Consider the following 479682-nt stretch of genomic DNA (forward strand, 5'->3'; position numbering starts at 1 on the left):
TCCAGCCTTCTGCTCTCATAGGGGCCAACAAGATGCATGTGGGAAACCTGCAAGCGGGACCTGATCCCAAGATCCCCCCCCCCTTCCTGTGGCTTCCAGCAATTGGTATACAGAAGCATTATTGCCTCTGACTGCGGAGGTAGAGCAGGGCCATTATGCCTTGGAGCCGTCACTGTCTCCTGTGGAGGGGAGTTCCACAATTTAGCTCTGCACGGCGTGAAGAGGTCCTCTATCTTCTTCCAGCGTTCAGTTTCTTCTGTCTGAGGGAGAGAGACGCCATCACACCCACACAGACCCTCCCTTGATCCACACGCCACTCACAGGATTGTCTTGATGAGCTTTTATATAGAGATATTTATATAGATATTTATATATAGATTTCGTTTCTTTCAAGTGAAATTTCTGTGGATCCCACGTTTCACCTGCTGGTCTCATCAAAAAATCCCATGATTCTTCAGATGCCGACATGCTGGCCGGCTCAGTTCAGTTCCTCAGTGTGGAGTCGAAATGATTTGCGCTCCATTATTCCATTTTGTTCCCTCACCCATGGGCAGGAGGAGGAGGAAGAGGGGACCTCACCCTGGTTCCCCTCCCAGCCCTCGGTGAACAACCCTGTAAACAACACACCATCTGAGGCCAACAAGGCCATTTTGGACTACAACTCCCATCAGTACGTGCTGGCTGAGGCTAATGGGATTTGTAGTCCAAAAAAACCAGAGGGCTACCATGTTGGTGGCAGCTGGCCTAGGTCATTCTGGTGACTGGGATTGCTTTGTACATCACATGTGGGGGGAGGGAGTTGAACTGCTCCACCCCCCAAAAAAAAGGTTTCTCCCACCCCCATTGCTCTGCAATTTGGCTTGAGAAGAAGTCTCTGTTTTGGCAATTGTAATGAGTGATTAAGGAAGTGAGTGATGGAAGAGGAAGGGAGGGTCCTAACCCTGCTCCCCTCCTCCCCAACCATAAGGCAATGCTGGACCTGAAATGTTCATTCTAAGAGGTGTGGAGGGTGGGGTGGAGCTCTGAGGAAGGAAATCTCTCCTACAGAACATTTTTTCCCCGAGGTTGGGGAGAAGCATGTAGTGAAGTCAGCAGTGGGCAGCAGCAGTAGCAGAGGGAGGTGGTAAGGAAACGATGGCATCCCTAGCACAACTCCCTGCCCCCCCCCCCGCTAAATTGGTCCATGGGGTCTGGGCAGAGGGCGCATGTGCATCTATGGAGATGGGGTCTCCTTCCCCACTCAGGTCTGTTTTCTCCAAGGCTCCACTTTTGGTGGAGGGGGCTGAAATTGCCATCACTTTCTTGAAAGGAGGCAGCAGCTGAAATCCCCCTTCCTCAAAAAAAGGGGGGCTTTTCCTTGTCTGCCTCCTAAGTTGGAACCAGCGGGCGCTTGCTGTGTCTCCCTGACCCACGTGATCGCTCCCTCCCTCCCTGCTGCCATGCTTTTATTTCTGTGCGCTTGCCCCCCATCTGAAGCATTCAGAATACAGGCCTGGCAAGGGATAGTGGGGAGAAGGTGAAGAGTTTCTACAGAAGGAGGGGCTTCGTTGCAAGGGCTTGGGTTACAACGGAGGGAGGGGAAACAGCAGTTTTCAGTGGGTGATCGTGTGCGTGCGAGTGGGACAAGTTGTTCTGCTTCTGGAGCAGGGGAGGGCTGGCTATTCGATCTCCAAGATCAGGTCGTCCCCTTCCAAGCTCATCTCTGGCTTGACGTAGATCTTCTTGATGGTCCCCGTCAAGGGCGAGTTGACCACCGTCTCCATCTTCATGGCGCTCAGGACGCAGAGGGGCTTCCCCTTCTCGATGGGGTCCCCTTCCCGCACTTTGATGTCAATCACCTTCCCGGGCATGGGGGCCCCAATCTGGCCTTTGACGTCCTTCAGGGCTTTGGGGTGGAAATGCATTTCCTGGAGTAGAAGGGAGAGAGGAGAGGAATGATATGCCAGGATTGCTTTTCTCAGTCTGGACTACAACGCCCATCAGCCCCAGATGCTGGGGCACCAAGTAGAGGCTGGCTGATGGGAGCTGTAGTCCCAGGGTATAAATCGGAGTTGGAAGGGAGCCTGGGTCATCTAGTCCAACCCCCTGCAATGCAGGCATCTCAACTAGATCATACTTCTTTTTGTGTTCAATTCTCAAACCTTTATTGGCATATAGACAAGATTCTAGTAAGGTTCAGTACAATAAAACCACTCAGCAAAATCTGCAACTAACAATTTAGATAGTGTTGAATAATATTCACGAATCCTCAGTGCATATATGACAGATGGCCACCCAACCTCTGCTTAAAAACTTCCAAGGAAGGGAGAGTCCACCACTTCTCGTGGGAGTCTGTTCCACTGCTGAGCAGCTCAGCTCTTACTAAGGCCAAAGATTTAGACTGAAGGCATAGCCTAGACTTCTCTTTTGATTTCTTTGTGTGTAGAATTTGGTATTTCAACTGTTGTTTTTTTGACACAGGAGCCATTGGACTATGCCACCCCCCTTATATGAAACAGTACACTCCCTATACAGCTGACATCCTATCAGTCCTCTGGACATGTAGACTGGCTCATAGATTGCTTAAAAATGTAACTGGAGATAGAGATGCATGGAGGAGGAGGAGTGGGAGTCTATTGTCGGCTTTCAGCGGTTAGCCAAGAGAACCTCCATGTGTATCTCTCCTGTCATGCTTGAAGCTGTTTCCTTAAGGGATCTTAGGGATCTCCTGGATGGATCTGGCTGAGCCCTCTGTTGGGAACAGGATGCAGGGTAAGGTGCTGGATCAGATGAGAAGGGACCAGGCCCCAAAGGGATGCGATACCAGCATTGTATTGTCATTTGTTAAATCACCGCTGGTGAGTAAGAATTGTATTTTCAACCCCCTACTTACCCACCTCTCAGGCTGATTGTTACTGGCATTTCAGTGCTGATGAATCTTGTTATTTTTAATATTTGCATTGCTGGTTGCAAGATTTTTTTTTTCCCAGGAGGGCATGGATGAATTTTAATGATTAGAGAAGCATCCAAATCGAGCAAAACAAACGCACCCGAAAGGGTACTCGATTCATCTTCCCGAACTGCAAGTCTAATCTTGCAAGCTGTGATCTGGATCTTGGTGCCAGCTTGTCCACCCACTTATCTATCCCTGGTCCTTATTTGCTCATGGCTAGCCTGCTTATTTATTACCTGTTGGAAGTCTGGGTGCCACTCAGAAAAGGGGTTAGCATGGCGTTTAAACAGATAGAGACCTCTAGATTATCCCCATACCTTTGAACTCTGTGCTGACCTCATTCTACCCTTTGAAGTTAGACTGATACTTTTTAGGTTGCATCCTATTAACAACTTCCTCCTGCCAGTCTCATTTGACCTTGAGATGCGAGGCCATTTTGGATTTATCTTCTGAGAACGAGGGGGCAAGCATGGCTTCTTTGGTTCTCCAACTAGACAGTTAGCTAGGACTATAGAACTCTTTCCTATCAAGAAGGAGAGTGTACCACCTCTTGTGGGAGTCTGTTCCACTGCCAAACTCTTTCCTATTAATTTGATGCCTTCATACCCCACGTTTTCCCCAAGGAGCTCAAGGTAGTGTGCCTGGTTCTCCCTCAATTTTTTAATCCCCACACCAACCCTGTGAGGTGGATTGTGATGAGAGGCATCAGTGGCTGGACTTCAAGGTCATCCAGTGAGTCTTGTGGCCGAGTGGGGGCATTTGAACCCCAGTCACTCCCATGTTCTAGTCTGAAACTCTAACTACTAGACTACCACTGGCTCTCAATAACCATAAGCTTTCTTGTTTTATTTTATAGCTTTCAACTAAATGTGTGCTCCAATCAAGGGTTCAAGGGCCTTCTCGGTAGTGGCACCCGCCCGTGGAACACCCTCCCGTCAGTTGTCAAGGAAATAAACAACTACCTGACTTTTAGAAGACATCTGAAGGCAGCCCTGTGTAGGGAAGTTTATAACATTTGATGTTTGATTATGGTTTTATAATTTGTTGGAAGCCACCCAGAATGGCTGGGGCAACCCAGTCAGATGGACGGGGTAATAACAACAACAACAACAACAACAACAATAATAATAATATACATTTAACTAAAGTTAGCTTCTGCTGCAGCACGCAAAATCCACAGGGTAATCTTACCTTCATGGCTTTTGTGTCCTTGACCAGGATGGAGCGCAGTTGCCCATTCATTTCAAAGAAGACCTCCCTCTGGCCGGCCCGGTTTAAGTCTCCCAGCGCCAAGGCTTTGATGTGGAGGGTCTTGCCACGTTCCAGCTCCACCTACGTGTCGGGAAGACAGTGAGCTCTGAGTTCTCTTGCCCTGGAGGGCTTGCTAGGCTAAAGCTCAGGGGAAGAGCATCTCCTTTGCATGCAGAAAGGTCCCAAGTTCAATCCCTGGCATCTCCAGGTAAGGCTGGGGGACACCTTCGGGAACCTACCGAGAGCTGCTGCCAGTCAGTGTAGACAGCACTGAGCCAGATAGATTTAGTAGGCAGCTGTTTCCTGCGCCTTTCTGTGAAGAGGATACTGAGCTAAATGAACCTACGGTCTGACTGATGAGACAGATTCATAGAATCATGTAGCCCAACTCCCTGCAATGCAGGAATATGAAGCTGTTCTATACGGGGATCAAACCGGCAACCTTGGCGTTATCAGCACCGCACTCTAACCACCTGAACTATCCAGGCTGATTCCTATTTAAGACCAGCCCTTTATGCAGAAACATGCAGACTAGAACAGTGTTTTGTTTTTGAGGACACGACTTTAGCTCGGTGACCAAACATCTGCTCTGCAATAACATTTCCAGGCTGGGTTAGGAAAGACGTCCAGTCTGACTACGTGGTACTGCTGCCCCAAAGGTACCTTAGTGTGGGGAGGGGCAAATAACTGTCCCTCATTGAGACATTGCCAGCTTCTGAAAATGGTCCCCCCCCACCCCCAGATCGCTGGGGAAGAGCACCTACACCCAGGTTGGAGGCGCCCCACTCCCTCTGCCTCTTGGCAAAGGGGCTTGTGTGAATCTCTGCCCCACCACCCTTCGGGTCACCTCAAACTCTTCCGCAATCTTCGGCCCTTCCAGGAAGAGGCGGGTGTTGAGGCATTCGACAGGGCCAAAGTTGGCTGTGAAATCCTTGAACTCGTTGAAGACCTTGGGGTACATAGCAGCTGAGAGAACGTCCTCTGGGGTGATCTCTTCTTCGTGCTGTTCACACAGCTCCTTCTCCAACTTCACAAAGTCCATGGGGGGAAGTGAGGCTCCCGGGCGGCCCTCGACGCGGGGCAGGTCTTTTAATACCTGGAGGAGTGCAAAGGAGACAACAGCTTGTGTCCCTGATGGGATGACTCTTGACCAGGGGCTGGGAAACAACTGAGGACCAGAAATCACCTTGCCCCAGAGATCCCTACCTGGAAACTCAGACAGGGCACTGCTGAGAGAACTGCATGTTCCAGAGGTGCGCTTTGCTTATGTAAGAAATGGGCCTTTTAGTGTTGTGCCTCCAGCCCTCTGGAAGCTGTTACCAGCCGAAATGAAGAAAGATCTTCTAATGTCTTCTTGCTTAAGAAGGATTTTCCTGAGGTGTGACCCAGTTAATCCCACTCAAGAGTAGACCTTCTGAATTCGGTGGACTTGATGTAACTTAACTCTGCTGATTTCAAAGCGTCTCCTCAGAGTATGATTGACCTGGCTATCTCCCTAAATACATAAAAATGCACCACCACCACAGTGTAGGATTTGCAATGCTGCGTCATAAACCTGGATTTGCATGAAATCAGGATGGAGAAAAGGGAGAGGGGGAATTGGTGGTCTAAAGCAACAACAGAAGTTTGAGTAAAGCAGCATTGCAGGGAACCGAGAAGAAAATGTCGGTTGAAGAAGCTGTGAGAATGGTAGGGGTATGAGGGGCTTTGTGTGAGGGTTTGTGTGAGGGTTAAAGGGAATGGTGGGAGTTATGAACTGATTTATTTTGGTCATTGACCAGAGGGGTGGTGGGAGAAAGAAGAGGCTGTGTTGGCGAACAACATGAGTAGGGGTGGCAGCCCCATGTCTGATATGATTATCATCCATGGAACCCCAATGTCAAGGAATGGTCTGAAGATGAGGACTGGGGAATGCATTCTGTGGCAGGCCAGCTTCTCTCCGATGGAGAGCTGGAGAGGGAAGAGTCGCCTCCCTTGTTCACAGCATGTTCAGAAGCAGAGAGAGAGGCAGGAGCTGAACAGCTGAGGAGGGAGTTACCCAGTTACGAGATAATGACAACAGAACCAGAAGAGAGGGGGCAGCTAGTGGAGACGTCTCTTGAGAGTGTGGGGGACCTCTCCTCGGACTCGGAGATCCGAACGTATCGGAGAAGAAAGGAGTCAGAGGGAGGGAGGAACTTCCTGTTGGTGCCCAAAATACTGCAGTAGCCGGAAGAATGATTAGACTAGGCAACTGCTTCCTTACGGAGAGCTGTGTATTTGTGCTCGCAACATGACGCTGTAATAAAAGGACTATGACTCTATCAACTGCTCGTTGATTCTTATCTGGGAAGTTGCAGAAGGGAGGGGAGAACTCTCTACGCCTGACACCAAAGGTGCTTACCTTGGAGCGGAAGGGCTCTGGGAACCCACCATAGGGGATACCAATGTAGCCCTGCAGAAACTCCACCACCGAGAGCGGGAAGGAGAGCTCATCTGCCTGAGCCTCCACTTCCTCCCGCGTCAGGTTGTTCTGGACCATGAACTGTGCCAGGTCGCCCACAATCTTGGAGGAGGGCGTCACCTGCAGGGAGCAGGAAGGGGTGGGGGGAAGAAGAGGGAAAAGGTGAGAAGACGGCTCCCTCTTGGGAGAGGGCCGATGAGCCACTGGTTCTCCCTATGGTCAAGAGGCATAGAAATTTTACAAAGCAAATAAATAAATAAATCCATCCATCTACCGTGGATGTTGCCAAATTCTAGTGTCACAGGAAAAGGAAAAAGCCTTTCTCTCCATCCACTTTCTCCACGCCATGAAGAATTTTGCAAACTTTTTTCTCCACTCGCCTTTCCTCCAAATTAAAAAGTCCCAAATGCTGCAGTCTGCAATTGGAGGAGTCACTCCAACCCCAAAGCACAAAGCCCCCATGGCATCTTTATCATAGAACTGCAGAGTTGGAAGGGACCACGAGGGTCATCCAGTCCAACCCCCCGCAATGCAGGAATCTTTGGCCCAAGGTGGGGCTTGAATTCACGACCCTGAGATTCTTTGGTGCCATGGCTGCCCCAAAGGCCCGCCCTTCCTCCTCTCCTTGCTGTGGATGGGAGGGAAGCTGCTGGGAGTTGGGCCCTGGACGAGGCGCCACTTACCTTGATGAGGTCCCCGAGGAGCTTGTTGGCCTCGACGTAGGCCTTCTTCACCTGCTTGAACTTGTTCCCCAGCCCCATGCTGTGGGCCTGGAAGTGGAGGTTGGTGTACTGGCCTCCGGGGATCTCGTTCTCGTACACATCCGCGTTGCCGGACTTCATGGTGGCCGTGCAGTCAAAGGAGGCGTAGAGGCCCCGCGCCACCTCCCAGTATTCACTGTAGTCAAACACTTTCTCTATCTGGATGCCTGAGTGGGGGGAAGAGAGCTCTATGTAGTGGGGTAGGAATGGGAAGCCTCGTTGCTTTAGCCCAGGTGGGGAACAGTAGCTACTGGGATTAGCAGATGCTGAAAGCCTTCTCCTCCATGCATTTGTCCAATCCTCTTTTACAAGCCATGGAGGCCAGCCCTTCCATTAGACAGGATGAGGTGAATACCTCAGGGGGCAGATGCTAGGTGTTGGGAATCAATGGCAAGGTGCTGGGGGGCAGAACTGTGCCTGCACTGCACCTCCTAAGTTGCTCTCAGGGGCAGTGGAGGGTGTGGCCCCATCACCAGTCTTGAAGAAAGATACAACTGCCAACTGGTTGGCTCTTATGTGTAAGGGAGGGAGGGCGCCATTTTGTTCTTTGCCTCAGGCAATCAAATGTTTTGGGCTAGCTCTTTTTGAAGCCTTTGCCACATCTCGCAGTAGCAATTTGTTAAATATGTCTTATTACCCACCCTTCACCAAAAGGTCCCACAGCTGGTTACAAAACAATCAGGAGTTTTAGGAAGAAGTGTCCAAATTCTTAATAATTAAAATAACATCAAAACCATCTCACTAACACCAGAAGCAGCATAGAGTTACTCAACAGGAAGGTAAACCATCAGAATTTTCAAAAGCTGTAGTAAAAAGACATGCCTTTAGCTAGCTTCCAAAGTATGGGTCACATTCACACCACACATTGAAAAGGCTATGCAAATTAAATAAAGCAGATTACATACATATCTTTTGGGATTGTTCTCAAATAGAAATATTCTGGAAAACCATTCAGGCTAATATCTCTGATAGGTTAGGATATTATATACCCTTTGGAAGCAATAATATTTCTGCTTGGTCATCTAAAATAGGTTATTATAGAAAATGATCAAGAAACAGTGTTCAACCTTATAACTGCTGCTAAAATTATAATAGCTAAAAATAGGGGGAAGCATATTTCCTAATACATCTGAATGGATTGAGAAAATTTGGCTTATAGCAACTATGATTAAGCTAATTTATTGTAAAAGAATACACCTAAACTAACCTAACAAGTTTGTGGGGAAAAAATGTATTTTTCTGGAACGTTTCAGAACAAGTTCAGTGATAATGCCCAACCTTATGCTGCTTTCAATGTGCTGTAACAGTATTTACAGCCATGATGGCTTGCAGTGGTATCATAGCGCTTTAAATGTATGGTGCCTCTGCGGCCAGGGACAGCACTGGCGCCAGGGGCAAACTTCAAGGTCTTCTGCTTCCCTTCCTTCAAGAGGAAGTCCCGCCTCTCTAATCTCTGGAAGCCCCTCCCTCATCCCTGTGCCCGTTTCCCGCACCTGTGTCGTGCTCAGTCCCGCGGGTGCAGGCCACCATGGCGCCCATGCTCGGCTGGGAGGTCATCCCAGACATGGCGTCCACGGCAACGTCCACAATGTCGGCCCCTGCAGCGGCGCAAGCCAGCATGGAGGCCACCCCGGCGCCCGAAGTGTCGTGTGTGTGGATGTGCAGCGGGATGTTGGGGAAGTGTTCACGCAGCGCCGACACCAGCATGGAGGAGGCCTGTGGCTTCAGGACGCCGGCCATGTCCTGAGAAAGAGAGAGAGGCATTCAGGGAGGCCGAGGTGGGAACTGCAGAGGGATTTGGTGTGAGGGCAAGGTGGGGGAGGGTAAGGCCAGGGCGGGGCTTCATTAAGGGAGGAGTCAGTGAGAGGGGAGGAGCCACATGGAAAAAGGTGGATGCAGTGGGAACCAAAACAGGGAAGGGAATGAGCCCCTCCGCTGTGTGGAGTTCAGACCAGTGGCGGGCCTCCTTTTACCTTGATGGCCAAGATGTGGGTGCCAGCTTTGACCAGCTCCTCGGCCAGGTTGACGTAGTAGTCCAGGTTGTACTTGGTCCGGTTAGGGTCAGCCACATCCCCTGTGTAGGAGATGGCGGCCTCCACCACTCCTCCTGCCTGCCCAGCCGCCTCCATCCCCAGCAGCATGTTGGGCAGGTAATTGAGGGAGTCAAAGACCCGGAAAATGTCCATCCCGTTCTCCTTGGCCACTTGGCAGAACCTGAGGAAGGGAACATGCAGGATCGCTGAGGGGAGAGGGCTTGGGGCACAAGGGGGGCACGAGGGAATTCCAACCCCCATCCCACAGACCCCACATCCTATTTTATAGAATGCGATGTTTTGCATTTGCCTTATAGATTCGCAGAATTGCAGAGGGTCATCTAGTCTAACCCCCTGCAATGCAGGAATCTTTTGCCCAAGGTGGGGCTCGAACTCATGACCCTGGGATTAAGAGCTTCATGCCCCACCAACTGAGCTATCCAGGCAGAATCGGTATTTAAGCTACTTAGTTTAACGCACATTGTAAACTGAGTAGAGATTTGCTGAAATGTAAGTGGCATACAAATACAAATTGGGCCATAGCTCAAATGGTAGAGCATTTGCCTCACATGCAGAAGGTCCCGGGTTCAACCCCAGATGTCACCTTCAAGTAGGGCTGGGAGAGACTCCGTGCCCGTGATCCCAAAGAGATGCTGCCAGTTGGTGTAAGAAATACTGAACTAGATGAACCAATGGTCTGAGTCAGTCCTATTTTCTCCCCAAACTGCTCACGTAATTTTAGAAAATGTGTTTATCCTGCATAATTGGGAAGCCGGACTGCAGATCCTCACCCAAGGAACTTACTTGAAGACAGAGTTGTCTGGATAGTTGGTGTAGCCCACAGCGTTGGCCCCTCTCAGCAGCATCTGGAAGGGGATGTTGGGGATGAGCTCGCGCAACTCTTGGAGGCGGCGCCAGGGGCATTCGTAGAGGAAGCGCATGGCCACGTCAAAGGTGGCACCTGAGGATGGTAGACAGGAGGAGGAGGCAGAGGGAGGAGAGCATCAGTGCAATGTTGCAAGAACATAAGAAGGGCTAGCTGGATCAGGCCAATGGCCCATGCAGTCCAACATCCTATTCTCACAGTGGCCAACCAGTTGCCTCTTGTGGGAAGCCAGAAAACAGAACCTTGGCACACGAGCAAGTCTCCCTTCCTGGGGTTTCCAGTAAATTGTATTTGGAAGCATTGATGCCTCTGGCTGTGGAGGTGGAACACAACCATTGTGGCTGGTAGCCATGTCTGGAGGAGCTTTTAATTGGGGGCTCAAGATTTGAACCCTCTTCCTCCCCAGGCTCATTTGGAAAGCCTCAAGGGCTCAGCTTCTACAAAATGGTAATAATTAGGAAGAGAACGGACACGAGAATGTACTGAACTCAAAAATTAAGGCATACCAGAGGACACACAAATCAAGATTTATTTTCAGCTGTGCGGTAAAAATTCATGTAGTAATGATGAAGTGTTCAAAGGCCTCCTGTGAAATATGCCACAATTTGGATTTCTTAGCTTTATGTGAGAATATCATGCGACCTTGAGGACGATGTCCTGATATTTATAAGTAAAATAAATTGTTTTCAAAATGTTACTACCCCCAACACTTGTCATAATAACATTTTTTCCCAGGGAATGCAAATGAAACAAGCCAAATTTGAGTGTGTTCATGTTTCACTTTAGTTCTCATTCAGTTCTCTTCTTTCGCTTTGTGTTTTTTTGTTTGTTCTTGTGTGTTATTGCAGTGCAAGTTCATGTTTAAATCAATAAAAATAATTTTTTTTAAACAGAAGAGATGGAAGAGCATGTGCCGAGTGTGGCTCCCTTAATACTAAATAACCGAAGACAATCTGGAATTGCCTGCTGCTGAGGGTAGCATTCGCCCGAAGAATATAGGAAAAGCCTGGCTGCTGGATCAGGCCAAAGGACCATCTCGTCTGGCATCCTGATCCCACAGCGGCCAACCAGATGCCCCAATGGGAAGCCCTCAAGCAGGACCCGAGTGCGAGAGCATAGCTCTCCCTATCTGCGCTTCCCAGCAACTAGCATTCAGAGCCATCCTGTGTCTGACTCTGGGGGGAAGCACAGCTGTTGTGGCTCAGCAGCCATTGGCAGCCCCCTCTAGCTGGCCCAGGAGACCTCTCACCTCCCCAGTTCTCCATGCTAAAGAGGTTGTTGAAGTTGTGCGCCACGAAGGGTGAGATCTTCTTCAAGTCATGGGTGCGGACTCGGGTGGCCAGAAGCGACTGGTGAGCATCCCTGAAGGTGGTGTCCATCAGGAGCAAGCCCCGGTGTTGGCGAATGGCCTTGGCAAATCCGGAAGGGCCCTCGCGGAGAAGGACGTCTCGGAAACCGGTGGGCGGCTGACCTGTTATGGAAAGACAGGGAGTGGAGGGGTGAACACAGGGGAAAAACGGAATCAGAGGACTTTGTGGGAATAGCTCGACTGGCCACTGTTGGGAAGAGATTTTCCCAACCCAGTGCCCTCCACTTAGTTTGGATTCCAATTCCCATCAGTCCCAGCAGCATGGCCATCTTGAACTGGTATTGGGGGGGGAAGCCTTTTAATTGTGTAGACACACTCTCTCTCTCTCTCTCTCTCTCTCTCTCTCTCTCTCTCTCTCTCTCTGTGTGTGTGTGTGTGTGTGTGTGTGTGTGAGAGAGAGAGAGAGAGAGAGAGAGAGAGAGATTTTCCTGGAGATTGAAAACCTCCCCAGTTCCAGGAAACTCCCTCACTAATTGGGAGGGGAGGGCAGAAGAAGCTAAAACACTCCTGCCCCACTTACGGTACTTACTTTTCCCTCACAGAAACTCAAGGCAGCAAATGTGGTTGCAGTGTGGCTGTGAAGGCCTCTAATGCTTTCCACGAAAGAACGTAAGATGAGACTGCTGGATTAGACCAATGGCATATCTAGTCCTAGATTCTGTTCTCACAGGGGCCAACCAGGTGTCTAAACTGGAAGCCGACAAGCAGGACCCGAGTGCGAGAGCAACTCCCCCCCGCCCCCGCGGCTTCCAGCAACTGGTATTCAGAAGCATTTCTTCCTCCAACTGTCATCGTGGGCATTATTGACCCACCTTACCCTCCTCTGTGAATTTGTCCCATCCTCTTTTAAAGCCTTCCAGGCTGGCGGCCCCCACTGTCTCCTGTGGGAAGGAGTACCACAGTTTGACACACTAACCACTACACCACACTGCCTCTTGCTGGTGTTAGATCTACCTATGCTGGCTGGGACTGATGGGACATTTGATCCGAAACATCTGAAGGGCACCAGGTTGGGGAAGGCTTCTCTATGCAATGCCCCATTAGCTAACAGGCCTGTGGGCTGTGTGTGCGTCCTGCTTACAGAAGCGGCGAGGGCTACCTCTTCCGGGGTCTGCAGCATCTCCTCTAAGACACACACATACACACGCCACGGATTTAACTATTGGCTCGGGGGAAATTTAATAAGATTTAAACAGCCTTATTTCATTCTCTTAATGCTTGGCTTAGGTTGGGGATTAGCCGCTGACAAAGAAAATAAACTGCTGTAATAATGATACAAGGCTGGAATCCAATATAATTAAACTGAACCTCACGTATCAATCATAAAAAAGCAGGGAGGCTTGTAAATCAGGCGGCTATTATATCTGCCTGCCCCCCCCCCCCCGCTCCCTCCCCGCCACCCTGCACACTTATGAAGATTTCCACGCCGGCTCATTAGACCCATCAAATATTTAGCAGGCGTTAACGAGAAACAAGCAGATTCTCTCTTCCTCTCCCACCCGCAGATTTTCGCAGGGGGTTGTTTGCGTTGCATTTCAGCAAAAGGGGAACCCAGCCTGCATTGCGTGGGTTAAGTCAGGTGGAGGAGAAAAAGCCGCCTCTCCTCTAGCCCTGGGCATAGATCTAAGAACATCAGAAAAGCCCTGCTGGATGAGGCCCATGACCCATCTAGTCCAGCATCCTGTTCTCACAGTGGCTGACCCGCGAACAGGACAAGAGCTTTCTCCTGTGGTTTCCGGCAAATGGTATTTGGACGCATTGCGGCCTCCAGCTGTGGAGGCAGAGCATAGCACTGTGTCTGTGCCTTTGACGGCCCACTCCTCCTCTGGGAATTTGTGCAATCCTCTTTTTAAAGCCATCCAGGTTGGTGGCCATTGCTGCCTCCTGTGGCAGGGAGTTCCATAGTGTAACTCTGTACAGAATGAAGAAGCCCTTTCCTTTATCTGTCCTGATTCTCCTAACATGGATGCCCACAAGTTCCACTGCTATGAGAAAAAAACATTTTCCTGTCCACTTTCTCCAGGCTGTGTATAACTTTGTACACCTTGATCATGTCAGCAATTCCTTGCCTCCTTCCTAGAATAAGAAGTAATGCTGCAGCCTTCCATAATAGAGAATCCTTGTGGTCCCTTCCAACTCTAGGATTCTGTGATAGGGGAGTTGTTCCACTCCCTTGATCATTCTGCTTGCTATTTTCTGATCCTTTCCCAACTCTACAATAACTTTTTTGAGGTGAGGTGACCAGAATTGGACAGAGTACCATATTCTAAACACAGGTGGGCCACAGATTTGTAAAATGGTGTTGTGATATGGAGGTGAAGTTCAGGTCCCTTCCAACTCTACAATGCTATGATTCTATGATTGACACTTTAATTTCCGATTTTCGTTTTGATTTTGTTATTTTCGTCTCCTAGTGATCCCCAGCATGGAATAAATTAGAGGAATGAGCAGGCAAAGACACACAACACCCGGGAAATAGCCCAAACCACCCCCACTCCCCATCTTTGCCCTGCAAGTTCCCTGCATTGATGGCGATAGCTCCCTCTGCTGACCATGAATGAAATAACCACTCGGTCGATGCCAGCGCTTGAGAGCTGCTCAGTTAAATGTAATGAACTGAGTGAAGCCACAATCCACAGGAGGGAAACCTCTTTCAGCCTTGATCTTTTGCACAGCCTTCTGATGGCCACATGCAGGTGGTGGGCAGAGCCAGAGGCAAAAGCAGCTGGGGCCGCAGAGGTGATTCTATAAAGTAGGCCAGGTGAAAGCCTCATTCCAAAGAAATTGAACTGTGGGCCAGTGCTGGCAACCCTGGAGTCTCTTACCACTTGGAGACAAGATAACGCACCCCTTAAAACACAAGTGGAATAGTTACGGGTGTGATTACAGTCATACCTTAGCTCCCAAATGCCTTGTGAGTCGAACGTTTTGACTCCCAAACGTCGCAAACCTGGAAGTGATTGTTTCGGTTTGCAAACATTCTTTGGAACCCGAACGTCCAACGCGGCTTCCAATTGGCTGCAGGAACTTCCTACAGCCGATCAGAAGCAGCACCTTGGTTTCCAAATGTTTTGGAAGTCGAATGGACTTCCGGAACGGATTCCGTTTGACTTCTGAGGTACAACTGTATTTGGGAATACACCTTTGGCATTGCAAAGTGGGTGAAGGAGAAATTCCCCAGTTTCCTTATTTCACGCTGCTCTGCTCTGGTAAGGTTGTCTCACCTCTGCCATGAACTCGCCGGGGGTGTTTCCAGTCTAGGGGCTTAATGCTGCAATCCAGTAGTATTGCAGTGGGCTGGACTAGATAATCCTCAGGGTCCCTTCCAACTTTGCAGTTCTATGATTCTAGGATTGTAAATGGGTCATAGGCAATAGTGTATGTGTGTGGGTTTTTTAAAATAAAAATAAATATCAGATATTCCTTGGAATGTAAAAAGAGTCTGGCCTTTGGATGTCAACAATGGCCAAGGTGCAAAAAGGGTCCTTCATCTTATTATCACCCATGCCACAATAAACACCCAAACAGAAGCACCCTAGATGTCATTAGGCTCTCCCTGGCTTAGAACCCTTATCTACAATACACTGACCTAGTAGCTTTCAGGACGACTGTGTTAAGGTATGCAAAATGCCCTGAATACTCTGAAATTGCTATATAATGTGAAGTATTAGCATTTTCTATCTGCGGATAATAAACAGGATCCAACCACTCAAGCAGAGGGTGCCAGGCGCTCCTTACTCCATGGTTAAACAGAATTATGCACATCGATGCAAATTAGCTTCATCTGCATAATTCATTTAGAATGCAGGCTTTTCTCTGGGCGTGGAATGGAACAGCACATCACCAGGTACTATTCCAGTTCACAGAAGCTGCTTGGTAATTTTAGACCCTCAGCTCCATAATCTTACGTATCCCCCCCAAAAACACTTAAAAAAAAAAAAAAAAGACAGCCACATCTATTACTTCAGCTGTGGAGCACACAGTTAATATTTGCCTTCTCTCTTCCACCACCACCATGCTTTACAAGTGCTGTTACATCTCAAATAATTGGGCAAAACAAACAAACACACATAGACACCCAAAGTTTGTCAACTCTGAGCATGTGCAGTTTTGCATTCCAAAACTCACTCAAATCATAGCACCGTGGCGATTACAGGAGTGGATCGGGATTTGCTTCTGCTGTCCCAACACTTAAAACACCTTTGTCTGGGAATGATAAGCACCATTTTGTTGTAAAGTAGAAAAAGGACACTGAGCGATATCCAATGTCAGTCATACTCTGCGGGGACCTGTTGAAATCAATGGACTTGATTTCAGTGTGTCTGCTCTGAGTATGACTTAGTTGAGGGGTGGTGAACTGGATCTGGGCAGTGGGCCCGACTGTTATCTCCCTCACCGCAGGCCAGGTTTGACAGGTGGGCAGGGCTGTCCACTTGCCATTCATGTGATCCAGGTGGGGAGAAGGACAGCCTGCAAAGCACCAATGGCCTGCTGCTTGCTGGATCTTGAGAAGGGCTTCCCCCAAGACCCAACGACCAGCTGATTGTCACCACTTGTGGACCGCTGCGCATGCGGCTTTGTTTGTCTCAAACACTAACTGGACCATGTGGAGCTTGAGGGGTGGAAGGGCATGGAGTTCCAACGAGGGGTGGGATCCAGCGGTCGGTGGCTTGGTCGCTCACTGGCACAGTCCCTCCTTGGACCCCTCAGCCCATCATCCCAACCTGATTTGGCCAGAAGGCATTCCAAAGAGAGCTCTTGCTGCTGTGTTCTGGTGTTCCTTCCCTGCATGGGGCTTTAAAGGAGAGGTAAGAGGAGTCCTCCTTTCGTTCCTCTTTTAATGTTCCCAATGCTGGATTCATAGCAAGGGAAAGCGTGCACATAAAATGCAAGTATTAGTGAAAGTATCATAAAAATGCATTATATTAGGGGAAATTGCTTGCAAAGATGTGGGTGTTAGGGGGAATGCACAAAAAAATGCTGACACATTTTCATGTGGTGATGATGATAATTTTTAGTTGAAAGAACAGGCGAGTAAGAGGCAACATGATTGAAGCTTATAAAATGATGCCTGGCATGGAGAAAGTGGATAGAGAAAACTTTTTCTAGGACTCATGGACAGGCTCTTACGTTAATGATAACGATAATGAGAATGAGAATGAGAATAATTTGTAGCCTACCTTTTTCTCCTAGGAGCTCAAGGTGGTGATTTTCCCTGTCCTCATTTAATCCTCACAACAACCCTGTCAGGCAGGCAGGTGACTGGCCCAAGCTTATCCAGTGAGCTTCACAGCCAAGGGGGAATTTGAACCCGGGTCTCTTTCAGGTCCTTGTCTGACAATCTAACCCAGGGGTCCCCAAACTAAGGCCCGAGGGACTTGTTTATCCAGCCCGTGGCGACCCCCGCTGCCATTGCCCGCTTTTACTGGCGCTGCGCTGCGAAGCTGCCCACTTCTGGGTCGGAAGAGCACCAGAAGGAGGCCTGTGCACATTCACACAAGCTATTTCCGGTGCTCCTCCGACCAGGAAGTGCACTGGAAATAGCGTGTGCGCATGCGAATGGGCACGTGCTCCCCACCCCCCGGCCTACCGTGCGATCGATGCTGGAGACACTGGCCCAAGGCGCGGTAAGTTTGCTGACCCCCAATCTAACCACTACGCTACACAGATGCTGCAAACTGATGCAAAGATGTGGAAAACTGAACAGGAAAATTGGAAAGTGGGAGGAACCAAAATTGACAGATTTGTCCCTCTGTGGTGAGGGGCAAGTTCAAACCATCAGAAAAGCGCTGGCTGATGGATTATGAAACCTCCATGAAGGAACTGTGACCACTTATTCCGGCTTCAGCATGTTCCCAATCCTGGTATTTAAAGCCGTGTACACAATGCTAAGCTAGATGGACCAATGGTCTGATTCAGTATAAGGCATTTCTTATTTTCTTATGCCAGGTTGGCGCAAGGGCTCCTAGGATTGCACTTGCAAAGGCCCGCGGGATTGCTAGGCACTGTTTACGATGCCATTTTTGCTGTTTTCGTGCTTTTTTAGGGCCATTTTTTGCTCCGTTTTGTACCACTTCCGAGTTCATGGTGATGCACACGGTTGTGCTTGTGTGTGCCTTGAACGCACATAAATGGGGAGTTGCCTGTACTGCAGGCCACCAAGACTCCAAATCGCAAGGCCTTGGAAAGGGAAAGCCTGTGTGCAGCCTTCTCTGAAATGCATCCAGCTCATGGGCCCTGGTGCAACTCCAAGAGACAGAAGAGCCTTAAATTATGCATCATGTCATGTGGCACATGCCGCCTCTGCTTCTCCCCCTGCCTCCGTTCATGACACATTTTCCAGATGGCCCCCAACAGCCACCCAACGCCTTACCCTTTGGATCCGTTCTGGTGCCTTGGCAAAAGTTGCACTAAAGCCCTTGGCTATGCGGTGGAAAGGGCTGCGATCCAGAGGCATCTGGCCCAGATTTGTCAGGAGGATGGTGCATCCCCCACTTCCACCCACCTCAAAAAAGTCCAGTCATGGGTGCCAACTCCCTCCCAGGAATCCTACCATCAGGGATGCCATCAGTCAGAGCAGCAATTTGTCTCCCACCTCAGCCAAAGAGAGCGGAGTGAAGTGAACAAAATGGACAGAGAATTCCGCCCCCCCCCTTACTTGCAGCAACCCCAGTTCTTGCTGTGAGATGCAGGCTGGGACATTTGGTCCTGGGAACCCAGCACTTTTCGCTCCAGGAAGGAACGAATTCCACTGTGGAGGATTCCCTGGATCAAGCAAAGGTCCACCTAGCCCAGCATCCTGTTCTCACAATGGCCAACCAGAAGCCTGTGGGAAACTGGCAAGAAGGACTCGAACACCTCCCTCTTCTGCAGTTTCCAGCAACTGGTATTCAGAGTCATTTACACCCTCTGACTATGGAGGCAGAGCATAGCCATCATGCCTTTTTATTCTGGGTTAGAACCACTCCACCCCATCACGGCCAAATTGGGCCATTTCCTGATCCAGATCACCCTCAATACACTCCAAATGGCTAACAGCCTCAAAGAATGAAAGAGAGACAATGCAAGTATTTTTGTCTCCCCATCTCTCCAGGATCACTAAGAGCAGCCCTGGGGAGGTAATGTCAGAGGGATGAAACAGGCTTTCCCAAAGCACCCTGGCCCAAAGCCAGTATCCTGCCCCACGGCAGTGGCTTTTAAACTTCTTCTTTTTTTAAAAAAAATCATGAGATATTTGAAGACAGAAAATGTTAGAAAAGCTTCAAAAAAGGGCAACCAAAATGATCAGGGGGATAGAGCAACTTGTCTATGAGGAAAGGTTGTAGTGTTTGGGACTTTGTAGCTTAAAGGCAAGTAAGAGATAATGAGATAGGAGTTTTACTAATTAGGCATGGCATGAAGAAAGGGGATAGAGAAATTTCTTTCTCTCTCAAACTCATGGACATCCAGTGCTGGAAGATTCGGGGCGGATTTTTAAAAAAATGACTTCTTCAAGCAGCACATTGTTAACTATGGAACTCTCTCCCACAGGAGGCGGTGATGGCCACGAAGTTGGATGGCTTTAAAAGAGGGTTGGACTAATTCATGGAGGAGGGGGCTATCAATGGCTACCATCTGCTGGAAGCCACCAGAGGTGAGAGCGCTGAGGCCCTGCTTGCAGGCTTCCCATAATGCGCCCATGTGAGAACAGGATGCTGCACTGGATGAGGCATTGGCCTGATCCAACAGGCTCTTCTCATGTTCTTATGTCCTCTGACTTCTGTTGACCTTCTGTCTAGTTCATCTCCAATTCATCTCTGGCTTTACTAACTAAATGAACTACCATGTTTCTCTTTTCTTCCACCTCTGTACCTCATAAGGGATCTGAATAATGGCTGGCTGGCTGGCCTCTTCCCAAGGGAGGGAGGTCTTGGGCCCCTTCCTTCTCAGTGTACCTTTTTGGAACCAGGCCTGGCCTAACTCAATTATGGACTGGAAGTGACAATGCACGGACAGGAGTTCCCCCATTGGATGTTTATATGGGTTAACTTTAAAGCAGCCACCAGGGGCTTCCCATTCTGTCTGGCTTGGTTTTCCTTTAGAGGAAATCTATCCATTGCTGGAAACCACAGGAGGGGAGAGGGCTCTTATGCTCGAGATCTGCTTTTGGGATCCCCATAGTCATCTGGTTGGTCACTGTGAGAACAGGATGCCCTGATCCCACAGTCTCTTTTTATGCTCTCAGACAAAGCGGCTGCATTTGGACACATCCGAAGGTTTGTAGAGCTCTGTATGAGGATTAAATTGCAAGCTTTCCAATCTAGGCTAGCTGCCTCTCGTTCCTCCTACACAGTGCTCACCTAGATTGGTACCAACCAAACGTCAAATTTCAATTTGTCTCTGCCTGCAGGGTTCTCTGAGATGCCCTCTTTTAAATAGGAAGAGCGTATAGCTGGAAAATTGTGGGGGTGGGAGTGGGGTGGGACAGAGGAGAAAGAGGGTCCCAGGACTATGATACAGAAATTACTGTGCAATTTGATTTTCCACATGGGAAGAATGAAGCCGGTGAAGATTGTTGCCTATGGGGCTATTTCACCTGTATGGAAAGCAAGACTGGGTCTGGCATCTGAAATACACACAGGGAAAAACTACGGTAACATGATTCTCAGATGCTGCATGCTCCCCAATAGGGGAAGAGGTCAGAGGGTGAAAAAAAATTCCTTGTACGTCTGGAAATTGATGAGAAGAAAGTGTTCCAAAGGTCTAGCCTCTTATTTTAGGGGTGGCACACTGCCTGCCTGCCTCTTCCCGTCAGATCCCCAAACTCACCCAGAGGAACAGAAGGGATAACTGGGTCAATGGGCGAAGGCCTGGCGTTCACTGGGATGGGTGTGATGGGTCCGTTCACCATGACATGGCCTGGGAAGAAAAAGCTGTGTTAGACTTTGAGATAAAGACAGGGACTGGCAGAAACTGCTCACAGCAACATCCTGCAGAAGCTCTGCTGGCTCTGCTTCAGTGAAGCTTTTTCTTCTATATGCTCGGTCTTTAAGCCACAGGACAAGGTAAAGGCTGGTTCAGCTCCAGAAACTATCCTGAAACCCTTGGAATGTGTGAAGCAAGGGAGGAAAGTGGGCCTCTAAGCACCCCCAGAGAGCCCTCCCCTCATCACAGCCTACTCTCACATGCCACAGAAGTGCTTCCAGGTCAGAGGTTATGGTTTCCTGTTAGTGTGAGTGTCCATCTACCTTTCCAAGAATGAACCATGAGGTGATTCAGACTATTCCAACCTGATTTCGCTCTCCTCCTGGCTAAAATTGGAATTGAGCTCCCACATGATGAGGTCCTCCACTTGCCTCCTTCTCCCACCCCCACATACCCAGATAGTGGAGCAGTTTCTGGGCTCGATTCTGGCCAGGTCGCAAATTGAAAAGGTCGGGGTTCTCATCGATGAACTGGGTGTCCACGGTGCCACGGAGAAACTGGTCGTTGCCAAGCACATTCTGTAGGAAAGGGATGTTGGTCTGAAAGGAAAAGGGAGATGAGAGGGAGGTCTAAGAGGCACGCATCAGGGTTTTTTTTTTGGGGGGGTGGGCAGGTTAGACACTACTATCAGTCAGCATTAAGCTTTCCAGATCTGTGCAACAACTGCCATTCCTCCACCTGCTGTCACCTGGCAGCAGCCATCGTGTCAGGCGACAGCCGAGGGAGGAAGAGAAAGGAAGCAGGGCCAGTCCATCAGCTCAGCTGGAAAAAAAACAAAACACTTCCATCAGGCTCCTCCCCCTTCAGCTGTCACCTGACAACTGCTGGTCATTCCCTTGGGCTGTAGCAGAGGGGGGGGGAAGCAGGGTCAAACCATTGGATCAGCTGAGAGACCAGCTTTGGCCTCCTCCTCCCATTATTATTTAAAATATTTCTTAGCTGACCTTCCAGTGTGCAAAGGTGTGAATAAAGTGATTTACACAATACAAAATTACAATATGAAACCAACAAATAAGTGTAACTAACTAACTAAATAGCCTTGCAAATTTATTACGTGGGTCTCCCAAGAATGTAACCGTTCTAGGAACTTCTTGTAGCAGCCCAATTACCACCCAGAAAAGCTCTGCTGGATGGCAATTCGGCAATGCCATGGCAGCAGAGAAGTAGGAGGCATCTTTGCCAACCTCTGTCTGGTCAGATTCACTGCAAGTCAGACTCATGGCACATTTCATTCGTGTAACAGCAGGTCAGAAACAACAGCAGCAACGCCAGTGATGTCAGAAATGTAACGCCAGATGGAACAATAAAACAATGCAGGCAAAAGTTATTGGCAGATAAAAGAATCTTTGGCAGATTTTTTTTAAAAAAGGAAGTTGAATACCCTGGCACTTCAAGTTTAGCAGCGAAGGTGTCTCTGCAGAAGGCACAACAACACTGTGCCTCTCTTCTGCCTCCCCTTTGAAGGCACCTGATGCAGCCTGCAATGCCCCAGAAAGCTCACCAGTCCTTCAGGGATCGGGGTCCCATGCAGACAATGGCCTGAAAGCCATCAGTTTAAAATCAGCTTGCAAACCAATGGTGTGTCAGTACAGCTGTTTCAACTGGTAAGGAGTGTGCTCTGGGGCTTGTGCAACCTTGCAGTGGTCTTTTGCCCACAGTTGAAGTTTCTCAGAAGCCTTCCAGGGCAGCCCCATGTGGTTAAAAAAAAAAAAAAAAAAGGCGACTATGGAGTTGTGGCGCTTATCTCGCTTTTCAGGCCGAGGGAGCAGGCGTTTGTCCACAGTCAGCTTTCCAGGTCATGGGACCAACATGACTGAACCGTTTCTGGCGCAACGGGACACCGTGATGAGTGCCAGAGCGCACGGAAATGCCGTTTAGCTTCCCACTGCAGTGGTACCTATTTATCTACTTGCACTGGCGTGCTTTCAAACTGCTAGGTTGGCAGGAGCTGGGACAGAGCAGCGGGAGCTTATCCTGTTGCACGGATTCGAACCGCCGACCTTCTGATTGGCAATCCCAAGAGGATCAGTGGTTTAGACCACAGCGCCACCCGCTCCCATGCAGCCCCACCTACAACACATGACACTTGTCAAACTTGGATGTGATTATAGCATTAAAAAAACGGTGGATGGGCTATCTCAGTCTAGTGGGAGCTGCAACAAAAGGACGAAAGGCATAAGAGCATGAGAAAATCCTCAGGCCAATGGCCCATCAAGTCCTGCATCCTGTTCTCACAGTGACCAACCAGATGCCCGAGGGCCTGAGAACAAGAGCCCTCCCTCCTCCTGTGGCTTCCAGCAACTGGTATTCAGAAGCATTTACAGTCTCTGAGCATGGATGCAGAACACAGCCATTGTTTCTAGTAGCCACTGACAGCTTTCTTCTCTATTAATTTGTCCAATCCCCTTTTAGAGCCATATAGATTGGTGGCCATTATTGCTTCCTGTGGGAAGGAGTTCCATAGTTCAGCTATGCCCTTCATGAAGAAATCCTTTCTTTGATCTGTCCTGAATCTTCCAACAGCTTCTAAGAGTTCTGGTGTTAAGAAAGAGGGAGAAAACCTTTGTGCCCAGATGCCACTTGGGCACCTAAAGTAAGCGCTGCATCTACTGGCACCCCAAACCATGAACCTGATCCTTAAGAATGTTCCTATTACCCTGGAACATTAAAAAAACATTCCTTTTAACCTGGGACAAACAACAACAACAACAAAAAACTGATAGTGAAAGCCCAGGAAATCCTAATATGACTCAATGTCAACGCAGGCAAAGGGTGACAGGGCGACCTCAGGCAAAAGTCAAGGGTACTTTTATGCCTGGCTGAGATCACTGGTATGTTTTTTAAAAGTTGAAAAGCAGATTAGAAAATTTATAAATAAAATAAAACAGTAAAACAAGTCAACACTGCAGAAGAGACACAAAGGTTATGTAGGGACATCCTATTTTCTGCTGGGGTGTGGCATGGACTGCCTCCTGCTCCCCCCTCCCTCAAATTTTGATGTACAGAAACAGTTAAATCTTATTTTAACATAGGCGATGGGACTGTTTGTCCCTCCAATTCTCAGGAGGGCAGCAGGCTGGCTTAGGAGGGGCAGACAGCTCTGTCCTCCAAAAGAACAGCTGTAGAGGAGTTGAGGCTGCTCCCCCCCCCCCCCCCCCCCAGATCTGTCTTGCTATATGCGGCAGCCCTTGGAGACAGGCCCTAAACAGCAATTGGTTCTACTGGTATCAAACGTGAGCTGGGGTTGTGGTGCAAAACATCTGGAGGGCACCAAGTTGGCAATAGGTGCTTCAGAAGGAGTGCTACCCACCCCAAAATCAGACTGTCTACAACCTCCTTCTCAGACGCTAACTCACACAAACTGTGCCGAAAGGAGCTATGGAGATGCGCATTATTCCTTGTCACTAGCTTAGAAGAGACAGAACTTAACCATTCCTAGCTTATAAATCTCTTAGAAGCTGGAGTTGGCACTTCATAACTGTCCATACACTGAATAGGCAAGGGGAAATCTTATAAAATGATGCCATTTACAGTACAGACAAGAAAAGTGTGTCTGGAAAAGATCAAGCAAAGCCTCTAACAATTGTGCCTTGGCGGAGGGTAGCAGATGGAATGGAGTGGAAAATTTTATGCTAAAATTCTTCAAGCTAAGAATTCATTCTTACCTGTTTCAAGTGTGTGTGTGTGGACCCCCCCCCCCCAATTTCTTGAATATCTCACACCCAGGAGCTATAACTCCCTACAACCAACCTCCTGACCCACAGATTCTTAAATGCAATCAGGGCCCTATTGCCCTCTTCTGCTGCTCTAATTGCACAGAAGGTAGCTCTATGAATGACTATCAGCCACTGGAGTTAAATGGAGCCTCCCTATATCAGCACAATATACTAGATTTGGGAGACAAACTACAGGCAGGGGAGACGTGTCTTCTGGCCTGTGTCCCAAGGAGGCAGATGACAGCATACATATAAATAAATGAAGTCATACTGCATTTACTGTAATAAAGCATACGGCATTCATTATAATATTTTATTGTTGCGTTTTAGATGGTTTTAAAAATGGCTTCCATTGCATTTCACTTTGGACATGATGAATTGATGGGAAAAGCCTATAAAAGGTTTAGCTTTGCATAATCCCTTGAGAGCGTTACTTATTCGTTTTTGGGTTAATCAGAATTAAATTCCTACAAATGTGGCCAGAAAGACATCAGTGTTGTGAGGAGACGTGTTCCGGTGGTGGGGTGTCATTCCAAATGCGAGGGGGCATCGCAGAGAAAAGTTATCTCTGAAACAGCTCTGAGAACTGCGAGCCTTACAATTCAAATTATAAATGGAATAAGCAAAATAACTTAAAAGCTTTATGCTTTGCAGATGAGGAGGAATAAAATATTGGAATGGCAACTAGTGCAGCTATATTTCTGCTCCTTGGTTAATTGGCACAGAGTGTGTGAGTGGGAATTGGATACTTCTGACTACATAACAATTGATTTTAATTCAAAGGGCAATCCATAGATTTAAGCACACACGCACGCACACCAGAGGAATCTTGCATGCTTGAGTTCAGATGCGGGTACGTTGGATCTGATGCGTATCTGATTGCATCTGATGGATGCCTGCAGTTCCTAAAAGCAGGGATATCCTAGAAACTTGGCGGAATTCCCACTGACATCTGAGATCATTGGAAGAAAAAGCAGGAAAGTCTGCAGAAATGAAATGATGGGATACACACACACACAAATATTCTTTTTGCAGTATGGACAGCCTTTTCCAGAAGGGGGCAGCACTTATTCCTTATTATCTGATCAGAAACTGTCCGCATTGCTAGAGATTCCTGGAGAGCTTCAGTTCTCAAGCATCTCTGCTCAATTCTTTGCATCCTAGTCTCTCTCTGGGGATTAACAAAGGACTCTGTTCTCTCCCTCATCAGCAGACTTTTCTCCAAGGTGGTCAATCAACAAAATGATTTTTAGCTGATGGATCTGGGTTTTGGCCAGTTACTCAGTTAATAATCCATTTTATTTAAATTTCCCTCCCCTCCTCTCCCACAATCCAAGCACAGATGCCTTTTGAGGTCTTGAAAAGAAGTGTGAGGGTGTTTATAATTCAAAAAGGGAGGGAGAAGCTGCCACTTGCAATTAGACAGCCTTCTTTCTTCAAAACCTGAACGCTATTGATTCGCACGAAACGTTTTTTCAGCAATACAAACAACGGAACAGAAGAAAAAGAAGACCAGATCGATAGATTCATAAAAGAGGAAGCAGATCTGCACAAACAAATGAGGATTTATGAGCTGTAACATGGTTGAAAGAAAATTTTGGGGGAAATAAAAATAAAAATCAGCCTGTCAAAATTATTTGATGCTCATCGGACGGAGTTGCAACTGCACAACTGTCAACAAGGTCATCGGAGACCAGGGTTCAAATCCACCACTCAGCCATGAAGCTCACTGGGCGACCCTGAGCTCAGTTGCTGCCTCTCAGCCTAACCTACCTAACTGGATTGTTGTGGGGAATAAATGACAAAGGGGAGAACCATGTACACTATGGAGTTCCTTGGAGGAAAAGATATAAATGCAGTAAAATAAATACTGGAGGCGACGACAAGCGGGTAATGGTGATTAAAGCCCAATGTCAATGTTTTTCTTCCTGGACACAGCAATGCAGGATAAAGAGAGGCTGAAATACAGACAAATGCCCTTAACTCACAGCTCAGTTAAAATGAGGGTTGTGCTGGCTGGGGCTGCTGGGAATTGAGGACCAAGGCACCCAATTGGGGAAGGCTGAAGCAAAGATCGAAAAACCCTGGAATTTTTGGATTTATCTACCTTAACCACTAGTCAACACTCCCTCAGATTCCGCCCTCCTTTCCCCTAAGAATCCAGGAGTTGTCAGGGCTCAACCTGAGGTCTCTCCTCAGAGGGAGGAGCAGGACCCTCCGGCAGATCCCCACAGGGTCAGCGATCCCCGAGGGGCCAACCGATGACCCAGATATCTCTGCTTGAGGACCAGCTCCAGTATCACGGGCTCCTGGCCGGCTCTCAGGTCCCCTCTCCACAAAAAAACTCCTACCCCAGAGCAGAGGGAATGGTGAGTCAGGCAGAAAGGTGAAGGTTGACTACTCAAGAGGAGGGGAAAGTACACGGAAGCATCATAAGAACATATGAAGAGCCTGCTAGATTAGGCCAATGGCCCATCTCGTTCAGCTTCTCAGAGTGGCCAAAGAGATGCCCCAATGGGGAAACCCAACAACATGATTTGAGCACTCTCCCCTCCTCTAGCAACTGGTATTCAGAAGCATTCCTGCCTCCAACTGATGAAGCAGAGCACAGCCATTATGGCTAGTAGCCATTGATAGTCTTCTCCTTCAGGAATTTGTCCATTCCTTTTAAAGCCATCCAAGTTGGTGGCTTGCAGGAGTGAGTTCTATAATAGCTTAACTATATGCAGCACATAGTTAAACTATGGTACTCCCTCCCACAGGAGGGAGCGATGGCCACTAACTTGGATGGTTTTGAAAGAGGATTGGGCAAACCCACGGAGGAGCTGAAGACTATCAATGGTTACTAGCCTCCTCTGGGAAGCCCTCAAGGAGGACCTGAGCACAACAGCACTCTCCTCAGTTGTGGATCCCAGTAAGTGTTGAGTGGAGGCAGAAAATAGCCATTGTGGCTGGTAGCCACTGGCAACCTCATCCTCTGGCCTTCAGCCAGGGGGACTGGCAGGAGGGATGGAACAATCTCTTGCCAACCAGCTTATTCATCTGCATGGAGTTTCCAGTCACATTGTGGCGACCAGGAAAGCTGTTGTATACAGAAGAGCTGGAAAGACTTTCCTAATATCAGCAGTGATACAAAGCAGATGCACAATTCCTTGGGGTGCAAATATGGCCTTATGTTATCCAAAAGGGATTGTCGGTGAGAAGGATCTGGAGGCACCCACAGATTTAATAGCACCAAAATGTTATTTCTACTTACTGGCTGAAAACACACAAAAAGGAGTTACCAGTATTGTCAGAGGGGTTCAAAAGGACCTCACCAATGGCATGTATGGCTAAGAGCACAATCCTGCACATGCTTGCTTGGAAGTAAGTTCCATTAAGTTCAGTGGAAATAACTCCAAGTAAAATGTGTCTGAGATAGCCTCAGTGGCTATCCAAGTGGGCATGAGCTCCAAGTTCTGTCCATTCTTTATTGAGAGTAACTCCTCCACAGAAGGATTTACTTCTGAGTCACCACGCACAGGATGAAATTTTCAAGGGGTGGGGGACTTACTTTAGAAAGAAACTTTGCAAGATTGCAATTTAGTTTTGTTTTTAGCCATGTTTTGGAGTAGCAAGGTAATGTTTGCCTCTCTCTGTTTAGGAAGAAAGGAAGAAAGAAAACAACAGGTGCAAAGATTAAAATGTGTGGGCCTCCCCTTTCCGCAGTCAAAAGCCCCCTTCCTTGGCCTTGATCGAAAAATGAGGGCCCCTTTCCACCCTGCTCCACGTGGACCCCTTTGCTATCCCCCACCAGTGCCCCCCCGGGCAATCTCGCTTCCTAGCAACGGGTCTCCCAGGACAACCGGGATGAGGACCAACTTGGTACCAGCTGCTCTTTGATCCCTCCCCCACTTCTCCTGCTTCTGGTAGGTTGCAGCCTGGGGGGGGGGGAGGAGGGAAGTTGCCTGGTAATCTGAAATCCAGACTTAAAAATGTGTGTGTGTGGGGGGGTGAGCACTCTTTTTAAAGCACAAAGGGTAGAATCAGATGTGAAAACAATACGGATTTCCTTTCCTGACACAGTGGGGCTGCCTGCCTCCCTGCCCTGGTTACTGAGAGGCAAAGGTTTTCCCAAAATCTGGCTCTTGGGTAAGGTGCTCCATCACTCTTTCTGCCTCTGCATCCCGAGAAGGAAGCGGGGAGACTCCATCCCAGCTGCTTCAAAGACCAGGCACAGGCAACTCCCTCCCCCCAACCAGAGCTTGGGTAGGAGGAGCTTCAGGCACTGGAAGGGGAGGGGCCAAGCCCAGCGGAGCCGTCCGCTCCGGAGAGCTAAGCCTGCTTCAGTCCGGAGGGGTGGGGTGGCGTCTGGGGGAAAAGATTTGATGGAGAGGCCAAACTGAAAGAACCCTGCTTGCAAACTGCTGGCTGGTCCCCTCCCAGCCCCTTGCCGGACCGCCAGGAAGGCAGGCAGAGAGACAAAGAGCCTCTTGGAGGAGGACCCAGGAGGACCGGAGGAAAAGAAGGGCGGTGGATCTGCAGAAGAAACAGGATCTGGGGACGCCCTGAAGGGGTGTGCAAAAGGTCGTTGTTCCTGGAAGGGCCCTGAGAGTCTCTGAAGGCGCCAGGAATTAGATCCCACGTTCTGCAAAGGCAGAAAACGGCGGGCTTCAAGAAGGAGGGAAGGATAAACGGAAATCTAGGATCTAATGCCTTGGAGACATCCCAACCCCAAAGGTTCTCGGGGTCTGAAAGCCAAGTCAAAAGATCTAGCACCGAATGGTCTGCCCACCAGGAATCCAGTAGGGTGGAGGATTAGAACCCGGAACTCCAGAGGGCACAGAACTGGGATATAATCTGGAACTGTCAAAGACTGGACAGCTAGAAGGGCAAGAAGCTAAAGGGTGGGTGGTGGAATCCCAGCCTCTTGGCTGGACCAACGAGCTCAATTCTGGAATTTCCAGGGTAAGGTGTTTTTTAAAAAAAAACAACAAACAACCCCCCTCTGGATTCTTCAAGAACTGTGGATCTAGAACTAAGATCCAGAAAAGCAAGAGAGATATCAAGATCAGAAATGGACCATGTAGAACCTGGAATGGGCCTGTCCTGGGAGATCTAGAACCTTGGAATGAAGAAATCGAAGGGATCTAGACTTATCTGGAAACTGAGAGCTGAGTGGCATGGAACCCAGGAGTCCTGAGGGGTGAAGGGGACCTGGAAGGAAAGTGGGGTGCATTCAGGGTCCAGGAACAGTGACCGGGACACAGGAGCTGGAGGGCAAAGCAGACTGAGCCCAGGAATTTGATTTGGGCATCTGCCACCTTGGGAGGACCTGGAGCCTCCGAGCCCAGGAAGGGTCAGAGGCAAGGTGGCCCAGCCTGAGTCCTGGTGAGCGAAAAGGGTCAAAGAGCAGAGACCCTGGGAGCAGAGAGCACCCCGAGTCACAGAGAGCTCCACTAACAGCAGCATCTTGAGGAGGGTGGCACGGATGCCCTCTCCCATGTCTGCCTGAGCGCTGCAGCATTTCCTGAGTCTGATTCCTTTGGCTGGGGGGGGGGCGACGGTGGGGGGGAAGGATGTTCTGCTGCCTGCGTCTCCGATGCCACCTCCAGCCACGCTGAACTTTTGCTTGCCACGCAGCAGCAGCAGCACCAGCCGCCGTGCAGGCAAGGGGGCTCCGCTGCGGTTGGGCCCCCCTCCATGGCACCCGGAGGAGCAGAGGGTTCAGGGGGCACCTGGGGGCCGCGATCCGGCCAGGAGAGCCTGAGCGAGAGGCAGGGGGCTCAGAGAGGCGGGGAGATGGAGCAGGATGGCCGCGGCTGCTCTCTGGGCCCCTGAGACACTGAGCAGAAGGTAAAAAGGCATCTGGGGCGAATGGATGGGGGGGGGGCAGAAATGTGATGTGTGTCTGTGTGTTGGGGTGTGTGTGTCTAGCTGAGCTTTGTGGGAAGTTGGGTTAGGCAGTGATGGCTCCTGGAGGGGGGGTTGTGGAGTGACTAATGTCCTGCAGAGGGGGACTGCAGAGTGTTTATTTAATTTTGGGGAGGGGGAGAAAACCACAAATGGGGTGCGCTGGTCTCCGGGGGGTGGCGAGGAGAGCCCCCTTTTAGCTGTCTCTGCCTGTTACAAACCCTGGAAAGGCTTCCAGAATAGAAAAAGGAATCTGATCTCCCAAACCTCTTTTTCTCCCACTGAATCTCCTTTCACCCCTCACCCTTTTCCTAACCCATAAAGTTGCATTGTGATGGAAATGGTGGGGGTCCCTCTCCCCACTCCTCTTTTATTCTTCTCTGACCTTTGTATTTCCATCTTGATTAAAATCTGAGCGGGGTGCCCTTCCAGTCATGGAAAGCAGATGCTCAGTGGCAGGAAGGAGGTGGTGAAAGGGATCAGCCAGCTTCAAATTATTCCACCTCAATTGCATCCTGCCCTGGCCACTTGCCCCCCTCTTCCTGTGGCACTAGTAACAACCCCCCCCCCTTCTCTGGCCATCTGCAACCTTTCACCTGCACCAGCGCAGAGGCAGCGGCTGCTCCCGACTCTGCCACTAGGAGGCCTCATTGTGCCCGGCAGGGCCAGGCTCTCCAGCCTGGAGCAGAGAAGGGAGTGCCCTGGGGGAAGGGGGGGGGGGCGGAGAGGAGAGAGAGAAAGGGGGGGGAGAGAGGGAGAGATGGAGGTAGATTTGTCATCTGCTGAATAAACAGACAGGCAGAACCAAGTGCAGCTCCAAACGCAGACTAAGGTCTATATTTATGTCTGGGATTTGGATTTCAAGGTGGGGTGGGGGCACCCCAGTGCTGGCAACAAAGAGCTCAGGTGTTCTGATTGCCAAACTGAGCATGGGAACATAGGGAGCTGCCTTCTGCTGAGGGTCAGGTCAGCATTGTCTACACTGGCTGGCAGCAGCTCTTAAGGTTTCAGAGAGGGAGTTTCTCTCCCTGGAGACACCAGCAGGTATTGAACCCAGGTATGGTCCTTTCCCTAAACTTGCATCACTTGTCAGCTGCCAATGATCCCCAAACACCACCCCCACCATCCTGACTCCCTCCAACCACTAGACCTCGTTGCCTTCCCTGAGCTGAGGAAGCAGGGGTGCAGGTTGCTCAGCCTCCATTGCTTCAGCTGACCATCTCCTAAAAGTCTCTTGCCAAACAGCCCAGTCCCCAGAGGCAACCATCCTGGCTCTCTCTAACCTTTTGCTTTCGTTTCTTAACCCGGAGCTAGGAGCAGAACCCAGGAGTCCTGGGAGCCAGTGACAGCGACCACACCAGCTCCTTGCTCTGAGCTGGAGGCTAGAAAGTCCTTGGCGGCTGACTTCTCCCCCCAACCAACCACCCCTCCCCGCCCAGAGACATGAACACCTTCCAGCAGTCTCCATTTCCACAATGCCCTTTAATTCTCACTAGCCTGGGGAAATCAGAGGGATTTTCTTCTTCTTCTAACGGAGTTATAAATTAGGTGGCACTCCAGTCTTCCTTTTTCACCTTGACCCTGCCCTTCCCTCCTTTCCCAGCAGCGCAGGATTTAGGGCAGCTTGGGCAGCTCTCTGAACAAGGCGCCAAGCCAAGGGGGCACATAATAATAACAATAACAATAACAACAACAATGCCTATGTTTATATGGGTTCATACTAAGAAGATCCATTAAAAAAGCATCTGTACCAAAATGAGTTATTATGAAACTAAGAAATATTGGTGAGGGGTGCCAAATTTTGTCTTCGCTCAGGGCACCATATTACCCAAGTCCGCCCCTGTTCCCTTACAGAACTGGAGGCAGAACACAGGGGCATTTGGAGGGGGCTCTTGCTGAGCCTGGTGTTGAACTGCCTGCTCTGGTTTGGTTCCCAGGCTTCAGGCAGGGACAGGACTCCTTCCCATCATAGGTTAGCTGAATAAAAGTCCCCCCTCCCACCTCTGCATGAGAGCAAGGGGAACATAGGAAGCTGCCTTATACTGAATCAGACCACTGGTCCATCTAAACTAGTATTGCCTGCAATGACTGGCAGCAGGGGCTCTCCAGGGAGTCTCTGCCAGCTCTACCTGGAGATGCCACTGGGGATTGAACTTGGGACCTACTGCATCAAGGCGGATGCTCTACCACTGAGCTACAGCCCTTTCCCAAAAGAAAAATTCTAGTCCTCATGGTTCTGAATAAAGGACCAATTTAAATAGGAACAGAGGAAGATGCTTTATACTGAATCAGGCCATTGATTCATCTAGCTCAGTACTGTCTGCACTGACTGGCAGCAGCTCTTTGGGGTTTTAGGCAGGGATCTCTGCCAGCCCCACCTGGGGATTGAACCACAGGAGGTTTTCTGCATATAAGGACCTCTGATCCGGCCCAATCACCTTCTCAATCTGGCCTGCAGATGGTCCAGGAATCAGCATGTTTTTACACGAGTAGAATGTATCCTTTTATTTAAAATGCATCTCTGGGTTCTTTATGGGGCATAGGAATTTGTTCACCCCCCAAAAAAAATATATAGTCCGGCCCCCCACAGGTCTGAGGGACAGTGGACTGCCCCCCTGCTGGAAACGTTTGCTGACCCCTGTTCTAGTATAGCATCCTGACCACAAACAGCCCATCATATGGTTTAGGAAACAAGCACACATATGGCGTCAACAGCCCCTCCCCTGCTGTTCGCTCTTTCCCAAGGCAACTCTTCCTCTGAGGTAGACAGTCTCTGGACATGGAGGTTCTATCTAACTTCTGCAACAAAATAGCTGTTGATAGCCCTCTTCAGCTCCTTGGGATTTAATCTCTTCCCCTTTAAAAGACACTGCATCTTGGAGCAGTGAGTTCCACAGGTAGTAATTTGTTGGGATGGTTGAGGCACGCATACCGCTAGATGGAACATATCAATGAGCTGCTGCATGCATGAGACACTTCGTCATCTAAGCTGCCCTTCTCTTATGCAAAAATGCACACAAGTATAGACATTTATAGGTCCACAGCAAACCCCTCTGGCATCTCTTTGGCTCCAACTATCCTTAGGACTGAGGAAACACACAAAAGGGGTGGGAGGAGATGCCAAATCTGCACATCTGCTGGGCATCTCACAGAGCATTGCTGCAGGGCCAGATACCGACTCTTGAGCATCGTAGCAGGCAGAGACGAGAGGCTGTTGCTGCGTGGGGCGCCTAGCAGGCAGGAATAAAAATAGGCGCAGCATCTCTTATAAGTCTGGATTCTCGAAGCGTAGGAAGTGCGAAAACTTTTGAATGATGAAGGGCTGTCTTCCAGCAATGTGAAGAAGAGCTCTGTGTCGCCTGGGAGGTGTGTGCCATACTGGCACAAGTGTCCTACACTGGCCAAGATGGGTTCGGGAACAGAGATGACCTGCCCAGACTGGTGTTCCTCATAAGAACCTGTTGAATCAGGCCAATGGCCCATCTAGTCCAGCCTTCTCTTCTCACAGTGGCCAGCCAGATAGATGTGTGTGGGGAAACCGCAAGCGCAGTACAGGACCTACGAGGCCTGGCTCATGAATGACCTGGCACCTAGTCCTGTTTCTCCACACCTGATCACACTCGGCTGCCATCTTGCTTCCCAAGGAGGGTGATGACCTGAAGCAGAGAACAGAGCATCACTCTGTCTATGCTCAGAGGTTCCCTCTATTGCTCTGCAATATGTTTCAGGGCTGAGCCTTGACCCTGATGAACACTCTGGCTTTCCCTCTTCTGCCCGCCTTGCAGATGTTAGCAAAGAGATGGGGGGGGGGAGAGTCCCACCAGGGTTGAGGGTTCAAGTCTGAGAGAGCACACACTTTTGCTCAGTCTCTTTTAGCCCTGCCATCTTTTGAGCACTGAGACAATACAGAATCTTTAATCCCTCCACCTGGCCGGCAATTTGCAAAAGGTCTCTGGAGCTGTCACCTCTGGCGTGCCTGACCCATCGGCCACCTGCATTCTGGGAAAGCAGCTAGTGCAGCTGACTTTCAAGCTTTCCTAGTACGTTTCTGAGCACAATTCAAAGTGTTGGTGCTGACCTTTAAAGCCCTAAACGGCCTCGGTCCAGTATACCTGAAGGAGCGTCTCCTCCCCCATCATTCTATCCGGACACTGAGGTCCAGCACCGAGGGCCTTCTGGTGGTTCCCTCACTGCGAGAAGCCAAGTTACAGGGAACCAGGCAGAGGGCCTTCTTGGTAGTGGCGCCCTCCCTGTGGAACGCCCTCCCACCAGATGTCAAAGAGAACAACAACTACCAGACTTTTAGAAGACATCTGAAGGCAGCCCTGTTTAGGGAAGCTTTTAATGTTTGATGTATCACAGTATTTTAATACTCCTTTGGAAGCCGCCCAGAGTGGCTGGGGAAACCCAGCCAGATGGGGGGGGGGTATAAATAATAAATTATTATTATTATATTATTATTTTTACACCACACCAAGGCAGCATATAATCCACAGCTACAGCTGCTGAAGTTTATCTTGAACTGCAGATATATATTTTTTTTTGTGGGGGAAGGGAGGGAAACATTCATTCCCTCTAATATACCTTTGTTGTTTGGATTAAGCGCCTTCCTGGCTTTCAGCTGGTGGAAGATGAGCTACATGAGAGTCAATGAGCAGAGCGCACAGTGGTGTAGTGGTCAGAGTGTCAGACTAGGACCAGGAGACCAGGGTTCAAATCCCCTTCTCGGCCACAAAGCTCACTGGGAGACCTTGGGCCAGTGCCTGCCTCTCAGGCTAACCTACCACACAGGGTCATTGTGAGGACAAAATGAGGAGCCACCACCTCCAGCTCCCTGGAGTAAAAGGTGGGGTTTAACTTCAATCAATCAATCAATCAATCAATCAATCAATCAATCGGATAAAACTAAAATGATGTGCATGTATTGACATGTAACAGAGAAAGTAACTCCCCCAGCTTTTAAGATTTAACATCTAGAACAGCTTTCCCTAACCTGGGGGGTTTCCGGATGTTTGGCCTAAGAACATTAAAGCATAAAATCCAGCCTTGCTGGGATCAGGCCAATGGCCCATCTTGGCCAGCATCTTGTTCTGACAGTGCAAGTGGGATCTGAGCGTAAGAGAACTATCCCCTTCTGTCGACTCCAGCAACTGGTATCGAGAAGCGCTGCTGCCTCTGACCATGGAAGCAGAGCCATCATGGCTAGCAGCCATTGATAGATAGCCTTCTCCTCTATGAAACCACACAGGCTACCCCTGCTTTAGATCGTAAAATGTATTACTTTATAGAATCATACGAGTTGGAAGGGACACCATGGGTCATCTAGCTCAACCCCCTGCAATGCAGGAATCCTGCCCACAGCCATCCTTGGGTGGGCTCAAACCACCAACCTTCTGGTTAACTGCCAGATGCATTCACTATTAACTTCAAAATGTGTCAAGCCTCCCCTTTCCACCAGGCCTGTGTTTGCTGACTGCTTGTGCCCCTTCTGTTGAGTGGAGCTCTGCAACAGTGACCCTGGATCCTGCCCTGATGGCATCCCACATTCTGTCTGCTGTTCCCATATCCACTCTTTCCCTAGTACGACCAAGAAACAGGGCGTAGGATGCAGCTGTGCAAATGAGGTGGCTTTTTATTATTATTAAATTTATGAAATGCCTTTTCCCAGCAGATCCCAGAGCAGGTTATAATAATTGAAAATCCAGATGTGCGAAGAGTTAAAATGTACTACACTCACAGGAATTGGCAAAAGTCAACAGCTGCGTAGTGAAGGGGCCCAGGAGCATCTCTGTGGAGAGGCAGTTCTACTACTTAGGGGCTGCCACAGAGAAGGCCCTTTCCTGGAATGCCAGCACCCCAAATCCCTGAGAGCGGTGGAACAACCAGGACTGGCCCCCTCTGCTAATCTCAGCACCAAGGGTGTCTATAGGGAAGGAGGCCATCTTTTGGGAATTTGGGACTTGAGTTGTTCAGGGCTTTCAACACTAATGCGAGCAGCTTGAATTAGGCCTGAAACTGTTTTTAAACAGGGGTAATATAACTTGAGAGCTAAAGTGAGTAATCTGGCCGCTGCATATCCATCAATCTGTGACAGACATTTTTGTGCAATATAATTTGTTCTTTGATAAAGATCCTCTAGTGCTCTCTCTCCCCCCCCCCCAACCCTGCTTTCCATCTATCTCTCCTTTTCTTCTTACTCAGGCTTTCCTTCTTATTTGATTATCTCTTCACTGGGCATATGGAAATATGGATGGTGGTTGGATGTGCAAAAGATTCACATCTCTCTATATCTAAATATATATTAATGACTGGGAAGATTTGAAATAACAAGGGCTGTGTCAAATGAATGTTGGGGGTATTAAATGGGAATGAAAATAATGTTTTTAAAATGTTTAAAATTAGGAATATACTGAATTGTAGGAAGCTGCTTTATACTGATTATACTGATTTATACTGATATAACCCCTGATTATTTTGATTATTTAATTTCTATATTGCTTAATATACAGGGGATTTGCTGCTTGCTCAAGGGTTATGTTCCAGGCTGCAGCATATGTCACTGGGATGTACAAGAGTGGGGATTCCCCCACCCTGCCCTCACTTCATTCTGCCCCCCGTTGCCCCATTTTATTGCCAAAAATGGTGCACATGTGTGTGGTCATGTGTGACCCAAAGACATGCAAATGGGGAGTTTCATGTGTTCAGTATCACCTGTATTAAAAATATATCTAACTGGTGTACAAAAAACTAAAGTAACAACAGCAACTTAAAAAAAATGTTGCAAAAACAAGCACATATAAAAATGCTACATTAAAACAAAGTTACTAATATATAAAAATCTATTATCAGTTCCTTTTCCTTCTAACATACCCTTCCTCTCAGCCTCTGGGTCCTCGCCCAGGATCCAAACAAACTCTCAGCTCACCCATGAAAGTCACACAATGAGAAGAGTTCCAGGAAACAGGAGATATCACCCTAATTTCTAAGTCTGCACTTGATTTTTATGGGCAGGCCAAAAGTGGATGGTACTTCCTCAGCTGTGTCCCATTCAGCTGCACTCTCCACACACCCAGTTCTAGGTACAGTGGTACCTTGGGCTAAGTACTTAATTCGTTCTGGAGGTCCGTACTTAACCTGAAACTGTTCTTAACCTGAAACACCACTTTAGCTAATGGGGCCTCCTGCTGCTGCCGCGCCACCGGAGCACGATTTCTGTTCTCATCCTGAAGCAATGTTCTTAACCTGAAGCACTATTTCTGGGTTAGCAGAGTCTGTAACCTGAAGCGTATGTAACCTGAGGTACCACTGTACAGCAGGTTTGTTGAATTTCCCAGCAGATCCAAAAGATGGGGAAAAGGCTCCCTGCACTCTCAGCTCTTTCGTCACCCTCTGCCCTCTCCTCCTCCACCTGCTGGACCAGCTAGCATGGTACTGCCTCTACTGGCTAGCAGTGGCTCTCCAGGGTTTCAGACACAGGTCTATCCCAACCCAAACTGGAGATGCCAGGCACTGAACAAGGATATTCTGTGTTGATAGCAGATGCTCTACCCACCACATCATCTCTGTCATCTTAAAAAGCTTCTGGTCCACATGGTTATAAATAAAGGCTGGTTTAAATGGAAGGCTGTCTTCTACCGAGTCAGACTGCTGGTCCATCTAGTGCAATATCACCTACACTAACTGGCAGTAGCTCTGAGATTTCAGCCAGGGTATCCTCCCAATCCTACACTGAGATGCTGGGGACTGAACCTGCTCTGCAAATGAGCTACGGCCCTGCCCCAAATTAATCTGATGCACTGGCAAGTACGCTCTGCAATTAATAACAAATGTAAACAATCATGTACAAACATGTATAAAAAAGAGAAGAGATAGAATTAGATTAATAGACTAGAATGAAGGAATGAAGAAAGGGAGCAATTTGCCACCTGACACGAAGTCCTCTGTGAGTCCCCAAATTCCCACCTCATGCCATCATCAAGCCAACCTTCTTTCTTTATTCTTATGTTTAAAATGTGTATTTTTTTATTAAATCCTTCCAACATATAACATAAAGATGAATAACGAAATATCCTGCAGTAACCCAGAAGCTAATGTTTAGGCAATACATGAGAAATAGCCAAATAAAGTTCTGATCCCAAACTACTATTTGTATGGCAGGTAATAAACAGTTCAAGTTAACCAAAAGAGTTTATGAGGCGAGTCCTCTATTTTCAGTTTTAGCCATGTACATAATAAAGCTGTGCCATTCAACAGTGATGAGTCTTTGTGCTTCAGGCCTTGCGCTTGTTTTATCCTGGGATTCTTCCACAAGTGCTGTTTTGTACCGGTTTGTCAGAGAAGCCCCTTCTAAGTTCTTCCAGTATCTCATTCTGATGAGTCTGAAAGGACTTATTAAAGGTATAGACTGCAAGTTAACCCTGCTTTCTGCGAAAAGACTGAGGAGACCCAGCTTCGGATATATAGGGCTTATCCGCACTTCCTCTTGTCCTGCTGCTTTTCTCTGGGGAAAGCCGCTCTTTAGCGCTCATTCGGAGCAAATGGCAATTCGGGATTTCTCCGGATTGATGTTTGCTCCAATTTAGCACTAAAGAGTGGGCTTTCCCCGGGAAAAAAGCACGGCAAGGGGGAAACCACCCAGACCTATGCCCAGAAAGTGAAGTTCAAGTGGAAAACTGCTTGGATACAGGCTTTCTAGGCATGGGACGAGTGGAAGTGTGGATGAGCCCTTCGAGATGTTTGGTCTGGTAACTGCTTTTATTTCATTCCCTCCTTCTCCAGGGCTTGCCAAGCCGTCTACCATGGAAAGCCTGCTGCTGCTGCTGGTCCAGCTGCTGATGGTGGGACGTGCGTTGGCCCAGGTCGAGGGCTGTCCCTTCCACTGTGTGTGTCAGAATCTCTCCGAGTCGCTCAGCACCCTCTGCGCCAACAAGGGCCTGCTCTTCATCCCGCCCAACATTGACCGCCGGACGGTGGAGCTGCGGCTGGCCGACAACTTCATCCAGGTGGTGGAGCCGCCCGACTTCCTGAACATGACGGGCCTGGTGGACCTGACCCTGTCGCGCAACACCATCGACACCATCCGCCCCTTTGCCTTTGGCGACTTGGAGAGCCTCCGCTCGCTCCACCTGGATGGCAACCGGCTGACCCAGATCCAGGAGGAGGCCCTGCGTGGGATGCTCAACCTCCAGCACCTCATCCTGAACAACAACCAACTGGTGGACATCTCGGTGGCCGCCTTCGACGACTTCCTGATGACCCTGGAGGACCTGGATTTGTCCTACAACAACCTGCACCGGGTCCCCTGGGAAGGGATCCAGGGGATGCTCTGCCTCCACACCCTCAACCTGGACCACAACCTGATCGACTTCATCATGGAAGGGGCCTTTGCCGAGCTCTACAAGCTCTCCCGATTGGATATGACCTCCAACCGCCTTTACACGCTGCCCCCCGATCCACTCTTTGCCCGCTCTCAGGTCGGGGTCATCAGCCCAACCCCGTACACCTCCACCATTGTGCTTAGCTTTGGCGGGAACCCCTTGCACTGCAACTGCGAGTTGCTGTGGCTGCGCCGCCTGGTGCGGGAGGACGACATGGAGACCTGCGCCTCCCCTGCACAGGTGGCGGGCCGCTACTTTTGGTCGGTCCCCGAGGAGGAGTTCACCTGCGAGCCACCCCTCATCACCCGCCACACCCACAAGCTTTGGATCTTGGAGGGCCAACGGGCCACCCTGAGGTGCCGGGCCATTGGGGACCCCGAGCCAGTCATCCACTGGGTCTCCCCTGATGACAAAATCATGTCCAACTCCTCCCGGACCATGTCCTTCCGCAATGGCACGTTGGACATCTTGGTGACCACCATCCGGGACGACGGGGCCTACACCTGCATTGCCATCAACGCTGCAGGGGAGTCCACGGCCACCGTGGACCTCAAAATCATCCCCTTGCCTCACCGGGGGAACGGCAGCATCACCGTGCTACAGCAGGACCCGGGCTCCTCTGACATTGCCACTTCGGCCAAGACATCGGCCAACGCCAGCGAGGGGGGCTTCGAGAAAAGGGTGGAGGTGTCCGACGTGACGGCCAGCTCAGCGCTGGTGCGGTGGGTGGCTGACAAGTCGGCCTACGCCGCCTGGATGTACCAGATCCAGTACAACTGCACCGTGGATGACACTCTCATTTACAGGTAAGGTGTTTGCGACCGTGCCACCTGGGACCATGATCCCAAGGAACTCTAGTTATGCCTCTCAGCTGCTTTCTCCTTCACTGGCTGCCAGGTGGGCCCAGGGACCAAGATTTTACTGTTTCCGTCTGCGAGCAAGAGGTTTCTGGCACTTCAAATTATAATTTTGTTCTCCCAAGACCCTCATGAAGCCAGCCTCCTGGATTATTGTGAACTCCAGCTGCTCACTGCTGGGCTCAGATCCTCCTTGTGTGAGCTTCCCAAGAGAGGCATCAGGATGGTCACTGTGGGAACAGGATGCTGGCCTCTGGTCTGATCCAGCAGCCAGGCTCTCTTCTGTGGTGCTTCCTCTTTTGCTCCTTTCCCAGGTGGAGAGCAGCAGAGACTGGCTCAGAGTAGCAGGGACAGAACTTCACCCAAGCCTCTGGATGCTGCTCATTCCAGGGAGCAGCTCTCATCCTGTCACCTGAGCCACTCTGGAGTGATTTTCCATAGCCGGAGCCGACATCCCTAGCCCTCTTTAAGATTAGTAGCTAACCAAGGTTGTTGCCCACAGCACAGGAAGCTGCCTCATACAGAGCCAGACTGTTGCTCCATGGAGCTCAGGATTGTCTACACAATCAGTAGGCAGGGCGTTCCAAAGTGTGGATTCTGCCACACTAAAAGATTGAGCTCTTACAAATCTGGAACAGTATTATGTGGCACCTTATAACACTGCCAGTTCTGCTGACTGAAGTAGTCGAGTGGGTGCATACCAGGTAAGGCAAATTGGTCCCAAGTTCTTAAGGGTTTTATTTACTAATAGCAACACCTTGGCACACACATTTCAACAGGCCAGGGTCACGGAAGGCTGCAAGAGGCCATTTCACATTTCCAGAGGCTGATAACAGGTTTCTAGGGCGTGAACCTGCTGGAATTAAGTCCTGCTTTAAAAACGGGAAGCAAAACTGTGCAAAGAGAGGGTTGCTGATCTGCTCCGTGATCTTCATTTTCAACCAGTTCCAGCAACACCACCATACCTCCTCCCACTGGCCTTCCTCCGACAATCCCTCTTTTTAAAGTCACTTCATGTGGTCAGGGAAGTCAGGAGAGTGTTAGGGCAGGAAGCAATGCTAACGGGACCCTAGGGAGATGTTGTGAGCCTGGGCAGTTACAGGCAGCATGAAATATACATGGGTTGTGAACAGCTCAATGCCCAAGACGCATGACAAAGAGCATCTGCTGTACATGCTCCAGGTTCAATCCTCAAGGGCATCTCCTGGCAGGGCTGGAAAAGACCCCGTGTCTGGAAATCCTGGACAGCCACTGCCAGTCAGTGCATAGAATACTGAAGATATGTGGACCAGTGGCCTGACTCTGTATGTAAGGCAGCTTCCTATGCCACCTGGCTCTTTTGTACAGGAGGTGGGAAACAGAGATCCCCCCCTGGATTGGAGGCTGCACCCCATTTTCATCCAAAAGCATGAGGCCATTTGAAGTCCACTGTCTTTTGTTCCTGGAAGCTCACAGTCCAACTTTTATGCATGTTTACTCAGAAATAGGCCCCACTTTATTCATAGGGGCTACTTCCAAGCAGGGCTGCACACTTAACTTTTAAATAAATGGTGTTCATTGCTTGGGTACACATACAGCCCAACACAAACTTGTCTGCTTAGCTGGCCTAAGCCTGCAGCACAGAAGGCTGTTTGGACAAAAGTTCTGCATTGTGTTCCAAGGTCTTATTTAGTTGCAAAACAATGCATTTAATTATTGCAGAAACCAATTAGTACACACACTTGTCGGGAAATATATGAATTCCATACTGGGAGACTTGATTGAAATGAACTGATTTAAACCAGCAATTTTCTAGGTTTTTTATTTATTTAAAAGCATTTATAAACCACTTAATTATTTTTTTAAAAAACCCTCTAAGTGGTGTACAAGAACAAACAGCATTGTTAAAACAAAAATGCAACCTAAAACCAATAAAACAGCAGCATGAAAGCAAAGAACAAGAAATAGAACAGGAATGCAGGGGATTCAAATACATAAATCAGGGTCTAATCTGCTGCGTCAGGGAAAGCCTGGACAAAAAGGGTTGTTTACAAGACCTCTGAAGCAGCTGGTGGCTGTTGCTTCACATGTGGCAGAGGGAAGGCCATTCATAGTATAGGGGCAATGATAGCAAATGCCTCTTTTTGGGTCACCACCCTATGATATTCTGTAGGGTGCAGTGTCAGAAGGAGAATTTCCCTAGATTTCTAAGAGACCCTAAAGGGTCTTCCAGGTAACCTGAAATCATAAGTTATTATTGAAACTAGTTTGCTCTGCAAGAAGATGGCAAGGGAGAGAACTGTGCTTCCTGACATGTTTGTTTTCTACATGCAAGGAGGTCACCCCCACAACTTCAGAAGACCATTCAAACCTGCAACATCCCCTCTAACTGCAGCCTGGAATGTGCATTTTATTGGGATGTTTGTTCCAGGGCTTGCATCCTCCCTGGTTCCTCACAATGGTTGATTTGGTGATCTAATCTGGATTTGAATTTGTACTTTAGCAAGTGTGTGTGTGTGTCTGTGAAGCGTGACCAGTGACAAAGGCCACAGCCTCAAGACTCTTGTCACTGAAACAAATCAATTACAACACTGACAAGATTAGGAGTCTGTATGCAGGCAAACACTGAGAGATGGGGAAAGCGAACAGAGCCTGGCTGCTGCATCAGACAGAGGTGGCTCAATACAACCCAGTATTGTACTCCGCTTTCCACAGAGGTCAGCCACAGGCCTTAGGAAAAGAATCCTACAAGCAAGGAAAGACAGCAGCAGTCCCATCGCCCTGTTTTCAACGGCTGCCCCGTATTGACTGCATTACAGTAGTCTGATCTTGAGGTTGCTAAGGCATGGATGGCATTGGCCAGTCTATGCGACTTCCTGGGGCGCAGCACCCCCAAGAATCACCTCCCAGAATGCTCTCTGCCCTCACAATGTAAGGGAGTGCCACTGCTGCAATGTAAGAGCCAGTGTGGCATAGTGGTTAGAGTACCAGGTTAGGTCCTTGAGCTCAATCGCCATCTCTCAGCCTAACCTACCTCACAGGATTAAACCACATAGGCCACCTTGAGAAAATAACTGCCTCCTGATGCATCCCAGGGTCTCTGCTTGTAAGCAGGGTAGGGGAGGTTGGTGATGGATCCGGGGGGCTGGAGGTGGGAAGTGGGAGGGTGAATTGAGTTTAGAGGTGGAGGGCAAAATGGTTTTGAGAAATGCTGGTTTTGAAGTCTGAGGCAGGGTAGCCTTAATTGCCACAGGTTTTTTACCCATAGGGGGTTGGACTAGATGAACCCTGGGGATCCTATCCTAGCCTACAATTCTATGGTTCTACGACATGCACAAATATGCACTCCTGAGAAGCAAAATGACCACACACAGATTTGCAACAGGCACCAACATTCAGTGCTTTCTCCTCAGGTTGTGCTCCCTGTGGAGCAACAGCTTGGCTCCCCCCCCCCCCAAGTCCCCTGAGCACCCTCTCCTGCACGTCCTCCCCCCACTGCCCCCCGGATCTGGTTTTGGCAGCAGCTGGGACCTGGGTACACCCCTGTGGCACTTTGAGCCCTGACAGCTGGATCCTCCCCCCCAGGGCTCAAGCCTAGATCTGCCACAGCACACTGATGTGCATTTGTGTGCAAGGAGGAGACAGACGAGGACATTTCTCCCAGGTTCCATTCAACTTAAAAATGAACATGACATAAGAGCGTAAGAAGAAGAGAGTGGCTGCTGGATCATGCCAGTGGCCCATCTAGTCCAGCATCTCACTGTGGCCAGCCAGATGCCCGTGGGAAGGACATGAGCTCAAGAGCCCTCTCCCTCCCTGCAGTTTCCAGCAACTGGTCCTCAGAAGCATTAATGCTTCTGATTGCGGAGGTAGAGCAGAGCCATCATGGCTGGTAGCCATCAATAGCCCTGCAGTCACTCGCCTTGCCTCTGAAGTGGAAAGGGCACCCAGACTTTCCATTCAGGGTGGAATTCAAGCCAGAGAAACCTGGGGAAGTAGGACAACTTTGCCCAACCTGGTGCCCTCTGGATGTTTAGGACAACTCACACCAGCGCCAGTGTGATAAAAAGGTAAAGGTACCCCTGCCTGTACGGGCCAGTCTTGACAGACTCTGGGGTTGTGCGCCCATCTCACTCAAGAGGACGGATGTGCAAAAGATCTGGAGGTTGCCGGTTTGGGAAGGCTGCCTTTTGACTTGCCTGTTGAGGCCAGGCCAGAGGATCAACTGAGCCTTCAATGCTGCTTACGTTCATCTGGCTCTAAGGACAGGCAGTGAGGTGGTTGCCTTGGGCAGCAGTTCCTGTGGGGCCATCTTCTTGCTGTCCCCAAGTTCCAACCATTTCCATCTGCGGGAGGAGAGAGATGTGCGTCTGACACACCCTCTACTGGCCACCCTTAGCTAGCCTGTTGCTACCAGGACAGGGGAGGAGGCTATCGGGTCACTAGTGTTGAAATTATATCCTGCTGGCTCCTGTAAGTGGAATGGGGAAAGGAGAAGCCTTCTTGTCCCTCAGCCTCAGGCAACAAAATGTCTTGTGAGAGGGGGCCCTGGCTACAGCAGACTGGAGTTCCTGTTCCACTGAAAGCCAGGCTGCATCCCAGGTCTGGGAAGACCTAGGAACCTCCTACAGCCTGCCAATCCCCTGCTCCTGTGCCCTTGCAGGCAGATGAATGCAAACATTAAGGTTTTCCTTGCTTTTGTACTTACGATGAATTGCATCTATCGTCTTAATGCCCATATTCCCAGTGTGGAGAGATGTTCTTTGGAGCTCTCCCAATCCTTCTGTGTCTTAACTCCTCTGAGCACTTTGGTGTCATCAGCAAACTTGGCTCACTTCTTACTGCTAATGCTTTCAGGTACAAGTGAAAAAGCCGAAGTCCCAATATTGAGACCCTTGGTGGGGGAGGACCCTGTTTTTCTACATTCCTCGGGTGCGAGCTGTCCATTTATTCCCAATCTCTTTTTCCTCTTCCTTTAGTTAGTTGCAGACCTGCAAGAGCTAAATTTAGCCAGGTGGCTTTGGTGAGGCAGTTTGGCATATTCCATACAGACTGGAGGGAAGAATATTGAGTTTCACTTGCAAAAAAGCTGCAGAAGGGAATGACGAGGTGGCAATAATGGCCTGGTAGCTCAAGAGATTGGGTAGCTTTAACAGAGTGTTGGGCTAATTCATGGAGAAGGCTATTGAGGGCTCCTAGCCACAATGGCTATGCTCTGCCTCCACGATTGGAGCCAGCAATGCTTCTGAATACCAGCTGCTGGAAACCACAGGATGGGAGATTTGCTTCTGTGCTCAGGTTCTGCTTGCGGGCTTCTCATTGGGGCATCTGGTTGGCCAATGGGAGAACAGGATGCTGTACCTTTCTGATCCAGCAAAGGTACTTCTCATGCCCTTCTGAGATGCCTACTGACACCTTCTCTCCCCCTCTCCGCAGGATCATCCCTGCCACCAGCCGGCATTTCCACCTCAAGCACCTGGTGCCCAGCGTGGATTACGACCTGTGCGTCTTGGCCATCTTTGATGATGCGGCCACCTCCCTGGCAGCCACACACCTTTTGGGATGTGCCCAGTTTGCCACGCGGGAGGCCTACCCAGACTGCCACTCGCTGCACGCTCACTTCCTGGGCGGGACCCTGACGGTGATCGTAGGGGGCATCATCGTGGTCACCTTGCTGGTCTTCACTGTGGTCATGATGGTGAAGTACAAGGTGTGTGGCAGTGCCCATGGCAGCCTGCCCAAGGTCACCAACGTCTACTCGCAGACCAACGGTGGACACCCCAACGGCCTGCTCCCCCTGCGAACACCCCCCAAGGAGCGGGGCCCCAAGCACCGGCGGGTGCGGGCCAAGGCTGCTCAGCCTGAGCGCAGGACGGGAGACAGGGTGGGGGGAGCAGCGTGGGGGCCCCCCAGCACCCCCGCCAAGACCAAGCGGAGCAACTCCCTGGACATGGGAGACGTCTCCTCCAGCTCCTGCTACAGCTACGCCAAGCGCCTCAGCTTCATGTGGACCAAGCGCAGCCAGTCGGTGCACGGGATGCTGGCTCAGTGCGCGGCCTCCGAGGGCGACGCCAAGCGCCTTGGACCCTTCCTCAATGCGGACGAGCTGGAAGAAAGCGTGGTATAGCGCGCACGCCCCCTGGGCTGGAGGAGAGATCCTGCGTGCGCCACAACCCACCCTTGTGCGTCTGGCAGTGGGTATCGGGCGGCAGTCGACACCTGGATCACAGCTGCTGATGGCGGCTTAAAGGAGAGCCCCTCATGCCGCGACTAAGGTGGGGGTGTTTCTGGCTGTGGCCTGGCTTGCGGACCCAAACAATAGAGGCTAAAGGTTTGAGCCCGGCTCAGGAGTTCCAGCAACAACAACAGCCTGACTCCCTGCTGGACTTTCTCCTGGGCAGTGGGGTGGGGGAGGGCGAGGTTGATTGAAGGAGAGCTGCTGCTCCGAATGGAGGGATCCAACCTCAAAGGGAGGGAATGTCATTTTGTCCAGATTGGCAGGAGATTGATTAATCGGAGCTGAAAATGGTGGCGTGTCCATTTCGTGAGGTCGGGGGCACGTAAATCAATTGGATGGGGGTGGTGTCCTTTTTTAAAAGTAATAAGTTGCCAAAAGAAAGAAGAAGAAGAAGCGAGAAGAAAAAGGAAGGCGGAAAGAGGAAAGAATTCTGTTAAAACAACCCCCAAATTAGTCAGTGTGTGGAAGGCAGGAGATTAAATAGGAAAGTGAATATTATGGACAGGTTTGTGTACAATCTGTTCTAAAAAAACCCCCAGGGTGGGTGCAGGTTAAGAAGGGGAAATCAAAATGCCACACCAAGTTAAACCAAAACTCTGTACTAAGGAAAGCTGGAATTCTGAAATGTGTATAAATGGGAACCATTTGCATAGATCTGCTTATTATTATTATTATTACTACTGCTATTTTGCCGAGTTTCTGATGGTTGCATGATTCTGTGGGGGAAGGATGGTTCCAGATTTCCTCAAGGGGCTTTGAAACACACTTTAAAAAAGAAAGCAAGTGTGGCAAACAATAATTTGTGTGCAAAAAAAGTATTGAATTAGAATCGATGTTTGAAATTGCGAGCTCTGTAAAGTACTGACGGGAGAGTCCTAAAAGTTACATAACCCTACACAATTCACATTTTCCTTAAGATGCAGAGTTATTGATTTAAGTGCACCTGTTTATGGAGTGTTAGGGAGTTCTAACATTTCAGGCAATGAGGAAAGGAATGGGGCCCTTGGGCTTCTCCTTGTACCCCATATCCTTCGCACTGCTCCTGAAGCAATGGAGGGCCAAACCACTGGGTCTGTCTAGCATAGTGCTGTCGACACTATCTGGCAGCAGCTCTCCAGGGTGTGAGGCAGGAGGAGGGTGGGCATTCTCAGCCCTACCCAGAGATGCTCAGATGGTTGCAGAATGTGGGAGAAAGCCAGCTGCAAGAACTGCCTGCTGCAAGGGCCCTACCCACCCTGGCAGATGGACAGCCTAAGCTTTGTAAGGAGGCCCAGCCTAACATAGCATCGTAGAGTTGGAGGGGACCCTGAGGGTCATCTAGTCCAACCCCCTGCAATGCAGGATTCTCAACAACCAGCAATCTTTTTTGGGGGGAGGGGATCCTCATAAAAATTGGTTCTGACAAAAATACTCCTCCCCCACATGGACCCCAGCATCCCACAGAATAGGTGTCACACAGACCCACCCGCCAAAATTCGGGTGGTGGAGGGGTGACACCCTGAGTGTGTGTGGATGGGGTGGGGGGGGGTGGGAATCCTGAGCAGGCAGCCTGGCCCAGGCCATTTTGTGGCTCTGATGCACAAGGTGCTGTATAGAGTAACTTAGGCAAAAGCCCAAATTCCCACCCCTGGGAGCTTTGCTGTCCACGCCTGTACTTGCTTGTTTGTTTGACCATGTCAGGTTGCCAAAAGACAACCCCAACAACAACTCTGAAAGAGAGACTGGAATTCTGCAGCAGCTGCATGACTCCTGGCGGCTGAGACCTCGGCTACCCTTTTCCCTGCTCCAGCGGTTTCCTAGCACTGCTGAAAGACCGCAGCAGCAGCAGCAGCTTCTGGCTCCCTTGACATGCCGACTCACTGGCTCTGTTTCCCTGCAGGGCCAGTTCAGTCTTTGAACGAGAAGGGAAAACTCAAGAGCTGGGGGTGGTTGCGCTCAGTGTGGCTGTGATATGGCCCTGCAAGGGGGTTTCAGAGCAAAACTGGCTTAGGCACACAGGGCTGGCACTGCTGGTTTCTCATTTGGGGTGGTGGGAAGAGGAAGGGGAGGAAAGAAGTAATTTCCCGATAGCATCATCTGGAAAAACAGCCAGAAAGGAGATTGGTTTTGAGATAGCTTTTTAGGTTCAGTAATCACTGGACTGGGGAAAGTGGTGGTGAGGAGGGTGTGTGTGAAATGTGTCAACAGGCTGCACCCCATGGCTGCAAGCTAGTTCACTGGAGGGAAGGCCTATCCCACCTCTGACAGCACAGGTGGAGATGGGCTGCAGAAAAGGTAGGAACCAGCCCTATTGATATGTTCATACGTAAGTACATATGATGAGCCTGTTGGGTAAGGGCAATGACCCATCCAGTCCAGCATCAGTTGCCAACCAGATGCCGATGGGAAACGGGCAAGCAGGACTGGAGCACAAGAGCACTCTCCCCTCCTGTGGTTTGCAGCCACTGGTAACCAGAAGCATTGCTGCCTGCATCTGTGGAGGAAGAACAGCCATCAATAGCCCTCTCCTCCATGAATCTGAAGGCGGATCCCACCGCTGACAACCCTGGCTAAAGACAAGGCAGGAGGAAAGGCAGCAACTGGCCCCATTTATATGTAAACACTTCAAGCTTACTGTTCAATGATCCACAGAATTTACTTTGTCACAATGCAATGTGAATTCTATTCTTTAATGTTGTCATGATGTAGTATTCATACTGTGCCACCAGGGTATATTGTGCTGAAATGTTTCAAAAGAAAAAGGAAGAAAGGAGGATGGGGCTGGTCTTTGCTCCCATTTGAAGGGCAACCTGAAGGATGGCAAGGAAGGGTCATGAACGCTTTTGCTTTACACTAGTCTCCATCAACTTAACGCCCTCTAGATGTTCTGGACTACAACTCCCATCAGGCCCAGGCAGTGCAGTGGTTCTGGAGTGCAGCTCCAACAAGTAAGGCTGTGCTGGCAGGTGCTGATGGATGTTGTAGTCTAGAACATCTGGTTGGTCAAAGGCTAGTTAAGCTTCATTAGAGCGGGAGGCAAAGGGTGAAGGGGCTAGGCCTCAACAATGTAAGGGGGAGGGAGGGGAAGAGGTTATTTCTAAGTCCTTCTTGCTTCCCTACAGGTACAACTGCCCCTGCCCATCTCAGCTGGAGATACAGAGTCGGAGCAGGCTGCACCTTTGGAATTTCTGCCTGAAGGTATGGATGCTAAAGACACAGGAGAAAGTCTTTTTGACTGCTGTTGGCCAAGAGTCCAGCGCAAGCATTCCTGGCCTGCTTATTCCCAATGCAAAGCACCAGCTCCCGGCTGCACAAAGCTGGCTTCCCCCAGCTCTCCATCAAATGCACGGTCTGGGGATCCCCGCAGGCGCCTGGGGAAAGAGAGAGTGGGGCTGCCCCAGAAGACTGCTGCAGGCAGAGCAGCCTAAGAAGTCCTTAATGTGTGTGGCAGAAGATTGATTCTGATCCCACATGACAAGGCACAACCCTCCTTTCTCCGTTCAGCTAGTTACTAGCCTTCCAGGCTCTCTCACAGAGCTGAACATGCAAATTCAGAGAGGTGCTGAGCACCAAGGAAAACAGAGCTGGGTGTGTGTGTGTGTGGATACCCTACTCCTGGGCCCAAAGGCAGGATCGTGCATCTCTCCCACAGCCATTGGCCCAAATGGAGTGCATGAGCGTATCTGGGGAACGCCATGTCTCTTAGGTATGAAAATGCCAAAGCTTTTAAAATAGAACCAACCAGATTGTGGTGTAGTGGTTAAGAGTGTTGGAAGAGGACCGGGGTGACCAGGGTTCAAATCCCCCCACTCGGCTATGAAGCTTACCTCTCTCAGCCTAACCTACCCCACAGGGTTGTTGTAGGGATTAAATGAGATGGAGAGCCCTGTACACCTCCACAGAATCAGCAGCTTGGAAGGAAAAAGGTGGGATGATGATGATAATGATGATAAAGGTGGGATGATGATGATGATAGATTAATGTTGGGCAGACCTACGCGCGGAAGTGGCACAAACTAGGCAAATATGTCCCACCTCAGCCCGCGCTGTCAGGATCCTTCTGCCACATGGTGCTCTGAACTGTAAATTCTCGTACATGTACAAACAGCACCCCCCATTTAGGCTGCTGCCTTGGTTGGGAAGAGGGGCGTGGGGTGTGCAATGGCAAAAGGCTGGATCCTATTGGCCGGCCTGCAATTCCCAGGATCCACCCCCTCCCCCGCACTTGCATCCCTCTGGCTTGGTCCTCCACAGCTTGGCAATCTATTTTAAGCATCATGTGCGGGTAAAAGGCAAGGCTGCCCTTGAATAATTAATACAAGCAATAGATCTTGTCCTCGTGCCCAATAAAATCCCAATTAGCCTCACCCCGCCTCTAAAACACAACGAGCTCTTGGCCTACCAGGCAGGCAGGCGATACAATCATAACGGGAGGTGATTAGGACCAGTTTCCCTCCTGCTCCCTTCGCCCTGAGGAGCAAGGAATGGGCAGAAAGGCCCAGCCCTAATTTGTAAAATACACAGAAGCACAGAAGCATATCATCACATTTATATTCCACTCAAGGTGACACAGTTCTCCCCATTTTATCCTCACAACACCCCTGTGAGGCAGGTTAGGCTGAGAAACAGTGAGTGGCCTGAGGTCACCCAGTGAGCTTCATGGCTGAGTGGAGATTCGAACCCTGGTCTCCCAGGTCCTAGTCCAACTCTCAAACAACTACACCACCTCGCCAACCATGGGCTTGTGGGAAACCTGAAAGCAGGACACAAGCACCAGAGCTCTCTCTCCTTCTGCAATTTTTAGCAACTGGCATTCTGAAGCATTTCTCCCTCCAGCTGTGGAGATGGTTGGCAAGGCTATTAAGGTCAGGCAAAGGTGCTGGAGCCAAGAAGGAAGGAAGAGAGCAAATGGTACAAAGACAGCATTGCAAAACTTTGGGGTCTACCACAGTGACGTTTGTCAGGGAGCCTGGGGTCGACTGCAGCTTTCTGTTGATCAAGGCTGTCAGTCTGAGGGCCGAGGCCCCATTTGCACATGCAAATTTATATGCATATATTAAGAGCCTCCCAAGCCAAGCCAAAATGAAATAAAACCGTTTTTTTTTTTAAAAATCAGGGCAGGGTTATGTGGCTCCCATTGCAACAGACCAGGGGTTCAACCCCTCTCCAGCACACTCAACAACTCCACTGTTGAGTGAGGTTTGGCACCACATGGGTGTGAAAAGTAGCCCCAACCAGGCAGGTTGTCAGGGCTGGTTCAGCTGCAGGTCTGCACGGAGACTCAGAGATGAGCAGTGAAGTTCATTCTTTATCCAAGGAAGAAGAATACACACAGAGAAGCCAATGGCAAGACTGGCCCCAGTAAAGCAGCTGCCAGAATTGACGATCTGGGCCTCTCAACTCCCCCTACATCTCTTCCTCATCCGGCTGTTTTCCCTGCAGTTCTAAATTCCGTTGGGGAAGGGTCCCCTGTGCTCTCTGAGCTTGTTGCTCTGCTACATGCAAAACTCTCTGAGCCCTTGGAGACAAGGAGGGAGGGGAGCTGAATACAGCAGGACTGGCAGGCTCCTGTAAATCTGTTGCAGTCTCAGCCCCCACCCCACCCTCAGCTGCCTGTCCTACTGCAGCGCTTTCTGCCTCTTCTTCTTCTCTCTCACTCAAGCCTGTTGCTGGAACCATTCTGCCTCCCCTCCATCCTCTGACCTATATTCTGTGTCCTACCACCACTCCCCTGGCTCTGAGCCTTCCTCTTCTGAGGCTTCCCTAGGGAGTTCTCCGGCCGGAGCCTCCCACCACTCCTCCTCATCCAGCCTAGACCGGGGTAGCAAACACGGCACCCTTTAGATATTGCTGGACTCCCATTCATCATGATCATCACCATTCTTGGCTAGGGCTAGTGGGAGCTGGGAGCCCAATAGTGACATGGTGGTTAGCATGTCAGATGAAGATCTGGGAGACCTGACCAAGTTTTCACTCAGCCACAAAACTCACTTGGTGCTTCAGGTCACTCACGGCCTCTCAGCCTAACCTACATGGTTGTTGTGGGGCTTAAATGGGGAGCCGGGGAGAACCTTGTATGCCACCTTGAATTCCTTGGGGCAGAGGAAGGTGGGATATAAATGCAATAAATAATAAAAAACAAACAACTCCTGGAGGTCACCATGTTGGCAACCCCTGCCTTACAGAGGAGGGAAGAATTCAGTTCCATATCCCCAGTTAGAGGAAGCTGCCTTCCCTCTAGCCCAGTGTTGTCTGCACAGACTGGCAGCAGATCTCTAGGGTTTCAGGCAGGAAACATACATGGGGTTGAACTCCGTGACCTTCTGCATGCAAAGCAGATGCTCGACTGCTGAGCAGAAGCTTGTCCCCAAGGGCTTCTGCTGCCCCTACAGACGAACACTGACCACACATGGAGACCTGCAGTGCTCTTCCCTGCCAGGCAGGGGTCAGGTTGTGGCAACGACAAAACAGCTCTTCTCAGCGCCCCACCCAGCTTCCTTCTCCCACCCCCTGGATGCAGCTGCCTAAAATTGGGCCAAGTGCTTGAAGCAGATGCTTCCCAATGAAAACATGCAGCCCTCCCACTAACTTTAAGGGGAAGGTATCTCTCTCCGCCCTCCCAGCTGTGCACTCTCTGACGGAGATGTGTCCTGACAGCTCTCAGACATGTGGTCTGGGAGGTGGTGGTGTCCTTTCAGTTCTGCCCCATGGTGACCGCAGGACCTTTGCTTCCACTGCAGCCCCACCACCGTGAAGTGGGGAGGAGGAGGAAAGCTGGGGCTAGGGGGAGGAGACAGCCCTCTCCTCCCTCCTCCTCTGCAATTTGATGCAATGCTCTGATGCATCTGGAGTCGAACAAGCCCTTTCCTCTTTCCCTTCCCCCCATCCCACCCCCCCGCTTTGACCCTAACTCTTCCCGACAGTCAACTGCTACCACGGATGCCGTCAGCCACGCCGACCCGATGGTTACCGATCGCTGTCGTATCCACTTTGCCTCAACAGGCTGCGGGGAGGCAGCCCGGCTGGCGGAGAGGAACCGGAGGGGAGGCAGATGTGCTTGGCCAGACTTTGACATGTAGTCACCTCTCCCCGCTCACCCCGGTACAAATGTGGAAAGTGGCGGATTGTCGGTGGGGGAAGAAGCATATCCCGACACGACGGGAAACATACCTGATGACTATGTGATCTGTTGGCTGCTACGTGCTACAGAGGCAGTGGTTTGGAAGGCGATTAATAAATTAACTGTAATCCTAATGATGGCTACTAGCCCTGGGTGGCTCTGCTCTGCTTCCATGGCCAGAGGCAGCAATGCTTCTGAATGCCGGTTGCTGGAAGCCAAAGAAGGAGAGAGATGCTCTTGTGCTCAGATCCTGCTTGCAGGTTTCCCAACAGGCATCTAGTTGGCCCCTGTGAGGGAAGGTTGCTAGATGGGCCTTTGGCTTGATCCAGCAGGTTCTTCCTATGGTCCTATGGAAACTTCAGATCCAGAGGCAAAACCTATGCAGATTCCTAGGTTCTTAGGGGTATTTGGCCACTGTGAGAACAGGATGTTGGACTGATATTCTTATGTAGCATTAGACAGGATATCAGCACAAAACGCCTGTTGTCCGAAGAGAGGAAGAAAATGTAGAGGGGTAGTCGGTGGGTTAAGGACCTCCACACTTTCAAAGGAACTTTTATGAGCATCAAATGAAAATAACTGGGATGGGACACATCAGATTAATAGGGGTTAAACTATTAAGGGGGTTGGACTAGATGACCCATGGGGTTCCTTCCAACTCTACGATTCTATGAACTGGGCCTTGGATTGGTTGTCTGTTCTTATTTTTAAAAGAAAACACCTTTTGTAAACTGCCTTGAAATCATTGCAAAAATAATGTTTCGATTAAAAATAAATAAATTCATAGGAAGTTGCGGGGGGATATGGGCACAATGCATGTACCAGAGAGATCGGCAGCCTGCTGTGCTCTGGGTCATTATTATGGGTCCATCAGCTTCCAGCTAAGACAGCTCCTGAGACCCCTGAGGAGCTCATGGTAATCTCTGTGGCTTTGGCGCTCAACGAGAAAGGCCTTTTATCTGCAGAAAGAGATATATATATTTTAAAGGCACTGTTCCTCGGGTCTGCTCCCCTCCCCACACCTTCAAAGGGGGTTGTGTTTGTTGGAGACCTGAACTTTCATCAAATCGCAAGGGGAGGGAAGATTTGCCTCCATCGACAGCTGTGAGATAAAAGACACCCTTTCTGGGATGGGGCAGGAAGGAAGCACACACAGCCCCCACCCCCCACGGCAAGATGAATGAAGTTCACACAAGAGGATGATGTCCATTTTGCCCGTTGCAAAACTGACCTCCCTCTGGGATTTCCGCGCACCCCACCCTTGCACTAAATCAGTGGCTCCCAGACTTTCGGGGACTACTGCTCCCTTGGTTGCATAAACTCATCCCCAGTGCCCCCCTCCCACTGACTTTGTAAAAAGAATTGTTCAGAACAGCGGTCTGCACAACCCAAGATGATAACACAATGAAATTCAAAACAGTAACAATTAATTGCACACCTTTTCAAAATCTGGTTAAAACTGTTTTGTTGAATTAATTCAACTTTTCAAAGCCTGATAGTCGTTTATACCTTCAAAGTACTGTCCACTTTGGGAACCATTGCACTAAAGGCTTTTTCATTCCAGTTCAGGTTACATCCCCATTCTTCAGTGCAAGAGGGTCCATCCCAGTGACCTGTTCACTTGGCTAAAAATGCCAACAGCTAATTGGTAGAACCGGAGACAGGTGCAAATGTGGCCTGAGAAAGAAGGGAGATGTGCTGAGGCTCTCTTGCCCGTGACACTGTTTCAGAGTGGCAAGTCTATTTCCCCCTTTCCAGGGCTGTATTATACTTGATTAGGTAATACAGTAAAGCTCTGTGCTTTCATTTTTAGTCTAGTTATTTGTCTACATATTCCCTTGCAAAAGAAGACCCCAGGTTATGCTCTGGTTGTTAATCCCGGTATCCTTGCATTCCCTTTTGCAAAGGAAGCACTCCATGCTGTGTGTCTCAGGTTTGATCAACTCTCTCTCCTCCCCCCCCCCCCCCTCTCTCTCTCTCTCACACACACACACACACACACACACACAGGCTGTTATTCAAAGTTCACTCTGTCCAGTTTCATCTCCAAACTGGGTTGTAACAGTGGAAGGGAAAATGCAGGGTTGGAGGAGGTGGCAGTGAAGGGGGACACACGAAACCTCCAAGAGGAGATCAAAGCAAGACAGAGCCAGGCATTTCCCAAGCTGCAAGATCTCTTATGAAGTCACACTTCATAGCCACAGGGAGCAATTAAACACAGTGGCATTGACAGCAGTGTCTGCCATGGAGCTCGGATTAACTTGGGAAGAAGATATCAAATCTTAGGGTTGAAGGTTTGGAGAACGGGCTGTGACGGGAAAAACAGATCGTACAAATGCTGTCATACAAATTCATGGTTCAACTGCAATTAGGATACTGCAGACAGTTCTGGTTGCCTCCCTGCAAAGAGGATACTGTAGAGTTGGAAAAGGTTCAGAAAAGGGAAATCAAAACGACTCCTCCTATCAGGAAAGGTTGCAGCATTTGGGACTTTTAAGTACGGAAAAAAGGTGAGTAAGAGGAGACATGGTAGAAGTTTATAAAACTATCCATTGCATGGAAAAAGCGGATAGAGAAAAGCTATTCTCCCTCTCTCACAACACAACAAAGCTGAATGTTGGAAGATATCCAGGACATATCAAAGAAAGCACTTATTCCTGCAGCGCAGAGTTAACCTACGGAACTCACTCCCACAAGAGGCAGCTTAGACAAATTCATGGAGAAAACTATCAGTGGCTGTGCTTTGCCTCCACAGTTGGAGGAGGCAGTAATGCTTCTGAATACCAGTTGCTGGAAACCATAGGAGGGGAGAGGGCTCTTGGGCTCTGGTCCTGGTTGAAGATCTCCCCTAATGGGATCTGGTTGGCTGCTGTAACTAGATGGCCATTAGCCTAACCCAGCAGGCACTTCTTATTTTCTTAAGAAACAAAAGGATCTGAGTACACTCTCTCTCTCTCTCTCTCTCTCTCTCTCTCTCTCTCTCTCTCTGTGTGTGTGTGTGTGTGTGTAGGAATTGCCCTGGGATTCAGTCATGGAGGGGGCCACCTCAACATGGATACATAGGCACTGTTGCATTGTTGTCAACCTCTTCTCTCCATGCATCAAAAAATCATACCAAACTGAGCTCCATAAATGTAATGGGAAAATACACAAGACAAACTCCACTGTGGGGTGATAAAGTGCTTTTGGCATGAGCTAATTAACTGAAAGACAGCTACTCCCGCATGTACCCCTCACCCACAAAAATAGACATTGCCCCCGCTTTGTTGTGAGGAGTCAATTGACCAAAACAGAGAGATTGTCTGAAGTGGGGAAGTAAGTGAAGGAGATTGCTCTAAATCAACTCTTGCAGCATTTGGCATGCTGCTTCTGACTGTCTCTGATCTTCTTCCTTGGGCTCTTCTTGGCCCCAGCAGAAGCCTAAGCCCATGAGATGCAATATAAATAAAGGATGTTCAGAGCATGGCTGGAGGAAATCTGGAGCTTGTGAGACCAGCTAGGAAGGGGGAAAGCTGTCAATTTCAATTTCTTGCAGTCTGCCAGTTTTCCAGTTTGAAGTTCACCACATCAGTTTGCATTTAAAAAAAGCAACACCACTAAAAACACACAAACTATCGACCAGAGGCCTCCTGAAAATTCATCAGCATTATAGTGTGAATTTCTCCAAATGTCCACATTTTTGGATGTAATTTTGCCCAATATACACATTCTTGGAAAGAAAATGTCCCTAATGTAACGCGTTATTGTACATTATTTTCACCAATATACCGTATTTTTCGCACCATAGGACGCACTTTTTCCCTCCTAAAAAGCAAGGGAAAATGTGTGTGCGTCCTATGGAGCGAATGCAGGCTTTCGCTGAAGCCTGGAGAGTGAGAGGGGTCGGTGCGCACGGACCCCTCTAGCTCTCCAGGCTTCAGGAAGCTATCCGCTAGCCGTGGGAGACCCAGTTAGCGGAGACCTTGCCGGCACCCAGAAGCTTGGGGCGCGCTGAGCTCTGCACGCCCCAAGCTTCGGGATTAGCGCTCCGCTAGCCGTGTCTAGGCTGCGGATAGCAGCCTGCTTCCCCGAGCGTCGGGCACCCTGAAAGCAGAGCGCCCGGCACTTCGGGAACACACCCGCAGCGTGGAGAGCCTTGCAGGAGTTCCCCGCAAGGCTCCCCACGCTGCGGATAGCAGCCTGCTTCCCGGAGCGTCGGGCGCCCTGAAAGCAGAGCGCCCGCGCTTCGGGAACACACCCGCAGCGTGGAGAGCCTTGCAGGAGTTCCCCGCAAGGCTCCCCACGCTGCGGATAGCAGCCTGCTTCCCGGAGCGTCGGGCGCCCTGAAAGCAGAGCGCCCGCGCTTCGGGAACACACCCGCAGCGTGGAGAGCCTTGCAGGAGTTCCCCGCAAGGCTCCCCACGCTGCGGATAGCAGCCTGCTTCCCGGAGCGTCGGGCGCCCTGAAAGCAGAGCGCCCGCGCTTCGGGAACACACCCGCAGCATGGAGAGCCTTGCAGGAGTTCCCCGCAAGGCTCCCCACGCTGCGGATAGCAGCCTGCTTCCCGGAGCGTCGGGCGCCCTGAAAGCAGAGCGCCCGCGCTTCGGGAACACACCCGCAGCATGGAGAGCCTTGCAGGAGTTCCCCGCAAGGCTCCCCACGCTGCGGATAGCAGCCTGCTTCCCGGAGCGTCGGGCGCCCTGAAAGCAGAGTGCCCGCGCTTCGGGAACACACCCGCAGCGTGGAGAGCCTTGCAGGAGTTCCCCGCAAGGCTCCCCACGCTGCGGATAGCAGCCTGCTTCCCGGAGCGTCGGGCGCCCTGAAAGCAGAGCGCCCGCGCTTCGGGAACACACGCGCAGCGTGGAGAGCCTTGCAGGAGTTCCCCGCAAGGCTCCCCACGCTGCGGATAGCAGCCTGCTTCCCGGAGCGTCGGGCGCCCTGAAAGCAGAGCGCCCGCGCTTCGGGAACACACCCGCAGCGTGGAGAGCCTTGCAGGAGTTCCCCGCAAGGCTCCCCACGCTGCGGATAGCAGCCTGCTTCCCGGAGCGTCGGGCGCCCTGAAAGCAGAGCGCCCGCGCTTCGGGAACACACGCGCAGCGTGGAGAGCCTTGCAGGAGTTCCCCGCAAGGCTCCCCACGCTGCGGATAGCAGCCTGCTTCCCGGAGCGTCGGGCGCCCTGAAAGCAGAGCGCCCGCGCTTCGGGAACACACCCGCAGCGTGGAGAGCCTTGCAGGAGTTCCCCGCAAGGCTCCCCAGGCTGCGGATAGCAGCCTGCCGCCCGGCGCAAGGGGCGCCCTGAAGCAGAGCGCCCCTCGCACCAGGCATACATCCGCAGCGTGGAGAGCCCTGCAGCAGTTCCCCGCAAGGCTCCCCAAGCTGCGGACAGCAGCCTGCTTCCCGGAGCGTCGGGCGCCCTGAAATCAGAGCGCCCGGCGCTTCGGGAACACATCCGCTGCGTGGAGAGCCTTGCAGGAGTTCCCCGCAAGGCTCCCCACGCTGCGGATAGCAGCCTGCTTCCCGGAGCGTCGGGCGCCCTGAAAGCAGAGCGCCCGCGCTTCGGGAACACACCCACAGCGTGGAGCGCCTTGCAGGAGTTCCCCGCAAGGCTCCCCACGCTGCGGATAGCAGCCTGCCGCCCGGCGCAAGGGGCGCCCTGAAGCAGAGCGCCCCTCGCACCAGGCATACATCCGCAGCGTGGAGAGCCCTGCAGCAGTTCCCCGCAAGGCTCCCCAAGCTGCGGACAGCAGCCTGCTTCCCGGAGCGTCGGGCGCCCTGAAATCAGAGCGCCCGGCGCTTCGGGAACACATCCGCTGCGTGGAGAGCCTTGCAGGAGTTCCCCGCAAGGCTCCCCACGCTGCGGATAGCAGCCTGCCGCCAGGCGCGAGGGGCGCCCTGAAGTAGAGCGCCCCTCGCGCCAGGCATACATCCGCAGCGTGGGGAGCCCTGCAGCAGTTCCCCGCAAGGCTCCCCAAGCTGCGGATAACAGCCTGCCGCCCGGCGGGTGGGGCGCCCTGAAGCAGAGCGCCCCACGCGCTAGGCAGACATCAGCCAGCCCCACAAGCTCGGGGGACAGCAGGGAGGCGCAGCGCCACTATCCCGCTGTTCCTCGACCTGGTTCGGTTTCCCTGACCTGCTTTTGGGGGGGAAATAAAGGGAAAATTTTTTTCCTTTATTTCTCCCCCAAAAAACTAGGTGCGTCCTATGGTCCGGTGCGTCCAATCGTGCGAAAAATACGGTATGCACTTTTATGCACACTTTGCTCTGGTATGTGCATTTTTATGCAAAATGCTTGGCTGGAGAAGAACACTGCAAAATCCAGAGAAGTATGCGTTTTGAAGGATGGCTGTGTTTTGTTTCACAAAGTATTTTGGAAGGTGAATTAGGTTAAGTTCTTCTTTCAATGCGAACTGAATTCCTTCCCCTTCCCTAGAGACTATTCTTGGCGGCAATGCCCCCCAATCAGAAAATGCTGGGCACAGATAATCTAAAGCAAGAGTGGGCGGACTTCACGCTCAACAGATCTAATTTTGTATTTTACGAGAACCCCAAGATCTGCCAATCAGATGTTGTCTGATTTTTGCCAGGTGCAAAAAAACCCCATGCAGTTAGAATTAAAAGACTGAGCACATTTGGAGCATTAGGGATTTGCTGTGAGAACTACTACTGAACAGAGCTCAGCCCACAGTTCTTTCACACAAAAGCCCACTCTTGTGAAATCCCATTTCGACAGCCTATTTTAGGTGCAGGAAGCAATTTTGTGGTTGTTCTTTCTGAGAGTCCAAATCTCTGCCAGTCGATTGCAAACCACATGGAAATCTACCAGGAGATTTCAGCCGACCGTCTATGGTCTGAACATATCAAATAGATCTTGGGCTAGATATTCCCATTTTGAGCCTGCTGGGGCTTTACCAGGATGTTCAGATATGGAAGCCAAAACAAGAATGAGAAGGGATTCAATATTATTGTTAAAGGTAAAGGTACCCCTGCCCGTACGGAACAGTCTTGACAGACTCTAGGGTTGTGCGCCCATCTCACTTAAGAGGCCGGGGGCCAGCGCTGTCCACAGACACTTCCGGGTCACGTGGCCAGCGTGACAAAGCCACATCTGGCGAGCCAGCGCAGCACACGGAAACGCCGTTTACCTTCCCGCCAGTAAGCGGTCCCTATTTATCTACTTGCACCCAGAGGTGCTTTCGAACTGCTAGGTTGGCAGGCGCTGGGACCAAGCAACGGGAGCGCACCCCACCGCAGGGATTCGAACCGCCGACCTTTCGATCGGCAAGCCCTAGGCGCTGAGGCTTTTACCCACAGCGCCACCTGCGTCCCCAATATTATTGTTAGCAGCAGCTATATTGCAAGGAGTGGCTAGACGTAAAGCCAAGCACCTTTCTCCAGTTTGGGGTAGGTTTGATAAAACATGGGGACTTCAATGAATGGACAAGACTGCAACCCAAATTAAAGGCTTATATAACTTTGTGGATGAATTTCTAGAAAAGTGTTTTCATTTATTATGTACATAGACTAAGCAAAAACAAGACCAATGGCTATCACTGGCTACTAGCCCCAATGGCTATGCTGTGTCCAAATACCAGTTGCTGGAAAATACAGGGGCGGAGGAAGGGCTCTTGCGTTTGGCTCCTGCTTGCGGGTTTCCCATTGGGATCACCTGGTTGGTTGGCCCCTGTGAGAACAGGGTGCTGGACTAGGTGAGCCATTGGCCTGATCCAGCAGGCTCTTCTGACATTCTTAACATATGAGTTCAGCATTTGCTTTGTAATTTGGAGGAGGGGGTCTGGTGGGGGGAGGATAAGAGAAGAGAAAAACAGGAACAATGAAATAAATAATGCTGTGGTTGTATTCCCCGCCCCCGCCCCCCGGTACTGGATTTCCTGATATTGCTTATGATTTGGAATATACAAGAACTGCCTCAGACAGATGGACAACCTAAGGTTTGCAAGGAGCTCCAGGCTCTCAGCCTTTTTTTCAGGGGTGTGTGTGTGTGTGTGGAGGATCCTTGTAAAAAGGGGTCCTTACCAAAAGACTATTGTCCCAGCATCCCACAGCAGAGGTAGACCCACACACCTAGTAACTTAGGCAAGAATCAAAATTCCTGCCAACTGAAAGGGAGGCAGCCCCGGGAAATCTTTTACTGCTCAATTCTGCTAGATACAGAAGCTGGTCAAAAGTTTAAAGAGAGAACCAACCTCAGGTGGAGAGAGTGGACTCTCCCCCCTCACCTCACACAATTATCACACAAGGGCATTAACTTCCTGCTGAAGATGGATGTCAGCCAAGGCAGCTGCTCTACTCTTCATTTGGGATTTCAAAAGTGGGGGAAATTTGGCCAGATGAAACATTAATATGCATCTCCCCCTCTGTTTGTCTGGCCTAATTAATGACTGAATAAGGAGCTTTTAAATCACATTTTTGGCAAGGAGGTGCGACTGATCTGGACTGCAACTGGAAGGGTGGACAATGTGCTCTGGTGATGGACCAGAAAAGTGGCAGGGGAGAGTCCAAGTCGCTGTTCAGCCACAGATCCAGAGCATAGCAACCCACACCATCCCCTTCCTGAAATGATTTGAGACTCCCCTCCATCTTACTTACAGGAAATCCTTGTTTGTTTATTTTATTGCATTTATATCTCAAGGTTTTTCTCTCTCCAAGGAGCTCAAGGAGCTACATGGTTCTCCCTGCTCCTCAATTAATCTCCACAACAAGCATCTTCTTAGGCAGGCTAGGCTGAGAGGGATGGTGACTGGCTCAAGGTCACCCTGTGAGCTTCAGGATAGCCAAGTGGGGATTCGAACCCTGGATTCTCCCTGGTCCTAGTCTGACACTCTAACCTCTACACCACACTGACTCTCCTCCCATGCTGAATATCTGTTAAAGGCCTAGGAAGAGGAGCAGGTAAAAGTGGTGACAACCCTAACGATTTGTATTGTTTTGTGTGCTGTGATTGACTGAATTCTAGGTACCCCTGAACTACGCAAGCTGATTGACTGTTTAAGAATCGGTGCCTTGGCTTGTTTTTTGGGGGGAGGGGGGAATGGGGATGGCTGCTTAGGGCCATAGGTTGTCTGTCTTTTTATTCATAAAACCATTTATATAAACTATTAGGGAGGTGTGCAGAAATATAAAAACATTAGGAAACATTAAAAGCAGCAGAAGCTCACCACTGTCTCTGCTGACAGGCAACAGCCGTCCAAGGTTTCAGGAGTGGACTCCCCCTGCCTGGAAACACCAAGGATCGAACCTGGGACCTTCGGCATGTAAAGCAGTGCTCTATCACTTCAGGACTTACTTAAATAGGAATACAGCCGTACCTTGGCTCCCAAACGCCTTGTGAGTCGAACGTTTTGGCCCCCAAACGCCGCAAGCCCAGAAGTGAGTGTTTTGGTTTGTGAACGTTCTTTGGAAGCCGAACATCCGATGCAGCTTCCAATTGAGTGCACGAAGCTCCTGCAGCCAATCAGAAGCCCCGCCTTGGTTGTCAAACGTTTTCGGAAGTCGAACGGACTTCTGGAACGGATTCCGTTCGACAACCAAGGTACAACTGTATAGGAAACTGCTGACTAGCTGTGGCTTTCATCTCTGCCTGGAGAAGTTGGAGATCGAACCTGGGACCTTCCACATTTATTTCCCTGAAAACAAAGGAGGATTCTAGTCCTCATGGTTCTGGATAGAGGCCTGAAATTGGGAGCTGTCTCACATCGAGTCAGACCTTTGGTGCATCCAGCATGGTAATGTCTACACTGGCTGGCAGCAGCTCTTCAGGGTTTCAGACAGGTGTGGTCCCTCTCAGCCTTACCTGAGATGCCACAGGGGGACTTCTGCCTGCCCAGCAGATGATCTAACTCTGAGCTGAGGCCCTTTGACAAAACCAGCACAAAAGCATCACTGAAATGACTGGCTGCGGGTGGAAGATGCTTTGTTAGCGCTAAGCAGCCTTTAAGCGCCTTCTTCCTCTCCCTCCCACCCCGCCATCATCCATCAATTCCTCCCATCCCTTCTCAAGGCAAGCACTGCGCAGAGACAAGGGGCAAAGATGATTGGAAATTAAGCTCAGAGAGTGAGGACAAGAATGGCTTGGAATTATTGTATTACATAAAGAGGAGGCTGTGTGGAGTGGCTCCTTCAGAGGCAGGACAGGTAATTACGGAGGACAGGCTATAGAGAGAGAAAGGGAAAGAGAGAAAGACTGCAGCTAATAAAATATATGAACTATTACAGTGGCGCCATTTCTTTTGGGGGCGGAGGGGAAGGCGACAGAGCTCTTTCCCTCACCTAGATCAACCTTTGCCATTCCCAGATTATCTTTATTTCTTACAAAAAGATGTTTTAATCAGCCCCAGGTTTAAAGGTCTTATTATAACGCATTTGGAGACAAACCCTTATGAGGAACGGCTTAGGGAGTTGGGGATGTTTAGCCTGAAGAAGAGGAAAGTGAGAGCTGATATGATAGCCATTCTCAAACACCCGAAGGGCGTCACATGGAGCAAGCTCGCTTCCTGTTGCTCTGGAGAGTAGGACCCAAATGGATTCAAGTGATGGGAAATAATGTTCTGACTAAATGTTAGGAGGAACGTCTGGCAGTAAGAGCTGTTGGAAAGTGGCGGACTCTCCTCCACTGGAGATTTTTAAGCAGAGGTTGGATGGCTATCTATCAGAAATTCTTTAGGCATGATTCCTGCATTTCAGGGAGTTGGATGAGATTATCCAACTCTACAGTTTTATGATTCTATTATACCGTGTGCATTAGGCTTCTCTATGGACTTTCCTCTGCACACAATAGAATTCTTCTGCATAATTTGTTTCAGAACAACGGATCAAGGCTATTGATTGCCAATATTCTTTATCAAAAGGCTGTAGAACTTGCTCTCTGATATATTTTGGTTTAACTTTTTAGTTTCCTAGATATTCTAGATAATATCCTCAAGTTCTGCTATCTCTTTTCTAGGGCCAGATTTAACAGTCTCCCTTCCACAATACTGGAAGGACATTATCAAGGTGCCACATATGAGGATCATCTGTGTCCCTGCAGAGATGAAGGAGTCAAAACTTTGGACATCCTTTTTTAATGTAATCTTTGTAGAGAGGAACATAATAGGCTACTTTGACCTCTTGTGAGGAAGCACCCTGGAAGGACACTGGAATGCTACCTGGGATATTTCTTGGCTGATACAAACACATTAATAATGGTGGCCAACTTTTAAAAAATCTTTTTGTAAACAGCTTAGAGGTTGGGTTTTTTTTTACAATCAAGTGGTGTATAAATTTTATGAAGCGAACGAATGAACACCCGCTGAAAACTTTTCTATTCTGTTAGGCTTATACAAACAATCAAGAATGCATCTTTCCACATTGGCTGGCTGGTTTCTGATTTTAACTTTTTTTCTATGGTTTTTACTGTATGTTTTTATGTACACTTGACATAAACTGCTTTGATCTTTGTATGTGAATAGAGGCCTATAAATATTTTCATAAATAAATATATACACCAGCGATGTCAGATTTTCCCATATGTCACCAGAACAGTGACAGGAACATCACTTATGTGCAAAATAGTTAGCACTGTGCAGGGCAGGCAGGCAGGCAGAGGAAGCACAGGGCCCCAAAACAGGAGGGAAAAGTGAGGCTTAGAATATAGTCATAAGTACGCAAGCCCTTTATTACTAGATCAACGCTTCAGTTTGTCTTCTCAGTAGCCAGCCAGGTGCCTCTGGAAGGCTTACTAGCCAGGTGTGGGGAAAAAGCCAGTGCCTGTCTCTCTCCAGGGCTCCAGTGTTCAGAGGTAGGCTGCTTCTGAACATGAAGGTTCTATTTATCGACAGAGCTTCCTCTCTGCAGAATCACCCAACCCTTTTCTTTTAAGGCCACCTGAGTTAGCAGCTTTCCCTGCTCACCGTCCTTCATCTTCAGTAAAACACCAGAGGTGAGTTACTGGAGATGTTTGTTGTTGCCCAGGGCAACAGAAATGCCTGAGTGGCTTGGCCAAACCAAGTCAAATGATCTGATGGAGCAAACTCACATGAAGCCCCCACATCCTCTGCAACACGCTCACAACTTATATTGCAGAGTTGGGAATGTTCCCTGTAGAGAAACATTTGAGAATGCCGGAAAGTTGCTATGTGTTGCTCTCTTGCTCCCACCCCTACTCCTGTGCTTTTATGAGCAGCCGGACACTCAGAAAATGTGGCACAGAGATAAGAAGTAGGAGAAAGCTTCAACTGCAAAATTTATTTGGGCTCCGTCTGTTGTTAAAGGCGCAGGAGCAAGGCCAGGGGCAAAAGGTGGCAACCCGTTGTTTATTCCCTGATCTCTGTCAGGTGCATCCTGTGGTTGCGCCATTTGCATGCCCCCCTTTATGCTAACGAGGCGCCATCGATCATCATTGAGGCGCAGTTGGCTAGGACCGTCTGGCCAATTAGCACTAAATTATGGCTTCCTGCTGTGCCAATATGTTTTCATATCTGGGCAATCCCATTCCATGTTCCCAATCATCCGTCATCATTGTCCCATTGTGACAGCGGTGTGCTGCTCTCCCGTCTTCTGGGGAGACTACAGTCTCTCCTCCCACGCACCTCAAGACGGGCAGGAGACACGCACAGCAACACTGAATTAAGGCAGGGAGAGCAGATCTCTCTTGAGCGTCAATGTCTGCTCCCCCGCCCCGGCCCAAAGCACACCCAAATGTCTCCTGAACTCCTCTTACTTCCAAGTCCTGGGCTCATTCACTTAGGAAGGCTTGAAACAGAAATACAGTCATACCTCGGGTTACAGACGCTTCAGGTTGTGTTTTTTCAGCTTATGGACCGGGTTACTTCCGGGTTTCGGCGGTCGCGCATGCGTAGAAGCGGTAAATCGTGCTTTGCGTAGAAGCGCCAAATCACAACTTGCGTGTGCACAGACACGCCGCTGCGAGTTGTGAATGCTGCGGGTTGCGAACGTGCATCCCGCATGGATCACGTTCGCAACCCGAGCATCCACTGTATATCAGAGACTAATTTAGCCTAGTTTGAAAAGGCCTTACGATACAGATCCAGAAGCAGAGGACCCTGAGAGTGGCGAAGGTATTTTTGCCATCTTTATGGTAGCATTCCCCAAACTTGGGGAATTTGCTTTGGACCACAACTCTCATCAGCCCCAGCCAGCATGGCTATGCTGGGTGGTGCTGATGGGAGTTGGAGTCCCAAACATCTGAAGGGCACCAGGTTGGGAAAGGTCCCCTTACACTGTTCCTGTAAGGTAGCCCAATCTTCTAGTCAGCCTCATATAGCTGCTGGACTGAGGCAATTTCCCCTCCTGTGGTTTCCAGCAACTGACATTCAGAAGCATTACTGGCTTCAGCCATGGATGTGGAACATACGTATCATGGATAGTAGCTGTCGATAGCCTTCTCCTCCATGAATTTGCCCAACACTCTTTTAAAGCCATCCAAGCCAGTGCTAGAAACTGAGATATGAAAGCTAGGCGCTAAATGACACATTAAAGCTAGGTTATGGGTGCAACAATGGAATGTCTAGGCATGCTTTTTTATAACAATAATACAAAGCTGAAAATGAATGAACTGCAGCTAAAATATTATGTATTTTTCACATGGTCTAGTCCTTCCCCTGCCCATCCCCCTAATATTCTTGAAAGGGTCTCTTCTCCAGTCTTCAGAGAGTAGCTGAAAGTAGGGAGGCAGAAAAAGGTCCTCCTTTCCTTCCATTCTGCAGTTTTAATCTGAAATCTTAGGTGCAGTCCTGGATCCAGGGCTCAGAAACTGCTAACGCTAATGAAATTCCGTCGCAAAATGTGCCTAGAACAATGGGAGTTTCAAACACTGATCCATTTTGCCCCTTTCTGAACTTTTTCCAACTTTGCACCATCCTTTTTGAGGTGAGGTGACCAGATCTGTACACAGAATTCAAAATATTTGCCCCCCCCCCAAGTCTATTCTTCCTCAATTGTAGAAGGAGGGAGGTGGGTGCCTATTAATGGTTTTATTTCTGTACATATCCTTTAAATATTGCACCCGTCAGCTTCACAAGTCACCTTGAGCTGCGAAGGAGGCAGGCTATAAAACACTAAGGAACACTGACTTATTAATTTACTTTGTTTTCAGCAAATACAAAAAGGAATGCAAGAAAGGAGTTCTGATCTAGCCAAGTACGTCCACAGCACTGCTTCTGATAATAAATAAAACCCCATCCGTTTCATTTGCCGGATTAGTGATGTTCAGTCTAATCATTAGGCTTTGCTTTCTTCGCTTAGACGTTTGCATGAAGCAAATGAGCGTTATGGAGCCTGTGGACTGCGGCGGAAATACTGATTGCCAGTAAACGATGTGGACATAAAAACTCAAAGGACGGATGATGTGCAGACAGCTGAAGCAGCCTTGGGCCACGTCATAAGGACGTGTCAAAGGTCTCACCTTGTCCAGCATCCACAGCGGGGACCACCAGGCTTCGAGGCAACAGCAGCTGTTGCTTTCTGGCATGTGTCCCCCCCCAAAATGGAGGTTCCATTGAGCCATCGTGGCTGTAAGGTAGATTTCCATCCACCCTCCCATTATTAATTTGTCTCATTGGTTTTTTAAAGCCTTCTAAGCCAGCGCCTGTAATCCTGTGGCAGTGAATCTGTCATTATGTGAGGAAGGACTTCCTTTCATCTGCCCTGAATCACCTGCCAATCAATTTCGCTGGCTGAGCCAGAGTTTTGAGAGAGGCGGAAAAACTCTTCTCTGACCGCTTTCTCTCATGCATGCATAATTTAATAAACCTCTGCCATGCCACCCCCTTTCGTTGCCTTTTTCACTAAAGTAAAAAAGCCACAGACAATCAGGCCTCTGATCCATCTAGTCTGAGGCTCCTGCGCTCTGACAGGCAGCGGCCTCAGAAGGCCTCTTCCCAGCCACCTAAGGAGCACTTCTCAAACGGGAGATGTGTGTGTGGGGGGGTTGCATAAAGTATTTTGCTTGGTTTCTGTTTGTTATGTTGTTTTTGCTTTTAAATGAGATTTTGCACACTGCACGCGTATATATTTTTATTGGTTTCTAGTACAGAAATGAAATGAAATAAATACTGGAGATGTCATCGGCTGACTCTGGGACCTCTAGGAGGGGAAGAGGGGTCTGCCTAACAACTCTCAACACACTTTAACAAACTACATTTCTCAAGTGTGTGTGTGTGTGTGTGTGTTTTTGGGGGGAACCATGACTGTTTAAAGTGGGACCTTAGTGCTTTAAATGTGTGGTGTCAATGTGGCCCTTCCACCCTTTTAAGTATGATAAGGTATAATTTGGCTATTAACCATTACTTGTTCAGTACACGAATGCTAGAAATAATACAGTTGTGCCTTGGAAGCCGAATGGAATCTGTTCCAGAGGTCTGTTTGACTTCCAAAGCATTTTGAAACCAAGGCACAACTTCTGATTGGCTGCAGGGCAGGAGGTTCCTGCAGCCAATTGGAAACCGTGGAAACCACTCCAGACGTTCAGGTTCCTAAGAACATTTGCAAACCGGAACACTGACTTCCAGGTTTGCGGCGTTCGGGAGCCAAAACGTTCGACTCCCAAGGCGTTCGTCAACCAAGGGACGACTGTACTAGGAATAATAGCAAGCTCCCTTATGCATCAGGCCTTTGGTCCATCTAGCTCAGTATTGCCTGTCTAAACTGATTGGCAGCAATGGCTCGCCAGGGTTTCAGCCGAGTGTCCGTGTGACTCTCTCAGACACACCTTGATATGCCACTGAAGACTGAACTTGGCACTGTCTGTGTGCAAAACTGCAGCTTTGTCGTTGGGCTACGGTCCTGCCTCAAATGTCAAGGAACCCCAGAGAAATTCACCCCAGTCCTTTCCCAAACACACACAGCCCCATCAGGTCACTGTAGCATTCTCTGATGCAAAATGCCTCCACCTGTGGGGGTGGGGTGGGGCAACCCTCAAGTGAAAAAATACGGATCAATTTTTGAAGGTGGTATAAATCCTGGGACAGGTCAGGGAGTGTCTGCGGGATTCATGGAGGGCAGGGGGAAGCCTGGAAGAGGGGGTTGCTTCTCCTCTTCTCCTTAGACTAGACAATCTCTCTTTAAAGGCTCTCTGCTTTTAAAGAAGAAAGACGGCAAAGGGGGGTGGGAGCCCAGACATCCATGCGATAAACGTCCCCCTAATCGCGTCAGAAGCTAAAAAGCTCCAGCAACAGCCTTCAGGCAGTTGCTCTGATTGGGGGAGCCAGATCTGCCAGCCATTGGCAAAGACACCTGATGGGTTTTTTTGTGGGGGGGCGGAAGAGTGGAGAGAGCAGAGTCTGCCTTGGCTGGGAAAATAAGACAAAAGCCCAGACAGATTGTGTCTGAGCTAGTTCAAAAGGAGTCTAACCCAAAGGGCTGGAAGAAATGTCTTGCCCCTAACTTCCTTACATTTGCTGATTTTATTTGTAACAGGTAAGAAGAGCAAAGATAAGAAGGAGGGGGGCCAAAATAATTCTTTCCTCTCTTCCATCCTTCCTATCGCACACCTTTCCCCATCCTCCTTCATGAGCAGCACCAGAAAGGAGCAGGAGGCAGAGGGCAGACCCCCCAAACAAGGAGCTCACTCCCACTTGCCCCCCCCCCATTGCTGGACTCTGTCCTTAACACCTATTTTCATTTATATACCACCTTTTCATCCAAGGAGCTCAAGGTGGTGCACATGGTTCTCCCCCTCCTCATTTTATTCTCACAACAACCCTGTGACATAGGTTAGACTGAGAAGCAGTGAGTAGCCATCAAGGTCACCCAGTGAGCTTCATGGCCGAGTGGGGATTTGAACCTTAGTTTCTCCCCGGTCCTAGCCTGACAGTCTAACTGCTACACCAAATTGGCTCTCTTTTCTTTCAGGGACCTTTGCATGTGGGACACAACTGGCCCACCCAGAAATATACTTTCCCCCAGTTTACTCCTGCTTTTGAAACTGTTTTCTGGTAATGCCACTGCCCTCCCTCCCTAATGACAAGAAATTGGCCCCATAATTGCCTTGAAACCAGGCCGCTGCAATGTACTTGTATTGGGGGGCGCAGGAGCATTGTGTGTGTTGGGGAGGGTAAGAATTGTCTCATATGACTCTTGCGAAGCTGTGGCCAGTGAAGGAGGCAGCGATCCAGCACCCGCGGCAAATAATGTGTGATGCTGTTCTAGGTGGAGGGCTCTTGGTCATTTGCAGAACACCTGCGTTGCACGCAGATAGCCCCAGGTTCAACCCCCAATGGCACCTCCAGATAGGGCTTGTGGTGTCCCCTGCCTGAAACCCTGGAGAGCTGCTGTTGCCAGTCAGTACAGACAATACTGAGCTAGATGGACCAATGTTCTGACTGTATAAAGCAGCTTCCGAAGCTCCTGTGTTGTGCTCCCACCTCTCTGACTGCACTGTAATGAATCACAGCTGTGTGTGAGGGCGCGCGTGCACACACACACACACACACACACACACACACACACACGGATATTGTAGTTACTGATGGCAAAGGAAAGGCAGTTTCATTTCTGCACCACAGATTCCATCTCTGAGATCCGGCGCTGGAAAAGGCGTCCCGATGGGGGAGAAACACTGTTCGGCTTACATTCTTAATGCTACTCTACCTCATTCACACTTCCCAAGGGAGTATGTGAACTGAAACACATCCGTCCTCCCAAAGTTGGAAATTCTTCTGAATTATGCGATGTGGTTCACGTGCCAGAAATACGCATACAAAAATGCATGCATATATTGGAAGGCAGCATGCACAAAAATTGCATCTATTACAACATACAAAAAATGCTTTAAATCAGGGGAGTTGGTTTACAAAGGTATGTATATTGGGCAGAACCGCATACAAAAATGTATGCACACTAAGATACTGAAAGATCTTCATGACAACTTTAAAATGAATAAATAAATTGCAAACTGATGAGGACATATTGCGAAATGGATTTAAGACTGGAAAGATGAAGACAAGGAGAGAAGGGGAAAACAAAAAACAAAACTTAGGGACCAATTTCTAGACCGTTGTTCCTATACTGACCAGTTGGCACAGTTCAAAGGCAGGAGGTGCCCAATGGAACTGGGCCTTGGGCAAAGCTGAGGAAATGAGCTCTATTTCCTATTTCCTCTTCCACTGAGGCAGTCTGAAGTAATGGCTGCCCACAGATGACACCTGATAGAGCTGTTTCTCTGAGCAGTCCTTTCCCCCCTCAACAATGGGGAAATGTCTTGATGTGATTCCGTATCCCTAACAGGAAAGGGGTGTGTGACTGCATTTGGAATAATGTGCACAGTTCTGGTCACTTGACCTCAAAAAGGATATTGTAGGGCTAGAGAAAGTGGAGACAAGGGCAAAGTTTTTCTCTCTCTCATATGACACTAGAACTCATGAACATCCAACAAAGCTGAGTGGGCAGACAAAACAAAGGCCTTCTTCACTCAGCACACAGTTAACCTATGGAACTCCTTCCCACAGGAGGCAGTGATGATGGCCACTGTAAGAACAAGATGCTGGACTAGATGGGCCCCTTCTGGTCTGATCCAGCAGGCTCTTCTTGCATTCTTATGGAGATGGGCCTCCAATTTCTCTTGGCTGGAACTGCATGCAACACACTTTGGGAGGTGAATAAGCACACATCCATGCCACGGCATGCTACCAGTGTCTCCTTTGTGACACTTCCAGCTCTGTCCTCCTCTCTATCCGCAAACCCACCCACCCCCCCAAAAAATCTGCTGCTTTAACACTTTTTATAGCAACTGGGTAAGGCAGCAGTGAGAGCGTGTAAATTTCAAAAGACAGTTTCCCTTTCTGCCTGGAAGGCACCGGAGCACAGCCAGGATTAGCGTCTGCGGATGCCGGCTTGGGTGCCTGCCAGAACCAGGGAAATCTTTGGCACTACAGTGGCTCAGATGAGGGAGAGGGAAGCTCTTTACGTGTGAAAGGGAAGAGGATCAAGTCTCTCCCCAATGGCCAGCCAGTGGCTGCATGATAGTTGTGGGAGGAAACAGGGCTGGTGGGAGGACAACACGCCTAAGCAGAAGATTGCTCTGTGCAAGCAACTAACAAACTCAGCACCAGAGGAGCAGGAAGTCCTTCTTCATGCAGCGCAAAGAGAAACAATGGAACTCACTCCTGCAGGAGGCAGTCTGGATGGCTTTAAGAGAGGATTGGACCAATGCATGGAGGAGGCTATCATGATGGTACACCATGGGTAGGCAAACTAAGGTCCGGGGGCCGGATCTGGCGCAATCACCTTCTAAATCCGGCCAGCGGACGGTCCGGGAATCAGCGTGTTTTACATGAGTAGAATGTGTCCTTTTATTTAAAATTGTTCTCTGGGTTATTTGTGGGGCATAGGAATTCGCTCACTCCCCCCCCCAATATAGTCTGGCCCCCCACAAGGTCTGAGGGACAGTGGACCGGCCCCCTGCTGAAAAAGTTTGCTGACCCCTGGCCTACACAGTTGGAGGCAGCAATACTTCTGAATACCACTTTCTGGAAGCCACAGGAAAGGGGAGGGGTCTTGTGGTTGGGTCCTACTTTTGGGTTTCCTACAGTCATCTGGCTGGCTACTGTGAGAACAGCATGCAGGACTAGAAGGACCAATGGCTTGATAGCCAGCAGGCTCTTCTTAAGTTCTGATTGATGATGATGGTAAATAGCTGTGTGCAAAAGCCCCAGGCTCCTAATTTGGAGAGCCTCTCCCTTCAGCTTAGCTTCCCAACTGAGATCAAGGCTTGCAGGGGGGCTATCAATAGCTGCCCCTCACAAGAGACTTTATCTATCTATCTATCTATCTATCTATCTATCTATCTATCTATCTATCTATCTATCACAAAGATTCATTATCTTCCCATCTGTTTGGAGAGCTCCGTCATTGTTGCCCCAGCCATGTGTTATTGATGGTGCTCTGCAACTGCTTGCAGGTGGTGCCAGAATTGGATCTGTAGGCGGATGGAAGGAACTAAAGCCCTAATGTATCATCTCTTGATAAAAATTGATCTCCTCCCCTTCTCCCGGTTGCTCTTTAATATTAGCCTGGAGTTCATTTTTTGCCCAGTTACAGAGCAAAGCCATTGACTGGTCAATGCATCATGAATCATTAGCCTGGCAAAGTGCGTGTGAGGCACGGGTGCTCCAGGGTGCTCTTGCAGGCTCACTCTCACCAATTCCAGACAACCCAAAAGAGAATTAGGGTGTGCTCTCAAAGCCCTTACCTACAAAGTCCCTACAGCTTTAACCATAATGCAAAGGCAAGGCAAGGAAGCTAAGTTAAATGAAATTGAACAAGCACAGAGCAACGTGTCTGGTCTCCTTGGGTGATCAAGGAGTGCTTCCAGCCGACCAGTCAGACAAACTCTATCAAAGTGTCTTCCCTATGAAGAAAGGCTGCAATATTTGAAGACGAAGTGAGTGGATATCCAATGAAGCTGAATGTTGGAAGATACATAACAGTGCACAGTTAATGTATGGAACCAGGCCGCACAGGAGGCAGTGATGGCTTCCAGCTTAGATGGCTTTAAAAGAGGATTAAATAAATTCATGGAGAAGGCTATCAAGGGCTACTAGCCAAAATGGCTCTGCTCTGCTTCCATGGTCAGAGGCAGCAATATTTCTGAATACCAGTTGCTGGAGGCGACGGGAGGGGAGAGGGCTCATGTCCTGCTTTTGGGCTTCCTATTGGGGCATCTGGTTGGGCACTGTGAGAACAGGATGCTGGACTAGGTGGGCTACTGGCCTGATGTAGCAGGCTTACATTATGATCTTATCTTAAAGCTGCCTCTTCGCTTTCCCCCTTTAAGGTAGGCTAGGATGATTTCTTTTAATATAAGCACACATATATCCTAAAGCATATAAAGAGCAAAGGGATTTGAGATGCATCCACCCCCTTATATTTTGATTAGGACTGTCACCCAATTAAATAAATCTTGGTCACTTAATCCTACAAGTTTAATTGATATGCTCTTAAATTTGCAGCTGAAGAAAATAGTTCCAGGGGAAAACCGCTTTATTTTTGTTTGCTTTACTGTATGTGGGTGTTGCAGTTGGCACCATCTTTGAAGACACACACATGCACAGAGAAAAGGAAATCCTCTTCTAAGATGTTGTTTGCCATCTGCTTTTTTAAACATGTTATTTTATTTTTACCAAAAAAAATAAATCAAAAAATCAATTGGCTGCCTGATGAATTGGGAGGCAGTTTCTTCCCCGATCAAAATATTTTCCAATAGAACCGTCTGACTGATGTTCACCCAAAAATTGCAGCATTAATTTGCAAAGCTTAAAAGTGGAAAAGTAGAGATGAAATGGCAAATTCTAACAAAGGCATTTCCTCCTCTGTTTTCCACCTACAACTTGCATTTGTTTCAATGGGGGCTTGCCAGGGTAATTTGCCCAGGGAACTGGGCCCTAAGAGAGGATGAAATCTAAGGTCTTGCAACATCCATTTGTCTGACCTCGGATGTGAAGCAAACAGCAGCTCAAAGGCCACAAAGTTAAGGCTTCTGAGAGTCAGTATGGTGTGAAGGGGTAGTGGTTAGAGTGTTGAACTAGGACCTGGGAAACCTGGGTTCAAATCCTCACTTGGCCATGAAGCTCACTGAGCCTCTCAGACTAACCTACCTCATAGGGTTGTTGTGAGGACTAAATATGGAGCGGGAGAACCATGTCTGCCACCATGAGCTCCTTGGGAGGAAAAAAGGTAGGCTACAAATGCAATAAATAAGTAAATATATAAAGGTATGCATTGTTTGTTTGATTTTACCTTTGCAAGTTCTAGGAAATTCAGTGCAATGTACATTTTAAGAAAAGTACATTTTAAGAAAAGTACATTTTGAGAAATGTACATTGTTAGATTGCTTTGTAGCACACCAAAAAAGACCAGAATAAAAGCAAAGCTGGAGCTGGATTTAGAGTTCCTACTTCACCCACAAGAACCCTTTGCTCTGACTGTAAGGAAAGCAGACCGGCTCAAAGGCTCCGCTGCCAAGCAACAGATCCATCCTGGGTCATCTTGAGCACGATTTCCCACAAGATGCAGTTTACTAACATCATGAGTTGCCAGTGTGGTGCCCATAGAGGATGTCTCTGGCCCCCGTAGGTCTCCCTGCTGCTGCTAAAATCAGGTTTGAAATAAGAATTCTGTTGCAGACAACAGAATTAGGTTGCAGTGTATACGTGTGTGTGTTTGTGTGTGTATGTGCTCATGGATCCAAAAGGGCTGGTGGCCACAGTATTAATGCACGATCGACAAAGGTTCTCTGGGTGGTTTGCATGATAAAGGGAAAAAAGATAAAAATGTGAAATCTAAAAGAATAAGTACAGAGATAGAAAAAAGCAACCTGCAGAGAACAACATCAGAACAAAGGATCTAAAAGGACTAAAAGCTCACAGGGTGGGTGTCAGGCAAGCCTCTCTGGGGAATTCCACAACCTGGGCACCAACAGTGAGAAGGCCCCCTTCTTCGAAAAGGCCATGGGTTAGGAACACAGGGGAGTGAAGGGAATAAGCCAACAAACAGTCTGGAAGTGTTCAACACCAAGTCCAAGACCAACTCCATTAGCTCAAGTGGCAGGTGAGGAGAGGTAGTAAAGCATCCTCTAATCTAGCTTTCCCCAACCTGGTGCCCTCCAGATGTTCTGAACCACACTGTTGGCTGTGGCTGATGGGAGTTGTGGTCCAAAACAGTGGTGTTGGCTGGGGTCAGTGGGAATCAATGGGATTCCAAAGTGGCCATGCTGGCTGGCTGGATTTCTCACAGGCATCTGGTTGGCCACTATGAGAACAGGATGCTGAACTAGATGCCTGCCAGCCCCTTTGGCCTGATCCTGCAGGCTGTCCTGTTCTTAGACTACACCATGTTGTTTGGGGCTGAAGGGAGTTCGCAGTCCCATACATTTGGAGGGCAAGATATTGGGGACAGCTGCTCTAATCTGTCCTGAGTCCCCAACACAAGATACAGGTACCCAAGATTGGTGCTCAAATGGGGAGGAAGCCTAGAGAGGGAGGTGGAATCTTTACAGACTCCCCCCCCCCCAAACACAAGTATTTTATTTCTGTATGCCAGATTTGTGGGCTGACATACTTCCTGCAGGCGGAAGACAGGCCGCCTTCCACTTTAAAATGCCTCATCGGCACTGATTCTAACCGCAACAATGTGGGCTGGCCGGCCATTTATGATGTGGGCCACCCAGGTCCGACGTTTGTTCCAGGTGCCGCAAATCAGCACCAGCCGGCAGGATCGGCAAACAGCCTTTGCTATTTATTCAACACGCCATCCGTGCCAAGAGTGTTTATTTAACTGGGAGGCATTGATGAAGGGCATGGAGAGGTGGCAGGGACGGCAATTCCCTTTTCCGAAGCAATCATTTTCACGGAAGGGGAAAGTGAGGCCGTTGAGATGCACACGCTGAATATTCAGCAGCCCGCCCACAAGGCGGCTGAATTCGGGAAGCCGATGTGACCCGACGCTCGGGGAGGAATTAGCAAGCTGTGTCAGATCGGCACGGTTCAACACAACAGAAATGCCACGAAGCATCAAGAAGCATCGCTTGGGGGCCGCCAGCTGGACACGTCACCCCTCCTGCCTCCACCTCCCGCAGCAGGTGAATTGTAAGGGGGTGGCCGTGACACAGCGTCTCCTACAATCAGCCTCAGAATGAGTTCTGGAGAGCCCAGCAAAACTGGACAAAGCCGTAAGCAGTGTGAGCAATGCAACTCCTTGCACACAGAAAACAAGCACGTCAAGAAGATGGCTAGGCTGGGGTTTCTCTCTCTCTCTGACATGCTAGGATTCTCATGTGCAGGGATTTTTTTAACTGTATGGCACAGCATTCTGTCAGCTCCCTTGCCTATGGCATTGTCTAAATCAGGGGTCGACAACCTGTGGCCCATGGGCCACAAGTGGCCCACAGTGGTTGTTTAAACGGCCCCCGAGCTGCCCCCGAACCGAGCCACACGCTCGGTGAGTCCCTGCACGCTGCGCTAAAGCGGTGCAGTGTGGAGGCTCACTTCTGCAGCACCAGAAATCGCATCTGCGTAGACGCGATCCGGCCCACTGAGCGATCTCCGCGGGAGTGAACCGGCCCTGGCGAGGTAAACCTTGCCGACCCCTGGTCTAAATCACTATAGCAGACACCTATCTAAAGCGTCAAGGTTCAACAATCAAGATTTGGTTGTGCTTAGAATAAATCCGTGAGTGGGAAAATGTTTCCTTATACCAAGATGAGGATTATATTGAAATACAGAGAAACTGTTCTAGCTATAGGAAATGAACGCTGTGAGGTTGACGGAAGTAAAAAAACAAAAGAATAATTAAAAGTTTCACCCCAGAAAGGGCAGTACCTCGGCAGAGAAATGACATTCTGGGATGTCTATTATAGTTATTTTGTACTATATTTATGTTCTTACTTTTTGTGTTTGCTCTGTTTTTGCTTTGTTTTCATTTCTTTCCCCCTTTTTTCTCTACTTTTCTTCTTCTTTTTTGTCTTTAGCTGATATGTTTGTATGCTTTGTTTTGTTTGTATTTGCATAATTCAATAAAAACAATTTAAAAATAAAATAAATCACTATAGCAGAAACACCTCTTATGAAGACGAGCCCTACTGAATTAGCCCAAGGGTCCATCAATCCCAGCAGTTAGTTGCCCACAGTGGCCAACCCAAACACAGGGCGGGAAGGCAACAAGTCCCTGCTGCTGCCGGGCAAGATGTGTCCCCCTGTTATTTAGAGATACACTGCCTCTGAATAGGGAGGCTCCATTTAGGTGCCATGACCAATAGATGCTGACAGGCGCCCCACCAGCCACCAATGTATCTGATCCAACTGCCATGTGGAAATTTAGTATTAGCAGGAAGGAAATAAAAACACCTAAACAATGGAAGCAATGACACAACCTTCACCAGATGTTTTGGACTACAAGTTCCATCAGCCACAACCATCATACGACCATGCTGGTTGGGGCTGATGGGACCTGCAGTCCAAACATAGGCTGGATGGCCACCCAGCAGGGTTTATTTAGCTGCGATTCCTGCCTTGCAGGGGGTTGGACTAGATGACCCTTGGGGTCCCTTCCAACTCTACAATTCTATGATTCTATGCCAAGCGTGGATGGCAGCTCCCTCCTCCCTCCGATGAGCTGAACCTCAAATGCCTTTTCCTGCCTTGAGGTACCTTGGCTGATGCAAGGAGAGCTCTGGCTCAGCAGCGCTAACTACCTCCTCCCCTTAATGCCGCCTGGCAGCAGCTGAGGAGCCTGGCTCTGTTGTGCCAGGGAGCCTCCATCGTCTCTTTTCCCTACAAGCAGCCAAGTAGCTGCAAGGGCCTCAGCAAATTGAGAAGTGACATCCCTATGTGCACCAGGGTGGTGAGACAGAGGCCCTTGTCGATGTGTGAGATGAGAACCCATGAGCAAAGCGAAGGACCCACAGACTGGTCATTTTCCCAGAGTGAAAATGGACTGGTGATTAAACCAGTCTGGGAATTATGGCTCTGGGACGGGAACAGGGGAGTCTCCCAACAGCTCTGAGCACCCTTAGCAAACTGCAGCTCCCAGAATTCTTTGGGGGAAGCCATGACTGTTTCAAGTGGTATCACAACACTTTAAATGTATGGTGCAAATGTGGCATAGGTTTCCTGACTCTAGTTGACGAGCGCCTGCCTGTGTCAGTTTCTCAGACCCTGTTGATGACTGTCACAAAGCCAAGGTAGGCTCCAGGCCTCAGGCCTCCACCACCACTGCCTCCCTGGATTCTGTTCATGATGCTAACAGGAGAGAGGGTGGAGCAAGCAAGAAAGCAAGCTTAGCCAGTGGTGGTGTAGTGGTTAGAGCATTGGACTATGACCTGGGAGACCAGGGTTTGAATCCTGACTCAGCCATGAAGCTCACTGGCTGTGACCTTGGGCCAGTCACTCCCTCTCAGTGTAAGCAACATACCTCCTAGGGTTGTTATGAGGATAAAATGAAGAGACGCACATGAGCTCCTTGGAGGAAAGGTGGGATATAAATGTAAGTAAATAAAGACACTGACCCCCGAAGCAGGAGACCACATGCAGCTGGACATTTGCTGGGAGGGCCACACTGGAAGAAGGCCCATTTCCTTGACAATACTGCTCTTCCCCACATTGCACAAAGCACTGTGAGGGTTCTCCATTTCCCACACCCTGCCTCTTAAGGGATACGAGTGACCTGCCTGAAGCCCTCTCAAATTCTGCAGCCAGCGCAGTCGACAAGTAAGATAATACATGATAGCTCACCCATCAAACAGGTGTGTTTGTGGCCTGCCCAGGGTTGAAAATCCAGGCGTGCCACAGCACATGCATGCAACAAAGTAGGATGTGGACCCTATGGCTTCCCCCTCCACTGTAAAGCGCATGAAAAGCCTCACGGCAGGCTTCCTGGGACAGAAGGCCCAGACAAGCAGATGTCCTCATGCCGTGGCGCCCTGCCAGTCAGCAACAACACCTCCCAGCGCAGACAAGCATATGGCAGGCGGCTGGTCCTCCCCTGGCACTGAGGCACCGTATGGCATCACTGCAAGGGAACCAGCCCTGCCGATGTCATCCGATACTAGCCCAGAGGAGGGGATCGTCTGGTTGCTTTGTCCCCCTGTGGAGTGAAGGAGGTCAGGGGAAGGGGAGGTCTTAACAAGGGCAGCGATACTGCGGGTTGGCAGACTCTGAACAAGCTGAAGGCGCCTTTGCCAACCTGGCGTCCTCTGGATGTCCAGCCTCAGCCAGCATGGCTGCAGGAGTCGTCGTCCAAATCATCAGGAGGGCAGCAGGTGGATGCAGCATCCTCTGTAACAACCAAGGCTTAGCAAAACAAGCCTTCGATCTGAGATGCCGAAATTCAAAATCCTGCCTCAACTGCGCTACTCTTTTTTGTCTCTCTCCCTGCGCCTTGAGTCGTCAATTTATTTCTTCATTTAGGCCACTTCTGTGCCACTTAATATATGAAAAATATCTCGAAGCGGTGTACGTGAAACTAAAGCAACAACAGACAAGTTAACAACTACTTTTACAAATATACAGAGTTACATATAAAAATGTTACATAAATACATAAGGAACACGGGAAGCTGCCAGATCTGCAGGATGGGGACTGGATGCTCTTTGAAAACATGGGTGCCTACAGAGCAGCTGCTGCTTCTACTTTCAATGGACTCCAGAGGCCAACAATACACAATGTAATGTCAAGGCCAGCATGGCAATTGATGCCACGAATAAAGGAGCAAGGTTTTCAAGCTGAAGTGGAAGAGCAAGGATGTCACTTTGCCACTCTCACACGCCTGGGAAAGTGGGATTGAACACTATCTGGCAGCTTCTACTTCAGCGAGCACTATATCTGTTTTGGCTAACATGCAATTTTAGGAATAGAGTCTTAGGGCTCTGGGGACCATTAACTTAATCCTTGCTAGAATTTTAAAATGTTTTGAACAGCCAAGGTGGTGTAAACGTAACGGAATAGACAACTAGCAGCTGGAGGGGGAGGAGAGGGCAGAGAGCTGTGAGTGAGGGGGCCCCTTTTCCCAACCTCTGGACCCCCAGGGAAACTCAAGAAACCTGCTGTACCTGGAACTGGGTGTGAAGTGTGCAGCTGAATGGGGCACAGCTGTGGGCAGCCTGAGGAAGTACCACCCACCTTGGACTTGCCATAAAAACCATGTCCAGAATGAGAGATTAGGGTGATGTCGGCTGTTTCCAGGAACTCTTATCATCATGAAATGTTGTGGGTGAGAACTCAGAAGCTGAGAGGTGTGTCAGAAGGAAAACTAATTGATATTGATTTATATATTAATAACTTTGTATTAATGTAACATATGTTTTTATAATATTTTGTTTAAGTTGCCTGTTGTTGCTTCAGTTTTTTGCACACCATTTAGAGATATTTTAAATATATTAAGTGTTATAGAAATAAAAATAATCCATCCATCAAGTCAGTCTATTGGGTCGCCCAGCTCAGTAATGTCCACACTGACTTGCAGCAGCTCTCTAGGATTTCAGGCAGGGAATCTCTCCCAAGGAACTGATGATTTGGTTAAAGATCAGAAAATGTGTGTTTATAACAGCATTAAAAATAATTATAAAAGAAGAATGTAAGAACAAGCCGAAGAGTCCAATGCAATGCACACTTACCATTGCTTTTAGACTAGTGAAGTTGTAGCAACTTACCACACAGAATCTTGGGAGTTATAGTATGCAGAGGACATTTAGTGTCTTTCATAAAACTAGCCCCCAGGATTTTCCTAGGGAAACTAAATGGCATAGGAATCCTATGGATGCATGTCTATTCAGAAGTAAGCCACAGAGACTTCAGTGAGACTTATTCTCAGCTATCAGTGCATGGTAATGCAGCCTTAAACTGATCTATATCTGTAATGTGCAGACACTCAAACTGGATGGAAGAGGAAGTATTTATACAGTGGCTGCCAAAATTAATCTTTACACACATCCCCTGCCCCAAATGGATAAATAAAAGCACATGTTATAAGAAGAAACACCAACAGGTCAGCTGCCCCTAGCACAAGTCTCAGCCTTGGCAAACAACAAAATCTGAAAGCGCATGAGCCTGGAGGCCCTTTCCTACCTTGACCCCGCGGATCCGGAACTCAGCCAGGGCGCGGCTCATCTTGGAAGCTGCCGTGGTGTGGTCTTTGCCGTGAGCAATGACTTTCACCAGGAGGGAGTCGTAGTGTGGCGAGATGATGGCCCCCTGAAAGGCGGAGGCACTGTCCAGTCGGATCCCCATGCCCTCGCCACTCCGGAAAACCTAGAAGAGGAGAGGTCCACAAGGTCAAGAACCTCCCTGGGAAGTAACACATAGCGTTTGACTGGTGATCGATTGAATGCATACTAGTTTACTGCAGGCTTCCACATCTGCGGTTATTCTTAGATTTAGTCATGATTTTGATGTTGAATTTCCTGGCTCAAAGATATGAATTATAGCAGTTAGAAATGCTCCTCTGAAATATGAGGTGAGCATTACAGGCCCCCAAAGTTCTTCCCTTTAAAGTTTCAAAAGAAATATCTTAAGATTACAACTCAGACAATCCCAATAACCCCAGAATTTTAGCTTTACTTTATTTATATACTTCAAATATGGACCAATTGAGAAGTAAGGCATTAATAACACATTTATTAACAGCAGCTAGAACAGTAATCGCTAGAACTTGGAAAACCTTGTAATTAATGAATACTGATCACTGGTAAAACATAGACTGGCAAACAGCCCATAATGGAAAAGCCGTTGCAAAAACTGGAAGGTAGCAATGAGTGAGGGGGCGGGGAAGATACTTTTTATACTGCATGGTGTGATTTTGTAAATATACAAATGGAATAACACACAGACGAGAAATACCTACAACATACAGTCTTGGGAAAAAGAAAGTGCACCCCCTTCGGATTATGTGGTTTTACATATCAGGACATAATACCAATCATTTGTTCCTTAGCAGGTCTTGAAATTAGGTAAATGCAACCTCAGATGAAGAACAACACATGACATCTGTCTCGTGATTTAATTAACAGAAACAAAGCCAAGATGGAGAAATCATGTGTGGAAAAACTAAGTACACCCTTACTGCTTCCATAGGAATTAAGAGGTTAAGTAGCAGACAGGGGATGCTAATCAAATGTCCTTGCTTAACTGATCATCAGCAAGTGTGCCCACCTCTATAAAAGCAGAAGTTTTAGCAGTTTGCTGGTCTGGAGCATTCAGGTGTGTTTTAACACAATGCCAAGGAGGCATACATTCCCCTTCAGCCTCACACAGTGTTAGGGTTAGTAAGCTGCCTTTCACAGAGTGTAACCACTGGTCCATCCAGCTCAGCGTTTCCTACACTGACTGGCAGCAACTCTCTAAGACTCCAGAGAGGGAATCTTTTTCTTCCCTACCTGAAGATGCTGCCAAGAATTGAGCCTGGGACTTTCTGTGTGCAAAGCAGGTGCTCTAACCATTGAGCTACATCTCTTCCTTTTAAGCAACTGCACACCTTTAAACACACTCGCTCTCCAACCCACCCAGGCTTTCTCCAGGCAAATCTACTGAGGAAAGTGGGGTGATCATATTCTCCCCACTCAATAAGCGACCAATCTCATAAACAGGGAGAGGACAATCTGCACCCCCAGCCAAAGGGTCCACTTTAACCCCTTGCCCCCTGCTTTTTGGCTACCAACTCCAAAACTGGGGATGGAGAGATTGCTTGAGGAGCTGGATCAGATCCCCAGCTTGGCAATAGCTTCATCTAGTCGACTGCGAATCAGTTTTATTTTTTATTCTACTAATACCCACCCACTTCCCTTCCCTAAGGAACTGGCCCCTGGGGGAGGCAGCGATGGCCACTGACATGGGTGTCTGTAGAAGAGGACTAGACAAATTCATGGAAGAGAGAACTATCAATGTCTACTAGTCATGTTGGCTACGCTCTGCCTCGACAGCTGGAAGCAGCAATGCTCCTGAATATCAGATGCCAGGATCCACAGGAGGGAACAGGCCTCTTGAGCTCAGATCCTGCTTGCGGGGTTTCCCATAGGTATCTGGCCAGCTACTCTGAGAACTGAAGGCTGGACTAGATGCCCTTTGGGCCTCACCCTGCAGGCTCTCCTTATGTTCTTCTGCAAAGCGGGTGCTCTGCCCCTGAGCTACAGCCCTTATTATTAATGTAAAAAGTACCACTCTGGAATCAAAAGTACAAAGAAAAAAGAAAACTGAAGAATGTAAGAATAGCCTTGCTGGATGAGGCCTAGCCCAGCATCCTGCTCTCACAATGACCAACCAGATGCCCCAATGGGATACCCAACAAGCAGGATTCAAGCACAAGAGCGACTCCTGTGGCTTCCAGCAAGTAGATTTCAGAAGCATTGCTGCTTCCAGCTGTTGAGGCAGAGCAGAGCCATTATGACTAGTAGCCATTATGAGTCCTCTCTCCACGAATTTGTCTAATCCTCTTTTAAAGCCATATTCTTCTCCTTAATTTAATTTGTTAGTCGCTTTAACTTGCACAAGATAACGCGCCCGCCGGGGGCCGGATTTAGGTTTGATGAGGCCCTAGGCTATTGAGGGTGATGGGGCCCTTTATACGTCCAGCTGTCCTTTGTCAACAACAAATTGTCGCTGTTTTTTGTGTTGAATATATGCTATATGGTAATTTATGGACCTAGTAAGTATCTAAAGCCATTTTCACTTAACAAAATATGTATTTTATCAAAGTAATTGTTGGACCGAAATACAATTTTAGGGAGCAGGCAGGGCCCATTACTTACATCATAGGAGCCTACACAACACAAAACACTGTTCCTGTATGTAGGTTTTATTTCATTTGTTTTTTATCTTATAGTTTTGAAATGTACATCCAGTTTTTTCCATTTAATTTTTTTTGGGGCCCCCAAGAGAGTGGGGCCCTAAACTATAGCTTGTTTAGCTTATACATCCCCCTCTCTGCCCCCCTCTCACAATATATATATATTAAAACCAGGGGGCAGGAATACATTAAAAATATCCCACTCCCTTCTGAAAGGCCACAGATAGTTAGAGGCCAAAGATCTGGTTACAGAGGAGTTTTTGCCTGGTGCCTAAAGATATATAATGATGGTGTCAGGCGAGCCTCCCTGGGGACAGCATTTCAAAAGTATTAATCTTACATTAATACTACTTATTGCTTTTGTTTTTGCTTCTTCTAATACCCTCCCATTCCCAGAAGAATAAGCTGCCAGTTTCCTTCTGGAAAAGGTCCTGGCATGGAAAGATGGCAGCAGTAGCAGGAGCAGAAGAGGGGAGAGAGAGGCAGAGAAGACAAGTCCAGAGTTTTATAGCTGTTCACACACACACACACACACACACACACACACAGAGAGAGAGAGAGAGAGAGAGAGAGAGAGAGAGAGAGAGAGAGAGAGACGTGCTTCAGGAGGATGCAATCTCCATTGTTCGCAGCACTCCTCCCGCACTTTGGTCAGCAAGAAGCTTAAGCTGATGTGACAAGGCCCTTCGGAGGCATGCAGTGCAACATACAACGTGCCAGCTTGTGTAACATCACTGGACTTTCAAATTCAGGCCCTGGGAGCTGCTTCTTACGGAGACAGCTACTCGGGCACAAGACTGGACACTGGCTTACTCTGCATGCCTGCAATCATACAGAACAGAACCTGTCTTTACTCAAAATACATGAATACAGTTCTGAAAGTCCACACTTTATTTATTTAAAAAAAAAGAAATCAAGTAAGCTTCTAGTCCTCAGGGTGGTAGGCAACATGATTTACGAGAAGCTGAACCTAAACCAGGTGTTCCAGGAAATGCTCAGGCCTGAACTCTGGCGAATTCCTAGAGAAAGCAAGTTCTGGGAAGCCAGTGACAAGTCCATCTCTGAACATTGTCTCCCCCTGGATGGCTTTGGTGCCCCGTATTCGCCTAATGGAGCAATGTTTCCATTTTGCTATCATTTGAACAGAATGAAAAGGTTCCAACAAAAACTATTTTATACGTTTCACTGTTCGTCATGGCAAAACATTAAGTAAATAAATTATGCAATTAATTACATTATTCCACAGCATTCACTTCAATGCAAAGGAACCATGATGCAAATTAAAACAAACAAACAATCAATTATGCATCATCATATACTCTTTGCAGCGTGAATAATATAGTTATTATCATTTCTATTTGCTGGATTAATGTCCGTTCTGGAGACAGGACTAATAAGTGAACATTGGCAATTTTAATCACTCTCTTTTTCATTGGAATTCTCTGACATTCTTACTTGGTTCTCAGTAGGACTATGTTGCCCACAAATCCCTCAAGGCAGAAAGTGAGTCACGTGTGTGTGTTGTAAGACAAAGCAAAATGGACCCTAAGCTTATAGACTGGTTGATAGTTTTTGTAGCCCATCAAGGAGCTACAGGTACATGTAGGCATTTTCCAATTTTAGTGTTGCGACAATCCTGTGAGGTGTGTTAGGCTGAGAGACAGTGGCTAGCTGGTCACTCAGCTGCCTATATTGCCAAGCAGAGATTGGAACCCAGGACTCCCCTATCCATCAAGGACATCAGTAGGGTTTTTAAAGCTATCTGCCTTCAAGGAATACTTTCTAGATATGTTTGGCAGTGGTTAGGGTCTATGTCAATTGTTTCCATCTCTGAGTACAGTACTGCTACAACCCAGCAACCACCAAAGGTGGTGGGACTCCAACTCCCATCAACCCTAGCTGAGTTGGAGTAAAAAATGGCTGTGCTGGCTGGGGCTGATGGGAGTTGGAGTCCAAAACAACCATGCTGGCTGGGGGTTGATAGGAGTCCAAACATCTGGAGGACACCGGCTAACGAAAGGTTGAATTAGAATACAGTTTGAAAATCTCTGTTCTACTCTGCACTGGGTCACTCGTACAGCGCCTGACACACCATTAACACCAATCAAAAGATGCAACAGCGAAAAGGGTGAATGCTATATTCTGTGATACTTAATTGGCCTTATGAAGAAAAAAGCAATCAAGACAATCTCTGAACTCTGCTACTTCATTCTCACCAGGTCCTTGACAGGTTCAGGAAGCTGAGCTCTGAGCCCCACGCTGCTCTGATTGAGATTCAACCCAAGAGGCGTGTCATGAAAAATGTGAGAGTTATGTCTCTCCAGAGGCTGTGCAGGGACCAAAACATCTTTCTGGATCTCTCTGTCTCTCCCCCCTTTTCTTATTTAAACAGAAGGGGGAATTTGTTATCAGAGGAAATCAGGAGACTGGTAAATGGCCTCGCTGGCAGCCAGAATAAATCACACCCCGGCAACCTCGATCCTTCCCCTCCGACTAATGAAGCCAATAAATCAGTCGTGCAAACTGGAGCAGGACCCGAGTTTTGCTTACAAATTCTCTCTAATGGGGCTCCGTGGCAGATTAGGATTAAGAGGGTCTTCTGTCTCGTGAAGACAGAGAGCTTCTCATCGTGGAAGGGTTTGCCCAAGGCCACTTTGCCCCATCTAGAATAATAGAATCATCGATTGTAGAGTTGGAAGGGAACCCAAGGGTCATCTAGTCCAACCCCCTGCCTAAGTGCAGAACCTTACATGTGTCCCTATTGAAATTCATTTTTTTTAGTTTGGGCCCAGGTCTCCAATCTCTTAAGGGCATTCTGAATCTTGATTCCATCTTCTGCAGCATTAGCTACTCCTCCCAGTTTGATGTCATCTGTGAATTTCATAAATATCACCTTAATTCCTTCATCCAATTCATTTATAAAGATGTTGAACACCAGTGGGCCCAGGACAGAACCCTGCAGCACCACACTAAACCACTTTTTTCCAGGATAATGAAGAACCATTAATGAGCACTCTTTGGGTTCATTCAGTCAAGCAGCTACAAATCCACTTAACCATTACCTCATCCAGCCCACATTTTATCATCTCTCCGCAAGAACATCATGGAGGACTTTGTCAAAAGCCTTACTGAAATCAAGATACACTACGTCCACAGCATTCCCCCAATCTACCAAACTCGTAACTCCATCAAAGAAATGAGATTTCTCTGGCGTGATTTGTTTTTGAGAAACCCATACTGGGTCTTAGTAATCACAACATCCTTTTCTAAGTGTTCACAGACTGATTGTTTAATTAAATGTTTTAGGACCTTTCCTGGTATCAATGGCAAGCTGACTGGTCAGTAGTTACCTGAGTCTTCTTTTCACCCCTTTTTGAAGATGGGGACAACAGTTGTCTGCTTCCAGTCCGCAGAAAGCTCACTTGTTCTCCAAGAATTATCAAATAGTACAGACAGAGACTCTGAGATTACATCCACATGCTTCTTTAATATCCTTGGGTGCAGCCCATCAGGCCGAATTCATTTAAAGTAGCTAGGTGGTCCACGACAACCTCTTTTTCTGTTTTGGGCTGCAGCTCCCTCCTTGCATCGTTTATACTATTATCACCAAGTTAGGCACCGCTTTCCTTTCGGGTGAAGACAGGGGCAAAGCAGGTGTTGAAAAGTTCCGCCTTCTCTCTGTTATCCAATAGCATTTCTTCATTTTCTCCACCTGCACCTTGGAGCGCCTTCTGCCTAAAAAAATGAGTGGGGCAATGTCGCAAAGTCTAAGCATATGCACATTTTATTACACGTGGGATTTCATTTGCATTTTGAAATGGAGATGGGCCAAACAGAGATGGCAGAACACATCAATCCCGGGTGTCAGAGAATCCTCCTTAAGAAGCAGCTGTGCATTGAAGCTTTTGGTTTGGGGGCGGAGGAGCTTCCAAACTGCTTTCCATGGGGGCAGATGTCACCTCTTCCGATAATTAAAAGCGCAAATATCTCCTGCCCACTGATTTTATTTGGTTTCCTGTGATCCGCAGGCAGTGGCACGGCTGGGTCAATGAATGGTGCTTGGCTGCCACTCAAGACCCAGCACTGGGTTTTTTCTTCTTCCTCATCTTCGGGGTAGAAATAAAGAGCCAAGTCAATTTTCCTTAGCACTCTCTGGTTGACATAAAAAAAACTTGGGCTATCAAATTAGAAAAGACTGGAGGCATTGTTGTCCATGTGTGCATTTTGGGGGAATGGCAAGCTGGCCAGAGGAGGCCGTGGTGTGGGAGAGACAGCTGGCCAGACATGGGAAAGGCTCGCTGAAGGGCTGTTGTGACCGTAGAAAGGTCCTGGTGCCAGACCCTTTGGCACGTTCTCATCACAGTGCAGGAGCTACCTGAATACTTGATAGGCATATGCAGAGTCAAGAGAGTCTGGCCTGCAGCCAGAACAATTACATTCACATAGTACATGGGCAAAGCAGGGGCAATATATGGTTCTTTACCCAGATGGACAGAAGAATGAAGTTGGGAGGGTGAGAGAAGGAAAGCGGAGGTTATTAACTGACTTAAAGTATTAGAGCTTGTTCAGCATGTTTTGTGAGACTGATAGCATCTCCAGTTGGAGGCTCTCAAGTGAATGACAAGCTAGATGGACTTAAGGACATCAGAAGAGCCTCCTGGATCAGGCCAATGGCCCATCTAGTCCAGCATCCCATTCCCACAGTGGCCAACCAGGTGCCTGTGGGAAACCCACAAGCAGGATCTAAGTGCAACAGCCCTCTTCCTGCCTGCAGTTTCCAACAACAGGTTTTCTGAGGCATTACCGCCTCGGACCAAGGAGGCAGATCACAGCCAACGTGACTAGTAGCCATTGATATTCTCCTCCATGAATTTGTCCAATCCTTTTTCCAAGCCATCCAAATTGGTGGCCATCATTGCCTCCTGTGGGAGAGAGTTCCATAGTTTAACTATGTGCAACCTGAAGAAGTCCTTCCTTTTACCTGTTCTGAACCTTCCAACATTCAGCTGCAATAGATGTTATGTCCACAAGTTCCAGTGTCATGGGAGAGGGAGGAAAAACTGTTCTCTATCCACTTTCTCCATTTTTTGCACAATTTTAGAAACTCTTTTCATGTTTCCTCTTACTTGCTTTTTCTCTATAAACTAACGAGTCCCAAATGCTGCCACCTTTATTCATAGAGGAGTCTCTCCGCCCCCTTGTTCATTTTGGTTGTCCTTTTCTGAATCTTTTCCAACTCTACAATACCCTTTTTGAGGTGAGGCGACTGGAATGAATGGTGTGACACAGGATAAGGCTGTTTTTGAGGTTTATTTTTGCCCATGTTATTCTGGGGAGAACATAAAGCTCTTTTATATACTGCTGTGCTTGGAGGTTCTCCTTCAGCTGCCATTGCCAAAAAGGTGTTGATAGATGCCTTCTCTTCCATGAATATGCCTCTCAACCCCTAGCAAAATCTTTTTTTTCCCTGGTGGGCAGAAAGCAAATTCCATAATAATGTGTTAAGTATACTGAATCTGCTCCCATATTAGTCTTACTAATGACACCCAACACCTGCTTCCATCTGCCCCCGCCCCCCTGTACCCTGAGTTTTACGAAGGAGGGAGGAAAACATCACCCTCTGGGCAATTTCTCAATTTCTGAAATTCCACAACAGTCCCCGGTGGAACTAAACTGTGTGATCACATACTGGGTGTTTTCCAGATGTGGTCTCCAGTTCCCATCAACCTTTGTCAGTAATGGCTCTGCTGGCTGAGGCTTAAGGGAGCTGTAGTCCCAAAACAGTCAGAGGGCTGCAGGTTGGAGAACACTGGGCTAAAGTATCTCTCTGGCTCATCCCAGCTCTAGTGTGAACATGTCATGTTGCTACAGCAGCATTCCCCAACCTGGTGCCCTTCAGATGCTGTGAACTACAACTCCCATCAGCCACATGATGCTGGGACTAATGGCAGTTACACTCCAAAGCATGTGGAAAGAACCAGTTTGGTGAGGGCTGCTTTGGGCCTCTTCCTGTTTATCCCAACTAAGCTCCATTTTCCCCAGCCCCCTTCCAAGGGTTCTCTGCTGTTGTGTCTCTTTGAACCCTGCCTCGTCTTTGCATCCCACTTTCTTCCCAGTGCCAGAATTGTTTCACATGCAACGGAAGAAATCTTCTAAGGCAGTGCCCTCTCCTTACATGTCTCTGAGATTTGTCTCCTTCTGCTGGCTGAATCTTCCTCTTTCTCCGCCTGACATAATCTCAGCTAAGAAAAGCCACTCAGGCAGAAGGCTACACGGTGCACTCTGGAACAGGAGAAGCAGGCAAAAGCGCAAGGAACCCTCCTTGTCTGTTTAAATTAATCATCACCCCGGAGATGCAAGGACTCTCCAGCACTCAAGCGCATCTGCACCGAGGCAGCCAGAGAAGCTTTTAGGGACTGCCTCCATTAGAAGGTGGCTCCTTTCCCAGGTCTTAAAGGGTCACTCAGGCTCAAGGGAGGAAGGCCCTGTTGCCTGGAGGAAAGGGCTGAGTGCCAGAACCCCAGGGCACACCCTACAGACAAAAGAAGACCCCTGGTGGTCTAAGGTCCACCTTCTTTCCAACCATGGCCAAGCAAATGGATGCACAGAAGACAACAAGCAGGATCCCAAGGTCATATGCTCACTCCCCAGCAACTGGCGCTCAAAGAATAGACTGTTTCTGAATGGGGAGGCTCCTCTGAACAATAGAGGGGGGAAATGACGGGAAAATGATGGAACCTAAGTGAGGAGAAGCATGTACCTTTGTGTTGCAGATGAAGGGCATAGAAGACCTGAACCTATCTGAAAAGAGGTACAGAATGGTTTCAACTTTCTTACAATTTTAATCTTAGTGGAATAAAGGAAGAGATTTCTCTCTAATTTACATCAAGGTCTGCCGACATGGTGCCTGCCAGAACTCCTTGGACTCCAGTTCCCCTCATCCCTGACCATCAGCCTTGCTGGCCAAGGCAGATGGGAGTTGGAGTCCAACAAAAATCTGGAGCATGTCACTTGGGGAGTGTTTTTCATATTAGTCCCCCCCCCTTTAGCACGTTTGGGGGTGCATATCACATTGCTGGGTTCTTGGTGCCATTTAAAAGCACCTTGTAAAAACAGCAACATAACATCAGTCGAATAATTTGCTAAAATGATTCAGGACAGATAAAATAAAGTCCTTTTTCATGAAGCACATAATTAAACGACAGAACTCTCACCCACAGAAGGCAGTGATGGCCACTGACTTGGAAGGCTAGATTAAAAACTACTGGAACAAAAGACATTTGGTGGAAAGTAAAGACGCTATGCTCATGGCTGAGGATAATTGTTTGAACCCTTCCAATGGGTACGGGGGGGGGGGAGGGAGGGAAAGGAAAAAATTGTATGGGAAATTTAAAAATTGGAAGGAGATAATATATGTATGTAAAAATCCCGAACTTGATTTTTTTTTTTTTAAAGGATTGGGCAAATTGATGGAGAAGGCAACTGAAGTCTACTAGCTATGATGGCTACGCTCTGCTTCCACAGTCAGAGACAGTAATGTTATGCTTCTGAATACCAACTGCTGGAAGCCACAGGAGGGGAAAGGGCTCTTGTGCTTGGGACCTGTTTGTGGGTTTCCCACAGCCTTCTGTTTGGCCACTGTGAGAAGAGGATGTTGGACTAGGTGGGCCTTTGGCCTGATCCAGCAGGGCTCTTCTAAAGTTATTAAAGAACCCTGGATCTTTATGTTTCGTAAAGAAACACATCAAAGCCTGCTTCTGCCCCAGGTTAAGCTGGACACCTGGATCCAGGCCTGCCACTGAACTCTGCCCAGACTAGGTGAGGAGGGGAACTCCTTTGACTGTCTACCGGGAGGGTGAGTCGCCTGGGAGCAGTTACACGGCAGCCAATAACTCCAGAGCGGTGAACAAACGATGCTTGCCTGCCAGGCGGGGATAAATGTCAGAGCCCATCATATATCTCTGTGCTATACACCAAGGACGTGCGGAGAGCCCCGGCCGACTTGATGGCTCGCTGGCTCAATGAGAGAGGCAGCTTCCAGCAACCTGTTCCTTAAGGCCGGGCAGCCGAGTTCCTGGCAGGTCTAGAGATTGCTGAAAAGAATGCAAGCAGGTCCCGGCAGGATGAAGGCCAAAGGCTTGGCTGTCCCAGATTTTGTTTCCCAACTAGGAGTCATCAGGTGCCTCTCCACTGTTGCCCACACCAGCCCTGCCTCTCAGGAGAGGAGGAAGAATTTGAACTCAGATCCCAGTTTCTGCTAAAACCTTTAATGCTCAAATCAGTATGGTACACAGGCAGATTAGGGTCCAAAGTCACATCAGGGTCTATGCTTGGCTAAGCTTCTTGTTGTGGTACAACAATATGCAGACTCTGATTACTGCAGAGAAAAATAACTCACAAATTACGTGTGTCTAAGGGTAAAAGAAACCTGGAACATTTCTAATGCCGTTTGGTGGGATTTCATTTCATATGTGTCAAATACAGATATACAAAACACTCTTCCCCCACCAGATCACAAAATCTGGCCTTACTGGTGTGTTTTTCTACATTTTATTTTTCTACAAGCTCTGTACTGCTCCTATGCTCTCTAAGTTTGATAATGCTTTTGTGTTTTTGATTTTATGCTAATGCAATTAAAAAACAAAAGACGCAACAGGTGCTCTGCATGGCTAAGCATGCTAGGATGTTGATCCATCAAGCGACATGCCCCCTTGAGTCACAAGCGGGACCATCCTTTGTATTGGGCAAGCAAACAATAACTCCTTCTGGTGGGCTGAGCCTGTGCTGTCTGTTTGCACCTGTGCTGGCTTCTCTGTGACCCAGGTGATGGAGGAGGCACCAGCAACAGCTCTGCCCCAGGCTGCACAGTAAGGTTCTCCCGAGAGGATGGGCTGCAAACAGCCTCGGAAGCTGAAGCTGTGACAGAAGGCGAGGCTGGGGAGTGAAGGAGATGCTGGGGCAATGTGTCAGGAGATGGGATGGGAGGCTGAAGCAGAACCCCACTCTGACCCTCCCCGGGATCTGACTCCTCACCCGCAACTTCCTTCCCTGGAGTCTCCCTGATCTCTTGAGGTCCTGACTAGGCCTGTCCCTCTGGGTCATCAACAGCCAACTCCTCCAATGCCCCACTCCTGTTATACAAAAATCTCCAAAAGGGTCCGAACTTCAATGTCTAAAACTCCTGGTAGAGCAAAAGGATCTAGAGATCACACTAAGGGTGGCCAAATTCTGTGTGACTGCCATAAAACTTAGGGAACAAGCTGTACTACCAAAATGATTAAGGTTTTAAATGATAATTTTAGGTTATATTTTAGTGATCAAGATTTAATGTATTTTTTTAACTGCCGCTATATCTGAATTGTCTCTGTTATACCCAATTGCAATTCAGTGTATTCCTGTTGTGTTTTATGATCTTCCTGATATTGTAAGTGAGCAGGAACTGGTCTGTGACCGTAGTAATAAAATTCTATTCTATTCTATTCCTCCAATGCCTTGCATCCTGGACTGACCAACCCTGCACGAGGTCTTGGGACTCATAACACCACCCTCCCATTGGCGATCAGCGGCAAACTGCCCCCGGACATGCAGGGTCCATTTAGCCATCATAACTGATAGAGATTGATAGGTGTCTCTGTGTTCCTTCCTGCTGCTCCATGAATCACATCTGACACATACACAGGTGCAGGAATCCCTTGTGTGGCAGGGCTGACAAAACTTGCTGCTGGCTCCTAACGCAGATGGATCTTTAAAAGGCTAAGAGCAACCTTTTAAAGTGTTCAATATGTGCAGATTACCTGTGATGTGTTATGGAGCAGAGAACTGGTCCATGACACAGAGAAACACAAACAGCTTAAGAACAGCACAGTATGCCACAGAACGCGCAATGCTAGGAAGATCACTGAAACATAGCGAAGCTAATAATTGGATACGACAAAGAATGAAAATTGCAGATGCGGCGGGAAAGGCTGCGAAGTTAAAATGGACACGTGCAAGACATGTGGCAAGAGGCAACCGAGGGCGATGGAGTAAAGCAGCGTTAGTACAGAGACCCTACGATTTCAAAAGACCAAGGGGATGGCCACCTATGCAATGGGTGGATGATCTAAAACCAACAGCAGGGCTTATGTAGATGAAAGAAGCAAACAACAAAGAACGAGGGAGAGGACGTGAAGAGGCATATATCCAAAGATGGATGTGAGATGCTGTGAAAGAAGGAGAAGGAGAAGGAGAAGGAGAAGGAGAAGGAGAAGGAGAAGGAGAAGGAGAAGGAGGAGGAGAAGAAGAAGAAGAAGAAGAAGAAGAAGAAGAAGAAGAAGAAGAAGAAGAAGAAGAAGAGGGAGGCAGCAGCAGAGGAGCAAACTTCCCATCCTGGTGCCTTCCTAATGTTTGGACCACAACCTCACCATCAGCCTCAGTCGCCATGGCCAGCCATGCTAGCTGGGGGTTAGTGAGAATTGTAGCACACAACACCTGGAGGGCAGAAAGTTGAGGAGATCCACACTGGTTCAGATCCTGAGCTTCTCCACAGTCACAAATGCATGCAGTGGGCCGTAAGGAAGTTTCTTTCACCTCCCCTCTAAAGCAGCAGTCTGTAACTGCTGGAGTCTAGCCAGCGCAAATACTCATCTTAAAATGCAATTTGTCTAAAAAGGTCAAACGAGACTTGAAAGCATGCACACCTTTTAAGCTCAGCGTAACGGAGTCTTCAGGGGCCATTTCTCTTTCTCACTCCCTGGATAGGTCTCGGGTCCTGATTCTGAATTCTGATGCCGCAACATCAATGGCATGATTTCTAAAAGGGACCACAGAAAAGCCAGAGTGGATCACTCCTTCCTGTAAAGGAGTGTCCTTTGGCTGCCTCAAGCCCCTGTTAGGAAGTTGATGTACAGCAGCCTTCACCATCCTGGTTCCCCCCAGATGTTTTGGACTGCATCTTCCACCAGCCCAAGCTGACCAGCAGTCGAATCCCTAGGCAGAGGTTTCCAGTATATAAACAGCACTTCGTGCATGCTGACCCTGAAACCCTTTGTTAACCTGTGAAATTTCTTATGTTACTGTGATTAACAAAACAGAGTAATTTTTCATTAATGTGGCAAAACATTTCGGCAATGTGTAGAGGAGGGCAACCAAGATGATCAAGGGCCTGGAAACCAAGCCTTATGAAGAACGCTTGAAGGAGATGGTTACAGTATATTTAGCTTGGAAAAGAGGAGACTGAAAGGAGATATAACATTTATCTTCAAATATCTGAAAGGCTGTCATATGGAAGATGGAGCAAGCTTGTTTTCTGCTGCTGCAAAGGGGAGGACACGAAACAATGGCTTCAAGTTACAAGAAAGGAGATTCCAGCTAGACATCAGGTAGAACTTTCTGACAGTGAGAGCTATTTGACAGTGGAATGGTCTCCCTTGGGAGGTGGTGGACTCTCCTTCCTTGGAGGTTCTTAAGCAGATGTTGGGTGGCCATCTCTCATAGATGTTTCAGTTGAGATTCTTGCAATGCAGGGGCTTGGACTGGATGACCCTTGAAGGGTTCCAACTCTATGATTCTGTGATATAACCTAAAAGCACTGAGTGCAACAAACTGGGATGTAATATCCAGCATGCTGGTTAAACTTTTGTTGTTGTTTAGTCGTTTAGTCGTGTCCGACTCTTCGTGACCCCATGGACCAGAGCACGCCAGGCACCTCTGTCCTCCACTACCTCCCGCAGTTTGGTCAAACTCATGCTGGTAACCTCGAAAACACTATCCAACCATCTCGTCCTCTGTCGCCCCCTTCTCCTTGTGCCCTCCATCTTTCCCAGCATCAGTGTCTTCTCCAGGGAGTCTTCTCTTCTCATGAGGTGGCCAAAGTACTGGAGCCTCAGCTTCACGATCTGTCCTTCCAGTGAGCTGGTTAAACTACAACTGACCTAACTCACATGTTTTAGAAACCAGAAATCAGCAATTTTGACCAGAAAATGTGGAGCAACGGGTGGCTCAACATTTCAGCTCTGAGAACTGCAGCCTGTTGGACTTATCAATAATTGCTAGAGAGATGCCAACAGATCCAACAACGTTAGCAAAGACATTTTCCATTCTCAAAAACTCGGATGCATGATTTGTTTTTAAGCTGGCATTTTTTTACTGTGTGCCACTTGCCCCCAGTTTAAGGAATAGGATGAGCTCAAAGTGCAAATAAAAAGGGCTTTTTGGATTTCTTGTGGCTCTCTTAGTTCCATAGCCGGCTCGATGCTTTGTGCCTCCTTCCCTGTGAATTATAAATACCTAATCGCTCGCAACAGCGTGTGCCATTCTGCTCTGGTTCGCTGGCGGATACTTTCTGAAGTTCTGCCAAGGGCATATGCAGCTAAGTGGTTCCTTTGCTGACAATTTTAAATAAATAAATGACATTAGCAGGCTTGCATCACCAACACAATGGTAAAAGGTTTTGCAGCTAGGAAGGGAGCTTGCATTGCCCTCCCCCCAGCTTCTCAGGGATGTCACAGCCTACATGGGAGCCCAGTTAAGTGCTCAGAAAGACCCCTGGCAAGAACAGGATGAGGCAAGACAAAGATTTGTCCATCTGCATTAGCTGCGAAGTAGGCATGTTCATAAGAAGGTAGTCAGTACAGGGCGCTCCTTCGCAACCCTGCAAGGTAGGCCACCCACTTTCCTATTCTATTGAGCCCAGAGGCTATGGTTTGGGTATGGTTTATTTATGTACTGCTTTTTAACCCAAGGCTCCCAAAGCAGTGAACGACAACATACATCAATACAAGTAACACTAAAAATACAATGTGTCAATCAAAACAAAACAAAACAGCATCAGAATTCAGCCACAAATACAGATCATGTAATAGGATCTGATTTATCACTAGGTGCAGTGAACTGCAGCTTGCAGAAATCTTCCATTCTACTTTGGTTCTTTGCAGGACTGAAGATGTCATCAGTACCACCTTGTTGGTGCTTCTTCTTAAACACCATGCCAGTCAAAAATCCCTCAACATGCTGGCCAATGGGGCACATCTGCACCGGTCTTGACACCAGTTTAATGAGCATAGCTTTCTCTGCTCAAATAATTCTGAGAATTTACTTTGGCGTGGATGCTCAGAGGCAACATCATCATAGGAGGGAAATGTTTAATATGCATCTCACATCTTCTCAGGGGAAAGAGGAGACCGAGAGGAGATATGATAGCCATCTTCAAACATCTAAAGGGCTGCCGCATGGGTAGGCAAACTAAGGCCCGGAAGCCAGATGCAGCCCAATTGCCTTCTTAATCCGGCCCGTGGACAGTCTGGGAATCAGCGTGTTTTTACATGAGTGGAATATGTGCTTTTATTTAAAATGTATCTCTGGGTTATTTGTGAAGCATAGAAATTCGTTCATTGTTTTTTTTCAAAATATAGTCCAGCCCCCCACAAGGTCTGAGGAGGAGTGGACTAGCCCCCTGCTGAAAAAGTTTGCTGACCCCTGAGATAGAGCAAACTTGTTCTCATGCTCTGGAGGCTAGGACCCCAACCAATGGATTCAAGTTACAAGAACTTTGTGACAGTATGAGCTGTTCAACAGTGGAACGGTTTCCCTTGGGAGGTGGCAGACTCTCCTTCCTTGGAGGTTTTGAAGCAGACAATGGGTGGCCATCTGTCATGTACTGTATAATCTAGTTGAGATTCCTGCATTGCAGGGGATTGGACTAGATAACCCTTGGCGTCCCTTCCAGCTCTACAGTTCTATGATTACATGACCTCAGAGCACCATGTATGGCTCCCATGACCACCACCAACAACCCTGTGGAGCGGATTAGGCTGAAAGATGGTGACTGACCCAACATCACCATGCGAGGATCATGGCTAGATCCTACGTTACTCCATCACAGCCTTTGCCAACCTGGTGCCCTCCAAATGCTTTGGACTACAAACACCATCAGCCCTGCTCAGCACTGGCTCGGACTGATGGCAGCTGTTGTCCAAAAGATCTGAAGGGGATCAGGTTGGGGGAGGTAGCTTTAACCACTACCCCACACTGTCTATCTACACAGCCACTACAGTTCTCAGGAGAAAGAATGACTGTTAAAATACTTAATAGTGCAGGACCGTGGCTTGCTCTGGGACCTTGCCATGGCAACATCAGGATTCGCACACTAGTCTCTACGGTCCTTTATCCACAGCTGCAGGCACCTGGGAGATCAGTCACAGTACCCATTTCAGACTAGGAGAGATGAGTCCCAGAGGCACAAAACGAAAATTGTTTTGCTTCCCTCTCTTCAATTCTGCCCACTCCCGTCCCTCTTCCATGCTAGAAAAAAACCCCTCAAAATTGTGGAAGCAAATCACACACAGACACAACTAATTTTCATGATCCAGAGCAAAAAAATTATAATCTATTTTTAAAAAACATAGTCCCAGACATCTCATTCCACACGCTTAGCGTCAGAGGAGGTCTCCTTGCCGTTTATTCCATCTGGCGACTAATCTGAGCCTTGCTTCCCCAGGGAGCACCAGCCCCAGATCCTGCTTCAAATAGCAGCACTCGACCTCAGAATGTGTGAGTCTCAAACTCTAAAAGAAGGAATGATACTCTGCTTTCACTATCAGATACAGTATTCTTCTGAATATTGGATGGTGCGGAGAGTTGCTGCTTTTGAGCTCAGATTCTGCTTGTGGGCTTCCCTTAGGACACTTGGCTGCCCACTGTGAGAAGAGCACAGGACTGGATGAGCCCTTGGCCTGATGCAGCAGCCAGGCTCTTCTTATGATGCCTGAATATCTGAGAAAACTACCAGGACAGGTAGAATTTGAAAAGAGCTTTGCAAACTAGTAAGTGACTCTATAAAGAGTGAAGGAATCAAGTCCAACAGAGACCCTCTGAGCATGTTCAAAATCCCTCACAAATGGCAATAGTCAAACCACCCCAGATCGATTTGGAATCCAGTATGAAAAACCAAGAGACTTTGTAAAATGCCAGAAAATAACACCCAGTTAAATTTGGGGATTTGGGTCCCTTTATGCTCTCTGTGACATGACTGGGAGTACAACGAAGTTGGAATGCCTCCCCCAAACCCCTGTGATCTCCTGAATCTTGTCCAGTTGCCCTCTTTTCATGTACCATTTTGCTGGAGTCTCCCTCTCTTCTTGTGCCATGAACACGGCTACAGCAGTGTAACGGGTGCCAAAGGAACTTCAAAATGCAGTTTCCTAGTGCACCCGAGTCTCTAATGCATTAATCGGGTGCCTTAATAATAACATCTCCCATGGCTTACTGCAAGCCAGAGCACAGGAAGAAGAAACGGTGCTTGCTTTGCGTCATGCGTACGATATGTTTGTGTTGCAAGACATGGGAGCATGACACCACCATCTGAACCCCCCAAGCTGGTCTCAACATTTCTGGAATTGCAGCTTCTAGGCCTGGGGGTGCAACCACCAGCCAGCCGCAAGGCTGTTAACTTCAGAGATTGAAGAGAATTGGTCACCTGTTAGTTTAAGAGAATTGAGCACTGCGGCTTTCCAGATGCTTTGCCCAACCCTGGAGTGAAGATGACCTTGGTGAGGCTGGATGGTCTCCCTCCCTCCCTGCTCACCAACCCATTCATCAACGCTCTGGCGTTGTCCTTCCTCGCCCTCTGCCTGGCTCACTGGCTCAGTGTCCTTCTCAACCAAGGCGAACGGCCGCAAGTCTCCAAAAGCAGGCTCCGTTTGTGCTTGGCTGGGGTGCAAGTAGGTAAAGAAAACCGCCAGCCTTCTCCCCATGAGCTTGTGGAAACTCCACCTTGATCACCACAGGGAGGATACTTTCTCTGTTGCAGGAGGCGGCTGAACAGGCACACAAGTGCCAGGGGGAAAGGTGAGCAAAGCTCAGCATGGAAGCCATGTCGTCAGCATGACCGTGAGACTGATCTGAACAGACAGAGCAATGCTTCTGGCAGTGACAATGATGACAACATGATAAAGAGAAAAGGTTGCCCCCTTTTTCTAGCTTGAAGAGCACAGTTTGGCTAACCCACCCCAAAGGGGAACAAAAATGAGAAATCAGAGGAGCTAAAAAGAAGTTCCAATGATCAATAAGGGCATCCTTTGCCAATTTGGTGCCCTCTAGATGTTTTAGACCAGAACTCCCATCAGCCCCTGCCAGCATGGCCATTTTGGACTGCGAGTGTCACCAACCCTAGCCAATATGGCTGTTTTGGGCTCCAAATCCCATCAGCCCCAGGCAATGCAGCCATTTGGGGCCACAACTCCTATCAGCCCCAACTATAAGGTCCAAGATGGCTGTGCCGGCTGGGAAATTGATGGGAGTTGGAGTCAAAAACCTCTGACGGGCACCAGGTTGGCAAAAGTCTAGCTTAGAATGCAGAGGTTCCTGTTTCCTTCAAGAGCCAAAGGTCACCTAGGCCAGGAACATGGGGAAAGTTGGATCTCTTTTTGAGCCAAGGAATCTTCTTTGCAGCTCCTGCTATGTCCCCCCCCCCTTCACAGCCCCAAATGGAGAGGGGAGATGACAGAGGCTCATTATTTATGAGCCATCAGCCAAGAAAAGGGAAGCAGCTAATTAAGTTAGATGTGTGGAAGAAATCATTGGCAAGAGGGGAGAAGCAGAGCCTGCTGGGTAATTACAGCACTAACTCCAAGACATGTTATTTATAACGCCCCCCCCCCCCCCGGGCCAGTTGAAAAGGGACATTTGCTCAGTCTGATCTCCAGAGGATCCTGATTCCTTTCCAAATCATGTGGCAGGGCTAACCACTCTCGAAGGCAAAATAATCTTGCCTTCCTTAAATAGCTGGGCCTGGTCTAAAAGGTGCTGGCCACTGAGGAAAGCAGGTTGCCAGGTGAACCCGCGATGGACTGACATTTGCACAAACCTCTTCCATTTCCAGTCATCTCCCGGCTGCTTCTCTATCCCTGCTCAATCCGCATTTTATTCTTTCTCTCTCTTGAGGGTTTGGTACATTTAAAGACGTAAGCAGTTTTATCCCTTCCATTGCGCAGACAATTTCATGCGCTGCGCTTTACCCCAAAGAGACAATGCCCAGAGCTGTTTGCTTAAGGAGAACAGATGCAGATCAAGGGTTTTATTTAAAAAAACACTTCCTTGGCTGGTAGCAAGTGTTTTCAAAAATCCCTTCCCCCGGGATCCAACAGCGCCGTAAAGGATCTTTAAGAGGAAGCTCGATATAAGCCAATGGTGAGGAGCCTGCAGCCCTCCAGATAACTACAACTCCCATCAGCCCCAGCCAGCATGGCTGGTGATGAGGGATGTTGGGGAGTGTAGTTCAGTTACATTTGGAGGGCCACAGGCTCCCATTGAGTTGGAAGGGACCATTGAGGGTCATCTAGTCCAACCCTCTGCAATGCTGGAATCATAGCTAAAGGTGACCATCCAACTTCTGTTGAGAAACCTCCAACAAAGCAGAGTCCACCACTTTCCAAGGTTGTCCGTTCCACAGCCAAACAGCTCTTACCACCAGAAAGTTCTTCCTAATACAGTGGTACCTCGCAAGACGAATGCCTCGCAAGACAAAAAACTCGCAAGACGAAAGGGTTTTTTGTTTTTTGAGCTGCTTCGCAAGACGATTTTCCCTATGGGCTTGCTTCGCAAGACGGAAACGTCTTGCAAGTTTGTTTCCTTTTTCTTAACACTGTTAATACAGTTGCGACTTGACTTCGAGGAGCAACTCATAGAACGCGGTGTGGTAGCCTTTTTTGAGGTTTTTAAAGACTTTTGTGATTTTTGAAGCTTTTCCAAAGCTTTCCCGACACCGTGCTTTGCAAGACGAAAAAAATCGCAAGACGACAAAACTCGCGGAACGAATTAATTTCGTCTTGCGAGGCACCACTGTATTTAGTTGGAGTAATCCATTTTATTTCATACATTCACAGTACCCTTTTGCAGTGGCCAAAGATTCATTGAATTTTCTCTTCTATGGTTAGCACACACAAGGATGCCATCAACCCTTAATACCTTTCAAATAAGGGGATGGGGGGGGGTCCCCTGCTTCCCACATATTAACACAAACTGTGATTAGCAAGTTCAACAAGTAAGCTGAAGTCTGATAGAGTTCACCAACCCCCAAGAACTTAATTAGTCAGCAAGTAGGTTATTATAATTAAGATAACAATATCACCTAGAGTTCCCTCTCTGAACACCCACAGCTACAGCGTGCCAGTCGGAATCACCATTCTGGGGGCACAGGAAAAGCTCCGCAGCACTGGCGTGAAGGGAGAGGGCGGGGATGAAGAACACGAATATTTCTTTTAAAATAAGCATGTCTCAGGGGAGCTTGCATGGCAAGCCGTGAGCCCAGAATTAATTAAAGGCAGATGAGTCTCGTAATGAGGCTCCCTACCCCCGCTCCCCTGGCTGAAAACTCCCCAGTTGCTAAAAGACACAAACAGGCTAGAAATAATGGAAGGCGTTGCAGAGCGGAGTGGGAAGGAGGAAGGAAATCAAGCAGCCCAGAACTACCGAGGGCTCCCAGAAACGCCGCAAGCAGTTCAAAGTGCTCCTGAGGATCCTGGAAGTGCCACAAGGCTTTGGACATGGAAACGAGAAGAGCTGCAGCACTTTAAAAAATGCAGCAAGCCCAGAGAGCGAGAGGCTGGAGTGGGTGTGGCCTTGACAGAGGGGTGTGGCTAGTGGAGAATGCCAAGGGCCAAATCGAGAAGCTTTGTGGGATTTGACATCAGGTTGCCTCAGTGGGAGAGACGGGAAGCAGGGCTCACTCCATCAGCCCTGCTGTGACAAGGCTGTATCAGTGGGAGCTGAAAGCTTACTCTATCAGGCACCTCCTGCCCCTGAACTGGGTCAGCTGGTCATTATAAAATCAGCTTTTTAACTGGGTCAGCTGGTCATTATAACATCAGCTTTTTAAGAATCGGTGCCTGTTTGATCCCCCTTCTTTTCCTCCCTGTCCCTTTTCCCTTGTATGTCATGGCATTTTGACTGGAAGCCTGTGGGCAGGAACTGTCTGGTTTTAATTGACTGTATGGAAACCACACTGGGAGCCTTTCTGGCTAAAGAGTGGGGTACCAAATTCTCTAAATACATAAACAAACAAGCAAGCAAAACAAAGCAAAAACAAACAAACAAGGGTTCTGCTTGCCTTCCACTATACTAGTTTAGAGTTTCATCTGATTTTTTCACTTGCAAAAGTAGATTTTGTGCTGGCTTTTCAGAAAGAAGAACACAGGCAGGAAGATTCAGGCCGAATTATACTTAACACAACGCTGCACTGGGCACACAAAGAGGCACATATCAAACAGGCAAAAAACAAAACAATCCAGCATTTGCAGGCTAAATTTGGCTCCAGCTGTGTCTCCTCAGTGCTCCTTTCTTGTGCACACATAAACAGGTCAACAGGTTCTGTTTGCCTCTCTGTGGTAGAGTTAGAAAATGTTAAAAAAAGAAAAGGGACTCTCCTATGAGGAAAGCTTGCAGCATTTGGGACTTTTTAGTTTAGGGAAAAGCTGAGTAAGAAGTGACATGAAAGAAATTCATGAAATTATGCCTGGCATGGAGAGAAAAACCTCTCCCTCTCTCAGAACACTAGAACTCGAGGACATCCAATCAAGCTGAGTGTTGGAAGATGACTTGAAGAGAGGGCAGGAGAAATTCACAGAGGCGGCAGCTATCAATGGCCACTAGCCATGATGTCTATACTTTGCCTCCATGGTTGCAGCCAAGAATGCTTCTGAATATCAGTTGCTGTGGAAGCCACAGAAGGGAGGATGCTCTTTGGCCTGGGTCCTGTTTGTGGCTTCCCCACAGGATGCTGAACTAACCATTGATAGCTTTCTCCATGAATTTGTGCAGTCCTCTTAGAGACATTCAAGCTGGTGGCCATCACTGCCTCCTGTCGGAGGGAGTTCCACAGTTTAACTACATGTTGCTTGAAGAAGGAGGGTTTGCTCTTTTTTTTGGTCTGTCCTCGATCTTCCAACACTCAACTTCATTGGATGTCCAATGCATACAGACCCTGCCTTTCCCTTGGCTCCCTCCTCCCACCTGCTATGAACAAGTTAAGGCCAGGATCTGGCTGGAGAGTTTGCAGATCGGCCCTAATTAACCTCCATTGTGCTGAGGCAGCGCATCCCGCCAGGGGATATTGCTCCGGCTTGGAATTTACTGACAGAAATTCCCTCCAGCTGGTAAATAATGCAATTAGCAGAAATGCTGGCTGATCGACGTCGCTGGGTCAGCCAAGAGCTGGAGGCTTTTTTCCGCTTCCTGCTTTGCTATTCTCATCCAAAGTGAGCTCCCTCTCTCTCTCTCTCTCTCTCTCTCTCTCTCTCTCCATAAAGCTTCCCACCCACCCTACCCCTATAATTGTGTATGTGTGTGAAACAGGAACAATGTCCAAAGGCCCAGCTGTACGCTACAATCCTCTGTGAGGTTTGGATTGAAGTCCACCAAAAAGGATCAGATGGAAAAGTCAGGTGCCTGAAATTCTCAGGATTTTTCAAAAGAACCTAAGAACCGCCCCTCCACATTTTCTTCCTCTCTTTTGAAAATATGCATTTTGTACTGATATCCTGTCAAATACTACATAGGAACAGAAGTCAAGCCTGCTGGATCAGGCCAATGACCCATCTAGTCTAGCATCCTGTTCTCAGTTGCCTGTGGAAAACCCACAAGCAGGATCAAAGCACAAGAGCCCTCTCCCCTCCTGTGGCTTCCAGCACCTGGTATTCAGAAGCATTTACTGCCTCTGAAAGGGGAGGCAGAGCATAGCTATTGGGGCCAGTAGCCATTGATAGCCTTCTCCTCCATGAATTTGTCCAATCCCCTTTTAAAGCTATTCGAACTGGTGGCTGTGACGGCCTCCTGTGGGAGCGAGTTCCACAGCTTAACAAAAGTAATACTTTCTTTTATCTGTGCTGAAGTTCCCAACATTCAGCTTCCACAAATTCTACTGTTCTGAGAGAGGGAGAAAAACTTTTCTCTATTCACTTTCCTTGCTACTGAATTAAGTATTGCAACGATTACTGAGGAACAATGGATCCTCCATGTTCAGAAGCAGTCTATCTCTGAAGACCACATGATGTTGCCTTCAGGCTCAGCTTGTTGCTTTACTGTTTTAACTAATTACTGAGGGTTCCGTTCCAATGTTGCTGTTGGAAGCAGCAGCTCAGAGGCAGAGCATCTGCCGTGTATGCAGAAGGTCGCAGGTTCAATCCCCAACAGCATCTCCAGGTAAGTCTGGGAGAGAATCTGGCTGGAAACCCTGGAGAGCTGCTGTCAATCACTTGCAGAAAAGACTGCCCCAAAAAGGACCAATGTTCTTTTGGGGCAGTTTCATATGCTCCTATAACCTGACTGTGCTAAGACTACAACTGCATTACACTGAATGCAGAATTATGTCTTATGACTGGAAGTCATTCAGGGGTTCTCTTGGGGTGGAGGGGTTGGCCAGTGGGATATGAATGTAAAACTGCAAGGAAGGCCAGGAGGTGTGTTTGCATTTGTGTGTGTAAGGAGAACAGGGTACCGGGGGATCTAATGGGACTGGGACTGGCATGGTGGTACTTATTGTTAATCCTCAATGCACTTCTGCATGCAGTGCATAGGAAAACCATGGAACTCCCTCCCACTCAAGGCAATGATGGCCACCAATTTGGATGGCTTTAAAAGAGGATTAGACAAATCCATGGAGAGGATGACTGATGCCTACAAGCCATGATGGCTGCCCTCCGCCTCTGCAGTTGGAGACAGCAATGCTTCCAAATACCAGTTGCTAGAAACCACACGAGGGGAGAGGGCTCTTGTGCTCAGGTCCTGTTTATGGGTTTCCTACAGGGTTTGGCTGCTGTTGTGCTAGGTGGGCCTTTGGCCTGATAAAGCAGGCTGTTCTTATGACATCTCTGATGTGTCTTACATCTAAGGTGCATCCAGGCATTCTCTGCTCCTCCATATCCTAACTCGCTTCACCACTTTAAGCACAAAGACACATTTTTAAAGCTAGACATTGAGAGAGGGAGAGGGAGAGAATTTTGCTTCTTGCAACAGTTTGCCTTCATGAGATTTTCTCGGTGTGGGAGCAACAGACTCTGCAGCCAAGAACATTCAACTTGCTTTAAGCAATGGGGACTGTGCCCTTCCCTGACCCATTCCCCCTAGTGCTGGGCTAGACAGGAAGCACATAAGGACATCCCAGCTTCAAGACAGATGTGCCTTTTGTTCTGCGTGATGCACTGGGCACCCCTGAAATGTCACCAAGCGCCAGTCTCACCTGTCTGCCCCACCTGCCCTCCCAAGCCCCAATCTGTATTTCTGCACCTTCTCTTACATGATGTACAATGAAAATGTCAGCGAGGGGGGTGGGGTGGGGAGATGCTAAGAGTGACGTACAAAGGAATAATCTACCGTGCTCAGGAATCCAAAAGGGCATTGCAAAATCTCCAAAGATTTTCTCACTTCCTTGTCTATATATGGTGGTACTTATTGCTAACACTTCCAGATTGCTTAATGTGCCCTGAATAACCACGCAGGTATGGGGAAGACATCAGGAAGCCCTGTAGGTAGGAGGAAGACATCAGGAATTTGCCTGCAGGTTTATAATCTAGAATAAAAATTCAAAGCGCAGGGAGAAGTGGGCTGAAAGCAGAGGCTCAATAGTCCTGTTCGCTTCCTGAGCTCTCCATGGTGCTGAAACCCCTGCCCTGTCTTGCTCCATTGGTTCAGCTGTGGAACTAGCTGTGGCACTCTTCCTATGCTCTTAAGACCCCATCCCCAGGTCTAAAGCTCCAGCTCAGGACAGTGGCACCCCACAATTCCTTTGTGCAGCAATCCCACGGACATAAAAAAATGTCTGGTTCTGCCTTCTTCCTGGCAAAGCTTAAGACTCAACAGGCCAGATAAAAATTCCATACCTCTCCGACCCTTCCGAGATGCCTCTCCTCCTGGAGCTCTGTAGGGTGTGCTGACTCAATTAAATTAAGGTTGCTTCTGGTATTACTATTATTACCAACAAGTGTAGCTAATCTACTTCTTTTCAAGCTCCTAATTAGCTATTTGATTAATTATGCATCCTCAATTTAATGGGCTAACGGTTTTTGAAGAGCATTTGCCTCTCCCCCCTCCATTTCACATTTATATTTTTAAAAATGAAAAACAAGCCCTGCTCCAGCTATCAGTGAGCACCAGTCAGCTTTGGGACTTGAAAAGAGAGCAGTGAGCAGGATGGAGAGAAGAGAGCGCTTAAAAATGTAAATGATTTTAGAGAGGAGGTAGGGCGATTTCCCAGAGGGAGCACTTATAAGTAGACTTTTGGAAAATTGGCGCTCTCCAGATGTTTTGGACTACAACTTCCATCAGCCACAGCCAGAATGGGGCCGATGAGAGCTGCAGTCCAAAATAGTCCCAGGAGCTGATGGGAGCTGTAGTTCAGAAACATCCGGAGGACACCAGATTATTGTGCATTCAAGTTTCTGAGGTGTTGTGGAAAGGAGGTTGCTTAAAAAGACCTCCTCTGGAGCAAGTCTTTATCACCTGGAATAAATCCTGCATTTGATGGATCCAGGTCTCTTTAGTTTGGCGATGACATGGGTGGACCAGGGCAGCTTTCACCTTGCCAGTACATCTAAGTGGGGGAAGCTGGAGACTGCGCACACTGCAGGCAGACAACGGAGAAAACAACAAAGGGAACCCACAAAGGGTACCCTTAGTGTTGTCAGCTGGATGCCAGTAGGATGCATGAAAGAATTGCTGTTCCCTTGATTTTTTTAATGGGGTGGGGTGGGGACGATGGCAGCTCATCTCCCCCTGCCTTTGACCTTTAATGTTTTACTTCATTTTTTATCGGGATCGATGCCTTGAACCTTTAACATCTAACCATGAATTATTTGAAACTGGCATCCTTCAAGATGAAAAAGCGGACTCATCTGGGATTATTGGGAGACTTCCATTAACTTTTTGAATGCTTGTTTTCTTGATTGCAACAGTGATATTCCATTTGGATCTAGTCAGCCACTGTTATTTAATTTGGACAGAAATCTTCACAGACTTCTACCCATTTTCTACTGATTATGGAATTTGGAATGAACTTCTAATGAACTCAGACTGATCAGAAAATGAAAAAAAATCTAGTTTAAATTGAAAGCATGATTGGAAAAAAAAAAGACATTATTTGGGCAAATATAATTATCCAATATGTATGCATTCATTAGATTTTGTAAACCAGAAGATTAATTGGGTCAGCATAAATTAGCTAAAAGATCTGGATAACTATAAGTCATGCTGGTCTTATTAAAGGGAAAATAACAGAATGAGTCCTAGCTGGTTAGGATTTTTTCTGATGCTTGATATAAGGTATTTAGGACTGAATGATTCAAATTTGTTCTTAATATTACTTACCTGCCCTGCAAAAAATTTTAACAAATGGTAGGTGACTTGATTTTGAGTTACTAGCTTAGCTTCATTAATTAGCTCAAGTAGAACATACTTGGATACAACCCTAAACTTTAGTTCTGTTTTTTTAAAAATGATATTTATTACTTTTCAAACAATTTCAACACAACATTACATGAAAAAAGAAAGAAGAAAAAGGAAAAAAAAGAACAATACTGGGCATCAGCAGGAGACGTCTGTTTGTGGGCTTCCCAGAAGAGGCAACTGGTTGGCTTCTGTGAGAAAGAGGATGCTGGACTAGGTGGGCCTTTGGTCTTACCCAGTATGGTTCTGCTTATGTTCTTATGGCTACAGGGATCTATATCCAGATTCCACAAGGCTCCTCTTATGTTCTTATACCCCCTTAAAAACTCAAGCAAGTGAGTCAATTCGTACATAATGGGACAGGCAAATCCAGGGCACCACAGGCAGAGACACACAATAGCATGCCTCCATAACGTGAGCCATTGTGCTGTAGTGGTTAGAAAGCAAAACTACCAGGACCTTGAGAGACCAGGGTTCAAATCCCCACTAGCCTATGAAACTTACAGGGTCACTTTGGGCCAGTCACTGCCTCCCAGGCTAACCTACCTCACAAGGTTGTTGTGGGGAGGGGGAGAACCATGTACACTTGAGCTCCTTGGAGAAAATGGTGGAATATAAACATAAGAAATAAATAGTATTTTCAAAACACCAAAGGCTGCTTGAAAGAGGATGGTTCTTTCAGTGTAGGCAACTCATCCTACTTCTAACCTCTGGTAAACATGCCTGGCAGGCTCCAGCAAACATTATGCATCAAACTATACAAACACACAAACATCAGGATCAGCTCTTTTAACAATGTGGGAGGGACAAGAATGAAAAAGTGACATCTAACTGATGGAGGCTTGCAGGGTAATAACTACAAACTGCTGAACTTTTGACACTGAACTCTTGGTACAGTGAGCTGCGGTAAAAACTGACGTACCAACTTAAATCAAAGGTAAAATGTTTGATTCTTCTATAGCGTGCTATGATTTTATCTCATTTACAAATCAAGGGCATATGCAGTGACATTTATCAGAGACTTTCCTCGGATTATGGAAAAGAGATTAACAGCCAAGTGTAACATTATGAAGGAGGATTTCTCCAAATTGCTGATGGAACTCACATGCTGACAACTTTCCCCTTGTTACATGTAAAGAAGAAAAATATATAAAACATGTCACCTCCTTTTAGTAATTACATGATAGAAATCATTTTACTGGGTTTCTTCTTGTTCGTTTTTGCATTCTGAAAACAAAATAAAAAATATTCTAAAAAGAAAAGAAAGAGCACACTCATCAGGCAAACAGGTTTAGCAAGTTCTGGTGCTGTTTCCAAAACCTGCAAATATTATTTGGGCCCCACCAGGCTGGTGGCTTATTTTTATAAGTATATTTTGTAACTTGCAGTTGATGCAACAATAGTGATTTAGTGGTGGATTCATATGGGACCATCCACACATCACTGCCATTATTAGTTGTTCTGAGATGCTTCCCCAATGCTACAGCATGATTGTCGTCTGGAGAGGCACTCTGGCATTATAGTGCAACGAAAAAGGGACAGCGCTGCCATTCCAGGAACACCTATGGTTTAAAAAGCCACAGGTTTCAAGCAGGACGTCACAGGGTATGCACTGATGGGAAACAAAGCAGTATGTCTCTCCTCTAAAACGTTTGAGGACGCAAACAGGATTCGCAAAGTGGGATTGCGTATAACCGCCCTGATACCATCATGAGCACAAAACAGAAGAGCATCAGAAGAACCTGTTCATCAGGCCAATGGCCCACCTAATTCAACATCCTATTCTCATACTGGTCACTCAGATGTCCCAAGCGGGAGCCCATAAGCAGGACCCAAGCACAAGAGCCCTCTCCTCTCCTGTGGTTTTCAGCAACTGGTATTGAAAAGCATACTGCCTCTGAACGGGGAGGCCACTGAGGTGAAGATCCGTGGATAGCCTCATCCTCCATGAATTTGCCCAATCCTGTTTTAAAGCCATCCAAGTTGGTGGCCACCATCACTGCCTTGAGTGGGAGGGAGTTGCATAGTGTTTAACTATCTGCCGCGTGACGAAGTCCTTTCTTTTATCTATCCTGAATCTTCATTGGATGCCCACAAATTCTAGAGTTACAGGAGACGAAGAAAAACTTGTCTCTATTCACTTTATCTATGCCAGGCATGATTTTATAAGCTTCTCTCATGTCACCTTTTACTTGCCTTTTCTCTAAACCGAAAAGTCCCCAACGTTGCAGACCTTGGAAAAGAAAGATGGGCCACTGGCTCGATCCGGCAAGCTCTTCTTATATCTTTGTGGAAAGCAAGACTCCGCTCATTCAGTTCTCATTAAAATCCGCCCCATGTTAAACCGGGAAGCATCAAGTCAAGCCGCTGAGTGACTGCCTGCAACCTCTGTTATTGATACCTTGTTCCACAACTTCAACAAACTTGCAATTTTCGCATTTCTCTGTGTCTCTTGTCCCCAGCACAGCACCCCCTGCCAGCAGAATGAAATTTCATTGCTTTGCTGACTGGCAGTAATTGGTGCTGGCTCTGGCACTGGCTGGGAGAAAGATCGGGGACTGCACTGGCCTGAAGAGACAAGGGCCGCTTCTCTTCCTCCCACAGAAAGGGTGAGCGCAGACCAAGGAGCAGGCAGCAAACATGTGGGAAAGCAGTGGCTGAATTGATCATTATCACAGATTTTATGGAATTAAATCAAAGAAATCAATACAATAAAAATGATAGAAGGAGAAAACAGCAGTACTGTCTATCTGAGAGAGAGACACTGTTAGGCTGGTAAAGTACCATCTGGAAAGATAAATTTCACTTTGCACTGTGGAGAGGGAGTCCTGTGTGTCTGTCTGCATGTGTTGTCTATAAGATAGCATCCCACCCAACAGCACTGAAGCTTTTCAGGGTCCTCCAAACCTTTGGCAACACAGAATTTGACTGATTGCAGCGGCAGAGCGCATGCTATCACCATCTGGGAGCCCATTGCAGCTGCCCTTGTCGCTGTTTCAAGGGCACACTCATGCCACCCTGGCAGTCCTGCATGGCTTTGCGGGGCTGTGGCCAGACTCTCAGATCACAGCCTCGCAAAGCGGCACAGGAAGTGCACTCACATACCAGAGAGCCCAGTGGAGGAGAGGGGCAGCAATGCTGCCACTGCCTCTTCTCCTTTAAGCCGCTTCTGCCGCTGCGTCAGGCCTGACCTGGGAGTGGAGCTGTGGCTGGCTGGTGGCACTGAGCTGCCGTGTGAAGAAGCCGCCTCTACAGCCCCCTCACGTGCTGGAGCCAGGCCCCAAAGGCCTCAGAGCCTGTCATGGGGCACCTTGTGCCCCCTCAGAAAATTGCACCTGGGGCCACAGCCCCCCCCCCAGCCCCTCCATACTACGCCACTGGCTGACTGAACGTTCTATGGCCTTTTAATTATTTTTTAATTAAATGTATGTGTGAATGCAGCCTAGTTGTAGTTTGTTAAGGGTGCTGAGAGGTGTCAGGAGACTGCAGCTCTGCAGAGGGGAAATTAGCAGTAAAATGTTTATTTATTTTAAAACTTCTGCTCCCCCCCCCACCTTGCCACAGTCACAATTCAGCTCAGCCACCCACACCAGCACCCTTGCACCAAGGCAGACACAAGGCAGGTGCGCCAGCCGAGTGTTAACTGCGTGTGATCTCCTTGAAGCACGAGCTGTGAGAATTTGGTGCTCCGTAACGATTAAGGAACAAGCCACAGCATCCCACTAGGCAGCAGTGACTCAGAGGTGAGGCATGGTTAACTCTGCTTATGCTCAGAACCACTGCCATCTCCTCCCGGAAGCTTCTTGTAAACCAGCAAGATCGAGGCCTCCTCTACAGATCATTGAAAATCAAAATCAAGGTGTGTCTTTTGGCTCAAACAATGGCCTGACGTGGGGTCCTTCCCCTCCCGTCCCCCAGCTGCTGCTGCTGCTGCCGCACTGAGTTATCGCTAAAACACCGTGAGAACCTTGGCTGAACAATGCACCAATCTTTTAAAAAGAAAAAGGCAGCTCTGGAAACGGCTCCTGGAACCATCTCCCAGGGACAGGATGTGCAAGAGAGGGGAGCTTGCAGGGCACAGATAACAAGGAGGCACGCCAGCCAACCCATGGCTACCTCCTAATCTGATGATGATTAACAAAGCCTCAGGTCTCCAAGGCACCGTCTTGCAACTCCGGGCAAGCATCCTGCTCCTACAGCTGCTGTGGGATAATGAATTATGGCGGGGGGGGCGGGCGCTGTATAATCAAAAGCCAGCAGCTTCAAAAGGAACAGGGTCCCAGAGATTCGTGTTGCACAAGACGTCGGAAAGGGCCTCCAAGGAGAGGAGTCGACTGAGTCCTGGACTCTCTACTCCAGCGGGCAGAACAAATCAAGGGTTGCTTCTCCGCAATGACGCACTGGCACTTTGAAAAGCCAGTCACATGGGGGGGGGGGGAGCTTCGTGCCTGCCAAAATGGGAGATGGTCCAAGCACGGCCCTGCACTTCCAAGCATTCCACTGCTCAGATGGACTGCTCTTACTGCTGGCAGCTCTGCAGGAAATCATTTCAGAAGCGGTGGTGCAAAAACAAGAGTGTCGATGGCCTATCACATCTCAGGGTCCTTCTTCTCTCTCTCCCCCCCCCCCCCCATCAATAGTAATCAGTGGCTGAAACACACTGCAGACAAATGCTCCAGCTCTGCAATTCTGCCTGGGCAGTTGCCCATGCTAAGCCTCTCTGCAAGCTGCCATCTGGCCTTTCATCTGTCACTATGGAAACAGTGATTATCCTAAACCAGAAAGACAATTTAAATGTTAATTTACATGGTTGTGTGTGTATGGAGAGAGGTTGCCCCCCAAGGCAAGTGCCTTTGGCACCTTTAATTCTCCGGTAAGATAGCAGACCCGCAAATGTGTCTTTCCCCTGATCACAGTGGCGGAGCTACAGCAGGTGCAGGGAACCTTTCGTTCTGAACTACAATTCCCATGGGCCACAGCAAGTGTGAACAATGACTATGGATGATGGGAGTTGTATTCCAGCAACATCTGGGGGGACATTCGGGTTCCTTGGTTTTGAGCATGTGTGAGGAACATTTGGACCTCCAGATGCTGCTGGACTACAACTCCCATCAGCCTTGGCAAGTGTGGCCAATAGCCAGTGATGGTGGGAGTAGTAGTTCAGAGACATGCAGAGGGCCAAAGGTCCCCCACAGCTGGTCTATGGGGAAGGAGAGGGGCCATTGTCACAGGATGTGTGACCTGGGAGCAAAGGATATGGAGAAAGGACCGCACCAAGCAGCAGAAGATTATTTCCTTGCAAAGAGCAGCTCAGCACCCCTGGCAGAATTGAGCCCCCTTGTGCCATGTGGCTCGTGCAGGAGCCAGATCCCCTCCCAGAACTGTTCTCTTAAGGCTCGTGAACAGTGCCGAAGAAACAGTGGTGGGTGAGGGAAGGACGTGGAGGCTCCTGTCCGCCACTGGTAGGTGGTCATATCTCCATGGCAACCCCATTTTTGCAGAGATAGAGAAAGGAATGAGATGGGGGGGAGGGATAAGGAGGGAGAGAAGCGACAGGTTGCCCCTCATCCTCAAGTCCTGCCCTGAAAAGGAAGGGCAGCTCAAGAGTGAGCCGTCAATACGGCTTTGAAAAATATACCGAAGGACAGACGAGCCACATCAGCAGCAGCCTCAGGAACCGCGCTGCCTCTTCCCAGCTGCTTACAATCCCAGGCCCCTTTAAAAGGGTGGGGGCGAGGGGGGGACGCGCGCACACACAGAGGAGCCTTTGAACCCCAGTCTTTGTTCCTTTCTGTTTTGCAAGCAAACAATCTGCACAAAACCTATTTCCCCCTTTTGCCAACAATCTCTGTGAGACCCCCACCACCACCTACAAATCTCTTGGGGGGGGGGGGGAGTAACGTGTTAAGCAAGGCTGTCAGATCCTCCATCAACAATCTCACCGGCAGTTCATGCCCCCCCAGAAGCACCTTTCCTGCCCCCTTCCCCATCAATGCAGGGCTTCTGCAACACCTCCCTAATTAGCTGTGTTTTCCCCACCTGCAGGAAGAAAAGGGAACAAATCCACCTTGTCAAAGCACTTAAAGGTGTGCTGTCAGAGATGGGAGGCTTCCGGGAGGAGGGGGGGGGGGTGGAGAGAGAGAGCCATGAACAAACAAGTGCATGTGTGTGTTTTTTTCTTGGAGGGGCAGGGAACGGATTTGTTTTATTCTTCCCCACCTCCTCTGGATGTAACTGAGCAGGGCTTTGATTTGTTGTTGCTGTTTCAAGAGCTATTAGCATGAAGCTAAGATAGCAGGCAAAAAAGAACCTCGCTTGATAATGCACTGAAATTCAAGAAGAGGATTTTGGAAGGGGCGGGGGAAGTTAAGGTCAGAAGAAGAGTCCCCGGTGGATCCATTGATTTACTGCATTTGTATCTCAACTTTCTTTCTCCAGTGTGCCCAAGGTAGCACACCTCCTCTTTAATACCCACAACAACCATGTGAGGTAGGTTAGGCTGAGAGTGACTAGCCCATGGTCACCCAGAGAGCCTCATGATAGCTGAGTGAAGAGTTGAAACCTGGTCTACACCACCCTGGCTCTCAGTCTTGGATCAGGCCAAGACTGGATCCATCAACAGGCCCATCAACATTTCCCCCTACTGGCCCAGCCAAGATGCTTCCCAGAAGCTCAGAAGGGTCATGGATAGCATTTCCCAAATGCTACCCCCAGGGCCCCCCACAGCAATGGGCAGACTGTTCATGGACATGGAGACTCCACATACCATGTTTCTCATCCGCAAATGCAACTAAAGCCCATTCAAAGCTCACCTAAGCAAGCAGCTCATCTTGCAGATGACAAGCAAGCAAACAACTGTACAAAAGAAGCCCTTGTTAGCGGAGCTAAGGTGAGGACTTTCAAGGCTCTGCCTTTCATTTTCCCTTCCCCTCACCCCCAGAGATGCTCTTCCTGTCAACTTTTGGGTGGGTGGGGGAGATGGAAAAAGAAAAGCATAAATAAAACACGTTTGCACAAATCCGTTTTGCAAAATGAGTGGAGCGGGGCAGCAAAACAAAAAGACACCCCTCCCAATCCAGCAATTTGTCAGAAGAGACCTCATCCTTGCCAGACCCCAGCTCTTTCTCCTGTCTTCAATCATCTTCAGCTCTGAGGCTCAGTTTCTGTCGTCAAATCAGTCCCAAACACATCTTCCTATTCACTTCCTTTTTATTTTATTTTAAGCCTGCTGTTCCAATGCATCCTTTTGTTTCTTAGTGTAATTTTTCTTTTCTTGTATGATTTCTTTATTTTAAGGTTTCAGATTTCTCTTGACACAGGAGGAGAGTGGATGCAGCTTAGAGGTTGTGCCGGGGCTTTGGACGCCCTGGGTTACCTTGCTGCATCATTTTGAGGTTTTCCTTTTAAAGCCTGAAATGGAGCTATTTGCAGCCTGCCCCTCCTTCCCTCAACAAAATGGCAGCAACCAAAGCCCACATTCTTCCTCCCTGCCATCCCCGAGAAGTCTCCCTCCTTGAGAGAGGACCCAAAAGGGAGCTGTTTAATTTAGAGAGAAAGATACTGCCTGCCTACTTGTGCTAAATTATTTTCACACTCTGCAGTGGAAGCTGATGCCTGCCTGTGAACTGGAGGCGGAGAAAGCGGTGGCGGGGAAGGAGGGAGGAAATAACTGGGAAATTAAGTGCTTAACTGATTTCTGCACTCTTCCTTTTTTCCCACCACTCCCCAGGGCATTGAAATGCTATGGTTCTGAACTGGCAGAGCTGCCAGGCTGGGCAGAATGATGCCTGTGTGGAACAGATACTATTGCAAGCCAGAACACAGCGGCCGATAGGGACACCCAAACCACAACTATGGTGTCAACTCTCCAACCACCTCCATTGGCCTCATAAGAACATCAGAAGAGCCCTGCTGGATCAGATCAATGGCCCATCAAGTACAGCATCCTGTTCTCATAGTGGCCAACCAGGTGCCTGTGAGAAAACAGCAGCAAGCAGGACCCAGGTACAAAAGCCCTCTCCCCTCCTGTGGTTTCCAGCAACTGGCATGCAGAAGCATTAGTGCCTCTAACTATGGCAGTAGAGCAAAGCTTCTATCACGGCTAGTAGCTATCCATAGACCTCTCCTCCACAAATTTGTCCAATCATCTTCTAGATCCATCCAAGTTGGTGGTCATCACTTCCTCTTGCAGCAGAGAGTTGCACAGTTTAACCATGTGAACACATTCTTTCTTTCCTCTGTCCTGACTCTTCCAACATTCATCTTCATCGCATATGAGACAGGCAGAAAAACTTTTCTCCATCCATCTTCTCCATGCCATGTGTAATTTTATAAACTTCTCTCCTGTCAGCTCTTACTCATCTTTAAACTAAAAAGTCCCAAAAGCTACAACCTTCATAGGGAAGTCACTCCACCTCCTTGATTATTTTGGTTGCCCTTATCGGAACCTTTTCCAACTCTGCAATAACATTTTTTTAGTAGAAAAACAAGACTGTGAAGATTTGCAGTGTATTGGGAGTCTTGTGTGGGAGTGAAGAGTTAATAGTGCAAAGCATCCAAGCCAGCCTGCTGTCTGGGGCTGATGGGAGTTGCAGTCAAAAATATATGGTGGGCACCAAGTTGGGAAAGGCTGAATTACAGATCAGTCTGACTATATTTATTGTTACAGATCAGTCAGACTATATTTATTGTTACTTTTTTTGTAAGACAAGTGTGCCTAGCCTGTGGCCCTCCAACCCACCTGGACTACAAGTCCCATCTGTCCTGATGACTGGGGCTGATGGCAGCTGGAGTTCAAACGGGTCAGAAGGGTCATTGGTGTAAAACTACATTCACGTCAGCTCAGAACACAAGAGCCCACTTTGGGCATCAGAGGGGACAGGAGGATGTAGTATTGGGCTGCTGCAACTGGCAGGCAGAATGAGCCCTACGAATTGGCTAGGCCTGGTATAAATATTCAAGAGCAGGGGTGGGGAAACTTTTTGGCTCCATGGGCCTCCTAGAAGGCCAAATTTGACAAGTGGGGAGGGCCACCTCTTGTCAATCAACTGACATCACAAATGACACCAGGGGATTTGGTGCTTTGAAGTCCCATTGTTGGGATTTCAAAGCATGCTGCTTCGAACAGCTCATTTGCTAAGGGGTTTAATCCCCGAGCGTCAGTTGATGAGCAAGTTTTAAATTCTGTTGTCATGGCTGCTTGCTGCTGGGAACAGGGTGTGCAGTTAACACGGGATCAAACTCAGCTGATGGGCGGGCAGGTTTCTTCTGGGGTGAAATTGCCTTGCCAGCCACGACTGGCCCACTGCCTGGAGAGTCCCACCCTACCTGCCCCTCCGCTCAAGAGCCTGGTAGGTGAAGAGATGAGCACCACCAGTTTTTGGTTTCCACAACTCACAGCTAGTGGTGGTGTAGTGGTTAGTGTCAGATTAGGACCAGGGAGACCAGGGTTCTGATCCTCACTCGGTCATGAAGCCCACTGGGTGGCCTTGCAGGCCAGTCACTGCCTCTCAGCCTAACCCATCTCACAGGGTTGCTGTGGGGATTAAGCAAGGTAGGGGAGAACCATGCATGCCACCTTGAGCTCCTTGGAGAGAAAAGGTGGGATATAAATGTAATAAACATAAACAAGGATACCCTTTTATACATAACCAGGAAACACCCACCCCATTGCCCGGTTGCACAGTCGTGGCCGTGAACACAGGTTAGCATGCTCATTTCATCAACTGGAAAGCTGTGATTCCTGCCCAGCAGTGGGCTGGACTAGATGACCCTCAGGGTCCCTTCCAACTCTACAATTCTATGAAAGAGGTGCGGGTGAAAAATCCATGCACTTAGCACAGTCAGGAAGAGTGAACTTGCTGTGCCATGCAGGTGGCTAAAAAAACGTTAACGAGGAACTAACCTGCATTAAGCCATCATGATTATGCACCCCCAGTCTGAAAAATTAACAGAGGATGGTGATTATTCATTGCTGTAGACGCAGCACACTTGCTTTCTTGTCAAACATCGTCAGTGGCTGCTCTCTCTGAACAAAGCCACTGCTAACTTATGAGCTGCTATCTGTCTGCCCACAGGCAAGCTCAGGTCCCTGGTATTAGGATCCCAGCAGCTGACTTTGAAGGACAGATCAGCCTCTTTGCCCACTCCCTCCCCTCTCTCCAGAAACCCCTGAGCTGCAAAGCCCCCTCCTCGGCAAAACATGACCTTTTATGTAGCTAGGAAGGGTGAAGTCACACAGCCAGAGGCAAAGGGAGGTGGGTAACATTTCAGACTCATTTATTCTCACCACCCAAAGGTGCCAAATGCACAGCACACTGGCTAGCGGTTCAAACTGGAGAAAAACGCAGCAAGGAAATGGGGAGAGTTGGTGGAAGGAGACGGATGTCAAGAACTTAAGAAGAGCTTGGTGGCTCAGGCTTATGGCCCACGCAGCCCATCATCCTGCTCTCACGGTGGCCAACCAGATGCCTCAATGGGAAACCTGCAAGCAGGATCTGAGCACAAAAGCACTTTCCCCTCCTGTGTCCAGCAACCAGCATTCAGAAACATTACGTGAAGACAGAGCAGAACCTCACAGCCAGTGAGAGCCTTAAGATCCTGTGTTGATTTTGTCTGACCCTTAAAGCCACCCAAGTTAGTGTCCATCACTACACCTTGTGGTAGCAAATCCAGACAAAGAGCGAGGGCCATTGCTTTCCTGTTTTCTCAGGGGTCTCTGGTTGGCCACAGATTCAAATGACAAGAAAGGAGATTCTGGCAAAACATTAGGAAGAATTTCCTGATGTTAAGAGCTGTTCTAAAGTGGAATGAACTCCCTTGGAAGGTGGTGGGCTCGGTTTCCTTGGAGGTTTTCACATAGAGGTTGGGTGGCCAACTGTTAGAGATTCTTTTGCTGTGATTCCTGCATTGCAGGAAGTTGGACTAGGTTGGACTCAGGGTACCTTTGAATTCTACAATTCTATTATCATAGGCCATCAGCTATAAAGACGACTTAAAATGAGTACACACACATTTCCTGCAGACAAATACTTGCTTTTCTAAAGAAAGTAAACAACAACAAAACAACAGTAAAGTCGGCAAGTATCTTCCCCCACGGTTCCTTTCTCGGACCCTTGATCCTCCCATAGTTCTTGGGGGCTTGAAAGATGAGAAGTGAAATCGACTAGAACAAAATGGAATTGACTACAGGCCCCCTCAAGACAATTGGATTTCAAAAAGACAAGAGCAGAGAAACAGCCTTAAATTCCCATCCTTAATTGCAAAACTGCTATCAATTAGAAGGAGAGATCAGAGGGGGAGATTTATGCTTAGCTGAGCAAAGAAATTGACAGGGAGGAGAAAAGTTTTTTAAGAGAGAGAGAGAGAAGAGGAAGGAAGGGAGAACTGTGAATGTTCGTATTAATTAAGGCAAGGCCTAGGGTGAACAGTTCAGTGGCTGATCTAAGGCACAGTGAGCTAAGATGAAGCCATCCCCCCCACCAACAGCTCATTTAAAAAAAGTTCTGCCACCTCTTTTGAGGACAATAAAGGTTGTTTCAGACCAGTGTAAGCACAAGGCCTAGAAACAGAGAGACACAAAACATACACTCTTCAAATTCCTAATCAGCCACTAGTGAATGAGCTTCAGGAAAGAGTTATCATCCAGCCTTTTTGTGAATCAAACCCACCTCCTGTCCCTTCCAAGGTGACTTGCACAGAGCTGTCTGTGGAATGTTTACATGGTGTGCAAATGGAAATGAATTGGTGACATTTTCAAGCATCCTTCTAGCTCGGCCATCACCAGCCTGCTACCTGCCAGATCTTTGGGACTACATCTCCCATTATCCCCAGTGTCACATGTTGAGTGGGACTGATGCAAGTGGTGGTCCACAACAGGGTGTCTGGTGCGGGCAGACCGCAGGCTTGTGGGATCCAATTTGAAACATTTTTGTTTTTTACTGGAACCCCAAGATTCACCACCTGGAGCCACATGGTTTGGTGAAGAGAAAGTGAGGATCCTCGTTGAATTAAGGAACCCTCTGAATGTAGGCTTAGCAAAGGGGTTTGTTTTCAGGACTAGAACTGAGCTTGAAGTTTTGTCACACAAAAACCTACTCCTGGTTTCCGATAAGAAGAGCCTGGCTGGATCAGTCCAGCATCCTGTTCTCACAGTGGCCAACCACAGTGCCTGAGCACAAGAGCGCCCCCCCCATGTGATTTCCAGCAACTGGTATTCAGAAGCAGTCCTGCCTGCAGAGCATCATGGCTAGTAGCCATCAACAGCTCTCTCAGCCATGAATTCGTTTAACTCTCTTTTAAAGTCACCAGGTTAGCAGCCATCACTGCTTCCTATGGAAGTGAGTCCCCTAGTCTAACTATGCTCTGTGTGAGGAAGTACAACAGCTTTTGTTAGCGACCTAGAAGAAAATAAAAAGCACATTATGAAGCTTTCCAACACACCTTTTACTCTAATCCTAGACGAGATGTCCAATATATCCCTAACAAGTGCACAAGCTATCCCACCTTTTTCTCCAAGGAGCTGAAAGTGATGTAAATGGTTCTCCCCTGCTTAATTAACCCCACAACAACCCTGTGAGGTAGGTTAGGCTGAGAGGCAGTGACTGGCCCTGTGAATTTGAACCCTGGTCTCTCCCAGGTCCTGGTCCGACACTCTTATAACACTACACCACACTGGCTCTGGACTATGAAAATTAAATGAACTTGGGAACAGTTTGCATATTTTATACAAGGTTTAAGGATTCAGCTTTTCTCCTCCTCTCTTCCAACATGCCTCTCTGACCCTTACATCTTTGACACATTGTGAAATCCATCCCTTATCGCCCCCATTTGAAGGGGAAGGGGGAACTCTTCAGAACCATTTTTGTCACTGTTGACAGACCTGTCACAGCCGCCTTTCCTCAGCTTGTCTGAGAAGAACATGGAAGAGGCAAAGGGGGAGCCTTTCTTTACATAATTTGGTCAAGTGTTGCTGTTTCAGGATGCGCAGGTGCCACAGCTTAACCAAGACAGGTGGGAGAGGCAGCTGCAGCACCTCATCATGCAAAATAACAAACAAACAAACAAACAAACAAACAAACAAACAAACAAACAAACAGCAGCCCAAAGCCAATCACCTTACATTTACCAGCTCTTTTTCAAAATATTTATTTATTTACCTATTATTTCTTTACTAGATTTCTATCTAAAGAGATACTAGGGTGGCATCAGCTTTCAGAGGAGTTGCCGCCCACCCAGAGCCCATGGGATCGCCAGTCCTTTGGGCCACATTCAGACCAAAAGTTTAGAGCCTGTGATACCACTTTAAACAGCTTTTCCCAAGGGATCCTGGGAGCTGTAGGTTGTTAGAGGTGCTGAGAGTTGTTAGGAGACTCGCTCACAGTGCTGCTATTCCCAGAGTCCCCCGTGAAGAGGGCTTGTTAAACCGCTCCGGGAATTGTAACTCCGTGAGGGGAAGGTGGAGAAACAACTCTAAGCACCTGTAACAAACTACAGCTCCCTGTCCACATTTTCCTCTGCCTCTGCCCACCAGTGGCATGTGGCCTCTGGAAGGTTGCCCACAAAGGCATGCAGCCCTCACCCCTGGTGCAAGTACAGAGCTAGATGAACCTAACTTAGAACAAGGCCAAAGGCGCCAACTTGCCTCCCACACTGGAGGGCAGGGCCATCACATGACAAATTATGTGATGTCATGTGATTCATCTGCCCCAGTGGGATGTGTGGTGGGGAGAAGAAGGCTTCATTCTCCTCACAGCATGCGCCAGGGGGCAGGATATGTGGAGGGCAATATTCGCCCTCGCTCATCAGGTGGGGGCTGGGGTGTCCAGAAGGCACCTGATGGTGACAGGGTATGTCAGCCCCCTCAATATGGGGGCGGGGGGCGGGTCCCCAATTCAGAATATTGAGCCCCTAGCACCCCCTATACCTGGTGCCGACAGATAAGACAGTTCTTACGTTCCTGTGTAACCCACCAACTGTCCCCTCACCTCCCACCCAATCTGGCCTGCTCCCTCTTGGCTTCTTTATAAGCCACAGGGCTTGGCAGGGAGGACAGAGCCTTATCTCATTTGTGCAAAAAGCCCAGGAGGACTGGGTGGGTTTTCGTCTGGTCCAGCACAGCCCCACCAGGACCAGCGAGCCCATGCAGACAGCATATTTTTGGCTTTCTAATAACCACCCAACCCACCCTTTCCTGCAAAGCGGAAAGCTTTTCTCCAAACAGATGCCAAGTCGGGGACGGCTTCCTTTGCCCTCTTTGCATTTTGAGCGTCGGAAACAGATCAGGGAGGGAATAATCAGGGCTGCTGCTCCAGCGCCTTCCCAAGCAGAGAGAGGTAATTGAAAAACGCCTGCCTTTTGTCTGGAAAGCTCCTCACGGCGGCACCAGGCACATGGCGAGACATACGCTCGGTGGCTGCGGAGCCTCGGAGAAGGAAGCCAGCGGCGTTGGGAGCCACTGTTTGGAAGCCAAGTTACGGAGACTCTTAGAAATCAAATGCTGGAGAGATCATAATGAACAGCAGGCAGGGAGGTCATGATAGTAGCTGAAAATCTGGTGTAGTTGCAATGTCTGGGAGACATTATTATTATTAATTAAATTTGTTAGTCACTTTATCTTGCCCAAGGCAAATTAAAGGCAAAATAAACAAACAAAAACCCCACATAGATACATTAAAACCAAGTGGGAGCCAGGGTATATTTAAAACATCCCACCCATTTCTAGAAGGCCACAGATAGTTAAAGGCCTGGTTTATAGAGGAAGGATTTTGCAAGGCACCTAAAGATATATAATGATGGTGTCAGGGGCAGAGCCCAGTGGCCAGAGCATCTGCTAAGTGGGCAGAAGGTTTCAGGTTCAATCCCTGGTGGCATTTCCATGAAGGGCTTGGAGACAACCTCTGTCTGAAGCCCGGAGAGCCTCTGGCAGTCCGTGTTGACAATACTGAGCTAGATGGACATAAGAATCTAAGAAGAGCCCTTCAGGATCAGGCCCATGGCCCATCTAGTCCAGCATCCTGTTCTCACAATGACTGACCAGATGCCTTTGGGAAACCAGCAAGCAGGATTTGAGGACAGAGCAGGGACTTGTGTGTGTTTGCACAGAAGAGTCCCGTCAGCCTCCACCTCCACTCTGAAGTGGTGCAGACAGATACAAACCTGCCATCTCATTAAGAACGAGGTTCTATCACAAGATAGGCCATTCCTGTGTTCTGTAGCACAGCCATGCTTCCCTCTTCATCCACTTGTTGCAGGTTTTAGCAACAGATCACCAATCTGTCTCAGATTTCAGATTCCACACTAGTGTTTTCTCTTCTACCCTTCAGGACATTCAGAAGTCAAACTGGTTCTCTTGGCAAACCCCACTTTGCCAACTCATTCATTCTTTGACTCCCCACCACCCATAACTCTGAATCTTCTTACTGTGAAGGAGTTGTGCTCTATCACATCCCCAACATTTTGCATCAGCTGATTTATTGGTTCCCCACTAATTTATATTGTGTTAAATATTAGCGAAATGTAACTTGGTACATTTTTCCTTCATTTGGCATGCCTATGGATTCCAAGGGTATCTTATGTCAGGCCCATTTCCATGCATCTTGAAGAACGCTAAACTTTAGTTCTTTCCCCAATTTGGTCCAATGCGGATGAGTTGCCATGTTGCTCGTGAGCTGTGGCTAGTCACTGAGCTAAATAGACTGGCGGTCTGACTCGGTATAAGGCAGCTTTCTTTATTCCTATGTCCAGCTCTTGGGTGCCTAGTGCAAAGCAAATATTGACTAGTTTAGGTACAGATGGTGCTCACTAAGAGCATAAGAACTTAAGAATAGCGTGCTGGATCAGGCCAATGGCCCATCCAATCTGGCATCCTGTTCCCACAGTGGCCAACCAGTTGCTCATTGTGGGAAACTCACAAGCAGGACCCAAGCTCCCCTCCTGCAGCTTCCAGTAACTGGTATTCCAAAGAATTTCTGCCTCTGACTGTGGAGGCAGAGCAGAGTCATTTTGGCTAGTTGCCATTGATCGTCGTATTCTCAGTGTATTTATCTAATCCTCTTTCAAAGCTATCCAAGTTGGTGGGAGGGAGTTCCAAAGCTTAACGATGCACTGCATGTAATATGACTTTCTTTTATCTGTCCAGGATCTTCCAACATGCAGCTCCATAAGATGCTAGTCCCAGAGTTACGAGAGAGGGAGACAAACTTTTCTCTGTCAATTTTCTCCACGCCATGCAGAATTCCTGTCACATGAACACTCGCCTTCTCTCTAAACTAAAAAGTCGCCAGTGCTGCAACCATTCCTCCTGGGGGAGTCGCTTCATCCCCTTGGTCGTTTTGGCTGCCTCTTTTCCTGAATCTCTTCCAACTCTACAACATCCTTCTTGAGGTGAGGCGACCAGAACTGTACACACTATTCCAAATGCAGTCACAGCTCAGAGGGGAAAGTGCTTTTCTTGCCGGGGCTAATTGCTAGCTAAATGGAGGATACCTGTGCTAGCAATTGGCAAATCGATTAGGTGCAAAATAAGGCATCAGAAAACATCCAGAGCTCTTGCTCCTTCCAGACAATGAGGGCCACTTTGTTTCCTATTAATGAGGACGGCTAGTGCATGCCAAAGTTTGCTTCGTCCACCTGCTGCATGAGCCTGTGCTCTGCCAACAGAGTCGAGGAGTTAAGGGGGATGCCCTGAGAGTAGTCGCCTGGGTAACACCCTTGCCATGGAGCTTTGCTAGTTAAATTTGATTGGCAAGAACAGTTCGCACCATTAAGGAAAGGAGACATGAAATTCTGAGGACCAGCAGCCATGCCAGGCAATTGAAATTAAAAGACTGACAGCCAAGTAGAACGGGGATTGGGGGGGAAACCCACTCCTATGAACCGCAGGAGTCCCCGAGGCTTTGAAACCAAGAAAGTTAAACAGTTGGGATGGAAATGGAGGCAGATGATCTGCAAATGTGCGCGCACACACATGCACACTTCACATTAGAACATCCCACTGAGGATCAATTAACTCCTCAAACCACCGCAAATAAGGCTGACATCCTGCAGACAGCAGATGAGATAATAAATAAATTATATCCACTGTTATGCACGGTGTCTGGGCTGCATTCCTCCAAACAGCAAGGAAAGTCTGAGTGTTTGTGGGGGTTGGGAAGGGAGAAATCACGAAAAAGAATGAAAAAAAGAGATCCGTAAAAAAGAAAAAAAATCTCTGCACATAGAGAACTATGTTGAGAGATGCCATAGGTCAGGGGTAGAGCTACTTTACATAGGAATGCAAGAAGAGGCTGCTGGATCAGGCCAATGGCCCATTTACTCCACAATCCTGCTCTTAAAGTGGCCACCCAGATGTCTCAATAGGAAACTCACAAGCAGGATTCAAGCGTGCAGCTTCAAGCTGTGAAGGGAGAACAGAGCCATCATGGATGGTAGCTATTGACAGCCCTCTCCTCCAGGAATTTGTCCAATCTTCTTTTAAAGCCATCCAAGTTGGTGGCCATCTTTGTCTCTTGTGGGGGTTCTATAGTTTGGCTATGCTCTGCGTGAACAAGTCCTTTCTTTTATCTGTCCTGCATGTCTGCAAGTTCTAGCGTTATGATAAAAGAGGCAGGAAAAACTTTTCTCTATCCATGCCTGGCATAATTTTGTAAACTTTTATCATGTCACATCTTACTCGTCTTTTCTCTGAACTAAAAAATCCCAAAGGCCGTAACCTTTCTTCATAGTGAGTCATTCCTCGAGTTGACGAGGCTCATTGCACAGTAACAAGAAACAAGAGCCTTTATTATCATTTGCCTGGTCCTGTGGAACTCTCCGCCAATAGAGATTCAGCAGGTACGTTCAGTTTCAACTTTTAAACTCCTGCTGAAAACTCTTTCATTCCACCAGGCTTATGTAGGCGATTAAGAATACATCCTTCCGAAATGGTTAACTGATGCCTGTTTTTAACCTTTCAATAGTTTTTATTGTAGTACAAAACATCTGGGGGCCACCACATTGGTGAAGCCTGTTTTATATATGGCAGCCACTGGAACCAATGCTCTGCTCCTTCCCCTCCACCCTTTAAAGACCAAATCATTATGATTCTGCTCCATAGGCAGCTTTCTCAGAATCGCTGCTTCATTCCAAGGTGCCTTGCCTTCTTTCTCTACCATTTCTCCATTTTAAAATGTTTGAATGTCTTCACTCTGTGCATCTGAAGTGTCATAGGAGTGTTGTATAAAGTGCATTTATGATATATTAAAAGTGCTCTCAGCCAATGCTGGAAAGTTCGGGGGGGGGGGTGTCATTTATTTCCAATATCAAGGACACAGGATATTAATTCTGAAAGCAAAGCAAAACACACCTTGGTACAGTCTGGGATCTTTTTTCTTTTTCTTTTTGGGAAGCAATGAATTTAATGAAGTTTGGATCTAATTCCACTCTTCTGTGGCTGCCTTTGCTAATAAGTTGGGCAAGATTTCAACAGAAAGAACAGCTGGGACAATTTCTGTCATTTGGCATCCCCAAGGCCTTGGGGTTTTGACTGCTAAATTTGGACACTCAGTTCTCATTTCTGTAATAGCTTTTTGCAATGTTCCCAGAGAGAGGTATATCAAAGATCGTTAATGCAAATATGTGCTTCCACTTTCTTAGAATGCTTCCAGACGACCTCCCTTGTTACAACGAGAAATGGCAAGCAGTTTTGCTCACAAGACTATCTCCAGGTGTGGAACCTGGAAATGGGTGCGGCTAGAGAAAACGTATGAACAGCTCAGCTGGATCAGAATAAAGTTTAGTCCAGCATCCTGCTTCTCACAGCAGCCAATGAGATTTACCCAGGCCTTGAATGCCAATAAAGCCATCATAACTAGCAGCTACTATCATCCACACCTTAAAGGTAGAGGAAGAGGGGATCCCTAGCATGGAATTTGCCTTTTTCACAGCTACCAAAAACCATTTTCCTTGGTTTGACAATATCCTTTATTAACTGGACACAGTGTTCCAGGTGAGGTGGAATAGGGTGATACTATTACTTCCTGCAATCTGGACACTAAATTTGTGTTGACTCAACCCTAGAATAAAACTAGCCTTTCTGCATGACACTGCTAACTCTGGCTTAGACAGTGGTCTATTAAAACCACTATAGCTATTTCACATGTACCAGCTGTTAAGCCAGGAGTCTCTCATATGTGCATCTGATTCTCGTTACCCACTGGGACATTTGCCAGTCTCCAATCTCACAACACTTCACCCCTTCTCCAATGATTGAATCCGCTTCATCAGATGCATGAAGTGCAATCCTGACTTGATTGTATAATGGCATAATCTTTAATACAGTTTAACGTCTGTTAGTCTTTAAGGTGCTGTAGGCTCTTTGTTGTTTTTACCGCCAACAAACTAAAATGGCTACTTCTCTGGAAATTTTTTCCCATGATAGCATCTAGTGCAGGGCTGGGCAGGCTTATCAGGTATACTTTGCTTTTAACTGGAACCCCAATATATACCAACCAGAGCCAGGAGTGAAAAAAGTGCGGATAGAATTAAAGAAGAGCCCATTCCAAGACCGGGAAATTATTTTTCAGCAGCAAAACTGAAACTGAGTTCACCATCCTCTCACACAAACGTCCTCTCTGGATTAGCTATCAAGTTTAGGTTGGATGAAAAGTCATTTTGGTGTCACGTTTTTAAATAACCAGGAAGCAGGAAAACAAAAACCCTTCTGGAGATCTATCAATAGATACCACTTATCTCTTTACCCACTTATGGTCAAGTAAAAGGTAAAGGGACCCCTGACCATTAGGTCCAGTTGTGGACGACTCTCACTTTACTGGCCGAGGGAGCCGGCATACAGCTTCCGGGTCATGTGGCCAGCATGATTAAGCCGCTTCTGGCGAACCAGAGCAACGCACGGAAACGCAGTTTACCTTCCCGCCAGAGCGGTACCTATTTATCTACTTGCACTTTGACGTGCTTTCGAACTGCTAGGTTGGCAGATGTAGGGACTGAGCAACAGGAGCTCACCCCGTGGCGGGGATTCGAACCGCCGACCTTCTGATCGGCAAGCCCTAGGCTCTGTGGTTTAGACCACAGCGCCACTCGCACCCCACTATGGTCAAGTAGACAAACACAAAACAAAACAAAACAAAACAAAACAAAACAAACAAACAAAAACAGATGGAGCCAGTGATTCATTGTGTCATGAGTTCAACGCACACATGCAAATGGTAACCAATGAAATGTAGTGGGAGGTGGGGAAATCTGCAATGTTTTGACATCATCATTTACTTGGTCTTACAGGGAGACCATAAGAGAAAAAGTGGGGTGCCCACATTCAGTGATAGGCCCAGTCTCTGGAAAATCCTGTTTCAGTCCAACTCCACATATGCAGGAAAGAGAGGAGCTTGACTGCTATAATCTATTGAGGTACTGAATGTTATTTCCCTCCAATACTGCTGTTCATGACACACACAGATACACAGCAATCATGGAATGATGCATTTCAATGGCAGACAAACAAGTGAAAGCAAGAAAGTGGAAAGGAAAATGGCAGGACAGCCTGCTGATCTGGGTGAAGTCTCTGGGGAGCTGGAGTTTGTCCACAGTCAGCGTTTCGGGTCATGTGGCCAGCATGACTAAACTGCTTCTGGCACAATGGAACATCGTGATGGAAACCAGAGCACACAGGAAATGCCATTTACCTTCCTGTTGCAGCAGTACCTATTTATCTACTTGTGCTGGTATGCTTTCAAACTGCAAGGTTGGCAGAAGCTGGGAAAGAGCAACAGGAGCTCACCCCATCGCACAAATTCGAACCACCGACCTTCTGATCAGCAAGCCCAAGAGGCTCAGTGGTTTAGATCACAGCACCACCCACGTCTCTTGTTAGGTATAACACACATACACACAATATGAACATATAATATCTAGACTAGGATTCACGGACCTCGCACCCTGCAGGTGTTTCAGACTAAAACTGCCATCAGCCCAACAAGCATGGCTACGGCAAAGGTTGGTGAAGGCTGTTCTACAGCTACAGATCAGTGCTGACAATGACCATGGAAAAATGTGTCCACCAGATTGCTGCTGGTAGCAGGCAAGACATTTCACGTAGATTCCTACTGATTTGGAATAGATCATGCAGCCCCTCGTAGGCCGAGTAATTCGTCTTCCATCCACGCTTACTGAGGTGGAGATTGCCATCTCAACAGAACACAGTTCTGTTCTGTTTCTTCTTTACTGTCAATGTGGATCTTAGGGATGTTTGTCTTGATTTTCTAAGCCTCCTTGTTTTGATGATTTACACTCAAGCAGATTCCTGCTTGCATTTCCATATAAGATTTCCAGCGTAAACAGGACGTCGCAGAGATACTTCTTCAAACAGACTTACTGATATCCCAGCTTCCCCAGACAGCATACAAGCCTACACAAACCAGGAACCCACCCAGTTACAACCCAGTGGGTGGTAGGAGAGAACCATCCCATAGATCATAGGAAATGGTTGGGCCAGGGCCCCAAAATATTGGAAGCAGAAGGATTGGGGGGGGGGGTTATGGAAGCCAGCAGCAGGAGCTCATCCTACCTCAATTCGGCCAGTGTCAGGCTGGAACCCACGGGAAGGGTCCTCGGTCGTCACTCGGCACTGGATGGCGCACCCATTTATCCGCACGTTGTCCTGTTTGAGGCCCAGGTCAGGAAGGCTCTTCCCCTCAGAGATGTGGATTTGGGCATGGACGAGGTCCACACTGAAAAGGAAGGGAAGGAGAGAGTCACAGAATGTGTGTGAAGCTTGGCGTAATTCCTCAGGCATTTTGTGTCTTGTGCAGATATTTATTTACTTATTGCGTTTATATTTATTTATTTACTTATTGCATTTATACCCCACCTTATTGTCATACGTGTGGAGGGAAAACTTAAACACGTTGCAGAGTTCAGAAGAGTTCCACAGGCAATATTTCATCCAGCAGAGCTTTTACTTGTGCTGAAGGCAAGTAAGTCTGCTGCAACTGGATTTCTTATGGACTGTGCCAATTCTGATTGTAATGCATTTGGTAACCATTATGCTCATTTGCCTTCAGCACAAGTAAAAGCTCTGCTGGATGAAGTACAATTGCCTCTGGTCTATTTTTGGGAACTCTGTAACGTGTTTAAGTTTCCCCTCCACATCTATGTCACTTATATCCTCCAAAGAGCTCGAGGCGGTGTACATAGTACCCTCCATTTTATCCTTGCAACAACCCCTATGAAGTCGGCTAGGCTGAGAGGAAGTGCCTGGTCAGAGGTCCCTCGGCGAGCCCCATGGCCAAGTGAGACTAGAATCCGGGTCTCCCAGGTCTAACCACTACACCACACTCTCTTTCAGGACAGTCCTTTTTGCCTTTGCCTCGTGGCTCTGCCTTTGCCAGAGCTCCTTTCATCACCTTTTGTGAAGAGATATCTGTGGGGCTGAGAGGCTGTTTTTGTGGTGCACAATCAAGGAGGAAGGAGAAGCCATTCCACCCTCGACCCTCCAGATCTGCCCTGTCTCTGGTCAGCTTGGCACTAGTCTTTTTCTCTGCAGGGAAAATATCCTGTTTTGGCTTCTTGATCAGTCTCGTTGTGGTTGTTTTGTTAGCTTTTGGCCTCTTTTACCTCTCCTCTTTTCCTTATTTGCTTGTCTCGTCATCCCCTCCCCCTTTCCCCTGCGTTTGTGATTCTGTACATTGAACAAGAATTGGCTTCATTGGTTAATCACAATGATGCTATTGAGGAATTTAAGTCCAAAACACCCGCTGAGCGCCGACTAATTCTCCAGCACACTCGAAGATGAAGAAACCTTAATCTGTTTTGGTCAATTTGAGTTAACCCATTATCCGTTGAAAGATAAAAGATCGTGAAAATTGACTGTAGCTTTGTATATGTCTGGTTATATCACCTGAGCAAACATTTGCTATTCTGTGTCTCATTTCTTAAGTTTACATTTTCAAAGTTTAGTTCTTAATAAAAAATATATAAATTTAGTTAAGTTTTAGTTTCTTTAGTCTGGGGATTTTTAAAAAAAAGTCCTTTATGACTGAGTTCACCTTTAAAACAAAACAAAACAAAACTCCCTTGGTGCCCACCCTAACCAAATGTGCTGTGCTGACTGGATGTTAGTTCTGCCCCTTGTTGGGGGTCTCCAACAAGGCCTCCAATTCTCTGTGAAGGAGATGGCTATTGATGACTAATATGACGTGCAGCGTAAATTAACAATGCAGAGTTTTAAAGAATAAGAGCTTTACTGAGTTAAAATAAACTTCTTCATAAACAACATGGTTCCAGACAGTTTGACTGAGATTACATACTGACTCTGCTCACAACTGAGACAGACTGAGTCTGACTGAAATCTTATGTAGAACACACAGAGAAAATGGCTGCTAAGTCACATGTCAGAGTGACTCAACAGTTAGCAGTTAGGCCTGAAAAACTTTAGTAGGCCCAAATGATTGTGCAGTCCCAGCACTTCCCAGCCTGCTTTGCTGCTTCTGCCCTCATGTGTCTTTGTCACATGACATAATAGCCCTGAGGGCTATGCTCCACATCCATGGTCCAAGCCAGTAATGCTTCTGAATGCCAGTTGCTGGAAACAACAGGAGGGGAGAGGGCTCTTGTACGCAGGTCGTGGGCCATTGGCCTGATCCAGCAGACTCTTGCCATATTCTTATGTTCTTAAGGGCATGCAGGGACAGAGAAAGATTCAAGTTTTGTGTGCACTGCAAAATTGAATGTTTTTCCCACCCTCACCCCCAGTCTCCTTTCCTGACGGGGGCAGGCATCCAGAAATATCATCCAGATGTCCCAACTCCCTGGGCCCTCTTCTGAACCCGTAACCATCCTCCTTGCGTCCTGAAAGAGTGCATTCCCCCGTTCACCAAGTGGCCTCAATCTGTCTTTGGCCTGTCGCCGGCAGCCAAGAGGGAGGGCAGCCAGCCAGTGTGCATTCATGGGCAACCTCCAAGTGGTGCCCTGGAGTTTGCAAAGAGGAGTTGGGATACAGGGTTCTGGGATTTTATGTGCATACCTTTATATGCACACCGAAGGAGGGAAGGAATTGTGGGCCTGATTTTAAGGACAGGCCCACAGTTCCTTCCCTCCTTCGGTCCCACCACCAAAGCATTTATCTGATGATCTTTTTAAAAAATCTGCTTGCCATTTCATTGCTGCTATTAAAGCAGTGGCTGCGTCGTCAGAAAATGGGCCAAACAGCTGGGATTGCTAGCGGTCGACCCTTCTGAGCCAGTGGGGGGCAAAGGAGCTCCTAAGCAAATTCCTGCAGCTCCACTTTGTAGCAACCGAAGCTTCAGGGCAGCCTTTTAGGGCAGCCCCATATACAGTGCATCACAGCAGTCCAGCATGGCTGTTAACAGACGCATGTTTCCCTGAGATCTAGCTTAGGGCTGCAGTTGAAGAATTAGCCCAATCTGGTAATTTTTTTACTGCAATCCACTCCTTGTGGGGCTGCCCTTGAAGACAACTTGGAAACTTCAACTGATCAAAAATGTAACAGCTAAATTGCTAGCTGGGGTTCCGTTTAGATCTCATATAACCCTTGTTTTAAAAGAGCTGCACTGGTTGCCAGTTTGTTTCCAGGCCCAATTCAAGGTGCTCATGTTGGTGTTTAAAGACCCCAAATACCTGAAAGACTGCCTCCAGGCTCTTCTTAAGTTCTTATGGCCAACCTTACAACCAGCTCTGCTGCCTTCCCTGGGGGTTCCAGCACTGGATCAGAACCCAACACGGAGGCCCTAAGCTGTGGAATGTGCTCCCCTCCAAGGTTGCATCAATGCTGCAAAAATTTCTTAGGCTGGTCAAGATGCACATTTTTGCTCAGGCTTATGAAAGGGTGAGGTAAGGTGATGGTTTTAATCGATTCACTCTCTTGGCTGTATCATATTGCTTTGCTGCTGCTTATGTTTAATTTCAATTCCATTGTAGGTTTACTTGTATTTTTATATTGCGTAACTCCCCCTGGGTGAAGGGCAGGTAATAAATCTCACTATTAAACAAAATAAAAATCGAACACAAATATCCACAGTGCACCTTTCTCACAAAGGCTCCAAACTCTCCTGTCTTAACCAGGGTTTACTGTTGTTGTTGTTGTTGTTGTTGCTGCTGCTGCTATTAATTGCTGCTGCTTCTCTTCAAAATTTGTAGCCCACCTTTCTACTCAAGGTAGCTTCCAGTCCAAAACAGAAATCAGTGAACAATGAAAGAAAGCAGCAACAATTCTGATTGAAAGAGACTGTTAGAATATATGCAGCAGTAAAGGTGAAGTTGTTCCGGATATTGGGGATCACAGCTGAAAAGTCCTTGCCTCAATAACCTACATTTATGACAGTGGAGGTGGGTGGGGAGCCCAGAGCTGAGCCCCAGAAGTGGAGCCAAGTTGCTGGGCTTGTTTGTATGGAAGAAAGAGCTTCCTGAGATGGTCTGTTCCCAGGCTGGGGGGTAGGGGGCAGAGAAGTTTTTACCATTTGTCTGAGGGTGTACTTAAGATCAGGTTTCTGCACAGCAAAGATACTCAAGTAATGTAAGACCACTGCTGGTTCAATCCAACTATAAGTCCATCCCTCAAGCAACATCAGAAAGACTTCCCAATTAAACCTGGCTTTAATTATGCATCTTCTCAGTCACTGAGGATCGATAATTGTTGCTGGCCTCCTGACAACAATGTCCATTAAGAAGCCATAATGGCTGCACATCACATTCCACACAGAAACAAATGATGATGTTGTGAGATGCTCCCCCACCACCACCCCAGGGTGTGCAGAATACCAGCTCCAGAGTCGCAGCAGGATGAGGCTCAGCAAGGCTCCAGCTTTGAAGAATCCAAGAAATCAACCTTGGCGAACCCCATGAGCTCCGGATTTGTGGACTGCTACTCCCTCAGCTGCAGCCAGCACAGCCATTTGGACTCCATAACTAACAGAAGCAAACATATGCAAATCGGCTCTATTGGCTTAATTTACACAATGCAGCCTATGGCTAATTTGATACAGGAGCCCCCTTTTTTAGCAAAAAAATTACACATGAAGCTCCCCATAAGAGCTCATGACACAGATTCATTGGGCTCTACTGAGGAAGCTCTCATTTCAGCTGCAGCTACTAAACATGGCCTTGGTGAGGCAGCCAAGTTCTGAATGCCAGATGGGGGAGCAGAAGAGGGATGGGCTGCCGTCTTCATTACATACTGCTTCTGGGTCTCCTAGAGGTTTCTGGGTGCTCACTGTGGTGGAAAATGAGATACTGGGCTGGATGCACCCACATTGCTCTGACCCAGCAGGGCTGCTCTTAAACGAAAAGGGACGCAAATTCCCAGCCATTACTCCAAGCATGCCTTTGAGTGCTCCCAGACAGCCTCTTTATTGAGCATTCACAGCGAGGAATCCAGACAACATTTGCATTCTGATTCCGTTTGCAGGGAGGTTATACAATGTGACACTGAACAGTTATTATCCCACAATTTCTGATACATTTCCCCCATCACTTCCCTTACCACAAAAGGGCTGGGTAGTGGCAACAGCAGAACTTCCCTGTTCAGGATCAAGATCCCTCTCGATAGCCTGACACGGACATAACACTAAAGCGTGGTTTATGAAAGCAATGGTTTGTTTGATGCTCCAAATTGTGCCCAATAGCTTAAATATGGGGTTTGCTTGCTGCAATCTGAAGCCACAATCTGAAGCCAAGGTTTCGTTATTGGCTTACAGGCCTTGGTTTGTTTTAATTATGGCTTGATGATATGAGCAGCCTTCCTTAACCATGCTTTGTTTGGCCAGCCCACGCTAGCTGCTTGCTAAGCTACAAAGGCATGAGGCAAGAACACAGGAGGAACAAACCAAGCTTTGGAGAAACAAGGCATATCCCTGCCATTGCTGGTACACCAGCGGCATCGCTTTATTTTTCTGATATGCAGATGAGCAGAGTCACCTTACCCACCTGTGCCATAGGTGCTCTGAGCATTGTACAAAGTGAAAAATATTTACACAGAAGTTGACGCACAACAAACGTTTGAGTCCCTTTGTCAACTATAATGGAAAATTACAGAAGCTGCAAGGATTTCATAAAACAGGCTTGCCCTTTTAAAATCTGTTTGTCTAACTGGCAGTTATTGTGCTTTTACTGGCAGCCCGAGGTTATGCATGTTAGGACATTTTTTGCAGAACTTTGCTCTTGTGGCTAGAACAGAACATGGAGCAAAGAGATGCCAGCTTCAACCCCCATCCTTTGCTACAGACACACTTTAACCGGTGACCAGAGCAAAGGTCACGATCCTTGGTCCCGAAGCCAAACTTTGTCAATTCTCTAACGCCATCAGCATCTGCAGGGCACCACGTTGGCTACCTCCACATGCAAAAGCATCATGTGTCTGGCAGGCACCATGATCTTTTGGCGCCTATTGAGAGAAAAGAGTGCGGCTATAAAAAGGAGCTGTTTGTGAAATGCAGGAGGCACAGGCAAACTGCTACCAAGACAGGCGTGATGTAGCAGAAGCTTTTCAGTCTCTCTCACACCCTCTCGCATCACGCTGCCACTTGCTTCTGCCCTTGGTTCAAGGCTCTTCGGCAGAGCTAGATGGAGGAGACTGAAAGGGAGAGAGCAGGTCCTGCAGTGTGGGTGGGCACATTTGCTCGCTGGGGTGCCTCCCTCAAGGATGGGCTCCTCTCATCAAAGCAGCCAATCGGAACATCTATTGTGAGCGCTGACATGTCCCTGACCTTTTCAGATTAATCTCAAGCAGAGAGAGAGTGTGTGTGTTAATTATATGAAACAGGCAGGCAGTGTGGCTGTTCACGGCTTGAGGAAGTTTTAAATATTCTTATTTACTGCCACCATCAAGTGCCTCGGGGATGCACTGGATTCTGGCTGCGGAGACCAAGGCTCCAAGCCCTGCTATGAGCTCCCTCTCTCCCTCTCTCATTGCCCTGATAACAACTACATATGCTGCCCATCTGACTGGGTTGCCCCAGCCCCTCTGGGCGGCTCCCAACAAAAGATTAAAAACACAATGAAACAACAACCATTAAAATTCACACACTGCGCCATGACAAGGTTCAGTAAACCATGACTGAGGGCTTATCCACACTTCCTCTGGTTTCCTCTGGGGAAAACCGCTCTTCAGTGCTCAATCGGAGCAAATGGCAATTTGGGTTTTCTCTCGATTGATGTTTGTTCCGATTTAGCACTAAAGAGCAGGTTTTCCCTAGGAAAGGAGCAGGGCAAGGGGGAAACCGCTCAGCCCCATGCCTAGAAAGTGTGGGTCAAGTGGAAAACTGCTCAGCCCCATGCTGTCAAGGCACAGGACAAGTGGAAGTATGGACAAGCCCTTAGTGTGGACAAGCCCCTCCTCAAGCATTTTCACCTGGCTGGTGGCCTGAAAGCTATCAGGTTTGAAAGCTAGTTGGAAGAAGATGCCGACCCAGCGTGCAATACCTATAAACACAGTGAATGAAGGGATCATTAGGAAGCAGATCAGAATTAAAAACTGCCAAGATAATAATGCCATTACAGTGGTACCTCGGGTTACAGACACTTCAGGTTACAGACGCTTCAGGTTACAGACTCCAGTAACCCAGAAATATTACCTCGGGTTAAGAACTTTGCTTCAGGATGAGAACAGAAATCGTGCTTTGGCGGCGCGGCGGCAGTGGGAGGCCCCATTAGCTAAAGTGGCTCCTCAGGTTAAGAACAGTTTCAGGTTAAGAACGGACCTCCTGAACGAATTAAGTTCTTAACCCAAGGTACCACTGTACACAACTCTATAGTGTGAATGCACTTTGAATCCTGGGCACAGTTCTGGTCACCACACCTCAAAATGGATATTGTGGAGATTCTGAAAAAGGCTGACCAAAATGGTCCGAGGAGATGGAGCAGGAAAGGTTGCAACACGTGGGGCCATTTTAGTCTAGAATAAAGATGTGAAATATAGGGTATGAGTGTGAGAAAGATAACTGTATAAAATTATGCATGGTATGCAGAGAGAGAAGGATAGATTTTCCTGCCTCTGACGTAATACTAGTCCCATCTGAACTTTGGAAGGTTCAGGACTGACAAAACAAAGGGCTTCTTCATCTAGCACAAATTGTGCGACTTGCGCCTACATGAGGCAGTGATGGCCATGAACTTGGACAGCTTCAAAAACAGGGGGTAACACAAATACATGGAGGATAAGGCTATATCAGGTCAGAAGCAGGATGCCTCAGAAATCTGTTTGCTGGGAAAGTGCTGGTGGGCTTCTGTCCTACACAGAGGCATCAGACTAGCCACTGTGAGAACAGGATGATGGCTGATGGGAGTTGTAGTCCAAAACACCTCTGAAAGGCACCAAGTTGGCAAAGGCTGTTTCAGTCCCCCCCCCCCAACACACACTTTACAAATCATCAAATAGCAGGAAAACAAGAACCACCCCATCTCTCCCCTGAAGATGAGATTACATAACATCTTGTTGATTTGAAAGGGATCCCCAATTGCCATCCAATCCAACCCTCTGCAATGCAGGAATCACAGCTCCAGCATCCCTGACAGACAGCTATGCAACTTCTCTTTAAAAAACTTCCAGTGAAGGAGAGCCCAACAGCTTCTGAGGGAGTCCGTTCCACCATGCAACAGTGCTTACTGTCGGAAAGGTCTTCCTAGCACCACAGCAGTAGCCAAAAGTCAGGAACGGAAATACTCCTGCATCCCTTCCCACATTCCATCACTACCGTTGTGGACAATCTGAGAAAGAAACTATTTGCAGCCACACTGTGACTCTTTGCACCCCAGACAAAAAACCCAAACCCCTGCAGTGGAGCTGTGAAGCAGCAGCAGCCCAGGGGTGCAATGTGCCATGCCTGCCATGGAAGCCAGGAGCTCTCAGCTAGGGGATACAGAGGATTATACAGGGATAAAAAAATAACTTAATACCACTCCATAAATCCCTGGTGTGCCCACGCACCCAAAGCTGTTTGCAGTTTTTATTAGCTCCCAAAACTAAGGAGTACAGAGAAGGGCAACTAAACCATTCTTCCTAATGCACTGAAACCTGAGAAGTTCAAGATGACTCAACTTGGGAAAGGAGGGAGAGGAGCAGGGAGGATGAGGCAGGATGAGAAGCCGTAGGAGAGGCACCAGAGAGAAATCCCAGCCTAGCAGATAGAGATGTGGGTTCGAACCTTGCTCAGCCCTGAAGATCATGAGCCGATTTTGACCCAGCCACACTTTCTCAGCCTAATCTATTCAACAGGGTTATTGCAAGGCTGAAATGGGTGGAAGGAACCAAGTACACACACATACACACTCAGGGTGAGTGTCAAAGGTCACCACGGAGCCCCCTGGGTCTGCAGTAACAAGGAGATAGAAAAATGGGAAAGGGAGGTAAACTCCACCTCCTCCATGACGTGTGTGATTTTATAGACATATCTTGCCCAAGGTGTATACAGAAACGTTTATCTCCCTCTCTCATAACGCTAGAACTCTTGCACATCCAACAACGTGGAATATTGGAAGGTTCAGGACAGATACAAGGAACGATTATTCATGCGGCACATAGTTCAACTACGGAACTTGCTCCAGCAGGAGGCAGCGAGGGCCACCAACTGGGATGGTTTTAAAAGAGGGCTGGACAAATTGATGGCAGAGAAGGCTATCAACAGCTATTAGTTACAATGGCCAGTAATGCTTCTGAGTGCCAGTTGCTGGAAACCACAGGAGGGGAAAGTTGCAGTTGTGCTCAAATTCTGCTCTCTTTATGTTCTTAAGGAGGGGGCCTGGGGACGGGGCACAGCCTGGGAAGACTCCCAAGGGCCAGACAGAGAGGCGTGAGTGCCACAGTTGGCTCCAAGGTCTGAGATTCCCCATCCTTGACTTAAAGGGTGAAGTTGTTTTTCTGCCATCTAATGAAAAGCTTGGCTTGCTTGTCAGAGTTTGGCATTGGGGGACAACTTCTGAAAGATTGTGATGCCAGCATTCGGGAGTCTAACAACATCTTGAATCAGCCAGTCTAGAGTCAGAAATCCCCACTTTCGTGAGCTAAGGAGGCCACCAGAGATGCTTGCCACATGGAGAGCACCTCTCACAGGGATACATCATGTGCAATCAAAGAGATTGGAGGCGACACTGGTCAAACAAAGAACAGCAGCAGCACCCCCAAGACCATACTCTGAAGCATGAAAATTGCAAAAGGTGAGAGAATAGCTATGCATATGTGCAAGAACAGCTGCCAAGGAGAACAGATTTCCTGCTGCACTTGCTCTGGGTGTACCCAAAATCCTTGCCTTCCATCAAGAGTCAGTGCAGGAGCATCAAACTGAGCAATGAATATTCTCAGTGCAAGGGCCTCCACCGCTCCTAAAATTTCCTGGAGTATGGGAGGCTCTGCTGTCCTGGAGGAATGGGCTGGGTACTGAATAGGTCCTCACCTTATTTTGTAGCTTTTGGCTTCTGTTAGCCTGTGGAAGCTGGGATACTGCAGGGGGGACATCCTCTGAGCCAGAGAATGGTGGCCTAAGAATATAAGAACACAAGAAGAGCTTGCTGGATCAGACCAGTGGCCCATCTAGTCCAGCATCCTGTTCTCACAGTGGCCAACCAGGTGCCTGGTCCTCAAACTGAATAAGTTACCAGAGACTCCCTACTAGAGGAGAGGCTGGACCTGGTGTTAGAAACTGGGACAGAAAAGCTAGGAGCCAAATGGCTTCTAGGACCTGGGTTGTAGGCGCCAAAACAGAATGTCTAGTCACTACTGGGGTGGGGTGGGGTGTTAGCAACACTTTTTATTTATTATTTTGATAAGCATGAACTAATACGAAATTCATATAAGTGACAAATTGTTAATATCACATTTTTAGAAGAAATTGTTATTACATGTTTAATTTGGTGTTCACAATAAAAATATTGGTACCGTACTTCAGTTATCAAAACACTCTGCTCTTTATTGTTAAACTCCTTAATTTACTGTCTATCCTTAACATATACTTTGAGGCTTCAAAGCACATACATTTCAGTAATCCTTGAATGTCAGCCAGGTGCAAAAAATGGCACCCAGACTTTTTTGAGGTGCTCGCAAATGGAGAATTTTTAGGTGAAAAATGTCCCTGGCACCCTGCTAATTTCAAACCCTGGCTGGACCACATCCTCAGCTACACACTGCAAGGTCCCTGGTTTGCGTGACAGTCCCCAGTGTGAGTCCTTGTGCGTAACACCCAGGTATTGCAGTGGCCCTGCCCACTGCGGTTGGCCACTGACTCCCTGTAACAGGACAGGGCTGCAGGAAGCATATTCAAGTTTCAACGCACACTTAACAGCACAAAGGAACACAGGAAACTGCCTGACCAGTGGTGCATCTACTTCAGTATCGCCTACACTGATTGGCAGCAGCTTCTCAATGGCTTCAGACAGGGGTCTTTGCCAGTCCTACTTGGCTGAGATTGGACTTGGAAGGTTTTGTGTGCAAGGCAGATGCCTTAGCACTGAGCTATCGCCCTTACTCTGCATATGTGCTATTCAAACTGTATATGAACTATATAAACTAATCCAGATACTAAAATATGCTTTGTGCAGTTCTCCCTAGTCTAAGGAATAAGGAAGGAAGAATGCCTGAAAGCTTAGAGACAGGTGTCTATTTTAAAAAAAAACAAACAGATTGTTCCATTAGCAGGAAGAAGGGTCAAATATGTATCCGAAAGGACATTGCATTAATCTCAATGTGCTCAATATTCAACACACAGCCTCCAGTTTTGTGGGAATATGAATCTGGATTGGCGTCTGACTCATACTTTGAGTTCTGAATAACTGATTCTGGCCTGATATGGCCTATGACAGCTGAGCCCTCTCCAAAAATTATAGCATTACTGTACTCCCCCTGAACTAACACACGTTGAACGGGTAATAAAGTACAACCTTTCCACAGAGTTTTAAGGGCGGCTGACCTCCGACCTCCATTAAAACAAAGAGCTCCTTCCAATATGGTCCACCTCAGAGGATGCTTCCAGGATAATATCAACTGCCCGGGTCTGATAAACCAGACTGCATTGTCTGGTGAGATCTGCTTGTTTCTTTTTCTCCAAATAGCTCAAGGTCATTCCACCTCCTCATTGAACAACCATGTGAGGTAGGTTAGGCTGAGAGGCAGCGACTGGCCCAGGGTCACCCACTGAACTTCATGCCCGAGTCAAGATTTGAACCCTGGTCTCCCAGGGCCTAGTTTGATGCTCTAGTTACTATACCACATTGAATATTGGGCTGTTTGGTGATGGTGGGTGTTGCTGCTTTGGGGGAGAGGGTGCTGCTTGCTTTTTTTTGTCTGTATTTTGTTTTGTGGGAAGGAAGTGTGAGTGTTTCCTTCCTAATTGGGGTGGGGTGGGGTTCTGAGCATCACCAGCTTTCTTCTGTGAAATGGGTTATTTTGCAGTGCCCATGGTGGTTGCTTAGATTTCAAAATGAGCCCCCCACATATACACACATTTGGGGACTCCCCAATTTTCTTTAAAACAAGTGCTAATTGGCCATCCCAGTCTTTTAAAAAAATGGTCACTACTGGAAAGTCACATTTCTTTTTTTTTTTTTTTACAAAAACCTGCCTCTCCATCCAGTTGTGCTCAAAGGCAGCTAATCACAATGCAACGGCGTAGAATAAGACACGACAAATCGGCTATAAATTCCAAAGTAAGAAGCAAACTAATCACAGAGGAACAGGAAAGCATAAAGGCCAGTTGTGTCATGAACAGGGATCAATACGGTGAAGGGCGGAAATAGCCCAATCTCCAGCTGTTCTGTTGGCATTTAGGGCTGCTGTGGGTTGTGCTGACATCAAACTCCTGATCAAAACCTCCCCCCCCCCCAAACCTGTGTGTCTCCCTCTTTTCGTTTCATTTCCTTTGGAGCCTATAGCTGAACCCCAACCTGAACAATCACTTCCTGGGAGCTCTCATGTCAAATCCAAGCAGGTCTGAAAAGCCTCCTGCTAAGAAGGCAAACAAGACATTTCCCAACCTCGTAGAACAGAACTGCAGTCTCTGCCTGACCGGGCCAGTTAATAATTATTATCATTATTTTTGCTACTATCTTTTTATGTATAAAAATATTTTATGCCACTGTGTCACAAAAAATATATCATAGCTGTTAAAAGCCATAAAACCATAATACCATATTAAAAAGGTTAAAACAAGCATTAATTACCACCGTGGAAGTATTCTGAACTGCCTTGCACAGGCCTGGCGAAATAGAAAAGTTTTTAGCCGGCATTTAAAAGTTGACACAGAAGGTGCCTGCAGAATCTCTAGTGGCAGGGAGTTCCACTGGACTGGGCCAGTGATACTAAAGACTCAGCTTCTCGTTGTCAAATGAGCCTCGCCAACTCATTTTAATACACCACCTGTCCTCCAAGGATCTCAGTGTGCCATATGTGATTCCCTGCTCCCCAGTTTATACTCACAAGAACCCCGAGAGAGAGGTTAGACTGAGAGACGGGGACTGGCCAAGCCCATCTATGAGGGGGGATTGGTGTCAGGCCCCTGCTTCAGGATCCGTGCCAGTCTAAGGAGGGCTCTGATTCTGATTATGTGCCAGCCACCCCACTCAAAAGGGGAAGTCCTCAGCACCTTCTTCTACGTTGTCCAAGCCTGAAGGCATGGCTACTGGAAGGTCAAGTCCTGCTGGCATTTTAAGGCTTCAGAAGACTATGCCTTTGCTGAGACAACAACTTCCCAAAGTCATATGGCCTGGTCTGCCCTGCAAGAGAACGTAAGAGCCCTGCTTGATCAGGCCTATGGCTCATCAAGTCCAGCATCATGTTCTCATGGCAGCTAACCAGATGCCTCCTTGGGAAACCTGCAAGCCTTGACCACTCTCACCTCCAGCAACTGGTAATCAGAAGCATTTCTGCCTGACCATGGAGGCAGAACACAGCCCTGGTGGCTAGGACCCATTGATAGCCCTCTCCTCCATGAATCTGTCTAATCCTCTTTCAGAGCCATCCAAGTTGGTGGCCATTCCTGCCTCCTGTGGCAGGGAGTTCCATAGTCTATTTGCTGCATAAAGAAGTTCTCTCCTTTCTCTGTCACGAATCTTCTGACGTTCAACTTCATTGGATGTCCGCAAGTTCCGGTGTTATGAGAGAAGGGGAACACTCCTCTCTATCCACTCACTCTATGCCATGCATAATTGTATAAAACTTCTATCATCATGCCTCTTACTTGCCTTTTCTCTAAACTAAATAAAGTCCCAAATGCTGTGACCTTTCCTCATAGGGGAGCCACTCCATCCCTCAATTGTTTTGGTTGCCCTTTCCCAACTCCACAATATCCTTTTTGGACCAGAACTGTACAGATTCAAAATGTGGCTGTAGTATAGATTTGTATGCTGGCATTCCCTGACATGCTTGCCCTTCCCCAAGCCTTAACAGAAGATAATCTGAATCTGGGTCTCTCCCAGTCTTATTGCAACCACTGTATCCCACTATCTTGCGCTTCCCATCACCTTGGCAGGAAGTGCAGAAGATTGAGCAAACCTTCATTGTTTAGGAGAGAGAGTAGCTAGAAGCTCCCTCCTTTCCATTATTCCCATCCTATCTTTCCTTCCTTTTCTCCCTTCCAGCCGCTGTCGGAGAATTAGAAAGAGCAGATGGAGTCATTCCAAGTGCACAGCTGGAGGAAGAAGGGAAATGGAGGGGTAATGAAAATCCGACAAGACGTGTTCATACTTGCAAGAAGGCGGAAGCGCAGGAGGGCATCTAGGGGTGAGCTGAGGAGCAAGGTCTCTCTTCTCGCCAGCAGAAGGCAGGAGGGGGCAGAGGGTTCACACGAACATCTCGCCTCCACACCTGGACCCCAGCAATACCAGGGCAATGAAGCCTGAGCCTGCCCGGTGAGGGGCAGCAAAGGATGCTTGCACTGGCACAAAGACGAGCAACCTCAGAAAAGTGGCATTCACACCCATGCGCACCAAAGGGGTGGGGGAGGAATCAGTTTGGTCTGCTTTTCAGAGGACCAACTCCATCTGTCGCTCCTGAGCTTGCTCCAGGATCCAAAGGCAGCTCCCAGTCACATGACGCACTTCCTCTGGCTTTTACAATGCGAAAAAGCGAGCGCCAAAAATATGCATTTTGTAAGGTAAAGGTAAAGGGCCCCCTGACCATTAGGTCCAGTTGTGGCCGACTCTGGGGTTGCGGCGCTCATCTTGCTTTATTGGCCGAGGGAGCCGGCGTACAGCTTCCGGGTCATGTGGCCAGCATGACTAAGCCGCTTCTGGCAAACCAGAGCAGCGCACGGAAACACCGTTTACCTTCCCCCCGGAGTGGTACCTATTTATCTACTTGCACTTTGACGTGCTTTTGAACTGCTAGGTTGGCAGGAGCAGGGACCGAGCAACGGGAGCTCACCCCGTCGCAGGGATTCAAACCGCCAACCTTCTGATCGGCAAGTCCTAGGCTCTGTGGTTTAACCCACAGCGCCACCCGTGTCCCCTTGCATTTTGTACAAGATGCATAAAATGGTGCATTTTTTGGACAAGAAGAACGAAAAAGCTTGCTGTTTCACATTTAGAAAGGGTTATGTAATGTTTTTTAAAAAAAGAATATGTACAGTTTAAATGTAGATTTTCTGTGTGCTCTTTCAGAAAAGCTGCACAGAACAGAGCAGAACGGATTTATGGCTGAAGACTAGCAAGACTGTGAAATGGGATGGAATTCATTACTCAGCCCATTCCTACCTTCAGCGCTGCATTTCTGCTGCGATTCTGCAGAAGTGCAGGGGACAACAAAACGTGACTGTAGGCAAGCTTTCGCTGCTGTTGTTTTAAATAGCAAGTTTCCAGCCCTTCATTGCTGGCAAAAACATGCTTTAAGCCTGCTGACATCTCAGCAGCCAGAGGGGAGTCAGAGTGCAAAGGTGCATCAGTGCCTTGTGTGGCTCCTTGGCCCTCCCTATGCCTATTTCCCAGAATTATGCAACAATAAAGGTAAAAGGTAAAGGTACCCCTGCCCGTAAGGGCCAGTCTTGCCAGACTCTAGGGTTGTGCGCTCATCTCACTCTATAGGCCGGGAGCCAGCGCTGTCTGCAGACACTTCCGGGTCACGTGGCCAGCATGACAAGCTGCATCTGGCGAGCCAGCGCAGCACACGGAACGCCGTTTACCTTCCCGCTGGTAAGCGGTCCCTATTTATCTACTTGCACCCGAAGGTGCTTTCGAACTGCTAGGTTGGCAGGCGCTGGGACCGAATGACGGGAGCGCACCCCGCCGCGGGGATTCGAACCGCCGACCTTTCGATAGGCAAGTCCTAGGCGCTGAGGCTTTAACCCACAGCGCCACCCGCGTCTATTGATGCAACAATAGAAGTGTGTAAAATGAGAGCACATCGTGCAAATCTATTCATTTTGCATAATTTAAACCTGTTGTGGGATTCCATATTCTTTGGTGGAGAATCCATTTTTAAATTATTATTATTACATATATATCCCAACTTTCCTCCAAGTTGCTGTAGGTGGCAAACATTTCCACCGACTGGCCCAAGGTCACCCAGTGAGTTGAGTGGGGATTCAAACCCTGGTCTCCCAGGTCCTAGCACTCTAACTGCTACACCACACTGACTTGCCTGGATAAATCTTTTAAGCCGTTGTTCTTATCACATCCGTCCCTTTGGTGTAGTCTGCCTATGGTACTTAGATGTTACTTGGTTGCTTCCCTGGTGCCTTTCTCTATATTTTGCCCCTCCCCCCCAGCTCTCAAGCTGGGGGGGGGGCTTTTTAAAAAAAGCATTTCCATGATTTTAGAAAACTTGAACCTTGAAAGCTAACATAGTGCTTGTGCTATACACAATCCATGCAAATGTGTTCCATTTCCATAATTCATTCTGCACAGACTTTCCAAGAAGGGCCTTAATGCAGATTTTGGATCTATTCATTTGTTTATGACATTTTCACCCATCTTTTCCTCCAGTAGAGCAGAGCAAACCATGTGTTCATTCTCTGCCCCTGCCACTATGCTCCTGCAGTCTGTCCCCTCCCAGCTGTGTTCCTTACAACAACCCTCTAGGGTAGGATGGCTGAGGTAGAAAGAGAAGGAATGACTAGCCCAATTCACCCAGTGAGCATCAGGTTGATCTCTGCTTTAACCAGTACATGACACTGCAAGGACAGCCCTGCGGATGTTTTTTGACTACAGCTCCCATTATCATCTTGGGCCATGGCATGGAGAGAGCTGACAGAGAAAAGTTGTTGTCCCTCACATGTTAACACTAGAACTTGTGGACATCCAACAAAGCTGAATGTTGGAAGATTCAGGACAGATAAAAGAAAGTGCTTAACGCAGTGTGGTTACACTATGGAACTCCCGCCTGCAGGAGACAGTGATGGCCACCAACCTAGATTGTTTGAAAAGAAGATTAATTTGTGAAGAAGGCTAGCAAGGGCTGCTAGCTCTGCCTCCACATTCGGAGGCAGCAGTGCTTCTGAATACCAGTTGCAAGAAGTCACAGGAGAGGAGAGGGCTCTTGCGCTCAAATCCTGTTTTCAGGCTCCCCCCTGGGACATCTTGTTGGCTGCTGCAAGAATAGGATGCTGCACTAGGAGGTTGACTGGCCTGATCCAGCAGGTTCTTATGTCCTTCTGCAGGGACACAGGTTCCCCCTCCCAGCAGTGCTGGCTTTCAGGGCACAGGAGCAGACCCAGGAGACACCACCCAGACAGCCCCACCTGAAAGAGAAATCGCACATGCTCCTCAGTGTGTAGAACAGTTCCACAAGCAGCTGTGCCACGCAAGGTGCCCGCCGGAGGACAATGTGCCAGGTGGGCCACATTTCTCTCTTCCATGCAAGAGCCCAGCCTCTCATCGCCACAAAGCCCTGTCTCTCCATCTGGGTCCTGCATTCCTCATCTCATTCCGTGATCCCTCCCAACAGTCTCTTTCTCTCGGCTCGCAAATCGTATTCGAGGAGTGAAATATTAAAGTGGCCCTCGCAATGAGCTGGCAGAGCTATTTATATGCAGCGCCGCTCCTGCGCAGGGACAGCCGGCTCCGAACTTCAAAGGCCATTAGCAACACGCCTGCCGAACTCCTGTTAACCGCTCATAAACCTCACGCGGAGGACGGCAGCCGCCTCAGCCAGCGAGGCAGCGCACTCTCTTGCGCCGGGGGCCGTGACCCTCCCTCTTGACTCTTACTGTGCGGGAAATTAAGAGACACGATTTCTCATTACATTACTCATTACTCCCAAAATTGCTAACGTGGAGTCTCAACCCTCAAAAGGCCATTTGCACGCCATTTCCCGGGGCAGGAGAGAGAACAGCCTGGGAATGGGAGTGGCAGGAAGGAAACGGAGCAGCTCCTTTAAAAAAGTCTGCTGTGACAAGGGGCGCCAGGACCCCACATGCCGTATACTCCATTCAAGATAGCTCCAATGCCTTAATTAATCACTCCATGTGCCCCGTGAAGTCTGGATGTGCCAGCTGGCTGCCCATATTATAAGAAGATCAGACAAGCCCCCTGGATCTGGCCAATGGCCCATCTCGTCCAGCATCCTGTTTTTAGAGTACAAGAGCCCTCTCCCCTTCTGTGGCTTCTAAAGATAAAGGTAAAGGACCCCTGACTGTTAAGTCCAGTCACAGATGACTCTGGGATTGTGGTGCTCATTTCGCTTTACAGGCCAAGGGAGCCGGCGTTTGTCTGCAGACAGTTTTTCTGGGTCATGTGGCCAGCATGACTAAGCCGCTTCTGGTGAAACCAGAGCAGTGCACGGAAACGCCGTTTACCTTCCCGCCGTTTACCTTCCCGCCGGAGCAGTACCTATTTATCTACTTGCACTTTTTGGCGTGCTTTCAAACTGCTAGGTTGGCAGGAGCTGGGACCGAGCAATGGGAGCTCACCCCATCGCGGGGATTCGAACCACCAACCTTCTGATTGGCAAGCCCAAGAGGCTCAGTGGTTTAGACCACAGTGCCACCCGCGTCCTTGTGCGCCACCTGCGTCCTTGTATGGCTTCTAGCAACTGGTATTCAGAAGCATTAATGCCTCTGAACATGGAGAAGGAGTATAGCTATAGTAGCTAGTAGCCACTGGGAGCCTTCTCCTCCATGAATATACCTGATCCTCTTTTCCAAGTTATCTAGGTTGGTGGCCATCACTGCCTCCTGCAGGAGTGAGTTCCAAAGGCTAATGGCCTTTGAAGTTCAGAGCTGGCTGTCCCCATGCAGGAACAGCGCTGCATATAAATAGCTCTGTCAGCTCATTGCGAGGGCCACTTAACTATGTGCTGTGTGAAGTCGTTTCTTTTATCTGCCCTGAATCTTCCAACATGCAGCCTCAGTGGATGTCCACGAGTTCTAGTGTGATGAGAGGGAGAGAAAGACCTTTATCTATTTTCTCCATGCCATGCATAATTTTATAAACCTCTATCATATCGCCTGTTATTTGCCTTTCTCTAAACTTAAAAGTCCCCGTGGCTGCATCCTCTATTGTAAGAACACCAGGAGAGCCTTGGCCAGGTCAAAGGCCCATCTAATCCAGCACCCTGTTCTCCCCATGGCCAACCAGAAGCCCCAATGGGAAGCCCCAAAGCAGGTCCTGAGAGCAACAGCAGCCCTCTCCCAGCTTCTGGCTCCCAGCAGTTGGCAAATTTTGTGAAATAAATGAAGAATCGCAAGCACGTGCTCTGTCAGGACGGGTGTCTCTGTTCCTATCTGCAAATGAGGCACCTGGTTCAAGGCAACAAGACTGCACCCTCCTGTTCAGGCTCCTGTTCAGTCACTGCCGCATCCAGTTCTACCCCGACACACACACACACACACACACACACACACACACACACACACACACACCTTGGCTACTCCAAGCTATCCACAGAGGCTCCTTGCTCCACAGTAAGGTCCCTGCTCCCCCTTCCAAAGCAACTGAAGTCAGTGCAGAAAGGGGAGCTCCCCCCATCCCCCAGTCCCAGTTCTCACCAATTCAGCCCCCTCCTTTGTGCCTTCCTCCTCTTCCTCCTCCTGCATCAGAGCCTGCCAAGCCAAGCGCAAACTCAACAGCTCTGCACAGCTGACAAAGCCAACCGTGACATTTAATGCATATTTTGCATTTAGCATGCACAATTGTTATTCTTGTTGTTTTAAAAATTAAGTAGCGCCTGCTGGGTGAGCAAATTTAACTATTGGGATTGCAGTAGGTGGAAAGAAAGCAGTTAAGACTGCCCTGCTGTAGTCCTAATGAAAATCCTTCCTCTTAAGAGGAGAAGGTGGGAATACACACAACTCTCTTCAGTGCAAACAGTAGCTTCAGGGGAGCTATTTTGGTCAGGACTACAGCATGGGAGGAAGGGGTTAATAGTCCCCTCAAAATGCTTGCTGCAATCCTTGTAGTTTTAAAGTTCTACCACCATCCAACAACTGATAGGCCCATTTTTATTTTTTATTCCACTTGATTTTTCATGGTTTTTAAATTTCCTCTGCTCTTCTTAGCTTGAGCATTCTGTTTTCACACTGTCATTGCGTTTTAATTTTGCTACTGAGCAAAATTAAAATGTTTCATTTTACCTTTGTTGTTACATCTTGTGTGTCCTGTTTTAATTCTGTAGTTGCATTTTCATTTTGTCATTGTGCACACATATGTTTATTTTCCTCTGTGAACCTTTGTTCACAGATGGGGAAGAAATTCCCCAACAATACCACCACCTGGGCCGAAGGAGGTAAAACAAGGAGGAAACTGACAGAACACAAACAAAATCTCACAGCAAATAATTAAGAATTAATCAACATATATTTTGCCGCTAATCATGCCAGTGTGAATGGGGGCTTTTTGTTTGTATTTTGTTTCCACTTCCCACAGCACCACCATCTAATTTAAAACAAGACAGCCCATGTTTCTTAGGTGCCCCCAAAACAAAGCGCCACCAGCACCACCACAACCCATTGATTTATGACTTGCCCTTCACCATAAGGTCCCAGGGCAGGCCACAGCAATTTAAAAATACAATATTAAAAACAGTTTGAAACAAATTAGAATAGGGTGGGTCCTCTCCCTCCCTCTCCCATTTCTCTCGTGTCAAAGTCCTGGATAAAGAGGTGGGTCTTCAGCCTATGACGGAAACTATATAACAAAGGTGTTGGGCATATCATTAGAACAAGCCACTATCCAATACAGTTCTGTGGATGCTGGATGCTCACAGGAGAAGCTGGCTGTGCTGAGTCACAAGCAAAGAGGATACAGGACCTTGGACAGCTCCAAGGGATCCTGCTATGGCATCAACATAAGAACACTCATAAGTTTTGAGTATATGAGTAAACACTGATCTAAGGAAAGCATGTTGGTATGTTTAGATTAAGTTTGTAAAGTTGACCTAGGAAAAACTAATACATTCAGAACATTAAAGACGAGATGTATAAGATGCAATGTAAATAAGAATTTAAAGTTTAAGGGATGATGAGCATTGGAGGAGGGAAGCCACACGGGCTACTAATATTATTATTCTTTCTTGTATGTATTTTTGTTGGGGGGGGGACAATTATTGTTTGTTTGTCTGCCTATGGAAAAAAATGAACACTCATAAACCGCCTACTCTCAGCAGCCAGTAACATCATAACTAGACACTGGAGGGACCTGTCAGGGGTGAACATGGACCATTGGTAGCAAACCATATGGGAAACAGCCCTACTAGAACAGCTAACCAACAATCTGAAACTAGCATGGGGACAAACAACTTGATCCCAGTGTGGCGCCCCTTCATTACATACACAGCCCAATGAGACAAAAACAACAACAACAAAAAAAATACAGCATACAAATTGATATGGCTAACTTGACCTAACAACCCCCCCCCCACACACAAACAAAATTCACTGCAGCCAACTGAAGTCAGTCAATCAGGCACTGGGCCCCCCCAACCTCTCTCACCACCAGTGAAAACTAATACAGTGGTACCTCAGGTTAAGAACTTAATTCGTTCTGGAGGTCTGCTCTTAACCTGAAACTGTTCTTAACCTGAAGCACCACTTTAGCTAATGGGGCCCCCTGCTGCTGCCATGCCGCCGGAGCACAATTTCTGTTCTCATCCTGAAGCAAAGTTCTTAACCCAAGGTAATATTTCTGGGTTAGCGGAGTTTGTAACCTGAAGCGTATGTAACCCAAGGTACCAATGTAAATGAATAGAAAGAGAACCTAGTCACGTGGTGCTGACACAAAACCCTTGCACATACACTATGTAAAAGAATGAAAATTTACTACCCCACTTCTCACTCCCTCACTTCTTCCCCAACCTTATATTGTCTATAATATTAGTGTCTCACATCGGATACAACAGATCTATAGAAAAGATTCTATGAATAGTAAACAGAGACACTGTGTGTACTTTTGTAATTCAAGAAAATCTTTAATAAAAACAATTTTTTAAAAAAGACTAGCACTGCTGGATCCATTTCACCTTGATCTTAGAAACACCCCTCCCATGTTGTTGCTTACAGTCCCTCTCCTGCAGCTGATTCTTGCAGGGTACCCAAGGGCAGGGTTGGGGTAGCTGGAAACACCCTTCCCGCAATCTTGGGAGTCCAGGGTGTGCATCAACCACTGGATTAACATCTTAGTTTGCTAGCCATGCACCTGCCGGCCAAGTGACCCATGCCTTGCTTATGCAGCATACTGATTTGAGCATTAATGGTTTTACTAGAAACCAAAATCCGAGTCAAAGTACTTTGTCCGGTGTGGGCCTGTATTCCTTTGCCCACGGAGGTCCCAGAATAAAGTCCTTGCCCGCCAATGAGGAAGTAGCCTGGACATCATCCTGGCCCTCAGACGCACACACTACAAGGTCCCTGGGTCGTGATATCTCAGTCCCTCCCTGATCCATGCCAGGGTATACAGAGGAGAGAGCTGCAGACGCTCGTTCCCAATGAATCCCCTCAGCAAATGAGGGCAGGCGGCATATAAGGAACCCAGCATATGTTTTGAACATCACAGTCGGTCCACAAAGGGAAAGCAATTTATCATTTCATAATTAAATCTTCTTGCCCACCCCCACCTGAGACTCTCACGCCAAGCTCTGCACAGGACCAGAATGCGAAACAGCACCTGCTCCACAGAACAAGCAAGAAAAGGCCTAAGTGACCATTGTCAGAGATTCTGCCCCTTCTGCTTGTAAGCACACCCAATTCACACCTAGCCCCACAACAGAGGCAACTGGATGTCCCTGCTCATTGGGAAAACCTCACAGGTGGGATTTGAAGGCTGGCTGCTTCCCAGAAGGGCCTTGTGCAGCTGTGCACACCTAGAGCTATAGAATGTGCAATCAAGCACAGGATTTAGCTCCTTGAGAAATTCAAGCTTTCGTTTTTAAGCTTCTAGTCCTCATTGCCAAAAAGATACCCTTGAAAGTGGGTGGGTTACGCCTGGTGATATTTTTGGGGCTGGATGGGAATACGGTTTCCCAGTGACTGGGGGTGATGCTCTCCTACTTTTCTCAGCTCTGTCCTATTTGACTTCCAAAACCAGGAATAATGCAAAGTGTTCAATTTGCACCATTTATACTGGCCACAGAACCTGCCTTTTCTCAGTACGGAATCTGGATTGCTGAGATGCAGAATCAGAGATCATAGAGTTGGAAGGAGACCCTGAGGATCATCTGGTCCAACCTGAATACGAAGCTGTCCCATACGGGGATTGAACCTGCAACTTTGGCATTATCAGCACCACACTCTAACCAACTGAGTAGGATAAGAACTCCAGCAAAGAGAAGATGCTGCCCTATTCCTATTCTTGCCATAATAATAATAATGTAAAAATGCAATTATTTATTTTATAAAATGCATTTGCCTCAACACCAAGGTACTTGGATATACAGAACAATAGGTATACATAACATATCTAACTGGCATGCACGGTCAAAGGACTGCTCCTGGCCCCGCCCAAGGTTCCCTGCTGCCAGCAACAACTAGCATAGATGAATCAAGTCCTATATCTATTAGGCACGATAGTCCCAAGAGCCGACTTCAAAGACACCAAGTGAAACTAGAGTGCACTGATTCAGGGGGGTTGGGGGGGAGATGCATTAAACCAGCTGTGATGTTGTATTGTGTTTTTAGTATTTTTGTTGGGAGCCTCCCAGAGTGGCTGGGGCAACCCAGTCAGATGGGTGGCAAATATAATATGATTCCACTCAGTTGTAATATTGGCAAATGCTCTGCAAGGGTCCCACTTCTTGGGAGTGACTCCTTGAAAATCCAAAAAGCCTTAATGCTGGAGAGCGTCTGTTGGCTTTCGTTTTGGCAAGTACCCCAGATTGCATCCTATACTGGGGCCCATGTGGTATCCAAGTCACACCCCTAAAATTCAGTGAGAGGTTGTCTAAATTCTGTGTCAAGGAAAGTGTAATTCTGCAATCTCAATGGATTTTAGAAACATGCTTGATTTCTCAATTTGCCTAGCTTTTCAATCTTTCTCTACCTCGCTGCTGTGTACGATTTATCTGACTTTTAGTTGTCATGGGGAGCGGCAAGGAACCCCTTCCCACCCGCAAGGAAACCTGTGTCCAAGACATTTTGCTGCCTGAGGCGAACCAGAAAATGGCTCCTCCCACCACCATGTATCCCTCCTACAAAACAAACTATCAGGATTTTATGTCCCATGAACCCTCACTGACGCTGCCTGAGCCATAGGCCTGGGTGGGGCGTGAGGGCAATGGTGGGGCCTGCACTCAGCCACCAAGCCATGCGCAAATCCAGAAGCCTCTGCTGTGCTTCCACGTTGCCCATCCGGCTTCCTCTGGCCCTGGCAGCAGCCAGCCAGAGCAAGGCACTATTTTGTGCCACCCAGAAACACTGCACAAGAATGCCATTTGCACAAGAGCATGGGAGGGAGAAGGAAGAACAGCCAAGTGTCCTACTGCACATGCTCGGTTTATTTGAAGTTCAGGAGAACACACCAGCAGCTCCACACACCCCTGCACTGGGAACAAGAGGTTGTAGGAAGCAGAGCTAGATCTACCACAAGGCAAAAGGAGCCAGGGAAATCAGGCATGGGGTTGTTTAGCGACTGCTTTTGGAGTGCCAGATTGCCTCTCCAGCAAGTTAAGCAAACTAGGACCCTGAGCCAAATCTGCCACCCCTCCCATTCTGCCGCTGAAGCACCTACCTCACCTTTTGTCTCATTGTAGAGCCATCCCTGTATGGGGGCCTCTTTAGATATCTGGCTCATTTGGATGAGCCAAATTGCCTGAGCCCTTGACCTCCAATCTTCTTCATCTGTGCATCCTGCCACCAGCAGGATGCTCTCCCTGTCTCTGGAAACAGAGAATCCTTGGACCGTTTCGCAGCTCTCACAATCAAAGCTATCCAAATCCACCTGAATCAACCCAGGCGCTTCATCCCACTAATAACCAGAGCCATATTTCACATTTGTTGTACGTGTCCGGCGTTGTCAAGAATCCGCTGCACCATTAACTCCGCTGGAAACAAACCGCTACTCAGGCCCCCTGGATTTCCCAATACGTGCCTAATTGATAATGACAGCAATAACGACCTAACATTTATTACCAAGCACGGCATGACAAGACTGTAAAAACATGCTAATATTTGCAGGGCCATCCAGGTTGGGCTGTAACTGTTTTGGCAGCTGACACTGGGGAAAAACTGCAGCGGCAACGAACACCCTCTCCCTCTGGCCCTCTCCCCCAGGCAAAGCCGCAAACTTGCAGCAATTTCTAAAGAGGGGGAAACCAATATGGAGGGATGGAGGATAATGCATAGTCAGCCCATACTACTTTGTGAAGGAGACTCAAGGCCACCATTCCCCAGCCTGGCGCCCTCCAGATATTTTGCAGTCCCATTCCCATCAGCCCCAGCATAAAATAACTGTGCTGGCTGGGGCTGGTGGGATTTGTAGTCTCAAATGGCTATGCTGGCCAATGAGATTTGGTGGTTCTCCAGATAACACAGACCCATCTTTTTCTCCCCCCTACTTTCAGCCCCGCACCTCATCTCCTAATTCCAGTTCTTCCTGATTCTTCCAGTGTGTTCCTTATTGGCACAGCCTCATCCTGGCCTTCTGGGTCTCTTGGTCACCCCAGAGTGTGACAGAATGTTGGGCGCCTGTTTTGATCAGCACATCAGGGGGCGTCACTTACTCTGTGATTTCTTCAGTCACTGTGTGCTCCACTTGAAGCCGGGAGTTGACCTCAATGAAGTAATGCTTGCCTTGCTTGTCCACCAGAAACTCCACCGTGCCAGCATTCTCATATCCCACCTGCAAGAGGAAAGCAGCAGGTTGACTCCAGGATGAACGTATTTTATTTGGTTCATGAAATGTATACACCACTTGATTGTAAAAGCAAAAACAAAACAAAAAAAACCACTCATGGCAGTTTGCAAAAAGAGGAAAAACAAGAAACAGATTAAAACACGCATCAACATTCTACATTACCTGGATAGGTTTGTCTAAACAAAAATGTTTTTTGCAGGTGCCAAAAAATAATACAGTGAAGGTGTTTGCCTGATATCAAGAGGCAAGGGGTGCTAAAGGGGAGGGGCTGCCACACTCAAAGATCAGTTTCCTACAAATGTGGAATGGCTAGGCATACAGAAGTCCAGAGGCCTCACACAAGCCAGCAAAGGCTCTGAAATTCAGTGATCACTTAAAACAGAATAGACCAGTATTTGCTAACCTGGTGCCCCTCAGATGGTTTGGACTTTTATTCCCATGAGCCAAAGTCAAAACAGTTATTTCCAAAGCTGGAGAAGCAGGTGGGACATAACAGCGCTACAGTGACATCCTCACAGCACTAACCACGACACAGGTAACAATAGGGACTTCAATTCTGGGTAGAACCTAAGTCTTGTATGCAGAAGGTCGCAGGTTCAATCACTGTTTCTCCAGGATCTGGGCTGGACAAAATTTCCTGCCTAATTCACTGCAGACTGCGGATAACTCTACAGACTCACATCTGGCATTGTTCTAAGGAACCAAACGATCAGTGCAGTTTTGAAATCAGCTTTGAAAGATCTTGTCTGCCATCTTAATCCAACATGGTGCCCAAGTGTATCCAAGCACAGATGAAAGGCTGCTCCTTGATGTCAGGAACTGTCATGACACATTTGGTTGCAAGTTCTTAAGAGGTGTCAAAATGCAATGTGAACTAACAACTTTCAGAAATGATTTAAATACTGGGCTAAGTGGGTCAACGATCTGATTCAGTAAAAGGCAGCTTCATGCACTGGTTCATCAAAGCCACCAGTGGTGTGGTGTAGTGGTTAGAGCATCGGATTAGGACCTGGCTGGCCTGGGTTCAAATTCCCACTCAATCATCATGAAGCTCACTGGGTGACCTTGGAGCAGTCACTGCCTCTCAGCCTAACCTACCTCGCAGGGTTGTTGTGGATGAGAACCCTGTATCCTACTTTGAGCTCCTTGGGGAAAAGGTAGGATATAAACACAATAAGTAATAATAATAATACCCTCCTGATTACTAGGATATGTTCTGTGTCCTAAATATCTTCTTGTATTACAATACAATTATAAATGCATAAATTTTGAGTGCACAGTGCACTAGAAGATGAATGTGGTTTATATGGGGGGTAGCTTTCAAGACACTTGGAGACCTTTTTGGCACTTTCAAAAGCAGAACCCTATCATCTGAGTTAATATGGTTTCTGCTGAAGGATTGAAAGAAGAGCAGTGTTAAGTGTTGTATTAGTCACATGGGTCACAATGAAGCATGCAAACAGAGTGGTCTTTTATTAATCAGCATTTCCTCCCCTTTTCTCTCCCCTACCCCATGCCACAATTTGTATGTTCTTGGCACAGAATCGGAAGGAAGATGAGACAGCTGAAGTCAAGTGGCTGCCTCGCTTTCGTTCCAGCTACAGATCACAGCCGAAGTCTGGCTTACAGAAACAGACGTAAGTATCATAAAATGCACAGCCACACGTCGTCAAAACAATTCACGGCACGAACTGCTGAGAAATACTTTTGGCAAGCAAACGCCACTGCAAAGGCAAACAGTGCGACTTTTCCCCAGTTATATTTCTCTCTCTCTCTCTCTCTCTCTCTCTCTCTCTCTCTTTCTGCTGGCAAAAACACATTTTCTTTTTTCTGCTGAGCGATCAGAAAACAATGTCGGAGAGAAGACATTCCAAACATTTCCTCCCCAGTTTCTGATGAGAACTACTCATCAGATAGCTATGCAAATCTTCAACCACCTAACTTGGCACATGTGCGAATGTTCAAAAGATTTATTCATCTGACAGTCATCCAAAGCACAAGGCAAAACCCTGGAAACAGCTTTCCCCAAGCTGGTGCCCTTCACCTGTTCACTGATTTATTAGAATACGTGTATATTGCAATTTCATTAAAAGAAAAATAAAAGCTGTTTACAACAATTATACTAAGACAATAAAAATTACATTGTTGTTTTAAACAGATCACCAGCTAACTACTATAGAAAGCGCTTACCTTGTCTGCATATGCCTGGTGGCATAATAAAGTTTTCAGCAAACGTTTGAAGGTTAATATGGAAGGTGTCTGCTGATCCTCTGTTGGAAGAGCATTCCACAGGGCTGGGCCAATGTTTGGGACTCCAATTCCCACCAACCTCAGCCAGCGCAGCCCTGTTGGCCGGGGGAAGTGCCTGTCATAGCCTAAATGGCCATGCTTACTGGTGCTGATGGGAGTTATAGTCCCAAACATCTGTGGGTCACCAAGTTGGGGAAAGGGGTGCCCTAGGAGGTTTCAGGGCTCTTTGGATTACAGTGGCTTTTCAAACTGGCTTATGGTGATCCCTGTGGTTTTTCGGAAGACATTCCAGGGTTCCCTGATGAGCAGATCCAACATGAAAGACCAACTGCCCATAAGGACAGCTGGCTTGTCTTGTGGTTCATCCTGGTAGCGCTAAGAGTGCCAGGTGTGCCCTAGGCCAGCCATCCTCAATCTCTTCATGCTCAGGACCAACCTGACTATGCTGGCTGGGGCTGATAGGAGGGAGTCCAAAGGATCTGGGGGTGCTACATTGCTGAAATTCACTCCCTTCTCTGCAGGTAACCTTGGGAAATGAAGCTCTTTGCAATCTTACACAGTGTGGCTCTTCGTCAAAGAGGACTGTGAAATCCCACCGGCCAGGCCAACAGCCTGCCTGAAGCATAGGAAGGTACAGTGGTAACTTGGTTCTCAAACACCTTGGTACTCAAACAACTTGGAACCCAAACACTACAAACCTGGAAGTTAGTGTTCCGGTTTGCGAACTTTTTTCAGAAGCCGAATGTGCTCCATTTTGAGTGTTACACTTCCGTTTTGAGTGTTACGCTGAGGTCTGTCTGTTTTTGCTATTTATTTTGCGTTTTTGTGGCTTTTTTTGTTTTGTTTTTGGGACTGTGTGGAACCCAGTTCAGCTACTGATTGATTGATTGACTGTGTGACTGCAGTACATTGTTTATTGCTTTCATTTTATGGATCAATAGTCTTGTTAGAGAGTAAAATTCATGTTAAATTGCTGTTTTAGGGGTTGTTTTTAAAAGTCTGGAATGGATTAATCCATTTTGGATTACTTTCTATGGGAAAGCACACCTTGGGTTTTGGAACGCTTTGGTTTTGGAATGGACTTCTGGAACGGATTAAGTTTGAGAACCAAAGTACCACTGTAATAGCCCTGCTGGATCAGGCCAAAGGTCCATCTCACCCAGCATCCTATTCGCACAGATGTCAACCAGATCACAGAACTGTAGAACTGGAAGGGTATCCTGGGGATCATATAGTCCAACCCCCTGCAATGAGATACCTCTTCTGGGAAGCCCATATGCAGAAGGGCTAAGCAGATGTCCTGAGCACAAAAGCAGCGCTCTCCCCACTTGGGATTCCCAGCAACTTGGGATTCAGAGGCACTACATAGCCAATGCAACTAGGAGACACTGGTGTCCTCCATGCATTTGTCTAATCTACTATAGATTGTGGAAAGCGGTCTGTCTGCCCATCCATTCTCTATTGGTTTGAATGCACAAGGTTCCCAAGGCAGAGGAGATGGTCTTTGTCTACGTTTGGGTGTCAGGTGCCATTTTGAATCAAGATGGTGGACTGAACATGGATTGGGTGTGACTTTGCCTAATTTGGCAAATTTGCCTAATTTGGTGAAGGGCTCAAACTGCATTGATGTGGATAGCTCTGAAGATAATGCCACCTAGTCCTCTTCTAAAGCCATCCCAGTTGATTGCCACCCCTACTGGTTGTGGTTGCAAATTCTGTACTTTAACTAAGCACTGTGAGAAGGAGTCTGTCCTGAATCTTCCTCATTCAGCTTTGTTGAACATCTTCACTGGGTTTTGGTATTACGAGGGAAGAATAGCTCCCTACCCACTTTCTCCACAGCACACATACAGCACATATCCCCTCTTACTGGCCTTTCCTCCCCCAAACTAAGAAGTCACAAATGTTGTAACCTTTCCTCATAGGGGGCTTGCCCTAGCCCCTTCCTCATTTCTGAACCTTTTTGAACTCTACAGTGACTTTCCTGAGTGATCAGAACTGTACACAGTACTCCATGTGTGGCTGCACAATAGATTTGTATTTTTAAAAAATAAATGTTTATTAGTTTTCCAATATTTGCACCACAGATTTGTAAAACTGCATGATGATATTGGCAGGTTTGGTCTGCCGATCCATTTCCGAATGACTCCCAGCAAGGAATTTGTTGGGTTTTCCCGCACGCAGCTGCTGCAAGCCAGGGTCCTCTGGCAGAGGAGAAGTCATGAGTCCTGAAGAGGCCCCTTCTGCCCCTTCTTGTCTCATTCAGGTGCACTGCGCCTCCTTCACTTCCAGCTCCCATGCCAGCCTCACCGTTGATCCTGGCAGCCCTCTGGCATCAATGGAATATGCCCTGAGCCCATCTTCTCAGGAGCAGTCTGCTGCTCAGTCTGGTTCATAGCCACCACTGTTGCCTCCTCCATCATCCCAGTTCTGGAGACACCAGCACAGGAGCTGAAAGACAGCTCAGGCCCAGTCCTCCAGAAGCAGTTCCCATTTGTCTGCCCAGCCTAAAGGACACCCTGCTTGCCATGTTGAAATTGTGCACACCCCATTCCCACATAAGGGAACCCACAGGGACATGTCACTTCTTGGATCAATAGCTTAGACCAGGGGTCAGCAAACTTTTTCAGCAGGGGGCCGGTCCACTGTCCCTCAGACCTTGTGGGGGGCTGGACTATATTTTTTTTTGGGGGGGGGAATGAACAAATTCCTATGCCCCACAAATAACCCAGAGATGCATTTTAAATAAAAGGACACATTCTACTCATGTAAAAACATGCTGATTCCTGGACTGTCCGCGGGCCGTACTTAGAAGGCAATTGGGCAGGATCTGGCCACAGGGCCTTAGTTTGCCTACCCATGGCTCAGACAGCCACACCACCTGCATTGCTTCTGAATCCCTTTCTGTACCGTACTGATGTCAGCATTAAAGAGTTTGGCAGAAACCAAGTCCTCCAAGCTTGAGTTCTTCACTGAGAGCTGTGGCAGGAGCAGGAGAGGGTCCACTTCTACCTGAAGCAAGCAGCCCAGATGCTGCCGGGGCAGGGAGTCCCGCTTTCGTCAACTTTCGCTCCCCTCACGTTGGAGGCCACAGAAACTCAGGGAACCAAGGCCAAGTGCTAGCGATTTATTTCTCCTGTCTGAGTAGTCAAGTAATTAAAGATTCAAGGTTTTCTTCCCAGGGATAGATTGCTCTCCTCTGGAGCGAGAGCGCAGCTGAACGCACGGACGGCAGTGGCGGGGTAGCGGAAGCTGAAGCAGTTTTCGCAAACGGAGGGCGGGGGAGACGGGAAGGATAATTCCCGAGTACTAGCCCCACGTTCATCCTTTATGCCTGGCAAGATGCAGCAAGCTGAGGATGGCGCCCCTCTCCCTCGCCTCGGTCCCTTCAGTAAATACAGAGGCGCCAGGCTACGCACCATTAAACCCACAGACCAGAGCGATCTGCTGTCAGATCAAATATTTAGCAGAGAGGCTCAGGGAACGCACGCAGAATCCACACACAAGGATGAGCAAGAGGCGAAGGGCATCGAAAAGGCAGGGAATCAGCCTGGCCCGAACAGAGAGGAGAGCTGAAAAAGCCCAAATTAGGAATCTGCGCAGACCCTTTCCCATATAGTTTTGCTGGCACATCAGTCCCACCATCCTTGCAGCAGCCCCACAAGGGCAGGCCACTATGATTTAATTTATTTAGTGGACTTTACTACTTTATAGGAGAGCAGTGTTGCAAGGCAGCAAACATAGCATACAATAACAGTACTAAACACTTTTGAGGCATGCCAGCACCTGAAACTTAGAAAATGCAATAAAACAGTCAGCCTAGCACAACAATAGAAGTCAGTGTAAGCAGAACAAAGCAGGAGTGCCCCAGCAGAAGTCTACTCCATATGTGTGGCAGAGAACAGGCCTATCTTCAGCGTCCACTTGGAAACTTGTTGGGGCAGACTTGTTGGAACAAACTTGTTGGGACTTTTGGGTCATCTAGCTAGGAAGAAGAGGAGGAGGAGGAGGAGGAAGAGGAGTTTGGACTTGATATCCCACCTTTCACTCCCCTTAAGGAGTCTCAAAGGAGTCTAACAATCTCCTTTCCCTTCCTCCCCCACAACAAACACTCTGTGAGGTGAGTGAGGCTGAGAGACTTCAGAGAAGTGTGACTGACCCAAGGTCACCCAGCAGCTGCATGTGGAGGAGCGGGGAAGCGAACCAGGTTCACCAGATTATGAGTCCACCGCTGATGTGTGTCCTGTGCTGATTGACTGGGAACGTGGCAGTTAGAACAGGTGTGTTTGAGGGAAAGTGGCAGTTAGATATTGGAGAGTGAAGGAGAAGAGTAGCTGGTGTGAGTGCTGAGAAGTAGGGGATAGGACAGGATTAGGGTTTGCATTAGGACTAGACTCATAAGCACATGCTATGAAATACAAAGTACCCAAACCCTGTTATTGAAAGCAAACACATACTGTATTCAGCCATTAATATAATGATACAGATTTGTTTGTTCGAAGCACGTCTCATCTTTGGCCAAGCTATCAAGGCTGTGACAAAGTCGGTCAGATAAAGCAGCGTCTATAGGGTGGCAGCAGAATATCAGCAGTTAGACAGCTGGCGGCAGCAATGTTTCTGAATGCCAGTTGCTAGAAACCACAGCAGGGGAGACAACTCTTGTGCTTCAATCCTGCTTGCAAGTTTCCCAGAAGAGGAATCTGGTTGGCCACTGTGAGAAGAGGATCTCTGACTAGATGGGCCATGGACCTGATCCAAGAGGTGCTGGAACTCACCCTTGTTCTCTTACATTCAGGCCAGCAAAGATCTTTTGCCAGCTGAGAAACCCCAGGCCATCTTGACTGGAGACATAAGTGCAGGGATGACCTTGAAGAGACAGCTTTGGAGATGACAGGGGAGCAGAGAAGGTGCGAGAGGATTTGGATGAAAAGCGCTTAAAGCCCAGGACACACACGAATTTCGCTGCAGTTCTGACCCTGAGCTTACTAATTAAGATAGATAGAAAGGTCCTGAGCCTGCGAGTTTAGAGGAGTCTGGGGGGAGACCAGCAAGCAGGAGGGGGAGGAGGCGAAGGATGGGGGTGGCTAGAAGGTTTCTGTAATCCTCTTCCAAGAGAGTTCGATTTCTGGATCAGAATTAAAAGCAGAAGAGAGGGAGAATATGGATTAACTGTGTATTTAAATCTCAGTCAGGGAGCCAGGCCGCCTAGCCAGACAACCATAAAGAGAATAATGAAGCGTGGAAGTCATTACTGATGTTTTAGCTAAGGAGCAACTGGCGGGTCCTGAATTTTAACAGCTGCAGGCAGCACCTGTGAGGGGAGGGAGCAGGATGGTGTGGGGGCAGTGAAAGCTAGGCCTCCCAAAGAACCCGCAGGCACAAGAAGGAATTAGCCCTGGGCGCAAATAGAGGAGAGGCCATTTGCACAGTGGAAATTGGTACAGCACAAATACCGCCATCCTTCTTTTAATTTTTTTAAAGCAGGTTTCCAGACTTCATGGCTACATAGATAGGGCTAGAAATTTCTGGGCAACAGGTGGTGAAAGCTGAGAGGCTGGGCAGAGGAAAGAACATGTTTCTCTGGAGAGAAAACAGGCACTCCAGCACCTGCCTCCAGAACCCTCTGCCTCCTTGAGTGAGAAGGTTCAAGGTTCTTGTATTGATTTACAAAGCCCTGAACAATTTGGGTCCAAGATACCTCAGGGACTGCCTGAACCACTATATTCACTGACATCCTCTCCAGGAGCATATTGGGTCGTTCCCCGAGTTGGTGAGGCTCGCTTGACAAACAATGAGAAATTGAGCCTTTAGTGTCATCGGCCCATTCCTGTGGAACACTTTGCCACTAGAGATTTGGGCAGGTGCCTTCTGTCCCAACTTTAAAATGCCTGCTGAAAACGTTTCTATTCCACAAGGTCTTTGCAGGCAATTAAGAGTACATCCCTCACAATCATAGAACTGTAAAGTTGGAAGGGACCACAAAGGTAATCTCCTGCAATGCAGGAATCTTTTACCCAACATGGGGCTCAGACTCATGACCATGAGATTAAGAGTCTCGTGCTCTACCGACTGAGCTATACTCTACTGATGTTTGTTTTTAATCTCTTTTTGCTTTTAACTCTTTTTTAAAAAAAACTTTTTATGATGTTATTGTCTGTCTTTATGTTTTACACTGTTGTAAACTGCTATGATATTTTTTTGATACAGTTGGTATATAAATATTTTTATGAATAAATAAATAATAAAATAAATAAGATCCCTGTGCATAACACAAAACAGAGGCTGAGACACACAGTCCTGCCAGATGTGCATAATGCATCCAATCTGCTGGCATGATCCCTCCTTAGGGAAGGTGACTGGCAGCTTGCCACTCAAGGGCTGTCTGGGGTTAGGTTGGCAGAGCTGAAACTGGTTTTTTCCTTCCCACCCACCCCTTTAAAACTGCATCTAAAGCTGCCAAAGGTGCCTGCCTTAGCCCAATGGGTAGAGATGATGAGCGGTGACTCAACCGAAAGCAAATACAAACGTATTTACTAGTGTATTTTGTACTGTTGGATAGATCCCCTGACTGGTGTTAAGCCAGTTCTGGTTGCGGTCACACTCCCCTGAAAGGAGCGGGTTCACAGTTTGGGGATACTCCTGGATTCCTTACAGTGGCAAGGAATGTCTGCTGCCAGCTTTTTTTGGTAGCCCTGCTGAACATAAGCAGAGCCTGCTGGATCAGGCCAATGACCCAGCTAGTTTAGCACCCTGTCCTCACAGTGGCCAGCCAGATGCCTGTAGGAAACCTTCAAGCAGGACCCAAGCACCATAGTACTCTCCTTCCCCTTTGTTTTCCAGCAAGTAGTATTCAGAAGTATTACTGCTTTCAACTCTGGAGGCAGAGCACAGCCATCATGGCTAGTAGCCACTGATAGCCTTCTCTTCCATGAATTTGTCCAATCCTCTTTTAAAGCATCTAGGTTGGTGGCCATCATTGCTTCTCTATCTGAATGTGGATAATCTCTCTTTGCATAGACCTTGTCTATGCACTCTGCTAAGCTTGAGGTTAGATTACTGCTATGCATTAGACGTGGGGCTGCCTATGAAGAAGGTTCAGAAACTGAAGCTGGTGCAGAGTTCAGTGACCAGATCACAGACTAGGACCTCACATGTTTCTGATCACTGGAAAACATTCTCCAAAATTCCATACAACAATGAGGACCAGCAGCTTGGGTTTTGCACAAAGGACAGGTTTTTGTTCAGTCAGCAGTAAGGATAGGAGGAAAATGTACAAGACCTCTGGAGGTACCAGTTGCCGTGTGAAAACCAAATGAGGAGTACTGCGTGTATGATGCCAACTTCAGAAGCAGCCTACTGATGACAATCCTTCCAAGATATCCTTCTACAACCTCCCTTGAGCAAACCTGCAACAGCAGAGTTATTCTTCCTCTCTGCCAAAACCAGGTGTTTGCCAAGAGGAAGAAATTGCTTGGGGGGGTCACAACCTACCGCCCCCAGAGGGCACCAAACCACGTCTATTCCCACTCTGCTGAGTCGCAAAACTCAATTTCCACCCCAGGGATTTAAATGCATGGCGCAGCAACAGTGTAAAAATAGCACCTTAATCTGTTCCTTGGGTGAGTTCGGTCACATCTGACTATAGATGTTCCTTCTGCCTCTTCTTGGAGCTGCTGATGCAGCTCCATGGGAGGGAGTTCGTGTATCAAGCAACCAGTCACCTGAGAATCCGACATGGTCCAGTGGTCCAGAAATTCAGACAAGAAGGACACCTTTGATACTTTTTCAAGGCTGCCAAGAAGTCAAACTTGGGGGCTCTTTTCTTTTCCCAGAGTTGTTGTTGTTGAAATCCCACTGAGAGGACAAAGGTACCAACTGCAAGAAAAGGCACCAGCCTCCTAGCTGGACAGATGTAGTTAGGGGGCAGGGCTATTGTCTTGAATACCAAGCCTGGACTATAAAGCCCAGACTCAATCCAAGACCCAGGGTTTATCCACATTTCCCAGGAAAACCCAATCTTTAGTGCTGAATCAGAGCAAACATCAGTTGGGTTTTCTCCAGGTTGATGTTTGCTCTGATTTAGCACTGAAGAGTGGGTCTTCCAGGGGAAATCAGCAGGGAAGTGGCAAACCCACCTGACCAAGAAGGGAACAAGCAGTAAACCATTCAAACTCATGCTTTCTAGGCCCAGGACAAGGCCCCAGATGAGACGGCATGCTCTTCTGCCACAACTGCAGGGCTGCTGTCCATGGTCCCAAAGCAGCACCTTGGTCGCTGTCCAAGGTCCTGAACTGATCTTATCCTCCCATCTGCTCCAGCGATCTCCATCATCCTTGGGACATCACTTTCCCTTGGTGGTAGACATCACCATGGATCAGGTCACCATCAAGGTTACAGCATTAGTACATCACTGTACCTTCCAGGAACTCCAACCTAGCGCCACCCCTCTCCTCACCATTGCTGTCTGTTGTTGCCAACTCAGCACAATCTGTTCTGATGGGTAGCCATCAGAGCTGTGACCCTTTTGCTTAGGAGACTGAACCTGGGAGTTTCTGAAAGCATGAGCTATTGAGGCAGCCAAATATCATTCATCTGGTCTAATCCAATATCATTACTTTCTGTTCTGATAAGCAGCAGGCCTCCACTATCCCAGGCAAATGTATTTCACAACCCTGCCACCCATGATGATGATAATAATAATAATAATAATAATAATAATAATAATAATAATAATAATATTTCAGAAAACAGGATGTGAGCCAGGCAATAAACAGGAAGGGCAAGAAGGGGAAGGAATGTACAATGGGCACTTATGACAACCTTAGGAAGACCAGATCAGAAGCTAACAAATATGATCAGAAACTATCTTGCTTCCGTCATACCAGAGACTGTTGAAGTCAGGACATCTGACCAAAACAATTTGCAAACAACTGAAATGTGTTTCAGAGACAAGCCCTGAGTGGCCAGTGAAATAAACAGAAACCAACATTCGACAAAACTGTCTCTTTGCAGGCCACTGTTGGAAGAATGGATTTGTTGTGTTAATTTATCCATTAAGAGCAATTTCCAAGGTCTCTGGAACTCCTCGGTATCAGCTGTGGATTCCAGCTGCCAACAGGCTCCCTAAAAGATGATATTACTATCATCAACATCACCTGCTTGATTGTAAAAAAAGCAACAACACCAAAGTGCTTTACAAAAAGAAGAAAACAAAATTACCTGTAAAATCAGTTTTAAAACCACGAATTAAAACAATTTCAAAAATAATGAACATTAATGATAATCTAAAAACAGATTAAAACACACATCAATATTCTACATGCCCCGGGAGATCTGTCTAAACACAAATGTTTAGGCACTGAAAAAAGAGCTCTATGAAGCAGCCTGCCTGATGTCCAGAGGCAGGGAGTTCCAGAATGTAGGTGCTGCCCCACTAAAAGAATAATGTCTTACAAATGTGGAACAAGTACAGTATTACAAGGCACCTATAACAGTGCCAGTTCTGCAGATCAAAGTGGTTGAGTGGGCTTATATGGGGTAAGGCGATCGTGCAAGTAAACTGGTCCCAAGTTAAGGGCTTTAGAGAATAATAGCAGCACCTTGAACTTGTCCCAATAGCAAATCAGCAACCAGTGCAGATCTCTGAGCAGAGATGTTATTCGCTGACTGGGTCTCACCTGTCAGCAATCATGCTGCAGCAACCCGCACTAACTGCAGCTTCCGGATCAGGGACAAGGGAAGCCCCACACAGAGCACACAGCAGTAATCCAATCCTGAAGTAACCAATGCATGAACTACTGTGGCCAAGCTTTCCCGGTCCAGCAACAATTGCAGATGTTGCAGATGCTGTAGTTGGTAAAAGGCCCTTCTAGGCACTGAGGTTCCCTCAGGTCTCCATAATATAAAGTGAGAAGAGTAGCATCTTCAGAAACTAACACAGAGCCATTCACCATCAGGCCTCATGTAGGGTGCAGAGGGTTGGCATCTCCATCACAACACCTCCTCTGGTGCCTGGTGAGTCACTGCCAGTACAGACCCCACAGACATATATACTTGAAATTAAGACCCTTTTTTGCCCCAATGTGCATGACTTTATGCTTGCTTACACTGAACTGCATTTTACCTCCCATTTATTTACTTTGGGGAGATCCTTTAAGAGCTCTTCGCAATCCCTCTTTTGTTTTAACCACCATGAACAATTCAGTATCATCAGCAAACTTGGCTGCCTCACTGCGCACCTCGAGCTCAAGATGATTTGCAAACCAGGTTTTTGTGTGTGTGGTTTTTTTTAAACACTCAAAATAGCCCTCCAAAACTCCTCTTGCCCCTGGCTGGCAGCTTTAGGTACGTCTGACATTTTCTCGCCCACTTCTGAGACGCTGTGCTCCAGCGTACCTTAAGTGTGGCTTCCTGTTCTGTCTTTAGACGGGGACTTCTACAGAAGCAGGCAGCAGCGGCATTCAGCGGGCTGAGTGCTTGCCTCTGTGCGTCTTCATCACTGCTCTGGCGGCTTTGACGCCATTATCGCAGCCTTTCCAGTCTGCTTGGCTGTCCTCGTTTTCCTTTGACTGAAAAGCTCCAAAATAAGCCTTGAGACTCTGCCCTTCTAGCTGTCCCATTTTCTAAGACATTATTTTCTAAGACATTCAGACAGACAGGAAGAGACCGTGGTGGTTAAAAAACATGAAGCATCCCAGTGGAGCTCAAAGCTGTCTGCTCGACTTCCTATCAACATAGGTGGCCAGCCGCACCTCCCAAGATCATTTAAGGGCAAGGAGCTGTTGTTGTTGTTGTTGTCTTAAGGGCTGCATCCCCTCAGGGGAAAATGTGGTAGAGGTGGATGAAGTCAATGCAATGGTGGGCAGAGTAAGGAGTCAAAGGTTTGTGGGAAACACCCCCTTCTCCCTCTCTCCACCTTCATGTTCTACCACACCCAGCAGGTACGAACAACAAAAGAGCCTTCTGGATCTGGCCAATGGCTCATCTAGTCCAGCATCCTGTTCTCACAATGGCCAACCAGATGTCTCTGCTGGGAATCCTGCAAACAGGATTTGAGCTGCTCTGGTTTTCAGCAACTGGTCTTCAGAAGCGTGTGACCACAAGGCAGAGCACAGCCATCGAGGCCAATAGCCTCCTCCTCCATGAATTTATCTATTTCTCTTTCAAAGCCACGCAAGGTCATCACTGCGTCCAGTGGGAGTGAGTTTCACAGTCTAACTATGCACACTGAATGAAGAAGGACTTTCTTTAATCTCCCCTGAATGTTGCTTTGTGGGGTGAAGATCACCCTTGACAAGGGTCCAAATTTCTTGCTTTCTTGAAGGGGACGCCCCCCCCCCCCCCGCTCCATTCTTTTCAATTCTCTCTGTCTCCGACCTCCCCTCACCTGCACAAAATTAGCCTCAGGGCCAGATGGAGCCCTCAGGCTTCAGCTTCCCCACCTGAGTTCTAAAAGAAGATACTGAAGGCAGAATCTGAAGTTTTCTGCACTCCAATGAGCCCTGGTGAATTGGACCGAAGCCCAGCAGTCTTCAACAGCAGCCAGCCAGGTGCTGCAGGGAAGCCCATAAGCATGGCAGGGAGGCTTGTCGGGTCTTTGGGCTGCTGCCAGCTTGTACTCAAGAGCTATTTGGATGGGGATTCCATTTGGCTCCAACTCTCAGGCATAGTCCTCGGACTCTCGGCTCAAGAATTCCCGGAGGCTTCATTCCAAAAATCAGCATGGACATAACTCAAGATACAGGCCACACAGTCAACAGTGCAGAAGCAAGGCTTTTAAGCATCCCGGCTCTCACTGGAGGATGAAGAACTGCCAAAATGCTCAAAATGGTATGAGGAAGGACCTCAGCTCAGGGGCAGAGCATCCGCTGTGTATGGAGAAGGTCCCCGGTTCAAGCCATGGTAGGGCGAGGAGAATCCAAAATCCTGAGACATTGCCAGTCCATGTAGACAATGCTGAGCTAGATGGACCAATGGTCTGACTCAGGATAAGGTAGATTTCTAGGTTCCAGCATGGTATGAAGCAAAATAGGGTCCAATGGCACAACAGGGTTTCTTCATGGTGAAGCAAGCTGAGAAGTTGATCCAGCAAGAGACACATTCCCTCGTCCCCCACGGTAAAGGAGCAGGGCAGGCACAACTTCAGTGTGACAATTGGGATGTTTCTTCAGGCAGGGCAAGTCAACGGGAACTTTCTCTGATGGGCTATGCTGGTGTCTCCAAGTCCGAGGTGACAGAGGAGGCAGCAGCAGCAGCAGCTCTGAACCACACTGAGTTCCCCAGACTTATAAGCCAAGTTCCCCAGGCTTATAACTTGTTTCGAACCTTCTTCATGAATGGAGTTGTCTCTAACAATAGAATATTTACATACATTAATTTCTATCTTGTCTCATTATGAGTTACATGTTTTAAAGCCTGGGGAACTTGTAGCGGAGCAAGGGGGAAGTTGTGAAGTAACGCACCCTGCATCTGCAAACAAACAAGGAATCAAACAAGCAAAGCCTTTACCATGTTTTCTGAGTGCAGTTTTGAATTGTGTGCTACAGTGGTGCCCCGCAAGACGAACGCCTCGCAAGACGGAAAACCCGCTAGACGAAAGGGTTTTCCATTTTGGAGGCGCTTCGCAAAACGAATTTCCCTATGGGGTTGCTTTGCAAGACGGAAAAATCTTGCGCGTCCCCACGGGGTTTTTTTGCCCCCCCTTTTCCTAAGCCGCTAAGCCGCCTATCAACTGTTCCGCTGATAACCCGCTTAACAGCTGATCGCGAAAAGCCGCTAAATCGCTAATAGCGCTAATCCACTTAGCCGGCAATGGGGTTGCTTCGCAAGATGAAAAAACCGCTAGACGAAGAGAATCGCGGAACGGATTCTTTTCGTCTTGCGAGGCACCACTGTATAGTGAATACTGCATTTACCCCCTTTCTCAAGAATTGCGTTTGGGGCATCTAGAAGCAGCAACTGGGCAGGGATGCCTCCTGGTGGGCTACTTGGACCACCCTCCCCGCCAACAGTCTCCTCAATCTCCTTTGACACCTCCTCTCCCTCTGGTGGATCCTGCCAGGACCCCTCTTTCTCATTTGTCACCACAGGAGCCATGACAACGTTGGCCTCACCAGGCTCTTTCATTTTCACCAGAAATGCTGAGAACAGAACCTCAGACCTTCTGCATACAAGGCTTGTTCCCTGCCCAGTTGCTTCGCCATCTAAGTCAGACGCTCTCCAGATGTTCTGGACTACAACTCCCATCAGGCCCAGCCAGCATGGCTGTTTTGGCTGAAATCGATGGAAGCTGGAGACCTTCTGCCTTCAAGACAAATAAGTGCTTCCCCTCCCCCTCCCCCCACAAAAAAGTGGCAAACCAAATGTCAGTCCTGGATATGTGGGCTTAGCCATGCGGAGCCATGGGATAGTTTGTTGGCAGCCCTGAGAGTGAAAGAGAGAGATTTTGCCAGCTTGCGAGTACCCAAGGGATTGAGAAGGGCCTGGAGAGTGACAGAAAACTGGGAAGCTGAAGACAGGCAGGGTAAAGCAGGCCCGAAAACAAGCTGCAGATTACAGGGGGAAAGGGGGGGGGGATCAAAGGCAAAAGCCCAATTAGGAAAGAAAAGGGCTTTGCCACTGCAAAGGAGCTTCCAGGTCATGAGCCTTCCGGATGTGACTTGGCAAGCCAGCAGGTGGGGAGGATGCCTGACAACCCAACTCAAGCTGTTTTTCAAAAGCAAGCCTAAAATGTTAACAATGTGGAGAACTCAGATGATGGCTCTCGCTTTAATGCCAAATCTACTGGATCCTCACCCCGCACACACACACACACACACACACACACACACTCTAAAGGACAGGAGAGCCCAAGTGGCATTTGCCTGTATTCATTCCTCGCCAGACAAGCTTCTGCATTTCCTGCCCACTCCACACAACCCCTTTGCCTCCACCATCAGAGACATTCAGATTGCAGCCTCCTTGGCCCGTTCTCTTAGGAAACACTGTATTTATAAGAGATCAATCTCTTAGTGTGGCAGCACCTACAGTCTGGAACTCCCTGCCTATTGACATCAGGCAGGAGGCTTTACCGTACTATTTTCAGTGCCTGCTAAATACATTTCTGTTTAGACAAGTCCACCTAGATATGTAAGTATGTACAGATATGTAGAATGCTGGCATGTGTTTTAATCTGCTTTTACTTTATTGCTGGTTTTATCTTTTGAAAGTTTTAAAAGAGTTGGTTTTTTACTCCTTTTACTGGTAATGTTATTCTCTTTGTAAACCACTTTCGAGGGTTGGTGTGGGGTGTTTTTTTTAACACAATCAAACAGCATACAAATTGTATGAAACAAATTAAAAATAAATAAAAATGTTGCGTGGAGTGCAGTCGTTCAGAGTGCCAGGGTTGGACCTGGCTTGCCTTGGGTTCAAAATCCCACTCTAACCTGAAGCTTGCTGGGTCAGAAAAACCCAATATCTGATCCTAATCGTCTCTAGTTAAGAGGGGTCAGGATCTTTCCCAGCTTTGCTCTCAGAGAAACTTTTAACTAGAGACTGCTTTAAATAAGTTCAAGTCTCCAAGGTCAGAGGAATTACATCCCAGAGTGCTGGAAGAACCAGCAGGTGTTATTTCAGAGCTGCTGCCTGAAATCTTTAAGAATCCTTGGGAAACAGATGAGATGCTGCACAACTGGAGATGGGCAAATGTTGTCTTCAAAAGGGGGAGAGGGGAAGCAATCCCCAGATGAAGGGCAGTATATGAAGTACCGTAAGTAAATAAGGGTAAATGACAAATTCTGAATACCAGAGGGGAGAGTGCCCTCGTGCTCAAATCCTGCTTTCTCGTTTCCCACAGGCATCTGGGTTGGGAATTGAGAGAACAGGAATGCTAGACTAGATGGGCCATTGGCCTGATCAAACAGATTCTACTCATGTTCTTGCAGAGTTTTGTTTTTAAAGATGCTGCTTATTGCTTTCTTTTCTATTGTGTGATGCATAGAGATGATTTTTAAATGTTATATGGTTTAGAAATGCTTTTAAACAAACATGTAAGTGAGGCTGGCCAGGGAACAGACTGCCTGGGAACAGACACACACAAACCACGGATGCTGCCTTGAGCTCTGCTGCAGAATCGGGAGGATTTAAATGCAGCAAATTAAAGAAATAATGCTGTCTTGTCTTTCCCATCCAGCTGTTCTACTTATGCTTCAAGTCTCTCTCTCTCTCCCCCCCCCCCATCCCCACAATCCCCCAAAGAACTATTAGGAGGGAGGGAGAGAGGGAAGGAGGGAGGGGGAGATTACGAAGTGCTATCACCCACAGCGCCAACAGCCTCTAAGTCACTGGGGCAAGCAGCTCCAAGTCGGCTGATCCTGGCAATCATATATAACACCCTGAAGTTTTTATTAATACAGCCAAGGTTGAGAGGGTTTGTTGCTCTAGGTTTCAGGGGTGCTGTTTGCCCCTCAAGCCAAGGCTGCAGCTCCGTCCAACCCGCCCCCCTATGCTGCCATTTAAACAAAAATAGGAGGAAGGAGGTGTCTTTGTGGGGGGAGTGGATGGATCTTCCTGCTGGAGCTGTTTAGCAATGCATTTAAGGGTATAGGAGCATTGTGAGGGGGGCGGAGAGGCAAGGGAGGAGCTTTGTCTGTCTGAGGAGCAACCACACTGCCCTCTAGTGACCAGCATGCCACAGAGGCACAGTTTTGGGGCCAGGTCAGAGGGATGGGTATCCACAGGTAAATAAACGAGATGTCCAACTGGAAGCAGGTTTGGGGATCAGTCCAACTCCTCCTCGCCCCTTTGTGGAATTCTGATCTTGGCTCCCCTCATTCTTTTCTGGGCAGGGGGGGTTGTTCTACCTTTTAATCTATTCCCACTTTGTAAAGCGACAAGATATGATGGTTCCCTTATTCAACAAGGAGCAAAAGTGGGTGGGGCAATGGATGTGACTCTCGCCATTGTGCAGTGGGCCAACTTCTGGCCATGCCAACGTCAGGTTTCTGCACACATGCATTGATGCCAAGTCCCAGGCACTGCCCCAGTTCAAAGGTACATTTCAGCCAGGCAAAAGCACCTGACAAAGGCACAGAAAGACTCAGTGGTGGGCATGGCTTGGGTTGGCTGCAGCAACTCTGCCTTAAAGGATGGGGTGGCAGGGCAAGCATCCAGATCAAGGGGTGTAATAGTACCACTCTGCTCTGCCTTGGTCAGACCCCACGTGCAGCCTTGTGTCCACTTCTAGGTACCACAGTTTAAGAAGGATATTGACAAGCTGGAAGGTGTGTAGAGGAGGGTGACTGAGATGATCAAGGGTCTGGAAACCAAGCCTTAAGGTTGAGGGAGTTGGGTATGTTTAGAATGGAGAAGAGTGTGAGATGATGGGAAATGGAGCTAGCTTCTTTTCTGCTGCTCCAGAGGGTAGGACCCAAGTCAACGAATTCAAATAACAGGAAAAGGAGATTCAGACTAAACATTAGGAAGAACTTTCTGGTGCTAAGAGCTGTGGAACGGACTCTCTCGGAAGGTGGTGGACTCTCCTTCATCAGAGATTTTTAAATAAAGGTTGGAGGGTTATCTGTCAGGGATTCTTTAGTTGTGGTTCCTGCATTGCCGGGGGTTGGACTAGATGACCCTCAGGATCCCTTCCAACTCTACAATTCTTTGATGCGATAGACCCAAGCTACTCCCAGAAATGCCAGTTTGCTTTCCCCAGTCCCGAGGCTCAGGACAGCAACCGTGTGCCCCGCTCTTCAAAAGGGGAGCTCAGCTGGAGTGCCAAGTATTGGGACAACGTCTTAGCTTACACCTAGCCAGGAACCTTTTAGAGCTTCAATATAACTGCTGACTTGTGCACCTTGTAAGCCGATCAACATTTGGGCATTGCGGTGAATTCTGTAATAAAGCCTTCGGCCATAATACAGCCGAGAGAGTCCTGGAGCCGCATCTTCAAGCAAGAGCCAGGACAGGAGCAAACCTTGGCAAGGCCCAGCAAAAGTGGTTCCTGAATGCAGCACCTGCCATTTTTTTAATGGGGGTGGTGGTTCTAGTTCCTTCTTTACACTGAAACCAAAATATCGTTTGGCTGGGAAAGATTTTCCTTAAGAAGCCCTGCTGGACGAAGCCCAAGCCCCAGTGTTCTGTCTCTGATAGTGGCCAGCCAGATGATCCCAAGAGAACTGCAAGTGCAACATGAAGGCAACACACACAGACACACAGACACCTCCTGCAAGCCGCAGTTGAGCTATTGCCTTGGGACACGGAGCTGCCACTGAGATCCCTTGGCTAAACACCCTCTATATATGCCTCACCTTCCTGACAACATCTTGCATCAACCGTTTGGTCTTGCTAATGGTGAAGTGACCTTGAAACACTCCGCTGAGAATCAGTGGACAGGAATGTTCTTCTCCCCCTCCCCCATCCCAATTCCCTTTGTGCTTGGTCTTTAGGGAGAAGAGAGAAAGAGTAAGATTCCACTCCCTGCTCTCAGCATGCTAGAATTCAGATCACTGATGGGTCCTTCTTCGCACAATGCAAAAGGATGGAATTTCCTTCCTTCCTTTGGGAGCTAAAAGCCTTTCAAAATGATGAGACAAATGCACGATGGAGTAGGAAATCTTCAGCGGCTATTAGCCAACATAGCAAAATGGAATCTGTATGTACAGAGAGTGTCTCCCTTAGAATACCAAATACTGGGGGTGAAAGGCTGGGGAGGACCCCTTGCCTTTCTGCTCTGACGGGAAGGTTCCTAGAACATCTGGCCGGCTGCTGAGACAGGGTGCTGAAAGACTTCTGGAAGAGCCTGCCAATCATGCAGAGAATCAGAGCCCACCGCCTCATTTTGACACTCGCCATTAATTTGGGGGTTGGAATAAATGATCATCAAGTCCCATTTCCCAAACGTTCTTCAGCTGAGTTGACTCGAGCCCTGAACTCTGGCTGCAACAATGGTGTTTCTGCCAACCTGCTTCTCTGCAGAGCTGTCCCCTCCCCCCATCCCAAAAATATGCTGTTACCATGCAAAAAAATTGGGGAGGGGAGCAGAAGCAAATAGAAAGCAGCCTTATACTGAATAACACCATTGGCCCATCTTCCTCAGTACTGTCTACTGTTTAGGCAAGAGTCACTCGCAGCCCTACTTGGGAGATGCCACTGGGGAATGAATCTGGGGCCTTCTGCATTGCCAAGCAGATGCTCTGCCACTGAGCTCCAGCTCATCTCCTTAAAAAAGTCCTGCTTCCTGTACAATTCGTTACACCGGTGTGCTCATTCCCTTAATTGCTCTGTGCCTTCCTGTCGCTTGTCACTGTGCGAGGAGCAGAGCTCTGGGTGGGGAGAGAATTCCTCCATCTTCCCGGGTCTCTGGCAAAGATGGCACACACTGTTTGCACACGGTAGGTCAGAAGAGGTAAATAAAACAAAGCATAACTGGGTCCGTGCCTATACACAGGCAGGCAGGCATGAGAAGACACACTTGCAAAGGATACTGGGAAATAATAATAATAATAATAATAATTGCACCTCTGTGCCAGTCAGAAACATGTCAAGGCCAAACACACAAACAAACCTTGCCTTTCTTCAGCCTTTCCTCCCAATATATTCACAGCTTCACAACAGTGAAGACCCACACACATCCATCTCCCTGCTGTAAAGTGAGGTCGGCATGGCCAAGGTCCTTTTAAGCATCGCTTGTTCCAGCAGAGAACATCACTCTCCCTCCCTGAAAGCTGCCACAGATACCTGGCCGGTCCACTTCTAACTTTCCCTTGATATGAACGCAAGAGGCTGCCTTGATATGAACGCAAGAGGCTGCCAATAGACCATTGGTCTATTTAGTTCAGTACTGCCGACATGGGGTGGCAGTGGCTCTCCGGGTTTTGGATGGTAGCATTCCTTCTTTTCATTGAAGCCAAAATATCATTTGGCTGGGAAAGATTTTCCTTAAGGACACCAGAGCAGTCCTGCTGGGAGAGAACAGTCCGAGGGCTGAGCATACACAGCACTGACACGGAATAGAAACAGGGAGATGTGCTCACATCCCTGGCGTGGAGGGCAAGTTGTAAGGAAACCTGTGGCACAGATTGGGGAGAGGAGTCTACGGATGCACTTATATCCCCTTTAAGAGCCGCTGAATAGAGAGACTCCCAGGCAGCTTATTGGAGCTCCAAAGAGAGGTAGGTGTGTGTGTGTTACTTTGTTCTGGCATGAGCCACTGAACTCAATTCCCTGTGCTGCCGGTGTCCTAGTCAGGAGAGAGCAGAGGCCAAGTCTTTGCTGGGAAATGGCACCTCCAGGGATGGGGCCATCACTTTGATGGAAAGCTCGGGAGCTCTTCTGCTCCACCTGGGAGGGGGCTTGTAAAAAGCTTCTATCGCAGGCACCAGTGATGTTCAGACAGCCAATTAGCTCCATATTCAGGGACTGATCCAAGCGGAAAAATCTGGGAGGATGGAACCAATCTCACAGAATTGGATAGTTGGAGATGAACCCAGGGGTCATCTAGTCCAACTCACTAAAATGAAGGAAAATGAAGGAATCGCACCTGAAGAAGCTGTGACAAAAGGCCTTGCCACCCCTGCTTAAAAGCCCCCAGTGAAGGAGTCCACCACCTTTTGAGGGAGTCTGTTCTCTTCAGTTGTCTCTTTCCACCATCCCCTCTTTCTCCTCTGTGAATTACCATGGAGTTGGAGGACCAGACAGGCAATTGTGAACTAGGAAAAGAGGCAGACCTTCTCTTTTATGGATTATAGGGTGCAGCTGAAAGCCAACAGATCTGCCATCACCGATTGGGAGAGAAGGACAGAGGCTAAAATTCCTGAATTCTCTTCCTAGTCTTCTTATCAATAGGTTCAACGGTTGCAAAAGAGACCACACATGCCCCTTGTAGAAACAGGGTTCCTGCGGCTCTAGAGATGCAGGAAAGCATCTGTGCACCTAGATCCTGGGAGCCTTTGGGCGCTCAGGCCCAAATCCCAGCACAGCACAGCAGGGGCTGGCAGCATGACCAATACGTCACATTTCCTCTTCTCCCCACTGTTTGGTAAAATGCATCTTTCAAAACCTATCCGTGCATCAACACTGGAATGACACTTCCAAGTTCATGGCTGCAACGCTTTCACAGCAAGGCAAGGCAATGGCATGGCTTTACCTCCCACAACCCAGGGAGGCCAGAGAGCCCTCCTCCTCTCTCCTCCCCCCTCTTCCCCTCCCCACATCCCTCTGGGGGCAGCTGCCAGATTCTCAGCTGCAGGCTTAGCAATTAATCCAGATGGTGCTGGATGGCAGCAGAGTCCCCATCGTCCCTCCGCAGATGAGCTGGCCAGCAGCGCAAATGCATGGCCCAGGGGTGGCACCTGGCCAAGAAGCCACTTTAGTTTGTCTCGCAAAAGCCCAGGCTGCCAGTCGAGAGTGAGTGATAGCAGGATCCCTCTCCCCCAGGACGCTGGTGCTTGTACACAGTGGCAGGCACCCAAACGCATGAAAGTGTATGGATCTACCTCCGAGGCCCTGCTCTGACTGGTGGCAGCTCTCTGGGGTCTCAGACAAAGGTCTTCCTCAACCCTGAGACCCTTTTTGACAAGCGATGCCAGAGATGGCTTCTGGAGACCTTTCTGTATGCCAAGCATGTCCCTTCCAGTAAGCACTTTCCCTATTTTTTAGAACAGGATCAAAATTGGGGCTCTTCTCTCCCCGCCATATACTGTCTGGATCAGACTTTTGACAACTGGGTGCCCTCCAGATGTTTTGGACTACGACTTCCACTTGCCTCGGGCAGCACAGCCATTTTGGACGGCAACTCCTATCTGCCTCGGGCAGCCAGGCCATCTCAGACTACAACTCCCAGGAGTCCCAGGCAGTACATCCATAGGATGCTGAGGGTGATGAGAACGTAGCCATCCTAGCTGCAGCTGATGGGAGTTGTAGCCCGAGATGGTCAAAATGGAGGGCACTCTTGCCTGGATGCAGAGTTCCCAACAGAAAGCCAGTGGTGGTGTAGTGGTTAGAGAGTCGGACTAGGACCTGGGAGATGAGGATTCAAATCTCCACCCAGCCATTTAGCTTGCTGGGTTATACTGGTCTAGTCTCTCATCCTTGCCTACCTCACAGGGTTGTTGTGTGGATTAAATGGGCGGGGGAGAACTATGTATGCCACCTTCGGCTCCTTGGAGAAAAAGTTGGAATATAAATGCAATAAACAAAGGAACATGGCTGTCCTCTGGAGCTCTCACCTGCTTTGCCAGCTTGACGGCATCGTTGGTGAGTTTGGAGCGCAGCTGGGAGTCGAGGTGGGCGGCAGGTGCAATCTCCACAACCTTCTGGTGCCGCCTCTGGATGGAGCAGTCTCTCTCGTACAGGTGCACCACGTTCCCGTATTTGTCACCTGCCCAAGGGAGGAGCAGAAGGGAGGTTTTACTGGAAATCATGGTGGGTGGGTGGGGGGGTGTTAATCTTGTGCTCAGGTCCTGTTTGCTGGTTTCCCACTGGGGCATCTGGTTGGCCACTGTGAGAACAGGCTGCTCGACTAGGTGGGCCATTGGCCTGACCCAGCAGGGCTCTTCTGATATTCTTATGAATATAGCTTGCAAGCAAATTAATTGGTTGGATTAATCAAGTAAAACAACAAAAAAGCAAGCCTGTAGACAGACTAACAAGGCACCGCTGAGTAATCAAGAAGCGCACTGTTTAATATTACCAATATTTATTTCACATTAATACAAGTATTAACCTTCCCTTCCTTTCTTCTCTCTCTCTCTCTCAAAGGAAGGAGTGCCCCTTCCAAGTTTGGCACCAGCTGGCACCATCTAATAACAAAACATTCAGCTCCCTTTGGACCTATTGTTTCATTAACGCCAATCAATTAATCACTTGATTAAAGTTCATGCAATTATGTGACTTCTTTAAATTGGATGGAAGGCCTGTTTTTCACATATCTTCCTCTCTGGCCTAGTTCACACATCACTTTGACCATAGTTGAGCTATATGTAAGCAGATTTATGGTTTAAATGCGAAGGCACAGTGTTCTGGTGCTTTGGAGCTAAAATTATGGCCCTGGGTTCTGATATAACGCTTAGCCAGACCATGGCTTAACTACCAGCAGCAGGAGGAGCAGGAGAGGAGTGAAGGAAGAGTTTGGATTTGATATCCCGCCTTTCACTCCCCTTCAGGAGTCTCAAAGCGGCTAACAATCTCCTTTCCCTTCCTCCCCCACAACAAACACTCTGTGAGGTGAGTGGGGCTGAGAGACTTCAAAGAAGTGTGACTGGCCCAAGGTCACCCAGCAGCTGCATGTGGAGGAGCGGAGACGCGAACCCGGTTCCCCAGATTACGTGACTACCGCTCTTAACCACTACACCACACTGGCTCTCAAGGGCCCACAATTTTAGCCCCATAGCACCAGAACTCTCTGTGTGTTCACCTTTAAACCAGAGTTTAGTTAACTGTGGTTTAAAGTGATGTGTGAACTAGGCTCCCCCCCCCCACACACTTATTTATTGCCTTCAAGATGCTTTTGTCCTCCTTGAACCCTGAGAATGGGAACAGTTGGGAATAAATTCAGCAAGCTGAGCAGGAGTGTACTGACTTGCCCCAAACCCTGCGGACAAATTGTCTCCCTCCCTGCCTGTGGCACCAACATCCTTCATTGCCACCTCATTGCCAGCAGTTCACATAAGAAACACAAACATACCCAAAATCTGGACTTCGATGTGTCTTGGCTTCTCCACAAACTTCTCCACAAACAGAGCCCCATTCCCAAATGCGGACAGAGCCTCCGAAAAGGCCCGGGTGTAGTTTTCCTCCAGCTCCTGCAGGGAGAAGGTGGTAATGGTGTTATCTGCAGTTAAAGTGAGTGGAAGGTGGGATGCTTTTGCTCCAACTTGCTGCCCAAGGCCCCAGAACGAAAGACGGAAGGAGGGAGGATGGAGGATGGAAGGAAAGCTGAGGACTGTCAATGATGCCTCTTCTCAGACTTCCCCTGCCTTCTCAGCATCTCCCCTCTGATGAGAGATTCTGTAAGACCCGTCCATTTCTTGCACACACCCTACCCCAGCCTCACCTCCACACACACACTTTTTATTCTTGCAAGCAAGCAATATGCTCAGGGTCCTTTGCAGGCTGGTGTTTTGGTTTTTTGTGGGACCATCCTGCAATATGCCATGGACGCATTAATATTGCACTTGTGGTGGATTTGCGCTGGGCCATCCAATGTCTCCCCAACACTATTGTCTTGGCTCCTGCTGCATGAAGGACTTGAATTTGGATCTTGTTTTCTACTATAGGAGAAAGCAAAGCAAGGAGCACCAGCCAGCGCAGGGCACGACTAGGTGAGCTAAAATGTTGATCCAACAGTTGACACGCCCCCCTGGGCTCCTGCTCTAAAGGAGAGGAATAGGCACAGCAGGGGGTTGGACTAGACGACGATTTGGAACCCTTCCAACTCTACAATTCTATGATTCCGAAGCAAGATGCAACTTGGGTTTGTGCCTGCAAATGGGAACTTCACCCTGGGGACTGTTTGTGCTGGCGTCTCTGTGTCCCAGGCAAGAGAGGAGGTGACAGCGATGGATCAGAGCCAGACTGGGTGTTGGGCGCTTCCCGGAAGGGCAGAGTCTCATCAGCAGTGACTGGCTTCGGAGACGGTGCCCGGGAGGGCGAGACAGGCAATGGCCGGCAAGGTAACAACCCACTGGGTCCCTCCCCAGAATCAGATTCCTTGCCTGTGGATTGCCTCCTCTGACACCTCAGATGACCCTGGGATCCTGAGGCGGCTCTCCCATACCTGCTGAGTCCCTCCTCAGTCTCATCACTGGGCACCTCCTCAAATTCTCCCCACCCCTCATGTCCCAATCGGACCATCCCCTCCAGGATGTTGTCTCAGTAGTCACTGCCCTCCGGAGGGGCACTTTTGCACTATGGCACAGCCAACTCAGGATGCTATGTAAACCAGAATGCTTGTGGTATAGAAAGTTGCAGGATTTCAAGAGAAAGCTCCTGAAGACACACCAAACAGGAAACAAAGCAATATGTCTGACCTGAAACTTTAACGGAGCCGGACACCTACCAACCCAGCCTCACTCACCCACCCACCCCCCAGTGGGAAGGGTGCAAGACCCCTGCCCCCGCAAGCCAAGGAGAAGCAAAGGAGCAGCCCTTACCTCATAGCTGCGCACAACTCTCATGCCCCGCCCTCCTCCGCCGTAGGCAGCTTTGAAAATGATGGGGAACCCGTAAGTCTTGGAGAACTCCTGAGCCTCGCTGAGCGAGGAAATGGGGGCGTCTGTCCCGGGAACCACAGGCACCCCTGGAGAGCAGAAGGGAAGAAGAGGAGACTGAAAGGCAATAGAAGATGGTGCAAGCTCGTCTTCTGCTGCTCCAGAGAATGAGGCCTGAACCTATGGATTCCAGTTGAAAGGAGGGAGATTCTGGTGAAAGGTCAGAACTTTCTGGTGGTAAGAGCTGTTTGGCAGTGGAGCAGACGACCTCGAAAGGTTGTGGACTCTCCTTCACTGGAAGCTTTTAAGCAGAGGCTAGATGGCATTCTGTTAGGGATTCTTTAGATAAGATTCCTACATTGAAGGGGGTTGGACTTGATGACCCATGGTGCTCCCTTCCAACTCTACAATTCTATTTTTCTCTCCCTACTGTACCCACTACCCCTGTCGTCGTCGTCCCCCTCTGCCTCCCCCCCCCCGCAGGTCACATCTTTTGGGCAATTCCAGGTTTAAAGCAGGGCCTAAAAGCCAGGGATGTGCAAGTGCAATGGTTGTGCACCAGGACCAGCAGCCTGGGAAGCATGGGGAATATTCGATCTCTAAAAAGAGGCAGGGACCATATTGCTTGCCTTGTGAAGTTTTGACGAAAGGCGGGATAAAAATAGAATTAAAAGCTTCTGCGCTTCGTGGTGGCATCTCTGTAACTCTCCCCAAATTTGCAATGGCTCTCCATACCCGCTCGCTTTTTCAGAAGCCTCCAGTTTCACGAAAGACCTGCTGCGTTAGGAGGCAGGGAAGAGGGGCAGAGGACACAAAGAACTGGAGCGGAGGGAACAGACCTAGCTCACAGACTGCTAGTGTTAGATGACTCTCGTCCGCTTTGATCCTGCCTTCTTATTGGCTAAGGAACTCTGTGCAAGTTGGGAGTCAGGCACGCCCTCGCTTGTCAGTCAACGTAACCCTTACCTGCGGAGATGGCGATGGCACGGGCCTCTACCTTGTCGCCCATCTTCTGCACCACTTCAGGAGAGGGCCCAATGAAACGCACGCCAGCCTCAATGCAGGCCTGGGCGAAGTCAGATCGCTCAGAGAGGAAGCCGTAGCCAGGGTGGACAGCATCCACTTCGTTCTCCTGCAGAAACACAGAGTTTGAAATTAAGCAGGGCTGTTGTGGGGATTATATAAGGAGGAGGGAAACTATATATGTCGCCTTGAGCTCCTTAGAGAAGGAAGGTGGGATATAAATGCAGCAAATAAAATCATCCTAGCTAGTAGCCATTGACAGCCCTCTCCTCCATGTATTTGTCTAATCCTCTTTCAGAGCCATCCATGGTGGTGGCCATCACTGCCTCCTGGGGGAGGGAAATCCATAGTTTATATATGCACTGCATGCAAAAGGACTTTCATTTACCTCTCTGGAGTCTTCTGACATTCAACTTCGACTTGCCCTTCTCTGATTCAGGGATGGGGAATCTGTGACTGTGACTCCCATCATCCCTGACCATTAACTGTGCTGGTTGGGGCTGATTGAAGTTGGAGTCCATCAGCATCTGGAATGCACTAGCCTAGGGCTCTCTCTTGCCCTCTCAATTCCTCCCTCTGCAAATTAGGAAGAATGCTATGGACCTATCTTGCTGGTGGCTTCATAGACAGACAAAAACTGATGCTGCGGTGGTGGCTGTTTCACATTGTGATTTTTATGGAACACTGCTGAAAACTTCTAATGTCAAGTTGCCTTGTGACAGCTGATCGTAGAAAGAAAGTGCATTAAGATGAGTGTTTGAATGCTTTATATATAGCTGCCATTATTATTACAAATTATTTGATCTCTTGATTGTGCTTCATTTTCACAACTTAGCTCAGCAAATTTGACTCTGACGACCATTAATTCGGGGGCACTGCAATGCTGGTTTTCAATTACGTTTCAATTTCATAATGCTTGCCAGCACAAAACCTCTCTGTGTGTGTCTCTCTCTCTCTCAGTGCTCGCATTAAGGACACACAAAGAGCCTGCTGGTTCAGGCAAAGCATCCATTTCAGCATCTTGTCCTCATAGGCGGGTCAACCACATGCCCACTGGGGAGTCAGCAAGCAGGACCTGAGCACAAGGGGACTCTCCCCTCTTGTAGCTTCTAGCAACTGGTATTCAGAAGCATTAATGCTTCCAGCTGTGAAGGGCAAAGCATAACCATTATGGCTTGTAGTCACCCACAGACCTCTTCTCTATGAATTTGTCTAATCCTCTTTTAAAGCCAGGCAGTTTGGTGGCCATCACTGCCTCTTGTGGGAGGGAGTTCCCTCATTGTAGTTCTTTCTTTTATCTCTCCTGAATCTTCTGACATTCAGCTTCATTGGATGTCCACAAGTTTTAGCATTATGAGATAAGAAGAAAAACTTTTCTCTATCAATTTTCTCCTTGCCATGCATAATTGTATAAGCTTCTATCAGGTCACCTCTTTCTCGCTTTTTCTCTAAACTAAAAAGTCCCAAGCACTGTAACTTTTCCTCAGTGTAACTCTATCCCCTCGATAATAATAATTTATTTTTTATACCCTGCCCATCTGACTGGGTTTCCCCAGCCACTCTGAGTGGCTCCCAAACAGAATATTAAAAACACAATAAAACATCAAACATTAAAAACTTCCCTAAACAGGGTTGCCTTCTGATGTCTTCTAAAAGTCAGAGAGTTGTTTATTTCCTTGCTATCTGATGGGAGGGCATTCCACAGGGTGGGCACCACTACTGAGAAGTCCCTCTGCCTGGTTCCCTGTAACCTCACTTCTCTCAGTGAGGGAACCTCCAGAAGGCCCTCAGAGCTGGACCTCAGCGTCCAGCCTGAATGATGGGGGTGGAGGCGCTCCTTCAGGTATACTGGGCTGAGGCTTTGTCGAGCCTTGATAATTCTGGCTGCCCTTTTCTGAATTGTTTCCAACTCAACAATATTCCTTTTGAGGTAAAGTGACACAGTATTCCAAATGGCTAGTAGCAATTCATAGCCTTCTTCTCCATGAATCTGTCCAATCCTATTTTTAAGTTATCCAAGTTGGTAACCATCACTGCCTACTGCAGACGTGAGTTCCACAGTTTAACTATGCTCTGCGTGAAGGACTTTCTCTAATAATAATAATAATAATAATAATAATAATAATAATAATTTTATTTATATCCCGCCCTTCCTGGCCAAATCTGGGCTCAGAGCAACTAACAACAAGTAAAACAGTGTACATAAAATCACACAGTCAATTAATTAAAATACATTCGAAAATCAATTCAGAATCAAATTAATGGCAACCATTGGGCTAGAGTTCTATGAGGATTACAGAAAGAGAGAGAGGGTCAGACTGTGCCTTGGCCAAAGGCCTGGCGGAACAGCTCCATCTTGCAGGCCATAAGGAAAGATGTCAAGTCCTGCAGGGCCCTAGTATCTTGTGACAGAGCGTTCCACCAGATGACTGAAAAAGCCCTGGCTCTGATCGAGGCCAGCCTAACCTCCCTGTGGCCCAAGATCTCCAAGATGTTTTTATTTGAAGACCGTAAGGTCCTCCGTGGGACATACCAGGAGAGGCAGTCCTGTAGGTTCGAGGGTCCTAGGCTGTATAGGGCTTTAAAGGTTAAAACCAGCATCTTAAACCTGATCCTGTACTCCACCGGGAGCCAGTGCAGCTGGCATAGCACCGGGTGAATGTGATCCTGTGGCGAGGACCTTGTAGAGTGTCTCGCCGCAGCATTCTGCACCCGCTAGAGTTTCTGGGTCAGTCCAAGGGCAGCCCCACATAGAATGAGTTACAATAATCAAGCCTGGAGGTGACCGTCGCGTGGATCACAGTGGCTAGGTCAGGGCAAGAAAGGTAAGGAGCCAACTGCTTATCTGTCCTGAACCTTTCAGCACTCAGCTTCTCCCACATGGGCACAATGGAAGACTTAACCTACACCGAGGCAGAGGGGCCCACCACTCACAACCACCCCAAACTCTCCCGCTGCCTATCAAACAAAGTGCCTACAGGTCCTGCAACTGTTTCAGCGTCAACGAGGCTGTGCTGCAGCTGCACTGCTAATGGCAAACCCTGTGGATTCCAGGCTTCCTTCAACATTCGCTCCTTGTTAGCGGAGCATTTCCTTTGCCAGCTTTAACTGTGCACATGAAAAGCGAGAGGACAAAGGCAGGTTGTCGCTTTGGCAGCTAAAACCAGAACTTCTCTTCCAACTGGGGAAACCTCAAAGTGAGTTAATAAAGCACTTGTGAATGCGAGCCAAGGAAGGTGGCTCTTCCTAAGAATTTACGCAACCTCTCCTCCCCTTTCCTTGGCACTGTCAATCATGGGGACTGGGGAGGGGGAACTTCTGGGTCATGTTTTCTTGTTAGCTAGAGCAGAGTATCGGTCCATGTGCCAAAGAGATGAAGGGCTGGGGAAGAGGCAGCAGCTGAGAACTGGGGGGGGGGGGGGGGGATGGGGATAAATGCTTGTTTAAGCAGCTGAGAACACATAGAGACCACCAGCTTCCTTTATAGGTTCAGCCCTCCTGGCCTCCCCATAGCTCATTCCACTCACGGCAGTGAGAGCCAGTGTCCTTCTTACCTTGGCAACTTGAATGATGTCCGGAATGTGCAGGTAGGCCTGGACAGGGGGAAGCCCCCGGCCAATGAGGTAAGCTTCATCTGCTTTCTGTCGGTGCATCTGCCCTGTGTCCTGCTCCGAATACACGGCCACCGTCCGGATGCCTAGCTCAGTGCATGCTCGGAACACCCGGATCGCAATCTCCCCTGGAAAACACAAATGTTGAGTGCCCACGAAAATGGGGAGAGGAGGGCTGCAATGTGGAAGCAGCTACACCATTTGATCAACTCAGCACATACCTCAATTGATCGATCAATCAGGTGATTTTATTATTAAGTTAATTTTAGCAGCCAGGAGAACTGCAGGTATCAAGCATCAGCCTATATTATTATTATTATTATTATTATTATTATTATTATTATTATTATTAATTTATGCAGCAGCAAAAAAGGCTAATGCTATTCTATCAACAGAAGTCTAGTGTCCAGGATCTAGAGAATTAATAGTGTTGCTCTGCTCTGCCTTGGTCAGACCCCACCGTTTAAGCAGGAGATTGACAAGCTGGAACATGTGCAGAGGAGGGTGAGAAAGATGATCAAGGGTCTGGAAATCAAGCCTTATGAGAAACAGTTAAGGGTGTTGGTTATCCTTAGCCTGGAGTACAGGTGATAGGATAGTCGCCTCCAAACACCAAAAGGGCTGCCACGTAGAAGATGGAGCAAGCTTTTTTTCTGTAGCCCCAGAGGGAAGAGAGATTCAGACTAGACCTTTGAAAGAAATTTCTGATGGTAAGAGCTGTTTTGACAGTGGAATGGACTCCCTCAGAAAATGGTGGACTTTCATTCATTGGAGGGTTTTATAAAGGGGTTAGATGCGGGAAAATGGGATGGTTATAGAAGATATGTTCAAAAATACAATTCGAGTGACAAAGGAAGTAAAAGGGGGTGGATAACAATTAAGGATTTATTATGTTTTCTGAATGTATTGGAAAATTTATATAGAAAGGTTTATTCTTTTGTGTACATTCAATTGTAAGATAAAACATATGCGAAGGGACTTGACAGGAAGTCAAAATTGAAGAAAAGATTCTGTAAGATAAAAGGGGGGAAATATTTATTTTCATTATTATCATTATTATTTTTGTGTGTGTGTGTTTTGTATGGAATGTTTGGGAGGAAATAAGACGGTAAATAACAAATAACATACAAAATATTGATGTATGTAATTTTTATTTCTCAATTATATTTTGTGGTAGTATGGTTGTAATGTTTTTTGTAACATAAAATCATTTAATAAAAATTATTTTAAAAATATATATATAAAGGGGTTAAATGACCATCTGTCAGGGATTCTCTAGTTTCAAGTACCAGGGGGGTTGGACTAGATGACCCCTTGTGTCCCTTCTAACGCTACAATTCTATTATTGCTGTTATTGCTATTATTTAAAGCATTTACATCCCACCTTTCTATGAAGTAGGGATTCGAGGCAGCTTACAACATTTAAAACATCATAAAACACAAAATAATAAAAACAAACTTAAAAACAATAATTAAGATAAGCCAAAACACCTTTAGAGCCAGTAATTAAAATATAGTTTGCCCTGATGACAACCTAGTAATTAGCATTGCCTGCACCTTAATTTTCAAATGTCCTGAAGGAGATGTACCCTTTTTCTCTCACACACAATGAAATGCCTCTTCCAGGATTCTTTTATATATTATTTATTATCTCTATAATTCATATACTGCCCTGACGTCAGGGTTTAATCAGTGTTCAATGCTGGCATCGGTTTGCAGGGTTTGGTGTATAACCCCGGGAACATGTAAGAACCAGTATTCCTGTCCCCTAGGGATGTGGCTGGGGATTTTGAGGGAGGGAGGGAGGGCCAGCCTCAGACATATCAAGCCAACCAGAAGCATATCTGCAAGAGGAACCATTGTGCTGCTGCCTCTGTAACTGGAGGATGCTGTACTGACCTAATAGAACCACAGCCTCTTCAGGGTCAATGAGTGCTGAAGCTGGTTGCCCCCCACTTTAAACGGAAGAGGCTCCTCCCACAGAAGGAGCAGCTAGCAACCGAGCTAGTGCTGCAGCTCAGTCTGAAGATGACTGCTACTGAAACAGCACTGGAGCTCCACTCTTATGGAGTCTCTAGCCTTGGCTGTGCACAGAGGTGGCCATGGTGCCACTGGGTCTGGCCTCTGTGTTGCTGGTGTCTCTGATCTGGAATGACAAAGGGGCCAAGGAACTAGACAGAGACTTCTAGGCGAATGTTATGGCTCCTTTTGGGGAGAGGTGTCTTCTGGACATCAAAAGGGGGAGGGTGGCACAGATCCTGATGGGGAGTGAGAATGGCTTAGCACAGGAATCATGGTCCCCAACAGCTCCCGCCCACCAAAGCCCCAACTCACCTCTGTTGGCCACCATCACCTTCTTAATGGGCTTGTATTCCACGCGCTGGGTGCTGTGGAAAGCAGCAGGGCATAGCGAGAGCCGCTTGAGGGCCAAGAAGGCCACCCCTCCCTTGGCAAAACGCAGCTGCAACATCTGCGGACAAAAAGGGATGGATCAGCAGGCTTAGCTTTAAGGCATTCTCACAACCACTGATGTGCACAGGACAGGACACTGACCCTTCAAGTAGGACCACGAAGCACAAATTTGACACAGACCCACACAGAGCTTGTGGCATCAATGGCAGCAGCCCCCAGACTCAAAGAGGGATCTGGCTGAGCAGCCCCCCCCCCCCCCCGCAACTAGCAGTAGTCAAAACTGCCTTATTCCTTCCAGGAAAGTTAAACAATGCAATAGTTCTCCAGGTGGCAGTTAAAGGCAGAAAGAAGCTGGGTAATGCACTCCAGTACACTTGAGCGCTGTTCACTGCACTCTAAATCACTTCCAAACATGCAGAAATCTCAGGTTGATGGGATAAAGAGTTAAAATGGCACTCGGAGGGGCCTTCACGGCAACGTGGACTCAAGATGGGCTTTAAGTGGCGCAAGCATCCAGTGATCTTTTCCTTAACCTCAACGAGGGAAATGGATAGTTGACACTTTTTTACCGTCTTGAACATACAAAGCCACTTCTCCCATAGATAGCTTTCTCATAGTTATTTGGATGCCTTTAAAAGGTGGCTAGACATATTCATGGAGGGCAAAGCTACTTGTGTTATGATGTCAATGTACCTCTGAAGGGCTGTCACATGGGAGATGGATGTGTTTTCTGTGGCTCCAGAGGGAAGAACCCGAACCAATGGATTCAAATGACAAGAGAGGAGATGCCGACTGAACATTAGAAAGAACTTTCTGAGAGTAAGAGCTTTTGGACAGTGGAATAGACCCCCTCAGAAGGTGGCAGGTTCTCCTTCATTGGAGGTTTTTAGGCAGCAGTTCCATGGTCACCTCTCATAGATTCTTTAGCAAAGCACTAAGAAAGATACTAATGCAATAAAATTTATAACTCAGTTTATAGAGCATGAGACTCTTAATCTCAGGGTTGCGGGTTCGAGCCGTATGTTGGGCAAAAGATTTCTACATTGCAGGGGGTTGGACTAGATGACCCTTGTGATCCCTTCCAAATCTACAATTCCAATTCAAAATAGTAAAAATTGTGCATTGTTTCAAAATCCCAATTAAAACTATTCAGTTTAATTAATTCAATAAAACTGAACTCGAGCCAGTGACACCAGATACTGCATGAAAAATACTTTAAAGCATTCTTACTAATGAAAACGTAAGGGTGAAGAAAATTTATAGGATTAAGTATTTCTATATAAGTGCTCAACAAACATGCACAAACATCCATCTATCACAAATGTAATGCAGCTAATTGATCAGAAAATCAATAGCTATTACCAATAACTGTGACAGCTCAGAATTGTAAATACAAACAAACATGACCAAAGGGAATAGCTTTGAAAGCAATGGGAGAAGCAGAATTTCAAATACAAAGGAAGGAAGGTGTTTCGCTCTAGCTCTCGCCTGCTCAATCATAAATAAGCAATTAACATGCTCAGAGGGCCCCCCCCCACCTCCAGTGCCCCCCTGCCACCCTCTTGCCTCTTATCCTACAGCCCACTTTGGGTACCACTGTTTCAGCCCCAGGCCTGATGGGAGTGGTGGTCCAAAGTATTCAGAGCACAAGACCTTGGGGAAGGCTTCCTTCGATACCTGGAGTCAGCTCTCGCTGCAACACCCCCCCCCCAAAAAAAAACCCCAAGCTCAGCAGGCGGGCTCCCTTGTGACTCAGTTTTAGGATGATGATCCTCCTCCCTCCCTTTTCTCTTTTTTCTAAGAAGGCTAATAACTTTTTTAACGGCTCCCTCACTCCCCAAGACAGCCTGGGGGACTTTTTGTCTGTTGCCACGCAGTGTGCTATAGCAGCTAAACGGGGATATAGTAAAGACATCAGCAGTTTAACAGTAGATTTATTTTTATACCTCCGAAAATCAATAGCAGCTCCAGCACTCAAGACCCAAAATTAGCATGCAGGTGATGGCGGCCGTCCCTCCTGTCCCCAAAGTCCTTGGAAGGAAAACAGCCACTCAGGCTAGGTGGAGAAAAAGAGCTGGGGGGGGGGGCATGGTTTTTTGCCTATAGGAGAGCAATGGTTTTATTGAGTCTATATTTATTTGACTTACAGTCGATCCACTTTAACCCAAAGGGTCATGGCATGTCATAGCAATCCATAACTCCGGTGCATGTTGTTCATTTCCTCAAGATACAGATCCTCCTGAAACTTGCCAGAGGTAATCCTAAAACAATGGGAAAGTAGGCAAGGGCTGGGAAAATGACCAGTGTCTGAAACTCCCATTGTTCTAGGTGCATTTTGCGACAGGGAATTTCATTAGTGTGAGCAGTTTCTGAGCTCTGGGCGCAGTATTGTGCCTGAGATTTCAGATTAAAACTGCAGAGTGGAAAGAAAGGAGGAGCTTTTTCTGTCTCCCCATTTCCAGCTACTCTCTGAAGACTGGAGAAGAGACTCTCTTAAGAATATGGATGGGCAGGGGAAGGACTAGAGCATGTGAAAAATGAACATAATATTTTAGCTGCAGTTCATTCATTTTCAGCTATGTATTCTTGTTATTCAAAAAAGCGCGCCTAGACATTCCGTTGTTGCACCCATAACCTAGGCTTAAGCTCCTAGCTTTCATATCTCAGTTTCTAACACTGAAAATGACGTGTAAGGTTGGGGATGGGTGTGGGGCAGGGTCACATCTAGGAACAGAAGAAGAACCTGGCTGCTGGATCAGGCCACACACTCATCTAGTCCAGCATCCTGTTCTCTCAGTGGTCAAACATGTATCTATAAGAAGCCTGAAAGCAGGACCAGAGGGCAAAAACACTCTCCCGTATTTAGAAACATTTGCTGCCTCTTGACAGTGGAGATAGGGCACACCCACCAAGACTAGTAGCCATCAATAGGCTTCTCCTATGCCATGGACTGGTTGGGCACAGAGGAATGGTGGAAGGAACCCACTGGGAAACCACCAAAGGAAGAAGGCTCAGAGCACGGGGAATGGTGGTGGGACAACAATGAGTCGGAAGAGGCAGAAGAGGGAAAAGACTGGGAAGAGGAGGTGTCAAAAGCTGAAAAACTAACAGGGCTTAGTGAGCTGGGAGAGTCAATAGCAGAGAGAATCAGAGGCAGAAGCTGAAGAAGGAGAAGGGGAAGAGGGAGGCAGAGATGAGTCAGGCTCGTGAAGAGTCACAGGTGTCTCCCCCTTCTCCTGTGTCCCAGAACCAGAAGAGGCATTAAAATGGTGGAGGAGAGGTTGGCTGCACGCAGACGCAGTCTCTGATGGCTGGGGGAAAGCCCTGGGGAGGAGGGGACTAGTTTTTATGGAGTAAGACCACAGAGAATGAGCTGCTCTGCTCATTAGGCCTGACACTCAACCAAGAGTTAACTCCAACTTTCAGCTGCGAATGACTGACTGGCACGCTGCTGTGACAACCTTGATGAATTTGTCTAATCAATTTTTAAAGCCATCCTAGTTGGTGGACATTCTGTGTTCTGTGAGAGCGAGCGCCACAGTTTAATTCTGCACTGCCCTACCTGGAGATGCCCGGGATCAAACTTGTGACATTCTGCATGCAAAGCACGTGCTCTACCACTGAGCCATGGCACTTTAAGGGGTTTCAGCACATCTCATATGACCGAAGGGAGCGTTGAGGTTGGAAAAGAGCCAGTTGTGGGGGAGCAACCAAATCTCCCCCAAATCTGCCCAGAGCGACAGCCCCCTCAGCCCCCCCCCACTATGCCAGTGATTCAAATCCCCACTTAGCCATGACGTTCACTGTGACCTTGGGCCAGTCACAACCTCTCAGTCTCACCTACCTCACAGGGTTGTTGTAAGGATAGCAAAGAGGAGAACCATGTGAAAACCAGGCAATAACCTGGAGATCCTCTAGGTGGGATATAAATGTAATCAACCAACCAACCAACCAACCAACCAAACAACCAACCAACTAGTTCAATACTGTCAACAGTGACTGCCAACAGCTCTCCAGGGTTTCAGGCAGGGGGTTTCTCTCCTGCCCAGCCTGGAGACACCTGGGATTGAATCTGTGACCTTTAGCATGCAAGCAGATGCTCTGCCACTGAGCTAGTGGTCTGATCCAGCAGCCAGGCTTTTCCAACGCCAGGCAAACCTCAGATGCCAGAGGGGTGGCTGGATAAGATCCCACTTAGTCAGAAGGCTGGACTTGAGCTCCACTCCCCATGACTAGCAGGAGCAGAGTTGTGCAGAGAGGCTCAATTTGCATAATTTATGCATACTAAAACATTAAGGTTCCGCCGGCACATAATTTTTACAGCCCCCGCAGACACATAGCCCCCAACTACACACGGAGTGGGCGGAACAGGACGAACTCAGGGAGGGAAGGCAGCCAGCGTGCAAATCTAACTGAGCTCCACGGGCACGCTTGTTTGCGGTGATTCATTGGAACCGCAGTTTTCGGGATTTCCAAACTACCTGGAAGCCAAGGCGTTTAAACAAAAGCAAATTCAAGCCTCTCTGCCCCCTCCTTCCCAACACCACACCGCAAGCCGTGTGTCTAATGTGCCATTTGGAGACCGAGGGACCCGTCTCCTCGCAGTCAAAGCGATGGCGGCACGTCCTGCTCGGCTCTTAACACATCCGTCTGCCATCCCCTAAACCCTCTCCTCTTATGCACGCGCAATTGAGCAGAACACAGCTTCCATTTAGAAACCCTCTTTCCTGGCTGTTGTCCTGCCCCTTGGTGACAGTGGTGGCTGTGGAGGGGACTTGTCTGTACATGCCAATGAGCTGATTAGAAGCACAACAGGGGAGTAGAGGGCGAGGGAAGCAGGCCCCTGGGCCAGCCCTGCCGCATATAACCCCACTGCTGGCTGGATGACTGTTTGCAGTACAGTCCACCACCCTCCAAATTAACCATCCAGGTCTGTTCTGATCTCTGCCAGTCACTCTCTGGCAAATTAGAACTAGGGCGCTTGCAGGTCCCAGCTGCCATGATGAGGAAAGCCACACCACCGCAAGGCTGTATAAAGGCTACCTGCCTGAGCGTGTCGCTTTAAGGGTCTGCGGCAGAGCTGAGCAGGTGCTCCAGCTTACATAGGTTGGGCTGCAGTTCCCGGACAGACGCTTCCAAATGACCAGCATTAGCAAACTGGCCGTTCTGCTAAATCTGCTCCAAGCAAGGCTCTCCTGCTCACAAGGAGGGATGGGGCGGGCGAGGGGAAGCAAAAAATGTAGCATACGCTCTGGTCTGCAGGATGGGGAGAAAGAGAAAGGTACAGCTAGTTAGCAGCCCAGGGTAATGCTATTCTGCAGGCAAATAAAGAAAGGATTGGAGGCAGGATTATTTCACAAAGAAAAAGAATCCAGACCTTTGTTTGTGCAGGAAACCAACTTAACTGCAGCAGAAAGTGGCTGCCGAGTGATGCCAACGATTTTACAACTTATAAAGTCACTCTCTATGCTCTTGGCAGCTAGGAAGATGAGGACAAAGAATTTAGATAAGTTAGCCGTTAATTGTAAAGAGGACTTGGAGATCTAATTCACACAATCCATATGAGACTCCCCTCTGTTTTATCTGTCCTTGTAAGAAAGGTTTCTGTTAGATTCGGTTGTGGTTTTGTTGTATATTTAGTTATGGATGATGTCACGGCCATTGGCTAGCACAATGGAAGTTTGATTTGAAAAATAATTCTACACTATGAATTTTAAAAATGCGTATGTTAGGGCTGAGGCACCTTCTCCCAAATGCCTCCCTCAGGCAATATTCTGGGTGCCATGTCAAAGGACGGAAAAGCAGTCACTTAAGAGCAGAGAGAGAAAGCAGCACTGCTTCACTTGCCCTCAGTGACATCAGCATGCAGTCATCAGACAGGCTGTGCTTTACTGTGACATCATCCCACGGGCATCCTGGTTGGCAGCGAACTTCATAGAATCATAGAATTGTAGAGTTGGAAGGGTCATCTAGTCCAGTGTTTCCCAACCTTGGGCCTCCAGCTGTTTTTGGACTACAACTCCCATCATCCCTAGCTAGCAAGACCAGTGGTCAGGGATGATGGGAATTGTAGTTCAAAAACAGCTGGAGGCCCAAGGTTGGGAAACACTGATCTAGTCCAACTCCTTGCCATGCAGTAATCTTTTGCCCAAGACCCTGAGAGTGAGTGTCTCATGGTCTACCAACTGAGCTATCCCAGCAATAAAGTTGGCTATGATAGCAAAAGCCCTGGTGGTTGTGCTCTACCTCCACAGTCGGAGGTGGTATGTTGTTGAGAATCAGTTACAAGAAACCGCAGGAGAGGGAGACTTGCTGTGGCACGAAGGCCTGGCACATGGACATCTTGTTGGCCACTGTGAGAACAGGATGCTGATCTAGAAGGACCACTGACCTAAGCAGGCTCCTCTTAGGAGAACAGATCTCCTGGGTGAGCACCACTGAAACGGGAGCTTGCCAAAGGCAGGCCCTCATTTATTTTGGGATGACTATCCTAATGGATCATGGCTGGGGAGAAGTTTCTCTTGAGCTGCGCCCACTCAGTGGCCAAGAGGTCTTGGGGCCAGGCATGCTGCCATCAATGCTCCCAGTTTCCTTGAGCCATATTCTGAATAGCAACACTATCTGATCCAACCTTCAGAAGATAGATGATTGTTTTGTTTTGGCTGGACACTGAGAGAAAAGGATGCTGGGGTAGATGGGCCCCTGGCCTGATCCAGCAGCCAGACTCCTCTTACATTCTTATGTTGTAATAGGGTGTTCCCCAACTTGGTGCCCTCCCAATGTTGCTGCATCACAACTCCCACTGTCCCTATCCACAGATCTTACTGGCTAGGACTGGTAATCAGAGTCCAGCAACATCTGGAGAGTCCCAGGATGGGGGACACTGATGTACATCATTGTCATCGCAACAACATCCTGTTCACCGCATGGTTTAGTAATAGCTGTAACTATTCCCAGGGTGTAAAACAACCCTGCTTTTAAAAAAGAATTGGTGATAGTAAAACAGCAGGAGACAGGGGTCCCCAAAAATAATAATCACCATCTGCAGCGTTTATGCGTGTGTTTGTGGGACAAAATACTACAGATCCCCCCCCAAGCCACTGCTTTTGCTTCCCAAATCATTGTCTATTTGATGCATAAGCAACCATCAATTCTGAAAATGCCCCCTTTCCCCTCCCTCTATTTTTCTTGCATGTATATAATTATTATTAGGTTATAAGCCTCCATACTGTCCACCTGTAATTTATTTATTTTTTAGTTATAGTGGAACACTGGGCCTAAAAATGAAATGGAGAGGAAGTGCTTCTTCATGCAGTGCACAGTTAAACTATGGGACTCAATTCCAACAGGAGGCAGTGATGGCCACCAAGTTGGACTGTTTTAAAAGAGGATGGGGCAAATTCATGAAGAGGGTTGTCGATGGCTAGTAGCCATTTTGGCTATGCTGTTGCACTTCAGTTGGAGGCAGCAGTGATGCTGGATACCAGCTCCTGGAAACTACAGGAGGGGAGAGGGCTCTTGTGCTCCAATCCTGCTTGTGAGTTTCCCACAGGCATCTGGTTGGCCCCTGTGAGAATAAGACACTGGACTATATGAGTCCCCTTTGACCTGATTCATCAGGCTCATCTTATGTTCTTGGGGCGGGGATCAATAATGTCAGCTGATCCAGCTTAAGGTGGTCATGCACAGGAGGAGGAAGAAGAAAGGAGGGCTCTTCTCCCTTCCACAAAGGGAAAATTTTAACAGGCTTTGTTCCTGAAGGTCTCTGAAAGAGCAAATAAATCTTGCACAAGCCAAGTACACAACCTTCCAAATTCTGCAACAGATTTCAAAACTTACCCTTTCCTCCATTTGGCCCCAAACCAGAAAAACGGCATCACTTAAACCCTTCTGAACCTTTCTCATTTACAACAAAGGACTAAGTGATAAGCTACAGAAAGAGGGCTCTCCCCACCTCCTGGAGAAGCACAACCCTGTTTGGTTTGTCCCATATAACTGGGTTCAAGGAAGGAGGACAAAAGGGTTGCTTAATGCCAAAGACGCCTTGGAGCAAACTCGGGAGTTGGGTCAGCTTCTCCACAGGGCCAGCCCTGCCCTGAGACAGGGTGAAGCTGTGGCCTCAGGTGGCAGATACTGAGAGTCGGGGTGTGGATAGAGCTGTGTATGCCTGTTCCGAACCTCCCTAAGCTAGGCCACATGTACACCATACATTTAAAGCACCATGACAGCACTTTGAGCAGTCACGGCTACCCCCAAGAATTCTGGGAACTGTTTGTTAAGGGTGCTGAGCGTTGTACAAAGACCTCTATTTACACACACACACACACACACACACACACACACACACACACGGCTACAATTATAAAATCATAGAATTGTAGAGTTGGAAGGTGCTCCAAGGATAACCTAGTCCAACACCCTGCAATGCAGAAAACTCTACTAAAACATCCATGATGTTGCATGACCAACTCTGTGTCCACAGACTTTTAGCATGTCACTGCAAACAGCTATTAAAATGCAAGAATTCTTCATGTGTCATCACCCTTTTGTATTACTCCTTTCACCTATGGCATTATCAGCAGCAGCAGCTTCCCATGAGCACAATTATGTGGCAAGAATGTCAGGGATGGCTGTGAAAAGGAGGCCTTAATCTGTAGCGTCTCCTTGAACTTATTCTGTGAGAAGCATGAAGAAGCTGTTCAAAGACTGCCTGTTTTCAACAGCACAAAAAAGCCGCTCTGTAGAGGTCCTGTGTTTATCAGGCAACATTCATTCCGCCAGATCACCTCCGTTTTCCCAAAGTGATTTTCATTCCTCTTCACAGGGGACTCCAGGAACTGTGGCAGCAGGAGGGGAATAGGGGTCTCCTAGCAACTCTCAGCACCCTTAACAGGATTCAGCTCCAGAATCCTTTGGGGGAAGCCGGGACTCTTCAAAGTGGTATGACAGCTCTTCAAATATGTGGTGTGAATGTGGTCACTGTCTCCTGCCCTCTGGTGTATTGGAGGAAGCTGAAGTAACATCCACCTGCCAGCCTGGTCATCTTCCATCCCTGTAATGGGGAAAGTCGCCATCTTATCCTTGGCCTCAGGCGGCATAATTTCTTGGGCCATCCCTGCACAGATGACTTGTCTCACAGAACAAAGAGCTGACAAAGAGAAGTGACGTTTTCTTCAATGAGCTACCAAGATGTTATCTTCTGGAAGCAAGCTTTGCCATCACAAATAGCCCTTATCCTTCCTGCCCGCCCACCTACCACACAACCAAAATATGTTTAACAACGTCAGTAAAAATACAAAAGAAGAAGAAGAAACTCCACAGAGGATTCAACGTGCTAGAAATAGATGTTCTGAGACATGTTTTGCCTTGCAATTATTATTCTAGCATAATCATTATCATCCAGCTGGGAATCAGGCAAGTGGGATGACACCTCAATACAAAGGCAATTGGAAATGGCTACATGCCAACATGGCCAAGGTTTGAGGAACTAACATAAGGCCCAGCAGGACCCAAGCACAAGAGCTCTCTCCCCAACTGAGGGTTTCAGATTCAAAAGGATTACTGCCTCTAACCATGGAAACAGAGCAGAGCCACTGTGCCTCGTAGCCATTGATGGCCTTCTCTAACATGAATTTGTCTAATCCTATTTTAAAACCACCCAAGTTGGTGGCCATCACTGCCTCCTGTGGGAGCGAGTGAAGGACTTTCTTTTACCTGCCCTGAATCTTCCAACATGCAGTTTCATTGCACATCCCTAAGTTTCAGCGTGATGTCAGAGGGAGAACTTCTCTCTATCCGCTTCCTCTGTGCCAGGCATTATTTTGCAAACTTCCACCACATCACCTCTTACTCTCCTTTTCTCTAAACTGAGAAGTCCCAAATGCTACAACTTTTCCGCATAGGAGAGTCGATCCACCTGCTTGATAATTTCGGTTGCCTTTTTCTGAACCTTTTCTGAATACATGGACTACAAATCTAAATAACAAATGCAGTTTTGTCTCCTGCAGTCTGAAGCAGGGTAGCCCTCTCTACTGCCTTGTCCTGCAAAACATGCAGGCACAGGGACAGTCAACAAGTGAATAGCACACACGTTTCAGGTTTATGTACTGTACAAAGTGGCACACTTTGATCTTACAGCCTCAGCTTGTGGGCAGCCAATAACATGAGGATCACAATATTGGCTTAAGAGCCAACAGCATCACTTAGGAGATGACAAACTACGTCAGCTGCCAAAACAGGAGTTTGGGAGATATATCAAGGTACTGTGCTTTGCCCCACATGACCTTATGCAATACACCGTTGCCAGCCTGGTGCTCTCCAGTTGTTTTGAACTACAATTCCCATCAGCCCTGGGCCAGCATGGCCATTTTGGACTCCAGCTCCCATCAGCCCCAGGCAACAGGGCTGCCCATATTGGCATAACAGGAGAGGAGTATGGACGCACAGGAAAAATTTAACAAGAAAAATGATACATTACAGCTACAAGCAAAATAATTTATGCATGAAAGATGAGGGGCATTTTTTTAGAGCAAACAGAGAAGATTCAAAACACAACTCTTCCAAGGTTCTTTGTTGTTTTGTTTTTTGAAAAAAGCTAGGTGGAAACGGAGCTGGCGTAATACTGTCAAAAGTCCCTCCAGCTGGAATCTCATTAGGTGATCCTCGGCAAGGCCCCCTTCTTTCTCAGCCTCAACTCCTCCATCTGCAGTATGGGAATAAAGTTGCTGACCTCCTCTGCAGGGTCATCATAACAATTGCTAAGAAAAAGCAGCTGAAGAGTGTAAGAAGATCATTGCTGTATCAGGCCAAAGACCGATCCTAGCCCAGCATCCTCTTCCTAAAGTGGCCAAGCAGATGCCTCAACTGGGAAGCCTGCAAGCAGGACTGGAGTCCAAGAGTATTCTCCCCACCTGTGATTCCCAGCAACTGATATTCAGAGGCACGCTGACTCCCAACAGTAGAGGCAGAACGTACCCACTGTGGCTTGCAGCCCTGGATAGCCTTCCGTTCCATGCATTTGTCCAATCTTATTTAAAGCCTCCCACAGTCAAAGGCAGCAATGCATCTGAATAGCATCTGATGGAAACCACAGAAGGGGAGATTTGCTCTTGCTCTCAGGTCCTGCTTGTGAGTTTCCCATTGGGGCATCTGGTTGTCCCCTGCGAGAAGAGGATGCTGGATTAGATTAAACAGCCATTGGCCTGATCCAGCAGGCTCTTCTTACCTTCTTATGTTCCAGGCAGGATGCAAAAACAGCAGTGGCAAAAACAGCACATCCCTTATACAAGATAAGTGGGATCCCTTCCTCCTTTGATGCAGAGGGTATTTTTTAGAGACGCATGCCCTCCTACCCACACAGATCCTCCCAGATGCTTCTAACACCTTTCTGATTGAGTCAGAAACAAAAAGAGAGAGAGCACGACTTAAAACTTCAAACAAAACAATTATCCAGGTTATGTGTAAAGTCACTCAGCAGCTGCAGCAGCAGCAACCCCCACCCCCGCAAATCTCTCTTCAAGAAGACAATATTGCTCCAAGCTTTCTCCTGTCCCACTTCGGCACGTTCTAAGCTGAAAAAACTGAAGCGCTGGTCCTTTTATGGATCAGAAGAGGGACTTGGGAGGATAACACCACTGATAGCAATGGCTCATTTTTCTCATGACAGTGTACCCAGCCTTTCTTGACGCAGCCCCCATCTGCACCATATATTTAAAGCAGTATCGTGCCACTTTCAACAGTCACAGCTTCTCCCAAAGAATTCTGGGTACTGTAGTTTGTTAAGTGTGCTGAGAGTTGTTAGGAGGCCCCAATTCCCACCACAGAGCTACAGTTTAACTACCTATCCCTCTTCACAGGGAACTCTGGGAACTGTAGCTCTCAGAGGTGAATAGGGATCTTCTAGCAACTCTCAGCAAACTACAAACCTACAATGCCATGGCTGTTTAAAGTTGTATGATACTGCTTTAAATGTATAGTGCAGATGAGGCCTCCATCTCCCATCAGCCCCCAGCCAGAATGGCCAATGGTCAGAGATAATGGAATTTGGAGTTCAACAACATCTGGAGGGCATCACAATATGCAATCCCCAAGCACTATAATATTGAGCAAGGAAGATAGCTGTCTGACCCATTATGTTGGCTAAACAGAACCTACGTGGCCAGGGGCACTATGCCTCAGGGGCCTGGGGAGAAACAAGAAGGAATGGCCATTGCATCCTTGCTGTGGCTCATGAGCTTCTCAAAAATATCTACTTGCCCTTGTTGGAAATCCTGGACTCATACAAAGGTCAGAGCGAATGCATGGGAAATTGCTCTAAAACTGTCTAAATCAGGAATAATTAGCGGGAGCTGCGACAAAAGGTTGCTGCGTGGGGTGCCCCTGTGCAGGATTCCTGCCAGCCAATCGCACTCTCGTCCAAGCATTCCATTCCACACACACTTACCCAACAGCCAATCAGCATTCTGTGGGTCACTGAGCATGCTCAGTTATCACCGGATTGCTGTTGGCTTCCCTCCCTGCTTAGGGATTTTCCCCCTACCCCACCCACATACCTCTTGTACTTCTGAAAATCCTGGGGTTCTCCCAAGCTTCCCAATACTTACTTGTGTGTGTGTGTTTTTTTGTTTTGGCCATATAAGCACCCACACTCACAGAATCATAGAATTTGTAGAATTAGAAGAGACCTAAAGAGTCATCTAGCCCAACCCCTTGAAATACAGAAATCACAGTTGCAGCTGTGGACTTCAGAAACACAGGAAAGGGTGACAGGTAAATGCAAATTCTGCAGTAAATCTCAGAATACTCAGTGTTAGGGATGCAGAACTAGTGGGGGGGGCTGTTACCCCCATATGCTGTTTATGGGGTTTCCCAGAGGCATCTGACTAGTTAGAATTCTGGACCTGTCCAGCATGGCAGTTCTTAAGAACATGAGAGGCTTGGACTGAGATTTGGGTGGCCCTGGGTAACTGCTTCTCTCATCTGATTATAATTGCAAAGCACCTCAAGGGCCTCTGGCAAAATTATTTCTTCTAAAAGTAAGTAAATCACAGCCAACTTTCATGAAAAAGGTATGACCTCTTGCGGGGGGGGGCACTTCCACTAAGCTGGTGGCCAAATTGCATCTCTTCAGGGGGGTTTTTTGGTCCAACTCCCATTCAGCATAAGTTGGCTGAACACAGGGAACCCTTCACAGAGCAGCTTTGCATCTTATCAAACCAACGCAAAGCTTCATAAAAGATTATGAGTGACGCAGAGACCAAAGAAAGAGTAATGATTCGTTTATTCTCTCGAAGATTCAGGGTAACCCAGCCAAAGGGAACCATGATTGGCAGGGTATTCAGGACAGATAAAAGCTTAAGTATTTATTCACGTAATGCATAATCAGCTTATGGAATTCATTGCCACTAGATGCTGGAATATTCACTAACCTAGATGTTGTTAAGGAACTGTTAGGCAACAAAGCAGGTGAGGGTGAGGAAAGTGAAAAGGGGTACAGATTTTGCTTTTTCTGCTATCAAGGACCACAGCTCAGTGGCATGCAGAAGATTCCAGGTTCAATCCCCAATGGCATCTACAGCTAGGGCTGGGAGAGACTCCTGCCTGAAACCCTGGAGAGCCATTGCTAGTCAGTGTAGACAATACTGAGTAAGACAGGCCAATGGCCTCACTCAGTATAAGGCAGCTTCCTAAAACTTGCAGTCATCCTATGATGTTGGCTTGCAGTAGCTTTGAAGAAGATGGAAGTGAGCACACCAGTGTGAATTTAACCCCAGAGGCATAGGGTGCTCCTTTCCACCGAGTCAGACAACCACTCCATCTAGCTCAGGTTTGCCTACACTGACTGGCAGTCGCTCTCTAGGGTTTCAGGCAGTCCCAATGACAGGGAGGTTAAACCTGGGGTCTACTGAACACAAGGCAAGTGTTCTACCACCAAGCTGGGGTCCTCAGAGGTCCAGCAGCAGCTATCGGTCACATAAAACCTCCATGTTCAAAGGCAATGTACCTCAGAATACAAACTGCTGAGGACAAACAGTGCAGGAGGCCTGTTGCCTATGTGCCCTGCCTCTCTGTTTTCCCAATGTGCCGCCTTGGACCCCAAAGACTCACTGTGGTTTGGCCTACTCACGTTCTCAAGACCCCTTCCTTCAAAGAGAGAAACTGCAAATCCTGCGCACCCTACGATGCCTTGAAGATCAAGAAGCAGCCCACGTGGGTCTCTCAACGGAAAATCCGAAAGATACTTCAGCCCTCTGTGTGTGTGTCTCTCTCCAGACTGCAGGCAGAATCCCAGACACGGAAGGACCTGATGAGAGTCCCGAACTTTGGCAGCAGTTGGCCAATAGATAAACAAAGGCTGATACTGCAGGAGGCGAGCTGGGATCAGCTACCTAGGGAGGAACGCAATCGGTGGTGGTCAAGAGGGTCTTAACCCCTTTGAAAAGGGTTATCAGCTCAGATCATTTATCTCTCTTTCCACCAAGCACTTAAGTTTGCAAAGTTCAAGATAACCTTCAGAAGATTCATTTTTTGTTCAGAGGAGAAAGCACTGCGAAGTGCAGGATAACTTTAATCTGCTTATCGACACAAAAGGAAACACACAGGCAGGCTGTGCTGCTCTCCAAGTGGCATCAGCCTGCTCCCCAATCTTCCAATCCTAGGCTCCAAAACTTCCAGCATTTCCAGGTTGGGCACAACCCTTCAGTATGCCAGCTGGACAAAAGTAGTTTTGGGGGCCAGCCCGCTTTTCCCACTGGGGTGCAATTCAGAGGAGTTACATGTTCCAAGGAGAAACCAAAATTGCTCATTGTTCCCTCGGCTTTGCTCAATAGGTCAACAATATTTCTCTGAAATCCTATGGAGGTTATGGTACATTACACCTTTTGCCCACCCCCTGGTCTGATCCACCACCACCATCTAACCTACCAAAGCATCAGACTGACTGTAAAATTTTTTTATAAAATCATAGAATTGTAGAGTTGGAAGGGACCTCCAAGGATCATCTACTCCAACCCCCTGCAAGGCAGGAATCTAATCTAAAACATCCATGACGGATGGCCACCCAACCTCTGCTTAAAAACCTCCAAGGAAGGAGGGATCACAACCTTCTGAGGGAGACCATTCCAGTTTTTTATAACTTTATTTAGTAGGAATATAGGAAGCTGGTCCATCTAGCTCAGTGTTGTCCACACTGACTTGCAGCAGCTTTCCAAGATTTCAGGGAGGGAACTCTCCCAGCCCTACCAGGAGATGCCATTGGGGATTGAGCCTGGGACACTCTACCACTAAGCTACAGCCCTTCCCTAAAAGAAAAAGAAAAATCCTAGCCCTTGTGGTTCTGAATAAAGGACTTATTTAAATAGGAATATAAGAAGCCACCTTATACTGAATCAGACCATTGGTCCATACAGATCAGTATTGTCTACAATGACTGGCAGCAGGTTCTCCAGGGATTCAGGCAGGAGCCTCTCTCTCACAGCCCTATCCAGGGATTGAACCCGGCATGCAAAGCTATGGCCCTTTACTGACATTCACAAATGCAAACAAAACAACTGCCAAGCAAAAACAACAACCCAGACACAGATTGTGCTAGCTGAGGCGGATGGGAGCTGTAGCCCAAAAACATCTGGAGGGCATCAGGCTGGTCTTGACAGCATCCAACTCAGGCTGATAACACATACTGGACTGGATATGAAACATTATTAGAAATCGACAGTAGCATTTCATTCCTTATACCTACCACCCTGCCAGAACAAATCATGTGCAATCCAGGGCTGTAACACCAGACACCTCAGTGTTAGTAAAGAAGGTCAAGGGACACGTCCCAGCTTCACACCTTCCATGGTCCACTAAACCCTCCAACACTCTGCCATTATGTGTTGCATTTTTCCGCCAACCCGGTGATGCAAGAATATCAATTTTGCATGGAAAGTTCTTGGTACACCTCCCACCTTCTGGGTATCTCAATTTTAGCTGTGACCAAGAAGAAGACTATCAAGCCCTTGGTACCAGCACTGCCAATGGAGCAGATTCAACCTCAGATCCTGAGCAAAGTGACCCAAAGTCTCCTCCTGACCCAATCCCCATCGAGCTCTACTAAGTCATACAGCCTCAACAGACATGAACAGGGGTGGGCGAAGCACCACTGGAGATGCTGTAGAAAAATGGTTCGAGAACAGGGCCCAAGGAATGCTCATGTGGCCCTGCATCTGCAAACTACCAAATCCCCCAATCCATCACCTACTGAAACCAAGGGGAAAGTGGAACTACCAAACCTCCGAGCAAAATAGGGTCTGTTTCAACCCTAGCAATTTCTTGAAATAGAAAAAGGAAAATTAACTTCACATTCAGCTTCTATCATGAATTTCATTTTTTTGTACTATCCAGGGACACACGTGCACACCAAAAGAAACAAAGTGAAGAGGAATTTTACCTTAGGGGTCTAATTCTGCTCCATATCAGCTTTATGTTGTCACCAGAATTGGAAGACTTTGGAACAGGACTGGACAAATTCACAGAGGAGAAGGCTATCAATAGCTGTTAGCTATAATGGCTCTTGTTCTACCTCTGCTGTTGGGAGGCAGTTTGAATACCAGTTGCTGGAAATTGCAGGAGGGGCCAGTGCTGTTGCCACTCAGGTCCTGCTTATAGGCTTCTCACTGAACCATCTGGTTGGCCACTGTGAGAAAAAGATGCTGAATTAGATGGGCCATTGGCCTGCTCTAGTAGACAGACTCTTCTTGTAAGTTCTTATGAGTTGACACTCTCATAATGCAAACATGGAACACTGATTTCTTATTTGTGTTGTCTTTTTTTGGGGGGGGGGGTAGGCTATTTGGTGTTCACTAGACCCCTTCTAATATTTACTATGAACACAGTATTTCACCAAAGCATTTTTTGTTCTTGATTCTTGTTCTCTCCTGTTATGAATCCTGTATTTCACCTCTGCTTCTCTTCTGTTTACTCTTCCTGACAGCACAAAACGAGGGATTTAAGTTAACATTGAGAGGCTCAAAGTACTCCAACAGCCTTTCTGTCGTTCTATGTTTTTGGAACAGCCTACCAATAACATCCATCTTTTTTTACATTAAACTGGAGCCATTTTGAAATCAGTCATTAACTTTATTTCCGGCTAGGGCTTCAAAGGGGTCTGCTGAGCCCCAAAAAGCAGATTAATGCTGTCAACAACAGCAAATGATGTTCAGAAGCCAGCTAGGGCAAAATGCCACAGCCAGGATGTTGGCCCAGATCTGCATTGCTGAGCCTATTATTGCAGTGTTATTTGAGCTCCCAGGTCTCAGGTTTGCACCCTGAAATCTCAGGGTCTGGGTTGCTCCTGACCTGGTAATCCTGTTCCTTCCATATTCGTTTCACCAGTTGGTTGGCAAACATCCATGCCCTTTCGAAGGGCCAATGTTCAAGACGTTCTCATTTCACCAGGAATTTGGACTGTTTTAACTTCGTACTGGCTACTACAAAGTGTTGCTGTGGGCTAGGGTCAGGGAGGCTTCTAGTTTGAGCCACATTTGGGGCAGGCTTTCTTATTCCACTCTCCTCAGATCCATACACAGATATGAATGCCGACCTCAGGATTAAGACACATATTCAACAGAGTAGGTAAGGGCCTAGGTCCACAAGGAACTTACAAAGGGACCCAGGGGGCTGCCGCCTCATTCCTTTATACATATTTAAACTGTGTGGCAGCCTGGCCACAGAGCTGCCCTACGCAGCTTAAAACATTTTAAAAGTTAAAGGGATAGAGAGACAGGTCCCAGATCACTTTGTAAGTACTTCTTCTTGGAGTGGGCAGAACGGGGGGCAGGAGGTAGGGAGTATGGAATGAAGCCAGCTCAAGATACATTTGCGGACTGAGTTTTGCAGTATTCTCATTGTTTGATTTTACTGCAGGTTGCTGTCTTTAAATGCTTTAAATGGTTTCGTAAGCAAACAGCCAAAGCACAAATGGAAATGTTTGCATTGATGGTCATATTAAAGAATAATAATTTAGTCTTGAGAAGGTTGATTCCGAGGTTTGGGACTTGGGAAGACAGATTTTGATATGATTTTAATTAGGAACTAATGAAAACTTGTCAGTTGACCCAGGACTGTTATGTACAATGGAGGCTTGGAGTGAATTCTTTCACCCTCCATCTCCTCTGGAGGTTTAAATGCAAAGAATAAAAGCCTATTACCTTCATATCCTGTTAGTGAATTTCCCATAGGAACCTGGATGGCTGCACGGAGAACTGCATGCTGGACTAGATGGCCTAATCCAGCAAGACTCTTCTTCTGTCCTTCTTTCTGCACATTTCAAGAGAGATCATAGCTCAGGGGTAGAGCACTCCTGCTACAAGAACACTCGGAAAGCAGAAGAATGAACAGTGCTGGCCCAGGAAAGAACGTAAGAAGAGCCAGCAGGATCAGGCCAATGGCCCTCCTAATCCTGCATCCTGTTCTCACAGTGGCCAACCAGATGCCTGAATGGGAAATCTGCAAGTGAGACCCAAGCACAAGAGGCCTCTCACCTCCTGTGGCTTCCAGCAACTGGTATTCAGAAGCATTACTGCCTCTGACCGTGGAGGAGTCAAGCCATCCTGGCTAGTAGCCATTGATAGGTTCCTCCTCTGTAAATTTGTCTAGCAGTCTAAAGTGGTGATACAAGGCCATTTCCAAGGCTCTCATCTTGGGGCCTTTGACAATGGGAGAGAACCATACACCTGATAGCAGCCAGCCAGGAAGGGGCAGAGGAAGCACTCTCTGTGGCACCCACCCGACCACGGAAGCGGCAGAGCCTCGCTCACATGCTGGCAACATCTCCATGAGCAATGGGAGTTTCAGCTTCCCTCCAGGTGCCACAGAAATACAAATAAATAGCTCTAATAACCCCGTTGGCTCCCCTCCATCTCCCATCGCTCCAGCGTAGCTGTCAGCATCTGAGAGGAGAACGAAAAAAATAAACCAGAAAATGCTTTCTCCCTCTTCTCTCCCACCCCCACCACTTCCCACCCCTGCAAAATTAAACAGCGAGATGAGAAAAACATAACAAAACAACAAAACGCTTGTCAAGGCTGGGGAGGGCGATAAGCGGTGGGAGGGAGGGGATAGAGAATAAATATTCAAATCTCCATGGCAAGCAATTTATTAAAACTGCCAAGCCGGAAATAAAAAATCACGGCTTTCTGTGCTAAAAGGTGTCATTCCTTCAAACGGCCGTGGCAGCGTGCTCTAATGAGTGAATTATGGATCAAATCCCAAGGAGCCACATTAGCGTATGGCTGCGCAGAGGACATATTGGAGACGTAATGTGCAGGCTGGGAAAGGGTTGCGCGTGTGTGTGCAAACACATTAAATTCCCTCCCACTGCACAGCGAGATCTATCGAGAGTACAAGTTCCTTCCTGTGCACCAAACTTCCCAGAAAGAGCAACTGCAATAACTGATTAGATTGACTAACAAGGGGGGGGGGGAGCTCAGTTGCCTCATTAGGCTGGTTTAAGCCCCCACTAGTGCTGGTTCAACCAGTATATGCAGCTCGGCAGGAGAGGAAAGGGCAGACACAGAAGGCCTCTTCATGAGTTACGGCCCAGATGACAGCAATGAGATGGGCCAGGCTGGATCAGTGCTGTACCACCTGGCCCTGGCCCCACTATCATGACCCACTGAGCCATGCAAGCATTAGGGGCTGGAGGTTTAAGTGGATAGCCTGTTGTAAGCACACAGACTTCTAAAGTGGATTGCTTTATAAGAAGATCGGAAGAATTCATGGTGGGTAAAGCAATCAATGGCTACCAGCCACACTGGAGCCATGCTCTGTCTCCACAGTCAGAGGCAGTAATGCTTCTGAACCCCAGTTGCTGGAAGCCACGGGGGGGGGGGGCGATGCTCTTGTGAGCAAGTCCTGCTTGCGTGTTCCCCACAGGCATCTGGTTTGGCCCCTGTAAGAACAGGATGCTGGACTAGATGGGCCATGGTTCTGACCCAGCAAGCTCTTCTTCATGTTCTTAAATAATCCCCACTCCTGTCTTTCAGCCCCAACACTTTGGCAGTATTGAGGCTGGGCAGGTGGGGATGCAATGGAGGGTTGCGGGCAGCAAACCCAGGCCTTACAAGACTGTAATCACGTAAAGAATGGAAAACAATATACGGTAGTCCCTTAGCAAAATGCTAGAAAGCATAACAACAGATGGGCAGGGTGTGTCTAGATAAAGGCTTCAGGCCGATAGAATGTGTCTGCTCTGCAGGTCAAGGGCCCACATGACCTCCCAAAGCAACCGTCCAGGGGCCACATGCCACTGGTGGGGGCCAGAAGCAAAAGCAGACAGGGCAATGGATATGGCTCTTGATATTGCCCATTATGCTACAGTCAAGGAAAAGCCAGAGGTTTCTCCATCCAGGAGAGCAAGAGGCATTACCATAGTTCATCAAGGACACATTCCAGCCAAGCAAAAACACTCAAGGAAGGGGTGGCGCATAGTCAGTGAGGGGTGTGGCCTGGATAGGAGGTGAGATCTGAGGAGAGTCCCAAGGTGTCTTGAATCCCGGGGAGACTTCCTGGGGACGGTGGTGTGATGCAGAGGAGGAGTCACCAATGGGTCATCAATGGCAGCTCCTTTAACTCACCTCACCCCTTGTTCTGGTCTGAGCAGCCCCTCCATGATGCCTCCTTGCGGCTCGGGACACGACACCACTGAGAGCGTTTGCTTATACAGAAGCTGTGAAAGCTCAGGGCTGTGTGTGTGTGTGTGTGTGTGTGTGTGTGGTGTTGGAGGAGTGGACCATACAAATTAGGAGGCATTTTGTCCAAGTACAATTCAGCACGCTCAACCATCCCCCTTGATGCGGGGCCTTTGCTGCGCCACCCTGCCCTGGCAGTCGATCAAACCTTCTGCAGCTGAGGCTCTCGACTCAGGGTCGCGAACTCTGTGCTGGGAATTTTTTTTACCCAATTCAGTCCATCGACATGCCCTGCCAGCAGCATCTGCATTCTGAAACCTGCACAAAAATTGTGCACATGTAGCAGAACCGTGTAATTGACAGTTGGTGCAGCCAAGTAGCTGAGAGCAGTGGTGTCATCAGGGCAGAATTGGGGGGAGCAGAAGGGGCCCCCAAACGCAGACATGTTTTGAAAGAAGAGGTGGGGAACCTCAGGCCCAAGTACCAAATGCAGCCCTCTAGTCCTTTCTATCCGGCTCTTGGACTCCCTCCAGACAACATCCCTCCCACCCTCTGCACTCTGCATCCTCCTCAAGTGCTGGTACCCGACTGGGACATGTCCTAGAACTATGACGAAGTCTCTTGCTTGCCTCAATGGCGAGATGTACTGGCCTTTGCATGGCTGGAAAGGGCCCTGCCGCACAAAGGTAATCCATGGCTCTGTACATTTTTGCTCCTGGCCCCACCTACTACTGCCATGTGGCCCCTGAAAGGTTGTTTTCAGGGGAATGTGGCCCTCAAACTACCAAAAAAGTTCCCCAGCCTCATCTAAAAAGCTGTAAATGCTGTAAGACCATTAAAGCCAAAGATTAAAATGATCACTGCCTAAGAGAGTGAGCTCTGAAATCAGAAACACCCCAGTTCAAGTCCAGCCTCTGCCAAGAACTCACTAGCCTCTCTTTCTTGGCTTGTCTGCCCTGTGTGGAAAATAATATTGGTACTACCTATAGGATAATATGTCAGAAGGCAACTAGACTGCTTGTGGGGGCAAACTACCCCCAACATAGAACATTGCTCGCGGGGTGTGCACTGGCTACCAATTTGCTACCAGGTCAAGTTCAAGGTGTTGGTACTAACATAAAAGGTTCTATATAGCTCAGGACCAGGTTACTTGAGATACTACAGTATCTCAGATCAGGGCTTTTAGTAAGGCTGCTCCCGCCCTGTGGAAAAGCATTCCTGTCCGGATATATCAGGTCCTCACTGTCTGCATTTTCCAGAAAAAAACTGAAGATGTTTCTGTTCCAATGGGCTTTCCCAGCTGGATAAATGGGTCTCTGCCACAAGTGTCCACTTTTAAACTGTTTTTAATTACAGTACTTTATATTTTGAGATAATGGTTTAGAAAGCAATTAATAAATCAACTCTAGTAATATTTTTTTAAAAAATTGAACACATAGACAGACAATATAAATAGTACTTTTGCTATTGTAATTTCTCATATTTCACTCAGTTTTTATTTGCTGCCTTTTGTATATTGTTTTTCATGTCATTATTGATTTAAATAATGTTTGAAAAGTGTTAATTCTTTTTTATTATGTAAGCTTCAAAGAGTACTTCACATATAAATCCGCAAATAAATAAATCATGTTTGGCATAATTGGTTCCGATATGTTTTTTATGTAATACATGATATTTTATTGTATGCCTTTTTATTCCACCTTGCCACACAGGAAGCTCAAGGCAGTTGGAATTATTTATTATTGTTTGTCTCCCCATCGTCCCCCCACCTCCCTGGCTAGGCAGTGAGAGGAACTGTGGGGAGAAACTTATTCAGCCACTCCTCTCTGGCATCGATTGCCCACATGAACCTTCGAGCCAACTTTCACAATAATGAGAGCTAGAAACTTCCTTTTTTATTTATGACTATCATTTTTTAATACAAGTTGATGTTGCCTTTCGCGGCCAACATCAAACACTTTGCACGTAGCCTTGGGCCATTATAAACCCAACCATACACTTTTCCTGGCTCTCAAAAGCCCCCATTATCACCTCTGCTCCATCTGATGTTCGAGAGCAAGGTGAGCAAAATGAAAGAATTCTTTAGAATAAGAGAGAGGAAGAGGAAGGGATTAGCCTCGCCCAACAGGTACGCAGATATCAAGCAGTTTCATGGGGGGGGGGTCGGGGTGAAAATGTGCCTTGCCTGGGACAGCAGCATCCACATTTAAACTGCTGCAAATTGCCGTCTAGACTGTCCCTAGGCCATTCCCTCTTGGCGGTGGCGCTTTAATTACTGCGCCACTTATGATTAGATGGGGAAGTAATTAAGCCAGGCTGGGGAGGGCACGCACTCCTTGCATGCTCTGCTCCCTTTGGGGAGATCCAATCAGAGGGATGCCAGCCCTTCCCTTCTGCCTCCCTTTGATCATCTAATCGAGGACAGAAGAATCCAGCTCACGTTCATGACTAACTAGAGACCTGCAGGAAACGGGGCCGAGAGAGCAAATTAAAATCTGCAGCTGAGAACTGCTTAGTACTCTAATCTCATATACCAAACACCCAGAAACTACCAGGACTGGGGGAACCACAGAGCACCCACAGCCCTGGATACATGTCACCGCGCACCTCAGTTAATTTACTTATTAGGCACATGCATTTCAAGGTTAGGCAGTGAATAAAAGCTTAGGTGCCCAAGTGCCATTCCTCTGGTATGCAGGGGTTTGAGGAGGAGATTTAAAACAGGATGTAAGACTGCTTTTGTCAACATAAGAAGTGCCTTGCTGGATCAGGCCAAAGGCCCATCTCGTTCAGCATCCTGTTCTCACAGTGGCCAGCCAGGTGCCCCAAAGGGAAACCAGCATGCAGGATCCAAGAGCATTCTCTTCACCCCATGGCTTCTAGCCACAGCTGTTCAGAAGCATTATTGCCTCCACGTTGGGGGGGGGGGCAGTTCGGGCATGTGTGCTGGGAGCATATAATTTAAAACAAGATACCACTTTGATATTCTCTGGAGAGTGAAAGGCAGTATAGAATTAGTTTCATTAGCGAAGAAATAAACCAGACATCGTTTTTGTGCGCTTCTGATTACATCTGCTAACTGGCAAGACGCCTGCCACGGCGGATGGGCAGGGCAGGTGCAGCAAGCAGGCTGGCAACTCACAAGGCCAAGGCAGATGGTTTACAACAAAGATAAAACAATAAGATTATCACCCAAAAAATTAACAGTAATTTTAAATGGCTGAACAGTTAAAATAACAATAGACTAAAACCAGATTAAAAACTTGCATCAAATTTCTAAGCTTCTACTTCTAAACAGAAGCAGTTTAGTCCTGCTGGCCACATGACCTGGAAAGCTGTCTGTGGACAAACACCGGCTTCCTTGGCCTGAAGTGAGATGAACGCCGCACCCCATAGTTGCCTTTGACTGGACTTAAGTGTCCAGGGGTTCTTTACCTTTTATACCCTTACCTTTTAGTTCTAAAAAAGAATATTTTTGGCAGGCGCCAAAAAGAGTACAATGGTACCTTTAAGTACTTAATTCGTTCTGGAGGTCCGTTCTTAACCTGAAACTGTTCTTAACCTGAAGCACCACTTTAGCTAATGGGGCCTCCTGCTGCCACCGCGATGCCAGAGCATGATTTCTGTTCTCATCCTGAAGCAGTTCTTAACCCGAGGTACTATTTCTGGGTTAGCGGAGTCTGTAACCTGATGCGTATGTAACCCGAGGTACCACTGTACAGCGAAGGGGCCTGCCCAATGCCAATGGGCAAGGAGTTCCAAACTGCAAGCACTGCCACACTGAAGAATCAAGTTTTTACAAATGTGGGATGGGAATTATGTTCACAGTGGCAGTTCTGCCACCTCTGCAGCCACAAGAGAGAAAGGGCAGGGCAGCTGAGGATTTCCCCAACCTGGTGCCTTCCAGCTGTTTCAGACAGCAAACTCTCCGCAGCCAGGGGAGGTCCGGGGGGGGCGGTCCTCTCCGGGTACCATTCCAAAGGGGGGGTGACAAAATGCTGACCCCTGATTGGCACCCCCCAGGATGCATGCCACGTCCCCTGGGACAAGCGCCACTCTGGGTACCGGAGCAGGTTGCTTTGCCTCTGTCGGCAGCCCCAGCCAACACGACTGTGAAGGGCCCTTGGTTCAGGGACAGGTCGGTCGGTAGAACATAAGCTTCTGAATCTCAGGGTTGCGGGTTTGAGCCCCACACTGGGCAAAAAAGATGCCTGCACTGCAGGGGGTTAGACTAGATGGCCCTCGTGGTCCCTTCCAACTGTATAATTCTACAATCAGGTGGGATGCGGCCCACTCCTAGAGGAACAAGGCGCTTTCCTCTCCATCTGGTCTGACTACAGAGCTAGTAGGAGGTTGGGGTGGGGAGGCCGGAACGCCCAGCTCTTCAGAGCCAAAACTATTAACTAAGCCAGCCGGCCAGCCACGTATAATGCCCATACTGCTGTGCTCAAAGCCACCCCACCTGGCCACGCTTTGACTCTCCGAGCGCACACAGATGCTACAATTACCACCGCAATTTGCAATCCATGCGAAGACGGGTTGTTCTCCCCGCACCCCACTCTTTTTATGATGCTGCCAATAATGGCATAGCGGGCAGCAGCCAAGGCAATAAAAAGCTTCCCTTCATTCTTTATTTTTAAATAATTTGCTCACTCCATAATTCATATATAAATCCATCCTCTCCGTGGTCTGGGATTGAACAGCTGCAGAATAAAAACAAGCCCCAGAGAAGACCTGCCTATCCGGGCCAGCACCTCCCTAAGCGCTTTTGTCTCTCTGGATTAATGCAAGGCAAGGCAGAGACAGGTGAACCTCAGGCCTCGCAGCCGAGGACAGAACTCAGGGAGGAAAACTGGGCGCTGGCATTGGAAGAAGGCCCAGTGGTCTGCGATAATGGCCAAAATGAGAAAAGGCAGCAGACAATCTAAGCCAGGCTTCTCCAGCCTGGTGCCCTCCACCTGTTTTAAATCAAGATTCTAGTCCTTAGGACTATGAGGATATGCCTAGATTCATATAGGCTCTGTTGCATGCTCAAATCGGAAGGCTGAGTCAGGAAGAAAAGGAGTTTCGTCAGATCCGTGCAACAAGAGAGGTGCCTATTCCAAGAGGGTTGGTTATGAAGCCCCCTGGAGAAGGGGGAGAAATGTGCTGGGGCCTGGAGGCCTCCAAAGAAAGGCATCCCTGCGTAAGGAAGACTCCCTCCTCTCCTGCAAGCACTCCTAGCCAATTCCCTGCTTGGCCCTCTGCCTCTTCATTAGTTGCCAGATTGTTGGCCCTCCGGGTAGGAAAGAAACGCCGTTTTCTCTGTAATGCCGTTGCCGGAGAAATCTAATTAAACCGTGAAGATTCAGCAACTGCTCCTCTGGGCTGCAGCAGCAGCAGCAGGCAGGGATGGGCTTGTGGCAGGGCCAGAAAACGTCCAACAGGCCCCCAATGATGACGACACCCCATCAAAGAGAGTAGGACACATCCTCTTCGACTGAGCTGCTTAGGGGCCAGGAGAGAACTGATCACCCCCCTGAGCAGCCAGGCTTTGTAATAGAGTTGGCAACAATTAGCAGCAACGGAGGATAAGGCACTTGAGCAATGTGAGATGCGGTTAAGGCTCCGTTCCCTCTGCCTCTCCATGTTGCTGTTTTGCAGAGTTATTCCCACCGCCCTGTAAGATGTTGCAGGACTTCAAGCACACTGGATGGGGCTGATGGGAGTTGGGGTCCTGCGGCATCTGGGGGGCATCATGTCGGTGAAGGCTGCTGTTCTGCATCTTGCACGCAAACCACTCTCAGCCTTCAGTGTACAGAGCCAGTGTACAGCAGACGTTTCAAGCACTGGACTGGACTTGGGAGGACCAGGGTTCAAACCTCCACTCAGCCATGAAGCGCACTGGGTGGCTTTGGACCAGTCACTGCTTTGGACCTTCATGCCTACCTCTTCCTCTCTTATACAAGCTTATCTTTTGCCACCTCTCCCTAACACCCTCCTCCAGCCTCCAGCTTCAGGCAGACCCCCCAAGGACTGTCTTGGGCCCTCTCCTGATCCTGTCTCAAGGAAGAACTGCTGCCTGTCTGTCACAAATCTCCAGTCCATCATCAACCAGCTGGCTTTCTCCACAGCATTGCCCCCTCTTCTCCTCTGCTGCGGCTTCATCCTTCCTTTTAAGATTCTACATCGTCTTTTGCCAACTAGGTCCCCTTCAAATGTTTTGGACCACAGTTCCCATCAGCTCCAGCCAGCGTGGCCATTTTGGACTCCCATCAGCCCCAGTCCAAATGAGTCATTATGGTGGAACAGATGGCCACCGGATCCTGAGCTGGGCATACTGCCGCCACTTGATTGATTTGCCTGTCCTCCACCCCTAGCCCTGCTCACCCAGCCTTCTGCCCCAGATGGGAGGAGCAGCAGGACTGTGAATGCGATAGTGGTTGAACCACAGCCCAGCTCTAGAGACTGGATTACAGCCTGAGATCCTTTGGATTGACTAACCAGGCACCCGAAAAAGAAGAAGAAGAAGAAGAAGAAGAAGAAGAAGAAGAGAGAAAGAAGAGGAGCACAACAGGCTTCCCCCCCTAAAAAAATGTTGATAATTTAATTATTGGTATGTCTAAAAACTGTAGATAGCAACTGTCATTTGGGAAGAGGCATCCCTTTCTTCTTCACCTACACAGGAAGAGGGAATGCTTCTATAATGAAGTCTGACACATCATATCCAGGCTCCATGTAAAACAGAAGAAAGCACTCTTTTCATCTTTAAAAAATATTGTCTTCTTCATAGACAAATATTTGCAGATCTAGTCAATTAACCACTCCAAACTTGTACAATCAATCACCTAAGATTCCTCTAGGCTGCTGGCAGAAAGAAACTGGATTTTAGATTAACGCCTTTACTTTCTCCCGAGTAAAACTGTGCTGAATGCCAGCACTGCCAGCTGAACGTCCCGGCTTAAAATACACCCCCCCCCCAAAGAGGAACCAAGTGCACAAACCACAACACACCCTGAGCTGCTGACAAATCAAAAAAAGGCTGCTTATCTGTTGGAAGATTCAGGCAGATGAAAGGAAGTACTTTCACATGCAGCAGATAGTTAAACTATGGAACTCACTTCCACAGGAGGCTGTGATGGCCACCAATTTGGATGGCTTTAAAATAGGAATGGATAAATTTGTGGCAGTTAAGGCTACCAATAGCTACTAGCCACAATGGCTATGGAGGCAGCAATGCTTCTGAACACCAGTTACTGGAAGTCACAGGTGGGGAGAGAGCTCTTGTGCTTTAGTCCTCCTTGCTGGTTTCCCACAGGCCTCTGGTTGGCCACTGTGAGAGCAGGATGCTGGACTAAATGGGCCATTGGCCTGACCCGGCCAGCTCATCTTATGTTCTTATCTGTGCCATGTGAGAACGACACAACCAGATCAGCGCCACGATCCAACTCTGTTTGCAGAAGCCCTCAACGCCCGAGTGCCGCAGCACATGCAAGACGCATCATCACTCACTCCTAGGCCACAGACATGTTTTATTATAAGCAATTGCCGCTGCCTTGCCGCGATGGTGGGAATTGATGGAGAATGAAACACGCAACGAGCTCATCAGAAACTCTCCAGGGGCTGAATGGGAGGGAGAAGGCAGACGGAGAGAGGGGTTTGCAACGAGTCCCTGGAACTGGCTGACAACAACAGTTCTTGCAGGCAAACACAGAGATCCAGAGAGGTCGGTGCGTAAGGAGCATTGATTAAGCAGGGAGGCAACGATTGCTAGTCACAGATATTAAGACGTCTCCATCAAGGCAGCCACACTCCTATGGAAATGAAGATAGGATATCTCCGCTGTGTTGGAGGCAGGAGAAAAATGGGAGGTGAATCACACGCAAGGCATTAAGGTTGTCCGGGGTGTGGGGGTGGAGATTAGAGCTGTCTTGCTTGGCTTTGGTCCCTACTCTAACCATGTTCTGATGTCCCAGATTTGATTACACCATGCAAATTAAGATTAAGATGTCTTCCACCATGAGTCCCGAGGAGACACTGGCCAAGTCAGGATGAGTGGTGGGTGGAGTTGGGAAGGGCCCAGCGGGATGGAACAGGCAGCGTGGCAACAGAGGAGTCACCCCAAGAGAAGTTATGGTCAAGGAGTCGGGTCCTGAGGAGGGACCCAGTGGCATATTGCCCCAGCACTCTGCCCCGTCCCCTCTGATGTCACCCAGGTGCTCTGTACCCACTTCAGCCCCGGCTCCTGTGCCAGCCTCACCTCTGGCACTACTCGGGCCTGCCCCCATCCCATCCTCTCAGGAGAAGTCCACCGCCCAGTCTCATTCAGAGCTGGCGCTGATCCCCCCTCCATCATCGAGGACTTGGAGACACCAGCACAGGCATAAACAGACAGCTCAGCTGTAGACCACCAGAAAGAGCTCCCGTTTGTTTGACCATTCCAAAGGAACATCCTGCTTGCTGCCCTAAAGTTGTGTCCACCCACTTCCCATATAATGTAGTGTAGTTCGCTGCTTCAATGTTTTAGCTTGCTTAGCACTGCACGGGACCTGTTGTCCCTTTGAACCCTCTTTTGCTTATGTACCATACCAATTTGAGCATTAAAAGATTTCAGCAGAAAACACAGCACAAGCTCGAGTTCTTCACCCTCCAGTGACAGCCAAGGCACATGAGTCTTAGGGATCCCCTCCCTGGCACCACTGATCCCAGAAGTCCCGGCAGCAAAACTGGACAAAGGCCAGGGATTATGGAAGTTGTAGTCTGAGGAGGAAGGCATGATGTTATATTTGCTCTGCAGTTTGTTTGCTTCTTAAATATCAGCCTACCCCAACCTTCCTCCTCCAGATGTTTTGGACTACATCTCCCATCAGCCCCAGTGTCTCCATCAGCCCAAGCATCATGCAGTCTTGCTGACTGGGCAGATGGGAGCTGCAGTCCAAAACATCAGTCCCACCCACTTCCAGCATGTGGCCCGTGGAAGGCTGCCTATGGTTATAACGGCCTTTGCGCTAAATGGTCACACACACCAACCGCTTAAGAGGAACCATCCTGTTCGATCTTTGGCTTTATAGGTACCTTAACTTTACAGAAGTTTCACGGTCCGGATCTTCATTTAAATCTAAAGATCAGTCAATGCCAGACAGAGGAAAGGTTAAATCAATTACAAATAATCGATCTGCTGGCAGCTTTAATCTTCGCATCCTTGGCATTAGAGCCAAAACAAGTTAAGGGCTGCGTTGATCCTCCCAAGACAAAAAGAAAAAGCCTCAAGCTGTGCCTAAACTCTCGCTTTCAATTTGTCAAGAGCTCTCTGCACAGCCGCAGAGATTCGCGCCGCGAGAATGCTGTACCTTCTAGTACCTCTTACTTTCTATCACCTGGACAGATAAGAGGGGCTGCCGCTGGGAAGGCAGGCTCAGCAGAGATATCAGGGATGCATTGCAGAAAGAAAGAGATAAAACAGGGAGATTAAGAGGACAGGAAAGATGGAGTCTAAGGTGGCAGGCTGGAGAAGAGATGCTCAAAAGGCAGAGGAGTCTGCATTGGAAAGAGTCAAGGTGGAAGGCTGAAGCTATGCAGGAGGGAATGAGGAGGTGGGAGTGATAACCCTGGATGTGAGAAGATACTTTGAGGTTCCCACTCCACCCTGCCTTGTAGGGATATGTCAATTCTGCAGGCCCTGGAAGTGGTTGTGGGTGCTCAAAAGCCGATGCCTACAAACCATGCATTTTTAAATGGGACTCAAGTTTCTAAACCTCATGGCCACAGAGCGAAGCCTGGGAGGATGTGGGCAGTCAATGCCTGCTGAGAAGCCAGAGACGGGAGGTCCGAATAAGGTTTACACTGGCTGAGAATGGGGCTGAGGTGCCCTTGCCCCTCTTATGATCAAATAAAGAAGAATGTGTAAGGAGAAAAAAAGGAAATATGCAAATTAGCACTATGCAGATCATTTATTCTCGTAGCTGAGTCACGCTTCTCTCTGCTTGGATTAAGGACCTGAGCGAAAGACTGAAAATGTGTTGAAGCACTAAGTAGATGCAGCTCCTTGTATAAAAGGAACAGAGGATGTTGCCTTCTGGTGTTGTCTGCACTGACAGGCAGGAATGGCTCTCCAGGGTTGCAGGCAGAGAGCCTCTTCCAGCCCTACGTGGAGATGCCCCCTGGGAACTGAACATGGGACTTTCTGCATGCAAAGCAGATTGTCTCCCACAGAGCAATGGCCCTGCTCCAAAATGAAGATTTCAGTGTCTCTTGCCTCTCCTAGACCACCATGGGGCTAACAGTTCCCTGTCTCAACACCTGCGCCAACAATAGCTAGCCATGACGGTCAGAGGCAGTAGTGCTTCTGAACAGCAGTTAGTTGGGTCCTGCTTGCAAGTTTCCCATGGTTGGCCACTGTGAGCACAGGATGATGGACTAGATAGGCCTCCTTTGTCCTGATCCAGAAGGTGGTTCTTGTGTTTTCTTCTGCACTTTGTGCAGTGCAGAGTTAAACTATGGAACTCACTCCCACAGGAGGCAGTGATGGCCACCAACTTGGATGGCTTGAAAAAGAGGATTGGACCAATTCATGGAGGAGAGGGCTATCGATGGCTACTAGCCCCAATAGGTCTGCCTCCATGGTCAAGAAGCAGCAATGCTTTTGAATACCAGTTGTTGGGAATCACAAGGGGGCAGAGATGCTGTTATGCTCAGGACCTCCTGGAGGGCCTCCCATTGGGGCACTGGGTTGGTCACTGTCAGGGCAGGATGCTAGACTAGATGAGCCATTGACCTGATCCTGCAGACTCTTCTTATGCTCAACACTAGGTGTTGCTCATGGTCAAGCTCTGCCACTGAACCACAGGCTTGCTGACCACTGGCCCACTGGAGCCTAGTTCCATCTTCCTCTGCCCACTCCTCAAGACTTCACAGCAACCCTGTCACCCAAGAGCTGCCTGGCTGTAGATGGTGGGGACTGAGACTGGGGCAGATGCAGTGTCCTCTTTGCTCTGCTGCTCCCTACCGGTCCTGAAAAAGGGAACTTGCAAAGTATGAAGATTTAAAATAAAAATGCAGCATCTGGGCTTTTTTTTACCTTTCCCTCTGGAGCTGCGCTTCTGATGAGGCTTCGGTTAATTATCCACTGAGCTGTTTGCGCAGTGGGGGCCCAGTTACAAATTAAGCAGAGCGCCTCTTGCCGCTGTGAGGGGTCAAGGCTGGAAACAGTGGCACTTCAGAAACCAAATATTTACAAGCCAGATCTGTGCCCCTGAAAAGCAGCCACCCTGACCCAGAGCCCCCGGGTCCGCTTCCCACAATCCACAAGTCATAATTATTAATAACAGAGGCCGGTAGGCGAGTGGATCAGAGAAGGAAGGCGGGTTTCAAGGCAGGGTAGGAGGCCTCTATTCTGAGGAAAAGAAGCCGTCCTCAGTTTTTAAGAATTGCCTTGCTGCATTGGGTCCAAAGCCCAGAAGTCCAGCTTCCTCTTGCCTGCGATGTTATGATTAGGGTGTCAGGCTAGGAGACCTGGGTTCAAATCCCCACTCAGCCATGAAGCTCATCTTGGGACCATCACCAGCTGTCAGTCAAACATACCTTGGAGGGCAGTTGAGAAGACAAAATGGTGAGGTGCAGAAGGGCAGCGCATGCCACCTTGAGCTCCCAGGAGGAAAGAGAGGCTAGAAAGGAAATAAGCACATGAGGAGTGTTCTCCTGGATCAGGCCAAACGTCTTCCCAATCCAGTTTCCAGCTTTCCACAATGACCAGCAAGCAAGCATGACATGAAGGCAAATTACTACAACAGCTGGCATTCAGAGATAGAGCACCCCTGGACATGGAGTCTCCATTTAGCCATCAATTCTAATAACAGCCTCTAATAAATCTCTTGCTGCTACTACTCTCCCCTTTGAAAGCCATCTAAGCCACTGGCGATCAGCATAGTTTGCGGAAAGATTTTCTCAACTTATAAGAATGTACAAAGAGTGTACAGGATCAGGCCAAATGGAGCCCCCCATCAAGTCCGGCATCCTGTTCTCACAGTAGCCAACCAGATGCCTCCTCTGGGAAACCTGTAAGTAGGACCCAAGTCAAGAACCGTCTCCCTTCCAGGAACTGGCACCCAGAAGCTGCCTCCGACTGCGGAAGCAGAGCAGAGCCATCGTGGCTAGTAACTCAATCACCCTTTGTGGGGAAACCTTCCTTTCATCAGTCCAGAGCTTACTGCAGACACGTAGCACTTGGTGACCTCGAATTCCAGGATTTACAGGAGAGGGATTGGGGAAAGGGGAGAGAAAATATCCCTTCCACTTCCTCCACAGAATAACACCCACACAAGTATTTTGCAGGCTGGCTCAATCTGCAAGGAGACTGAAGCCCTCCCACGGCTAGTGCGCTCTCTCTCTAGTGCGCTCTCTCTCTCTCTGCCCGCCGGCCCTCCCTGCTTGCCGCTCTTCCAGCCTTTGGGAGACTTCTGCAGTTTCTCGTTCCAGAAAGCCGCTCTCCCGTGCACCAGTGTTATTAAGCTTGTGCTATTAAAAAACCAGAGAGCAGCACAAGGAGCCAAGAGCTCCTCTCCAGCCAAAGACTTTTCAATACTGTACATGTGTTTCATCCTCCAATTTTGCCCACGGGAAAAATATTTTTGGGGTTGCACCTTACCTCGGATTATTATTTTTTTAACAGGCCAACCCAGGAGCTGTGCTCACCCTCTGTGTGTGTTCGTGCGCACGCGCGCAAAGAGACCCAGCAGGCGACTCAGGATATGAATCCCTGGGGACCTGTGCCCCCCCACCACTGAACTCTGGACAACCGCCCTTCCCACCTTCCAATAAACCGCTCACAAGGGAGACAGAGGGGTGCAACTGGTTCGCTCACATTTCCAAGGCACATTCCGTTGGGAGATTAACCAGGCTAACCACAAGGGGCCCAGCAGGAGGAAGCAGGGGCTAAAGAGAGAGGCAAGGATCTCTCTGGTTAAGAAGAAACAGATCTGTCTTGGGTGTAACCAGACTGGCCTTCATTCAGGGCCAGGCGCTTTGAGTTCTCCAGGTCAAAGGGTGAAACTGGAAACCATCCACTGCCCAGCTGTCCCTGCCTTCTGTCCCATCCTCATAGGGATTCTGGAACGGAACAGACTGTTATATCTTCGTTGCAGACACCCAGAATCCAGGCCGCCAGCGTGGTCTATCCCTGATGTCCTGCAGATGTTGTCCAACTACATCTCCAGTCAGCCCCAGCCGTGCTGTAAGGGAAGCCTGAGCACTCGGAGGGGCTGCCTCACATCACACAAAGCACCGGGCAAGATGACTCCCTCATGCTTTCCTTCGGATCCACGGTTCTATAAAGGCTAAGCAGCCTTCCCCAACCTGGTGCCCTCCAGATTACAAGTTCCAGGCTGGGAGCTGATGGGAGTTGGGCCCAAACTTCTAGAGGGCACCGGCTGGAGAAGGCTGGGCAAGGCAGGTGCTTCCTGGGTGCTCACAAACAAGGCATGGAGGAAACAGCTCCTGCTATTCAGAAGTAGATGCTCTAATGGCTAATTACTGGCCAGAAAAGCCCAGTGAGGACTTGGAGACTACCCAGTGGAGAGGGACTTTCTTACCCCACCCACCTCTTATTGAGAAGTAAGAGGACTCAGTAAATATATCTACTGCGGCTTTCTAACATCTCATTTGATTTCCACTTACATTTCAAGGCTCCTCATCTGTGACCTACCACTCAGCTCCACTAGACCTCTCTGTCTGCCACCCTCTCTCTCTATCATCTTCCCCTGACAAAAGTGAGAGAAAAGAGACAACATTCATATCGCAGTGTGTTCAAACCATCATATTGGATTCCAGTCCAGCTCCATTGGCTTTCCTGAAAGAAAGGGTTCAGAATGGCTCTCTGCTGCCCTCTAGAGACCTGAAAGTTTTCTGTTGCTTCAGAGCTAAATTCAGATTTATTTATTTTTCCTGATGCTTTCTATATTAATTGCAGTCATGGCTTCCCATGAAACACACAACAATGGGAGACCACCTAACTCCCCAAGAGAGGGTGTGCTTTCAAAATGTGCAGCAATAAGAACCACACACTCTTAGAGGAGCCCAGTTCCACATGCCCCTTACTAGTTTTGTTTATAGGAGAATGGTTGATCTGGACATGGTTCCTTGTTGGAGTCCAAACCTAGATCTTGGGATGGGGGAGGTATTTGGTCCCATTCACATTCAATATGAACCTGCCTGATTTGCACTTCTACAACGGAAAAAAAGCTGTGCGTAAGAATTATAGGAAGGGTGCATAAAGCTGCATATAACTATGAAAATATACAAAGATGTGCTTTAGGGAAAACTGAAGATAAATAATTTATTTTAGGAGATGTGTCACGAAATGCTTGTGGGATTTCATATTTCTGGTGCGCAAATGTGGCAAGCTCCTGTTAAAATTGGAAGAATGAGAAACCGAGAAAAACCGAAACTGGCAGATTTGTCTACCCTCACCTGGAGCAGTGACTCATGCAGAGATGCAACAGGGAGCTGACCTTCTCCCTCTCCCACCAATGAATTCCAGCATCGGCCTCAGAAAACAGACCCTTTGTGGGCACTCTGAAACTGGCAACCAAGTGTTCAAGGTGTTCCACAAACATGATCTGAGCAATTCTTACACCATCCTGGCCAGGTGAGCTGCTTTTATCAGTATTTTATGAAGAAGGGCTGGCCGGGAGTAGAGGAGGAAAGAGAAGAGGGTTGTTTGTTTGTTTTTTTAAAAAAAAGGTTTTGTCCCAAGGGTGTTTTTTTTCTTTAAAAAAATTGTTTAATATAAAATCAAAATTACAAACAAGACAAAAAAAGATCAAAGCTACTAAGCATAACACAGGAGCAGTACTAAGGTTGTACTTTTCAAATAAACCCAGCCAGATGGGCTGGGTATAAATAATAAATTATTATTATAAATAAAGAGCAAATAATATAGAAAGAGAAATGCAGCAATATGCATCATGAGAGCCACATTTTTGGGGCAAGAGAGTTTTGCATATCTGAATTTAACATGTAAGAAATGAATCTCACTAGACATCATTAGAAATGTTCTGGTCTTCCTCACCCTTAGAAATGCATAATTTGTGAGTTACTTTCTCTGCAAAAGAGTCCACATATTCTTTTACCCCAGCAAGAGGACTAATCCCAACAGCTGATAACAAATCCCTGTCCATCAGTTGTCTGTTGGGGAAGGAACAAACACATGGGACAAATTAAACAGGGTGGATCTGGCCCTGGCCCACACTCAAGGGTACCATGTATTTATTGATTGATTGATTGATTGCATTTATGCCCCCACTTTTTTCTTTGCCCCTTTCTTCATTTAATCCCCACCACTACCCTGTGAAGTAGGTTAGGCTGAGAGGCAATGAGTGGCCCAAAGTCATCCAAGCAAGATTCATGATGGCCCAGTGGGGAATTGAACCCTGATCTCCCAGGTCCTTGGGTGGACACTCTAACCATTACACCACCACTGGCTCACTTTTCTAAGGAAATGGGCAGGATGGAGACATACTGGATCACATGCATACGGAAGTCCACATGCATGCTTGCATCTCCAAATGGTATACTCCAACTCCTTGAAGTGTAACCAGCAGGCACAACCCAATCAGCTCCCCCACTCCACACGCTGACATTTTTCACAATGAACCCCTGAACTAAAATCAACTAAAATCTAGAAGAGTTTTAAGGATGTGACTTAAAGAAAAAGAGAGCACAATAGATGTGTGATTCATTCATTCATTCATTCTGCTGTCTGACGGCCCTTCAAGCTTCTCTCTGCCCCCCCCCCTGTGACAGGGGTGGTGAACGCCTGACCTTTTTGCGATTCGGTTTTAAAATGCCAACAAGACAAAACCTGATCAGAGAGCTGTTGGCTGCCAAGATTCCTGGGCTGTTAAAAAGCAGCTAAAGCAGGATCGGCCCAGGGGAGGCTGAAACGAGATACATCCAAATCTGGGGCACAACGTTTCACTCCATTAAGGCAGCCTTTGCCAACCTGCGGCCCTCCAGATGTTTTGCACTGCCAGTCCCACCAGCTCCCAGCCAGCCACCATGCCAAGGGCTGGTGGGAGGTGGGTACCCGTTTCCCAAGCAATACTGGCCTACCTCACAGGTAAAAGGACTGTTGGGATAATGTGAATTGCTTTCAATGCTCATGGGCAGAGAACCCCTTTTCAGCCCAAAGAACGCATTCCCTCTTGTAGGAAATCTCCTAGGGGGTTGCATGTTAGCTGTGGGCAGGGCTAGGTGCAAAAGTGGGTGTGGCCAAATGGGAAAAGGGAGGAGCAACAGGTGCGACTTTTTCTCTTGTACAGTAGGCAATGTTCCAGCCACACAAAAGCCAGAGGCTTCTGCACAAAACAGATACGCTTCTCCATCCTGGCACACAGCTTCAAGTTCACTTTTTGGCAAATCAAACACACTTGAGGAGATGGGCAGAGAAGAGCTTGAAAGGAGTGCCACCCAGGAAGAGTCCTGAGAGCCAGAGAGAGGGGTGTTTGCCCCCTGCCCCCCCAATCCCAAGTTCCCCACACCCCAGACATAACTGGGCAGCTGTGAGTAACTAGCAGCTTTTAAAGGGTTACATATTTGAGTGATGCTGCCGTCTTATTTTTAGGAATTTTACTGCTTAGACTGTCTTACTGATTTGTTACTTTAAGTACTGCTATTAATCGACTGATTGCCAGCCATCCTGAAATATTTTAAATAGAAAAGGCAGGCTATGATCATTTCAAATCAATTATTAGAGTGGCTAAAGACTCACATTTATTTATTTATTTATTTAAGGTCATTAATCCGCACAAAGCTGCTTTGCTCTCGTGAATTCTTACACTGCAGGGGGTCATTTTGGGGCTGGCGTGGGAATTTTTTTTTGGGGGGGGGTGATGGTTGTGCTTTCAGTAAGTCCAGCTGATCTCTCTCCGCAGGGGAGGAGCAGGGGAGGCAAAAGAACAACTAGAGGAATTTCATTGTGCCTCACAAGTGGTTCAATAAATGTTTCATTAATGTTATTATTCCAGACAATTTGTAAGCTGGTTGATTGTGAAATACCACAAATAAGTTTTCAAAAGAATAAAACAATAAAATCAGTTTAAAAGGATTTAAAATCAGAAATATATAAAAAGAGGATAGATACGCAAGTCAAGAGTCTACATATCTGAGCAGGCTTGTCTAAACAAAAATGCTTTTATCAAGAGCTGAAAAGAGTACAGCGAAAAGTGTACTGATGTCAAAAGGCAGGGAGTTCCAAAGTGTAGATGCTGCCACATTGAAAGACAGATTTCTTACAAAATCTGTACCTGTAACAGTGCCAGTTCTACATACCTAAGCTGCCAAGTGGGCATATATGGGGTAAGGTGATTTTGCAGGTAAACTGGTCCCAAGTTCTTCAGGGCTTTATATACTAAAGGTAACACCTTAAACTTGGCCCAATAGCAAATGGGCAACCACAGCGGATCTCTGAGCGGAGTGTTAAAAGCTGACAGGGTCTCGCTCCCGTCAGTAATCACACTGCAGCATTCTGCACTAAATACAGTTTCCAGATCAAGCACAAGCGAAGCCCCACACAGAGCGCATTGCAGTAATCCAATCTTGAAGTAACCAACGCATGAACTACTGTGACCAAGCTTTCCCGATCCAGCAATGGTTGCAGCTGCTGCACCAGTCGCAGCTGGTAAAAGGTGCTTCTAGCCACTGAGTTGGACCCAGAAGCCCCTCCAGACTGAAAACCTGCAAACACCCCAGGGGGAGTTTTGTTTTGCTGGTCCTGTTTAATGTCACTGGGAATGTGGTGGAGAATAATGTTAAGGTCTGTTATGAGAATTATAAGGTCTAAGATATAAAATAAATGATCATAAATGTACCAGGCAAACACATACATAAATATATAAACTACGTCTGAAACAGTACAGGAAAACAGTCCTGAAACCATTTTGACTCTCCCAAATTGACCTCAAATGTTTCTCTGCAAGGAGGAAGGAAATGGGAAAACCTTCCCAGTGTCTCTTTGCTCACAAATCCTGTCTCAAGGGCCTATCTGTGTATGACTAGGGTGAGCCTGTGGCCTGGATTCAGGAACTGAATATTTACCATCACAAAAGAACATCCAGGATGCCCAGGTAAAAGCAATCAGTGACCATTATTAGGTATCCTGGCAGACAGGTTTTCTGATGTAAACCACGCCTTCAGTGATGTATGTATGATGTATTGGGGGGTGGCCTTGAGCTACAGGGTGGCAATATCAAAAATCTATATAAGAGCTTGCACACCAATGTTCTGGGTTCCTCCTCTGTCCTGCGTGGGGGGGGGTGAGCACCCTGTTGCAACAGTTTAATAAAGATCAGGCTTACTAGCTGCTTTGCTTCTCAATATTCTCTGGTTGGCCTCTGTTATTTTCTTTTACCGATAACCTACATAAGGACTCTATTCGGGCTGTTGGGTACCCCATAAAGGGAAGGGTGCAGTTCTTCTTATAACAGGTCTTTGGTTCTTATCTTTTTGAAAATAAATATTTTTTAAAAAAAAAAATCCATAATGCAGTAAAATTATAACTGCAAAAAATACAAATCGAAGAAGTAGAATTTTGAATCCTCTCTTAAAAGTAATTCTTAGCCCTTACCACCCACAGAGGACAGTAGCTCCTCCCAGCTCTCACCTAGGAGACGGACATTTCCCTGTCTCTCACCCAGGGCCCTTCATTAGCCATCTACCACTCCCACAAGTATACAATCTCTGGACCTGGATAAAGGTCGCAGACATAGGACTCCAAAGAAATAAGAAAAGAAGAGAAACAAAGAAGAGAATCAGAAAAAGCGACAGAAAGGGACAATAAAAAGAAAGAGAGACGGACAGGAAAAAGAAACACTGGAGATCAAGATACAAAAAGAAAATTTCTGATTTTCCTTCTACCGGTAACATAAAAAAAGGAAAAAGGATCATTCAAAACATTCAGTCCATGCTTTTATCTTTTTGATGGGTGCAAAAAATTGTGTGGGCAAGAAAATGGAAGGACCGGAATCTGCCATCTGTTTCGGAATGGCTCATGAAAAGTGTTGGCAGCGATGAATGCATGTGGAGAGATGGAATTGCTTTGTGGATTATCGACATGAGAAATATAGAAATGGAAGATTAGAAAGGTCCTTTTTCAATCTAGATCACAGCTTCCCAAACTTTTTTTGGGCTCCTGCCCTCTTGTTTCCATAAACTCATCCCCAGTGCCCCTGAACCCTACCCTACAAAACTCATTATTCAGAAGAGCGGTTCGCATAACCCACTAAGGAAGACAATAACACAATAAAATTCAAAGCAGTGGCAATTAACTGCACATTTATTCAAATTCCAATTAAAACTATTTAGTTCAATCTGACAAAATTCATAACCTGGATACAGTGACACCAGACAGCACATGAAAAATACTTTTACACATTCTTACTAATAAAAACTTAAGGGTGAAGGAAATTTGTAACTACTTACCAAACATGCCCCAAAACCTTCACCTACCACAGATGTACGGTACTTAATTTGTAAGTAAATCAATAGCCATTACCAATAAATGGCAATCCCATGACTTGTGACACCTCAGAATGATAAATACAAACGAATGTGACCGAAGCAAATAGCTTTGAAAGTGAGGAAGGTGTTTCGCTCCAGGCTGCAGCCTGGTCAATCGTAAATAAGCAATCAATACACTCGACGTGGCTCACCTCCAGCACTCCTCTACCACCCCCTTGCTTGCAGCACCCCCTAAGTAATCCCACTGCCCCCCAGGGGAGCAGTATCACCCACTCTGGGAACCACAGATCTAGATTATGCATTTGACTATGCCTTCCTTTGCTTATCAATGCATTATACATTTTCTATTAAAAAAAACCCTATATAAATAATATTTTGTGTGGCCAAGGGCAAGCCACGACTCAAAACCCAATTCATGACACGCAATATGGTTATTAAAACAACAACAAACAAATGAATACTGTCAAGGATATGAGAGAAGGGCATTTGGAGCAGCCAAGTGAGAGCCACAGGTCCTTCCCCTGCGCCCATTCCAAAGCCCTGAACAATGGAGGACCCTGAGGCAAGGGAAGGCCGATGCAAGATGAGTCTGGCTCAGGGAAACTGCTTAAACAAACAGGACATTGCCAGGGGAGGTGAAAGCTGAAAAGAAAACAGCTGCAGAAATTAAAAGCGGAGGCAGGGAGATGACTGGAAAGCAAAATAAACAAAACGTCAAAAAAAGGTAGAAGATTCACAAGACTCTGGAGCAGGATGGAACAAATTGATGCAGGTCTATTGATGGCTACTAGCCATGATGGCTGTGCTCTGCCTCCACACTCAAAGGCAGCAATGCTGGAAATCTCAGGAGGGGAGAGGGCTCTTGTGTTTGAGTCCTGCTTGTGGGTTTCCCAGAAGAGGCATTAGATTGGCCACAGTGGACCACTGGCCTGATCCAGCAGGCTCTTCTTACGTTCTTAGGTTTTGCCCCCAAAATTCCCCAGGTGTCAGGTGTGCGTGCAGCCAGGCCCTGTGACCAATAGGACTTTGCAGGACTGGGGCCTTCCTAAGTTTGTTCTGAAGAGGCAAGGCGAGGCCGATTGGTAACTCACAGCACCTGGTGGCAAGAGCTGGGAAGGGATTTCCCTTCGGCTCTTTGCCACAGCAACACACTTCCAGCCTTGGGCATCTTGCTTCCTGATGCTTGAACCTTGACTTCTTGACTCCTTGCTTCCTGACCTGCGGACCCTTGGCTTCTTGACTCCCGGCTCTCTGACCCTCGGACTCTTGGCTTCCTGACTCCTGGCTTCTGGACCCCCGTTCCTGCTCCCACCCCGCCATCTTGCCCCCGGTCCTGATGTCTCCTGCCGGGACTTTGATCGCCCGTGAACCGGACCATGACACCAGGGCCCAGTTAATAGGAGCATAAGAAACTGCTTCACACCAAGTCAGGCCACCGTGGTCCATTTACCTCAGTATTGTCTAGTCTACACTGACTGGCGGCAACTCTCCCGGGTTTCAGGCAGGGGACATGCCCAGCTGGACATGGAGATGCCTTCAAGGGTTGAACCTGGGGCCTTCTGCATGCAAAGCAGATGCTCTACCACTGAGCAGAGGCCCCTTCCTTAAAATGGAGGAACCCCAAAATAAGCCAGATGTGTGCTGCATGCACACTTCCTCCTTACCCCTTGTACACCCACAGCTGAAGGCTGCTATCACAACAACTTCAAAGTAAGGAAGGTGGGGAGAAGGGAATTCTTTATACAGCAGATTAAATTCTGAGCCAAAGAAGACTTTGCGGGGTTTAAGTCTCGTAAGTGGCAATTGATACTTTTGGTGTTGTTAATAAATTTGGAACTAGCTCAATATCTATGCTTTTTATAGATTATTCAATAATATTCTAATTGGTTCATTTGGGATATCATACCCATTTCTCTTGCTTCCAAAAGCCTTGGATCGCATCACATCTCCTAAATATAAGTAAATAGTCCTCATACAGCTTCCCACAACTCCAACAATTATCCTGAGACAGATTATAAATCCATTTTAAATTGTATGGTGTTTCAAATACCACTGAGGCAGAGTTGTGTAAAATGAAGTTCCTACAAGAAAGCTTCTCCATTAATTGCCAGAATGGTTCTGTAATATTTGGGACGTAACTACAATTCCTTATACAGTCAAATTGCATCTTGCACAGTGTTTACATTCTGGGGGCATATATGCAAAACCACATATAGGCACGCCGCCCCCTTGGAGCAGCCCCTGCATAAGCAATCTTATCTTCTGGAGCTGGCACACCATACTGATCTTAGTGTAAGCAAGGCAAAGAACTTTTAAGTTCTCCACCTTGCTAACTGGGGCTCTCATGAGACCTCACACGGCCTCTTTCTATGCCAGGAAAATCCTGCACAAAAAAGAGATTTTAAGCTCTCTGCCTGCCGTGTGTTTAATTTGTGCGATCTCAACTGGCCAGCCGTCAACCGTGTAAATTTGAAATCATGCAAGTTAAATAAGCAAAAGTTGTGAGTTGTCTCTTTGCCGGCTAGAGTAAATTATATATATTAGAGATAGTAGGCAATTATTCCTGGAATACATTTGGGACAGGGGTACTTGAAAGGATCACCTGCTCTCAAGAGAGTCAGCCTGCCTGATAAGAACATCCAGCGAGGTACAGATCCAGGTCACAGCAGGAGCAAAAAAAAAAAAAATGTGCCTGTGTTTGGTTGGAGTTCCAGACCCTGGAACACCTTCCATTTGGGATGTGCATCTAGCCTAGGGGTGGAGAGCCTGTGGGGCCCTCCAGATGTTCTTGGACTCCCAACGCCCATCTGCCCCAAACAGCATGGCCAATAGTGAGGGATGGGAGTTGCAGCCCAGCAACTCTGGAGAGTCCTCTACAAGCTCCCCACCTCCTGCTCCCTTCCCTCTTATCCTTTCCAAAAGGTGTTGAACACCATTTTGTTCCAAAGAGCTTCTACCAACCCAGTCTGCGTCTGCAGCAGAAGTGTTTTAAAGGTATATTTAGATGTTTTATTACTTGTTGCTTGCTGCCCTGGGCTCCTTTGGGAGGATGGGCAAGAAAAATTTAATAAAGAACAAAAAATAAAATAGCCTCTGTTGATTTGTTCCTCCTGATTTGAAGGTTTTGGGTTTTTTTGCCTCGCTCTGTGTGTGTGATTTACATTTCAGGTTGTTCTTTTGCTGCTCAACTTATTTATGTTTATTGTTGGTGTTACTGTAGGTTGAATCCAACTAACTTCTACTCAGAATAGAGCCACTTAAATTAATGGCTCTAAGCTAGTAATATACAATAATTTGAGTGAATCCACTCTGAGTAGAAGTAACACTGGTGACAACCAAATATTTTATTCTGGTGTCATGACACATTGAGTAAAGAAAGTGGCTTACATGTGGCAACATACATTACAGATGTGTTTTTGTGCACATCCTTCGTTTTGCATGGAAGCTGTTGTCCCCAGCAGGAATTACAAGAACCTTTGGCCGATGCAATAAGAACAGGGATCAGCAACCTAAGGCCCATGGGCCTGAAGCAGCCTGCGGAGGTCATTTGACCAGCCCACGAGCTGCCCCCGAACCGAGCCACCCGCTCACGTGCTGTGCTAAATCGGTGCAGTGCGGCGCGGGGAGCCGCTTCTGCTGCGCCAGAAATCATGTCTGCACAGGCGCCAAAAATTGCAGGCTCACAGGCACACGCGCGATCCAGCCCATGGAGGGATCTCTGCGGGACCGATCTGGCCCAGGCAAGATAAACCTTGCCAACCCCTGAATAAGAAGATAAAAAGAGCCTGCTGGATCAGGCCCATGGCCCATCCAGTCCAGCACCCTGTTCTCACAGTGGCCAACCAGATGACTTTGAAAACCAGCAAGCAAAAGAGCTTGCTGTGGTTTCAGCAAATGGTATTCAGAAGCATTTCGTCCTCGAACTACGGAGACAGAGCATAACCATTGTGGGTGGTAGCCATTGATAGCCCTCTCCTCCATGAATTTATCCAATCCAGTTTTAAAGCCTCTCGAGTTGGTGACCAACACCGCCTCCTGTGGAAGTGAGTTCCATAGGTCAACTGTCAAACAGGTTGTCACATTTTATATAGAGGCATCTCATTTTGGGGAGTAACATAAGCAAGTAAACAAAGGATGCTTATGGTCAAATTTTTGGCAGGCGGGGGAAGAGAGGGTGGCATGATATTGTGCCAACCCAACAGAAAGGAGAGAGAAATGAATGCCCACTTGCACTCTTTACTCTGATTGGTACAGAGAGCTAAGCATAAATTAATTAAGCAAGCAAGTCACAGCTCCATCCAACCCAAGCCACCTCCCTCCAATCTCTGCCTAAAGCATTTCCAATAAATCTTGCTCCACAAAACCATGAGGACTAGTCGTTTGCCCCCACCACCAGGACCTCCTAAAGTTAAAGTCAAGAAGCAGCCAAACAAATGAGGCACATACCAGGCTCTGATCTTGTACAGAGACCCTGCAGAAATAACGTACAGCAGCCCAGTTCTAGGTATGAACCCTGGGTTATGTATTAAGCTTTTTCACTGCAGACAGAGAGAGAGAGAGAGTCAATGTCAGAAGCTGATTACTAGTCTGTCTAGAAAGGGTAGCCAGCCTCCCTCTCCCACCCCAAAATCTGGGATTCGTGCCACTTAATAGGCAAGAAGAATCCTAAAACTTTGGTCCTGGGGGAGGCAGACACCAACTATCTGATCCTATTTCCAGCGTCCTCAGCAGATCGAGAGCTTCCTGCAGCATGGCGATTATTAAAGAGTTCCCTTCAGCGCAAGACGTAATTGCCACCTGTCCCCCAGAGCAGCCGCCAACTCTCTCAGAAATGCTTGAAGCCACGCTAGTTAATAAATCCCCAATTTAAAAGGCTTCCCCGTTAACATTCCCAAATGGAGTTGAAGGCTTTCCGTCCCCTCGCAGACAGACACAGCCCACAAGACCTCTCACTTGCAATGCTGGTACTGTTCTGAAAGGTGCTGGTATGGCAGGGAGGTTGTGGGAGGACTTCTGAGAAGCAGGGATGAAATCTCTCTCTCACTCGTAACACTAGAGCTCAAGGGGAACCAACGAAGCTGAATGTTCATGACTTCTTCATGCAGCGCATATAGTTAAGCTATGGAACTCACTGCCACAGGAGGCAGGGATGGTCAAAACAACTTGGATGGCTCTAAAAGAAGATTGGACGAATTCATGGAGGAAAAGGCTATCAATGGCTACCAGCCATGATGGCGGTGTTCTGCCTCCATGGTCAAAGGCAGTAATGCTTCTGAATACCAGATGCTGGAAATCACAGGAGGGGAGAGGGCTCTTGCACTCAGGCCCCACTTGTTGGCTTTTTGAAAGAGGCATGTGGCTGGCCACTGTGAGAAAATGCTGGACAAGTTGGCATAATCCAGCAGGTTCTTCTTATGTAAAAAGGAAGGTAAAAGGTAAAGGTAAAGGATCCTTGACAGTTAAGTCCAGTCGCGAACAACTCTGGGGTTGCGGCACTCATCTTGCTTTACTGGCCGAGGGAGCCGATGTTTGTCCGCAGACAGTTTTTCCGGGTCATGTGGCCAGCATAACTAAGCCGCTTCTGGTGAAACCAGAGCAGCACACAGAAATGCGGTTTACCTTCCCGCCAGAGCAATACCTATTTATCTACTTGCACTTTGACGTGCTTTTGAACTGCTAGGTTGGCAGGAGCAGGGACCGAGCAACGGGAGCTCACCCCGTTGCAGGGATTTGAACTGCCAACCTTCCGATTGGCAAGCCCTAGGCTCAATGCTATAGACCACAGCGCCACCTGAGTCCCCAAAAAAGGAAGTGTGGGTGTTAAAATTGCCCATCTCCTGTTTGCAGCACCTGGAATGAGCAGGCCCACAGTTCACCTGGTCACAATCCTTCCCACTTTAATGAGGTGTATTGTATTTCTGCTTACATTTCTGTTTCTTAATTGGTGGCTGCACACATAAATTAGCATGTGTAAATGTAATGCAGATCTGTGCCATCCTCTGTCTTTCATTCTTTCTGTTGCGGGGGTGGGGGTGGGGGAAGCCACCTTAGTCAGTTTTGTCCCTGTACTAGTTGGCCAACAACTGTGGCCCAAGGCCACATTCACACCATACCTATAAAGCACTATACCACCACTTTATAAACAGTCACAGCTTCCCCACAAAAATTCTGGGAGCTGTAGTTTGCTCAGGGTGCTGAGAGTTGCTAGGAGACTCATATTCCTCCTCCCGGAGCTACAATTCCCAAAGTGGTTTAGCAATCTATCCCTCTTCCCAGGGAACTATGGGAACTGTAGCTCTGCGAAGGGAATGATGGTGGCATGATATTGTTTTCAGTGTGTGGTGTGAACATGGCCTAGTGTTCTTGAGAACGCCATTAAGATGAAGCAGAATTTCATGGGAAACTGGGCTCAGAGAATAGCAATACTTTGATGGGAAATGAAACACACATGCATAAAAGCAGGCATAGGCAAATTGGGCCTTCCAGATGTTTTGGGACTACAACTCCCATCACCCCTAGCTAACAGGACCAGTGGTCATGGATTATGGGAATTGTAGTCTCAAAACAACTGGACGACCGAGTTTGCCTACGCCTGCATAAAAGCCATGAATATTTAGAATGTTGGACTAGGACCTGGGAGAATCACCGCCCAGCCATGAAGCTCACTGAGTGACCTTGGGCCAGTCACTGCCTCTCAGCCTAACCTACTTCAAAGGGTTGTTGCTGTGGGGATTAAATGAGCAGGAAGAGAACCATGTAAGCCATTTTGAGCTTCAAGGAGGAAAAGGTAGGATATAAATGCAATGAATGAACGAATGAATCTGCTGCCTTATAAGAATTTGGGTTCTGGATATTTTGCCTCAGATCAATCTAAGACAAAAGGAATACATACTTATATTAGAAAGGGAAGTTTGGCACTGAAACAATAGGCAAAAGACCAGCAGGGGAGAGAAATCATGCTGGTGAGATCAACAGGAAGACGAGGTTAGCTGCTGCAAATATTTATGCTCCTAACATCACTCAAATACTGTTTCATTTCTATAAAATATATCTATTACACACATATGAACCAGATCTTAAAGCTTAAAGAAAAGTGCTAAGGGAGAAACTATTCCAGCTGGGAGAGTTATAATGGTGTTATAAATGTGTTTGACACATTATCTATATTTTTAGAACCCACCCCAGTTGTGATTATGATTTGTTTTAAACTGTTTTTTAATGCTTTATTTTATATTGCTGTAAACCACCCTGGGACATTTTGGTGAAGGGTGGGCAATAAATCTAATAATAATACAATGGGGAACCTGATAGATCAAACAGGAAGCAAACCCCAACCAAGTCAGTGACTTTTACCATGAAGAGGGAAAACAAGCAACACAGCTTCTATTCCTGGTTAATGTCTGGGGGTATCTGCACCCTGCAGAAAAAGAATGTACCTTTTCTCAATGTTCATCAATCTCATCCAATAATTAATTGTTTTCTGGCTTAGTAAATAGAACAAGAGACTAAAGAACATTCAACCTATTTGATGCAGAGCATAATCCAATTTTTAACAGTTTCGATACAGTGCTTAAGTATTTTATTGTTAAAGAATAATATGCCTATGTACAATTCTTCAAGAGCGTTGGGATAAATATGTGCAGGTATTGGGGGTCTTACAGTCCGCAACTTATTCAAAGGGCCTGCAATATTCTATACAGTGGTACCTCGGGTTAAGTACTTAATTTGTTCCCAAGTTACGTACTTAACCTGAAACTGTTCTTAACCTGAAGCACCACTTTAGCTAATGGGGCCTCCTGCTGTTGCTGCGCCGCCAGAGCATGATTTCTGTTCTCATCCTGAAGCAAAGTTCTTAACCTAAAGCACTATTTCTGGGTTAGCGGGGTCTGTAACCTGAAGCATATGTAACCTGAAGCGTATGTAACCCGAGGTACCACTGTATTTCCCCACCAGGTACCCTCCAGTTTGCACTAAAACTCCCTTCCGTCTCAGTCAGTGTGGTCTTATGATGATGGGGATTATGGGACCACAGCTGTGATGGTTGGGGCTGATGGGAGTTAAGGGTCCAAAACATCTTGAAGGCCTCAGGTGGGCGAAGGCTATTCTCGAAGTGTGAATTACTTGATTGCTTGGAGACTCAGGCTAGTATTGTTCCTAAACCATGGTAAGCACAAACTAGAGCGATGTCTGATATCAACCCCTTTGTGGTTTTCACGAACATGCAGATTAACCGTGGTTTTCAGCTGCACTCACAGTTGCTGAGAGGCAACTAGGGCAGGCAAATGGCCCACACGTCTCCTGCCACACTCACATTTTGTTCCTAGGTCTTGCAAGATGAGAGACTTTTGTTCTGCAGGCTACCGAACAGCTTTTCCGGGGGTGGGTGGAGATTTTCCAAGCATTACAAGAGCTCCCCTGCTGGCTTATCAAAAGAGGCCTCTTATCTTATTCAAACCTGGACATGGGCAGCCTCCATCTGATATCAGCTTTGTAGTCCACAGGGGAACGATGATGGCAGAGCCGGAGGAGCAAGACACGCAGCGGGGCGCGAGGGAGGGGCGGAGAGAATACAATGCTCAGGTGCCTGAAAGACTAATTGCCTTTGGAAGCAGCTGAAAACAGCCTTTCTTAGCAAAAGCACATCGTGGCTGAAACAGCACCCAGCAGAGAGGAAGGGGCAGAAAGAAGCACTTTTGGGTCGGCTCAGATCGGTGTCTGACCTGGCCAACAAATGCACTACCAAGAAGAGGTAGGAGTATCATATCACAGAATTGTGGAGTTGAAAGGGACCACAAGGGTCATCTAGTCCAACCCCCTGCAATGCAGGAATCTTTTCCCTAACATGGGGTTCGAACCCACAACCCTGAGATTAAGCGCCTCGTGATATACCATTTTTGGATTACAGAACGGGGTGGATTACAGAACATTTTTTAATGCTTCCCTAGGTAAATAAAATTTTTAAAAATCGCTGTATGAAGCAAGAGACCACAACAGGAAGCAGGCTGGCTTAGAAGCCTGGGAGGATGTGTGGAGTCAAATGCGGCTGAGATCTCAAAGCCAACAGAGGGGAGGTCCAAATAAGATTTACACTAGCTGGAGGTATGGACGCGGGTGGCGCTGTGGGTAAAAGCCTCAGTGCCTAGGGCTTGCCGATCGAAAGGTCGGCGGTTCGAATCCCCGCGGCGGGGTGCGCTCCCGCTGCTCGGTCCCAGCGCCTGCCAACCTAGCAGTTCGAAAGCACCTACAGGTGCAAGTAGATAAATAGGGACCGCTTACCAGCGGGAAGGTAAACGGCGTTCCGTGTGCTGCGCTGGCTCGCCAGATGCAGCTTTGTCACGCTGGCCACGTGACCCGGAAGTGTCTCCGGACAGCACTGGCCCCCGGCCTCTTGAGTGAGATGGGCGCACAACCCCAGAGTCTGTCAAGACTGGCCCGTATGGGCAGGGGTACCTTTACCTTTACCTTTACTAGCTGGAGGTAGGGCTGAGGTGCCCTTGTCCCTCTTGTGATCAGACAAAGTGGAGCAGTTGTTAAGTCGCCTTGGGTTGCCCTGGGCAAGATCAAGCGATTTAACTGATTAAATAAATAAATAAAACGTGTTACGTAAAATAGAAGATATGCAAACTAGCGGATCATTTATTCCAGTAGCTGAGTCACGCTACTCTCAGCTTGGATTAAAACCCTGAAAGATTAAAAACGTCTTGAAGCACTAAGTAGATGCGGCTCAGTTTATAATTATTTAACAGAGGAAGCCACTTTCTGGTGCTGCCTCCCCTGTGTGGCAGCAATGGCTCTCCAGGAGCCTTTTTCAGTCTTACCTGGAGATGTCACTGGGGACTGAGCCTGGGACCCTCCAAGGGGGCAAGGCCAATTGCAGCAGATGAAAGCGCACGCTTGCTTGCCTGGGATGGGCCTGACACAATGTCGGTATGTTCCCCGCTCTTCAAAAGGGGAACTCAGGGAGCATGCTGAAGTCTATCGATGTACCTTAGAGCTCTATATTAATCCGCTAAACGCACACCTGTAACCTGGTCTATGTTTAGCCTACGTACTGAATTTTGATAATAACTGAGCTGAGGTTCTAAGTACTATCTCCAAAAGCAGCAGCTAGGCCACACACATTCCTCACTCCCAACTTTTAACGGGGGGGGGGGGCTACTTCTTCACCTCCACCCACTCCAAAGATAGAGAATAACTGAATATTGGCATTTACATAAGAACATCAGAACAGCCTGCTGAGTCAGGCCAATGGCCCATCCAGCCCAGCATCCTCTTCTCATAGTGGCCATCCAGACGCCCGTGGAAACCCGAAAGCAGGACCCAAGCACAAGAGCCCTCTCCCCTCCTGTGCTTTCCAGCAACTGGCATACAGAAGCTTTTCTGCCTCAAGACTGTAGAGGCAGAGCATAGTTGTTTGGGCTATCGATAGCCCCATCCTCCATGAATTCAATGAATACTCTTCTAAAGCTGGAGGCCATCGTTGCCTCCTGCGGAAGCGAGTTCCACAGTTTAATGGTGTCCGTTCTTACCCAGTTCATGACCATTTGGAGTAAGCCTGAGGCTAGTCGGCCCACATGTCCCAGGCCCTAAGGAAGTTAGATTAGCTTCACCCAGAGCCAGGGCCTTTTCAACTCTGGCTCTGGCCTGGTGGAACGCTCTGCCTCATGAGACCAGGGCCCTGCAGGGTCTGATTTCTTTCCGCAGGGCCTGTAAGACAGAGTTGTTCCGCCTGGCCTTTGGCTTGGAGCCAATTTGATTTCCCTCCCCCTCTTTCTTTTTTCTTTTCCTTTCGCCTCCTGCGATGAGGCTACATTTTAATATTTTAATGTTTCAATATTTAAATGTTGTATTTTAATTTTGTTTTTAAGTTGTGTTCATTCAACTTGTTTTTATTAGTGCTTGTTAGCTGCCCTGAGCCCAGCCTTGGCTGGGGAGGGCGGGGTATAAATAAAAATTATTATTATTATTATTATTATTATTATTATTAATAATAATAATAATAATAATAATATTAGTTCATCAGAGAGATTTAGCTGAACAGGAAACATACCTTCAAGGCCACTGTCCTCCTCTAGAGCATTTGGTCCAATCCTGGCCACCCTTCACTCGCCCAGCTTGATGTCCTGGGTTCAAAAGAGCAGAACTGTGGCCTGTGGGAATGAGGAGGAATGAAATAAGTTACGGGTCAGCCAAAGCACATCCTCACGCCATGCTTCTGAATCATTTACCACAAGATCCGCCTACTTTACTTTATTGTCACTTGTACAACTTGTATACAGTGAGATTACACGTATAGTGAGATACATGTGCCACCCCAGGTGTTTTGAGGTACATCAGCCTCAGCCAGTGTGGGATGGCACCCAAACTGTGGCAACACACAAACAGTAACGGATAAATATACCTCCAGGCCTCCCCTCAGGCCTGCTCCATGCCTCCACCTTGAGTGCTTTTGCCTGGCTAGAAGTGGGATTGGATTTCTTGCTTGCCTTGCTTGGAGGATGGAGAGAGATCAGGGGAGGGGAGGAGTGTGTGGAAAACTCTGACTTTCACATGACCAAAATGCAGCCTGCCACAAAGGCCTTATCTGCACTATGCGTTTAAAGCAGCGTCACTCCACTTTAAACCATCATGGCTTCCACTCCGCAAAGCATCCTGGGAACTATTTGTTACAGGTGCTGAGCGTTCTGAGGGAAAGCCTATTTATTCCAGAGCCTACAATTTCCAGAGTGGTGCAGCAGCCAATCCCTTCCCACAGGGAACTCTGGGACAGGAATAGGGGAGTCTCCTATCAACTCTTAGCACCCTTAAGAAGCTACAGTTCCCGTAATCCATTTTGCGGAGCCATGACTGTTTAAAACAGTGTGGTGGCACTTGAAATGAATAGCGCAGGGAAGGGGTGAAGTTAAGAAACACATCCACTACTCCACCCATTTTCATCTCAGGCCTCACGGCTGGCATGTGGCCCTTGCTCCGCAGCCTGTTTTACACGGAAATGTTTTCATTCTTGCTCGCCTGTGCGAGCAATTCAAAGGTGAAACGCCACGTCTGTGACCTGTTTTAACATTTTCCTGCCTACAGGGCAGATCTACCAAGATCCCATTCAAGAACAGGGGCTGCTTTTGTAACGATTCAGAGACTGAAATGGTCTCTGTGCACCAAAGAAGACAGTGGACACAGAAGATCTGACTTTGCTCAATATATCGAGCCAGATTAGGTTGGCACACACCCGAGAAGGCCTGTCACTGCCCGTGACAAGAAGATCCCCAAGTCTAAAGCAACTGTGACAAGATGACAAGCAGGATTAATCTCCGCATCAGCTCAAGTCTCTTGTGGGAACCACCAGAGATCCCCTTTACTCAGGGTGGAAATACCTAAGCAGGGCTCTTGGTACACCACCACACTTCTACCATTTGTGTAGGGCACAGGCAAAGGATGGCCGCATTTTATCTCCTGAGGTACACATGTTCCTTAACAAGAACAATTTTAAAAAAAAATAGAAACCAGGTTTCTAGCCCCGGAAAAGTTTAAAAAGTCAGGAAGCTGATTGGCTGAACAGAGTTTTCAATGGCTGAGGATTGGTGCACTTTGCTACTACTACTAGCCTTTACTGACATGTTAAAACAGTAAAATCATACAAAGGCATCCAAATACATTGATAATCCTTAGCATATTGTATCTTCCCATGACTAGCTGATATCTGCAAAAGAGAACTTTGGAAGATGCCCCAAAAAGACATGCAATTGGGCACAACCATTGTAAGAATACCACTTTTGATACTATTTTTTCTTAACACATAAGCAGGACTATTACTTGTGCATTTCATTATGAGCGGTTAGCATATTGGACCAGAAGAAGACCCACTGGGCTGAAATGTGTTTGGTTTTAGGCAAACAGCAGTCACAAGAACACTAGTTTGTGGATTAGGCACTGACGTGGCCAGATTATGATATTTATTATTATATTAAAGCATTCATATTCATTCCTTTATTCTATGTCATTTAAACATTTTTTTTTATCCACTGTGGTATTAAAAGTTTGTTCACTCATCTCTTTGGAACATTTCAGCGGCAGTACGTTTCAATTTCCATCCTTACCCAACTTCTTGTTCTTGTCACAGAACACATTATGCAAAATCCCTAATGGCAGAGTATACAAACCAAAAAGGAATTATGCAGATACATTTTGCATATTTCATGCAGGTCACAGAGTACAGGTTTTCCAGACGTGGAGACAAATTAGCATTCAGGACACACAGTCCTACCCAAAGCCTGGCTGCTGTGAATTTGACAAGTTGGGCAGCATCTAACTACAGACGCATCTGGTACAGTGAGGTGTAAGCAGGGCTTATCCAAGGAAGGCTGGCTGAGCCGTGGCCAAAGCTCACTCACGAGACCAGCTCAGCCACCTCACTTTGTAGTAAAGGTTGTTTTCTGAGCCATTCAGAACAGAGTACAAGTTCTTTGGAACATCAGCTCCCAGATCTGTCTCCAGGGATGTCACAGTGGTAGTGTAGTCCAGTGTAGAGCCAGGGTGGTTATCGAGTGTTGGAGCCAGGAGAGACCAGGGTTCAATTCCCCACTCGGCTATGAAGCTTATTGGGAGACCTTGGGACAGTCACTGCTTCTTAACCTCCCGCACAGGGTTGTTGAGAGGATAAAATGGGGAGGGAGAACCATGTATGCCACCTTGAGCTCCGTGGAGAAAAAGGCGGGATATAAATGTGATCAATCAATCAATGGCACCACACTGCTCTAGGTCAGCCTTCCTAGTGGCCTTGTAGTTTTGGACTAGAGCTCCCATTAGTCTTAGACAGCATGGCCATTTGTGCCCACAACTTTCGCCATCAATTGTAGTCCCTCTTAGGATTACAACTCCCATCAGCCACAGCCATGCTGGCCAGGGCTGACTGAGGTTTCTGCCTAAAACATCTGCAGGGCACTAAGTTGCTCTCTTAATGCTAGTAGACTGGTTTTTTCCGGCAAGGTGGAATCCTCTCCCCTTTCCCTTTTGTTGAGGCCCCTGCCTCCAATCTTACACAACTCACACTGTTCTCTTATCGTAGGAAGAAAGGCAAAGGTCCCTTTCCACTTTAATCTCACTAAACCTTTCCACACTTCCCTTTGTTTTTTCAACTCTTGGAACATTCAGCTTACCACTGCAGAGCAAAGTCAATGATGAGAACAAAAAGAAAGCCTGCTGGATCAGGCCAGTGGCCCATCGAGTCCAGCATCCTGTTCTCCCAGTGGCCCAACCAGATGCCCCAATGAGAAGCCCAAAAGCAGGACCCAATCACCAGAGCAACACTCTCCCCTCCTGAGGTTTCCAGCAACTGAGATTCAGAAGGGCAGAATGAAGGAGGGAAGAGCATAGCCATCCTGGCTAGTAGCTATGGATAGACCTCTCCTCCATGAATTGGTCTAATCCACTTTTAGAGGCATCCAAGTTGATGGCCAACATTGCCTCCTGCAGGAGAAAGTTCCATAATTTAACTAAGCGCTCCTCAAACTATGTGAACTTGCTTCCCCTCGAAGAGGATATTCTAGACCTGGAAAAAAATGCAGAAAAGGGAAACCAGGATGAGGACTTCCTGCTCTGTTTGGAAGCTCCCTAGAGCATCTGGCCAGCTGCTGGGACAGGGTGCTGAACAACGGTGGGCTTCTGGAAAGGCCCCAGTATGGCCTTCCTTATAACCGAAGCCACCAGGCCGCCTGAATCAGAGCCCTACACCCTCACTTTTTTATTCTTCACATTAATGCAGAGTTCGGACTGAATAATCTCCACATCTCCTTTCCCAACAAATTTTCGGCTGGTTCAACTGCAGTCCTGTACTCTGCCTGCAATGATGGTGCTTCTGCCAATGCTGGTTCCCCGCAGAGCTGCCCGCCCCCTCCGCAACACTTTCCCCAAAGCATGCTTTTGCCGCATGAAAAGAAAATCCAGTTTAGCAAGCATCACGTGCTCCCTTTCAGAGCAGCCTGGCCCCAATAGGAAGGGCTCCGGTCCCTGGCAAACAGTCAGACAGCAGGACCCAGGAGACAGCGCCTTCCCCCGCTCTGGAAAAATTACACAAATGTCAATTGAAAGCCAGTTTTTCAAAGGAGGAGTGTGTGTGTGTGTGTGTGTGTGTGTGTGTGTGTTTGCACAATCATTCTCCTGTAATAATCAAGCATGGAGCTAAGCTGGGGGAGAGCGGGGTGGAATCCAAGCTCTCTTGCATCTGCGGAGGCAGAAAAACACATATAAGCCCAGCAGGGCCACTCTGACTAAAGTTTTTCAATCCAAGACTGGTTGCTGAGTGTCATGGGAAAACCCCTACTAATATTTATTTCTAAAGAACCATTGGCATCCAAGACACAAGCAGAAGACAGAGGGGGGCTTTGGCATCATCATCATCATAATTTTATTATTTGTATGCCGCCCAGCTGACTGGGTTGCCCCAGCCACTCTGGGCAGCTCCCAACAAAATATTGAAAACACAATAAAACATCAACCATTAAAAGCTTCCCTGAACAGGGGTGCCTTCAGAGGTCTTCTAAAAGTCAAATGGTTGTTTATCTGTTTGACATCTGATGGGAGGGCATTTCACAGGGTGAGTGCCACCACTGAGAAGACCCACTGATATACAATAACTTACAATCGTAGAGGAGGAAGGAAGAGAGGGAAGTGGTCCCACAGGCGCACAACCAGGCAACTCAAGAATGCAGGCGAAAAGCCAAAGTTTGCAGAAAATCTGGTTTTTAAGAGGGAGGAGGAGAGAGAAAAGTGTCATCACGTGAGTGTTCTGGCAGACAGCACTAGGCCTAGAATCCTTACTTAAGAATGACCCTGCTGGATGAGACCAAAGGTTCATGTAGCTGAGCTTTCTCTCTCAAAACAAACACCAGCCGGTTGCCCTAGGCAACTCACGACTGCAGCACAAATCCAGCGGCTGCCCACTAGCCCGAAGTGGGCACTGAGGGATATTTGGATAAACTATCCCACAAGGCTACAGCATATGCCCCCTGCCAAAACAAGTAATCTGCATTTAACCTAGTCCAAGCCTAGTTTAACCTAGTCAACCCGCTTCCAGGTTTTCAGAGCAAAACATCTCCCGTGCCAGATTCAGCCAGGTGACGTCTCTCCTTGGTTGGCTCTTGGGCAAAGGCCCTTTACTTCTCCCCACGTTCACTCATGCAAACAAGATTAGCAGCCAAGAATACACAGAAAATGAACCACTGTGGGCAGGGACAGAGGGGAAAGAGCTGAGATTAAGTCAGTGACTGAGTTACGTCACGGCCAGCAGGCAAAAACTTTTTCTGTGCCTTTCAGTCAGACACTAGGAAAGCACTGGCAGGTAAAATATGATCTCTTTGTCGGTTGCTGCAAGTTATTGGGACACTTTTGTTACACCTGGAGAAAAACATTTGGCGGTTGGAGTGTTGCCATCAAAGAAGGGAAGAGGAATGTGGAAGAACTACTGGGGTTCCTGGGGGTGAATCGCCTTAAAGAAGCACAGCGCCAGCATCCCACAGAATTGAAGAGTTGGAAGGGACTGCGAGGGTCATCTAGCCCAACCCCCTGCAATGCAGGAATCTTTTGCCCCATGTGGGACTCAAACCCACAATCCTGAAATTAAGAGTCTCATGCTCTGCCGACTAAGCTGTCCCAACTTGGATTATTGCATTTCTGGGACTTACTGAAGAAGGGAAGAAGAGACCTACCAGAGCAAGCCAATGTCCCATCTAGTCCAGCATCCTGTTCTCACAAGACCCTGGCTACTTCATGCAAAGGCTTAGGAATGACTAAACTAGAATGATTATTAATAATCACATCTGCATCACAATATTATACAAACAGCTTGCTGGATGTTCTCACTGTGGCCAACCAGATACCCCAATGGGAAATGCAAAAGCAGGACCCAGGCACAAGAGCACCTCTCCCTTCCTGTGACTTCCAGCAACTGGTATTCAGAAGCATTGCTGCCTCTGACTGTTGAGGCAGAGCAGTGCCATCGTGGCTAGTAGCCATTGATAGCCTTCTCCTCCATGAATTTGCCCATTCCTCTTTTAAAGGCATCCAACTTGGCAGCTATCCCTGCCTCCTGCGGAAGCGAGTTGCATGGTTTAAGTACACGCTATGCTGACAAGCGGCTTCAGACCAAACCCTGTCTCATTACCTCCGCTGGTTTCGCCTCCTTCATCAGACACTTCCTGTGTGCTTCCTGGTCTACCTGGACCACAGCAAACAGGAACACAGTAAGTTGCCTTATACCGAGTTAGACCATCAGTCCATCTGGCTCAATACTGCCTACACTGACTGGCAGCGGCTCTCCAGGATTTCAGGGACGTAACTCCCCCAGCCCTACCTGGAGACACCAGGGATTGTACCTGGGACCTTGTGCGTGCAAAGCAGATACACCTTTCACTGAGCCACAGCATTCTCCAGAGGAAAAAAGGTAAAAACAGAGGTTCTCATTCAGAACGCACATCATAGATCACACGTTCCTATGTCTTTGTTTTCCTGGAGGCACCGTTTTCTCACAAGCTTTAGCTTGCAAGCCAGGATGGGAAGGAACATCTCTCCAAAAGAAGTATTGCCGTCAGGCTCCTTTTCGTGCACAGACTTGAGAAAAGCCTGGCTGTGCCAAGCAGTTGGCTGGGAAATGTTAGTTCCGCTACACTTGGACAATGTGTTCCTGCTGGAAAGGGGGCTCGAAGGATGTCCCCCGCTAGGACACCTCCCTGCCAGGGTGGAAGGGGCAAAAGGGAGGGGGGTGTCTGGACAAAATTTTGGCCAAAGATGCAGGCAAATCAGTAAGAATAACCTCACCCTGAGACCACCCAGTTCTTATAAAACAGGGAAAGCAGGGAGCACCAAAATCTGAACAGAAGCATGTGGCAACCATGTTGAACTTGATAGTGGCATTGCTTTTTATCAGTGTTTCATCTCACTTGTCCATTTGCCCCTCAAGGTAGTGCACAACAAAATTATAAAAATTAAAAGACCAGAAACTTTGGCCTCTGTCTCTCCAAGCTCTTCCTTTCCTGCTGTTTGCAGGAAAAACCTGGGCTAGGTTTTTTCTCCTCCCTCCCAAACCCTTTTCCTTTTGTGTCATGACTAGCAGGGCACTTCCAGACATTGTGTTTACTGAGCATTCATACTGATCAATCTGCAGGGAGATTAGATTACGCTGGGTATCATTCTGATTCATTTGTGGGGAGGTTAGATAGTGCTGCATCAAAGCAAGCGTTACTCACGCAGTTTGCAATGATTTCCACTCCCCGCTTCATCACTTATTGCAAGACATCTGATCTTTTGTGGAAACAAAGCTCAATCCACTACAACTGCAGAACCTGAGTGTGCCAGTGTGTAATTGAAACCCACCTGAAAATAGTGACAATGGAAGCCCTCTTAGATAGCTTCAGGGCAGAGACTATCTTCTCATTGTAAGCCACTCTGGTAGCCTTATTTCACTGTTGAGTAGGATAAAAATGCCAAAAAGAACAATAATAATAAAAAAATACCTTCAGGGATTGTTGTTTTAAGTGCACAAATTTAAAACAACAAAAATGTTCATCCCTCAGGTATGCACACAGGCTAGTCTTCAACAGGCCTGCCTGCGTGAACTGCAAACCACTGGTGCACACATCCTCCTTCTTTCCAAATTTCATGGGCTGGCCCATCACTTAACATCCTCACTGTTTTTGCGGGCCCAATGGGACCAAGCCCCTCCTTGTCCGCCAACATATGACAACCCTCTCCCCACTTGGGAATCCCTGCAAATGGAATTCAGATGCACACTGTCTCCAACACTGGAAGCAAAACATAGCCATCGTGGCTAGTAGCAAGTGGCTGCCCTAACCTCCATGAATTTGTCTAAAGAACTATTTTAAAAATTTGGTTGCTGGTTACTCAATTGCTCTGGAAACAAAACCAACTCAACAATAAGGGAACCTGGGAGTTTCTGTGTGCAAAGCATTTGCTCTCCCACTGAGTGAGGGACCCTCAAAATGGTGGGCAGAAAAGATCGAGAGAAAGAAAATCAGCATTAAGGTTAGAGAAAAGCTTCTATCTAAAAAAACACGAGAGCCTCTGCCAGTCGGTGTAGAGTAGACCAGCCTTTCTCAACCTTAGGTTCCCAGATCTTGAACTACAACTCTCACCATCCCTCACCACTAGTCCTGATAGCTAGGGATGATGGGAGTTGTAGTCCAACAACTTCTGAGGACCTAAGGTTGAGAAAGTCTGGTCTACTGAGATCAATGGTAAGATGATGGAGTTTTATTGTAACATATATTACATGACTATATATTTGCTGGGACAAATGTTAGGTTATGTTGATGTTTGTGTTTTCTACAATTTTGAAAAAGTCCTTCCTACGTCTCCATTTAGGAATCTAAAATAAATTACATAAAACTTTATTAGTGGAGGGCTACTCAGGCTATGCCCCCCCTTTTTTAGTGTTTTTGTCTGGCTGAAAAGTGCACTTGAACTGTGATGGTGTTTCTTGCTTACCTAAAGTGAAGATGGAGAGGTAAGCGTCTGTAAAACCTGAGGAGAGATCCACACCTACTGCTCCACTCACTTTTGCCCTGGCCCCAGTCACCACTGCTATGAGGGCGCCAGAAGGCTGCGCCTCACAGAATGCAACCCTGGGACAGAATAAAGGTTTCCCACTGTCTGAGCCAGATGGACCAATGGTCAGAGCCAGAATTTCCTTTGCCTTTGAATACCAGTGGCTGGAGAACAGAAATGGAGGAGAGGTTGTTGTCCATGTGCACTGCTCAGAGGGGCTTTTCACAGGGGCGTGGGGATCATGGGGCTGGCCGCAGTTCTAGATAGGCCTCTGGTCTCATCCTGCCGCAGCCAAGTTTTCCTGATGTCCTTATAACAGGTCAGTGGGAAACAGAAGCAAGTTATGTCTTGGTTTTGTGGGAGAAATCAATTAATCACTCAATTAGGAAGGAAGAACAGGAAGGGAAGAAGGCTGGTGGGGGAGGGTTCACGTCGGGTGGGAAGGAAAGAGGGCATCAAGCCTGGGGACTGAGAGGCAGGTTCCCGAGCGGGGGAATTAAACGCCCAACTTGGGTCAAAAAGGACCCTCCATGGGAAGAAACGAAAGGGAGGAGGAGGAAGAAAAACTGAGCAAAACAAGGAGAAAGACCCTATGAAGGAATGCTGCGGTGGGGGAGGGGAGGGCCCAATGCGGTGGAAGGGAGAGCGCCAGTGACATCACGGGAGTCGGCCGTGACGTCAGGGAGACGCGGCTGTCACGTGCCTCCCAGCCAGCCTCCGCCGTTGCCTTCATCGCCGCCTACCGTCAGTACTCACCGCCACCCGCTCTGCTCGCCGCCGCCGCGCTACCTTCCCCGCTCGCTGCTTCTCGCCTCCTTGCCAGGCGCCTCCTGGCTCCGCTTCCTCACCGGGCCAGCCGCAACCCCGCCCATCTCGCTTGCGATTGGCCGCCTAGGTCGCTCTCTGGCCTCCCATTGGCTGTCGCCGGAGACGCCTCTGTGGCCCTCCCCGCGACGGCCCCGCCCACTGTTTGACCCCCGCCTCCCTCCTGTCACTCACGCGCAGTTTCAAGCCTGGCGCCTTCGCGCCGCGTGCCACGCCTACCCGGCCTCTGCGCGCCTCCTCATTGGCTGTCGTCCCGTCCGCCTCCTCGCGTTGCTCCTACTGGCTCTACGCCACGCCAGTCTCCTCCGCAAAGCGTCCCTCCGAGCGTACTGCCCGCCCCGTTGATCCAAGAGTTTCCATTGGTTGCGTCTCCGCTCTCTCGCCGCCACCTGGAGGCTCCTTCTCCTCCTATTGCTGGAATGCACGCGCAGATTGACGAAAGAGGATGAGCCTGAGCTGTGGTCGCTGATTGGCTGCCAGAGCTGAGGGAGGCGGAGCATAGTCCTCCCAAGGGGTTATAGCGAATAGTGTATGCGCGTGACACTAGACGTGGCAGGTGCTGCACGTGGAATGCTCGAGGTTTTATTTATTTCATGAAATGAGATATACGTACTGCGGCTTGTTAAAAAAAAAAGTATTTTACAAAAAGAACGATTAAATTTTCAGCAAAAACATTTAAAATACTGATTTAAAACCTAAAAAAATTAAAATTAGCAATAAACTGACATCTCAACGTAATGTAATAGCTATTAATAACCCTAATCATTGTTATTCATTTTCAATGCTGCTATTACATTTTTTAAAATTAAGAATTAGAGGAAGCTAAGCAAAAAGCTGAAATGGGGGGGGGGGGGGTCTGGGCTTGTTTTTAGCTCTGGGAGCACCATTTGTTTTGTGAATTATCCCCATCCCCACCCCTGCAACTCTTGCTAGGGCCACGTAGGGCAAAATCCTCCTTCATTTATTTTAATATGTGGGTAGGGTGTGATAGGTTTGTATACCTAGAAGAGAGAAGATCTGAAATGTTACTTCAAGGGAGCTGGAAAACAGGAAACTGATGTAGAGCACAGTCAGACACTGTCGCAGTGGCAGAAGGCAGCCAGCAGAAGGCCAGAAAGCTTTGTGATTAACATTTTTCTCCCTCTCTCTTGACACCAGAATTCTAGGACTGAGCTGGTCACAATGACCACACACACTTCCTGCATCGCCTCTCTCATCAGCTCCTTGTGACTTTGACTCAAGTCAAGCGGGAACGTTTCCTTCCTCTGTCCCTCCCTCCTGGCTCAAAGTGTTGCTACCCCATCCAGCTGATGCGTTGTGGACAGGAAAAGAAGCAGAACTGGCTGCTGTGTCCACCTTGAGCCATTCTTCCTGGCCTTCTTACTGGTTAAGGAGAAGCCATTTGAGGGCACAAAGCCCTAGTTTCTTTGCTCAGAGGCCATTCTTCTCCATGGGAAAATGTGGGTGTGAGAGGGGGGTTTCTTTTGATCCTGAAGGTAACAGAGGGACATTTTATTAAGATATGCTTGATTCACCACACTAAAGAGTTTGATATTTTACCAGGAGCGCCTGGTCAGAGAGCTGCATTATTATTATTTTTTAAAAAATATTAAATGTAAAATAAAAAGTACAAACAACAAAGACAACTTAGGAACATAAGAGCTCTGCTGGATTAGGCCAAGGGCCCATCTAGTAATAATAATAATATAATAATAATTTATTATTTGTACCCCGCCCATCTGGCTGGGTTTCCCCAGCCACTCTAGTCTGACATCTTGTTCTCACAGTGGTAACAAGAGACCTGTGGAAAACCAGCAAGCAGGCAGCAAGCGCAAGAAAACTCCACTCTGGTTTCCAGAGACATTCTTGCCTTGGGCATGGAGTGAGAACATAGCCCATGTGGCTAGTAGTCATCGGTGGCCTTTATCTCTTTTAAAGCCATCCATGGTGGCCATCCTTGCCTCCTGTGGCAGTGAGTTCCATAGTTTAACTATGTGCTACCTTTTCTTTTCTCTGCCCTGAATCTTCCAACATTCATCTCCACTGAATGTCCACAGGTTCTAGTGATAGGAGGGAGGGAGAAAGATAAAATTTTGCTGATCCACTTTCTCCATACCAGACCTAATTTCATGAGCCAGCATGTCACCTCTTTGCTCTTTGCCCTGTGGTTTGTATCATCACAGGCCCATGCTGACCTTTGCACCCACACAGATATCACTGAGGAGTAGGGAGTTTTCTTCTCATTTTCTTGCTGCTGGGGGTGGGTGGGTCTGGAACCAGATAAGAAAGCTTGCACAGAAAGTCCAAAGTGATGGGTTCGGGTTAGCAGCAGAGAGCTCCTCCTCTCCCTCACCCGAGGCTGAATCACCCTGCAAAAGAGGAAGGAAAAAGCACGCGCTCAGCAGACCAGCTTGCGACAGAACATCAGCTGTACCAGATTGGCAGCGCCGGCTCCAGATGTCACACCCAGGCATGACCAACAGCAAGACGTTCCGGAGGGCCTACTCCTTGCGGGGGTCCAAGTCCCCCAGCCTCCTGGATCCTGCCTTTGGGAGCTCATGGGACCACCTGGAGGAGGCAGATCCTGCCAGGCGGTCTGGAGGCGCTGCTCTCGGGGGGCACGGCCTGGTCCCCAAGAACAAGGAAGAGGCCCAGACGAAACCTGCCTGGAGCTGTGGGAGGAGAGCCACGAGTCTGAGGGTGCGGAAGGCCAGGGGAGAGGAGGCCGCGACGATGGGAGAAGCAGCCCACTCCCTTGGCCCTGGCGACGGGCAGATGCTCATCGGGGAGGCCCACGGCAAAGCAGGTGGCAGGATGAAGAAACGTAAACAGGTGAGAAAGTGTGAGGAGTCGGCCTGGCACCAAGGGGCGGCATGGTCAGGTGGAATGGACGGTGTCTTGCGCATGGCCCTCAGAAACTTTGAGCCTGCACCAAAGAGGAGTCTGCTCCATTGGTTAGGGCAGAGGGCAAGGATTCAAAGGCCACATTCACACCCTACATTTAAAGCACCATGGTGCTGCTTTAAACCCTGAAGCTATGGTTTGATAAGGGTGCTGAGAGCATAGGAGCTAACTCCTAGGGGCCAAGGGATCTTTAGAGGGGCATAAAATATTTGAGGGGGTCACTCCCACCCCAGTTGATTGCCATTGCCATTCAAATGGTGTGCGTTCACTGTGTCATTTGACTGATTATGCAGGGTGGGGCTTACCCCTTTTATGAAGATCACCTGCTCTGAGACCCCACAGCTAATTCTCCCCTGGCCTCCTCGCTGGCCCAAGTAGGACCAATTCAACCAGCTAGCCCTGGGAATTATTTAATGCTTATTTCCCCTAAATTGATTTTTGAATTTTGAATTTTATTGTTGTTCATGTTTTTATACTGTATTTTATGCTGTTTTTATAATTAAGTGTTCTAAATTTGTTGCTAGCTGCTCTGAGCCCGGTTTTTGAACCGGGGAGGCGGGGTATAAATAAAAAATTATTATTATTATTATTACCCATCCCCCTAATATTCAAGTTGTCTGAGTCATTAGGAGACCCCTATTCCCCTCAATTCACAGGGACCTCTGGGAATTGTAGCTCTGTGAGGGGAAGAGGGGGTCCCCTAACAACTCGCTGCACCATCAGCCAACTACAGCTCCCAGGATATATATTTTTGGGCGGGGAGGGTTTGGAATCAATGTCTGTTGAAAGTGCTTTTAATGGATGGTGTGAATGTGGCCTCAATGCATTTAGCATTGCCAGCTAACGCTAAAACAAGCATAGCCGCCCTTGTGCCTATGCCAGCAGCTTGATGTGCAGCAATTCATCAGGGGAGGTTTTCCGTGGCATGGGGCGAAACCTGTGTCGCACATTCCACCAGACTCTGTGCTGCTTTCGCATGCAAGGGACCAGGGCCCACGTAGCTAATGGAGCTTTTTTCATCTTCTGGACTGGCCCACTAGAGGGCACTGCGCAAAAAGAAACCTGGGAACTCTTCTTCAACTGCCTGCCTGGGAGAGTCAAGGTTGTATGCATACTACTGTATACAGTGGTACCTTGGGTTAAGTACTTAATTCGTTCCAGAGGTCTGTACTTAACATGAAACTGTTCTTAACCTGAAGCACCACTTTAGCTAATGGGGCCTCCTGCTGCTGCCACACCGCCGGAGCCCGATTTCTGTTCTCATCCTGAAGCAAAGTTCTTAACCTGAAGCACTATTTCTGGGTTAGCGGAGTCTGTAACCTGAAGCGTATGTAACCTGAAGCGTATGTAACCCGAGAAACCACTGTAGTTTTAAAGAACTTTCAAAACCCTACCTTCTCTCAAAGAATTCTGCGCCCTGTAGTTCTACCCCTCACGGAATTACAGTTTCCAGCAACGCTTAATAAACTACAGCGCCCAGTCTTCTTTGAGTGAAAGAATGTGTTTTGGACGTGGTTTAAAGGCATAGTGTGTAAACAGCCTGAAAAGCACAGATCCAAGAGGCGTTGCTCTCCTCCTGTGCCTCCTCTTTGTCCCTGGGAAAACCCACTCCGTACCACTGAAACGGAGCAAATGGCAGTCCTCAGAAAAACCAATTGACATTTGTTCTGTTTCAGCGGTAAATAGTGGGTTTTCCCACTGAAATGCAGCATGACAAGTGGAAGACCAGGTGAATCCTAACACAGTCTGGTGTTTGAAAGCTTCAGGCTTTTAACATCCCTTATTTCTGAGGGTCCTGGTGAATCAAGGCACAAGCCAAGACCCTCAGCTGGGCAGTGATTTTGCCAAACCCCTCTGGGAACGTTTTCCTGCTAAGGAACAGGGTAAATGTGGCCATGAATATTTTTTATTTATTTATTTAAGAACCATTTTCCAGAAAGAAAAATGTTGCTGTCTTCCTCCAGGAGCCACTGTCCTCCCTGAACAAGCTAATTCCAGCAGAGCAAGATAGAGGAACGGGGCCTGTCTAGCTTGCTATGGCCATCTAGCTTGCTATGGCCCACTCTGGCTGGCAGCAGCAGCAGCTCTCCATGGTTTCAGGCAGGGGACATCCCTAGCACTACCTGGAGACACCATTAGGGATTGAACTCGGGACCTTCTGCACCCCAGGGAGATGTCGAGCTGCAGCCCCTCCTCTTCCAGAGAAAGGCCTCTTAACTGAGCTGAAGAACTTGGCTCCGAAAAGTCCTTCCCAGGAATTGGGAGTGTAGGGCTGGGCGATATCTGGTTTTCAACATCGGAATATATGACCAGCTAAGCTCCGCGAAAAGATCATGAAACCGATATGATTTGGACTTCAAACCTGTTTCGGACAATAACATTGCCCAGCCCTATGGGAGGGAGGGAGGGAAATCTCAATCAGACACGAGATTGACACATGAAGTCCACATATCTATCATCAGTAGCTCTTTAACGGCCAGCGGAGTGCAGAGAAAACATCCCAGGGTGGTTAACAACACTACTTCCTGCAGGCAAGAGGTTGTCTTTTCAGACACGTAACACACCCACACGCGCTGGAGCAATGTGGGGCTCTGTGTGGGGCTTCCCTTGCATTTGATCCAGAAGCTGCAGTTAGTGCAGAATGCTGCAGCACAATTGCTGACCAGAGTGAGACCCTGCCAGCATGTGACACCTGAGCTCAGAGACCTGCACTGGTTGCCAATGTGCTACCAGGTGTTGCTGTTTGTATATAAAGCCCTTAAGAACTTGGGACCAGTTTCTCTGAGATTGTCATGCCCCATATGCACCCACTCGGCTGCTTCAACAGGTGGAACCGGCACTGTTGCAGGCGCTACATAATACTTCTCCCGCGTTTTTAAGGAATTTATCCTTTAGTGTAGCAGCACCCAGACATTGGAACTCACTGCCTATTGACATCAGGCAGGCGCCTTCTCTGTATCCTGTTTGGTGCCTGATAAAAACATTTTAGCAGCGTGGCTGGGGAAACCCACCGGATGGGCAGGGTATAAATAATAAGTTGTTGTTTTGTTTTTGTGTAGTCTAGCCTGCCCAGATACATAGAATGCTGACATGTGGTTTTAGCTTTCCTTTGATTTTAACTACAGTTGTACCTCGGGTTACATACGCTTCAGGTTACAGACTCTGCTAACCCAGAAATAGTACCTCAAGTTAAGAACTTTGCTTCAGGATGAGAAAAGAAATCATGCAACAGCAGCGGGAGGCCCCAATCGCTAAAGTGGTGCTTCAGGTTAAGAACAGTTTCAGGTTAAGAACGGACCTCTGGAACAAATTAAGTATGTAACCAGAGGTACCACTGTATTTTCTTAATGTTTTATACAGCTTGTTTTTTATTGACGATTGCATTATTTTATTCTTTAAATTACTTTGTGACGTCATCCCCCTTGCAATAGAGAGGTATAGAAATCTTATGAAATGGATAAACTACAAGGTGACTGTAAAACAGGGCCTTTAATTTCCTGGCATAGCTTTTTCTTCTTGGCCAGACTTTGTAAGGAAGCAGCTGGGCCTCCCCGCAAGCCGCCTCCTATCTGGCTGCCCAATGCAAGGCTAGATAACGTATCCAGATTTGAAGACCTCCAGACCCTCTAACTCTCCTTCTTTGCTCCCTGCCCCTCCGCAGCAGGTAAATCGTGCTCTCCGGGAAAGCTGGGAGACCTTCTTGACCAACGTGTACAGCTTAACGTTGAGCCGCCCGACCAGCAGACCCACCACTGATGAAGCCCAGGCGGTGGGGACACCGTGAAGGAAAAGACTCCCCTGGACTAAGCATGGACTCAAGGAAGGATGCTGAACTGACTCAGGCGGCACCAGGGCTTCTCCCTCTTGGACCCTTTCAGCAGTAACCTCCATGGGTTGCTGGCAATGTGGCAGGTGCCTTGGAAGGACTTCTTCACCAGAGCTGCTCATTGTTCCCGGGCTTCTCTACTGGACTCCTTTTCCAGCATTCATTTAGCTGTGATTCCTGCAGGGGGGTTGGACTAGATTCACTTTGAGGGCTTTAGCTGCTAGTGGAAAGGTGTTATCCAGACAGGACGTCTCTGCTGCTGGACAGCAGGTTTACCCATTAAGAAAATACAGAAGGGTGGACATGGTATCTGTTTTTTTCAGAGGCCAGATCTACCCAACTCAGTAGACACAGTGTCCAGGCCTCACTGCCACCCACTCTCCAGATAAATCAGAAATACAGTGGTACCTCGGATTACAGATGCTTCAGGTTACAGACTCCGCTAACCCAGAAATAGTACCTCGGGTTAAGAACTTTGCTTCAGGATGAGAACAGAAATTGTGCTCCGGCGGCGCAGCAGCAGTAGGAGGCCCCAATTAGCTAAAGTGGTGCTTCAGGTTAAGAACGGTTTCAGGTTAAGAACAGACCTCCAGAACAAATTAAGTTCTTAACCCGAGGTACCACTGTATTGAAAACCTGTTCTGTGAATATATACATACCTTTCCACTCCCTGAAAAATTCATAGGGACCCCCCTTTTCCCCACCCTCCAGAGAGTCCCACAACTGCCCTCCTCTCTAGTTTTCTGGCAACTTTCCCCCCTGACACTCCTTGGCACAGGAACATGCCTGGCAGCTGTCCATCAGACATCTCAAACCAGTTGCCTCCTCTCCTGGCTTGGATTCTCCACCTGCCATGTCCTGCATCGCATTAGCTAATTCAGGTAGATAGCAAATACCTTTGCCTCCTGGGGAGTGAAGGGTTTGCGGAAGGAGACACACAACGGGATATGAACACACTTTGTGGTGACCCAAAGTGTTGCTGAAAGCCAATAAACCCAGACCCCACCTCTTCTTGGTCTCTTGTGAAACGTTCCTCCTTTTTAGGCCTCAGGTATGTTCTTGTGAAAAGCTGGGGTGTATAAATGTAATCAATAATAAGCTCGATTGCATCCCAATTTGACTACTGCAATGTATTGTATGAGGGGCTGCCCATGAAGACTATGTCTTTGAAACTTCTGCTTCTTCGGAATTCAGCAGCCATTCTGCCCAGAAATGGAGCAGCAGCCAGTGACTCTGGCATAAGGTGGGGAGTTGCAAGTTCCCTATAACTGGCGCCAGCCAACCATCTGGTTGCAGCACTCTGAACCAACCAACAGTTTGCAAGACCTCCTCAGAGGTAGCCCCACATAGAGCATGTTGCAGGAATCTCAACAAGGTCCCTAAGTAAGGTCTGTATCACCATGGCCACATCTGACACCCCAGGAACAGGCGGGGTTGGTGCAGCAGCCTCAGGTGTGCAAACACAGGTCTGGGCTTTCCTGCTATGTATCTAAGTGGGTTTGGTTTTGCTTTTGTCCCAGTGCTTTGCCCAACAAAACCTGCATTTTACCACTGGATTGGAGCAAACAGCAATCAGGTTTCCATGAACTGCTGTTTGCTCCGATTCAGTGGTAAAATGTGGGTTTTCCTGGGGAAAATGCTGGGACAAAAAAAAGCACTAGGAAACAGACCAGAAAAGCCCAGATCTGTGGCTAGAAAGCATGGAGTAAAGGTGAGTGTGGAAAAGGCCTACGATTCAGCTGTTAGGAACAGGCAAATTTGTCAATTTTGACACCCCAGTTTTTGTTTTTAATCTTATTTATTTCATAAAGTTTATATACCACTTGATTGTAAAAACAAACAAACCCTCAAAGTGGTTTACGGAAAGAAAGAAAGAAATTATCAAAAAAATGTTAAAAGCAGCTGTTTAAAATATTCAAAAAATGATTTAAATCAGCGATAAGCTAAAAACAGATTACCGTAACACACGTAAGCATTCTAGGCATCTGGGTAAAGCTTGTCTAAACAAAAATGTGTTTAGCAGGCATAGAACAAAGTACAGCGGAGGCCCTGCCTGATCTCAACAGGCAAGGAGTTCCAAAGGGTGAGTGCTGCCACACTAGAAGATCGAGTTCTTGCGTTCAGTTTGCCCCATCTCCAAACTGGCATGAATTTTCCTGTGTCATTCATCTAAGTTAGGCATTTATTTACATAATTTGGCCTCATTCGTGCATTTTCCCAAGCCATTTTGACTAACAGGATGCACGTTATTGTCAGTCTTCCCCCATTCATTTTTCAGTGCATAGCCTCCTAAAATGCACTTTGGGCAGTGGTGAAGAAGAAGAAGAGAAGAGTTTGGATTTGATATCCCACTTTATCACTACCTGAAGGAGTCTAAACCGGCTAACATTCTCCTTTCCCTTCTGCCCCCACAACAAACACTCTGTGAGGTGAGTGGGGCTGAGAGACTTCAGAGAAGTGTGACTGGCCCAAGGTCACCCAGCAGCTGCATGTGGAGGAGCGGAGACACGAACCCGGTTCCCCAGATTACGAGACTACCGCTCTTAGCCACTACACCACACTGGCTCTCACTAGTGGGTGGAGAACTGCAACGCAAAATTCAGAGGGCAGCTGCATTTTAGCTCTTGTATTGATTTTGGAACTGCAAAGGGTTCACATTGACGTGTGGTCGGTTTGCAACAAGATGCAAACCCAACTCATTCCCCAATCCTTCCGTGCATGTCATGTCGGGTGGGGGTGGGGAACCGCCGGATACGGGATGCTCCGTTGCTTGGAGGAAAAAGGAAGATGCCAGTCACCTAAGTGTCCCCTATAGACCTGCCTTTCACTGGAGTTGTGGTGTCATCTTTTCCAAAAGGGAGTAGCAAGTGGCTGACATGCCAAGAGGCCACCCTGTGGAAGTTGGCCCTCTCCCTTGAGTATGAGAAGAATGTGGTGTCTACGTGGCGCTTAGCAGGATCTCGGTAAAAAGCAAAGAGCCCCCTGCCACCCGCCTCTCCATCCAGGCCTTTGTCCAAGCCAATCATCTCGCCATATCAGGCGCTCCTTTCAGCTGGCTTTGAAAGCCCCATTCAGCTCCAGGCAGTAGGATGGGCCCTAAACCATCTGCAGCTTGGGCAGAGGGGACAACTGCGCTGAGCTGGCTGCTTTGAAGTGAGAGATGCCAGGGAGCAGGGGGGAGTTGGGGGCCAGGGTTTTGGAATGCAAAGGCTGCTTTAATAATGCAAGAGGCTTCTCAAAGCCCCCAAGTCACACGCTGGCGACCCCATGACCGCAGAGAAGCCAGAGCATTGTGTAAGGAAGCCTCGCCTTTGCCCACTGAAGGGAGACTTGCAGCATTGTTTGGATTGGGGTCCCAGATGTGCTGCAAGTCACGACTCTCGATTCAGGCATGAGCTCTGAGGGTGGATTTTTGAGTGGAGAGAGGCAGAGTCTTGCTGTAGCGCCTCAGTTGGGCCCGTTCTATTATTTCACAGGTGTGAGGGCCACCCTAAGACATTTTGCAGCCTGAGGCAAAGGACAATGTGAGGTTCCCCTCTCCACTCCAGGCTCAGGAGTTGACTGGATGGGCTGTTGAATATTAGGTCAACACTCAAGGAAACATCCTCCACTGTAGGGCGAGGTATGTGACATACGGGCACCTCACTGCCACCCCTCAGCATCTGCTGCCTGAGGCAGCTACCTTACTTTGCCTAATATAAGGGCTGGCCCTGCAAGGGATGGACACATGTTTGTACCATCCCTAGATTCACACTAATAATTATTACAATATTAGGAGGGGGAGGGAGCGGGGCCAGCCCTACCCTTAGGCCAAGTAAGGAGCTTGCCTCAGGCAGTGGATGCTGCAGGTCAAGGAAAACTTCAGTGCACATACTACTGGAAAACTGCATTGCAAACATTCAGAGAATGCAAATTTCAAAGGGTAGCCATGTTTCGGTTCTCGTATCGTTTCAAGAAAGTGCAAATTTGGTTGCTTCAGCTTCAAATGCACATTGAACCTGCATTTCACCCCTATCCATGACCAGCCATCACCAACTTGGTGCCCTCCAGATATATTCTTGGACTATAACTCCCACCAGTCTCCACCAGCACAGTCTAGGAGTTACCAGCCCTTAGTTCCCAGGCTCTGCCTTCCAGGGATCTGGTAACCAAACCCAGAGCAGAGGAGACATCTAACCTGGTGGCTTCCTTTGCAGGGCCTCTCACGTGGTCTACCAGCATGAGAATTGGGGTCCCTGGGTAGCAGCCTTACACTGTTGGTGCAACTGCTCTGCTCTGAACAGGGACCAGATGCCAACTGGCCAGGCAAGAAGCATTTGGTACTAATTGTGGTTTTGAGCCTTCCTTGCTGAGTTCGCAGTTCTGCTCTGCCTCTCCGGCTTCAGGCGTCTCACCGCAAGGACAGCCCCCCCTGCAAGTGAGCTCATGTGCTAAACGCAGGCCCTGGTGAGGTCAGGCTGGGGTTGGCTTGGGAGATCTCCAGGTTGCTGTGGAGAGAATCAGAGGCTGATTTGGGAGGAGGAAGAGGAAGAGGACAATGCCACGTCTATGTGGCCAGGCCTCTGTTCTTGGTCGGTTCTGCTCTTGTGTTTTGCATGCATTTGGATTCCAAAGCCTTCATGGTCACAGAGACAGTATGGCATAGTTAGAGTGTCAGACAAGGACCTGGGAGAGACTCGGGTTCGAATCCCCACACGGACATGAAGCTCACAGGGTGGCCTGGGGCCAGTCACTGCCTCTTAGCCTCAGCTACCTCACAGGGTTGTAGTGGGGATTAAATGGGGGGGGGGGTAGAACCATGTAAGCCACCTTCAGGTCCCTGAAGTAAATGCAATAAACTGGTTGACATCTGTCCTTCTTGGGAGACAATGGAGGAGTGAGCCTTCAGGGGTACAGTCAAACTGTTGCAGAGTTATAGCGCCTGCTGTTGCTGTAGAGACCTATTTGGGAGAGACAGGTTTTGTTGCAGCTGGGGAAGATGAAGGCATCTGGTTGCACTGCTGCAGATGCACAGCTTCTCTCTGCGCTCCTCCTGGCAATCGTTCCTCCTCTGGTCACTGCTGTGGATGCACAACCTGTCTGCCTCCAGGCACTGCAGTTGTCTGCAAGAGGTTCCCACTCATCATGGTTGATATCGACAGCCTTCATGTCATGTTCACAGACATCTTTATAACACAGAGTTTGCCTGCCAGCTGGCCTGGTGCCTGAAGCCAGCTCCCCGTAGAGCACGTCCTTGGGGATCCTGCCATCTTCCATTCTGTAGACATGACCCAAGCGAATGTAGACATCGCTGAGACAGGAGTGTGAACATGGAGATAGATAGATAGATGGATAGATAAATAAATAGATAGATAGATAGATAGATAGATAGATAGATAGATAGGGGCCATGTTACCCTTTGGTTCAGAAATAAATTCTCTTAGAGCATTTTTGGATGGGTATTTACTGTAGTCCTTCAGTTAGCAAGGTTTTCTAATAGAGTCCATCCAATGTTGTCGGCATCTACTTTTAATATACATTTATTAAATTAATATCCCACTCTTCCTCCCAAATGAACCCCATTGCACGACCCCTCCTTTCCACTCGATTGGCTGTCGTTCCATCAGAATTTAGACTGTAATCTCTTGGGAGGCAGAAATCTGCCTGTGCACTACAATTGCTTTGTAGAAGGCCAGGTACTTTCATCTCACCTCAAAAAGGATATTGTGGAGTTGAGGAAAGTTCAGGCTAACTCTACCACCAGAGCTACAGGTTAAGGCAGGCACGTCCAAAGTCCGTTTTGACCAGTTTAATCCAGCCCCTGTGGCAGTTTATTTCCTGGGGTAAAAAACCTCAACAACTTCAATCCTAAAAAAAGGTCAACAAATTTGGTTGGCCCTCTGGTCGGCCCCCACGGCCCTTCACTTCACCAAATCTGGCCCTCTTTGAAAAAAGTTTGGACACCACTGGGTTAAGGTGTTCCCTAGGCTGGGAAGAGTTCCTCAGCTCTGAGGCATCACTCGTTCCCCAGGACACATCCTGGAAGGACTAAAAAATGCTTCTGGGTCAAGCTGGGATTTTGCTGGAGTAAAACAGCATCCGCTCTGCTGAATGCCCAGCTTCACTACATCCTAGCGCTGACACTTCATTTTGCTAAAATTTCAAAACTCTGTTGAATTTGGAAGGGCCTTCTATATTGAAACATCTGAGGAATGTTGTGGGAGGGCAGAAGAAGACCCACCAATACAGTATTTTATCAAGAGCAAATCTGCACTTCTCTAATCTTGACATTGACACCCATGGCTGCGGCAGGCAGGCGAACTTCCACCCCAGAGCTGGCTGCAATTTAGCCCCATCCTGCAAAGTGGAAACACAACATTAAGAACGGAAGTGTTTAAGAGTTGTAATGAACTGCAGAGGCAGCCCGAGACACAGTTGATTTCTCCGGATGAGTAATGAAGGCTGGCTTTTGAATTTTTTTCCGTGTTGGGAAGAGAGCCTGGTGCTGGGCATCAGGGAGGAAGCTGCCAAAAGGGACTTTGTGGAATTGGAAAGATTTGTGAACACGTCTGCGCCATGGCGGGTTCCTCCTCCTCCCCTCTTTTCTTTTGAGGGTTGCAAAAAGAATTAAGTCATTTCTGCTGTCCCAAAAAAGAAAAGAAAAAGCTTGGACAGGATCAGGGAAGATTTACAGTAAAATGAATCATCTGGAGATCTGTACCTGGCATTACACAGCACCTCCTTGTAAAGCCACATTTTGAAGAATAGGAATGCACTCCCAGTTTGCTCATTTTGATTTGGGAGAGCAACCCCCCCCCCAAAAAAAAATTAACCTTGGGGAAGGTAAAAAAAAACTTATTAATGGACACTTTTTTCCAATACTGTTTCCTGCTCCGCTGAACCCCACACCCCAATTATGGCTGTGCAATTTTTTAAAACATTTTTAATACAAAAGTAAAACTCCCCCCAGGAAATAAAACTTGGGTTAGAAAGAGCAAAGCTACCTTTTGTTGTGGGTCAGAGGGTGGGGTCATATCTTTCAGTTCAGGCCTGGGAGAGGAGAACGTGGCTCTCCATGGGAACCAGCAGGCTGGAAGAGCCTTGCCTCTGCGGGTCTTTCACATGCAGCAGAATCAGATGGTGCAAGGCTGGGGGCTGCAAAAAATGCTTCTGAATCCCAGTTTCTGGAAGCCACGGGAGGGGAGAAGGCTCTAGTGTTCAGGTCCTGCTTGGGATCTTCCCACAGGCATCTGAGCGAGCACGGAGAGAACAGGATGCTGGACCAGATGAGCCACTGGCCTGGTCCAGAAGGGCTCTTCCTGGATAGCTTGGTTGGTTAGAGTGTGGTGCTGATAACATCAAGGTTGCTGGTTTGATCCACATATGGGACAACTGCATATTCCTGCATTGCAGAGAGTTGGACTTGATGATGCTAAGGGTCCCTTCCAACTCTATGATTCTGTTTCTTATGTCCTTATAAAGCCGCAGTCTTGGAGTCTAATCCATGGGTAGACAAACTAAGGCTGGGGGCTGGATCCAGCCCAATCGCCTTCTAAATCCGGCCCGCGGACGGTCCGAATCAGCATGTTTTTACATGAGTAGAATGTGTGCTTTTATTTAAAATGTATCTCTGGGTTGTGAAGCATAGGAATTCGTTCATTGTTTTTTCCCCCAAAATATAGTCCAGCCCCCCACAAGGTCTGAGGGACAGAGGACCAGCCCCCTGCTGAAAAAGTTTGCTGACCCCTGGTCTAATCCTACATCCAGTGGCATAGTGTGGGTTGCCAGGCCCCCTGGGGCAAGGCAAGTATCCTCAGCACCACCTGCCAATGGGGTGGAACGAAAGGAAAACAGCTTGGCAACCTACCCAAGTGGCAGCCGTGATGCTCCGTGAGCATCCAGCATGGTGGAGAACAGGACAGGAGATTGGTCAGGAGTGGGTATCTTTCTAAAGCCCCTACAGAGGGTGCCCTAGCAAGTGGCCATGGCCCAAATCTGCTCTTCAGTCCACCCATGTGAACAGTGGGAGATTTTCTGTGAGACGGGGAGGGTGTGCTTTTATTTGTTGTTACTACTTTCTTTTTCTTTTGAAACTTTGTGCCCCTAATCATCTTGCACCCAGGGCCACGCAACGCCAATTGCACTTCATCTGAGCAATTCATCTCCCGTCTTCTGAACCTGACTTCTTGTCAGCCTCAAGCTCACAATGCTAATCTCTGGCAAATGACTTTCTCCCTCCCGATGAGGGCAGGACCCTGTTACAAAATGGGGTGCTGCCCCCTGCCCCCCGAACCCTTACAGTCCATAGAATTGTGCAGCAGAACACCTGCGATTTGTGCTGATACCACCCATTTTACAGATAGGTAAGAAAAGGCAGCAAGATTGGGGAGGGGGGCCTTGTGGATTCTGGTCTGCAGCCTTTGAACCATGAGAAGAAGCTGTTCTGGGAAGAGGGGCAGCTGGCTGGGGAGAAAAGCCCACTTAGCATTCTAGGCAGCACCAATCCCTCACGGGAGGCTGCTGCTGCAATAGGCTATGTTTGGCAAGAGCCAAATGAATTAAAGGTCCCTTTTTCTCACACCCCGCCCCCTGCTCCCTCTACTTCCTTTTAGTACTAAGTATTCATCCAGTGGCATTCTCAGAACTGCACTGGCCTCTTAAATATGTTTAAAACTGCTCCAGAAAGCCATTTTAGTTTGGTGAGGACAAGAACTAGTGAGAGAGGACTAGGGCAGGGTTTTTAAAAACTGGTCCTTTACTGCAATCACTGCAGTGAAATGTAGCAAATCTATCTGCACGGAAAGAGAAAGAGAGAGAGAGAGAGAGAGAGGTGATGATTTACATGACAAAGCAGCAGCATCTTAGACTACTGTTAGCTTCTTGGCAATAGGGAGAGGACCCCACCTCCAACACACACACACACACACACACACACACACACACACACACAATAGTTACCTCCATTAATCTTTCCTTAGGGCTTCTGAATGCTAAAAATGAATCTCAGTCTGTACAGACACCAGAGCATCAAAATGAATCTTTGAACAGTATTCATAATTCCTACATTAATTTCAAACCATAGTTAAGCTTAACTATGGTTGAAAGGCAAACCATGGTTTAGCTTAGCGTTAGGTCTGAACCAAGGTCTGTGGTTCGTTTCCTCCAAACAAACCAGGAGTGGTATGCCAAGTACAAACCTTGGTGACAGCTTGTGGTGATCAAGAGACAATAATTGAAAAGATGTTGTTATCATTATCATTATCATCATCATGAATGTATTTCCCACCCTTCCTACCAAAGGAACCCAGTACAGCCCAACAGACCAGGAGTGGGGAACCTTTTTCAACTCAAGGGCCATGTTCTCTCATCGGCATATTTCCAGGGGCCATGTGACAATGGTGGGCGGAGCAGGGGCCAAAGTGGGTGGAGCAACAAATGTGACTCTTACCTTTGTACTCCAGGCTACCCTGCAATCATCATCATCATCATCATCATCATCATCATCATCATCATCATCTGCACACATCTCCATCTGGGCAAGCTATAGAAGCATCATCTCAGTTCAAGAACACATTTCAACCAGGGGGAAAGAGCTCAAGAAGGGCAGGGAGCAGAGACAATGAGGGGTGTTGTCGTTGGTGGGGGAGCGTTCTGGGGGCCAGACAGGACTGAAGGGCCGGATTCCCCCCCCCCCAAATTTCCCAGGCATGCGCTAGACAAACGCCAAGTGCATAAAAGAACTTAACCTTAACTCTTTGGCGGGCGGGATGCGAGAAATGTCATGGGGGGAGCTCTGACCAAGCCACGCCCACACTGGGGTCCCAGGTGGGCGGGAGGGGGCTTCCGCAGATGATTCCCCACGCAGCTGTAAACCGGACATCTTCCCAAAGTGTATAGACCCACGCTTAAGGTTGAACGTGCAGCCCGATCCCTGTGCATGCTTCATCAGAAGCAAGCCTGGCTTACTTCCAGGTAAGCGTGCGTGTAGGAGAGATTGCCGCTTTAGTCTCGGCGGTGTTTGCTCATAAAAAAATCATAGAATCGCAGAGTTGAAAGGAACCCCGGGGGCCATCTAGTCTAACCCCCAGCAATGCAGGAATCTTGCCCACAGCCGTCCCTAGGTGGGCTCGAACCACCAACCTTCGGGTTAGCATTGCGCCGCAAGAGACCCGTGTGCCAGAAAGACCTGTGATACAGTTTTTTGGAGCGGTGGATTGGGGGCCTCCTTCTTCTACCCGCCCTCCCCATCAGAGGCATCAGAGGTGTAGGTTTGGATCTTGACAGTCACCCACCTTCAGAGGAACGAAATTTTAAAAACTGGCTTTTTACCGGGTATTGGTCCCAGATGGGCGGGGAAATAATAATAATAATAATAATAATAATAATAATAATAATAATAATAATAATAATAATAATTCGGCTATAAGCCTCGCTGTTTAAGGGTGCATTGGGTTGCACACACACACACACACACACACACGCCCAGCCTTGTCTTTGGAGCTCCTCGCGGGCACAGCGGGTGGTGAATTGGGCTGGCATCTGCCTCAACCTCGTGCTTCCTTTTCCTTTAAGTGGGAGGGGAAGAGGGCGCGAGCGGAGGATTCCCCTCTCTTCCTTCTGCATCAGGGCGACAGAGTGTGTGTCCTGCTCCTTCGCCCTGGCCGCCGCCGGGCTCCTTTCCACCCTGCCTCTTCTTTTGGAATAAGCTGCTGCAGTTCCCAGCCCTGCATTGCTGCCCCACTGCAACACTCGCTCCGAGAGCTGGGAAGGAAAAGTTCTCTCTCCTCCATCCACGGGAGCCTCTGTAGCGCAGGCAAGAAGCCGGGCATTTATTTCATTTTGCAACGTTTGTTTTATTCTAGTTCAAACTACAGATTCCTTCTTTTTTCTTTCTTTCTCCAGTAAAACTGGTGAGTAATGAAAGTAATATTTTTTTAAAAAATAATATTAAGTGATTTGCAATTTGATTCCCCCCCCCCAATGCAACATTAGCAGGTTTTGGGAGGGGATCTTCCCCAAAGCTGGTGGGGGCAGCATGTGGGGCAGGGGGCTTCCCCCACCAGTGAAAAGCTCTTTCAAATGACATAGGGGTTCCTTATCTCAGAAACAACTCCCCCCCCCCTTTAATCAACCCCTCTACAATCTTTATTTTAAAGGTTGTATAGTGTACATTTGTTGCAACCAAAATATAGGACTGCAGGATTTAGCATAAAAATCAGTTGTGTGTCTTAATTTTATAGTAAAGGTTGGGGGAAGTTGGTGGGGTGCCGGGTTTGCCAACGTTGAGACAAACTGATGCAGTGAAAGAAAAAAAAATCCCTCAAACTTCTGTGACTGCAGTTCTGGCTTGTTTGCAGATCATTCATTTTCCAGAAGGGCATAACCTTGATTTGGGTGGATTATTGCACTGCCTTAAAACAGCAGTGTGGAAGTCTTTACAGTCAGTCAGTTTATCTTTCAGGGCTCCGGGCTCCATTGGTCCTCTTTTCTCCCCCATTTCCAAATCTGAATCCCTGCCTGAAACACAGGAAGGATTTGAGTGCTCCCCTAGGTATTAATTGGCTGGCTGGATCAGGCAAAGGGCCCATCAACCCAGTATCTTGTTTCCAGCAGTGCCAAGCAAGAAGCTTCTTCTGGAAACTGTCCCAATCAGGGCAGGAAAGTGTTGGCCCTTCCCTGTCCTTGTCTGAGGCATCTGGTGGGTACTCAAAGTTATACTGCTCTTAACATGGAGGTTCTACATTGCTATCCTGTGCTTCATTTTCTCTCACTAAAACTGGTGGGTTTTTTAAGTTTCTGTTGCCAAGTGTAGCTGAACTTTGGCCCTTTGTGTATTAAGCTTCTATGGCTGCATTTTAAGGCCACCATGTGAAATTAATATTTCAAACTAAACTAAATAGATTTTAATACAAATTCCACCTCCCGAACCCTGGACTCCCCAATCCAGAATAGTCTCTTGGGAAAATTAAGTTAGGATGTTGCTAGTGAGTCTTATTATTATTATTATTATGTTTATCCCACATTTTGTACAAGGAGCTCAGTGCTTAGTGTCCATCTGCTGAGCACTCATTTTGTCTTCACAACAATCCTGTGAGGCAGGCTACACTGTGAGATGGATAATTGCCCAGGGTCACTCTGTGAGATTCCTGGCAGGGTAGAGGTTTGAACCAAGATCAGCTGTATTCTTGGAAGCAAAGCCACTGTGTTCAATGGGATTTAGTCCCTAGTGTGTTTGCAACAGCTGCTTGGGTCTATCTTCTGTATATGACACACTTCATGAGTTGTTGTTGTTGTTTAGTCGTGTCTGATTCTTCGTGATCCCATGGACCAGAACACGCCAGGCACTTCTGTCTTCCACTGCCTCCCGCAATTTGGTCAAACTCATGCTGGTAGCTTCGAGAACACTGTCCCACCATCTCGTCCTCTGTCGTCCCCTTCTCCTTGTCTTTCCCAACATCAGGGGCTTTTCCAGGGAGTCTTCTCTTCTCATGAGGTAGCCAAAGTATTGGAGCTTCAGCTTCAAGATCTGTCCTTCCAGTGAGCACTCAGGGCTGATTTCCTTAAGAATGGATAGGTTTGATCTTTTTGCAGTCCATGGGACTCTCAAGAGTCTCCTCCAGCACCATAATTCAAAAGCATCAATTCTTCGGCAATCAGCCTTCTTTATGGTCCAGCTCTCACTTCCATACATCACTACTGGGAAAACCATAGCTTTAACTATATGGACCTTTGTTGGCAAGGTGATGTCTCTTCATGAGTTACTTTTCTCTAACCCCTCCCTCTCAAAATTAGATTTAAGCTCTAGAGTTTACTCATAAGTCAACTCTTGCAGGTCACCTAGTGATGACTAAGCACAGTTTAATTGGCACGTCACCTGTGGAATGACAGACGCCACGTTCACACTGTACATTTAAAGCACTAAATAAGGTAAAGGTAAAGGACCTTCGGATGGTTAAGTCCAGTCAAAGGCAACTATGGGATGCGGTGCTCATCTCACCAAGGGAGCCAGCGTTTGTCCACAGTCAGCTTTCCGGGTCATGTGGCCAGCATGACTAAACCGCTTCTGGCACAACGGAAACACCGTGACAGAAGCCAGAGCTCAAGGAAATGGTGTTTACCTTCCTGCTGAAGTGGTACCTATTCATCTACTTGCACTGGTATGCTTTCAAACTGCTAGCTTGGCAGAAGCAAAGGGAGCTCACCCCCATCGTGCGGATTCGAACCACCGACCTTCCGAATGGCAAGCCCAAGAGCAGGGATCAGCAAACTCTTTCAGCAGGGGGCCGGTCCACTTTCCCTCAGACCTTGTGGGGGACCAGACTATATTTTGGAGGGGGGGAAATGAACGAATTTCTATGCCCCACAAATAACCCAGAGATGTATTTTAAATAAAAGCACACATTCTACTCATGTAAAAACATGCTGATTCCTGGACTGTCTGTGGGCCGGATTTAGAAGGCAATTGGGCCGGATCTGGCCCCCGGGCCTTAGTTTGCCTACCCATGCCCAAGAGGCTCAGTGGTTTAGACCACAGCGCCCCCCCCCCGTGTCCCATAAAGAGCTATGACACCACTTTAAACATTCATGGCTTCCCCCAAATAATTCTGGGAGCAGTAGTTTGTTGAGGGTCATGAGAGCTGTTAGGGGACCCCCTATTCCCCTCCCAGATCTACAATTGCCAGGGTGATTTTAAGGATCAGTCCTTCCCATCTGTCAGGGGTTCTTTAGCTATGATTCCTGTATTGCAGGGGGTTGGGCTAGATGACCCTTGGGATCCCTTCCTTTTTTAGAAAAGTTTTCAGTTTTAGAATTACACCATTTTCCATTCTTATACAGTAGTTCTTTTTGACTTCCCACCCAGCATTCCATGACAATTCCTTTTACATCTTGTTTAGCTGCATATCCATTAATTCCTTCACCTTACTTTCCACACTCTCGTATCTTTTATGTTGTCAACTGTTGGTCACAAAGTATCCCCTACTTGGAATTTATATTTGAGGTCATTTTTTTGTAAATATTCCCCTAGATACTCCCACTCACTCCTCGTCTGTTTGTCATCTTGATTTCTTATTTTAGATGTCATGCTTGCAAGCTCTGCATATTCAATTAGTTTATTTAGCCATTGTTCTTTCCCTGGAGGTCTCTTTTCGTTCCTAATATCTTACATTTACTATCCTCGCAGCTGTTGTTGCATATAGAAATAGATTGTGGGCTTTCTTTGATAACTCATTCCCAAGTATGCCTAGAAGGAATGCTTCCGGTTTATTGGGGAATTTGAATTAAAAGATTTTTTTTAGCTCATTGTACACCATCTCCCCAAATTCCTTCGCCCGTTTACATTTCCATCATAAATGAATAAATGTACCCTCTACTTCCAGACATTTCCAGCATAGTTTTGAGCCTCTTTTATACATTTTTAGTCAGGTTGACCAGTGTCAAATACCATCTATATTGCATTTTTTTTTTTTGCATATTTTCTATTATTTGATAACATGCAGAGAAGTTCATTGTTAAATTCCATAATTTTTCCCACTCAGAAATTTCAACATTATGCCCAATATCAATAGCCCATTTTATCATTGCCTCCTTTATCAGTTCGTCTTTGGTCTCCCATTCTAGCAATACAGTAGTTTATATTTTTAGAGATTAATTTTTTTGTTAGACCCCCAAAATCACTTTTTCAAATTCTGATCCTTGTTGTACATATCCTCTCTCTTTATCTTTTTTTGAATATCTCCTTTGTCTAGAAGTATTGAAACCAGTCAGGGACCAACCTTTGGGATCCGTTCCAATCCTACAGTTTTATGATTCTATAAAATAAGGCACCACTAACAAAGATGGCGGGACGCGGGTGGCGCTGTGGGTAAAAGCCTCAGCGCCTAGGGCTTGTCGATCGAAAGGTCGGCGGTTCGAATCCCCGTGGCGGGGTGCGCTCCCGTTGTTCGGTCCCAGCGCCTGCCAACCTAGCAGTTCGAAAGCACTCCTGGGTGCAAGTAGATAAATAGGGACCGCTTACTAGCGGGAAGGTAAACGGCGTTTCCGTGTGCGGCTCTGGCTTGCCAGAGCAGCTTCGTCACGCTGGCCACGTGACCCGGAAGTGTCTCCGGACAGCGCTGGCCCCCGGCCTCTTGAGTGAGATGGGCGCACAACCCTAGAGTCTGTCAAGACTGGCCCGTACGGGCAGGGGTACCTTTACCTTTACCTTTAACAAAGATGGCGGTTAACATGGCCACAAAGCTCCACACTATGTTCCCTGCTTCTTTGAAAACTTTATTTAGCACCTCTGTCATGTGCAGAGGCAGCTGGGCAGTCTACCTTTGAATACTAGCTCCGATTTGTGGTGAGCAGAATAGAACAGAGGAGGAAAAGGGTGTCACCTTCATACTGATTCTGGGGTGCCAGGAAGAATCTTGCTGGGATGCGGCTCCACAGGAGCTGCAGCTGATGGGAGTTATAGTCTGAAACATCTGGAGGGCACCAGGTGGGGAAAGGCTGGGGTGAAAAGGAGTGCCACAGTGGTCCATGTCTCCCCCTCCCCACTGTTCGCAAGAGGGGCGGAGCCTAAGAGAACAAAGGTGGGGCCTGATGGACTAGAGGGCGGAGTCTTGCATCGCCATTTATCCCACCCCCCCTTAACTCTTTCCTGTGCATCTCCAATGTAGGAATTCTGTTCCATTTCCCAATGTGTTTTTAGAACATAGAATTATTCTTGTACCCTCTGGATGGAAAGAGCTGTCCGCTTCTCTGGTTCTCATTTTTCCAATCTTCAATTCAGTTCTTTACATTTCTGCAGCAACTTGCAAATGTTGCTATTTCTTTAAAGTCCTCATGAAAATTCCTCAGCATTTGAATCTTTCCTAATAGAAATATTTTTGTATGCAGTTTTGACTAATGCACGCATCATTGCTGGCAACTTCTCTGAACTGAATGCGTTTTTGTGTGTGACTTTCACAAATGTATTAGGGGAAAGTGTGGTTTAAAATTAATGCATGCAATTTTTGTAAACACTGCTTGGTTGGGAAACTCTCTCATGAAATTCAGATAAGCACGGACTTCAGAAGATGCCTGAGTGTCAGTTCACAGGGGGTTATTGGGTGGTGGTGGTTGTTTTTATTTTGATTATGTATTTTGTGGTTTTATATTTATATTTTATTCTGTGAACTGCCCTGAGACATCCGGGTATAGGACGGTACATTAATCAATCAATCAATCAATCAATCAATAATTCTCATTTGTTTTCAGAAAGTGTGAATATGATAGATCCATCTTGAAATGCAAACTGTATTTTAAATGTATTAATTGTTTTATTCATTTATTATTATATTTCTACCCCAACTTTCCTACAAGAAGCTCAATGTGGCATACATAGTTCTCCCTGCTCCATTTTATTCTCACAACAACCCTGCAAGGTAGGTCAGGGTGACTGGCCCAAGGTCACCCAGTGAGCTTCATGACCAAGTGGAGACTGGAACTCTGGTCTCCCCGGTTCTAGTCCACACTCTAACCACTACACCGTATTGGCTCCGTATGCCTAATTCTGTCCTGGTGCCCACCTCTCTCTCACTGGCTCTCCCCACATAGAAAGTGAGTGGGTCAATGGGAGAAGGGCTGGAATGGGGGCAGAGATGGCTAGGGCTGCCACCTGCCTTATTTCTGGCCTCTTTACCTCAGGTTTATCCTGAAGACCCTGAGAAGGAAATGAACTCTGTAGGTTCAGCGTACCAGGCCCTTCTACATCCTTCTGTTGCTGTTGAATTGTCAACTGTAGGGTGGGGCATCAGTTTTCCAGGGTCCGCTAGCTGCTGACCTCTACCTCTCTGATGTGTTGGGTGTATCCATGTTGCCAGGTTTCGCTGTGCTTTTCACATCAGCATCATGTGCAGACACTAAAAGGAGACGACTATGCCAATCCCTACACATCAAATGTAAAGACAAAGGGAAAATCTGATCCATTATTTCCTGATCAGTTGGCAGCCCTCCTCATTGGCACTGGATGGGTCAGTCTCTCTCTCTCTCTCTCTCTGGGGCTGGGTGGCTCTCAGGGGAAGAGCCATAACTCAGTGGCTGAAGATCGCAGGTTCAGTCCCTGATGATATCTCTGGGTAGGGCTGGGAATGACTCCTGCCTGAAATACTGAAGCGCTGCTGCCAGTCAGTGTTGGCAATACTGAGCTGGATGGGCCACTGGTCAGACACAGTATACGGCATTTCCCTTCCTCTAAGAAGAGCCCTGCTGGATCAAGCCGAGGGTCCAACTAGTCCAGCATCCTGTTCTCATATTGGCCAACCAGATGCCTGTGGGAACCCTCCAAGCAGGATCTGAGCACAAGAGCCCTCTCCCCTCCTCTGGTTTCCAGCAACTGGTATTCAGAAGCATTTACTGCCTCCAACCATGGAGGCAGAGCAGAGCCAACGTGGCTCAAAGCCATGGATAGTCTTCTCTGTTAATTTATCCTATCCTTTAAAGTCATCCAACATGGTGGCCATCCCTGCCTCCTGTGGGAGGGAGTTCCATAGTTTAACTATGTCCTGCATGAAGGACTTTCTTTTCTGTGTCCTGAACCTTCCAGCATTCAGCTTCATTGGATGCCCGCGAGTTATGAGAGAGGGAGAATAATGTTTCTCAATCCACTTTCTCTGCAACATGCATGATTTTATAAAAGTATAACGTTACCTCCTACTTGCCTGCTCTCTAAACTAGAAAAACCCCAGTAAGTTTTTAAGGAAGTTACTCCTGAGGCTCCAATACTCTGGCCACCTCATGAGAAGAGAAGACTCCCTGGAAAAGATCCTGATGTTGGGAAAGATGGAGGGCACAAGGAGAAGGGGACAACAGAGGACGAGATGGTTGGACAGTGTTCTCGAAGCTACCAGCATGAGTTTGACCAAACTGCAGGAGGCAGTGGAAGACAGGGGTGCCTGGCGTGCTCTGGTCCATGGGGTCACGAAGAGTCGGACACAACTAAACGACTAAACAACAACAACTCTTAGTGGCAAAGGAGGGGCAGGGGAGAGGGGGCCCATTCTGAGATGCCAGCCGGTGGCATGGAAACTGGCATTCAGGGGACAGAGCGCAATTTAACAAAGAGTTCGTTTTTCACACCAACCAGCCTTCAGGGAGCCAGCTTTTGGCCAGACTCTCTTCCTCTTCCATCGCTGGGACATTTCAAGCCTCAGAAGCTTTGGAACAAGCCAAACAAATCCTCTGGGTGGGGGTTGGGAACAGTGCTGGATTAAACCCTGTGTGGAGGCCCCTAGGCAGTTGAAATATTGGAGCTCAATTCCAACTGAAAAAGAAATACGGTAGTCCAAGTTTCCAGTCCTTAAGGCTGTGAAGATGGCTTTGAAAGTATTTGAGCACTGTTTGATGCAATCTCAAAAGCTGGGCGCCTTGTGGATTGAAACGCCTTGTTTTTCAGGTGAAGCTGCAGCAGCAGGAAGTTCTGGAGGAGAGGAGCCCTAAGCCCCCTCAGAACTATCCGCACGTCATTTAAGTCCTTTGGGACTTGCATTTGGTGATACTGCAAAGGCAGAAACAGCTGCAGGAGGAGGCAGGATGTGTCCCTGGGGAGAGACACAAAGGCAGGACAAGAGCAAGGCATTTATAAATGGCCTAGAGATAGCCTTAGAGCTCAGGGCAGATGATGCGCTTTGCCGCTTTCATTCCCTAGCATCTCTAGGTTGTGTTTGGAATGTATCCTGCCGGAAATCCTGAACAGCCACTGCCAGTCAGTGCTGACAATACTGGGCTAGATGGTCTTGTGGTCTGATTACAGTTATCTTCTCAAATATATAGTCTCCTATTAACGTTTGCCAAGGCTGTAATGTTTTATTAGTAGTCAGTTCTGGTCTACGTGGAACAATGGCATGACTCAGTAGAAAGCCGCTTCCAGTTTGAATCAGCAATTTACCCAGAACCATGTGGACTAGAACCTTGATTTATTTTGAGTAAGCTGAGTAGTAGAATACCTGCTTTGCATGCAGAATGTCCCAGGCTCAGTCCCTGGCATCTGTATGGAGGTTCTGTTTATTTATCATGGAGCAGAAGTGCATTCACACAACTTTGGGTTGCAATAGCCCTTTCCCCCTGTCATTCAAAACATCTAGAGGTCACCAGGTTAGGGAAGGCCAATGTATTTTTCCAGCAAAAGTAAACCACAATCAAGGAGTGAAAACTCCTTTTATCTGTTCTCAGCACCTGTTGTTCAGAAGTTGAATGCCTTCAGACATGGAGGTTTTGTTTTCTTATCATGCAAAATAGTCACTTATAGACTTCTCCTTCTCCGTTTGTCTAACCTCTCTCTAAAGGCATCCAAGATAGTGGCCATGACTGGCCATCCAGTGGCCATGAGTTCCATAAGTTGCACTGTGCACACAAGTCTTTTCTTTTGAATGTCTCACTACACGCTCAAATACCTCTTTGCACACATAAAACAAGTGTCAGGCCTTCTCTTCTGTTTTTCAACTGTGTAGCTCCTTCAAGAGGCATCACCCAAGCTCACAACCCATTGCCATGCATTCTGCCATGTGGGTAGACTGGGCCAAATTAGCTGTTCTCAGGGAACTGTGTGGCTGTGCCAGCAGGTTGTTGAGGCCTCTGGTCCTGGTTGGCTTCCCCAGAAGCTTCAAAAGACCCTGGGCAACTGCCCAGATTTGCTTGGTCATCAGTCTAGACCAGTCTATATCTATTGCAGGAAGGTTGTGTAAATGAGCTCCCTCCAGCCCCGGGAATGTATTATTTGCTTAATACTGCCTTCGCCAGCCTCGTGACCTCCAGATGTTTTTGACTCTATCTCCCATCAGCTCTGACCACTGGCCAAACTGAAGGGGCAGATGGAGTCCAGACGACCTCTAGAGCAGAGGCTCCCCAGCCTTCCCTCCCATGGACCACTTGAAAAAGGCTGAGGGTTTCTTGGCAGACCGCTCAGATTCTCCCATGTGCTGTAGCAATTGTCAATGTGCTGTGCTAGATACTTTATGATTTTTAATTGTGTTTCTATTGTTTAATTTATTTCCTACAGATGGTGCTACAATTTGCATTGCATAGAATTCAGATTGTAAGACAATAAAATACAATACAAGAAATAAAAGAAGTGATACAAATATAATTAAAATCACTATGAATAGTTAATTTTGATGGATGGTCCACCTTCCCTCTTCAGTCGCATAAGAAGAGCTTGCTGGATCAGGCCAATGGCACATCTAGGCCAGCATCCTGCCAGATGCCCCCATAGGAAACCTGTAAGCAGGATCCGAGCACAAGAGCCCTCTCCCCTCCTATGGCTTCCAGCCTCTGACATTCAGAAGCATTACTGTCTTTGACCGTGAAGGCAGAGCACAGACAGGGGCTAGTAGCCATCCATAGCCTTCCCCATCATAAATTTGTCCTATCCTCTTCTAAAGCCACACTACCTCATGTGGGAGTGAGTTACATAGTTTAATTATGCGCTGTGTGAAGAAGGACTTTCTCTGATGTTAATTCCTTGTTCTAAAGATAAGTTTTCCGTAAGAAAAAAAATATAATTATAATAATTTATTCCCCACCCATCTAGCCGGGTTTCCCCAGCCACTCTGGGTGGCTTCCAACAAAATATTAAAATGGTAAAATATGTTTGTTTGTTTTTTGTTTTTAAAAGGACTTTCTCAGAAATCGACGGAAGACTGAGAGCTGTCTGAATGAAGCTTGCACACCAGTGGTGGCCCACAGACCCCACTCTGAGACCTCCAACCAGGTTGGGGGCAGGGTTTGGTTTTCATAAGCAAGAAGAAGGGCAGGAGGTTTGTGTGTGACAGGACAGTGATTCACAACAAGAGCAAGATGACCGGGGGCAAGTGGGAAGGAGAGAGAGAGAGACAGACAGAGAAGAGATAGAAAAGTGGCTTCAGAGCAGCTAGAAGCATCTTCTGTCCAGCATCTGGAACCTTCCTCTTTTGCCAGGATGCAGTCCAAAAAACCACATGCCCGTCTTCTGCTTGCAGACACAAAGAGATGGCCCACATCCGCCCTTTTAGGCTGCTGCCAATTTCTCTTTCCTGCTGCCATAACATTTCCTGGGCATTTGGGGGCTTATCTCCCTCTCTCAATACCAACCACCCCGCGGTTCCTTAGAGCCAGCCCAGGAACATTCTCTCTGCCCCTTGCCAAAGTCAAAGATTTATAGGTTCAGCTGCTTTGTTGTCAAGCTTGAGCGCTGAAAACTAAGTGGGCACCTTGGTGTGTTTGCGTGTTCACGAGGCAACACCCTCCATCCGCTGTTGATCCCACAAGGCAGCTCCCTCCTCCCCTGTTGATATTTCCCAACCTGCCAACTTCTGGAGTCATGTGTGTGTGAGAGAGAACTGCAGCTGTGATGATGGGAAGTCTTTTCATTCCGATTAGTTAGACCACTTAATAGAAATGTTTAAACAGGTCAATTGTAAAGAAAAGCCCAGGGTGCAGACAAGAATGCCAACCAAAACCTTGCCATCTGAACTTCTTCCTGGAGTTTTTTATTACTTGGTCTGCTTTTCAAAGTGGAATCAGCAGTGGTGTAGAAACTTGCTGATATGTACTATGAGGATACGTATCCATCATAGAATTGTAGAGTTGGGACCCCAAAAGTCATCTAGTCCAACCTACTGCAAAGCAGGAGTCACAAATAAAGAATCCATCCAACCTCTGTACTATTGCTCCCCTTGACCTGAACACTAGACTTCTCTTGATGCAGCCTAGAATTCTATTAGCTTTTTTGCAGGGGGTGGGGGGAGGCTAAGATCTGAGGATGTTGTGCAAAGCTCTGAGGATGAACGGTGTTCATTTTTGGCCACACCCACACCACATGTTTAAATAACTATGATGCTACTTTGAACAGTCATGTTTTTCCCCAAAGAATTCTGGGAAGTGCAGTTTGCTAAGGTGCTGAGAGTTGTTAGGAGGCCCTTATTCCACTCCCAGAGCTACAGTTTCCAAAGTAGTTTAACAATCCTTCTTCACAGGGAACTCTGGGAATTGTAGTGCTCTGAGTGGAATAGGGACTTTCCTAACAACTCTCAGTGCCCGCAATAAACTACAGCTCCCAGACAACTTTGGGAGAAGCTTAAAGTGGTATTGTAGTGCTTTAAACATATGGCCCTATGCTCCTTCAGGTCATTTTTGCCTCGTCCCATATCTCTGATTTCCATATCAGCATATGAAACGCTGCAGAATCTTTGTGTACTTTGTGGAATCGTACACATGACAGCATCAACAACTAGTGAGTTCTCTTTCTGCAGATAAAATATACGAACACGGGGTGGGGGCTCAGATAGTGTTCTTTAAGTGTGCAGGTGAAAATATTCAAAGCATGCTCCTGCATTCACCTCTGAAGTAGTTGGAAAGATGCCTGAGTGCACCTGTGATTCGGCCCCTGCTGCATGAGTGGCAGGGCAGGGAATGCTCCCTCAGGAAGGTGAGGGCTTTCCATCATCATAGCTTGTGTGGGTGATGCTTCTTCTTGGACATTTGCCAGGGCTTGGACACAAGGCTGCTGACTCATTCTGCAGCTGCAGAACACTACTTCTGTGAGCCTTAACACGGACTGACGGCCTCCTCTCTTTCTCTGTATGGCCACAGGGCACCTTTGTGAGCTAAGCTAAGCCTGCATTTGCATCATACATTTAAAGCACCAGGATGCCGCTTTAAACAGTCACGGCTCGCCTCAAAGTATTCTGGGAGCTGTGGTTTGTTTAGGGTGCTGATAGTTGTTAGGAGGCTCCTATTCCCCCTCACATGGATAGTTTCTGGTGCGGTTTAACAATCAATCCCTCTTCCCAGGGAACTCTGGACTGTAGCTCTGTGAAGGGAAGAGGGGTGTCCTAACAGAACCCTTAACAAACTACAACTCCCAGGATTCTTTGGGGGCTATTTAAAGTGGTACTGCTTGAAATGTATAATGCACATGGGGACTATTTCTCTCTGCTTGGCCTTCCTTATAGGGCTGTTGTGTAGATAAAGGGTGTGCGGATAAGGATGAAAATGGGGATACTTGATTTAAACGTATCTTGGGTAAAAATGAGAATTTTGTGCTAAGAGATTCTGTCTTATCCTGGCCAGCTAAAAGGAAGCTCAACCCATAGACCAATAACTGTTTCATGAGTATGAATTCAGAACTGATCAGCTGGTGGAGCTGGCTGGACTGTGCTGTGCCACTGAAACTATAGGTACAGAATGGTTTAACAGTCAGTCCCTCTTCCTAGAGAATTCTGAGAATTTTAGCTCTGTGAAAGATATAGGGGGTCTCCTTATGAGCTCTCAGGACCCTTAACAAACTTAAGGATTATTATTTGGGGTAGCCTTGATGGTTTAAAGTAGTATCATAGTGCCTTAATAGGATGGTGTGAATGTGGCAAGGGGCGATGATTCTGAATGGGGAGGAAATAGGACGTCTGTTTCATACACATGCATGGCTGTGTGCACATGCACACTTTCCCAAGGACGCAAAAATGTGGTCCTTAAGGTATGTGGGGAAGGGGAAGCTGGGGACACCTCTGTGGGATCATTTTGGGATGGGGGGTAAGAAAGTGGATCACAACATGGTGGCAACTAAGTGGGAATTCCAGCACAAGGCAGGCAGCAGCAGAGGTGGCAATGATGACTTTGGCGAGAGAACAGGAATGCAGATATCTTCAGACCAGTCCTTGTCTCACAAGTCTCTCCTACCTCACAAGGATGCTGTAGAGATAGAACAGGACTGTCCTTTTGTATGCCAGCCAGAAGTCCTTGGAGGAGCTTGGCACACACATGCCATTAAATTAGTGCAGATGATAAATAAACTGGAATCTTGGACCTGGGAGCTTAGGAAAGGGGTAGGGAACCTCAGGCCTAGGGAAAGAATGCGGCCCCCTGAGCCTCTCTTTCCGGCCCTCAGAACACTCTCCAGCCCACAAACTTCACTGCCACTGCTTCACACCCTCCTTGAGTGTTTTGGCCTGGCTGGGATGTGTCCTTCAACCCTGAAAATGCCTCTTGCTTCCCTAGATGAAGAACAAGTGTGAGCATGTGAAGAAATTAGCCTCCTGTAGAAAGGTAACATGTTTGCCTGTGGCCCCACCTATTACTTGCATTTGGCCCCCAGAAGGCTGTTCAGAAGGGAATGTGGCTCTCAGGCTGAAAAAGATTCTCAACTCCTGGCTTAGGATAACCATAGAGCTACACGGTACTAATATGCGTGGTAACTGCTTTCTTGTGGTTCTGAATAAAAGCTACTTAAATGAAGTTTTTGAAAACCAGAACAGGAAAGCTGAAGTTCCTCAGGCTCACATGGAGCTACTCTCTTCTCACCTGGGCCACTAGTTGAAGATCCCATCCCACCCCACAAAATGAGAATTTACCTTCCACTGAAGCTGCTTTAAATCTCTCCACACCTGAGAAATTTGTTCCTAGATCTGCTGAGAATCCAGAGAATGGATCAGAGTGAAAATTAAGTAGCTTGCAATTGAGTGGGCTGGCTTTAATCTTGCAAACTCAGTCTGTGGGCAACTTAATTACAGCTAATGTGGGAGAGAAAGCTTCAGTCAGGCCAAATTTCATCCAAGTTTTTAAAAGGGCTGCTTCCCAAAATGTCATCATCTGATTTTCTCTTCAGTTTCTGGAGTTTTCTCCTGGAGATTCTGAAATTAACTGGTCTCTTTTTCTTCTTCTCCTCAAAGCACTAGGAATTCTCATTTGATATATACCATGTATATATATATATATATATATATATATATATATATATATATATATGAGAATCTCCTTAGTTTAGAGAAAAGGTGAGTTAGAGATGACATGACAGAAGCTTATACAATAATGCATGACATTTAGAAAGCAGATGTTGAAAAGTTTTTCTCCCTCTCTCATCATGACACTAGAGGAGGTGGTCTGTTAGATATTTGAGGCCTAGTCATATATTTCCATTAGTTTTTAATAAAAATTTAGGTCTTGCACCAGAGTAAAATGTATCTGTCTAAGGCTTGCACAAGAGATAAAAAGAGGTCTTGCACAAATCCTTTGTATTACTCTTATTCTTATCATCATCATCATCATCATGGTAAAAGCCCAATGTGATTACAATCTCTGAGGTAATCCCTCACATGTACTCTTTAGAATATAGTTTGTTGAAACTGGGAGGTGCCTTCTACAAACAGCAACTGAAATACTACCACTCAGTGGATTTGTAACTGGCTGACTGACCGAACCCAAAGGGTGCTCATCAATGGTTCCTCTTCATCCTGGAGAAGAGTGACTAGTGGGGTGCCACAGGGTTCTGTCTTGGGCCCGGTCTTATTCAACATCTTTATCAACGACTTGGATGATGGACTCAAGGGCATCCTGATCAAATTTGCAGATGACACCAAACTGGGAGGGGTGACTAACACCCCAGAGGACAGGATCACACTTCAAAACGACCTTGACAGATTAGAGAACTGGGCCAAAACAAACAAGATGAATTTTAACAGGGAGAAATGTAAAGTATTGCACTTGGGCAAAAAAAATGAGAGGCACAAATACAAGATGGGTGACACCTGGCTTGAGAGCAGTACATGTGAAAAGGATCTAGGAGTCTTGGTTGACCACAAACTTGACATGAGCCAACAATGTGACGCGGCAGCTAAAAAAGCCAATGCAATTCTGGGCCTCATCAATAGGAGTATAGCATCTAGATCAAGGGAAGTAATAGTGCCACTGTATTCTGCTCTGGTCAGACCTCACCTGGAGTACTGTGTCCAGTTCTGGGCACCACAGTTCAAGAAGGACACTGACAAACTCGAACGTGTCCAGAGGAGGGCAACCAAAATGGTCAAAGGCCTGGAAACGATGCCTTATGAGGAACGGCTAAGGGAGCTGGGCATGTTTAGCCTGGAGAAGAGGAGGTTACGGGGTGATATGATAGCCATGTACAAATATATAAAAGGATGTCACATAGAGGAGGGAGAAAGGCTGTTTTCTGCTGCTCCAGAGAAGCGGACACGGAGCAATGGATCCAAACTACAAGAAAGAAGATTCCACCTAAACATTAGGAAGAACTTCCTGACAGTAAGAGCTGTTCGACAGTGGAATTTGCTGCCAAGGAGTGTGGTGGAGTCTCCTTCTTTGGAGGTCTTTAAGCAGAGGCTTGACAACCATATGTCAGGAGTGCTCTGATGGTGTTTCCTGCTTGGCAGGGGGTTGGACTCGATGGCCCCTGTGGTCTCTTCCAACTCTATGATTCTATGATTCTATGATTCTATGAAATAGGCCACTTCTATCATTTGGGCCGCTGGAAAAACCCCAAATGACGTATGTTATGCTCAGCTCAGGTGGGGAGCGAACAGAAGTAGGGGTGAGACTTCCAAATTGCCACACATATGACAACCCTCCAATCCCAGGTTATTTTTCTCTATTATTATTTTTTGCAGCGAATGTACAAGGAAAGAAAGAACAGAACACAACCCTGCATTTTGATAATGCTAGTGTTGTACAGGTGTTGCAAAAAACTTACAGTATGTACATGAGCAGCACCGACTCCTTAATAAGTTCCTGCCTAAATGGAATCACTCACAGAAAGCACAAGTTAAGATACATGTCTGTCGTGCGGCAGAATGAGGCTGCTGCCTCAGGCAGCAAATGATGAGGCTGCAGGAAGTGGAGGAAGCTGTGTGTGTGCCCCATGGCCTACCCAGTGCCCCTTAAGCTAGCCTGCTCCCCTCAGGTGCCATGGAGGATGCTGCCCAGGAGCTAGCACCCAATTAAGATTCAACTGCCAGCCTGGCAGGCTGTCGTACATGGAATGGGAGGGAAGGTGCCATATTGTCATTCACCTCAGGCGGCAAAATGTTTCGGGCCAGCCCTAGATACAGCTTTTGCCTCATACACTCTGGTTCCTGTGGGATAATTCTGCCTGTGCTGTTGTCAGATAACCTTCCCTATTTGTACTTCATTTCCACCATGGGATTCAGAGAGAGAAAGAGAAATAGCACAGGAAAACACAGCGCCACAAAGTCAAACATGGCGGGGAGTACAACATTAACTGCCTGAGAACCTGCTAAGATTTATTCTCTGGAGGAAAAAAAGAGACTGGTGAGGGCATTCTTTTCTGAATGCCCCTGGCACAAAAAGACCACCCTTGCCATAGCCTTTTTCTTTCTTTCTTTTTCTCCTTCCAAATAATAACTCTTTAACAAGGCAGAAGGGAAGAAAAGAATCTTTGGCCAGTCTCCGACATTCAAACAGGGAATGAGGGAAGGACATGGGGCCTGAATGGAATCTTAAAAGGCCTCGTCCCTGTGACTAATCGGAGGGAAGGAGACCTCGTTTTTCTCTCACACTGTGGGCCTGGGTGGCGGTGGTGGCAGCCCAAACGGAGCCAGTGAAGCTTTGCTAAAGAGACGTATGATTAAAAAGCTCTCAGGAACCACAGAACATAAAAGTTGGCCACTCTCTTAATTTAGGGGCTTCCTCAGAATTTCCAGCTGAAATTCGCTTTGCTGAGCTCTGCAGAGGATGTCTAGTTCTCAGGGTGTTGACCTGAAGTTGTAGCGTTTTAACTTTCTCCTCAGAGCCCCCAATGTGGGGCCATTTTGCTGCGTACAACAATATGGTGGCCATTGCATGTGCAGAAGCTAATTGGGGTAGCAGTTGACTCTTAGGCCAAATTCACACCATACATTTAAATCACCACGAAGCAGTCACGACTTCATTCAAAGGATTCTGGGAGCTGCCGTCTGTTAAGGGCGTTGAGAGTTGTTAAGAGACCCTATTCCTCTCACAGAACTACAATTTCCAGAGTTTCCTGTGCAGGGTGATTGATTGTTAATGCACATGGGGAATTGTAGCTCTGGGAGGGAAATTGGGGTCTCCTAACAACTCTCAGTTCCCTTAAAAACCTACAGCTCCCAGAATCCTTTGGATGAAGCCATGACTGCTTCATGGTGATTTAAATGTATGGTGTGAATGTGCCCTATGTTTACTCAAAGTAAGTTCCATTGAATTCGGTGGATCATGTGGTTGGGAAAATGAGGTTGGGTTGCAACCTCGGTGAATTAATCATATGAACTTTTGACCACTTAATCAATTGATTTAGATCTGGAATCAATTTGTCTATGAGAAATAAATGTTATCAAGGAAAAAAGCATACTTTGTTCTTAATGATCTATGAGTTTGTTGCAGCAATTTGCCTTTGTGAGAAGGGGCCTTTCCTGTTCCCTTTCACACAGAGAAATGGAGGCCTCCTCTACGATGCTACTTTCCAGTTGCAATTTATACAAGTACTTGTATTAAAAATAAATAATACATAGACTAGTTGTCTAGGCCATATTTTGTTGGACTCGAATTCCCACAATTCCTGACCATTGGCTAAGCTGGCTGAGGAAGATGGGAGTTGTGGTCCAGGAACATCTGGAGGGCACCAAGTTGGCTGATTTAAGTGAAATTGGGCCCTGGGCTGAGCTAAAAACATCCAGAACCTAAATCGGAAGCCTCACCCCAAATTGGCCTGCCTCAGACCATCTGTCTTCTGTGACTTTGGGATGAAACAAAAATGCCAAGGCGGGTGATGCTACGAGCTGTGCCAAGGCTGCTTAGAAATAAATTATAGGAGATACTGTTCAATGAAGCGAGTGAAACAAGGCCCGTCATGCAGAAACACTTCAGACAGTACTGACGAAAGGTCATGGTACTTGTAAAGAAGAGTCTGCCCTTCAGAAGAATCTGGCCTAGACAATGGTGGGGGTGGAGAATGTGCCAGCGAAATGTCTTTTGCTGGCTGACATTTTCCCTGATAGCAGTTGATTCGCAAGTGCAACTTCAATTACCTATTGGCAGCCACTGCTCTGTGCCAAGGGAAAAGTTGGTTACAGCTCCAAGGATGTTGGTTCCACTTATTGGGCACCATGTGATGCCAAAGAGCAGCTTTTGCCAACCCGGTGCCCTCCCAAAGTTTTGGAATACATTTAGCCTCATATCGCTGGGGAATGGATATTTTAAGGCCACATTTGCACCATACATTTAAAGTTCTATCTTGCCACTTTAAAGAGTCATGGCTCCCCACAAATAATTCTGGTTATGGCTGTAGCTTATTGGTAGAACACCTATCTTGTATGCAGAAAGTCCCATGTTCAATCCCTGGCAATTCCAGGTGGAGCTGGAACAGGGTCCATGCCTGAAGCCCTGGAGAACATGACAATACTGAGCAAGATGGGCCTTTTATCAGTGTAAGGCAGCTTCCTATTCCCCTCACAATAAAGAGGTTTAACAGTCAATCCCTCCACCTAGGGAACTCCAGGACTGTGATCAGGTATAACAGAGTGTTTGGCTAGGACCTGGGAGACCAGGGTTCAAATCCTCACTTGTCCATGAAGCTCACTGGGTGATCCTTGAGTGCCTCAAAGCCTAACCTGTCTCACAGGGCTTTAAATGAGGGGAGGGGGTGATAATGTATGCTTGAGCTACTTTGACAAAAAAAAGTAGGATATAAATACAGTGAATAAATAAAATAATAAATACTGTATTCCGTTAGGACAAATGGCCTCTTTGTGTTAAACTAACAAAGTTTATCCTGCAGTTCACTTCTTTAGGATTAAATCTTTCTTTTTTTGGAAAAATCTTCTATGGAAAAACAGCCCAACAAAGACATTTCTTAATTTTTGTTTCTTTCAGGTACTTGGAAGAATGCTGGAGCTGGCATCTGTCTTGGATTTTCTTCTGCCTACCTTTTTAATACTTTTTATATTTCCCCCTCTCCCTGACAGAAACCATAATGGCGTATATCCTGCTGGTATTCTCTACCTTTGCCCAGGCTGTTTTCACGAATGCATTCAGCTTCTCCAGGGAAAGCACAGGTAACTGGGAACTTGGGGCTAGTCTACAGCAGCAGGCAGAACTGGATCTATTGGTAAATCTCCGGGAGATTTCCAGTAGATTGACAAGACTTTCTAAGGCCCCCTCTGACTGGACATTTAAAGCAGTATCACACCACTTTAAACACTCCTGGCTTCTCCCAGAGAATCATGGGAACTGTAGTTTGTTACCGGGGTGTAGAAAATGATGCAGTCTAGGACTGAGGCCATGGGCTGTTATTCCTAAATCTGCCCTGTGCCAAATCTGAACTTCTCATGTTACATGCACTTTCTTGCTTCTCCCTTCCAGATGACCTCAAAGCTCTGCGGGTCTCCATTGCCAAATACCCACCAGTCCGAGCTGTTCTTTCCGGCAGCCTCACCATCCCCTGCCACGTTACCTACTTGCATCCACTGCCCACTTCCGGGACTGCAGGCCGCAGGGCTGTCCAAGGGGCACCCCGTGTGAAATGGACCTTCGTCACAGAGGGCAGAGAAGCAGAGATCCTGGTCGCTCGGGGCCTGAAGGTGAAGGTGAGCGAAGCCTACCGCGACAGAGTCTCCCTGCCCTTTTATCCAGACTCACCAACAGATGCCACCTTGGTCCTGAGCGAACTGCGGTCCAACGACTCCGGGGTGTACCGCTGCGATGTCCAGCATGGGATTGAGGATGGGCATGACCTGCTGCAGGTGAAGGTCAAAGGTAACGTTGCGCTCTGCCAGAGTGTCTTGCTGAAAGGGCTTGCTGTCTTTATTGCAGATTCAAGTCCCATAGCACTAGGCCTGATCTCAGGAAACACCCATTCTAATTGCAGAGGTTGGGGGGGGGGATATAAGGACTCAGCCACACTTTTGCTTGTCCTGTGCCAGAAAGCACAGGTCTGTGTGGCTTGTTTTGTGTTTTCTAGGCATGAGTCTGGTTGTTTCTCTACTGGTTCTGTTGCTTTCATTGGAAAAACCTGCACTTTAGCACTGAATTGAAGAAAACGTCAGTCTGCAGAAAACCCAATTGGCGTTTACTTATTTCAGCAGTAAAACCACATTTTCCTAGAGGAAAGCAGCAAGAGAAGCAGAAGTCTGGATGAGCCCTAAGTTTTATTCAGTTTCAGAACTAAGACGAAAAATAAAGCCATTTTGCATTCAGAACTGAAAAACATCAGTCCCGCTGCCCACCCAACACTCTCCCCCACTTGGGATTCCTAGCAACTGCCTCCAACCATGAAGGCTGAGAATAGCCATGGGCGTAACCAAGGGGGTACAGGGGGGCAGCTGCCTCCCCAACCCCATCAAGTAAAACAATAGAAATACTTAACTATCTGACCAATCTCGTCGGCTCTGCCTTCCCAACAAAAGTCCTGCCTCTCCCCCCCCCAACAAAAATCCTGGCTACACCCATAAGAATAGCCATCATGGCTAGTAGCCATTGATAGCCTTATTTAGTTTAGAGAAGTAGTGAGTAAGAAGCAACATGACAGAAGTTTATAAAATTATGCATAGTTTGGGGAAAGTGGATAGAGAACGGTTTTTCTCCCTCTGCCATAACACTAAAACTCGTCGACACCCAATGAAACTGAATGTTGAAAGATTCAGGGCATAGAAAAGAAAGTACTTCTTCATGCAGCACATAGTTAAACTACAGAAATCATTCCTACAGGATGCAGTGATGGCCACTGATTCGGATGACTCAAAAAGTTTAGACAAATTCATGGAGGAGCAGGCTATCGATGGCTGCTAGCAACAATGGTTATGTTCTGCCTCCCACAAGCATCTGGTTGGCCACTGTGAGAACAGAATGCTGGACCAGATGGACCCTATGCCTGGTCTTCTTATGTATTCAAATACATACTGCCCTGATTATGGAGATTCCACTAAACCTTTACGATCACTAACAGCCACCGACAGACCACTCTTCATGAACTTATCTAATCATTTATAAAGCTAGATCTTCATTGCTGGCAAAACACCCCGCAGAATTGGATTGATTAAAGGCCCCCTTTGGATGCACACAAGCTGATTCAACACCATGCATATAAGCTCATTTATAACTGACAGCCTTGGCTTCATCCAAAGAATCCTAGGAATGTAGTTTACCCTCCACAGAGCTCCAATTCCCAGCACCCTTAGCAAACTACAGTTCCCAGGATTATTGGAGAAAAGCTATGCACTTTCACTTTGCTCTAAATGTATGATGTCTTCTCCCATCTTCTAGGAGTTGTGTTCCTTTACCGGGAAGGCTCTGCCCGCTATGCTTACACCTTTGCCAAGGCCCAGGAGGCCTGTACCAGAATAGAAGCTGAGATTGCCACACCGGAGCAGTTGTATGCTGCCTATCTCAGTGGTTACGAGCAGTGTGATGCAGGCTGGATCGCTGACCAAACCGTCAGGTAACTGGGACTTGGAAGCTCAGTCAGTCAGTGGCATGGGGTAGAAAATGTTCTGCGACCCGTAGAAATTTATTTATTATTTATTTATTGCATTTATACCCTACCTTTTTCTCCAAGGAGCTCAAAGTGGTGTACATAGTGCTCCTTCTCCTCTTCCTCATTTAATCCCTATAAGAACCCTGCAGGGTAGGTTAGGCTGAGAGGCAGTGATTGGCCCAAGGTCAGCCAGTGAGCTTCATGGCCAAATGGGGATCCAAACCCTGGTCTCCCAGGTCCTAGTCTGACACTTAACCACCACACTGGCTCTCTTTATTAAATTTTGAAGTGTGAATTAGTGACATAATGAATGGCTAGAATATCAGGCAAACTGGCCTCTTTCTTTGTTTGTTTTAACATTCCTCTTTATATTTAAAATTATTTTTCAAGTACATATATAGAATAATTACAGTTCAAAGAGCCAGGCTTTTATATATCGAGTTTTTCTTTTCTTGTAGAATTGGTATAGAATGAAGGCACCTGTGGTAATAATCATTATACAATTAAGTTTAGAATGATAAATTATAGTTTACAAATTATGTTATATGCTCCCAATAATGGATATGCATTGACTGACTCAAATTATAGAATTTTAGAGTTGGAAGGGACCATGAGGGTCATCTAGTCCAACCACCTGAAAAGCAAGAATCTCTTTTTTGCCAAATGTGGTGCTCGAACCCACAACCCTGAGATTAAGACCTTCAGATTATAATTCCAAGAGAGAATAAATGGAGTTCATTCTCCTGCACACTTGTTATTTTTCTGCCTACCTTCTCTTCCTCTGATCAAATTTGTTAATTTAATCATGGTAGCTGTCTTCCAAATTTTAGAAAGCTAAACATCAATAGAAGCAGCTGTTGGAAGATTACCATTCTAGCTGCTGTGAACAAATTAACTATCATTTCAAGGTCTTCCTCTAGTATTTTTCTTAATCAACTTTTTATCTGCAAATTTAAAAAAATATGTAAAATGATTATTTAAAAAGTTAGACATGATAATTAAAAAGTAAGATATGATAAAGACATATTATAATAAAACCATCAACTCACATTAAGGATACAGTAACTACCAGTACATCTATTTCAAATTAAAAATATAAATTAATATAAGGACTCCACATGTCCAAGTGGTATCCATACAAAATTGTCTATATGAAATATGTTCAAATGTAGTGAGGTCCTCCTCAGACCATTGCAGTCCTCCCATTAAAAGGTTATCTCAAGCAGCAAATGATAGAAAGATGCCAGAGACCTTGTATGTGTGTATACATACATATGCATATGCATATGCATACATGGATTGGAAATCTGGAAATAGAATGTTTCTGTTATTTGAGATTATCTTCTGCTCTGCAACCTATAGAACAGCCTTCCCCAACCTGGTGCTCTCCAGATGTATCTGGTAATCAGGGGTATACTGCCCTGGAACAATCAGGCTCTACATGCAGCTCTCATGGCTCATCACTATTGAGACACCAGTCCTCCACATATTTACCTAATCCTTAATTTAGTGACCCCCTCCCTCCATTATCACTTATTTTTATTATCAAAGGAAGGCCAGCATGCTGGATTCCCAACTCCAGATGGCAGATTCCACACTCATGCACTGTAATTTGTGATGCACAAACATGCATACACATACCATACCATTTATTTGTGCAGTTGGGAAAAGAGTACTGGGAAATGCCTGTCTTCAGAGGAACTTCATCTGCAGTCTTTCCCAACCTGGTTTCCCTCCAGAAGTTTCAGACTACAAATCCCATTAGCCATTTTGGAATGCAAATCCCATCAGCCCCAGGCTGAATGGCCATGCTACCTGGGAGTGGTTGGAGCTATAGTCTAAAGCATCTGGAGGATACCAGGCTCACAAAGGCTGCATCAGAGGTTAGGCAGGTGGGGTAGCTTTTAGATGGTGGAAACCTTTCCAGGATAGGGAGGGCTTGGCCTCTTTTGGAACTGGGTGTTTGATGCAGTGCTAATGAGAAAATGTGACTCTCAAGCCATCTTTTAAGAACTGGTTGTTTTTATTAGCTTTGAAATTTAGGAATGGTGACATTTTTATGGAGCTATAAAAGCCCAAGATTTATGCTGCCTCCAGGATCAGAGGCACAGCGTGTCTCTTTGCATAGCAGTTGCTGGGGAATAGAGCCAGAAGGTGGCCATTGTGCTTATGATGTACTGCTTGTGAACAGGAGGTTGGACTACCTGGGCCTTTGGCCTGATCCAGCAGCCAGGCTCTTTCAATATTGACTAAGGACTACACACATTATGAAACCAGCACTGACATTGTGGAATATCCCTCCCGCTTTTTTTGTAGGCATTGCATAAGTGAAATTCAAACTCCCTGCAGCTCTGTTTGAAATTGGGTCAGTGGAAACTATTCATTTTGAAAAGAAATGATTTTTTAGGAAGAACCTGTTCAAAACCTCACATTCCCAGTGGGGTCACTGGGACCACAAGGGGGCATGCAGTCCAACTAGAGAACCCGCCACCCCATCACTTTTCTTTCCCACATGTTACCTGGTAGTAATGGGGTGGGGGTGGCTCATGGGAGAGCTGCTTTGAGGAGCCATGGGAAATTTAAGATCGTGGTGCCCCTGGGTGCTAATGGCCTTTCTTGGGAAATAAAGAACCATGAGAAGCCAGATTTCCTATGGTTCCTGGTTCCCTTCATGAAATTGTGCATGTCCATTCTAATGGAAGCTTTGACCAGGGATAATCTTAGGAAGTGTCCCAGGGGCTCATATCCTCCCCGCCTTTTAAAAAAGCTAAACCTTTTTTTAAAAGTGCTTTACATTGCTTATAGGGCAGCAAGGCATACCGTAAAGCTCAGCACTAAAGAGACCCCACCCATCCACCACCTTAATTTCCCAGAGGTGTATATAAATATAAGTATAAGTATAGCATATGCCATTATTAATGCAAAGTTGCATGGTATGCTCTCAGCAACTGCAGTTAATGCTTAAATGTGTCATGCTTAATGGCATCACCAGGGCTGTTCCCTGTGACATTCCCTAGACCTCAGGTTTGGGCCATAGCCATCCTCCCTGAGTGGTGCCTTCCTCTTTAGCCATTGGCTCCTTCTAGGCCCTGGAATTACAAGCTGTGGGGATACCTCTACTGAACCTTCTGACTCTTGAGGAGTCTCTGAACCAGTCCTCAGAGTCTGGTGACAAAGGGGTCCCCTTGAGGTTCAGGGAAGTTCTTGCCAGCCCCAGTGACAGCAGCTGTATGTGGAACATGCCAGTGAGTAGTTCCGTCTCTTTCCCCAATTCGCCATTGGTAGAGGGCTGTGATTCATCCTAGTTTGGGGCTATGACAATGAACACTGTTCTTATCTTCAGGTACCCCATACAGACCCCTCGTGAAGCCTGTTACGGAGACATGGATGGGTTTCCGGGTGTCCGTAACTATGGGGTAGTGGACCCAGAAGACATGTATGACGTCTATTGCTATGCTGAAGAACTGTATGGTGAGTTAGATTGACAAAATATCCTTGCCCTTTGAAATCAGAGTCTTCATGTTGCCTTTTGCTGTGGGATATATAGAGTAGCTAACGATTGCGTTGCCTGCTGAACTTGTGATCCATTCCATCAAATACAGCCCATCAACCAGACACTTATTCATGTCAGTGTTTTATACCCCACCCCTTCCTCCAGATCAGAGCTTACAACACAGCATACTACCACAACATTGCAGGTCACTATCAGTGAAGAGCTCTGGACTTCCATGAGTGGAATTTCCCTTTTTAGTCTCTCTCAATCTCAACAAATAAGATACCACTTAAAATATTGCAAAATGATATCTCATGCCTATGCATTTAGCCCATAGATCTTCAACCAGTGTGATGAGTCCCACAGGTGAGTTGCATTGCCACATGAGGTAAAAAGGTAAAGGTAAAGGTACCCCTGCCCGTTCGGGCCAGTCTTGCCAGACTCTAGGGTTGTGCGCTCATCTCACTCTATAGGCCGGGAGCCAGCGCTGTCCGCAGACACTTCCGGGTCACGTGGCCAGCGTGACAAGCTGCATCTGGCGAGCCAGCGCAGCACACACGGAACGCCGTTTACCTTCCCGCTGGTAAGCGGTCCCTATTTATCTACTTGCAGCCGGAGGTGCTTTCGAACTGCTAGGTTGGCAGGCGCTGGGAGCGAACGACGGGAGCGCACCCCGCCGCGGGGATTCGAACCGCCGACCATGCAATCGGCAAGTCCTAGGCGCTGAGGTTTTATCCACAGCGCCACCCGCGTCCCACATGAGGTAGCTTGTTGCAAAGCTGTTGCTTCCATGATTCCAGTTTAGACCGACCAGACCAAAGGAGCACTACATGTGTTTCTTGAGAAGGAGGCATTCTTCTGATGAAATGCTTGTTTTATCAGTTTCCATGAGTGCTGCAATGTGGCAAGAGAAAGGCACAAGACATTTTAAAAATAAGATACGTATTTCTGGCCAGCTACATGCTCATGCCTTTCTCCTGCCCCATTGCAGGACTAGTTTTCATTTCATTGTAATGCTGGGAAACAGTAGGTATGTTGCTCTCTGAATTGCCATTTTAGGGTGAAATAAAATTAAGTTGTTAATGTCTGATTCTTCATTATGTTTTTTATATTCTGTTGGAAGCCACCCAGAGTGGCTGGGGCAACGCAGTCAGATGGGCGGGGTATATGTAACAATTGTTGTTGTTGTTGTTGGCACTATTAAGTATGTATCAAAAATGAGAAAATGAAAGTGGGACTAATGTCGCAGCTTGGGAGTCAGAGGTGAGTCTCAAGTCTGGATCGGTTGAAGATTCCATCTTATCTCCTCATATTCACTGAATTGCTGGAGAGGCTGTGGAATGTGTGGTGGGCATATAGGAAAGTTGCTCAGTTCTGAGAAGAAGCATTTGTTGAAATAAAAGTAATTACTGGACAAAACACTTTTAAATGTCCAAAGCTGGCTCAGCTCAATTGTTTTACAAGAGGTAACATTAACCTAATCCAAATAAGATATACCTGGTATTTTACTAGCAGCCAAGCTTGTAATAATGAGGTACTGGAAGAAACTGGAGGGCGCTTCTTTGGGAAACTGGTACAATTGCAAATAGCTCCTGTGGAAAAATGGCATATAAAATAAAACTGGCACACGGTTTGAAACATAAGGATGCTTTCACAATAGATTGGTCCAGCTTTATTATGTACATGGCTGGAAATGAAAACAGAGGACTCAGTTCACAATATGAAACTTTCTGGTTAGCATAAAGTGTACATTGCCTTCTCTGCAAATGGTTGAATGAGATAGGCACTTACTATCCTATTTAGATGCCATTTCTGATGTATTGCCTAATTTTTATCTTATGGGCCAGGGCGGGATGTTTTATTTTAAGTTTTACAATGTTGTAAGAATTTAATGATAAAAATTTAAAACAACAACAGAGCATACTATATAGTGTCTTGTAAAATAAACCTAAGTGCATTATTAAAAGGTGCAACACCAGTCGTCTGCATCTGTCACCAAAACATGCATAATCTCACTGAGGAGGGAGTCCCATAAAGAGGGTGCCACCCCAAGAATGCCGTGCCCCATGTCACTGCCTTGCCTGCCACCTGAACTGAAGGAAGAAGCCCCCTCTTCTCACACCAAGGAGCAGTACCTAAGTGCTTCTCCCCAGATAACAAGCTTCAGAAAGCCCTTACATAACATTAATTTACCATCTAGTATAAGAGTGGGGAACCTCAGGGCAAGAGGCCAAATACAACCTTCCAGGCATCTGTGTCCAGTTCTTGGGTCTCTTCCTTGGACCCTCCCCAGGCCACACCTCTCACTGGTCCTGCTCTGCATCCTCCTCAAGTACTTTTGCCTGGCTGGGATGTTTCTTTGTCTTAAGCATTTTAAAATGGGGTGAGGAACCTGTGGCCCCCCAACATCCCTGACTATTGGCCACGCTGGCTGCAGGGGGTGATGGGAGATGAAAGTCGAATAACACATACTTTGTAACTACTTAGGCTGCTTGGAGCTTTTTGAAGTATTAATCAAATATTAAACACAATTTATAAATGTGATTTATAAATTTATAAATAGAACATCTGGAGAGCCACAGATTAGCCACTCCTGTTTTAACAGATAAGTAAATATGCTTCTTTTAATTCCAGCCAAAGCATGTTTTGTTGTTATCTCTTTAAACACTGATGCCCAACTTGTCTCTGGTTGCAGGAGAGCTGTTTGTGGTGAGCTCTCCAGAGAAATTCACTTGGGAGGAGGCCAAAGCTGAGTGTAAGTCTCTGGGAGTGGAGATTGCCACGACAGGCCAGCTGTATGCAGCATGGAACGAAGGTCTGGACCACTGCAACCCTGGCTGGCTGGCAGACGGAAGTGTGCGGTACCCCATCGTCACCCCACGGGAGAAGTGTGGAGGAAACGTCTCAGGAGTCAAAACCATCTTCCTCTTTCGCAACCAGACTGGATTTCCAGATCCCCAAAGCAAATATGACGTGTATTGCTTTAGAGGTAACAATCCTTCTGGTATGGCTAAACTCTGAGTAGGATTGCCACCTTGCTCACCTGGAGGTCAAAACACAAGATAAATTCAGTCCGTGAAACTTTTCCAATCATTTGCTAGGAAGAGATACACCTGCTAAATTTCTCTGTGTTAGAGGCTCCTGTCAAAAGCACAAGAGCAGAGCCAGTGGGGGAAAGGTGGCAACTCTATTCACTGGAACAATTACTTCTAGGGCTTATCCACACTCACCTTTGCTCCGTGCGTTCTAGGCACAGGTCCACTCTTTCCAGGTCTGTTTCTGGGTGGTTTTTCCTTTTGTCTTGGTGCTTTCCCCGAGAAAACCCACGTTTTACTGCTGAATCACCGCAAGCGCCAATTGGGTTTGCTGCAGATTGCTGTTTGCTCCAATTCTGCAGTAAAACATGAGTTTTCCTAGGGAAAGTGTTGGGATAAAGAAAAACTGCTCGCGCATGACCTGGAAAGCCCGGACCTGTGCCTAGAAAGCACATAGCAGAGGTACGTGTGGATGAGCCCCTAGTTTGCTAATATTTTATGTGATTTAATTCCTGGAAATTTAAGTCCTTGGAAAGGTTTTGTTATAGTGGTACCACTAAGCAGAAGTCTGGGCCCTCACAGAAGGCACTGTCCCTTTAGACTGCTCCCATGTTGCAGGTGGGTTTCAGTCAAATACTGACAACATTGCATTATCAACACATTCCTTATTGTGGATTTGACACTCTTGCACAACAAACCTGGTCCTCCCCACACTGCCCCCCTAAAGTTCTAATTTCTTGAGGTGGAAGGAAAGTGACAGGAAAATGCACTGGAAAGTGTGTGCATGAGGAATAACAATTGCTTGAGGCAATGTTGTTTAGCCTCCCCACAAACAAATCAGAATGAATGCTTGACATGGGAGTTTACATGCATTTCAACCAATCTGAAATTTGAACCAATTTCAGACAAATGCATTTTCAACAGATGCATTTTGGCAAATCAGAACAATTGCTTGACATGATAGCAAATTGAAATGCCATCCACTAAACTTCGCACAAACAAATCAGAATGAATGCTCAAGAAACAAACAAACAAACAAACAAACAAACAAACAAACAAACAGTTCAGCCTACTTGCAACCTTTGTCTGGAAGAGACCTCAGAATGCAGCCTGGCTTGCCTATGTCTTTTGCCAATGGGGCAAAGCACATGCAGCTCCATGTTCAAAATGTGCAAGCAGCTGTGTTCAAAATGTGGTGTGTTTCAAGCCCTTGTGGCTTGGTTTCAAAATGCAAAAAAGGGAAGGCAGGTGGAAAGCCCTCAGACATGGAGGAGCATAAACCCTGGGGGTTTTCCACCTGCAAGCAGCAGCATGCCCCCCACCCCAGTTATATTTGAGTGCAGGAAAGAGAGGGGAGAATGGGGAGATGATGTTGGAGGCACCATCACTGGCATGACCATTTGCACATATATGTTCCTGAATTTTCATTGAAAATGTCAACTCTGTTCCTGCCGCAAACCCACGCCCATAAACAGACTGCAACAGCATAATGAGTAACTGATGCCGTCATCCTAAACCCACTTCTTACAGAGTAAATCCCATGGACACCATGGAATTTATAGCTGAGTAAAACTAGAATAATTCCCTTTGGACACTGTCATTACTCACTTCCCTTCCCTTCTCTGCCAATCTCCATCTTCCAAGTCAAATACATCCCCATTTCCATCACCAATCCCCATAACAAAGTCAAAAGGATGAAAGGAGTTGCAGTCTGGCAAATTTGACTTTCTTTCAACCCCCACCCCTACCATTTGCAGGGGTGGAGTGATCTGGGCAGGAGGATAATACAGATCACTATCTAAAGCGCCCCCCCATCACTAATGTAGTGGTTAAATTCCTCCAGAGTCTAAAATTGAATGTCCACAACAACCCTGTGCGGTAGGTTACATTGAGATGTAGTTACTGATCCCAGGTCACTCAGTGAGCTTTGTGGCTGAGTCATCTGCCCCATTCATGTCTAAAATGGGTTCAGTGTTAAGAACACCTGAATTCCTCAAGAAGAGCCCTTCTGTAGCCAACCAGTAGCCCTAGCTGATCCAGAATTCAATTTTCCACAGCGCACATGCTGAAATCCCTGCTTCTCTACAAGTGTTAAAGGTGCTCTGTACATCTTTTCACTTGACCTACCCTGCCATTCAGATGCCTCTGGGAAGTTCATAAACACAGTAGCCCTCTCTTGCTGTCAGGGTGGCTCATGTGTCCTATTTTCAAATAGAGGACTCTCCATCCCAAGTCTGAGTTAAAAATAAGAAGCCACCAAAAAGAGATGGTTATGGGAGCTCATCCAGAGTCAAAGGTCTGAGCCAGCCCAAAAGCCACCTTGTGTCTTCCCCACTGTGCTGAGATGTGTTACATTTCTGTTTAAATTACAGCAATTATTTCTAAATTTGACTCTATACAAATAAATCACCATGTGCACATTTTATGCAAATCCATGTCCTCTTTTCTTTTGATGCGACACATCCTTTTTTTGGGAGGATGCAGAACTAGCCCTCCTACCTTGACCCCCAGTAACTAGTGAGGCCTGGTGCCTCTGATCCTGCTGGTAGGAAGTAGTTGCCAAAGCTATTGCCATTGATAAACCTGCCCACCATGAATTTCCCTCACCCACTTTTAAAGCCACCTAAGTTCATTTTTGTTATTAGAAGGAGCATGCGGGGAAGTGGGGGCTGAACCTCTCAACCTTCCCTCTCTATGCGAGTCATTGGCGCATGGAGAGGGAAGGGTTCTGCTAATTTCCTGCTGTGTACCCATGCTGTGGTATGACATAACCCAGAACCCCTTTTCAACATGGGCAGATGTGTCAATAAACAAACATGACTTTAAGGGCCAGCTGGGTGAGGCAACTGCCTCAGGTGGCAGTTGCTACAAGGGCAGCAGTGGGCTCCCCCTCTCCACAAACTAGCCTGCTGCCCTCACTCACGTGTGAGGGAAAATGCTCATTACCAGTATTCTTCAGCTGCCAGTCTGGTTGTCTTCTGTACACAGAACCAGGGGGAAGCGCCATCTTGGTCCTTTGCCTCAAACAGCGAAACCCTGCCCTGTCTTGCCTACCCCTATGTGAGTGAGCTCAGCATTCCTGCCCAGGCTGCTTTGAAACGATGTTTCTGAAGTACCCCCAGAGGCAGTAACACCCCCTTTCTTTCTGCCCACAGAAGAGACAAGCCCTTTTTCTGATTCTCCAGTCCCCGAGGCAGAGGGCAGCAAGGAGATTGTGACTGTGACAGAAAAGATGGAAGAGCTGCGGCTGCCCAAAGCGGAGCGCGAGGTGGCGAAGGAATCCAGAGGGGCCATTTATTCCGTGCCCCTTTTGCAGGACAACCTTGAGGCTCAGCAGCAAAAGCCCAGCAGTGCCCCTGAAGAGAGAGCCCCACAAGGGCCTGAGGCAGGCCCAGGTAGCTGTGCTTTCAGTCCAGGACAGAGAGATGAGGAAGGGGGAAAAGAAAGAGATGGAGGTTGCCCAGGGAGACACAGGCATGGTAGGTGAAGAGAAGAAAGGTCTGAGGATCATAAAGGGTTGAGCAGCTGTGATTCCTGCATTGCAGAGGGTTCGACTAGATAACCCTTTGGGTAAGAAGGAAACTTCTCTGGGAAGAGGTTCAGAAAAGGGCAACTAAAATGGAGTGACTCCCCTATGAGGAGAGGTTGCAGTGTTTTGATTTGTTAGCTAGAGAAAAGGTGAGTTATAGGTGATATACTATTAGAAGTTTATAAAACTGTGCAAATGGAGTTTGCTCCCACCGGACGCAGTGATGGCCACCAACTTGAATGGCCATCAGATTAGACAAATTCATTTGGGATAGTGGCTACTAGCCATGTTTGCTATGCTCTGCCTCCACAGTTTGGAGGCAGTAATGCTTCTGGATACCAGTTACTGGAAGCCACAAGAGGGGAGAGGGAGTGCTCTTGTGCTCTGATCCCATTTGTGGGTTTCCCACAGGCATCTGATTGGCCACTGTGAGAACAGGATGCTGGACTAAATGGGCCATTGGCCTGATCTAAGAAGCTCTTCTTACATTCTAAATTGGAAGGTCAGTCCTTTTAATCCCCTACTAGGAATGGGCTGTTAGATTGTGGGCTATGCCCATTGGGTTTCATGCATGTAGACCCTGTACAAACACAATGCTCACATCTGGACAACGGGGGCTACCACTGAGAAGGGTGTGATATTGATCCAGAGAGCTGAGGATTGTCTGTGGTGAGAAACAAAACAAATGAAATTAAAGTTCTATAAATAAATGGGACAGATTTTTCTCATAAAACCCCTGAATTCTTCAGAATGCATAAATTATGCAAAAATAAACAAAAAACGATTCCAATCTGTTTAATCTGCATAATCCATCCTACATCATCTGGACAGAAACAAAAACTTGGGTGCTAACACAAGTTAGGGGGAGAAAAAGAGAGAGAGAGATTTGCACCCCCTATAACTCAGCCCTTGAAGAGCTGCTGCTCAGTGCTAGAGCACCTGCTTTGTATGCCCAAGGTCCCAGGTTCAGTCCTTGGCATTTCCAGGTCGGGCTAGAAATGCTTGAAACCCTGATGGTCTGCCAATCAGTGCAGAGGCCTTCAAAGGAGTTGCTCTTAGTGGTGCCCCATGGCTTGGATGCACAGCTCAGATGCACATTCAGTATTGTGAGCCCAGTTTTGTGGAACTCCCTTCTTGTTGCAGTCAGACAGGCCCTGTTGAACTTCTGGCCCTGACTGAAGACGTTATTATTCTATCAAGCTTTTCAGCTGAACTCTGACTTTATAGTTTGAACTCATTTTTAGTCTTACTCTATTGAGATGACTGTAATTAAGCAGCATGCAAATTATTAAAACAAATAATAAATAAAAATAAGTGTACTGTATCAGATACAGAGACCCCTCTTGTGCGCCTTCCTATCAAAGTTCCTTTTAAATGGAGATTCCAGGAAAATGAATTTCACGGTTCATTCCATAGTCAATGAGTAAATGTGTATTGTACACCAGTACCTGACACCCAGTATTTGGTACTTTTTTGCCAGTATTTGGCATGAATTGGCAGTTAACTACCTGACAGCGCTGGGTAGCTAATGCGGTGCAGTATTTTGCATTTGGCAGTTTCTGGCAAATCCAAGACATTTATGTTGTGCTCATCCATTCAATTCAGAATCCAAATTTTGCAATTGGTAATGGTGTCTCTCCTGTCTGCCCCCCCAATCTTATTTGAGTGCTCATATTTTTTTTAAAAAAAAAAGCCCACACAAACAGAGGAGGTAAACTCTCCCACACATGCAAATGTGAATACAGCATTAACCATGAAATGGGAGACACTTGCTGAATCTCATTGATCATCATTGATTAGGCCAGGGGTTGATTAGGCCAGGGGTGATCCAGATATTGTTGACTACAACCCCCATAATTTGTAGTCTGCTAGCGCTGCTCACTGCTGGAAGTTAGAATCCAACCACAACTGGAGAGTCAAGTGTTGCCTAACCCTAGAATAGATCTGCAAGTGCCCCCTGGGTTTAGTTGTCTTTCTTTTATTTATTTCTTTATTGAATTTTAATAACAACAGACAGAAAGAGAAATTATCTTAAATATGTTAAGCTGTCAGCAGTTTCCAATAAGAACATAAGGAGCATGTGAATTACTAAGCATGTGAATTACTGAGTCAATAATGAAACATACCAAGAGAGAAAGGATGTGTGGTCCACGATTACCATTGGTTCCATGGTCTAAAGCAAAACAATTAAAATGTGTCATTTCAGAAAAGATTTAAAAGAGACCTTTAACTGTACTAAATCCCAGCGTTTGCATAGAAGTTTGGACCTGATACTGTGCTTGTATATGAAAGAAAATTAGACCAAATGGCAAGGAAGGAATCTTGAGTACTTGGGCCCTTGAACACTTAGCTTTTTCAAGAAGAGCAATTTGCCAAGTCTTGGAATATCAATAGTCTGGATAATTAAGATCAAAAGTCTTCCAAAACTTGGCAGTTGTGTTCCAGGCCACTGTCAAAAGATGCAAGGTCAGTTTCTTGTTATTCAGATCTTGATCCAAATCTACAAACCAATTGTCTTTCTAAGTGCAGTGTCTAAGGACAATTCCCACCTTTGGGAAGATTTCATTTCCTTCCTTTCAATTTTGCAGAGGAAGAGACAGAAGAAGCCCAGAGCACTGAGGAAGATGAGATGTTTGATCTAGGCCATCCGGTAGAAGAGGAATCTGATGAAGAACAAAACCTGCCCGGGCCTTCAGAAGCAGCTCCAGAGGAGTTTGAGTCCACAGCAGAAGATGAGGTGGAAAGCACCACTCAGGCATGGTCCCAAACCTCCCCAGACCTCAGCACATCAGAGGATGAGGATGAACCCCATGGCTTTCATGGCCCTGCAGGTTCTGCCCTAGCACCCTCTCAAGAGCATGGAGGAGAAGGCACCACTGAAGCTGACTCTTCTGACAGCCTCTCCACTGGCGGAGGAAGCCAAGCAGCAAGTGACTCTGAAGAGCTGCATAAAGACCCATCGTCATCACCCTCCACCTCAGAGATTGCAGCTGAAAGGAAGGTTGTCCCTCTAGAGCAGGTGGCTCAAAATATCAGCTACAGTGATCCTGAAAAAGCTGGCATTGTTCCTCATCAGCCTGAGCACTCGGGGCTGCCTGAAAACTCCTCTGCAGCTGCTGAGCAGACCCACATGCATGTAGCCCTGCAAAGTGGGCTTGTTCCTGGATTCACAAGCACCCACGTCCCTGGTCATCCTGGCGACTCAGTCGATGCAGAGTTTTCAGGGGCTGTGCCTCCGGGAACAGCTGCAACTGTGGAGAGGACAGCAGTGTGGAAGAGGGTGGTCCCAGAATCCTCAAGCACCACAGCTGCCAGCCTGTCTGAAGAGAGCGAGGAGCATTCTGGGTCTGCCTGGATTTCACCTGCCGTTGCCACGGGGTTTGCAACTTCCAGTCCCAAAGAGGCTGTGGTTGACTCAGGACATGCAGTTAGCACCCAGCTTCCTGGGGAGGAGCATGAGACTGAGGAGGCCACTGAGAGCACCACGCCAGACCTGTCAGCAGAAGAATCGGATGAAGAAAGGGAGACCACCATGGCTGGCCCAGTGCCAACTGGAGGTGGCGAAGAGCATGATGGGGAGAAAGAAGATGCCCCCTCACTTGCCGAGGTCATCTCTGGAGACATATCAGGCTCACCATTCATGAGCCCTCTGTTCACAGAGCCCTCCTTGACCACTGCCCACCCTCTGCCTGTCCTGCCCACAGAAAGTGCCAGCCTTGGATCAGGTGGGAACATTTCAGGTAACCCTTTTGCCTGCACTGCCTTGGTGCTCTTGGCCACTATTTTGGCTGACCTTTCCCACTAAAACCCTAATGATGTTCCCCCCAAAGCCACGCTTTTCTCTTTGTATATGTCTCTCCCACCCCCCATTTCTTCTTCCCCCACATCACCTGGATTGGGAAAGGTATAAAGACCCAGAGAAGCACATGTTTTGTCAAACAAACAAACAAAATAGTCTTAGAGAGTGCATGCTCTTTAAATCTCTCCTACTTCTATGAAGTGTTTTAATGACTATTTCCATGAAAAACAAGCCGGGAATGAGGACAGCACTGGTCATAACAAGGAGACTAATAAAAAAAAGAGAGAGAAAATTAAAAACTTTCTAGAAGAAGGCCATCTGGCTGGATGTATGTACCCTATTGTGTGTGTCTTGTGTTTTTTCCCCTCACATTGCTCCTCTGCTTATTTGTTTCCCTCCACACTAATGAATTAATATCCCTAATGTTACTTAAACCCTTGCTCAGCACTGATCTTAGAGCCATATTCTCATGAGTGATGATTACAAATATTAGAAGTGTGTGTGTGTGTGTGTGTGTGTGTGTGTGAATGGTGAATATAGGAAGCTGTCTCATACTGATTATGGTCATTGGTCGATCTACCTCAGTATTGTCTGCATACACACTATACCTTCAAAGCACATCCTTTCTCTCAAAGAATTCTGGGCGCTGTGGTCTATGGAAGCAAGCTAGAGATAACCTTGCCAGGAGTGGCCCAAGCCATTTTGCTGCTTGAAGCAAAGGACAAGATGGTGCATTCCCCATCCTGTGCACAAAATCTGACAAATAGTTGAATCTTACTTCGGCACTGGTGATGGAGCAGAGTTCTCCACCACATCCTTAAGGCAGCAAACTAGCTTAGTGGCTGCAGGGCAGACCACATGGCACACATTTTTAGCTACTGTCCGCCCCTCAGAATTTGCTGCTTGAGGCACTTGCCTCACTCTCCCTCATGGAAGGACTGGTCTTGCACCCTGCCTACTTGGTGCATGTGACATGCCTGTGGCCTTCTTTTATCCTCACAACAGCCTTAGGAGGTTGATTAGGTTAAAGTAATGGCAACTTGCCCAAGGCCACCTTAGCATGCTTTGTGACTAAGCAAAAATTTGGAAGCATGTTGGCCTAAGTCCAATACTGGCGCTGTGTGTGTGTGTGTGTGTGTGTGTGTGTGTGTGTGTGTGTGTGTATAGTTGGCATAGGAGGATTTTTTAAAGCTAGTGCTGGGCATAATCTGGGCTTTCTAAAGGAAGGGACAGCAAACTATGAGCCCTCACAGAAGGATATTGTCGGGAAATTCAGTGTCTGAATAATGGGAATGGTGGAACAAATAATTTTGCTTTCTCTTGTATGATGATAGCCAACAAATCTCCAAGGTTACTTTCAGATGATCTGTTTACTGCACATTCATTCTGATTTGTTGGTGGGGAGGTTATATGATGCCACACCAAGCAATTGTTATCCCACACATTCCATTGCATTTCTTTGTCACTTTCCTTACTGCAAAAAGTCCAATATAAATACTTAGATATTAGAGTAACAAATGCACTTTAATTGTGCCACCTGAATTTGCTGGTATGTGACTGAATCCCACTTACAAAATAGCAATGGTCTGGGAGAGCCCAAGTCTGTGTTTCTCTAGCCTCCAGCTCAGGAGATGAAGAGAAAATATCTGGTCGTGTGCTCTGCTTTATAGAGGGCTTGTATGCTCAGCTCTCTGAACATGGTGAAAACTTAGAAAGTCCTCCTTGAAACAGCTGGTGCAGAGAGTTTAATCATCATCAGGAGGCACTAGCACCAAATCTTTTGCACGGTCCCCCAGTCTTCTTCCCACCTTATCTATTTATCTAATTTGCTTATTTTTTGTATTAAACTTAATAAAAAAATATGTTTCTAAAAATGTAACATTTATATAAATTGCAGGATTAAACAATGCATACACAGTCACACACGTTTATTTCTGTCTTAGCTTCTTGCTAAACACACACACACACACACACACACACACAAACTTACACACACACACATGCTAAAATGTAAAATTGTCAATTTTTATGAATCAAATCTTTATTGCAAGGGTTAATGAGAAGTATTAAAGCAGAAGAATAAGAGGCAGACAGAACACATTATCCAGATGTGTACAGTGGGATAAAATAAATAGAAGAGTAGCATACAGTAAAATGAAATGGACACCAACATTTTAAAAGTTACACCAAGTCACAAACTCCAAAGAGGAAAATTACAACACGTTGGGGGTCATTTCTTGGTGAGTTTTGCTTGCAGCAACACACAGAGTGGCAGGTGCCTTAAGAAACTACACTGCCCAGCATTCTTTGTGGGAAGCCATGACTGTTTAATGATGCTTTAAATGTATCATATGGCTGCAGCAGGATGGAGGCAAAGGGTGATGGGCCACAAAGGGGCAAACCATCTGGTCTGGAGTTGCTGGGCAATAAGTTGTGAACCACCCTGAGATCTACAGATGAAAGGCAGTATACAAAATTTATTAATTAATGAATTAATTGATAATAAATAAGTTCTACACTACCAATATTAACTGTTTCAGTGTAAGAAGAGTCTGGCTGTGGGACCATCCAGCCTAGCATTCTACTTTCTGCAGTGACCAAGCAGATACCTCCAGGAAATCCACAGCAGAACAGTAGAGCCACACTCTGCCCCCATTGTTTGCCCCCAGCAAAGTGGCATTCTGAGGTAGACCACCTCTGGACATGCAGGTTCCTGTTGAAGACATTGAAGAATCTATCCACCTAGAACCAAGGGACTTCAGTGTATCTGAATGTTGACAGGAAAGGCGTCATGATAGAAGCTTATGAAATTATAAACGGCATGGAGAAAGTGGATGGAGACATACTTGTCTCCCTCTCCCATAACACTAGAATTTAAGGATATCCAGCGAAGCTGAATATTGGAAGATACAGGACAAACAAAAGAAAGGACTTATTCACAGAGCTGTGATGCGCATGTAGTTCAACTAGATGGCTCAATGGCCTGATCCAGCAAACTCTCCTTATGGTCATCTGCCCCACCTTCTCCTTGCTGAAATAGGCTTTACCTACTTTATTAATATAAAGGTGATTTAAATAAAGGATAATGCAGCCTGTCAAGTAAACCATAGAGCCTTACATGTGTTGGTTGAGAGAACACCAGTAGAGAATTAAAACCACAAAATATGCAGCCAATTAAAACATGGAAATATAGGCTGCTGGACCTTTAAAATATGTCATTCTAAGGTCCGTCCAAAGTTTTCCACTTCCCCCAGCACAGAAAAAGACCACATGTCTGGTAAGGTAAAAATGGTTTACTTACAAACTCTTCAAAAATCAGGTTCATGTGCTTTTCCATACAGCAGTCAAAAAACATAGGCAGTAAAACTTATGTTAGTTCCAAAGTGGTGGAAGTTCCTAAATTATTTGTATAAGAACACAAGGGTGGCTGTGTGTGCGTGCTTAAGTCATGTGGTCTGAGCTTGGAGCAACCAGCTCAGACCTCTTTATAGACTGGAGTGCACATGTTAGACTGAGGCAAACAATATACCTGGCTTCCTTCCTCCCATGGTGAGAGGAGTGACCTAGCTACACGTGGCAGGACTCTGGCGTAATACTCTCTGGCATTAACCCCTTTGTGCATTAATTACACTTGAGCATTTTGGTTATATGTGGCTGGTTATCCTACAGTATTTTAGCACCAAAGTCTGGAACTTGGTCCTGTAGGAGATTAGCAACCAGAATGGCTTGAAATGACACTTCTATTGCAGCAAATAGAAAGCCTTTTTCAAGCCTAATTCAGTGGGGGATGGAGGATTTGGGGGGGGGGTCCACAACTGAATATGTAAAGGTTAAGCCTCCTCTCCCTAACTGTGACCCCCACCCCCCATTGTTCATCAATTGTTGCAATTAAGCTTCAAAAAAAGCTTTTATTGGAGGTTTAAAAGCCAAATTATTGCAGGAGTGTGTGCGGGGTTTTTTTTTTCTGGAGATAGCAGCAGTGTAGGGGAAAAGGTTAACTCTTGCCTCCCCAGCTAGGCCTCTTCAGAAGATCATTCCACCATAATTAAACATGGGGGCAGGGGGAAATGAAAACACCATTTTCAAGCCTTATTGCCAGGATAGCATACTCTTCAACATTTCTCTGATGAAAATAGGGGCATCCTATTACCTACCTTCCAACATTTCTCCCATGAAAATAGGGACATCCTAGTGTGATGTAGGGAAGCTGGATGGGCTTTAAATGTATGGTGTGGGTCTGTTGTGAGTGTGTGTGGTTGTGGTTTGCACATGGTTGCAATGTTGTGCCTGCAGTGGTTTGCCAAGGCCCCTCCTCTAAGTGGGCATGGCTCTGCCCAGCAAGTGAAGTTCCTGCCTTCATTGACTGGAGCATCCTCTTCCTGGCCATTTGCTTCCAGGTGACTGTATCCCAAACCCCTGTAGGAATGGAGGGACCTGCACTGAAGAAGGGGACCACACAGGGTGCCTTTGCCTACCAGGCTATGGAGGAGATGCTTGTGAGATCGGTGAGTAGAACAACTGAGTCTGCTGCAAGGTATATGTTTGAACCCACACAGTGCCCACCAACCACTTGTCTATGGACGCTCCCAAGAGGTTTAAGATCTTTGACTGGAGTTATGTGCCCGCCATGAATATGTGTTCCTGCCTCATGCTCACAAGAAGTTCACACACTGGAGGAATAAAGGAAGACCTGTTCATTACATGAAATAAAAGTGACAGAGTATATGGGTGCTGTTTCAACCAGCAAGGTTACAAAATAAGCAGACAGTAAACCATACAGCATGTATCATACAGCATTGTTCTCTGTCTTAAAGATTTAAACAGTCCTGACTATCCCAAAAGCCTAGAGCAGTGGTTCCAAAGCTCCCCCCCCCCCCCCCCCGGTTCCATAAACCCATCCCTGGTACCCTCAACCTCCCTATTATACAGAATAGCAGTCTGCATGTTCCCCTAAGGAAGATAGTAACTCAATAGAATTCAGAACAGTAACCATTAATCGCACATTGATTCAAAATCAATTTAAAGCTATTTCATTTAATTAATTCAACAAAACAGAAGGACTTGATCCAATGATACCAGCTTTTCAAAGTTATTTATACCCCCAGCACCCCCCTGCCACCCCTTTGCCTCTTAGCATGACCCCTACACAGTACCACCACCCTCCAGAGGATGGTACCACTCGCTGGCCTAGAATGTGAGCATGACAATTTGCCACAGCACCCACACTAAAAGCAAAGTGAGAAAGGGAAGGAGAAGAGTATACCTGTTCTCAAGTAAACAGTACCCAAGCCAGGAATCAAGAGGTCTGTGCCTTTTGTTTGAGAGTCATGCTCTTCCTGTCAATAGCCTGTACCGGCAAGGCTACAGCATCTCTCTCACCCATTCCAGGGAAGCTGATATTTGAGATCATTGAGGAACAAGAGAGGGGGACCCCCTGGAACTTTGAGCTGCCCAACGTTAAAAATTCTGGACTTTAGGTTTTATTTTGGGCCATTGTTACGTTATGAAGGAGGGAGGGTTTTTCTTATAAGTGAGTGCCATAACACCTTTATTTCCTTGCTTATTTCCTGCAAATTCCTGTATATTTATATTTAATTTGAGAATGTGCAGATCTAATGGAACATTTCACACATTGTATAGCTTAGGGATGTGGGTGGCGCTGTGGGTAAAACCTCAGCACCTAGGACTTGCCGATCGTCAGGTCGGCGGTTCGAATCCCCGTGGTGGGGTGCGCTCCCGCTGCTCGGTAACCAACCTAGCAGTTCAAAAGCACCCCCGGGTGCAAGTAGATAAATAGGGACCGCTTACTAGCAGGAAGGTAAACGGCGTTTCCGTGTGCTGCGCTGGCTCGCCAGATGCAGCTTGTCACGCTAGCCACGTGACCCGGAAGTGTCTGCGGACAGCGCTGGCTCCCGGCCTATAGAGTGAGATGAGCGCACAACCCTAGAGTCTGGCAAGACTGGCCCGTACGGGCAGGGGTACCTTTACCTTTTTATAGCTAAGCTGCCTTTAACCAGGCGACCTTTTTATTGCAAAGTAGGCTAGTTGATATTGCCTGTCTAACAAGCATTTTTGTCTCTCTCCTTTCTTTCTGCCAAGACCTGGAAAAATGCCGGCCTGGCTGGGACAGCTTCCAAGGGTTCTGTTACAAGCACTTCTCCACCCGGAGAAGCTGGGAGGATGCTGAGACCCAGTGCAGGAAGCTCGGAGGGCACCTGGCTAATATCATGACACCGGAAGAGCAGAACTTCATCAACAGTATGCCCACCAGGGGTTTCAGTAACATGGGCTTAGTTAATGTGGCAGTAATCCAGCAGTACAAAAATGTGTATATTAGGGGAAAGTGTGCATTGAAATTCATCAGCTAGTGAAAATAACCCTCAAAAAAAGCATTTTATTAAACAAAACTGTGTACAGTATATATTAGGGGAAATGTGCACTAAATTGCACAACAATTTTTCATGAAGACTTAAACAAAATTAAACAATATAAAGAAAATGAAAAAGATTACAGTGGTGTAGCACAGTGCAATACAGAATGAATTCTTAAAAATTGTGGATTGGTGGGGAAACTGAATTTTATTAAACAAACAAACCTAAGAAACGGAGAGAAACCAGAATTGACATTTTTGCCATCCCCATGCCATCTCTAACAACTTCCTTCAAAGAGAGAGTTTCTGTAATTTCAAATCCAAACTCAAGTAAGTATCTCTTCCCCATGAAGCCTCAAGGACACTGCAGCCCACCCTGGAACGTTATCCTAGGCTGCCACCTAGAGTCATCTGATGGCACAGCAGGGCTGTCGTTAACAACTTCAAGTACTGTCGTTTCCTAATTGCTGTGTCTCTGTGCCTCATTCTTCTTCATCCATCCTCAAATCTTGTTGGCTTCTAGATAGGTACAAGGAGTATCAGTGGATAGGCCTGAATGACCGGACAATTGAAGGCGACTTCCAGTGGTCAGAGGGGAGTCCTCTGGTAAGTGATGCTCGCAAATATTTTTTTTTTAAAGATGCTTTAAAATAAATAAATAAATAACAAAGGCTTTTATTACATGCAGATCAGTGCCTAATTATTCTGAGAAAGGTGGGTTGTAGGAACAGCATAGGAAATTGCCTTAGACCAGACTATCAAGCTCAGTATTGCCTGCACTGACTGGCAGTACCGTTCCAGGATCCCAATCCTACCTGGACTTGCTATCGGAGATTAAACTTGGCTCCTTTTTGGAAGATGCTACTGGCCTGGAACAAGGACACTGTTCACGCTTGCTGTCATTTAGTGACTCTCTCTCTCTTTTCTTTCTCTCTTGGGTAGCTTTATGAGAACTGGCATCCTGGGCAGCCCGACAGCTATTTCCTGTCTGGAGAGAACTGTGTCGTGATTGTTTGGCATGACGAAGGGAAGTGGAGTGACGTGCCTTGTAACTACCACCTGTCCTATACCTGCAAAATGGGGCTGGGTAAGCCTTGAGCTCTGGGGCTTCCCAGCTGGGGCCTTTGACTCAGAATTGTCGCTCTAGTCCAAGACCAAAGGCCCACCGAGACTTGTGACGTTTGTCGTTCATGTTTTTGAACTTGAAAAGTGGGAAACAATATATAGTTGCAGATAATGATCCCCAACAGGCAGCAGTTTTCAAAATGTTATCATCTGACCCCTGGGCAGGGAGCAGAAATAAGTGCCAGCTGTGTTGCATAAGCAATGATCTGTATTATACAGCTTGCAGAGATGGCTGCCATTTTTGATCAGGTATAATGAGTGCAATTAAATTTGGAAGAAAAAAAAAAGCATGCATGCAGTGCTCAGCTATGTTGGGGGGAAAAGGCACTTCTGCTTTTGTGGGTAGGTATCCTAAATATGTGGTGCCAGTTTGTGTGAAGGTGGAAATATCTCAGAAATAGGCAGTATTAGTTCTTTTAAAACCAGGTTGAAATATTCCTCCTTCTGACATATTCTAAATATATGTGCATAAGTAACTCACTTTTGGATGTGATAATATTTGACGATAACTTTGACAAAAGCATTTTGGACATGCTGATGGAGATTAAGGCCATCAGTGTCTATTAGTCATAATGCTTAAACTGAACCTCCCTGTTCAGAGGCTGCATACCTGGGTGCAAACAGGTAGGGGATGACTACCACCACTGTGGAAACCTAAGCATCTTTTGAAAGTGATAAAAGAAAAGAACCAACACCTTGCCTCATGAGCAGGTCAGCCCTGCCAGACACTTATGAAAAAGGGTGTGTTGCTGTGACATTAATTGCAAGCTGAATCCGAACTTTAAACAAGTCCAGGCTCAGTTTTTTAATAGCCTGGAAGTTCTGAACTGGGGAAGTTTGTCTTCGAAACTCCTTCATTTTGAGTGATTCTAATATTTGCCAACCTATTGGGATAGCACATGCTATTGTGTCCCAGGCACCAGAAAAATTGGTGGCATTGGCATGAAAGGCAAGCTGAATCTGAGTTTCTTTTTTATTTTATTTATAGAATTTCCAAATTTACAATTAATCTGACATTTTCCCATTTACATTCACACAGTATTTGACTTCCCCTCCACCCTCCCATTATCTCTGATTATCTATTGCTGCTGCATTATCTGATTATCTATTGCTGCTGCATATTATAATTAATCTATATCTTCTTTTCTCCACCTTATTTTCAGTACTGTATAGCTTTTACAGCTTTACTTACTCCAAACCTGCTAGTGTTTTAGCATGTTTACAATAGTTTTTTAAGTAATCTACAAACATTTTCCAACCTGTCTCATCTTGCCATCTAATCTGAATCTGACCTTCTAACCAGGTTCAGTCTGAAAGGTCCTAATTGGAGAAGTTCATACCTCAAACTCTCTCATTTTGAGCGTATCATTTGTTCTAACCTTTGCTAATTTGCTGGGGCAGCACATGATTGAGAATATACTAGTAGATGTTGACCCTGTTCACCTTGTCTCCAGTGTTTTGCGGCCAACCCCCAGAGGTGGCAGATGCCCAAATATTTGGCAAACCAAAGCAGCGTTACGAAATCAACTCTGTCATCCGGTACTGGTGCCAAGAAGGGTTCACCCAGCGCCACTCCCCTGTCATCAGGTGCCAGGAGAACGGCCAATGGGAACAGCCGTCATTCACCTGCATCCCAAGTGAGTCTTTACATGGAGATGACTAGATTTCTATCTGCTTTGGTCTGTTTTGTGTTGTGGGAGGGGTTTAGGATAGTAGAAGGCATTGAGCTAGGAACTCTGTTGCAGGGGTCTCTGGCAGCTGGGTCAGTTACCTTATTCTCTGTGAAACTGGGGCAGCTTTATAGGGAGAGGGAACAGCCAGCCCCACATCTGCTGCTCTATAGCGCCTCCACTGCAGGTGGCCAGCAGAGATACTGTAGCCTTCAGCCTAGCAGAATCCAGCAGTCTGGGAGAACCAATCAGCCCCTTTGCAACCATTCATAAGCACTGTGTGATTTGTGCTTCCACACCCCACTTTTTTTCAGGGATTGATCAACCCCAGGAATGAAGATTTACCTGTGACTGTCTCTCATCCCAGATTCATGAGCAAGTCAGGACTGATTTTGCATAAATCAGCATGAAAAACCAACAAGGAACAACAATGGTGCCTTCCGTTTCCCTTATTCTTTTTTATTATTGTTGTTATTATATGAGTGTATATATAAAGAAATTCTAATAACTAAATATTTCCTTTTAAAGACACCCTCTTTCTCAGCGACAATATAAAATATAACTTTTTACTTTGTGCAATGAGCATTTCCCCCCCTCTTTCTCTCTCTGCCAAAACTGAACTAGCATGACTGTCTCTCTCATAATGGGGTTCTATATACCAAGTTTTGGGGAGCATGTCCTTCATTTTTATTTTGTCATGCAATTCCTGGCTTCTCCAGGTAGGGCTAGGAAAGACTCTTGCCTGAAACCCTGGAGACGAAGGCCCCATCCACACCTCAACTTAATGTGGAATATGTGCCCCTTCCATGTGTTCTCCCTCATCTGTACAATCTTCACCGGAAACAGCTGCTTTCTCCAGGTTTCTCTCTGCTAAATCCAGAGTTTCCCTGTCCTTGGGAAATCCTGTTTCCTCCTAACTGGGTGAAATATTAGCCAGTCATTCTGGAATATTAACTAGTCATCTGTCACAAAGCAAAGACTGGCTCAAACTAGCTGAATGGCTGTATCCAAACAAAAGTATCAGCACATGGGCTGTCCTTGCTAAGAACCAGTGGAAAGAAGGATGTAATAGCATAAGAAGAGCCTGCTGGATCAGGCCATTGGCCCATCTAGTCCAGCAGCCTGTTCTCAACTGGCCAACCAGATGCCCCAATGGGAAACCCACAAGCAGGACCTAAGTACAAGAGCCTTCTCCCCTCCTGTGGTTGCCAGCAACTGGTATTTGAAAGCATTACTGCCTCTGACCATGGAGGCAGAGAATACCTATCATGGCTAGCAGCCATGGATGCCCCTCTCCTCCATAGATTTGTCTTCTACTCTTTTAAGGCTGTCACTACTTCCTGTGAGAGCAAGTTCCATAGATTAATAATGTGCTGCGTGAATAAATAATTTCTTTTATCTGTTCTGAATCTTCCAACTTTCAGCTTCACTGAATAGCCACATGTTCTAGTGTTATGAGAGAGAAAAACCTTTCTGTGTTCCCTTTTTTCATGCTGTGCATAATTTTATAAATTTCTATCATGTCACCTCTTACAGTACTTGCCTTTTCTCTAAACTAAAAAGTCCCAGATGTTGCAACCTTTCTTCATAAAAGTTGCCCTTTTCTGAACCTTCTGAAGAAGGTTGGGCACCTGTCATGGAGAATGAGAGATGGAAGAAGGAACTGAAAATCTCCTGGTGGCGCAGACCACAGTTGCATTCAGCAAGCTGGTTCTTTCCACCACGCTGGCAGGCAGGGGGTGGGGGGTGGGGAATAGCTAGCTTTCTATAAACTTTTCTGATGTGCAATGGGGTTCAATGGCTCTCTCTCCCTGAAGAAAGATTCCGTTAATCACAGTCACAACTCTCTTCACTCCTTCAGCATGTTTATTTAGAAGTAAATCCCAAGTTTGAGGGTACAAAGCACTCTGCACATGCACAATGAAACTGAATATTTTATGTATTTACATTTACTTATTAAAATGTCCCTTTGCATCCATGTGCAAGAAAGCACATATCACTAAGTGTGATTAGCCACAGAATGGAACACTCTGGACCAGTCTTCATCAACCTAGTGTCCTCCAGATGTTGTTGGACTACAACTTCCATCAGCTCCAGTCAGCACATTGTAATCCAGTTTGGAGGGTACCAGATTGGCAAATGTTACTCTAAGTCATCTTCTAAGCATAATATGACAGTTAAGAGCCTCCTTACATTGTGTTATTTTGAGATTGACCTAGATCATACTCTTCCTCCAACAGCCAGATACCTTTGAGAAGCCTAAAAGTAGAATGCAAAAACAACACCCCTCTGTTGTTTCTGTCTTAGCACCTGCTATTCAGAAGTGTATAATGCCTCTGAATATGGAAAGCCAATTGGCTACGGTAGCTAACAAGCAGGACCTGCAACAGAAACTTGCAACATGGTGTGTTCCTGGTCCAGGGTCCAACCAGCTAGCTTTTTACTAGGGTACTCCATTCCATTTCCCAGCATCCCAACCCGATTTTCCATTCCTCCTATATACACACAACAGGCAGTCAACATGCCATGCCTATTGAGCATGCTCAGTCTCCACTTGGCTGTTGGGGTGAGGGGATTCCTCCCTCCTTTAGGTTTCACCCTATACAATTTGCCTAAGCAAGACTTTTTTAAAAAAATGAATGGATGTTTGTCAAACTTTTTAATCTTTGGTGCTGAACACTAAAAAAGTGGTCTCTAGATGGGGAGGTGTGGCTGAGGCTTCATGCTGATTGGAAAATTTGGCTTTCCAGCATTTGCCAAAGACTCACACTTCTTATCCACACATATTTCCTCTGCTCTTTCCAGGCTCTTTCTTAAAAGCACTGTGTCTGAGCACCCTTTTTTGTCCGGAACTTTCCCTGCAAAAACCTGCTCTTTAAAGCTGAATCAGAGCAAATGGCAATCCGCAGACACCCTAAATTGCTGTTTGATCCAATTGAGCACTAAAGAGCAGTTTTTGCATGGAAAGCTTTAGAGGGGGAAAAGAGCCCTCAGACTCTTTAAAGCCCTTTAAAGCATGGACCTGTGTCTGGAAAGAGCAAGGCAAAAGGTAAGTGTGGCGAAGGCGGAAAAACAGTCACACAGACAGAAGTCCAAGACTTGTTGCCAGACAAACTACCTTCTGCCCCTCCTAGCTTTTCCTGTATCCATGTCTAGAATGGTGCATTGTTTCCTGTGCTCCTAATGGAATTTTATGCTGCAGACCTCTTCTTTTTACAGAAGTCGCAATTTGCGTCCTGCTTTTTGGAATGGATCACCTGGCTCCTGATTCCTTCCCCATAATTCCTGACCGCCCCACTGTTTTCCAGATTTCACACTCGATCCACATCTTGTTTCTGTTCCCAGATCTCAAATAAAATCCTGTGTTCACAAACAACTTTTATCAGCCCCAGCTGCTTAGACTCCCAATTCAAATCAGCCCCAGGCTCCTCTAGGAAGTGTCCTTGATCTCTGATAATTTAAAGAACTACAATATCACTTTAACCAGTCATGACTTCCTCCAAAGAATTCTAGATGGGCCCAAGTGTCAAGGTGGCTGAGGTGGGCAGGATACCTTTCTTCAAAACTGGAGGTTGTACGAAGTCAGGAAGAATAAAAATCAAGATTCCAGGTTTAGATATTTTTTAAAAGAATACTTAATAAGGTAGTGAAGCAATGGTTGGGTTTGCAAGCAAATGTCCATATTAACAGGACATTTGTTGTAAAGTTAGTGCCTGTTTTAGGAGGTATTCACTTTATTACTAAAAGCAGTCAAGTATTGCATTAATTGGGGCAAGATAATGGGATCTGGCACACTGAGAACAAACCAATTCTGAGTGTGCATGTAAACAGACACAGAGAGAGAGAGACATAGACCCCAAGTGTCAGTAGTGGGTGGGACATCTCTCTCTAAACCTAGGAAAAATGTAGAGGTACAAATTCAAGAAGTAAAAGTCAGGACAAGGCTTCAGAAATACCTACACTTGAATACACAAAGGCAGTTTGTGCGATTCCAAAGCCTGTGACCTATGAACTCCATCCTTAGATTAAGATAGGGATCATGGAAAAGTCATGGTGAGGAAAAGCCCCTGTGTGATGTCATACCAACACCTTCCAAGAGTGTCCTTGGGGAAAGCGATCTTTTGCAAAAGGGTTGTATGTGTGTCATTTTGTGTGGTCCTCTTTGGGCCTAGCTGGCACCTAAACTTCTCTGTCTCTCTCATCCTCTCTACTTCACTGAGAAGCAGTAGACTCCATATTTCTTCCGTAACTTGCTGGGAAATCCAAAGCTGTGGACGCTGGGATTTGTGAGTCCCCCGCAGTGGGCACGGGGAATGTTGATCGGAAAGCGCACACTGCCGTCATCAAGCCAGCCTCCGTCACAGCGGTCCAGCTGGGAGAATTTCCACGCAGCGTACAGCTGCCCGACTTTGGCGATGGCAGCCCTGTCGTTGCGGCAGGCTTGAGTGGCTTCCTTGAAATTCATGTGGCCCCGGATGAAATAGACCCGGCCTGGGCAGAGGAGCAGAGGGGAAAGAAGCAGAAGCAGGAAATGATGTTGAGGGAGTTAGAGTCAATGCACAAAGGATTGAGCTACGACCTGGCTGGACTACTGTAATATGCTCAATATGGGGCTGCCCTTGAAAAGTGTTCAAAAGCTTCAGCTAGTCCAAAATGCTGCAGCCAAACTGCTGACTGGAGCCACAGGGAATATGTTACTCCCTTGCTAAAACAACTTCACTGGCTACCAGTCCATTTCTGGGCACAAAGTGCTGGTTATGACTTATAAAGCCCTAAATGGCTTCAAACCCAAGCCACCTTAAAGTTAATATCTCCCTATACAAATCTGCCTTGGTGCCAAGATCCTTGGGTGAGCACCTTCTATCTGTCCCATAAACATGATTTGTGATGACCTGAGAGAGAGCCTTTTCTGTGGCTGCTCCCAGATTGTGGGATTCCCTCCCAAGAGAGGCTAGACTGGTTCCCTCTTTGTATCACCTTCTGCCGGCACGCTGAGACCTTCCTGTTCAGACAGGCCTTTGGAAACTAAGGGACAGACAAAGCTGATCACTGGGCCGCCATCAGAGCAAACTGTGTTTTAATTGCTGGTTTGAAATGCGCCTTGAATCCCAGTCTGAGGAAGGCCAATAGAAATGCATTAAATAATTAATATAGGAGAATTGCACAGCTGTCACAGCTGCAGAGGGAAAGGGTGGCCTGGTGGAAACTGCCAGGGTATGAAAAGACTAGCAAATGGCAGGGAGCAGGGCAGAAAGACTACAAGCCCCAGTAGTCATTAGTCCTTTCCTGCTCAGCATTAAAATCTGAGGAACTGGAATAATATTTTAACAGGTATCCTACATATTGTTGCACACACCCCAATCTCCAGGCAGTGAGAGTCTCCAGGGACGTCTGTGTTTTCCCAGAGTTTGGTTTCCTTGGAATGAAGGTCGATGGAGACTATGGTATCTTTAGGTTATATGGTTTTATTTACACATATATACAACATATATACTCCCTAGGATGGAGGGGTGCACAGCAATAACACTCCAACAGATCTTGCTTCCCCATTAGTTTCCCAGGTATATCTCGCAGCCACAGCTTTGGAATCCAGCACAAAAGCAAGACAAGCCTCCTAGGATGATGTAGCCTCCACCCAGGGTGCGGGGGGTGGGGGGGGAGGCCCACCCATTTGTCTATATGGCAACCTCCTTGGGCATGTAAATGATGGTACTTAACTAGCCAGCCAAGGCCACTACTTTAACAAAGAGGATAGTCTGATTGGTTCAGCAGACTCCTCTCCCCACATACACAGGATCGCAGGTTTGGAAGGGACCCACAAGAATCAACAGATAATTTCTAAAGAATGAAGGTGGTGGAATAGAAGCCGCTTTGGTAGGGGAGGAAATATTTCATCAAAATTGTTTCGGCATAGTGTTACTTTAGAGAAGTCACTCATGAATTCAAAATTTAAAAGACTAGAAAAATAAAGCATAAAAATATATGGCCTTTTCATGCCATAAAATTGAATTTTTTCATTCATGACTTATGAGATTGACTATATGGGATAGGAATGGGGGTGAGGGAGAGCTTAAGGGTATGTTACAAGTCTGTGTCAAGCCCAAACAAATTATGCTTGGGCGCTTGGTTTGGGAAAGATTATGAAACCCAGAGCCCCAGCCTCACAACACTCTTACGAGGCAGAATGCCACTTTTTACTGAAAGGTGAAAGGACCGAGAAGAGAACAAACTGCTTGTCCAGATATGCACAAAGAGTCCAGGAAACAACTGCTGAGAACCATTAATCTGAGCTACATAAACAAGTTTATTTCTAACAGTAGGGACTAGAAATTTGCTTCGTATATGAATCACGCCAAGCCTCTGGCTTCGTCTGCACCCACATACCTTTCACAGCTGAACTGAAACAGAAGGCATCAAACCGATCTTTCAGCTTGTCCCTGGCGCCATAACTTCGAACCCCTGGGAGAAGAAGGCGCCCCCCACAGGGCTCGCGGGAATTAATGATGGGGTAATGGACTGTTCCTTCCATGACCCATCCTGCGTTGCACCAGTCCAGCCCTTCTGTCCAAGCTAAATGAAGAGGAAGCAACAAATGCAATACAACGAGTTAACTGAGCACCAATTGCTTCCTCTGGTCCATTCCCTGCACCTTGAAGCAACATCCATCAACCAGTCAGGGGAGGCTTGTTCTCACCATCTCTATCTATGCCAGAACAAGCTTCATCAGGTTGTTTCTAGAAGCGCAAGGTGGAGGATAACAAAAACAAGCAATCAGTCAAGAAACAAAGGAGGGCATTTTAGGGTTTTCCTTTTCCTTTCGGAAGGAGAAAGAGTCATGAGTGTTTCTTTCTCATTCCAAAAAAAAAAAAAAAAGACACAGTTTGGCTGAAACACAAACAAAGGCTTTGTCTATTTTTAGATGGTTTCAGGGCAGTCACACACAATCCCACTTTCAGTACTGCTGCCTTGTTTCCCATCAGTGCCAGTCTTGTAGCTTCCTCCTTGGAAACCCGTATTTTTTATGCCACAAACTTTTTGGTGTTTGGTTTTTATTCCTGTCCTGCTTTTGTTGCACTATCCTGCAAGATGGCAATAATGTAAAACTGGGGAAACGTTGGAGAAGAACTAATAAACCAAAATGATGTGTGGATGGTCCAGTATAAATCAACCACGAATGCACCTATGGTATCAATGACATGCCACAAAAATGCACCCACAAAACCCCCTCCCAATTTGGAGGGCCCTTGGAACTTTCAGAGGAGCTACTTGCTTATTTGTAAAAATAGTTATATATTGCTATTCATATTTTTTAAAAAAATCAAAGTGGTTTACAACAATTGTACATAAAACCACACAATAAAAAACACATAAAAAATAAAATCAGAAATGAACTTAACAACTGTGGAAAACATTATTATTAATTGCCTGCATAAACTGGATGGAATAGAAAAGTTTTCAGCGTGTGTTTAAAAGTTAAGACAGAAGGCGCCTGCTGAATTTAAATTGGTAGATTGTTCCACAAGTCTGGGGCCTATTCAGCAACCACAGCATCATAGCTGTTTGTTTATTAAAACATTTATATACCACCCCTCATTTTTAAAATTCTCATATCCAAAATAACAAAACATGAAAAAACCTCGCAGCAATGACACAGCAGCAAATAAACCCCACAACCCAATCAAAGCAAAGCAAAGCAATAATAGCCATCACTAGCAGGTGAGTAAGAAAACATTAGCAAAAATTGGGTTACCTTTATAAAGCTGCCCGTAGCTTGCCAGGCGGGAGTCCTGCTCCTGACAAGCCTTTTTAGCCTCAAAATAGTTGAATTTGTAGCGCCCTTGGCTGGTCTGGTAGGGGAAGACAATTCCTGGAGAGAAGGAGTAAGAGAATTTTGGGGAGGAGGTGAGTAGGGGGTGATGAGCCTTGAGTTACCTTTTTTAAAATAAGTATTTCATTATTAAATTGATTTGAAAGTACAAATTGAAAATAAAAGGCAGAGGGTGAGTGTTAACATAACAGGCTTAGGATTGCTCAGTAACTATACATAGTGATAATCTTAACATTGGCCTCACTTACACTATACATTTAAAACATTGAGAGGCAGTGAGCTTCATCGCCAGCTAGTAGGGAATTTGAATGCTGATCTCTCCCAAGTCCTAGTCTGACACTCTAACCACTACACAACACTGGCTTATACTTGCACACTGGTTCCAACCTGTCTTGCAAGGCCTCCATAGATCTATATTTTGGAAATTGCCCTGTGATCTTTGGAAGAGTAGTATATAAATTTAATTTAATTGAAGAAGAAGAAGAATAATAATTTGGATTTGATATCCCCCTTTATCACTACCCTAAGGAGTCTCAAAGCGGCTAACATTCTCCTTTCCCTTCCTCGCCCACAACAAACACCCTGTGAGGTGAGTGGGGCTGAGAGACTTCAGAGAAGTGTGACTAGTCCAAGGTCACCCAGCAGTTGCATGTGGAGGAGCAGGGAAGCGAACCCGGTTCACCAGATTACGAGTCTACTGCTCTTAACCACTACACCACATTGGCTCTCAAGAAGAAGAAGAAGAAGAAGACGATGACTTCTCATGCCCTCAGGAAAATGGCCGCACCAGTCCCCTTACCATCTAACTGCAGGACCAGAGATATGCTCTCATCCTCCAGGCCGTTGATCAGCTGGCAGCGGTAGCGCCCCTCATCATCCAGCGCCACGTCAGAGATGGTCAGCGAGGCATCGTAGCGGTGGCTGCGCCTCAGGCGGGCCCGGCTGCCCAGCGGGCCGTAGGTTTTGTGGTGCACCCCGTTGGTGATCAGGATGACAACCTCCATGTATTCGGCCGGCTCCACTTTGCTCCACCTGACCTTGTAGTTTTGGGGTAGCGTCCTCAGGATGCAGGGCAGGGTGACGGTGGCTCCTCTCTGAGTGTGCACTAGCTTGGTCATTGGCTGCAGCAGGTATTGGAGGGGTGCTGGTGTTGCTGTGGGTGAGAGGGAAGGAAGGAAGGAAGGAAGGAAGGAAGGAAGGAAGGAAGGCACTTCAGTACGGCCACATCCACACCATACCTTTAAAGCACTATGGCGCCACTTAAACAGGCATGGCTTCCCTCAAAGAATTCTGGGAGCTGTTGTTTCTTAAAGGTCCTGAGCGCTGTTAGGGGACCCCCTATTACCGCCACAAAGCTACAATTCCCAGAGTTCCCTGTGAAGCGAGGTAGAAATTCTGCAAACCCCGTTTTCAGGAAAGCCAGTGCGTCCTGACCATAAAGCGAGAAAGAAGCAGTTGTGAGCAGGAACCTAAGGGCTGAATGGTACAGTGGAAAATAACTCCAGAAAAGGTGCATACAGCAAAAACAAACAAACAAACAAACAAACAAACAAACAAAAGAGTTTTAAGAGACTCAGGTTGGAGGTGGTGGACTGGCAGAAGGTGATCGGTCGGCTAGAGGATGAAACAGCTTAGATTATGTATTTTTCCTGTTAAGTTGTGGGTGAACATATCAGACGACACAGCAATTCTTCAAACAGCTTTTGTTTATTCACAGGCCAGAACAGAACTGAACTGAAGGGTTCAGCCAGCCTGGTTATATAGAGCTCCAGTACAACGTAACTGTAACAACTTTATGTAACTATCCAATCACTGAACGTCACTTTTGATCCCTTATTTGCATATGTGGACCTGAACTATCTACAGTATCCCCCTGCTGGCCCAGGGTGAGAACTTCAGTACATAACATTTCCTAAACACAGTGTGCAATAATGGAAATGCATTACTGAATAAAGTCTGATAAACTGGGAATTTGGGGTGAGCCTCTGTATTGCACCCACAAAAGGAATTTTCTCCTTCAGAAGAGGAAGTTGTATTTCTGTGATAGGAATAGTGGCCTCCTGACAACTCTCAGCATCCTTCACAAACCTCAGCTCCCTGAATTATTTGGCCCTGATTTATTTATTTATTTTTTAAAAAATATTGCCTGGACAGTGTTTTAGTGCTAAGTAAACTGTTGATAAAAGTGAGGTGTGTCATAAAATGGTAGTCATTGCAAGGGTTAAAACTGAATGTGTGCTGAGCTGTGATATATGGCTTTGGGTGTGGGGCAGATGAAGGGCTGAGAGGGCTGTTGGAGGCCCCAACAATCAGCTGATCATCCACATAGGTAAAAACAGGCAACCTGACCTCATTGTGAGATGGGCATTTATTCAAAATCCACTTAAAATGATTTAGCATGATTAACTAATACAACAAAGTCGATGAACGTGACCCGTATACCAGCTTCTCAAAGTCTGATAGTTATTTATGCCTCCAGTGCCCCTCTGCCTCCCCCTTACCTCTCCGCACCCCCTAGTTAATCCCCCCAGGAGGCATTACCCACCAACTTTGGGAACCACTGTGCTCAGAGATCCAGTTCTTCTCCCGCTGTGGTTATGTGTGGTTAAGGCAGAGACATCTCTGTGTGTTTGTATGTGTCTTACACACCTGGATTTCCAGTTGGCTTTTGGTAAATAGCGGGGATTTCCGGAAGAGAGGAGAGACATAAGGAAGCCAAGATCAGGATCTGGTGCATACCTCAAAGGCAGAAGAGGGCCTTGCCTGAAAAATGAGTGACAATTGAGAAGGACCCCCCAGCCCTCTCACACGCACATACTGACAAATACACTTCCACTATGAGCAACATAACTGCCTACTGGATCTGGCCCGTGGACCATCTAGCTCAGCATCCTGTTCTCACAGTGGCCAACCAAATGCTTGCAGGAAACCAGCAAGCAGGAGCCAAGCATAAGAGCACTCCCCCCCCCCCGCCATGGTTTCCCCATAGCTTAGCCAACATGACTAGCAGCCATGGACAGCCTTCCGCTCCATGAATTTGCCTAATACTCTTTTAAAGCCATTCAAGTTTGCTGAAATCGCTCCCTCATGTGGGAGGGAGTTCCACAGTTTAACTATGCACTGCAAGAGCAAGTACTTTCTTTTATCTCTCCTGAATCTTCCAACATTCAGCTTCATTGGATAGTCTCCATTGAGTTCTAGTATTATGAGAAGGGGAGAAAAACTTTCCTCTCTCCACTTTCCCCATGCCAAACATCATTTTATAAACTTGCCTCTGACTCACCTTTTTTCTAAACTAAGAAGTCCCAGACACTTTCCACGTAGGAGAGTTGTTCCTTTTCTAGCATCCAGTTTCTAACAAGGACAGCCAGAGAACCCCAAGGAAATTCATGAGCTTGGAAATTCTAGACCAACCTTCCTCAACTTCCTCTTCCAGTTGTTTTAGACTACAGCTCCCATCAGCCCCAGCCAGCACAGCTGTTTTTGCAGCAGCCAACCAGATGCCCCAACAGAAAGCTCACAAACAGGACCTGAGAGCCACAATACTCTCCCCACTTGTGGTTTCCACCAGCTGGTATTCAGAGGCATATTGTCTCTGATAGTGGAGGCAAAACATAGCCATTGATAGCCTTATCCTCCATGAATTCATCTTATCCCTTTTTAAAAAGCTGTCCACATCAATGACCCTCATCATCACAACCATTCATACACCGCAAGTAGAGAACAGAGAGAATCAGAGAAGGACCCACCATCCGTTACCATACCTCTCTAGAAAGACAGGTAAATTCTCCAGCCACTTTGACGAGATTGCAACGGAAGCTGTCAGGAGACACCGAACCTGTAGCTTCTCATGAGAGTACAAAACCAATCCAGGGACTCATCTCCACGGAGCGATGAGCTGTTGTTCCTCTTAATCCAGCCTCATGGTCAACATCCCCCATCCCCACCGCACAGATCATAGAGCAGAATGGAAGTCCATCTCTGCCAATGTCACCAAGACAGGTTCTCCGGATGAGAAGCATTCCATCTCCCAGTAGGGACACAGGTGACCACGTCAATGCCAGTTGGACCTCATGAAGACATCCTTATGGTGGCGGTGGAGAGGTTGGCCAAGGATGATGATGGTGGTGCCCCACTTAGGATGACAATGTCTGATTTTCCCTCATCCTTCTTCTGTATCCTTTCCTGCTCCCTCTCCTTCTCTCCTCTGGTTGTGAGGTCCCGTCAACAGTTTGCACATTTTTCTGTTTTGTTTACCCCGCCCCAAGAATACATTAAAAGGAAAGAAAGAAAGCAGAAACAGATTCTCATTGTTCTGCTTGGCAAACAGAACAGCCCTCCTCAAACAAGCTTGTCTTTATTCCGGGGGGGAATTCAGACAAAATGTCAACACAGCCCTCATGCCGGCTTCTGGCACCTTCCATGGTCCCACTCCTCACACAGAAGATCTTAGTAAACAAGCCAATGTGCCTTTTTTTGTGGGGGGAGGCTGAAGCTCCAGAGAGTTTCCCACAATGCACCACATCCTAAAGCTGTGTCCAAATTCCAAATTATTATTTTAGCCACGGAAGAGGCCAATTCTCACAGAATGCCTCAGACTAGCTATGTTAGTCATTCTGGTGGGAATCCAAGTGGTCATCCTGGAATAGATGCTCTAAGCCTTGGGAGCTTATGATTCCCAATTGCTTTGAGGTTTTTGGATATTAGTCAGCGGTTCTTCATTTTTGAACGCCGGCCATACAGGCCGCCTACAGATGGCCACATTCAGCCACAGCCCATCCAGAGGCGGCTGATAGGGCTAAATTTGTGGGGTGGAGGTGGAAAATGTGACTTGCCCTTTCTCTGTATGTGGGACCCAGTTGCTAGGTAGGGAGCCCTGACTTCATTCCTAGAAGGAAACAGCTCAAGATTGATATATGTTTTGATCTGCTGATCAAGACATTATTGTTGTCAAAACATTTGATTATTGCTGATTTTATCTTTTCAGTGTTTTAAAGAGGGTTTTTTAAAGTGATCATTTTATTGTTTTATTCTCTTTGTAAACTGCTTTGAGGTTGTTGTTTTTAACAATCAAGTGGTGTGTAAATTTTACTAAACAAATAAATAAGCTTTTGCTGCCAATGTTTGGTGATGGGACTAGATGGTGTAAACCTGACATATCTGCATAATTTGGATGCAATTTCTGTGACTGATTCCCATCGCAAAAAACTGTGGGTGGGATGGAGAGAAAGAGAGACCTAATTCTGTCAGCAGGGACTGGCTTGTTATTTTTCTCATGAAAGCTGCATTGGGAGCCTTTTTAAAACTGAAAAGAGGGGTTAAAATGCTCTAAGTCAATAGATGACGACAACGACAACAACAACAAAATAATTTATATGCTGCCCATCTGACTGGGCTGCCCCAGCCACTTTGGGAGGCTTTCAACAAATTAAAACATCAAACACAGTAAAACACCAAACATTAAAAACTTCCTTAAGGCTGCCTTTAGGTGTCTTCTAAAAGTCAGATAGTTGTTTATTTCCTTGACATCTGATGGGAGGACATTCCACAGGGCAGGACTGACTACCAAGAAGGCTCTCTGTCTGCTTGTCTGTAATCTCACTTCTTCACCGAGGGAACTGCCAGAAGGCCCTTGGAGCTGAACCTCAGTGTCTGGGCTCAACAATGGGCAGCGGCGTAGCTAGCTGCTCCGGCTCCCGGGGTGGCGCAAATGCCCTGCACCCGGGGGCAGTGCAAGCCGCCCATGGGGGGAGCAAGCCGGGGCAGAGCACACTGCGTGGAAACTCCACAGAGTCCGCAGGCCCCGTGTTGCCTTTTCGGGCAGTGTGGAGCCTACAGGTGCCAGAGCCACTGTGTCACTTCCAAGTAGAGACATGTGGCTCGGGCACGCTGCAGGCCAGGCCCTGCGGTCACCCCCATCAGTGATGACACCCGGGGCCGTCCGCACCCACCGCACCCCCCTTCCTACACCACCAACAATGGGGGTGGAAATGCTCCTTCAGGTATACAGGGCCAAAGCCATTAAGGGCTTTAAAGGTCAGCACCAACACTTTGAATTGTGCTCAGAAACATATTGGAAGTGGTGTTATATGGTACCAGGCACCAATCTAGCTGCTGCACTCTGGATTAGTTGTAGTTTCTGAGTCACCTTCAAAGGTAGAGGTCATTGCAGTAGTCTAAGCAGGAGATAACCAGGGCACTGAGATCCAGCTCCGAGGGCCTTCTGACGGTTCCCTTACTGTGAAGAGTGAAGCTACAGGGAACCAGGCAGAGGGCCTTCTCAGTAGTGGCACCTGCTCTGTGGAACACCCTCCCATCAGATGTCAAGGAAATAAAACAACCACCTGGCTTTTAGAAGACATCTGAAGGAAGCCCTGCGTAGGGAAGCTTTTTAATGTGCAATGTTTTATTATGTTTTTATATATGTTGGAAGCCGCCTAGTGTGGCTGGGGCAATGCAGTCAGATGGGTGGGGTATTATAATTATTATTATTCTGTCTCCTGAATAAAACGATGTGACACATAGCAAGGCAGCCTTTCGCAGAGGTCATTATGGTCCCACAGAGAGGGTTTCTTCAGCTCTTGTTTCTCGCCCCCAGTAGTCCCCTCCCCTGCCCTCCCCGTGCATCAGGTCCATTTCAGGGATGGACTACAAGGCAAGCAACAGTTTGCTCATTGTGAAGAAAGAACAAAGAGTCCCAGGCCTTGGTGTTATTATCACATGCTGGAGAAGACAACAAGGGATGTTGTTCATCCCATTATCCTGGATGAATGGGCAATAAAGGCTCCTGGAGGAAGTTGTGGGAGGGCAGAGAGAGGGACAAGGGCCACATTCAGACCATACATTTAAAACACTGTGATACCACTTTGAACAGTCATGGCTTCCCCCAAAGGATTCTGGGAGCTGTAAGTTGTTGCTCCCAGAGTTCCCTGGGAAGAGGGATTGATTGTTAAACCACTCTGAGAATTGTAGCTCAGTGAGGGGAACAGGCAGTGCTTTTTTCTTAAAAAAAATGTTTAGAGGTAATCTCATTTTGACTCAATAAAATCACAATTTTATAGTTCAAATCAGGAAAAATAAATACAGTAAATGGACCAAAGTACAAAGATTCAAAAAATGCTTAGGGGTATGCATCCCCCTAGAAAAAAAGCACTGGGAACAGTTATAACTCTCATCAGCCTGAACAAACTTTAGAAATAACCAGGGGCTGATTTAACATGGGCCTAACCTGCACTTTCCCCCTAAAACATATAACCACACAAACCTTTTTAAACAGTCACATATGCCACATTCACACAATACATTTAAAGTGGTATGATGCCACTACAAACAGACATGGCTTCGCCCAAAGGATTCTGCTAGCTGTAGTTTGCTAAGAGTTGTTAGGAGGCACTGTCCCCCTCCCGGAGCTACAATTCCCAGTGTTTCCAATGAAAAGGGATTGATTGTTAATCCATTCTGGGAATTGTAGGAATTGTAGCTCCGGGAGGGGAACTGGGGTCTCCTAACAGCTCTCAGCACCCTTAGCAAACTACAGCTCCCAGAATTCTTTGGGAGGAAGCCATGACTGCTGAAAGTGGCATTGCTGAACTTTACATGTACAGTGGTACCTCTGGTTACTTACTTAATTTGTTCTGGAGGTCTGTTCTTAACCTGAAACTGTTCTTAACCTGAAGAATCACTTTAGCTAATGGGGCCTCCCGCTGCTGCTGCGCTGCCGGAGCACGATTTCTGTTCTCATCCTGAAGCAAAGTTCTTAACCCAAGATAGTATTTCTGGGTTAGCGGAGTCTGTAACCTGAGGCGTATGTAACCTGAAGCGTATGTAAACCGAGGTACCACTGTACAGTGTGAATGTGGTCTGTGTATGCTTTCTTTCTTGCAATCAACAACCTCTTTTTAAGATGCCTTGTTTGATTATATGTTTTAGGGAATAAATGTGGGATACGCCTTTGTTTAAAAAACCCTCTTGATTATTTCGTCATGCCAAAGACCCCTCCTCTCTCAAGGTAAGTGTTTCTGGGGGTTTGAGGTGGGGTGGGTGCACGTCTTTCACCTCTGTTTGGCTGCAGCAGCATCAAGCTGGGGAACGGCTGCCTGGAGGCCTTTTGGAGTTGCTCCTCCCTTCCAGGGTGTCCTCTCCACGCTGCCTGCCACCTCCCTTGAAGCAAGTGGCTTTTTGCCAGGCCTGAGCAACATCTCATTTCCTGGGAGTGAGATGGGTGGGGCTCCCCTGAGAACTCATTGACTGGAAGGTGGGGCTTGGCACGGCACCTGTGACTGCTTTCACTTTCCTCTTTCTTTCTCTCTCTCCTTTCCTGCTTTCCTGGTCGCTTCTCCCTTTCCCCACAATGTCAGGGCACACCACCAACCTAAGGCTCAAGCTCCCCATCGCCTGTGTTTTCCTTCAGTTCCTGACTATTCTCCTCTTTGCCCTCTTCGTCCAGTATGATGCCGAAACAAGCGCCAAGCTCTGGCACGAGGAACTGGCTCTCCGCAACAAGAGCCACCTGCAGAACGAGTTCTATTTGCGCTACCCAAGTGAGTATTCACTGGTTTTGTTTTATTTTGTCTCTATCCCGCTTTCCTCCCAGGAATAAAAGCTGCTCACAAAAATTGAAACAAGCAGGGGAGGAAACACAGAAAGCTAAAAACATAGAAAGCACAAAGACAGTGGTACCTCAGGTTACATATGCTTCAGGTTACAGACTCCGCTAACCCAGAAATAGTACCTCGGGTTAAGAACTTTGCTTCAGGATGAGAACAGAAATCGTGCTCCGGTGGCGCAGTGGCAGCAGGAGGCCCCATTAGCTAAAGTGGTGCTTCAGGTTAAGAACAGTTTCAGGTTAAGAATGGACCTCCGGAACAAATTAAGTACTTAACCCGAGGTACCACTGTAGTTGAAAAGTAATTACAGTATTATTGCTGTTATTATTAGTATAGATGTATACGCCTCCTTTTTCCCGATGGGACTCAAGGCGGCTTACAGATACAGTGGTACCTTGGAAGTCGAACGGAATCCGTTCCAGAAGTCAGTTTGACTTCCAAAACGGTTCGGAAACCAAGGCACAGCTTCCAATTGGCTGCAGGAAGCTCCTGCAGCCAATCGGAAATTGTAGGATTCACAACGGACGTTCGGGTTCCAAAGAACATTTGCAAACCGGAACAATCACTTCTGGGTTTGTGGTGTTTGGGACCCAAAACGTTCGCCTTGCAAGTCATTCGAGATCCAAGGTATGACTGTAAAAGCAAGAACCAGTGAAATTGTAGGAAAAAACAATCATTACAAAATAAACATTGATAGATTTAAAACTGTATACACATATAAAATCAGTTTAAAACATACAAATAACCAAAATAAAAACAGCACAGCACCAGCCCTTTCTTTAAAAGCAGTCAGTTCCTAAAAGAAGAAGAAAGTCTTCACCTGCTGGTGGAAGGACGACAAGGAGGGTGACAGTCTGGCTTCTTTAGGGAGGGAGTTCCAAAATCTGGGAGCAGCCACTGAGAAGGCCCTCTATTGCATCCCCACCAAGTATAAATGTGAGGGTTGGCAGGACTGAGAGGCAGGTCTCCTGTGAAGATCTCAGAGCCAGGGCAGGTTTGTATGGGAAGATACAGTCTTTCAGATATCCTAGACTTAAGCCAAAGTCTCTCCATTTTTTAATCCATTCATTTATTTTGTAAAATCTCTCTACTGTTTGATTGCATTATAAAAACCCAGAACACCCCTCGATGTGATTTACAAAAAGAATAAAACTAAAAAAACAGTCAGTAAAAACAGTTAAGATCAACTATTTAAAACATTCAAATAACAATTAGGATTATTAATAAGCTAAAAACGGATTAAAACACTTGCCAACATTCTACAGATCTGGACAGGTTTGTCTAGACAGAAATGTTTTAAGCAGTCATCGAAAAGGGTAGGCTGCTGCTTGATGTCAGTAGGCATGGAGCTCCATATATTATTGAAAAATAGCATTTAAAAATGCATTGTATTCAGGAAACTTGATTGCCAAAAAAAGAGAATATATTATAAGAAGTGAGTATTAAAATCCTGACAGATTTCTGCGAAGGGTTTTTATTTTACTTTAAAACAAATTGTTGGCTGATGTGGAAATATTACAAGCTGAAGGCTGCAGAAATGAGAAACTGAAATTGTCAGAGTCATCCATCTTTAAACATAACAGAGTCAAATTATATCCAGTTTACTGAAATCCTGCCCCCACCCCCTTTTCCTGAATTTAACCCTGGGCCCCTAAGGCCTGTTCACACAGGGATATATATTTACTTGTGTATTTAAAATATTTCTATACCACTTTTCATCCAAGCAGACTTCTGGATAGCAATAATATAATGGGGGCGAGCTGTGGCTCAGTGGAAGAGCCTAGGTGTATAAGGTGGTAGAGTGTCTAGGTGTATAAGATTATGTCTAATAATATGTATAATATGCAAGAGTTGTTCATATTTTTATCAGAACTGTACAGAAAAACTCACTTCCCACCACAATTAAAGAGCAAGCAGTGGATTAGGAAATCCCATCCCTGGTTGCTTGTGAATCCCTGCATTTCTAACTTTCTGCAGCTTTTTTACTGGTTACAATTGAAGTGAAAAGTTGCTCCTAGAGACCCATCCCCATTATAGGAGATCAGCTGCCACTGAAGGTATCCACATGGTTATCGGCCTTTAAAAGGTTGCGAGGTTACTGCAAAAGGAAGCCGACAATTGTTCTGTTTGCAGACTGCAATGGCTCCTGTGTGTATATTGGATCTTATCAGCACACATATTCCCATTCGCTATCAGAGAAAACTCTTTGAAGCTGGCTGTGCATACATGGCGAGGGTACATTTCAGCCTTGGAATCTAGTTGAACAGGCAAAGGTCTTTTGTAGGCGGCCTTCCTGGGTAACCGCATTTGGAATACAGTGGTAAATCTCAAACTTAATCCGTTCCGGAAGTCCGTTCCAAAACCAAAGCATTCCAAAACCAAGGCATGCTTTCCCATAGAAAGTAACGTAAAACAGATTAATCCATTCCAGACTTTTAAAAACAATCCCTAAAACAGCAGTTTGACATGAATTTTACTAACAAGAGCATTTATCCATAAAATGAAAGCAATAATCAATGTACTGTCCTATAAAATAAATAAGACAGTATTGTAGATGATAAAAATTAATTTTTTTTTCCTTACCAGCACTGATGATAGTCATTGTTTGGATGGGGGGCTTTTATACATTTCCGCAGTCACAGAATCAATCAATCAGTAGCTGAACTGGGTTCCACACAGTCACAAAAACAAATTAACCAAAAAAGCCTCAAAAACAAAAACGCAAAATAAATAGCAAAAGCAAAAGTACCAAACTTAATTCATTCTGGAAGTCCCTTTGACTTCTGAAATGTTCGAAAACCAACGCACAGCTTCTGATTGGTGCAGGTGCCTTTGGTTTCCAAAAAACATTTAAAAACTGGAACATTTACTTCTGGGTTTTCGGGGTTTGAGTACCAAGGTACCACTGTACTATGATTGCACTGGGAATGCTGTGCACAGTTCTGGTTACCTTGCCTCAAAAAGGATATTGCAGAGTTGGAAAAGGTTCAGAAAAGGGCAACCGAAATGATTGAGGGGATGGAGCAAATCCCCTTATGAAGAAAGGTTGCAGCGTTTGTTATTTTTTAGTTTAGAGAAAAGGGAAGTGAGAGGTGACATGACGGACGTTTATAAAATTATGCATGGCATGGACAAAGTGGGCAAAGAAAAGTTTTCCTCCCTCTGTCATAACACTATGTCAGAAGATTCAGAACAGATAAAAGAAAGTATTTCTTCATGGAGGACGTGGTTAATCTGTGGAACTCCCTCCCACAAGACACAGTAACAGGCATTTGTGCTCACATTTTAAAACAGTCTATTTCTCACCCTGATCCAGGTTTCCAAGATGTTCACACTATGATCTTTGTTGGGTTTGGCTTCTTGATGACCTTCCTGAAATGGTACAGCTTTGGGGGTGTGGCCTTCAACTTCCTGATAGCTGCCTTTGCCATCCAGTGGTCTATCCTCATCCAGGGCTTTTTCCATTCCTTCCATAATGGCAAAATCCACATTGGAATAGAAAGGTGAGCAAAGTGGCTCCTTCTCCAAGCTGCTTGGCCTTAGGAAAGGTCCTTAGAGACTCAATTTCAGCCAGGGAGAGAGAGCAAGAGACCAGTTCAGGAAAGCTTGATGCCATCTTTGAGGTCTGGGGACCCAGGGGGCAGTGGGTTGGTGTAAGAAGGAGGGTGGGAGGAAAGGACAACATAAACAGTTCATGTTAACAAATGTTTAACAAGATACCTGCGAAAGTCAAAAGTAGGGGCAATGATTTACTGGAAACAGGTATCAGAAAGTAGGTGCTGTCCCTGGGCAAAAGAGACAATTGTGTGGTTATAGGTGAGGGTGGGGGTCAGTCTGGATGATACTCTGGGTCCCTTCTGCACCTGTTTAGAATTTAGTAGCAGAGGCTTCTGAATCAGCCAAACCAGTCCCTTTGTCAAGGTAATGGCCTTTTCTGGCCTGTGAAGTACAGCTGTTTAACATATCCAAAGAAGTTGTTCTGTTGGCACAGAGACAAATGGGTATTCCTTATACCACCTCACCTGGCTGGATGCCACATCATCCTGGGATGGGCAACAATAAACCAAGAGAGGTTGTGTGGAAGAGCATTTTGACTGGTTCTGGAAGCTAGGGACAGAGAAGCTTGTCTTGTTCTGTGCTGGACCCAAAGTTGTGGCTTGGGGTTTCTCTGAGAACCTAATGGGGAAGCAAGATCTACTAATGCTGTGAGCCCCTCCATCCCACTCAGGTTGTATATATGTGTAAATAAACCATATATCCTGTAGACATCACAGTCTCAACTGACCCTCATTTCAAGGCACCCCTGGAATCTCTCACCACTCGGAGATTGGGGGGTGTGCAACAGTATATTGTTACATGCCACCACCCCAATCTCGAGCTGGTGATAGAATCTAGGGGTTCCAGGAACTCAGGGCATCATCCAGACTGACCCCCAAACCCACTATTATATTACAGGGCTTGTCTCCCAGTGCCCCTTTCACCAGACATGAGCAGTTGCAAGCTTTCCGTAGCCTTTCAGAACTCCCCATTGGACGACTTTGTTGGTTGTGTCGTGTAGGTCAATCCTCTGTGGATGTCCCTTCATTGGCCCTGAGTTAATTGCAGTTAACTTACAGCATTGCAGGGGGCTGGACTAGATGACCCTTGGGGCCTTGTCCAACTCTACAATTCTATAATTCTGTGACAGGGGGCAGGAAAGGGGGGCAGCCTAGACTGTCACATTCAGACTGTTGCTTCCAATGTTTTCTGCCAGCATGATCAATGCCGACTTCTGTGCCGGGGCAGTCCTGATCTCTTTCGGAGCCGTTCTTGGCAAGACGAGTCCTGTCCAGCTGCTACTGATGACCGTATTGGAAGTCACCCTCTTTGGCATTAATGAATATATCTTACTTAGTTGCTTTGGGGTGAGTCTTTGCATTAAAATGATGCTATTTAATCAATGTATTGCATTTGTGTCTTGTATTTCTGTCAGGTTGCTTGAGGTGTACATGCAACAAACATAAAATATTAGGAGAAAAACATTGCAATAGTGTATACATTAGTCAAAGCCACATACCCAAAAATGCTTATTGGGATAAATTCACACTAAAGCGCTGAAGAATTTTCATGAGGATTTATTTATTTTTAATCACAAATTGCTGCAGAAATGTGAAGAGATGAGAGCCAGTGTGGTATAGTGGATAGACTGTCATACAAGGACCTGGTGATATCAGGGTTCAAATTCCCTCAGCCATCATGAATCTCACTGGCTGACCTTGAGTTCTTTGGGGAAAGGTGGGATACAAATGCAAGTCATAATAAAAATAATAATTTAAGATAGCAATAAATGAGAAACTGAGAGAACCAGAATTGACAGATGCTTCTGTCCTTATCACTCTGTGGCCTTTGTGGAAGCAAATTCGGATGAATCCTGAATAAAGATGTTATCTGGAGGAACCCTCAAAGGATATTTCTGAAAGTAATTCTGGGACTGGAACACCCATACTTTGCCTTAGCTTTTTGCTTCAGTTAATTTGCACATCCCTTTTTGACAGTAAACCTGTGTAGGCAGGGACAGTCTTTTTTAACTGACTGTATAGAAGCCGCTCTGGGAGCCTTTTTGGCTGAAGTATAGGGTATAACTGCTAATAATAATACAGTAATAATAATATCTGTGTGTGCCACTTTTGCAATTGTGTGCTCCTTTCTGACCTTCTGGCTCAGGCAAAGGATGCTGGGGGCTCCATGACCATCCATACCTTTGGGGCCTACTTTGGATTGATGGTGTCCAGGATTCTTTACCGGCCTCAGCTGAAGAAGAGCAGAGAACGAGAAGGCTCCACCTATCACTCAGATCTCTTTGCTATGATTGGTAAGAGCCACCACATAGGTGGAGGGTTGTTGCTGCCGTTAATGGCTCAATCTTATAGGAAGAGGGGTTTTTAGAGCAAGAGGGAACGGACTGTTTTCTGTCCCAGAAAAATGAAGTTAGGAGAGAAGGGCCACCTTCTAGTCCAGAGCCTTCTCCCTCACAGTGGCCAGTCAGGAAATAACACCTTAAGAACCTAACAGAGGACCATAAGCAGAGCCTGGTCGATCAGGCCAATGGCCCATCTAGTCCAGCAACCTGTTCTCACAGTGGCCAACCAGATGCTTGTGGGAAACCCACAAGAATGGCCTGAGCACAAAAGCAACTCTCTCTTCCTGTGACTACCAGCAGCTGGTATTCAGAAGCATTACTGCCTCTGACCAGTGCATAGCCATCGCAGCTAGTAGCCACTGGTTGCCTTATCTTCCTCCATGAATTTTTCCAGTCCTCTTTTAAAGCCCTCCAAACTGGTGGCCATCACTGCCTCCTGTGGGAGGGAGTTCCATTGTTTAACTCTGTGTTGCATGAAGAAACGCTTTCTTTTGTCTGTCCTGACTCTTCCAGCTTCATTGGATGTTCATGACTTCTAGTGTTACTGTGGCGTCAGTGCGTCTGGCTGTTAACCAGAAGATTTGGGGTTCGAGTTCACCCAGGGATGGCTGTGGGCAGGATTTCTGCATTGAACGGGGTTGGAATAGATGACCCCCGAGATCCCTTCGAACTCTACAATTCTATGAAGAAAGGAAGAAAGTCATTTCTCTAAATATGACTTTACACCCCTATGTCTTGGTTGTTTCTTACCAACTGGATGCTGCTGGAAAGTCCAGTGGAGGCAGAGCATGCGCCTCATGGCTAGTTGTCCATGATAGCATTATTGTCCTCTGTGACTTTGTCCAATCCTCTTTTAAAGCTGCTTCCCTTTCTTCCCTCCATGCAGGAACTCTCTTCCTCTGGCTTTTCTGGCCCAGCTTCAACTCAGCGGTGGCGGCCCATGGAGACGACCAGCTACGGACGGTCATGAACACCTACTTCTCCCTGGCTGCAAGCACCCTCACCACCTTCGCCCTCTCGGCCCTGGTGAATGGAGGGGGCAAGCTGGACATGGTGAGGCCAGTTTGGTGGCCTCCTTTGTAGGGCTTTGGGTGAAAAGAGCATCCCTGCTCACCCCTGTCATACATTAGATCAGGCTTCCTCAACCCCGGCCCTCTAGGTGTTTTGAAACTACAATTCCCATCATCCCTGACCACTGGTCCTGCTAGCTAGGGATCATGGGTGTTGTAGGCCAATAACATCTGGAGGACCAAGGTTGAGGAAGCCTGCATTAGATTTTGGGGCATCCAGACTGTTGTTCTTTTCTGAGGGGATTAAATCACATCTTGGCAGGTCAACAACCCCTCTTCCCTCAAAAGACTGGATTTTTTGGCAACAAGGAAAGTGAAGGGGAAATGACTTGCTTTCATGTGACATCATCTAACCTCCCAGCAAGCAAATCAGTGCTCATGAAATAACCAACACCATCTAATCTCCCTGTCAGCAAATCAAAGAATAGATAGTCTGAAAGCACTTATGTGGGAATTAAATTCTAGTTCCCATTTATAGAGCGATGTGGAAGACCCTTTGATTAGTTCCCTTTTCCCTCCTATTAAAAACTACACAAGACACTCTTTTTTTAAAGATTAAATAGCAAATAACTTTTACTCAGTGTACTTGTACTTGCAGATTAAAATATACGACGCAGGTAGGAGTTACTGTACTTATGTTGCTAATACATCTTACGTAGATTTGCATCTGAGGTAAATACTGTTACAGCCTAGCTCTGAGGCAGACAGCAGCATAACAGAACATACCTGCTGCTCTAACTGTTAAGGCTGTCCATAACTGCCATAACTGTACCAACCGAAATAACTGCCTCTGACGTATGACATCACAGAGTTCTATAGCCCCTGTGAACATTAATCCTTTACTTAACATTTTGGATGCTTTCATCCCACACTTTGGGCCATTGATGTAAAGCAGTATCGTCCCATTTGAAACAGCCATGGCTTCTTCCTCAGAAGGATTAAGGGTGCTTAATTGGTGTAATTCCGCTGCAAAAATGTGCATGTCAGGCAAAAAGGCATGCCAAAATGTGCCTATTAGGTGAAATTTGCACTGAAATACTGATGGGGGAAAATAATTGTTGTTTATTTTTAAAAATCACAAATTTTAGAATGAAACAACGAGAAGCTGAAATTGACAGATTTGCTCCCTCCCTAGCCTAGAGAGCTTCCTTCAATGCAGGTTAGGGGGCTGAGTTTCCCCCTCCCTGCTGCACACCCTCCTCCTATCCTGCCCCACACTGAAGCCATTTGATTATCTATTGATTTTCTCTTACCAGGTTCATGTTCAAAATGCAGCCTTGGCTGGTGGAGTGATTGTTGGGACCTCAGGAGAGATGATGCTGACCCCATTTGGAGCCATGATTGCAGGGGTCTTGGCGGGCTCTGTGTCAGTTCTTGGCTTCAAATTCCTTACGGTATGTTTCCCTCCAAAACAACAACAACAAATTTTGGGGAAATGCGAAGAATTCTGTGCCACAAGGAAGTGACATTACCAGTTTTCCTTGGACTTCCAAAGAAGGGCCATAACTCAGTGGTGGGGCATTTTTACACCCTAGTCCAGGGATAGCCCTTGTTACGCCTTCCAGGTTTGAGCTCTAGATTTCTGAGCAGCCACTGACAGAAGCGTCAGTAAATCATTATTCTTTATGCCAGCATGTAGGCCTTCAAAAAGGGGCAATAAACACGAATGGGGTGAGAAATCCATCGCCTCCCAAATTAGTTTAGATACTTCTCTGGACACCATAGAATCATAGAATTATAGAGTTAGAAGGGACCCTCAGGGTCATCTAGTCCAACCCCCTGCAATGCAGGTATGTCAGCTAAAGAATCAACGACAGATGGCCATCCAGCCTCTGCTTTGAAACCTTAAAAACCAGTCCCCCAAATGCCTGCATGACCAGACAACCTCACCATAAACCCCACTAGCTCAAGTTTTACTGAACAACAAAGGCACCTCCTGCCATCATAAATACTGGGAGTCTCCTACAAGCCCCTTCTGGTTTCTAACACTGTTCAGTGGTACCTCGGGTTACAAATGCTTCAGGTTACAAATGCTTCAGGCTACAGACCCCTCTAACCCGGAAGTAGTACCTCGGGTTAAGAACTTTACCTCAGGATGAGAACAGAAATCGCACGGCGGCAGCAGGAGGCCCCATTAGCTAAAGTGGTACCTCAGGCTAAGAACAGTTTCAGCTTAAGAACGGACCTCTGGAACGAATTAAGTTCTTAAACAGAGGTACCACTGTAATTGAAACGATCTGCCATGGGGACCAGAGATTTGGTGCCATTTAAAAAGATAATAATAATAAGGTTCAGGTTCCCAAGATTTTGGGGAAACATTATGTGCGTCTTTGTGAACAGAAAGTGCCCAGCTAGATGGGCGAGTACCACCACACACAATCTTAGAGCCAGAGCTTCCCCAGGAGGCCACCTAGATGCTTGATGCAGGAAATCCAGGACTAGAGCCTCCTCAAGAGATGGCAATCTATCTTGCGGCATGGAATCCCATCCATTCTGTGTCGAAATTCTTTTTGTGCTGAATGCCTCTTCTTCCCCAGCCCTTTCTGGCCTCCAGGCTGAAAATACATGACACCTGTGGAGTCCACAACCTGCACGGGATGCCAGGAATCCTTGGCGGCCTCCTTGGCGTGCTGGTGGCAGGGCTGGCAACAGAAGATGTTTACGGAGATGGGTGAGTCCTGGTGAGAGCCAATGTAGCTTAATGGTTCTTCCATAAACTTTGATCTATGGAACTGGCCCTGTTACAGGTGTCACATAATGCACATTCCACATTTGTAAGAAATCAATCTTTTAGAGCGGTATATTGACGCTAGGCAGGCACCCACGTTGTATGCCTTTTGGTGCCTGGTAAAAACATTTTTTTTTAATAATGATGATTACATTTATTACCTGCCCTTCACCAACAAGTCCCAGAGAGGGTTACAATGATTTTAAAATAGAGAATTGAAGACAGTTAAGATACTACATTCACAAGAATAAGGTGTGACCTGAAACATACAAATCTCAGATGTCAAAGGCCAGAGCAAAGAGGTTTAGGCAAGCTTACCCAGTTATGTAGAATGTCAACATGTGTTTTTAGCTCATTTTTTATTTTAATTGTTTTTTTGAATGTTTTACATATATGCATGCATGCATACATACATAAATTTATTTGTATGCGTGCTCTGGTCCATGGGGTCACGAAGAGTCGGACACGACTAAACAACAATGCTGCCTTTCCATAGAACCATGCTCAAGGCAGCTTACAACATGAAACAGCACAAAGTTACAAACAAAACAAAAGTAAATAAATGTCTGTAACTGTTGTTATTGATAATTTTTCATGTTTTATTCTTCTTGTGAATCTCTCTGAGGCTTTTTTCTTACTATCAAGCGGTATATAAATTTTATGAAACAAATAAATGTAATTGGTGTTGTCAGGGCTGCCTCAGGTCCCAGCTCACAAGAGACCAACGCCAAGTCCAGTTTATACACAAAAATGTTTATTGAAGTCCATTGTACGCTCCACAATGTATGTTTATTTCGGATCTGCTTCCCCTGTCACACTGGAATCTCCACCCCCTTCACTGCGCTCTGGCGGAGAAGCCGGTCCCGACTCCCAGCTCCCACTTTGGGTTCCCCTGCTGGTCCCCTGCTCCTGACGAGTCCCCCCTGTGACTCCCCTCGGCCTTACCACAGGCGCCCCCTTCTGGGAATCCTCCGATTCACTTGAAAGACTCATGGAATCCCTCAAATCATTGTCATCCTCTTCCTCGCTGTCCTGGGATTCTTCCCCCTCGCTCTCCGTCTCTCCCCTCACCTGTGCCTCTGTCCCTGAACCCCTGACAGGTGTGTTGGGGCTAAGGGTTCAAATTCCCACACATTGAGTGGCCTTCAGCCTATTATTCTCTCTCAGCCCAGACAACCTTACAGGGTTGTTGTAAAGATAAGATGGGGTAGAACCTGTTGGAGGGAGAGTGGAATGTAAATATGGATAACAATGTTAATATTAATCCAACTCGCTAGAGATCAGACTTCAGCCTGTTTTCCGGGCCAAGCTTGTTGATACTCACTCACTGGATCTTGTCTGTTGCCTTTGCAGCCTGGCGGACATCTTTCCTCTTGTCGCCTCTGGGAAACGGACCACCGCGTACCAAAGCCTCTTCCAGCTGAGTGGTTTGGGTGTCACTCTGGGGTTGGCTATGATTGGTGGGAGCCTTGTGGGTGAGTTTTTCCATGGCCAAAGATTTGAAGGTGGAGGTAACACCATTCCCAACCCTTTGCAAGTAATGAGGAGGGGGAGCTTTCCGATTATTCAAAATATCTCTATTGTACACAATAATTTCAAAAGCACCCCCAGCTCCCTCAGCCATTCTTCATAAGGGTTGGTTTCCAGACCCTTAATCATCTTGGTCACTCTCCTCTGCACACCTTCCAGCTTGTCAACATCCTTCTTAAATTGTGATGCCCAGAATGGACACAGTAATCCAGGCATGGTCTGACCAAGGCAGAATATAGCAGTACTATGACTCCCTTTGATCTGGACATTAGGCTTCCGTAGATCCAGCCTAGAATTGCATTAGCTTTTTATGTTGCAGTTGCCATAACCATCACCACCACAATGCCCTGGAATGATCATTTGAACCTGGCACTGTAGAGCTGAATAGGGAGTGTCATGAGGCCATTTCCCACACAGCCCTAGACGCAATAACAAAAAAATAATAAATATATCTTCGGTGGCAGTAAAAGTTCTCATCATTATCTGTCCTGGTGACAGAGTGGCTCCCCTAAATTTCACCAGGCTCAGCCCACCATAGATGGTACCACAATTCCTAGCGTCGCCCCCTTCACTTCTGAAGGCAGAGGGGTACCCTTGAGTGCCAAGATTTACTTCTGGTAGGTGACTGTTTGCTACTCCCTAAGCATTGAAGGCCCATCCAGTCCAGCATCCTCTCATGGGAGAATTTGTTTCAATACTTTGTGTGCGTTTGCACATCACATTGCCCTTAGTTTGGCTTGTACAACTTAGCTGCCTCCATAGAGGAGCAGAGCAAAAAAATCTGTGTTGTAGAGCCCCTCTCTCTGTGTGGTGAGAGACTCCACAGGTTTCTGAGCTTACCCAGGGTTTGGTGTCCTTGGAATGAAGGTTGATAGAGACCGTGGTGTCTTTTTTTAAATTTCTAAATCTTTATTAAACATTCAACAATTACATACATAACTGTTAAGTTGTGGGTGACCCACGGATATCATTCAGATTCACACCCTAAATAATTATCACTATTAAAATAAAAATTTCAAATTTTTGAAGGCACCACTTTGATTGCTACATAAAACCATTTGAAACAGAGTTTAGCAATGTTGGTTGCTGATGACAGTATTGCATGAGAAAATAGAGAAGACCGAATTGTGGACCGTATTGAACCAATCCATTTTCTCCATTTCTTTTTCGAGGCATAACCTTTTTCTTGCCACTGGAGGTCAGCACAAGCTAAAATATGGATAAAGGGAGATATTCATTCCCAGTCACTGCCTCCTCAAACTAGCAATTTGAGGATGGATTTGGGCTGGATTATAAAAATAGAAGGGCTATTTTCTTTAATGTTGGAAGAACTCAGAAAGATTTTGGCCACATTCACACCATACATTTAAAGCACTGTGATACCACTTCAAATGGTTCCCCAAAGAATCCTGGGAGCTGTAGTTTCTTAAGGGTGCTGAGAGACCCCCATTCCCATCACAGACCCACTAATTCCAGAATGGTTTAAGAAATCAATCCCGCTTTCCAAGGAAGTATGGAAATTGTGGCTCTGGGAGGGGAATGGGGGGGGGGGGTCTCTTAACAACTCTCAGCACCCTTAGTTCCCAGAATTCTTTGGGAGAAGCTGTTAGTTGTATGGTGGTATGAATGTGGTTTCATGTCCTGCATATGAAGGCAGCTTAGAGTTCTCATTCTATGCCATGACACACACACCCCATTCCTCCCTCTTGCGTTTCCCAGGGGTCATCATGAAGTTGCGGATACTTGGATCTCCGAACGACTCTCTCTGCTTTGAAGATAATATCTACTGGGAGGTATCTGCAGACTTTTGCTGTTTATTATTTGATCATTAATACAGTGGCATCAGTATATTATTTTGCCCTGTGCCCCATTCCACTGATGAAATGACTGCTTCCAGGTGACCCTTGAGGAGCTCTACTTCCCATCTCTCTGTGTGGGATATTTAAAGGGCCGTCAAACCAACAATTTATGTTTTGCTAGATAGACACATGATAGGAGCTGAAGCTCACAGAGTTTTCCTGTAAACTTGCTAGAGAAAACTCTGTGAAAGACACTCCCACTGTGCCCTGAAAGGGGGAGGACATAGCTGTATATTATCCTACCTGCCTGGGCACACCCTTTCTTTCCATCTCTCTTCATCCTGCCAGCAATGTGAGAACAAGCTCTAATGCCATTTCAAGCAAGACTTAAGTATGTCTTTGTAACTGAATTGCCATTTTAAGCCTGCCTAAACAAATCTGCTGTTTCTGTTACTCTTCAACAAGTATTCTGTAAATGTTATTTTTACCTTTTACAAGACCCTTTGTGATATTGTTATTTTAAGGGGGAGAAAAGGGGGGAATACCAGGAAAATCTAGTCTGCCTTAAAGCACCCCATCATTACTTAAACTAAAACTTAAACTAGCCTATCTAAGCTTCCATTTTCAGCTGCAAAGGGGTGGCACTCTGCTGAACTCACAAATGTGAGGAAGGAAGGATAATATCTAATGAATATATCCTCTCTTAGCATCTATTCACATCCCAGCACCCATGAGTTGAGGGGGGTTGGGATGTTGGTGTCCTTTTCTCACCTGATCGCTCCTTCTACTTAGGTTCCTGAAGATCATCACAATGGTTTCCAGGGTGTTGTGGTTGTGAGAGCACAGGAGACAGACAGAGACTCAAGCGCCTGACAGAATTCTGCCATCTTCTACACAGCAGCAGGCAAAAAGATGACAGCAAGGGATCTGCCATGTTCAGGAGATCCCAGCCATTAGGAGATCTGCTCTGAAGTCAAAATACCACAAAGGTGGTTCCAGGGCTCCAGTCCCCTTAGAAGGCAGAGCCAGAGGACTTGCCAGATGATTTGCCTGTGGTGACTCTGTTTTGGAAAGGAGTGCATTCTGCGTATGCTCAGAAGCACTGCCTTATGTGTTATTACTTTGCATATTCCAAAGGTGAGCCATGGCACCCTGAAACAGGTTCCAGCATTACACACTGATGATCCACCCTTCTCAAATGAGGCCCTTGACCCTTTGGACAAGAGGAACCCTGAAGCCAAGATGAAGATGAAATGGTCAAATATTTGACCTGAATATACTTGCCTTCACTTAGGGATTTCTTCCACAAGACTGCCAAGGCAGTGCTCATTTCCTGAAAGGCTGGTTGCTAACTACTGCCATTTTTGTGGTGTTTGTTCATCATCCTGTGATCCAAAAATACAACTTGGCCTTTCAACATAAAATCCTTGGCTAGCATGGTTGAAACCTCGGAAAGCAAACATCAGGACAGAAATGCAAAATCAAACAGGGGGTGGTAGTTGGAATATTTGTAATGATTTGATTACCAATATTTGTATTTAAATAGTGGAAACATTTGTGTGATGACTTACATCTTTTTTTATTATGCCCTAAATCCATATAACTGAAGACCTGAGAGACCCTCTTGTGCTTCTTTCAAATATCTGTTTAAATGACAGTCGTTTGCTCCATCTGTTAAAAACAAATGAAAAGTTTAGGATGTCTGTGGTGACCCTCGGAACCTTCTGAATGAGTAATAATGAGCAAATTTATTGCGGCAGACGTCTTTGCCACAATAAATCTGTTAGTACTGAGGATGCCACAAGACTTTTTGTTGCATTTGCTGCAACAGATGAAATGCAAACTAACCCCTCTGGCGAGAGTCACCATGGCAGGGATTTTCAAGAAGTCAATCTATGGCCACCACAGAGGTCTGATGCTGACCTGAACCCAGAACTGAGTTCTACCTTTAGAAGAGCCCCAGGAGTAATTTTAGGAGGCTGCAGAGAAGCATCATGCTCTCCAGAAAAACACAGACCAATACAGAAGTCTCTCCAGGTTGGAATATTGTTATTATGTATTCAATTTATATACTGCCCTTTATCAAAAGATCCCAAGGCTGTGCACAATATTAAGAACACATTTTACAGAGCATCAATAATCAAAAGCATAATAACAGACAACATAATAATAAAATCATCATAATAACACCAATACTGGATAGCTCAGTTGGTTAGAGCGTGGTGCTGATAACGCCAAGGTTTCAGGTTTGATCCCTATGTGGGACAGCTGTATATTCCTGCAATGCAGGGGGTTGGACTAGATGATCCTCAGGATCCCTTCCAACTCTACAAGTCTATGATTCTAACAGTGCCCCACTCACAATTTTAACAGGCCATAGATTATTTAATGGCTAAAGGCCTGGGTTAAGAGGAATGTTTAGAGGAAGCTGCCTTATACTATACTGAGTCAGACCACTGGTCCATCTAGTTCAGTACTGCCTACACTGACTGGCAGCAGCTCTCCAAGGTTTCAGGCATGGAAACTTACATAGGCTTACTGGAAATGCCTGAACATGGGACCTTCTTAATCACTGGGCAACTGCCCTTTCCAACTTTCCCCCCAAAAGGCTGGGATATATGCTACATAACAGGAATTGAAGTTATGAAAAAGTTACGACAGTATTCTCAACGTTTTATGTCATGTTGTAATCTTTTCTCCAAAGGAAATACTTGAAACTGGGATAATGTTTCTCCAAATATTTCCTGCTATCCCATTCAGTATCCGCTGTCCCCCTGGCAGTTCTCACAGTATATTAAAGTACTATCTGATATGAATTAAACCCTTTGACTTCTTCCTCTAATAACTTCATTTGCCACCCCCTGTTTTTGTTCTGGAAATGGGGTACAATTCATACTAGATTTTTTTTTGTATCTTTTTTGTAGCTTATTTTATTTTTGTACACTAGTTTGATGACCTCAGGCTGTGCAGCAGTTTAGAAATTTGTAAAACAAACAAATCCCTGCCAAATGGCTTTGCCATTTGGTATCAGAGCAGCAAAGCCACCACTAGATGTATACAGCTATTATTTCATAAATGACTGGCTTGCACCTCAGCAAAAGCCTCCTTAAGCCAAAGCAACTTCAGCAGGCCTCTAAGCATCCTGACTCTACGGCCCTCTCTCATCCCTGGCCAGTGGCCATGATGGCCGGGGCAAGGGACCCTCCTTTCTCCCTTTTAAAACACAGGGCTCCCCTCCCTCGACATTTCAGGAGAGAGTCTGCCGTGGCTTGACTGAGAGGGGCTGTGAGGAGAAGGCCATTTTGGCAGAAAAGTAGTGGAGAAAGGGAAGTAAGAAATAAAAAGCTCAGAGAAAGAATGGAAGACAGATACCAAAGGCAGCAAATTGGGGGGAGAATGCAGTTGAAAACACAGAAATGTATCTGTACTGTTGTGGGGTGGGTGGGTCCACCACAGGCCCAGATGGTGTCACTGAGAACTTGGTGACATCCCAAAGCCTGAGTTCTGGGAGTTCTGGTTTGAGGGGCAGGCTCCTTGGTGCTCTGTAGGCCTGGCCAAAGACAGTACTCTGCCTGAAGTGAAGAACAAGATGGTGCCCTGCCCATTCCATGTAGACTGGCCATCAAATCCCTACTTCAACAACGGGGGTCTCTGCACCTGAGGCAGCAAGTCAGGCTGTGTACACAGGTGCAACAGAGAGCGATTTAGGAGGAACAGCTCCCCAGCATCATCCGTCTGAGGCAGTTGCCTCGCTTTGCCTAATGTTAGAGCCAGCCCTGTTGCCCAACCTTTGCCTGTCTGTAGCTGATATTTCTAATGTCCTTGGCCTTCCAATGTCAAGGTTCGGCAAGGGCCCTGGTTCAGCGGCAGAGCGTCCACCTTGCAGGCAGAAGGTCCCAGGATCAATCTCCAGGTAAGACTAGGAGAGACTCCCGCCTGAAACCCTGGAGAGGCATCGCTGCCAGTCAGTGTGAACAATACTGACAGCTTCCAGTGTTCCTGTGCCAAACTTCCCACTTAGATTTGACCTCGGCCTTGACATGCTTTCAGTTGGAAGCACCTTGCTGGGCAAGGTTTGTGTTACTCTCTTGGTGATGGCACCATGCAGATCAGAATAACGGTGAATGAGCAAGGGCTGAGATAATTGGTGTGGAGGAGAGATGACAGCGTGGATCCCGCTGTCCTTTGGAGAGTCCGGAAAAGGGGGAAGTCAACTGCCTGCTCTCCAAGTAGTGGCCCCCACTGGGCTTAGCCTAGTTGGGAAGCAGGCCTCCCCCTCCGCTGTGTCACGGCCCGCCATCAATGCCCAACCTTTTCATCCACTTCCCCTTTTTCTCCTCATCCTTTTTCCCACCCACTTGTCTCTTTCACTCCCACCCCCTCGGTGTCCTCCACATTCTTCCTCTTTTCTCTTCTGTCTTCTATAAACAATATATTTCAGTGTCTGGAGGAAGGGACATTGCATTATGCAGATTGGGGGGACGACGTTGCATGAGAGATTTCCCACTCTCCCAGTCCCCTCTGGCTCTTCCCTCCCTCCATCCCTTGCCGCCACCGCCCCCCAACACCATCCCCCCCACCCTCTGTTCTCACCAAAGTACTTTGGTTTCCATGGTACACCCAAGGCTGTCTGGATCCCATTTTGCATACGGATGAGGGAGGGAGGGGAGACATAATGAGCTAAAAAGAAATCCATCACCCAACCGCCGAAGAACCCTGTCGTTTTGTCTTGTCTGACGCGGAGTCTGATGGAATGTCATAAAACAAAACCCGCTCAGCTTCTGTCTCTGAGAGGCCTTTTTTTTAAAAAAAAGGAAAGTAATATGCCAATGGGTTGCTGTCTGTGTGGCTGGGCTAGGGAGCGGCATTCGCCTGAAGTCCACAAGGACGTCCAGCTTCCACCACATCTCCGCAAGGTGGTAATTCGGACAGAAGGTGGCGCTAAAGACAGTGTATTAGGCCTGTGAGGGATGCTTAGGAATTGCACAACAAAAACCTGTCCTTAGATCATGTTGGAAAGCAGGAGAAATTTGAGGCAGCGGTGAGGAAACGAACACGACTGAATGAACAGGACTGGATGGAAATCTTCAGGTTTTGCATGAAAAAAAAAATGCCCTTTCGAAATTTCCATTTCTGATTTCCATCTCTTAGGGCATGGATTCCAGGCTTTTGTTTTGTGTACACATGAGACGGTTAAAATATTGATGGCAGACAGGCTTGGCTTTTTTTTTCTAGCAGGGTTTTCTAACATCAAATGTGGAATGTTGAAATCTGGTGATTTATCATTAATTGGAGTAGGGAGGGTGAAAAGGAATAGTCCGTTGGCTTTTGGAATGATGTAAAACACTGCATTAGTGCCCGATTGAAAGACAAAACAGAGTACTTTGGAATAATCGTAAGAATAAGGGGAATAGGAACGACTATATCATAATATAGTGTCATAATATAGTTCATTTCTAAGAAATAAACATAGGGAGAAAAAGCAGATCCCTGCCCCCAAAGAGCTTACAATATAAATGGTACCTGTATGAGGTGCATCAATGACCATTAAAGGTTGGAGTGTGGGGGAGGGGGGACTGTGCTCATCACCTGAGCTCCTTGAAAGAGGCGTGTGTGTGTCGTGTGTGTGTGCACAATAATTTGGAAGCAGTCAGGTCAGAATGCTGCAGCACGGTTTCTGACAGGCATATAACACCTCTGTAGAGAGATCTGCACTGGTTGCCCATTTTCTAGAGAGCCAAGTTCAAGGTGGTGCTATTATCATTTAAGCCCTGAAAGGCTTGGGACCAATTTACTTTCCCACCTAACCACTTCAATCTGTTGAACCAGCACAGTTGCAGCTGTCATATAGTACTTCCCTCCACACTTATAATTTGGCAGCAGCTACACTCTGGAAGTCCCAGCCTAGTGACATCAGGCAGGTGCCTTCACTGTACTTTTTTCAGTGCCTGCTAAAAACATATGTAGAATGTTGACATGTGTTTTATTCATCTTTTGATTTTTTAAAAAACCTGTTTTCAACAGTTTTTTAATCAATAATTTTAATGTGTTATGTTTGTTTGTTTTTTGCCAATCACTTGGAGGTGGGTTCTTGTTTGTTTTACCATAAAGCAGTATATGACTTTTATTAAATGAATAAATGAAACATACTTGGGGTGTTGAATTGCTGAAGTTACTTTGCTAGATTTGAAAACAGACTCTCAGTCTATGTGTGACGGTTCATACACCTTTGGGGGAAGGACTGCGGTTGAGTGGTAGATGATATGCTTTTCAGGCAGAAGGTTTCAGGCAGAGCTGGGAAAATACCCTACCAGGAACCCCGGAGAGCTGCTGCCAGCCAGTGTTGACAGTACTGAGCTAGATAGATGGACCAAGGTCTGACTGGCTATAAGGCAGCTTCCTATATAACAAGATCAAAACAGATTACTTTTCTAAAAAAAAAATTATAATCCCAATTTGAAGTTGACTTGTTAACCTGAGCACTATTTTCTGAATCCCAGCTGTAAAAAAGAAAAGAAAAAAAGAGGCAAATTCCTTTTTTTTTTTTTTAGATAAATTTTTATTAGTTTTCCATAAGCAAAAAAGAAACAAAGCAAAAACATAAGCAAACACAAAATCGACTTCCCCATACCACCCCTTTTCTGCATTCTTGTTTCAAGATTTTTCAGCAACCCTTTCATAATAAACTTATTTATATTTCATAAATTTAACTTCTATAGATTATTAATACAACTGTAGTTCTTTATCTCTTATTACCCTGAGCCCCTAGTTTTCCAAATTACAACAATTTTTAAGATAATCTTTGAATTTGTTCCAATCTTCATCCACCGCCTCTTTCCCTCGGTCTCGGATTCTGCCAGTCATCTCTGCCAATCCCATATAATCAATCACCTTCGTCTGCCATTCTTCCAGAGGCAAATTCCATGCTGGGATCATGGTTTTGTATGTTTTGTGGTATTTTATGCATTGTGACTTGCTGCTATTTGTATTGATTATAGTTTAATAATTTTTATTGTAACTGTTAAGTGTAAACTATTTAATTATTATTTGCTGATATTTAATTGTACTGCTTACTATTCTAGTAGATCATTGAATATTGCTTTATTTGATATAAGTTGTTTGTTTTAAAGTTATGTTTTTATTATGACTTTTTTGTATTGGATCAGATTGCTATTAGGTGTGTGATCTTCATTGCCTGTTTGTTGTTCCTTCAGCTTGTAAACCGCATTGTGAGTAGAAATGTAGAAAGGTGGTATACAAATTAAAAGTGAAATGAAATGATGTGAAATTAGGAAAGGAATTGAAAATAAAACTGCCGATCTCATAATGCCATTATACAGATCTAGGGTGCCACTGCATTTGAAATACTCTCCTCAGGAAGGATACTGTCATCAAGTTGGAAGAGGTTCTGAAAAGGAAAATCGAAATGATCAAGGGGTGGAGCAGCTCCCAGGTGAGAAAAAGTTGCCACATTTGAGAGTTTTTCGTTTAGAGCAAGAGGTGACATGATAAAAGTTTATAGAATTGCACCTGGCATGGAGAAAGGGAATAGGAAAAAAAAGTTTCCATCTCTCTCATAACACTAGGACTCAGGGACAGCCGTTAAGTTGAATGTTGGACGACTCAGGGCAGATAAATGGAAGTCCTCCTTTATGCAGCACACAGTTAAAATGATGGAGCTTGCTCCCACAGTGGTGGCCACCAACGTGGATGGCTTTTAAAGAGGATTAGACAAATTCGTGGAGGATAAGGCTGTCAATGGCTACTATGCTCTGCCTCAACTGTCAGAGGCAGCAATGCTCCTGAATACCAGTTGCTGGAAACCACAGGCGGGGAGAGGGTTCTTGCGCTCGGGTTTTCTTTGCTGGTTTCCCACATGCATCTGGTTGACCACTGAGAGAACAGAATGCTGGACTAGATGGGCCATGGGCCTGATCCTGCAAGGCTCTCCTTAGGTTCTTAGGCACAGTCCCCACCCCACTCACCAACTGAAACTTCCTTCTTGGTTGTTTGCAGCAAAACACACCCCACCCAGGAATTTATTTTCAAAAATCTCCTTGTTAAAGGAGCAGGTTTCAACTCCCAGGAATTCTTGACATGGGTGGCGGCGGCTGATGGAACCTCCTTTGTCCCCAAAATGGAAAACCTTGCAGGATTTGCGACCTTCACTTTTGTATAAAAATATGTGGAACTTAGCTGGAAGAAAACAACTCGTAAGTTACATATTGCCAAAAGCTTGGAGGACCCTGAAAAATTCAGTGCTTCTTGGTGCAATTTTATCTTAAAGACAACAAATACAGACACACAGACAATGTGAAATATGACTTTCCTAATGCAGGGGGACTTTGGTCATTCAAATTTCAGCGGCACCCTGTGCGAGCCCAAAATTTGGCACCCCCTGCCTCTTGCTTTCTCTTCACTATGTCATAGCTGTGATACCCCGCAGCAACTCCTGGGCTCGGCACCCAGTGTGGCAGAACCAGTCATGCTGCCCTAGATCTGCCTCTGCCTACTTTACCAGCCTAATGTTAAGTCTCTGTTGGACATACTGCTCTTCATTTTTGTACTTCTTTTATTTTTGTTGTATTGATTTGTTTGGTTTAGTTGAATGAAATTAGTGTGTGTGTGTATAAAATAATAATAATAATAATAATAATAATAATAATAATAATGGAGCAGGATGCAGGTTAGAGCAAATCCACTAAACCGGTGGTTCCCAATTAAGGGTCCAGGGACCCCTGGGGTTCCGCAAAACACACCCAGGGGGTCTGTGCTCCCATCCCTTGCCTCCACCCCTCCAACTATTTTTTTTTTGTCATTTTTGCGTGGTTAATATCACAATTTTTTTAGTATACCTAAAATCCTCTGCTTATTAGGGGCTACCCCACATTTTGTTCAAAAAATTGCTTTGCGAGGTAACTACCATAGAGTTGTCAAAATTTTCAAAAGTAGGAGGTCACTGGGTTGGCTTTTGAAAAATAGGGGGTCCTCAGTAATTAGCTAATTGGAAACCACTGCACTAAACGGTAACAGAAGTGGAAGACCTCCTCTCATCCCTAATCCAGTGCTTCCTCCATACCATTAGGGATATTACAGATCAGCTGTGCTGCCCCTGCCCTGCTCTGATGGTCACACCAATTTGTTACCAAACACCACCGTACAAGGCGGCCACAATAGGAAGAGGTCAGGTTATGTAAACACCAGGGCTCGGTCTACTAGCCGAGGGCCTGGCTGGCCGAGGGCATTCATGAACCTGCCTCGTCTCCATGCAACACACTTAATGCTAACTAATGGCTTGCAAGGGTCCGCAGAGGCCCATGGGTCAAGGAGGGGGTCGGGGTGGAGGGAGAGGCGGAGAGAGACCAGCAAGCCAATAAAACGGACCTCTTCGTGTCACAAAGGTCAGACAGGAACTAATTTGGGGTGTCGGAGCCCAGGGCTAGCCAAACAACCATTTTAAATGCAGAAGGTCCCAAGATGGCATACGGCTAGGGAGGGGGAACTGCAGCTTTGACTTATCTCCTAGGGCTAAACGCTCCTTGAAAGCGCAGAACTAGAAGAGCAGGGAAAGGCGCCGGCCTCTAACCTTCCCCTTGACTGGACAGTTTTGTTTCTGCTTTATAAATGTGAGCATTAGCATAAGAACGTAAAAAGTGGCAAAGTGGGTCAAGCCGGGGGGGGGGCACCTAAGCCCAGCCTCCCGTTTCCACAGCGGCCAATCAGATCCCTCTGGGAAGCCCACAAGCAGCAGGGGCGCAAAGTCAAGAGCCCTCTTGCGCTCCAGGGACGGATATTCAGCACTGTAGTCACAGGGGGAGAAATTCAATTCTGTTCACATTTAAAGGTGAACCTACCTGATTTGCAATTGCTGGACACATTCAAAATTCCATGAATTTTGTATTGCGGTCCTCCAGCCGAGTAATGTGTAACAAAATGCATTTCTTAAAGTGTGCATATAGATGCATATAATTGAGGGTGTTTTAAAATGTGTTGTTGTTGTTTAGTCCTTTAGTCGTGTCCGACTCTTCGTGACCCCATGGACCAGAGCACGCCAGGCACTCCTGTCTTCCACTGCCTCCCACAGTTTGGTCAAACTCATGCTGGTAGCTTCAAGAACACTATCCAACCATCTCGTCCTCTGTCGTCCCCTTCTCCTTGTGCCCTCCATCTTTCCCAACATCAGGGTCTTTCCCAGGGAGTCTTCTCTTCTCATGAGGTGGCCAAAGTATTGGAGCCTCAGCTTCAGGATCTGTCCTTCCAGTGAGCACTCAGGGCTGATTTCCTTAAGAATGGATAGGTTTGATCTTCTTGCAGTCCATGGGACACTCAAGAGTCTCCTCCAGCATTAAAATGTGTTATATTAGAGGAAAGTACTTGCCTGTATGGTGTAGTGATTAGAGCGGAAGACCAAGTTGAATCTTCAGTCATGAAACTCACTGGGTGACCTTAGGCTAGTCACTGCCTCTCTATCTAACCTACCTCACAACATAGCTGCCAACATTTCCCATTTTTTAAAGGGAAATTCCCTTATTCCGAATAGGATTCCTCGCAAGAAAAGGGAAAAGTTGACACCTATGCCTCACAGGGTTGTTGCAGGGATGGATTTAGGGCTGCGCAAGTGGTGTGCACGAACTGGGTGCCAAGCTGAGGTAAGTGAGGCGCCTCAGCACATAAACTGATGCTAAAAATATCATTGCTGTGTTATTTCAAGCCACGCTAAGTTTGTTTCCCATCATCCCATAGCATGGGGTGGAGCAGGGAGTCTGCGAGCCTTGCTCCAGTACCACATTGGCCCCATAAAATGAGTTTTAATTATCATCCCTTAATCCTCCTCAGATGGCCTTCTGTACATTGGAGTGCTTCGCAATTATGCTGCCCCCCTCCCAATTGCACCAGCCCTAGGAAAAACGTCGAGAGGTTGTGAAGAGAAGCACGTGTGTACCACTTTAAATGTTAGCCCAGCAAATTAAGGCTTTGAGAAGCAGGATGATGGTGGGGAGAGATGTAGGTTGGTCAAGGGCAACAAATAGGGATTATTGGGAATTTCTTTCATTCCTCTGCCTTTCTCCCCCTGCCCCCACCTCTCCGCCCTACTTAATTTTGCCCAGTCCGCCAAGAATCAAAGCTTGTTTTCTTTTCAACAGACCCCCATTCATGAGAACCACAATGCGAAAGAGCCCAGACAGGTGTGGCAGTGTTTAAGGTTGCTCATGGGAGCGGCAGCAGGGCGGGGGGTGGGGGGGGTGGAGAGCTCCCAGCACTTAAGGATAAACAAATATCATTCAGCCTCAACAGTCATTAGCCCGGGTCAAGTTGTTGGAGGTGGGATTCCCCACCCCCCACCCCTTCTCACATGCCGGCCTTTCTAGGCTTCTTGGCAATTAGCTCATCGCTATGGCGGGTTGTGTGCTTCTACATCTGTAGTGACTGGAACAGAATCTTTCGGTTGTGGTGGAAGGAAGAAGCCTTATTTACTTACTTACTTACTTACTTACTTACTTACTCACTCACTTACTTACTTACTTACTTACCGGTATTTCCTGCTCAGCTCCTTTAAGGTCTTAGCTTTAAGGTCTTAAGGCAAGTTACAGCATTAAAACACAATATTAAGGACAATAGAAACTAACTTAACAATCCATAAAAAATAAAGGTGGGTCCTAAAAACATACCCCTCGGGTGTCAACAGAGGTGCGTCTTCAGAAGCTGTATAGTGAAAGTGTCAGGCGCACCTCTGCAGGGAGGGAGTTATGCCACATGGGGAGGGGCTGCCACAGAGAAGGCCCTGTCCCCAGTCAATCCCATCCCACAGCCTTTGAGAACCTCCTCTGCTGATCTCAGCACCCAGGAAGGTCTGTAGGGAAGAAGGCTGTATTTAATGTAACTGTGGCCAGATAGTTCCTTGAGGCTGCAATCCTAGTATACATTATCTGCTTACTTGCAGTAGCATAGGGCAGGGTGGGTGGGAGCTACAGGGGCAGTTGCTGCAGGTGCAATATTCTTAGGGGTCCAAAATTGTTGGCTCTACAATTTTGCTTAGGGCTCGGGCAAGAGTTGGGCTCCTTGGGCAAGTAGCCCTGCTCACACTTCAAGCGCACCCTTGCTCCCCCCACCTCAGGTACTTGCAGTTTCCTGCAGGACTTGCTGCCCAACTGGCACCTCTTGGTGAGCCAGGATTGGGGCAGGTGGCATGGTGGCACAGAGCCACTGTGCCCGCTTGCCTCCCATGGCACTGTGGCGTGGGAGCCAGGAAACCAACTTCTCACCAGGGCTGCTGTTTCTGCATATCGCCAGGTCACGATATTCCAGGTCACTGCCTCGATCGCTGCAGACCCTCCTGCCCCTGGCCAGCAGCCATGTGTGTGCCTCTTCACCTACCCATTAGAGCAGGGGCCAGCAAACTTTTTCAGTAGGGGGCCGATCCACTGTCCCTCGGGGGGTGAACGAATTCCTATGCCCCACAAATAACCCAGAGATGCATTTTAAATAAAAGCTCACATTCTACTCATGTAAAAATACGCTGATTCCCGGACTGTCCATGGGCTGGATTTAGAAGGTGATTGGGCCAGATCAGGCCCCCAGGCCTTAGTTTGCCTACCCATGCATTAGAGCCCTTTAAGGACATGCAGGCATTGCGCTCAGGTAAGGCAGGGTGTGGGCACACACTTTTGTGTCCCTTCCTTGGCCCCTTCCTTGCTTCCCAATCACTGAATTGGGCTCAGAAACTAACTTCCGCTGTTTTAAAACAGTTTATCCAAGATCTAAGTGGAACGCCGGCCAATACCCTGGCTGCGGCTGCATTTTGGACCAGCTGAAGTTTCCGAATCGTCTTCAAGGGCAGCCCCACGTAGAGCGCATTGCAACAATCCAGTCTTTACGTGAGCACAGCATGCAGTACAGTGAGCTACGACTTAATTCCCAAACCATCTTTGACAGGTTATGATAAGGGTTAATCCTCTCCTAAGGTCCCTTTTTGCTTTTCTCTCTTGCCCCTGCTATCCTGCCTTGGGTGGAACTCCATAATAAGCCGCTAATAGCTGATTTGCTCCGACAACAGTTCCTACAGCCTGCGCCCCATTGTGGCTTTTCTTCCCGTGGCTACCGCAACACCGCTTGGCGGCTCCGCCATGCTTCATGAATTAAATTGACATTCATGGAGGATGGCCTGACCCTCTGGGGACAGGGGGGGTTGCAGCCACGGAGACCTTACAGGTCAAGTGATTCTTTGGCAGACAAAAAGATGCTCTGTGTGGACCGGCGGGGGGTCCCCGGGCAATTAACTCTGCAGAAACCAAACAAGGCTCTGGCCTTTGGAGCTAGTGGGAGTTTTATAGACTTCGCTCCTGAGATCCTTTGGTTGGGCTGGTGGTGCTGGGAAGGTCATGGAGTGCCAGGTGGACCAGTGCTTTACTCCCTTGAGAGGAGGAGAAAGAAAAAGGAAGGGATGGGGATTTTTACAAGTTGGGGCTGCGACTCCCAGAGCAAAGGGAGAAATGGGATGAAAGTAACGGTGTGGCTAACAAATTAAGATACCTGGGACACCAGGAGGGAGAAGGAGACAAGTCCTGCCACACAGAAAATATGGTATTTACTTCCTTGCTTACATATTAAATTTGTATACTGCCTTTCATCCAAAGATCACAACATAAAAATACAAAATGAAAACACAAAATACATGGTAAAAACAAGAACAAGCCAAGAACTCCCACAAACGCATCTAAAATGACATAGAATGTGAATCAGCCCAAACCAAAAGCTTGGTTAAAGAAATATTTTTATTTTTATTTATTAGTTCTGATACAGAACAGCAGGAAAGGTTAGGAACGCCAAACAGGGCAGATGTCAAAAGTTGAACATAGAAAGCTGGCAGGTCAGAGAGGTGTGTTCAGCTCTGCCGATGGAATGGTTTCAGGGATGCTTCCAAACTTCTCCACCACTGAATTGCCTCCCGACTTTTGGAGTTCATAATAATAATTGTTTTGAATGAGTTGTTCTCTACTGCTTTACTCCATTAAGGTCATCTTGAATTCCGATTCTGTCTTCTGCGGCATTAGCTACCCCTCCTAGTTTGGTGCCATCTGCAAATTTGATGAATGTCCCCTCAATTCCTTCATCCAAGTCGTTTATAAAGACATTGAACAATGGGCCCAGGATAGAACTCTGCGTCATTTCCATTGGTGAGCACTCCTTGGGCTCAGGTAGTCAACCAAAGACAAATCCACCTAAAAGTAACATTGTCTAGTCCACATTTTACCAGCTTCTTCTCCCATTTGAAGTACTGTATTTTTTGCTCTATAAGACTCACTTTTTCCCTCCTAAAAAGTAAGGGGAAATGTGTGTGCGTCTTATGGAGCAAATGCAGGCTGCACAGCTATCCCAGAAGCCAGAACAGCAAGAGGGATTGCTGCTTTCACTGCACAGCGATCCCTCTTGCTGTTCTGGCTTCTGAGATTCAGAATATTTTTTTTCTTGTTTTCCTCCTCCAAAAACTAGTTGCGTCTTGTGGTCTGGTGCGTCTTATAGAGTGAAAAATACGGTAGTTGCAGATATCCATAGCTTAAAGAAACAGAAACCACTCTACTTCTTTGCTTTCTCTCCAGCAGCCCTATATAGAAAAACTTTGGGCCTTTCTTTCAACTTCCAACCTATCAAAACCGTGGCACTAAGTTTCTGTTTCCCTGGAAAGGGAATTTTCACTACAGATTTCCTGAGTACCTAGTCAGCACTTTAGGTTTGTATTCCTTGCCCCACCCCCTAAAGCAGAGCCGGGATCGGCAGCACCCCTAAGCTGCTCACCTGATCACAAAAAGGCACCACATCTCCTTTGTTTATACTATCATTGTATACGTAGGATTTCCACATTTTGTAACATTTGCAGAAGCAGCCCAGGCAGGCTCTCCTCCGAGAATGGCCCTGGCAGCCATTCTCAACAGGATGTCCCTCAAAACATCTTCTTCCATAGCTGAATATGTGTGTCTGTGTCCATTAAAATAAATAAATACATTTTTTATTCCAGTGGGGCAACCCTCCCCCCCACCAGACGCCCATGATTCTGCTCTGAGTAGGGCTAATGCAGTGCTTTTTTCCCTAGAAAAAAATGTTCTGGTACTGCTTATCCCTGAGTACCCCAGGAAAAAGACAACAACTGGGCTGATGGGATTTGTGATCCAAAACATCTGGAGGACATCAGGTCCGTGAAGGCCTAATGCATCCTTTCCACTTCAGAGACAAGACTGGATGATCCATACCGATCATGTTTTGTGTGGTGAGTTCAAATCCATTGCGTATGTGCCTGGAGGAGAACCACTGGTGGACAGGGAGGCAACTACTCTGGCCTCAACCACAGACCAGCTGGAGAGCTGCTGGTTTGGACATAGAGTTGCCTTTCTCGGGATGCAGCAAGAGGCCCGACCATTAGGCCAGGGGTTGTCAACCTGGCAGTGGCGTAGCGTGGGTTGTCAGCACCCGGGGCAAGGCAAGTAATTTGCGCCCCCTAACCCGTGGATTTGTGCCCCCTAACCTGTGGATTTGCCCTAACCCCAGATGTTGCGCCCGGTGCGGCCGGCCCCCCCTGCACCCCCCACGCTACGCCACTGCAACCTGGTCCCTACCGCCCACTAGTGGGCGTTTCAGGATTCTAGGTGGGCAGCAGGGGGTTCTACAGCACAAGCTGAATCCTCCTTCCATCGAGCACTGGTGGGCGGTAAGGAATTTTTACCATAAAGAAAGGTGGATTAGTGGGCGGTAGGTATAAAAAGGTTGACTCCCCCTGCATTAGGCAAAGGGCAGCAGCCACTTCAAGCAACAGGTGCTGTGGGGTGGAGGTGAGGTTTTTGAGGAGGAAGCTGTGCTGGCTCTGTGGCCTGCCCTGCACCTCTAAGCTAGCTTGGTCTCCTCAAATAGTAGTAGTAGTAATAATTTTTATTATTTATACCCTACCCACTCTGGGCAGCTCCCAACAGAGGACTGAAAACAGAATAAAACTTTAAAAACTCAGGTGTGGTGGAGGATATGGCTATTCATGGAGGAGAAGGCTACCAATGGCTATGGGTCATGATGACTATTTACCATCTCCAGGATCAGAGGCACCAACTACTGGGGGACGACAGTGAAGAGGGCAGTTGTACCCATGTCTCTGCTTGTGGGTCTCCCATAGGTCTCTGGGTGGTCACTGTGGGAAAAAGAATGTTGAACTCAGACAGACTGTCTGCCATTGATCTGGTCCAGCAGCCAGAATCTCCTTATAGCCTTAGGATACTGCTCTGTTGCCAGGGTAGCAGTAGAGCCTCATCTGTACCATACAGTTAAAGCAGTTTCATACCACTTTAAACTGTCATGGCTCCCCAACCCCTCAAAGTCCCGGGAACTGTAGCTTGTTAAAGGTGCTGAGAGTTGTTAGGAAATCCCTGTTTCCCTCAGAGAACTACAATTCCCAGAGTATTTTAATAATCTCGCTTCACAGGGAGCCCTGAGAATTGAAGTTCTGTGAGGGGAATAGAGGTTCTCCTAACAACTCTCTCTACCCTCAACAAACTACAGCTCCCAGAATTCTTTAGGGGAAGCCATGATGGTTTAAAGTGGTATAACAGTGTTTGGTGTGAACGTAGTGTTGCCATGTGTTCCCTTTTTCCATGATACGTCCTCTTTTTCCGGGGTAAAATTTCTGTCTGGGTTGATTTTTTTAATTTGCCAAAATGTCTCTGGTTATACTTTCTGGATGAGACATAGTCATAACAGGTATTTGAAGACTTGCTTTCCTCCTCTTCTCTTGCCGCTTTCAGCAATATATCACAGCTCCTATAGCTTACTTATAGCAGGGGTATTTAAAATGAGAGTCATCATAGCGTCTTCTTTTATGCTCTTCAAAATATGGCAACCCTATAATGTGGAAAGCCATTTCTGTTTAAAGCGGTATGATATCTGCTTTATAAATTTATAAGGCAGATGGGACCTGAGATCCCATTGGCACTGCGATCGCCACCTGGCTGTGGGACGAGGCAGCCATCTTGTCGTCTGCCTCCTCACCGCCTTGGGTCAGACCTGGCAGACTAGGTGGAACTGATGAACTGGGTACATTGTTGTTGCTTTTTGTGCTCAAATAACAAGATGCCGGGGTCAGGGGGGAGGATGAAACCCCCTCTTTTGTAATGCCCTCCCCATTTACTAGCTATTGTTTTTTAGAAAGCTGGGGTGGGGAGAGAGAGTGTTGACTAAAAGTGAGAGTTACAGGAGTAGGGATTTCATTAAAGGACGCCCCCCCCCCCCGCCTCAATGCTCCCTTTCCAATCTGAGCACTCTTGTTTCTTCCCAACCTTCCCTGCTATGAATGGCCAGTCCTGAAACAAGCAGGATATTGTCTCAGGAATGTTGCCATTGGCTCATCATCCCGACTCTTCATAGGGATAAAATCAAAAGAAGCGTTTGGGACTAGCCTTTCTCCCTCCCTCTCTGCCCCCCAACCTGATTAACCTCCTCCAACCATGTCATCTCCCCACTGCCACCCACTCACCCAAACACACAAAAAAGAATCTTCATTTATTGGACACCCAGGATCAAGGGATCTGGCACCGACCGGTGGGAAGGAAATCAACATTGGTGACTGGCCTTACTGTCTGGCCTGGTTGCTACTTACCACCGGCCTTTCTGCCCACACCCTTCTCCCCCCTCCCTGCCCCAAATGATTTTGCTATATAGGGGCAGCTGGAGAGGCATTGGAAATTTCAAGGAGGTGGGGAGGGGGAAATAAAAATTAAAACATATACTGCACCCCTTCAAAAAAAAGAAGAAGAAGAAAAGGGAGGGGGAAATGGGGTTTGGGTATATAAAATCGTTAGCACTAATTATCAGGCGCAGGGACAAATGATTAATTTGCAAGTCAATTAGCATCACGTTTCCTGTTCCCAGCCACTGAGGGGTAAAAGGGATGGGGGGGGGGGAGAAAAAAGGCAAAAAGCACACCGAGGCCTTAATCTCTTCAGAGACGCTGCCAGGGTGGACCCCCTTCATTTGGTGCCAACGTTGGCGGGAGGGGGGAAGTGGGGCAGGATTGGGAGGGCACAGCTGGCACAGCATAAAGCCGAGTGGGAGAAAAGAGGAGAGGCGGGGTGTGTTGGGGGGGGGTGTCCATACGTGCCAACTGCTGTGCCCCCTTGGAACAGAAGGGGCTTGTTCATTCATCCTGCCCTCCCACCCCCTTTCAAGCCATGTTGCCTCACTAATTCGGTGGAAGAGACCTTCTCACCCAGCAGAGACAAAAGCATATCCTACCCTCACCCCCCCCCCACACACACAACAGGCCCCACAGTTCCCTCATTCATTAAGCGCCACCATTTTGTCAGGCAAATTTGAGCTTCAGGCTCCAAGGCCCGTCCGGCTAGGGCTTCTGCGGTGAATCTGGGTCTTGGGTTTCTGTTAGAAGCCTCCCTCGCTCTGAAAATTCACTCCCTCCCAAGCACGTTGGGTTCCTCAACAGGCGAGGTAGGATGGAAATGTGGTTCTGACTGCACAAGTGCCCTTAATACTTATGATGATTTTGCCAGGTATAAGAGGTATAAGCAGGGCTTTTCTTTCTGCCCGAGCTCACTGGAACTCAGTTCCGGCATCTCTCAGGTGGGCTCCATTGCCATTATAAGGGAACAAGGAAAGCGTTCATGGTGAGTTCTGGCACCTCTTTTTCTAGAAAAATAGCACTGGTAAGGATATGATTGGCAAGAATAAGACCAGTCCTTGCCCTGAAGGAGATGAATTCTGAAATTTGACATTGGGGGCGTGGGGGAAGGCGACAGAGGAAGGGAAACTAAAAGAGGTTTTGCCAATTTCTCATTCTCAAGGGCAGCCATTTTGAAGGCAGGAAACAAACAAACAAAAGGTTGTTTCAGCCAATCACCTCCATTCCCTTGTAAGAAGAAAGGGGGGCAGGGATGCCATCAATGGGCACACACTTAAGTTTCTTTAAAATTATAACTGGGCACATGCTCCTAAATCTTAGTGCCAACTGACACTGTTTTTATAGAGCAACAAAACACAGGAAGTCTCTCCCTCCCTCCCTTTCTAGGCTTGTCTTGACCAAATGTACTCTCCCGTTGAAGCACCTACTTCATCTAAGGATGTCCAAGTGGCTGATGGATGCCAATTTGTGGCATTTTGTGAGGAGTGGCCAAAAAAGACTGAGCTCCCAAAGGTCAATAGCATACAAAATATGAGCGACTTGCTCAGCAGACAGATTCTACATTTCTTTGGGGGTCTTTGTTTCCCTAAAGAAAGCACCCACCAGAAAACTATTTGGGTGTGGATGGATGAAAGGAAGGCTAAGGCTAAGGCTGAGTCAAAAAGCTACTCCCCTCCCATTTTGTTTTTTGTTTTTACAAAAACTGATATTGAAAAATACCTCATCTTTTTAACAGTATTTCAAGCACTCCTTTCAGATGTAACTCATTAAAGTGCCCTCGCCTTCCATTGCCCGTAGTGGCACAGCCAAATCTGTGCCCCCTCTTTCCATTGCTGTTAATGGTACAGCCCAATCTAACGAGCGTATTTTAAAATGAATTTTTATGTGGCTGAGCAAGGAAGGGATGAGTAGAGTTATCCGGAGATGTTCCTAAACACTGCATTTCTTCTCTTCCCCCGGTAATAAAAACTCAGTGCTCTACCTAGCTCTTTATCTGGTTTGGGGCAGCAGGCAGAGGCTATGGCCACTATGATCTTCAGGTTCATCCAGAGGGTAGGGGACCAAAAAAAACCCCAAAACCTGTCACTTCTGTGGAAAATAATTTTGCTGAACAGGTTTGGAAACAAGCAAGCAAATCTCACCTTTAATTTACATTATTTGCAAGAGAAAAAGAAAAAGAAAAAAGAGATGATTCAGTAGCTCTCTTTATTATTGTTTGAGAAGCTGCAGACTTTAAGGCATTTTAAGTTTTGATCCTAAATGCACATACTTGGATGTGAGTCCTACTGAGATGAATAAGATTTACTTCTGAGTAAACATGTATAGGATTAGGCTGTTCATATATTAAGATTTGCTCCTGTGCTATTAACTGCAAATTAGCTTACAAGCAGGCAAACTGCTTATCTCCTCACCACGGAGAACCTAACCTGCTGATTTCTGTATGGCTCACATCATACTGTACAAAACTATGAGAAATGACAGAGATTTTCCTGTCAGCTGGCAACCAACTCTACTCCCCTTCTTTCAAAACAACAACAAAAACCCATTAATGTGGCTTGGTATGAAATGGCTTAGTTTGAAAACAAGTCCAGTCACCTGAAAAAAGCTGGAATGATCCATCAGTTAAAAATCTTTTAACTGGTTGGCACTCAAGAGTTGTATTTATACACTTTTGAACTCCCACAGAATTTGAGAGAGATTTAAGTGCAGCTTTCCTTCCATTGAAAACACTTGAACTTTAGATAGTTTACTGGGTGGCCTAGGTAAAACCATTAAAATGAATAGTGAACAATGCTGCTTCCTGCTCACAGGCCCTGGGTGCAAGACGGGTCCTTGCTGATGACCAACACCCTCAACTTAAAACAGCTTCTCACCAGCAACAGCTATCCATGTAACAGAGACACACAGAGAGGGAACAGCTCCTGCAACAGGCGCAGGTGCCAACTCTGTCCAACCATCTCCTCAGGTAGCACCAAGATTACAGGACCTAATAACGTGACCCACAATGTCCAGGGTTCATTCACACCTGCTCTCGCCTTCCAAGGTGATATATGTCCCCATCTTCCAGTCCCTACAATGCTCTTCTGCATTCTACACTGGACAAATAATTCTCACACACAATGTATATACACTGCTTGATTGTAAAACACACACACACACACACACACACACACTCTCTCTCTCTCTCTCACACACACACACACACCTCAAAGCAGCTTACAAAAAGAATGAAACAATGAAATTATCCATAAAACAACTATTTAAACCATTCCTCCCCCCAAATTTAAATCAGTGATAAACTAAAAACAGATTAAAACACACATCAAGATTCTACATATCTGACACACTAAAAAGTTCAATTTCCTACAAATGAGGAATGAGTATTATGTGGCACCAGTAATAGTGTCAGTTTCAAAGTGGAAAAGTGGGCTAAGGACACAAATGTGGCATCAGAATGGGCAAAATTCGAAAGCCACAGAAGGGACATTTCAATCTCCCGGGACCTTCAAGTAGTCATCCTGGAGCAAATGAATTTTAAAGGGTGACATAAATGTGAAACCACTGAAGTACAATTCATCAAAAGGTTTAGTTTTGGATAAAGTGGGGTTTTATTTATTTAAAAAAATCACAGTGTATGTGTTAATTAGCTGACCAATGCCAGGGTGTTTGTGTTACCATCACCTGTGCTGTGCTGTGACTGGTCACTATTAGTAACACAATTGTCATTCTTTCTGCATTTTGTTTCCTACAATCTCATTGTGGAGAAGGGGAAATGATCAGGGGAACTTCTCATGCCCCTTCAGTGCCCAACTGCTGCACAACAGCCCTGCAGTGCTGCCAGTTGGGTTTACTGTTCAGTAGTTGCTGCCATCACCACTCTTTTTAGGTCATCTACAGGTCCTGAAAGGAAGGGGGGAGGGGATAGGTATATCTAATTATTAAATCCTGGGATCCCAGACCGGTGCCCCTCTCCCCTCCAGCCAATCCCTTGCAATTTACACCAAGTGTAAAGCATACACTCATTACTTAAGACCCCCACCCCAATACACACATGCACACACTAGTGTATCTGAGCAACTCAATATAATATTTCTTGCATTTGATTGATTTCTAGCCCATGAAAGCTTATGCCAGGGATAGTCAACAAGGTCTTCCCCAAATGTTGTGGACTACAACTCCCATCATTCCCTGCAAGCATGGCTAATGAGAGTCAGAGGTGAAGGGAATTGTAGTTCTGGAGGGCAGTATTTCGGCTGACCCTGATTTATGCTAGAATGAAATTAAACCACAGAGCCTAGGGCTTGACGATCAGAAGGTTGGCGGTTTGAATCCCCGTGACAGGGTGAGCTCCCGTTGTTCAGTCTCAGCTCCTGCCAACCTAGCAGTTCGAAAGCACGTCAAAATGCAAGTAGATAAATAGGTACCGCTCCGGCCGGAAGGTAAACGGCATTTCTGTGCACTGCTCTGGTTCGCCAGAAGCGGCTTAGTCATGCTGGCCACATGACCCCGAAAAACTGTCTGTGGACAAACGCCGGCTCCCTCGGCCAGTAAAGCAAGATGAGTGCTGCAACCCCAGAGTCGTCCGCAACTGGACCTAACGGTCAGGGGTCCCTTTACCTTTACCTTTAAGGTGCTGCTAAACTTTGCATTGTAACAGACATATTAGTCTGAATGTGCTTTACTTAAGGGGCTTTTAGATTTCCTGAGCCACAGTTCTCAGAGTTCACTGGTAAGAGGGGGTGATTGTTAAACCACTCTGGGCATTGTCTCTCCGAGGGGAATGGAGGGGGGTCTCCTGACAACTCTCAGCACCCTCAACAAACCCCCGCTCCCAGGATATTTGGGGGAAGTCATGGTGGTTTGAAGTGACATCATAGTGTTTTATATGTATACTGTGAATCTCCCTATCCGTCATCCATGACCACACCTTTCTGATCTGTTCCAAATGGACATCAAAGGATCTCTGCTCATTCCTTTAAAATAAATACATACCGACATCATAATTAAACAATCCACTCCTTCATTCAGAGAAGAAGAAGGTGCACAAAGAGGACATGAAGAAAAGGAAACAGGAGTACAAGGGAGGGAAATGAAGGGTGGAAAACGCTTTGATGCTCATTGATATTTGCAAGGGCTTAAAAAAAAAAAGATTTCCATAAGTGGTATTGAAAACCAATAAAGATTAACACTTGTTTTTGGAAGGGACATTGCTGCCACCCACCTCCTCCTCCTTTCTCTTCCTTTGCAAGTTTACTCAGAAGTTAAGGCTTGTTGGCTTCCAGAGGGTTTTTGCTTCTGAGGCTCTGAGTCAGTCTCCTCCAACCCTGGATGTCCTGGCCTGCAACTCCCAAAACTGCAGTCCATTTGGAGAATAAGCCCCATTGTAAATGGGCATTACAGTGGTACCTCAGGTTACAGACGCTTCAGGTTACAGATGCTTTGGGTACAGACTCTGCTAACCCAGAAATAGTACCTCGGGTTAAGAACTTTGCTTCAGGATGAGAACAGAAATTGTGCTGCGGCGGCAGCAGGAGGCCCCATTTGCTCAAGTGGTACCTCAGGTTAAGAACAGTTTCAGGTTAAGAGTGGACCTCCGGAACGAATTAAGTTCTTAACCCGAGGTAGCACTGTACTTTGGAGTAAGCACTTGGAAAACTGGCATGAGGAGATAGACAATTGTGTAGTGAATCAATATTTTAAGAGCACACCTGTGTGGTTTCCATTTGTCCTGAAGAAGACTCCACCGACCAGAACAAAGGTCCAGTCTAGTCCATCCTCCTCTTTTCCTGCAGATGCCAATCAGGTGTCCCCAGAAAGCCCACAAGAAGGAAGAGGGGCAACACAGGCCTTGTTGCGGCCCATCTCTCCACTTCCCATAGCATCCTAGGAAGCTGCCAGTATTGTGTAGTGGTTAGAGCACTGGATTAGATTAGCAGAATTCAAATCCCCACTGAGTGACCTTGGGTCAGTTGCTGCTTCTCAACCTAACCTACTTTGCAGGGTTGTTGTGCGGATAGAATGAAGAGGGGAAGAGAAACATTTTGGAGGCAAGGTGGGATGTGAATGAATGGATGGATGGATGAATCCTTAATCAAACCTTTCATCCATCTAGCCTAGTTTTGTCTACACTGACTGGCAGTAGCTCTCCAGAACAAAGGGGGGAAGGACTGATTTTGAAGAAGGGGGCTCTTCTGGGGGCAGCATCTCAACAGTCTTACCTGGGAGTAAGCCCTGTTGAAGGCAGTGCGGTGTAGTGGTTAGAGTGCCAGGCCTGGGAAACCAGGTTTCGAATCCCTGCTTGGCCATCGTGAAGCTCGCTAGGTGACCATGGGTCAGTCATTCACTCTCAGCCCAGCCTACCTCACAGGGTTGTTGTGGGGATTAAATGCGGGGGGGGGGGGAGAGAACCATGTTGGAGAAAAAGTGGGGACACAAAGTAAATGACTGGGTGGATGGATGAATGAGATAGGTCTTCCTTCTGCAGAGAGATGATCAGGATTTCTCTAAGCTTATAGAGCCCAGCACCACCCTCTTCTAAATGGAAGCACAACAACGGGAATAAATGCTCATGAAAACACGGGTTTAATTCCGCGTTCGAGAAACGCGGGTTTCAGAAGCGCTTTGGAAAGTCTCCCGAAATAAATCCCTCAAGCTGTTCTCCTTTTCAGTACTGGTTAAGACACCTCACCACACCCAGAGGAGGGTCTGGAAACACCGACCGGAGAGAATTTGTTTACATCTTACTTTAAAAGGGGGAAAAAACAAAACAAACACCTTATTTTTGGCGGCGTTGGCGGAGGCGTTTAGTGGCGTTTTTGTATATATATCAGGCACGCTCTTATCACCTCTGCCCTGTACAGACTCGCGCTACTGCCGCCAAGGTCCTCCAGGAGGATAATGGTAAAAACATACCATTTTTATATATAAAAAAAATCACAATGCAAATAATTAGCTTCAAAGGAAATCGAATTCTAAAACGAGCACTTATTTGTGGCTCGATCCTAAACTACGTTTTCTTGAAAATAACCCTCGCCGACCCTTATTTCGTTTAGATCCTTATCGGTTGTTATTTATATCCCGCCTTTCTTCCCGACAGGGACCAGAGGCGGGTTACAGATAAAACTGAAACAGCTTAAAACATAGCGGTTCCTGTTATGGGGATGTCGCTTTTCGCTTTATACGAGTTTCTGAATCAATAATAATATTTTTTTTTGCGGAGAAATGCCCATTTATACGTTATACATAGAGGGAGGGAGCCTGGGGTGGGGTGGGGGGAGATAAGACTCCACGCCTCAAAATTAAGCAACCAGAAGAAAAACGATGATGACCGATTAAGTGCAGCGCCGACTCCGCTAACACAGATTTCCTGAGAAATAAATCCCATTAAATTCAATAGGATCTGACTCCCTCGCAAGTTTTAAGACGGAGGCTTAAATAACAGCAGGATGATTTGCTTAATGACCGATTATTGGCAAAGAAAACTAGTACGATTTTTGATTTTTTTTTAAAAAAAGAAATAGTTGTGGAATATAAAACGCCTTTAAAAGCGTATAATAAATAATAATAATGCACAGGGATCTTACGATGGACGGATAAGAAACACTACGACTACTATTAATATTAATACTAACTAGTATTGTTAAATAGTAATAATTATTATATATATATTTAAAGATATAAAGATGGCAGAATGTATGTGTGTGTGAACACGCTTTTTTGCTAAACATGTAAGGCGTTTATTTCTCTTCTTCCCGCCCCGCCCTTTCTTTTCTCCCGAATTTGAGAGAAAAACTATAATTGCAACTGCGAAAAGCTTTGAGATTGTTTCCAAGCAAGAGTTAGGGCAGCCCATCCAGCCGAATTTTCATTCAAGCTGCGTGAGGCGGGAAAGAGAGAGGGCGGGCGGGGGGGAAATGTCACTTATTCGAGTTTAACGTCAATTCGGAGCACGAAAGGGAGCACAAAGCCCCTTTCATTTGGCAGCGTATTCGAAATTCATTTTAACCGTTTTATTCCTGCTCTCCTTCTGCAGTGATTGAAAAACTCAGCTGAGCGTTTGGGATGAGGGGGGGGGGGGGGCTGAATCTTCCCAATGGTTGCCACCTTTTTCTCCTCCCCGTTGCTCTTCTGCCTTTAAGAGCCGTCAGAGGCACCGGCAGAAGTCGAGAAGGTGGCACTCAAGCTTTTCTTGGGGGGGGAGAAGCTTCACCGGTTGGATTCCAGCAACAGTTTAATATACCTGTTAAATATATTCTGCGTGGCCGGTGACCAGCCGACTGTTAGTCCAACTCAGAACAGCTCTGTTGAAATCGATGGGCGAGTCCATTGAATCCCAGGGGCCTGTTCTGGGGCTTGACGAGAGGCGGAATAAAAACCTTAGCAGCAAGCAAATATATAAATAATAAAATAAAATACACGCCCAACAAGAGGGGAAGTTCGCAGCTTCCCCACCACCGCCCCCCAAAAAAGTTTATTTATTGATCTCTTGATCTCCCGTTGTGAGGATTTAAAATGCCAAAAGCCTTGCTCAGGGACAGGGATCAAAAATACCTTTAAATAACACACACACACACACACACACACACACACACACACACACACACAATATTATTGCTGTTGTCATTAACAATTTGTTTAATTATTATTGCACCCCACTGAAATCAATGAATTTAAGCCCATTGATGGGTTTACTCTGACTACTACTATTATTATTACTTAGGTTTAATTTTGTTGCGAACGTCCTGAAATGTTTCACTCGTTGCCGGTGACTACTTTTGTTACATTTCTGTATTCACATAAACCTTTTCCTGTTGTAACCCGCCATGAGCACGGTTTGGATTACGGAAAGGCGGCGTACAAAGAAAGGATGACGACGACTCTGTCTGACGTTGGATATTCTCTGTTATCAGTATTAGATGAAGCGCTTCCCATTCGCTTAGCCACGTTTACAAGGTGTTATAATGCTTTTTTTCCTGGGGGCACGCAGGGGTACGCATATCCCTAAACATTTTGTAAATCTAAGTTTGACCTCATAGTGGGGCCGTATTTCAATATGTGTAGGAAAACGAGAGTACCTCTAAACATTTTTTTTTGGGGGGGAGCACTACCCATACTACGGGTGTGAAAACTGAGGCCGTGAAGGTTTCTTCCTTTTCCCCTAATCTTTCGCAGGGGTCAGATCCGAAAGGGGAATTTCCTTTACGCGGAAGTAAGGCCCCACTGATTTAATGAGGCTTACGGAAAAATAAGCAGCACACATAATATTGCCTCTCTCTCCCTCTGTGGTTTTTACCTCCCTGGTCAAATTAAATGCGTGGGCATTTTGCTTTCCCTGTAGTCGAGGCTGGTCGTGTCTATTTATATATCTCCCCGTACATTTGTATATCTATATATTTGCAAGTATCTCCATTAAACGGCGTGGCTGCCTTTTGCAAGCGGCTGGGCTTCCTGCCTCGGCGTTTGGCTTCCTGTTCTGAGGTTATTCCTAATTTAATTGCCCATCGTTTGATTTTTTTAATTACAAAGATGGGGGAGAGGAGAGCGGGTTTTATAAGCTGATTTTAAAAGGGTTCGGTGAGCCTGTCCTACTTTTGCGTGTGTGAACGGGGAGGAGGAGGGGGGCATAATTCTCTTGCATTTCCCAATTAAATGCGAAGTAATTCACAATAAATGCGAAAAAAGAGTTTGCCTGCCTTTCAAAAGGGCATAACAGGCGAGTAGAAAGTCGCCTTTCGCCAGTTTCACAGCTTGGCCGAATAGTTTCTTAATTTTCCCGTAAGGCGTACGTTTGTATGGATGAGAGCTAGATGAAAATATCTGCATTTATTTGATAAGATCTAGCAGCTAGCTACAGAAAGTTGGCATTCGTGCCCTCAGGAAATCATTCAACATAAGATGCCTCTCCCCCCCCCCCCATTAACCCGATCTGAAAACATAACTGGAATCAGAAATTTGAAACATCTCACTTTGCTTAACGGAGAAAAAGGTCCCTTGTTAGGCGGGTCTAGGATTTTACTCGCAAAATGAAATGGAAGCGTTCTCTCTTAAAACCCACGAAGCGGCTCCAGTTTACTTACCGTAGACCGGATCGTGGCCCTAAGTACCCGAACTCCACAAGAACAGCTGGGAAGATCAACTGCTAGAAGGAATGACAGTTAACCTGGCAGCATGTGCGCCCTTACATGGGAGTAAGTCCCACTGAATTCCATAGGACTTACTTCTGAGTAAGGAGCGTATAGGACTGCAGTGCAAGTACTTGGAAGTCAAATCTAGCCAAAGCAATGGCGGGTTGAGCGTACGCTTTCCATTCCATTTTTTTGTAAAGGGAAAGAGGACTCTAGAGTTTGATTTTGGTTGCACCGCGACCCCATTTTCTGCGGACAGCTTTTACCGTACATCCTTTTAGAAATGAGGATAATTAAGCGGTATATAAATGTCTTAAATAAATAAATAACAATTAGATACATCGGAAGGGGAAGAGAGTCCCGCGGGAATTCGGTGGCCAGCGTGCCCCAAAAAGACTCGAGAGACGTGTATCCCATAAGTAGACGGACGAAAGCAAAAACAAAAAGCCTCCAAATTTTCTTAAAAACAGGCATCTTAAAAAGAAGCGAACAAAAACGTCCAGAATGGTATGACGATGTGCTCTCTCTCTCTCTCTCTCTCTCTCTCTCTCTCTCTCTCTCTCTCTCTCTCTCTCTCTCTATATATATATATATATATACTGATTTTAACAAGATGTCGCTTTTTAAAGATAAAAGACGGAAGAAACATACAGCAATTTCCCAACCATTATAATTCCACACCCACAGTAAAAGAAAAAGAAATGAAAAGGCGATTTTGATCAATTTTTACTCCAGAATGGTGCAGCAGCAATGATAATAATAAAAATAATCCTGAATTTCATGCATTTTCAAGTGTTTCTCCTGAAATTTATGCTGCCTGGGTGCTTCTTCTTTTTTAATTTAATTTTATCAATAAATTTAACGACAATTTAAGTAGCAAGAGTTGTATCCAATACTAGTCCTATTCAGAGCAGACCCATCGAAATTAATGAATTTACGTTAGTATTTTCCCAATAACTATAGTGGGTCTTTTCTGAGTAGGACTAGCATTGGATACAACCCTAAGGATCAACTTACCAAACTAAATATTTAACAAAAAGAAAGGAAAAGGTCCCCAAATCCAACAATATCCATAGATGATAATGGCGAGAGAAGCATCAGATTAGGAGATTACGTTTTTTGCAATTAATATAATTTTCTTGAGAAAATCCACACACACCCTTTATTTCAGGTCTCTACGGCGGCAAAATCCCTCCTCCCTCTGCCTCCATCATTCCTAGTAAGTTGGCAAACGGTGGATAAACTTCAGAGGAACATACGAACCTTTACTAGGTTGCTTTTGCCCAACCCTTCTGGTTTATAAATCAAAACAAACTGATAAACACCATTGTATTGACAAACTTGTATACTGAGGGATTCTAGGAAGAGTAATTTTGCCAGAAAGTTTGAATTTATCTCCTTTGAAGAGACCTCTCCACATCCCATTCTGTGCAGTGGTGGCACCAATTTTTTAAAAAATGCACAGAAAGGGCAAAGTATATTTCTAGGTGAGTGAGTGGTATTCCACATGTAAAGATCTCTGGGAAAAATAATAACAGTGGATGCTAATGACAGGAGTCCAGCAATGGGGGGCAAGTGGGGAGAGAGAGCTTTTGGTTTTTTCAGGGGAGCTTGCCCCCTTCTGGTACCACCCAGTCTTCTGCGATTGTTCCATTGCTAAGTTTGCTCTGCCTTGAGGTCCACTTTTCCAGAACAAACACACATCATTCGTAAAAAGAAATCCCACAACGGGGAGTGTTTTATCAAAGCCCCCTAGAGCAGCAGGCATAGAGATAGATGGGTGAGAGAGACAGGACAGCAGACTGTGAGAAACTTCACATGAGCTCTGTCCAAATCCTGGAAGTAAAGGCTGAGACAACAGCAGCGCTTGGTCGTTTGAAACTCCAGGACCTATGGAGAAATTCAGACGGGGAAGAATTTCGCCTGCACCCCCTAACAGTTCCTCCGCTTTAGCCGTGACAGTTAAACAGCCCGCTGAATTGTGCAGGCAAGACGTGTCCCAGTTCGCTGTGGTGGGTATCAGTTCCCAATCTATTGTCAGAAAGGCATAATAGCTCAGCTCAATCACAGCAGATTTTCGTCTGGGGCTCCCACCCCCCCACCCTGTCCCATTTCCTCACCCTCACAACCCCTGGTATGTGGGGCAAAGGCAATAGGCATATACTGCCCATAAAACAGGCAGGTTTAATGGAGATGGGTAAAATATGCTGAGCACTGCAGCATATCTGAACGACTCCCTTGTCCCCTTTCTAAGCTGATGGGATTCCTTGCAATAACGCAGAGCCTCCAGTGCCGATGAAGTGACCGATGGCTTCTTTGTGACAGATCGGAAGCAGTCTGTCTTGCTCTCTACTCCTTTTGTTCTAGATTATTTTACGCTGAGCATAAATCACCGGCCTCATCATTCCCGTTGCAAAGTTGTTAGGAGGTTGGTGTTGTTTTGAAGGAACAAATTATCGACTTGCAAAGGGCTAAGTACATAAGAACATTGGAAGAGCCTGCTGGATCAGGCCAATGGCCCATCTAGTCCAGCCTCCTGCTCTCACAGTGGCCAACCTGATGCCTGTGGGAAACCAGCAAGCAGGTCAGGAGAATAAGAGCCCTCTCTCCTCCTGTGGTTTCCAGCAACTGGTGTTCAGAAGCATTCCTGCCTCCAACTGCAGAGGCAGAGCCTATTGATCATGGCTAGTAGACATCGGTAGCTTTCTCCTCCACAAATTTGCCCAATCCTCTTTTAAAGTCTTGTTTGGAAAGCCTTCTTGAAGGGATATAAAATGGGATATAACCTCAGGCCCACAGATCAGATGTGGCTCTCCAGGTCTCTCTGTTTGGCCCTTGGGACTCTCTCCAGGCCATTCCCCTCTCCAGACTTGGTTCACACCCTTATTGAGTGTGCCCCCCTCCCCAGGAAGTGAGACCTTGAACTCTGATCATGCCTCTTGCCTTTCTGAGTGGAGGGTAGAGAGGGTGTGTGTGTGATGACTGTAGAAACTAGCCTGCTAAGTTCAAAGGTAAAATTCCCATTGGTTGCTCCACCCATTGGTGGCTGCCATGTGGCTCCCACACAAGAGAATGCAGCTCTGCATCTTTTACCTTTTTAACTGTGCATTTTGAAACATCCTCACAGCACCTAATAGATCTGGCACCTTAAATTGCTTGTAGCTTTATTGCACGTGACGTCTGCTGGTGATTCTTGCTTGTTTGGGTAATTTTTATTGAATGCTGTCATCCTTGTGTGGCTGTTTGTTCTATCCGAATAAATTGTTAGGAATTGAGTGTTGATTATTTAGGACTGTAATTCTACACTACCTATACATTTAGCCCCATTGAAGATAGTTGTGCTCAAGTCCTGCTTGTGGGCATCCCATTGGTGCGTCTGGTTGGACTAGATGGGCCCCTTTGGTTCTTCTTATATTCTTACGTTAAACCAGCTGTGGCCAGCCAGATATCTCCGGGTGTTCACAAGCTGAGCCTAAAGGTACTGCACAGTCATAAGAATATAAGAAGAGCCTGCTGGATCAGGCCAGTGGCCCATGTAGTCCAGCATCGTATTCTTACAATGGCCAACCAAGCACAAAAGCCTTCTCTTCTCCTGTGGTTTCCAGCAAATGGTATTCAGAAAGAGTGCAGCCATCATGCCTAGTAGCCATTGAAAGCCTTATCATCCATCAATTTGTCCAATCCTCTTTTAAAGATGCCTCTTGTGGGAGCGATTTCCACATCTCACACTGTGTGGATAAATACTTTCTGTATCTTCCAATATTTAGCTTCATTGGATGTCCTTGAGTTCTAGTGTTATGAGAGGTGGAAAAAAACTTTCCTCTATCCACTTTCTCCACACGGTGCATAATTTTGTAAGCTTCTATCATGTCGCCTCTTACTCACCTTTTCTCTAAACAAAAAAGTCCCAAATGCTACAAACTTTTCTCATAAGGGAGTCACTCCATCATTTTAGTCTCCCTGTGTCCCCAACATCTGGAATCCACAGAGTTATTGCCACCTGGTTTTTTGCTAGGCTGTTGTGGCTAACAAGAGAATGGTGTCCAAGCTTTGCCCAAAATTGCACAGAAAAATAAATCCATGCAGCCTTGGGTCATCTCTACTGAGATCCAGATTTCCTCCTTGTTTGCTCCCATCTGTAAAACATTTTTTGAAAAGTTTTCTTCCAGCAAAGCTGGGTTGCGCGGGAAACCACAGTGCTGGTGAGAGGGATCCACATTTATTTACACACACACACACACACACACACACACACACACACACACACACATGTCCCACCCTTTATCCAGCACCTCAGGGTGAGTAAAATAAATTCAACAGGGAGTTCCATCGTCAACCACGGATTGTGCCAACCAGGGCCTTATTGGTAATGGCTCCCTAATTGGGAAATTCCCTCCTGGTGGAGATCTGTACATTCCTGTTCATACCGAGCGGGGTGAGGAACCTTAACCTGCAGGCCACATTAATTCTACATTTGGCCCACCAAGCTATTTTGGCTAGACACACCCAACCGCCAGTCACCTGACAGCATATATAACATGAGGTATTGACAAATAAAAAGTTGGCCAGGATGGGCCAAAAGGGCTGAGCACAAGCTGAATACCAATCTTCGTTGGAAGTGCCACATACCTGGTTGCTTCTGAACCACTGATGATCAGCTTAATCAGTTGCATGGGAAGCAAAAAGATGGGTCTTGATATCTGCATGGCCTGGCAGCCTTCCCACTTACACAGTGGAGAAACTGAGTAGGTGTGGTCCCATGTAAGATCACACGGTGTCCCTCAGACTTGCAAGTGTTGCAAGCTGACATCTACTGAGCCTCTCTTGAAGTCTCCAGAAGCTCCCAACTGGGCACCTGTACATGGACATCCTATTTAGCCATCATGGCATCAGAGGATGGAGCCAGGCCTTTCCCAAACCACCCTCCTATCCTTTGCCTGATCAGCTGAAGGGAATCCAGACTGCAGTTCTCAGGCGTTTACCAGCAGAGGCTCTCAAAGCTGACGGATTTTGCTGGCTGTTCTCCTCTTCCACCTTGCTTTTCCTTTCCACAGTCTTAAAGTGTCTTGCTGCCTACCAGGTTGTGAACTGAGCATTCCACAGCAGCAACCATCAGAGCCATGGAGCAGCCACCAAGAAAGCCCTCTTTCTTATCCCCTGAAGACGTCAGCGCCTGAGGGTGTTTGTATGAGGGAATACGATCCTTCAGATACCCTGGGCCTAAGCCACATAGGGCTTTATGGGCTATAACCAGCACTTTGAAATGTGCCCATAAACACACTGGTAGCCAGGGGTGCTGTTGTAACAAGGGAGTCATAGGCTCCCTATAACCAGCCACAATCAACCGTCTGGCTGAGGCTCTTTGGTCCAGTCCTGAATGGCTTCTAGTAGGCAACTGGCTCACCCCTGTGAGAATGAGGATGCTGGACTAGATAGGCCTCTGGCTCTTCTGATGGTCTGCTGAGACAGTGGCGTAGCGTGAGTTGCCGGTGCCTGGGGCAGGCAAGCCACCACTGGAGCAACCCCTCACTGGAGCCAAGCGGGACTGTACTACGCCACCTGCCCACCCATGAAGCGGGGAACCTGCCCAACCAACATGGCCTTTGGTGCGTGAATCCCTCTGATGCCCACCGAGAGGAACGCTGAGTGGGGTCAGGGTGGGGTTGCCCCTTGCCCACCTCCCTCTGTCTGCACCCGCTCACTGTGTGACTGGGCTGCTCCCACTGCTGTCCAGGGAGCACAGAGTGCTGAGCGAGGAGTGAGCGGGGGCCAGCCCTGGTCCGGCCCAGCCTGGAGACCGAAGGGCAGTCTGGCTTTAGGAATGTGCCCTTGGAGGTGTAAGGAAGATGGACAGTGCCCTCCTCCAAGCCTGCACAGAGCCTTTGTGTTTGTTGACCTCTGCCAGAGATATGGCGGCGAGGCCAGGCACGGCTCCATGGCCCAAAGATCCCTGATGGCAGGAAGGCAAGCAGGGAAGGGTGGGGAGCTGGGGAAAGGGCCTGCCAGGATGGATCTGGGTGGTGGCTCTGCCACCTTTGCTGGGGCAGGGATCTCCGCAGGAACTGGCACCTGCGTGGAGGGACCTGGTGGCACCCCCTCATAAGTTTGTGCCTGGGGTCATGGCCCCCCACACTATGCCACTGCTTTGAGGTTCGTGGTGGCAGAGCAGGCTTTGGAACTAAGGTTTCCCAGGCATGAGACACGTCAGCCATGCCAACTCTGAGCCTCGTCCCATGAAATGAGCTGTGTCTGTGTGCATCTTCACACTGATGCCTGACAAGGTGGTTGGGGTGAGAGAGGGCTTTCCCCATTTGAAATACAGTGGTACCTCGGGTTCGTTCTGGAGGTCCGTTCTTAACCTGAAACTGTTCTTAACCTGAAGCACCACTTTAGCTAATGGGGCCTCCTGCTGCTGCCGCTGCGCGATTTCTGTTCTCATCCTGAAGCAAAGTTCTTAACCCAGGGTACTATTTATGGCTTAGTGGAGTCTGTAACCTGAAGCGTCTGTAACCTGAAGCATCTGTAACCCGAGGTACCACTGTACTAGATTCTTCAGGGACAGAGCAACCCCCAGGCTCTGAATATTAGCCCCACCACCACCACCACCAAAGAAAGATATTTTAGTTGTCCTTAGACCATGGCTGGTTTTTCAATATTAAGACAAAGCAGAGGGGTTGGTGCGGGGACGGGACAGGAGAATGGTGAAGGGGTGTCAGTAGATCTGATGAAAAAAATACATAGAAATATATGTCTCAAAGGGGGTGGGCAGTTTTGTGGGGTAGGGGAGGCAAATAAAAAGAGAACCCAAATCATAAAGCAGTTGCAGGGAGTGAGAGAGCAGGGGACTTATTTGAAGGGTGTTTGTGTGTGTGTGTGTGTGTGTGTGTGTGTGTGTGTGTGTGTGTGTGTGTGTGTCCCTGTCCAAAGGAGGGGAATACCATGCAACAGATTCATCTTGCCAGCAGCAGACACCCTTGATGTTTTTTTTCCTCTCTCTCTCCCGCTAAACAGGGTTTCTATGGTAGCAGAGGGAACAGCCAATCCTGGGAGATGGCTTCTCCATGCCCACCTCATGTTGGCATTTGCATCAGGGGGCATCTGTGCCAGACGGACAATGGGACAAACCCACTAATCAAGCAGACAACAGGCTGGGGGCAAAAGGACCCCCAAACCAAGTTAATTAAGAGGGTTTGGCTAGGGTGCTCCATGAAAGAAGGAGACGTCCTCTTGCCTTTTGCATTCTCCAGATCAGAATTTCCCCAGGGTAGGCGACCAAGAGCCCCAGCCATTGTAAAGTAGAGAAATGTATTTAAAAACAAAACCTAAAAAGATAAAGATACCCTTAAAAACAAGGGGTGATAATCACCTCAGATTTATTTTATATTTTACCTGGATATGTTTTATCTAATGCTCTCAGGGGAGTTTTAAAGGTTGCTCTTAAGCTTTTGTGCCGCATGTGGTTAAACGATGGAACTGAAAATGGCAGTGATCACTGAAAATGGCAGTGATGGCCATTAACTGGAATGGCTTTAAAAGAGGATTGGACAAATTCATGGGGGAGAAGGCTACAAGCCACAGTCAGAAGCAGCGATGCTTCTGAATCCCAGTTGCTGGAGGGGAGAGGCCTCTTGTGCTCCGGTCCTGCTTGCAGGCTTCCCATTGGGGCATATTGTTGGCCACTGTGAGAACAGGATGCGAGACTAGATGGGCCATTGGCTTAATTCAGCAGGCTCATGTTATATTCTTCAACTGGATACAACTTATTGACAATAAGTAAATACATACAAAATAATAAAATCAAAGGTATACAATATATTATAGGGACAAGTCTGTCAATGTCAGTTTCTCATTTTTCCAGACTTAAGGTCAGTTCTCCACATTTGCGCACATAAGTCCTCATGAAAACCCATCAACATATTAGTGCGAATTTCTCTATATGCTGTATATGCTTCAATGTATATGCAAATTTCTCCTAATATATACATGCTTGAATGTCCCTGGGTTCTAATGTTATGGGGGGGGCATTTCTCTGTCCACTTTCTGAACCTTTTCTAGCTCCACAATATTCTAGAACCTCATCTTTTGTGGATGGTGCCAAGTGGATCTCAGTGAAGATAGTGATCCACAAACAGGGAGCCACAACTGAAAAGGCCCTCTTCCTTGCCATCACCCTCTAAACCTCCCTCAGAGGGGGAACCTGGAGGACCCAGATGAAGATCTAAGAGTCCAGCTTCAAAAATGGGGGCTACACTCTGGAACTCCCTACCTATTGACATCAGGCATGCAGCTTCACTGTACAGTGGTACCTCGGGTTAATAACTTAATTCGTTCTGGAGGTCCGTTCTTAACCTGAAACTGTTCTTAACCTGAGGTACCACTTTAGCTAATGGGGCCTCCTGCTGCTGCTGCGTGATTTCTGTTCTCATCCTGAAGCAAAGTTCTTAACCCGAGGTACTATTTCTGGGTTAGTGGAATCTGTAACCTGAAGCCTCTGTAAGCTGAGGTGCCACTGTACTCTTTTTGGTGCCTGCTATTACATTTTTGTTTAGACATTTTCTTCAGACATATAGAATGTTGATGTATGTTTTAATCTTTTCTTTAGTTTATTGTTGGTTTTATCTTTTGAATGTTTTTGGGTTTTTTTTCTGTTTTTACTGATATTTCTGTTCATTTATTCTCTTTGTAAACCACTTTGAGGGTTTTTTAAACAATCAAGCGGTACATAGATTTTATGAAATCAATATTTGAAGGGGTATCCCAGTACTTCCAGCACTGTTCTCAAAGCACTTAGAAACCTCATGCCAAATTTGAGTCCCAGAATATTATCATTTGACCTGCTGGCCAAGGAAACCCTCCTCCAGCTCTTCCTCCTTCACTTCCTGCCAGCTGTGCATCACCTAAAACTCTTGTCTTACCTTCAGCAACATCACAAAGTAATTGTAGTCAAGGATTCCCCTATCACTATGATCCAAATGATGTACCTGTATTCAGTAAGTGGGATCCAAGACCCAGTCTTCAGACATTCAGGAGCTCCTCCCCATCTCTCACCTGAGATGCTGCAAACTCTCCCACCTGGGTCTCACCCAGAGGGACATTATGCTCATTCATTCTTGTGGGCTCTCACACCACGGAGTAGCTAATAAACATATGTCCACAATCATCATGTAAGGTTGTCCCCAAGGTTGCCTGGCCTCCTTCAGGGGGGAACACTTAAATCTCCAGGTGGGCAAGAACACCTTCCTCTTAGCTGGTAACCTGAGATGTGTCAACACCTAAACCCAAATGCTGGAGCAGTGTTCTCTCTCTCTCTCTCTCTCTCTCTCTCTCTCTCTCTTTCTCTCTCTCTGGGTGTTTTTCAAATTTTGGTAACAAACTGCTCTTTTTATGAGGGAAATAGAAACTAAAGTCCCAGGTACAACTTCTATGTGGGACGTGGGTGGCGCTGTGGGTTAAACCACAGAGCCTAGGACTTGCCAATCAGAAGGTCGGCGGTTTGAATCCCCGCGACGGGGTGAGCTCCCGTTGCTCGGTCCCTGCTCCTGCCAACCTAGCAGTTCGAAAGCACGTCAAAGTGCAAGTAGATAAATAGATACTGCTCCGGCGGGAAGGTAAATGGCGTTTCCGTGCGCTGCTCTGGTTCGCCAGAAGTGGCTTAGTCATGCTGGCCACATGACCTGGAAGCTGTACGCCGACTCCCTCAGCCAATAAAGCGAGATGAGCGCCACAACCCCAGAGTCGGCCACAACTGGACCTAATGGTCGGGGGTCCCTTTACCTTTACCTTACAACTTCTATGTCATAGGCAAAGGCCAAAGAAGAACAAAAATGGAGGCTGGACTGAGTGACGGTCTGCAAAGCCCTTTCCCAATCTATGATTCCATGGACTCTGAGAAGTGGATTCTTCTGTCAGTCAAAAGGTGGGAAAGGGAGGGTGGTGGGGACCCTTCTTCAGTTAATTCCACTTGAGGCAGGGAAGAAAAACCTGAGTTTCCTTTAGACAGAGGACTTGGTATATGTGTGGTGGGGGGTGGCTGAGGGGGTGCCCCATTTTCTCTGCAGCTGGGCCTAGAGGAAACAAAAGAGCAGTTTACTGACTCCCAAACGACCTCTTGATTTAACAACCATTCAGTAGATTCCTCCTTCCTGGGATAATCTCCCCCTTGCAAGAGCATCATGTGAGGCCAATGTGACCAGGCGTCTAAGACCTCTTTACGAAAGGAAGGAATGAGGGAATGTGAGAACGGGAGAAAGGTGCCGTTCATATTTCTGGTCTCTTTTGACAGCCTCCTTCAGTCACCCCCTACCTCTCCCCCCACCCCATATTTCGAATTCCCGGGACAAAGGCTTTTTAAGATGCACCAACCATTCCATTCCTGGAGTAAACGTCCTCTCTGCAAGCCACCTAATCCCAGCTTTCTACAAAAAAAAAAAAAAAAAGAGGAGGGAAAATACCCTCAAATGTCAGCCCTCCTGCTGAGTTTGAAAGTGAAATCATGAAGGCAGGATTTGGAAATGGCTCCGAAGCTCCAGGGCCAACTTTCTGTTCCCCAAACTGCTAATAAAGTTTGATATCAAAGCCGTGAACCTCGAACTGTGCCCATCTTCCCTTCATTGCTGCCATATTCCATGCGCAGGATTTTGCATTTGTTCTTTAGCCAGGGTGAGTGCATGTTCCATAATTTGGTTTCCCGAAAGTTCAGTGCCTGGTACTTAGTGCAAAAACTTATTCCATTCCTCTTTGGGTAAACAAGTTTCTAGACCTTAAGGCTAGCAGCTGGTGGTATATCTCAGAAGCAAGCAAAGGGCCTCCTCGGGTTTCCTAGCAGTCTGGGCTTTTGCAGTAGTGCGCTTGCTCTCAGCCAATTTACATCACAAAAAGTTTCAGGCCTTGTGAACGTGGAGAACCTCCTGACCTCTTCCATCTTGGAGAGTAATTGGCTATAGTCTGTGAGCCTCCATCATGTCATTTTGATTAGCCAGTGAATAAACTTTCAATCTGGGAGGGGCAAGGCTGCCCACCCACCCACCTTCCTACCTCCCCCCCCATCCCACCCATTATGGGGCTAATTTATTTAACACCTGCAGTAATACGTTTCACCTCTCATTGTTGTGAGCCAAAGCTAAGGAGATTCTGCCTCCCCCCCCCCATCGGGATCTCAAGAACTGGGAAGAAGAGAAACACTTGTCCTCTGGTGATGGCGACCCACTTGCCTCCAACCCCACGTCCCCAGCTCTCCATCCGGGACACAGCCAAATCCGTTTAATCCAGTTTCATGCCTCTTCTGTGTCAAAAGCTTTTCCCCACCCCTTCCCAGCTCATTGTTCATTCTTCCTCTTCCATCCTCTCTGAAGTTAGGTTTCAGATTTTATTTATTTATTTATTTAAAAGCTTGAAAGCAAGCGAATATTTTCACCCCCAGCCCCTCAGTCACGCATGTCTGTATTTCAGAATTCACATATGTCAAGCCAAATTAAGACAAGCCAGCCCTAAAGAGAAGATCAGGCAAGATGGCTGACAGGGTTTGGAAACCCAACAGGCCCCAGGCCTAACTCTATGCCTCACTTCAGTCCTGACAGGCAGAGATCTGCCAACTGTCCCAATGATTTCCCTCCTGGTTTGACATTAATTCATATTATTTAATGTACTGAACATACTTGAGATGGCAAACAATGGGTTCTTTCCAACGTTATTCGGAGTAAACCTGTTGAAAAGAAAGGACGCAACCAACTCAGGTTCATTTATTTCAGTGAGCCTACCCTGAGTATAATTCAGCTGGATACAACTCAATATGATTGATCTAATATGTTGATTTTGTTGTCTTAATATTTCTGTGCAAGTTCCCACATTTGAGGAAAGGTGGGATAAAAAAAAAATTAAATAAATAATTAAACATATATAAATAAATAAATAAATCAGAACAACTTTGTGAAATATTTGTTGAATTGTGAATTCAACTCAGATCCAAACTCTTTAGACATTGGTATAATTTAGAATTGAATATCAGGTTCTGCTTCTCTCTCTCTCTCTCTCTCTCTCTCTCTCTCTCACACACACACACACACACACACACACACAACCTATAAAGTTTTTGCAGCCCTCTGAACTCAACTTTCTGAAACACCTCAAATTTCACTTTTGTAAGAATGATTTGAAACAAGTATGCAAAGCGATGCAAAATCTTAAGTCTCGTTAAGTAACTTGGATGTAATAATTGAGCAAAATCGATCATTCAGAAGCTTGGGGGGGAGGAATGAATTAAGGAGAAGATACATTCATACCATCTTTCTACCAACCAATTGAAGTTGCCAGAATTATTTTGAGAAATGATCCTTTTGCTGAAGTGAAACAAGCCATTTATTTGACTGAAACCATTTTTGGTCTGACGCAGACGCTAAAGCTTACAGGATAAAACAGCGCAAAATGCAATAGGTAAGATTTACAAGATGCAGAAACTAAGATTTACTGAAAATGCTAAATGCTCTGCCTTCGCTCCACTCTCAGGATGCCAGCAAGCCCGATTTCATTTGCTTTTGGCCTCCATGCCCACACGGACCCTTTAACCAGGACTGGGGGGTGGGGAACACCGATTTCTGCCCAGCCTCCACAGACTTGGCACAGAGACCGACTCTGATACCAACCCTTTATCTGAGCCACACTGACTGGGGTTGCCATAGCAACAAACATGACAGAAGGTGACAGAAGGCAGGAGAGATATCAAAAAAGGACATATGAAAGGGAGCTGGGCTGGGCTGGCAAGAGGGGTGTGTGTCTCGGTAACAGAAAGCAATTAGAAGAGAGGAACCGCTTTTAATTTCCCTATAATTAAAGGGATAATCAAGGAAAAGGTATCGCATCAGGAGGGGATGCTAAATTTCTTGTGATCTGTTCAGAAATGGCTGGTTCCTTTGTGAGGTAAGAACACTAGAAGAGCCTGCTGCTGGATCAGACCAAGGGGCTGTCTCATCCAGTATCCTTTTCCCCACAAGGTCTGCCAGATTCCCCTGGGAAGCCCACAGGCAGGACCTGAGGGAAACAGCCTTCTCTCACGGATGGCCCCCAGTGACTGGTAATTGGTGGTATATAACTGGAGATGGTGGGACACGGGTGGCGCTGTGGGTTAAACCACAGAGTCTAGGACTTGCCGATCAGAAGGTCGGTGGTTTGAAGCCCCGCGACGGGGTGAGCTCCCGTTGCTCGGTTCCTGCTCCTGCCAACCTAGCAGTTCGAAAGCACGTCAAAGTGCAAGTAGATAAATGTGCAAGTAGACCCCCCGCTCTGGCGGGAAGGTAAACGGCGTTTCCGTGCGCTGCTCTGGTTCACCAGAAGCAGCTTAGTCATGCTGGCCACATGACCCGGAAGCTATACGCCGGCTCCCTCAGCCAATAAAGTAAGATGAGCGCCGCAATCCCAGAGTCGGCCACGACTGGACCTAATGGTCAGGGCTCCCTTTACTTTACCTTTAACCGGACATAAGAATTTAAGAAGAGCCTGCTGGATCAGGCCAATGGCCCATCTAGTCCAGCATCCTGTTCTCACAGTGGCCAACCAGATGCCTGTGGGAAACCTGCAAACTGGACCTGAGCACAAGAGCATCTCTCCCCTCCTGTGTCTTCCAGCAACTGGGCTTCAGAAGCACTGTCTTCTCTGGCCGTGGGGGCAGAGCAAGCGGTCATGCCTAATAGCCATTGATAGCCATTCAATTCTCCAGTCCTCTTTTAAAGCCATCCAGGTTGGTGGCCATCACTGTCTCTTGTGGGAGCGAGTTCCATAGTTTAATTAACTATGTGCAGCATGAAGAAGTAATTTCTTTTATCTGTCCTGAATCTTCCAGCATTCAGCTTCATTGGATTTCCCACAAGTTCTAGTGTTATGGGAGAGGGAGAAAAACCTTTATCTATCCACTTCCTCCATGCCATGCATATTTTTATAAGCTTCTATCTTATGTTCCTTTCCTTTTTCTTTTTATGAATAGAGCTCTCTTTCTCTCTAAAATAAAAATCCCAAATGCTATAAGGTAGTTGATCATTCAAAAGCCCATGGATCACTCGCCTCTGTTCTGTTTATTGTCTCTCTTCGAAGACCTAAATGCTGTTATAAAGAATAAGGACTTACTGACTATTCTTTTAGTGATCACTCGGCTATCCAGAGCTCAAACCTGGGAGACCTTAAAAGGACTATCCCTGGACTTAAAATGCCTGGTGATTGGCTAAAACTGAGAAAATAACTCATAACTTAAAAGCAATAAAGGAAACAAAAAGACCGAAAAAATTGTATGCAATAAGGTAGTCATTTATTCAACATACAAACGAAACTGGTCTTAAAAGATAAACCCTCCAAAGCATCTTTGCTATCCTGAACAAGATGACTTGAAGTGTCTTCTTCCCTGGGAACAATTGTCTGTGATGCTGTAATGTGTATGTGATGTTATATATTTGTTGTTATATATAAAAAGCCTATCAAACTAATTTGGGTGAGGGACGCATGCAAACAAAGCAGCCTAGTTTCTTTCTAGATATCACATTATTTCACTTCTTTCCTCTCATATAATTCTTACTGACTTTCAACATACTGCAGAATCTTTATTTCTTCCCCACATTTTGATCTATTAAATACCTCTTTTAAAAGTACTAAGGTTGAGGGGGGGTGTATCCTCCCTATTATTGAAATAGAAAAATGCCAGGAGGCGGGGTGGAAATTTGGAGGAGGAGTGGGGGTCAGATTAGCATGGTGACAAATTAGCAGCTAGGCCGGGGCCTGTGCATGGGAAGTTAATGACCTTTTGTCTCTACCATCTATAGGCGAGCTCATTTGCAAGTATGCAGTTGGAATAATTTAGGCCCAAGTTCCAACGTGTGGAGCGGCATTCCTTTGGCTCTTTCGCTCCCATGGCGAGGCTCATGAGAGCTCTAAAGAACTTGCAAAAAGTGAAATGGGCGCATCATTGCAGAAGGAAGTCAACTGGAGTTGCGGGGGGAGGTCATGGCGGCGTGACAGCTTTTGATAGCCAAAATCTCACAGAGGAATAGAGCTGGTGGTAAATGGTAGTGGAGCTAAAATTTAGGCCAAAGCCACATTTCTAGTAATCTGCGGTGGCCACCTCCAGAGATGTCAAGTATATCTCTAAACCCCAGAGGGGCTACAGGATCTGGGGGCAGTTTTGGGAAAGAGCAAGGCAAACAAACTTGAAGTTCATCATGATAAGACGGAGGTGCTGTGATTTGGGGAGCTGATTGGGGATAAATTGGAGGTGCCTCTTTTGCAACAGTGTCCTGGTACGGTGTTATGTACAGTGGTACCTCAGGTTACATACGCTTCAGGTTACATACGCTTCAGGTTACAGACTCCGCTAACCCAGAAATAGTACCTCAGGTTAAGAACTTTGCTTCAGGATGAGAACAGAAAGCATGAGCGGTGGCGCAGCAGCAGCGGGAGGCCCCATTAGCTAAAGTGGTGCTTCCGGTTAAGAACAGTTTCAGGTTAAGAACGGACCTCCAGAACAAATTAAGTACTTAACCCGAGGTACCACTGTACTATGCTTGGATCCTAGAACAACAGGCAAGTAGGGTCCTAGAATGCAACAACTGATTGGCAGGTGTGCTTCCCCATGAAATCCAGATCAGTGAGCAATAAAGGATGGAGAACCACGTCAATGAGTGTCCAGGAGATTTCTTGAATGCTTTACCCGGCGGCCGTGTGGCAAAGGTTAAGAACATAAGGAGAACCTGCTGGATCAGGCCAAAAGGGGCACATTGAGTCCAGCTTCCTGATCTCACATTGGCCAACCAGATGCCCATTATGTGAAATCCAGAAGCAGAATTTGAGCACAAGAGCATTCTCCCCTCCTGCAGCTTCCAGAGGCATTGTTGCCTCTGACCATGGAGGCAGAGTATAGTCATTATGGCTAGTAGCCATCGATAGCCCACTCTGCCATGATCATAGAATAGGAGCCGCTTAACCTAGGATTGCCGTACGTCCGGAATTTCCCGGACATTGCTGAGATTTGGCCATTGGAAACAGTGCCTGGGAGGAAATCGCTTAAATGTGTGGGAAAATCTGCACGTATGGCGACCCATACATATGGAGAATTTCCTTAAAAAATAGCTCACAAATCTCTCTCTTTTTTTTTTTGAGATCTTGCTCAACAGCTTTGGCAAAAAAGAAAAAAGCTCAACAACTGTCTGGATCTTGGCTTTTCACCCTACTTAACCACCCATTTAGTGGACCTTGCCTTAGCCTGATGAAGGGTTAAGCCGCTCCAACAGCTGCCAAGGTTGGCAGATCCCACTCCAGCCAAAGGCACCAACAAAATGACCCCTGTCTGTATCCCTCATCCATCTACTCTACAATGTGATGCTTCTGGAGGCCATCACACAACAGATCACCATCACTATTGTCACCCCCGCATATAACAGAGGCCAAATGCGGCTCCTAGGCCTCTCTATATGGCCCTAGCTCTAGGGTACACTCCCTTATCAGGTGATGCCCTTCTGCCCAGCCATATCCCCCATCAACCATGGTCTACGTGTGTGTGTGTGTGTGTGTGTGTGTGTGTGTGTGTGTGTTTATGTGTCAAACCTTCTGGTTCTAGTGTGGTAAACATGGTTGGCTGTCGATAAGTGTCACATCCTTTGCCCTGCCCATGTCTCCCTCCAGCCCATCCTCCACTGGAATGCGGCCCTTGAGAGGTTGTCCATGAGGGAATGTGGCCTTTGACTGGAAAACTTTCCTTGCCCCTGCTCTGAAGTGCCATCAACATGCATGGCATTTTCATGCCCAGTGAGGACAGGTCCCTGCCCCAAGACATTTACAATCAGAAAGGCAGTGGGGGGGGGGGAGGAAGGAGGGAGGCAAGAGAAGAAGGTACAAAAAAAATCTGTTACATTGAAAACTATACAAGAAGCATGAAGCATTACAGCAGTATCAATATGACAATAAATAAAATCTGAAAAACTCCCCCCCCCCAAAAAAAAAACAGTGAGCATCTCAACAGGCAGAGTTAGAAGTTTCTACAATTATGATCTGAATTTCTTTCTGGATTTTGGAATTCTGAATCCTGTTTCTGATTCTGTTTGCGATACTCTGCAAATCTTCCATGCCCCATTTTTCTTTTCTGAAATATTGTGGAGATCTGTGTATATGCAATGTTTGACTAATATGTGTCTTACACCCTCTTCTATGTTACCAGTGCTCATCTGTGCACACTCATGATAAATTAATTTTTATGTTTAAAAAACTGACATGGAAATTGTACATCTCTACTGGCAACCAATGACTCTGTTATGAGATCAGCATTATATGATCTGATCAGCTGGCTCAAGCCTGATCTCTGGCATCCTAATTTGAACTGACCAGAGCTGGCCTGTCTTCAAGGGCAGCACCACATGAAGAGCATTGCAGTAGTCTAACCTGAATGTGATTGACTGAGACTTCTCCAGGAAGGGGCACTGCTGGACTGGCACATAAGATCAAGTTGGGAGAATACATTCTTTGCCACCACTGCCACCTAACCATCCGGAAGCAGGGTTGGATCCAGGAGCGGTAGAGAAATTGGATAGAGAAAAGTCCCCCTCTTCATAGAATTGTAGAAATTGTGAACACACCATGAAGCACAATGTTGGAAGATTCAGGACAGATCATAGTTAAACCACGGAATTAGTTTCCATCAAGAGACAGTGATCAACATCAACTAGGACAGCTTTAAAAGAGGATGGCACAAATTTATAAAGGTTATGGCTATCAATGGCCACCAGCCATTGTATGTTCTGTTTCCAGTACTGCATCATCTACACTGATGGTTTAATAGAAATGCTAAGTTATTATTACTGTATTGATGTACAGTATTGATCACCTTCTAAACCACTGACTGAAGGCCATTTACTTATAAGATAATTAAAAACACAAAAACAACAAAAGCATTTAAAGCAAGACTAAGACCCTCACAAGGCAGACACTCATGGTAAAGACCCATTTAACCAACTGGGAAAGCCTGACAGAACAAAAATGTGATTGTGGGAAGTGCAGGTAGTGGATGCCTGTCGTATCTCCACAGGACTGCCATTCCACAGAAGAAGGGCAGCCACTCTAAAAGCCCTGCTCTGAGATACTATGGAACAGGCTTCTGAGATCACAAAAACACACTGTGGTTAAGATTCAGTCCCTCTGCATCTTCCAAAGGAAGTGCATATATAATAAAAATGCTAACTAGTGGACACGTGTATCTAACTCCTAATCCTTTGTTGTTGTTATCACATTATTATTACATTTTATCCTCTCTCTTTTCTCCAAGAAGCTCAAGGTGGCTCACATGCCTCTTCTCGTCCTTTTAATCCTCACAACCACCCTGTGAGGTAGGTGAGGCTGAAAAATGTGGCTGGTCCAACGTCACCCAGTGAGCTTCGTAACTGAGTGGGGATTTAAATCCTGGTCTCCCAGGTCCTAGTCTGACTCTAACCACTGCACCACCACTGACTCACTAGTCAGAAATCTGAGGCATGTTTCCTCAAAATTTCACTTCAAAAACTCAGCTTTCCATTTCTAAGGCCCCTTTGCTGATGCCATGGTTCCTTCACAGGAGTTAAGCAGGGGATTCATGCTAATCAGGCCCCGCCAAGATTGTTTCCACCTCAGCCATCAACAACAACAACAGCAAAGGACTAGACAATGCAAAGTCCTCCCCCCCCCCCTTTTACAGTCTTTAATGGTCCTCCTCATCATATTAGGCTCTGGGAAGGCTCGCTTTGAGGTAGACACCCGGCCTCACACCAGACGAACTGCCAATCTGGCCAGGATTCTCAAAGGCATGATTGTTTGAGGACAAAAACAAAGGGGAGCGGGCAGGGGGCTTAGGGAAGTGGATGGTGGGGCGGAGTGGTTGGTGGTGAGCTATTGGGGGGGGGGTGTTGGTGGAGGCCGACAAGCCACCTTAACATTCTGATGGGGAACGTGCAGGCCGGACTATAGAGTCTAGACGTCCATTCATGGAGCCGGTCTCAGTTGCTCTATTGTCTTAATTAACTATTTGAAGCTGTAATGGAATGAGACAAAAAATAAAAAAGCTTCAACACCCCCTTCCCCTGATTTCTCATGCCTGTTCATGTGAAAAAGCATGCACCCGAGTCAAGTACCTTGATTAATTAAAGAGAGAGAGAGCCCCCCCACTCCTTTGGACCCCCTCCCCAAATATCTACACACCCCAGGAACCTTTGGTGAGTTTCCTGAGAACAAGATTGAACAGCGAACGTGGGATGGCAGATAGTGTATTAATTTTTTTTAATGGGCATTATCGCAATGCAAATTCTGTTCTAATGCCTCTTTCTTTCATTGAATTTCTGCCAGACTTTTAAGAAGAGCAAATGAGCAAGAGAGCTGCACTTTTGGAATTCTGCATAGTTTAGGTATATGTATATGTGATCTTCTTCAAAGTAAGGACTTTGCTTTGGATGCAGAATGTCCTGGGTTTGATTCCCAGCATCTCCAAGTAGGGCTGGGAGAGATTCTTGCTTGAAACCCTGGAAAGTCACTGTCAGTCAGTGTTGGCAATTCTGAGCTAGATGGACCGGAGGGTCTGACTCAATGTATGTAACTTCCTATGCTCCTAAGACAAGAATAATTCCTTCTGGCCGTGGCTGAGATCTTTGGCCACCTAATCCAAAACAGGACTGCTTTATCCAATTGCTGAGAATCAGACTGTCATTCACACAGTGGCCTCTTCCCCTACAAGCTGCTTTTGAAAATCGGCGGAATTCAAAACCATTGCCTATCCCAGCCTGCTACCTTCCAGATATTTTGGGTTATACCAACAGTCCCAACCACCATAGTTGTGCGATGGGAGTCATAATCCCAAATAGCCCTGCTGGCCAGTGGGAGTTGCTGTCTGAAACATCTGGAGCAGGGGTCAGCACACTTTTTCAGCAGGGGGCCGGTCCACTGTCCCTCAGACCTTGTGGGGGGCCAGACTATATTTTTTAAAAAATAATGAACGAATTCCTATGCCCCACAAATAACCCAGAGATGCATTTTAAATAAAGGGACACATTCTACTCATGTAAAAACACGCTGATTCCCGGACCATTTGCGGGCCGGATTTAGAAGGCGATTGGGCCAGATTCGGCCCCCAGGCCTTAGTTTGCCTACCCATGATCTGGAGGGTACTGTGTTGAGAAAGACCGATCCATGGGAACTTTCTCTATTTTTGATCATAATGATTAAAGTGACGTCAAGCAGGGTTCTTTCTAGATACAGCTAAGCACTTTGGCACCACCTGATAAACTTTTTCTGAGCTCAGGGACATCACCATAGCCATCTTCACATATCTGAAGGGCTGTCATATGGGAGATGGAGCAAGCTTGTTTTCTGCTGCTCCAGGGGGCAGGACCTGAACCAATGGATTCAAATGACCAGAAAGGAGGTTCGAACCAAGCATTAGGGACAACTTTCTGTCGGTAGGAGCTGTTTGACGGTGGAGTGGACTCTCTTGGAATGTGATAGACTCTTCTTTGTTTGAAGTTTTTTAACAGAGTTTGGATGGCCATCTGTCAGGGATTCTTTAGCTGTGATTTGTGCATTCTAGTGGGTTGGACTAGATGACCTCGGGGTCCCTTTCGACTCTACAGTTCTACAGTTCTTTGATATCTTGTGACACTGAGTCCCACAAGTCAATGATGTGTTCAGTGGAGGAGGCACATCTTTTCACCTGTCCTGAATAGATCACCGCTCAGTTTCATTGGGCAGCCCCAATTTCTGGTGATGTGAAGAAGGGAGAAAAGAAGTTTTCTGATTCACTTTGAACTTATTCACACTTACCTTCTGCCTCACAGTTTCCAAGCACAGGTTTGCGCTTTAAAGCTCTGTGTCTGAAAACTATTTTTTCACACCCTGGAGCTTTCTCTGCGAAAACCTGGTCTCTAAAGCTGAATGGCAATTCGAGTTTTCTATGAATTTCTGTTTGTTCCAATTCAGTGGTAAAGAGTGAGTTTTTGCAGGGAAAGCTCCAGGGTGTGTGTGTCTGTGTGTGTGTGTGCTCAGGCACAGAGCTTTAAAGTGTGGGTTGTGCCTGGAAAGCGCAAATGAAAGTTACATGTGGATAAGTCCTGAGAGTGTGCTACAGGTGAACGGAACAGCCTGTTTCCACTTTGTGTCATGTTCACGTGTGCTCCCTCATCTCATCCTCTTTTTTTCTGGATTAAAAAAGAATTTATCAAACTGTTGCACTTAAATCGTACCCATTTTTCACACATTTCCCCCTGCAAACACATGTCTTTTCTATGCTTCCCCCTCCTTGTTGTTCTTCCACCAGCAGGTGAAGACTGTTTTATTCCAACAGACCTTTAGGAACTGACGGGTGCTTTTTAGGAAACAGGTCTGAATAGTGCTGCGATGTTTCTGAATCTTGCAAATGCAGTTCTCCAGCCAAGACAATGTGAGCAAAACTATGTGCATTAGGGGGAAATGTGAATAGATATGCATATATTTGTGAAAATAGCATACTAACTATTATTATTATAATATTATTATTATTACAGTTTATTATCTACCCTTCAGGAGTAACAGGTGGACTACAACAAAGAAAACACAACATAAATATTAAAACACAATATTAATAACAGTTTAAAACAAGTTACAGATAGGTAGCCGTGTTGGTCTGCCATAGTCAAAACAAATTTTTTTCCTTCCAGTAGCACCTTAAAGACCAACTAAGTTAGTTCTTGGTATGAGCTTTCATGTGCATGCACACTTCTTCAGATACACACTGAAGAAGTGTGCATGCACACGAAAGCTCATACCAAGAACTAACTTAGTTGGTCTTTAAGGTGCTACTGGAAGGAATTTTTTTAGTTTAAAACAACTTAATGTTAGCAGTGGTTCCTTGCAAAAATGTGTACGATTGGCAAAACTGTGTACAGAAATGCATAGATCAGGAGAAATGTATGCTACCATTTGCCAGAGGACTATAACAAAAATCGCAAACTGATGTAGAAGAGTGGTTTTTTGGAGGGAACTGTTTTCAGTCCTTGGTATCTCCAGGTCAGAACAGCCGCTGCTTGAAACCTTGGAGAGCCAGACTGGGTAATACAGATGTGACCTGATATAAGGCCACTGTATTCCTAGGACTGGAAAAAATGAGAAACTGCAATGGACACATGAGCCTGTCTTGGGACTGGGGAGGGGAGACCCCTCTTGGCCTCAGGCCCTGTTCTGGGCCAGAGGAACCACTGCCCTCCACGTTCAAAGAGAAAGCAGGTTCATAGGGTTTTATGTGGGTCATCAAGATGCCTCTTCCCGACTGTGGCTGACCCGATCCCATGCACTTGCAGGGATGGTGCCCGCCTCCATCAGCTGCGTCCGCCTCCCCAGGCGCTGGCTTCACGATGGCAGATGGTGCAGTAGCAATAACCCAGACGTCTGAGAGACCTTTACATCAAAACAAAAAAACAAACAGAGCCCAACGCCAGCCCATGACAACCCCCCTTTCCTTGCCCACCGTGGGAAAAGATTAATGCAGTAAATTTGAGAACAAAGACCCCTTTGCCCCCCCCCCCAGTTATCTTCACTGGCTGGGCACCGCCAATCTGGTGCCAATTGAAGCTGCCCCATTCCGACCGAGGGATGGGCAGATCTGTCCGTTTGGGTTTATCATTCTCCAACCTTAAACTCAGCTTGCCCATTTCCACATCAGTTTGGAGTATGAGAAAAGGAAAGGGGGGAAAAACCCCCTCTCAAATATTTGTCAGCCTTTTAGTATGCATTTTCCCCATTTTTGTATGCTGTGTTGTCTAATATACATATTTTTGCAAGCAATTTCTCCTCACATAGTGATTTTTTTGTACATTGTGCATTGTTATTGTTAACACAATACACATTCTTTATTTTTAACACATTTCTTGGTGGTGAAAGCTGCATTGCAAAATTCAGAAAAATACCAAAGTGGAAGGATGGGTGTAAGTCCATTCGCTGCTGTTCCAGGAAGCAGGAATTGGGCAGGTTTGTGTTAGCTGGGGAACTGGACTTAATTTCTTCCCTGTCCCAGCCTACATGAAAGTGAGCTCTCTGGTATTTCTTTGTTTATTTGGTTCCTTTCTAGGCCACACTTCTTCCAGTGAGGGCAGTTTATTTATGTATTGCTTCTATACCCCCCCCCCTTTCCTCCAAGGAGCTCAAGGTATTTCTCACTATCCTCATTTCTTTCTCACAACAGCCCTGCAAGGTAGGTTAGGCTGGGAGGCAGCGACGGGCCCAAGGTCACCCAGAGAGCTCCATGGATTTGTAGGGATTTGAACCCTGGTCTCTCAGGTCCCAGTCTCACAATCAGAGGCAGAGCAAGGGGGGTGCGGTGGGGGTGGTCCGCCCCAGGTGCCATCCTGAGGGGGCTGACATTGCTGGGATGCTAGCCCCGCCCCTGCAGACCGCTAGCCCCGCCCCTGGGTGCACAACACTCCGGGAGCCAGAGCACCTAGCTCCGCCTCTGCTGACAGTCTCACCAACTACACCACACTCGTTCTAGATTGTTAACTCAGTCTTGTTGACAATAGCTGGCCGTAGTTCCAAACCTTACGGGGCGATGCCAGGGATTGAACCAAGAGCTTTCTGCATGTAAGGCTGCTGCTTTATTAATTATTAAATTGATTTCTCACAGTTCCCAGGACAGGTTCCAACAATTTAAAACCCAGAATTAAAAGCAGTGAAAACCTTTGCAGGAATAGGGTGGGCCTTGAACATACACTTCTGAAGTGTCAAAGGCCAGTGTAAAGAAGTGTGTTCAGCATTCGTTGGAAACTGTATAGTGAAGGTGCTAGGCGCACCTTTGAGGGGAAGGAGTTCCACAACTCAGGGACTGCCACAGAGAAGGCCCTCTCCCCAGCTACTGCCATACTCCTAAGCATACACATTAACTCCTAGGGGCCAAGGCAATTTCACCCCCCACCCACCAATGTTCGGCTCCACTCCCTGGTTCCTTGTGACGTCACGCGATGTCAAGGTGTCATATTGGGGCCCCTCAATCAACTTGGAAAGATGGTGCCTCTGCTTCTGCGGGAGGTGAAATTAGCAAGAGGTACCCCTCTGCCAATCTTAACACCCAGGATGGGCTACAGGGAAGGAGGTGGCCTTTCGAATATTTGAGGTCTGAGTTGTTTAGTGCTTCAGACACTCAAATGAGCACCTTGAAGAATGGAGCCTGGAAACAAACTGGCAGTCAGTGTGGCTGTTTTAGAACAGAGGTTCTATGATTTCTAAAGGGAAACCCAGCCAATACTCTACCCACTGCATTTGGGGCCAGTTGAAGTTCCCAAGTAATCTACAAGGGCAGCTTCATGTAGAGCTAAGGCCCTTCTCTGGGCCCTGCAGGCCTTTCCCCTTGCACGATTGGTGTTGGTGTAACTCTGGGCTCCTCCACACCATCACAGTTGCTCTTTCTGGTCCAGTTCTTGCCTCTGGAAAGCCTACAAGCAACTCAATATGAGAATTGCTTCTCTATATGAGAATAATAGCCTAGACCTATCTCACACTATACATCTAAGGCATTATGATACCACCTCGTGCTTTAATCGTATGGTGCAAATGTGGCCACACTGTTGTTCCTAGTGGTTGGCATTTAGAGGTATGGTGCCTCTGTTTTCATTGGCAGGGAGTGGCATAGCATGGGTTGCCAGTGCCCAGGGTGGGGCGGAAGCTCATGTCAGGGAGTGTGTGCATTGCCCACAAGGCACATGGCTGCCAGTGCTACTGCTGCTGGTGGCAGTGACCATGCGCCTTCTTGACGGCCACTTCACCACCTCCCAGCTCAGCCAGCCCAAGGGCATTGTGTGGGCATTGGGCCCCGCTGGGCCCCTCTCACATTTTGTACCCAAGGCGACCTCCCCCCCCCCCCCATGCTATGACACTGGTGGCAGGATGCAGCCGTCATGACTGGTAACTACTGACAGCCTTATTCCCCATTAATTTGTCCAACCTCCTTTTAAAATCATCTATATTGGTGGCCATAATTTAACTGCAGGTGATTTAGCTACTTCCTTTTTGTCTGTCCTGAATCTCCCAACCAGATTTAATAAAATAATTAGAAGGAGTTGAATGTGTGGATGGTTGGTGCATCTATTATTGCATCTAGCTTATAGTTACTTGTTTATATTTATTGGTTGTAGAGTTTCCTCAGGGAGCAGGTAAAATTAGAACATCTGTACACGGCTGGAGAGGCAGCAAATTGCACCTGCTGAGTTGCTAGCTTCCTTCTTCAAAATGCACCTGTTGAATTGCTTTCTTTCTTCTTCAGTCGTTTGGATCAGGGGTCAGCAAACTTTTTCAGCAGGGGGTCGGTCCACTGTCCCTCAGACCTTGTGTGGGGGCCCGGACTATATTTTTTTGGGGGGGAATGAACGAATTCCTATTCCCCACAAATAACCTAGAGATGCATTTTAAATAAAAGCACACATTCTACTCATGTGAAAACATGCTGATTCCCAGACTGTCCGCAGGCCGGATTTAGAAAGCGATTGGGCCAGGTCTGACCCCCGGGCCTTAGTTTGCCTACCCATGGTTTGGATAAATCCTTATGGCAATTTATGCTGGCATAGGAGTTTTCCTTATATACAAATCTAGACCTTTTTGCTGAGGTCTCAGAGTTAGAAGACAGAAGTTAGAGAGGTGGGAATGGTTGGATAAATGGGGTTTTGCGGATATCCAGTAAATAGGCTAAATTTCGTTGAGACTAGCTCAGTGGGCTTTAAGAGAAACAGAGGGCAAAGGTGTTATGTGGCAAGTCAATTCTCTGTCAGTGTTTTGATAGGGTATGTGGGTGTGGAGTTGCAGGAAACTGAGGCAAGAGGGAGGCAATGTTGGGAGTCGCACGCCTTATGTAAGAAAGTCGCACCCCTTATGTAACCCAGGGGTCACTGTGCTTTGCAGGAGCAGTGTGATATAGGAATCGGTCACCTCCCCTTTGGAACTCCCTCCCACTAGACATTTAGACAGGCAGCAGCTCTGTATGCCTTTTCAATGTTAGGAAGACAGGAAGCTGTCTCATACTGAGTCAGACCATTGGTCTCTCTTGCTCCGTATTGTCTTCACCGCAGGAGTATTTCCCAGCCCTACCAGGAGATGCCTTTGGGGATTGAACTAGGGACCTTCTGCAAGTGAAGCAGATGCTCTGCCACTGAGCCACAGTTCTTCCTCTTTCAACACTCCCTTTAAGCGTCTTTAGTCTATTCCGCATCTGTGCTGGAATCATTTTAAACTGTGCTTATATGCAGAGTTGTTTTTAAAGACTTGTGCTGTTTCAATGGCTTCCTCCCACAGCACTAACTTGCTGCCTGATTGAGGTTGAAAAACCATGTGTGCTGCCTTGAGCTCCTAGAGGATAGGTGGACTATAAATGCAAATGAGTCGATAAATAAAGTTGAATTTTAGTACATTTCCTTTTCAAAAACCAAGGGAAATCCAGTAATTAAAAGAAAAAGCTGCTGATTTCAGACTGGAGTTGGCTATCTCTGCAAAGCTGATAAAATTAGAAGCTAAGGCTGATGCTTAAACTACCAGAGGTGCCCCATGATTAGTTATGGATGTGGTGCAATGTCACATATTGGGCTCTCATGTAACTTGCGCTCCATGTGCCCCCACTGACCCCACTTCCTTGGTCTTTCAGGCCTTAATCTGGATAGAGAGGATGGAGTGCTTGGCTGAGACCAGGACGCCCTCACACAAACACATTGTTTTGGTCTTCTATTTCCTCAGGAAACACCTGAGCCTTCCATATTTGCCCAAAGAACCCTCCTGTGAGGTGACCCCGTCAACTTGCCAGCTTTGCCTTGTTCTTTCAGTAAAGTCACGACAAACATTTCCAGTCATTTGAGTTGCATTTATTATTCATATAAAAATAATTCGGTACATTTCCCCCCCTTTTAAACCACACACCCCGCCGACAACGAAGGCAAGGTCTACAAAAATAATGACACTCATAAGTCTCTTCGCTTCAATAGCGCTGCATTTTTGAAGTCGTCATAGTCCTGGTCCTATTAAAAAGGACAAAAAGAAACAGGCTTGGCCATCATGAAGCAAGGACATCACAGGAATCGTTTTCAGCAGCAAGAATCTGCTGCAGAATCACTTTTGTCCTTCTGTACTGCATCCACCTGAGGGAGACAAGGAGGAAGGGGGGAGGCAAGAGAAATAGATTTAAAAACAAATTTATGTAACGGACTGTTCATTTCGGTTTGGCACCCCTGCCACCAAATTCAAAGCCATCTCTAGGCCATACCACTTTTGCTTCAAATAACAACACTGAGGGAGGTTAAGCCCTTACACCGCTTGTGTGTGTATCATGCTGGATGCAGCCAGTGGACCATTTATCAAACGGGGTTGGAAACCTCAGGCGCAGGGGCCAAATGCAGCCCTCCAGGACTCTCCAGGACGTGGCACTTGTGACACGTCCAATCCCACACACCATTTCTCCCTTGTTCACTAGTCTTGCTTCAAACTCTCAAAGTTTTCCCCTGTTCATTCCTCTTCCTTCAAAGTTTTTGCCTGTGAACTCTGATAATGCAACTTGCTAGTCTGGATGGGAGGACAGAGAGGGATGTGTGGGGGAGTTTAGAAACTACCAAACCAAGGTAACATTTCCGTGAGAACTTGGGGCAAGCCTGCTGGCTATCAGGCTAATGGCCCATCTAGTCCAGCGTTCTGTTCTCACAATGGCCAACCAGATGCCTGTGGGAAACTTGCAAACAGGATTTGAGCACCAGAGCCCTCTCCCCTCCTGTGGCTTCCCAACAACTGGTATTCAAGAATCCATGGCAAGAATCAATTTTAGAAGTTCTCCAAGTTAATATGGAATCCCAGGGGGGGTAGGATGCAGACGAGAACATACATATTGGAACAAAGTTAGATGAATGGGTGAAACCCTCTCAGTCCTCGTATGAAGGCCTCCAGGCTTGAATCATAAGTATCTGGCAGGCCACAAATGATCCAGATGGTACTTTGATCCCATCTAGAATTTCCACAATTGCACACCTGTATCCCACACTAAAATCCCAGCCCAGCTGTAAACATCTACTATTGATATTTCTATTTGGAGGAAAGCAGAATGGCAAAGACTGACCTATGTCTTTGCCATCCTGGTGTCCTCCAGATGGTTTTGGACCACAACTCCCATCAGCCCAGCCAGCCCAGTTTTAGGATGCAGGGTCTTATGGGAGCTGAAGTCCCAAACATCTGGAGGGTGCTAAGGTGGCAAAGGGTATGGTTGGCAGTGACAGAACTGTGTCCTCTCAGGAGCAAATGAATTGCACCTAACTAGCCACATCCTAGCCTTATTTATTACTTTTTTCAAATTAAATGATATTATTTTCTTATTTAAAAAACAAACAAACAGGGGAGAGAACACACACACACGTCTCATGCCTCCCTTATAAAATTGCCAAGGTTTTTACCAAAAGGCACACGGAGTTGGAAGCAGGTGGTACAAACCAGTCGAGATCCCCAAAGCAGAAGCATGTGGTTAGATTAAAAGGCTCAATCCCCCCACCCAGCCTTTGATGGAGGGCAAATCCGAATAATTATAATGAAGGGGCTTATTTCTCAGACTCTTTCTGGCTGCAGTCATTGGAACGAGCAATGCTTAATAATTCCCTTTCATGGACAACCTGCATATAATTGTGATGTCTTGTTTCTCTATCAGCTGGTGATGTGCCTGTCTTTATGGGGAGGGAAGTGCCTGTAAAGTGGAGGGGGGCACCAATATATTGTTGGGCTAAAACTGCCTCTGTTCCTGGCCACAGGCAAAGCTGGTTGGGGCTGAAGGGTGTAAGGAGTTCAAGAGCAGCTGGAGGACCATAGATTCTCCACCTCTGCAGGTTTGCAAAGGCACAGCAGGAAAGGAAGTGTCCATGTTCCTGTTGGTTGAGGTCATATTCACCCCCCACTACATGGCAATGCTTTCCTTCTCAGGAGTTAAGATGCTACTGATACAGGAAGAGTACACCAGGGTTCCTCAAAGTTTCTAAACCTGCCTTTGGTTTCCGGGACAAAGAGCAGGTTTTGCCCACTGTCAGTTCTCCCAGATTGCAGTCTTGGTCCCTCACTACTGAATCAACCTCTGGGCAAAATCCTACCTTCATCAGAACAGGACATATGAATGGAAATCCTTCATCACACAGCGTATAATTTAAACTATGGAACTTGCTCCCACAGGAAGCAGTGGTGGCCGTCAACTTGGCTGGCTTTAAAAGAGGATTAGACAAATTCATGCAGGAGAAGCGTGTCAGTGGCTGCCAGCCCTCTCAACCTAACCTACTTCACAGGATTGCTGTGAGGATAAAATGGAGAAGGGGAAGAACTGTATAGGCCACCTTGAGCTCTTTGGGGAAAGGGTGGGGGGGTATGTGTATTAATTAAATGCTTGATGAACATAGTTCTGACAATTTTTCTTGTGTGCATGCCTGCCAAGGTACTTTAGATTATTGCGGACTTAAGAACAGAAGTAGGGGTGGCAAATCCATCCATTCCAGTTTCTCATTTTTGCAATCCCTTTCGCCAACATTTCCATATTGGTCTGCAAGTGTTTGCTTTCTTAAAAAGTCACCACCAAAATTCATCAGCAGTGCAGATTCCTCCTAATATACACACACAAGTGCAAAGCAATTCCCCCAAATATAACGCATCTTTGTATGTTACAACAGGAGCAATTGAAGAGCAGGTAAACCCTTGACCATCTTCCTGGTTGGCTGTTGCTGCTACTTTCCCTGAACTGGAGTTGGAAGGGACTTCAAGGGTCCTCTAGTCCAGCGGTTCTCAACCTGTGGGTCCCCAGATGTTGTTGGACTACAACTCCCATCATCCCTGAGCTCTGGCCTTGCTAGCTAGGGGTGATGGGAGTTGTAGCTCAACAACATCTGGGGACCCACAGGTTGAGAAAGGCTGGTCTAGTCCAAGCCCCTGCAGATGCAGGAACCACAACTAACAAATCCCTGATAAAAGGCCACCCAACCTCTGTTTAAAAACCTCCAATTCCACTGAAAGGAGAGATGCCAGACAATCCCTGGAAGACCCACCCACCACCAATTTACAGCAGCTGGCCTTGACACTGGACTTCTGGGTTGTTTGGGGAGTTGAGAAGGAGGAGATGGGTTAATGTGAATGGTCTGTAATCCTTAGATGTTATGTTTCTCTGCTGGTAAGTGGGTGGAAGCATTGCTATGTTTATTGTTGCTAATATTTTCTATTACTTTTTTGGGAGGGGGCTGGTATTTTGTTTTTGTTTTCTGAATATGTTGCATGCAATATGATACTTTATTGTTTTAGATATTATGCACTGTAAATCACTTGGAGACCCTTGGGTGACAATAAACAAATAAGTTTAGTCAATAAACAAAACAACAAATTACTTGGGATGGAGGGCTTCATTGCAAAATTCACAGAAGTGCGAGTTTGGGTGGGGGATGGCTGCATTTCTGGTTTTTATGCATTTGTTCAGAAAGCGCAATTTTTGTAGGATTGCCTTTGAATGTAAACTGAACTGGGTTTCTCCTCCCACCCCTGAGCAGAAGAGGGAGGCCCAAAGGGTGGAAGGAGGTAGGAGGAGCCCCAGCTGAAATCTTGCCCTTCTGGTTGCGGGAGAAAAGTAATCCATGATGTTCAACTGATCAATCAAACGCCTATAATTCTTCATTCCAGTGTATCGTGTGGTATTAAATGCTAGGAATCGGGTGCATGGAGTCAAAATGAAAAAAGGAAACCATTCCCCAATCCTTTAAAACTCCAGCCTTTGCCAGGCGTTATCTGGAGAGGTGGCGAATCAGGCTGAGGAGGAGTGGATAGGGAGAAGGTCCCCACTGGAAACATTGCCATTTATACAACCAAGGTCTCAATGAGGCTTTCATAATAAACAGGCCTTGGTGAAAACAGCCCCAAGTGCTTGCAAGGGCTGCCATTATATTATCTCCTGCAGTTTGTACACAGTGGTCATTACAGATTCATTTGCTTTCCCAAGGCGGCAGGCGCAGAAGTCTCCCTCTCTTTGTCCCTTCTCCGTTTTCTCCCCACCTCGCAAGCCCTCCGTGCTAACCAACTCCCTCTCTCTCTCTCTCACTCTCCCTTATTTATTTTTATATTAGCATCTTATTTACAGTTTGACAGAGTTAACAGTATCCCTTGCAAACCATTCTGTTGGCTTTAATCGGGGGAATAATAGGCGCTGTCTGGAGATGAATAGAGTTTAAGGGGCCAATTGTTCTGCAAAATGGAAGCAGTGGGGGTAATTTATTTATGTGGGCACATGTCGGGAGGAGAATAGGCCAGGGGTATCAGTATGCAGGCGAGGATACGGACGGAATTGAGGGGGGGAGGGCGGAAAACCCCAGAAAACCCTGAGCAGAACAGCCAACAATCCACTCTTCACCCCTCCTCACCCACCCTTGAGAACCAAAGGCCTCCGGTGGCCATGAACTTGAGGGGAATCTAAATGTCCCATTCCCAGGCCCTCTGTACTTCTTGGGGCCACGATCAGTCCCGCCTGTGGGGATGTAGGCCTCAGGCTCCAGATGGGCCCACTGAAGGCCGTCCCCACCTCCCCGCATAGTGATAGACAACATGACATGTCCCTTAGCAACCGTACAGTAGCCAGGGCGCAGCAGGGGTCTGGGAAGAGAGGCAGAGCCCTCACGAAAATACAGGAGGCACCCAGACAATGGCGCAAACCCCTGTCATAAATTACACGGCGGCTACAACAGCCGAGCCATCTCCTCCAACATCTTGGGCAAAGATGTTCTGGCCATTCATGCACTAGCGGCATGGGTCCTTTTTACAGGAGAGCCTCAACGCTCTTTCCTCTTCTCTTTCTCTCCCCTTCTCTTGTAATGCTAAAACCCAACAGGGACATCCAAATAAAGCTGGACGTGGGAAGGTTCAGGACCAAAAAACCAGGAAGAGCTTCTACAGTTAATCTGTGGGATTCAGTGACACAGGATGTAGTTGTAAAGCAACTCAAGACAGCTTTACAAGGGGATTAGACAAATGGGTGGAGGGTGATTCTGCCCAGGGTTCTTTAGCTGCGATTCCTGCATTGCAGGCGGTTGCAACTCTACAATTCTGAGTTTATCTATAAGGCTATCCATGGCTACTAGCCATGATGGCTGTGCACTACCTCCATGGCTACCCCCTTAGACAAGTTGTTGAGAATCACAAGTGGAGAGGGCGCTGCTATTGCAATCAGGCCCTGCCTGTGGGCTTGCCATGGACATCTGGTTGGCCAGTGTGGGAGGCTGGATGCTGGACTAGATGAACCTTTGGGCTAGTAGCCAGGTGTCAGGGAACTGACATCAGAGACACGGGAGAAGGAGAGGGTCTCAGATTCTGCAGGTGAAGGTCCTAGCACAAGGGGGAGACTCAGCTTGGTGGAAGGGGAAGGAAATACGCGTGACACCAAGAGTCCAGGAGAGCAAGGGGAAGAGGAGGTGGAAGGGCTCCGGGATTCTTCCCTGGAAGTCAGTGAAGAGAGCCCAGGCACTCCGCTACCCACGCCCAGCCTGCGCAGGAGATTCCCGCGCAATGAGAGGCGGAGACGATTAGGTGTCAAACAGCTTTTATGCTGGCAGAGGTTTAAGAAACGCCCACAGACAGATTCTGCCAGTGACTGAGGCAGTCAAGCGGAGATGGGCTGTGCAGTCCGAAGGGTTTAACCAGGCAACCAAGCACCCAAACGGGGTCGGCTTACGCACGAGTAACTCCAAACCACTACACCAGGTCTTCCTATGTTCTTATTTCCCAGCCCCATGAAGACTTACAGAATGATGTCACATCGATTTGGTGGGCAGCGGACGCCATGACACTTACACCACTTTGAAATCATCCCAAATATGTAATGTGGATGCAGCGTTCCAAATCTTAGGGCTTATCCACACTTCCTCTGCTCCTGCTGCTTTCCCCCCAGGGAAAACCGCTCTTTAACACACAGTCGGAGCAAACGGCAATTCGCCTTTCCCCTCCATTGTCAGGTGTTCCGATCTATTGCTAAAGAGCAGGTTTCCCCTTGGAAAGGAAGGGGGCAAGAGGAAAACTGCTTGGACCCATGCTTTCTAGGCAACACACAAGCAGAAGTGTGGATGAGCCCTTAGATGTGCTGTTTCAGTGCACACACAACTTTCCCATAAGACCCCCAAGCTGGATCTGCTCTAACAGAATGGAGCCAAAATCTTTTGTGTTACTTTTATGCCACATGCAACGGTACTTGTTCTGAAGGGAAGGGGGGCATAACTTTAGTGACCCAGTGTATGCTTCTCTTACAATTCCTAGCATCTCTTCAGCTCGCAGTGCCTGACTCAGTGCAAGGCCCCGTGAACATATGCAGGGGTGGGGAAAGGCAGTAAAAATTTGAAGTGGTAGACTAGGCTGGGACCAGTGCAAGCTGAGGTGCCATTTCCCACGTATAAAATCCCTGCAAGTAGAGTACTAGCACACCAGGGAGAGAGAACCTAGCCTGCTTCCTGCTGAGCAGGTTTTCCTCTTATGGGAACACTCAAAACCATGCTCTCTCATACTTCAGTATGTGTAGACCAGGTCAAAGGCATCATCGTATGTCAGAACCCATAGTTCAGTGGGAAGTCCCAGGCTGTATCTCTGAAGTCTCCTGTCAGGGTCAGCCCAGGAAATTTTCCTGCTAGAGGCAAAGCAAAAAATGCACCTCCATAAAGGAAGAATAGGCCAACAAGCGCAAGAGGCAGATCTGCTGCTCTCCCAACTGTGTAGAGCCTGCTGTTCTGAGGCCACTGCCTCATGAGTGGTCCAGCCCTGTCGCCAGTTAAAGTGACTGGGTAAAAGCTCTCTCTCTCTCTCTCTCTCTCTCTCTCTCTCTCTCTCTCTCTCTCTCTCTCTCTGCCTCAAAGCAGCTGCCAACTGCCTGACTCAGAACATGTCAGCTTCATGGATCAGTCCACAGAGCACATGCTGAAGGCTTTCCAAGGTTCAATCCCCAGCGGATCAAGTTGAATGGTGGCTCTTTTTAAGAGTTCAGCCAGGCCTGCTATCAGCGAGGGGAAGCAATGCTAAACTAGCCAGTGGAGTTTAGGAGCTTAATCAGTCATCCAGTGTAAAGAGAGGGATGGAGGCCTTAGGGTCATTGTGCTATAGCAACAAATATTAAGAGACACGCTTGGAACTGTCCAGCTTGCAAAGCCTCTCTGCGGTCTTCCAGAAGCCAAATAAATCTATGCAAAATAACAGAAAATATAATTCACTCTCATCACGGCATTCTGCACACAGTTTGGCTCTCCGCCGTGCAATATTTGGATCCTTCTTTGAGGACAAAATGCACACATATATTCATAGATCTCTAGCATAAAGTTCTTTTAAAAATAGGGTTAAGGACATAAGAAGAGCTTGCTGGATCAGGCCAATGGCCCATCTAGTCCAGCATCCTGTTCTCACAGTGCCAACCAGATGCCTGTGGCTGCCCTCTGCCCTCCTGCAGTTTCCAGCAAATGGGATTTGGAAGCACTGTTTCCTCTAACTGCAAAGTCAGAGCATAGCCTTCTTTTAAAGCTATCCAGTTTGCTGGCCATCACTCCCTCACGTGGTTGAGAGTTCCATAGTTCAACTAAGTCCTGTGTGAAGAAGATGAATCTGCATTCAACTTGCTGGTGCCTTCCAGGTGTGCTGGACTACAGTTCCCATCATCCCTAGGTAAACGACTGCAGAACCATATAAATGGTTAGACTGGACCATGGCAGAACCCACAGAGGCACATTGTGGCTCCAACTCCATAAGCTACATGAGGTCAAGAAAAGCAGTTGGCTGTTGTTGGGGAGGAAAACACGAGCGCAGCCAAGTTGTAGGATAGGGAAATAAAATTCCACAGCCTCCCAGGAATACAATGATGCTCTATTCCATAGATCTCAGAGGCTAATCCTCTTCCTTATTAATTGGCATTTGGGCTAAGCTGATTTAAACCTCTTCACCCTGTTGGGAGACGTCCCCCCCCCCCTCCGCAAGAGTTTTCTTTCTTCACTCTCTCTCTCTCTGGCCCAAAAAACAACGCTGTCATCACCACGACACACAATGGCATCTTTGTATGAGGAGTTGGGGGGGGAAGGAATACTGAACCAACTCTGGAACAATTAAGAGTTTTGTGAATTAAGCAGGTCGCTGGCAGTGGAACTGCTTTGGTGGGGCTTCGTTAATCAATGTGCCGTCTACACCGCAGCCCGGTCCTTTCACAATTCCTCCCCCCACCCCAGCCCCGCAATTCCCTTCACCCAGCAACCCTTTGGCCTCCACTCAGCTAACTAACCTTTTGCTCAGGTCAGCCTTTGACAAGCCTACCAGCACCACAGAGGGGGGGAATACCTCTTGTTGGGAAGGGGGTCTGAGCGTGAGCACACACAGGGGGCTTGCTGAGGGAGTGAAGAAGAATACAGAAAGCAGGACTCACTCCATCGACTCTGCTATGGTAGGCCAACTGCATCAGGGTTGCCTCTGTGGGAGAGATGGGAAGCAGAGGGGTCCTTCCATCAGCTTTCTGAAAGCCCAGCTCCATCAGGCACTTTCTAGACCAGCTGGTCATTTCTGGAACAGCCGTTTAGAAATGGATGCCCAAGTTGTGATTTTGATCTTCCTCTTCCCTCCTTGTCCCTTTTCCCTTGTGTGTCATATAGGGTTGTTGTTCTTTTAATTGTAGGGGTGGTCTTGTTTTGTTCGTATGTAAACAGCTGTGGGAGCCATTTTGGCTGAAGAGTGAGCCGCAAATGCTCTGACTAAAATAAATATCTCTCTTGTGTGAAGATGCTATGGACCCAGATGTCTCCTGAAGCTGCTCCAGAAGGTCCCATCAGAGGTCCTTCTTTCCTGCTCATGCCCTGCACTGACTGGCAGCAGCTCTCCATGGTTTCAGGCAGGAACCTCTCACAGCCCTACCTGGAGATGCCAGGGACTGAATTTGGGGACTTCTGCATTCAAGGCAGATGCTCTGCCACTGAGCTAAGCCTTCCCTCACCCTGTAGTTTCAGAACATTTGGAAGGGCATAGTTATTTTATTTGATAAAAAGAAATGGATTTTAAAAAATAAAGAACAAATTGATAGCCTTCCTTCTCTCTCTCTCTCTCTCTCTCTCTCTCTCTCTCTCTCTCTCTCTTTGTGTTAAGGATGGGCAAATCGGTCACTGCTGGTTTCTTTCAGTTCCCCATTTTGCCATTCTTCAATTCAGTTCTCCTCAGTTCCACATCTGATATATATATATATATATATATATATATATATATATATATATATGAATGGAAGAAAAGGGTCCCTGAAAAAATTCATCAGCATTTTTGTGCAAATTTCTTGTAATATACACATTCTTGCAAAGCAATTTCCTCATAGTAATTTTATATTATTTTCAATAACATATGCTTTTATACACATACTTTACCCTGGTAACTGCATTTTTGTAACCATTACCTAGCTGTAATGCACTGTAAAATTCAGCACACACACCACACTAAAGTTAGAAAGGAGTTACATTCACTTGCTTTCTAGACTAGTAGCTGTATTGGCCAGGTTTGTGTGTGCCTCCATCCTGGCTGGTGGGGGCTTATTTTGAATAGATTTGCATAGGACTGGGAATTCAAGTTTGAATAAGCTATAATGAAAAGTGAAGCAGGTGGTCTTTATTCCAGATTAGTTAATCCAGAATTCTTCTGCTCCTGGCTCGTGGCCCTCAACTAGATAATCCTGGAGAGAATGAACCCCTCAAGAGAAAAAGGGTTGCCTAGCCCTGCTCCAGAAGATGCCACCACGGCCGACACAGTCTTCTGAGGAAAAGGGCATCACACCAGCACAGCTGAAGCAGTAAATAGCTTCCAGCCTAGATAATGTTTAGATTAAGGTCTCAGATGCAACATTTCCCATTCACCTCTAGTAATGGAGGGAGGCCTTCTAACAGCAAACACACTGAGTGCTGGTGTGGTATAGTGGTTAGTGTGTCAGACCAGGCCAGAGAGACTAGGGTTCAAATCCCCACTCAGCCATGGAGCTCGCTGAGTGACCTTGAGTGACCTTGGGCCAGTCACCCCCTCTTAGCCTAACCTACCTCACAGGGTTGTTGTGGGGGTTAATTTAGGAGGGGGAGCACCATGTACGTCACCTTGATCTTGGAGAAAATGGAGGGATATGAAATGCATTAAATAAAATAGCATATGAATAACTGAGAGATCTGACCTTCACTAATGTGTCTAATGCTATAAAACCTGATGCAACCTTCTTCCATGGTCTCTTTTGCTCTGCAGCTTGCTGTTTCTTGAGTCAAGCTGTGAATCCTGTCTCCCTCAGAGAGACCCTGAGTGCTCCTGTGGTCCATCAGTCAGACTCGCATTAGTGTGTGGGAAAATCAACTAACGACAGAAGTTTTAGTTAATGACAGACTGAACTTAAGAGTCAGGCAACTCTTCTAGGGTAGCTTTGTAAGTGGTTTGTTGTGGGGGAGGAAGGGAAAGGAGAATGTTAGCCGCTTTGAGACTCCTTAAAGGGAGTGAAAGGCGGGATATCAAATCCAAGTGGCTGGTTCTTGCCTGTACTGTACTAGTCACAAGAGTTGAATGAAACTACCAGTTTACAGCTGTTGTTTGGCTTTTTGGTGGTCCATTGGTTTGTCATTGTCAGATTATATAGGTCGGGGTGGGGGGGGGAGAGAAAAAGAATAGAAGAGCTCTGGAGATAGTCAACCTCATCACACAAAAGTCTTTCACATCAACCACATGATACATGGTGCTACTGTGTCATTAAAACTAGGAACAACATGCTGAGAAGGATGAAGACATAATTCCCTAAAGAATTATGTAGGGAAATGAATTTTAGGAGGCACAACATCTCATTCTTGGAGCACTATGACAATGATGACAAGCAATAATAATAATAATAATAATAATAATAATAATAATAATGCATTTAAATAACTCAGAACATCCAGACTGAAATCAAGGACCATAACTACCTTAAGTCCATCCATTTTAGTCGTCTGTTCTGAGTGGGACTTAGTTGCATAAGACCCAAAACTTTTTCAAGGGAGAAGAAATGTTACCACACCCATCACTAGAAATTTCATAGGCACTGCTTTTCAGCCATTCCCCCTGTGTGAGTTAGGGGTGAAGGAGAGAGCACATGCCCTCTTCTACTCAGAAACTAATTATTGTTCTTTGTCTGTAGGAAGACTCCATTATTCCCCATAACAAAATACTGTTTTCGGAAACACCTGGAGGAAAACCAGGGCTCATTGGTAGAACATCTACTTTGCCCGCAGAAGGTCCCAGATTCAATCCCTAGCACCTCCAGGCAGGTCCAAAGGGAGCCACTGCCAGTCAGTGTCAAGTTGTACTGAGGGATATGGACCAAAAGTCTGACCTGGCATGAGGCAGCTTCAAACGCTCCTCTGGTGAGCAACAACTGAGCACTACTTCCCCTAGAACTACTCTGCTTTCGAAAGAGGTGCAACGTACAGACTAACATCAAAAAGAATATATATATCAAAAAAGAATATATATATATATATATATATATATATATATAGAGAGAGAGAGAGAGAGAGAGAGAGAGAGAGAGAGAAGAATGCTCAGGCTAGTAGCTTGTGTCACTTTGCCTGGTAATCACACCATCGGATGTGCCTGTGTCGTTTTGTGAAACCGTCCAGCCACAACAACCCACACCAAAATAATCTTCTTTTTAAAAGCAGATTGAGTTGGTGCATGTAGTGTTGCTCGTATGTGGGCCCACACTGGACAATTCATGAGGTAAGTTCTGAACTGTGCAAATCCACCAAAATCTGTGACACATCACCAGTCATGTTGCTCAAGACCTGTGTGAGGGTCCGCCATTTTATAGATGCCAGCTACCTAAAATGGTGGTTCGTTCGCTCTCTTTCTCTCTTTCTTTCCCTTTCTTTCTCTCACACACAGTTTGTTTTCTCTCACCTCACACCCTCAGAAGGAACCAAAAGGAAGGGGGAAAGAGCTCAGGAGGAGATGAAGGATTGCAGGAAGTGGTTGGGGGAGACAGTAACAAATGCTAGGATACACACTGATCCTGACAGGCCTCTCTGTCTTCCACAAAGAGGCAGGGGGGAACTGGTTGTGTGTTAAATTCTTCACTGTTTGGGGGGGGAGCAAGCGAAGGGGGGTAACTGAAATCTTCCCTTTTGTCTTTGCTGAAATCCCTCTCCCCAGATCGCCCGCTTTGACTTTTCCCACAGAGGTAGCCAACAAACCGGGAATGCAAATGATGTTCATTATGCAAATGCATGCAAATCAGGTTTAACTATTAAAAGAAAAGGAGAAGAGATGGGCTTGGAATGCCTAATGAGAGGGGGGGTTAATGCCTTTGCTCTCCACCATGATCGTGGTGAAAGGAGCTTGTGTCTGCCTTTGGCGTGAGTTCTGCTGCTGCCGCTCTTGTGATGAATTATCTAATCCCCCCCAAATCCTGAGCAAACCATTCCCACCACCGCTTGCCTCTCACAAGGTACCCTCCCTTCCTCCTGCCACTCCCAATCTGGAACAGACTGGTCATTAGGAAGGCGCACCAGGCAGGCGGTAGCGCCTCTTTCTCTACCCCCCCCCCCACCGCAGTCTGCTTTGCCAAGGGAGACTCATGCGCAAGCGCATAGGTGGAACATGATAACGGACCCGGGCAGTGGCAAGGAAAACAAAATGATGGCCTGGGATTGGCTAGTTCTGTAATTAAAATGCGTCTGCAGAGAGAAAGAGAGAGAGAGAGAGACAAAGCAAAATTAAGCCTCGAATTCAAATGGTAGCCACAACCAAAAGAAGACAGGACGGCTTGGCGGTCAAACATTGACCGCGTCAGTTTAACCGTTAAAATCTGCACACAAACCAAACAATCGTGATGGGAGGCCTAATTGGTCCTGTCTAAACTAGGCTAGAGTCTCAGGGCCTCCAACATCTTTGCAGATGGAAATCAGGATCTGTTTGGAACACTTCAGTGTTCAGACCAGATTCCTTCCATCCTTGACACCCCCAATTCTTTCTGTGCCTCCCTGCCTGATTTCATGGGTTCTGCAGTTGCTTGCCTGCCATTGATTTAAAACCCAAGATGCCAATGGTCCTCAAAAAAGCCGCCAAACGACTGTCACGTGGAAGATGGAGAAAACTTGTTTTCAGAACCTGAAACCAATGGATTCCAGTGATAAAAAAGAGGCTCTGACTATATATTAGGAAGAACTTTCTGAAGGCAAGAGCTGTTTGACAGTGGAATGGATGACCTCAGAAAGTGGGGGAGTCTCCTTCACTGGAGGTTTTTCAGCAGAGGTTGGATGGACATATGTCAGGGCTTCCTTAGCTGTGATTCTTTAACTGTGCAGGGGCAGGTTGGACTTGTTGAACCATGGGATCGCTTTCCAACTCTACAATTCTATGATTCTACATAGAGCAACACTATTTTGTTACCGTACTTCTCCTACATTTTTTCCCCTCCTCTTTGGGATCTGAGCCTGACAATCTTTTCGGAAGCAATATGATTTTTCTTTGGAATGATGAAGGGTCTGGCACGACAACCTCTAGGCTAATTCACAAGGCATCAGGGATAAGGTGGACCAGGAACCTAGCCATCTCTTGAGAAGTCCTTGCTTTAGCCAACCTGCTTCCTCTTCCAGGTGTCTTGGACTACAACTCAACATCAGCATCAGGATCCAGCCTGACATGAACTGGTTGTTGCTGTAGATGAGAGGCATTGCCCATCCTCTCAAACACAAAAGGAATGCTTCTTGAGATGGCATTCAAGAATACAAATACAGTGGTACCTTAGGTTAAGTACTTAATTCGTTCCGGAGGTCCGTTCTTAACCTGAAACTGTTCTTAACCTGAAGCACCATTTTAGCTAATGGGGCCTCCTGCTGCTGCCGTGCCACCGGAGCACGATTTCTGTTCTCATCCTGAAGCAAAGTTCTTAACCTGAGGTACTATTTCTGGGTTTTCTGCGGCCACCTTTTCATTTGATCAAAATCTTTTTAAACAGATTAGACAGTTTAGGGTGTGTTCACATGACAGCTTATTCCACACCCAGTGTGCTCCCGCCACTGGTTTTCCCTTGGGGGCCCCTGGTTGGCCACTGTGAGAACAGAAGGCTGGATTAAATGGGCCCTTGGCTTGATCCAGCGGCCTCTTCTCGTGTTCATATAAAGCACCCTGTTTATACCCTGCACATCTTGTGCAATTTCATCTTGGCTTTAGCCACCGCTCTTCATCTCAAGGCTGGCATCCACATTTGGTAGAGACAGGCAGCTGCCCAGGACCCATGGAGGGCTCAAGAGCCCAGCAGGATGAAGCCTTGGACGGAACGCCATCGCTAATCCGTTATCCCCGCCAGTCACCTGCTGGATTAAGGATTCCAGAAACGGCCTGAGCAGCACTGCCTGGATTAATGGTGCACTGGGTGGATTTAAAGACCGTGCAAGTGAATGAGTGATGTGCTCTTGCTGGGGAACTGGCGGCTGCTTCGCATTGCCACCTGGAGGGGATTTCAAGCCTCTTCCAATTGCGGGGGTAGGGGGGGCATAGTCTCTCATCCTCCTCACCAGGAGGACAAAAATACCTAATAACCTAGCCACAGTTCTTTACGTCAAATAAAGAATCCCCTTGAACAGAGGGTAGGGTGGCAAACGTAGCCACAAATGTTTCTGCCCATAAGGAAAGGCAAGTATATTTTGTTCCCACTCCAGGATAATAAGAACGTAAGAAGAGCTTGCTGGATCAGGGCAATGATCCATCTAGTCCAGCATCCTGTTCTCACAGGGGCCAACCAGATGCCCCGATGGGAAAGCCACAAGCAGGCCCTGAACCCTCTCCCCGTCTGTGACTTCTAGCAGCTAGCATTGCTACTTCCAGCCATGGAGGCAGAGCACAACCATCAAGAGGAGTAGCTGTTGATAGCACACTCCTCCATGAATTTGTCTGTCTTTCCCAAGGCCTTGATAATAATAATAATAAAAATAATAATTTATTATTTACACCCCACCCATCTGGCTGGGTTTCCCCAGCCACTGGGTGGTTTCCAACCGAATATTAAAAACAACACAGTGTCAGACATTAAAAACTTCCCTAAACAGTTGTCTTTTAAAAGTAAAATGGTTGTTTATTGCCTTGACATCTGCAGGGAGGGCATTCCACAGGGCAGGTGCCACTACTGAGAAGGCCCTCTGCCTGGTTCCCTGTAACCTCACTTCTTGCAGCGAGGGAACCGCCAGAAGGCCTTCGGTGCTGGACCTCAGTGTCCGGGCTGGATGATGGGGGTGGAGACGCTCCTTTAGGTATTAACAAATTGACAAATGAGTGCCCTCATTCTTGCAGGTTCCCAAGCTCCCTTGCTCTCTCTCTCTCTCTCTCCCCACTTCTGCTCTTTACATAATTTCTCCAGCCTCTTTAGGGGCACTGAGATGAAATCTGCAAGAGCCATATATCAGAATGGTGACCATCACTGCCTCCCTGTGGGACAAGCTTTTGAGTTTAACAATAGCCCTTTGCTGCAGGTTTACCTGAAGTGCTTGAAATTACAGCTGGTTCTTCCAATGTCCATTCCGCACCTAGCTATTGATGATTTGAATGCGAGTCCTGCCATGACAAAGAGATGTTCAGCAGGAAATTGGCAAAGGCAACCACCACCCAGTGGAAATGGTCAGCTAGCATCTTTTCTTAGACCAGCCTTTGTCAGTGGGCAAACCAAATTGCTTAAAAACTGCTCCAAAATCCTACGACCAAAGGCCCATCTAGTCCAGCTTCCTAAGGGCAACAGGTGGTAGTGATATGGGGGGGGGGGGCTGTGGCTGCTCCCATATTGTGGGGTTCCTTCTTTGTTATCCTTCTGTTGGCAGACCAATGCCTTTTCATTCATGAAGGCCTTTGGAAACCAAGGGGCAAAAGATGCTGTCCACTGGGCTGCTGCCAGGGCAAACTCTCTTTTAATTGCTTGTTCTAGATGTGTTTTCATTTTTTAACTGTTTTTCCCAACTAGTTTCATTTTATTAATTTGTATATTTGTTTGCTTGCTTGTTCATTAAATGTATTTATATCCCACCTTTCTCCCAAGTTGGGATTCCTACATTTAAAAACGTCATTATAAAATACAAACAAACATGTCACCCTCTTATTCTGGGGGTAGTAAGCCCAGCCACTGCAGCTAAGAGTCATTGATAGCCTTATCCTCTAGGAATTTGTCTGAACCCCCTCTAAACTATTCCAAATTGGTGTCTCCCTCTACATCCATAGGAAGCAAATTCCATAGTTTAACTATGTGCTGTGCAAAAAAAGTTCTTCGTTTTGTCTACCCCGAATCTCCCAATATTCAGCTTCATTGGGTGATCCTGCTGGATTACGATAATATGAGGAGGGATGAGAGAGAAAGTTAATTTGGTTCACATTTAAAGGCGAACCTACGTAATTCATGCTTTCCTAAATGATAAAGAGAACCAGAAAACAGCCATGCTTCGAAATTTACACTTCTCTGAATTTTATCTAGTGCAGTTCTCCAGTACAAAAACACACTTACTGGGGTAAGCTGTGCATAAAAATGCATATGTTGGTGTAAACAACACACATAATAACATATCATGCATTATATTGAGGGAAATGTCTTTACAAAAGTGTGTGCACAGGGCAAAACTGCACACAAACTTGTGTCTCTTAGAAAAAATTCACACAAAAACGCTCATGAATTTTCAATATGACTTTAAAAAAAAAATATTCACAAACTGATGCAGAAAAGTGAAGGGCTGAAATTCTGATTAGAAAACAGGAAAAACCCAAAATGGCAGATTCACACACCCCCTCACTATGAGAGATGGTGGGGGACATTTTTACACCCCACTGTCATGTGATTCACCTTTCTTCCCCCTAATCAAATAAGCTGCAGGTGTTGTCATCTTTCCTCATAGGAGTCACTCCATCCCCTTGATCATTTTGGTTGCCCTTTTCTGAACCTTTCCCAGCTCAAAAATACCAAAACAGTAGTCCAACTGGGGTTGCGCAGCACAGACAACCATTGTCAGAAAGTAACAGTAAAGACCTAACTATTTGCAAGAAGTTTTGTGAGATGCCAGCATGCTACTCCTGAAGAGGTGGTGGCTCGAATGGCTTTTTATTTTAGTTTAGTTTATTGCAATTTTAACTATTTGCAGCTTTTTCAACCTGCTCTTTTAATTGCAGTTGTCGGCTTTAAAACTGTTGCACCCCTACCCTGAAATCTTAGGATGGAGCTCAAGCTAAAAGTATCCTCAATAAATTGCAATCCTTCTTTGAAATGTTTATTTCACCCCTCCCGTTTTTGGCGACGACTTCTGCAAATAAGATTGTGCAGGTCTACGCAGCCAATCTGATGCCACATAGAAAGTTGGGTCATGTGCCTATGAACATGGACTGCAGTGGAACATACATCTGAATACCCACAAACAGGGTTCCACTGTGAGACAGTGATGGTTTCACAATGCCTTCATGCATAAGGGAACGAAACCAGCCAATCAGACTCCACTCTATACATTCCCCTACATGTTTCCACTCAACCACTTTGATCGGTGAAACTGGTACCGTTACAGGTGCCACATAATACAGTGGTACCTCGGGTTACAGATATTTTAGGTTACAGACTCTGCTAACCCGGAAGTAGTACCTCGGGTTAAGAACTTTACCTCAGGATGAGAACAGAAATCGTGCGGCAGCAGCGGGAGGCCCCATTAGCTAAAATGGTACCTCAGGTTAAGAACAGTTTCAGGTTAAGAACGGACCTCCAGAACGAATTAAGTTCTTAACCCGAGATACCACTGTATTCATTCCGCATTGGTAAGACCTTCAGGTATAGGGCGGTATAGAATAAAACAAAACAAAACAAAACAAAACAAAACAAAACAAAACAAAACAAAACAAAATAAAATAAAATAAAATAAAATAAAATAAAATAAAATAAAATAATAAAATGGAACTCAGTCGTTTAGTGTGGCAGCACCTAAATTTGGAACTCCCTGCCTTTTGAGATCAAGCTGGCGCCCTTCACTGTACTCTTTTCAGGACCTGCTAAAAATATTCCTGTTTGGCACCCTGTCAACCCTCCCCTCTTGACATAGAAGTCAACTCCTAGGGGCCAAGGGATCTTTGCCCCCTCCCATAAAATATTTGATGGGGCCCACCCCACAAAAAAGTTGATGAGCATTGTTATTCAAATTTTGCACGTGCTCCACACCATGTGATCGATTATGCAGGGTGGGGCTTACCTGCCCCCTCCCACAATATTTTATTCAAGTTGGCACCCCTGCCTCTTGATAAGCAGCAGCGCCTTGTGGTTTTGGAAGACAGAAGAGAATTGGAGCCCCGACCCCCATGCTGCCCCCCCAGGCAGAGGGGGTGGCTGGGCAGGCTCTCGCTGGCTGGAGGCCTCTAAGCTGAGGCTGAGTGGGGTGTCTCTGGAGAAAGCGGAGTTTGGACTAGTTGTCCTTCAAGGTTAACTAGTCCAAGTCTGTGACTCTCCAGCGGTGCTTGCCTGTTGTCATTTTGGTGGCAAGGACTTTTAATATTTTTATTCCATGCATGCTATGGTTTTCATTGTTCTGCTGTATGGCTGCTGCTTTTGCCCTTTTGTTGTTTCTAAAGTTTGCTCTTCATACTATGCACACTTTTCAATAAACACAGGGCATTTTACAACAAAGAAAAGGTGTTTCCCCGGAGCTTTAAAATTTCTAAGACATGTGGAAAAGAAGAGTTCACTTCTCAATTAATACACTAGCCTGGTTGTTGTTGTTGTTGTCGTCGCTGCTGTTTTAAAATTTAACTTCTGCAGAAATCAGTCTGCAGAGTTACACCAAGAAAGAGAAGAAAAAGAAAAGAAACGGAATGTTTAAATAACCCTCTTGGAAAGCAAGGGAGGGAGAGTGGGAAGACAATAACATTTCTGAAGGCAGAATGCTGAGATGGAGGAGAGTCGCTGCGTTTACCCAAGAGCCACGCTCCTTAGCAAAGCGCAATCCACACGTCTTTCTCCAAACCCTGCAGTCTCAACAAAAGCGTCTTTCAAGGTTTTCCAGATGCAAGTGCTTTAGCTCAATGAGCCAAGCACACCCACACACTTCCGAGAGAGGCCAGCGGCTAGCAGGATAAGACAAGGGGAAGAAGAGGGCCTTTCTGTCAACCCCTCGCTGATATCACCGCAAGCAGGAAGACCTTTCAGTGTGGGCATTACTGGAGATAAAAGCAATGATAACAACAATAACTCTTATGCTCCACTTTTCCTCCGAGGAGCCTGAGATGATGTACAACAGGCATAGGCAAGCTCAGCCCTCCAGATGTTTTGGGACTACAACTCCCATCATCCCTAGCTAGCAGGACCAGTGGTCAGGGACGATGGGAATTGTAGTCTCAAAACATCTGGAGGGCCGAGTTTGCCTATGCCTGATGTACAAAGTTCTCTCCCCAGCTCCATTGTATCCTCACAATGACCCCATGAGGGTATATTAGGCTGAGAGGCTGTGGCCGGCCCAAGGTCACCCTGTGAGCTTCATGGCCAAGTGGGGATTTGAACCCTCATCTCCCAGGTCCTAGTCTGACACTCTAACCACTGCACCACACTGGCTCTGGAGGGGGCAGAAGACCATCTCCCAGAATTCACCCAGCCTGGGGGCTGTAAGGGTTAATAGGGTGTGTGGCGGCAGCATCCCCAGATATTTGGGGACCCAACTGGTCCATCTGGCAAGACAGCTGTGCAAGGAAAGGCATGAGCAGGCTCTCCTAGCTCCTCCATCCTTCCCTGTCCATGGGAAACCTGGATATTGTGTGCATGTATGACAGGAATGTATTATTGAACCAAAATTCTGGATCCGTGTTTTCATGGTTATTTCTATTGCCCCTAAGCAATCCTTGCAGCCTAACCCAAAACTTGCATTCCCCGCCCTGGACTTTAGCTCAAGTAGTGCTAAGGGTCATAAAGAACTACGGTGGTCCCTCTGTTTAAGAACAGCCCTGTTTAATGTTGTCTGGGATGTGGCCTTATCAGAAAGTTTCACCGGCCACAGAAGGGTTCTACAAGGAACTTCCAAAAGAGACAAGTTTGACATGGTGTAGCATCCATTAATATCTTATGTCATTGGCTATGAAAGCGAGTTCCCATTGCCCACTACTCAGAAAAATATTTGGAAAGGTTATTTAAGTAACTGATGTGTCCAAAGCCCAAATAAGGGCACTCTTGTATTGTTTAGGTAACACAAGTCATGATACTGGACAACAATTTAATGCTTTTTTGTGAAAATTCAATGAAATAAGCTTGGGGGGGGGGACTGTTTGGAAACCCCCCTCCCCGGAACCATTTGGTGAAGGTTGGGCTATAAAAGTAATAATAATAAATTATACAAATATCTGACCTGTCTTATCCTGCTGCCCTCAGGATCTCACTAAACTTAACATAAAATCCAATATATCATATTCTTTATCACTCCAGAAGTACTTCAGACTATAGATAAGGCTATATTATGCATTATTCTACATGTAATTTCAAATGTGTTTTTGTATGACAGAGAAAAATTAAGCTTGAGATTCATAGAAATCTCTGGATTCAGAGGCCAGCAACTGATTTAACGTTCCTTCCCCTCCTCCCCAAATTCCAATGGAATAGTTGCTTACACAAGCCACCTTATTTCCTACCCCTCTGCAAACAAATATTGTTTGCAACTGCTTGCTTTACAAGCTGAACAAATGCAGTTTTGTGAGTGATCGGGGGAGGCTGCTGAGTCATGGTTTCTGGACATGCTACAACTTGAATCTTCATCACCAGGAGGATCCAGGCAGGCTTAAGGCCCCCAGAAAACACCCCCAGGCCAATGTCAGGTGCTCTGCCAACATCACATCTAATAACAGCCAGGGCATAATCAGGGCGACATATCTGGCAGCAGAACTATATCTCTAAGATTGCCCAAAGCCACAATATTTGCCACTTGAGGCTGAGACGGCCATAATGAATCAGGATGATGCCTCAGGCAGGTCACAAGGTCGAATTTGAGTATAGGAACATCAGAAGAGCCTGGCTACTGGATCAGGCCCAAGGGGACCCAGTATCCTGCTCTCACAGTGGCCAGCCAGCTGCCCCAATGGACCTCAGCGTAAGAGCCTGCTCCCCACTTGTGCTTCCTCCCTGAGGCTGGAGATGGTAAGCCTCTGAATATCAGCAGTTGAGGGAGCATATAGCCATCATAGCATCCCTCCATGAATTTGTCTAACCTGCTTGCAAAGCCATCTAAATTTGTGGCCTTCTCTACCTCTTCTGGGAATAAATCTCGCACATGTCCGTCTGGGGCCTTGAATGTGTGAAAACAACTGAACTGTAGTAGACTTCCACTTGCAGCCATGCCACTACACCAGCCTTTCCTAATCTGGTTCCTCCCAGATATTTTGCACCACAATTCCCATCAGCCCAAGCCACCAAGATGCCCAGGTTGTTGAGAGCACAGCCCCTGGGGCTGATGGGAGTAGAAGTTCAAAACATCTGGAAGGGAAAAGGTTGCGGAAGACTGCTTCACCTCTTCTTAACTGCACATGTGTGATTTAACTGATGTAGGATCCACAATGAATCATCTTTGCTGATGATTTGCAGAGGGACATGAATTCAGGCAGCCGGCTGCCCAGATTTTTATTTTCCCCTCCCACATTACTGGAGCCAAAAGGAGAAGAGGGGGGAAAACTAGTTTCAGATAAATAAATATACCTGCTCTTAACTCACACCGCGCACACAAAACATCCCCCACCCCTCAAATGTTGAGAACAGCATTTCCATTCAATGCCATGCAGATCCCAGAATGCCCTGTCCTTGGAGCTTGCTCCAATACAAGCTAGTAATGCTGACCTAGTTTCTGAAAAATTGACTCAAATAATCAATAATCTCAAATAATCAACTAAAACTATAGTTGATTACATTTCTCAGCTCCGTGTCCATCAAAAGCTAACCCTAAATCCACAGAGGGTGGGCTGGCCAAGGGCCTCTTCTCCACTCGGCACGTCATCCTGAAGCACATCACAGCAACCTTTGGCCAACTTGGAAAGTCACAATGACTATGTCCTCCCCTCCCCTGTTGGAAACAGGACACCTTGAAATACCAGGTGCTGGGAGTTGCTCACACATCCAACTGGTGGTCTTTCACATAACATCCAAAGCTGCTCCGTTGCCCTTGTGTGCTGGGGCTGATCTCATGGGCTTAAAATTTAAAGAGAGGCTGCAGATCCAGAAGAATTTGAGTTGACGGGTCTAAGGAATGCAGGAATGCCCAAAGCCAGTGCTTAGACCACTAAGCCACCATTGCACCAGGTGATTCAGTGCCTTAATTCCCCTCAGCTCTGAAACTGGGGTCACATTGTTCTCCTCCCACCCCTTCTCTGCACAGGCAGGTCAAATATAACTAGAGCAGAGCTTACTGTGCAACACAGGAGGTGGAGGTTGCCTAGCCTCAGTCATCCATGCCCTGGTTGGTAACCCTCACAGCTGGACTACTGCAATGTGTCTCTGCTTGAAAATGGCCCAGAGGTTGCAGTGAGTGCAGAATGCAGCTGCTGATCAGGGCAATGAAATGGGATCGTGCACCAGCAATCCTGAAATCCCTGCATTGCCTGCAAGCACTCCCCTCTTCTAAGCTATGTTTGTGCCTCATACTGGCACACGTTCAAACACGCAAACACACACACACACAAGCTTGTTTGTCCAAGGATGTCTTCAAGGTACTTAAGAGTCCCAAAACAATTGGAGGGCTTAACCTCAAGTCCAGTCAGTGCCTTCAGAACATGCAGTTGCTTTCTGTGTTTCATTGTGGGAATACACTGCATTTTCCTAGTGAGAAAAATCAGATCACTTGAGCTTTCTGAAGATGCAGCTTGCCCAGCAACAGATGAAAGATTGGTGTTTGGGTACCCCAAACTAACTCCACAAGGCCTGTACGTTTTGAACGCTGCCTGCTAGAGTCATGATGAATAACTCCAAAGTGGATAGTGCTGAGCTCTGGCTATTGGAATGCTCAAACCAGCTCCCAATGCCAACACAGTCCTGATCAAAACATCAATTATTTCCACGTGTGCCACATTCGCTCTCTTGAAACTTGGAGGCAACTCTCAAGTTTCTCTCTTGAAGACCTGAGCATGGTCTCCAAGTCAAAGCCCAGACCTGGAAAATCTAAATATATGTTGACTCCCACAGATTCTTTATGAGGGGTGGCATATGGATCATCAACTCGTGTGACATAAGACAAGAAGTGAAAACTACATTATCCATACCTTGTGCAGAGAAAGGGCCTCTCCTTCTAAGGCTACAGAAGTCTTTTGGAGGCAAACCATCTCATGCTTTGTCTGGGACTGTCTCTATATATTTTCCCCCTTGCAAAGTGGGCTTCTGAGCCAACTTTTCATCACCAAACTGACCTACTTTGCAGCTGAAGCTGGGTGGGGGAGTTGTCTGCCTCTCTTCCAAATCCCCATGCTTGTATTTCCCCCCAAATCATTTGAAAACCTGGATCTGGGAAGCAGAATAAACTCTGCGTGATTTTGCTCGCCTTGCTTCATTCCTCTAATTGACCAGCTTTGGGGTCCCTGACTAAGAATTTGGGGGAGAAGCACTGGCAATGTTTACAAAACAAATGCACTCTTCTGATAGGTTATCGGGACATAAGAGCCAGGCTGCTGGATCAGACGAGAAGCCCATCTAGCACAGCATCCTATTCTTACAGTGGCCAATCAGATTTCTCCAGGAAGCCCATAGGCAGGGCATGGAAGCAAGGGCCCTCTCTCACTGTTACTGACAGGAATAATAGAATCATAGAAGATAGAGTTGGAAAGGACCCCATGAGTCATCTAGTGCAACCCCCTGCAAGGCAGGAATCTCAGCTACAGCATACATGACAGATGGCCATCCAACCACTGCTTTAAAAGCCCTGCTGGATCAGGCCAAAGGGCGTCAATCTAGTGCAGCATCCTGTTTCTACAGTCGCCAACCAGCTGCCCAAATGGGAGGCCTGCAAGGAGGACCTGACAGCAATGATGTTGTCCCCACTTGTGGATCCCACTAACCAGCATTCAGCGGCATATTGCTTTAAGGAAATAGATTCAGCACCGAGGACAGAGAGCTAACACCAAACTTCCCTGTTCTTTGCCTTTGTTCCCTGTTATTTCGGAATCCCTCCACTGCAAAACTCACTCCCCACCGCCAGCATTTCACAGATGAAACTGGAAACACTGTCCTTGCGCAAGGAATGCTACCCACCCCCTATTTCACTCCCCAGCCTTGAACATGGTGCTAGTAAGCTTAACTATAATTGCACTCTTAAAAGGAAGCTTTAGAATTGGTTTGTCTTGCCACAGCAACAGAGGTTCTTGTGGCACCTTGAAGGCTGACAAATTTACTACAGCATCAGCTTCCGAGTATGACTGGTCACTTTTCTTTTGCATTGCCTCAAGAGATTAAGATGGTTGCTTTTCTGGAACCGCTCTTGCAATGCGTCTTGAAGGCGGTCATTCCAGAGCAGCTGCAAGTTGAAAATATGCAGTAACATTTACTATCTAGATAGGGGTGTGTGTGTGTGTGTGTGTGTGTGTGTGTGTGTCCCTTTTAGAGAGAAGGGGTGATGGGCTGAACCTCAAGAACAGCAACTCCTAATGAAAGGCACTTTCCAGGCCCAAATCTCCCCAAAGGGCCAAACTGAGACATGATTGGGGCACTGATTTACCAGGGGCAGGGACCACAGAAGAGGAACTGCCTCAGGTTAGCAGGGACAGTTGGGGCATATGCCAGCCCAGTGCAGCCCCAAGTTGGGCACCTGGTCATCTTGCCACTGCATGCTGAATCCAGGAGCAGAACGGGCTCTGGAACAGGAGGAGCAATGACAGGGAGGACTCAAAGTATTCTGTCGCCCAAGGGAGAAATTATTCACATCTCCTTTTCAGGGGAGATTTTGTGTTTCCTCTTTGAAGGTTTCCCCCCACTGCTGCCGTTCTCCCTCCTATTCCCTGCACAGTTGAAGTTGCTCTCCTGTTCAGATCTCCAAAGTATAGGGAATCTCTGGCTCTAGGGAGGAGAGAGTGTGGCGCAGCAGTACTTGGAGGAAAACACCTTCATGGAGGAGGGGCATTTGAAAGAGGCACAAGGGCTCACGATCCACATTAAGCCAAGATGTGGACAGCCCTTGGTTTTCATTGCATGAAGCAATCTGGAAGAGGGGCACCATCAGGGAAAACTGAGAGAGACTCATATCATTGCTCCTGTATCTCAGACCCTGATGTCCCAAATGTGCATATGAGTGGGGTGGGGGAAGCCAGGCTTCGTTTAGGATAGGGGTTGGGGAACCCCTGGTCTTTTGCAGGCAACCTTCTAGGGGTGGCATCAGAAGCAAACATGGGCAGAGCAAGAGATGAGATTCTTGTCTTTTGTGCAGAAGGCTCCATCCCAGTCATGCAAAAACCAGAGGTTTCTACACATATTCCTCTACTGTCCATTTAGGTAAGCAAACATCATCACAGCTCAGAAACACATTCCAGCCAGGCAGGAGCACCCAAAAATTGTGTGCAATGGGACCAGCAAGGAGTGTGGTCTAGGGAGAGTTCCAGGGGCCAGACAGAGAGGCCTGGAGGGCCGCATTCAGACCCTGTTCCCCACCCCTGTCTTGGGAGCTTTTCCTGATGATCCTGGAAATTTTGCCCCTCAAATTTTGCTGAGAGGTGGTGCTGTGGTCTAAACCACAGAGCCTGGGGCTTGCTGATCGAAAGGTTTGAATCCCCATGGCATTTGAATCCCCATGGCAGGGTGAGCTCCTGTTGTTCGGTCCCAGCTCCTGCCCACCTAGCAGCTTGAAAGCACGTCAAAGTGCAAGTAGATAAATAGGTACCACTCCAGTGGGAAGGTACATAGCGTTTCCGTGCGCTGCTCTGGTTCACCAGAAGCGGCTTAGTCATGCTGGCTACATGATCCGAAAAACTGTCTGTGGACAAATGCCGGCTCCCTTGGCCTATAGAGCGAGATGAGCGCGCAACCCCAGAGTCATCTGCAACTGGACCTAATGGTCACGGGTACCTTTACCTACACCCCGGCCTGCACTGCCTCTTTGATTGGGGTTCAGCTGGGTTCTTTAGGATAAAGAGCTCCTCCCATCCGAAGCAAAGTCACTTTGACCTGTGACTCTTGAGCATCAGCAAACTGTGGACTGTGTTACGAATCATGCAACAGCCTCTGATGTGCAACCCCAGAACAACTCCTGCGTTGGATTTATTACACCCATCACTGCTACCCACTCCAATCCTAGCCAAATGTCCACTGCAAGCACCCCACTGTTTTCAGTAGTGTTTCCCCCCTCCCTAAAACAAGCTTGGGACAACAGCTTTAGAAAGAGACACAAGGCCTTTTTGCAGGAGGCGGGAGAGGAAAGACCACTTGTTGCAGCCTCTGATCCTGGCATGATTCCCCGCCCCCAAGTCCTGAGGATGGAATTTAGGAATTTGGAACCTAAATCAAGGGGCAGGAGGGACAGCATTCAAATCCCTGCACTACAAAATATTCTAGGATTTTTTAGTTTTTAATGTGTTTATTATTGTAAGGAAGAACTAACAGTAATTCTAAGATTAAATCATTAATTCCACATACGTATTTTTGCGCATACACACACACACACACACACACACACGTACACCATGGAGAATTATTCCCTCTTCTGCCTATTTTGTGTGAACTGCTACTCAATTTAATATTTCTTTTAAAATTAAGAAAACTCACTCCTCTGTTGTATAAGGGTGGCAAGATTCACTGTAAAAGTGCACCAGTAATAATTATTATTCTTTCCCAGTTCTACTCCACCAAAGCTAAACAATATCTTTCCAAATGACTGGGGAAACCACACTGACCGTAATTCCAGGGAATTCAGACGACAGCTGGAAGTCCAAAATTTCCTTGTGGAAGAGAGTCGGAAGAATGCAGAGGTGATACGAGGTTCCCCATAGGAGCAACTTCTTGGGATAATCCAGGTCAGTGAGAAAGAAGAGATCAAGAGAGAATTAGAAGAACCTCATGAAAAAATTAGGGACATAAGGAACGGCCTTATACATAGGTCTGACCATCTACCTCAGTATTGTCTACACTGACAGGCAGCACCTGCCTTTTGCATACAAAGCACTGAGCTATGGCCCTTCCTCCACTCTGCTGGCAGGTGCCCAACAGTGCCTTCGTCTGACGCCAGCCCTGACTGCATGCCTTCCCCTTGCTAACTGGTTCCTCCAGGACCTCCTTGTCTTCTCTTCCTGACATACTTCAACTGTCCCTGGGAAGCAGAAGCTCCTTCCTTCAGGCTGGTGAAAAGCTGGCAGGAAGAAGGGCTGAGGGTAACTTCTTCCCATGGTGATGGTTCCAGATGCCACCTCCAAGCAGGAATTAGGCTGGGATTATACACCAAGCTAAATGGACCAATGGACCATTTGTCTAAAAAGCATCATCATCATTATCCACCCATCTGACTGGGTTGCCCCAGCCACTGGGAGGCTTCCTGCAAAGTCTTAACGCATAATGAAGCATCAGATATTTAAAACATCCCTAGACAGGGCCTTCAGGTGTCATCTAAAAGCTGGCAGGTGGGAGGCTCTTCCTCTCTGCATGTGGATAAATGACAGGATATATATGATATAAATACAGTGGTACCTTGGATGTTGAACGGAATCCATTCCAGAACTCCATTCGACTTCCAAAACATTTGGAAACCAAGGCGTGGCTTCCGATTGGCTGCAGGAAGCTCCTGCAGCCAATCGGAAGCCACGGAAGCCTCACCGGATGGTCAGGTTCCAAAGAACATTCGCAAACCAGAACACTCACTTCCGGGTTTGCGTCATTCAGGAGCCAAAACATTCAACTCGCAAGGCATTCGGGATCCAAGGTATGACTGTATGGTAAAGGGACGTATAGGTATCCCCCCCCCCCTTTTTTTCCTCTCCTTACTTTTTTCTGTGTTTTTTTTTAATATTCTTGTTCAGTACAATAATTTGATTCTTATTGTATTTTATGTATTTTTTAAAAATCATTTATTTATTTTTTTAAACTTCCCAATACAGGGCTGCTTTCAGATGTCTTCTAAAGTTGTATAATTATCTATCTCCTTGACATCTGATGGGAGGGCGTTCCACAGGGCAGGCGCCACTACCGAGAAGGCCCTCTGCCTGGTTCCCTGTAACTTCACTTCTCGCAGGGAGGGATCCGCCAGGAGGCTCTCGGAGCTGGACCTCAGTGTCCGGGCTGAACAATGGGGGTGGAGAGACTCCTTCAGGTATATGGGGCCAAGCTGCCTATGGCAGAATCACTTTCCCCAATGGGATCTCTGGTCAAAGCCGACTAATGGAGGCAAATCAAGCCAGCTCATTTCTCAACTCCAAAATCTACGGGAGAGAATTGTGCCGCTGTGGCAATGATCACTAACAGGCCTGTTACCAGAAATGTGCTCGTTGTTGTGGTAGCTAAGGAGCCTGAAAAGCAAATACATACTAAACCCATCATGTTCTATGTTTTAGCATTTACTTACAGTGCAGTCTCATAGAATTGAAGAGTCTAGTTTAACCCCCTACAATGGAGAAATCACATCTAAAGAATCTCACACATGTCTAGATATTAGATAGGCATGTGTGCTGCAAAGTGTTTGGCACTTACTTAAGACTTGGTTCACACAGGCTTTCCATGATGTCTCTCTCATCGCTCATTCAAATCAATGCGTTATAATGTTTTATTGGCATTTTGTGGATTTTATTCCATGCACCACTTTGGAATTCTCCATGATATGTGGTATCCGAGTAATTGCTATGCTGTGCTCCCTACAGATGTGCCACCCATTACACCTTTGCAATGTAGCTTCCAAGGAACATGAAAAGTCAGCAAAAGGGGTCTGTCAGTGGGGGAGGAAGCCAGGGCCGGGGAGCTCCCTCCCCACCCCCACAGCAGTCTGAATAACAACGGCAAAGCAAGATCTAGCTACACAACATCATTAAACATCAGGGCCTCGCGTGGCCGTTACTCCACAGCTGCATCTAAGCACAGCTACTCCACGGGTGAAAATGAAATGGGTTTGGGAATTCAGAATGCTTACCTCCAGCTTCTAGCATCCAGAAATGAGACTTTCTCTTTCTCTCTGTTTCTACGTCTTCTATTCACTGCCTGAGCATCAAGAGGGCTTTTGTTTCGGTCTCTGTTTTCTTAGAGATCTTTCCTTTTGCTTTTCTAAAAGTCTTCTCTCTTCTCCTCCTCAGGCGTGTAATGGGGTTATTTTTACTTTCGGTTATCTAGCTTTATGAAGACTTGACCCCACTCATACAGCTAGATAACCAAAGATAACAACCAACCCCGGCTATCTACTTCGCCAGCAAGGGCAGCAGCGCCAGGAGGAGGAACAGACCTCCCTTTCTCCTCCAGGTCTTTCTTTCTGGGGTCTCTTGGTTGGGGGAAAGAAAGGAAGGGGATAAATGTATTAACACATAAACCCATCCATTGGCCACCATTTCATTTTTCTCAACCCCAAAGGACAGCGCCCCAGAAAATATGAACTACTATGAGGGTGTGTGCTGGATTTTGTCTACAAGGCTGAGGGTTTCTTCTCTTTCTTTCTTTTTCAGCTAAAGTGCTGTGGCCCCGTAAAAATGAACACATTTATTACTGCAAAACCTTTGCAAAACACTGTCCATTGTCAGATGCAAGAAGGTTTCTCTTGGGTTATATGCAAACATATACCTACATGGTTGGGAGAGGGCATATAAAAAGTGAAGTAGGGGGAAATGAAATGCAAAAAGATATATAGCTAAATAAAAATACAATTTAAATAAAATAAAAACTTCAGCGCATTAATGCGCTAAAGTTTCCCTCCCAGGAAAATTTAAATTGAGGATCTCATTTAAACTTCTCATTTAAACTTCTACATTATTTCATGCAGGTTGTATTATAAACATCATGGTTTGGCCTTCTTTCCCCCATTTAAATGTACATCACACATAAGAACACATAGGAAGGAAGTGCCAAAGGAAATAAAATTAACAGCGCAAACCTAACCATGTTAATGCAGAGGGAAATCCTATTGAATGTACACCCAGGTAAGTGGTGATAGGACTGCAGTCTGAAGGCATGATCCTACACGTGTCTACTCATGAGTATATTTGCTTTACAGCTGTAATGGTTTTGCCTGTTTTTACATCTGTATGCTGCAATGTGCCTTAGAACGTTATGGCAAAGGGTATGAAATCTTCTAGATAAATGAAGTCCCAAGGAGGCCAATGGGATTTGCACCTAGGTCAGTGTGCATAGGATTGCAGCCTATTTAGCCAAAATGAAAATTGGACACGCATAAGATCTCATTTTACCCAGCGTAGCTGCAAACGTCCAGCATCAAACATGCCGACAGAGGTTATCTAGTCTAACTACTTTAGCTCTGCAAGATCCATCAACACATTCCCACGGCTACATTTACAAACCCAAAGATCATGCCCCATCTTTGACTCTGCCACTGCACAGAGGGGGGAAAGAACCCAGGGGAAAAAAGAGGCGAGGGTTGTTTTTTGTTCAATTTGCTGGCTGCTTTTGCAAAACAATTCTGTGGCTGGTCACACCACTCAGGAAAACGGTTAGGTTAAAAAACAAACAAACCTAGAACTACTCCTCCCTCCAGATGTATATACCACCCAAATCTCATCTTTTCAAAATGTTGCCAGGGCTTCAGTCACAATTCCCCCCTCCCAAATAGAAAACCTCCATCTATGAAGCCCCACAGAAATGGGTCGGGCCCAAGAGGAAGAAGGTTGTCTCCTTGCCAATATTCCATTTTATTCCCCCCCCCCCCGTCATTTTACACCCTTCAGATACCGAACAAGTTCAGTCTTTATCGGGGTGCTTGCTTTTTTTTTTTTTTTTTACGTCGGAAATTCCCCTCTCTTTAAATTTTAAAAACATTTCTGCTAAGCCGTGCTGCTACTTCCCCGGTTTCTCAGAGGCACGCACCACTTGCGTTTACTTTTAAAAGGAAGGATGGTGGGGAGAACTTATATAACATTGTTGTATACTTGCGTGTTCACACGGAAGGGCTGAAGGGCCGTAGCTCAGGGGGAAATCATCTACTTGTATGCAGAAGGTGTCAGGGTCAGGCCAGCCCCCACCCCACATCTCCAGGTAGGTCTGGGGAAAGACACACACACACCCCCGCGCGCGCGCGCCTGAAACCCCTGAGAGCCGCTGCCAGTCAGTGTAGAGAGCGCTGAAATGGATGGACCAACGGGATGAGGCAGCAGCTTCTTATCTTTCTTAAGCTTCGCTATCCCTCTGTAGGAGACTGTCCCCGTTTCCTGGGGTCCCTATCTCAGGGCGCATGTCTTCAACCAGCTAGTCGTTACCTACTTCCTGCGGTTTCTAGAAGCTAAAATCGCAGACCGAGCAGCCTTGATCCTCGCAAAAGGCTCCTTTCTCAGCGCTGCCTATCCAGGTACGGGAAAGCTCTGCCAGCTCTTTTGAACTAAGGACCATCAGATCCGGGACCAGAGGAGCCCCATCGGTTAAATCACGAACCTTGCGCAGGATTCAGGCTACTCTTGGGAGGAGCGGGATGAAGGCAGAGACGCCTTTTCCCGAGCGCGCAAGGGCGGCCCTCTTTTCGCCTCTGAGGGTACAATCTAATTTATAGTTATATTTATACCATATATTATCAAGCTGCTCTCCATCCTTTGCGGACCCCAGGGCGGTGGGGAGGGGAGGAGAGGCATGAACCATAGCAAAAAGAAATTTTGTGGGGTTTTTTAAAATCGTGCAAAAATAGATTTCCAAACAATTAAGAGAGCCTCTGTCTAAACGTGGCAGGGTGTGAAGATCTGGGCAGGAGGGAAGCTCCCTCTTCCTGGCGCCGCAACGCGATCCTCGCCATGCCTGCGCCGAAGTACCGTAAATCGTATCAAATTCAGCGGGGCTATAGGATCACTTTCGCGGCCCAAAGGGAGGAAGCTCAGCTAGAAAATTCGCAGATCCGCCACCGCAAAGAAATAAAAGGAAACGAAACCCGCCGCCCGGGTCCCAGCAAGAAACTCGCTTCTTGAACTTACGCGGACGGAGGGAAAGCCGCGCGCAGGCTTCGCTCCGGTGAAGATGGGCGTCGGATCCCGCTGCGCGTGGGGGTCCCAGGCACCACGACCCCCACCCAGACCCCCGCCCTCCTTTTCCTTTCTCCTCCTCCGCCCAGAAAGGCACGATCCCCCGAAGAGGAAGGCTGGCTGCGGCCGAGCGAGAGCGCGGATTGTGCGCGCCCTGCGGAGCGGGAGAGGGACTCGCGCAGCTCCGGCCTCCGGCGAGCACTTTCCCTGCTGCCCGCAGCTCCTCCGTTGAGAGAAAAAGGCAGGAGGCGGAGGAGCGAACGACCCATTCATTCTTTCACACTCGCGCCCCACTCGCCCGCTGCCGGTTGGCTCCCTGAGGCTGACGTCACCCGTCCTGATTCTCTCGCCTTCCTCCTCCCCCCCCCCCGCAATCTCTCGCGCTCTCTCCCTCCGCAGCTGCCCCTCCAGTTCCTCAATGGAGCGAGAGAGGGCCGTAAATATTAGAGTAGAGCGCAGCATCCGAAAGGAAGCGCATTGTCGAGCGTCTAGGAAAAGAGGAGTCCATTCTTATATACCGTGTCAGACCACAGGGACACCTCGGCTCGGGACTGTGTGTGGACAGCACAGCGAGGCTTTCCTTTGCTTATTGCATTTCTGTTATCGCTTCGTTTTCTCCAACGAGCTCAAGGTAGCACACCTGGTTCTGCCCCACCTCCTCATTTGATCCCCACAACAACCCTGAGATGTAGGTTAGGCTGAGAGGGAGTGATTGGCCTAAGGGGCGAGGGTTTGGACCCTAGTCTCCCAGGTCCTAACACTAATCCTAAACACTCTGCCACAAGCAGCCTTCAGAAAAACCCTTTGCCATCACTGGCTGCCCATTGGCTAGGTTCAATGCGCTGGTTTGGGCGCACAATGCCATATACGGTTTGGGACCCCAGGATGCCCGAGAGATCGCCTCACCCCTTCTATACTCTCCTGATCACTGCTCTCCGCCGGTGATGGCCTCTTGCAGAATCCATCTCACCTGGAGGTCTGCTCTCTGCATGATGTAGGAACGGGGCCTTGGTGGCGGTGGCTTCCTAACCCTTTGAAACTATATTAGACAGGCGCCATCTCCGTTGTATTTCCAGCGCCTCCTGAAAACCTTCCTCTTTCAACAAGCCGTTTAAATCTAGAGCTTTCTCAACCAGCACTGGAAATTGTTTGGAATATAATGTTGCTTTCTGCCGCCCTGGGCTCCTAGCGGAGAAAAGGCGGCGTACAGATTGAATGAATCACTTTGAATTGGAGGTCGGACCTGGGGACTTTTCCATGCAAAGCAGGCGCTCTAGTCCATATGTTTCTGACCAAAAAGCAAATTTAAATAAGAATCTGCCCTATTCTGCGTCAGACTGTTGGTCCACCTGACGACATTCCTCGCGATGAGAGCCAGCGTGGTGTAATGCTGGGTTGCTAGGACCTAGCAGACCAGGGTTCAAATCCCCACATGGCCATGAAACCCCTGGGTTTGACCTTTGACTAGCCCCAGTCTCTCAGCCTAGCCTACCTCACAGGGATGCTGTGGGGATTAAAGAGAGCGGGGGAACCATGTACTCCACTCCTTGGGACAAAAAGGTGGGGTATAAATGTATGGAAGTGAGAGCTGGACCATAAAGAAGGCTGATCGCCGAAGAATTGATGCTTTTGAATTATGGTGCTGGAGGAGACTCTTGAGAGTCCCATGGACTGCAAGAAGATCAAACCTCTCCATTCTGAAGGAAATCAGCCCTGAGTGCTCACTGGAAGGACAGATCGTGAAGATGAGGCTCCAATACTATGGCCACCTCATGAGAAGAGAAGACTCCCTGGACAAGACCCTGATGCTGGGAAAGATGGAGGGCACAAGGAGAAGGGGACGACAGAGGACGAGATGGTTGGACAGTGTTCTCGAAGCTACAAACATGAGTCTGACCAAACTGCGGGAGGCAGTGGAAGACAGGAGGGCCTGGCGTGCTCTGGTCCATGGGGTCACGAAGAGTCGGACATGACAAAACGACTACACAACAGCAACAATAAATGTAAGTAATAAATAAAAGCCCTGCTGTGCCTAAAGGTGGCATATAAATTTAACAAATATATACGTAAGCAAATCACAGAATTGCACAGTTGGCAGGGACCACGAGGGTCATCTAGTTCCATCCCATGCAATGCAAGACTCCTTTTGCCCAACGTGGGGCTCGAACTCACGACCCTGAGATTAAAAGTCTCATATTCTACCGACTGAGCTGCTCCATCATAAATGCGGGGATTGAACCTGGGACCTTTGCAGGCAAATCGCAGGTTGGGCCACCGAGCTGCTGCCCTTCCTACTTCCTTAACAAGGATACAGAAAACGGGGGTAGGGACATCTCCCCCTGGTGCCGGGCAGCCTCTGCTTCCTGTTGTTGCCCGTCGAAAATGAAAGAAAAGAGAAAGGAGGAGGAGAGCTTTTAGCTTGCACCTCTACGCGCCTTTACCTGGGAGAAAACTCACTGAATTCAGCCAGGAAAGCACGCATAGGTTCGGCTGCGCAGGCGCGAACACAAGCCACCCCCTTCCCTTTTAATTCCAGTAAATACTCTGGAGTAAATGCCGTGGCCTTGAGTCTGCTCCGGCGAGGCAACAGCGAGGAGCCTTGTGGAATCCGGCGGACCCAGGCAGCAGCCCTGGTGCGTCCTTAGTGTAAGGAATGGCGCAGAAACTGGAGGAGGGGTGGGGAGACTCGCTTCTGAAAAGCCATGGCCGGCCTCCTGGCCCCCTAGCTAACACGCACACCTCCATCCCAAAGGGGCTGCGTTGCCCTTCTGGGCCTCCTTCTGGGCCTCACCGGAGTCCTCGCCCCTCGCGCGCTTCCCAGCCGGGCTTTAATAAAGCGCCTCCTCGCCTTTGAAAGTTGCAGCTTATGTGATAAGCAAGCGCGTGCGGGGAGGCTGCATCTAAGGAAAGAGGAGGGAGGTCTTTACACCTCTCCAAGGGCATGATCCGCCGGGGGTGGGGGCTCATCCACCGGTGTCAGCAGGAGCCTCTCTCGCCGGTGGATTGGGTCCCTAAATGATTGGCCTGGATTTAATATGCAAGGCGGCCTCTTTCCCCACTCACCGAGAGGCTCCTTCCGACCTCCGACAGTTCAGATGCCACCCCACTATTGGGGTGGCGATCGAGAGAGGTGTTTATTATAGGAACTACACTAATATACGTATCGCAAATAGTAGCCATATAGACTTTCAGTATTTTATAAGGTTATTATTGCATTGCCCGCACTGGCTCGAATTTTTCACATAGATTAGATTGATAGATGTGCTACTTGGGAGGAGGTTCCGCCGCACGGTGGCCTTTCCTTCCCGGTCTACATACCCACGCAGAACAAATCTCACGGTTTGCGTTGGGAAGAATATCCTTGACTCCCGATCGTGTCTCTGGAGCAGGATTTGCGAAATCCCTCCATTCAAACCCGTCTTAATTTGCTTCCACCTATACTCTCTTGAGCTCACCCACCCCGTGTAAATCTGTGATCCTAACAGCTGTGCATAACCTGCTTAGAGATCTACCTGCAGCCCCCAGCCCGGGAGAACTTACCTCCCAAAAGACGCCCACGAGGGAAGAGGATTTGGCCCTGCCCGCAATCCTATCCATTTTTTAAAATTGCACAACTTGAGGGTCATTTCCCTCTGAACTGAGAGGGGCTTTGCTGGCGAGGAACGACGCCTAGGATCGGGCTGCACAAGGAAAGGATCCGCCCAGCACCTGGGCGCGCCCAGTTCCAGCTCTCCCTTGCGGAATTCTATCCCGCATCCTCGGGTGTCTCCTCCGGTTCCGCGCAATCGGCGGCCGGGGCGTTTGCATCCGAGGATCGCCGCTTCCCTGCCCAGGCCAAAGGAGCAAGGAAGCTGAAAACCAAGGGGAAACGGATCCTGAATATTTGCCATTTTATGCTAATATTTATAACAACATCTCTCTCTCTCTCTCTCTCTCTCTCTCTCTCTCTCTCTCTCTCTCTCTCACACACACACACACACACACACACACACGTATATGTCTGTATATGGAATATTTCAAAGTCCTGTTTTAAAACACACAAACAACTTTAGATCTGCTTCTTGTTTTCCCCCTAGCCCTTACATCCCTAATGAATTATGAACTGATGAATTATGAAGGGAATTTTCATTCAAACCAGGACGAATTCATTTCCACTTTACAACTAATCCTCTGCAGTTGTGACCCAGAAGGAAAGATCCACTGGGTTCAAAGGGATTTAACAGCGTGGTTCTATTACGCAGAAGTCAGTCCCACTAAGTTCAGTGGGACTTACTCTTAGGTATGTATGTATTGGATTGCAATCCTTTTTTGCCAAGTACAGGACATTTTTTAAAATGCACATTTACCTGCGAGTAAGCCCTACTGACGTATGTGTGGTTCACTTCCCTGCAAACATGCAAAGGTTCAGTCTATTCGGAGGCGTACAGAACTGCAGCCTCGCAGACCGATCCTATGGCTCGGAAGCAAATCCCACTGTGGCCAGCCTTTCGCGCAAGAGGGTATTTGATTGCAACTCCGACCCGCATTCGGGCCGGAATTTTAATCCAAGAGACCTCTTCCTTCCAGAGCTTTTAATAATAAAAATGAAAATGAAACTCCGCTGAAATTGCAATCTGTTTTAATCCGGACTGTCTGCTTTGCGGTTTGAACCGGTTTAAACCGGCTGCAGCCCAAGTGCTTTCTGTTTAATTCGCTTGTGAACAGAGTATTGATCCGCAAGCAACGGGAGCAGGGATCCTGCGCGGGACCGGATCAAAACAGATCTCAAGATTCCCAGCCGCGCTAGCCTGTCTGTTGCATCAGCAGAGAGCCTCGGAGCCCACCTTAAAAAAACTAACAAATTTATTTTCAAAATGCGTTTCCGTCCGATGAATCAAGAAACGCAACGCGATGGATTCATTGCGGGATACAGAAGCCCCTTGCAATGTAATACCGTGAAGTCTGCATTTCCCCCCCCCCCCGCCTTTATTCACATCTGAGGTCTAAGGAAGAACAGTGTCTTAAAAAAATAAACCACTAGGAGCTTAAAACGAAAGACCTCCTTGCTTTCAGTAAATTGGGGGAGGACTGCTAGTTTGTGATCACTTCTCCCGCCACAAGCGATGATACAAATGGAATTGGGTTGTTGTTTTCCAATGGACCCGATCCGCGGTTCTAGAAAGCATAACGTGCTCGGATTTAATCTGACGGTGTCAGATATCTCTGCCCGAAGGAGTTACAATTCCGGGGGCCGGGATTGTGGCGCGTTCCTTCAATTCACTCGGGATATTTCGAGCTGAACAGCACTCCCGCGTCTATTTCAGAGCCAAAAAGGAATTCTGCACAATCCGAATTTTGATTCCCTCCTCCAAAAGCATTTATCTCTCACAATTTGGAATGTAGAGAAATGAAGCGTACATTTCTTACAACACCTTATGTTTACTCGAACTTACTCCCAGTTTACTTGTGCTTTTTTAATTAATGGTTACACTTATTAATGGTTATTATTTACTATTATTTGCAAAATAAAAAATGCCAATGAAGATAACTCTCTCTATATATGTATTCTCAAATAAAGTTTTTTTAATTTTTATTTTTTTAAAATAACAGTAAGACCCAGGGGGTACAATCCTGCCAACATGGAATACTGGGAGTCCCGTTTATTTCAGTGGGAGAGATTTTAGCAAGTGCTTATGCCTTTTACTGAAACTCAGGGGGACCCTTTTGCTGAAATATTCAAAGCGGTTGTTTCCCCTCCACAACCCCAATGCAATGTATTAAAAGCAAGTGGATCGTTGGTACTAATATTTGGAAACGTTTTTAAAAAATAGGTCTAGATTGGTGAATTTAAGGCAGTCAACTTAGCAACATGTTAAAACATCTTGAGCACATTCCAGACAGATGTGAAACACTTTTAAGCCCCATTTATTTCAATGGGACTTACAAGTGTTTCTCTCTTCCCCTTTCCCATCCATCAAACACCAACCATAATTTGGATTGCTGGAAGGACCAATTCAGCTTAAATGACTATAGTGACCCTGATCCAGAGAAACCTAATTGCATGTTCAGCCTCTACTGCAACATAGACTGGTTCTGCACATATGATGGTGTTGAGGTGATGGATCACAGTTGGGGGGGGGATACCACTTTTGAACGCTTCCCCATGTTAAAAGAAAGGAAAATAATAATAAAAACTGGCACATCTAGGAGGAAAATTCTAGACTGGTAACTTTCTTCCTCTATTAGCTCATTCTTTGTTTGCTAGGCATACAGGAGCTAGAGTCCTCAACCTGACACCAGCAGTTGATATTATTATTTCCCACTCTTTTTCTCCAAAGAGCTCTAAGGTGCTTTGCATGGTTCCCCCCACTTATTTCCTACACCCTCAAGAATGACCTTCTAAAGGAGACAGTTCACATGTTCAACCTGAATTATCCAACAAAACAAGGTCCCCATGTGCAAGGCATGTGTCAATCAGCCCTGACACTTGAGCTGCATGCGTCCTTCTAGCGGAAATGCATGCTCACCATTTAATGGCTGTGGCAGCAGCACCAGATGGCAGCAGTGAGGGTGGTGTTCACAGATCACACACAAACACACGCCAGCACCTTCGTATGATCCCATACACTGTTTTCCAGTGAAGGCAATTCAAGTGTTCAGGTGCCAGCAAAAGCCATCAAGCGCTGAATGAAACTCCTGACTGCAAAGAGCCTTCCACAACTCTGCTCCCACCACATGCAAGCATCTAACTATCTTATTAATAATAATAATTACATTTGTATACCACCCTTCATCCACCCTCTACCCACAGGTATGTCTTTTGCACATGTTACTGCTCAGAATGATATCTTGATGGGCTTGCATTGTTTGTAGGCTTATGGTGGACGCAGCATGGGTGCGTGTTTGTGGGTGTTTAACAAAGCCAGGGTGCAAAGAACTCCTCATCTGGTTAGATGCACACACTAACTATTTAGGGAGGTCAGATGGTCATCTGCCATGGATGCTTCAGCTGAGATTCCTGCATTGCAGAGGGTTGGACTAGATGACTCTAAGATTCCATGATTCTAGGGTTGCATCTCACAATCCTACATGGAAAACTACTTTCCGAAGTAGTTTGTGATATAGAGAGTGTGTAATAAAAAAAATAAATCACATTTTGGGGTCTTCCTTCCACTTTTGGGTGTCCTGGTTTTTACTTTATGAAATATGGCGACCCTACTAAATCTACACTCCCATGGAACTGGAGAACTGGAGCAGCTTTCAGAGCTAAGAAGGTGGCAACCGGGAGTCTAAATAAAAGTTTACCCATCCTGCCATCGCCACCTAGTAGTTTTCTCTAAATAATAGCAGAGGGCATCATCACAGCTGACCAGTTTGCACAGCCTGCTGTACACGCTACACCAGTCATGACTGCAGCCAGTAAGGTGGGAGGGTGGAGTGACTTGTATTCTCCTGCCTGCCTTGAACTGCAAAACAGAAAGAGTCCTTCAAGATATAATAATAGAATCATAGAGTTGGAAGGGACCATGAGGGTCATCTAGTCCAACCCCCCTGCAATGAAGGATGTTGTTGTGGGGCTGAACTTGGCTTGCCAAATCCCAGCTTCAACAGGGCTGGACTTGGGGACTGTTCGCCTATAGGTGGTTTGCCATTTGATGGCTCTCCACGTCCAATGATGGCTTGCTACCATGGTATTGCTACATCAACCCAACCTTAGGGAGACTCCAAGGAGTCTCTGTAGGAGGAGTGTGAGCCAAAGGCACATATTCCTTAAAAAGTGTGTGTGAGAGAGAGAGAGGGTGAGAATTATGTGTTGATAACAACATGACTAGATAGAGCTGTCACAAAGCATACATTTCATTTTATTGATTTAAAATGTTTTTCAATAGCCCCTCATCAAAATATGCCAGAAGTACGACTCATGTGAATTCATGCAACCTACAAATCCAGTTTAAAAACAGCAAGTAAACAAATTAGATTAAAGGTAAATGCAAAGCGAAATAGGGCAAAATTTCAAAAATAATCTCAACTGCAAAATGCCTGGACACATGGAATATCTTCACCTGGCACTGAAAAAAAATGTTAATACGCAGTATGACCTTTTTTGTTTCAGACACAGATTTTTTTTAAAAAAAGATAATCTTGAATCTACCAAGGAGGGGGGCTTTGGAATTGCTAAGTGAGAATCTTATCACACCCCACCCTTGCTTACCTGCAGCCCCCCACCATCATTGCCAAGTGTGCATTGAAAAGATTTCTCCTCCCAGTCCAGCCATTGAGGTCTGCCTATATGCTAAAATCTACCCGACATTGAATTGCATGACTGTGTTGCCTGACTGCGTGATTTTTTACTTGGAAGTAAGTCCCCCTGAATTCAATAGGGCTTCCTCCCCAACGCAGGAATCTAGCCTCGGAATAATTCCTCTGTTCCTGTTTGAGCTCTCCATTCTAAACAGCCTTTCTTTCTCATTTCCACTTGGCATCCTTGCCAACACACTTTACAAAAAACAAAGGGGAAAACATGAAGCTGGCAAAAGCCCCAGAAATATCCATCTTCAACAGTGCGAGAGAAAGCAGGGAATATAATAGGAGCCTTTTCCTGCTATCCTTTGGCCCACCTCCTGGAGGCTGGCAGAGGCTGACTAGAGGATTTTATTTAGTGCCTTCTCCATATAAACAAGTCCATAAAATGTACAGTGTTAACGACTTTGTCTCTGAAGAGATCTCCTTGTAACGAGCTTGTTTCTTTTGCTGGAAAACAACTGTGCTGGCTCCTGTAGCCCAGCCCCTTCTGAGGACGTGATGGAGGAGGAGGGGACCACACAGGATGGGTCCACCTTTGCCAGGATTTCTCAGATTGCTGCACCCTTTCCTCTGTTATAGATATCTGCCTGCTTATTGACACCCTCCCTCCTCCGACACATATAATTTATATTACTTATAAACACAGGTGTTGAATTAGCATAGCTAAGCTAGGAAGATTATATTGCCATCCATTCAGTGCTGTTGTGAATGGATGCTGGGCTCGCCTTGAATACACCTGAAGCTTCAAGGAGATGCATCTGAGAATGAACATCTAGCATGTCATGGCCATTTGGCACAACATCTGCATCCTCCTCCCAAGTTTGTGTGTTTTGTGTGTGTGTGGATCCTAGCCCACCTGCTCCCCAAATGAGCAGAATACTGAAGATGTGGGTCTAGTCCATGGGTAGGCAAACTAAGGCCCGGGGGTCAGATCCGGCCCAATGGCATTCTAAATCTGGCCCGTGGACGGTCCGGGAATCAGCGTGTTTTTACATGAGTAGAATGTGTCCTTTTATTTAAAATGCATCTCTGGGTTATTTGTGGGGCATAGGAATTCATTCATTATTATTTTTCAAAATATAGTCTAGTCTGAGGGACAGTGGACCGGCCCCCTACTGAAAAAGTTTGCTGACCCCTGCTCTAGTCCATGAAAGCTTGCATTACAACATATTTGTTAGACCTTAAGGTGCCACAACACACACTCCTCATTATTTGGAAATGTGTGCATTGATTCTTTAGAAACCATTGTGATACCTACTCGGAAGTAAGTCCAGTTCAGCTCAATGGGACTTACCACTACATAAGTGTGGCTAGGATGAAAGGGCTGTGTTACATCGCATCGTATTTTATACTGTGCACATATTCTGCATTGGTAAAGCAGCCAGTTTATTTCTATAGCCTAGCATGGCACGATGCTTCTACATGGATGTCATCAGTGTTGCTCCCCGCCCCCCGGGGTACTCAAGGGTACGCAGTACCAGCACCACCAATGGAGACAGAAACTTTTATATTATGGGGCAGCATGCAAATATCATCCACGTCCCCATTAAGCAAAAAGTCTTTCAGTTTGAAGCTATGCATTTCCTGATTCTCAAGACATTTAGATAGACTTGTTAAAAATACATGAATTGGGAACCAGCCCTTCATCATCGACTGGAGTCATTTATCAGTAAATCTGCCATTCCATGGAGAGGAGTGAAACTGCCTGAACCTAATTTCAGAGGGGTAGCAGCCTTGCTGGTTTGCTGCAACATAAATAATTGGGGTGGGGTGGGCTTAAAAACTAGCAAAAAATTGTGTTGGTAGATGCTTTTGTGGACCACAGCTCACCATCAAATGCCTGAAGCCCCCTGCCTTCTCCAATCTGGTGCCCTCCAGATGTTGCAGACTACAGCTCCCATCAGCCAGGAGTGCCATGTACGGCCCTGTGACTGTACATGGCCCTGACATTGAAATTTGTGGGTGCCTGGCCCCTTCATGGGGAATTTTGTGGGTGCTTGGGCACCCAGGCCAGGGCCCCAGGGAGTTGCCACCCATGCATCAGGTCTGGCCTGCTTTTCAGTGAAGCATTATGTTTCCAACATAGGGCAGCCAGACAAGAAGCCAAAAAAGCATTACGGGGGGGGGGGGGGGGGGTTGGACTACATGACCTTTGGGTCCCCTCCCAACCCTACGATTCTATGATGCTGTGATTTCCCTCTGGCTTTCCCCCAACGTCTGAATTTCATCATGGTGGCCTATGAACATGGGCTTTCCTGTTATTAAGCATTAAGGCTGCAGTCACGGCCCCAGGAAATCCAGCCCCCAGCCCCACTGAACACCATGGAATTTCCTTCTGAGATGTGCACCTCGCCTTCCCATAGGGTGGAGAAATGGGCAGAGAGAAGCTTTCCTCCCTCGCTCATCATGGCACATGGGGAAAAGCCGTGGTTCAGCGGTAGAGCATCTGCCTTGCATGCAGAAGGTCCCAGGTTCAATCCTGTTATGTGCTAAGCTTGGATCCTAGAACAATAGGCAAGTAGGATCCTAGAATGCAACAACTGATTGGCTTGCAGGAAAAGACCAATCAGGCTCCAGGAGAGAAGCAGAATCAGCCAATCAGACAAGACTCATTGTGTAAATAATGTATATAAAAGCCTGAGGTTTGGGGGGCAATGTTCTGACTCAGTATAAGGTAGCTTCCTTTGTTCAGCGTTGGTGGATGGCTGTGAAGCTGCAGGTCGGAAGATTCGGGGCAGACAAAAGGAAGCACTTGTTCACACTGCACATGGGTAGACCAGGGCATTTGCGATGGCAGCCAAAGTGAGCAACTTCAAAACAGAATCAGACAAATTCTCAGATAAGGCTGTCCATGGCTCCTGGTCGGCCCAGCTCTATGGCCTCATTGGAGGAGGCATCCCTGCTGCAGATCATGAGTGGGAGCGAAATGTTTGCCACAACTAACATAAGCCCGTTGATTTTTTAAAGGCGTAGGACAGACTCGAAGGCAACTCACTGGGTGCAATGGAGAAAGTGGGTTTAGGGTTACAGCCGTAAGGCACCACATTCACGATGAGGTGGAGGTTGTGTGTTTGTGTGCGTGCTGTTTCTAAGGATGTCCAAATGGGGGCAGGGGTGAAGAGAACCTCTCTCAGTTGCCTTGGCATGTGGGTAATTTGCAGTATAGAGTATATTGTGGTTCATATGTAAATGCATTATTATGATAGATAGATAATGATAGATAGATAGATAGATAGGTGATAGATATACTGTAGATAGATAGATGATAGATAGATGATAGATAGATAGATAGATAGATAGATAGATAGATAGATAGATAGATAGATAGATAGATGATAGAGTGTGTGTGTGTGTTTATCGGAAGTGCAACTTAAGTGCAACTCAGCTTGCATTAAGGCTGATAGGGTTTGCACAAAGACAGACAGTGATAGGAACCAGCTCAACTTGTACTGGTGTAAATAAGCTCCAAACACTATCAGCAAAGATATGTGCATATACATATATTCTTTGTAAACTGCTTTGTGGGGTGTTATAATCAAGCAGCGTGTGTGTGTGTGTGTGTGTGTGTGTGTGTGTGTGTGTGTACACACACACACCGGTTGACACTGAAAATATAAAAATATAAACTTATGTTATGTTACGTGACATTGTTGGGCAAGATCATGCATACGCACCTTAGCCTCAATGGCTACAATGCTATGCGCATTTACGAGGGAGCAATAGTGCTTCCCCGATAGGGACTTAATATTGCAAATGGTTCTTTGGCAAGAGGTATTTTTAAAACACTGTATTTTCCATGTAAAGGATATCTGTTTTATTTATTTTATTTACATGGCATTCTTACACTGACTAATTATTTGCATTTCTAAGCTGTGTTCGAAAAAACAACCCATAGAAAATGGGACAGTACAAACATTATCATCGAACACTACCTTAGAATGCCTGCTGGAACAAGGACGTTTTAGTCAAGCACCTGAAATTTGGCAAGGAGGTTCTCTAATCTCAGTCAGGAGGGCGTCGCACAGACGTGGGCCCAGTAGACTGAATGGACACTGTAAATTTGGATTAAATGTGGGGCAGGAATGCCGGCTGGCATTGTGATGACAACAATGTTGTGTAGACACAGTGAAGAACAGGCATGAATGGGGAGTTCTCATCTTGAGCCCCTTTGAACCCTAAGAAAAGATTGTGATGCAAATCTCTTCCATTGAAATAAACAGAATCCCCAAGTGCTGGACTTCGGCTGGATCGCCAGCTACATATTAGCTGGTATACATTCTATATGCTATTATTGCACATGCGCTAAAACCTTTTCCATTGCTCCAGTTCTTCAGAATCTGTGCTGCACAAATTTGTTGCGGTGCGTAAATGCTTTGCTTTAATCCTACCTAAGACAGGTCAACGCTACCGTGCGCCAACATCACAAAGAGGTGGGAGGTTTCTCCACATGCCAGTCAAACTGGAATAAATGAAATTGCCTGTGGTCATTCCAGATGACCTGCATATTGAACGTTCAGGCTGAGTTGTCTGTACAAAGTTTGCTGGGCTGTTAGACAACGTCAGTTGTTTGCTGAGCATTAATTCTGACTGGTTTGCGGGGTGGTTAGATGACGTCGCCTCAAGGAAGTTTATCCCACACTTTCAGGTGCATTTCCCTGTCATTTTCAAGTATAATTGTGAATAACCTGAAATTGTGATTGCATACCCTCCAACATTTCTCCCATTCCATAATAATAATTATACCCCACACATCTTGCTGGGTTGCCACAACCACTCTGGGCAGCTTCCAACATATATAAAAACAGTAAACTTTTTTTAAAAAACCTCCCTAATAAAGGATTGCCTTCAGACGGCTTGGGGGGATGGATAACTCCATACCCCACAACATTTCTCCAATAAAAATAGGGACATCCTAAAGAAAGGTGGGACATTCTGGGATCAAACCAGAAACCAGGACGGCTTCTCTAATTCAGCGACATTGCTGGAAAATAGGGACACTTGGAGGTTCTGTGGAGAGGTGGAAGACATCTCATTGGTCAAAAGGGGTTGAGAGAGTAGCTTTGACTGATATTCAGTAACCGCGGAATAAAATAAGTGCATGCATTCTCTCTGCCCTGCTCTTCACCACAAAAGCTGTTTTCATGCCATCAAAATGCTTTGTTTTGTTTTTAATTTTGACACAGAAAAAACTAGTTGCAGAATCACAAAGATCATAAAACATCTCTTTCATGAATGTCATGCAGGCAAAACTCACAGACTCACTCAAAGGCCATGCTCACTGAATGAAATGGATCCCACCCAGCCCTTGTGAAAAACCAATCCAAAAAGAAAACAAAAACAATTCAGTCTGTGAGGTCGGTAGTTCGGCCTATTGACACCTCAACCCCAAATATTTTTATTGTAGCTTTAAAAATAAATAAATCCATAGATGCTATTGGGACTCTGAAAAATAACATAACATGGGGTAAAGCCTCATTCAGCTCTACGTAAATTGAGTTTTTAGTAAATGTGTTATTGGGTTCTATTCTCTTTTCCTGAAGAAAAGGACCTTCTTTTCATTCCAGTTTCTATCTCTCCTGGATCTGAATTGATTTAATATATGTATTTCCCCCCTCCCCACCAAATGTTTTTATTTCTATAGTTGTTTTCTAAAATGAGATTTATATTTATGTATTTTTTTAAAAAAAATGTTTTCGTATGCAATTGTTTAAAACAGTTCCATACATAAAAACAGTTAAACATGTGCTTTGAGATGCCTCATGGGAAGCTATTCATAAATGGAATAATAATAATAATATTATTATTCATAATGATTATTATTCATAATGATAATAAGAATAGTATTCTATCCACCCATAAATACATAAATACAAGTCTCGCTGGTGGCTTACAGGACTCAGTTGAGTAACTGAAAAGATCTGTTAAAATTTGTGAAGGGAAACCAGTAAGGAAAGCTTACTCCGAAAGGATTTTTTTGCGGGGGGAGGCAGGTATGATCAGGTGGGGTTAGGCAGGTGTTGGACTACGCCTCCCATCACCCCCTGCCCACTGGCCATGCTGGTTGGGGCTGATGGGAGCTGTAGTCTAACAACAGGTGGAAGGGGCCAGGGTGCCTACCCCAGAAAGGGTAAATCCATATTAAATGTGTGCAGTTGGGGAAGAGAATACATGACGCTGACTGTGTTGTGTGGACGCTGAGACAAACATGCACCCATTCCATCATAAGCCTCCACTGGGAATCATTTTTTTAATCTGCGTACAGGAGAAACCTTTCCCCTGGTAAATTTATGTGAAATTGAGGTTCTCGGCATTTAGGGAACAGCTACAAAAAAGGCAGGCAGCCCTAAACGAACTCCAAAACAGCATTCCTCTCTTTCTCAGTCCATTTGCATCTTTAAGTATCTTAGAATCATAGAATTGGAAAGGACCACAAGGGTGTCTAGTCCAACCCCTTGCAATGTAGGAATCTTTTGCTCTGTGTGGGGCTCAAACCCACAGCCCTGAGATTAGGAGTCTCATGTTCTACTAACTGAGCTATCCAAGCCTCCTTAAGTCTCCAGGCTAGACCTGGTCTGATACACCCAGATCCTCTGTTAACAAGCTAGATTATTTCCTTTCCATGGTTTATGTGCGTTTATGCTGCCCTTTGATGCACAATATAAATTTAGCACTAAGAGTCCTGCCTTTCTCACTAAGGCAGGGGTTGGACAGCCCTGCCTTAAAGGAGGGGAAAAGAAGGACTGGTTTGGGAGACTCTGGGGGACTTTCCAGTCTAAGATTTTCATTAAATGCATGCAGCACATCTCAACCTTTAAAAATCAGCAGATGAAACAACTAGAACTTTTGTTGACTGAGGGGACCCAGTTTGGATAAGTAAATTTCAGGTGTTGGAATTGAGTCCTACTTTTTTAAAGGTGGCTTGGATTCCACTGTGTTACCACAAAGGAAACTGAAAAGGGGAAATATTAATTCAGGCTGATTTTTTACGAGGGTGCAGGTTTGTGTGTGTGTGTGTGTGTGTGTGTGTGTGTGCGTGCGTGCACCCACAGCTCTTCATAGGGATGGAGGAGAAATTTGATTCAGTCTGCATTTAAATGTGGATCTACTAAATTCACACTTTTGTGAAGAACCAAAATACAGCCATCCACTGAAATTTCCACATTTATCAAATCTTGTGGTGCAGTTCTCCAACCAGCCATGATTTACAAAATAATGCATATGCTGGGGGAAAGTATGCATTAAAAATATACATTAATTAAAATAACCTACAAAACTGCATTACATTAAGAAAATTACTTGCAAAAATACGTACACCAAAACTGCAAGCAAAAATTTGCTTATTTGGAGAAATTCTGAGTAAAATGCTGGTTTTTTTCAGATAGATAGATAGATAGATAGATAGATAGATAGATAGATAGATATAATATGCAGATTGCTGCAGAAATGTGGAGAGCTGAATTTAAGATCGGGGGGGGGGGGGATGAGAACCTGAAATTGACAGGTCCTTTCACTCCTAATGCTTCAAAGTGAAGTTTTGGTAAAATGTATGTTTATTTAAATTTAATGAATCAGTTAAAAGGCAGGTAGTTAAACGATTAACTGTGCAGTTCTATGTGCACTTCCTTGGGAGTAGGTTCCAACTGAACAAAATGTGACTTGCAGAAAATGAATTGCAACCCAAACATTCTTTGATTGGTTAACAATAATATACAATATATTCTGCAATGCAGTCCTACCCTGTCCTACTTCCCATTTGAAATAAATGACAAGTCAAGTCAATTTCTCCCACCCCACCCCCACCCCAAATATTCAAAAGAAACTGTAAGCAGCTAACACATTAAAATCATAACAAGAGTCAGATATAAACCAGTCCACGGTTTCAAATCAAATCATAAATGAAAAAATTTGCATAGCCCAACCAACAGCAGTTCCAAAGCAGCCAGCAAGATCACCACAAAGCCAAAGGCCGATTTTAACGCCCCTCTAAAACAATATGATGCAGCTTGGAAGGCAAAGAATGCTGCAGGATGGGTGCCCATCCCAGCCTAAAGTAAAGGGTCACTAGCCTTGGTCACTGCTAAAGTGTGCCTTCTGGGTATTGTAGGATCTGGAGCAGGCCTCAGATGACCCCTGGAGCTCGCTGGAAAACACCGATGGAAGAAAGTGGTTCTTAAGGTACCCAGGTCTCAAGTCATTTACGGTTTCAAAGGTTAGCGCACACCATTCACATCATGCCTGGAAATCAGTAACCAGCACAGATCACCCAAGATTGGTCTGAAGGGACTGAAAACCCCCGCGAAAACAAAGAAGAGAATGTGTCCCCTGATGAGTCCTACTAGATGCTAAACAAAGCCACAACAGCCTGTAAATAAAACACAAATCTATAGCAAATCAAGCAACTTGAAATAAAGGCAAGCTCACAGCCAAATGGCTAGTGGAATTTCCTAATCAATGACATTGTCAAGCAGGTGTGTGTGTTTGTGCACACATGTTTATAATGGGGGGGGGATTCAAGAAGGTAGAGGAGCAACTTGTCTCTGTGATGATAGTCGTTGTTTGAAGAAAAATTCTTTTGGTGCTGCATTTGTGCAGACTTTTGGGTCCATAAATGATTTTTCATTGCATTATTAAGTATGACCTTGCCCTCTGGGCTCATGCTTAGATTGATGTCTATCAGCCACTGAAGAAGCTTACATGGTCAAAACATGTCTGGCTCAAACATGGGCTTCAGAAGACATTAGCCTTATGGAATTCACTTCCCCCAATGTCCACACATACACCTGTTTGATAATATGGTATCTTGAAAGTCGACTGGCCATTTGGCTACCAGACTGCTTTTATAACATTTTATTTCAAGTGCCTTTATATGTTATGGATCTGCATTTCATTGGCAGGCTGCCTTAACTCTGCTTTGCATTCATCAAAATGCCTCACGCCCATCAGCATCTTGGCTGCAGCATTTTGCATTAGTAGGAGTTTCCAGCTGCTTTTCGAAGAGCGCCTTGCAGGAATCAGACCTGGAGGTTGCCAGGACCTGAATGGCTATGTCAAGAAGGCAGGCCAGTCGGAGCTGGGAAAGGAATCGCCTTAACCACCGTTGCCACCTGCATATCTCCCTATATGAAGCAAATGTAAGTACGCTGACACAAACCCGATACACAATATGTATTAATGCCATGTAGGCCTACAGAAGGCGGAATCAAAAGAACTACTTAACCAATTCTGGGCAAAGGAAAACCAGATTATGGCCTTGCATTTCTCAAACTGGAGCCCTCCCCCCCAATCACCATGTCACTCAGCAAGCCGTCACTCAACGTTAAAAATGGATTGCAGTCATGGTTTCAAATTATTTGCAAGCAGATACTCCTCTACATCCAATCACAGCCATTATAGTCACCTGTGAAAGTCCTACGCCCCTACCCCATGATCATGTGATTTCCTCACAAACGGTATATTTTTTGTCCATTATTTCCCCATCACTGGAGTCAAAGTCAGAGATCAAGGCAGCAGTGAGTTGATTTTAAACAGGTCATCCTGTTGGGTTTTTAATTTCCTCTCTTCCCTGCCTTTCTTTTACCATCTTAAAGAATCCATAATCAATCCAGGTCAAAGACAAACTGATCAGAAAGCCATATTTTTTTAAAAAAATTGCCATAGTGTGGCAATAGATTTTTTCCCCCAAACACCTTCAAAATAAAATAGTTTTGAAGGGAGAGCATGATTCTTTTTATTCTGTTTACCTTTTTTATTTTTTTAAGCAATCCATAAATTATTTCCATTAGAAATCATGGCCCTCTTGCCTCTTAGCCTGCAGTTCTATACAAACATACCTGTGAATTAGTTTCATTCTAAACAATGAGACTTAATTCTGAGTAATCATGTATAGGGCTGTGCTGTAAATGTAATACAGTATACACTTACTTTCTTATTTTAATAATACACTATTAAATGCACACTATTAATGCACGCAATATTTTTAGATAGCATAGACATTTACATCACAATTGCCAGCATATTCTCTTTCCGTGCATATACAATATTTTTATGTAACACATGGGCAGACCAGATTTGCTGGCATATTTCTGTCATAAGCCACTCATCAAAAATTAAGCTGTAGCTATGATAAGGGTAGGCAGTTGGCACCAGACAAGAGTTTGCTAGCAAATAGCAGACAGATAGTTCTACACTATCAGAGAAATTACCACGTTAGAATTGAGAGTGTGTGTGTGTGTGTGTGTGTGTGTGTGTGTGTGTGTGTGTGTGTTTACCATGCTCCCCCTACCGAATTTCAAACCATTTTCCATCCCAGACATTTGTTTCGGCCACCTGGGCAACAATCCTGTAAAGTAGGCCCAGTATCATTAAGACCAAGCAGTGTTTACTTTTGGAATAATCACGCGCAGGATGGCATTGCCTGGCCTGTGCAGAAAACAAAACAGACTGATTTATTACGGCGCTGGCTTTTAAGCCCAGTGGGGATGTAGTTTGAGAAAGCTGAAGCCACAATAAATTTAAAAGTCTGAAGGTGCCACAAGACACCAGTAAGCTGATTTCTACTGTAGTCTATTATTAAACAGAGAGAGAGTGTGTATTTATGAGAGTCATTTTGCATATTGTTTTTTGTGTTATAGAAAAAGAGCCCCTGGGTCGCTGTCATCAGAGTTGGGGAACTGGGAAAATAAAAGCCTGAATCTGGCAGCTAAGGCCATACAGGGTCCAGCCTTCATAGGGATATTCCAGGTCCCCTTTCCTGAATGTTCAAGTTCAATGGGGGGGGGGGCTAGAAACACCAACAAGTCTATTTGAGGACAGCGGCAGAAAAAACATGGAAGGAAAATCCAGCCAACTGATCACTAAGCATTTTCCCTCCCACTCCTCTCAGCACATACACCATCCAATGTTTGCAAAAGCACCGAAATAACCAACATGCACTTGATGTTTACCTTTAAGATTTAAAAAAATCAAAACATTAGTTTTTTAAAAAGTAAAACAGGGGGAAAAACCCCCACCACATATCAGTACCTAATGATATCAGTACCGGGCACCTTCTGCTTAAGACAGACTGTTCCGCCGTGATTCACACACACACAAACATCATTCCTAAGGCAGACTGGCCACCATTTTTTCTACTTCTAGGTCTTCTGAGCCCTGTGAGACTATTTCGCCCAGAACGTCGTTAGGTTGGCTGTGTGGGCAGAGTTGATGCCCGCTGCAATCCAGTCCCCCATTCAGAGTGAGGGAAGCATTCAGGACAACTGGAAATGTCCATTTTGCGAGAGAGAAAAGCCAAGGCTTTTACCTCAGGCCAGGACTTCAGATGGGCTGCCTCATAGCCATTTTGTCTGCTGCATTCGCATCCAAACATTCTCTCTCTTGCCCCCTCACACACATGGCGTAATCTTTTTTATTTTACATTAGATCCATTGGCTAAATGAGCAATGTCTTATTCTGCACCTAAATAATTGTTTTTTAATAATTATTTACATCATGGAGTGGCACACAAATGCTGTGAATGAAACGAAATGAAACAAATGCATTTTTGAGGAGGCCTCTATGTAATGAGCACCCATTGGGTAGAAATCATGCCACATTAGAGACTACTTTAGGAGCCGCCGAAAAAAATGGGATGGTTTTACCTTCCAGAAAACATATGTAGCCTTCTAATATCTGTAATCCTTTATTTGTCTTTCTTTTCTAGTAATTAAAACACTTAGCAAATGTTTCCACTGCCCCCATTGATACAGTTGGTCTGTTCAAGAGATTTAAAGAGCATTTTTGTAACTGTTTTTTTGTATTCAGATATTTCTAAATGTTGCATTTGTAATGTTTGAATCATATGCTGTAAAGTATTTAAGGATTTTCCTTTCTTTTAGGAATGGAAACTGAAATTATCCTTTTAAAAAAATAAACCACAATGTTCACAGTCTGATCTTTAATTCTGGGATCAAATATGCATGTTTACTCAAGCCCAATGAATCCAAGAGGGTGTCTCATCTCCCAGTGAAAAGGTCTGAGCCCTGCGGCTGCAGAAGCTGATGAATCAGACTTGTGCAGTACAACCCTGACTATCTATACTTACAAACACCCCACAGTGTTCAGTGAGGGCTATTCCAAGATACAAGTAAAGTACTTCTTTTACAATTTGGTATCTTGCAGTTAAGGGGGATGCAAGATACCGTATTTAAAGGCAAACCTATGTCAGTTCACACTTTCTGAAACAATAACTATCTTTTGAAATTTGCACTTTCCTGAATTTTGCAATGCAGTTCTCCTGCCAAGTAACATGTACAGAATTGCATATACTAGAAGGAAGTGTGCATTAAGATGCAAATACATTGGAGAAAATAACATGCAAAATGCATTATGGTGGTCAAAATTGCTTTGCAAAAAAAGGTGCGTATTAGACAAAAATGTGAGTTTTCTCTTTAAAAATCCTAAACTGTTATGGAAATGTGCGGAAGTTAATTGCAGATTGGAAGAATGAGATGAAAGTGAAATGGGCAGGTTTTCCTAATCCTACTTACAATATTTAGGTGCCCAAGAAGCTCTTTTTATGCCAGACCAGATATATTTCTCCTGCCAGCCCAGTCTTTTCGGAGTCTCCTTTACCATCTGCTACCTGACATCTTTTTAACTGGTGATGTCTGGGGTTGATCTGAAGACCCTCCACATGGAAAGCCCTTTCTCTGCCACTGAACAATGCTCTCTCCACACGCCCCTTCCTCAAGAATAATGCCCATTTAATCCCTTTCCCAGCTCAATCCTGTGCATGTTTACTCACAGGTAAACCCCACTGTGATCGAAAGTGCTTATTCCCAAACAAACAGGGAATATGCAAATGCAGTTTTCTAAGCACATCTACTCTGAAATACATCCAAGCGAGCTCTTAAAGACATACTCCTTTGTAGCTGCGCTCAGGGCTGCAGCCTTATAGCATTTCTCAGATGCAGGTCCAATTGGAAGTCAATCCCATTGAGTTAAATGGGGCTTACTTCCAAGTGCATGAGCTGAAGGCTGCATCTGAGAGACTTACCTGGGAGAAAATCTCAAATGAGTAGACAAGGCATATAGGATTGTGCTGCTGGTGGGTGAAGTCAAAATGAAAATAAAACAGAAACTGGAGACCTGGGAAAGGTTTTCAACCTGATCCTACACATATTTGCATAGAAGCAAATCCTGTCGAAATGAATGTGGTTTATTCCCAAATGTGAGGGTCACAGCCCAAACTGAGCACTGTTATATCCTATTAGTTTGAATTGGAGAGAATTAATTGCTGCCGCCCCACCCCCCAAAAAATAAACCCTTTTGGTTGCTTGTATTTATCAATGAATTACAATCCTTCCAAGGTGCTTGTGGGGGTATCCTTGGGTCTGACCCATTTGATGCTGACCACATTCCTGTATCTGGCCAAAAAGAGTGAGTGGTCCAACGGCAGCCCTGGTAGGCGACAAATATGAACTCCAATTCACCTGACCACAACATCATACAGAAATCAATGAGGCTGCAGGATGGGGGTCCCTTCCTATCTCCCGATTTTGCCCTTTCAGTTTCAATGCCACCAGGCTGAAAATTCAGTGTATTTGAAATAAACTGGGAACCTGATCCTAAACACATTTACTCAGAAATAAATCCCACTATACCCAAACAGAAAGAAGACGTTGAGTAGGGGGGAATCGTTTTTAAATATCTCAAGGGTTTGGGATGTTGTTGCTGCTGTTGTTTGGGGGGGGGGGCAAGGGGGTAGTCCAAGCACACTGCCAAAAATGGAGAAGGTGAGGTCCCTCACCTTTCGCAAGGTAATATATGGGGGAGATTTAAAAGATTGATTTATCCAGACATTTTAAATTGCACTTCAAAGTCGTCCTGAACCCCACATTTTAAAGGAAACACATACCCAGAGGAGAAATTTAATTGGACAGCACCCAAAGCCACCTAGTTTCTGAAATCTGCAAAGGCCTTGCTTGCTTCTGAACAAGGCAAAAAGATCCCACCCACCCACTCTTCAAAAACTTCAGATATGCTTCTGGGGCCAGGACCAATAATCCAGAAAGGAAGTGGGTGGGTGTTACCAACTCTATACCTGCCCAGCTCTACCTGCTTTCAAAAAGAAGGCGGTGAAGAAGTAGAGGAGGAGGAATCTGATTCTGACTGCAAAAAGGAGCCACTCCATTTTGCCTTCCAAGTCCTCCTCTCCTTAAAATATAAATCAATAAACCCAAAATCCTACCCTGATTTTTACGGGGGTTAAATAATACCACGGCGAGCTGCCGCAGCCGAGGGGTCGCTCAGCCCGGAGAGAAAGCCCCTCCGGCCTTGGAGGGCAGTGAGCAGCCGCTCCATCTCTGCAGCAAGAGGGGGAAGAGGAGCGAGCGAGGCTCTGCCTTGCTAGGCGCTTCAGGATCCGAGCGCCTTCCACCCACCTCCAAGCCTCGCCCTGCGGATCGCGAAGGTGACGGGAGTTCTCCTTACCCTTTCCTGGGCTTGCAGCGAGCCGGGTTGGGGGGGGGGGGGGGAAGGAGGAAGAAGAAGAAGAAGGAGAAGAAGAAGAAGAGGCTGCCTTTCCCCGGGAGGGGATTTCGCAGCCTGCCAGGCGGACCTTGGAATGAGCGTTTTCTTCCCGTTCCCTTCGCTCTTGTGGAGGGATGGTGGGGGCAGGCGGGATGACGTCGCGGAGGAGCGTCTATTCAGGAGGCTTCAGACCTCACCCCCCCCCAACACACAAACACAAGGGCCTCCTTTAGCTCATTGTCCCCCCTTTTTTCTCTCTGCATGCCTAGACTGGGTGGGTGGGTGGAGGGAAGGAAACTAGAGATACAGTACCTTGATCTTTTTGCGCCTACGAGGAAGACTCTCACAGATGAATTTATGCACACACACGTTGCAGATGATGATCATATGATATGATTTATTGTTGTTGTTATTTATTAGAATGTCATCAGCTCATACGGCGTTTTTTCTCTGAACAGCCCAATCCTGTGCACGTTTCCTAAGGTGCAAGTCTTTCTGTGCGCCTAATGGGCCTCATTCCCAAGTTAGTCTGCATATAGGATCGCCAGCAGGAAACTTGCCATCCTAGGGACATTGACCTGAGAGTATGTCTCGTTAAATCGGCGTCTTCGTGTGTGTGTGTGTGTGTGTGTGTGTGTGATCTGCTTCCAAAAAAACGTACATTCTTGATTAGAATGTAGTACATAAGCTCATGAAACCAGTCTCTGCCTGAGGAATGTCCATACTTAAGAGGTCTGACCCCCATCTCACCGATTTGGCGGAAAGGCAGGGGAGATCTATAGTACTGTATTTCAAATAGATAACTGGTCCAGTAAGCCGGTGGTACAGCACAGCGCTCAAACCCTTCCCCCAAAATCTCTCCGATTTAAATCGTGCAGTCTGAAGTGCTTATCTCTAATTGGGTGGCACAAATGTTTATTAATCTTGACCGACTTCGGATCTTATGTATTTTGTATTCTCATTTTGTATTTTTCTGTTGTGAACCGCCCTGGGATCTTCGGGTGAAGGGCGGTATACAAATTCAATCCATCCATCCATCCATCCATCCATCCATCCATCCATCCATCCATCCATCCATCAATATACACATACATACATACGCCATTGCATCCTGCTTTAGAGATCCTGCTTCCTTTACTCCAGAGGCGCCAGAGAGTAAGCAGAGTCCCTAACCCCTCCGCCCCCTTTTCACCCAGAGTTTAAGCCCTACTGACTTCATGGAAGGCTTATTCCCAGAAAGTCCTGGGTTTACTCCTGTAAGGTAAAGGGGCCCCTGTACCCATCAGTTAATGGTGCTATCCCCAGTTTCAATATTGTCTTCACCCTGAACGGAGCAATTGAGTACCCTTGGACTTCGTTGGATTTTCTGGTTCGAAAATCAGAGAAGAGCCGGGAGAGGTCTACGGAAGCCCTCCTTCTCGCAGCGCATAAACTATGGAACTCGCTGTCGCAGGAGGCAGTGATAAGTAACCAACTGGGATGGCTTTAAAAGAGAATAGGACAAGTCCATGGAGGAGAGGGCGCGTCAGGGACTACTGGCCATGATCTCTATGCTCTGCTGCCTCCACGGATTGAGGCTGTGTAGGTTCTGATTACCGGAAGCTGAAAGCCAAAGGCAGGGAAAGTGTTCTTGTGCTCGGGACCTCTTGCGAGTTTCCCACTGGCCTGGCGTTAGCTGCTTGGATAACAGAATGCTGAACCAGGTGGGCCATTGGCCTAAACCAGCACGCTGTTGTTATGTTCTTATGAGAAATGCTGTTCTAGAGCCATTTCCAGCATCAAAACTGCTTCTTCAAGGAACCATAAATCTTTCCATTGCATTCCCCTTGATGGTCTGTTTTGGGACATGGAATCATAGAAAGGTAGAGTTGGATGGGACACCCCAAAGGTCATCCAGCCCAATCCCTTCAATGCAGGAATCACACGGCTCAGGAATCCCTGACAGGTGGTCATCCGCCTCCAAGGAAGGAGAGTCAGGCATCTTGTTTGCGATGAAGACAGATAGCTGGATAAAACATTTCAATGGAAAAGGAGCTGTGTGAGCAGTTAAAATGAAATAAATAAATAAAAATAAACACGTATTTGCCAAGCTCTCCCTTCCCCCGCTCTTTAAGTCTAGGAATGTGTCTGGGTCAGATCCAAGACCGTGGAAATGTGGCGGCTCAATTGTCCCTCTGTCCCTCCTCTCTCCTTCCCAAGTGTAGTTTTCCAGACTGGGGCTGGGAGAGGGTGGTAGCACACACCGAAATTTCCATCATAATATCATCTCCAACGCCTCGCTCTGAATAGAGGCGTTAGGAAAACACATAAGACTGAACGTCTAGACTGGAAGAGAGGGGTGAGGAGAGATGCCCCTGGGGGGTTGCAAATCTCTGCCCCCTCCCCTGTTCCAAGGAGCCAATGAGCTGAGATTTCACTGCCCCCCTCCTTCTCTGGGGTGTTTGTGGTGTTGGTGTGGGGGGAGAATATCAACTTCACAGAATAGATGGTGCGTTTTCTTAGGCAGTCTGGTTTCCAAGGCAGATTTCTCCACAAAACAGCAGAATCTAACGGCCCGTAGAAAATGGGCAATTAATTCATTCCCTCCTCCCCGCTTCCCCCCACCCCCGGCACGTCCTAAACCTCACAATGCCTGGGAACCGAAAATAAGAGCTGAACTTGAGAATGGGCGAGCAGGCTGTCTCAAGTTCATTGTCAGCCACAGATCAGACAGCCCCCGGCCCCCAATTCCCAAAGTCTAATACTTTTTTGCATCACACACACTCTGGGGGACAACAAGCAATCTCCGACCACACCACACACACCGCCCTGCAAGCGCCAAGCCCCCTCCACGCTCCTCAGTTAGGAGTTTTGCTTTTAAAATTACTTGAAGTAAGAATCCAACTATTCAGAGCAGACTCCACGAAACCAAGAGACGATGCCATTGGTTGCAAAGTGTCTACTCTGAGTAGGACTCCGTTGGAGATGGCCTGATAAGGACAGGATCTAGGCTTCAGAAACTGTGCGCAGGGTTGCAACTTTGCTTGCTATTAAGCCCCATTAAACTAAGTGTTTTTGCGAACCAACATGTCATAGAATCATGTCAACCTGATCTTTGTCTCTTGTTTTTACATTACACACAGAATCACACAAACACAGAGCCCAGGTCTTCTGCTTGTTGTATTCAGAAGCCATTCCCACTAGGCTCAATGGGACTTACTCGCGAGGAGGAAGTGTGTGTTGGGGGGGGGGTGTATGAGTGTGGAGGGGCGGGGCGGGTTTTGTATTCTAAGGCCAAAGCGTTCTGCCTGGTCCTAGTCAACGTTTTATTCTTAAGTCAGCCCTGCTCTCAGTTTCATGGGGCTTCTTCCCAAGCCAGCTTGCCACCTTCTGCAGGCTTCCTCGAGAGTAGATCCCACTGCAATCCTTGAAGCTGGCTTCCGAGAAAACTCTGCACGTGACCTTAGAATCCTCTGCGCCCCCCCCCCCAAACACGCTCCCCATAGAGACGCAGCACCGCCTGCCTGGCGCATCAGGCCACGGACAGCGCAATTGCAAAGTCTTCCCCACATTTTGACGGGAGACCGGATGCCTCCGGGGGAGCCCGTAAGCAGGGCGTGAATCCCCGGCAGCTGGGACCCAGGGGTAGACTGCCTCTGGCCATGGCAGTTCTATTGCGTTCTCTCTTCATTTCTCTCCCCGCTCTCTTCTATATATATTCTATGTATATATATGGTGGAATAGTCCGTGCCCATCGTTTCACTCCTGCTCTAAGAATTATTACTAAAATCAAAATTGTATTTTAGATTGCTTTTTTTATTTATTTAAAGAAACGCTGGTTCTAATGTACGTTATTGTTATTGTTATTTGTATGAATTACCCGCTATTCACCCTAAGGTCCCGGGGCGGGTTAAACCACCATATTAAAAATGAGTCCGCGTTTAAACTTATGGGGGATTCCCTTCCCCCCCCCCAAAAAAAAATATTATACCCCAAAGTTTTATTGATGGAGCATCAGCCAGTGGCTAGTTTAGAGACATACATCGGATTCTGGACCTCTCCATCATTTGGGGGAGACAAATGTTGGTGCACCCCCCCCCCACCTTATTTTCTCTCTCCAGTCTTTCCTCGAGCATGATTTTTTTTAAAAAAGAATTATGATGACGATGATGTTCTCACCAACCCCAATAAATTGGGCTTTCTTGTCTGGCCTCAGACGTGTCCAGCAAACCAAGGCGCGCTACCTTTTGTTCAATTCCTCCACAGGGCTTGATTTAAACGCGGCGTTGGCAGCCGCCACCACGTGGGTCGCCCTGCTCTCCTCCTCCTCCTCCCCCCACCCCAGGAAAATGCTCATTAGCAGAAAAGAATCTAAGAGAGGGGGGCAATTATAATTAGACACCTCCTGATTGCCTCTCTCTCTCTCTCTCTCTCTCTCTCTCTCTCTCACACACACACACACACACACACACTTCCTTCTTCCTCGCCCCCCCCCCCCAATAAATTCGCAAGCATCCCATCTCCGCCTCTGAGCTCATTATTCTGATTATACATCTATTGTCGTTTCTCCCGATTGGTAAAGATAATTTCGTGTGTGTGTGTGTGTGTGTGGCAACAAACGCCATCCATTTTACGCAATAGGCAAAAAAACCCACCACACCACCCTCCCAGTTTTTCTCAATTTAAAACAAATGAATGACTAAAATAACATAAGCGGAATATTAAAATCCCAATGAGGGGCTTTATTCTGCATCCCCCCCAGCAAAATTCAGCTTTGCCTCTCCTGCTGTTGTTTTAAATATATTTTTTCTCATATTCTCGTGGCCTCCAGCCACAGCTTACCAAAAGACCAGGATCCCTTCCTTACCCCTGTACGACTCTGAAAGGTTGGCGTGGAGATTTTTAGGAGTCATTTTCACTGGGACAGGCCTCTAGCTTTAAAATATATTTCTTTTTTTAATTAATTCAGATTAATTTCTCCCTCCTGGTTCTCCCCTGCCTCTTTGATCCTCTAACGAGAAAGCAATCCTTTTTTATTTTATAAACGGAGACGGATTTGAAGATGATGTCGTGGGGGGAGGGGGCTCCCCGCTTATTCTGGCAGGATACGTGCAAGCGGAGGACCCCGCAGAAGCCTTCGGAGGAAGCTGGCATCCGGGGCGAGCTTGGGAGATCTAGTCTCTGTGCGTGCGTGTCCCAAAAAACCCAAGTTCCCCGCTTCTCAATGGAGCCAGATGCAAAACAGCGCAGCATAGACTTAAAGGCCAGGGCGCCTCTGAGAATAGGCTCAACCTCGGTCAGGAAATTATTTTTATTTTTTTCCTGGACCAGAACGGAGCTCACGAGTCCTGTCACACGAAAAATTCACTTTTGCCTCTCCCCACCAGATTTCTTCATTTCAGCAGCCGATTTTTGGGGGGAGGGTAGCGCTTATTAGACAACTGAGAATCCGGCCCTTGGTAATCTGCTACAGATCCACCACTAGATCTTCTGTCCCCTCCCCGCCCCCCCCCCCAAATAGGCGTGTTACACCTGTATTTTCGAGGAGGTGTAAAAGCTGTCAGGTCCTCCTGGCGCATATACAGGGGAGCAGAGATATCTTGGGCCAAAGGCGGCTGGAGATGGTTTGAACAGCTCCGTGAGAAAGCGAGCTGCACGGCCGCTCAATTAGACTCTCATTACCATGTATGCAAAATGTGGCAACCGCGAGCCACGGCACTGGCTGGGAGATGGTGCAGGTATCCCTGGGTCATTCTGCCTGCAGTGGCGGATGGGCAGCCTGTATTCGGGGATAGGATTGGGGGGGGGGGGTTGTTCCTAAAGCTGGAAGGCTGGGGGTTAGTGGGAATTCTTCAATGGTCAAGGTTAGCATGTACGAAGAATGATTCTCTCTCTCTCTCTCTCTCTCTCTCTCTCACACACACACACACACACACACACACACAGAAAGTCCGGAAGAACCCAAGGGACTAGAATCTTGGAGCAGAAATTGGCACAGGATGAAATTAACACGTCAACCAAAAAGTCAGAGAGGGATGAAAACAAACCAAAGGTGTAGAGACTGACTAAAACAGAGCAATTTTGTATGCAGCGGGGGGGGGGGGGTCTCTATGATGGAGGGGTTGCGAGTATTTAACCCTTTGAAGGCATGGGTGTCCCAGAATCCTTTCCGGATCTTATGCAAGGCAATGGGACTTTTACTATTAGATTACTGTGTGCGTGTTCAGGATTAGACCCCCACAGAGTGAACTTTTTCATTTGTTTCAAATGTATTGAGCCTGGCGGCTTGGTTTGCGCAGAGGGGGTTAAAGGAGACTTTCTTTCCACAAGGGAAAGCTTGCCGGCTCGCTTCCCTAGGAGCAAGCCCCGTTGAACTCCCGCGGATTTACTTCTGAGTAGACATGCCTAGGGCTGCGCTGTAAGGCTGCGCGGTCCGCCCTGAGATCTACGGATAAAGGGCGGTACACAAAATTAATAAATGCTACTACCACTACTGATAATGATCATGCCGGGCACACGTCCATGGAGTCACACGCACGGGATGTAGCGGGGCTTACTCCCGAGTCAACATGCCTAGGTTAAACCCAAAAATTAGCAGGCAGGATGGCGTTTTGTTCCATTCTAGCCCAAGACTGTTAAGTGAAGGGGGGGGGGGGTTGAACGATCTGGAAGAGGAAAATGTTGATTGTGAAAAACACTGCGTTATTGTCGGTTTAATCTTAATTTTCTCTCCCTTCCTGCTAATTCTTCTCTACAACAGTCGCAGCAGCCAAAAAGAAGCCCCATCTCCTGGAACAAGGACAACAGGGGGTGGCGTGGCGTGTGTGATGTATCTCTATGTCCTGTTTTTGTTCCAAGAGATACCTATAGGTGTTCTTGATATTATTATGCATTAGCTTTGTATACCGCCTTTCATCCTAAAATCCCAGGGCGGTTCACAACATACCGCGTGTTTCTCAGTTTTCTGGTCCTGCCAAACCCTTTCACAAATAAATCCCAAGGGCTCACGGCTTGCCCCGCACCCCACACACATTTGCCGTGTGGGACTTGGAGGAGAGTCCCCCTGTCATCCCCACCTCCACCTGAGGCAAAGTCCGGTTCAGGAGCCTTAGCGAGGCAACACAGAAAACAAGGCTCGCTTGTCCTACTGGTGGCGGCTCCGATGGTAGTTGCTCAACAGTGGACGTCATTTTGTTCCCTTAAAGAGGCAGATTTCAACCATGTCTGCTCTGTCTGAGCGCTCAGGGGAGTGTGGTTGTCTCCCCCCCCCCCAACACGCCTTCTTCTTCTTCCCTTTATTAATGGGGACTTGAAATTCGCATCCCCCACAACTTGCTTTGGAGGAGCTACGCTGATTCAATCATCACACATAACTGGGAACCATTCTCCTAAGACAATGGAATAATTTGCTGTGATCTGGTCCGATTCCAAAGTAGGTATTCTGCAACCTGTCCCTGTAACTAGATTCCCTAAGGTCTGCCCTATTTTTTTTCTTGAAGTCATTAAAAATTATTGGGGGGGACGAAAATAAAGAAAGCCCCTCCACCCTCCATACCAGGTGAGGCCTGGTCCAGGGAAAGGCAGAGCTGCCTTGTGCTCTCCTCCACCCCACTAGTAATAATAATAATAATAATAATAATAATAATAATAATAATAATAATAAAAAATACCCCGCCACAACAAAACATCAAACATTAAAAACTTCCCTAAACTGCTGTCTTCTGAAAGTCAGATAGTTGCTTATTTCCTTGACATATGATGAGAGGGCTTTCCACAGGGTGGGCGCCACCACCGAGAAGACCCTCTTCCTGGTTCCCTGTAACCTCACTTCTCGCAGTGAGGGAACCTCACTGTCTGGGCTGAACGATGGGGGTGGAGACGCTCCTTCAGGTATACTGGGCCGAATGAAATCAGTGACAATCCCTTGACACTGTACCAAGCTGGGTCCGCACCAACAACGATGTGAATGGACATTTTATTTAGCGCAAGTCCCATTAAATAGCCTTCGGAGCACGCTGTGGCGAAATCCGGTTACGCAAACCGCCTTGCACCAACCAGCGCAAGGCAACCTGAATTTTTTTTTCGTGCTTAGACAAGAAGTAAAGCCCGCGACCGGGGCAGCCGCGCAGTCGGCTTCCGCAACTTTATTGTTGTGATGAAATGGCCTGGATTGCCTCCTCGCTCTCCCTCCCTCCCTGCGGGGGAAAGTTGTTTAATCCACTTATTTGTCAAACGCACATTGCATACCGCCTTTGCGCCAAGGCACAGAAGGCGCTCTGGTGTAAATAACTTGTGATGTGCGGGGAGCACATCGCGTTGCCCAAGCCCCCTTCCCTTCCCTTCTCTCAATCGCCACGGCCTTGAGACAAGATCGAGAGTTTCCCAAATATGGATAAGAGAGAGAGGAGGTTTGCTTCAGGCCAAGTTAACAGGCTCAGTTTCATTTACTTCTGTCATAGGATGGATACAAAGGGGTTCTTCGGAGAAACCCACTTCTTGCAGGCACCATCTCAGGTGGCGCTTAGAATCTGGTCCCGAGCCCTAATCCAACTTCTGTGTCACATCCCTCTAGTTTCCGTCAAAGACCCTTACTCCCCAAATACTGTAAATACCCCTTCCCAAAAAAATTCCACGTTGCATGGAAGCCAACTCCTAGGGGCCGAGGTCCTTAGCCTCCCCAATAAAATATCTGAGAGGACCAGCCCCCCGCCCCCCAGTTGATGGGCATTGCCATTCAATTGGTGTGTGTGCACTGCATCTTGTGATCTATTATGCAGGGTGGGGCTTACCCCCCCAAAAAAAAATTCTAATCAAGTTGGCACCCCTGCCCCATTGCGCACGTGAATTCCTACCCCATTGCAGTTTCTTCTTCGCGTGAAATCCCCCTCTCCCTTTCTGTCCTGATAATGGAAGGAAGGAATGGAAGGGATCGCTCTGCATCCCTAAGCCCACTAGCTTTGAAGAAAGAAAGAAAGAAAGAAAGAAAGAAAGAAAGAAAGAAAGAAAGAAAGAAAGAAGCTCTATATTAATTTGTACAGTGGTACCTCAGGTTACACACGCTTCAGGTTACGCATGCTTCAGGTTACATACGCTTCAGGTTACAGACTCCGCTAACCCAGAAATAGTACCTCGGTTTAAGAACTTTGCTTCAGGATGAGAACAGAAATCGTTCTCCGGCGGCGCAGCAGCAGCAGCAGGAGGCCCCATTAGCTAAAGTGGTGCTTCAGGTTAAGAACAGTTTCAGGTTAAGTACAGACCTCCGGAACGAATTAAGTACTTAACCCGAGGTACCACTGTACAGTATATGCTTTGCTCATCCGCGACTTCATTAGTTACTGGGAGCGTCAAAAACTACGCTCTCCAGGAAGGCTGGTCACGTTTGGCTTAATCTTTAAGCCAGAATCGGGGAAGTTCAGGCCGGTGGGCCAGATGTGGCCCTCGCAGCCCCCTTGTCTGGCCCTCGCGACATTCCTTCCCCAGTCACACCCACCAGCCTTACTTCGCGCTCTCCCTTGAGCTCTTTTGCGTGGCAGGAACGTGCCTCTTGCTTGCGTGGAGGGAGGCTAGAGCGAGGCGCCAGTGTAGAAGCTACCAAAAGGGATAACTTACATGCATTTTTCTTTCGAATATGGCCCCAGCAAGATGGCAAAAAAAGGGAATGTGGCCCTTGAGCCAATGAAGGGCCCGCAGCCCCGCACTTCTTCTTTACGCGCTGATACACCACCAAAGGGGGGGGGGGGGTTTGAGGATGTCTGCAAAGCGAACCGCTTCGGCAATGAACGCATCTCAATGTGTATGGGGGAGGAATCCCACCAGCTCTGTGCCTTAAAATTAGGATCCCCCCCCCCGCGCCGTGCGGTGTCGCCATGGTTTCAGCTGTCCAGATGTTTCCTTCACTCTTGAAGAGGTGGACAAAAAAGAGACGAAAAATTGGGGGAGCAGGACCCTCGGGTATAACGCCACCCACCAGGTCGTTAGAGGGAAGATGGGAGACGTCATGATAATTATTTTCTATTATATATTAGGTGCACGATCCTATTATTATACCTTGGGGGCTCTTTGAAATTGAATCGGTCGTGGGTGGGGGAAGAGATTCATTGTATAATCTTCATTTTTGCATTTTCAAAAATATGACCCAAGTACAAGCTCCAATACCCCAGTCCCGCGCGCATTCTCACGCTGAAGCATTGAATGGGGTTTACGTCGCCAGAAGAGCCCTGCTGGAGCAGGCGAAACAGCCCACCTCGTCTTGGAAGGAAAGGGCCTTGGCTCAGTGTCGGCTTTGCCTGCAGGTTCAAATTCAATCTCCCTCTGTGGCTGAGACCTCCGCCCCACTTCTCTGAAAGTACCACGGAGAAAGTACCACTGGCAGCTGCAAGCCAGTGTAGGCAATACTGAACTCAATGGGCCCATAGTCTCGGTGTAAGGTAGTTAGTTGTCTGTGTTCCCTGGGAAGTAGGAGCACATGGGGCTTGGGGCTCCTCTGCTGAAAAGGGCTCTGGACGTGGCTGCCTAAAGCGCCTGTGGTTGTGATCGGGGCGCCTCCCTCCCCGTCGCCATCAGCTGAAACCTATCAATTATTATTTGTTTGTTTATTTTATTTCTTACATTTATATCCCTCCTTTTCCTCCAAGGAGCTCAAGGCGTTGCACACGGTCCTCCTCTCCCCCATTCTATCCTCACAACAACCCTGTGAGGTAGGTGAGCCTCTCGTGCGCAGTGGAACCAACTCCTTCTCAGGAAGGCGCTTGGAGAAATAGCGCAGCTGATGCGCGTCGGAGGGTGCTACTATCTGCTATTTGCTTTTGCACCGCCATAAGGGAAACTGAGGGATAATGGTAGGGTTTCCATAGATGGGAGGGGCACTGTCCACAAAGCATCACTTTAAAAAATCTCATTGAGAGATATATAAGCCTGTGCGTAAACCTCTCCAACTGAAACAGACCACTGCCTGGTTTTCTAAAACAAGCTGCTTCGTTCTGGAGGCATCCTGTCCTTTACCTACCCAGGTACACTCCCCACCCGCGCAGTGCCTTCCTTTGTTCCGGGTTCCTCTTTCTCTCCCTCTCCCCACAGCAGTCAAACTGTGATTGTAAGCGCCTTGGGGCCAAGACCTGCGGTTTGCTTCTTTTGTAGAAAGCAAAGGCACACCGATGTCGCAGCACGAATGAATGTCATGTCCTCTCAGCAGCAATTTTAAGCCTTTCTAAACCAGAAACATCGAAAGCAAAGATCCCCCCCCCCCAATCGTCCCAAAAAGTATTATTTAGAATTCCATTATGGCTACTTTATTCTCCTTCGTCAGCTAGCCGCGTGAGCGACCTGTTGAGCTGGAAAAGGCAAGCATAAATGTTTTAAATTAAATTATATCGTGGATAAGTGGGAACAAGCTGTATACCAGGGGGTGGGTCTTTTTCTACCTATGCAAGTAGAAACACATATGAGCGGGAGGGGGGGGTTGTACCTTGCTCTCTTTGCTCATCAAATGGTCATCTGATGACTTGCACCCCTATCAGGGCGATCTAAGCTAGCCAAATGGAGAAATCTCTCCGCCCACATCAGCGTTCTGTCGACTTTCATTTTTCTTGAACTTTTTTTTCTTCTGCCGCAGCCAAAATCACAAGGAGGGGATATTAGAAGGGCAGGGAATATTGCTTAAGGTGATTGGATCATGCCCCTGGGAGGAAGGTACGCCAACCCACCTACGCTAACATAATATGGAGAAACGCATCTGAGAAGCCACCTTGGGAGGGTTTATGTATTGGGGGCGGGGAACTGACATGCCGGAAAAGGCACAGGAAAGAAGAGGGGTTTTTTAAATGTGAAAAAACGTGAAAAAGTTCCAAACACCTTTCTCTCCCCGCACACCCCGTATCTCAAACATTTGTAAACAAATAGTTTTAAAAACAAAACAAACATAATATCTTAATCCAAGAGGGTTCCTAAATGTTTACTTGTAAATCGGTTCTAGTAAATTGGATTGGATTTACTCTCATGTAAGCCTACCCAGGGCACGCTTTACTAAGAAAGATTAAGGGGGAATAAGCCTCATTGGACTCTGTGGGATTTGACTCCTAAATGAAGCCTATAGGATTGTGCTACCGCGTAAATCGCCACTTTCGAGGATTGTTTTTACGTATTTTTCTACAGCTTAACAAAAACAGGTAGCGATGAACCCGTTTTCAAAATACGCTCACTATTAAAAATGCAATTTATACAACATTGGGGGAAGGTGTTGTAAAATATGTTGTCATTTTCGAACAAGAACAGAAAAACATTGCAAGCAATTGGAAGTGAGAGACTTTTCCCTGGAACGAGCCTGCAACATCAGAGTATCTTCCGGAGCGCAGATCATTGTCCAAGCGTGTCTGCTCTCCACGTGTGACCGAGTGTGGCTCAGAAGGATGCCCGCCTCTGTTCCGAGGAATTGATGAATGGAATAAAACCAAGTGATTAGAAATCTGCCTGTGTTTTTGGGGGGTCTTTGTGCTCTTCGAAGTTGACAGGTTAATTTATCAGCTAAAGTAATGGTGCAAACCCGACCCTACAAAAGAGTTCAGGGAAAGACCCTCTGGGTATAAAATATTCTGAGGACACAGACTTGCCTTGGGATGTGTAGATGCACAACAGGAGCGGGGGGCCAAGGACCAAGGATAGCTTCTCAGGGCAACCTGCTCTACATGACTACTCAGAAGTAGGCTCCCTCGAGTTCCACGAGGGACTGGAGTCTCTGAGAAAGGGAAAGTGTCTCCCGTTCTTCAGAAATTACAACTTTTGCTTTTTTTGTTAGGTCTTAGATTTAGAAGGAGCAGCAAAGTGTGACTTGAGACGCGCAAATTGAGCAGCAAATGAATTCAGCCTACTCAAAGCAAAAAAGATTAGATCTCTGCTAGCCGTGCCTATTTCCCCCCACTCTGAGTAGGACTTGACATTGGCTTAAGTCCTGCAGGATTTTTCCAACGTTGAAAATGTGGGAGCCTGCTCGTTTCTCACCAAAAAAATAGATGGATCCTGCCTGTCCATTTCGCCTCGTAGCTCAGGTCCTACAAATGCTAGAAACTTTCTTTTATTACTATTTTATTTCTTAGTGGAGAGCTGCGGATTGGGGTTCAGGGAGGGACGATTTCCTCCGTGGACGCCCGTGAGTCGAACGCAACGCTAAATTTGCAAGGCACTCCTTGAGATTGGCCCTTTCTCCAAGCCCCGCGCAAGAGCCCAGCAGGACCGGAGGAGGCGTCCTCGGCACTCCCGCTGCCCTAGTCCGCGCCACGGGCGAGGGCTGGAAACGGCGAGAGCCCCTTTCGCTGGCGGGACACCGCCCCCTCCGCCCCACGGAGTTCAGGGACTCTGAGTCTCTGACTCCGAGGATGGGCGGGTGCATAGCTGCCAACTCCCTGGGTGCCCAAGCACCCACAAAATTCCCATGAAGGGGCCGGGTACCCACAAATTTCGTTGCCAGGGCCATGCACGCTGCATGGCACCCACGGCCGCGGGCACCCACAGTTGCGGGGCCAACTTGGCACTCCTGGGCGTGATGTCCCTTTCCGGGGACATTGTTTTAGGATTGGTCTGTATTTATGTCATAGGGGATGGCAATATTAGCCCTGGCAAGGAGGCGGCGAGGGATGACCTTCTCTCTCCAAAATTATTTGCTCCTTTTCGTTTGCTTTCCAGTCGTTTCTTCCACTGTCCACACGTTCCCGTATCATTCTCTTCACCTACACGTTGCCTTCGCCCTTCCTTCCGTGCCTTTCAACTTTTCATTTCATTTCGTTTTTTAAAAAGAACTCTTCCTTCCTTTCTCCTAAATAATATTTTTAAAAGCGTGGCGCATTGAGTTGAAATATTATGTATGCATATACACATTATAACGGGTGCGTAATGGGTGCGCGCGCGCGCACACACACACACAGACACACACACACGTTAAGAGGATTGTCACAGATAAGCGAAATGAGGTCTAAAAGAGCTGTTTTCCCCCTGCTCAAAAGCTGCCCCAGAGAGTCGCTTTCCGTCAGCGCAGACAGTACTGTACTGTATTGATCTAAGTAAACCAACGGGCAGGAAGTGCAGCGCCACTTCCTGTGTTCATATGCCTTTTGGGGAAGAGTTGCAGTGGAGCACCTGCTTTGCACTCGGAAGAGCCCCAATTCATCCTCCAGCATCTCCCCCATCTGAAACCCTGGAGAGCCGCTGCCGGTCAGTGTAGGGAATGCTGAGCTAGGTGTCCAATAGTCAGTATGTAAGGGCAAAGGAAGGAAGGCCGGAGGGACTTGTTTTGTAACAGAAAAGAGGTTATGAACAGGGGCAGGAGAGAACTGGGACAAAAGTGGGAAGGAGCCCCAGTGGATTGGACTGGGAGGATTGGACTGGGACCCCTGCCCCAAGAAAAATCCAGACTTTGGGCTGTGGAAACTCAAATATATACAGTATGCAGATTTTTAAAAAGCAATTCTGTAACGAAAGAAAAAAAAATCACTGCATCTGCTGTCTTGAACTATAAATCAGGGGTCACCAACACAGCACCCATGGGAGCACTGGCACTCTTGAGGTCTACCCCCACCCTGTGCCCACAAAGCCTCTGAGCCCCCACCCCCACTCACAGCCCCCTTGGTTATGAGCTGGTGAAGGTAGTTACCTTTTTTTCCCTTGAGAGGTAAATAGATCTGAAGGAGGAAGTTAGAAAAAGTGACACTTTCTCACTTCCTGTTTCAGCTCTATGTGCTTCTGAAGGCTGGGATTAATTCTACTAGCTGCAATTTTTATTCAAATACCCTGGAAAAGCAAAGTGAACATGTGTGCGATTTCTCTCTTTCTCCTCCCCTGCTTTTTTTTGGACGGGGGGGGGGGGATCTGATCTGGGGGAGAGAAACAACTTGCTGGTGTGGCACACCCATGGGACTCCTCACTCCAAAATACAAATGACCCACAGGCCTAAAAAGGCTGACAAGCCCTGCTGTAAATGATGGAATTGGAAAGCGTGGTCTGCTTCAAATATTTGTTTCAGCTCTAATTTGGGCACACGGTGGTCCTGAGGATCTGTAGCGGCCTTTGCCAACTTGGTGCCCTCAGGGGCTGGTTTTGAATTCAAAACTGCTGTGCTGGCTGGGGCTGATGGGAGTTGTAGTCCAAAACAACCAAAAGGCGCCAAATTGGGAAAGGTAGACTTGAAGGACACAACCTATCCACATGTAATTGTGATGTGAGACGGGGCCAGTGAGGAGCATGATATGGAGGTGGGGGGGGGGGAAAGACTGCGGAGGGTTCCAAGGGCCACACAGAAAGGCCTAGAGGGCCTCATTTCTCCCCTCTTGGCTTGAGGTTCCCCTTTGCTGCAGCATTTTGGGACTTTTTAGTTTAGAAAAAAACGGGAAGTAAAAGGTGATATGATAGAATTTTGTAAAATTATCCCTGAGAACACTAGAACTCGGGGACAATCCAACAGAGCTGAATGTTAGAAGATTCAAGGTAGATCAAAGAAAGTACTTCCTGCGGCGCAGAGTTAAACTATGGAACTCCTTCCCACAGGAGACAGTGACTGCCACCAACTTAGATGTCTTTGAAAGAGGATTGGGCATATTCACAGAGAAGGCTGTCAGTGGCTGCTAGCCATGATCTTGCTCTTTCTCCCAAAGGAGCCCAGGGTGGCAAACATCAAAGTGTCACAGTCAGAGGCAGAGTAATGCTTCTGAATACCAGCAGGAGGGGAAAGTGCTCTTGTGCTCTGGTCTTGCTTGTGTGCTTCTGGTTTGCCTCTGAGAACAAAATGCTCGACTAGATAGGCCACTGATCGGATCCAGCAGCCTCTTCCTGCATTCTCACATGTATAGGAATTGTCTTCAGGACCTGAGAACTCTGTATAAGAGCAGGCCTGGTGAAGAACAAGCTTCCAGTTATCTCAGCAGCGATGTATTGGCAAAGAAGCAGTAAAGTATGATATAATAAGTAACAAGGGCCCCAGCTGTTGGAAGAGGCGACCGCTGTTGGCATGTTACTTCCCTGAGTGTACAGTGAGAATCAGGTGAGGAGCAGAGGGGCTGGAGGGGTGGGAGGGAGGGAAGTTGGGGGAGGGTGTGAGAATGCCACGGGACATCTGCCAACATTATTTCTGGCTGCCATTGTTCGAGTCTCTCACGATTACAGGCTCAAAAACCCATTCTCTGCATTAAGAGGGCTCCTTCAGCTGGGATGGGAGGCTAATTGCTAATTAGCCCCCCTTCTCTCCCCCCTCCCACCACTCTGCCCCTTCCTCTGTGCCCGAAGGGGAAGTGGGGAGGGGAGGGGGCGACAAAAATTCTTCAGCTGTTGCTTGCAAATTGCAGGCCTTCTTTGGCAGACCAGCACCTGCTTATGGGGCTCAGCGCCTTTTGATTAGAAACATGGCGGTTCTTTTCCACATGGCTTGGTACATTCCTCTTAATGTGTGCCTCTCTCTGGGTGTGTAAAAAATTAAAAATAAATAGGGGGGGAGGAGGGGGCTTATTGCCCTATCTCCAGATTTCCCAAGTGATCAGGTGGGATCTTTAGTCCCCGAGGGGCCACACCGGATTTGAGGTGTCCATTTCTTGCTTGTCCTGAGGTGTGATTAATTTAATTATATAGGAGTTGCTTTACAGATGTCTTACCAGAGTCCAAACTGGGTTGTGTAGCAGTTTATTCCGTATCCCCAATATTTTCCCAACTGTGAATTTCTGCATTATATTTGAGCTTTTGCATAGTTTCCAGAGAAGTGATGGAACACAGCTCATGTTTGGCGCTCGTTTCCATGTTATTTCATAAAATAAATAAATAAATAAAAATCTGCTTGCAGCCCCGTTAGCCCAGATGATGGTAGAAGTAAAGTGATGACATCTGGGGCAGGATATTGGCCTGCCGTCCTTTCCTGCTGTTTTCAAGACTTGTGCAGAATAGGTGGGAGAGTAGCGATGTTGTTCATCGTTGTCTAGGTCCATGCCTGCTGGTGTGAATGAATTTTAGCACAACCTGGCGGTATACCAGTCAAAAAGTCACATTTCCATAACTCAACAGGCATTTGCAGTTTGAAAGGAACATTAGAAAACAGAAGTACTAGCATCATAATCACGAAAACGAACACAATAGTCCCCATGTCTGAATGCACCCTTTGTTTCAGAACAGTCTAGGCCTCACCACGCCCCAATTTATTAATTTAAAATATTGATTTCCTGCCTCTTATTCATACTGATTTACAGCCTGAACCTCTGGGTTTACGTTGTAAATCAGGATGTGTATCAACTGAGACAAGGGGTGTGGGACCTCAGGTTTGGATGCAAAATGTGCCCTGCCCCCCCCCCCCCCACGGCCACATCCCTCACTGGCCTGACTCTGCACCCTGCTCAGTTGCTTTTTCCTGGCTGGAATGTGCCCTTGGATTGCAAATACAGCAGTACCTTGGGTTAAATACTTAATCCGTTCCGGAGGTCCATTCTTAACCTGAAACTGTTCTTAACCTGAAGCACCACTTTAGCTAATGGGGCCTCCTGCTGCTGCCGCACAATTTCTGTTCTCATCCTGAAGCAAAGTTCTTAACCCGAGGTACTATTTCTGGGTTAGCGGAGTCTGTACCTGAGGTACCACTGTATACTGAAAAAGGTTCCTCACCACTGAGCTAGACTTAACACTTTATTTTGACTGGCAGCAGCTTTTGGGAAGGGAGGAGGAGGTCTTCCTTTGCCTCTTGCCTGTGAAACCCTTTTTGCTGGAAATGGGGCATTACTACTGAGCAACTTTCCCTGCAAATTATCAAATATCCCAGTGAAATCACACACAGAGCAACAATTAAAGCAATAACAGATGGCAAAACAAACTCAAAATCAGCCGCAGCATTAGCTCAAAATACTGCAAAGCAAGAGACCCCACATTTCCCTCAGCCTCTTTTAGGAAGCACAGCAAAACACCATGAGTGATTTTATTTAGTAATATTATCTGCTTGTTTCCAATCAGTGCTCCCCCCCCCCCCCAGGAAAGCAGGTGCCGGTACTCACCATGAAGTTATTATAGTAAGTGCACACTTTTTAACAACAACAACAAAAAAGAGGTTCTGGCATTGCGTAACCTTGAGTACCCCCTGAAAAAAAGCACCATTCCCAATACATTCGGGCACCTATTAAGGGGTCACCTGTGTGCACACTTTAAAGCACATTCGAAGCACATCCTTTCCCTCAAAGGATTCTGGACACTGTCATTTGTCAAGGGTTGCTGGGAATGGTAGTTTTACGAGGGATGAACTACACCGCCCAGAATTCTTTGAGGGAAAGGATGTGTTCTGAATGTGCCTTAAAGGTAGGTATAGCATGTATGCAGCCATCATGACCAGATTTGACATGATGGTTACTGAGATCATGGAGCAGGTTTTCATTTATGTTTGGATACAACTGGACGCCATTTTGAATCAAGACGGTGAACTGAACCTTTCAAAGCCCCACTGATTTCAAAACTGCACCAATCTTTCACCCATCCTTCTGGGTTTCTTAGTGTTCCCAAGCAAAATGCAAAATTGTGTGATGCAACAACAAAAAAATACATATATCGGGGGAAGTGCATATGTTAGTGAACAAAACATACGAAAATGCATATATTTTTGTTATGTGTGACAAAATTGCACTTGCATTTGTGTATATTAGGGAAAACATGCAGTAAAATGAATTTTCATGGGGTCTGTTTTGAAATAAGATGATAGATTTATCTACGCCTATTTACTTCTAACGAACATCTTCCTTAAATAAGGAAGTACAATCTTGGAAAGCCCAGGTCAGTAACAGCCTTTGAGAAAGAAGAGAGTTGGGAAGGTCCTCAAGTCCTGTTACCAGAAAACAAGCTCTCTTCTCTTAAAGGAAGTTGCTGTGTCATAAATTAAAAGGATCTGATTTGAGAAAACATTTTAGACAGGGCAGATCAGCGCCCTAGGTGGGGTGACTGCAAACTGGCCCCGGAAAGGTGCGCTCCAAGATTTCCTGGTTTGTGGCCAGTCTTACCATTCAAACATGTCTTAATTGCCATCTAGCGCCGCCTTGTGACCACATGCTGTAAATGTCCTAGAAGCAAAACCTCACATTTGACAAAACTGGAAGTCCCAACATACGGACTGAATGAGACAGAGCAGAATCTGAGAATAAACCAGGCTGAGCTGAGTACTTTGAAGTCCTGTGGATTTCACTGGGAGGGATTCAAACGTGTGCTTAAAAGTCTGGATACGTCTTACTGCACACACAGGGCACTTTGGCACCTGTTCTTGTACTCCTAAAGAGTACAAGATTTCCTCCCCATTTTTGTTTCAAGACCAACTTTAGCTAAAGAAATGTTTCAAGCGAATTTAAGATTGGGGAATGGGGTTGGGGTGGTGGCTTAAGGGAAACAGAAAGACGGCAGCAAAACTTTGTGGTGCTTGAATTTCTAGAAGGGCCCTCTGTCCTGTGGTTTCCAGCAACTGGTATTTAGAGACATTGCTGCCTCTGACCTTGGAAGCTGAGCAGAACCATCATGACTTGTAGCCATTGATAGCCTCTTGTCCAATCTCCCTTTAAAGCCATCCAAGTTGGTGGCCATCACTGCCTCCTGTGGCAGGGAGTTCCATAATTTAACCATGCGCTTTGTGAATGTGGTACAATAAAGTATGGCAAATAGCAATTGTGGGGAAATGGACTAATAAAATAAAACAAAAAATTAAACACACTCCTTTGCAATAGGTTGGTCCAGCTTTTTATGAATGAAAGCAGAGGACCCTCTTCACAATAATTATAATTGGTTAGCATAAATCCTGTACATTTCCTTCTCTACAGATTGTTGCTTGGGATAGGAAGTTATTATCCTATTTGGATGTCATTTTTAATGTATTGCCTAAACTTCATCTGCTGCATCCGGGTGGGAAGCTCACGGGTGGCAGCAGCCCGGGAGGGGGCCTTCTCTGTGGCAGCCCCTAAGTTGTAGAATTCCCTCTGCACAGAAATGCATCTGGTACCTTCTTCCACCTCCAGGGAAGGAGCAGTCACAGAGATCTCGTGGGTGGGGTGTGTGCAGATCAGGTGTGGGGACATAGTTGCCAACTTCCTGGAGCCCTGGGTGTCAGAGCACCCACAAAATTCCCCATGAAGGGGCCAGGCACCCACAAATTTCGGTGCCTGAGCCATGTGGGTGCAACATGGCACCCACGGTCGTGGGCACCTACAGTCGTGGGGCCAAGTTGGCACTCCTGCATGGGGATGAGGGAAGAAGCAGCTGCAGAGATCAGATGGGTGGGGGAAGAAGTGGGGTCACCTCTGCTGCATGGTTTGAGTGGGAGAGGATGGCAGGGGGTGGGTTCTGCAACAAGCCAGAAAGGCAGCCAACCAAAGAAGCAGTGTTATCGGTTGAGATCATTGTGCGATATCGGTGGTGCCTTGAAACTGGCTGCCCTGCTCTCCCTCACGCGAGGAGCGATATACTTCTGCGTATTGCCAGGTCAAAATCGTTATTGCGCTGTGATTTCAAAACCGATTTTGGCCGATATAATGAAAAATCGCACAGCGCTAAAACAGACCATAAAATTTGTGACATTACCATGCAAAAAATTAGTTGGGAGGGAGGCAAGGGATGGGGCCGCAGACCCCCTGGGTGCATTCCGCGTACCCCCAGGGGTCCCTGAACCCCTAATTGGGAACCAGAGGTCTAGCCGATGCTGTTGGTGCTTCTCCCCTCAGTAAAGAGTAGTCCCTCCGCTGAAGCCCTCTTCCGCCTCCAGATTCATATCCAAGAGCAGAGCTGGTGATGAAACCCAGGCCAGGAAGACAGGGACTGATTGAAAGTAGCGTGGGGAGCAAAGCTGAAGGGTGCATAGAAGGGTGGTGAGTTTTAAAAGTGAGTCAGACGGCTCTGAGGTTCCACTTTCCTCCTCCTCCTCCTCCTCCTCTCAGCTGCAGGTGCACAGCACCGCTCTTCTGGAGACAGTTCAGGTGAGACTCAGTGGGGAGAGAGAGTGACAGAAAACCCAGTCCCTATATCTGAGTGGAAATATTAGCGACCTCTGCTGCCACCTAGTGGGCAAATCCATGTTCTCGGCTAAGTACCCATCATTTCCATCTTGGTGAGCCCTGTTACCAGAGAGACAAACGGGCAGGCATTTCCCACCTCACCTGGCTGGATGTCACCTTAGGATGGAGTACAGCAGGACAAAGGGGAGAAGTGTGCATTTGAGTTTGCCTGATACTGCAAGCTGGAGACACAGAAATGTGAACCCAACAGCTGTTGCTTGCGGATCCCCTGGAAACTAATGGGGGAAGCAAGATCTGTTGGGGCATTGATGCTCTGAGCCCCTCCATCCTATGCTCAGGTTGTATATATGTACAATAAAACCACATATCCTAAAGCAGTGTTGGCCAAACTTGGCCCTTCAGCTGTTTTTGGACTACAACTCCCATCATCCCTAGCTAACAGGACCAGTGGGCAGGGATGATGGGAATTGTAGTCCAAAAAAAAGCTGGCGGGCCAAGTTTGGTCACCACTGTCCTAAAGACTCCCCAGTCTCCATCAACAAGGAACCCAAACCCTGGGTAAGTGCAGGAACCTCTCGCTGCTTGGAGATTGGGGTGAACCAGCCTGGCACTCTCCATGTTTTGAACACCATCTCCATCTCCATCACCTCAGTCCCAGCCAGTGGAGATGCATGATGCTGGGGCTGATGGGAGTTCCGGTCCAAAACATCTGGAGGGCATCAGGTTAGGAAAGGCAGATGGACAAGAAGTGTCAGTCGACCACAAAAAAGCACCAAGGGCGCAGCCCAGACCAAGCTGAGCATGTCCAGGTCTCAGTGGGGAAAGAACTGCCATTCCAATGTCCCCATTGAAATGAATGGAGAAGAAAACTGAATTATTGTCTTTTTTTTGCCCCACACTCACAAGTAGCATGTGAGCCAAGCCTTTCTAGTTTCAGGTGTTTACAACTAATATGCCTGCGTTGCAGATGCGAGCCCTGCCACGGAGGAGCAGCTATTTTATTGTAGATAAATTTCCTTTGTAGACATCTCTTTCATGGCTTTGGCTATGTGATACGTTCAGGGCCCATCCGAACCTTCACTTAATTCTGTTTGGCCCCCACTTGCTGCATCATTAGTTTGCAATGACCTACTGATGTTCTGGCTGGAAGGATGACATTCTGGTTTTTATTTATTTAAAATCCACCTCCTCTCTTGAGTGGTAGTAAGGCAGAAAGGTTTTTTAAAATCTGCAGCTAAGGTAGCACCGGCAGTTGCTTCCCCCAGATTTTTACTATCAGGGTTTGGTTTAACGCCACCTCCCTCCTGCTTCTGCCCATCTCCTCTGCAAGACTCCAGGCCCCATGGTTGCTTCTGGGAGCAATTATATGATTCTATGACCCTGTTTAGGGATGCGGGTGGTGCTGTGGTCTAAACCACACAGCCTAGGGCTTGCCGATCGGAAGGTCGGCGGTTCAAATCCCCATGACGGGGTGAGCTCCCGTTGCTCAGTCCCTGCTCCTGCTAACCTAGCAGTTCAAAAGCACGTCAAAGTGCAAGTAGATAAATAGGTACCGCTCCGGCGGGAAGGTAAACCGCGTTTCCGTGCGCTGCTCTGGTTTCGCCAGAAGTGGCTTAGTCATGCTGGCCACGTGACCCAGAAGCTGTCTGCGGACAAATGCTGGCTCCCTTGGCCTATAGAAATGAGCGCCGCAACCCCAGAGTCATTCGCAACTGGGCTTAACTGTCAGGGGTACCTTTACATTTACCTTTATGACCCTGTTTATTTCCAGATGTCTGGCAACTGCAGTTGTTGATTTGGCAAACCTGCAGACAAAAATGTGTGTATTTGTGAAGAAATCGGCACTAAAATGCTGATGAACTTTCCTTGAGGCCTTTAAAATATTTTTTAACAAACAAACCGATTTGGGAACGTAGAGAATTGAATTTAGTAAAAGGAGAAACAGAGAAATTGAAACTGGATGATTCGCCTGTTCCTACAGGCTGATGCCACTCTACACAAAGGGATCAAATGTGGTGCAGTAGCTAGAGCAGAGCTTTACAAACTGTGCGTCGCGGCGTTAGTGTGTCGGCTGCAGTGTGTGTGTTGTGCAAATGCTCCCCACGCTCCTCCCAGGGCTGGAAAGTTCGCATGCTGGAAAGTTTGCATTAACCCCTGGTTTCAGTGCTTTTTTTCTGGGAGTATGCAGGGGTACGCATACCCCTAAACACTTTGTGAATCTAAGTTCGGCCCCATTGAGGGGCAGCATTTCAATATGAGTAGGAAAATGAGAGTACCCCTAAACATTTTTTTTTAGAAAAAAACACTGCCTGTTTTGATAGTAAAACTGAATTACTGTGTCGTGAAATGATGCAAAACTGAATTACTGTGTTGTGAAATGATGCATGTCTAAAAAGCGTGTCCCCAACATGAAAAGTCTGGAAAGCTCTGAGCTAGAGTGTCAGACTAGCACCTGGGAGACCAGGGCTCAAATCCCCACTTGGCCCTGAAGCTCCCTGGGTGAGCTTGTGCCAGTCACTGCCTTTCAGTGTAAGTTCAACCTCAAAGGGTTGTTGTTGGGATTAAATTAGGAGAAAAGAACCATGTATGCCACTTTGCACTCCTTGGAGAAAAAGGAAGGAGATAAATGCAATACATAAAAGTAAAAAAGTGACAGAAAAATTCAGGGATGTCCAATCTCTGTTTCCCACCAGACCTTCTTTGGAAATAAACGATGGAGTGACAGCTCACACAAAGGCTACCTAAAGAGGATGCTGGTTTCTCCCAGTCCATCAACCAATAGCCCTCTTAATTCATGAAAGGGCTGTAAATTGAGGCTCTCCTGTGTTTTTAGGGTTCTTTGGCAGTTGCAAAAAGGATATTATTTTAGTAGCATGAAGGAGCATATGCAAGACTTCACCAGTATTGCCTTCCAAAGCAGAAAGAGTCTCCAGGGATGGTTCAGTGTGGAACATGGCACTATGAATGGATCCGTCCAACCACCTAGGACTCCAACTCCCATTAGCCAGGAATGCCATTCTGGAGCACTGCTATCAGCCCCAGACAGCATAAGCCTTGTGAACTAAGATGGCTCAGTTGGTAGAGGATGAGACCCTTAATCTCAGGGATGTGAATCTGAGCCCCACATTGGGGAAAAGATTCCTGCATTGCAAGGGGTTGGACTAGATGTGGCCCAGTGGTGTGACCTTGGTTCAAATCCGCACTCAGCCATTTGGCTCACAGGGAGACCTTGGGTGGCTCGCGCTCGCTTTCAGCCCAGCCTACCTTGCTAGGTTGTTGTTGTGGAGATAAAAAGGGGACCCACAGACTGATAAAACATAGTTAATGATACTAAACCTCTCATGAATAGTTTTCAGTATGGGTAATTGTTTTTAGATCTGTTTCAAAACAGTGGGTTATCACCAACAGTTCTACTCCAAATAAGTGTGTTGAAATTTATGGGCCATCAATTGATAGGTTTACTCCTAGTATGGCAAATGTTGGCTATAACTTGGCACATTTAACATAGAAGTGAACGTGCTGCCAGTATCAAGAGCTGTGAAATCAGAGACATCACTTCACCATGTCTGGAGGAACCCAGAGGCCTTTTGCAGCTGCCATCATCCCAACTCCTAGCATGGTGTTGAAGCCTGGTGTTCTTACACTAGAGAAGGAAAAGGGCTTTGGAAGGGGCTACCCACTTGCGTCTCAGCCCCAAATCTCAATGGAAGAGGGGCGGAGGGATGCTGAAATGAGAAGGGGGCTGGATTTCACACAATCCCTCATCAAGGAGCTTCACGTGGTAACCAGCCCAGCGTCTGTAGCAAATGTGTTATGTAGGGGCGTTTTTAAAGCTATACCTCTAGGGCAGGAGTAGAGCATCTCAGGCCTGGGGGGCCAATTCTCTCAAGGCCACACACTGGCCCTGCATCCCTGAACTGTGATTGCACCTCTTGCATGATGGGTGAATAGAGAGACAGTGGTGTAGAAACCTGTGGCTTTTGTGAAGCTGGAATGCACAAGGGTGAGAGTCGCATCTGTTGCTCCGCCCACTTTTGCTTCTGGCCCCACCCACTCCTGGCATGCGGCCCCTGACAGGTTGCCTTTGAAGAAATATGGCCCTGAACCCTGAAGAAAGGTCCCCCAGCCTCTCTCTAGAGGGTGCTGCAGCTACATTTTCAAGTTTTCATTCACTTCTAGGGCTATTAATATACACGTTTTGTTTTTTATAAAGAACTGTAAGGCCCCACCATAATTTCAGGGCAGTGTATAGGGGCCTATGGACAACATCACCTATATTTAAACCCCAACATTTGAATGTTTGAGGAACCATAGAGAGATTCTTCTTTTTAAAAAAAAAAAAAGGAAAAGAGCAGAAACAGACTTTGGTTAAGTAACCACGCTTTTAGAAAGTAATATATCATTTTTTAAACATATCAGTGCATACTTCTTATATGAAAATATACACTATTGTATTTCATTCTCAAAGAAAAAAAAGGAAACATTTAAAAACCAAAAGCGAACCAGCCAAACACAATATATTAGCCATTTTTGTTGTTTAAATTTTTTTGTGTGTTTTTCAAAACGCTACACTTTGTTCAGGTTACACTTTTTTGTCTTTTTTTGTCTTTTTTCTTGTAAATGTTTTCTCTTCATGCATTGTACACTTTTTTTGTAGCCTTTGAGAATAAATAAGCTCCATTTCCCCCCCACATCTCTAAAAACTGCAGCATTTTCAACTAAAGTCATATTTAAATCGTGCAATTTTGTGTTTCTTTGCAACACCCCTTTTTAAAAATGGAAAATATATATAATATATATATATTTATATTTATATATAGATAACTTTTTAAAACTAAAACCCTATACAAACGCCAAAAAAAATTATTATTTTTTTCCAAATTAAAAAAAAATATACACAATGTAACTGTCAACAGTACGGATGAACACAAGAAATAAAATTAAAAGATCTTGAGAAATATATTTATAGAAATACAAACAAGGGTGTTGATTTCAGATTGTCATTCTTCTGCTCGTCTTTCAAAAATGAGAAGGTGGAGGAGGAGGACGGGTAGAATTACACAGTCCCAGGTGTGAAACAATGAATTAACCCAGATGGATGGAAACACCACAAAGGCCTTCTTTCCAAAAAACCAAGAGTGCAAATGCCAGTTCCCTCTGCAGTGCCCTCCCACATATGGTAAGAGTTGCCATATTGCAAGCCTGATCCGCCTTAATAAAGTTGAGTTGTTTCTACCCCAGATCCCCAATGAACCCACTGCTGACTTTTGGCCAGCTGGCTCTTGGTCCTTCCTTCCTCTGTACGTTGCTGCCCCACAAGCCATGGGTCCATTTCTCTCTCTCTCTCTTTTGCTCAAACACCCCCCCCTCCCTTCCAAACCAGGGCTCCCAAGTTGTGAGCCACACGTGGGGTGTCAGAGAGCAAAACAGCCCCTCAAAAAGAAAGTATGAAAACACCCATGTTTCTCCACCCAAAGTTACATCAACTTTGGTGTTCAGGTAGGCTTATTTAGCCGATGGGGGTGGTTTTCTCGTGAAATGTCCGCGATTCCTGCCGTAAGTCTCCTGACAAGAGGAGGAAAAAACATTTATTTGCAGGCTAGCTGGGGGAATATGCAAAGCTGTGCGGGAAGAGGGTGGGTGGCCAAGGGAAGTCAACGTGGAAGATTCGCAGAGGATTTGTGGATGCACAAAAGACAAAACCAGCGGCAGCGGCTTGCAACGTCCCACTGCAACGGTGGCAGGGCAGGGTGGGGGGATATTTGCAACGACTGGATGCACACACACTCTGAGCTACGCCAGGAGAGCGGCAGAGCAGTCTTGTTCTCTCCATGCACCAAGCCACCCCCTTTCTGCCCGCCCAGAGTTGCATGCCTCTCTGCCTCTCTCCCCAACCACTATGAAAGCTGCTCGGGAGCAACAGCTGCCCTCCCCACAGGAGGGGCAGAGCCAGAACGAGTCCATGCCAAAGGACACCCTGCGTGCTGAGACAGCCAAGGAAGCAAGCCTGCAGGTCGTGCGGGGCTTGGAAGCCCACAAACTCTGGACAAGAATGAACGTAAACAAAGCCTAACCCCCTACCCGCCCAAATATTAAAAGAAACGACACACTGAGCCCTGATACCCCCCTGCCCCACTTGGCAGCTCTCAAGCGGAGGAATGCGCCCCCACCATTCCCCTCCAGGAGCTCCCAGACAGCCCTTCGATACAAGATTCCTGAGCTAACAACATGACTGCCCTCCTTTCGTAGTTCAGTTCCCCGTGGAGGGACACAGGGTTTTTCCGTGGGAAAGGGAAGAGGCAAATCACCCTGCCCACAGGCTTTTTGCTGGTGCCAAATCATCTGACCTGCCTGCCCTGGACTCTCAAGGCTCCACTTGATGAGGGATGCCCGTCTTGTCCCGGAGCCAGGAGCCAAGACAGGGACTAGCAAAGTGAGTTTGCAAAAGCTGGAATGCTCTGGGACATGTATAGTTAACATGGTGTCTTCTAGATGTTGCGTACTACAGTTCCCATCACTATTGGCTGTGGGGACTAGGGTCAATGGGAGTTGTAGTCCAAAGCATCCAGAAGGCAGCAGGTTGACTACCCCTCCTCCTCGTAAGAGGACAACCATGTGATCCTAGATGTCCAGAGAGTCCAATAAGAATTGCTCCCAGGATTGCTGCTGGAAAGATGGGCATGGACTGTTCTGTGCAGCTACTCAGACCAAAGAGAAAGGGGGAAGCCTACAAGTGTTTGATTCCCTTACGAATTAATTGAAGTGGGGCCCTTTGATGTGCTTCCTAATCAACACAGCCAGGGATATCTTCTTGAGAGCCTTTTCACCCAGCAGGTTCCTTAAAAAAACCACAACCCATAAAAATCAGGGTTACCCCATTCACAGCCACGTTTACTCAGATGTGAGCCCTGTTGAATT

The 479682-nt window shown here is 46.9% G+C and overlaps 6 protein-coding genes and 1 long non-coding RNA gene across 21 annotated transcripts; 4 read left to right on the forward strand and 3 right to left on the reverse strand.

The window, feature by feature from the left end:
* Positions 1-325: 325 nt before the first annotated feature.
* On the reverse strand, positions 326-250746 carry PC (pyruvate carboxylase). Of its 5 annotated transcripts, none has more exons than XM_028710546.2 (22): positions 250633-250746; positions 241373-241472; positions 190085-190220; positions 187694-187878; positions 184083-184248; positions 183060-183205; positions 181592-181709; positions 180135-180286; positions 156542-156660; positions 131030-131192; positions 82347-82529; positions 21034-21178; positions 20484-20573; positions 11556-11777; positions 10225-10381; positions 9361-9601; positions 8881-9130; positions 7310-7554; positions 6567-6746; positions 5031-5279; positions 4124-4264; positions 326-1907 (listed from the first exon to the last, which is right to left on the reverse strand). In XM_028710546.2, exons 3-22 carry the CDS (start codon positions 190218-190220, stop codon positions 1659-1661), a joined length of 3537 nt encoding a protein of 1178 aa, XP_028566379.2. In that variant the 5' UTR covers positions 241373-241472; positions 250633-250746; the 3' UTR covers positions 326-1658. The 5 variants fall into 5 exon arrangements, with proteins under 5 accessions (XP_028566379.2, XP_028566384.2, XP_028566382.2 ...); XM_028710551.2 differs by having other exon boundaries at positions 250620-250712; XM_028710549.2 differs by lacking the exon at positions 250633-250746 and adding an exon at positions 245957-246052.
* On the forward strand, positions 28334-47350 carry LRFN4 (leucine rich repeat and fibronectin type III domain containing 4). Of its 2 annotated transcripts, XM_028710553.2 has the most exons (3): positions 28334-30190; positions 39026-40430; positions 45897-47350. In XM_028710553.2, the coding sequence occupies exons 2-3, from the start codon at positions 39046-39048 to the stop codon at positions 46585-46587; spliced, it is 2076 nt and encodes a 691-aa protein (XP_028566386.1). In that variant the 5' UTR covers positions 28334-30190; positions 39026-39045; the 3' UTR covers positions 46588-47350. The 2 variants fall into 2 exon arrangements, with proteins under 2 accessions (XP_028566386.1, XP_077776167.1); XM_077920041.1 differs by lacking the exon at positions 28334-30190 and having other exon boundaries at positions 34705-40430.
* Positions 250747-252492: 1746 nt separating the features above from the next.
* On the forward strand, positions 252493-258441 carry LOC114587203 (uncharacterized). The gene is made up of 2 exons (XM_028711221.2): positions 252493-253533; positions 257267-258441. The coding sequence occupies exons 1-2, from the start codon at positions 252841-252843 to the stop codon at positions 257387-257389; spliced, it is 816 nt and encodes a 271-aa protein (XP_028567054.2). The 5' UTR covers positions 252493-252840; the 3' UTR covers positions 257390-258441.
* An 8836-nt stretch (positions 258442-267277) lies between these two features.
* Positions 267278-313523, forward strand: BCAN (brevican). Of its 9 annotated transcripts, none has more exons than XM_028710311.2 (14): positions 267278-267382; positions 287134-287223; positions 287531-287923; positions 289430-289604; positions 292984-293111; positions 295829-296122; positions 299324-299647; positions 302286-303437; positions 307894-308001; positions 309596-309754; positions 310390-310472; positions 310809-310953; positions 312446-312628; positions 312976-313523. In XM_028710311.2, the coding sequence occupies exons 2-14, from the start codon at positions 287142-287144 to the stop codon at positions 312996-312998; spliced, it is 3249 nt and encodes a 1082-aa protein (XP_028566144.2). In that variant the 5' UTR covers positions 267278-267382; positions 287134-287141; the 3' UTR covers positions 312999-313523. The 9 variants fall into 9 exon arrangements, with proteins under 9 accessions (XP_028566144.2, XP_028566139.2, XP_028566141.2 ...); XM_028710306.2 differs by lacking the exon at positions 267278-267382 and adding an exon at positions 267950-268320; XM_028710308.2 differs by lacking the exon at positions 267278-267382 and adding an exon at positions 280955-281452.
* Positions 313524-315674: 2151 nt separating this feature from the next.
* Positions 315675-325925, reverse strand: HAPLN2 (hyaluronan and proteoglycan link protein 2). The gene is made up of 6 exons (XM_028710946.2): positions 324254-325925; positions 323139-323252; positions 321289-321642; positions 320412-320528; positions 319046-319231; positions 315675-317152 (listed from the first exon to the last, which is right to left on the reverse strand). Exons 2-6 carry the CDS (start codon positions 323224-323226, stop codon positions 316869-316871), a joined length of 1029 nt encoding a protein of 342 aa, XP_028566779.2. The 5' UTR covers positions 323227-323252; positions 324254-325925; the 3' UTR covers positions 315675-316868.
* Positions 325926-328779: 2854 nt separating this feature from the next.
* RHBG (Rh family B glycoprotein) lies at positions 328780-344942 on the forward strand. Its single transcript, XM_028710620.2, has 10 exons — positions 328780-329029; positions 332412-332598; positions 333849-333999; positions 334799-334946; positions 335881-336047; positions 337321-337458; positions 338602-338735; positions 340146-340267; positions 342042-342115; positions 342914-344942. Exons 1-10 carry the CDS (start codon positions 328840-328842, stop codon positions 342992-342994), a joined length of 1392 nt encoding a protein of 463 aa, XP_028566453.2. The 5' UTR covers positions 328780-328839; the 3' UTR covers positions 342995-344942.
* A 51792-nt stretch (positions 344943-396734) lies between these two features.
* LOC114586779 (uncharacterized) lies at positions 396735-426306 on the reverse strand. 2 transcript variants are annotated; one of them, XR_003704182.2, is made up of 3 exons: positions 425980-426306; positions 423764-423868; positions 396735-397029 (listed from the first exon to the last, which is right to left on the reverse strand). It is a non-coding gene; the product is annotated as an uncharacterized LOC114586779 (long non-coding RNA). The 2 variants fall into 2 exon arrangements; XR_003704181.2 differs by having other exon boundaries at positions 423764-423865; positions 425980-426303.
* Positions 426307-479682: the final 53376 nt, after the last annotated feature.

Source organism: Podarcis muralis, chromosome 16, assembly GCF_964188315.1.
Source record: "Podarcis muralis chromosome 16, rPodMur119.hap1.1, whole genome shotgun sequence".
In the NCBI taxonomy this organism is placed as follows: domain Eukaryota; kingdom Metazoa; phylum Chordata; class Lepidosauria; order Squamata; family Lacertidae; genus Podarcis; species Podarcis muralis.

Bases quoted from the DNA above. Each gene is read 5' to 3' on its own strand.
- LRFN4 (XM_077920041.1), top strand. From the start codon at position 38,980: ATGTTTGGTCTGGTAACTGCTTTTATTTCATTCCCTCCTTCTCCAGGG. The intron at 40,431-45,896 runs GTAAGGTGTTTG...CCCTCTCCGCAG, and splicing joins GATGACACTCTCATTTACAG to GATCATCCCTGCCACCAGCC.
- PC (XM_028710546.2), bottom strand. From the start codon at position 190,220: ATGTTGCAGCTGCGTTTTGCCAAGGGAGGGGTGGCCTTCTTGGCCCTC. The intron at 187,879-190,084 runs GTGAGTTGGGGC...TGTGTTTTCCAG, and splicing joins GGTGATGGTGGCCAACAGAG to GGGAGATTGCGATCCGGGTG. The intron at 6,747-7,309 runs GTAAGTGGCGCC...TGCTCCCTGCAG, and splicing joins TCCTCGGGGACCTCATCAAG to GTGACGCCCTCCTCCAAGAT.
- LOC114587203 (XM_028711221.2), top strand. From the start codon at position 252,841: ATGTCACCTCTTTGCTCTTTGCCCTGTGGTTTGTATCATCACAGGCCC. The intron at 253,534-257,266 runs GTGAGAAAGTGT...GCCCCTCCGCAG, and splicing joins GGATGAAGAAACGTAAACAG to CAGGTAAATCGTGCTCTCCG.
- BCAN (XM_028710303.2), top strand. From the start codon at position 283,680: ATGACGTATGTTATGCTCAGCTCAGGTGGGGAGCGAACAGAAGTAGGG. The intron at 283,774-287,133 runs GTTATTTTTCTC...TCTCCCTGACAG, and splicing joins TGACAACCCTCCAATCCCAG to AAACCATAATGGCGTATATC. The intron at 308,002-309,595 runs GTGAGTAGAACA...CTTTCTGCCAAG, and splicing joins AGGAGATGCTTGTGAGATCG to ACCTGGAAAAATGCCGGCCT.
- HAPLN2 (XM_028710946.2), bottom strand. From the start codon at position 323,226: ATGCACCAGATCCTGATCTTGGCTTCCTTATGTCTCTCCTCTCTTCCG. The intron at 319,232-320,411 runs GTAACCCAATTT...CTCTTCATTTAG, and splicing joins CTACGGGCAGCTTTATAAAG to CTTGGACAGAAGGGCTGGAC. The intron at 317,153-319,045 runs GTATGTGGGTGC...TCCTCTGCCCAG, and splicing joins TTTCAGTTCAGCTGTGAAAG to GCCGGGTCTATTTCATCCGG.
- RHBG (XM_028710620.2), top strand. From the start codon at position 328,840: ATGTCAGGGCACACCACCAACCTAAGGCTCAAGCTCCCCATCGCCTGT. The intron at 334,000-334,798 runs GTGAGTCTTTGC...CTTCTGGCTCAG, and splicing joins TCTTACTTAGTTGCTTTGGG to GCAAAGGATGCTGGGGGCTC. The intron at 340,268-342,041 runs GTGAGTTTTTCC...TGCGTTTCCCAG, and splicing joins GATTGGTGGGAGCCTTGTGG to GGGTCATCATGAAGTTGCGG.